Source organism: Toxorhynchites rutilus, chromosome 2 (genome assembly GCF_029784135.1).
Source record: "Toxorhynchites rutilus septentrionalis strain SRP chromosome 2, ASM2978413v1, whole genome shotgun sequence".
Taxonomy (NCBI): Eukaryota; Metazoa; Arthropoda; class Insecta; order Diptera; family Culicidae; genus Toxorhynchites; species Toxorhynchites rutilus.
The window spans coordinates 291,422,704-291,999,419 of NC_073745.1; the positions used below are offsets into that span (position 1 = coordinate 291,422,704).

At 37.9% G+C, this 576,716-nt stretch overlaps 6 protein-coding genes across 8 annotated transcripts; 5 read left to right on the forward strand and 1 right to left on the reverse strand.

Annotated features, from left to right (window-relative positions):
* Positions 1–22,728: 22,728 nt before the first annotated feature.
* Positions 22,729–428,233, forward strand: LOC129765018 (protein bric-a-brac 1). 2 transcript variants are annotated; one of them, XM_055764800.1, is made up of 5 exons: positions 22,729–25,579; positions 343,964–344,021; positions 395,327–395,374; positions 417,203–417,612; positions 417,682–428,233. In XM_055764800.1, exons 1-5 carry the CDS (start codon positions 24,410–24,412, stop codon positions 418,675–418,677), a joined length of 2,682 nt encoding a protein of 893 aa, XP_055620775.1. In that variant the 5' UTR covers positions 22,729–24,409; the 3' UTR covers positions 418,678–428,233. The 2 variants fall into 2 exon arrangements, with proteins under 2 accessions (XP_055620775.1, XP_055620776.1); XM_055764801.1 differs by having other exon boundaries at positions 417,206–417,612.
* Positions 428,234–440,061: 11,828 nt separating this feature from the next.
* LOC129768775 (vacuolar protein sorting-associated protein 29) lies at positions 440,062–441,033 on the reverse strand. Of its 2 annotated transcripts, none has more exons than XM_055770640.1 (2): positions 440,894–441,033; positions 440,062–440,834 (listed from the first exon to the last, which is right to left on the reverse strand). In XM_055770640.1, exon 2 carries the CDS (start codon positions 440,728–440,730, stop codon positions 440,182–440,184), a length of 549 nt encoding a protein of 182 aa, XP_055626615.1. In that variant the 5' UTR covers positions 440,731–440,834; positions 440,894–441,033; the 3' UTR covers positions 440,062–440,181. The 2 variants fall into 2 exon arrangements, with proteins under 2 accessions (XP_055626615.1, XP_055626616.1); XM_055770641.1 differs by having other exon boundaries at positions 440,890–441,018.
* A 6,910-nt stretch (positions 441,034–447,943) lies between these two features.
* On the forward strand, positions 447,944–494,281 carry LOC129768138 (serine/threonine-protein phosphatase 6 regulatory subunit 3). Its single transcript, XM_055769577.1, has 13 exons — positions 447,944–448,782; positions 461,930–462,326; positions 473,187–473,266; positions 473,332–473,776; positions 473,843–473,990; positions 483,467–483,611; positions 483,679–483,820; positions 483,874–483,992; positions 484,059–484,224; positions 484,304–484,609; positions 484,671–485,377; positions 485,437–485,814; positions 491,966–494,281. Exons 2-13 carry the CDS (start codon positions 462,270–462,272, stop codon positions 492,282–492,284), a joined length of 3,012 nt encoding a protein of 1,003 aa, XP_055625552.1. The 5' UTR covers positions 447,944–448,782; positions 461,930–462,269; the 3' UTR covers positions 492,285–494,281.
* A 20,763-nt stretch (positions 494,282–515,044) lies between these two features.
* LOC129770979 (all trans-polyprenyl-diphosphate synthase PDSS2-like) lies at positions 515,045–539,902 on the forward strand. Its single transcript, XM_055774199.1, has 4 exons — positions 515,045–515,421; positions 538,695–539,021; positions 539,076–539,485; positions 539,552–539,902. Exons 1-4 carry the CDS (start codon positions 515,072–515,074, stop codon positions 539,821–539,823), a joined length of 1,359 nt encoding a protein of 452 aa, XP_055630174.1. The 5' UTR covers positions 515,045–515,071; the 3' UTR covers positions 539,824–539,902.
* A 6,144-nt stretch (positions 539,903–546,046) lies between these two features.
* On the forward strand, positions 546,047–556,658 carry LOC129769568 (all trans-polyprenyl-diphosphate synthase PDSS2-like). Its single transcript, XM_055771922.1, has 4 exons — positions 546,047–546,500; positions 555,500–555,826; positions 555,891–556,303; positions 556,361–556,658. Exons 1-4 carry the CDS (start codon positions 546,157–546,159, stop codon positions 556,630–556,632), a joined length of 1,356 nt encoding a protein of 451 aa, XP_055627897.1. The 5' UTR covers positions 546,047–546,156; the 3' UTR covers positions 556,633–556,658.
* Positions 556,659–565,582: 8,924 nt separating this feature from the next.
* On the forward strand, positions 565,583–567,619 carry LOC129769569 (all trans-polyprenyl-diphosphate synthase PDSS2-like). Its single transcript, XM_055771923.1, has 3 exons — positions 565,583–565,936; positions 566,217–566,950; positions 567,009–567,619. Exons 1-3 carry the CDS (start codon positions 565,596–565,598, stop codon positions 567,278–567,280), a joined length of 1,347 nt encoding a protein of 448 aa, XP_055627898.1. The 5' UTR covers positions 565,583–565,595; the 3' UTR covers positions 567,281–567,619.
* Positions 567,620–576,716: the final 9,097 nt, after the last annotated feature.

The window sequence follows — 576,716 nt, forward strand, 5'->3', positions numbered from 1 at the left end:
AACGTATTTACAGCGAAACATGCCAATTTCGACCGGTAATGTTGACGCATGTTTTCCTAGATCACTTCGAATTTCCTTCTTGGTGACATGGGTTTCGTCAAAAGTTTGTTCAGTCGTTCGATATCCGTAACGAATGCGATAAACGTTTCACCTTTTTGCTGTTTCCTATCGTAGATTTTCTGCCTATTTCCCTGATCCTGATTGGGATTTCCAAACCTGTACCGAATATTCGTTTCGAAAATATCCCAGTTCCAAAATGCTTCGTAATAAGTGAAGAACCAATTAGATGCTTCACCACGTAACAACAAGTGGATATGGCTGAAAAGATTATCCCTTGAAATCCCATTCATGCTGGCGAGAACTTTAGCTTTACAAATGAAGTCTTCCAGTGTTGTCGAACGTGTATCTCCCGAAAACGAAAGATTCCATTTTTCAATTCTTCTGTCGTAATTATTTCGATCTTCCCTGTAACCGTGTTGCATTGGTCTAGGTGGCATTTCCCTACTAACCTCTTCTTCATCACTTCTCAAATCATTTTGCTGCCCATTCGGAATGAATGGACGAAATTGTTGATTGAGCTCTATCCTATGCTGATTTGAATTAGTGATCCCAACAGGTTTTAGTATCGGTCCAGCATTTGAAGAACGAATTTGTTCCAAACAGTTTACTTCAGTTTTTCCTCGCGGCATTTCTCTTTTCGTTTCGCCTACCATGCTAGTGGTCAACTGTTGCACCATCCCTATCAGTTGTTGCATTTGAGTTTCTAAATTCTGTACCTTCAACTTCAAATCTTCGTTCGAGGGACCAACGTCACCTTCTTCCCTAGTCACACTATCAGTTTTTTCCAATAATTTTCCCAATGGATTGCTTTTCGGAATTGCTCCTAAGCTGTCATATGTTTTCGCGGATACATTTTCTTCGATGTTTGTATTTATTATTTTGGGACTCACAACTGTTACTTCTCTATCATCTCTTTCAGGCGATCCGATTTGTTCTGGATCCTCGGCTGTGAAATGTGTCTCTTTAAGATTTTGTGCTAATAAAATATCTTTGATATTCTTACATAATGATTCCTTCATACTAATTGATCCTTCATCCGGAGCATTGCTACGTTCTGCCCTCAAGTAATAATGCTTGAGGCGCGAAACGAATCGTGCATCCGGAGCTTTATCTAATGCATTCCTAATGCTTTCGACACGCGCTGTAATTAAATCGAATTCCTGCTCTATCGTATAAGGAGAACGATATTGTCGATTTTCTTTTGCATCTTTATGGAAAAGTCTCCTCAGTAATCTTTGTTTATCATGTAATTCTTTATCCAATTCGTCACCATAATTTCTTAATTTTAATTCGTAATTTACTTCATCGTCAAGTAAATGTGACGCATACGGAAATTTAGAAGACATATTTTAATATTTAAATAACACACAATAAGCAACAACAATATAGTATAAATAGTAATAAATAACAAATAATTGTAAATATAATTTATAAATAAATAGGGAATATATAATTTGTAAATATGAAAAAATATAAATAATTCAGCACAATATTTTGCACATGCAACTCTAGAACAAACACAGTACAAATACTTTCAGAAAATACTTCAAAAATATTCCAACACTCCAGAGACTATAATAATTCTATGTACAACTATATTACCAAAATTAACCAAAAAAAAAAATGTATAAATATCACTAGAAATATCACGAAAAAGAAAAATTCTCTCCTCAAAAAAACCTAAGTCACAACGAAAAAATACTAAATTTGAATTTATTTTTTTCCAGGTTCGTACTTGTCGTTGGGCGCCAAATGTAGCGGACCGGGTTTTAAGAGACAAACCGGAACCTACGGCCAGCTCGAAGAAGGCTAACAGCTCAGCTTTCCCACCCGACCTCTCTTAAGCGATTGGCTTAAGCGCCACCTCTTTCGAGGACCAATCGCCGCGTTAGTTGCCCAGCTAGAGGCCTGACAGGCAGGCCTAAATTGTATCCTTTTATCAGGATCGGGGGACGATCGAGCTGTACCAATTCCAACCAGCGAAGACTTCTAGAAGACACCCGTAGGGTACTCCGAGAGAACCATCAAACGACCAAGAATCACCCTAAAAGCACAGAATACCACAACAGGGTTTTCTCATCACAGGTAACGTTACTCTAACAAATTACCAGACTGGCACGGCCATCTGGGAAACAAAGGAGGACCACAAACAACTCCAGACATCAACTACGAAACACGGATAACGTGAAACCTTAATAAAAATAAATTGAATGTTCACAGGACATGTATTATAGCGACTTTTACTCCTAGACAACACTAGAAAACTTTCTGCATTTGGGTAGACTATGGTTTTACATATTTCTACATTTATTTGTACATTTACTTTTGCTTAAACTATGGGGACATCACATGTGCACATGGACAAAACTATACAATACAGGGTACCTGGGGAGTGCGGTGAGGACACAAGTTTCCTCACCCACTCCTTTTGCTTGTTTCCGTAGAACTCTCCGCCGGTGGGTATCGCTCAGCGGATCCTCGGAAGGCGCGATGGTGACAACGCTGCCTTTGCTTGGCGTGATTGGCTCACCAGGTTTTTGCCAATGACGTATTTCCCTGTTCTGAATAATTAATTCACATTTAGAATAAGCCCCTACATTACACAATGTATGTACCTCTAGTCGCTTTGTTTCACGCTTGAATAATTACGCGGTTCTATGGAATCTAGGAACAATGCTAACACTGAAACAATCCAAATTATAGTCACGAAAACTCCACGTTATACAAAGAAAATCTTACAAATTACGATCGCGAACAAAAACGCACAATGGTTCCGCGATGTCGGACAGTTCTAAGTAAAATGGTCGAAGAACATTGTAGTCCTCAGATAAACCGCAGGGTATCTCGCGATTCAGAGCTCAAGCTCAGCCGAAGATAATTTCCCCAAAGCATCCCCTTGTGTGCATATTGCTTCGACCAACTATCCTTAGATACAGCCTTCTCATTTCCCTCCCAAAACTCAAGGCCACGAAAGTAAGCGCTTCGCTAGCAGACACTCATTGGCCGAACAACTTTGGCGATTGAGCTTTCACCCTGCTCCAGGGAGGTGGGATGGGAAATCTAAGATCTTAAGTATACTTTCTGGAGTATCTTTTAGTTTACTTTCGGTTGTGACTTAGTGGAGGTACACTGTAAATGTTTCAGTGTGAGTTTTTGAATTTAAATATTTATATTTGAATAATTACTAACTATCCTAACCAATAAATAAATAAATAAGTATATAAATAAATGAATAAATAAATAAATAAATAAATAAATAAATAAATAAATAAATAAATAAATAAATAAATAAATAAATAAATAAACAACACTCAATAAATATGCACACCAATAATAAATAAGTAAATAAATAATCCAAAAATATCACATGATGAAAACAGTTGTGGCAACTGTTACAAGCTGCATCCCAATAGGAAGTATCCCGTGTCGGGCACACGTACAGAGCATCGAAGACTGCGACATACCAATTATGAGAACACTTGTAATACTAACCTCGAGTCAACCGCGAGTAATCGGTTACATATTACTAACATAGTCTAAGCAAACATTGTCAAAATATTGAACTCCCGGCCCCGTTAGGCTGACGCCATATGAGCCTTAATAAAATATATATTTTGGATAAAAAAAAAAAAAAAAACTTCAATATTTTAATCCTACTCAAAGTTATTGATGTTTTTTTACCCGAAAACTCATGATTTCAATTTTAATTTACTCAAACACTAAAAATAACATTGTTTTGTAAATCACATATTATATAGAGTGAAATTTGTTCTTTCAAATTCTGTCAACAAACATTTTTTATGTTTGCCCCAGAAAGAATGACAAACAAATGCAAAGAGCTGTTTTTTGGGAAAAAATATCAATAACTTTTAATGAAGTTGAGATATTGACAAGTTCTGCAGTGCAAAATGTTTGTATTAGTAAGTTCTAAAAGTCTTCCGAAAACAGTTTGAATGTAGAATTTTAAATATAAAAGTTAGAGCAAAAAACAGCTTTTTTCATGGTGACCTTAACGTAACATAGAAAAAAGGCGCTATATCGGTTATTTTAAGCGATAGAAACAAAACTTTGTTCCACAAAGATGTCTCAAATAACTGGGACTACAACATTGTTGAACTATGTTTACCTCTATCTATGAAGATAAGAAAGTTAGATTTTTATTTCATCGACAATTTAGGCCACCCTATTTTTGGTAACATAAAAATGAGCGCTCTATCATATGTAACAACTATGTCGAAGACAGGTTTTGTCTAGAGAGTAACTGTAGAGCTCTAAATGCTAATTTCCACTTAAACACATCTCCTGGACCATTGTGCATTGGGCAATGATGCGAATTTTTCAATCGACATTTTCGAATCGAAACATTCACATTCATTGAAAGTTTAATTTATTCGAGCTGCTTATATTCAAATGAATGTTTCGTTGTTGTGTTCCAAACTTTTGCAAAGTTGTTTTCATAATGCCGTAAATCGAATTGGAAACTGAAAAAAAAATTTAAGTGGTCTTCGTAGCCACATTGGTTGCGCGTTCGCCTACTAAGCGATCCATCGTGAGTTCAAAACTCAGGACCCTCAATTGAACATCTTTGGGTTATAATAGAACAACTACGTCCATGCAAAAAATCATCAGCGATGGAATTTGATCCACGGATTAAGTTCGACCCATCCATGTAACTGGTCTGCTCTGCAAGAAAGATCGGGCTGTTGTGCTATTAATAACACAGCAATGATTATATCAACTGTTTCCGCTGCCCGGTGGTTTAACTGAGCAATGGAAGAACAGAAAGAATACTCTTACGCCTAAGATGGCTTCTTTGTTATGTACAATTTATAGATACGATAAAACATGCAACATGTACACTAGGGTGCCAATGAATGTATGGGAAAAAATCTTAAATTTGAAAAAGTTACCCTATACAGAATGTTCACCACCTCGAAAAAACACCCTATGCCAAATTTCAACTCAATCGGACTTAAGTGAGAGTGGCGCAAAGCGGTCAAGTTTGAGTTTTTTGAAAATCGAAAAATCACTCAAGGGGGGAGTAAAGGAAATCGAGGTTTTCGAAAAACACACAATAATATAACCTATGCAAAATATTAGCTCATTCGAACTTCATTTACTGATGTCGCAGACGTTAAAATTTGAGTTTTTTAAAAAATCGAAAAATCAGCGGAAATCGGGGTTTTAAAAAAAAATTGATGCCAAAAGTCTTAAAATTCCACGACACGTTGAATAAGTACCAAAGACATTCTTTTTATAGGGTTTGTACCTGCTGTAATTTCGCAAATATTGCAGTAATATTTCACATTGACTCAACCAATCTTTTTTATGTCTTGTATGATCAAAGTTTTGTTTCGGGGGTTTTTGTTGTGTGCTTTTTGCATTCCATCGTGTATAATCTACAGACATGAATGAGAAAGCGCTGAAGTGAACTTCACACAATTTTATTTGTTTTTTGTTAGTGCACCCGTGGCCGAGCGGTTAGCGTCTCACATTATCATGCCAGGTGTTCGGGTTCGATTCCCGTTCTGGCCGGGGGATTTTTCGTCAAAGAAATTTCCTTCGACTTGCACTGTGGTCACGCGTATTCTAGAGCTTGCCCCTCGGAATACAATCAAGGCGTGTTATTTGGCTTAAGAAATCTCAACTAAGTATTAATGAATGACGCTAGTTAATGCATATGTTGAGACGGCAAAAGTTCCACAGGGAACGTTAACGCCACTCAAGAAGAAGAAGATGATCAAAGTTTTGGGAAAATTAGAGACGACCTTCATTGCAACTTTTAGGCTGAAGAAACTTAAAAGAAAAAGAAATGAGTACTATTTTTTCCTGTTGCGTTTGTGAGCTAAAAAATATGTGTACAAACATCAAGTTGAAAAAATAGACTAACAGTTTTTCAAAACTTGAAACATGTAAAACATAACGCCATTAATTAAAATTCATGGATCAGTTTATACCGAAGATACAGTGTTTCAAAAATCATCCTAAAATTTCAACTCCAAAAGTACGAAAGGGCCTGGCCGGGTAAGGAAGTAAAAAGTGCCTCCAAACCAAATCACTAGCTGTATGGCAAATATTGTATAGGATTTTAAATAAGAAATTTTGGCGGTTTATTTGAATCCCTATGTGGTTTGACGTAGGATCTATAGTGAAAAACGTATTTTTTCGTTTATTTCACGCCATCCTCAAAAGATTTGAGATAAAAATTTGAAAAAAATACTGAATGTGCATTTTACTACGGTGTATCAAGAAAAATTATCAAAAAAAAATTTCATCAAAAATTTTAGTACTAAAAAAATATTGAAATTTTGAAAAAAAAATTTTGGGATTTAGAGATTTAGTACTACTCTAATTCATATTTAAATATGTTTCTACGGCTTTTCTAGATATTTGTGACTTTTTTCAGATTTTTTTCAGTGTTGCGCGGTAACAAAAAAATTTTTTTTTTTAATTTCCAAATAGTCTGGCTGGGTGAGGGAGTAAAAAGTCCCCCAAACCAAATCTCCAGCTGTATGGAAAATATTGTATAGGGTACTAAATAAAACATTTTGGCAGTAGTACCATATATTTGAGTCCTTATATGTTACACCATATGATCTATGGTGAAAAAGGCACCTATTGGTTTTTTCACGTCATTCTCAATAGCTTTGAGACAAAAATATGAAAAAAAAACTGAAAGTACATATTACTTAGGTGTATCGATCAATATTTTCAAACAATTTTTTCATCAGAAAATCAAACACTAAAAAAATTTTAAATTAATTTTAATCTTTATTTTAAATTAAATTTTTATTTTGTTTTATTTTGACATTCAGTACTACTCTAGTTTGTATTAGAATTTCTTCCTACGTCTATTTTAAGTATATGTGATTTTTTCAGAATTTTTAGAGTGTTTTTCGCGGTACAAAAAAAATTATATATATTTTCAGGCATTTCGAAATTTTGAAAAAAAAAAGATTACTCTGAGACCTAATTTTACTCTAATTTTTATTTAAATGTGTTCGTATGTGTTGTTTTTTCCATATGTAGCGTATTTTTTTCTTGAATTTTTAAGAGGATTGTGCGGAAAAAAAATTGTTTTTGGCCTTTGGGCATTTTTAATTTATTTTGAATTTAGAGACCCATAACTGTTCTAATATTTTTTAAAATTTGTTTTTCATATGTTTAAATTTGGTCGGTATATTTAGAGCATTGCGCTGTACAACTTTTTTTCTCGTATCTTAAAATATATGAAATTATCTTTACATTGGATTTAGATGGTTTACCAAATTCATAGGAGTCAGGAGTACGATAGAGCTCTGTGAGGAAAAATAAAGTCCTTGTGGAAAGATCACTCGGATTAATGAGAAGAACACTTAAAAAAATCCGATTTGTTTTTTTTTATTTTAATCTTACGATTGAAAACCACGAATATAATAAAATTATCGATTTCAAGAAAATAAAAAAATTATGCAGACGATGAAGAAAATTATTTTTGTGCGTCGCAATGCTCTTAAAAATTCAGGAAAAATTACGCCACATGTAGAAAAAAGACACATTCGAACGCATTTAAATAAAAATTTGAGCAGATGTGTGTCTCAAAGTTATATTTTTATTTTTCAAGATTTCAAACATTTTTTTGTACTGTGTATTTTTTTTTTATTATTAGATGAAAAAATAGTTTGAAGATATTCATCAATCTAGAAAAGCCGTAGGAGCACATTTAAATATGAATTAGAGTAGTGCTGAATCTCTAAATCCCAAAATTTTTTTTTCAGTGTTTCAATATTTTTTTAGTACTAAAATTTTTGATGAAATTTTTTCTTATAATTTTTCTTGATAAACCGTAGTAAGATTCACATTCAGTATTTTTTCAAATTGTTATCTCTGATCTGTTGAGAATGGCGTGAAATAAATGAAAAAGTACGTTTTTCACTATAGATCCTATGTTAAACCACATAGGGATTCAAATAAACCGCCAAAATTTCTCATTTAATATCCTATACAATATTTGCTATACAGCTGGTGATTTGGTTTGGGGAACTTTTTACTCCCTTACCTAGCCAGACTCTTTGGGAACATAAAAAAAATATTTTTGTACCGCGCAACACTGAAAAAAATCTGAAAAAATCACACATATCTAGAAAAGCCCTAGAAACACATTTAAATATGAATTAGAGTAGTACTGAATCTCTAAATCCCAATAAAAAAAATTTCAGAATTTCTATATTTTTTAGTACTAAAATTTTTGATGAAATTTTTTTAATAATTTTTCTTAATACACCGTAGTAAGATTCACATTCAGTATTTTTTTCAAATTTTTATCTCGAATCTTTTGAGGATGGCGTGAAATAAACGAACGTTTTTCACTATAGATCCTACGTCAAACCACATAGGGGTTCAAATAAACCGCCAAAATTTCTTATTTAATATCCTTTACATTATTTGCCATACAGCTAGTGATTTGGTTTGGGGGCACTTTTTACTCCCTTACCCGGCCAGACCCTTTGATCCATTTGAGCCGAATGTCGTTTAAATTATATTTTTTTCCTAGAAAGGATGAAAAAATTAAAATAAATTGTTATTATATATCATTGTGGATACCAAAATATCATAATGAATGAATACAGGGCGGACTGGATTATATTCAGTTCCCATCCACTGGCTATAATCGATTCATATGCATTATGTACCCATGTAGCCAATTAACTTTCATCTTAACGCCTAAATATTACATTTTTTCTTGAAATAATTCGTATAAAAAAATGTTTTCAAATTGTATATAATCGAATCATATATAGCCGAGTCCGACTTGTATCGGAATTGCGTACATTTCGTAACCGTACAGGAAGTGCCTCAACATGGTCCAACACAGCCACCGTTGATCGTTTTCTAATGCAATGGAGTTTTTTTTTGTTCTACGCACTTCTCCGAAAATAAAAATCGATCTTTTCGTCAACTTGACATAATCCAGTTAATCCACCAGTATTCCATCATTTGATAATGTTTACAGACGATTGCTGGCGGGCTACCTTGAATTGTTTTGATCTCCCAACTGATCATAACAAATTGCTTAGGCGATTTCTTTTATCCATCGCTTCCGCAATTGCATCACGGTCCCAACAGTTTGAATTTTGAGAACGTATTGACTTCCCGTTTTCACCCACCCTTTTTCACCGAAACCAGTGACCCCCACCGAGAATGTTTTCCAGCATCCGCTTGTTGTGGTGTAAATAATTAGTCCCACAATCGTGTCTTGATTAAATATTTGATTTGGCTGGTTCCACATAAAAAAATATTTTTGGGGAAAAATTCTCCACACCGAGCAACACTATACATCAATGGGCAATTAATCATTTGCTGCATGCATCACAAGTTGATTAGCGGGGGGAAATGATCCCCTGTGGGTGATGAGCGGTCTGCTGCAATATCCGTCTTCCAATCAGGTCACACTATCTAATTAATTCTATTTCGATCGCAACCGGTAGCAATCGGATTTTTCGGTCTAATTGCAAATACAATAAAAATGAGTATTCAATGCGTAGTTCGTCTCGATGCAAAAATTTGCCCTTTTCGAATTTGAGCGTGGTTTCGAGGAAAAAAGTGTCGATTGTAACGGAAGTAAAAAGAAGCCCAATTCATGTCATTAGTTGTTCATATGGAGGCACATACAGCTTTTTTCCCGGCAGTTTCCCACCACCAAAAATGTCTGAGAAATAGAAATAGAAATAAAAAAACGCTAATAAACACCGGAACCAAATAATCAGCAATCATTCTCTTCCTACGCCACTGCATCCCGATTGATCAGCTCGAGCATACGCCCCAAACGCTTTCGAAGCGCTACTTAGGTCCGTATCACACGCAACAGAGGCTGAGGCGAAGCAAATCGCTGACTATTCATTAGCGCGCGACCCAATAATATCCACCAGGTCGGAACGAGAGAGGCGATTCTCGTCTTACGTCCGACAAAATGCAAACTCACCACCTTCAATGTTTTGACATTATTTGCAGCCAGTAATTGGCCGCACGGTTTTTGTTGTTGTTTTTTCCTTCTATTCCGTTGCGCTGTGTGTTTTGTTCTGCTGGGTCTGTTTCCTGTTAGCGAAGAGCTGCCGGAGAAAATCTTGTCCAATATCGTAATAATTTCATTATTTAAATTATCACAATTAGCTCGGTAAGAGGAAGTGATTTGTTCGATCTAAAAACGATAGTTCTCTAGAGAGCCACGGCTGGGAGCAAAACTTAAACGCACTTTCAGAATTGAATTTTTTTCAGAAACAGAAAAAAATTCAACAACTTAACGGAGAGTGACGTAAAGCGGTCAAAGTTTGAGTTTTTTTAAAAATCGAAAAATCACTCAAGGGGGGAGTAAAGGAAATCGGGTAATGGAAATTTAATGATGCCAAATGTCTTCAAATTGCATGAAACGTCGAAATCTAGTGTCATCTCGAAATATTTTTTGACGTAGGACTACGTCTTTCATTTCTATACTGGGGTGTAAGTTCAAACTTTCGAAAACGAAAGCGTTACGCCGGAGAACGAGATTTTGAGCGTTAATAGCTCCTAAACAACTGAACGAAATAGTATGATAAACAATTCATTCGACAGATAAAATGTCTACGCGTTATACGCTTGTTACTTGTTGTTCCAAAAATTTGTTTCAATAGCCCTAAAATTAGTTTCAAAACAGGTTATTGAAATCACACCAATCGGCTCGCCGCTCGCTTATATACACTCAGTTATAATTGCACAACGATTGAGGTAGGATCGCAGGAATGGATGGATGTTTCCCTAACACAGATTTCAAAACCATGGAGCCAGGGAAAATCGGCATTGCAAAATAGATGCAAGCAGTGGGTACTTTTGTACTCGCTTGCGTATCTGGAAATTGGAATGTTTCCCTAACACAGACTTCGGAACCATGGAGCCTGGGGGAAATCAACATTGCAAAACAGATTCAAGCTGCTGGTACTTTTGTACTCGTTTGCATTTCTGGAAATCGGAATGTTTCCCTAACACAGACTTCAAAACCATGGAGCCAGGGGAAATTGAAATAGCAAATTAGATGCAAGCAGCGGCTACTTTTGTATTCATTTGCGTTTCGGCAAGTTGGAATGTTTCCCTAACACAGACTTCAAAACCATGGAGCCAGGGGAAATTGGCATTGCAAAAATAGATTTGAGCTGCGGGTACTTTTGTACTCGCATGCGTTTCTGCAAATCGGAATGTTTCCCTAACACAGATTTCAAAACCAAGGAGTCAGGGGAAATCGGCATAGAAAATTAAATGCAACCAGCGAGTACTATTGTACTCGGATTGACTATGGATTTGATATGGTATGATACGGTGTAGTGGATATGATCAAAGTGGATATGATCAAAGTGGATATTATATTACATATCGAAGAAATAACATTTATAAAAGCAGTGTTATAAAATCATTTGTTTATGAATGCTGCAATAGGGAAGATGGAATTGTTGGGAAGGGGGTCTTATTTTCGCTGTGTAATTCCGAGGAGGAATCCATTCCTTCTCATGCGTTAATAATCCTGCTCCGGATCAACGATGATTCCAATTGTCGGGATTCGGGGAGTAGGTACTATTTGCGCTGGGTATTTCTGAGGATGAATCGATTCCCTCTTTGAACGTTAATAATTCTTTTCCGGCTAAACGAAGTGGTATGATAATCACTTTATTCGAATGATGAAACGTCTAAGGTTTATACGCTTGCTACTTGTTGATTGCTAAGTCAACGTTAGTCCTGCGTCCACCTTGCGGTTATATCAAAGATATAATCCACTTCTAGTTTTTTGTCAAAAATCAACACTCTGGGACTTTTTCGGAAAACGAGACGAAACGTATTGTTTTAAATTCTAATAAACATAGTTATCTCGATTTTTCGTTTGGAACTTCATTTACTAGTATCGCAGATGTTAAAATTTTTTTTTTTTTTTTAAAAAAGAAAAACCATTGAAAATCGTGGTCTTCAAAAAATTTGCTTGGTGCCAAATGTCTTAAAATCACTTGTCGAGATTTTATCAATTTATATTACAGAAGCCTTGTACTACTGTTTCTCAAGAAATTATTATTTATATTATTATACATTGAAAGGTGTTATTGTTTCCAGTTCGTCTTCAAATTAAAAAAAATATATATATTGCAAGATTATTGTAAAAGTTGTTTACAATTGAAATTAGATCTTCATTGAAAAATTTATCCGTAAGTTGCACTGGCAAGAAACTCAGCCGGATCGCGATGGACGACGAACGTGTTAAGAGCGATATTCTAGTGTAGAAGCACGAATTTCGGACGTACTTTCGAGCTCTGAACAAACAAAACAAGGCCTATTTTTACTATCCATTATTTCATTATTTGATTCTTTATCTTTTGACAATACAAGAAGAAAATATTTAAAACTAGCTGACCCGGAAAACGTTATTCTGCCGTATAATTTTTTCTAGAGAATATGTTGGTTGGTAAAAATAACGAATATATATCAAGAGAGTTTGTATGTGATCACATACAATTCAGATCTGTGAAATTCTAAATGATGATTTTCACAGCGGAATATACATATGTGCACTTCTTATTTTCGAATTTCGAAATCCTAATCCTTATATAAAGATATGCAGCGTAGTCATTTTTATGGAATTTTTCTAATCATCTCAAATATTTTCCAAAGTACTCTATCATTCTAATTTGGGTGAAGACAAACTCAAAATATATATTGACCGCGCTGATCTCATCAGCTGTTCTCCTGTGATGATATTTTACACGTACATGGGGAAATCCTTCTTTTATATAGGGTTGGGGAAAAAGAAATGTCGTATTTCTGATCGAAATTTGACGCTTTATATAACATTCTTAAAATTATCCAATTAAGTCAAATATGCGCCGTTTTGTTCGCAAACTTGTTGGCATTTAGAAGGCAACTTCATTATCCCACCTTATAAACGATGGTTTGGGCCGTGCACCCGTGGCCGAGTGGTTAGCGTCTCACATTATCATGCCGGGTGTTTGGGTTCGATTCCCGTTCTGGCCGGGGGATTTTTCGTCAAAGAAATTTCCTTCGACTTGCAATGTGGTCACGCGTATTCAAGAGCTTGCCCTTCGGAATACATTCAAGGCGTGTTATTTGGCTTAAGAAATTTCAACATAGTATTAGCAAATGACGCTGGTTAGTAAATACGTTGAGACGGCAAAAGTTCCACAGGAAACGTTAACGCCATTCAAGAAGAAGAAGATGGGTTGGGCCGGCTCATCGCGCTTCGACCACGACTTTTTTCGCTATAGGTTGTCATACGTGATCCACTTTTCATCACCAGTCACCATCTTCTTCAAAAAAGGGTCGAGTTCGTTCCGTTTCAGCAGTGCATCGCAGGCGTTGATTCTGTCTAAAAGATTTTTTTGCGTCAACTTCGTGTGTTAGCTTTTTTTGGAATCCAATCTTCTGGAAATGGTTCCAAACGGTTTTATGGTCTATACCCAGTTCCTGGTCAATATAGCGAGAGCTCACATGCCGATCTTCTTGGATGATTTCAACGATTTTATCGGTTTCCACGACGATTGGCCTACCAGTACGGGGTGTATCTTCGACAACCACTACACCAGAACGAAATCGATCAAACCAACGCTATGCTGTGCGAATCGTTACAGTATCGGGTCCATAAACTACACGATTTTTTTTCGGCTGCCTTCGTTGCAGTTATACCTCGCAGGTAGTAAAAACGTAAAAGATGGCGAATTTCTTGCTTGGTGGAATCCATCTTTAACGCGCTGTAACTTGAGACTGAAAAGGACAATCACAACACTGTCAAAACGACACTTGTGGCACAGATTGTCATCTTTAAATAGCCGTATAGTATGACCCGATGCGATAAGTACAACACAAGATATCTTTAAGTGTTGCCATATATTGACAATGTACGACATTTCTTTTTCCCCAAACCCAATATATATATTTATATTCACAATTGTTCTTCGGAACACATAGTTCATACATTTTACTTCAGTATTGAATTGTTATTTTGTTCAAATGTATTCTAAGATTCGTGTCAGTGAAGCGCCACACAGTCTGATAAGTGAATTAATCTATTTACGTTCCAGAATCAAAACAAACTGTTTTCTTTACTCTTCTCTCACAAACACAATTTTCACACGTGGTTTTACCTACAAAGGCTTCCTTGCACCTTCACTTCACGGTGAGGTGATTCTATAAATAACAGATAACGGTACACCCAGATTTTTTACGCGTTTTTTTGCGCGGTATTTTTACGAGTTTTTTTTTACGCGGATTTTCCAATTAACAGGTTTTTTTACGCGGATTTTGCAGTTAACGCGGCTCACATTTCTCTCTTATACTCCCTCAGAGCATAAAGGGTGTGTCACATCAAATTGCATCACGGAAAAAACGCTGTAGAAATTCGCCCAGTAGACCGATCCTTTTGAAAATTTTAGACAGTAAAATAAAAACTATTAAACAACTTTTGGCATTTTCTTTTTATTCATACTTCGAGCCCAAGCCCGTATGCTCACACCTTCCTTTTTACCCCGTCCATAAGGTTCTGTACAACGTCAGGTTGTAGTTTTTTTTTTGAACAGAAATCCATTTTCTCTTGAAGTCCGCCTCCGATTTGACAACTTTTGGGTTCTTCCGGAGGGCCTTCACAGGGCCAACACGTCCTTTGAATAGTGGCACGAAGCGAGATCCGGCCAGAAGATGGTCGGGCATTCGTGCTGCTTCAATAGTGGTAGTTAGCGCTTCTGTAGGCACTCCTTAAGGTAAACCTGCCCGTTTACTGTGCCGGTCATCACGAAGGGGGCGCTCCGCTTTCCGCAAGAGCAGATCGCTTGCCACACCATGTACTTTTTGGCAAACTTGGATAGTTTCTGCTTGCGAATCTCCTCCGGAACGCTGAATTTGTCCTCTGCGGAGAAGAACAACAGGTCCGGCAGCTGACGAAAGTCCGCTTTGACGTAGGTTTCGTCGTCCATTACCAGGCAATGCGGCTTCGTCAGCATTTCGGTGTACAGCTTCCGGGCTCGCGTCTTCCCCACCATGTTTTGCCTTTCGTCGCGGTTAGGAGCTTTCTGAACCTTGTATGTACGCAGGCCCTCCCGCTGCTTGGTCCGCTGGACGAATGAACTTGACAAATTCAGCTTATTGGCGACATCCCGGACCGAACTTCTCGGATCACGTCTAAACTGCTTAACTACGCGCTTGTGATCTTTTTCACTGACGGAGCATCCATTTTTACCGTTCTTCACCTTCCGGTCGATGGTTAGGTTCTCGAAGTATCGTTTTAGTACTCTGCTGACCGTGGATTGGACGATTCCCAGCATCTTACCGATGTCCCGATGTGACAACTCCGGATTCTCGAAATGAGTGCGCAGGATTAATTCACGACGCTCTTTTTCGTTCAACGACATTTTTCCAAATTTACGAAAAATTGACAGTGAAGCATGGCCAACGTGATCTATACACTCTTATCTGATTTTAAAGCGAAAGCTGAAGATATAATTCCTAAAAATTAAATTTCTACAGCGTTTTTTTCCGTGATGCAATTTGATGTGACACACCCTTTATTACGGTAATTAGTGCTTATAACGGAGCTTAGTGCTTATGACGGAAATTAGTGCCGCACCTTATCACGATTCTTACGTGGATTTTAGGTGTTGGGTAACGGGAGCTCACCGGGTGGTACAACGGGACGGGGTTTTTACGGACAGCGATTCGTGAATGTCTTTCCCTGTCTACTTAGCTCTGAACGGTCCAACAGTGGTACTGCACGTGCATCGACAGTAGAGTGTACAAATTACAAGGGAATCTTCTAACAACAGCAGATGACCTCTGCAACACTCAACTTTCCACTTCCGTTTTACGTAAGGATAGTCCCATTTGATATCTATTATTAGGTGACCTGGTTATTTTTAAGCGGATTTTCCAATTAACACGGTTTTTTACGCGGATTTCCGAATTAACGCGGTTTTTACGCGGATTTCCCAATTAACGTGGTTTTGGAAAATCCGCGTAAAAGGTACGTGACGGTACTCGTGGAGGTACGTATCCCCCGTGTAAAAAAAACCTGGGTGTACTCGGTATAAACAGAAGATTATTAGCGTTGAAAGATAAGACGATCTTTGTCAATGGAAATTAATTCAGACCGCGATTGGTTAAAACATTGAAACACACTTAAAATTCTTTGATTATTTCAAATTTAACAACTAACATATTCACTAGAAATAATTGATATAGCAGAACAACATTTTCCGGGTCAGCTAGTTTTTCACATTACTTTCTCAAATGGTAATATATAAAATAATAATAATAAAAATTGCAAACTATTGAAATTTAATAAGTTTTTAAAAGTTCATATCGTCACTTTGGTGAGTCCGAAATGACACTACTAAAGAGAAAAAATCACTCCTAATTAAAATTGGTCATCTGTTAACGGGTGTTAAATAAAAAATGAGAATTTTTTCAATCACATATAAAAAAAAAATTTTTTCGATTTCAGTATTTTTTATTAATGACATAATGTATTGTATTCAAAAAAAATGTCAGTGAGTGTTTGAGTAAGGCCCGTGGTCTGCTGTTCGACGCAACTTTGTCGCGATGCTCTCACAAGAACGTTGTACGGCACTTACGTCCATTTTCCGGATACAATTCCGGATTCTTGTAGTCAATTGCTTCGTGTTCTTGGCCCTCCGATTGTTTTTATACACTAGGGCACTGAGTGAGCCAAAGAAATTCTCTATTGGGCGGCACTGGGGTAAGTTTGTTGGGTTACGATCTTTCGGCACGAACGGTATAATTTCTCCTCAAGATACGCCAGCGTCTTCTTGGCGTAATGGGAAGAGGCCTTGTCCGGCCAGAAGACGTACTTCCCATCCGCGTGATGCTCGTTCAGGAACGGCAGCAGGATTTTATCGAGGCACTCTTCTCGATAGATTTGTTGGTTGATTGCCAGACCGCTCGGCTTAAACCAAGGCTTTGAAATGCCCCGGTCGGAAATGGCGATGTACAACATAACCTTTTTTTCAAACATGTGCTTGAACTTGTATTTCACTTCAGGCGGTGTGGATGACTTGTCGCTGGAGTAGTAATTATCATTTCCTGGAATATGCGTTTTGGACAGCGGAAAATAGCTTTCGTCGTCCAGAACGAAATACGTCCCGCGGTATTTTTTGGTCATCCACCGACACAGTGATTTAACCGTCTCAATCTGCCCCTCCTTGTACTCCGGCAACCTCGTGTTCTTCCTGCAGACGATTCCTTCCATTTTGAGGGTCCGATGGATCAATACGTGGGAGCAGTCATATTTCCGACCGGCGTCACGCAGGCTGGTTGCGTCCTTGTTGTCAAACAGCTTCTTTAACGAGGTCTTCCTCTGCTTCGTCATTATCGTCACCGGACGACCACTTCCGACCTTCCGCTCTACGTTCAGGGAACCCAGGATACGATATACCGTACTGACAGGTACATTTTATTCCTTAAAATGTGCCACCGTGAACTTTTTTCCTTGCTGGAAATGCGTTTCGTAGAACCGTACAATGCGTTCGCGGAGCACGTGCTGTTTCGACGCCATCTTTGCTTTGACTAAATTCAAACTAGCAAAAGCAAACATGCCTACTGTTTCTAGGGAGCCCAAAGAGCAATTTTCTTGGAGAAAGAAAATTTTACGCTCTTTATTTGAGTTACTGAAAGGTATTGAAAAAAATCTCATTTTTTATTTAACACCCGTTAATAAAAATTATTATGCTAGGTATTCTGCCACCATATGTACAAAATTAAGAAAAACAGGAAGTGGGTTATATCTGTGTATGTGTGTGTGTGGCGGCTGCTCCGATGCTTCAAGTGGAACCAATCTTCGATGCTGTTACTTTTTTGGTCGCCTATTCAGTGGCATCACTCTCCTCCTGATGGATTCCCTTCTGGCCAAAGGTACACAAACAGGCTCTTGGTGACACCGTTTATCAGTGCTTTCATGACGAACGAAGTTAGCTTCACCAGAACAGCGACAACATACCCAATCGCTGTTCAAATATAACTGAAGGGATTTCCGAGCGGCGCTCGCTTATATATCAATTGGTGATTTCAATAGTCTGTTTTGAAGGCAATTTTAAGGCTTTTAAGGCTTAAATTTAAGGCTTTTATTATCAGATTTATCATCAGACCCATTTTTTGGACGACGATCTACAAAAATGCCATAACTTTTCCTATTTCATTTTTGTTTATTCCTCATTTCCATATCCTCTACTTCCGTGACTCCTCTTCTAAAAGTAAAACTACGTAACTGTTGTTGTTGCTGCTGTTTCCTTTGTTGCTGTTGTTGCTGATGCTGCTGCTGAAATCTATGCTGGATATCGCAGCAATATTTGTTGCTCATATCTATCAGTGATGTTATGATGATTTGTTATATTAATTCGAGTTCGCGTCGCGAAAATTAAAGTAATGAATGAACTAAATATGAATGAAATGTCGATAATGATAATGTTTAAATCTCTAATTTCCATACAGATGCTTTTTACTCATTTCTTCTTGATTGCAACTGATTTTTCCTATCCTAATGGCTAGTCGATCTAATGGCAATTGCCTCTACGAATCTGTGTTTGCCATGGACTGTTATGAAGTGTGATCTTCATCGTGGAAAATTATCTGTGTGTAGTGTCAACAGTCAGTGTCATTGTGCACGCAAGCTTTGTAAGTTAGATGAATTGAGACAAATAATTCAACTTGCTACAGTTTTCATTTTTCTCTCCGCATTCTATAATCCACCAGAAGTAGATTGTGTTTCAACACGAATCTTCCAAAATTCTGCTTCGCTTCATCGCATCATCGATGTGCATGTTTTCTCAAACAACGATTTAATTTTCGCATCACTTGATTTTGATTTATTGCAAACTTCAAGGCAAGTTGAATATCGAGACTATAATTCTATGGATGTAAACGGTATTTTCCAAGCATTTCAATCTTTTGATTGGTTAAGTTTTTATCGATTGAATGATCCTAATGTATTGCTTAATTTTTTCAACTCAAACATAAAACACTTGCATAATAATTTTGTACCCATTCGAACATTCACACCGAATCAAACCAAAAACCCCTGGTTCAATGATCGCATCTGTAGATCCATTATTGATCGTGATCTGGCTTACAAAAAGTGGAAAAATAGCAAAAATCCCAATGATCTTAAAGTATTCAAAACTCTTCGGAATAAAGTGACTCTGCTAATACGCCAGGCGAAGCAAACGTTTTATGTTAGACGTATTGACACCATTGCTTCTTCTAAACAATTATGGAAAGAATTGAAAATCGTAGGTCTAGGTGAATATAAGAAATCGTCTCCTATGTAATTTGATCCAAATGAAATAAATGATTTTTTGTTAGCAATTTTTCTGAAAGATCGAGCTTTATTGAAATCAACAACACTCGATTCTCTTTTACACGAAATTCATTTGATTTCGATCGAATAAGTGAAATTGATGTTGTAATTGCATTATTCCACATGAAATCTAATGCTACAGGTCATGATTTGCTTCCAATCAAATTTCTGAAGGCAACCAATCCACTTGTGATTATACCTATAGTTCACTTATTCAACTGCATTATAACAACTGGAAGAAGTCGAAAATAATTCCGATCAAGAAGAAAACTAATTCAAACAATATTGAGAATCTACGTCCGATAAGCATACTTTGTGCGTTATCTAAGGTATTCAAACGAATTGTGAAAAACCAAATCTGCCTTTATATAAATCAAAATAATCTGTTAAATGCAATTGAATCTGGATATCGGCCTAAACATAGTATAAAAACTGCTATGCTGAAGGTATTTGATGACATCGGGTTGTTCTTAGATAAGGGTCAACCAGTTGTTCTATTACTTCTCGATTTTTCTAAAGCCTAAATAACATAATTTCCCACGAAAGGGAGTACATTTATGTGATTATATAACATAACTTTACTAACCAATTTCCTCAGCAGATGCCCTTAAGTAATAGTAATAGTAATAGTAATAGTAATAGTAATAGTAATAGTAATAGTAATAGTAATAGTAATAGTAATAGTAATAGTAATAGTAATAGTAATAGTAATAGTAATAGTAATAGTAATAGTAATAGTAATAGTAATAGTAATAGTAATAGTAATAGTAATAGTAATAGTAATAGTAATAGTAATAGTAATAGTAATAGTAATAGTAATAGTAATAGTAATAGTAATAGTAATAGTAATAGTAATAGTAATAGTAATAGTAATAGTAATAGTAATAGTAATAGTAATAGTAATAGTAATAGTAATAGTAATAGTAATAGTAATAGTAATAGTAATAGTAATAGTAATAGTAATAATAATAGTAATAGTAATAGTAATAGTAATAGTAATTTTTAGAAATAACAAGCTACGCCAGTAACACCGGCTGAGTGTATCCTATGGTTTACCTTCCCTACTAACACATTCCTAAATTCCCGAGGCATTTATGAGAGGTCGTAGAGTTCTCTGCATCTCTCTTAAGTAAATGTCGAACTAATATTCCTTCCCTTCCTTAGCAGTTGCAAGGACGTGGCCAGGACAATTTTTATCTGTTCGAGAAAGTATGCTTTAATCTAATAGATATTACTAATCATCAGCAACGGATGAAGGCTAGCTTTTGACCTAACAGTTCTGAATTCGTACCACCTACGATATTGTGCAACTTGCTCAATGCTAATACTAATGCTAATGCCTTTGACATAACTTCCCACGAAATGTTTTGCAAAAAAATAGCTCAAACATAATTTTTCAATTTTTTTTGCTCAATTCTAGGTTCAATATTGTTCTCTCTATACATAAACGATCTTCCTCGAGTATTGAAATTCTGTAAAATTCATATCTTTGAGGACGATGTTCAAATCTGCTTTGACTGTCTGGATAATACGGCAACAATAATTTAAAAGAAAATCAATGAAGATTTAGCTAGAATACGTGCATGGTCGAACATGAATAAGCTTGTGTGGATAATACGAATACGAATCAAATAAATAAATAAATAATAACGCTTTCGTTTTCGGAACTTTGAATTCACACCCCGGTAGAGAAATGAAAGACGTAGTCCTACGTCAAAAAATCTGAGAGTTTCGGGACAGCAGTCGGTCGATTTGGTATGGAATTGCTTCATAGTGGAATCTGTGTATTGCCTGAAACATGAGCCAAGAATTCAGCACACTTTGAATAAATCATCAGTAAGTTTTATGTTTCAAAAAAGGTCTATTTGAAAAAAGAACTCCGCCTGCGACTAACAGGTTTCCACAGTAGCATGTCCGAAAAATAACCTGAAGCTATTGAGAAGAGAAGATTTCAAAGGCTTCAAGGAGGATCCAGGGGTATTACGTAATGAAAGAAATAGCGAATCCTCTATGTCAAGGAGTGACGTCGACCCGTCAAGTTGATCTCGGAGAGCAACTAAGAAGTGAGCAGTCTAACCGAAGTCATGCTAAAACTCAAAAGAAGTTCCTTGGATATAGAAATGTTTCAACCAACAATTACATAATTTTGAATATTTTTCAAAAGAAAACTTTATATTGAACAAAAACGCTTCCTCATAAGATAATAGAAATTATTTGCCGAGAAACGCTCAAAATTTCCCAATAAGCTATGATCTCAGAACAAATTACTCTTGCGTGCAGAGAGAATCCCGCGTCCGATGCAGCAGCAGCACGCATGATTCTTTCAGCACCGACAAAAAACTGCAATAAGTTTCCTCTCGCAGCACTTTATATAAATATTTTAAAAAAGAGCGTTAAATACAGCAAGTTGAAACAAAGCGAACAAGAAAGCAAACAACGAAACGAACACAAGAAAAAAAGATAGCCATCACTCCTCGCACGAACCGAACGGGGCAGTAAGTGAAAAAAAAAACACAACACTCCGAAATAGCACCGCCTCTCTCACGGAGGGCGAACCTCGTGCTGCCCCACCACCCACTTCGCTCGATCCGATCCGGCTCCGTCGGAGGCCGTCCATAATTCTTTTCTTCTCTCACTCACTCCACCACTTTGGCGCGCTTGGACCGAACTTTACCCATAGTTTATGGTTATACTAGTTTGCACCTCTTGCATATATCAGCGTCGCGGCATTGCGAAATGTGTGCACCGTAGAAATCGCTCGCTCGCTCTCGTGCCCTCTCGCTCGCGCATTCAGTGCGCTTTCTCGCGATAGTGGGGGATCGTCATTATCATCGTCGCGATGATCATCGCGGGGATGGTTGATGTCTTCGGGTGCTTAGAAGTCATCATCATCATCATCGTCGCGGCTCGGTTGTGTTCGGGTTTGCGCTGTGCGAGAGTGTGTGGGTTTGGTCGAGCCCAAGTGGGCGAATATATACTATTCGGATGGTGTGTTTATAAAAACAAACAGAGCATACAGTGCATCGCGCGGGTTGCAAAACACGACCACACGCACACACAGTGAGTGGTGTGTTCGTTGAAAGCACGTTGTTTTTGTGGCTCCAGATAGGAGAGAGGGAGACCTGGCATGCACATGCTGTGAGCGAAGAACACAAGCGAGAGCGCGTTGGTGTGTGGAAAGAGATACACATAAGCGGCAAGCAACGGCTTCGGGTGCCGAACGACCGAGGGGTTCGTCTCTATTTATTTTTTTGCTCTTCCGCCGAGTGCTGTGGCTGCTGGTGCTTCAGTGGAGGGCGCGCGCTTCCATAGTGGTGTTGCAAGAGTCAGTGCGGTTGTTACGTGCGGTCGTCGTTGTCTTCGTCAGTGCGATTCCAAATGTCGTTGCGTCGGGTGTTGCAGGTACAACAATAATAACAGATCGGAAGGGTTTGGCGCCCGTTGATTCCAACAAAGAACCTACCGCAAACAATAGTATTCGCGAAAAGTGTCGCTCTCCCTCTTCTGTGTGCGGTGCAGTGATCATCCTGTGTGTGTGATTATCAGATGATTATCACTAATAATTCGCAGTTTTTCGCAGTTTGGAAATATTACATTGTCGAAAAACGCGGAGCGGACCGGTGCCGAACCAACAGTCAGAACCTGTAAAAACCGCGTGAACGTGAAGTGGAAAGGAAACCAAAAGGGGCCGAAAGAAGTCGAAAAAAATAAAAACACATCAAGCAATAAAAATTACTATTGTTTGGATGGATTTATAATTTTTATTGTTTGCGCAATAAAAGTAAATATCGGTCTCGAGATAGAGAGCAGAGAACACACACACACACAGCAGAGTCGAAAGTCGCTTAGCGGAGTCGAACGAAGAACTTCAAGGCGAAATATAAATATTTCCACCACTTTTTTTTATCTTAGTGTGTTGTTTGGCTGTTCGAAGAGGTCTCTGCGGGAGGAAAAACGCAAAGAAGAAGCAGAACGCCGAAACCTTTTAGTGGAAGTAATGAAAATTTTGGGTAATTATAATTACCAAAATGAGAAAGAGCAATTAAACTGTGTTAGGAAATATGGAAATAAAATGTAAGTGAATAGAGAGGTGAACCCCGAAGAAGTGGTTAGCTAGAAAGGAAAAAAAACGCAATAAGAAGGAACGAATCATTAAAATACGATTACCAGAAAGCAAGCAGAAAAAAACTTGGGAAGTGCGCGCTTTCTTGGGGAACGGAATGGCGAAATACCCTTAAATATCAAGACACGATAAAATTAAACAAACAGAGAAAAATATACATAGAAAACCGGTGTGACATTTCTGCTGAATTATTTATATGGTCGATCGTAAATACACCATTTATATACATAAAACACCGGAAAATTGGTGGGGAGTGCTGCTGGGATTGCCTCAGCCAGAGATTCCCTCCCCCTCGACCACCACAAGACCAACCCAAAACAAGTGTAAGTGTTGAAGAGCATTAGACAAAAGGCGAGAATAAGCAAAGAAACTTGATGACAATTGTGTGTCACCGTGGTTGTCGTCACGATAGCATTAAGCGGAAGAAAATAAGTTGGCGGAAGAAATCGTGTATTCTCAAAGTGCGGCACATGATACGCATAACAAGAGACGTTGTTCCGTTAACGAATTTTTGAGACGTAAGAACCCGAGAATCAGTGGAAGCTCCACATTGCTCCACATCCAGAGCAAGTGGGTGTGTGTGTGTGTGTGTGGGTGTGAGAGCGCAAATTGGGTGCATCGCTCGGTCCCACCTGATAAAATCGAGTGTTACATACAAACAGGAAATAGCTAAATCCTCCACGCGCTCTCGAGTATGTATCTGTGTTAGTGTGATCCTGGTGCTTGTTTTGATTAGAACTGAAACCCATCCGAGTTTGATGTATCCAGTGCAAGGAAATGGTTCCGGGTGAAACAAGTAATTGAGTGTGTTAATAGCCGTTACAAAACAATACGTGTATACTAGTGGTGACATTTGAACCAAAATGCCAGCAGATACTCCGCCTCCGGTCGATTCGCCCCCCACCGGACTGGACAGTTCAGATCGCCGTCCAGCATCGGTCCCTTCGACGATCGGTGGCCTCGCGGGAGCGGGATTCAAACGAGCCAGCCTCCTAGACAAATCGGAACATCTGCTAAAACCAACAATGAACCAGAACCAGCAGTTCTGTCTCCGGTGGAATAATTACCAAACAAACCTAACCAGCGTGTTCGACCAGCTGCTGCAAAGCGAATCCTTTGTGGATGTGACGCTGGCCTGCGATGGCCAATCGATCAAGGCTCACAAGATGGTCCTCTCGGCGTGCAGCCCGTACTTTCAGACGCTTTTCTTCGACAACCCCTGTCAGCATCCCATCGTTATCATGCGAGATGTGAAATGGCCCGAGCTGAAGGCTATCGTTGACTTTATGTACAAGGGAGAGATCAACGTGAGTCAGGATCAAATAGGGCCTCTGCTCAAAATCGCCGAGATGCTGAAGATTCGTGGTCTAGCCGACGTAAATGGTGACCAGGAGGTGAATCAAGTTGAAAACGCAGAGCCGTCGGGAGGCGACCAGGATGAGAATATTGCCACCAACGAAAGCAACCGCAATTTGTCCCGGGATGCTATAAAGAGTGAGAATCGTCTTGCACAGACCGACTTGTCTCACAACAATAACAACAACAACAATAACACACCGACTCACCTGTCCAAGAAGGCCAGAACATCCCGGGAGCGGGAACCGAGCCGGGATATCTCCGTCAGGGATTTCCCGAGAGATCTCTCGCGGGATATGTCCCGCGAGTTGAATGTGGTGGCGGCGGCAGCTGCAGCGGCTGCCTCCGGCGAGTGGCCCCTGAGTGCGGCTCTCGATACCGTGCAGGCTTCCACCCCGAAGAACAATCGCAAGCGCCGTTGGCCGTCGGGCGAGCGGAGCAGTGTTGGCAGCCCGGCCGACAGCACTCCGGACACACTGGAGGTTCCCTCGCCGATCGCTCCGACTCCGTCCTCGATTGCGCAACCGGCTTCGACGCCGAACCCGCTGCCACAGTTTCCCATCCCACCTGCGCTCGACCAGATGGCTGGCCTGTCGTCGCTGTCCACCATGACCAACCATCCGGACGATATGGAGATAAAGCCGGGCATCGCCGAGATGATCCGTGAGGAAGAAAGGGTATGTAATCCATTGTTGTATATTGAAAGTTCTTCAAGAATTTAAAGGCTAGAGGATAAATACTCAATGTGTGTTCATTATACGCGCTCGGAATGAGAAACCACCTTTTTTCCACGAGTGGAAATATTATTCTGAATGAAAAGATTTTTTTTATTCGAAAAAGACCGAAAAAGTTTCATGATTTTAAATCAAAAATCATTGATTGTATAGTTAAACTGCGTCCTGTGCGGAACTCTGCAAAAACATTTTTTTTAAAGAAAAAAAGAAAGTGAAAGCTAGATTCTGGATTACAATAAAATCATTATTCCTCTCTCTCCTTTCTTAATGTTGTTCGTGTAAAAATTTGCAAATGGATTGATTGATTATTTTTTTCTATTAAAAAGGCTCTAAACTACAAAGTTTATTTGCTTCTAGCTTTGAAAAAGACATATCAGAATATCAAATCGATAGAGGATCTTGGGAATAAACCCCTCGCATGATCGCTTGATAAGCGGACGCGCAGCCGTTATGACTACGGAGACCCGTTTTGCAACTGGATAATTTATTGTTTTTTGTAAGGATTTTGAGTAACATTTCTATAAACGTATGAATAATATTTTTTTTTAATTTCAAAAGTTCGATAAAACTATTGGGTGTAGGGGAAGTGGAGTTATATGAACAGCTTAAGAAGAACTTCGATTGTATCCTTGGAAACTTATGTTTCCCAAAACTTGAATGTAGTGGAGGCGATCTGGCGTAGTTGTACCTCTAACGCTAAAGGTCACGAGTTCAATTCTCACTCTCGATAGTCTTCCAAAATGGAAGGTAAAAGTGACGAACCAGACAAAAGTGTTCAAAGTCACTATAATACTGAAAAAAAACTTAAACATAGTTTCATGCACCTCAATATACAGGGCAACTTCGATATAACATACCCTCGTTATAAAGTACGCTTGATGTAACGTCACTCGATATAACGTGCATTTTACGTCGATATAACGTACACTTTTTCAAAGTCCAAAGGAATATGTTTTTGAACATTTTTTTTCTGAAAGTACAATAAATTCTCAGTATTTTGATACTAAAGCTTGTTTTGTGCCTTTAATCAATCCTGAAGTACCACTGTTTTGTGATTCCGGATTCAGCAATACAATAAAGTAATACAAGCTACGTCTCAGAGTTCTTTATTATGCTTCGATTAAACGTACAATTCGAAAGTAAAATGTACATGTACAAAATATAAAAAATGTACGTTATATCGAAGTATCCCTATACTGCTTTTTCAAATTAATCGGTTAAATGTTTCACAAAACAAGTGTATACCAATGGCTTTTACTGAAATTAAAACAGACCGAAAAATAGAATACAGCGAATAAGAGGAAAAGAATAAACAGAAGTATCAAAGACTTTTCGATGTCCTTCTCATTCCCATGAAAACTATCCATTTTACCTCACCAGTACAACTATTCAAAAAATTCAAATTGTCAGTTAAAAATGAACTTACCTTTTTTTATCCCATCTGTTTATTTTACTAGGCTCATCTAGCAATTCAGCTGTGAAAGAGCTAAATTTATTCTTGAGATAATTTTTGTTGTATATTACACTGTAGTGGAGAACGGGGGAAGACGGCCACCCGGGGTAAGATGGCCACTCTCTAGATTATTGAAACAATCAACTACTGGACAATTATAACACATTAGTTTGGTGTATTGCATTACACTCAATCATGTATACCCATTTTTGCGTGTGTATAGGTGAAACGTCATGAAAAACAATAAAAATGAACTTTTCAGATGGCGACGAGCACCGATTTGTTATTTTGCTTGCAAGAAATTTAGTGTTTTAGTGTCCTGTGAAACCAATGTTACAATAATAAACACACGGGACGTATGAGTGTGTTTGTATAGAAAACGGTATGTTTTTGAAGTGTTTCATAGAATTATTGAGACACTTTTGCTTGACTCATAGCGGGGGCAAGGTGGCCACTATTCTAAGAGATGAGATTTTCCATAAACGTACATTTGAACGCGCCTAATTGACGAATTGAATGTGAACATCATGTTGGTTGAATAACTCAAGGCGCATTAATGATAAATTTGATGTTTTTTTTCGGACACCAAACATAATAAATTTTAATTATGATAATTTCGCAAGGGTTGCACATTAAGCACGTTATAGTTACCTATAACCTATAAATAACACCTCCCACTCTCGTCACGCTAGATCTGAAATACAACGACCTTGATATGTAGCACAATTTTGCCGGAAACAATCATCCTCTAAACGCCTAGATTCACGAGTCATTTCATGTGACCGTCTTACCCTTAGTGGTGGCCAACTTGACCTGTCTTGATTTTAGTAGCACCTTTTTCATACCTTTTTTAATTTATCATATAACATTATGAAAATTAAAGAAAAACTTTTGGAAGTCAACATGATTGCGGAAAGCATCCTGAAGATCGATGCTGACATAATGAAATGCCTCAATTTTGTATGCATCGTGTTTAATTGTACTCTATGCTTAGGGTGGCCGTCTTACCCCGTCCTCCCCTAGCCATTTTTTAGGCATAGGAGTAATCCTATCTATCGATAGACATTTGTTTTATCGATTGCACAGTAGCCATTTAGGCGTAAGAGTATTCCTATTCTATCCATACACATGCCACCTTTTTCGGCGTAAGAATATTCATATTGTTCGATTGTTAACAGTTGGACTGTTCACAGCGGGAAGCCATTGTTGTGTTATTTATAGTGAAAATAATCGATGCAGCAGAACGTAACGTGAGCGGTAAGGGACTGGGATTACCGTCACATGATGATTGTGGCGTGGACGTAGTAGCTAGAATAACACACACAGATGGTCAGTTGAGGGCCCTGAGCTATGAGCTCATGATCGTTCACTTAGTAGCTGACACGCCACCAATTAAGCTACGAAGACCCTCGAAATTAAAAGGCTGAATTTACCTTTTGGTACATGCCCAAAAATGTAACATTCAAAAATAACTGAAGTCTCATGTTACTAATGAGAAATAAATGAATAAATAAATAACATCGCTTTGATGATAAATAGTGGGAGGTAAATTCCAGTGAAAAAAAAAAAGAAATTAACCCTTTATAAGGTCGTGACAACTATATTGCCACCCACGAAAAATATTTTTTTCGGTGCTCTTGGCATATCATTTCGATATTTTAATTAACCAGAAACTTTTAAAGGTATCTGGTGGTACTCCATTTTTTTGGGCTGCTAAAAATGTACGATATTGATTTGGAGGTCAATTTTTATGTAACAAAACCAAAAATTCGTTGAAATTGCAACAAGCTGTTAAGTTTTTCACTGTAAACGTATTATTTAGGATCTACTGGGATCTACTTTTCAATCTAATAAATTATGTATTTGATGAAAAATTCATATTTGATTTTTTTTCTTGGTAACTCTATATAAAAAGAACTCTTTTTCGCTGCACTAGAAATATTGTTTTGATTTTTGCATAACCAGAGACGCAATAAAGTGAACTTACAAGTTCACTTGAGGCAGTGTTTTAGGGATTAGCGGGCAGTGGCAAATATATTGTCACCAATTTTTTAAACTGTTTCAATAGTTAATTTTTTATCAATGGTAAATAGATGTTATTCCTCATGTAAGAATTATGTTCTTTGAAGTTGGAGTCGTTGGGTTGCCTAGTTTTCACTGCCTTACAAAGGGTTAAAACACTTAAAATGCCTCATCGCAAAGCTGAGAAAATTACATCCGCACGCAAAATCATATATGATTTTTGGTTTCTGTTTTTGTTTACCATTTGTGATCATCAACATAGAATTCAGCATTAATCTATTGAAATCAATCCTGTGTCTATTTTGCTCCCAATGCCTGTCTTACCCACACGCTCCCTACAAGTATGACTTTACGGCTTCATTGATAAAAAAAAATCATTCGTTTTAACATAAAAATTACTGGTATTTCATTCAAAGTATGCTACATCGGAAGCCACAACCTTGACCCATACACGGACAATACACGGATACGAGCAGTTTTTTTTTATCCAAAATATATATTTTTATTAAGGCTCATATGGCGTCAGCCTTACGGGGCCGGTAGTTCAATATTTTGACAATGTTTGCTTACAACTATGTTAGTAATATGTAACCGATTACTCGCGGTTGGCTCGAGGTTAGTATTACAAGTGTTCTCATAATTGGGATGTTGCAGTCTTCAATGCTCTGTACGTGTGCCCGACACGGGATACTTCCTATTGGGATGCAGCTGACCGTTAATCAGCAACTAGTCTGCACCCCATATCTAGCGTGGTGCGTCTTTCTCGACTCGAGGAATCCAGTATAGAATGATCACTAGCCGGCGCAATCATCAGCTCGTGCAGAGTTGTCATGAGCGGTACAACCTTTGGCTCTTGTTGAATCATCAGTGGACTGCACAACCTTCGGCCCGTGTATCTGTAAAGAGTGTGTGTATGTATTGCCGCGACTTAGTAAAAGTTTATAGATCGGATAGGAGGGATATGAAACAGGGACACAACGAAGGAAACATCATTAAACGTTGACATCGGCGTTTCTGAGGAACAGGTATAGATGGAGCAGAAGATCAGGATCGCGGTTACCTAAGATATACCGGACGGGGATATCCGATTGTATGCCTTGTGCCCTCAATGGTCTGGAGAGTTGAGAGCGGGGGATACGAGCAGTTAGAAGCTAGTTGTTTCTAGGGGTCATTTTTGATTTCTTAATTTTTTTTATTTCTTTATAAGATCTAGTTCAAGGGAGGGTCTCTCTGGTAATCTGAATAATTCCTGACAAATCACTCAACATTGTTGTTCAATGTTGCTATATTTCTATCAACATGTGGTTATGCTGTTGAGTTATCTTGCTATATCTGTGCTCACATTTCGGTCGTTTTACGAGCTCTGTTAAAATGTATTAATTGTAGTCGGTAGCTTTCAGATGGTAGGTGTCTTTTATTTCCAATTTTTTCGGTTGCTTCCCATATTCCTTATCATCCAAATTAAAATCATTGCAAAATCTGAATCGTTTAAGCCACTTTTCATAGAAGCTTACAAATGGACTATATTCTCTATAAGCTTCGACAAGTATATGTTGAATTTATACTTAAGAAACAAATTAAATAAAATTTCCCGAAAATGGCGTTTTTCTGGTACCATATTCGACCATATCAAGATGATACATTGGATTAATCAAATGAAATGAGATACTGAGTTTTTAGAATACATGTCATGCCAACTTCAGTATAGTACCAATTGTACGGCATTTACTACATTTTATAAATTCTTTATGGATACTTGTACACTCAATATTTGAAATTTGTAACACGGAAACCTTTGATTGCAAAGCAAATCTGTTCAAGAACGAGTTGTACGGATCTAATAAGGCGTTGTGAATAAAACATACACGAAGAACTAAAAAAGCCGTCCGGATTCAAAAGGATTACGGTTTTGTTCAAAGAATTTTTACATTTTCGGATACCTTATAATCTCAAGAATGTTATGACAATAGCAGTTTTTGATATTTGGTTCCTTCACGAAGTTACAACGAGAGATATGGGGTCATTCATCACCAGGTGTGTGAGGAACTCAAATTGTATTTGTTATGATTTATCTGATTTCCCATTTCCCATTTCCGGCCCATTTTCCGACCACCTTATATTCAGTGAAGTCCTGCTCTGCAGATGGACGTCCCAATGAGGCAAAGAGTAGATAGATCTGAGCCTAGGGGCACACACTGTAGCTTGACATAGGACTGTGATTGTTCGGAACTGTCGCATTTGAATGAAGTTCTTTTAATTGTTCAGAAAACCGTTAATTTTACTATTTTAACATTCCAAATGACCCTGAAAAAGCCGCTATATATTCTCAATAGTCCTTAGTTCGAATAAATTTTATCTAGACATTCCAACATAAACACGAGAAACTCGACACTATTTTATAATGATTTACAGAAGAAATTGTGACCAAATTACCTTTAGTAAAACCATCCCATTTCCTTTATCTATTAAATTTCGTTGAAGAAGATAAGAGCTATCATTTATTAATTCATATGAAACTTAAACTCAGTAAGGGTAAAACAGCATTTTTTCCTTTTTTGTCATATATAAATAATCCTTGTCTGGAACATTGTCTGTAGTGTCGTAATAACTATATCACCAGTTGTTGTAGATTAACTATCCTAGGGTCGTGATTGTTAAAAATGTGAATTGAGCACGAAGTATCGATCGATCGATCCTAGGGTCGTGATTGTTAAAAATGTGAATTGAGCACGAAGTCTCGATCGATGTTTAACCCTTTAAACCAGACTCTCGTCGAAACTTTGCTTCAAATATATTATATTATAACTACTTCCAAGTTCAACTCCTATCTATGATTCTTCCAACTGATAAGTACCTGCTGTCGGAAAATGGAGAATAGGATGCTCTAACTGTTCGGGACACATTAAGTGTTTCTGCTAATTTATGTTGCATATGGATTTGGTCTTCATTCAACAAATAATGCAATTGCCAAAACCATCTTTCACATATTTTCACTATAGGAGCATGTTCACCATAAGCAAACTTTAATGAAAGAACAATGACACGAATGCCGCAAATGGTCTTTAACACTAGGTTTACGGGACGCGTTATTTTGACGCATCTCGAATTTAATAACGAAAATTTCAAAAAATGGTTGCATTTTTATTTTATTCTTATAATGACTTTTATCCATTGATCGAGGTTAATATATATTGAAGTCTATTTTCATCAAAAGTGTTGAAATATCGAAATTCTCTATGTGGTATACCTATCTCTACGGATATGCGTCAATTTGACGCAATCGTATTTTTTTTTATTTAAATCGTTTATTTTTACAGGCTCAGTTACATAGATTTAAAGGAGCCGAACTCCTGACGCAATCGTAGTATAGACAAAATTTTTTGTTAATATACAAACAATATATGAATAATATATAGAACTGTACCGACAGTTCGATCCACTATCTGCGTTATCCACTTATCATAGTTGTCTCAAATGAACCTTAATTTTACATATTTTCATTTTTTACGTATAGTATATAATGAAATTGCTTTCTAAGTGTTGTTATACAGGCATTCCATGCCAAACCGATGAAGTGATTCTTAGAATTTGAAAAGTGATCGTTTTGTTTTTCATTGCACAATATTAGACCTGTATTTTTTTTTCGTTCGGGCGACCATTTCCAAAATCATTTTTTTTTAATCAAAAATTGCTTGATTCAGATGCTCGATATACCAATTTAAAGCCAATTTGGTCGTTTTTGAAAAAAAAATACTATACGTTAAAAAAATAGTTTATTTACGTAATTTTTGATTGTATTTATTTTTCTTATAATTTACATGGGCTCTATTTTTTTATATTTTTTCTTGAAAGGATTTTTTATTAAATGATTCTTTAGGTTTTTTAAATAACATATCCGAAAAAAAAAGATGTATTCTTTATCGATGGTTAACTTTGACTTTTTTAAAAAAAATCATCACTTTTATTGAAAACATCATTACTTTTCTCATAAAATCATTACTTTTTTCAAAAAATCATAACGTTTGAATTAGTAAACCGATTCAGATAATTCATATATTGAATTGAAGTCAATGAGCTATATTTAAAAAAAATTTACACTTGAGAAAGATTCGCATGTTGAAAGCATGTTGACTTCGAGAAATCATAACTTAAAAATGCAAAAAAAAACACATGGCTAATTCTCCGATATGTTATGTAAAAAACTTCAGCTTTCAGGAAAAAATATTTAAAAAATATAGCGCCCGTGGTCTCGAGACCATGTGAACTATAAAAATAAAATACAATCAATGATCACGAAAACAATATCCAATTTTTTTCAAGTGTAGTATTTTTTTAAAAGATCAGATAATTGACTTTAATTTGATTTGTTGATCACTTAAATCGGTCCACTAGTTCAAAAGTTATGAAATTCTGAAAAAAAGGGAAAAAACATATTTTTCGGAGCACTCTAAAACCGAAATGGTCACCCTAACGAAACAATAAAAAAACGGGTCTTATATTTTGTGATAACAGACAAAATTATCACTTTTCACGAATTTCTGAGAAACAGTATATCGAATGGCAAAAAGAAAAAAAAAAGCAACACCTAAAACCGAACAATTTCAACTCGCTCACCTGGAAAACATTTTTAAATAGTTTCAGAGTTTCGAGATATGAAAGTTTGAAATATTGGATTATATTTTAGAGTAAGACCTTCTAACAGTGTATTTCAAATGTTATTTTTCTAAATAGTGCTCAGTCAGACCGGTAGGATAATTATGATTTAGAGTAAATCACACTCAAAGTATGAAACTGTGTAGTTTTAGTAGCTTTCAATCATTCTCCCCAATTGTTTTTCTACAGCTCTTAGTTACTCTTTAACAAGGTCGTGTAATTATATTATTATTAAAAAAAATTCTTAAGGTCAACCGAGAGGGTTTTACGACTGGGTAATGTGTACTTGGTCCACTCTGACTGTACCAAAAAATGTTCAACTATGGCTGAACAATTTAATGATTGAATCGTATCATTTATTCAGTACGTGTCGACATGGTGATTTTGAAAAAGAGTACTTGCAGTCAATGAATGACCACGTTTGGATTTGAAATCGATCATGAAAAGGCTAGTAATTACATTTTTTACCCTCTGACACTTGGTCTACTCTGTCTGAACAAGTTATAATAATAGATACGATCAGCTTTTCTATAACTATGAATTGTTTGAAAAGCATATACATAATTTTTCAATATGAATTACTGTGCCGTGTTCATTGAAGGACAAAGGGAAGAACATTCTGCATATATGTTATCACAATTTGGTTAATCAAAATGCCTCTCTACGCATATACTCGATGCGTGATCGAAGCGTTTGCGTTTGGTAAGATCTCTTCGAAATAATGATGAACTTTATAGTTTTGATCAACCAAATTGAAATTACTCTTCTATGATGGTTTGATACGATACAGCTATAGCTTTTACTATTTTAAAAACTTTGTCAAACATCGTATGTTAAACAGACTGCTTTTTGACTTTTGGCTTTTGAGCTATTTATTAAAAAATATTGAAACAATAAATTTAGCGAAAATTCAATAATTTTCTTTTTTTATGAAAAAATGGAAGAATGTCCAAGTGGGCAACAGGGCGAGGGGTGTCTATGTTCACATTTGTTCACGAACAATTTTTGTTTTGTTTCTTTCAAATGGTATTTTCTTCATGTTTATTGGCGTGGTACACAAATAACGTAACGTAGAAAATACGGTTTTTGGACCCCCTCCCTCTTAGGTTACGTAACGCTAATCTAACACAAAGCCAAAGTCGTTTGATAAATGTTCATAGTACTTCAGTTTTTTCTAATAATGAAAAGGTCAATGTAAAAAAAATCGAGGGATTGTATCCGAGATACGACCGCTGAGGACGTAGGACTTGCAATACCAGATGTACTTCATGTGAAATATTCGCTAGCGTTCACAGCTCGAGGGGACACATAAAACACTAAACGAGCAGAATAAGCGACCTTTGTTGTTTCGGGCAAAGAAAGATTCTGAGAATTTTCATCAGAGGAGATGCAATACGGAGTTTACAGAGTTTAAATGATTTTTTCTTGCAAAATATAGTTTGGTATAAAACTTTTTAAAATTGTTATTCGCAAATCGTGGGCTCAGAGCAAACGAGATGTTTGAAACCACATCTGCTCATGCTAGATTCAAAATATTGAAGTTGATATTTGTAAAAATTACTTTTTTTTATTTTTTACGGTTTCAAAACTGGAAGTATAAATTGAAACATTCTCACCATTCTCAAAGCAACGGAGCGATAAAATTTTCAAATTACTCCTAATCCTCAGCTTTAACATAAACTGTTGATTGCTCGCTGTCTAGAGCGACACTGAAACACTGAACCTAATGATTATCAAAGTTGGTTTTCAGTATCTCTTATCTAAATTACATCTTCAGCGTTACCAATAACATTATTCTCAAAGAAAAATTCTATAAATTAAACTATGCAGAACCTTCCACAAACAGTAACAAAAAAACAAATCGAATCGGTTTTACGGCGGTAGCGGCCGGGACGAATAGTGGAAAAAAAATTCACATTAGGTTTTCAACCGAAGTACACAGCTCTTATTGCAATAAAATAGCTTCTTCGCATTCGGATAGGAACGCGCTACATTTTTCGGCGCTATGCACGAATTCGCGAAACCCAATTGAGCCCAGCATACTCTTAAATTCACACAAGTTCAAATCAATTTCCTTTCTATATATTTTATTTTTTATTTTTTCGTACACACGATGCATTGAACTTTTTTAGATAAATTTCTAGTCGAAGTTTTAGTGGTCTTGAAAAGGATCGATAGTTTATGTGTTTTTATGAAAGCTGTTGAACCTGATTTATGCATGATTCATTCTTGATCTGGTGAGAACAATACTCAAGCAAGCCATCTGTCGTAATGTGTGTCCTTATTTCCAATACACGTAATGCGTAATGCACACACACATACACACACACAAACTGCAGTCATAGGCGATTATATATTTTTACCACCATTTACATGGCATATCATCAACAATGCTTACGTGTAATGCTATCATAGACAAACACTCTCCACCTAACGGGGCGAAGCCCGTCGCGGTCATATCTTTCCATCGAGCTACTGCTACTGCGAGCGGTCGCTAACTGGATGACAGAGGAATCGTGAATAAGGAGATTATATTTTGTTTCACCAGCACTATTATTCCATACTCTTTAACCATCTCATTCCACCTTTGGCAACGCCTGAAAACAACATTAATGTGTGCGGGTGATGCAAACATTCGGAAGCACTCCCCACCAGACAACGCGAAAATCGATGCGGTGCCTGAACCGAACGAAATTGCATCACTGCGTGTGTGGGCACGAGAACAGTTTTGCGATGGTAACTTGTCTACAGTGGAAACTATTTTGGAAAAAATAGTTCTGAAAAGAACTGATTAATTAACTCTGATTGTTTGTTTGACGAAGACAGGAAAAATGGAACTCGTTTGCTGCTAAAAGTGCTGTTGACGCTGCTGACGATGTTATTGGTTATATTAGGTTGGGGAAAAAGTAATCCATTGTGTTTGGATGAAATTCAAAATCTGATTTAGTATGCTTCGGATTGTCCGATTGGGGTAAAATATGCACCGTTTTGTTGTTAAATTTGTTACCATTCCAAAGGTAGTTCATAATACCTCTCTCATGGAAGTCTTGGTCCTTATTAAAGAAAAACTCTAGCAATAGATTTTTTCAATCTGCTTTTGATCCCAATGCATCATCTCAATCAGGAAGTTCTACAATGCGAGAAAAAGGTGGTGATCGCATGGTGCCAGATCCGAACTATATGGTGCATGCATTAAAACATCCCAATCAAGCTGCCGGAGTTGTGTGGCCTTGCGTTGTCCTGATGGAACACAATACCTCCTCTATTGGCCAATTCAGGATGTATCTAGTTAATCTCTAGCTTCAAATGGCCCATTTGTTGACTGTAAAGATCTGAACAAAGGCGAAATTTTTTAATTTTTATTAATGTATTGCAGAAAAAAAAATTGGGAAAAAATAAAAAAAAAAATTTAAAAATGAAAAAAAAATTTAATTGAAAAAAATAAATTGCACGTATGTTACTGATATAGGCACCATTCGTAATTTCAGCGGCCTGGTTGCATTTTCGCCTTTGTAAAAGAAAAGTGTAAAATGTGCCGAATTTTCTCTTTGTTGACTTCCATTGTTAACACCCTGTAACTAACAATGGAATGGAACAAACCAAAAACAGCAAATGAATTTTTTTAGTGTGAAATTATCTTTACAACGAGTCTGAACATGAAATTATGTGATCGATATTATGCGAGATATTGATCACTAAAGCCAGCTAACGAGAAAATAATAGATAACTTTTTCGCCAACTTAATATTTTCATGAGATAAAATTGGTTATATCTTGAAAACAGTTAGTTCTAGAATAAAACGTTATATATATTTTTTCATGTAGAATCACATGAGATTCTATTTTTGTATTACTTTCCCTAAATGATTACAATTTCGCAAAGTACTGAAATTTTTAAAAAAATTAAAAAAATATTTTCATTTTGATGAGTCCGACACGGCACCACTATACGTCAAACTTCGTTTTACAAACGGGGCTTGTTTTGATCAGAGTATTTTGAACATTTATTCAATTCAATTGATTTAAATTTTTGAGTAATATTTTTACGATGTATTGAAAATAATATTTTTTGTAAATATTGATTTCACATCAATTTCTCTGCACATCTTATATTAATCAAACATCTGGATTTCGTGTCACGTTTTTTTTTGTTAAAAAGAGCGCTGATTCTGAATAAACCCTAAGCTAAGAATCAGTCGTGACTAAAATCGATCATCTGATAATAAAAAATGTTATTTTGGCCACTTTATGTACAACATTTAAAAAATCGGAGATGGTCGTGTCAATATCGGTTGTTTTCCGCTGATTAGTTATTTAAAAAAATATATATATAATTGTGGATAAGCCAAACGATAAACGCTGAACTATGAAATAGTAGGTTCCATTCGCCTCGACGTACTTCAAATGTTTTGAAACCAATAAATGTTGCGGGGAATAATTATTCCCTATTTTTTTCTCTATTATATAGTGACTTTCAAACACATTTCGGCTGGTTCGTCGGCTTTTACTTCCATTTTTGGAATAATGTCGGGAGTGAGAATTGAACTCGTGATCTCTGCGTGAGAAGTATGGATGTTACCACTACGCCGGATCGCCTTTATTATTCCCCATTCCCCTAATCGCAGTTTTGAGATACAGTTAATAATAGCACCTAAAAACATCAACTTTGAAGTTTTTCACTAACAATTTTTTTTTTTCAAATCCCCTAATTGAAATGTTTCACAACTATATCCTATACTAAATTTTCTTATCTATCAAATGCAAGCAATAGAATCGTTCTACGTAGCGTACTTTTTGGAGTAGAACCAGTTTAAGGCAAACAGACTCAAAACAAAGAAAAAGAAGTTCCATAACTCTGCCATTGTTGAAATTCGAACATATGCCTGGAAGGATTTTTTTTTTCAACAAATATGATCTAGATATATTTAATTTTTTGTGTGAAAAAACTATTTTCATACTTTAGGAAGATGAACCAAAAATTGAATTCTTCTTTTATATTAAACAAACAAAAATCATACTTATATGAACATATTTGTTTCGATTCAATTATGTACAGAATTTCAGGGCATTGCCACTCAGGATATATTCAAGTCGTGTTATTTGGCAAAGAGAATCTGAACAAAGTGCTAATAAAAATGACTAAGCTGAGACGGCAAAGTTCCTCCAGGAACGTTATCGTTATCGAAACACTATGACAAAAGTAAAACTACTTTACAGTACATTCGTTTCGTTCCTGGCTCGACATTCATATTTGGGCTAGGATCTTTACCACGACTTGAACTCGTTAAAGCACGGATAGGGGTAAAACTTGCATTCTTCATATACATTCAGTACAGTTGACGTCATCCATTTGTTGACGTAGGATTACGTCTTTCGGGAACATATTGGGGTACAAATTGAAAATCGAAAATCGAGTACATCGTGAAAATTGTCCAATTTCAAACACCTATTGCTCAGTCATTTCATGATGTATTCATGAAATTTTTGCGTCAATCGATTTCGGCACTCCATAAAAAATTTTATATTGAAGAAAACAATATATGTCATGAAACTAACTATCGAACAATTGAAAAATCTCAACCCCTATCCTAACGGAAATACCCACTTCTGATTGGTCGAAATTGACGACACATGCGGCGGGTCCCTAACAGAGACATCAAAACCAAGCTGCCCGGGGGAAATCGACATTGCAAATACATGAAAGTAGCTGGAACTTTTGTTCCTACCGAAATGTGTGCCTGGGGGAAATCGGCATTGCAAATACAGGGTGGGCCATTTAAAGTGGAAGGATTTGTTTTTGCAATAGCAAAGTAAAGAAATGGAATTTAAAATTTTTTTTTAAATTCATTTATTTTGGTCCAGGGAAATTCGTTCTAACTACTTTTTGATTATGATATCTCGTAAATGACTGCCTCTGGCCTTGACCGCAAAATGTGCCCTTTTTTCGGCATTTTCCATCACTTTGCCCAATGTTTCGGCCGATATGGCAGCAATTTCTTGTCGGATAGTGTCTTTCAGCGCAGCCAGGGTCCTTGGTTTACCAGTGTATACCTTGGATTTTAAATATCCCCATAAAAAAAAAGTCAGGAGGCGTCAAATCAGGTGATCTCGGTGGCCAGTCATAATCGCCGTTTTCCGATATTAATCTTCCGGGGTACATTTCGCGCAATAATTTGGTCGTGGCAGCCGCTGTATGGCATGTAGCGCCGTCCTGTTGGAACCAGTAATTGTCCAATTCATTTTCACGAACAAATGGCAATAAAAAATCGGTTATCATTGTCCGATAACGCTCCCCATTCACGGTTACCGTTGCTCCATTTTCGTTTTCAAAGAAGTACGGGCCGATGACTGGTGTGTATTGTTCCATGGTTAAAATTGTACTGAAATGACGCTTCCAACGCGGTATAACATTTGTTAATCTGACATCTCTGTCAAAAGTTATGGGGTTGCCAGATGCTTCGACTTTAAATGGCCCACCCTGTATATGCAAGTCGGGGGCATTTTTGTACTGAAAGTGAGATGAGAGATACGATTAATTCTAGCAAATAAAATTTAAATTTGGAACTTTAATGTTGATTGCTTCGTGAAATTTCATATCAATGAACAATAATGTATCGTAAAAAATTTAGCACAAGTGTAAGTATAAAATTGTATATGGTAGCAGTTGTGTCGATTTATTTTAATTTTCATAAATGAAAACCACGGTGTGTTCCCGCTCGAGAACGGGTCGTTTGGTTTAAGCTGTCTGTTTTGTTGTGTTCATTTTCACCCAAGGAAAGTTTATACGACGAGAAAAATTGGAAAAGTGAAGAAATATTCGAAAGAGTGATTTTCCATATGCTCTACATATCGTATTTGGTGCTGTTAGTCCAATTAAAATTCTCATTGATGCATATAGCATCGTGTTACGTTGGGTTTGAAGCGAAGATAGAATTGGGTTGAATAAACACTCAGAAAGTAAAAATTATAAAACGAAAATTGCCTTTTCTATTTCAATTATGTTTTCTCTATGATAAAGTAACATGTTTTTTTCTGGTGAAATTGATAATTGTGTTCGGTATTGATAATTATCTAATATTACACTGAGGAGTTTTTTTTTTCTTTATTTCATCCATACATAACTCAGGAGCCATCTCGTCCAGGGCCACAGATAGCGACTTTCGTCATATCTCATTCCACTTCGCACCACCTAACAACTAATTACCATCCTTCTGTCATCATCACTCGGTTATAAACACTTGTGGAGTGAACAAACAAAACAGCCCTTTTCAGGGTCACCAAGTCATTATCAAAGAATTTAATGATGTAATTCTTCAAACATAGCCAAAATCAGCATGCAACATCCTAACGGAATCCTACGTCAACTATGCGGTCGTGTCTCGAACACAACCCTCCTGTGACTTTTTTTTCACATCCATCCATATTCCCAGATTAAATCCATGATATTCATACGATATCTAACTTCATCAATTCCCAACCTGAATTATTAGTGAGCATCATATTGCTTCGAATATACCTAAATGCAATGTTCAAGGAATTCAGAACCGGGCACTTAGTATGAACCTTACATAATGATCCATTATCCATTATGGGAAAACAACTCTAATGTTTTGTACAGTTTTGCCCAATAACCTTAACCGCTAATGATGACCATATACCTCCTGATCCACCAACCCGATAGTAATTAACGAAAAACAATTTCCCACAAACAAATGAATTTTGACTTTGCCAGACTCGGAACGGAAGCCGTGTATTGTACGGCTACTGATCCGAAGCCCCGCCAAATAACAATGTAGATCAATTTCTTGGTTTCAAATAAGAGCAGGAAAACACACACACACACACACACAAACTATCGCTTGTTTGCAAGTGCCTTCTATTAATAATCCCGTTTTCTATGCCGTACACACATTCCCATTTGCGCGAAGAAGCACTTGCCGCTTCGGAACGGGTGGTGGAAAAGTATGAGCTTCTTTGCAAGTTATTTGGAATAAAATGTAGCACCCAAGACGTTAAATGCCGAAGCACGGAGGGATGAAGACGGAGGTAAGATATGAGAAAAAAGGGGTTATAGATCGCGTATGGAAACAAAATAACAAATAATAAACATTTTGCCGCCACTGTGTTCCCCCAAGAGATCTTATTCTTCCGTGCCGGTCTCGGGGATCCCATCTCAGTGATTCATTTGAATGCGAGTTGCGAGTTGGAAGGGGAAGGTGGCATGCTGCCAAAGAGAGAGGAATTAAAATGTATATTTTAATAATTTCCTTCTTGAACATTCGCGTTGTTCTCAAGTTATGAAATGCAATCCGCCTATTTCATCAAGTTACTCGAAGAGAGCTGCTGGCCCTTGCACTCGAAAACGATGTGTTGGCCTGTCGTAAACATAATTATGCGGTTCGGTTTGCCTGCTGCTGTTGCGGATGGAGAATATCTCGGAACAAAAGAAGAGTCTGGTAGGAGATTATTTCGCTGGTTCTGCACGTGTTCAAACCCTCGGATGGTTCCACGTTCAGCTGTAAATTCATATTTTTGTTTGACCTAGAACATGTCACAATAAAATTCTTTCATTCGAAAAAGAGAATGATCGATTGGATCATATTTTTCTTCGCAACGTAAATAAAAACGTCTTAATGGGTATAAAATGCGCACTCGGACCCGAAATGGGTTTATGATGGAAAGCGAAAATACATTTCCAGCCATAAAGCGAAATGAATTTATTTTATTTCTCTTTCCCCGCGTCCCCCTTCGTACATCCAGCGACAGCAGCACTCCTTAAAACAGCAGCTCCTCCATCGGGCCACGATGCGATATAATAGCGCCAGGCATTGGTAATCATAAGGCACCACACCAACACCACACGAGACGATCCATTCGAAGCAGCATCGAGGCTCATCCGTGTATAAATATATTAGTTGTAATTTATTTGTATTCCTTTCCCTCCGACTGATGGCGCGTCACGGTATCAGCGGTCTAATTAGGCAGCGTGCGCCGCGTTACAGCACTTCGACCGAGTTGCCAAGGTGCTCAAGGACCTGCTGCTGCTGCTTTTGCTGCACCGTTTGCGCGGATAAATAGACGAATCGAATAACGAAGAAGAGCGAAAACAAAACATAGCATTAAACGCTACGCCATTATCATCATCCTGCTGGGAGTCAGTTGCGAAAGGGATACCCTCCGAAATGAATTATGATATTTAATAAATGTATATATACATTCATTCATATATATATACGTAGTAATATTCGTTTCTACGCGCGTTTGTTTCATCATCGCTTTTCACGAATGGCTTCGAATGGATGCGACTCGCCTGCCGTCGGGTTCTGTTTTCGTCTAATCATTCTTCACTAATTTGTTTCGTCCGCTGCCGAGGTGGAGTGGTGGGGCTCTGCGGCATGCGGTAGCCCAGACGCGGAAGAGCGAGTGCTCCGAGAAGAAGCATCCGAATCCAACGCAACAACCGCCGGCTGAGGCTAGGCTAGGAAAAAAAAATCGTTGAGATGAAAGAATTTAACTTATTAGGGGCTGTCCACATACCACGTGGACAACTTTAGAGAGGGTAGGGGTTACGAAAATGTCCACGCTTGTCCACGGTGGGAGGAAGGGGATTTAGATAATGGCCACGTAGACACGTTGAATGAATTTGAAAAAAAACAATCACTTCTGTATTCAACAATCCCAATGTGCAATCTATTCTGCATTTCCAAGAAAAGCCATATTGATCAATAAAAGGTTGAGCGTTCTGATAATCTGGTAGTCGTTTCTGATATCGTTGAACTTCTCGCCTAAATGTGTATTCTGGAAATGACGTACATGAACTGAAAGCGATCGATTTACTTTCATTTGTTTCAGAGCAGGGGTTCTCAAAGCGGTCGATATCGACCCCTTGGGGTCGATAATGATTTTCCAGGGGTCGATATGAACGAAAATTGATTTTGTGGGTCGACGAGGTCCAAAAATTGACCCCCATTAATTACCACAAGTTCTTGTTTGAAACATTTAAGATACAGTATAAGTTGTGTTACTTGATCCAAATTGATTTCTAGTAGAAAATATTATTGTTGTACTTTTCAAAAACGCAACAAATGGATAAGCGCGCATAAGTTTGTATAAGATGAAATATTTGGCAAGTGCATTTGACATTTGCGTTCTGGAATTTGTTGGAACTTGAATACACTCATTTACTTATTCAATTCAAGAGATTACATTAGTAGAAATAGATAAAATGAAGGTGATTTTTTTAATAAAAATTTATCATTTATCTAAGATTTTTATATATTTTTTCCAAAAATGAATTGCCTACTCCAGTATCTGTGAAAAATTTGTATCAACTTATTTACAATTAAATGAATATTTATATAATTTTACATCTACAGGGAAACTTCGATATAACGTACCCTCGTTATAACGTACCCTCGATATAACGTCACTCGATATAACGTCACTCGATATAACGTACATTTTACCTCGATATAATGTACACATTTCCAAAGTGTAGAGGAAAAGAAAATTCAATATTTTTTTCCTGATAGAACAATTAATTATCTGTATTGTGATGCTAAAACAAGTTTTGTACCTTCAATCAATCCCGAAATACAGCTGGTTTTGTGATTCCGGATTCTAAATGAACCAAGCTTTAATCAACAGTACGAAGGGAAACATCATGAGAAAGGCTGGCTTCGTCTTCTGATTGAAGTTATTCATTAGCTTTACTAAAGCAGCAACACAATAATGTATTATAGACTACGTTTGTGAGTTCTTTATTATGCTTCGATATAACGTACAATTCGATACAACGTACAATTTTGAAAGTGAAATGTACGTTATATCGAAGTTTACCTGTATTTATTTTGTTGAATTATGATTGGAAAATAATGTCAAGTTTACTAGCTTAACCCACGCTCGCCAGACTTCCAGATTTGTCTGTAATCTTCCAGACTTTGGTAAAGCATCCAGATATCTAGACCATCCTTTGTATAGTCCAGACTTTCCGCACTTTATTCATTTTTTTCCAGATTAAAAAAAATTGCAATCAAATTTGACTTAATTGAGTTCGTTTTGAAAGCTAGTTTGTGCTAGTTTTATTAAAAACAGTTATTCAAAATGGCATCACTGATTTTACCAAAGGAATTGGGAGGCCAGACTGAGCTGGTTGTAAAGACATAAAGTGTCTTGTAGAATTGAAGGATTTCTTGAAGCAGGCTATGACTGAAAAGCACAAAGGGGACTGCTGTGATTACGAATGTTCTCGGAGATGGTCAACACGAGCAGCTCATTAGTCATTTATGAAGCAATCCGTTCAGTTTGATTTTCGAAGAAATAGTCACTAGCCTCATGATAGCCGAACACTGTTTGTCCGGAGGTCAAACAATTGACACTTTTTGACAACAGTGGCAAACAATGTCAAACATCGAACATGAAAAAATTGCAAGGGGCAAGGGGGGCAAGGACCATTACTTCGCCAGGCAACTTTCTTGGCTTAAAAGAGATTGTCCATCGCTTTTAATTATGAAGTATATTTGCTATAATTCTGCCTAATGCTCTTCGATTCGAGTATTTCACGACGTTTCATGATACAGCGCGGACTCGATTATATACACTCTCCGATTTCAAGTCATCAAGTCAAAAAAATAACATTTGTTTTTTATATACTTCTTCTTCGTTTTTTAATTTTTGTTTCATTCCTTAAAGTCATAAAATACCTTCCTCATATAAAACAAATTCTAATTATTCCAGAATGTGATAAAGGATCATGTTTGATGATAAAAATCCTTCTACGCATATGTTCAAATTCTAACAATGACAGAGTTTTTGAGTTTTTTTTTTCTGTTTCGGTCCTGTTTGCCTCAAACTGGCTCTAAATCAAAAATTACGATGCGTAGGACAATTCTGTTGCTTCCATTTGAAAGATAAGAAAATTTTATACAGGCTAGAGTAGTGAAACTTCCAAATTAGTGGATTTAAGTAATATTTTAGAAGTGAAAAACTTCAATGTTTGTGGTTTTTAAGGTGTTATTCTCAATTTCATCCAAAAAATACATAATGAACATGGATATTTCCCTCAACCAAATTAATGTTCTCTAATCGCTCTACAATTTGTTCTTTGACACCCAACTTCTATCTTTTTTTAATTTCGCCGCGATATCATTTTAAACAATTCCTGATGAATCTTCAACTTAAATCTACCAAAATCACGATTTTTACTTCACTGTACTAGTAATACAGGTCGGACTCGATTATATATAGTCGACCTTTTATATTTTCAACAATTATTTTTCAATTAGGATTATAAGCACATAATCGAATCTCAAGAAAACATTTTTTTCATTAATGTATGTATTTATTAATTAAATACATACATATTAATTAAATACATATTAATTAAATTTTATTAATGTAATGTATTTCAAACATTAATAGAAAAATAGCTTTTTTGTGATTTTTTGGGATTCGATCGTTGAAAGTGAAATTTCGATTATATATAATCGAGTCCGACCTGTAGCCAATAAACATACACTTTAACACTGACCCATTTTATTTTTTCTTAAAATAAGTCATATTTGAAATATAAAAAAAAAATTTTTTTAGACTGTATATAATCGAGTCTAAAGTTGTATATAATCAAATCATATATAATTGAGTCTGTATATAATCGAGTCCGACCTGTATTGGATATTGTTTCCACAAATGAGTTCATGCAAACGCTAAAAGATCTGATTGAAGTTGCGTTTCATCAACAAAATTACGAGAGCTTAGAAAATGTGTAGGTTGGGTCAACGGCTCAACAACTCATTAGGCAGTACGTAAACGATGGAAAAATATCTGTTGATCGGCTCAATGAATTCAAGGCTAATAAAACGCATCAACTTCAACTTCAACGATTCGGTTATGATAAATCAGACTATGCTGGACCCGTCCAATGTCATCAGAAGAAAACATCAAACTACCGCTTACTGAAAATTTTCCCATTCCCAGAGTTCCCAGAGAAATGAAATGCATCGATATATGATGAGAAAAAATAACTATTAAACCATGTTTTACACATCAGAAGTAAAAATGTAGAATGTTTTGAATAATATAGAATTTAAATTTTTGCAGTTCTAATTCTGAGAAGGTCCTTTGTGGACCAATTCAATCAAGACTCCTTCTTCACCAGCCTTTATGAATGCCACTTCATTGTCATTGCTCTTCAGCAAACTGTGTCCGCTTCCACAAATATCAAACGACGTGCTCGTCAAACTGTTTCGCTGAAATTCGCAGTTAAATATACAAAAAATGTCGACAAAATCCAGATAAATCCAGACTTTTGATTTTCCAACATCCAGATTTCTGTTCGAAACACATTGCCACCCTGGCTTAACCCTCCATAAGGTCGTGGAAACTAGGCAAGTAAACGACTCAAACACAATATCTTTGATAAAAATAAACTATTGAAACAGTTAAAAAAAATTGGTGGCAATATAGTTGTCACTGCCCGTTAATCCCAAAAAAGTCATTAAGCTCATTTAATTTTTTTCATAATTTGTTATATAGACTTACTAAGTAAAAACTACAAAATTTAAATTTTTCATCAAATACACCATTTTTTTATTGAGAAACTGCATGAACTTAGCATGAACTTAGACAGCAGATTCTAAATAGAACGCTTACAGTGAAAAACTTTCCAACTTGTTGCATATTCAACAAATTTAAACAGAATTTTTCGCCGGCGCTTTGAATTTGCGTTTTTTTACTGAATGACTGACATTTTTAGCAGCCCTAAGAAAGTGAGTATTGCCAGATAGAAGTCTTTGGTTGAGAAAAATATTTTCTGGTGGTGGCAATATAGTTGTTACGGCCTTATAACAGGTCAACCAACCGCAAAGTCTTTATAGTAGTAAGAATTTTGTATGAATAAGACAAAAAACAATAAATATATTTTTTTTTCAATTTGGCTCTAAGGATCTGAGGCATCGCTTAATCCTGGAAAAAGGGGTCTTTTGCCCAAAGTAGTTTGAGAACCCCTGTTTTAGAGCCATTGAAAAAAAAATGAAAGATGAAGACGCCACCAAAGTTTCTATTTTTAGAACTCCCAAATTTTGCGAAAATGGAGCACGAAAAATAATTTCTTTCATGAATGCACAGACCGTATTTCTGAGTAAGTGTCCCTAGTAATGTTTGTTTTAGAATGAGCGAATTTTTCAGATGAGAAATTGGTTCTTGCGAAATGTTTTCGCTAAAGTCATTCACATTGAAATACGAAATCATACGAATCGGTCAAACTATCGTCTTCACAACGAAAACAAGTTGTACGAGTCTGGTGAAAGAAATACATATCAATCACAAATGTGATTTAAAGTATTTCTCGGACTCGATACAATTCAATATTATAAAATTGGAATATAAACAGAAATTTTAATAATTATTTATTATCCTGTAGTAAGCTTGAATATTGGTTACATAGTTTAATCGATGTGAAACTTTTTCATATCTTGCTGCACCCATCTTGATTGTCTGGTTCCAACTTTCTGATGTGGGCAGAAACAACTGTCAAAGCAAAGCAAAAGTCTGGGAAGTTCCATCTTTTTCCACTCTTTCGCAAGAGATACCGCGCTTCATTCGGATTGGCTGGCGAAAAAAAGTTCACAAAAACACTCCTATCGGCTTGTCCGGGAAGTTTGTATCACCACTGATGATAATCAAATCGAGATGCAGATCAAGAGTAATCCTCAGTACACGACACAGGAAATAGCAGATTCATTACAAATATTCATATTCATGAGTGATCCTGGAACCTGATGAACCCTGCTCACGTAAAACGTTGCAATGTACGGTTTTACAGTATTTAATCGAAAGTTAAATAAATGGACCGTGTCTCTATCAGCGACTCGCTTTATAAACGCAATAAAAACTCACAGTTTTCTAACAAATCGCGATGGACGATGAAAAGTCTGATTATTTATAACAATGTTGACCTAAAAAAATCTTTAGGGCAAGCGAAATGCACCTCTATTAGTTATCCCTTAAGCCGATCTTCACTTGGAGGAAGTCGTTCATTGAGTCTGGTGGAATTGGGAATTCTGTTTCATGAATTTAGAAACAATCAGACAACACGGGGAGATTGTAGTCTTAAATCTTGAGAAGACATACAACCGAACCTGGATTCCACTAATTCTGAATACAATGACAGTCTGGGGGATAGACGGCAATCTGCTTCACTTTGTGAAAAACCTGGCGTCAAATCGAACCTTCGAGGTAAATGTTGGGTAAACCAGTTTTAGGTGCCTCCACAAAGAAACTCAAGATTCTATCCAAGTTCCAAGATTCTATCCAGATTCCAAGATTCCAGTGTTCGTATCAACCTACACGACGACAACCTGAGGATGAACTGCGTCTCTCGTTTTTTTTAACCATTACCAAACCTCACTGGAGTAATACCTGATGATCCGTTTACGGGTGGCCAGAGATGGTCTCTAACTGACGTGCCTGGCCAAAGGTAAACTTTACTGCGGATTATCTTTGGCTTGCTACATTCCATACCAACAGTAGTAGGGGAGCAACCGTTTGGCATCTTCGTGGACGCGGCGAAAATCTCCAGAACTGCGAGCTTCCTTGTCTAAACCAGCGGAGGCGAGGAGACGCATCTGACTATCTTAACAAAAAAAATATACAACAGGTGACAGGTGGTCCAGACTAAGAACCAGCCACTGCAAAATATCACATAACCTCAACATGAGATTCTTTCATCCCCTTTGCGATCTGTGCGAGATCCGCAATGCGGTCGAACAAATCGTTTGTGTTTGCCTGAAATACGAGAACCTCCGAAAGTTTGACGGGATCAGCGGGAGCATTTGTGGTCATCCTTGAAGATAAACCTTCATAAACTACTACACTGCTTTATTTTCTAAAAAATGGCAACTTGTATTTGAATAAGAAATTGTGATCCAAAGATCCTTGTTTTTTCCCCTCCATGATTCATCGCCATTGGTCTGGGGTTTTGGTAATCGGACATCTTTGCCAAACTACCAATGAAAAGAACTCAATGTGTAAATGTGTAGAAATTATCGTGATATAAACATTTTAAATTGTTTATCCGTATATGTATGTAAAATCAATTATGTTGGAAATAAGTTCATTGTAAACACACCTCGCGGCACTTATAAGGTCGTTCTTGCTGGAACGAACCAGCTTAGGAGTTTCAAAAGAGGAGAGGATAGCTGAAAATCTTAAAAAAATTAAGAATAAAAACCGTAATATAACTTAGTAATAATATTAATGGAATATGGGAGAAACTAAACAGCTATATAATAATTTCACGGGAAATTTTGGGGAACAAATTGAGAACAAACTGCTACTATTGAAAAAGCTAACATTTCTATCAATGTCAAGCCATAGAATAGAAAATAGAAACACATTTTAAAAGGAATTGATTAGCAATTCAATTATTTTCCAAATTTGTTGTCAAAAAATGGATAAATGTCCACGTGGACAACAGGGGAAGGGGTATAGATAATGTCCACGCTTGTCCACGGAGGGGGAGGGGGGTGTCTAAAATCGTGCTTTTCTGTCCACGTGGTATGTGGACAGCCCCTTATATGTTTTTTAAAATTATCGCTGCTGTGAATACTTTGTTTCTTTGTTTATATACGAGGGCAGTCCGATAAGTACTTAGCCTACAAAAAAAAAGGGTGGGTTATATCTATGATATAACCGCAAGGTTGACGTGGGACTATCTTAGCGTAGCAATCATTTGTTTGTATTGATTAAATTTTTGATTGAATAGAACAATTCCCGAATTCAATTGAATTCAATATATTTTCCTTGTGAGTAGAAAGATTGTATTATTCCATATAAGATCGATTCATGCATTCGATGCAAGTAAATTTAATGACAGTCCTTTTACGTTTGGTATGACGCCTAGGACAAAACATGTGAACGGAAGAATTATCAAACGATTATTTTATTTTACGTTTCCTTTTGAAGTTTGCATCTCTCAAGTGTACGTATTTCTCGAACCGCGAATTTGCTTGATTTGATGAACTGCAGGCACTCAGTTTCGATTTTGACATGTACGTCGAACGCATATTGTTTAATCAACAGGCGTCATCGCAGCAATAGGTTATCAACATCTTGCCCAATCATCAAATGGTATGCGTAGGAATTCAGTGAGCAGAGGATATGAAGGCATATCCTTCAATGCAATCTTGAATAGCCAGTCCAAAGCGTGGTGTTCGTACCCACTTTCGTAATCCGTGTTAGGAAAACACTTTTAGGAGTGCAAAAAAACATGCAAGTGTAGAAGTACCCCCGGAAGACCATATTAAAGGAAACATATTCTAGTTTGCACAAAGGCAAGCGAGTACAAAAGTACCCGCAGTTTGCATTTATTTGCTGAGCCGATTTCCCCAGACATCTTGGTTTTGAAGTCTATGTTAAGCAAGCACATTTCAGTCGGTACAAAAATGCCCCCGACTTGCATGAATTTGCAATGCCAATTTCCTCAGACACCTTGGTTCTAAAGTCGGTGTTGGGGAAACACATTTCAGTTGGAACAAAAATACCCCCGACATTCATGTATTTGCAATGCCGATTTCCCCACGCTCCTTGAATTTGAAGTCTGTGTTAGCGAAACACATTTCAGTCGGAACAAAAACACCCTCGACTAACATGTATTTGCAATGCCAATTTCCCTAAGCTCCATGTTTTTGAAGTCTGTGTTAGGGAAGTACATTTCAGTCGGAACAAAAATACCCCCGACTTTCATGTATTTGCAATGCCGATCTCTCCAACGCTGCTTGGTTTTGAAGTCTGTGTTAGGGAACATACATTCATGTATTTGCGATGCCGATTTTCCCAAGGCTGCTTGGGTTTGATGGCTGTGTTAGGGAAACCGTAGATCGGGCCAATCAAAATGAGGCAGTTAGGGCGTTTAGATAACGTGTAACATTTTACAGTTATTCAATTGTTCATCTAATGAAAACTAACATTTTATTGAGTACGATAGAAGCGTAGAAATATTCCCTATCAATTGATGCCAACATCTTTCCGACCCAGTAAGAAATGTTCGAGTTATAAGCATTCGGAATCTTTCATTTTATTCTGCATGTTCCGTGTTTAGGTTTTCATTTTACCCCCCATATACTCCGGTTAGACGTAGTCCCACGTCAAAAAAAAACCAAAATTTTAGAAAAGTGGCAATTTATTTCTCAACATAGTCTCTTTTTAGCTCGATACACTTGACCCAGCGATGCTCCAACTTCTTCAATCCATCTGACAAATACGTTTTCTCGAGGTCTGCAAAGTGGCGGCGATGACCTTCTCATTCGACTCAAATTTCTGCCCGGCGAGTGACTTCTTCAAGCTTGGAAGCCAAGCAAAGTCGCACGGGGCCAAATCTGGAGAATACCGTGGGTGGGGCACAAGTTCGTAGAGTAATTCGACCAATTTGGTCGTGGCGACGGCGGTATTTCCATTTTTCTAAAATCCGCGGATACGCCCGCTTCCACACACGGTCAAAACAAAACAACAAGTATGATTCGGCATAAATTTTGACGGTAGTCGTTTACGAAAATGTACTACACGATAAGTAATCTCTCTTGCGATACTAACACCATCGGACGATGAGACTAAGCACTTATCGTACCGCCCTCATAAAAGAACACAGGTACAGTTCGAAAATTTTCTAAAAATATGTATGCGCTGCAATTTTTTTATTTGAGGATCACCTGTTATTCTATTTGATATAATATTTTATATTTTTTTTACTATTTAATATAATATTTCTTTATCATAAGACGTCCCTATTCTCAATACACTGGAATCTTTTTCACGCGATTTTTTTCCGTGAATTTATTTGACACGACTCTCTCGAAATTACGCCATTTTAAGGCGTTTTTTAAGTTACGCGATCTGCCGTGTCGTATTAAACATATAAAACATATCACACAAAATTTGTTTTTTGTTTTCGTAATCATTAATTGTATATGTTTTTAATAGTTCACATGGATGAAGATAGAGGGCGGATTTTTAAAAATATTTTTTTTAATGTTGAGGTTTTTTCACATAACACATCCAAATATCAGAGAGGTGTTCTTTCGTTTTTGAGATATGAGTTTGTTTTCGTTGCGCAGGTAACTATCTTAATGAGAAATATAAAAGATGATTTTTTTTTTATTTCGAACCTGCCATGTGCATCGTTGGAAACCATAAGTCTTATCAAAATATTGAAACTAATCAAAATTGATACCGATATGGAGTGCGTTATAGACGTATAGACGTATTACCTGAACAAACAAATAAACAAACAAAAACAAATAGAAGCAACTCATTCAAAAGCTTCAAAATGTGTGTATGTATGGGAGCAGACATCTCTTTCTCTCTGACTGAACGCCAGCTTGGGATTGCACAAAAAAAAAAATCCAAACGATGTCAACAGAGATAGACCCGAGCCTGGCTAGAATGCAAGGCTGTTTTACACGACCAAGCTATTCACATAATCAGTGATGCTGTTGCATAAATGCGTGATAATATTACACCACATTATAAGATGAAGTTTGAAAGTGTAAAAAGGAAAGCATAAACGTGAATCTATATCCTTCTCGGGTTGGGCGCCGTGTATGCGGCAAAGTATTCGTGAAGCTTTAATACGTATTTATTTGCAATTTGTCTCTCGTTTCACCCGTTCATACTGCTCTTATATTTCGACAGCATATGTATATATGCACTATTTACCTTGGACGGGGCAAATAGAGAGACATCATTGCAACTTGCTATTGATGAGCAAACAATCTTTAGATATGCTTCTTATTCCAAAGGTTTTTTTTCTCGAAGGGCCAATCCTTTCGAATCTATTTTAACTTATTTTTCTACTTTATATTGTTGTACAACTTCTGTAACAGTAACTGTAACTGTAACAACACGTTCATTCATTTCTTAAAGGTTAACTTGTGACCAGAATTTATTCATCACATTCATTGTACGGAAAGCAGACTGATAGCTTTGCTAGGAGCATATAGGTTTTGAAATTGTGAAATTCGAAAGAATATCGTTGAAAACCCCCAAAATTTTATGGTCGTTAAATAAAATATCACAATGGAGAAAACTCATATAAAATTGTAACGATTTTTCTTTCATATTTGTTTTTTGTAACAAATCATCGTGTTAATCATCTTTGACATTCAAAATATAATTGTTTTTTTTATTTAATTTTGTTGGGAAAAAAAATATTTCGATTATTTTAGCTAAAAGTTCTCATTCGTTAGACGCTGAATTATGTTTACAGTGTATTTCATATAATTTCCAACAATAAATAAGCTACAACTTCAAGTAAATTTTAAAGTCAACCTTCAATCCTTTTTTCAGAACTAAGCGTTGACGCGATGTTGTATAACTGTATTTAGTCAAAATTAATTGGCTACAAACAAATTTTAGAAATGTCAAGTTATTCCAGCAGAATGGCATGCACTACATCCAAAGAAACACAATAAACCTGTTCATGAATTCGCGCTACATGGAATACCAAATCGTTGCAGAGAATGTCTGCGGAACGAAAAGAAATGTTGAAATGTTAGAAAAACCGAGAAAAATAGTCTAACTATATTGTAAAGAAAAAAAACTACTACTACCCTATTAGATCGGACAGAGGATAATTCTTCTCGCCAAAGAATGAAACAAAACAAATACCGAAGACCAGATAGAGTATTAGATGCTACAACGTAAGGTCGATTTTCGAATTCCTGTTTTTATGATAGTCAGCATTTAAATTACCAGAGTTGACTATATAAAACAGAATTAAATCGGAGAGATAATAGAAACAGGAGTTAGTACTGAAGATCAAGGATGGGAAATTGGAATATTACTTTCTCAGGTGGTAATAGATCGATAATCGCGTGAAAAAAACGTCATGAGAAGGTATCAGAAAAAGAACTTTCGCGAAGCCTTCATTACCGTCTGAAATGTGTAGTTTTCGACTGGTGGTTCGGCCATGAGGTTCACTAATCGGTACAGATTTGAGGAAGGAATATGTTTCATATGAGGAAACGTGGTATTCGAATTCAGATAAGGGAATTAAAAGAGAGGAAAGGCGAAACTTTCGTAGCATACATTACTGAAGCGGAATCCAGTCAGATGCAGAAGTCTCAAGTCTCCAAATAATCAAAGAAACGTACAATGTCAGAAACGGACAGATCAACAAATAGTTAAATAAGTTGCAACAATATTTGACGAAAACTTGCAACATATAAACATTATTTTTATTCATGTATTTATTCGACAAGAACAATACACATTTCACAAAAATAACTCTCAATCATAATAAATTAGTGAAATTATGTTGCCACGAGAAAGAAATAAGAAAAAGAATAAAAAAATTCGTTGTAAGACTAAGTTTCCATTCGGAATTTTCTATTTTTTTTTAGAATTCTATTTCTGAAATTCAGTTCGATATTGAAACTTGTTGTAACCGAGAATTACAAAAATACCATCAGTTTACGTTGGACTACTTAAAAGCATAAAAGTTTCTATACCATCGGAAGTAGTACGCATCTACGCATCGTACACTTCACGCATCTAAAAAAAAAGGGAACGAAAATTAAAAACCACCTGCAATTTACAATGATTCAAGGTATCTAGTTATATTGATTTGTTGTTTTGGTTTTGAATTTTTTTCAATGTGTCTTCAGATTAAGTTTCGTTTTACGAAAAAGGTCCGTTATTATCGCGATTCCCGCAAATTTGCCCGGCCTATCGCCGATATCGACATCTAAGGCAAAGCAAAAATACCGAAACTTTATCAATAAACTCTATTTGACAATTTATTTTACATTCGTAGATGTCATAGCGCCCCGCGGCCATCGAGCATATCACTTTGTTATGTCGTATTTGCCAAACAGACGCCAGAGGATGGCACAAGTGGAGAATGGAGCAAAATAAATGCTGTACTTATATTATTGAACCATTTTAGAGAAACCATCGAACAGCACACTAAGCTAAAAGTGAACAAGTGGTGCGAGATAAGATAAGGTGGGATTTTTTTCGGGAGTTTACCTACACTCTGCAGGGCTTGGCACCGGTATTAAAGCCAGAAAATAGTCAATTATGAGAGCGGCGGACTTTATTTATGACTGGAATTGGTAACCGATCGATAAGGCGATCGAACACTTACGATAAGTTGTATTAAGTATTGTAGCGCTGCAATCGATACATCAACCTGCCCTGGGTCTTCTTCTTGGTAAATGAAATCGTTCCTGGATTCCAGTGCAACCCTGAATGAATGAGCGAAAAAATGTTGCCCAATGTTATATTTTACAGTAAATAATCACTTCTTGCTTTATTTTGCTCGGGAGGGGAAATGTGTTTTTTTTCGTATTGCCAAGTTAAAATATCTTTTTACGCTGTTATCGTGTGTACCTGTTTCTACGATTAAGTATAACTGTTTTGTTTTTTTCTTCTTCTCTCATGCTTGTAATTGATGTCGTTCATTTGTTACGCGCTATCACGTGTTCTCGTCGTATCGTTTCTTTTATCTTTTGGAACCTTCCGCGTCGCCGTTTTCCACTCAGCGGACGCATTCGTCTTCATCGAAATGACTGTTCTGTGGCACACATTTTCTATATTTCACTCCGGTACTCACTGTTTTTCATATATTTATCATTCCTCCATCCCCTTCACCTCTTTTTCCGCGGGGAAATGAAAATACAAAAACATTATACACCGATATGGTTGGACGTGTTCTTATTCCCGAAAACAATAAATGATTATGACGATGTTAATGACTCGCTGCTCTTCTCCGACTCCAGCAGCTCTTCGCACTTGGCGGAGTACCGGCAAAACAATATAAAGTATGAGTTAAGGAAATAGCGGCGGCGTCATCAGCAGCCGGTCGTCTGTCAGTGCGAAGAAATAAAATAATATGAAACAGCGAAAAACATGAAACACATATCTATCCCAAATACATATATTTATATATGTGTGCTTCCTTTTGTCCGCTCCCCGTCCGGAATCTCTTCTGATCTCGGGTTGATACAGACTCTCTCCCGCGCGCAGGCTAGCTGGATGCTGCTGGATGTGTTTGTCTTTTCTTTGTTGCTCTCGCTCCTCCGACGATACCAACTTTCGTTCCGAGCCGTTACCTCTCGAATGGGTGAGCGAACGTAGCGACGAAGGTTTAGAGGCAGCCGCACCGACCAATCAAACGGCTCATTACGTGCAATTTGTTAACTTTTGCCGCTTCCATGCTTTGTAGTAATCGAAACAGCCAGTAATAGTGGCGACGAAATTAGATTAACAAAAATTCCAAGTCTTGCAGTCGCACCTATATCGGAGTACATTATTCGTACCGGGCGTCATCCTAATTGTTATCCTTGCCGCTTTGGCGCTTTCTCTCTCATCTTTTCGCCCGTTCCAGCCACCACTTGAGACGATGGGCACTTCAGCTTCAGCTTTTCGGGCATTGTTTTGAGACTTGTTATTAACATTTTGAATTATGTTGCAGATGGGTTCCGCAGGCTGAGGCGAGGATCAAAGTTTATTTTTGCCCTTTTGGTATATCCTAACATAATATATAATGATATGTCGATCCTTTGAATCGGTTCAGTAGATTAATTGTTATAAATTTTGAAAAAGGTAATTTTTGACGTAAAACTACGTCTTTCATTAAGGGTAGCAAATCAGAAAACAGGTCACGTTTTTATGAAATAAAGTTAACGTTAATAACTATTTTTGCCGCGAACGGATTTCGGCGATTTACATACCAAACGAATTGGAAATTAGCTAAGATTTGTTTGATGTGCTACACATTACAATACCCTGGTGTGTAAACGGTTAAAATTCATGAAAACTATTAGCGTTTCCATTTTCCCATACATTTGTTCTGTTGGATTGTGAGCTTTTCTACCCGTACCGTCAATAACGAGCAACTCATCGAGCATTGCAATCATTGCATCAAACTGACGCCATTGCATTAAGGTTCTGAGTTACACAATTGTGTGGGAATCATCAATAATATTCTGGAATTTTGTCTGTGATTTGGTTTCAGCTTTGGGTTCTGCTCTCATGTGCATTGTCCCTGTCACGATGCAATAATCGTCTACTTTTTTGATGCTATGATTGACGGTTGCTTGGTGGTGCAAATTATACAGCCGTAATTTTTTTCCCAAAATATATTTTTTATTAAGGCACATGTGGCGTTAGCCTGACGGGGCCGGGAGTCCAATATTTTGACAATTTTTGTCTTACAACTATGTTAGTAATATGTAACCGATTACTCGCGGTTGGCTCGAGGTTAGTATTACAAGTGTTCTCATAATTGGTATGTTGCAGTCTTCGATGCTCTGTACGTGTGCCCGACACGGGATACTTCCTATTGGGATGCAGCTGACCATTAATCAGCAACGCCCCCCTAGTCTGTACCCCATATCTAGCGTGGTGCGTCTTTCTCAACCCGAGGAATCCAGGATAGAATGGTCACTAGCCGGCGCAATCATCAGCTCGTGTAGAGTTGTCATAAGCGGTACAACCTTTGGCTCTTGTTGAATGATCAGTGGACTGCACAACCTTCGGCCCGTGCATCTGTAAAGAGTGTGTGTATGTATTGCCGCGACTAAGTAAAAGTTTATCGATCGGATAGGAGGGATATGAAACAGGGACACAACAAAGGAAACATCATTAAACGTTGACATCGGCGTTTCTGAGGAACAGGTATAGATAATGATAAATATAAACAAGGTGGGGAGATAGCGGGCTGGAATTAGGGTATAGGGTACTATGGTATTAGTCATGAATCTCTGCTGAGGCAAATATTCAGTCTTTCTGCAAGCAGTTAACATTGTTTGTTTTTCGTCATACAGACTTCGTTGGTGCCTTTGACATTGCACCAATGTATTAAACTGACGCTATGGCGATTTAGGCGATAAAGTTATGCGCCAAAATATTATTTGGGGAATATCAAGCATGAATGTCGTACTGGAATGTTATAAGTTTTTTGGGTTCGCGTGCCAGTCGCAAAACTGCCTTCAACTAGGATTGCATTTGCGCTAATCCGCTGAATTTACGACATAGATCAGTTAGTGTACTGTTCTGCGAGGGCCAGAATGAATCATCAATCAATTATCGTCAACTGATTCTACAATAAAAAAAAAACATTTCAATGCCATCAAATTATTCTACTAAACAGTTATTTCGAAAATTTCATAGAATTATAGAATAATATCCGAAGTTATAAACAAGCGACTTATATAAAATAACAGGGTAGCTCTACGTCAACAATGTAGTCGTATAATTTTTTTTATAAAAATTAAACTGAAAAAATTGGTTTTTCGGAAAAACGGGTCTAATATTTTGCAATAAGGAACAAAACTGCTATTTTTTGCGGGAATCTTAGAACCACTATATCGGTTTGGCATGGAATGGCTGATTTGAAAAAAAACACTAAAAATTCCACCGAAACGGTCATGATTGAACGAATGTTATATAGGAAATAGTTTAATTTATTCCATCAACTCGAAAAACAGGTGTGCAAATAGAAAGCCGTCGTTTTTCATCTGGTGGTGTAGTAGTTTTAAGTCAAAAAGGTCGCATCAAAAACGTCACACTGTGAAGTCAACAATTGGTAAGCGATTCACAAACACTACGACTGCTATTATCGGCATGAACTGTATTCTGTGCGAGAAAATGGGGCGACAAATCGTCATTTGCAGGAAATTTTGCTTTTCGGGTTCAATTAGAAAAAAAAATAGGGTAGAAATGCGTTGAATGATTACTGATAACCGTTGTGACACGGGAAATAGTGAAAGACTAAACTAAGTATTTATGCTTAGTTTTGTCATTTATTAATTTGAGATTTCTTATTCGAAATGATACGCCTAGGATATATTTAGAGTGACAAGCTCTGATATACAGTGGTGGGAAAAATAATAGGTGTAAGCATTCCTTATGATGTCATCGTAATTATAACCAATCATATATAATGCATATTAAAACGCCATCTCTGTGTGAGATTGATTATATTATGAACAATGAATTGAACACTGGAACTATCTGTCAAATTTCATATTATTTTGACCGTGAGCGAACGTAAACTTTCATTGACCAGTAGAAAAAATAATAGGTGTTTTACTATACTATACGTGACGTGACCAGTGTTGTCACACGTACAGGTTTATCTGGAAAGGTACAGATTTTTTCATTATTCCTGGTACAGATTCGGTACAGAGTACAGAGTACAGATTTTCGTCAAAAAGTAACAGATTGGTACAGATTTTTTCCGCGGGTAAAATCTCTTACATTTGAACTAGGGGTTGCATTACCGTCCCAAAATTCAATAACCGGTTATTCGGTAATGAAAATTTCATTACCGGTAAAACCGGTAAAAAAATACTTTAAAATAAACCATTTTCCTAAAGAAAGGATCGGAACTCATTAACAAGGCCTATAGTATGAAGAGTATCGAATACCATTGACATGTAAGAGAAGACGGGGTAAGACGGGCCACTTCTAGTTTTATAAGAAATCCTAAGTTTTTCGGCAAGTATGTTACACAAGAAGCATGATTGGTCTATTTTTGTCGTTTCGAAATACTTGGCAATGCTTGAGCGCACGAAATATAAAAATTGTAAACAAAACAAAATTTTCATCCATTGCGGTTGCAAGCGATCTAATTTTCAAGGTAACCAAAATAAGGATTTTCCAGCAAAAACTGTGTATTCAGTTAATTGTCAGTGTCCCAATCCTTCAGTGGATTGTTCCGGTTCTTTCTGCGTTAAAAGGTATGTAAAATGTAATATAAAATGCGTGAAAAGTGCAAAATAATGCAAAAGGTGCTCTGGGGGGAAGACGGTCCACTGTTTACGAAGTAAAAAGCAATTTTTTATAATTTCAAAAATTAATGAAAAAGCGCAAAAAAAAGTTATACAACCAAAAGTTACACATTTTTAGTAGTAGATTATTAGATACTCAATGATATGTAGTACAACAAATAGAGGAAATGCTGAAGGACGTTTAAATGAAAATTGGTTTTCTTAGGGGAACGGTCCTACCCCGTCTTCCCCTATTTGCCTCCGATGCCCTCTGTACGAAAACTCTTGTCTGAGGGTTTTCATCAATCCGTTTATAGACGTTGAGCTTGGGCTAGCTTTGATAGTTGCAATCGTCGTTCAAGTTTTTCATTGATGCTCAACTGTTCTGCAAGTTCTGCATTGTCCAGTGGATTTTTTTCCTCCTGTTCTACCGAACCAATCGAACCATAATCGTCAAATTTCATCATGTAACGAACAATTTCAAATTCCCGCTTGATCAATGCAGTCCGTGACGTTTGATAGAAGACGCCGAAGTCATGACTACAAAATGATTATTCATATACGTGAACAAATCTGCACATACTAAACGTTTTTCTGCAATAAGGGCTTCAAGCAGCTGCTTCGAAATTTCTGATGGTGGCACCGATAGCTGTTCTAGCATAAATTGCTCTTCGACATCGGCTTCATAAACGGTGGAGTTCTTCCGGCATAGCAGTTTAACATCGACTAGAACTGGTTCGAAGGCATCAACCAATTCCTTCACCGCTGTCAGCTCTTCATCGCTGAAGCTTCCCAAACTTTTTAGCACGCTCCCTGATATCCTGACGAACACTCAATTCATCCTGATTTTTCTGAAATGATCCTGATTTTTCCTGATTTTTGTACTTTTTGCATTATCCGTAATAAATATACTGGTTTCCATGCCAAAGTTTTCTGTCATGATAGTTCTCCGGTTCGCACTTGTATATATCTTACATTAAGTTAAACTGTGTACTTAACTTTTTTTTCTCTACCCTCAATTGTTTCGTGGCTTCCCAAAGTAGTGCTAGAAAACTTCATGGAACCAGACTGTCTGACGAATTTATGAAAAAAAAAAACACCGAGATTAAGTTTGAGGAACAACATTGCTTTATTGAAGATAATGTGTATATAGATGTATCACCAGAGTTATTAATGTAGGAATACGTTTCAGAATGTAAAATTACTCAAGAGAAAATTTTTGAATCCACAGTCAATATAAAAAGATTTTATATGAGATTTGCTCGTCTGATTCAAAGTAGAATCAGTAGACTTTAATGATGGGACTATGGAAAATATATCTATAACCGTACTAAATATCATAATAATTTTCCTATTTATTATTCAACGAGTCTTCCACTGCTTATATGCTTTCCTCATTTGTTGAGTAATGATTTATTCCAAAGCATGGAAGATGAATTCAGTGAAAATTTGAATATTGATTTCTCTGCAATTGACTGTAGTGATGCTGTAGGTTTTTCGAAAGATATAAACGATCAAAAAGTCAGGCGAAACACTAGCATTTCCGCTTATGCGAGGATTTATATCATGCTTATTAAATCTTTTACATATCCGGTTTTCGCACGAAGGAAGATGTACTCTGTTTCTGGTGGGATTTGGATTGGATTCTGTATTATGAGCTACTACCAAGCAACCTGTTTCTCACATGAATGGCTCGCAGCAGTTTTCGACGAGGAAGCAAACATGTTCTGGAAGGATAGAATATTTAAGCTGTGTGAAAGATGGCGAAAGATTGTGAAACAGAACTATGGATATAAAATTAAATTATAATGCTTTGATTGAAAATTTGGTTTTTGTTTTTTCGGCATTAACTTTTCGGACAACCCAATTTGAGCTATCCTGATTTATCCTGATTTTCATTTTCATTCTTCCTGGTTTTTTTTTCAAATTCTAGTTGGCAACCCTGATGGTGGGGGTTGCATTATGGTATAGGGATGCTTTTCATGGCATGGCGTTGGACCTCTTTTATGGAAATTTCAATAGGATGACGATCCTAAACACACCTCGAAAAAGGTGATACAATGGTTCGTTGAAAAATAAATTGATGTTTTGGACTATCCAGCGCAGTCTCTGGACTTCAACCCAATAGAAAATTCTTGGGACGAAATCAAGAGAAATATCGCGAATATAAAACCAAAAACCGGGATGAGTTGTGGAACGAGATTCAAAATGCTTAGTATGCTATTCCGGTAGAAACATTCCCGGACCTTGTCGATTCTCTGCCAAGACGTTGCGAAGCTGTATTGCAAAGTCATGGATTTCCAATTAAATACTAAAAGTTCACTCAACAGAACATTAATTCATTTGAAACAATAAATATGTTGACTTTTAAATTAATAATCCGCACCTTTTTTGTTTTCCACCGAAAAATGTGAATATTGCGAATATTTTAGTGTCTTTTTTATTAATCCAATAATTTCTAACTAATTGTTGAATTACGTTTCAACAATAAGTTGATATGTAAAATTGTAAAGTAAGCCGTTTATTTACCATTTATTATCAAATTTACACTGACAACTTTCCTTCGCACCTATTAGTTTTTCCACCACTGTACGTGTGACCAAAGTGCCCGTCGGGAAAAATTTCATTGACGAAAAATCGCCGGCCGGAACGGCAATCGAACCCGAACCTGAGGGGTGGGAATGTATGACGCTAAACAATCGGCAATTCCACATTTCTGATAAACAACACTGTGATACGCATGAATACAAAAATATGGCAATGTATTGAAAAAACAACAACAATTTGTGCGTTTGATGCAAAAATATCAAGCACTCTTCACCAAACCGTTTGTCGGCGAAGCATAATTTCATCTTCGGATTTATCTATTGTTTTTTTGAAGCAGCGAGCAAAACAGTAAACACAAATTCATACACAACATACTGCCAACCCTTTGAAGTAATTTTGCTCTTATACTTTGTATCGAGAAAAACCAATGTGTGTGTCATGAGCATTAAAAAAAAGTTGACTGCTCGCTAGCTGGACTGAGATAGCGTGCGGTTTACGCGCACTTGATTCGAAGTGATATATAAACATTGTACCGCTTCATTAGTTGCTCGTTACCGACAGCACGGGTTGGTAAGTATCGAAATATACAGAATAAATGTATGGGGAAATGGGAATGGGACTAGGGAATCGTGATGTATAGTACACATAGAAAAAATCTTAGAGAATTTCCGATTCGACTGGTGTGTAAATCATCCGTAAAATTCGTTAAAGCTGTTTCATAAAAAGTGATTTTTTTTCAGATTTAGCATCCTTATTGAAAATCGTAGTCCTACGTCAAGGAGAATTGGAGACACTTCTTCATGAGTATCCAAAGCAAACACGACAGTAACTAGCAGAATCATTAAGCACAACTCGACAAGCAGTTTCATATCGTTTGCGCGCTTTGGGAATGATTCTAAAATACGATATCTGAGTTCCGTACGGAATGAAGCAGCTTGGTAGCTAATAGGTAAATGACAAAAGTATACCGTTGCCTCCCTATGCGCCTCATTCAATGACATTACAGCAAAGAAGGGATGCTGTTCAGTTTGGCTCTCATGCTCTCTCAACAAAATACAAGCTCAGTTTGTGGCTTGAACAAGCAAAACAGAATTAATACTTTATTTCAATTAATAATAGCACATGCACACGCCGAGAGACGAAGTCACTAAAAACGTGCAACTTTTTATCTCAGTTTATTTTCAAAAGGTCCGAGCCACGTGGACTCTGCCAGAGTTGGTGTTGGGGGAGAAAGGGAGTTCTGTGCTGTTCTGTCACCTACCGAATCACCGCCACCTCCCCCCACCCTCATTCGGGATGTTGATTAGGTTTTGTTGTAACTTAATGATGCTGAAACGGAGCGAGAGTCATGTGCAATAAATAATGAATAATTTGTAGATTTGTTCTTCTTTTTGTTACAGGTAAGTACACAGTCATTGGAATTGTGGTGGAAACAATGGCCAATACACTATCCACCACCACTCAATCACGGGGTGAGATATGCATGAACCAGCGGTGAAATAAAAAAAACACTGTTCCCGTGGTTGAATTTGATTGGAAACGATGCTGTTGTTACTGCTGCTTCTGCTGCCGCGAATTGAATATTCTATTGCAAGTGGGTGAGCCACCGCTGCTACTGCAGGCGGCCTGGAGGAAATTTAGTACTCAATTGAAAACAAGTTGTTACAACAGAGAATGAGTGAAATGATGCCAGCCAGCCGCCGCCGGCTCATAACTTTATGCTGTCTACCATAAAGCTGCATCTTTATGCGTTGCTGAACATCTTTCCAGTTTTCGCTTGTCTGCCAGCGGCTTTGTCGTTACGCTGCAACAACTGTTTTACATTTTACAATAAAACAAAATTAATATTAATATTGCAACACGACGTAAATCATGATTATGGTGATGACATTGAAAGTTGCGTCGTCGAAAGGGCGGAAAGGGGAAAATGCAGATATGCTCCGCAGTGGAGTGAGTTGTGTTGCGGTGTGGATACGATGGGACATCAATCAAATATGTTTAGATGCAAGCAGTAAGCTGCCGGTTGGAGAGATTGTCTTGATTCCAAGAAAAAGAAACTCGCTCGACTATTTTGATTTGCTTTTTTCGTAAAACGTAATGATGTTTCGCTGATATCTATAAGAAGCTATTATTTTGGACAATTAGTCAATTTCACGGCATTATCAGAACATATAAACAAATATCAGGTGTGCCAGATGAAATTGTCCGATGCATTTGACGTACGACTGCGTCTAACCTTCAATATTTTGGGTTTCGGTTGCTGCTTCTCTCCTGATTTAAGATTCTAATAACTTCACATCGAGAGTAATCGTCTCTATGTATATAAAAATTTCGTGTCACGATGTTCGTGGTCGAACTCCTCCGGAACGGCTCGACAGATTTTCATGAAATTATTCTCAAAAAACTTGGTAGGCATGAGAATAGGACGTAAACTATATATGATATCGCTAAGATACCGATTACTGTATGTTGAATACCGATTAGGGTGGCCCTACGCAGAGAAAAAATTCTAATCAATTTTTTTTTCTTTAGATTTGACATAAAAGTACATATAACCTCGAAGGCTCCCCCTCCTATTTTTAATCGCGATTTTATTATTTTGGTATAAACAATATCCAAATAATCGACCCGTCATTCGTTTTTCAAAGAGAACGAATATATTTACGTTGTTAAATGACAGATGACGCTAAGTTCGCTTCATCGAACTTTCATCCACACATGCGCCAATAACCTCAATTCGGCAGAGCAATGCGTATTGCCAGCAAACTGGAAGACTGAATAAACATAATAAACTATTATTGAATTATTTATGTATGAGCTTAAATTGTTCATGTATGAGTTCAGTTTGCAAGACGACAATCACGTTATTGTCATCAATCCTAATAAAACACCGACTGGAGTACACGTGTATACGTTCAATGTGAATGCTGTTGAAGACATTGCTGGAGTCATGACAGGCGACTGAACAGCGACGCGAGAAATTGTGATTCGAAGAAGAAACAATAATCTGGAGTTCATCGTTGACACCCACCGTTCAGACGACGCTCTCCATCTTCTCCTTCAATGCTACTAATGTTCCTAACGTTCACTATCTCAACGTAGAATGACTTGCGAACGAGTCAGTGAACAGCTGCGATTCTAGACAATCAAAAGCGATGTTCTAGACAATCAAAAGCGATGATGCACTCACTCGCGAGACGCTATCATGAGCAACGCGGACGCAGCAAACGTGTGTTCGAACAAAATGAACGGAATGTAGGATGCGCTCCATCACAACGTTACATGTATTTGGATCCATACCTTGCTGAATGTATTCAGCTGGATGGCTAAAGCGAGGATTACCTCGTATGCACATTTTTAATTTGGATAGTCAACAAAATACGCCCTGAGGAAATAGTGTAATAATAGTGTAATTTCCTCAAAAATTCCAGATGCGTATATTGATTAACTACTCACCCGTATTCTGAAATCCGATCGAGTCAAAACTACCCGAATCGATTGCAATCTTGCACTGTGTCATCCGTTCGACTTTGATGGGTTGTGCAAATGTCATCCGACCTTGAAACGCAATGCGATATAGACGTCATTGAGTTCAGTGTTCTATTTCTGTGAAGCGTAAATTGTTAGGAATTTTCGAGTGAAATAACACTTTTAAAACAAAAAAAAAAAATAAATAAACATGTTTCTATTGTGTGTTCTGTGTAACAGGATAACACATCCTCCGCCTGTAGGGAAAAGTCTTAAACGAAAATTGGTTCTGATAATTATTTTATATTCTGGATAATATTTTGGCTGAAATGCAAGGAGCTTTATAGAAAAATAGTTAAGTTAGTGTCAGGACTATGTATTCCAAGTATTTAAACAACATCGAATTCATTCAAACTTCAACAACTTAAAATTGCTTTGTTGCCACAAACATGGTTCATGGCTGTGCGGTGATTTAAAACTTTTATAGCCTCGCATGGCAGAAGGAAAATGTATAATGCCTTTTCCAAAAGATTTCACCAACGACACGACCTGCCTAGCTGATGTCCAATATATCAACGAAGGAATACTGATAATGACGGATAATTATTCATAAAAACTAACAACGCATACATTGAAATGGAAAATGACAAATACATTTGCAACAACGAAATTTCTATTGATTTTCTTTATTTAATTTGTCTACTTTACGACAAAAATTCTTCATTTTCAAATTCTGGCGGTCTGGAACGTGCTTCGTCTTAGAAGTCAAAATTACCACTTTTAAACCGTGCAAACCACGTCTGACACGTTCGCTCAGTTGGAGCATGGTCACCACAAACTGCGAAACCAAAATGCTATGACTTCCCGCAGCTTTTTTCTTCATATTGAAGTAATGAAGTAGCACCCCCTTAAAAACACTCTCGTTGGTACGTAATTCGACATAATCGAATTGGCTAAAAACTATGTTGTTTACGCTTCAACTTTTTGACTTATAATGAAAAAGACGCGCTATGACAGTAGCTTTCCAACGAATGTCTAGAAATTGGATTCACTGGAATAATAATCGAGCTACGTCATCTGTTGTAAAACTGAAGAAACTTACCGGTACACCTAATATTTTATTCGTAGAAATCCTCATTCAATCGAAAACATTCTGCCCATCTCTCAGACGAATTTTGGATTTCTTTCCAATAATAATTCTCTTGTTTCGACGAAATCCGTTCGCCGAGCCATTTTTCGACACTTTTATATTCTGTGGCGTGCTGCTCTGCAAGTCCATATCCCATTGAAGCAAAAAAGTGATAATCTGGAGGAGCCAGGTCTGAAGAATACGGCAGATGCGAAAAACGTTTCGCAGTACAGAGCTTTTATTGCTTCCTTCGCGGTTTTAGCAGTGTGCGCCGGTGCGTTGGCATACTGCAATATCACTTTACCGTGTCTTCGAGCCCATTCCAGTATTTGTTTCATGAATGCAAAGTTTAAATTTACATTAAATGTCTGTTGCGGCCTGTATTTATCGTTTCTCCCGCTTTTAATAGTTCATTTTGATTTTTTTTTGCACTTAGAGTTATCGAAATTACGCCAATATGCAAATGATGATGTGGTTCGACCGCTTTTCTCTTCGAAAGAAAAAAAAAGTACCGAATATTGCGAATTCTATTTATTCAGAATTTTTTTTTTTTTATATATCTGTATTATAGTGACTTTCAACTCATTTGGCTGGTTCGTCACTTTTACTTCCATTTTTGGAAGAATGTCGGCATGGATGTTACCACTACGCCAGATCGCCTCCCATTTATTCAGAATGAAATCCACCTTTTTTATTGTGCTGAACAACCAAGTGAATTAGTTTTTTTTACAGAATGACACTAACATATTATAAAAATTCATAGTCAAATGAAAAGATGGCATATAATGGTTCGGCTGAAAAATTCATAAGGTTGACGTCTAGGTTGAGAGTGAAGCAACTTTTGTTATTGTGAAAAAAAGGGAAAAATCGCAAATCAATGAAAACGATGGCAAAATTGCATGAACTGGGCTTCGAATTGCTTCCGCATCCACTGTATTCTCCAGATCTGGCGCCCAGCGACTATTTTCTGTTCGCAGACCTGAAAAGAAGGCAATTATGTTGAATAATAAAATTGAATTTCATTCATTCATTTTACAAATAAAAATAATGTTGCTGTGTTACCTTGTAAACTTTCCAGCCGAACTGTAATGTCAAATCGAAGAATGTATTCTATTCAGTGCAGACTAAATTGCAATGAGCGATGCAAATCATTCTCAAATCAACGGAACAACGAAATTTACAAATTTACAAATGTCCAGTCTCAGCATTAATATGTACTGTTCATTATTCTCTGTATAAAGCGACACTGAAACACTGGACTAATTGAATATCCAAGCAATCTTTCAGTATCTTTTAGCAGAATTACATCTCAAATGTCCCCAAAAACATTATTTTCAAATAAGAACTACGACAGAAAATCCGAACCAATTCGGCTATATGTTAGAGGAGGAGGCGATAGCAACCGCAGCGGAACAAATTTTCACCTTCATTTTTAAACCGAAGAACACAGCTCTCGTCGTCGGAAAATACCTTCTTCACATTCGACTTGAAATATGCTGCATTATAACGCCACAAATAAGCTCAAAACGCTCCTAAATTCACCAAAGCACTCTCCCGGCAATCAAAATTATAAACATCAATTTACTTTTTACTAGTTTCATTACTTTGAAGTAACTCTTTTATGGAAGTTTTGGTGGCCCTGAAAAGGAACGACAGTTTGCGATCTTTTATGGAAGCTACTGAAGATGGTTGATTCGTGGATCATTTTTGTTCTACACAACAAATAGTTCAACAATACACGAGCTGACATATGCCGAATTTTGCGTCATTATTGCTAAAGCTTGTGATGCATCCCTTCTCCTAAACACGCATATACTGCAACCACAGGCGATTCTATATTCGTGCCTCCATCACCATTGACAATGTATCAAAAATGCACTCGAGTGATTCAATCATACCCAAATACTCTACAGCTAACGAAATTATTTGCATGAAGTGTACGTGGAAGAAACAAAAACCATGTTGAAAACGCTCACGGTTTCATGATATTTAGAGCTAAAAGACTCATACAGTTGTTTGTTATTTGATAGATGAACGTTGTATTGTAACTCATTTCCATTATTACGGGGGATAAAAAATCCAGAGAGCAGACACATTATTAATCCTCGAGAGCGGTAAACATTTTCGCTGGAATTTTACACCGACCCAGAGTCTTAAAATATCATATTGGTATCGCTAAAATAATGAATGTTCGTTTGTTTCTATGAAGGTGGGGCAGTGAAAATGACACACAAAAATATTAGTTTTTTTCGTTTCTTCCGACGTGATTCCAAAAAATCCACTGCACACTGTAGCATTATACAGCCATTCCATGCCAAACCGATATAGTGGTTCTCAGATTTCCATGAAAAGTGGTAGTTCGCAAAATATAAGTCTCGTATTGTTTTTTTTTTCGTTAGAGTGACCATTTCCATTTTAAGGTGGTAAGAAAAATATTTTTTTTCCACATTATCCCAAGAACAAAAACTTTTTTTCAAAAATTCGTAACATTCGAACCACTGAACCGATTTAGATGATCGGCATATTAAAATTGAAGACAATAAGCCTAGATTGTTTGAAAAAAAATATCAGACTTGCGGGAAAATTGGATTCTAGTCGCATAGGTCTAGTCTAGTCACACAGGAATATTGAACGAAGACTTAAAACATGTTAAATTTACGAAATGATAACTCGAAAACGAAAAATAACACTTCTATGATTTTCGGATATATTATGTAAAAAAAATCAGCTTTCCAGAAAAAATATGAAAAATATAGCGCGCTCTATCTTTAACCGAGAAAACTATGAAAAAATAACTCAATCAATAATTACAAAAACTAAAATCCAAATTTATCGCAAATTTATTATCAAAAAATAGTCTATGTATAAACGTTCGAAATCTTCCGTTATTTCTACCATGTTTAGTTTTTAGATTTTCATTTTACACACATTTGTGCATTCCTGTTAGAGACCTCCGTCAAAAGTAAACCATGATATTAGGTGTGTGTGTCTATGTTCCTATTGTTTGTCAAACAATGGTTCCAGCAATCAATTTCGACATATTCAAAATTTCAAACTAAGACAAATGGTTAACAAACCGTTTTATTGCATTAGTGATTTTGTAAAAATGTCTGATGTTGTACCAATGATCGTCACTAGGAGCCGATCTGGCGTAGTGGTAACATCCATACCTCTCACGCTGAAGATCACGAGTTCAATTCTCACTCCCAACATTCTTCCAAAATTGGAAGTAAAAAGTGACGAACCAGCCAAAAGTGTTGAAAGTCACTATAATACAGATATAAAGAAAAAAAAAAAATTATCGTCACTTGCGTATCGAATGGTGTGTGTGTGTGTGTGAAACAATGTTGCGTGATTGTAAGAATTGTAATTGATTGCACTTCACCTACTGTTGAAAAAGGAAGAAACCATCACTGGGAAACGATATCGAATTCAATCGACTAAGTAGAGCACTGCGCAAAAAAGGGCCCGGACACGCGAAGAGAAACGAGTGATTCTGCAGCATGACAACGCTCGGCCTCACACCACCAAACCCATTCAAAACTACTTGGGAACATTCGAATGGAAAGTTTTACACCAATCGTAATATTCTCCGGTTATTAGACCGTCCGATTATCAACATTTTATGTACCGAAATGTTTTTGCCGCGCTTTTAATCCCCACATTAAGAGCGCTTCCACAACATCAGTTCGACACGGGGCTCAACGTATTAAATGTCAATCCTTTGGTCTGGTCTGGTTGAGACAACGAAGAGTATTTTGATTCATAGAGAACCTTACAAATGATTTGAAAGATTTATTTGAAACCTTTTTTTTCCATAATAAAGATGCATTTTAATTCGACAAAAAAGCGAAAGCTCGTAATCCGTCATGACATAGAAAATTAAGAAGTATTTTTCCACGTAAAAATACGAAAAAATGTAAACAATAAAATTGGAATTAAACAAAAAATTTTCATTTAACATTTTAATTTTGAGTAATTTTTTAAACAGTGTTATTTTCGATTTTTTGAGTAGCACACTTCTTTTATACATCCTGTTGACGACCACAATTTTACAACAAAATAACAGTCTCTACTGAAAACGGTCAAACGATAATGAAAATTGGCATTTTGGGTAGAGTCTACGCAAAATTCCAATGAAATTGGAAGCGCGAAATCGCTTGAGAATAATATATCCAAACAACACAATGTAATTCTTGCATTTCAAAATCAGCCGGAAATAGCCAAAGAACACATTATGCAAAAAAAAATCCACTCTATATCGGCGAGTCACTTCTACGCGGTTGCATTTTCCAAAACGTTCACTCGCTTCCACCGTGAATGACCGGGAAACCGGGATCCAAATCGCATACACAGTTGTCCTCATCCTGAGGTACTTGCACAGGAACAGGATGATGTCACACTGCTTCCACTTCCAGAGAGTCCGCCGAACAATCTCATTACCACCGGCTCGGTGCGCGCGATGTTCTGCGGTTCTCCGAAATGGCCAATTCGTGCACTAACGACCAGCCATCGATTTAAATTTATTTGTATTGAATTTTATCAGCAATTTAACGAAATATTGATCACTTGGCGGAGCGGATTAAATTAAAATAGTAAATAATTATGCAAATGTGGTAATTTCACAATGACGTTCGATAAACTCGAACCGCTCACTGGGCTCGGTGTGTTCTGCGGACACTACATGCGGTTTTTGGACCTGGGTTTGTGTTCTACTACGGGATGCAGGATTTGTGGGAGGGAGAAATAGAGAGATGATATTATCATCACGGTGAAGCTTTGAACACACATTCTAATTGGGCATCCGAAGAGCACAATGTTTTGGCGGGAGAGTATAAGACAGACAATGATAAAGGGTGTGTCACATCAAAATGCATCACGGAAAAAACGCTGTAGAAATTTAATTTTTAGGCATTATATCTTCAGCTTTCGCTTATAATCAGATAAGAGTGTATAGATCACGTTGGCCATGCTTCACTGTCAATTTTTCGTAAATTTGGAAAAATGTCGTCGAACGAAAAAGAGCGATCTGCTCTTGCGGAAAGCGGAGCGCCCCCTTCGTGATGACCGGCACGGTAAACGGGCAGGTTTACCTTAAGAAGTGTCTACAGAAGCGCTTACTACCACTATTGAAGCAGCACGAGGGCCCGACTAGAGATGGGCAAACCGTTCACGAACGGTACGAACGAACTAGTTCGCCGAAAAGAGTGAACGAACGGTCGTTCTTTTTCAAAGAACGGTAGTTCTCCCCACGAACTGATTGCGAGCGAACGGTTTGTGAACGAACTGATTCCGAAAGAACGGTTTGCGAGTGAACTGTTTGAGAGTGAACTGATGGAGAGTGGACTGCTTGTGAACGAACTGGTTCAGAACGAACTGTTTGCGAGTGAACTTTATGAGAAAGAACTGATTGAGAGTGAACTTATTGGGAACGAACTGTTTGAGAACGAAGTGTTTGCGGGCGAACTGTTTGCGAACGAACTAGTGCAGCTGAACTGATTTGCGCTGGACGGAATGAACAAATATAACGATAACGCTTGTAAGGAAAATAAAACGATATTGTCATGATGAGCAATGATGAGCAGGGTTTATTTTGTTAATGTATACTCAATTTTGTGTTAAAAATTAAATTAGATTTTCATAGTTTTAAAAGCAAAACTATATATTTACAATTACATGTCAAATCGGAGGCGGACTTCAAGAGAAAATGGATTTCTGTTCAAAAAAAAAACTAAAACCTGACGTTGTACAGAACCTTATGGACGGGGTAAAGAGGAAGGTGCGAGCATACGGGCTTGGGCTCGAAGTATGAATAAAAAGAAAATGCCAAAAGTTCTTTAATAGTTTTTATTTTACTGTCTAAAATTTTCAAATGGATCGGTCTACTGGGCGAATTTCTACAGCGTTTTTTCCGTGATGCAATTTGATGTGACACACCCTTTACACTCCGCTGTTCGTTGCTCTCATATCTTCCAGCTCAGCTGATGTCAAATTGAACATAGAATAGGTACAAGAACGTCGAGATGGAAAATGAAAGGTGGGAAGATTTTTTAAATCTGTGACGTCACAGATTTTGTTTATGTTGTTACTTTTCTTATAATAGTCCACTGCATAGGAAAAGTGTTTTTATTAAAAGTAAAAATAAGCAAATGAAATTAGTTTTTTTCCTAATTCAATGCTAGCGTTCAAAATCATAAGGGCCCGACATTTTAACAGAAACTGAAATTTCAGTATTGTTGAAGTGTTCTAAACTCAATTTCATTTCAATTTTAATTCTCGTTACGTCGACCAAAAACGTAAACGAACGAAGACAGAGTCACACAATCTTTTGCTCCTTTGAAGGATAAACATTTGACAGTGCATGGGAAAAAAAAGGTTGCAAGTTTTTTCATGTAAAATGAACTTGAAAAATAAATTATGACGTATGACTTAAATTGAGACGAAAAGTTTTCCGTTTGAGTCTCAGTTTTAGACGACTGAAGTTTTCAGCACCCTAATTGTGAAAAAAGTATATAAAATTGCTGACAAAAGTCAAACTTCCATGAAGTTGCTCTAGAATCCAAACATAGTAGACATTAGAATACTATTTCTGAAATTTAAAAAAAAAATAAACATTCCAGTTCGTGATATGTTCTGTTTTTTTTCATCATGCGAAAAATATGATTTGGAAATCTGCAATTAGCTTCCTCCTTCAACGTTATTCGTTGACACATTCAATTTTGTACCATTTCAGTAACTGACTGGTATGCCTGATATGCGAACTGCCTATCTTCCTGGCTACTAACACAATCAAAGTTCAACACAACCAAAACCCGTGAATCTTCCCACCTTCTATTCTTCATCTCGCAAGAACGTAGTGGGCTATGTGGATAACTGGTAGTAAATACGGGAATATGCGGAATCAATTTCAAGATGTGATATGAAAGATTTCTACGTTGCCGCCAAAAACTCATATCATATTCCAAATCTCAGCGTGGGAGACATGACATCTTTCCGTAAAATGGCCCCTACCAGAAACTAAAATGGCGCCAAATAAAAACAAACACCAAAGCGAACCTGCAAGTCCCAGATAATCATATTCAAGCTTTGACACACAAGCTCTCCCTGGGCAGGAGCAGCCGCTATCCGGAATGCACAAGACAACGTGGCGCGGATTCGCGGCCACCAAAAAAACGCCCTTTCCGTGCATCCTTTCGGAAAACAAATGCACGCATGAGAAGAAACGAATTGCATTCGAATGCGTCCGACGGTCGGTGTCTCTGTGTGCCGGTGGTTTGCTGGCACCTTGCACTTTTCCACGGGCGCGCACACATCCCTCGATGGAGGGGATACGCACCAGAAGTGTATCTGTGTCCGTCCCGGGGTATCTGTTGCGAAACGACGCGAAATTTGTCGTACCTACAGTCTTCGGTGCAAATATAAGCCTTGGGTGGCAGCAGCCAACCGTGCGGCGCCACAAACAGCGACCGGTCCAGATCTGGCGATGCAACGGTTCCAAATGCCAGCATCCGCTAGATTAGGCGGGGGGGGGGGGGCAGAGAGAGGGGAACCTTCGAAGCCTTAGTCTGAATGTGTCTCCCAAAATGTGCGATGTGGGTGTGAGAGACACCGATGTGTCGCAGCCCGCATTTCGGATGACCTGGAGACAAAAATGTCGAAAATAATATCTCCGAGAAAAACAAGCTACAGATGAAAAACTGTTTCCAGTATCTCGATTTTTCCCGGCAGGAATGCTATTCTACGTGCACTCACACGCACCAAGGGAAGGTGCGATCCCGTTTTCGGTATGCAGGGTCGGATTTTGTAGAATGCATGAAATAGCCATAGTGAAAATGTTTACGCTATGGTTTTTCCGGTGTACTGTAGGAGTGCGAATCATAGAGTTGTGGGTAAGAATTAATTTCCCCTCTTTCGCTCTAATTAATATTTTTTCGGATTTTTATCAATCATTATTTTGTTCCTCCTTGTGGACAAAAAAAAACTTCTGGATTTAAACCGATGATGATCTTGTCCATCTTATCCATTTCAGTCAGATGAAACAATGGACTAACATAATACTTCTCAATACACAAAGAAAAACTCATTAAATAAATGAGTGCCTTAAAATTTTTGATGAATGAAATGTTTTTGCGATTTCTAGAACACCCTGAAAATGTTCGATTGTGAAAATGACAACCGTATTTTGTAAAAAAATGGGTGGGTCATATCGATGATATAACCGCAAGGTTGACGTGGGACCACCATAGAGTAGCAATCATTTGTTTTTATTGATAAAATTTTTGATTGAATAAAATAATTACCGGATTCAATTGAATCAATATATTTGCTTTGTGTGTATAGAGATTGAATAAATGCCATGCATTGTGATAGATTATGTTCTTCGTTACAAGTAAATTTAATGACAGTCCTTTGACGTTTGGTATGATGCCTAGGGCAAAATATGTGAACGGAAGAATTATCAAACGAATATTTTATCCTACATTTCCCTTCTGAAGTTTGCATCTCTCAAGTGTACGTACGTATCGAACCGCAAATTTGCTTGATTTGATGAACTTCAGGCATTCAGTTTCGATTTTGACATATACGTCGAACGCATATTGTTTAATCAATAGGCGTTATCGCAGCAAATGGTTATCAACATTTTGCCTCATAATTAAATGGCATGCGTAGCAATTCAGTGAGCAGAAGATATGAAGACATATTCTTCAAGGCAATCTTGAATAACCGAGCCAAAGCGTTGTGTTCGTACCCGCTTTTGTAAACCGTGGTAGGAAAACACTTTTCGGAGTGAAAAAAAAAACATGCGGGTGCAGAAGTACCCCCGGCTTGCATGAATCAACAATTTTAACTTCTGCTTTTTATACTATAGATGCTCTAAACTTGAAAGTTCATTCGCCTCTAATGTCTGCACGATTTTCCCAGGTTCCTAAGTTAAGAAGACCGTGTTAAGGGAACATATTCTAATCTGCACAAAGGCAAGCGAGTACAAAAGTACTCGCAATTTGCATTTTTTGCAATGCCAATTTACCCAGACACCTTGGTTCTGAAGTCTGTGTTGGAGAAACACATTTCAGCCGGAACAAAGAAGCCCCCGACTTGCATGTATTTGCAATGCCGATTTCCCCACGCTCCATGGATTTGAAGTCTGTGTTAGGCAAACACATTTCAGTCGGAACAAAAATATTCCCGACTTGCAAAAATTTGCAATGCCAATTCCCCCAGACACCTTGGATCTTAAGTCTGTGTAGGGGAAACACATTTCAGTCGGAATAAAATTCCCCCGACTTTCATGTATTTGCAATGCCGATTCTTCCAACACTGCTTGGTTTTGAAGTCCGTGTTAGGGAACACATTTCAGTGAGAACAAAAGTTTCCATACTTTCATGTATTTTCAATGCCGATTTCTCCAAGGCTTCTTGGTTATGATGGCTGTGTTTGGGAAACCGTAAATCGGGCCAATCAAAACGAGGCAGTTAGGGCGTTTAGATAACGCTTAACTTTTTAGAGTTATTCAATTGTTTATCTAATGAACAATAACATTTTATTTATTGCGATAGATGCGTAGAAAACGTTCATATTGGCCCTAGAATTGGCATTGAAAATGACCCAGACTTATTACATATTGCGCTTTGTGACATTTTTCTATTTCGCAAGGTGAAATTCGTAGATCCAAAGTGTCGACGCAATGAATTCGCTTTAGACACATGTTGCAGGTATGGGCAAAAATGAATATACGACTGGGGAAACGAATTTCACGTGCAACATTAATCGAATCTTCCGCAGATCTTTTCTGGTGATACCGGGAAACAAATGTCATGCTATATGATCCTCAGTGTTACCTCAGTAGAATCGAACCTTTGCACAAATTTTTGTGCAATATAAACGCATCAGCACCAATCAGGCGTCCAATATAACACAGTCCTACGTCAAGAAACATTGAAGTTACAGAATTTCAACTTAACACGTCCCAAGAATGTCTCAGACCAGCAAAATAGGTTTGCATGTTTTTCACACCTGTTTTGACCCCCTCTTGCTGTTCATCGGTCGTTTCCAAGACAAATAGCCCTTCTGCTATGCGTCGTCGAATGGTGCAATCAGGATTCGGCAGATCAACACCTTTTTCATTGCACGAATAGTATTGCGTGGATCTCTTTTGATCTCGCGGATGATCAGGATATCGCATATCAGGTCGTGTATCACGTTTGCGTTTTGATTCTTTTCTCGATCGATCATCAAAATTTCCAACATTTCGGAGAGAAGGTTTCCAACATTGGTTGTGCGTTCGCCTACTAAGCGTACGATCGTGAGTTCGAAACTCAGGTCCATCATCAGCGATGGAGATCGATTCACGATCGCGGTCCTGTATTCTCTCCATCCACACACGCTCCGCTGCTTGCAACAATAAACATCAGGCTGAAAACAGAATGGTTTTCTGAACGGCTCACTCCATACTTCTCAGTTTCTTTCTGTCGAGGTTCGGTACGTTTGCAATCATGCAAAATAAGATTTCAGACCTGCATTGAAATTTTGTGTGCGCTCGTTTTTCAACAGCTCCAAAAACAATAAACTTGGTTATAACAATGTATGCCTGTGTGGCTTCATATTTCGGACACTTCTTAAAAATAACTTGAAATGCTTAATGCCCTGATGATATAACTACAAAATTGATTCATCATATTAACCCTTTAGTAATATCATCAGGATATTGAGCATTTCAAGTTATTTTTAAAGAGTGTCCGAAATATGATTCAGAACGGTAGATATAAACGATGAAATGTCAAAACCGAGGAGTACATCAACGAAAAATACACAATAAAATGTTCCAACGATTTTATGTCATGCCATGTAAACTAAGATCAAAATTGAGAACATATTTTATGAAGTTTAATTTAATGGAGTTCAATTTTTCTATGCCATTAATTGAAATAAAGAGATGTTTAGGAATTATTTTCCTTTATTCCGGTCATTATATACCTGTTTGTTTGAAATAGTGTAACAGAACGCTCAAAAATATTAAATTTTGGCTGTCGGTAGATGAGGGTAGTGATCGATATTTCGTATAGTGTCGATCGAACAATTTCAAAAGTAGGTGCCATTTTATACTAAAAAATTCTTTCGCTGTTTTTATGTTTGTTCTGTTCAGTTGTGAGTTACAGAGTGTTAACAATGGAAGTCAACAAAGAGAAAATTCGGTACATTTTACAGTTTTTCTTTGGTAAAGATGAAAATGCAAAATGCTCGCTGAAATTGTGAACGGTATTTATGATGCCAATACATCTAGGTTTTTTTACGCGGGGGATACGTACCTCGTAAAAAAAACCGCGTTAATTGGAAAATCCGCGTAAAAAACCTAGTAAAAAACCACACAAAAAAACCGCGTAAAAAAACTTGGGTGTACTTTAAAAGCTAATTACGTGCGATTTTGGTTTCGTCGATTCTGATCTGGCATTTTGATGTTAAAGATGCACCTCACACAGACACACCCGTCGTCGAAAATGTCGATAAAATCACAGAAATAATCGAAGCTGACCAACATATTAGTAGTCGTAGTCAGGAGCTAAAGATCGACCATAAAACAGTAATCATATCAGAGTGCATTTGCGCGCTGATTGACAAAATATTGGGTTACCTGAAAAGTAATGAGCCATTTTATTATGACGAATAAAATACAATTGTTTGTACAAATAATGAACGTATAAAGACAGAATGTACAACATTTTAATGCTTAAACTCTCAAGTTTTCTCAATTACTTTATATCAAATATCGAGAAAAAATGAAAAATCGACTTCTCTCTATTTTTTCAAAGATTTTGTGAGGTAATAACATTTTTTGACAAATAATTCCATAGCAAATCGAATTAACCTTTTCAACCAGCTTTCATCTGATTCCTATAACGGTCCTGTAGAACATTTCAATACAGAGATATTTTCGTTATAATGAAAAACTCCCACTTCGTCTTTGATGATTAATTGTTTAATAAATAATGATCGTACCATAAATGGAAAGGCAGTTTTGAAAACTCTAATAAATTTCTTACACGGATAATTTGTTACATTGAAGAAAAAAACATTTCAAATTTTTTCGCGTCGATTTGAATGCGTTACATTTCATGTGCTCATTCTATTGGGTTGGGCAAAAAGAAATGTCGTATATTGTCAACATATGGCAACACGTAAACATATCTTGTGCTGTACTCATCGCATAGGGTCATACTATACGGCTATTTAAAGACGACAATCTGTGCTACAAGTGTCGTTTTGACAGTGTTGTGATTGTCCTTTTCAGTCTCAAGTTAGAGCGCGTCAAAGACGGAGTCCACCAAGCAAGAAATTCGCCATATTTTACGGCCGAAAAAATTCGTTTAGTTTATGGACCCGATACTGTAACGATTCGCATAGCACAGCGTTGGCTTGATCGATTTCGTTCTGGTGTAGTAGCTGTCGAAGATACACCCCGTACTGGTAGTCAAATTGTCGTGGAAACCGATAAAATCGATGAAATCATCCAAGTAGACCGGCATGTGAGCAATCGCTCGATTGGCCAGGAACTGGGTACAGACCATAAAACCGTTTGGAACCATTTGCAGAATATTGGATTCCAAAAAAAAGCTGGATGTATGGGTGCCATACGAGTTGACGCAAAAAAATCTTTTAGATCGATGCACTGCTGAAACGGAACGAACTCGACCCATTTTTGAAGAAGATGGTGACTGGTGATGAAAAGTGGATCACGTACGACAACCTAAAGCAAAAAAGTCGTGGTCGAAGCGCGGAGAGCCGGCCCAAACCATCGCCAAGCCCGAATCGACGGCCAGGCCAGATTTTGCTGTGTTTTTGGTGGGATTGGAAGGGAATAATCCACTATGAGCTGCTCAATTATGGCCAGACCCTCAACTCGGTTCTCTGCTGTGAGCAGCTTGTCCGTTCGAAGCAGGCGATTGACCAGAAGCGGCCAGAAATGATCAATAGGAATGGTGTTGTTTTCCACCAGGACAACGCTCGGCCTCACACATCTTTGATGACCCGCCAGAAGCTACGGGAGCTCGGATGGGATGTCCTATTGCACCCACCGTATAGTCCGGACCTGGCTCCAAGTGATTATCATCTCTTCTGGTCCATGCAAAACGCTCATATTTGACTTAAATTGGATAATTTTAAGTATGTTAAATAAAGCGTCAAATTTCGATCAGAAATACGACATTTCTTTTCCCCAACCCTATATACAGTAAGATTCAATATCTAAATGTATTGCCTTATCAGATTACTCAGGAATATATTCTGTCGCCACAAATTCAAATGTGAAAAACTATTAGAAAACATTCTACGCGCGGTCCATAACGCCATTTTATCTTAAATACCCGTTTCCAAGACATCGAATAGAAGAGTTCTCTCGGTTACTTTCTCAAACTACGCATGGATAACTTCCACCACCGTGTGTTGAAGTGTGCAAAAGACTCAGATCTACGCGTCTCAAGTATCGAATATAGGAATGCTCACGGTTGCATTTTTTGAGTTTTTGAAGGCTAGTTCAATTCCCATTTTATCGTCTTTCTGGGCTCTTAGGGAGATTTCATGAGTGTTTATGTACGGAATGTATGCCCGCTCGGTTCTAAATTAACGCTTTTAAGACATCTTTTCTTTCTCTCAGTTACTCTCAGGCGACCAGGGACACGTTCCAATGCACGAAAGGTTGTTGTTGTATGCATAGTTGGACACGCGTTTTACACGCGACATGTTGTGGGAAAATGAAGAACATCGATTCATTATGTACACAAAATATCGAAAATATTGGCAATCCATATATCGTATCTTTAGGTTATCCCTCCACCGCCACGTATTGAAATACGTTGGATTGTCGGGAGTTAATCCTGATTCTGAATTCTTCCCACTAACAGCTATCCCTTCCATGATAATGGTAGGAGAACTACGCTCAACCTACATAGGGATAACAATTGAAGAGTTCTTTTGGTTGCTTCTCATGGTTGTCCAAGAAGGACGACTTTGGCGAACGACAAGTCATGAAACAGTTCAGATCATTATTTTTAAAAAATATCTAAAATAGAGGAGATCTATCTATCCGCCGTCTTATATTATTATTTCCGATTCCATTTGATCGTGTAATTGAGAATCGGCGCTTACTGCAAGGAATCCTGATAACCTTCTTCCCACTAATCGTATGACGGATTCAAAATACAAATTACTTTTTTAATGACTCAAAATCATTGACTTTTTTTCCAAAAAGTTTCTACTCGAAATCCAGATGTCTAATCAAAATATGATTTACAGCAAACTCAGATGAAATAGAATGATCATCTCAGAAATGGATGAACTTAAATTTTTTTTGTAAAAATAACATTTTGAATACTTCCTTAAAAAGAATCTTACTCAAAAATTAAATTCAATTTTAAAAACTAGGTGAGGGATTTATCCATGATATAATCGCAAGGTTGACGTAAGACTACCGAAGGCTTAGTAATCATTTGTTGTTTAAAGTAGCATCTGAATCAATTCTAAATAAAGGGATGAATGGATATTTTAATAGATTGCTGAATGCTCTTCTCGTGAATGTGTGAGAGGTTTGGCTATAATGAGATTTACAAATTCAGTTTGTTACATCTGTATAAAATTGTTAACTAGTAATGACGGTCGACTATTCTCGAAGTTTATGTTAAAATGACAGTGAAATTATTTTCGACAATTAATTTTCGCATTACATAAACATATATTAAGACAATACCAAAACTACAAAACCCGACCCTGATCAATGTACGCGTGCAATAAAGCAAACCCGCAGTTCTACACGGGACCTAGTTTGAAACTCCTCACGGGGTTCATCATCGGTGCATCGTGGCTGGGAAAACATCTACGAGCCGTGGGTAGCAAAAACAACAGCATTGCCAGTTACCGAGAACCATCCTGCTACCACTGTATCCCTCCGCCACTGAATTCACAGAAAGTGGACTCACGGGCCCACGGACGAACAGACGAACTCCTCCTGAGTTGCAAACCATGAAAGGTGGGCAGCAGGATAGACAGCTCGACCGGCCGCTTTTCCAAATGAGGAAACCCAGGGAAAAACTGCAGGCCTTCGTTTCTGACACATGTAGAGAGAAAAATACGCACGATCCTGAACGGTGGTACGGAACGTGTATAGGTATGAAATATATATTTCCGATAAATCGAATAGACTTCGCTCGAGTTTTTTTTTCCTCTCCGTTTTGAACAGAGCTGGCTGCTGCTGTGGCGTCTATTATTCCTTTTGTCATGATGCAAACAATTTTTTTGTTTAATTATTCTCTTTCATCTCAGTCCGGTGGAAATACGTTCAAAAGTTTCTTGCTGTATTTTTTTTTGCTCGCTGGACTCTCTTCCTCTGTTACTCGTATGCTATCCTCCCAAACTCGGATGAGCGCGGGACGTCGCCAACGACGACGCTGACTACGACGCTAACAGGCCGACGACAAAAAAAACGCATTTCGTTCGAACTTTGTTTCTGTCGTGTGTGTAGCTAAACGCGAGAACAGAAAGCAAGCAAATCGAACGCAAATATCGGCAATAGCGCTCGGTGTTGTCCTCCGTCAACCTTCCACCCACTCATCTGGACCCTAGCACAAGGATGCTGATAGGTATGGTGCAGTTTGTACGATGTCGAGAGAAACAGCTAGATTGCAAGGGTTTGGGTGAACGAAAAATGTGCATACTCGGACACACATGGTAACTTGGAGACTTTGGGTACGATGTTCCGGAAAACTGAAGGAGAAAGAAAGGGGGAAGGGGCTGGTGTGGTCCTTGCCTCCGAGTATGGAGAAAATGAAAAAGAAATTGCGACATCGAACATTCAGTTTGCGGAAGTGTTTCTAACTAATACTCCAAAAACGAATCAAATGAGCTGTGAAGATATAGGGAAAAACGGTTCGAAAAATTCCGAAATAAAATATGAATTGCAAACTATAACATTTTATGTTCGAATTCCACTCCCAAGAACATTGCAGCGGCAGTAGCAGCAGCAACACAACAAAATATGAAATAAAACACAATCAACCCGGACAGGTAGAGGCACAACTATTATGAAATACAACAAATATCACTCGTTTTCATCTAACTGCCCGGACATTGGAAACATTGAACAACCAGCATTGCATTGTTTCTGGTCTTGCTCCCCCTGCGAGGAGGAACCTGGTAAGGACCGCTGGCACGAGGCACCACCAAATTTAGGGATGTGAAATTTAGAAAAATTGGATCGACATGAGAAATGCATGAGTTTTAGATGGCGGACAAAAACAAAAAAAAATCTGCTGGGATTATGCCAAGCGGAAAGCGGCACCGAGCAAACGAAGCGGAATTTCGTCCTTCTCACCGCCGATCGCTAGTGTGTGTGCGTCTCCTCCGGTGGTTCATTGCCTCCTCCCGAACTGAGCCTGGAATCCCTTCCGAAAGTTTGAACAATAGCAAAAGATGTATTGGAAGGTAAATAATTGGTAGCCGGTAAAATCTGAATTTTCCACATCGCTACGAACATATCTATTCTGCATACGGCTTTTTGTTTTTTGTTTCTCTCTCTGTCTGTCGCTACCTTCAACCCCGCGATTGCCTTTAGCCGATATACGTTTTTGTCTCCTGGAGAGAATATGCGCCGTTATGAGCGGAGATTTTTTCCTGCTGTTGTTCCCTTCATCCTTCGGAATACGCTTCATGTGGGGATGCTGGGTTGTTTCGCCCTTAAAGAAGATGGTGGCAGGAGACGAAGTAGGGTTTCTGTTCCACGTACATTAAATTCACTTCTGCACAGTTCACGCGAAAAAATTCCCTGAAAACAGAATTTTTTGCGAGACAACTCGGAAGCGCGAGGAATTATAATTGATACGGAATGTGTCTTCCGATGTAATTTTGGGGAGTCATGACAAAGGTTGCTTTTCCTGCGCAAAAAAAGCTCTGAGGCTTGGACATTGGTTGTGCGATTGCATCTGTTTGAAACATTCTAGCAGAAATAGTGCAGCACACGTTACGTTAGAGACTATCTTCTTTCAACGCATAAATGTGCGTACACAAATAACAATTGTTCACAATTGTTCACAATTGTTCCGTTTTTCTAATCCTGATTAAGCAACATTCGTTGCAACATTGATAATAATTATAATTATACACAACTTTCTTCATTAGTTTTAATTTCCATGAAAGGGCCTGGCCGGGTAAGGGAGTGAAAAGTATTCCCAAACCAAATCACTAGCTGTATGGCAAATATTGTATTAATATTAAATAATAAATTTTGGCGGTTTCTTTGAACCCCTATGTGGCTTAACATAGGATCTATAATGAAAAACGTACTGTTTCATTTATTTCACGCCATCCTCAAAAGCTTCGAGATGAAAATTTGAAAAAAAACTGAATGTGCATCTCACTAAGGTGTATCAAGAAAAATTATCGAAAAAAATTTCATCAAAAATACTACTAAAAAAATATTGAAATTTTGAAATATTTTTTTTTGGGATTTAGAGATCCAGTACTACTGTAATTCATATTTAAATGTGTTTCCACGGCTTTTCTAGATATGTCTGATTTTTTCGGATTTTTTTTCAGTGTTGCGCGGTACAAAAATATTTTTTTTTATATTTCCAAAGGGCCTGGCTAGGTACGGGAGTAAAAGGTGCCCCCAAACCATATCACCAGCGCTATGGACAATATTGTATAGGGTACTAAATATGAAATTCTGACAGTAGTACCATATATTTGAGTACTTATATGGTACAACATAGGGTCTATGGTGAAAAACGTACTCTTAGTTTATTTTACGCCATATTTAAAAGATTCGAGAAAAAAATTTGAAAAAATACTGAATGTGCATCTTACTACGTTGTATCAAGAAAAATTATCAAAAAAATGTTCAACAAAAATTGAAGTACTAAAAAAATATTGAAATTTTGAAAACATTTTTTTTTTATTAAGAGATTCGGTACTACTCTAATTCATATTTAAATATGTTCCTACGGCTTTTCTAGAATTGTGTGATTTTTTTCAGATTTTTTTCAGTGGTGCGCGGTAGAACGATTTTTTTTTATTTCCAGAGGGCCTGGCTGGTTACGGAATAAAAAGTGCCCCCAAACCAAATCACCAGCTGTATGGAAAATATTGTATAGGGCACTAATTATGAAATTTTGCCAGTAGTAACATATATTTGAGTCCTTATATAGTACAACATAGGATCTATGCTGAAAAATGCACCTTTTCGTTGTTTTTGTTTACATGTGGCCTAATTTTTTCCTGAATTTTTAAGAGCATTGCGAGACACAAAAATAATTTTCTTCATCATCTGCATTATTATTTTGATTTTCTTGAAATCGATTATTTCATTGTATTCGTGGTTATAAATTGTAAGATTAAAATGAAAAAAATAATAATAGTTTGGATTTTTTTTATATGTTCTTCTCAATAATCCGAATGATCTTTCCACAAGGACTTTTTTTCTCACAGAGCTCTATCGTACTGCTGACTCCTATGAATTTGGTAAACCACCTAAATCCGATGTAAAGATAATCTCATATATTTTAAGATACAAGAAAAAAATCTACAGCGCAATGCTCTAAATATCCCGACAAAATTTAGGCATATAAAAACAAAATTTAAATAAATATTAGAGCAGTACTGGAACTCTAAACTCAAATTAAATTAAAAATGCCCAAAGGCCAAAAACAGTATTTTTTTTACACAATCCTCTTAAGATTTCAAGAAAAAATTGCGCTACACGTGGAAAAAACACATACGAACGCATTTAAATAAAAATTTGAACAAAAGTGGGTCTCAAAATAATATTGTTTTTTTCAAAATTTTGAAATGCCTGAAAATATATTTTTTTGTACCCCGAAAAACACTTTAAAAATTTTGAAACAACCACATATACCTAAAATAGACGCAGGAAGAAATTTTCATACAAACTAGAGTAGTACTGAATCTCAAAAAAAAAATTATTTAAAATAAAAATAAAAATCAATTTAAATTTTTTTATTATTTGGTTTTTTGATGAAAAAATTGTTTGAAAATATTGATCGATACACCTTAGCAAGATTGTACTTTCAGTATTTTTTCATATTTTTGTTTCAAAGCTATTGAGAATGACATGAAAAAACCAAAATGTGCATTTTTCACCATAGATCCTATGTTGTACCATATAATAACTCAAATATACGGTACTACTGTCAAAATTTCATATTTAGTACCCTATACAAAATTTTCCATACAGCTGGTGATTTGGTTTGGGGGCACTTTTTACTCCCGTACCCAGCCAAGCCCTTTGGAAATAAAAAAAAAATTATTGTACCGCGAAACACTGAAAAAAATCTGAAAAAATCACACATATCCAAGCCGTAGGAACACATTTAAATATGAATTAGAGTAGTACTGAATCTCGAAATTCCGAAAAGAAAAATTTCAAAATTTCAATATTTTTTTAGTATTTCAATTTTTGATGAAATTTTTTTTAAATTTTTTTCTTGATACACCTTAGTGAGATGCATACTCACTATTTTTTTTCAAATTTTTATCTCGAAGCTTTCGAGGATGGCGTGAAATAAACTAAAAAGTACGTTTTTCACTATATATCCTATGTTACCCTACTGTACATGTAATAGCCACTCAAATTTCACCTTAACGTTGATAGGTTACATTTCTTCTTGAAATAAGTCATATTTGAAATACAGTCAACTCTCCCTAACTCGATATCCAAAGGGACCATCGAGTTAGGGAGGTATCGAGATACAGAACATTTTTTCCTATTTTTTTATGTCTCAAATTGTCATATATTAGGGTAAGTGTCCCAATTATGGTATGAATTTGAATTTTTGATTCATTCCCTTAAAGTGAAAAAACACCTTTCTCATATAAAAAAAATATTTTTTCCAGAATCTTTCAGGAGGTGATAGACGGTTATATTTCACGAAAAAAATCCTTCTACGCATATGTTAGAATATCAACGATGACAGACTTATAGAACTTTTTCTTTGTTTCGGATTCTGTTGGCTCAAACTGACTCTACATTGAAAAGTATGCTACGTAATCCGATATTGTTGCTTTCATTTGAAAGATGAGAAAATTTAGTACAAGATATAGTAGTGGAACATCTAAATTAGTGGATTAAACATTTTTGAAGTGGAAAATTTAAAAGTTTTTTTTTGTTTGCAATTATTAATTTTATCCTGAAAATTCATACTAAACTTGATTGTTTCTATCAATTAAATTAAAGCTCTCTAACCTCTCTACAATTTGTTCTTTGACGCCCAACTTCTATCTCTCTTAATTTCGCTGCAATATTTTTTATTTTTTTCTTGAAATTATTCATATTTGAATTATAAAAAAAAACTTTTTTTTTCAAACTGTATACAATCGAGTCCTAAATTTTACATAATCGAATCATATATAATCGAGTCCGACTTGCACGAGGCACTAGGTTAACAAAGAAAATATTGATTAAGTATTAAGTATGTTACTCAAACTGAATTGTAACGATCACGCAGGAACTGTTCAATCACAAAGAAATGTTCGAATAGTTTCACAGGAACATTTTCAGTTGATTTCAATATTCCGGAAATATTCTTCAGGTTTGATTTAACGTTCGAATTAACATCTCAATAGAACTACTATCTTCAGCGTTTTTCTCAGGTTTTTCAACACTTTCTAGTATATCGGTATCTGGCATCAGATCACAGCAAATCACGTTTTGGTCCTTTTTGCACTAATTATTAAAAGACATTGAGCAATCGAACGGTATTGTACCGTCGACATCGCTCACGACACATTAATTATGCCAGCGGAATATCACTCCCGTCCATGTTGGTTGTGCTTTAAAGTTAGGAATTCCCAGTTTCTGGACAAATTCTCAAGCCATATCCCGAAGAATAGAAGAGGGGTAATTTATTTTGTCTAGCTTGACAAGACAAAAATTCATTGACCAACCTTATATACTTTTGGTCTAGATACAATTTTCCATTCCGATTCCATTTTTACTTTAGTTTGAGTAGTGTTGATACTGCACTTTATGCAATACTGAAATTATTTGCAGCTTCAGAACCCTTCCGTCCATATTTTTCGACCTGCTCGATGATGCTCAAATCTTGCCCAATGGTAAGCGTTTTGATTGTTCGCTTGAAAGGTTTCTCGTGGTTTTCCATACTTGAAAAGAAATTGTTTGATGACACGAACACTCCGTCTTCACTTTCAAGGGCAATTGAAATCTGAGGTAATAACGCACAAAAACATGTACGCGAAAATCAATCGAGTTAGGGAGGTGAAAATCCATGGAAAAATGAATCAAAACACATCGAGTAAGAGAGGCATCGAGTTAGGGAGGTATCGTGTTATGGAGAGAAGAATGCTTGTAAAATCGAAGGTGCCATGAAATCCATCGAGTTAGGGAAAATATCGAGATACAGAACATCGAGTGAGGGAGAGTTGACTGTATAAAAAAAAATATTTTTTTCCAAACTGTATATGATCGAGTCCAAAATTGTATATAATCGAATCACATATAATCGAGTCTGACCCGTATCAAATGAAAGGGATTGACTAGTAGAACACAGTTATTTATTAAAAATGCAAATCCAAAATGGCCGCCACCACAAAGTGGCGCCAAATATTTTTTTTTCTAAACCACATCAATATGGGTTTCAAATGAAAGTGCTCGACTAGTAGAACATAGCAGATCATGAAAAATTCAAATCCACGATGGCCACAGTCCGCAAATAACTGATTACTTTTTAATGGTTTCATTCAGCTTGCCCTGTTTGTATGTATGTTTGAGTGTTTGTAGGATTGCCCCACAATAATTGAAATTTGACCCCGTTCCTGATCACAGATTGTTCTGAAATTTGAAACATACCTTTAATTATACTGCCATTATAAAACTGCTTGAAAATTCAATTTGGCCGCCCCTAAAAAATGGCTGAATGGCTTGACTTGGAGAATAGACTACATTATGAACAACATAAATTCGAAAAGGTAACCGCCACTAAATAGTCGACTATGTATTTTGACGTAGGACTACGTCTAACCGGAAGATATAGGGGGTGAAATGGAAATCTAGGCACTGAACAAGTAGGAAAAAATGCAAGATTTGGAACGCTTATAACTCGAGCATTTCTCAATAGATCGCAAAGGTTTTTGCATCAATTGATAGGAAATATATCTACGCATCTATCATAACGAATAACATTTCATTTTTCTTGAGATAAATAATTGAATAATTGTGAAATATCAAGCATTGTCAAAATGCACTATGTGCCCATTTTTGATTGGTCCATTTTGTGCTCCTCAAATCGTACCGACCAAAACGGGCAACCAGAGCAGCAGCGAAATAGAATGAAGCACGATTCGGAAGGAAAAAGAAAAAAATTAACGAAACATTGGTCGCAGTCTCACACATGCGTAATTCTCGAGCCAGCCAGTCAGCTTAAAAATCCCCGCTCCGCTGCCGTAACGATCATTCTTTGTGTGGACACCGACTGGACAACATCGTTGCTGGACGAGCTGGACGGCGAGGGATCGAGTGCCTTTCTCAAGGCAAGAGGGCGGAGGTGGTAGCGCTGGAGTAGAGTAGAGTTTTCAAAGGGCCTTTCTCAAGGCGAGAGACGAATGAACTGCAAAAGTTTAAAGTCTCTATAATACAAGACCTTCCTTCCTTCCTTCCGTAACGATCATTCTTTGTGTGGACACCGACTGGACAACATAGTTGCTGGACGAGCTGGACGGCGAGGGATCGAGTGCCTTTCTCAAGGCAAGAGGGCGGAGTTGGTAGCGCTGAAGTAGAGTAGAGTAGAGTTTTCAAACGGTCTTTCTCAAGGCTAGAGACGAATGAACTGCAAAAGTTTAAAGTCTCTATAATACAATACCTTCCTTCCTTCCGCAACGATCATTCTCATTCAAACCATACACCACATCGGTTCGCCTAGCAGGCGACATATAGTTTCGGCCGCCGATGTTATCGAGTTAGCTGGCAAAGCTGCTCGCGACGATAATAAAACCCGCATTCGGAACAGAACACATTCGGTTCGGTGGACATCAAGACAACAGGCAGTTGCAGCGAGTGGCGAGTGGCAAACGCAATCGCAAAACGGCAGCAGGTAGCATTAGAAAAAAGTTTGTTCTTTACACAATCTGCTTTGGTGGCAAATCCAGAACAAGGCGGCATCGAGGGCGTTCGAAATGGTTTTTTTCAAAACCACGAGTACTAAGTTTTCTAAATTGGAACCATTCCATAAAACAAGGCGCTTTTCAGGGCCATTAAACCTTCCAAAAAAGAGTTTAGAAAATACAGTTAAATGCTTTCTAAAACATTATCCAAAATAATAATAAAACACAAATTGATTTTTTCATAATTTGTTTGCCAGGATCTGATGAGTATGTGAATTTGGCAGTTGTTCTGAGCTTATTGATAGTTGGGGACTTTCCTGATTATTCAATTTTCACCAATTCTTAAATTGTTTCCAGATTGAAAGTACAGTAATTTACAATTAGTTCGACATTTAGCTAATTGGACGGACATGTAATGCGACTTATTTAGTAGGACATTTTTCCAACTGTGAAAGCTGTGGCGAGTGGCAACAAATCGCTAAACAGGAAGGTTTAGCCGAACAAGATGGGAATATCGAGTGATAACAAAACAATAAACTCTTTAGATTGAAGATAATTTTGTGATCCTGAAAAGGACCCTTTTTAGCCTTCATGTAAATCCAACGAGCGAACAAATCGTAATGAATGTATTTTTTTGCCATCGCTCCCTTTTAACGCTCATTCGTTCGTCTCGTTGGACTCGCCCCTCTGGCTGAGTCTGCCGATTTGTCTCTATCCTGTGAGTGTGTACCGCTAGAGTATAAAACACGCGGACCCCAAAAAAATATCTTATTTTCTTTCAAACCGTAAACCCGTGTGGTTGTACGGCATCGGCATCGTGGACGAAACAAAGGAGGACAAGTTAAGGGAAAGGCAAAGTCTCACTCGAACCGTGCAGGTCTCCAGTTCCCTGTTGGTCGCATTCACTGATTGCTCCGCAAGGGTAACTAGGCCGAACGGATTGGTGCCGGAGCACCAGTATACCTAACAGCGATTATAGAGTTTCGGCCGTCGGAGTGCTCGAGTTGGCTTGCAAAGCTGCTCACGACAATCAGAAAACCCGCATCAAGAACAGAGCAGCTTCGGTTCGGCGCTCATCAAGGTAACAATTAGTTTCAGTGAGTGGCAAAGTGTTTCTCCGGCACGTCGCATTAAATGTAATTTACTAAACAACATGTCACAAGCTGGATGGGAAGAAATTTTCCAACTGTAAAAGCTGTGGCGAGTGGCAAACGCAATAGCTAAACAGGAAGGTTTAACCGAACAAGATGGGAATATCGAGTGATAACAAAAACACAACACCAAAGGTTCTTTTCAGAACCATCAACATATTCATAAAGAGTAAACAGTAAACTAATCCATTTTTCAGGTAGATAGGTAGGTATTCACGTAGAAGAAGAAAATAAAACAATATATTTAAAATATATATTTAACAAAAGCTGTCCCATTTGTATAGTCCTACGTCACTCCGGTTATGTCCCCGACATTACCCACCCGTCTTTTTTGCTTTCCCCTCAATACAGGGAAACTTCGATATAGCGTACCCTCGTTATAACGTACACATTTTCAAAGTCCAAAGGAATAATTTTTTGAGTAGTATTTTTCTGAAAGAACAATGAATTATCTGTATTTTGATACTAAAGCTTGGTTTGTACTTTTAACCAATCCCGAAGTACAACTGTTATGTGATTCCGGATTCCGGAATCAAATTTTAATCTACAGTACGAAGAGAAACATCATGAGAAAGGTTGGATTCGTCTTCTAGTTGAATTTATCCATTAACCTTACTCAAACAGCAACACAATAAAGTAATATCAGCTACGTTTCTGAGTTCTTTATTATGTTTCGATATAACGTACAATTTTGAAAGTAAAATGTACGTTATATCGAAGGTACCCTGCATTGTTAATGATTTGACTAATAGAATACAGTAAATAATTAAAATATTCCGAAGAAAGTTAGGTAAGAAATTAGAACTTGAAAAAGTTGAATGGTTTTATTGTAGAGATACCATTGTAGTATGCTAATGGTACAGATAATTTACTAAAAACTAGAAAATAAAATAAATAAAACAGCTTTTGAGGATATACGGATTAATGTACTAAAAGCTAGAAAATAATTAGACAAGTAACAGTTAGTAGTTATCACATCCGTCAACAACATATTTGTGTTGTTGATAATGCAGTGTATTCTCCAAGTCAAGCTCAGCCATTTTTTAGCGGCGGCCAAATTGAATTTTTCAAGATCATGGAATACGCAGTTTTATAATGGCATTAAAATTAAAGGTATGTTCCAAATTTCAGATCAATCAGTGATCAGGAACGGGGTCAAATTTCAATTAATGTGGGGCAATCCTACGAACACTCAAACATACATACAAACAGGGCAAGCTGAATGAAACCAATAAAAAGTAATCAGTTATTTGGGAACTGCGGCCATCTTGGATTTGTATTTTTCATGATCTACTGTGTTCTACTAGTCAAGCCCTTTCTTTTGATACCCATATTGAAGGGGTTGGGAAAAAAATATGGCATCATCTTGTGGTGACGTCTATCTTGGATTTGCATTTTTCATAAATAACTGTATTCTACCAGTCAAGCCCTTTCATTTGATACCCATATTGATGGGGTTCTGAGAAAATATGTAATCCGCCATCTTGTGGTGGCGGCCATTTTGGATTTGCAGTTTCCATAAATAACTGTATCCTACTTGTCAAGCCCTTTCATTTGATACCCATATTGGCTATTCAATATGAAATTATTATACAAATTATTCAAAACTTCCGAAAATCAAAAATAAAATACTCCGGATAATCGAGTCTAAAATTCCGGATAATCGAGTCTCCGGATAATCGAGTCCGACCTGTATTTATGAACGGGTAAATTCTACGTACTCACTCTAAGGAAACGTCAAACAAAAACGATAATGAGTAGTGTTGTAAAATTTCTGCCGATTATGTTATAATTCAAATGTTGTTCTCATGTGAAATGATAGTGAAACCAAGGGATTACTCTAAAGAAGCAATTGTGATATTAATTCGATAGTTTTATCATCAGTGCATTAAGCATTTCAAGATATTAGAATAAAGTGTCCGAAATATGATTCAGAACGGTAAATTAATGGATTTTTCATTCCGTGAAGTTGAGTGTAAATTAATTTTATTTCGAAAGGACTAAATTATATTTACCTAATTTGTACGTCTCTGTTTTCGTCCTAAAGAAGCTGTCTTTACTCATTAATGTATATTTCGTTTTTATGACACAACATATTCGGAAAGACAAAAAATAAAAAAAGATAAATAACGTTTGTATTTTAAAAAATGCATTTTTTTTCGGATGGTGATAAAAAAACTAACACAGATAATTGAGTTTGCCTGAAGCTCCGATACCAGTGGACAGGACTTCCGCTTCCCGACATATGTGTCCATGTTCGCCAGGTACTTTTTCACTGTTTGGCCGGTTGCACTAACCGCCCGACCAGTGCACGCAACGATGTAGCCACTTTTCGCTCGATCTTTCTTTTCAGCATCCTTCGGAGCTTCTTGTCGCTCAGGGTCGTCGGCCGTCCGGAACCGGGCTTTCTTCCGATGCTCTGATTGTTGTCCAATAGTGCCAAAATGTTGTAGATATCGAAACAGGTGTATCCAGCGTCCACAAAGTGCCGCACGATGTCCGTTTTCGCCGCGGCGGGGTACCGTTCTTTGAACGCGCACCCTTCTGAACGGAGTAGCTTCACTGTTCTCGCCATTACGGTTAGAGTTCGATTGATAGAGCTGTCAAATATTTTCTGCTGACTATTGGGATACTATGATTCACGCTGCATGGGTAGTTTCGTCAGTGCGTGTGAAGATAACCCATGAAAAATCGGCAATTTTCGTCCATTTTTTTAATGCAAACGTTACATAACAAATATAACAATGACAATTTCATAATCTCAGAATATAGACGGTTCAATAATCCATGGCAGTATTTACTTACTTTACAACGGTACAAATATTTTCTTATGGCGGGTAATAATAAATGTCATTTCATTGACTCGATTAATACCGACAATAATAAGAAGACTCATACTGTTAGAATTTGTTTCGGTTTTACACGTGATTCACGTGACTTTTCATGTGTTTACAGTTTTCTTTTTTCTTTCTGACCCATGTTCCGGTTTAAGATTTTTTTCCTATATTAGTGAGATACAAGAACTTTGTTAAGAATTACAAAAAAACACTTTGTGGCTGTCTCCGTCTCCGTTCGCGTTCCAGGTCGGGTGTGGGTATAAATATCATTGTGTCATCTTCCCAAAGCCACACTGTATCGATACGGCGCTGTCCATCATGTTCCATCAAAGCTTCAACCCGTTGCATCACTGTCCCACCTTCTTGCCTACCTCGCGTTTAATATAATTGAAATGGACTAAACTCAGGATATAGCAGGATGCGAGATGAGGTTGGAGAAACGGAAGAAGCGTTCAATGCACTAAATGCGTTTTCCTTATTGCATTTAGTGCTGAGATTGGAATGTTTTCAGGGGAGCGCATCGAGAGCGAAATGCGAATATCCGCTATTCAACACAAGTGTTTTATAATATTATGGATAAGATCAGAGGATTTATTTATTTTTGCTTCGATCCGATTAGATTATTTTGAGACAAACATGATGAAACATGAGATTGAAGTTATCGATGCATCAAACCACCCATGGTGACAGCAAGATATCCGCTATTTTCCGCTTCACATTGCACACGGCCTCTGATGGGCATCTCCGGTTTCGCATAAGTTAATTAATTCAGGACATTTATTATTCAATTAGTGCTGACCGATAAGCAAAGGATATACTTCATCGTGTAGATATTATATTGATAAATACGGGTCGCATGAACGAAGAGGGGGGAAACAATCTCATTTGTTCAAATCCATGCAATATTCACCTCCATGGTGATCTATCGTGAGTACCGGAGGTTGGACAGGATTATGCTTTACTCAGGAGCCAAACACCAAACCTGTGGTGGGTGGGTTGGTTGTGTCACGAAATATGCAGTCAAAGTAAATTTGCCAGATTGTTGGTCACTGTTCGCCAGTCGTGTCGCATCATTTTGGTATGTTTGGACATACCAGTTGAGGTGTAGGCTTTTTTTTTCCTTCATTCGAACACTCGCAAGTCCACAGTCCGTTCCATGTTCAAATGTTTACGAATGCAATTCGAAACTATTTGTCTCACTTGCACCGCTGCGCTTTCTGGCTTCCACCAATGGAACCGATGCACGCCGTGTCATTCGTGGGTGATTTTTTATCAACATGCAACAGAATGCATTCACTGGCAGGAATCTCGTTTTACTGCTGCGAACTGTTTTATTTGCTTTTCGCTTTGACCAGTCAATTGTCCACCAAATAAACTTCGGCCACGCGTAATCGGTGATCACGAGAGGTGGGTTCTGGAACGGTTGAGCGGGTGATTTCTCACCGCGCCAAATTACCCGCCAAATTGGGTATCGTTTTATCAATCATCACATGTGTGTTTTTTTGTTGTTGACCAGCTTCAGTCGGGGGAGACAGAGATATGTGTTGTGTACACACGAAATGGGAAAAAAGAGGATCTGAATGATGTTATTCAATGGGAGTTCCCCCGAAAGGGTGCATCGTCAGAGTGCACTGCTGGAATGCAACCGGTCCGTTCCGATCCGGGGGAGGGAGGTTTTGATGCACTGCCCAGAGCTTCGATGGCACGCGCCACGCGTCGAACAGTGTGTTTGTGTGTACTTAGCGAGCCCCTCCCCAACGCGGTGGCGCGGTTTTTGCTGGCACGAGGCACGCTGGGTGTCAAACGGTCCCCACGCAGACCCCACACAGGGGTGTGCACTATGCACTTGCACCACCGAGGAGTGCAAGTGCAATTGCCAATTGGGTTTCCTGTGGTCACGCTTTTCGGCGTTTCACTTTCGTTGATGCGGAAAATAAACGCGTTATAGGCCGCTGGATTTGTGGCATGATTCCGATGTGGGGCAGGGGGAGTGAGTGAGGGGATAGGTGAACGCGTAAAACAATATTTGCAAGGGAAATGCGTTTATCTAAACAATTATCGCGGCGTTCAACATGTGTTTCCGCGAGGCCGTTGGTTTTTGGGTGACACTTTAAATCTTCGTGCAGTGGGTTTCGCGGGATTGCTGTGGTTTTTCAACAATTGAATTGGAAATAGGTGGACTAGGGGTGAGCTATTAATTTTTTGGAAAAACGAAGAATGTTGCATAATCGGGGCTCGGCTGGGAATTCAAAAGATGAGCAAATGAAACCAATGTTGGTATCGGATTGCCTTCTTCAAATTATCCTCACCGACAGCGATGCGATGCAACCGATGCGTTTGAATCTCGTGAATTCTCGTGATGAGTTTTCGAGTCTCATCAGATTATATGGCAACAACTCAGGTGAATTGGGCGGCTACAAAATGATATTTCTGTTGTTTTTGGCATGAAAATCACAAATGAACTCTTTGAGGACCGGAAACAAATATGTAAGACATACGCCTGGGACCGCATGTTTTGACTTGGGTGAAGTTGGTTGCTCTGCCTGCAAGTTTTTAAGAGGCTTTAAATTTTGCAGTTCATTCACCCTTGTGTGTGAAGTTAGCGGATGAAAGTTCAGCGGATTCTGAGACGAACCAGCCAAGGAGGCTTGAAGTCTCAAAAATAAAGAATAAAAAAAAAAGTTCAGCGGATAAAAGTTTTTGCTGCGTGCAAGTTTCTGTTCAACGTCTTGCTGGATTTAATGAATAATGAATCATTTCAGTTGAAATAAATTGATTGTTTATCAATCATTCATTCATTGAATCATTCATTTATGTTTATCATTGAATCATTCATCTTTCCACATAATTCATTTTTTTTCTTGATCGTGACAGAGAAAAGTTATAGACTGAAACGTGAGCATGGATCAATATAGGAATACAGAATTTTGAAAATAAAAAAAAAATATTTAAAGATGTTTTTTTAATTTAAAAATTAATAAGAAATATTTCAAGCCACCATTTGATTAATCGGAAAAGGGTCCGAGAAATGTTATAGGCCAAGTTGTATGAGAGGGAGTCAACCGCGAGTAAAGGGGTTTCTACCTTACTAACCATAGAATTAAGAAATCGTTTATATATAGTTATAAAAATATTGCTAAGAATTAAGAATCCTTAAAACTTGTGTAACTTACCTTGTATAAATAAACGAATTAATAAAAAATAAGTTGTATGGGAAAAATTAATTATTTTAAAGAAAACTTAAAAAAAATTATTTGAAAGGACCGAAAACATATTCTCGAGATAGTACTCATTCGATAAAGAATATTTTTATTTATCTTTAGTCAAAAAATGGTCGGAAAAGGGTCTAAGAAAAGTTATAGTCCAAAACCTGTACAACTTGTATGGGTGAAATAAATTATTTTAAAGAAAATTGAAATAAGTTATTTGAAAGGACCCAAACTTTAGCCAAATTTTCATTGGTCCGAAAAGGGTATAAGAAAAGTTATTGGCCAAAACGTTCACGAGTTGTACGGGGGAAAGGGTCTGGCTGGGTAAAGATGTAAAAAGTAAAAAAGAAGTAAAAAATTTTATTGTATAGAAATTTTGACTATTTTTCGAATCCATATCCATAGGATCTATGGTGAAAAACGTACCTTTCAATTTTTAGCACGCTATTATCAATAACTTTGAGATAAAAAATTGAAAAAAATACTGAAAGTGCATCTTACTATGATATATCGAGAAATATAATCAAAAAATAAATTCCTAAAAAATTGAAGAACTAAAAAAAAATCTTGAAATATTGTATTTTTTTTAGTATTTAGAGATTCAGTACTACTATAATTCGTATTTAAATGTATTCCTACGCCTTTTATAGATATGTGTGATTTTTTTCAGATAATAATAAGATAATTCTCCTATATGGTTCACTATTAGAGCTATAGTGAATAAACGAGTTTTTCTTTTTTCCCCATTCTCAATAGGTTTGGAAATGAAAATTTGAGAAAATACTCAAAGTACATCTACTGTACCGTGTACCGCGACAAATTATAACAAAATGAGTAAAAAAAACCCCGGGTGTAAAGAATTTATTAGAGTTTTTACAACTGTTTTTCGATGATCATTTATTGAACTATTTATTATCAAATACGACTTCGAAATTTTTCCTTCATATAATAATATCTCAGTACTGAATGCTCCACAACAACGTTATAGCAATCAAATGAAAGATAGTTGATAACGTTAATTGGATTTGCTATCTTTGAAAAAAAAAAACAGAAAGAAATAAATTTCTCATTTCTTCCCGATATTTTTATCCACTACATCTACATACATCGAAATACAAATTTCTCTGTAGAATATTCCGTATAAATCCATGTAAATCATGCTTTAAAGAGATTTATATCCTATCTTCATGATATTTCACGATTTTAAAGAATTTCAAAAATCGCCCAAAAATTTCGACTTCGCACTCTGTTCCTTCATTTTTTTTCGAGTGTGAAAAAGTTCTATTTTCATTTTCGATAAATTTATCAATTTCCCTCCTACAACTTGTATACATTTGGACCCATACCTTTTCTCAGACTCTTTTCCGACCAACAAAAATTTGGCTGAAGACGGATAAAAGTATTCTCTATCCAATGAGTATTATCTCAAAAATGTGTTTTGGGTCCTTTCAAATAACTTTTTCCATTTTTCTTTAAATTAATTTATTTCCCCCATACAGGTTGTATAGGTTTTGGGCTATAACTTTTCTTATACCCTTTTCCGACCAATGTAAATTTTGCTAAAGATAGATAAAAATATTCTATATCGGATAAGTATTATCTCGAGAATGTGTTTTGGGTCCTTTCAAATTCAAAAACTTTTTTTCAATTTTCTTTAACATAATTAATTTCTTCCATATAACTTGGCTTATAACTTTTCTTATACCCTTTTTCGATTAATAAAATTGTGGCTGAAAGATAGGTAAAATAACTTTGATAACTCTATTCGAACAACTTTTTTTGATTTTCAAAATTCTGTAAATTTTTCTATAATGACCCATGCTCACGTTTCAGTCTATAACTTTTTTCTGTCACGACCAAGACAAAAAAGAATTATGTGGAAAGATGAATGATTCTATTTTCTATCTAATGAGCATGATTTTGAAGGTTGTTACTTTATTAACAATCAATTTATTTCAATTGAGGGGCTTAGAATGCAAGGGGTGTAAGTGACTTGATCGATTTCTCTTCATCAACTTTTTCGTTAGTTAATAACTCAATTGCAAAAACGTTTCCATTTAAGTTTGCTATAGAATCTGATAGGTGAGGTTCTGACCTATCTTCCACATTGTCAAATACAGCTGGGAATGTATTTGAGCCTAAGCTATGACCAAAAGAGAGTCGATGTAGAGAAATCGATCAAATCACTTACACCCCTTTCATTCTAAACCCCTCTATTGAAATAACTCATTATTCATTAAATCCAGCAAGACGTTGAACACAAACTTGCACGCAAACAAAATTTAATCCGCTAATTTCACAAAAGACCGTAAAGAAGGAACGCGAAAACGAGAAATCTCGTGAGCGGTCCGTAAAGTGTTAACGGCGTAATGACGCATTATCTTTATGGAGAATAAGCGGCTTGTTCCCCCACAAATCAGTTATTTTTTACGTACTTTGTCACGCCACGGGATAGAAATTCATGACAAGGGTCATCATTGTAATTATATAAAATCGACCATCATCCTCAGAAACATCACAATTACATTTGAAGCGTTTGTTTCACTTTCGCACTTGTGTTTTCGATAGAGTATCGCGTTATGGTTGTCAGCTTCATTTTACAGCTAAACACAATGAAAACATGTTTTTTTAATTTTTTACCCAGTGCAGAAACAGCTGCGAACGACCAGAAAGCCGTTTGTTGCTCAACCAAACTCTCGATTGTGACCTACGATTGCTGTTCGAAGATGCACAACATTTGTGTCAATTAGCAATGAAACGAAAAAGCATCGTTTGGCAATTGTTTGCCGTGCAGAACTGTCGAACCTGTGTTGAAGAAGAGTAAAGTAATGAGATAGCTGTGTGGTTGTGAAATCCCTGAAACTTGAGAACAATTTCCAGAAAAAGGTGTGCATAATATCGCGGTTTATCATTTATTTTCGCGTCGGTGTTTTGTGAAAGGGAGGTGATGAACATTAGCTTAGGCGCGGTGCACAAAATACGTCATTCTAAAAAAAAAACAAGAAACATTACTTCCAAAAATCTATCGATAATTTTTGTTTCAATGTCGACTTCATTCCCTATCAAACTAAGTTGCGTGAATGGTACGAAAGTACATGAATACCATGGTGATGTTACAGTGCGAACTCGATTATATGCAGTCTCTGATTTATTTTCACTGTATATAATGGTATAAACAAAATTCGTTTTTTATGTACAAATTTTTCGTTTATTGAAAATAAAACAAGAATTTAATTTTTGATTGATCCCTTTAAAGTCAGAAAACACCTTTCTCACACGAATATTTTTTCCAGAATCTCTCAGGAGATGATAGATGATCATTAGGGTGCCAATGAAAATGGTCATCTCTAATTTAAAAAAGTTACCTCATATAAATGTTCACCACCTCGAAAAAACACCCTTTGCCAAATATCAGCTCAATCGGACTTCAGAGAGAGTGGCGCAAAGTGGTCAAATGTTGTGTTTTCTGATAGTTGAAAAATCACCCAAGGGAGTAAAGGAAATCGGGGTTTTCGAAAAATTATTTTGATGCCAATTGTCTTAAAAGTGCATAAATGGTCGAGTCTGGTGTCATCTCGAAAAAATTTTTTTTTGTCAAAAATCGATTGGATGATTTTTCGATTTTCAAAAAACACAAACTTTGACCGCTTTGCGCCACTCTCCCTTAAGTCCGATTGAGCTGATATTTGGCATAGGGTGTTTTTTCGAGGTAGTGAACATTTTGTATAGGGTGACGTTTTGAAATTTTACGGTATATTTTCTCCATACATTCATTGGCATACTAATGATCATATTTGATGAAAAAAATTCTTCTACGTATATGTTCGAATTTCAACAATGACAGAGTTATAGAACTTTTTTTTGTTCCGGACTCTGCTGCCTCAAACTGGCTATACACTAAAAAGTACGCTACGTAAGCCAATTCTGTTGCTTCCATTTGGAAGATGTTAAAATTTAGGACAAGATTTAGTTATAGTCATTATAAAACTGCGTATTTTATGATCTTGAAAATTCAAGATGGCGGCCGCTACAAAATGGCGGATCACATATTTTCTCAAAACCTCATCGATATGGGTTTTCCAAAACCCAATCGATATGGGTATCAAATGAAAGTGCTTGACTAGTAGAACACAGTTATTTATGGAAAATGCAAATCCAAGGTGGCTGTTATTTATGAAAAATACAAATGCAAGATGGCTGTCACTACAAAATGGCGGACTATATATTTACTCAAAACCTCATTAATATGGGTATCAAATGAAAGGGCTTGACTAGTAGAACACGGTTATTTGTGAAAAATGCAAATCAAAGATGACTGCCACTACAAAATGGTGGACTACATAATTTCTCAAAACTCTATTATTATGGGTATCAAATGAGAGGGCTTAACAAGTAGAACACAGTAATTTACGAAGAATGCAAATCCAAGATGGCTTCAACTACAAAATGACGAACTGCATACTTTCTCAAAACCCTATTATTATGGGTATCAAATGAAAGGGCTTGACTAGTAGAACACAGTTATTTATAAAAATGCAAATCCAAGATGGCTGCCACTACCCTAATGGCGGGCTACATATTTTCTCAAATCCCAATTAATATGGGTATCAAATGAAAGTGCTAGAATAGTAGATCACAGCAGATCATGAAAAATCCAAACCCAAGATGGCCGCAATCATAAAATAGCAAATTATTTTTTTTTAGGTTTGAACTGTTTGTATGTATGTTTGTATGTCTGTAGGGTTGTCCCAAATTAATAGGAATTTGACCAATAGGAACTCACCGAATTTATAAAACACCTTTATCTCTGTTGGCATATTAAAACTGCTTATCTTGAAAAATCCAATTTGGCCGCCGCTACAAAGTAGCTGAGCCCATATCATCTAAAAAAAAGGATGATTAAGATAGGTGTATCAAACGAACGAATTTGACTTGGAGAACACACTATGTATTTTCTGCAATCCACTCAACATCGGTATGAAATGAAATTATTTGACCGCTATCAACCGATGATTCCAGTTGTCGTGGGTTGGAGAGGGGGTATCATTTTCGCTGGGTATTTCCGAGGAGGAATCGATTCCTCTTGTGAGCGTTAAAAATTCTTTTTCGGCTAAATGAAGTGGTGTAATAATCACTTTATTCGAAAAATCAAATGTCAAAGAGCTATATGTGTGCTACTTTTTGATTTTTAAGCCAACGGTAGCCCAACGGCGTCCACATTGCGGTTATGCCACAGATATAACCCACTTCTAGTTTTCTCTTTTGCGTATGTTTGTGTACAATGTTAGCTACAACTGATTCCGCGATGGCATTGGTGTATTAACCCTTTGCGGTCGGAATAAATTTCCCTTGAAAGAGATCCTCTTATCTTTACACTCTAATAATATTTTGTTTATAGCGAGTACCGCTACCTATTGTTCACAAAAATTTCGTATACATTCGTGAAAAAAATGCATTAAAATTCGTTTAGAAAAAAATGCAAACTATTACATCATTGAATAAAGTTTTTAGTAAGATTCCTTGCTGTGGAGGTTAAGAGCAGACAAACGACCGCAAAGGGTTCAAAATGTGCCTTTCCTAGAAACCGGGGAATCGTAATGTATACCATATCAAATGAATCCTAGATAAATTCGATTAGTATGCAAAACATCAGAATCCACACCCCTGAAGATACGTAGACGTGTAGACGTAGTCCAATGTCGAAAAAAAAAATAATTGCAAGCGAGATCGAATATCACTTGAAGGAATTTCAAATCGATCTCAATCAAACCCTTCACATTTTGTGGTTAGTTTCCTCGGAACAGCACCCACAATCGAGAAGCTTTATTACAGTTCATTTTCCATAATTTTCAATTTATAAATTTTGAATACGAATCAAGAATAATACATATGTTTGACAAGTGGGTCGTTTGATCAAATTTTCTTTCCTCAATTATAAATGTATAGTAATTATAAGCTATTGAGCCATTTCACAAGGTTATGCAGTTTAGACCAATTTTCAAATCAAGTTTTATAAGAAAGTATTAAATATTATTTGAAATAATACTAGTCATAACATGCAAAATTATAGCTATTTAATATATGTCAACACCAAGCTTTGAAATGAACGTATTCAAAAAATTGCATCATTTTGGTTGAATTATTTATGCTCTTGTTCCTATATACCAGGGATGGCCAAACGGTAGTCCGCGGTCGCCCGCGTTGGTATTCCTAGGCGCCCGCCAGCTGGTCTAGGATAGTGTCACCTCCAAATGCAATGGAATAAATATCCCTCCACCTTTTACCGTGATCATTTTATAATGTGTTTATGCTAACCTCAATAGAACAAATTAGTTGTAAGAGTACCTATTTCTTCATTAAAGTTTCGGTTTTAATTTTTTTTTCAGATTGTTAGTTCTTTAATATTAACACATACAGTTGTTCGACAACTTGTAAGAAAGTAAAGAATTGTCACAAGGAATAACTTGAATAATTTGTTAAATGACCAATTGAAAATGTTGGGAACATCCGGCATAAGGTTTCGAAAATCGATAAAAACCAAAATTTTCAAAGAAAGCTTTGCTTTTGAAGATTGCGTATGCGAGTTTCAATGAAGTATTGTTATTTTAATTTTAAAAGTAAATTTTTAGTAATGTGAATTAATTGTGCAATTTTTTTTTCTGTAATAGTCATAGTCATGAATAGAACAACAGTGATGAACGAGAAATTTTAAAGTTTAAAAAATAAATTTTAGGCCCTATTATGTAATTCTAGTTGAACAGAATTTTATCTGTTAGCTTTATTTTATTATAGATACAGTCGGGTGAAAGCTGTCGGCATAATTTTTCGAGTTGTTCGGTTTGGTTATTGTGTTCCTGATGCTTTGCTTTAAAAAACATTTCGGAGACGTTTCAAGAAAAAAAAAAGTTCAGAGGAAGAACTCGATTCGATAAGATTCTATCGCTTTACAAAATGATAGTTATAGGGATCGAATTGATCGTTCGATTCAATTTACATACTAGGGGCCAATATATCCGATAGATAGTTCTTATACTTCTTGTTTATTGGTAGATTAGTCTCACAGACCGAGAATCAATAATTTTCATTTAATTAGAAAAAGTTATTCGCCTCTAATTGAACATCAAGCTATTTGGACAGACATGTAATGCGACACGAATAATTGGATATTTTGATATGATTCTCTTAGTGGACGTTTTCGTAAACCTCCTTTGTGCAAATTTCAACAACACGATGTATTTTTAGGAGTGTTTTCAACCATGTTACTAGATTATGTATTTAGCACACTTTTCTAGTGATCATTTGTTAGATTTTCCTATTTTAACTTATTTTTCACATTGTATTGTATTTGTTGATAAGTCTAATTACAGGTCACAATCGCCTCTATTGCGACACTGAGTGGTGTCTCGGTATGACCCATTAGAGGTAATTCTTTTTAGCATCAGCAAAAAAAACAAAAGCAAAATTACAGAGACACGCACAGTCTGTGACACAAATTGTGTTTAACAGTGCATTTATTGTGTACCGTTATGGAATCATTTAATTAAATAAAATAATTGGAAATTATTATTAGAAATGCAACAACTGATATTCATCTATAACTCCACTGACAATAATCCCATAAAATCTACCCGTGCTATACGTCTGGCATGTAGTCGAAATCTTGGTAGTAGTGTCAGTTCTAGAAAAAAACGCTTCAGCAGGACTTGATGTCATCAACCAATTTCGTCAAAATTTTCACTGTCATCCGAGTGAGTGGGATGGTGTAAGTATAAATCGTATCAACTTGTTTTGTAATGACTAAACTTACACAACTGCTTACAAACTGCTTCTTGTCAGGTGGTTTTTGATGAGATTAATCGTTAGAATACGAAGCATATTTTGTGAGAAAATGACAAAAATGTGGTTTGAGATTATTAAAAAAAAAAGCTTTAGCTAAAAGGGGGCACTTGAAACCATCTCTTAATTTTAAATCCATCGAAAAATGGATGAGCATTCAGCGACAGTATCTAGATTTTTTCAATTTGTATCCCCAATATGTTCCCGAAAGACGAAATCGTTTGTTAAAATGTGATTTCTATAGTAGCGCTATCCTCCGCACTCGAACGGTCGAAATCAATATTCACTGAAAAACAAATTTACAAAATGATTTCTACGATCAAAAATATCAAAGAGATCGATTTTTGCGATTTTTTGGAATACAAAGAATCGATCCAAAAAATCGGAAATCGGAGAGGAAAAGATCGATCTTCTGAATATCGATGTGTTATGTGTGTGAGACCGTGCGCGTCTGCGTGGGTACGTGTATTCGTTTGCGTGTGCATGTGCGTGTATGTGTTTGTGTGTGCGTGTACGTGTGCGTGTGTGAGATTGTGTGTTTTGGTTGGAGTAGAAAGTTGTGTGTAGAAAGTAGAGAGAGTAGAGAGTAGAGAGTAGAAAGAGTAGAGAATCGAGAGAGAGTGGAGAGAGTAGAGAGTAGAGAGTATAGAGTAGAGAGTAGAGAGTAGAGAGTAGAGAGTAGAGAGTAGAGAGTAGAGAGTAGAGAGTAGAGAGTAGAGAGTAGAGAGTAGAGAGTAGAGAGTAGAGAGTAGAGAGTAGAGAGTAGAGAGTAGAGAGTAGAGAGTAGAGAGTAGAGAGTAGAAAGAGTAGAAAGAGTAGAAAGAGTAGAGAATCGAGAGCGAGTGGAGATAGTAGATAGTAGAGAAAGTAGAGAGTAGAGAGAGTAGAGAGAGTAGAGAGTAGAGAAAGTAGAGAGTAGAGAGTAGAGAGTAGAGAGTAGAGAGTAGAGAGAATAGAGAGTAGAGAGTAGAGAGAGTTGAGAGTAGAGAATAGAGAGAGTATAGAGAGTACAGAGTAGAGAGTAGAGAGAATAGAGGGTAGAGAGAGTAGAGAAAGTAGAGAGAGTAGAGAGAAGAGAGAACAAAGTATAGAGTAGATAGTAGGAAATGAAGAATAGAGAGTTGAAAGTTAACCCATTCGCTGCCAAATCAAAATTATATGAAGTCATTCCCATCGCCATTTATATTTTGAGTGTTATTGTTTACCAGAACCTTGTTATTTCTTGATAAGAGCACATATATTTTATGATTGCATATTTTATTTGCAGTATTTTTTCAAGTTTTTACATATTTACATTTATGACGAGTTTATTCGTCCTGGGCAGCGAATGGGTGAAAGTCAAAGCTGAAAGAGCAACAATTGATCGCAGAGAAAGAGTAGAAGTTTGAGACATAAAGACATTAGGGCTAAAGAAGAAACATTGAATAAAAGAAAAGAAAAAAAAGTTGCGAGTCTGTTCGAGTGTAACAGCAAAGTTATTCCAATGACTTTGCGGTAAATTTATTAAAACATGGAATTGGATCGCTAGTCATCACGTCACAAAAATAGGAAAATTTCTGAGTTTATCGAATGAATTAGGCTCAAACATTTTAGATTTCTTCCAATAAACATAAAAATTTGAAAAATGAATGAGAAATAAATTTAACTAAAATAAGATCGAGTAGTGTAGCCAGACGAAAATAAAAAAAAAACATGTATAACTTGGAGGAACACAGTCCTGAAAAAAAATACGATCCAACAAGTATAAATTTAAGATTTTTCAACCACAAAGCGATTCTTTTTCCCTATCATAACAACATATCTAAGCTTCAAAATCGGCTCAGTAACGACACGACGAACGCTGTCTTGAAATTTAATAATTTTAACATCAACATACGATAGTATGCAGTCTAAATTTAGCAATAAAATTTATAAACATCATCCAACAAATGAGTAAATTGAGGCTTGAGTAATATTTGTATGCTAATACAACAGAACAAACATTTCAATGGTATCGATTACGGTACATTGAAAATTTAGCAATACTAGCAGCTCCAGCCTAGGTCAAAAACTTATCAAACAGCTTCCATTCATAACTATAATTTTGGTCGCCACTGTAATAATACTAACATTGGGAGTGGATTGTCACTTCGGCAGTGGTCACCGTCGTGGAGCGCGACGGAGCTCCAGCGCCCAACCATTTGGCACTCTAAAGACCACCACCGCAATTAGTTCTTGCGTTAAAATGTATCACATAATAGACAGCCGGGTGCAAGACGTCTAAGTCTGGCTCATAAACGCAGTCTCTCGCTCACCTCGTCGAATTTAATCATAATTTCCATAATGAGCCAGCGATGCCTTCGAGATCAGCGCTCAGATCCTGTTTAATAAATAGAGCTAATGCCTCGATAATTTATTCAGTTGAGTGTATGCAAACGGAACGATGGCAGCGTATGAGCGCTCACATGTGGGTGTGTGTGTGTGTGTGTGAGTGTGTTTGTGTATGTGTGACGGCCAGTTTGTGCCGTGTTTTGCGATGGCATGGAGTAAAATAGACCTGATCCGAACATTTATATTTGTTATTATATAAATAAATACCGATTGTCTGCCGTCGGTATTCGCGCTGTGATAAGCTGAAATAAAGTAACCACTAAGTTTAGATAATTTAGTCGTATGGAATGAATAGCGAGGGGGCAGATTAGTGCAGCCATCGGTGATCGGAACGTGCCTCGGCTAGAATCATGCCAAAGCCAGCAGTTGGACCATTACCTACCGCCCTCCCCCCATTTCGGGTGGGCGGCTTCTGATCGGTTTGCTTACTAGTGGAGGGTAATTTTCGATCGGTGAAATGGCCTCCAAAATTAGCCTCCCGCCTGCTCGATGAAGGTACAAATGCAACGAGGCTCTGGTCTCGCGTCGTCTCTGCTAACGTGGAAATGTGTTGAACGCTCACGTTAGAATCCATCAACGTGTGTTTGCCTGCTGCTTTGTCGTATCGATCTGCATTCGAGTCGATGGATGTTACACAAAGCGCGTCGCAAAGGACGATTCCAAAATTCGACGGCCCTCAGAACTGCACAGAGAGCCAGCAAACCAGGAAAAACTTTTCTATGAAACGTACAGCCTTTCCCGGGGTATCAAATATGGAAACATGAGATTGAAATTTCTATTTGGATACTCGGATAATAAATAAAATATTACACTTACATGGTGCATTGAAATATTCATCAGGCGTTCTGCTTTGCCACTGCGCCTTCTGCTGGGCGCCCCGGCATCCCCGGTTCGATGGCGTGGAAGAAGTGAACGATGAGCGCGGCCAAATACACCCACATACACATCCCCCTCCCCCACGAATCGCTCAGAATGCTACTTTGTGACGACGAAACACTGGAGGGAAACAGTTGGAAAATGAATGGAAATCTCAACCAAAGGCTTCTCTCTCTGGGTAAGCTCCGTCGTTGCACAGTTCCATTCATTGGTTCCCCTTTCGGTTCCCATTTGTAGTGCGGGCGAGCGTGGGAGGCGGAGAGGTGGAGCCTGGATCTCGCTTTCATTTCGCACACAGCCCATAGCCACATGCAGACACACACACACACACGGATACACCCGCAGCTTTCAGCAATATGTGGCGGAATAATAACCCTCTCATATCTATTGAGCTTATTTTCGTGCTTCTGGAGTCGTGAAAATGGGACTCTGTGCGACTCGGGCTGTGTTTTTTTACATGAAAATTCAAATGCACGTGAGGATAATTTCGGTTCCTGTTGGAGTTAAAGATATTAATCTTTTTTCTCTCATTTATTCATTCCAGGTATGTACGCAAATCAACACGTTTCCTAAGTTGCACTTTCCAAAAATTCGTAAGTACCCAAACTACGGTCATTAGCTCCGAAGATCAAATCACATGCTGTAGCTCGGTTTCTACGACATCTACATGAAAATAAATGTACCCGAATGAAGACGAGAACATTCAAAATGAATTATGATTTTTTGTCAAGTCTTCTTGGGGCAAAACTAACATGGCACATTTCTTAAGATCACAATCAATTGATTCACGTTACCACAGGCTTCGAAACATTGGTTATTTAACACTAGAACTACCGACAGTTGTTATATACCTATTTCTACCAAACCGGTCATTTTGACCGGTGTGATGTTTAGTTGTCAAAATATAAAAATTTGAAAAATGTTTCATAGAGAATATAATATATTTCATTCTAATATTGTAAGTACATGTTAACTTCATCTATTTGCATAAAATATAGTATTTTTTATGAAGTATGAAGATGGGATGTATATCATTTTGAAGCTTAAACTTTCTTGTTTTGAAATAAATTATGAACACTTTATGATCTGGCTATATGTAGATGTAGTGGACAAAAATATCAAGAATTAATAAAAAATCGATTTTTACCTGTTTTTTCAAACTTATTGTAGACTAACACAATTTTTTTGCTAGCCAACTCAATAACAAATTCAATTAACCTTATTGAACAACTTTCATTTCATTCCTAAAACGTTCATGTAGGATCTCTGCATACAAAGATATTTTTGTTTGAATGAAAAGTTACGCTATAAATTTTGATGATAAATAATTCAAAAAATAATTATCGCACTGCAAACGGAGAGGTAAATTTGAAAACTCCAATAATTTCTGTAAAAAGGTAATTTGTTGCTTTGGCGAAAAAAATAATTTGAATTTTTTGCATCAATTTTAAAAAAGTGTCAAAATCCCGTTTTTATAGCGTTTTAAAATATCTTCAGTAATTTTGCAAATAGTGCACACACACTCCATCCCTCTAATTATTAAAAATTCTGTTTATTTATATCTTTCCTGGAGTGCATTCAGCTTTTTGTGCTGATAGTTCCATTAGCAGAAATTTCAGCTTGTTGATGATCATTCTCATCTGAGGATGATGACAGTATCAACATTATTCTTGGTCTACGTAAATTGATTCTCTCTACTATTGGTACCAGAGGAAACAAACATTGTTTTCTTATGATTGATAATCTATATTTCAGATACTGGTCAAATTTCAGAATTCATATTCATAAACACTTTGATCGATATCAAAAAAGTTTTCTCCTGAATCTGTTACGTCTTTTAAAACTCTAGATATGTTTCAGCGTCTCGGCATTTTAGGGTTAAGTTTTATAACTAAATAAAAATATATATTTAGAATATTATATTTTTTCCCCTCAATATAATACAAATATTCACAACTTACTTACATTGCAAACTATTATAACTGTATTTTTTTTTCAAATCAACCCAATCGTCCACAATATTGTGAGTATTTAAACTGCACTGATTTCAACATAACCTATTTCTACCGTATACAATAACTGCCAATGAGAAAATAAAATTGCATCACCATATATTACAAAATTCTAAAAATTTCCAAAGTTTTGTGATTTGGGAGCAGTAATTCTTCCGGAATTTTGATTGGCTGGTACCGTAGTGGCAGATTGACAGAGTTTCTAAGCAATTTGGTATTAAAAACATTTAAAATCACGACCGGTCGTTTTGACCAATCGGTAGAAATAGGTATACCACATATGTATATCAGAAAAATTGGAAGTGAGTGAATTTAGAAAATGTCATAACATCATGAAAAAATTAAAAAAAAATTAAATACAAAATCTTGCGAACAAATTATATAACCAGTCATTTTGACCGGTTGGTAGTTCTAGTGTTAAAAAGCAATTTAACGCCAAATCAAACGGTTGCTGCGCGACCCTCTCCGACTGCTTCAAACTTTATATACAAGGTGGCAGCTGATTCCCAATGATTGATAAAGTACTCAAAATTTGAATTCAATATTAAAAACATCTATATCTAATTTTCTAAAACTGGTTATATCTCGAGAACGATTAGTCTTAGGACAAAATGTTATGTACAGGTATTCGACTCTAATAGGATATCTAGCTAATGGAACAGATCTGTAATGCGACACGAATAATTGGACATTCGATCCTCTAATTGGACATTTTGACGTGGGACTACGTCTAACCGGAGTATATGGGGGTGAAATGGAAACCTAAACACAGAACGTTCAAGAAAAAATGAATGATTTCGAATGCTTATAACTCGAACTTTCCTTAATGAATCGGAAAGATGTGTGCATCAATTGATAGGAAATATTTCTACGCCTCACGATTAATAAAATTTTATTTTTCATGAAATGAACAATCGAATAACTGTAAAAAGTGTTTCTCTAACACGAACTTCCAAAGCAATGTACCTGGGGGAATCCGCTTTGTAAATATACACAAACTACGAGTACTTTTGTACTCGCTTGTCTTTGTGAAGATCGGAATATGTTTCCCTAAAGCAGGGGTTTTCAAATGGTGCTCCGCGGGAAATTTGTGCTCCGCGAATTTATAGCGAATGCTCCGCTTGAAAACCCATCCTTCATTATTAAAAATCTTTTATTTAATTTCAATGGGCATATAGCGATTTATCTTGTTTGCTCCGATTTAGATGTTGCATTCCTGCGACGCGTAACCGAAATAGAGTTGTTTTCAGTTTGGTAATGTCAATACAAATAGAATTTGTTTCATTGGTCAAAAATTGCGGGTGCTCCGTAAAATGTTTTTGCTATAAAAAGTGCTCTGCCATAAAATTTTTTTGAAAACCCCTGCCCTAAAGCGTACCGTTTTGTCTCATATTCCGAACACTTGAGCTTTGGTGGCCATTAAACAGTGTCTCGTTACTCAAAATGGTACTCTTTCGCGAAATTAATTTGATTTTTGGATACAGTAGAGCCTTCTTTTTCATTAGACTACAGTAAAATTGATTCACAAATACATATTCATGGTGAAAAACAAAAAATATATGTCAATCACTTTTGTCTAAAATTCCGTACACCATTTTTGCCACTGACTCATATTCCGAACACTTTTGTCTCAAATTCCGAACAGCAGAAATGCAATTTAAAAAAAATTATAACTTTTAAACTACTGAACCGATTCATATAATCGACACATAAAATTAAAGTCAATAGGCTTGTCTTTTTATGGAAAAATGTTATGCTCGCTAAAAATTGGACTTTGCTTTTGTATTTATTGATTGAATTTGTTTCTTATAGTTTACATGGTTTCGGGACCAAGGGCGCTATATCAGTATCGATACTTGTAAATGAATTATTTATAACATTGAAGTTCAGTGAATTGAAATGAAGTGTTCACTATTTGAATCATGTGTAGAAATTTGATTCATATTCCGAACACTAATTTTAATAAAGATTACTGCATAAAATAACATTTTATTTCATGCATTGATTGTAGATTTTTACCATTTCTAGCACCTAATATGAAAACAACAAACAAAATAGTTGAAAAAACTACTAAAACTTAAAAGTTACCGATGCATGTTTTTTAAAGAATTTGCTAACGCAAACATTTTATCATTGGTATTGACTGTCACTTTTTTGCAAATGTCTAATATTATAAATTATAGTTTGTATCGAAACCTGTAAATGATGTTAAAATAAAGGATATAACCCAAACAATTTCAGGATTTTGATTATTCAATTATTTATAACATAAAAGTGCGATAAATTCACATTTGAAAAAGAGTGAATGTTCGGTGTTAAAATCATGCATAAAAACTTGATTCATATTCCGATCACTACTTCAATATTAATTTTAATGAAGATTTCTGCATGAAATATAATTTTTTTCACCCACATTTCATCATTTGTTTTTACTGGCACTTTTTTGCAAATGTCTAATATTATAATTTATTATTATAAATTATAGACTGTTCGGAATATGAGACAAAACGGTACTTCTAAACTGAGAAGCCTGGGAAAATCGTCGTTTCAGATACTAGGGGTGAATGAACTTCCGCGGTTCGAAAACTACGTAAACATGAAGGATGCAATAATTTCAGAGGGTAATGTAAAATACAATGATCGTTTGACAATTATTCCGTTCACATGTTTTGGTAGTCCTAGGCATCAAATCAAATGTAAAAGGACGGTCATCAAATTTACTTTTAACCAAGAACATAATCTATTACAATGCATGAATTGATTTTACATGGCAACTGTTCAAACTTTTTACCTACAAAGCAAATTTGTTGAATTCAATTAAATTCGAAAAATGTTTTATTCAATCGATAATCTAATCAATATAATACAAATGCTTACTAAGACAGCGGTAATCCTACGTCAACCTTGCGGTTCTATCAAAGATATAACCCACCCATTTTTTTTAAACATCCTTTGTGCAAGTTTCTACAACACGATAATTTTTTTATGATTTTCCTTCTTCAACTTGTTGTGTTTGTTGATATGTCCAATTGTCAATTCTAATGCGACACTGAGTGGTACTTGGGTATGTCCAATTAGAGACAAATCACTGTAGATTAAATCACATGTAGATACAAATTTGTACATTGCTTTTCTTAGCTGTTACAAATATTCAATGCATTCAAAGTTCCAAATTTTTTAATTTAAAAAAAAAATCATGGCACTTTTTTGGGAGTCCGACACGGCATCATTATGCGACACATTGTTAAATTAAAACAGTACTACAATAAAAATATACTCAAAATATATCTGAGGGGTGTTTCGGGATATACAATTGTTTGATATTAAATTCATTTTTTGAATAAATTTTTACAGTGCATTCAATATGATGTTTCTTCCTACGAAGTTTATTGATCTTCTAACAATTAGAACTCATAGAAAACCATATTTGAATCGGGCAGCTGAATTTTGAGTAACATTTTTTTTTATTAAATTGGTCATAAAATAATGAAAATTGTATTTTCTAGGTAGCTAGCACCTGGGATACCGTCTGTCCTGATTTTCAGATCCTTTTGGAGCGTTCTCATTTATTTTTAATATTCTAGCATTTATCCTGATTTTCATAAGAAATTAAATTTTATTGACGAATCATATTTTTTCACTGTATTTTGTTCTTAAGTAAAAATTGTTTACATGGTGACTAAAATTTTAAGAGAGTTTGAAGAGTTTTCCATGGGATTTTCCATCTGTTTCCTTACCGAGTTTTCGTTCAACCGGGCTCGGCTTTGTTCTTGTGGTTTGTCTCGATATTTCAAATTGATTTTTTTTAAATATCTAAACAGAAGTGCCATTTTACCGACGAAGTACGGAAGTACAATTTTTTTTTTTAATTCGTTTATTTTTACAGGCTCAGTTACTTAAGTTTAAAGGAGCCGAATTCTTAAATATAATTTTAAAACTATATATATAAACAATTTTCTTACATCTATGGTTAGTAAGGTGGAAAACCGATTACTCGCGGTGTACTCGAGTTTAGGAGGATGACATATTTTTAGGAGAAGGATGGGATATAAGGAAATTGTAACAATGTTGATGAACACTCAATTTATAAATCTATTCGTATATCTATAGTGTATTTACATTTCAACTTATTCTACTATTTGTAGCAAGGGGACGAATTACCCGCAAAGGAAGGAAAGGAGGGTATAATGATGTAGGGGCAATCACACACGAAGATCTATAGCTTTAAGGAAAACATATATATGGGACATGTAATCAAGGTCTAACCGAGCCAACACATCTCTCACCGGCACATTGGGCTGTCTTCCTCGGGCCCGAAGGGAGTTTTTTAAATTCGATCTGGCGACTAGATACACCTCGCACGACCAAACAATGTGCTCGATGTCGTGATAACCTTGGCCACAAACGCAGAGATTGCTGCTGGCAAGATTGAAACGGAAGAGTAGTGCATCTAACGAACAGTGATTGGACATGAGTCGGGAGAAGGTGCGAATAAAGTCCCGACTCAAGTCCAGACTTTTGAACCACGGTTTGAGGCTAACCTTAGGGATAATCGAGTGAAACCACCGGCCCAATTCATCTTCATTCCACTTGCGTTGCCAGTTAGCGATGGTATTTTTGCGGACTAAAGAATAAAATTCATTGAAGGCGATTTGACGCTGATAAATATCGCCTTCAATTGCACCTACCTTTGCTAATGAGTCAGCCCTCTCATTACCCGGAATGGAGCAATGTGAAGGGACCCAGATAAAGGTAATGACATAACAGCGTCTGGATAAAGCACTCAAAATTTCTCGTATTCTCTCAAGGAAGTACGGCGAGTGCTTTTCCGGCCTCACTGAACGGATAGCTTCGACAGAGCTAAGACTATCCGTTACAATGTAGTAGTGTTCAACAGGTCGTGAGGCGACGCTGTCCAGCGCCCAATGAATTGATGCCAATTCAGCAATATACACTGAGCAAGGATTCTGAAGACTGTGTGAGGTGCTAAAAAATTCGTTGAACACTCCAAATCCTGTGGACTCGTTTATAGTGGACCCATCAGTAAAGTACATATTATCACAATTGATACCCCCATACTTTTCATCGAAGATCGTTGGAGCGATCCTCGATCGTTGGTAATCTGAATATCCATGGATATCTTGCTTCATGGACAGATCAAAATGCACAGAGGAATTGATGTAGTCAGGGAAACAAACACGGTTGGGAATATACGAAGAAGGATCAACCTGCATGGAGATGAATTCATGATATGAACTCATGAATCCGGAGTGAAAATTTAGCTCGATCAGCTGCTCAAAATTTCCGATCACCAATGGGTTCATGACCTTACACCGGATGAAGAACCGAAGAGATAATAAATTGAAGCGATCTTTTAGTGGGAGTAGGCCTGCCAAAACCTCGAGACTCATGGTATGCGTTGAGGGCATACATCCCAACGCGATACGGAGACAAAGATACTCAATTCGCTCGAGTTTAATGAGGTGTGTTTTGGCAGCTGATTGAAAACAGAAACTGCCATACTCCATCACTGAGAGAATAGTTGTTCGATACAACATTATAAGATCTTCTGGGTGGGCTCCCCACCAGGTGCCGGTAATTGTACGGAGAAAGTTTATTCTTTGTTGGCATTTTTTACTCAGATACCTAATATGGGCCCCCCAAGTACATTTGGAGTCGAACCAGACCCCAAGATACTTGAATGACATAGCATGAGTGATCGGTTTACCCAAAAGTTGAAGCTTTGGTTTTGCTGGTCTATGCTTCCTAGAAAAAACCACCATCTCTGTTTTCTCCGTGGAGAATTCGATCCCTAGCCCAATGGCCCAGGTTGAAAAATTGTTCAAAGTATCTTGTAAGGGTCCTTGCAGGTCGGATTCGTTTGGTCCTACGACAGACACCACTCCATCATCTGCAAGTTGTCTTAGGCTGCAATTTTGTGTAAGGCAATTGTCGATGTCGCTTACATAGAAGTTGTACAAAAGGGGGCTTAAACATGAGCCCTGGGGGAGGCCCATGTAAGAGACCCGACTTACTGCCGAATCTCCGTGAGAAAAGTTCAAATGTTTCTCACAAAGCAAGTTATATAACATATTATTCAATAGAGGCGGCAGACCCCGAGAGTGTAATTTGTCCGACAAAACCTCTATTGAAACAGAATCGAAGGCCCCCTTTATGTCCAAGAATACTGAAGCCATTTGTTTTTTTTCGGCGTAAGCCATTTGAATTTCTGAAGAAAGCAACGCAAGACAATCATTCGTCCCCTTGCCCCTGCGGAACCCATATTGTGTATCTGAGAGTAGGCCATTCGTTTCAACCCATCGATCAAGGCGAAACAAGATAATTTTCTCCAACAATTTCCGTATACAAGACAGCATTGCTATTGGGCGGTACGAATTGAAGTCGGACGCGGGTTTTCCGGGTTTTTGAATAGCTATAACTCGTACTTGTCTCCAATCATCCGGAACAATATTATTCTCCAGAAACCGATTGAATAAATTCAACAAGCGATGTTTCGCCACATCAGGGAGGTTTTTCAGCAAGTTGAACTTAATTCTATCCGATCCCGGAGCAGAATTGTTACATGAAAGCAGAGCAAGAGAGAATTCTACCATCGAAAACTCGGAATCAAGATCGCACCTACCTTGTGGTATATCTCGAACAATTTTTTGCACAGGAGCGGAATCAGGACAAACCTTCCGTGCAAAATTAAAAATCCATCGATGTGAATATTCTTCGCTTTCATTCGTTGAAGAGCGATTTCTCATGTTTCGAGCCACTTTCCATAATTTTTTCATTGACGTTTCTCGTGACAAACCTCCCACGAAATTTCGCCAATAAGCACGTTTTTTCCCCTTGATCAAATTTTTGAACTGATTCTCAAGGGCTAAATACGTTTGACAATTTCCAGGGGTTCCACGTTTCCGAAAAGCTTTAAATGCATTCGATTTTTCTACATAAAGCTTGGAACATTGGCTATCCCACCATAGGTTGGGAGGCCTTCGGGAAATGGTGGAACCTGGGATGGGTTTCGTTTGAGCGCGAACCGCGCTGTCATAGATCAAACGAGAAAGGAAGTTATACTCCTCCAATGGAGGTAAACCATCTCTGGAATTGATGGCTAGAGCAATCGCGTCCGAATATTTATTCCAGTCAATGTGTCTTGTGAGGTCATATGCCATGTTTATAGATTCAGAAGAATTTGACCCATTGGTGATGGAAATTTTGATTGGCAAGTGATCACTACCGTTGGGATCCTGAATTACATTCCACTTGCAATCTAACGATAGTGAATTCGAGCAAAGCGAGAGGTCAAGAGCACTTGGGTTAGCAGGAGGTTTAGGTACACGTGTTGTTTCCCCAGTGTTCAAAACGGTCATATTGAAGCTGTTACAAAGGTCATATATCATCGATGAACGATTGTCGTCGTACTGTTCCCCCCAGGCAGTTCCGTGAGAGTTGAAGTCTCCCAAGATCAATCGTGGCTCAGAAAGGAGTGAGCACATGTCATCAAGTTGTTTGCGGCTAACCGCAGCTCTCGGAGGCCAATACAAGCTGACAATACAGAGGTCTTTGCCTCTGATGTTTGAATGACAAGCAACAGCTTCGATCCCTCCAATAGGTGGAAGGTCAATTCTAAAAAATGAGTGGCACTTATTGATCCCCAAAAGCACCCCTCCGTATCTATCATCACGGTCCAAGCATATAATATTAAAATCGTGGAAAGAGATATCATCTCGCGAAGAAAGCCAAGTTTCGGACAGAGCAAAAACATCACAATTGTAGTTATGAATTAAAATTTTGAATGTATCCAATTTAGGGATAAGACTACGACAATTCCACTGTAAAACAGTGATATCTCCGACCTCTCTATTTGAATTAGACATCAAGAGAGATAATCATTGCAAGGAGGGACCATGTTTGCATCAATTGCTGCAAAATTAAAAACATTAAAACACTTGAAGATTTGGTCCAAAAGGTCAGACAACTTTATAAATCCCGATTGGGAAGTTGAACTGGACGGAATAACAGGGACAGTTGGGGTTTTTGATGTCCCCTCGAGTGCTGGGCCATTCGAAGGTGAATTATTCCCACGGAAACCAGGAGGAACCTGATTTTGCTTGTCCGCTGCACTCGATTTTTTAGGCATGCTAACAGGGGGTATCACCGGAAGGGCTTGTCCTTGAACTTTGGGAGTGGTCACATTTTTGCGCCGGGGATTCCCTTGGAAAATGAACGGTGTGCCCCCGTTAGCTGTGTCCGCTTCTATTTCGTCAACGGGCAACGTGGCGAAGACATTTTGTGTGTTGATTGGTTGTTGTTGTTGGGCCAGTGTAGAAGCGCCCTTTAAAATATCCGCAAAAGTGCGTTTCGAGCGTTCCTTCAAAGAGCGCTTCTGTTTCTCCCAGCGACTCTTGTAATTTTCACAAACTGAGAGCTCGTGTGGGGATCCCCCGCAATATGGACATTTATGCTCAGTCGCACTGCAGGATTTCCCCTCATGATGCTCTCTGCAAGTGGCACAGCGCTCCTTGTTGGCACAATAATCCGAAGTGTGACCAACTGACTTGCATTTGTTGCAAGTCATGGGCTTTGGCACGAAGAGTCGCACAGGTAGTCTCAATTTGTCCACCATAACGTAGTCAGGGAGGGCGGCACCAGCAAAGGTAACTCGAAACGAGTCGGACGGCGTAAATTTAGTTTGGTCCCCATCATGGGAAAGTTTCCCGAGTTGGCGACAGTCCAAGATTTTCACTTCCATTGAGGGGAGCTTCTTGAACTTGCCTTTTCCTTCTGCTTTTATTTGTTCGCTCGTCAGACCCGTTTCAGTTATCACCCCCTCAATTTCTACGTTATGGGAGGGTATAAATGTTCGATATTCGAGAGTGAAATGTTGATCAGCAACAATCTCGTTTGCGTGTTTCCGTTCATTCACGACAACTCGCAATTTGTTCGGTCTAACCCTGCGAATTTCAGATACAGAAGTGTATCTGGCCAGATCTTTCATGATCTGAATCACGTTAAGGTTTTTTCCTTTCGGTTTTGGCCGGAGGAAAACAACCCAAGGGCCAGTTCCAGGTGCATCTTCTGGATAAACTCTGACACGTGGAGCGGTGACAACAGAGGGGGAAGACGAGGACGAGGACGAGGACGAGGATGAGGATGAGGATGAGGACGAGGACGAGGATTGGGTTGGATCGGAAGCATCAGAAGGGGGAAGCGAAATCGATGATGGGAGAGGGGGAGTGGAAGTAACAGTGGGTTGAGAAGGGAGGCTTGCAATTTTCTTAGAGGGGGGCTTGGTAGGATGAGCGGATTCGTCCCCAGAAGAATTATCTTCCTTATGAGGGACTCGTTTATGTTTTTTCTCAGATCTTGTATGAGATTCATTATCGGAGATCTCCATCTCTGGAGATCCTCCACTATTCTCCATTTTACAAAAATTTCTGTCTTATTTCTAATTTATTATTGATTTTAACAATAATCTTAAAAAAAATAGCAAAAAAAAAAAATTATGATAATAATATCAAACAATGAACAAATGAATTGAATAATAATATTAATAATAAATATGTGTACCTTAATATATAAGTTGTTCCAATAATGCGCTCTACTGCCCTAATCAGGGAGAGACAGAGGCTACGCGCTACGGAGACAACACAATAGCGCAAGAATAGCTTACGCAGCCACGTGATGATGAATCCCGTTTGCGACAGTCACGCGATGGCGATCCCGTTATGCCGAATCAGTTCAACAGCCGCAATCCGGCTTGCTGCAAGAGCGCTGCTTCCTTTGTTCCTTCGTTCCACTTCACAAAAGGTCAGGTCGAAAGCGGACAGCAATGACCTTCACTCGTACACGATTCACTCGTACCAATAGCACAATAGCAAAAGTGGCAAGCACAATAACGACACTGAACTTTACTCGTCAAGAGTTGGATAGCGAATGGAAGTACAATTGTTTCATATTATTATTACTAGTATGCATATATGATTGTGCACCCTTGGCCGAGTGGTTAGCGTCTCACATTATCATGCCGGGTGTTCGGGTTCGATTCCCGTTCTGGCCGGGGGATTTTTCGTCAGAGAAATTTCCTTCGACTTGCACTGCGGTTACGCGTATTCTAGAGCTTGCCCCTCGGAATACATTCAGGGCGTGTTATTGGCTTAAGAAATCTCAACTAAGTATTAATAAATGAATAATAATGAATAATTAATACATACGCTGAGACGGCAAAAGTTCCACAGGGAACGTTAACGCCATTCAAGAAGAAAGATATATGATTCTCACTTGTGGGTGGGTAATAGTGGTATGTACATTTTGGGCCTGATCACGAGCGCCACTTCATGGTGAAAACGAAATGAAATGTATCTAATCTTGCATACAATTCATTTCGTTTTGTGAAGTGACTTTCATGATCAGGCCCTTCGTTGATTTTGTTCATTTTGTCGAAGCAGAAGTTTTCAAATCAACAATGAACCGTTACAGGTAAATATAATTTGGAAAAACATATCCAAACATCAAGAACAGCAAACAGCAAGAAAATTCGATTGGCATCCACCTCCAAATACATGCTGAGCTATGTGGTGCAAAAATCAAATCCAGCCGCTCAGAAGTTTGGGGCTGCAGAAAGTGCTCTTGCGTTCAGTGTTGCCACACTTTAATCTGTACCAGAGGGGTTAAAAATCTTTCTCATCTATACCTTTTCTTCGAAAAATCTTTACCATCTTAAACATGCGTTGTAGAGAAAAATCCATTTTATTAGCATAAAAATATTCATTGATTGACTACCAACATCACATTTGCTTTTCATTCGCCATTCGTGTATTTGATGATACTTATATATAGTTTTTCTGAATCTAGATTGCATACTATAATTTATCAAAAGTTCCGAGCTTCCGCACCAAGCGATACTGCGGCATAAAAGTAATCATGTACCTTTGTTCAAATGTAAGAAATTCCACCTGCGGAAAAAATCTGTAAAATCTGTAAACGTTTTTGGCGAAAATCTGTACTCTGTACCGTACAGAATCTGTACCAAAAATAACAAAAAAAAATGTACCTTTTCAGATAAATCTGTACGTGTGGCAACACTGCTTGCGTTTCATACCGTGATGCGTCATAACAGTTTCAATCCATAAATTGTACACGGGCACTATGATGCTCAATAATTCGAAAACCATCAAGCCACAATTTCCAGAGTATTTTACCGCATGGATCGCCGTATTTTTAAACGGTTCTATTTAGCTTGTTATTTATTTATATCTCAAAGATTTGTAGATGTGACAGGTGTCCTGATCTTTAACTCCGACCACTACCAGCACCTAATGAACAAAAATAAAAATTAAATCAGAGAGTATCAAAATCGGCTGCCTTCGGTTAATTTAGCATGGAATTGCTCATAACGTTGATCCTAAATGATGCCCTAAATAGAAAAACAAATGGGACAAAAAAATCAGCTTATTTACCTCCTTCTTTGTCTTCCGTGTGGCTCTTTAAGATATAGAGTAAAATACAGGTTTTGGAAAATTTCGTCGAAAATGTAGCAGGTGATTTTAACCCTTTGCGGTCGTTTGTCTGCTCTCAACCAACACTGTAAGGAATCATACTAAATACTTTATTCAACGATGTAATAGTGTTCAAATTTTCTAAAATTATTTTAATGTCTAATGAACTTTTCTATGAATGTATACGGAGCTCCTATGCATAATAGGTAACAGTACACGGTATAAACAAAATATTATTTGCGTGGGAAGATAAGAGGATCTCTTTCAAGGGAAATTAATTCCGACCACAAAGGGTTAATATAGGGATTCAAAAGTCTTGGAGATGCCAAAAAAATTGGCAAGAAAACAGAATAATTTTTTTTTCTCTTCTTCCACGTTTATATGAACGTTCATTAAAACAAAAACTCAAACCGGAAATTGTTAGTAAAGTTAGTGCTATCTAAGACTAACTAATCTATCGAATATTTTAACACATAGCGGCGGATGCCATCTCTGGTCATCCTGACCAGAAAGGGAACTGCTCTTTAATGAATTCAATCGGTGGGAACTGCTCTTTAATGAATTCAATCGGTGCAATACTAACTGGTTTGAGACTAGTGTAGGCCTAGGTGCCAAAGGGTAACCCGAGAAAGCATCTAAGAGAGCTTTAAAAAAAAATACCCCGCCGCGTCGAAAACGGACATCGTGCGGCACTTTGTGGACGTTGGATACGTTCGTTTCGGCATCTACAACATCTTGGCATTATTGGACAACAATCAGAGCATTGAAAGAAAGCCCTGTTCCGGACGGCCGACGACCCTGAACGACAAGAAGCTCCAAAGGATGCGGAAGAGGAAGATCGAGGGAAAAGTGGCTACATCGCTGCATGCGCTTGGCCGGGAGATCGGTGCAACCGGCCAAACAGTGAAAAAGTACGAAATCGAAGACACGAATGAAGTGTCTTTTTCAAGGCAGGCGAAGGAGTTTGGAATAGAGTTTTTTTCCACTAAGACTTTTCTCAGGGCTAGAAACGGATGAACTTTAAAAGTTTAAAGTCTCTATAATTCAAAAAGAAGCAGAAGAAGAAGAAGAAAATTCACACACTTCCCGTTTGGTGGCCATCGAGACAACATCGAGTTTCGGCGGACGCAAGCGGGAATGAAATCTTCCTTTCTGAAGAAACGTAACAAGACTAGAGACGAATGAACTGCTGAATTTTAAGGTCTATAAGTCTTCAAAAGCAAGGAAATTCGTCATTACTAAAACAGACAAGCTGCGAGTATTGTTGTACTCGCTTCTATTTTTGCAGCTCGGAATGTGTTCCCCTAACATGGACTACTACTAGTGCCCAAATATATTAATACTATAACCCCATAAATGCATCATGAAATTACTAAGCAGTAAGCTTTCGAAATCGGACAATTTTTCACGATGCGCCCGATTTTCTATTTATCAATTTGTACCCTCAGAATGTTCTCGAAAGACGTAATCCTATCTCAAAACACAACTTCGCTTGTACAATAATCCTAAAATAATAGAAATAATTGAATAATAGATAAATAATAGAGATAATCAAAGAATCTTCCTCTTCCGGAACATGGCAACATCGTTCAGAAATTGATTTTTTATTTGTATACATAGTAAGAAACCGATTCTGGAAAATATATCTAATTCACTAATCATTTCCATAGATTTTTTGTACTTTATATTGAATTTCTCCCAAAACTTGTAAATTGGTATAAACTGGAAAAATATTGTGTATTAAATATAAAAGGTATCACCTGTCTTTATGTGCTTTATGTTTTCGACTACGATTTTGTAAGGTGGGCTGTCATATGTAAATATTATCGTTTGTATGACTGAATGTAAGTATGCCCGGTATAAACTTAAAAAAATAGTGGTCAGTTCATCGTGAAAATTCGAACAAAATAGCTTGAAATAATTAAATATGGTTCCTGGAAGGAAGGATTTTGTGGTGGCGGCCATTTTGGATTTGCATTTTTCATAAAGGGCTAATCAAGCCCTTTCATTTGATACCCACATTGATGGGATTTTGAAGAAGTATATATGCATATAAAAGTAAAAGTATAAAAGAAAAAGTATATATGTATATATGCATATATGCATATGCATCGACGGCAATACTACATACATATAACAGTGACCGGAAAAAACCGCAAAAGAAATAAGTGTAACAGAAATAACCGCACAGAAGAAGCGTAATGTCACAAAAGCCTACTAGAAACATAAATTCATTTTCCGCAATTAAATTTAATTTGAGGTCAATGTAATGAGGGTGATGTCCACATTCTACGAATTTTGAATTTTGTAATGCCATAATAAACCAGACGAAAGGAGTGACGTGAGGGGCATTCGAATATAATTTGAAATGTTGTAAAAAATGATTTGTATTCAATCGAATTGGCATTTTTTGAGTGGAAAACTGTTATATTAACTGTTAACTGTTATAATATCGTAAATTGTGAATCGCTGGGAAAATTAAATTAAAAACATTACACATAGACAACTCACTCTACGGTCAAACGGAAATGTTTACGAGCTCACTAGTTTCATTTTTCAGTGCCAGTCAAACAATTCATTGGGGAACTGGGGAGAACAGTTTTGTTTGACGTTTCACATGTCAATAAAGTTAGCGAGTGGAATTCGATAACTGGAATGCCTTCCCAGCTCAGTTGGCGAACAAGTAGTGTATTGCCTTTGACTACATTTTCTCGTTTGTCTGGTAATTTATGAATTCTGCCATTTATGCATTACGCCAAAGAGTTGAGTCTATATTCGCTTCATAAAGAAGTAGTTCATATTACGATGCTTGTTTGACCTTTCGATGTTTCTTGAGATGCAACTTTAAAAATACGAGTTTAGCCTCATCAGTTCATTTCTTCGATTTTCTTATGTTTATTAAAAAAACTCGATCACTACTTCATTATGGGAACTAAAAATTTAAAAGGAACGAATAACTCTTACTTCTAATGAATTGTGACAACACAATGAACAGTAGCATCCCATTTTTCGATAGTAGAGCGAAGGCCGTCGCTGATAGATGATACACTTCTGATAGTGCTCTGAATCCTTCTCCTGTATTTGGCTCGATGCACATACGCCTTATCCTCCTCATGAACCACAAGTGATGGAACGTCGCCCGAAATTCGATTCATCTCCAGCTGGTGCAAGATTAAAATTGAGGATTGCAATTCATGCTTCTGTTTGATGTTTGTATGTTTGACAAAGTTTTGTTGTTTGTTCTACTCATTCGAGTCACGCAAACTAATTGCCGAAGAACTTATTCATTTCTTACAGCCCATGTGAATTCAACCCTGCTCGGCCACCAGATTGCTGCTCGCATTTCTCAATATTAGCTCCCTCCCAATTGCATAGTTCTCGAGAAACTTTTTCCCAGATCACGGACCCCTCCCACACCCACAAACATGCACCACGAATACACGCAACCAGAAACGTGAAACAGTTTCGAACAGGTGAGGAGTTGTGCACACGCATAGTCTTCTCTCCCCTTCCCCCAACCACCGTCTTCATTTCCCCACGATTAACCTTTTTCCGCATAATGCGAAAAGCGGCAGTTGCTCCGAATCTCTGCTGCAGCCTGCGAGTATATGGCCGATGCAAGCTGCAACCTCCTGAAGGCTTATTTCGGCAGCACAGTTTGCGTTTTCGGTATTGTTTCGAGGTCTCCTCGCCGCAACAAATGGTCCGCTTGGTGCGCTCCGAACCCACTCCGATATTCATAGGAATGGGACAGAGAGAAGAAGCAGGCGCCGTATATTTTTGCGAACGGTACCACCAGCAGAAAACCCAAACCCGGAACTCTCGGGGTCGGTGGCTTGTTTTGGGGCTTGGCCAAGTCCAACGGGTGCTGGGGAGTAGAAGGAGGAATGCACCGAGGTCGGATCGAGCTCGTGGGTTTGTGTGTGCGTGCCAATTTCGCAATCAGAATCAACGGACGACGGCTCGGGCGCTTTACCCCACCCCTCCAGGTGCCGCCCACACCGTGTCCAGCATCCCTCGCGTAAGTATACGGAAGGGCAAAACGGGATAAATTTATATAAAATTTATCATTCGAGATTTTGATTTGGGGATTGGCGAATGCTTTTATTTTGTTTTGTCTTTGGGAAACCCAACAATACATTTTCCCTCGCTCGTTGTCGTTGGAGCCGCTAGGCACAGGGATTCCACCATCGATGGATTTTGGAAAGGCCTCGACGCAACACAGCACCGGCCACGACGTCGACAACGGAGACGACGACGACGATGAATACGATTGTGGGGCTCTCTCTGTGCGTTTTCATTTCGATTTGGAATGTCCACGGAAAAGGGGGAAGTGGAAGGCTCTCTTTGTGGGCACGAGGATTCTCATTTCTGCATCTCCGTATTTATAAATAAATAAAATGCGTTTGGTACACAAACGTGTCCAGTCGTCTACTCTGCTGCGCTGCAATCTGCCATATTGGAACGCACTGCGAGCTTGGCCGCTGCTAGGACTGATCTCCAGAACCGACAGGACGACGATTGGATAACTGGACCGACCGATTCCTAGCGGGAGGTGGGTGGTTAGATACCTTCAAAGTTTTCCGGGAGCCGATACGAGAGACAGACAGAGGGTTAGCAATAGCTGAAATCTATTGCGAAATCGTCCATTCAAGCAACTCGTTTGCGGGAGTCGTCGTCAATGCGTTGGTCGGGTTTTAGCGGTGCGCTACCGTCGCCTAGAAACGGACGATTTCCTTTTCTGGACCGCCCAACCTCTCGGCAGGCCCTCGCATTCAGCGTAGATTTATGTGCGCTTCGCGGTTTTATTTTGCCACTAATTGGAAGCGACTATCAGCATGAAATATTTAATCGGAGAGCCAGCGGTTAGTGTCTAGAGAAGGCGGTGTGCGGGATTAGGTTCAAAAACTTCAACCTTCAAACATGTACATATATGTTATAGGGCGATCTCAGTGAATTTCTGCATTACTCAGTTATTTACAGTAAACCAAAAACAAAATACGAAATATGAGACATCAAAAATATCAAAAAGTTCAATTCAATATTGACACATTTGAGTACAACAGATGAGGTTGCGGATATTTTCTATTACTTTGTGTATTCTAACACATAAAGTTCGGAAATAGTTCCGACTTTAATCATATAATTACTACACCCTGTTTATTGCACTGTGGTGAACCCAGAGAAGCAGTGTAATTTTTCTTGATATTATAACATCTATGCAAGCGGTGTCCAGCGTGCTGGAAGGACTCAATATAACACTGATGAGGCTAACAGTATTGCAAGAACCTGTGCTACAACTGGAGACGATGAGGTGGATGGAAATGACACTACATCACATGTCTCAGGGCAGATCAGGGTCAAAAGTACTGGACGGACTATCTCGAAGAACAATTCGGCAGGCAAAAATCGGATGATCAATGACTGCAGTGGTTTTTCTGGGGAACAGAAAGAAGTACCCAATGATCAAATACATGATCATCTCATTCAATAGTCACGACAGTATAAAGTTCATCCAAATAAATCTCCATCATGCAAAAGGTGCAAGCGCTATACTTTTCAAGAGATTTATACAAAGCAGACTGGATATTGCTTTTATCCAGGAGCTATGCACAAATGATGGAAAAAATGGGTATAGAACCAAAATCGTGTAAATTGATATATGATGAAACACAGCAGTCCCCAAGATCTGCAATCCTTGTGAACGGGAACGTTAAAATGTTACCTATTACAGAACTTATACAACGAGATATTGTAGCGGCTGTTTTTGAAATTCCTACTACTCGTGGAAGAACAGAAATCCGCGTGGCGTCTGCATATTTTCCAGGAGACGTAGACGAAATGCCTCTCCCTGGAGTCCAAGCATTTTTATCTTTCTGTAGATCTCAGAATAAAGCATTCATCATCGGGTGCGATTCAAACGCACATCATACGATATGGAACAGCACAGATATTAACACAAAAGGTGAGTGTTTATTACAATATTTGACAACCAATAATATAAATATTTGTAATGAAGGTACCAACTGTACTTTTATGAACTCCATAAGGCAGGAAGTTTTGGATTTGACATTTTGCAGTAATACGCTCTCTGAAAACATATTTAATTGGCATGTTTCTGAAGAAATATCGCTGTCCGATCACAAACACATAACGTTTGACTATTAAGTGAATAATATTATTAGAGAAACTTTTAGGGATCCCAGGAAATCATACTGGGAACATTACTATTCCTACCTAGCGGTGCAGGGTAGCTTCCCGGAAAGAAGTATTAAAACTAGTGAGGAACTCGAAAAAACCTCTGTTTATGCCACAACAAGAATAATTCAAGCTTACAATAGAAGATGCCCAGTCCAGGTACGATCAACAGACAGGGATGTACCATAGTGGAATACTAGGCTGGAAAATTTAAGAAAACACGCTCGAAAAATGTTTAACCGAGCAAAGCGTACTTCGCAGTGGGATGAATATAAGAAAGCACTCACTTCGTATAGTAGTATAATAAAGAGATCACAAGATCTAAACGTAAAAATTGGAGGCAGACCTGTGAAAATATTGAAAGTACTCCAGTCGTTGCAAGATTACAAAAAGTTTTGGCAAATGATCATTCCATCAACCATTAGGTTTAGGAACTCTCAAAAAACAGGACGGAAAGTTCAATTCTAATACATCGGAGACCTTGAGTTTAATGATGCAAGTTCATTTTCCAGAATCGATACCGGTCTTGAGTGATAGGACGACATGCATAGATCCATATACTGATTTGCAACAGAATCACACTTTATCGTCTGAAGATTTCAATGATAATACCAGTAAACCTGGGCATGGAATGATCAATGCAGAGAAGCAAGATCTAGCAAGTTGTATTTTCACTCATGCAACAGTCGAATGGGCAATAAATTCATTCGATCCTTTAAATCACCGGGTAATGATGAGATCCGTCCTGTGATGATCCAGAAAAGTGGAAGAACTGTAGTGCCCTGCTTAACAGAAATGTTCAAAGCTAGCTTACGATTGAACTATTTTCCACAGAATTGGTGACAAATTCGGATTGTTTTTATTCCCAAAGCTAATAAAAAAAAGGTCCAAAATCGTTTAAGCCTATTTGCCTTTCGTCATTTATGCTGAAATTAATGGAGAAACTAATTGATGACTATTTCAAATCGCAATATTTGAAATCGACACCACTCAGTAAATTTCAATTTGCATACCAGCCAGGAAAATCAACAGTAACAGCACTTAATACACTAGAAACGAAAATTGAAAAAAACACTTGAAGTCAAAGAGTTACTACTAGCCGCGTTCTTAGATATTAAAAGAGCGTTTGACAATACATCCCATAATTCAATGAGAAATGCTATAATACAGCGTAATTTCGATGAGAACTGTTGTTGGATATTTCAAATGCTACAAAAAAAAAAAGAAATAAAGCGTAATCAGGGAGGGGCCACAGTTACAATAAGAACTGTGAAAGGATGCCCACAAGGAGGGGTTCTTTCACCTCTGTTATGGTCATTGGTAGTCGATAATCTACTGGCACTCCTTGAAAGGATAGGATTTGAAATCATAGGCTTTGCAGATGATATTGTAATTGTAGTTCGTGGAAAATATGAGCATGTAATCAGAGATAGATTGCAATATGCTCTAACCTTAACTATAGCATGGTGTAAGGATGAGGGTCTATCTAGAAATCCTCATAAAACTACTGTTGTTCCTTTTACACGTAGAAGGAAAATGAAAATACCAGATTTGCATTTGCTGGGAATTAAAATAGTGTTTTCTCCAAAGGTGAAATATTTAGGAGTAACTCTTGATAGCAAGCTCAATTGGAACTCGCATTTAGAAGAAATAATACATAAGGCTAAGAATGCCTTATGGATTAGTAAAAGAACATTCGGTAATAAGTGGGAACCTAAACCTAAAATGATCTACTGGATATACACTGCTATAGTGAGACCTAGAATAACATATGCGTCATTAGTTTGGTGGGCAAAAACAAAATCCAAGCATGCTCAGGAAAGCTAGGAAAATTACAAAGGCTAGCTACAATTTCCATCACTAAGTTTCACTAGCGCACTAAGGTTGAAAAGAACAAAACAGTTCTTTGATGGAGACCTTAGGGGTCATTGAAGTATTCTAAAGGAATTCAAACTTAATCGGATACTAACTCAGGAGGACTGGATGAGCAGGCAATACAACTTTGAACGACTATTCAATGTGACTGAGCCAAGCCGCACTGAATGGAAGTCAGGGGGACCTGATATTCACCCAGGATCTATAATTTTCTACACTGATGGTTCCAGATTAAACGAAAGAGCCGGGGCTGAAATAACCGGTCCTGGAGTGAACATATCAATTTCAATGGGCAAGTGGCCAACTGTATTTCAGGCAGAAGTACCGGCAATTATTGAATGTGCAATAATTTGTCTAAGGTTCAATTATAGACATGCAAACATATGCATTTTTTTCTGACAGTCAAGCTACATGGAAAGCATTGAAGTGAGTTACCTGTACTTCTAAATTAGTTTGGGAGTGTATTCAACTTCTTCAAGAGGTAGCTAAAAAAAAGTGCAGTGAACCTATTATGAGTTCCAGGGCACTGTTGAGTTGAAGGTAATGAAAAAGCTAGATGTGGATCATCGAAACCATTCCTAGGACCAGAAACATTTTGTGGGGCCCCTGAATGTACCCTCAAAATGGAATTAAAGAACTGGGAAAAATCAAAGATTGATGGCATCTGGACACATATTACAGTAGCTCGACAGGCTAAATCATTTATATCACCAAGTAAAAAAGTAAATGAAAGACTTCTCAGTCTAACAAACAAGACCTATGCACTTTCAGTGGCCTAGTGACAGGACATTGTCCTAGTAAATACCACCTAAAGAAACCAGGTAAATTGTAAGATGATACCTGTCGTTTCTGTAACCTAGAAAGTGAAAGCTCGGAACATTTATTATGTAATTTCGAAGCACTTTTTCATAGAAGGCGCAATTTCTTTGGTAAAGGTTTAATGCAACCCTCAGATGTTTGGATAGCTTCCCCCAATAAGGCAATAAAGTTCATTCGTGCTATAATACCTTATTGGGGTCATGCCTACAGTCAGCAAATGGAAATCACTCCAACTAATAGCGATACGACACCCTGATAAGGCTTACAACAAATAGGGGCCCGCCACAATAGGTCAAATAACTGGTCGTAGTGGAAAATGTACCCAACAGGGAAAAAAGACATCTATGCATTAAAAATATTTGAGACGAAAACATAATAAAAATAATTCCTCATCATTGATGGTGTAACCATCAATACCATCAATTGTGCAATCAGGGGCAATGTACCAACACTTTTTTGAAACATCTGTAAAACATTAAACTCTACATCATAATCAGCATCACTAAACCCGTTGCTTTCACTGTTTTCCAATGTTCCTCCTCACCTATCACTATTGATTTGCATTCAAACATTCATTTTTCCGACTGCCAAGAGATACTCCGAACAAATGAGAAAAGGAATCGAAATGGTAAAAAATATATATAATATCGAACCGACCGGCCCCAATCTGGCGCTTGGGCTTCCTGAAGCCCACACGAGCCGAGGAATTAGCAGGAAACGCTCACATGATACGACGACCAGCTAAATCTCCGAGCATGGGAGGGAGCAAGGCAACACAAATTTCCAAATTATCAAGGGAATTTCTATTCAATCACTGTACACCGTTTGCCTCATGGCCCCTTCCCTACCCACCAGCATTGGTACTCGAACAAGGATGTCAAACGGGCATAAAGGAGGACACCTAAATTTTCTTTATTGGAACTTTTTGCCTATTTTATGAACTTACTTTATAAATACTAGATTTTAATTTCTGCCGGACCGTTTGGAGGGCAGTCGAGAGTAGAGTCGCACAGAAAAGCGGCTTTTGTTTTCTCGAGTTGGCCGAAAAAGCGACCAACCTGTGTAGAGTGGTGGGTGCGAAGAGCCGCCCTCTACTCGTTGACCATACCATTTGGCGTTTGCTAAAAATTCGACCCGGCGCTACAGCTCTAAATTACCATTGCGAAATGCAGGCAAGCATCCCGGAGCGGTGTGCACAGAGTACTTGGAAGCATATGCGATCAGGTGAGAGAAAGAGTGAAGATGCCACCCTCTAGCACACGCACAGTGAACTACGGAATGCGAGGGTGGAAGCCGTACCTGGAAGGCTTGCCTTCTGGCATCAACGGTAAAACCAAACCAAAGCAGCAGGAGCAGCAGCAATAGCCTATGGCTTAGCAGGCATTAAAACTCGGAAAAGAGGCACCATTCGCTCCCCTTCAATGAGTGGAATGAGTGGCACTCTTACACGCTGTTTCGTAGGTACACCATGTGCCTCTTTATACATTTATATTTATATGCATTTTCTACTTTTATGATGCATTCTGGCTTTTCTCTGATGCTGCTGCTGCTGCTGCTCCGATGGTGTGTCTCCCTTGGCGCTGATGCTGCACGAATGGATGCCTCTCATCTATGTACGATGTCCGCATGCGAGTATAAATGTGCAAATTTATAATTCTATGTTTATTTAAAACAAAATAAACGAATACACACATTGATATGTGATGTTTCCAAGGCTTCTCTCCCCACCCGGCGTCATCGTCGTTATCATCATCGTCAGCGTCGTCGTCGGCGTCGTCGGCGTCGTGTTCGATGGAGTGAGTGGCCGCTTTTCACTCCCACCTCCCCCAAGTTGCGCTGGGAACGGAGGTGTTCCAAATCGTCGTAAAATAATCATGACCAAATATATGGAAATAGAAAATAGGATGCGAAAATGAGGTTATCCTCGTGTGTCTGCGTGCGTGTGCGGTGAACAGGACAGTTTCGATTGAAAAGAGTCCATTCGATTCCGACGCTAATTTGATTAAATCAATCAAACCATGTTTAGAAGGATGCATTGGCTTCACCTATTCATACGAACCAAGAATAGCTCAGACACCAGACTGAAGAAACTGCATTTTTTCACACAAGAACAATTCAAAGGTAGAATCAAGCTGCAACTGGTTGTCGGAACGCAGATCAAGCTACATTGACCCCTGACCGAAACGTTGTTTGTGCCTCTCTTTGCTTACATTTATTGCAAAACCGGACACAATAATATAGCTTTATTACAATTTCTATTATGTATGGAGCTGTAATGTCCAACAAACAACTAGCCAAGCAGCCAGTCAGCTAGCCAGCACGAATCGGTCATAGCTTACGGAACATTGTAACAACAGTTCATGATGGACTCTCGCACTGGCACCGAAGTGAGGTTAGGTGAGTGCAATGCCAATCGAATCCATCGGTGCAAACTCACCCAGCTAATTGTACAACCAGCTTGATTCGATAGGTTATTGGGTAATTTATGAATTATTTGCACTCGCAACTGCGATTGTGCTTCCGATGGGGGCTAAGTGCACGAAAAGATGTGCGTCAGAAGAGCAGCAGTAATTAAGTAAAAAGTGGAGTTGTTTATGCGAATGGAAAAATATATTATTAGTCCGACCTGTGCCGTTGTACTTCTTTCGACATTTATTGAAATTTTTTACATTGCGATTTACGACTTTTATTTGCGATGCCATTCGAGATGCCAGTAGTGAATGGATTTTGAATGTTTTATTCTGACATAAAGGGGGAACCTCGGCGGAACCTTTTTTATTTTTGTGAAGCTTATGCCCTCAGAAATGTTGTCCTAAAAGGATTCTTCGATATTTCATCCCGTTGAAAAGAAAAAAATCCACTTGTGTTAATTTGTTTTAACCTGTTTTCTTCATCGATTCTGACAATTGGTTATTTATATTTGACACAAACATAATTTTCGTTGCTGTTTAGTGAATTTTTCGTGCAAAATGATGTGTTTTTGACGCAGAGGAGGCCTCCGGCAAATAGATGAAAAGCAAATCTCAACACAGGTCGGAAATTTGATTGGGGTGCCTTCTAGCATATGGAGGCTCAACGATCCATTGCTGAGAAGTATGGGGTAAGCCGTTGTGCGGTCCAGCTGGTCATACAGAAGCATCAGATGCTCGACAACGTGTCCGATCGACCGGGAAGAAGACCGAAACGTGAGACTGATGCAAGAACGGATACCCTAATCATCCGGGAAGTAAAACAAACATAAACGACCATTCGGGCGATTGAAGAAAGGTTGGATCTAGACCTTTCCAATCGCACCATTCTACGACGTTGGTGTTGCTGATCGGACGCTGTAAAGTGACCGATGATCAGCAACACCAACAAAAAAGTTGATGGGTCTGAGCCTAGGGGCACGGAAGGGATCTTGACATTGAACTGTGATTGTGTGTAGTAATTGAATTGAGTTTATTCATTGTTCAAAATCTGAAATTATTTCTCTAAATTTATAATTATTTCTTTAAATTTACGGAAAACTCTGAAGGAAAATGGGAAAATAAGGAAAATTCAAATTCAAAAATATGTTCAACAATTACATAGTGACAAACGTTGTTAGTCCATTTGATGTTTGCGCTAACGAAATTGATTTTTGTTCGAAGGTGGAAATGGATTTTAATGTGATAAAACGCACTCCTATATCTTCTTCTATCTATATAAAAAATTGGACCACAGAATGTGTTGATAATAGCAAAACTCAAGAAAGGAATTGTACGTTTTAAGACTGTCAAACATTTATTCCATGTAACGGAGAAACATGTAATTTGCAAGTGGTTGAAAAATATTCTAGCTTTGTGTCTGAAAATAATCTGCTATTATAATGAAGAGTTTTGGTAGAAGTACTAGGAAATTGATAGTAAAAAGCAATTTTAAAGGGTAGATTAGAAGATCAATTAAAGAACAGTTCTGCGATTGGACTCACGAACGTGCGCGTAGTAAGAAAACGTGGACGTGATAACGAAAAATAAATTTTGGGCGGGACCAAGTTTGCGATATCAGCTAGTTGTCTATAAATACTAAACTCTACCTACAAGAGCAAATGCCGATATTGGTGCGATGTAAAAACATGCAAAAAACTTTCCATTCTAGCCAGTGTTTAGGAAGCCCCAAAAAATTGGGGAATTAAAGCTTTAGAAATTTTTAAAAAAACTGAGAATTCGTAACAGAATTTCCATTCAGACGATTTGATTTTTTTTTTAATGAAATCAGATGATAATCAAAAAGTGATTGACGGTACTCGTCACTTTCACGGGTCAATCTCTCCTACAGTAATATTGTTACAGGCGATCTTCCGATTCTTGGTTCGAACAAGAGAGTACACAGTGGGGAATCGCTGGCCATCAGGCAAGAAACCAAAATGTTCATGTACTTGAATCCTAAAATTGAGCGCAATTAAATGAAATCTGATTTTTTTATAACTATTCTGAGCTTGGCATATTGACGTTTTTAGAATTTTAGTTGAAGGAAAGTACATTATCTTGAAACGCTCTGCAGCTTCAATGATAGCTTCGACTTTTTTTGGCGTCAAAGGAAAAATTGTTCGAAAAACTATATAAAACAAATCTCTTTCATTATATATTGTAAAATTGTATCGTAGCATGACAAAAAAATTAATGAATAAAATTATTTTTTGTAGAAAACCAGCTAAAAAGTTTTGTTGCCACAGTTTGTCACAGTTTTGACTACATGCAAAATTTAGGTAAAACATAAGCTTACGAGTGATCGCTGTCCTCCGTACCGCAAATTGTAGTTTTTGAGAGAATAGCGGCAGCAATTTTTTTCAAATGAAAATCATAATAAAGCATTGATGAAAATTTTCGTACCACAGTAATGTGTAGAGAATAAAATATAAATTTGGGCTAAACACCACGAAATTTATAATTAAAAATTTATTGATTAACCCTCCTGTACTCGCGCAAAAAACTCTTGTACTCATAGACTGCACGTCTCTGTAATCTGCTATTGTGTATGTTTAGGCGTTATTTATTAAAAGAAAAAGTTGTAAATGAAAGAAAAAACTCATGAAAAAATTTTTTTCTTTAACTCCATTCAGTTGCAGTCACCATTCAATTAATCCATCTCTTTGATCCTCGGTCTATCAGACCGTATGCGCGAGTATAGGAGGGTGAAGAGATAAAAGTAGGGTAAAAAATATTTATGAAATCTAAATCATATCAAACCAATATATCACTCAGCCCATATTAAAAAAGATGTATATTGCAAACATTCAGAACTTACTTACAAGGTAAATGATTTTCGTTTGTTCAGTCGAAAATATGATCTTGGTTTGCCCACATTGTTGAATGCTCTAATTCAGCGCTGTGTCAAATAAGGTATTCGAATGTTTCAAAACATATAAATAAATTGTTCTTTTTCATGATTTACAGTAGTCTTCTTCTTCTTCAATGGCACTAACGTTCCTAGAGGAACTTCGCCGTCTCAACGTAGTATTACTTGCGTCATTTTTATTAGTACTTAGTTGAGATTTCTATGCCAAATAACACGCCTTGAATGCATTCTGAATGGCAAGTTGTAGAATACGCGTGATCACAGTGCAAGTCAGAGGAAATTTCTTTGACGAAAAATTCCCCCGACCAGAACGGGAATCGAACCCGAACACCCGGCATGTTAGTTATGACGCTAACCACTCGGCCAAGGGAGCACAAATTTACAGTAGTTTTATAGTATATTTTTACGGAATCACATGTTTTAAAGGATTATAAAATACACCTTCTATTTGTGTCAATGCGCCCCTCATTCGAGCTAACTTTTAATCGATCACCAGATGATTATTTGGCACGTATTCAGACTTTTTCTGGATTATACCATTTACAAATATTGTAAACATCATGCTTGCATACCATTTGTATCAGATTTACATAGCTAAACCATTAAATTAACGCATTTTGATGAACTCAATTCTGATCATTAGTTGTCCAATTCAATAATGTTATTTTGTCCTCATGATTTCTTTGGCAACCGCTTGGCGCGCTGCAGTTTGTTTTTTGTGTCCTTCGCGCATAGCAGAAATAAAGTTTCTCTGTGTTGAGTGTGTTGAGGTTAACACTTTTAAAATGCCCAAGAAAAGGCAATATTCTGGAGAAAGCCTGAATTATGAATGAATCAATATGATGACAGCAAATTCAAGCAATGATAAATGCAACATCTACTTGAGAATTTGAATGTTTTCATTCAAATATAGTGATTTCTAAAACCGGACAAACCATGATCATTTTTTGGACAAACCATGATCAGAGGTGGTCAAATCATGATCATAATTCCTCTTTAGGGAAATTCGGTCAAAAACATAAAAATTTGAATAATTTCAACACCTTATGGTAGTATTAGCAACTAGAGACTTGGGGCTTTTCAGCAAACCCAAACTCGTATCGATTATGTGTGATTTTCATGAAGAAAAATCGATTTGCATTTACTAGTTGCGTACAAACACCCCAAATCGGACAAACCAAGATCATTTCCCCTAGTTGAACGTGATTCGCTATCACACAAACAGTTTGAAAAATAGTCGGTTTGCAAATTACTTCTACTTAGTACTCGAACTTTACTTAGAACAGAAGTAAAGCACACAGCTCGTTGTAGGAAAAAAAGATCATTTCCAACGTTGTGTGTATTTAGAAAATAAATTTCATGATTTCGTTGAGATTTAATATTCAGCGTTATCACACAGTTCGGCAGCGAGTCAGTTGTTTATTCATGGTTTGTTACATGTATTTCAATGTCCTCTTTTAACCGAAGGAACCGGAATAGAAAGACAACAAATCAATGTAATAATGAAGCATCCAAAATCACTAGACGGAATGAAAATAGCAGCGAAAGAGATTTTGTCCGCTGATAAGTATAATGAATTAGGGGGTCTCCGTAGCCACATTGGCTGCGCGTTCGCTTAGTAAGCGATCGATCGTGAGTTCAAAACTCAGGGCCCTCATTTGACCTGACCATCTTTGTGTTGTTACAGAATAGCTACGTTCACGCAACAATCATCAGCGATGGAGATCGATCCACGGTCGAAATTAGATCGATTCATCCATACAACTGCTCTGCTCTGCAAGACACATCGGGCTGCTGTTCTATAAATAACTCAACTATGATCAATCAACTGTCTCCGCTGTCCGGTGGTCTAACTGGATAATGGAAGAACAGAAAGAATACTCTTACGCCTAAATGGCTACTGTGTAAATGTACCATATGCAATGGTATAGAAGGAATACTGGCGAATGTCAACTGTGTAATGTAATGTGCTATAATTCTAGATATGATAACCATGTGACATGTACACGATTTAAATTCGGCTCTGTTACAGATAAAATGCTAATGGGCCTAAAATAAACAAATGGGATAAAAAAAAGTATAATGAATTCCAAATTTCACTTTTAAAAATGCTAATGATAATACAGCGCGGACTCGATTATATACAGTTTCTGATTTCTTTTCACTATATATAATCGAATCCTGTATATAATCGAGTTAAAAATAATTCTTTTCTTATTTGTTTTTTTGCATGTATTTTTCGTTTTTTGAATGTAAAAGAAGAATTCGATTTTTGATTCATCCCCTTAAAGTCAGAAAACACCTTTCTCACATGAAAAAAAAAATATTTATCCAGATTCTCTCAGAAAGTGATAGACGATCATATTTGACGGAAAAAATCCTTCTACGCATATGTTCGAATTTCAACAATGACAGAGTTATAGAACTTTTTTTTTTGTTTCGGACTCTGTTGCCTCAAACTGGCTCTACATAAAAAGTACGCTCCGGAAGACGATTCTGTTGTTTTCATTTGAAAGATAAGAAAATTTAGTACAGGATATACTAGTGGAACATCTAAATTAGTGGATTTTAATAACATTTTGGAAGTGACAAACCTAAAAGTTATTAATTTTCAATGTGTTATTATTAATTTCATTCCAAAAATTTATAGCGACTAGATTGTTTCTATCAATGAAGCTCTTTAACCGCTCTACAATTTGTTCTTTGACACCCAACTCCTATCTCTCTTAATTTGGCTGCAATATCGATATAAACAATTTCTGGTGAAAATTCAAGCAAAATCTTCAAAAATCACGATTTTTACCCCATTGTACATATAATAACCACTTGAATTACACCTTTACGTTGAAAGGTTTCATTTCTTCTTGAAATAAGTTATATTTGAAGTATAAAAAAATATTTTTTTCCAAACTGTATATAATCGAGTCCAAAATTGTATATAATCGAATCACATATAATCGAGTCTGTATATAATAAGGTCCGACCTGTATAGTCAATCATCTTCTCATCTTCACAGATCCAATAATAAATTCTTACTTTGAAAATGAGAAAAGTAATTGTAAAGTAACTTCCAGATGAAGTAATATTTTAATCGAAGAAAATAATCGTTGAATCAGCCAAAGATAATGATGAATCTGATGGCAGTTATGAAGAAGAAGAAGACGACTAAGATTGTTGTTTTTAATTTGTAATCTAGAAAAATCTTTAATAATTATAGAAGAATTTGTTTGATTTGAATTATTTTTCAACATGTGGATTTACTTGCGCTCAAAGATCATAAAATTATATGAAAAAGTATGTAAAAAATACTGCGGAGGGGGGATGCCATAAAATACCAAAAAATGGATCACATACCTTATGGATTGCATAAAAAATTGATGCCAGATTCATGCTCAGCTTCCCGAAATTATGTAAATGCCTTTTTTTCGCATTTAACGACAGTTTTTTTTGCTTGGCCAGCCAGTATGTAGTCACCCCACTGTGCACTGTTTACTACCACAAAAAATTGGAAAATTATAGCTCATGATTTTTTTTAAAATCTGAGAATTGGTTACAGAACTTCCATTTAGACTATTTGGTTTTTTTCCAATGAAATCAAATGAGAATCAAAAAATGATTGATTATACTCGGCAAAAAAACACTTTTACCGGTCAATTACAGCTACAGTAATATTATCACAGACGATCTCCCGTTACTCCGTTCGAACAAGAGAGGGGCATAACCAAATCCCTCTTCAGCACCTTCCGGGTGAATCATAATGGTATTCGAATACTAACAGATAAATATCATATTTGAAAAAAGGAAAAAAAATGAATCGTTGCCATTGCAATCCAACCAAAAGTACGAAATCATACTGAAAGCAAACGAATCGGGTAAATAATGCGTAGCGATTATAACCACCTAACTTAATAAAAATACAAATATTTCAAAAAGTCTAAATCGTTTGTCAAACTCTACCTTGAGATCCGATATCCGGAAAGAAATATTACACGATAGTATATTTATATTCCACAAAACAGCACCGGACCCCGGCCAGCTTCCGGTTCGTGCAGGAGCAGATTCAATAGCAGGCGGTGAGGACAGCACCGAACGAGGATATTAAAAATTGAAAACTCATCAGTACTGGACGCTACGGGCGCGCACGTTCCCCCATTCGTGTACGGAAGCAGTTCTCCGCCAAACGATAGGCCTCAACGGCCGGTGCGTAAAGTTCCCACTGTTCCAGAACGACGTACCACCGTCGTCGTCGCACGGACACAGGTTGTGTGCTCATCAGGCCAGCCAGGCCGGTTTTGCCGGGTAGAAGTAGAAGCAATTTACCCAGTTTCATTCTTTTATAATTTTTATACTTCGTTCAGAGACCCGCTAGGATGCGGCCCAGTCGGTGTCGGTTGGCAGGACACGCGCATTCCACACAACGATGACGATGGCGACGACGACAACTCGGTCGTATGGATGATGATGCCCCACAAATACACGCCAGAACGCGGCGAGGAGACAGTCGTACATTTCTCGCACCCGAAATCTAAATTGGATGACGAAAACCTAAAATTTCATCTCATTAAATTTTCAGCAATCAGACTCGTATGCGCCTTCCCTTTTCCCCTCATTTGCTGCGCCCACGTCCAGATGCACTTCAATGGCGGTGTTCCGTAACGGCACTGAACGGAAAATAAATCGAGACAAGAAAATGCGTTCCGGGATGACATAGATTCGGTCGAGCCACGAGGAAAAAGTGGTCCAAGAGTGAGTGCTATCCGTCTAATGAATCGAAATGAGTGCGTGTGGGTGGACATGGTTCTCGCGGAGGACATTTCGGGGCTTCGAACGTCCGCTTTGGGACGTATAGAATCGATACAGTCCTGATATGCTGATATCGATCTCCTTGAGATTGAGTTCACAAGAATGCTCCGCTTTGCATTGATTTCCATTCCTGCATATATACCTAAAAATCGAGATGCATTCTTCCTGTGGGACAACTCGAGGGATTCATCCCAGAGAACCGATCCGTTATTCCTGGCGCAGCACAGAAACGAATTTGTTTTGACGCACATCCAACTCATCCTTCATCTCTGATCCTGATATACGATGCGATGCGGCATCAAGCATCAGGATGTGGAATGGTTTCCATGGTCTGCGACAGCGACGTTTACAGTCGAAATGCGTTCGCGTAAATATTCAAACACCCCAAACTTTCACGGTGGTAAAAAATAGCACCGGCCATCATCTAGCGATTCGAACCGCCAGGGTTTGGTAGTTCGAGAGATAGCAATATTCTCGGACACTTCCGCTGATAATTGCACATCTGCTGTTTCATCGAAGATCTCCAATGAAACCGATACCTTCTCGGTTAGTACCGTTGATTTATAATTTGTTTGGATACAATTACAACTCGATGAATTCTCTTGGAAATGGCGAAATTGCACAACGTATGAAATTCACGACATTCACAAAGACGCGACGTGAGACGAGCCAAAACTCTTATTGTTCTTACTATTTAAACAGATTAAAAGCTGTCCATCTGAAAGTACACAGTACCGGAGAACAAAAATTTAATTCCTTTGCAAAGAAAGACCACCGAAAAAAGCGGCTCTCATCGCTGAAAATTACCTTCTTCACATCCTTTGAATTCGCTGCATTTTGACCCGCAAACAGTGCTCGAATTCACGAAAATTAATTGGTGGATCGGAAAAAGTCATCATACATATGAAACCCAAGAAAAGTTTGCCATACAAATGAAACACAAATTTCAGCATTACTCAAGAATTATTCAGGCAAATCAAACCAAATTTGGCATATTGAGGGTTTAGGGTGCAATAAATGTTTCTATGGTGGTTAGACTCTCCACCCCCCTCTCTAAGGGGAAAGGGGGGCTGCCATACAAATGAAACACAAATTTCTACATTACTTGGGAATTAATCAAGCAAATGAAACTAAATCAGGGATATTGAGGTTTTAGGGTGCAATAAATGTTTCTATGGTGCTTAGACTCTTCACCCCCCTCTCTAAGGGGGGGCTGCCATACAAATGAAACACAAATTTCTGCATTACTCGAGAATTAATCAAGCAAATGAAACCAAATTTGGCATGTGGAGATTTTAGGATGCAATAAATATTTCTATGGTGGTTAGACTCTCCACCCCTTCTCTAAGTGGGGGGGGGTCTGCCATACAAATGAAACACAAATTTCTACATTACTTGGGAATTAATCAAGAAAATGAAACTAAATCAGGCATATTGAGGTTTTAGGGTGCAATAAATGTTTCTATGGTTGTAAAAGTTGCCCAATGCGCAAACTCGGTTAAGCGAAGGAATCAACCGTAATGAGTCTGGATTGGCACTTTACAGATTTGAAGTAGAAGCGTCGCAAGAATCAGCCTAACCTCGAACAAACTGAATTCACTGCCTTCGCACTAATTCCCTACGGAACCGGCCACGAACGGAAGCTAATCAGAATGACTCCTTTCAATAAATTGAACTGACTGCCTTCACACTAATTCCGTACGGAACGAGTAACGAACGGGAGCTGGACAATCTATCGAATACCAACTAAGCGGGAGGATCAACGAGTACAAGATCTTCACGAACTCCGAGCGCAAATTATACAATTATTGCTGCGAACGTTGGAAGACTTGAATCTGAAGAACTCTCGTCAGTCAGTCGATTCAAAATAGGTGTTTCGGATGTATTCGTCACGACACAATTCCAAAGACTACTTACTTTATTCAGAGAACCTTGGGTTTTTATATACAATTTCATTCTATCCTAATTCTATCCTAAATTCAAATCTAACGTGCGAAAGAAAGAGAAAACTAAATACGTTCTTACTCCTTTGCATATAACTCCTTTACCTATCGCTTATCTGTGCTTCACCACATGCAACTTCCGCCTAAAGCTTATCTTTGACTCATAACTGCATTCTAAGGTCAACGGAGCCTAGCGCGATAAGAAATGTGTACGATCTTTTTGGTCCCTTTCCTTTCCGTTATTTCTTGCATCAGGTTTTATTGCACCCGCTTCCGATAGGTGAGATTATTAGCTTAGGATCGTTCACACGTTTCGCTACTATCGTATAGTATTTTGCTCCTGTCTGTCTTTCGATCGTTTACGATATTGAAATTCAATTGGCAAATTCTTTTGAGTTCTTACAATGGTGGTTAGACTCTCCATCCCCGTCTCTAAGGGAGGGCTGCCACACAAATGAAACACAAATTTCTGCATTACTCAAGAATTATTCAGGCAAATCAAACCAAATTTGGCATATTGAGGTTTTAGGATGCAATAAATGTTTCTATGGTGCTTAGACTCTTCACCCCCCCCTCTCTTAGGAGGGCTGCCATACAAATGTAACACAAACTTCTGCATAACTCGAGAACTAATCAATTACAATTTGGGATGTGAGGGTTTTTGGGTATGAGAAATGTTTCTATGTTGATATGACACCCCTCGCTCCTCTGGAATGGAGAGGGGGTCCTATAGAAATATTACACATATTTCAACCAAAAATATTACAACCAAACATGACAATTGAAAGTTTTCGGAAAACTCTGAAGGAAAAAGGGAAAATTCGGTAAATTAAATTCCCATATGTTCTACAATCATACAGTGACAAGTGCTGTTGGTCCATTTGATGTTTGCGTTAGCGAAATTGATCTTTGTTCGAAAGTGGAAATGGATTTTAATGTGATGAAACGCACTCCTATATCTTCTTCTATCTATACCAAAAAAAAAGGATCGCCCGAAGTGTTGATAAGAGCAGAACTCAAGGAAGGAATTGTCCGATTTAGGGCTGTCTTTATTCTATTATATTTTCTGTATAAAACATTTATTCCATGTAACGGAGAAACATGTTATTTGCAAGTGGTTGAAAAATCTTGAACTAGGATTGTGTCTGAAAATAATCTGATATAATGATGAGTTTTGTTAGAAATACTAGGAATTTTATAGTAAAAGGTAAATTCAACGGGGTCGAATAGAAAATCAATCAATGAACAGTCCTGCGATTGGACCCATGAACTTGCTCATAGTAAGAAAACGTGAATATTTGAAGGTATTGATAACAAAAAACAAATTTTGGGCGGGACGAAGTTTGCCGGGTCAGCTAGTAACGCATAAAATCAACAATTCGAATGTGTGATTCAATCATACACCACCAATCTCAATATGACGGTATAAAAATCGACGTAATACGTCGTTTCCTTCTGCTTCGATTCTGTCCGTCAATGCAAGCTATGCACTATGCTTACTTTGCGCATATTCTGAGAAGGCGTTCTGGCCAAGGTGATCACTATATTTATAGTGATTCAACGGTTCTGATGACATGCAACAACCGCTGACCAATTTTGACTTTAATGTATTTCCAAGCATATTTCTAGATTTTTGTGATTTCAACAGTTTGCTTTCAAAGCAGTTTTTGAGCAATGGAGAAAAATTTTGGTTTACATTTTTTTGGGCATCACTCATACACCTTATGTTTCGAAAGGGATTCCGAAGTAGTCACTTCGTTCCGCCAGCAAAGAGACACAAACGTTTAAATTCTTGCACTCAAAATGTAACGCTCTCGTGTTCGAGATATTAAATTCACACCCCAGTAAAGATGCAGATAAGCTGTGGTTAACAATACAGAATCACTCTCCACGAGACGGCCTACACCCAAGTTATTTTTTAGCACATGTTATGGCATCCCAATTTATTACATTAAATGAGCTGAAAAATAACAGAAAATGTTCGACTCCCCAATACATGTATATCATTTGTATAATATATGAGGGGCTCAGATGGAAAGGGGTGTAAGTGTTTTGATCGATTTCTCTTCATCAACTTTTTCTTTGATTAATAATTTAACTGCAAAAACGTTCCAATTTGTGTTTGCTATGGAATCCGGTAGATGAGGTTTTGACCTCTCTTCCACATTCTCAAATACAGCTGGGAATGTGTTTGCAGCTTAGTTATGATCAAAAGAGAGAGTCGGTGTAGAGAAACCGATGATGTCACTTACACCCCTTTCATTTTGAGTTCCTCATATAATATATTTGGTAGAGCCAATATGAGCGAGCGAAACAGGAGACACATTTAAATGAAAGCATATGAAAGCTTTTCGTATAGTTTGCCAAATACACGGCCCAGACAGAGAAAAATATATTCTCGTTCATGTTCTTCTTTATCCTCTTAGAAAACTATTTCCAATTTCATGTTATGATGAGGTGTAATGTTTTCACGCATCTTTTATATCAGCGCTGGCAGCTATATGGATAGCGTGGTCGTGTGAAATAGCCTTGCATTCCAGCCGGCCTTGGTTCGATCCCCATTGACGTCGTATGGACTTTTTTCAGCACAGTCACAAATGAAATGAGAAATGAAAACAGAAAGAGATGTCTGCTCGCATACATAAAAACCATTTTTAAGCTTTTGAAACAGCTCATTATTTGCGCATTTGACCCTCCAGCACACGATATGGCATCATTTCTGCCAAAGATGAAATGTTTTCTGCCTACGCTAGTTTGGGTGTATGCATCGAGCAAAACAGCTATGTCTGACATCAGCATTGAAAAAGACTGTTGTAAGCTAGCTGGAGCATTACTGTGTCTTGAATAAGGATGATCATGGTTTCAATTATGAAAGGGTCAAAATTTCATAGTTCATTTTGCCTTGAAAAAGGCCAATTTGGAAAACTATGATACTTGTTCATACAAGCGCAGTATCCTCGTGAATATTCTACCGGGTATACAACTATGCTATTTATTATACCGTTTTGTCTCAAATTCCGAACACACACCTCTGTTGGCCACTAAACAATGTCTCAGTACTCAAAATGGTACTTTTTCGCGAAATTAATATGATTTTTGGATACAATAGAGCTTTTTTTAATTTGACTACAATAAAAATGATATACAAACACATATTCATGGTGAAAAACTGAATAGAGGTTTAATTACATTTGTCTCTCTGTCCCCGAACATCATTTTCGTCAATTCCGAACTGCAGAAATGCAATTTGAAATAAATCATAACTTTTGTACTACTACACCGATTCAGATGATCGAGATTTTTTGGAAAAATATTATACTTGCTTTTTGTTTTTTGTTTACATGGTTTCGGGGCCAAGGGTACTATATTTTTTATGTTTTATTCTTGAAATCTGAGTTTTTTTTAGATGAGATATCCAAAAATCAAAGATTAGTTTGTTTGTTTATGATTAACCAGAGTTAAGATGATTTGGTTGCTTCTGCAACCTGAAAACTTAACGATGCTTGTTTTTTACGGAATTTGCTAACACAAACATTTTATCACTACTTTTGACAGTCACTTTTTTGCAAATGCTTAATATTATCAATTATAGGCTGTATCGTTACCTATAAATGATGTTAAAATGAAGTCTATACCATAAAGAACGCTGTGGTTTTCATATTCAATTATTCATTACTTTTATTACTTACATTAATTATTCCGAATTTAAGTCATGCATAGAAACTTGAAACTTGAATACTACTGTTAATGAATATTTCTGCATGAAAGATATTTTTTCATTAATTTATGGTAGATTCTTGCCTTTCTAGCACTGAACATGAAAACAGCAAAGAAAATAGTTAAAGTAACTCCAAAACTGAATAATTAAGGAGTGATTCTTTTCACGAAATTCGCTAACGCAAACATTTTTCACCGACGACTGTCAACATTTTCTTTGCAAATGCTTAGTATTATAAATTATAAGCTGTATCGATGTCACGATTCTCATTATTCAATTATTTGTAACATTAAACATTTGTAAATTTACATTAAAAATAAAGTGTTCGAAATTTGAGACAAAACGGTAACCCCCTCAATTCAAATAATATGCAAGTCAACGAAATCCGTTCGCAGTGAAATAGTTATTAACGTTAAATCAATTTCAGAAAAACGTGATATGTCATTAGAAACTCTATAAAAATCAAAAATCAAAAACTGCTTCGGGATGGAATCTGGACATTCTCAAAATTGAAAAAGAGAGACAATGAGCTGAAGAAAATGTTTATGAAACTTCAACATGTATATTCAAAACAAGATTTTGGAAGATAAAAAAGTATAAAAAGCAGTTTGAGTTGAAATTTTGAATCAATGATATCTTGTATTAACATTTTCGATTATTGACGTTCGAGTTTTCTTTGCGATTTGATGTAAATTTCGAACACATTCCACTGAATGTGGTGTATTTCCGGAATAAACAAGAAGTGACTTTAGCAATTTCAATTAAGCTAAAAAATAACGCTGATGTGTTGCGGATTTACAACTCCTGTAGTGCTTTGATCTTCACTTCTCATACATCACTACAAAATCCGACTTGTATCCATTTCCATTATTGGTTTAACCTAACTGGTTTCGCACTAAATTTATTGATTTTGAGAGATACATAAATAGTATTGTTCGGGCGGCCCATAGAGAAGGTGAACCAAGAAGAGAAAAAAAAATCTACCGAGAGTTGGAAGAAAAATTATATTTATGCATATAAAAAAGTTGGTCTATCTGCCCCATCCATGCATTCATCCATCCATCCGTCCGTTCGAAAACAATCAACTTGGGAAACAATGAGGGGGAGGATGGTGAGGCTGGTGGCTTAAAACAATAATTCCAAGCTTTGGAAGGGGGAGAGAGAGAGCAAAAAAAACAGCAAGCGGTTCAAACTTTTATTTTATTATTTTTGAATTTATAAACAACAACATAAACTACGGTAGCAGCCGCAAATAACAACAAAAAACCTATAGACCATTATCGCAAATTATCTCATTTCTCATTTCACTTGACTTCTTTCTTCAGCCGCGCGCTGGCCTTCCGATTCCGTTACCATCCGCCCTCGGATCCGCGCCGTGGCCTCCCGCTCAGATTTCTTGTAATGCATGCACAAACCATCGCATAAGCATATCAAAGTTTCCCTCTCGCTAGCGGGCTCTGAATGCGAGGGAACAATCGCCGTCATCACCTCCGAAAGCAAACAAAAAAAGAAGGAAAAATGTTCGAACTTTTTCTTCCAGTGCAACACGATATGCACCCAGCTACGGCATGTAAATCATCCGATCGATGATAAGTGCTAAGAGCCGAGGAGTTTTGCGGAGAATAGGCTCCCAATCGGGGGAACGGAGTAAATGCAGGAACAAACCAGAAGAAAAACCAAAAAAAATGGGAGCTTCACTGTCCAATTCTCGCGCGTCCATCCGTCAGTTCGTCCGTTTGTCCGTTATCCGATGCAACGATCCAGCAATGGGGCGGGATGTGTAGGATCGGTGCGCGCCGTGACTTGCCGAGGGCCGTCTCACCGTCTTCGTGTCTCCCGGGGCTACACTTAAGCTACCGGTCTTAGTCCAGCAGTCACCGTGGCAGCGGCAGCAGTGGCCGGGAATCGTCGAGGGCGAACCGGCATTTATGTGCTTAAGCATAATTTCGGCTAATTCGACGGCGGTGCAACTGGATTGGTCCTTAATAATTTTGGTGGTGGTTTATTTCGTTGTTTTGTTTCTCTCTACTTTTTTTTCCAGGCTGCCACTGCCATTGCCACTCCATCCTTCTTTTCACTCTCCGTCGCGACGACGGCAGCAGCGCGCGGACTCTTGACGTCTGGTTTCCGCCTTCTCGTCCTTGAGAGTCACTCGAGCGTCAGCCGTCGTCGGTGAGAGTGTTTTTTCGGGAAAATAAAATCTCGTCATTTACACACGAACGAGAATGGGGAAGGGAGTGGGTGGAAAATTACGAAATTTGTGCTAAGAAGTGTGCGGTGAAGAGTGAGAGGGTGAAGTGTGTTCATCTGGGGTTCGATGTGTTCTTTTTAATTAAACAAAAAATGTATACCGTTCTGAATCATATTTCGGACACATTGTTCTAATATCTTGAAATGCTTGATGCACCGATGATATAACTTTATAGTTATATCATCGGTGCATCGGATCTCACAATTGCTTCTTTAGAGTAATCCCTTGGTTTCACTATCACTTCGTTTAAGAATTACATTTGAATTATTACATAGTAGGAAAAAAAACCATCCAAAATCCAAAATCCACTCATTTATCGTTTGTGTTTGACGTTTGCTTAGCGTGAGCACGTAGAATTTACCCCTTCATCAATATTTAAATTTCTCTCGTGTTTCATCAGTTCTCATCATCGTTATCAGGTTACTGTGATTGCTTGGTAAGTGTTTCGTGTAATTTTCGTTCAAAAAATTACAAAACAAAGTGTCCGAAATTTGAATTCAATCTGTTCGAAATATGATTTTTTTTTATAAATGGTGTCCGAGGTTTGATTCTTATTCGCTTGATTTGAAAAGCATTTTATTCGATGATTTTTTAATGTTTTCAACCAAATAGGTACCAAAGTAGAAAGCTTAAAAGCATATTGAACTAATTTATTAAAAATATCAACCAAATAATACCTGTGCATAAAGTTGAGATATGTTTTCTGTATCATATGGCTTGAGCGTCCGAAATATGATTAAGAAAGGTACATTGCTTTCTACTATGAAGGTTTATAAGTTGTTATTGATTATGAATAAGCTAATAAAACGAAGATATTGGCTGCTAAAGCCAGATAGCCTTAATCTTTGTATACTCGCGCATAAAAGCATCATACATATACACTAGGGTGCCAATGAAAATGGGCATCTCTAATTTCAAAAAACACCCTATGCCAAATATTAGCTCAATCGGACTTAAGGGAGAGTGGCGCAAAGCGGTCAAAGTTTGAGTTTTTTTTTTTTTTGAAAATCGAATAATCAACCAAGCGGGGAGTAAAGGAAATCGGGGGTTTCGAAAATTTTTGACGTAGGATTACGTCTTTCGGGAACATATTGGGGTACAAATTGAAAATCGAAAATCGAGTACATCGTGAAATTTGTCCAATTTCAAACGCTTATTGCTCAGTCATTTCATGATGGATTGATGAAATGTTTGCGTCAATCGATTTCGGCACTCCATAACAATTTTTTGTATTGAAGAAAGTAATATGTGTCATGAAACTAACTATCGAACAATTGAGAAATCTCAACCCCTATCCTAACGGATATACCCACTTCTGATTGGTCGAAATTAACGACACATGCGGGGGGTCCCTCATAGAGGCATGAGTGATACGATTAATTCTAGCAAGTAAAATTTAATTTGGAACATTGATGTTGGTTGCTTCGTGAAATTTCATATCAATGATCGATAGTGTATTATGAAAAACGTAGCACAAGTGTAAGTGTAAAATTGTATATGGTAGCAGTTGTGTTAGAAATAACTTGATATATGGAACGATTTATTTCAATTATCATAAAAAAACAAGGTGCGTAGCCGCTCGAGAACGGGTCGTTTAGTTTAAGCTGTTTGTTTTGTTGTGTTCATTTTCACTCAAGGAAAGTTTATACGGCGAAAAAAAATAAAAAAGTGAAGAAATATTTGAAAAAGTATTTTCCCATATACTCCACATATAGTATATGGTGTTGTTAATCTAATTAAAATTAGCATTGGGTTGAATAAACACTCAGAAAATATAAATTATAAAAGAAAATTACCTTTTCCATTTCAAATATGATTTCTCTATATTGAAGTAACATGTTTTTACTGATAAGAAAAATTGATAGTTGTGTTCGGTATTGGTATTGGTCTTATATTACATTAGTGAGATTTTTTTCTTTATTTCATCCATACATAACACAGGAGGCATCTCGTCTAGGATCACAGAGAGCGATTTTCATCATATCTCGTTCCACTTCGGTATCTTTCATCTGATACGCACCATCCAACGACTGTTTACCATCATTCTATCTTCATCACTTGGTAAACACTAGTGAAATGAATAAACAATACCCACCAACCAAACAAAACGGCTCTTTTCAGGGCCACCAAATAATTTTTTTTTTGCAAAACATTTTTTTTTTGAGCTAACTTTAATCTCGATGTGTCATGCAATATTAAGACATTTGGCATCAAAAATATTTTCGAAAACCCCGATATCCGGCAATTTTTTGGTTTTTAAAAAACTCGAATTTTAACGTCTGCAACACTAATAAATAAAGTTCGAATGAGCTAATGAGCCTGATTCTCGAATACACTTCGCGGTGGAAACGAAATGAAATGTATTCGCGATGACAACGGTACAGCGTCGACATCTGGATACGAAATTAGGTTCCCACTAAAACTTATCAATATAATATCAAATTATCTTCAGATTAAATTTTTGTAAAAACTCAAACTTTGACCGCTTTGCGCCGCTCTCCCTCTAGTCCGATTGAGCTGATATTTGGCATAGTGTGTTTTTCCGAAATGGTAAACATTTTGTATAGAGTAACTTTTTGAAATTATAGGGTCGATTTTTCCCATACAACCATTGGCACCCTAATATACCTATTATACAAATGCTGTACCAGTATGGGAGGGTAGCACAATTTTTGTTAATTTTAAGCTAATTTTATGTTCTAAATCAGGATGTCAAAACATTTGCTAAAAAATAATTTTTGGGTTTAGATACAGTTTTTTTTGTATTGTGTCGAAAAAAATCACCCATGCCAAATTACGAACAAAATACTAAAGTTTTCGCATAATTTTAAATTCCCAGAAAATAATTTAACAGTCAGTGATTTTGAAAATAACGACATTTTTGTTGTACTTGTTAAATAGAAGAAGGTTTTCATAAAAGTATAATGTTTCGAGTAATGTTGAAAAAGATGTGATTCAAACGGATTCCAGCTCAGTTCATCATCTTTAATCTTTCTCGATTATTGTCTGCCGTATTTACATGAACTGCTGCTTAAGAGTAAACTGCCGGACTGATGCGTGTAATAATGGCGTTCGTCACGCTCCATTGATGTTGGAGTATTCATGCAACCCAATATTGCGAATCATCACACTTTTCATACTGTATCGCAACCCATCAGAGTTCACAAGTTTTTGTGCCGCTAATTACCTTCTTGTGTAACTCTCTCTCTCTCTCTCTTGCTCTCTTTCCCTCTCTCACACACACTCCAGCGCATGGCAGCAGCCGTAGATTACGCCACGGTATAATTAGTTCCCATTACATAGTCGCTGATTTTCAAGCGTTTTCCTTTCTCTCACTATAGCACTGAAATCTCAACATTGGAGCCAACACTATCGCGCCCCCTCCCCCACGACTGCCAATTTCTATGCTGTTACATTCGACATCCTTCAAGCCGCGTCTCTTCCCGTCATTGACTAGAGTAAATATTTTCTTTCCGTGCTGCTGCGACCATCACAACCCATCAAAACTATTTGCTCTCCGCTCGTTCGACCGGTAAAGTGACGTCCAGAGCCACCGAGTTGCTATTACGACTTGAGAAGTATCGTGCGTCTCGTGGACGAACCCCTTTTTTCCTCCCATCATCTCCGGTGCCGCTGCTTGGGCTGAGCAGAAATTAATTATTTGTTTAATTTATATCATCCGGAATTAATTTATCACAATCAACATCAACGTGATGATCAAGCTGCCCACTGCGAGAGCCGGTTTACGTTGTTGCATAAGTGTATGGGTGTGTGCTTCGGCACATTGGTATGTTTGTTTTATGTATGAACCGTGGGATGCTGCTCAAACCGCAGAGTGCAACAAATAGTCATCATTGGTTTGGCTTAGCCCAGTGAAACAAGGGCCGTTCGAGGTGCCTCGATCTATGTTAGGACTTTTGATTATATATCCCCTAACCTACAGATCATTTCACATATAATCAGTCACCGATAAAAACGTGTTTTTGTGTGCATAAATTTTTCGCGTCATCATCCCTCATACAAACAGTCACGCGGCAGAGTTTATTTATTTTTATACACCAAGCAAAACAATAAAATGTCAAACTATTGGCAATATTCAAATGCGTAGTTCGAGGAGCCTCACACTTTCACAGTGTTCGTGAACGATATGGATATTTGATTTCATCCGTTTTTTTTTCTTTTAATATTTGCGGGAAAGGGTTAGAATTCATTTTCCCGCTGTGTTGATTGTGGCGGCGGACGGCTTTGTAAGACAATAACATGTGCAATAATAAATAGTTATGAGCCCTTGCCGAATGAATAATAATCGCAGAAGTGCATTTCGAAGCGAAACCGAGGAAGCAATAAAAATGTACTCTCGTCGTCCCCCTCGCATACACGCCCGCACACGTGTTAAGATTGGGGAATTCAGCTCACCCCAGCCACCCACCTCCTCTAACAACCGACCAACGGACCGATGCACAAATGCAATTTTTTTTCTTTGTTGCCATTATTATTACGGCGGCAACAACCGTTGGGAGGCAAATGTCGAGAGAGAGGCACTATTATTAAATTATTATTTCTATACAATGAAATGTGATACAATTATATTTTAATTGTTTCCCGTAAACATTCGAAGTTTTTCCCGGGAAGAACGATTACTCCGTAAGGTCGGGTTGGTTTGAGGGACTAAGTCGTTCGAGAACTGTATGCACACAGTTGCTGCGTGTTTAAGTTGAATCAAATGTTTTTGCTGTCTCCTTTGTTTATGATTTAAATATAATTGTTCAATGGTGGCAATGAATGCCAGATTACATGTCAAGCCACGCTATCTACCGACCACGCTCCGAATCTGATGAAAATTTTTAGATAACATGATTAGATAATATCAATTATGTAGATGACTGGCAACTTAGAGTTTTGTCGTATTATTCACAACAGTCATCGAATTTATTTTGCTTTGAGATCAAGTTTAGAGTACACACTTTAAAAACGAAACATCTTCCATCTTCCAATTCTAAACAAACAATATCGTAAAGCGTTATGGATGTTTATTTTATCTACAACGACACATGTTTGATATATTTGAAACTTGCAGTTTCAAATTTTACACCTTTCGTTCCATAAAGATATCTCTTATTTCTGGAAATTCTCAGTGTAGATTTCTACAGAAATTTTGAAAAATGTGCCGAAGAGAAACATTGAACATGAATAAGCTTTTGAGCACATAGAGAAATGTTTCACAATATATTGCAACTTTCGAAAATTTGACAGAATAACATTGTATGAAAAATGGTGATGCTGTCTTCACATTGAAAAAGAGTATATAATTTTTGTATTACAGATTTTTTTTTTATTTTAGAACGTTTGCGTGGTTGACAGGAATACTGCTAAACTGTATTTTTGCCAGGATCAGCGTGATTTATTGAATATGAATCAAAATAGAAATATTTAGCCAATTTGGCGAAGAGCAACATCGACTAAAAACAAGAAATGTAGTACGAAATTCAAAAGTAATTTTGAAACAACATAATTTTGTGAAGAATGAAGATACGAAGATGAAACGGGCATCAATTAAAAGATTCAAATATATATATATATATATATATATATATATATATATATATATATATATATATATATATATATATATATATATATATATATATATATATAATAATATATATTTGGGAATTTTAAAAAAAAGCGCTTTGGAGAAAACTAAATTTTAATGTTTGAAGTACCTTTTTTTCAGCGAATTTTTTTTCCAAAACATTTTTGGTATTTTTTCGAAAAAATTTATACAATTTCCTACATTTCATCCTTTGACATGAATTTTGTAGGTCTCATAGTTTTTAAGTTATAAATTTTTGTTATAGTTTAAGAGAACAAATTTCACTTTTTTCAAACAGTAGTCTAATTGTTTTTCGAGTATTTTTAAGTGTGCAAAGTTGCAAAGTTACACGTTATGGGTGTAAAAACATGGGTCATTTAACCCATGTTTTTACACCCACAACGTGTAACTACTATCTCAGATGGTGCTGCCAACGGCCAGTCGAGTTGGCATGAAATTCTTCAATAAAAAAAAAACGTACGATTCCCGTAAAAATCGCAATGTGAGCAACAGCAATGAAAATAACCGCAGGGGAAAAAGCATAATGTCACAGAATTCTACTAAATAATTTCACGCGGAAAAAACCTCATAGATAAAAATGCTACATGGTAAAAAGCGCACTGGTTTTATTAACATAACATTTTCATAAATAACCAAATGTCCAAGCCAAAATACCTTTAAGTTTGGAAATTTCTTGAGATAATGGTACAATAGTTTTGAAATACTATGAATGACATATTTCGAAATAAAAATTAACCGGATAAACGAAAAAATACCTGTTTAGTAAATACCAGTCCAGTATATTCTGTATTTATGCAATTTTGATACGGAGACTGTAAAAAGTTGTTGCTAGAAAAACTCTTTCCTTCTAGCAATGTCTTTCTTTCGATGTGTGGATGACTTATTGGTAATTATATGGGTTAACGATATTTTTTTCTGAATCTGAAAAAACAGGTTTTTTAGAAAAATGATTTTCAATTTTCAAAACTTTTTTTTTATGAAAGAAAAAGTTTGATATTTCTAATGATAACTCAAACAATTTTCTATATTTCATTGATTGACCAAAATTCTGTAGATCGCATAGTTTTTGAGTCAAAATTTTTCTTGTGAATTGGAATTTTTTTTCAATTTTCTTTTTTTTTCAAAAATTTCTAACTGAAAAACTATAAAACCTGCAAAATTTTGGTCAAACAATGAAATGTAGGAAGTTATTGAAGTTATCATTGAAAACATGAAGTTTTTTTAAGATTCAATTGAAAAACTTTGATCTGTGTTGAAAATGTGATTCTTTTAATTTTTCATGTGATGTAATCCCTTGAAAACCAACAAGTAGACTCGACTAGACTTGTCACTACCCAAAACGGTGCCTTTACACTTTCATCTTTGTACCTACTATAATCGAATTGTTATTACTTCATTGAGGCATATAAATATATATAAAAATATTTATATTTAAAATGTCCTAGGATGCCAGGATGTTCTAAATTGAAAACTAAAACTTACCTGATAAATTTATCCTTTTCATTGCTCCTTTTTCTATGTTTTTCTCTGATGCAATTTATATTATCACTCTTATATTATTGATTCATTGAACCCCATTCACGTTTAAAGTGAATCCATCTTTGAATACATACTTTCTATAACATATCGATTTATTAATAATTATCATTCTTATCAAAAACAATGTTTTGAGCCTTTGAACAACAATGGTTATCAATGTTTTCGGTGCCTAATATTTCAGGCGTCACGGTGTGATGATTGAACTAAAAGTTTCTAGTTGCCTGAATGATATATGTTGCATGATGTTTCGCCGATTAATGCAGCTAAAAACTATATAAAACCAAAACTACTGAATTCAATTTTCGAAATACGCGGCATTCTTTCACTATAAACCATGTATACCATGTAGTGAAAATAGTATTTGAACGTAAACAATTTTAGCTGAAAACCTTTAATAAAAATAAATAATAAATAATAAAAATCACAACACTCATTATCAGAGGATTAATTTTAACTATGACTGATTTTTCATTAGGGTGTATCCAGAATCCTTCTTTTCCGTACATCATCTTTTAGTTAGACAAGTTGTTGGTAAATGACTGAACTATTTAGGAAAAACAATGTTTTGAATACACAGTTAAAAAATATTACTCAAAATTTGGACTTAAGACTAAACATCATTACAACTCAAAACATGTCCCCATCGATGTTTTAAAAATTGTTTTTGTTGCAATCCCTTCCAATATAATAGAGTTTGACATATAGTGGTGTCGTGTCGGACTCACCGAAATGAAGTTATAAATTTTTAAAAATTTATGGAATTTCAATACTTTGTGGAATTGTAGCCATTTAGCACGTTGACTGACATCGAGTTTTCGTTCAGACTGCGTCAGTCAGCGGTGACTGACAGTATAACATATGATAAGAAAGGTAACTAATCTAAGCATATACGCTTATAAGCATTCCCTTTCGAACAAAACTACCTTCTACTACGATAAGAAACGATGGCCCTGATACGCTTAAAAATATCCATAGAGTTGCTATAAAACCGTTTCACTCAACGTGTTAAGAAGAGTAATATAAAGAAATAAAGAAATCTAAATAGGATTTTTCATGAAAAACTATACATAACGTTTTATCCTAGGACTAAGCGTCTACGCTATTCTAATCTGCCGAAAACTTCCTCAAATTTTTTTTTCTTCGAATAGAAAGAAGTCACAAGAGGTCAGATCGTTTAAATGGGTTGGGCTGTTGAACGGCATTCGATTCGTTTCCATCACATAAGCCACGAATAAGCGATTCATTCAACACAGCAAGAGTTTGCTCGGCACCAATCTCACCGTGATTGCTTGGAACATTTAACGAATTCGAATGATCGATTTGGGGTTCCAGCTATCTGTCTGTGGTTAGTTTTCAATCTCGATGACAATTCAGAACGAGAATCAATACTTACATCTTTGAGATTACTTTAGAGGTATTCCTATCATTTGTAGAGTGTAAATTACAAATTCCTGTTCCACGTTCACGGTCAAATTCGGAGAACCGATAAAAAATATTAGAAACCTGAATTTCGTGCTATGCTATTTGAAATGGAAAATACCGTTCAAGTAAAGTAATTGCATCACAAGTGTTTCCGGACTGTGTTCTAACAAATGAGACGAATGCAGAAAAAGTGGCTTGCTGTTTCAGCGTGGAGACATAAACACCATCATCAACCGCGTCCACTAACGTCGTCAATTTTTATCGGTCTCGCTTATCAGGCATTTTATCTTAAAAATAATAAAAAAACAAAATATTTATGAAATGGCGTTCACTGTAAACACATGAAAAATATATTAAAATTATTTGTTGTTTTATATTCCAGCGAATATTTAATGAAGATCTATTCTGACGTAGGATTGGACTTGTAATGATCTATTGTGATTGGAAATTTGACAAAAATAATATTATTTTCAATAGTTCATTTGTTAATATAGCGTTAAATTGAGAGCGACTGAACATGCATTTGTGCAGATCGCAAAACGTCGAGAGGTCATCGAGAAGCTAGAAACAATCTGCGAATCCTCTCGTACTTGGCGAGAATATATAAAAGACCTCGTCACGGGTAGGATGAAGTCAATGACGGTACGATCGTTGTTGCGAGTGGTCAACTGTGACCAGAGACCATGGATATTCAAAATCAACATGCAATCAATAACCTAACGAAATACTACGTGCACTATGCGATCGTTTCATGGACACAACCCTCTATTTTTTATGATTCATTCTCATGGTTTTCCATTGCTTTCCTTTTCTATTCTTATTATAAACGCCAAATTCGTTTTTACATATTTTCTGTCGGGTCATCTTTTTAGAAACTAAAATCGATGAAAATGGTTCTTCCACTTACCCACTTGTGATTGCATAAAATTTGGTAACAAATTTGGGTTTTCAATACATTATCCATCATCAAACCAAAACCGCAACCGCAAAACCGAATAATTTTACATTTTTTCACTTTTTTTTTTTTTTTTTAAAATCCGATGTCGTGTCGCCAAAACTATGCTAGGCACTAGTTATTTGTTCAGAGAGGTTATTGAGTTATATTTCAAGTTACTTTTCATCTCACAACGTAATATTTTAAGGAGAAAAACAAAATATTATAACTGATACACGGGAGAGATCAAAATAAAGAGACTAGCAAAATTTTGAAAATGTTCAATTAGTAATAACCCTTCGTAAAATATACTCACTCAAAAACAATCGGACTCTGTAGGTGATTCAGGTTATTGAAAGGATGTTTTCAAACTTCAATTTTTCAATCGCTTTAATTTTTTTTCCTAGAATGATATTGTATAGATATTCTACCCTATGCTATCTATGGATAACAGGGATGCCGTAACTACAAAATAATCTACAAAATAATTTCGTCAAATTTTTCAGACATTTTTAATTTAAGAATCTGTAGTTACAGATTACCGATTTTTTAGTTTTACGAAGATTTTTCGAAATTTCCTTTTTCTAATATTAATATCTTTTCTTTTGATTTTTTTTGTCAGTTTCACTTTTCCCATCCATTTCATTTGTCCGTTTATCAATCAATCAATCAATGATGTGATCTAGGATTTGGCGATCTCGGATAGATATTTAGAAGATCGATCTCTTCCCCTCCGATTTCCGAGTTTTCGGATCGATTCTTTGTACTCTGAAAAATCGCGAAAATCGATCTATTCTTTTCGATTTCTTTATATCGTAGAAACAAAAATTCAGATGAATATCAACATTGATATTTATCTACCGATTACCGTTTATTTAATACTGATTAGGGAGACACTATGCAGAAAAAAAATCCATGTTTCTGAATAAATTGAATTTTTTTTTGTTCATTTTTTAAAATTTGGTTTAGAAAAAAAAACATTAGTACCTAAATTTTCATCCTTTCAACCCCGTCCCATTTTTTTATTTTTTATTTCGCGATTTTAGTATTTTTGTAAACACAATATCCAAATAAAACAAAACTAACTGCCGCTCAATTTTCCAACGGGACGAATTTATTTAAATTATTGAATGTCAAATGCCGCAACGTATGCTTCAGCGAACTTTCCCCCACACATGTGGAAGTAACCTCAATTCGTCTAAAGCTAGGGAAATGACGAGGTACTAGAAACCTTATAGAATAAGCACAATGAATTATTTAAATCCTTCAGATCACACATGCTCGGATAGCGAAATGTGAATCACGCTATTGATATCAATCCAGATAAATTATCAGCTGAAGAACAGGTGTATTGATTCAATGATTCGAATTAATATTTATGAATATGTAGATACAAAAGACGAAACAAACAAAAAAAGCCCGATGGATTTTTACTATCGGACGAAGATTCAACGCAGCTAGGGCAACGTCTACGATGTGAGGACATGAGCATAAGGACAAATAAATTAACCTGCGAGAAGCTATCAAAAGCAACGCCGACACAGCCTCTGCCATTGCCAGACTAAAACGCAATTCTTTGTTATGGAAATCAATAATGTAATTGCATCGGAAATTTCAGATCCGTCTACTGATCAACCCGTATTCTGAAATACGTTCGAGTGAGAATAACTCGAACGGATCGCTTTTTTCATTCTGTAATCTGTTCGACTCAAGTCCAATCAAGTTGTGATAATGTGATGATGCATGGCAATTAGACATTTATGTCTAACATTGAGCTTCGTGTTCTATTTCTGTTAAAATAGAAACGGACTTTCGGGTGGAATGAACACGCTTTCAAAATGAAAAATATTAATGGAAAATAACTATGCCCTTTCAAAAATATTTATATGTAACTCATTTTCTGCAAATGGGTAAAAATTGTCTTCGAAAATTGTGTCTGATAATGTTTTTATATTATAGACAAAGTTTCAGTGGAAATGTGGTTAAAAAATATAGAAAAAAAATCACAGGATGGTTGTGTCCGAGACACGACCGCATAGTTGACGTAGGATTCCGTTAGGCTATCTGTTGATTCTGGATATGTTTGAAGAATTACATCGTTAAACTCTTTGTTAACGATTTGGTGGCCCTGAAAAGGGCCGTTTTGTTTGGTTACTGGAATTGTTTGTTCACTCCACCAGTATTTACCGAGTGATGATGACAGAAGGATGGTAAACAGTCGTTGGATGGTGCGTAACAGATAAACGATACCGAAGTGGAACGAGATATGATGAAAACCGCCCTCTGTAATCCTAGACGAGATGCCTCCTGTGTTATGTATGGATGAAATAAAGAAAAAAACTCACAAATGTTGTATAGGATAATGCTGATTTTAATGGAACTAACAATAACTAATACTAAATGTAGAGCATATAGGAAATCACTTTTTCTAATATTTCTCCACTTTTCCAAATTTTCTCACCGTATAAACTTTCCTTGGGTGAAAATGAACATAACAAAACAGACAGCTTAAACCAAACGACCCGTTTTCGAGCGGGAATACACCTTGGTTTTGATTAATGAAAATTGAAATAAATCGTTTCATATTTCAAATCATTTTTAACACAACTGCAATATACAATTTTACACTTACACTTGTGCTAAATTTTTCACAATACACGATCGGTCATTGATATGAAATTTCACGAAGAAACCAACATTAAAGATCCAAATTTAAATTTTATTTGCTAGAATTAATCGTATCACTCACCTTACTTGTAATATAAAAATGCCCCCGACTTTCATATATTTGCAATGCCGATTTCCCCCGGGCTACTTAGTTTTGATATCTCTGTTAGGGAATACATTTCGGTAGGAACGAAAGCTTCCCCTACTTTTATGTATTTGCAATGCCGTTTTCCCCCAGGCAGCTTGGTTTCGATGTATCTGTTAGGGAACACAATTCGGTGGGAGCAAAAGTTCCCCATACTTTCATGTATTTACAATGCCTATTTCCCCCAGGCAGCTTGGTTTTGATGTCTCTTTTAGGGACCCGCCGCATGTGTCGTCAATTCGACAAATCAGAAGTGGGTATTTCCGTTAGGATAGGGGTTGAGATTTTTCAATTGTTCGATAGTTAGTTTCATGACATATACTATTTTATTCAATATAAAAAATTGTTATGAAGTACCGAAATCGATTGACGCAAAAACTTCATCAATCCATCATGAAATGACTGAGCAATAAGCGTTTGAAATTGGACAATTTTCACGATGTGCTCGGTCTTCGATTTTCAATTTGTACCCCAATATGTTCCCGAAAGACGTAATCCTACGTCGAAATGTTGAGTTAGGATCAGAACTATGTCATCTAAGTATTCAAATAACATGAAGTAATAATCTTCACTCAAATGTTAACAATGTAAATTGCTTTCGGTTTGCTAATTTGATAGAGGTTAAATTGCTCACAACTTCTATTTTTCATCAAGGCAAGGTTGCCACATTTCCATAGATCGATTGAATATGAGTCGAACAGATTTCAGAATGCAAAAGTCTATTTCGTTCGAATCGTGGAATCCGATCAACTTTCAGCCAATCAGATTCCAGAATATGAGTTAGTGCTTGATATTGTTCCCACAAACATGGCTCATGGCCCATGCGGTGATCAGAAGCATTTACCGTATGTCATAGGCTTTATCGCCACACATTCGTTTGATCTTCATCAACGAATAGATCAAAAACGTAAAACCATTCAAACATACTTAAAAAATATCAGTTATTGTTTATTCAATCACCAAAATATTCTCTAGAAATAATTTATTTGGCAGAACAACGTTGCCGGGTCAGCTAGTAGAATATATAAATAAGTTGGAAAAAAGACAATCGATTTTTCAAAGATCGGTTCTCTGGTACCGATTTTATCAGTGAATCGTTCCCTACGTCTTTTAGAAACTCGATCCGGCAAGATCGTTCTTTTTCTAAAGATCGCCTAATCCTAACATGATCATGTAAATCACTTAAATGAGCATATTCTTGCTCTCCCGTAGATAGAAGTTTATTGCAGGGACATACCTATCTTAAACCTTCTAAACCAGTATCGAATATATGGTTGTTACAAATCTACGGATCTCACAGTACATAGTGCTCCTCAATTTATTTTTCTGCGCTATAATTAATTGGCGTTCTGTGTTATGTAAAACATTGCAAAAACATCAGTCTCAGTTGGATGGCTACAATTTATTACTTCATTATGGGGGCTGCTTTCTCTCCCGAAGGCAAAAACACAAACGAAAACGCTCGATTATAAATATACCTATATACATAGAACTCCGTGGCGGAATTTCATCACTCTCGTGCTCCCATCATCGCCTTTTGATTAATATGTTTCTTGCAGGATATGTAAAACAATGACAAGCCTTGTTGAAAAAGAAAAAAAACAATGCGATCGCTTTTTCAACTCACACACCATGAAGTCGGTGTATATTCGACGATTAATGGGCGATGCAGATCGGTGGTTGTAGTTAGTACCCCACCATATTTTGTGGATAGGTTTCAATCAATCAAATCCGGCCTGAACAACACACGGAACGCCTCTTTGCTGTTGGCTTTTGCTACAGCTTTAATAATAATAACCCACACGGTCAGTGATGCATCCGACTGTTGCTGAAAGTACTAAAGTACAAGGATGTGGTCATTAACTATCGGAATTTCGGTAACGAAATTCTGGTACTGGTTTTCGAACGTTCGAGCGGAACTCGACTGTTTTCTCTGCTGTATCTTTTTTTTCCAATTCGTTTATTTGTAAGGCTCAATCGCATAAGCTTTGCGGAGCCGCTAACTCAAGTTTTGTTTATAAAAAATTTCATCTTAAATCTATGTTTAGTAGGTTTCGACCGATTACTCGCGGTTTACTCGAGGTTAGAGGGGCTCTGCTGTATCTTACGTTTGTATCTCTGTTGCGCACACACGAATATCCTCACAATTTCATTACTTCGAAATAACAATCAAGCCGCTTGAAGGGTTTTTGTGAAATTAACGAGAAGCCAGCAGTTTCGATATTTTTTTTTTTTACTCCGGCCACCGGAATATCTGCGATTATTTTCCCTGTGCCAAAATAACAACAACAGCGAAATTTGAATCGAAAATGAGATAGAGAGAGACCGAGGCAAAAAAATCACACAACAGCCACAACTCTTTGTATTAGCGTCATCTGAACGAAAACTGTAATACAGAAAAAAAATATTATATATTTCTCCGACCCATTCCCGGTTGGGAGGAGGAACGCCCTACCTTCTCACTGTCCGCTTCGGGGGAGGGAGTTCGATCGTTTCGGAGCCCCATACATGTGTTGTACCGAGTGTGTTCCTTCCCCGGCATATTAGTCCTACACTTCTGGCCCAATGCCATCGCTGGTGCTGGTAGAGCTGGGAAGTTGGGCACAAACACACGCCACCCGATGTATTTTATATCATCATGCTTATTCTCGAAATAATAATAACTTTACATATATGGAACGCGTTCCAAGGGTCCTTCCGTGGCGGGAGCAGAGCGAGGTGCCCGAACAGGAAGAAGGGCCGACGGGGTAACGGAGTAGTGCAAAAATTAAAAATGTAAACCGCCGGGAGTGATCCGCAGGAGCCACGGTGGCGGAGAAGGAGGAGTGTTTTCGCGTATGGATTGGAAAGGAAGATTCAGGAGTGCAATATTTTTTTTTGGTTTTGCTTTGTCGTCCGATAAACTTTGTCGGAGGGAGGAAGAATTACATCCACTGCTGCTGCTACTGCTGTTGCTGCAGATGCCTATATCGAGCAGAGGGAAACCATCCCCGAATCGTTTTCCCCGTATATAGTGCCCGCAGGATTCAACATCCAAACTCAGGCATTTGGTTAACGCAGCACAGCAGGAAAAAAAATGTACCCGGTATTCGCAGGAACAGAATGCCTTCGCGGGTGGGTTTCGTTCCTATTTCCGCTATCTGGCAACACACCGGGAGAAGCATCAAAAATAAAACGAAACACACACACTATGCGCGAGGAACGGAAAACAACAGGAGAAAAAATCTATCGCCACGACTCCGGGACACACAGCGTCGGCGGCGACAACGACGAATTCGCATCCCTCTCTCTGGCATGCCCCACCAAAAATCGAACCAAGCGAAGGGAATATGAGCAACAACAAAAAAAAAGTGTTATGTGGGTGACAGTGGTCTCTTAATTTTTGTTGCGCCCGTCGCTATCGATGCGCACAGGCGAGATTTCATATGTGTGCTTGCATTCTTTCCAGCGTGGATGCTGGACCAGCATTGCTGGTTTCTCTTCTCACGTTAATGTACTTTTTATATTGCTTAGTCCACATATTTTTCTACATACAAGACTTATACTTTATCAACAATGATAACTTCAGAAGTTGTTTCCAGATCGTCTGAAACAACTTGAAATAACTGATATAGTGCCTTTTTTCTATGTTACGTTAGGGTCACCATGAAATAAAACTGTTTTTTTGCTCTAACTTTTATGTTTCAAATTTTACATGCAAACTGTCTTCGAAAGGCTTTTAGAGCTTACTAATACAAACATTTTGCGATGCAGAACTTGTCAATATCTCAACTTCACTCAAAGTTATTGATATTTCTTTCCAAAAAACATGCTCTTTTCATTTGTTCATTTGTTCATTTTCATTCTTTCTGGGGCAGACGTAAAAAATGTTTGTTGACGGGATGTGAAAGAGCATATTTCACTTTACATGATGTGTGATTTGCAAAACTATGTTATTTTTTGTGTTTGAGTAAATTAAAATTGAAATCATGAGTTTTTGGGTAAAAAACCATTAATAACTTTGAGTAGGATTAAGATATAGACAAGTTCTGCATCGCAAAATGTTGGTATCGATAAGCTCTAAAAGTCGTACGAAGACAGTTTTGATGTAGAATTTGAAATATAAAAGTTAAAGCAGAAAAAACACCATTTTCATGGTCACCCTAATGCATCTCCTGGACCATTGTGCATTGGTTTCACAATTACTTCATTTGAGAATTGCATTTGAATTATTACATAGTAGAAAAAAATCCAACAGCACTACTCATTATCGTTGGTGTTTGACGGTTGCTTAGCGTGAGCACATAGAATTTACCCCTTCATCAATATTTAAATTTCTCTCGTGTTTCATCAGTTCTCATCATCGTTATCAGGTTACTGTGATTGCTTGGTAAGTGTTTCGCGGTTGACTATAAAATATAACCAAGTGTAATGTAATTTTCGTCCAAAAAATAACAAAATAAAGTGTCCGAAATTTGAATTCAATCTGTCCGAAATTTGATTTAGTGTCCGAAGTTTGATTTTTATTCGCTTCATTTGATAAGCATTTTATTCGATGATTTTTTTATGTTTTCAATCAAATAGGTACCAAAGTAGAACGCTTAAAAGCATATCGAACTAATTTATTAAAAATATCATCCAAATAATACCTGTGCATAAAGTTGAGATCTGTTTTCTGCGTCATATGCCTTAAGTGTCTGAAATATGATTCAGAACGGTAATTTTCGTGCATAAAATTACAAAATGAAGTGACCGAAATTTGAATTCAATCTGTCCGAAATTAGATTTTTTTATAAATAGTGTCCGAAGTTTGATTATTATTCGCTTGAATTGAGTAGCATTTTATTCGATGTTTTTTATGTATTTAATCAAATAGGTACCAAAGTAGAAAGCTTAAAAGCATATTGAATATATTACAATCTAGCTGACTCGGCAAACTTCGTCCTGCCCAAAATTTGTTTTTTTGTTATCAATACCCTCAAACATTCACGTTGTCTTACTATGAGCAAGTTCATGCGTCCAATCGCAGAACTGTTCATTGATTGATCTTCTAATCGACCCCGTTGAATTTACCTTCTACTATAAAATTCCTAGTATTTCTAACAAAACTCATCATTATAATATCAGATTATTTTCAGACACAATTCTCGTTCAAGATTTTCCTACCACTTGCAAATAACATGTTTCTCCGTTACATGGAATAAATGTTATACAGAAAATAAAGACAGCTCTAAATTGGACAATTCCTACCTCGAGTTCTGTTCTTATCAACACATCCGGCGATCCTTTTTTTGGTATAGATAGAAGAAGCACTCCTATATGCGTTTCATCACAATCAAAGTCATTTCCAGTTTCGAACAAAGATCAATTTCGCTAGCGCAAACATCAAATGGACTAACAGCACTTGTCACTATGTAATTGTAGAACATATGGGAATTTAATTTTTCCGAATTTTCCCTTCTTCCTTCAGAGTTTTCCGAAAATTTTCAATTGTCATGTTTGGTTGGAATATTTGTGGTTGAAATATGTGTAATATTTTTATGGGACCCCCTCTTCATTCTAGAGGAGGGAGTTCTCGTGTTATGCAGAAGTTTGTGTTTCTTCTGTATAGCAGCCCCCCTTAGTGAGGTGGGAGGAGTGTATTCACCATAGAAACATTTCGTGCTCCGTAAAACCTTCACATGACAAAGGGCCAGGCCGGGTAAGGGAGTAAAAAGTGCCCCCAAACCAAATCACTAGCTGTATGGCAAATATTGTAAAGAATATTAAATAAGAAATTTTGGCGGTTTATTTCAACCCCTATATGGTTTGACGTAGGATCTATAGTGAAAAACGTACTTTTTGGTTTATTTCACGCCATCCTCAAAAGATCCGTGATAAAAATTTGAAAAAAAAATACTAAATGTGCATCTTACTACGGTGTATCAAGAAAAAATATTAAATAAAAATTCCATCAAAAATTTTAGTACTAAAAAAAATATTGAAATTTTGAAAAAAATTTTTTTGGGATTTAGAGATTCAGTACTACTCTAATTCATATTTAAATGTGCTCCTACGGCTTTTCTAGATTGATAAATATCTTCAAACTATTTTTTCATCTAATAATAAAAAAAATAAATACACAGTACAAAAAAATGTTATAGATTTTGTGGCATTTCGAAATTTTGAAAAAAAAATATAACGTTGAGACCCACATCTGCTCAAATTTTTATTTAAATGCGTTCGTACGTGTCTTTTTACTACATGTGGCGTAATTTTTCCAGAATTTTTAAAAGCATTGGGGCGCACAAAAATAATTTTCTTCATCGTCTGCATTTTTTTTTATTTTTTTGAAATCGATTATTTTATTGTATTCGCGTTTTCAATTGTAAGATTAAAATATTTAAAAAAAATCAAATCGTTTTTTTTCAGTGTCCTTCTCATTAATCCGAATGAACTTTCCACAAGGACTTAATTTTTTTTTCTCACAGAGCTCTATCATACTGATGAATTTAATAAACCTTCTAAATCCAATGTAAAGATAATCTCATATATTTTAAGATACGAGAAAAAAAGTTGTACAGCACAATGCTCTAAATATACCGACAAAATTTAGACATATGAAAAACAAAATTTAAAAAATATTAGAGCAGTAATGGGTCTCTAAATTCAAAATGAATTTAAAATGCAAAAAAAAACAATTTTTTCTTCGCGCAACCCTCTTAAAATTCAAGAAAAAATACGCTACAAGTGGAAAAAACAACACATACGAACGCATTTAAATAAAAATTAGAGTAAAATTGGGCCTCAGAGTAATATTTTTTCTCAAAATTTCAAAAATATATATACTTTTTTTTGTACCGCGAATAACACTCTATACATTCGGAAAAAAATCACATATACCTAAAATAGACGTAGGAAGAAATTTGAATACAAACTAGAGTAGTACTGAATGTCAAAATAAAAAAAAAAATAAAATTCAATTTAAAATAAAGATAAAAATAATTTCAAATTTTTTTTAGTGTTAGATTTTCTGATGAAAAAATTGTTTGAAAATATTGATCGATACACCTAAGTAAGATGTACTTTCAGTTTGTTTTTTCATATTGTTGTCTCAAAGCTATTGAGAATGACGTGAAAAAAACGAAAAGGTGCCTTTTTCACCATAGATCATATGGTGTACCATTTAGGACTCAAATATATAGTACTATTGCCAAAATTTTTTATTTAGTACCCTATACAATATTTTCCATACAGCTGGTGATTTGGTTTGGGGGACTTTTTACTCCCTTACATAGCCAGATTATTTGGAATTATATAAAAAAAATGTTTTTTGGTACAACACTGAAAAAAATCACACATATGTAGAAAAGCCGTAGAAACACATTTAAATATGAATTAGAGTAGTACTGAATCTCTAAATCCCAATACAAAAATTTTCAAAATTTCAATATTTTTTTAGTACTTAAATTTTTGATGAAACTTTTTTTTGATATTTTTTCTTGATACACCGTAGTAAGATGCATATTCAGTATTTTTTTCAAATTTTTATCTCGAATCTTTTGAGGATGGCGTGAAATAAACGAAAAAGTACGTTTTTCACTATAGATCCTACGTCAAACCACATAGGGGTTGAAATAAACCGCAAAATTTCTTATTTAATATCCTATACAATATTTGCCATACAGCTGGTGATTTGGTTTGGGGGCACTTTTTACTCCCTTACCCGGCCAGGCCCTTTGGCTCCATTTGCTTGATTAATTTATATAGATAGATAGATATAAGATATGGTAATGTGTTATTTCACCTGAAAATCCATTTCCACTTACGAACAAAGATCAATTTCGATAGCGCAAACATCGAATGGACTAACAACGCTTATTATGATGTCATTTTCGAAAATGTAGGAAATCAATTTTCCCACCTTCCTTCGGGATTCTCCGAAAATTTTCCGATTTTTCTCTCCACTGTATTGATCTACGGGAAGAAACGAAAACAACAAAATAAAGAAGGCTAAAAAATTATGTAATGTAGGTTATTAGTGAATATGAACAATAAAAAAATTATTTCAATTGAAAAAAGTTATTTTTGGACTGTTTATGTATTTTTTTTCGAAAATAAAGGTGTAAATCTTTTTATGTGTTTTTCATTACTTTTATAAATTTTCACATAGTCATGCTTAGAATCTAGAACAGCTACTCTTTTATTTAGTCCGCTTTTATATACTGTGAGAACACAATTCTCTGATTTACAGAACAGAGTTGAAAAACGAGGCATGTTATCTTCCTTTTGATAAGCTTTTTTGGATAGTTCCCTTTTGTTTCCTCTAATGGTTCCAACCAGAATTGTTTTTTTTTGTCGATGATTTTGTCGCGAGTGACATGCTATGGAAAATTGGTCGTGATATTTCTTGAACATCTTGTAAATGGCTTGACAAGTTTCAGAACAACGTGTTCACTGAGAAGCATTGGTGATTTTTTTCCCCAAATAAGAAAAACCATTCAAAATATTCATTCCAATTGTATGCCAAGTTTATTGAGTTTATTATGTATATACTGTGAAAATTTGCATTTGGTTTTTGTCGAAAATAATTGCTCGTCAACTGTAATGGACTGGACTATTCTCACTATTCACTCAAAGCTCCACAAGCATATAAAATAAATAATAAATGCACATATTTCAGATGATAATAATTCAATCATTCCTCAAAATTCAGCAGTCTACATTTGTGTGTTTTTTTATATGCTCGATAATATTGTTATCTATTAAGAACGAGATAAGACCATCTCCCATAATCATTGGTGATCGACTCCTCATCGTTATCTTCAGTGTAAAATGTTTCACTCTGAATACAATCTGCCTCATCTCCACATGATAGTTCAGAATTTATTGCATCTGATTCTACAGTACATGGAAGCACTCTTCACATATGTTCGTTTACTGTTGCAATAACTCAGTTTTATTTAACATTTACTTCCTGCATTTAGGCCTCAAAAGAATAAAATAAACAACTTGTTTGAACAAGTATTACTGCATAAAAATTCGAATAGCAATTACTACTTAAGATTTTTGAGAAACTGCAACTTATCAATACGCCCAAAGTGATAATTTATCATGTACTTGTATGTTATCATGTGACGGTAATCGCAAAAAAATGAAAACTGCCTTCCAATACAATGCCGATACAGGTCATATACGAAATTTACTGAATTCAGTAATAAAAGTCATTTTATTACTTGAAATTCCTCAAGCAGTCAAAATAACTGCTTTCGCGCTATATAGGTATAACACATATATATCACCGGAAATGTAGGAAGGGGGAGATAACTACAATTATCGATAAACACTGTTATATGTTGTGTAAAAAGTCACAACATTCTAAGAAACTTTGGCATTAAATACATAACAGCTTTCCTAATTGAAATTGAAAAGCAGTCAAAATGACTTGCTTGGGCAATCTAGTGTTAAATAAAACTGCTCTCAGATGTCTCTTCTGTGATATTCTTCACCATCCTAAGAATATCAAAACTCAACAATACAGCGGCTCAAAAGTTCGTAGAAAAAATCCTACCAACTTTGTCGGAACGTTGATACTTAAACTTGTTTTTGCTAAAATGAAACAAAATACAGGCTTTGCGACAACTTTAGTTGATAGAATTTAGGATTGAATTTTTCGCAATATATATTTTTGAAAAAAAAAATAAAATAAAATGATATTTGCGCAGATAACTGAAGTTGCTTTATTTTTCATTGCTAAGAATTCTCACTAATATTCCAATGAAATATCGTTTTCTTCCGAATCACCAAAGAAAGTCTTCAGCAAATCCCAGCCTGATCATGGTAAGCATTTTTTTGGCCAGTTCCCTATTACCGGAAAAACATCCACTAGACCAGTACGACTGTACTGGCACATCGACACAGAGCGCCAAACGGCGCTTTCTCTTGCGTTAGCAGCATCATCATCCCCCCAAACCCACCAGCGGGTGCTGCAGAGGCAATTCTATTTACATACATTTTTGAATATATTAGCTACTTGTTCTCGGAACCCGCGGCCAGTGGTCTATTCTTCAGTGCGTGCAAATACGCGGCTTGATGTGATATGTGTGCGGCTGTTTCTCTCCTCCCACCGCCAACAGGGTGAGGAGGGAGTTTGTCCAGCGTCCGCGGCTCGTACCGAAAGAGGGTGATGCGCTTCTGGAAAAAGAGAAAAACACACACATTCAAACACACTCAGCACGATCCACTCTATTCTGCTGTTTTTCTCCGGTGCTCCAGCACGGAGGAACGGCTAAGCGTAAGGATGAGAAGGTTGCCCGCGGTCCGCTGCCTGATATGGGGTCTTTGGGGTGAGGGAAAGGAAAGCGAGCGCTAGCGCTCGTGGTTCTGTCTGTGATATCTGATGCGCGCCTATGCCAGGAAATGTTTTTCTCTACTCAAAATACAACTCCTTTGCTTTCGCGCTGGACGTTCCGTGCAGCAGGATATAAGCAAATAGCGAAGGTCCACCGTTTCGTTGGGATTCCCCGGCCTCCTCCGGCTGAGTATCGTGTCTCGAAGGGGTGTCTGGTAAACCCGGACGTGGCACAAAAGCAGCCTCCTCGCGGCACATAGCGGTGAACTGTGTGCTGAACGCACTGTTCAATATTTATATTCACGATGGAACACGGCCGGTTCGAGGTATGAGTTTCGCACACTTTCGGTCACCGAACATGTTCGCCCGAACAGTGCAGTCCGTCTAACGAATACGAATTGTTTAACGAATGATTGCGTAATGGGTTAATGACCAAAAAAGTCCCGTTGCGGAAACGAGCATTTCTCGGTTAGGTTCGGAAGGACGAACTTCTTGAAAAACACATGTGGGATGGGGTGGAGGATCAACGAAAAAAAAAATCGCGCACATACACATGAAACCGCAAACACCGCTCATCAACGTTCGGTAGAGCAATACACAAGAGCGCAATATTCGATGCACAAATTTCCATCTATCTATCGTTATTCATCAATTCTCCGAAACTGACAGATATAACACAGAGAAAAAATGATACAGCACATACTCATCCAGCAGCATCATCATATGATGTCGGCGGTCGTCGTTGGTCCCCTGGCGGCGTCTGAAGCACGAGATGATCCTGGCTTCCCGAACGCGGCACCGAGGGCTCTGTGCGATTACCCTCACCCACCCTTTCTGTATATTACATTAAACATGACAACGGTGAGCGCACGAGAGAAAAATTTGCAAGCTCGCATTTGTAGCATCCTCTAAAACAAAGCACCACAACAAAAAAAAAAACAGCGGGGAAAAAAGACAAACTCGAGTGGCGACGCTGTTCGAAAATTTGAAAAAAAAATCCATATAGAATCACCGGCGGTGTTCCGTTCATTCTTCTTCATCCTCACCGGACGCGAAGACTCCAGGTGGTTTGTCCTTTCCGAAAGGGGACGAGGGAGCAATGTGTAGACAAAATGTGCCACCCGCATCACGCGCTCTCAATTAGGCGCTGACGCCGATTGCTATGGTAGATAGTGAACCAACCCCCGATGAAGGACTATATCTGATTTTGCCGACTTTCGTTTGAATTCGATTTTCCACTTGCTACGAAATCGCTACGAAACTGAAGAAAGATGACCTTGAGATAAATATCCATTTGCTCCAAAATTTTGTAACCAAATCGTATACAGATCCAATCTGACATCATTTAGCTTGCTTATTTTCCATAGTAAACTCTTTGCTACAGAGATATTTTTGATTCAACGATTGGATTATCTTTCGTCATTGATTATTTATATTTGAGTAATGATTGCATAGAAAATCGAAAAGCGGCCTTGGAAATATGATCGAAAGCTGTACTTATTTGCATTACATTTATACAGCCATTCCATGCCAAACCGATATAATGGTCCTCAGATTTTCTTCAAAACTGGTAGTTTTGTTCCTTATCGCAGACCCGTATTTTTTTATTTTTCATTAGGGTAGCCATTTTTATTTGACCGAAAAAAAATTTTTTGCCATTTTTCCAAAAGTTACTTTTTCCAAAAAATTCATCACATATGAACTGGTAAATTGATTAAAGCCAATCAGCTGGTTTTTTAATTTTGTTTTAGTTTTAATTTGAATTTTGATTTCGTAATTACTGATTGCATTAGTTTTTTTTGTAGTTAACATGGTCTCGGGACCAAGAGCGCTGTATTTTATTTTTTTCTTGAAAGCTGAGGGTTTCTTACATAACATATCCAAAAGTGAGAGATGTGTTCTTTTCTTTTCTTAAGTTATGATTGTTCAAAGTTAGTCGATAGTCTGAAAAATCTTTTTTTTTCTTTTTTTTTCTTTTTTTTTTAATTCATGACTTTTCAAAAGCAGAACCGATTTAGACGATGGATATGTGAAACTGAAGCCAACGAGATAGTCTTCTTTGAATGAATATTTCACATGCAAAAAAGTACTCGCGCAACAGCTATCGCGGCGCTTGTAGTCAACACACAATGCGATCAAAGGCAGCTATCCATTCATTCAACCATCCACTTCTATCAACCTTTCACAACACATAAACAACAATATGTGGGTGTGATTCAATAACACACGAACACTCTTCACCAGACGATATGAAAATCGACTTCACGCGCTTCGACCTCGCATATAAACTCAGGAGAGAATTTTATCTGTGTAGGCCAAAACGTCTCCTTAATCTTTTTTGAATTATAGAGGCTTGAAACTTCTAGCTATAAAAAAGCACTGGCAAAACGTAAATGTATCTGTATTCTTAAAATAAAATTGTTGACTGCTCGCTGACTGGAGTGATACTAGAAAAATTATGAATGAAGTTAAAGGGATCTATGCTCCAAGAGTCCCTTCGTCTCTAGCATTGAAAAAGGTCACGGAGTAACTTTGAGAAAGAATGGTGAAATTTATCTCTTGTTTGCTATAATACATCGGTGGAAAACATCATAAATAGTGGTTGGGCAGAAATGAAAAGGATTAAATATTATACAAATTATATTAATAGGAAAAATTTAAGTTCTATGGAATTACAGCAAACCTTTTTTTTGTGCGGGGGATAGGGACCGCATTAAATTCAATTAAACAATTAAATTCGTTCAATTTTCTTTTGTTTCCCTGCTTTGCGACGGGACAGTTTGCCTTTTCGGTTGCGCCTGGCTGTTTTATACTTTTAGTTGCATGTCGAAACGTGTTGCTGTTAGAAATCATGTCATGCAAACACTTAAAAAAAAACTTAGAGCATTTGATGGGAGGAAGGGAATGATTTGAGAAGTGGATAATTGAGACGCAAATATGCTTTTTCACACTGAAATGCATATAAACCAACAAAAAAAACTAAATGAACGAAAACTTCGTCAAATATGCTTCTTTTATATACTGGGCAATGAATAAACAAACGTATCCCTATTCCCTATTCCCTATTCCCTATTCCCTATTCCCTATTCCCTATTCCCTATTCCCTATTCCCTATTCCCTATTCCCTATTCCCTATTCCCTATTCCCTATTCGTATTATTACTATTTCTACTTCGATTTATTTTCATCAAATGTCAATTAATTACGTTTCGATAAAATATTTAACTTTTCTGTATATTATTTGTCTGATAATGAAACGAAGTAGATTGAATACTCGGAAGCTAAGCATTAAATTACAGAATTGGAAAAGCCAGATGAGCCTTTTTCGGTGTTTGCAGTAATGGAAAAGTTTACACTGTTACCTATTTGACAATAGTGCAATCGTTTGTTGCCAATGACATTGCTGAAATGAAGAAAACTTATAACATCAATAATGTTGTATAACGTTTGCATGAAAGAAAATGGACTTTTTTCGGATGATGATAAAAAAAACTAAGACAGATAATTGAGTTTGATAAATTTCCCATGGAAGGTCATTATATTAGCTTACTTTCAAAAAACAAAAGCCAACGACCTTGCGAGCGGCCTTCCCGCAGTTACATTTACATTTACTGATTGCGTAAAAACACCCCAAATCGGACAAACCAAGATCATTTACCTTATCCTTGTCGAACCTTTCAATTATTAGTTAGCACAAATATGAAACCACAAAGAATCAGCATCAAGCTGAACTTTGAATAAACATTGAATGCTGCAAACCGTTTTATCTTTCGATATAAAAGGCAGGGCATTGTTAAGATAGCTTAAAGGAAGGAAGTAAATAAAGTGGAGCATGGCACTACTTTTTTATATTTTTTTCAAGTGAAATCTTAACTTATATCCAATTTATTTTTAGCATTAAAGACTTTCATTTACTTCAACCCATTTTGAGCTGAAAACAGGAAGTAAAACAGACGATTGCTTGGATTCGAGTTCAAAATTTTTAAAATAATTGCGCAAACAATACTTTCCTTTTTAAGTTAAATGAAAATTTACTCTTTTCTCGAGGTCGTGATCCCTGTTCTGGTACACAACACCATTATCTCGAAAGTCTAAATATTAGATAAATAAAAATTATTGTATGGGCGTTTAGTGTCATTTAATTGACAACTTATTCGTCAAAAAAATCATTCCAAATTTCATAAACATTAAGAAAAACTTATCAAAAGGGCAACACGATTTGGATTATACTACATTATACTACAGGGTCCGGCATACATACGTTATACTACAGGGTCCGGCTATTGAAGTGCTACATTAAAACAATTAGATAAATTGAACAAAGCAAACAAAATTTATTTCAAATTTATTCAATTTTGATTCGAAACAAATCACTTTTTAAAAATTCACTGGTACAATTCAACCTGTTCGCCCTAGAGTTTAACCACTCGCCGCAGACGATCGAGGAACGCATCGTAAGAGACCAGCAGATGCTCTTGTGGTATTTTATCCTAGGCTGCTGTCAGATGTCGCTTCAGGGCTTCCAAACTTTCATGTTTATTAGAGCAGTCTTCGGCCTCCAACATACTCCAGACAGCGAAGTCCATAGGATTCAGGTCCGGCGAACTCGCCGGCCACTCCGAACTCGCAATGAACCCTGGAAAATGCTCTGCAATCCAAAGTTGGGTTTCCTTCGCTTTGTGCGCCGGTGCCAAGTCTTGCTGGAAACCCAACCTCTGGAACCAAAATGACGACGTGCCCACGGTTCGACGACATTCTGTAGAACTAGTTCCCGATACGTATTTTGGTTGATCTTCACTTCTTCAGCGACAAAAATCAGAGTCCGGCTATCACGGGTGATTCCGGCCCAAACCATAACCGATGCAGGTTTCTGTCGCCTGGTCGCCGTCAGTACGTCAGCATGGGTTTGGGATCTTTCTGGCAACCAAACTCTGTCGTTCTGCTTATTCACGAACTGCGCTACGGTGAAGAGTTTCTCGTCGGTGAACACGATATTCTCCAACCTTCCTTCCGCGACCCTCTTCAGCAGCGCTTTCGCTCTTTTTACCCGTTCTTGTTTTTGCCTCATCGAAAGGTATTGAACCTTTTGGATCTTGTAAGGTTTGGTCTGTAGTTTATCTTTCAGGATCCGACGGAGACTTCGATCCGATATTTTGAGATCCTTCGCCAATTTAGTGGCACTACGTGGAGGATTTTCTTGAGGCGTTTCTTGACAATCTTCGCCATGGCAGGTGTCACCACAGTAGCTTGACGTCCCCCACCATATTATTCTTGGTACTTCCGGTCTCCAGGTATCTTTTAAGTGTACGGTGTACAAAACTTCTGCACACAGGTATAGCGGACAGCTCACGAACTATGTCTTTCTGACATTTCCCAGCTAGGAACAAGGCAATTACAGCACTACGTTTCTGTTCGATATCCATATTTGCGGATAACACTCGATCTCAAAAGTAACACATACATCTACTTGCAGCTAAGACACAATGTAAACAAAGTGACGAGGGGTCGTCAAATACAATTTTCTGTGCAACGTAATAATTACTGTTGAAGTATTGTAGCAGTTCAATTGCCAGACCCTGTATTTCGAAGATTCATTAGTCTGAAAAACGAGAATCTTTCATCTTCTGCAAGTTTGTTAGCTAACATTCGAAAAAAAACTTATACCGCTCCATCTGTTAGTGGTCGCCGGATATAATCACAACCATTGATACGAATTCGGAAAATGATTGAAGTGAAAAGCTCTGCCCGCCGCTTCCTTTTTGTTCATTTTTTTCGGTCTTGTTCTGTAACGATGTGATGATGGCGAACCGAATTGGAGACGGCCGTCAACAAGGCATACTTTTGCAGGCAAGAGATCCATTTTCTTCATTCCGCACCATGGCAATCGAGCAGCGTAGCCCAGTAACCGCAGTGCCTCGCCGGGACGACGGTGGCATCGAATATCGAACATTTGCATTCGCAGCAGGACCGACTGAACCGTCGAATGCGTGTTTCGATTGACCCGGGTTTGCGTGGGAGTGGGTGAACGAAGACCAAAGGAGTACTTTTTTTGCAGGGCTTCTTCCTGGGGGTAGTGATGCTTGTGGGTGTATTTGTGCGAAATAGGCGCAAGTGCAGCTAAGTCATGTAGAACGGATCGTTCGGATTTAGACTATGTAGAGCCCGAGGCGACGCTAGAATGTAGGCTCTTTTTAATTAATTTAGAAAGGATGCCAGTAGTATGCACGACTGCGATGACCGAATGTCAGATGAAGAGCTTCAGACAAGGCGGGTGAAAGTAAACGTGGATATGTATGTATGGATGCTGCGCATCTGTGGAACTAGTGATGGACTTCTTTGCAACGAATAGGGTTGTAGAGTGATGTGCTGTACCGTTTCATACTGACACGCAGCTTCCGGCGATGCACAAAGATGTATAAATGGATGGAGCTCTTAAATAATGTACTTTGTATTCTTTCCGATACTTTGTTTTAAATATATGTCGTTAAATTTTTATGAACATTATAATAAACCTTTTCCTTTCATTCTATCATTTCAGGTGAGTTTGCGACAACTATATCTTTTATAGAGTGCAATACTCAATTAAAGGGTAAGCGATTAAATAACTTGAAATACCAAATTGTAGCCATGCACGACTGCATTTCGCTGCGGATTCTTCGTGGCAATTCTCTCCCCCTCGGCGTAACTAATTTTCATTGTTTATAACAAATTCAAATTCATATACAAGCAACATTTTTGTTCTGCGCTCGGATTGCCACCCATCAACGCAAAAAATAAGCTAAACCGGACCGCAATGAAAAAAAAAACACGCCACTCTTTCTCACAAAAATGCATTTGAAGTATGTGCATCAATCTTCGCGTAACAAAGTTGCTACGTGTGGTGTTTTTGCCCGGACTAAATGCTGCCATTGGAATGCTACTTTTGTGCGTGTGAGCTGAAAAGCTTTCCAATCAAAAGCCTCCCACTTCTGCGTTGGGTACCACCAACTTCGAGTGGGAAATACAACCAACGCACTCTAGAAGGCCCATTTCGCGGAAGCCTCCTCGAGTTTGTGGGTTGATCGGGGGCTCAGCGGAAAAAAACATCTCTCTCTCACGTGTGCAATTTTAATCCGTGCGATGTGCATGGAAATAGCACACAGGGCGTGCATTTGAATCCGCTCCAGAACGATGCCAAACTTTGTTTCTTATACGAGCAGACTGTTTACGTTTGCTTCAATCATCGGGGATACTTTTTCTCCAAAAGTGAACTAAAAAGAGGAATCAAAGAGATTGCTCTGTCGAGCCATACATTTGCGATTTTTTTTTATGCGAGATGGAAACATCATTCTGCGATCACTGGCACTCACACATGACACTGTCCCGGTCTAGCCGTAATTGGTTATCGGTATGAAACATATCTGCGAGACGTAGGTTCCGGTCACACAAACGGTATGATTCCGGTTCGCATTCTAGCGAATGGTTTTTTTCCCTGCCCCCTCAAAAGGAAAGAGCGGAACACCAGTCGTCGTCACATCCCTTCTGGGAGCGAATAATCAAAAGCAATTTATTTTATTCTCACTAAAAATGCATCCATCATCGATCAATTCCGCCACGATTCTGCTCGTCTGTGTGATGCGTGGGCGGAATAGGCGCGCGTCACCATCACCACGTACATATGTGGTGGGGTTGTACACGGCCTACGGTCTACGAAACGGACGGTCACGGAAATCTACACAAACTTGGTGAAATGACAGCCAATTCCTCCGACGACACCGGACCGGAACGTTCGATGCTGCCGTCTGTTTGTTAGCCGTGGGTGGTATGCAGTAGCCCGCGATGATGAATTGCTGGAGTGTTCACTCACTTTGAAATTTTCCTTAAAAACATTTTAATATAGTTTTGCCTATTTCCTGTTTAGCTCAATTTCAAAAATATATAGAATTTAAATGAACAAATGACTATAACATTTATCGGTTTGTATTCAAAGAACCTCAAAATTTCCTTACGTTCAATAAGGTCACGGACAAAACACTATACTTATTGAAACATAATTTTAAAATTTTTTTCATTATGAAAAATTAGTTTATTGAGATAATATATTGTATTTCAATATTATAAAAGTGTTTGAAAAAAATTTTGTGAAAGACGTTGTCCTACGTCAAAAATTACACAATTTGCAGGCGTTGTTCAAGTATCAGCCTACTCATGATTAAATGTCGATAAAACTAAACATAAAGCAAATGACAGTTGTTGAAATGGCGCACGTGTCAAAAACGTATTGCTAACTTGAATTTCTATATATACACTCTGTCCAACTTCTATAAGGCCAGGTAATGATCTTGCTGCTTTGTGTCATTGTAAACAAACAACGCTTCAATTTATTTTCTAGCTTATTTGTGTTGGTAACTATCATACACTGCATGATTTTCATATGTGTGTGTGCAAGCGTTGAGCGTAAACAAACGTTTTTGTATTTTTCAAGTGTCAAATTTCTATAAGACCAGCTACGTTTTCCGTTGTTTTTAGTTAGTTTGATTAATAAATCTGGAAAATGCCGAAAGAAAAAGTGCTCACGGATAGAGAAAAAGAACAAATCGATGCATTTCACCAAGAAAATGTTGGAATAAGAGAAATTGCTCGTCGGATTGGACGATCCAATCAAGTAATTTTCAATTATTTGACGAATCCTCAAGGATACGGTAAAAAGAAGAGAGCTCCACGTAAATCGAAGCTCTCTGACCGGTATAATCGGGAAATAGTTAGAACAGTTTCGAATACTTCCAAATCTCTTATGCAAATAAAGCAATCTTTGAATTTAAATGTTTCACGGGAGACCAAATTTTGATAAAAAGTCCTTACATCAAGAGGGCTAAACAGGTTGAAGCTCCTAATCTTACACCATCTCACATCGAAAGACGTCTGGGTTTTGCCAAAGCTCACATGAACCAACAGTCGGATATTATATGTCACGACAATGAACGTTTTCAAAAGAATACATTTTGCTATATACCATAACGAAAAGTTCTTCAATTATTTTTTTTTTACTTTTAACTTTGCTAGATTATCTTCAGTGACGAACAAAAGTTCAATTTGGATGGTTTGATGGTTTAACGGGTACTGGCGTGATTTACGGAAGAAGGAACAGTATTTTTCAACCAGGAATTTTGATGGAAGTTCGTGCATGGTTTGGGTGGGATTCAGTGCAACCGGAAAACTCAAAATAGGTTTCACATCATTCAAGGATTACATACATGTTCTGAAATCCTCTCTCCAACCGTTTTTACGAGGATATCGTCACACAAAATTCACATTCCAGCAGAACAATGCTACTATTCATACCAGCAAGGAAACTAAGCAATGGATTAAGGACCAAAAACTTAATTTTTTGGACTGACTGGTTCGCTCTCCAGACTTGAATCCTATTGATTCTTAGGGGGATCCTTGCACGCAGAATCTATACTGAAGGAAAGCGGTACACCACGATTGAAGAGCTCAAGGTCGCATTTTTGGAAAAATGGGAAAATATCGAGAAATCCGTTCAGAAAAATTTGGTAAATAGTATGCCAATACGAATTTTCCAGGTTACTAGCCCAAAATGGCAAGGTTGCCAATAATTGACATGTAAATCACGCAATAGTTTTGATTTTTTAATTGTAAACAAACAATTCTTTTGAACGAAATTGACGTTGAATATACTTTATTCTGAGCATTCTACAATGTATGTATGTATCTTGTTGAAATTCTAACTGTTTGTGTTGCAACGAAATATAATCAGGGTGGTCTTATAGAAATTGGACAGAATGTATACAGCCATTCCATGTCAAACCGATAAAGTGGTTCTCAGATTTTCGAAAAAAGTGATAATTTTGTTCTTTTTGGCAAAACATTAGACCCGTATTTTTTATTGTTTCATTAGGATGACCATTTCTATTTTAGGGTGGTCCGAAAAACCAACTTCTCAACTTTCTCTTTTTTCAAAAAAAATCATAATTTTTGAACTACTACACCGATTTCGATGATTGACATATCAAATTGAGGGCCGTGAACTCTTGTTTTGTGCACCCGTGGCCGAGTGGTTAGCGTCTCACATTATCATGTCGGGATTATAATTACCATTATAATATGAAATCATCATCAGACACAGTTTTCGTTTAATATGTTTTGCAAATCCAAAAAAAAAAACTTTTAATTCATCACATATTTAGAATACATATTCGATACGTAAAAGTAAATTTTCTTTCATAATTTTTATTTTCCAAGCATGTTTATTCCACCTGAAAATCCGTAATTATGTTCGCCTCCCATGAAAGACACAAAGCTTAGTATCGTCTACGCGAATATATTCTTCAAAATTATTTTCCATTTTCATAGTCTTTATTTTTAGATTTTCCAAAACAATATTCGCAACTTGACAGTTCAGTAGAGTTTTATTAGTGAACCCGGGTGCGAACCCGTGAAACATCTCAATGCTTTCGGGTTGAACCTAGTGCGAAGCTAGGTTGAAACTGAGTGAATAAAAAACGTTTTGACAGCAGTTAGGTTGGAACTGGGGTTGAAACTGAACAAAAACAAATTCGCTATCAGAGAACATTTCTAAGTTCCAAAAAACTAGGGGTGGGTTACATCTATGATATGACCGCAAGGTTAACGTAGGACAACCGATGGCTTAGTGACTATTTGTTTAAAGTTGAATCTGAATCAATTCTCAATGGATAAATAAATGTATGTTCTAAAAGATTTTGGAAAGTTTTTCTTATAAGTGTATAAGTGAGTACAAATATTATCACTTACTAACAGACCTGGCGATCTTTCTACCTAATCATCAGCCGGTAGATGCGAAGAGACTATACACGTTCAATGTTTAATACATTTTGTACACGTTTTATCTTTCGTATGAAGTGGTTATCATACCATTTCTTTCAATCGGCGAAGAAGTATGAGCGCTCAATACCTTACACCTCTAACGAAACGTTCGCGTTTTCGAATATTTGAACTAATACCCCAGTACAGAAATGAATCCCCAGATCATGATATTTACTTTTTTATATTAGTTTTTTTTTTTTGATTATGTATTGTTGAATTGAAAAGCGGAATCGATAAGACGTCGAACCCAGTGTTTCCGTCAGATCCGACGGAGTTCATTTATATTGCTTAATTTTTTTCCATTTTCGGGACCAGCCTAACCCTTCGTAAAGTTTACGAAATTCGTAAAATGCTTTCGTCTAAGCATTGGAATTTTTCTTTCATTAGGTTGTAATTAAAGTTCTAGGGCTTCTGTCAATGAACTGCTTCTCAATTAGACGTCTTTGAACTTTCCTGGAACTAACGGACAAGCTTAACTTGTCGCTAATCTTTGTTGCTAATTTGAAGTGAAAGGATTTATCGACATTTGATTTTGTTGGAATGTTACAGCTAAAAGTATGAGGTGACCTCACGGGATAGTATTGCTAAACGAATTTTTAAACACGTTTTTCTCGAAACCATGTTTTTTCAAGCTGTTGATATCGAGATTTCTGGATCTACTCGACCGATTTGGCTGAAATTATTCATCAGCATGTAAAAATGGATTATCTAAAGTGTTACATAGACCAATAAAAAATTAAAAACAAACCTAAAGAGGTCAAAATTTCCTTATCCTTTAAGTTAGTACATACAGGTCGGACTCGATTATCCGGAGATTCGATTATCCGGAATTTTAGTATTTTAGTTTTTTTTCCATTTTTAGATTAGAAATTTTGAATTTGCTAATATACTTGATTATGTGAGCAAAATTGAACGTAGTTAGGTAGAGGAGAGGGCTGGAATAGGGATTGTTCCAAATAATTAGTTCCGATTATTCGCAGTAGATTTATATACGCTGAAAATTCTAAATTCAAATGAATACATTGATTTAATATTTATACATGCCCAATATGATAGTTCAATGAAACTTGGATGGGCAGGGTCCATTTGATATGTTTAAATCTGGTTGTCCAAGATGTACTTTTTGCTTACTCAAATGAAAATAATAATTCAATAATCAAATACAGGGTGGGCCATTTAAAGTGGAAGGATTTGTTTTTGCAATAGCAAAGTAAAGAAGTGGAATTTTAAATTTTTTTTTTTAATTCATTTATTTTGGTCCAAGGAGATTTGTTCTAACTACTTTTTGATTATGATATCTCGTAAATGATCGCCTCTGGCCCTGACCGCAAAATGTGCCCTTTTTTCGGCATTTTCCATCACTTTGCCCAATGTTTCGGCCGATATGGCAGCAATTTCTTGTCGGATATTGTCTTTCAGCGCAGCCAGGGTCCTTGGTTTACCAGTGTATACCTTGGATTTTAAATATCCCCATAAAAAAAAGTCAGGAGGCGTCAAATCAGGTGATCTCGGTGGCCAGTCATAATCTTCTGGGGAACATTTCGCGCAATAATTTGGTCGTGGCAGCCGCTGTATGGCATGTAGCGCCGTCCTGTTGGAACCAGTAATTGTCCAATTCATTTTCACGAACAAATGGCAATAAAAAGATGCCTAACTCTTGCGAACGATGGCGACCTGATGTCGATGGAGTCTCTGCAACACTGGCTCGAACGGCATCAATATTCTCGTCGAAACGTCTTGGTCGTTGTCTGGACAGATGACTGGCATTACCAACACTACCAGACGATATAAATTTGGCATATAATCGACGTATAGTGTTGTCTCCAGGCGATGTTTTAACTTTATTTTTATTTTTCCACGCACGTTTAGTTAACACAATTGAGAAGTTATTTTGAATGTACAGCTGAACAATTTCAGCGCGTTGTTTAGGTGTGTGTTGTTCCATGGTTAAAATTGTACTGAAATGACGCTTCCAACGCGGTATGACATTTGTTAATCTGACATCTCTGTCAAAAGTTATGGGGTTGCCAGATGCTTCCACTTTAAATGGCCCACCCTGTATAATATGATCATTAGAATTATTATGGACGTAGTAAGGGAAAGAAAAAGTTGGGGTAGGAGTGTTGAGATTTCTCCAAAGAATACAAAATAAGTGATTAACCTTTGAATCCGCTTGGATAGTTCAAGATGATTTTTTGGATTCTTAAAAGATGTCTAGTTAGCATATTCATATGATACGAAATTATCGTAGAATAAATTTAATAAAACTTGTTTGGCAAATTATTATTTATGTTAGTCACATAAAACTCACAGCAGGAATTTTCTTTCCAATGGCAATCCGTTTTCCTCAGCCCAAATAATAACATTATCGATTCCACATAAGGCTGTTCCATTTCAAACATAATTTTCCGAGTCTTAATCCCCATCAACCTGATGTGGTTCCAAAACCGATGAAGCATTCGCTCTAGGATTGGACGATCTTTAGAAAAAAAAATAGATCTTAACGGAGCAATTTTCTAAACGGCGTTGGAATCGTTTCACTGATTAAATCGGTATCAAAAAATCGATCTTTGCTGAATCGGTCTTTGAAAAATCGAATGCCTTTTTTCCAATTTGTTTATTCGCTCTATTAGTTTTTTTCATATAACATTTTTTTAACATAGGATAAACATTTCACATTCCTATCCAAACAACAAAGGCTTTTTATTTTGATTTTCTACATGAAGGTCACAAAAAAACTTGATAGAAGAGAAAAATATTTTCTTTACTGTATTTTCCAGAGATTCATCTTGTACCGTCATGAAATTACTTAATTAAATAAATTTATTGAAAATTATTATTAGAAATTCAACAACTGATATTCATCCAGAACTCCTCTGACAATAATCCCATAAAATTCGATTGTGCCATAGGTCTGTAATCTAGTCAAATGGCAACCTTGGTGGTAGTCCCAATTCTAGAAAAGAACGCTACAGCTGGAGCTGATTTAAATATCCAATTTCACCACAGTTTCCACTATCAGCCTAGTGAATGTGATGGTGTAAATATAATTTGTGACCCCTTGTTTTGTAATGACCTGACAAAATTGCTTCTCCTAAATTTACGACCACTAATTTGACAATCTTGAAAGGGATCCAATGTTTATAAAATTTGTCAGGTGGTTTTGGTGAGATTAGCATCAATGTTCTCTGAAAAATAAAATTACAAAAATTGTCTACAATCAAAAAGATCGGAAATATCGGAAAGAAAAGAACGATTTTCGCGATTTTTCAGGGTATAAAGCATCGATGTAAAAAATCTGAAATCGGAAAAGAAATGATTGGTCTTCTAAATATCGATCTATGATCACACAATCCTAATTCGCTCCCTCCGCAGTCGAAATCGAATTTTTACTATCGTAAAAAGATGTGCTTGGATGCAAAACAATATTGACTATGTCGTCGTTCAGAGCCTCAAACTCCACGTCCTCCACGACCTCGATGAATACGACATTTGAATATACAAATAAATCAATGCGAATCATAGTTGTTTTACGTTTATCAGGAGACTTTTTTATTCGATTTTTTACGATTCGATTATCCGAAACTCTCGTTAACATTAGATAAACCATATTTTGAAGAATGTTGAGAGAGATTTCTTCCCGAAATTCCCAAATACATGTTATGAAATCCTTAGACTTTAGAAGCCAACTAGGACTAAAAGCTGATCATCCGAAACAAGGGACATCCCCTTTCTGGGAATCATGTTTTCGATTCCCGTGACCAGCGATGCTAATGTTCCAAATTTTTCAGTATTATCGTGGTTTTTAGACACGTTTTCTGATGTATAGAAAAACACTCTTTCGTGATGTTCCTCGATTTTTATACCTTTTATACAATTAAGTAGAATCAATGTAACCTGCCTCTTCATCAGTAACCTGAATCCGTGTCAAGGTTTGTTTTGTTGGACACTCTGAATGAAAAGAATCCCCAAAAGAAAGCTGGCTGACTGCATTAGTACGATGTTTTCTTCTTCTTTTGTTCATTATTACGTTCATTATTTACAAACAAAATAAATAGAACGAAAGGAATACTAGCCATTAGGAAAAATATAGAGCAAGAGACCTAAGGAGTAGTAAAATCCGTTCAGTTTGTAACCCGCGACGCTGTGAAAGCGTTCGAGCCAGTCGCTACCGGGGCTTTTTCGTAGATAAGCGGCTGGCTTAAGCGCCACTCCTGCGAAGAGGAGACCAGCCGCCGTGTTTGCTGTCGTTGCCCGGCTTTGAGACACCCAACACCTGAGGGCGGGTTTGTCCTTTTGTCGCTAAACCCGGTTTGTTCCGCGACTGTTGGCTGCGCTCCAAAGAGAGACCCGCGACACCGTTTGTCCGCGTTCCGAATCTAAAGCAACAGAAATTCACTCCGGTGGTTCTCAATGAACACCGTTTATACTGAAATTATCATCACTGGATCTACTCAATGATGATCTCCCACCCACCTTGAAGCTTGCTTCAGAAGAGGAAGCGGGGGTTGAAGCTGTATGCAAACAACAGAAACGAGTCTCAACCCTGGACTCGTGACCTCACAACACTGAAAAATCTATTCGGTTTGACGGGTTTTAGGCCACACCGCGAGCCAGTAAATACGCAAAGTTTTCCTTGCCTAACAATCCAGAACTACATAAACATTTATTTACAATAATATTCTTTGAACAAATTAATTATATATTTCCCCCCAACGATTTATTTTAGATATATTCGAGACAGCATAAATTACGAACATTATTTTCCTTAAACATCTATATATAAACATTTTATTGGGTAATTTGGGTTTCGATCCTCTGACCCATCGATTCTCTGAACGCCACGTTTCCTAACTACTCTATCGCCTCATCTCATTCAGGCTTTTCTTTCTGCCGACGGGCTTGCGCTCACTGTCGGTAAGAACACTGTACAAAATCTAGTGTGGCATTGTTGTGTGGCATTTATTAGTTGTGTGGTTCTTCTGTCTCTATTTATTCCCTACATGCGCATGTATTAGTTACGGAAATAAATAGATTTGTACTCACGACCTAGGTTTTACGTGGTTCTGCTTTACCGTCGTTCGCTGCAGACGTTGAACGGGACAATGAATCTCGAGTACGCACACGGACGAGTGATGGCTCCGTGCTGCGTACTGTGTGCTGTTTCCCCTTTTGGCGCGAGTGCCGTCTTGCGTAAGCGCACCGCGCGGCCACCAGAATTGACGAGTATGATGGTAACTTCCAGACCTCGCACGTGGGGTCAGTAAGCGGCTTTTCCTACATACCACATAAAAAAAACGAAATACCACAAAAGCCACAATAGAATTATTGTAAATTTAGCCACGTGCCACGTTTTAGGCTTACCTCCAATTAGGTTTGCTGGTGCACTGGAGAGTATCTAACTTCTTCAGCGTATCAATTAATTCGCACTACTAGTTTTCTAATCTCACTACACATTTCAAAAAAAGAGAAAAAAAAAGGAAAACTTTTAATATACCAACTGCGATGCAACTTACTTCCCGACCTTTACCTTCAACACGGGTAACACGCGGTACAAAATCACTAACCGCTTCCGCCTTCTTCCACGGACAAAGTCGGAATGGGCGACCACACTTTTCGATCCTCAGATCAGACAGATATTCATTGGAACCGGAACTACGCAATTGTTAACGATGTTAGCAATTCCGTAGTCGTTCCGAAGTCCCTTCTGTGCTTGGATTTGTCCCGCTTTCAAACATTCGCGGGCAATTGTCTTTTCATCTCCCGAGCGCAGTTTAAGTCGAGTCGCTGGCCGGTTTTAGGTTTCCAAGAACAAGAAAACCCGCCGAAAGACTCTTTCCACTTGGGGGAAAAAAACAGAAAATGAAAAAAAAGTCTACGAGGCATGTGTTGGTGCTCTGCGTCCTGGCTAAATTGAGCCGTCGAGTTACACCTGGTACTCAATATGGTCAGCCGCCCAAATCGAAAATGGGAATGGCACTCGCATTGCCATGCATCTCATTCTACACAGAGAAAGACACTCAGAAGCACACACCGCTGTTGATTCTGAGCTGAAGAAATAGTACGAGGGGTTCTCCAAAGTAATTTGTGGTACATGCTACAAGTTAACTAGTCAAATCAGAATACTACACCATGCTTTTTTCATAAAATGTACATTTTTAACATTTAAAAAATATGTTTGTGGAACAATTCTGATATTGTTTTCCTCAACAAAGAGACGATGTTTATTGATGTGATTTTCCAAGAAATCAAGCAAATCTTCCAGAAACTTGCAAAAATTTGTCAGAGCTCATTGTTGTGAAAACATCCACCCGACAACAGGGTTATTGTGATAATAAAATGCTTCCCATACCATAAAGCCACTTTCAATATTTCGTCTTAATCGAGGGAAACAATTAACTGTTTTTAATTAAAATTTTGTTTTAAAAATGTTATTTTTTTTACAAAAATGACTTTTTTCAAAAATTCATAACATTCACACAGTTCAGCTTGAAGCGATCGGACGCTTTGTGCTATTGTGCTCGCGTTTCGGTAACAGCTATTGTTATTGGCTGGTGTTTTTTCCTCAACCAAGTGTGCTTCTTCCATCGCGTGTTAATTGTGGGAACAGTGAAGTGCGCTCAACAATTCCCACCAGCTGGAGTGAATAGCTTCTCACAGCAGATACTGGTGAAGGTCTATAGAGAGACACTTTTGATCGCCGAATCATCGCCATTTCCACCGCCGACGTAGGTGCGCTCGCTCACCAATACACCTACAGCAGTGTAACAATAGACGCCAACACGTGATCAACTGGACGGTGCAGAACGAGTCGAATATTATCTGCGCGGGGTGCGCATTTAGGTGAATACGCATAAAAATACATTTAGAGAAAATATATATAAATATTATATTTTATTTTATTTTTTTCTTGAAATAGTATATTTTTTTATTTTATTATTGTGAAATATTTAAAAAAAATAGAATTTAAGTGCCATTCATAATGGCAGAAGGTGGGGGGTCTCCGAATATGGAGATCTCAGACAATGAAACCAATGAATCCCCCCCATCAGGTAAAAAAGGGAAAACACTTAAACGTGTTCCTAAATCGCAAGATGTTTCTTCTGGGGACGAATCAGCTCATGCTAATAAGCCCCCTCATAAAAAAATCGCAAATCTTTCCTCTCCACCTCTTGACGCTCCCACCCTACCTTCCACTTCGGGTTCCCTTTCTGTTATCCCCGCTACCACTCAATCCTTACCTTCGCCTACTCCCCATGTTGTCTCCCTTCCCACTCAATCCTTGTCCTCGTCTTCCTCCTCTGTTACCTTCTCTTCCCCCTCTGTTACGTCCTCCCCCCGTGTCAAGGTCTATCCAGAAGATGCATCTGGAACTGGCCCATGGGTTGTTTTCTTTCGGCCCAAACCAAATGGAAAAGCTTTGAAAGTCATGTAGATCGCAAAAGATCTGGCAAGATATACCTCCGTGTCGGAAATTTCGAAGGTTAGACCAAACAAATTGCGAGTTGTCGTGACTGATCGAAAGGACGCAAACAAGATTGTTGTCGACCAGCATTTTACAATTGAGTATCGGGTTTACATTCCCTCTCACGTAGTTGAAATTGAGGGTGTGATAACCGAAACGGGTCTGACGTGCGAATACATTACGAGTGAAGGTACTGGCCGTTTTAAGAAACTGCCCTCGATGACTGTTAAGATCTTGGGTTGCCGCCAGCTCGGAACAGTCTCCCATGAAGGGGGTGAAACCAAATCTACGCCGTCCGACTCGTTTCGAGTCACCTTCGCTGGTTCAGCTCTCCCGGACTACGTGATGGTAGAGAAATTGAGGTTAGCCGTGCGACTTTTTATTCCGAAGCCAATGATTTGTCAAAAGTGCAAGTCAGTTGGTCATACGGCTGCTTATTGTGCCAATAAAGAACGCTGTGCCACTTGCGGAGAGCAACATGTGGGCGAAGCCTGCAGTGCGACGGTAAAAAAGTGTCCATATTGCGGGGGAACCCCACACGTGCTCTCAGCTTGTGAAGCATACAAGAGTCGCTGGGAGAAACAGAAGCGCTCTTTGAGGGAACGCTCTAAACGCACTTTCGCGGAAATTTTGAAGGGCGCTTCTCCACTGGCTCAACAACAACAACCAATCAACACACATAATGTTTACGCCACGTTGCCAGTTGACGAAATGGAAGCGGATACAGCTAACGGGGGCACGCCGCCTATTTCTCAAGGGAATCCCCGGCGCAAAAATGTGACCACTCCCAACGTTCAAGGACAAGTCCCTCCGGTGATACCCCCAGTTAGTTTGCCTAAAAAAACGAGTGCAGCGGACAAGCAAAATCGGGTTCCTCCTGGCTTCCGTGGGAATAGTTCACCTTCGAACGACCCAGCGTTCGAGGGAACATCAAAAACCCCAAATGTCCCTGTTTTTCCGTCAAGTTCAACTTCCCAATCGGGATTCATAAAGTTGTCCGACCTTGTGGATCAAATTTTCACGTGTTTTAATGTTTCCGACTCCATCAGAACCATTGTCACCGCAATGCTTCCAGTATTAAAGACAATTTTGCAGCAATTGATGCAAACATGGCCCCTCCTTGCAATGATTATCTCTCTTGATGTCTAATTTAAATAGAGAGGTCGGAGATATCACTGTTTTACAGTGGAATTGTCGTAGTCTTATCCCTAAATTGGATACATTCAAATTTTTAATTCATAAGTTCAATTGTGATGTTTTTGCTCTGTCCGAAACTTGGCTTTCTTCGCAAGATGATCTCTCTTTCCACGATTTTAATATTATACGCTTGGACCGATATGACAGATACGGAGGGGTGCTATTGGGGATCAATAAGTGCCACTCATTTTTCCGAATTGATCTTCCACCTATTGGTGGGATCGAAGCTGTTGCTTGTCATGCAAACATCAGAGGCAAAGACCTCTGTATTGTCAACTTGTATTGGCCTCCGAGAACTGCGGTTAGCCGCAAGCAACTTGCTGACACGTGCTCACTCTTTCCTGAGCCACGGTTGATCTTGGGAGACTTCAATTCTCACGGAACCGCCTGGGGGGAACAGTACGATGACAACCGTTCATCGTTGATATATGACCTTTGTAACAGCTTCAATATGACCATTTTGAATACTGGGGAAACAACACGTGTACCTAAACCACCTGCTAAGCCAAGTGCTCTTGACCTCTCGCTTTGCTCGAACTCACTATCGTTAGATTGCAAGTGGAATGTAATACAGGATCCCAACGGTAGTGATCACTTGCCAATCAAAATTTCCATCACCACTGGGTCGAATTCTTCTGAATCTATAAATATGGCATATGACCTCACAAGACACATTGACTGGAAAAAATATGCGGACGCGATTGCTCTAGCCATCAATTCCAGAGATGGTTTACCTCCATTGGAGGAGTATAACTTCCTTTCTCGTTTGATCTATGACAGCGCAGTTCGCGCTCAAACGAAACCCATCCCAGGTTCCACCATTTGCCGAAGTCCTCCCAATCTATGGTGGGATAGCCAATGTTCCAAGCTTTATATAGAAAAATCGGAAACGTGGAACTCCTGAAAATTTTCAAACGTATTTAGCCCTTGAGAATCAGTTCAAAAATTTGATCAAAGGGAAAAAACGTGCTTATTGGCGAAATTTCGTGGGAGGTTTGTCACGAGAAACGTCAATGAAAAAATTACGGAAAGTGGCTCGAAAAATGAGAAATCGCTCTTCAACGAATGAAAGCGAAGAATATTCACATCGATGGATCTTTAATTTTGCACGGAAGGTTTGTCCCGATTCCGCTCCCGTGCAGAAAATTGTTCGAGATATACCACAAGATAGGTGCGATCTTGATTCCGAGTTTTCGATGGTAGAATTCTCTCTTGCTCTCCTTTCATGTAACAATTCTGCTCCGGGATCGGATAGAATTAAGTTCAACTTGCTGAAAAACCTCCCTGATGTGGCGAAACATCGCTTGTTGAATTTATTCAATCGGTTTCTGGAACATAATATTGTTCCAGATGATTGGAGACAAGTACGAGTTATAGCTATTCAAAAACTCGGAAAACCCGCGTCCGACTTCAATTCGTACCGCCCAATAGCAATGCTGTCTTGTATACGGAAATTGTTGGAGAAAATGATCTTGTTTCGCCTTGATCGATGGGTTGAAACGAATGGCCTACTCTCAGATACACAATATGGGTTCCGCAGGGGCAAGGGGACGAATGATTGTCTTGCGTTGCTTTCTTCAGAAATTCAAATGGCTTACGCCGAAAAAAAACAAATGGCTTCAGTATTCTTGGACATAAAGGGGGCCTTTGATTCTGTTTCAATAGAGGTTTTGTCAGACAACTTACACTCTCGGGGACTGCCGCCTCTATTGAATAATATGTTATATAACTTGCTTTGTGAGAAACATTTGAACTTTTCTCATGGAGATTCGACAGTAAGCCGGGTCTCCTACATGGGACTCCCCCAGGGCTCATGTTTAAGCCCCCTTTTGTACAACTTCTATGTAAGCGACATTGACAATTGTCTTACACAAAATTGCAGCCTAAGACAACTTGCAGATGATGGAGTGGTGTCTGTCGTAGGATCAAACGAATCCGACCTGCAAGAACCCTTACAAGATACTTTGAACAATTTTTCAACCTGGGCCATTGGGCTAGGGATCGAATTCTCCGCGGAGAAAACAGAGATGGTGGTTTTTTCTAGGAAGCATAGACCAGCAAAACCAAAGCTTCAACTTTTGGGTAAACCGATCACTCATGCTATGTCATTCAAGTATCTTGGGGTCTGGTTCGACTCCAAATGTACTTGGGGGCCCATATTAGGTATCTGAGTAAAAAAAGCCAACAAAGAATAAACTTTCTCTGTACAATTACCGGCACATGGTGGGGAGCCCACCCCGAAGATCTTATAATGTTGTATCGAACAACTCTTCTCTCAGTGATGGAGTATGGCAGTTTCTGTTTTCAATCAGCTGCCAAAACACACCTCATTAAACTCGAGCGAATTCAGTTTCTTTGTCTCCGTATTGCGTTGGGATGTATGCCCTCAACGCATACCATGAGTCTCGAGGTTTTGGCAGGCGTACTCCCACTAAAAGATCGCTTCAATTTATTATCTCTTCGGTTCCTCATCCGGTGTAAGGTTATGAACCCATTGGTGATCGGAAATTTTGAGCAACTGATCGAGCTAAATTTTCACTCTGGATTCATGAGTTCATATAATGAATTCATCTCCATGCAGGTTGATCCTTCTTCGTATATTCCCAACCGTGTTTGTTTTCCTGACTACATCAATTCCTCTGTACATTTTGATCTGTTCATGAAGGAGAAAATCCATGGAATTCCAGATTATCTTCTATCAGGGATCGTTCCTACGATCTTTAATGCAAAGTATGGGCGTATCAATTGCGATAATATGTACTTTACTGATGGGTCCTCTATGAATGAGTCCACAGGATTTGGAGTGTTCAACGTATTTTTTAGCACCTCACACAGTCTTCAGTATCCTTGCTCAGTGTATATTGCTGAATTGGCAGCAATACACTGGGCGCTGGACAGCGTCGCCTCACGACCTGTTGAACACTATTACATTGTAACGGATAGTCTTAGCTCTGTCGAAGCTATCCGTTCAGTGAGGCCGGAAAAGCACTCGCCGTACTTCCTTGAGAGAATACGAGAAATTTTGAGTGCTTTAACCAGACGCTGTTATGTCATTACCTTTGTCTGGGTCCCTTCACATTGCTCAATTCCGGGTAATGAGGGGGCTGACTCATTAGCAAAGGTAGGTGCAATTGAAGGCGAAATTTATCAGCGTCAAATCGCCTTCAATGAATTTTATTCTTTAGTCCGTAAAAATACCATCGCTAATTGGCAACGCAAATGGAACGAAGATGAATTGGGCCGGTGGCTCCACTCAATTATCCCTAAGGTTAGCTTCAAACCATGGTTCAAAAGTCTGGACTTGAGTCGAGACTTTATTCGCACCTTCTCCCGACTCATGTCCAACCACTGTTCGTTAGACGCGCTACTCTTTCGTATTAATCTGGCCGACAGCAATCTTTGTGTTTGTGGCCACGGTTACCACGACATCGAGCACGTTGTTTGGTCGTGCGAGTTGTATCTTGTCGCCAGATCGAATTTAGAAAACTTCCTCAGTGCTAGAGGAAGACAGCCCAATGTGCCGGTGAGAGATGTGTTGGCTCGGTTAGACCTTGATTACATGTCCCAAATCTATATTTTCCTTAAAGCTATCGATGTTCTTGTGTGATTATCCTTATATCCTTATATCCTTTGCGTGCAATTGGTCCCCTTGCTACAAACAGTAGAATAAGTTGAAATGTAAATACACAATAGATATACGAATAGATTTAAGAATTGAGTGTGTGAGATTATCATTATTGTAACAATTTCCTTATATCCCATCCTTTTCCTGAACAAATATGTCACCCTACTAAACTCGAGTAGACCGCGAGTAATCGGTTTTCTACCTTACTTACCTTAGATTTAGAAAATGTTTATGTATAGTAATAAAAATATAATTAAGAATTCGGCTCCTTTAAACTTATGTAACTGAGCCTGTAAAAATAAACGAATTTAATAAAAAAAAAAAAATTCATAACTTTTGAACTGCTGAACCGATTCAGATGATCTACATATCTAATTAAGCTAGTCTTCTTTGGAAAAAAATGTTTTCGTAATTATTGATTGTATTTGTTTATATTTTTTTTCTAGTTTACATGGGTTTGTCTCTAACCTATATTTTTATCAGCGCTCAGGTATTTTAAAAAAAAAATTCAAAATAAAGGGCATAACATACCCAAAAAAATTAGTGTTTTTGCGTTTATGAGATATGGTTTTTTAACGTTAAAATGTTTTTATTTTTTCACTAGGGTTCCCATTTCCATTTTAAGGTGGTTCGAAAAAACCATTTTTCCCCTTTTTCCAAAAAGCCTTTTTTCAAAAATTTATAACTTTCGAACTACTGAACCAAATCAAATAATCGACATATCAAATTAAAGCAAATTGGCTAGTCTTCTTATACTTGCAAATTCTGTTTTTGTAATTATTTTTTATATTGGTGCTTGTATAGTTTACATTGTTTCGGGACCAAGGGCACTATATTTTTTATATTTTTTCTGGAAAGCTGAGGTTTTTTTACAAAACTTATCGTTTTTGAGTTATGATTTTCCAAAGTTACAAAGTTTTGGTTGCAGTAGCTTAATGAACAGAAAATAGGGAAAAAAGTTCATTTTTCGGACCATGGGCACCCTAATGAAAAAAATATAAATAAATACAGGTCTAATATTTTGCGATGGGGAATAAAACTACCAATTTACATGAAAATCTGAGAACCACTGTATCGGTTTGGCATGGAATGGCTGTATATATAAATAATAATGGTTTAGAGTTGGTATGCCACGATTTACCTCGAGAACGAGTTAACGGATTTGTTGATTCTTATTTTGTAAGATGTCTTTTGGCTTGCGTCAGGTTTATATAAGTAATGGAAATTTCGAAAAATCATGGATGGTCAAAACGTTAAGACCATTAACTCTAAACCTACCACGACCTGGTCAATTGACTCTTTCAATTGTTTTATCTGAATTGTTTGTAATTAACGTTATGACATCAGCATTTGCCTTTGTTATTTTTTTTTAAAAAATACTTCGAATGTATGTTTCAATATGTAATCATTACTAATTGTCCTAAATAATATATTTTTCGGTATACATAGTTATTATAAAAATATTTTAAAAACGGGTCACTTGACCCGCTGTGGTAGGAATAGGTGTACATGAAATATCGGTAGGTTTAGTATTAATATCTTAATCATTTTTGAGGACGTTGAACTAACGTTGACGATTTAAACACGGAAACATACGTAAGACTTTACGGACGTTCATACCTTTTCGTCATATTGCTAGCAACGTAGAAAGTAATCAATCACAAAGCATTGAATTGACTCAACATGTGATGCTCTTTATTTAGAAAGTAAATGAAAGGTATGGAATTCAACTGAATTCCATTCACAAGTCACCAGATCAGCGACCAATCAACAGCCTATTTCAAAGCTTTCCAAATAGCTTGTCGCAGGGTCTCGTGATAAAGTTTTAATTTTTTCCTCAAGTTGGCCTTTTTCAAGGCTAGAGAAGAATGGATAGAATAGTTTAGAAAAGGCGTTTTCAGATTTTTTTTATGGCAGATCACTTTTTATAACAAAAACATTTGACGGAGCACCTGCATTTTTTAATCAATAAAACAAATCTTATTTGCATTGCCATTACCCAACAGGAAACAACAATATTTCGGTTACGCATCTCAGTTACACGACATCTGACCCGGAGTGAACAAGATAAATCACTATATGCCCAGTGAAATTAAATTGAAGATTGTTTTCTCAAGGAGGGTTTTCAAGTAGGAGCATTTGTTATAACTTCGCGGAGCACAAATTTCCCGCGGAGCACCATTTGAAAACCCCTGGTTTAGAGCATTTATACTTTTAAACAACTACTACTACTAGGAAGGACTCAGCAGTAGAACGACTATCTGAATTCATTAACTTTAGTCGCTTGTTATAGTTGTTTTTATAGTTTGACCAATTAACAATCCACTAATACCAGTTTTTATAGAACGACGTTTCCTATTCACTCACAACCTTTGCTTGAATTTCAACCTTAAAGTAATGTTATCTAGTAGGTGATGTTAATGAGAAGAGAAGAGATCTCCTTCACCTTAATCCCATCTACTAATAGCCTTTACTCTAATTTCTCGAGTAACATTTCTATGAGTTACGACGATAAGGGATTAGAAATGCAATTTTATACTAAAACATCCTTCTCTAATGAAACAAGTCATTGATACATTGATAAATTCGTCTAGGAATGTTAGTACTATACAAAAATCAGTAGAACCTCTCAACAGTCTCAAATATTCTAAAATGCAAGCTAAGGAAAAGGGAATCAAAAATATAGATTACTAAAAAATGGAATGAGGAATATGGTGCTGATATCTGAATCTGGAATCTAAACTCGAAATCTGAAAGTGGAATTTGGAATCTAGAATCGGAAAATCCTAATCCGAATCTAAATCTAAAATCGGAATCTGGAATTATTATTTGTAATATGTATGTGAAATGTCAATCTGGAATCTGAATATGGCTATTAGTTATTGATACCTATTGAGAAATAAAAATTAGGAATGTGCATATTGGATCAGTATCAGAGTTGAAATTTAGAACTCTATTATCAAAACTAAAAAAAAAAATAGCAGGGTCTGAGCCTAGGAGCACGGTCGGGAATTTTACGTAGTACTGTGGTTGTCCAGAACAGTTGTTTTTTTTTAAATGTAATTATGTAAACAAGTTAAAAATATTAACGATTTCGTGATATTTTGATGTAAAATACACATGAAATTATGAAGTTGCTTTATCTTTAATGGGTAGCTATGGTATTGTGACTTCTTTCTATGGTCTTATTCTTATTATTAGTCTTAGTCTAAGACATTGGAAACAGTGCCTTTGTCGGTGAAATAAAGTTTGTTTGCCGACTATCACAATTAAGTCTTATTGGTTCTTCTGCTCAATCTATCATAGAGGTAGTAGAGTTATTGAGAATAATGCATATGAATCACTCATTTTTGTGATGCGATGTAATGCCGATCTCAATAGGTCCTCGCATGATAATCGCTGCCATCCTCCTAGTATTGATATCATTTTTCGCTGTACAATAGCTCATGTTGCCGCAGCCCGAAAGACACTCGCTTAAGATGTTCGTCACCCCGTCATATACAGAAGTCATTCGCTAACTGGACCATCTTCAACTGGACTTATGTATAACAGGGCGTACATTAACTGGGCTGCAAATCAGTTATGTATCAATAATATGTCATCTTCAATTTGAAGTATTGCTTTTGCTGTTTTGCAGTTCAGTTAGCGAGTAAAATTCGATAATTGATTTTCCAGCTCAATTGACGAACGATCACTATATGGGTGACTCGGTGCTTTGATGAAATCTTGGTTGAATTTTAGTGACGCATGAAATCTTGCATCTGATTACTTCAATTTGTTTACATTCGAAAAAAGTCTTGTTATTTTGTTTGAATTATTGCACACAATACTGTGTTGCATACAACATTCACGAAGGAACGAAGTTGAAAGAAAGATTGCATAATACATGATTTACCTTCTCGTCTGCTCTCAAAACCTACCACTTTTATTTGTTGAATTGCTCACTTGTTTTATTATTTCCACTATTGCAGCCGCAGTCGTAAAATTGCTGGATAAATTTGCCGTCTAATGGTATATATTATAACATATATCGTGAGAACGATTCTGCGTAATATGCGTTTGAAAACTCTTAATAAACGTTACATTTTTCGTAGAGTGACCCCCCTATATAGAAATCAAAGACGTAGTCCTTCGTCAAAAATGTATACTATAAATCATTTATTCCTGGAATAAGGAACGTGGTGCTGGAATCTAGAATCTGAATATGCGAAATTCAATTTCGGATTCGGTGACATAAAATTAAAAATGGGAATATGAAGTTCTAATTCAAAAATATATTGTTTGAGATTAGGAGTGTGTAGCTTGGGTCCTAAATCTAAATTGGGAAACATTGCTTTTAAATCTGAATTATGAAGATCATTAACTTGGTTTTGTAAACCTGATATCATGAATCTGGAATCTAGAACTTGTTTCTGAAAAACTGCTCTGTTGTGAGATCAATATAAATTGATTTTTATAGACAACGCCATATTTCGACTCGTAACTTTGGAGGGAGAAGTTTGATATTTTGAGAAAGGTTTCTTACTAAATAGGATAGTACTGATTGCTTTTTCGTTAATACAAATTAACCTTTAATAGTACATCGAAGTACCGCCATATAACTTTTTGTCGTGTTCAAACCAAAACCATCATAATGATTGTGTATTCCATAAAGATAATGAATAAGTTCATAAAAGCCGGGCGGTCATCATGTGTTTCATTCAATAGGGTTTCCAGATCATGGGCTGGTCAGTTTGCTAAATAGATCAAAACCCAATTCATAAATCATGAATGTGGACTTCACCTTCGAAAATACTTGGTAAAGGATAAAAAAATAATTTCCTAATTCAGAAAAGCAATAGCTGAAATGTGGCATAATGTTTTTAACTCAATTATTCATTATCTCAAACGTTTCATTTAAACATCATGAAACATTCAACATCGCACTTCGTAACGGTGGTCTTCCATTAGAAATCGGGTCTGCATTTCGTGAAAATTCACATTCGAAGCCTATTCGATGAAATCAGTAGATTTGATGTGTAAAACAGCTATTGTTGAACCTTTTTTTAAATTCAGCTCGAATTTTAGATATCTTATTTTGAGAAATCTGAGCAGCTAGAGTCTCTTTTATCTTGACATCCTAAAAACTATGAAATTCAACTTCTAAGGTTATGAATAGACATCATCTTAATTGCGAATAAAAAAATCTCTAAAATTACTCTATGTGGATACAATATGAAGGTTTGAGGAAAATCGATTGATTTTTATGTTATTGATGCAATTACTTATGCCAATAAAAATATAAGTTTATTGAAATCTACATTATTTATTGCCTGCCTAACTTAATCCTCAATCGGTCGGTAAAAGATATCCTCTGCCCTCGGATTCATTTTATCTCTGCTTTTTTGACGTAGGACTATGTCTTACATTAAGGGTGCCAAATCAGAAAGCAGGTCACGTTTTATGAAATAAAGTTAACGTTAATAAATATTTTTGCTGCGAACGGATTTTAACGATTTGCATACAATCGAATCGGAAATTTTCTAAGATTTGTTTGATATGCTATATATTACAATCCCATAGTCTATATATGGTTTAAATTGATGAAAAACTGGAAGCAATCCCGTTTCCCCATACATTTGTTCTGTCCATTTGTGTGCTTTCCCGAACAGAGCTGTCAATAACGAGCAATTTATGCAGCCGCTAGAATAGAGACAACGGAGGGGGATAGCGAAAAGAGAATATTTGCGAAGTGAATTCCACCATTGCATAGCATGTAAGTTGTCGCTAGCGTATTGCATCTCCTCTGGGGAAAATTCTCAGATTTATTTCTGTGCCCGAAACGACGAAGGTTGCTTATTCTGCTTGTTATGTGTTTTATGTTTTCCCTCGAGCTGTGAATGCTAGCAAATATTTCACATGAAGTGTGTTTCGATGTTTCGTTTTTATCGCTGCAACTGCGTACATCTGTTAGACGCGTGTTTGATTTTGTGAATTGCGACATATGATCAATTAGCGTATTGTTCTCGCAAAGGCAAGAAGGAATCGTTGTTTCTCGAATTATTCTACAAAACCACGCAAGCAATTAAAACTTTTCAGGGTCCCCGGAACTTTTTACTAAAAAATTATTTATGGAATTTCGACGTATTCGCAAATAATATCCGAAATGATAAACCAACAAATTAAAAAAAAGATTGCGTAGTCCTACGTCCTCGGATACGACCCCGGTCGCGTCTCGGATACAACCCCTCGAATTTTTTTATGAAAATCATTTCGTTCGCGCATTCCGAATGTACAAATGTTCGAACCTGTTATATTTACAAAAAAAAATATTAGTACTGATTTCAAATTCAAGATTCATTTGAATTAATTTTTGTGATTCGCATGGATTATGAAATATATTATTTCTTTTCGTTCAAAATATATTCGAAAGAAAAATCAATTCGATTTGTTTCTCCTGTTCTCACTTCATGCATATTTTATGATGTAATTTATTTAAAAATAAGTAAATAAGTTGTCAGATTTCAAACAAACATTTTTTAAGTGTTGCAGCAAAACAGAATTTAAACTTTATCATCCCAACCGAAATCCATCTATCCAACCATCTACTGATCACCACCCGTAAAGGAATTCAGCCTTGCAGTACCGTCAGAAACACAGCGGGCTCGGGCAGATATTTTTCGCGACGAATCATCAATGCATGAACGACGTTCAGGACCGTGAGGCTCCGGGAAAATCCGGTGCACACCCCACTATTTCCACCCCACTACTGTGGATGCAACACGGAACCTGACGCGTTTGGCGACAGAAGTGAACCCATGTTTTTCTCTTTGTTTGGTCCAGCTGAAATGGAGAGGTGTAATTGTATCAAAAAACCCCCCGAAAAGAGGCGGGAGACGAACGACGAGTGCACTCCGGCCGATGCAGAACTTCAGAACTTCAGCGTTCCAGTGCATCTGCGTTCGGTGATGGATGCATCGGTCTCCTGTCCACTGGACGACCGTTCCGCGGGAGAGTGGGAGTATCCTCTGGAAATTGCCGTCGACAACAACCTCGAAGAGAGCACAGAGGGACAAAACACAGACCGGACTCGAGGGTCGTCCACTTTTCGGCTATTGAGTCGAATGGTCATTGGTGACGAACGGCAATTTCTGGTCTAGCAGCAAGTGTAAGCAAACCACTCTGGCAGGAAACTTAGACTACTGCCGGTGCCGGGGTTCGGATGGATGGATGGTATGAATTTTGATGAAACTTGTCATCCGTGCACATTGAATACGATATGGGTATTTAAAATTGAATTATATTTTATATATTTTATGTTATCACGAGGCTGGATGAGTCTGGTCAGAGACACGGGGGCAACTCGGTAGCAGCTTTCAAGCAGACCCGATTGGGGCATTGGGACAAGTTTGAAGCTTGTGGTCCGTTGGAACGTGCTGATGTTGGATAATGACAGGTCAAGCAACTGAATCCACTTGGACTTCACTTTTGGTTGGATAGTTTTTAGTTCAATTTGGAACAACTTAAGACGATGAAAAATTGAATTCAATTGGATGGAAATCCGTTGAAGTCTTACCACTCACTCATCACCGTCAATATATTCTCGGATAGCTAATTAATGATGTTCATCGTTCTAATTATCTTCAATAACTAAATACGCTATCCCGAACGTGGCTCCCAGTAGGGTCGCGGTCGCGAAGGTGGTGGTGGTGGCAGCCAGCGGTGTGCCATTAGGGTCCATATTTCCGCTGTCTAATTTGTCCTGATAACTCAAGACCAACCGATACGCAACCAAGGAGACACACGCTCTCCTGCGAACACAAACACACAAGTCCATATCTGACCGATTTCTACCGCCCCTTTGGTACTCACAGTTTCCATCTCCGTGGACAATTTCCACCGCTAATCGCGCCAATGTTCATTTCCTACATATTCAATTACATAATTCACCTGACAATGTTTGCTATTCGAACTCACCGCCCACCGATCGCGCCCACCCACTGCCTTCTTAAACCGATTGCTGCTTCGAGCCGTTAGTGTGGTTGAAATTGGCGTGATTCCGGGCTTAGCGCTGCCATCATAACCGCGAAAGTGACCGAAATATCACCTACTGTCCCTTTGCTCGCAACGCGTTTGGTTTATTCGGTTCGCGGTTTCACTTTTCACGTTGGCCACTTATTCTTTTCATCTCCAGCCAGCCTACCTTATCAACCTATGGGGTCGACCACCCGCTGCTTGTCGTCCACCCGCTATGTGCCGTCTGGAAAATTGAAAAGTCATCTTTAATAATGCAAAACGGCCACCGCCGCCGCCGTCGTCGCGAGGGGCCGCGACTTGTGCATGTGTGTATGTCTCCTCAGGATCGATAAATGCATTTTCCTTTGGATCGACTCCGAGCCCGCACCCAAGTCGAGTGCTTCGATACTGGGTGTCCGGACGCAGTCCGTTCTTGTTGTTCCTGACTCCAGCTGGTGGTGGATGGGCAGGTGTGAATACCCATCTCGCGAAACTTGCGCGCTATTTTCTTCATAATTCATATACGGGGTCACCGCACTGCCGAAAGGACTGCTGCACGGTTGGAATTTCAGGAAGGATTTTGGCTGCGCGGTCATTGAGAGAGTGCTTTTTGGTGACGAGGGGCTGCTCTCGCGTTTGTTGGTATGTTCATTCAGAACCGTGTTTAGTGAGTTCGTTTGCCTAATTGATTATTGAGAAATTGGCGGAACAGTGTTGCAGATTATTTGCCACCCGTGATTTGTTTGCAGGCGCGGGCATTTGTATTCGTACACATGGCACAGTTTAGAAATGTCCATCGCTCGAAGAGTAAATTAAATTGAAGCATTGTAGTTTTATTAACCTGTTTCTAAGTCTACGGAAGCTGGCTGGGACATCCCTAGAGTGATATTTTATTTTTATTTTTTCCAGGAATGACTGATGAGAGCTCGACAACGTCGTCCCTTCAGGGCGTTTGTTTTTTCAAAGCGGACCAAATCCAAACTAAGCAATGAAATCTGTTGTTTGGTCCAAATTTCCAAACTTTAATCGGTACCGGAAGGAGTAAAGATCTTTTTCATCTGTACTTTTTCTTAGAAAATAATCGTTGTAGAAAAAATGTGTTTTATTAGCATGAACAAAATAAACACTTATTCATTTTCTAGAAAATATTACATTTACTACACACCAAATTTGTAATAAATAAATGTTAATTTAATATTTGCAAGCCTCGAATCACTCGTGCATTTGAGTATGCCTATACATAGTTTTTATAATATGCATACTATCATTCAACAAAATTTTCGATCTGCCGCCACGATGTTCGATCATGTTGTTCTTAAAATTGGGTTCAACGTGTCGCTGCCGAACCGATTTCAAAGCTTATTCTTGTTCTGATTGTATACACAGTCACAGGAGGTTTGTGTCCGAGACTCGATCGCATAGTTTACGTAGGATGCCGTTGACTGTCCGTTGCATGCTGATTACACCTTTATCGATTTTCGATTACACAATTATCGATTTTTCTCACCACAAAAAACATGTTACTTTATTTTAGAAAAAAACATATTGGAAATGGTGAACGTAATTTTCTTATATAATTTTCACTTTCTGAGGGTGTTTGTTCAACTCATTTCCATTTTCGCCTCAAACCCAACGGAACACGATGCTATATGCTTCAATGCAAATTTCAATTGGACTAACAGTATCTATTCCTTCGCTTTTCCAATTTTCCCGCATAAATCGTATAAATTTCCCTTGGGTGAAGATGAACACACCAAAACAGGCAGGTCAAATCGGATAATCCGTTCTGGAGTGGCAACATACTTCTCTTTTATTTATGAAAATTGAAATAGATCGTTTCATATTTCAAGTCATTTTTAAAACATGGTCTTTCAGATTAAACGCTCACGCAAAAAAATCGAATAGGTCCTTACAAAAAAAAATTCGCTCTGTCGATGGTAGCACTGCGTTCCTCACTTCTGGACGATCATATTTGGCTACTCGTTCAGTCTGATCGGATAGTTTTTGGTGTCGAGATGTGCAATTTACAAGAACGTGTATGTTCAGTGAAATCGTATTACTTGAGCAACCGAAGCCTTAATGAAACTTTGTCCTCTTATGGTAATAATTTCAACATTTCTCGTCGTCGATTACTTCCTCTGGGGGTACGTGAAGAACCGTTGCTATGTTAAAAAGCCACAAAATTTGGAGGAACTTAAAAGAAATAACTCGGATTTTCAACAGCATCACATCGTGGTCACATCAAAAATGTCCTAAAATAAGCTTTGTTTCGGTTTTTTTTTTTTTAAATAAAAATCGGTTCCCTTTTGTAGAAGTTATTAAAACTTGTTGCGTGAGCGTTTAATCTGAAAGACCCTGTACAACCACTACCATATACAATTTTTCACTTGCACTTGTGCTAAACGTTGTACAATGCATGATCGGTCATAGAAATGGAATTTCACGAAGCAACCAACATTAACCCTTTCACGACCAAGGGAAATATTTTTACCTTCTACAAAAATCGTTATCGATTGTTCAATTATTATTGAATCGATATTTTTTTTTAACTGAATGCCAAATAAAACGTATGTCCAAGGCAGTAAATGTATTTCTGAACAAAAAAAGGAAATGTCAAACATGGTCCGGTCTGGCTTAACAAAGACAACATAATAAATGTGTTATGTGAAATGTCCACTTGTGCTTCACAAGTAAACGATTTTTTCGTTTTTCGTAGGATACCATATCTAACTATTCAATTTACTTTTCTGATAATGTTTATTTTGTTTTTGTATTGCAAAGCAATAAATAAAATACCGATATAATAAACCTAACTCTTCATTTATTTACTTTTATGGTCCTTAGGGAAAAATAATTCCCATGAAATTATAGGAAACCTATACACCCTGCTATGTTTTTCTGGTGATATTCTCTTACTTTATACCACATTAGCTAAAATATTGTGTTGTATTGGCATATTTAGTTTTGGACATCTTATGGTCCTGAAAAGGTTAATGTCAAAATTTAAATTTTGTTTGTTACATTGATCGTATCACTCACCTTACTTGCAATACAAAAATGCCCCCAACTTGCACTTATTTGCAATGCCGATTTCCCCAGGCCCTTTGATTTTAAAGTCTGTAGTTTCATAAAATATATTATTCTATTCATTTTCACTGTAATGTATTGTTGTGGAATGCTATGGAATGATTGATGCAGAACTCTCGTAAATCTATCAGAAAATGACTGAGAATAATTCTGAGTAAGGAAGCTTGTATCTTCGATTTCGACCAATCAGAACGAGATTTGAGATTGATAACGGTTGAGATTTTTGATTGTTCGATAGTTTGTTTCATGACGTGTGTTATTTATTCAGTGTAAAAAATTGTTATGGAGTGCCGAAATCAATCCGTCGCGTTTGAAATTGGACATTTTCGTCTGCGAATGAAGTTCGATTGAGTTACTATTTTGCATTGGGTATTTTATCGTGTAAATCAACATTTCGCACGAAGTTCCATATGAAAAGTCGAGATGATCATTTTCATGGGTACCCTAAACAATACATTTTGCTTCGTATCCCGAAAAATGTCTCAGTATCGATTTTTCACAAAAAAAATATTTTTTTTTTTTTGAGATGACAGTAGATCTCGACACTTAAAATATTTTTTTTAACCACGATTTTCTTTACCCCCTTGGGTTATTTTACGATTTTCAAGAAAACTCCTCGTCCTCCTGATCCGAAAAATCACTATTTTCCACTTTTCTCCAAAAATAACTTTTTTCATAAATTTATAACTTTCTAACTACGGTACCGATTCAGACTTTCAACATATTAAATTGAAACCAATGAGCTAGTATTCTTCAAAGAAATATTACATTTGCGAAAGAATAGGATTCTGGATTATAGATTGTATTTTTTTTTTTGTAGCTTTCATGGTCTCGGGACCAAGGGCCACTATTTTGTGTAATTTTTCTTGAAAGCTAAGGATTTTTTACATAACTTTTACATTTCTCAAAGTTAACCAATGGTTCAAAAAATCAAATTTCCCTTTTTTCTAAAAATGCCTTTTTTTTAATTCATTACTTTTGAACTACAGAGCCGATTTAGATGATCGCCATATCAAATTAAATCTAATGAGTCCAATGATAGACTTTTTTTAAAGGATATTACGCTTGTAAAAAAAATGGGTTCCTTAAGTTCTTATTTTTGGTCTCTTCTGCAACCAAAACATCTAAACTTTGAAAAATCATAACTCCAAAACGAAAAAACATCTATATGAGGAAAGCGGAGGGGGGCAGCCCATGATGGAAGTGGGATTTGATTCTCGATCAAAGTCTGGCAAATTCAGCTATGTTTTTTACATAGTTCCATTCAAACTACAAAAGATGAACCCTTTCAATAAGTTGGTCGTAAAATCGTCATGAATTATCATAGATGACTAGTTTCAAACATATTTTTGATTTTGATTTTTAGGGACTAAACATTTTCAAAACGCTATAAAACCCTTCGTCGAAGGTCGTCGCAACTATACTCTTCACAATTTGTTAGTATATACTTAAAACTTAAAAAAACAGGACCCGACCCAAGAGCTATTGGGAGTAAATAGATGCCGACCAACAAAGTTGAAATTATGTTTTTTTTTATTTTCTTCTATTTCATATGCTTTATCTTCTTATTTTCACCTATAAAGTGACTTAGCCAACTTGGAAAACTTAATCAATAACTTATAAGTCATATATGATAAAACTTTTTTTTTAGTATTCAGTTATTTTTTCTTAAAAATGCATTTTTTGCAATTTTTCATCTTCATTTCTCAATCCAACAGTCCTAAAATTCTGGACTTTTCTTAGTTAAAGTGTATACTTTTCATAGGAGATATAGAAAAGCAGAACGGTGACAGTGACTTCTCCGATGTTTGTCCTTCTGAAAAGCCATAGTGCACTGGCCTGATTTTAAATTCGTAAACCAGTCATTTTGCTTAAGAACCAGTGCATTTCTCAAAGGGTCGCGAAATAATGTTACTTTATCATTGTGTTTCTATTATATTTCCAAAAACTTCATCGAAGACCACATTCCGATCAGACAAGTAGTCTTCACGTTAGTATTTAAATGAAAATGTCCAACTTTAGATACGTCCTTATAAAAAAAAAAGTCTCAACAACATATAATTGGTCATTAGAATTTTTAGTTCAGTCTAAGTTTTGGTTTCATGGTGATGACACGTCTGGTTTTCGAGCTTTCGAATTTTCGAACAGAAATTGGAAGAGTCGGGTAAACATTTGTAATAGCGGAACGGGGGGTAAGAACGGCACCCTTTGAATTTTAATAGAAAATTCTAAGTATTATTATAACACAATTATTATAATTATTATAACCCACCGTGATTCGTCAAATGTAAAAATATTAATCAGAACAAACGCGAGTACCGATGATGTGCAACTGGATGTATTTTTTCGGTAGTGGAATTAAAGCTTTTATTTATGAATCCTTTCCGTTGTTCTACAGTTTGTCCCCTGGATTGTTGAATATCACTGGGATTCAAGTTGAGTTAAGTTAAAACAATAAATCAATAGAAATAGTCTCCTTAAAAAATGTATGCTGTTGAGGTAAGATTGAGGTGACCCCTTTGAGTGGAGTAAGCCCGGCATGATTTCCAGTTAGTTGAAGGTTATAGGGACATTTTCCATCATTTCCAGAATACTTCCCATTTGGCTCCCACTGGTTCAGCTGGTGTCAAGTATATTTATTGACAAGTTGAGGGTGCCGGTGTTACCCCCATAGGGTGCCGGTTTGACCCGCACTGGTTGGAGAACTCAGTTTTTATGTCAGCTTTGAAAAGTGACTATTACTAGCAAAATTGCCGTTTAAAAGCACAAATATTCCTGAGCGTGTATTAAAGTACTGTTGTCTACTGGCGCTGACGTAAACGGGTGACGTAAGCGCCAATTGTGTTTTCCAGTTGAAATAATAAACAAAAATCATAAACCGTTAATATTTTTTAAATGGACAAATATTATTCTATATAAATTGTTCACAGTCGTGATTTTTCAGCCAAAAACAAGAAAAAAGGCCTTTTCCATCACTGAGTGGTGTTGGTGATTACGCCAACCATGCATATTTGGGCAGCAATACTCCATTTCCGGAAAGTTCAAGCAGAAAATAACTTGGGGAAAAATTATGTCTATCAATATTGTGTGTATATTTCATTGCGAATCTAGTCTTTTATCTGGCAGTTCTATCCAAAATTTCTAAACATTTTTGTATCCAAATTCGTCTTCTAAGAATTTCTCTCTTGTTCAAACATATTTAATGTTTCAATCAGCTCTTCAAAACTCTACTGATATGTTTCGTTCCCTTCAACAATTTGCAAAGCCTGAAGCCGAGAGCTGATTATTCAGTGCATTTTCACTTGTTCTGCTCAATCATCGTGGGCCGTTACGCTCAATCAATGCTGACCTGTACCCAATATATGCAAGTAAAACACTGAGTGTTTCCAGGTGGCCACAAAACAAGCATCCAGATACGAAACACAACTGACACAACACCGGATCGATTAAATGTTGTTATTCGATATTTTTAAAACATTTTTTCCACTATCGTGTGCGATTGCCTTGCCACCGTGGCACACACACACACGTGAGCTTACACGCGGCTTAATTTCTTTTATTGCCGAATGCTCTATTAAAAAAAAACAATAGTTAAACCAGGAGCAGGAGTTGCCACTGTTCAGGATCATTAAAACGAAATTTAATTTGAATTTAACTCCACACACAAACACACATGTACTGAGGCAAAAAGTTAAGCGGGAGGGACCTCCATTACCTGGTGGGCGGTGGAAAGCCGAAACCCCATCGACGAATTGGCGGGATGGGGATGATGGAAGCGCCGACAAAATCCGAGATGGGTGCTAGGTTTGCATGACATTTCACATATTATTCCTGCTTAGCATATGTTGGAAGCACATTTTCTGTGCGCCGCCGTTAATTTGTAAGGCGAATTTTTAATGTGCATGTCGGAACTGTGATTTCACAAGCGATTTGTTCTGATCCCTCTCCCCTTGCGGGAAATACTCGGGTCGGGTTTTAATATTTGTAAATTTATTGTTTTCCAGCGGATAAATGTAGCGAGTTGAACTAGCGTCAATGTGGGGAAAATGTTGGAGTGTGTGATTTGCATGCGAGGAACTTCTCATGTACTCCTCATGCGAGAGTGCGTTTAGTTTAGCGGAGCCGTTCGGGGTTTAATTTTATACAATTATAATACACTTGTGCGGCGGGTGGAAAATGCATACCAAAATACTCTCCACCATATAAATATGGTTTGTGGTGGAATGTGACTTTGACATCCATCCTTGTGTATGCTAATGATGACGGGGAGATTTTTACATGCACTTTACACTCGTCGCGAGCATTATCAATTCATGGAAACAATTACTGGTAGATAACAATTCCATCCCCACATACCCAAGCGGCTTCCGTTTGAAAAATATCAACGTGATATGTTGTGAAAAATCAATATTCAAATTCAATTGTCAAGCTTTAGTGACAGCTAGCACCGTTTAGTGTTCATTAGCGAGAACAATTCTTCACCGGATGTGGTCACTCGAAGCATGAACTGTTCGCATGTAATAACACGCCTTCGAACGCAAAACATAACTGGTGAAACATTACCGACCCAAACAAAACCAACCAGCCAAATGTTGCTTTCTTCGCTCGTTCTCGCTCCTTCTCGGATCATGCCGAAGTCTGTCGGCTTCGGAACAAACGGCGCACAAACATCAATAATTACTGGGTTTAATATTTAATTTATTTTATTGAAACGCTTCGAATAGTCTACGGCGGCGTTTCACTGCCAGTGGCTTGATCCAACCTCTTTTCTCGCCCTAAACTTGCCACCGAAACCACTCTCGTTCCGGCGCGTCACGTGCTCTCTTCGTCGACCTTGGATGTGTAAAGCCGCAGCCAAACCGGGTCTTACATCCACCCCAACACGGCCAGGTATCTTGGGGTTCCGGGGGATGAAGCGCCGTATATCATAACCAGGCCCGAGTGCACTGCGTGTATTATTACAAATATATATATTTTGTTATATTCGTATATGAATAATAAATAACCGCCGCCTCTTCGGCTGTCGGGATGGTCCTATCAATAATAAATGATCCAACCCGGGGTGCGGTTACTTGCACGGCACGGCATCGGACGACGTGAAGCATTGGAAAGCGGTTTTCCAGGAATAGAAGCACCCTTCAGATGACATTTCTCAACGAAATGCGTTCGTGTGTGTGAAATACTTCCAACACAATTAGCCATGCGAACGACCAAAATTGAGGCCAAAGAAGAGAAAACTGCATTTGTTCTTGGTATCGTCATTGGAGCAGAAAATAACACAACGCAACCCCTTCCGTTGTTTCCAACCCGGGCGTCACGGGAAGGAGTGGCAAACGGAACATAAAACAATAATAATTTCCATTTGAAACGAAATGAAATGCTGAGTCTATATAATTAAATTATGTTTTTATAGCAATAAAATTAAATTCAGAAGAAAAGGAGTAAAAATGATTAACGTCTAAATTATCTCTATAACCGAGCGATACGGATAAAGTGCATATTGGAACGGTTTGTTATTGTTGTGACTAGAATACCAAAATCATCTGAGAGAGAGGAGCTAGCTCACATTTGTTGTGATCACCCTTATTTCAGCGGTGAACCAAGGGGCAGCATCGAAATCTGAGGAAAATTTTAACATGACATGTTTTTTCAACAGTAGAATAAGTTGAAATGTAAATACACTATAGAATCTATCTATATATCTTTAATATATAGATTTAAGAATTGAGTGTTCATAAACATTGTTACAATTTCCTCATATCCCACCCTTCTCCTCAAAAAAATATGTCAAAAATGTGTTTTTAAGACATTTTATGTAAAAATAATTTTGACGTAGAACTACGTCTTTCCTTTCTATACTGGGGTGTAAGTTCAAAGCATCGAGAACGAGAACGTTACATTGGAGAAACAAGATTTTGAGTATTAATACCCTTATTACCAAAAGGAGTCCACCGGCGAGAAGAATGGTACCGATAAAAAGGCTGCCAAGAAAGCACATTTTTTCTTATGATTGATCATCTATATTTCAGATACTGGTCAAATTTCAGAATTTATTTTCATAAACACATGTCAGAAAAGTCTTCTCTTGAATCTGTTACGTCCTCTAAAACTCTGGATATGTTCGGGCGTCTCGGCATTTTAAGTTAAGTTTTATAACTAAATCTATATATATATATATAAATCTCGTGGAATGTGTTTGTTACCGAACTCCTCCGAAACGGCTCGACCGATTTTGATGAAATTATACTCAAAATACTTGGTAGGTATGAGAATAGGTTGTAAACTATATATGATACCGGTAGGATACCGATAACCATACATTTAATACCGAATAGGGTGGATCTATGCAGAAAAAAAGATCTGGATATTTTTTTTCAAAAATTTGACTTCATACCATACATATAACCTTAAATTTTGACCCCAATTCCCTATTTTTAATTGCGATTTTATTATTTTTATGTCAAAAATATTCTAATAATTTAACCGTTGTTCGTTTTTTCAACAGAACGAATTTATTTAAGTTGTTCAATGACTGATGGCGTAACGCCCGCTTCATTGAACATCCACAAATACACAAGTAATATCATTTCATCAAAAGCAGGGAGCATCTCGGACGAGCTGGAAGCCTTTTTGAATGAGCACAATGAGTTATCGAAATTCTTCAAATCACATTTGCTCGGATAAAAAAATGACAATCACGCTATTGCCATCAACCCTGATAAAACATCAGCTGGAGAGCACGTGTGTAGATCCAAAGCACAAGCGCTGGAATCATGATAGCACGGTGACACGAGAAATTTAATGCGAAGAAAAAACAATAATCTGGAATTGCGTTCATACGACCGTTCATACGACCGTTCATACGACCGTTCATACGACCGTTCATACGACCGTTCATACGACCGTTCATACGACCGTTCATACGACCCTCGCTATGTTCTTCTTCAATGGCACTAACGTTCCCAAGGTTTGCCTTCTCAACGTAGTACTACTTGCGTCATTTTTATTAGTAAATAGTTGAGATTTCTATGACGAACAATACTCCGCCTTGAGTGTATTCTGGAGTGGCATGCTCAAGAATACGCGTGACTACAGTGCAAGTCAGAAGGGTTTCTTTAACAAAAAATCTCTTTTTTTTTTATTTATTTGATTTTTATTCATGTAACTTAAGGAAAAAATCCTTTTCAACTACGTTACACTGTGGTGGGAAATACTGATAAAAAAAATAACATATCATTACAAACTATCATAACAAGTTCCTGAATTTTGAATTTAATTCAAACAAATCCTTTACTGCATGCGATCAAGTTCCCCGAGTAGACCCCTTTCAAAGCTAGAAATAGTTATAGACGATTTAAGAGCAGGTGATAAGCGATTCCAATATATAACACCTCTCACTAACATTGATTGCCCATAGTAAACAGATGAATGTTGTGGAATAAAAAAACTCACGGTTCTCGTGTTTCTCATAAACTGGAGTTGTTCAAATAGGTACTGTGGCACGCCACTTTTAACAATTTTAAAAAAGTTTATGCATGTACGATACACATAAAATTTGGTGAAACTACATCCTAATAAAGTGCTATGTAAGTGTGAAACACTGGAATATCTCGATAGATTGTATACATATCTTACACATGAATTCAAAGCAACTCTTAGTCTGTTGAGTGCGGCCGCAGAAGCATTAGTGTAAATGAAATCTCCGTACAAAAAATGAGGAAGAATCAACGACTTGAATAATTTTATTTTCGTAGATGTTTCCAAATGCCTAGTCACTAAATTCAAACGTTTTAAGGCGCCGTAGATCTTACCACATTGTGAATTGATGAAAACATCCCATGACAAATTAGATGTAAATATAACACCCAGATTATTGAGTTTATCGACATATTCAACAAATTGTCCATCAAAAATTATTGGAGGTGGTGTAGGTGTAGTTTTCTGTTTGCAAATAAGCATTGCTTTCGTTTTCATAGGATTTACTGAAAGTAGGTTTGTCCGGGACCATTGCAGAATATTCCTCAAGTCATGATTGATATTTTTAACCATGTCCGCCAAATTAACATTGACGGGAGCGCACAGATATATTTGGACGTCGTCGGCAAACATATGAATGGAGCAAAACTCGAGAGTAGATGGTAAGTCGTTAATAAAAAGCGAAAACAATAGTGGACCTAGGATTGAACCCTGGGGTACACCTGATTCAATATAGCCGAAAGGAGACTTGATTCCATTGTAAAACACAGCTTGACTTCGTCCGGATAGATAAGATCTAATCAGGTTGGCGGAGTTTTGTGAGAAATTGAAAAAGTTAATTAACTTATTAACGAGTTTGCAATGTGACACTCGATCAAAGGCTTTAGCGAAATCAATCAGAAGCAGGATAGCAATGCCTTTTTTGTCAATCGCACGAGCTATGTCGTCATGGACTTTGATTAATGCAGTATGTGTGCTATGACAAGTACGAAAACCGGATTGTAATGGATGCAGAAGATTATTATCATTAACATATTTCGAAATTTGAAATTTGATCATCTTTTCGAAAACTTTCGAGAAAGCACATAAAATACTGATGGGGCGTAGATTATTCACGGAAGAACAATTTCCTTTCTTTTTGATAGGTATAATCTTACCTCTTTTCCAAGCTTTTGGATAGACTGACGAAGAAATTATACTATTGAATAAATGTTTATAAAGGGGCAAAGCCAATGGGAGAACAATTTTTATAAACATAATGGGAATATTATCCAAACCAACAGCATTGGATTTAATTGAAAAAATAGAATTAATAATTTCGTAGTCTAGAATATCTCGAAAACGAAAACCATTTAAGTTTGAAAAAAGCGGAATAGAAGATGTATCGGAAGTGTAATTGTTAATAAAATAATCGTTTATAGCTGAAGCGCATATATCATTATTGTTTGGAAGCTGAACGTCCTTTGTAACACCTAGCTTTTTGATGTTATTCCATAACTGTTTACTGGGTAAATCTGCATTAAAATTACGTTTATCATAATTTAATTTAGCTTGGTTAATTAAACAGTTGACTCGATTTCTCAAACTTTTATAACGGTTCCTATCATTTTCACTTTTTGAACGTCTCCAGATTCGATAAGCAATATTCCTATTGATAATTGCTCGCTCAATGTCATCATTAAACCATTCATTCTTCTTCTTCTTTTGTTTTCTCAAAGGTATGCAGTCATCATGAAGCCTAAGCAAGTGATGATTCAAAAATTCGATCATAACATTCGGATCGGCCATAGAAAAGTACACATCCCAATTAATGTTATGAAAGTCTTCTGACAGCTTATTTGAGTCAAAATTAACATAGTCACGGTAGACGACCGAATTCTCTGGTTTACTGCTTGACAATTTTAGGGAGAAAAATAACATGTCATGATTGGAAATACCAGGCATTGACAACTGATCTTGCCTCAGAATTCTATCTGGCGTGTCTGTAATGAGTAGATCAAGCAAAGAGCAACCAGATCGATGGAAAAATGTTGGTTCGGAATTAACGCATACATACGAAAACGAATTTAGAACTTCACTGAACCTGCGTGATCGATTTGAGTACTTCAGTAAATCGGTGTTGAAGTCACCAATGAATATGGTACTATCAAACTTGACCATGAATTCTTCAAATTGACTAGAAATGGTAGATGAACAATCGATATTGGGTGGGTTATAGTAAACTGCCAACAAAATTTTCTCATTACCAACTGCGATTTCCAACATAAGAAATTCTGTACCGCGAAAATCGACTGAGTCAAACTGAGATTGAGTTATAATTCGATACTTTATGTTGCGTTTAAGATACACGCAAATTCCCCCACCATGTCGATTTCGATCATTTCTTATTATTTTATACCCTTCAATAGCGATCATTGCATCACTAACAGTGTTGTTTAGCCAGGTTTCAGTAAAACAGATTACGTCTACCTTACTGTCGAGGAAATTGGTACGAAGCTCATGAAACTTTGAAAAATTACGAGCAATTAAGCTTTGCACGTTAATATGACAAACATTGAGATTCTGAGTTTCTAAAGCAGCATTCAACACAGCTCTTGCAATCAATGTGTTCGGAGAAGCACCATCAGCTGGAACGATATCTATTGTCGAAAGAAAAGGAAATATGCTCCAAAAGACATCTACCCTTCAAACCCAATCTGCATGCAACATTAGATTTAATTGAAAGAATTCTCTTAATTACAAACATCTACAATAAATTCATTCATGGTAACAGTTCAATTGGCATTAAATTTAAACAGATGAATACAATTCATGATCACCACCACCAGTGTATAATTACAATGAATTTTTATAACAACAGCTTCAGCAACACAGGCTCCCCATCGGCACCAACAACAGCAGCAACATCTATCCAGCAATGACTCCTCCAGGATCGGCAGCAAAACTTTCAGGAAGAGGAACGGAAGCAAGGAACATCTGTGGAAAGGAATCATGGAAAATTATGGGAAGGATTTGAAAAGCTATTTGGAAAGGTTTGGCTTGGTTTTATCAATTAAATCGTTGACGTTGTAAACTGGTTCAGCAACAGTTCCATTAACAGGTTGAACGAAAACGATTCCCTGCCTGGTGAAAACTTTTGATAGGTTTCCTCTCTTCTTCATCTTAATCGCCTGCGTCCGTACATCTCGAGCTTTCTGAGTCAGGTTCTCGTTCAAATAAATTCTCTCATCACTGTCAAAACCTATGTGTCGCAATGATAAACTTCTTGTTTTCAAATACCGCTGGTAAAGATCGTTCCTGACGGTATTAAAAGCAAACTGGCACACAATTGGCGGAGTTGTACCAGTTGCTATCGGCAATTTTGCCAACCGTTTGAGATTCACGATGGGTATCTCACAGTTTTTGTACGATAAACTTGTAGCTAGAGTACAGAACATTTGCTCCAAGGTCTCGTTGCTCGTGTGTGGAACGCCGAATATGATAAGATCGTTTGCATTTTCCAACTGATCCAAACGTAAAGAATTACATCGAACCTCAGAACGTAACTCCGTCACCGAAGAAGCAAGCTTGCATAAACATTAGACCAACGAGACTTCGTCACAGATACTTAATTCATTATGAACATCGTTTCTCATTTTGATTTAATATTTATGAACGAAACAAACGACGAAACAAACAGAGGGCGCGTTCGAAGGATTTTTATGTTTATCATATGGTGATTTGACATGGTCAAGAAACGCCAATTCAAGATATCGTAAGCTGTGCCAACAATTTATGGTCGACATATACGCGAAGGTAGAGATTGAACGACTGCAATTCTTACTACACAATCAACAAAAGCGGTGCGAGGAATAATACATTCACTTGCGAGACACTATCATGAGCTACGCCGACACAGCTTTAGTTATAGCCAGGCCAAAGCGCAATGCATTGTCATGACATTGCGCGTGTGTTCAAACACAAAATGAAGTTCGAACGTATTCGTCCCCACATATTGTTGGTTGTATTCTGTTGAATGGAAAAAGCGCAATTTTGCATTCTGTTCAAGCTCAAGTCCAATCGAGTTGAGCAAATGTGACAACCTTGCCACGCAATTCGACGTAAACAACATTGGTCTCCATGTTCCATTTCTATGAAGCAAAAATAGTAATGGTTTTTCGGGTGGAATAAACACGCAAAATTTAGCATTCAAACACATTCAAAACAAATTTAGCATCCAAACGAAATCGAATAATAATTTTCATTCAAATTTCAACAATTTAGAATTATTTCCGGAATTATGCCGATCAGATAGAGAGTACGGATGACTTATTTTGACCATTGTTTCGCGACAAGGCGAACGAATTTAAGAGTATGAAAGTCGATTTCGATCGAATTGTAAAATCCGATCACTCATATGCATATATGAATATTGAGTTCTACAAATCGGTGAAGAGTAATAAAAACATCCATGAATAAAGGAAGCAATATGGCTGTGTTTCAAACTTAGATTACCGATGTGAATACTCCTCGATTGAATGACAACGATAAAATAACGCGATTCCAAACAGGCCGATTACTCAGCTCCATTGAAGTTAGCTGGCGTATCGCTGTTTTCCAATTTACGAACGAGACCAAGCTGTTATAAACTAAGCTAAGTTGAAAATCACATGCACGTATTTTCTAACAAGAAGACAGCAATAAATATTGATTTTCTATATTTCATTTTTTCTACTTTACGACAAACTTATATTACTTTTTTCAGTTGACGTTTAACTTTTCAGAGATCAAACATGTCAGTTACGTTAATGAAATACACCAAGAAACATCATATAACCTTTCGTTCAAATCATTTAATTCGTTTTTTATCGGTCACATTCGATTTATTTTAAAGATCGTTAAAATATTCAAACACACTTACAATACATTAGTGTGTTTTATTCAACACCCAAAATATTCACTAGAAATAATTTATTTGGCAGAACAACGTTTGCCTGGTCAGCTAGTAATATATAGATTTAAGAATTGAGTGTTCATAAACATTGTTACAATTTCCTCATATCCCACCCTTCTCCTCAAAAAAATATGTCAAAAATATGTTTCTAAAGCATTTTATGTAAAAATAATTTTGAAGTCGAACTACGTCTTTCCTTTCTATACTGGGGTGTAAGTTCAAAGCATCGAGAACGAGAACGTTGCATTGGAGAAACAAGATTTTGAGTATTAATACCCCTTTGTTGGTTGAAGGAAATGGTATAATAACCGCTTCATTCGAAAGTTAAAATGTTGTATGTTTGTGACTTATTGATCCAAAGACTTGTTTCAATAGCTTAAACATTGCATTAAAAACAAGCTTTTGAAATCACAAACATCTGTATAAAAACAGGTGCCAGCTCGGAAATCCTCTTAGTTATAATTGTACACAGGTTGTGGCATGTTATCGCTGCTCCAAATTGATGTGCTGATGAACAGAATCACCAACAAGAGCTTGTTTGTTTCAAGGAAGGGCACTAGTGCGGCGTGTTCGTTCAAGCTTCCTCCTATTACCAAAAGGAGTCCACCGGCGAGAAGAATGGTACCGATAAAAAGGCTGCCAAGAAAGCGCCAGCATCGAAACATGCTATCGTTTCCGGGAATGGAGGCAGGGCATAGATGACATCCGCTGAGAAAAATCCGACAAAAATCATCGCTGCTGGCAACTAATATGCCGCTGCAAACCAGGAGAAGAAAACGGTAACCGCTGCAAAAAAACAAACTTGCTGCTATAAAGAAGACAACCATCAAGAAGAAAGCTGCTGTTAGTGCGGCTACCCGAAAGCAAAAGCAAAATAAATCAAAAAAACGCTAAATAGAAATCAGCAGCGGCTTCGAAAAAACTACCGTCGCCACACGATATATTTTGTTGTGTTTTCAGCAAATTACATCCAGTTCTTTTCAGAACTCCTAATTGCTTTGGAGCGAAAGAGTTTATCAAACTTTGGAGCGAAAGAGTTTAGTGTATTAAAAAATCTTCTGTTATTTTACAAATATTGCAGTAAATTTGAATGTTAGCAGGTAATTTTTAGCATAGTGTATCCCCTAAACTCCTGTGAACATTTCATATTGATACGTTCAGCCATTCTTTCTAGCCGATCGGTCAAAGTTTGGAGTAAATGCTCTAGCAACACTTCATCGCACACCTTACCAAATTACGAAATGCTATGCGTACCCTCCAAATGAACGATTCGTAGCTTCCGTTTTCATGCGTTTGTGGGTATGACGATTGTAAGGAGTGATAATACTCACACACATACTTACGTATTCTCACATATACACACACTCCACCCCTCAAATTATTGTTTTGAAAATGCTGTTTATGTATATCTTTCCTGGAATGCATTCAGCTTTTTATGCAGATAGTTCCATCAGCAGAAATTTCAGCTTATTGATGATCATTCTCATCCGAAAATGACGTCAGTATCAACATTCTTCTTGGTCTACGTAGATTCATTCTCTTTACTATTGGTCTCAGAGGAAACAAACATTTTTTTTTATGATTGATCATCTATATTTCAGATACTGGTCAAATTTCAGAATTTATTTTCATAAACACATGTCAGAAAAGTTTTTTTCTTGAATCTGTTACGTCCTCTAAAACTCTAGATATGTTCGGGCGTCTCGGCATTTTAAGTTAAGTTTTATAACTAAATAGAAATATATTTATATTTAGAATATTGTTATTTTGTCCCCTCAATAAAGTACAAATATTCACAACTTACTTACACTTCAAACTACTAGAACTGTATTTTTTTTGAAAATCAACCCAATTATCCACAATATTGTGAGTATTTAAACTGCACTGATTTCAACATAACCTATTTCTACCGTATACAGCAACTGCCATCGAGAAAATAAAATTGCATCACAATATGTATATTACAAAATTCTAAAAATTCCCCATTTCCCAGATTTTATGGTATATAAGCAGTATTTGTTCCGGAAATTTTGATGGGCTGACACCGTAGTGGCAGATTGGCGTAGTTTTCAAACAATTTTGGTATTAGAACATTAAAAATTATGACCGGTCATTCTGACCGGTCGATATAAATAGGTATACCACATATGTATATCAGAAAAATTGGAAGTGAGAGACCAACATAATTTATAATTATGACCAATACATGAGTTTAGAAAAAGTCATAACATCATTAAAAAATATTTTAAAAAATTCAATACAAAATCTTGCGAACAAATCATATAACCGGTCATTTTGACCGGTTGGTAGTTTTAGTGTTAAAAACCCCTACACCCCTAAAACATTACATCGGAGAGTATCCAATCATCGCCCACATTGCAAAAATCGATTCACCATGCTTGCAGAATAAATCAACCTTGAACCAATGAAATTATATATTGTAGTGAGATTTTTTGCTCCCGTCACATCGCCTCACCTGGCACCTCATCTTCGCTGTACCGAATCAAATGAAATTTTTTCCGGATCGCAAAAGGCAAACACTAATCGAAATAGCCCAATTAAAGCACGAAAAGATGGGTAATGTCGGGGACATTACCGGAGGGACGTAGGACTAAGCCAAAGTTGGTTAAAAATAAAAACATTGTTTTATTTTCATTTGTTCGAATTTAGGTCAAGTTATGCCACTTCAGAAAAACAAGCTTTAAATACATAGTTCATTGTTTGGCTTCTTATAAATATTTATAGACAGACAGTAGCGTAGACTTTTGACGTAGGATTACGTCTTTCGAGAACATATTGAGGTACAAATTGAAAATCGAAAATCGAGCACATCGTGCAAATTGTCCACTTTCAAACGCTTATTGCTCAGTCTTTTCATAATGGATTGATGAAATTTTTGCGTCATCGATTTCGGCACTCCATAACAATTTGTTATATTGAAGAAAATAATATATGTCATGAAACTAACTATCGAACAATTGAAATCCTCACGGAGATACCCACTTCTAATTGGTCGAAATTGACGACACATGTGGCGGGTCCCTAACAGAGACATCAAAACCAAGCTGCCTGGAGGAAATCAGCATTGAAAATACATGAAAGTAGAGGGAACTTTAGTTCCTACCGAAATGTATTCCCTAACAGAGACATCAAAACCAAGCTTCCTGAGGGAAATCGGCATTGCAAATACATGGAAGAAGGGGGAGCTTTTGTTCCCACCGAAATGTGTTTCCTAACAGAGACATTAAAACCAAATCATTATCAAAGAATTGCGGTGACTTTTTTTTCAAAATATTTTTTTTTCTAAATTTGTTTTCATACCATATATATAATCCACATTCCCTATTTTTAATCATGATTTTAGTGTGTTGGTATAAACAATATTCAAAGAATGTCACCGTCGTTCGTTTTTCAAACAGAATGAATTTATTTACATCGTTAAATGACAGATTGCACTACGTCCGCTTCATTGAACTTTCATCCGTACATGCACAGATGACCTCAGGTCGTCTAAAGCCAGGTGCATTGCCGGCGAGCTTCCTTCTTTGAATGAGCACAATAAATTATTGAAGTTCTTCAAATCACACTCTATCGGACTTCAAAATGACAATTACGCTATTGTCATCAGCCCTGATAAAAAAACCAGCTAGAAGACGTGAGGAAGAATACATTCACTTGCGTGACGCTATCATGAGCAATGCTAACATAATCTTTTCTATTACCAGGCCAAAAAGCAATTCATTGTCATGACATTACAGCACGTGTGTTTAACTCGTGTGACGTGATGGATGGCAAGAAAGCCCACACCCCACACACATTTTTAGTTTGGTTAGTAGACAAAATACGCCGAGGAAACCGATCGTGTAATATTTATGGAAATTCCAGATCTGTCTACTGGTCGACTACTGATCCCTATTCTGAAATCTGATCGAGATACAGTTACCCGAACGGATCGCAACTTTGCATTCTGTATTCCGTTTGACTCAAGTGTAATCGAGATGTGCAAATTTGACAACCTTACCACGTTATTCCTCTTAGACGGCATTGAGCTTGATGTTCCATTTCTGTGAAGCCTACCAAGCGTTAAACGTGAAGTGTAATGGATTTTCGCGTGAAAATAAACACGGTTTCAAAACAAAATAAAATATGAATCATTATCAGCTCTACCGTATCAGGTATATATTCTAATTAACAGAGTTACACATTATCGAAAGTGGAAAAAATATTTGAACGAAAAATGTGGCTGATAATGATTTTATATTATGACCCGACAAACTTCGTCCCGCCCAAAATTTATTTTTTGTTATTACATCCACGTTTTCCTACTTAGCCCACGTTCATGGGTCCAATCGCAAAACTGTTAATTGATTGATTGATCTTCTAATCTACTCTTTAAATTTTTTTTTTACCATAAAATTTCAGTACTTCTACCAAAACTTGATATATAATATCAGATTATTTTCAGACACAATTCTCGTGCAGGATTTTTCATCCACTTGCAAATAACATATTTCTCCGTTACATGGAATAAATGTTTAATACAGAAAATATGATAGAATGAAGACAGCCCTAAATCGGACAATTCCTTTCTCCAGTTTTGCTCTTATCAACACATTCGGCGATCCATTTTTATATATATATATATATATGATAGAAGATGATGCAGGAGTGCGTTTTATCACATTATGCATTGTGCATTATTTTTATGGGACCCCCTCTCCTTTCCAGGGTAGGAAAGGGTGTCATACCATCATAGAAACATTTCTCGTACCCAAAAATCCTCACATCCCAAATTTGACTCCATTTGCCTGATTAGTTCTCGAATTGTTCAGCACCCTCTTCCCTCCCTTTCATTTATATTCCCCATAGAAAGGGGGTTGGAGTGTCTAACAACCATAGAAACATTTATTGCAACCTAAAATCATCACATTTTGTTTCATTTGCTTGATTGATTCCCAAGTAATGCAGAAATTGGACTTTCATTTGTATGGCTCAGACGGTTGAGTCAATTTCGAACAGCATGGTGTGAGTGAGATGTACTGTGACACGTACAGAAGACATATCCTGTGCTGTATCGCAACTACCAAAGCGCCGGTTTTGTAATTCCAAGCATTCAGAGTAATTGCAAAATTTCCGACACATTTTACACAGAAAAGTTACCACATCCTACAAAAAATTGACCGCAAAGCTGAAACAAAATTCATTCCCAGATGAAATCATAATAAATCAAAATCCGCTTGTTTCCGATTCCATCACACTAATTACTCAACAAATTTGACCACCGTTTTCTCGTAACCCCAAAAACACGATCCCAATAGCTGCAGTAAGCTTACCCCCCCCCCTGAATCATTCGGCATCATGGTGACACGTGGAGTGCCGAGTGCCAGAGGTTGACTGAATCCTTGTTCTTAACAAATAATAAAAGGATTATCCACACTCACATCCCGCCCCCGCCCCGGGACCAGCACCGAAGCTCTCTCTCCGGCGAGCGGCGAGCAAAGATTGACCATTGGATGTATCCTTTTTCCAGCCAAACATTTTGTTTTCGGTGTTGGCTTCTGTGGCCGATTTATGGTATCTTTGGGACGCAAGGCATGGCACCGGTTATCTTGCCAACCTCAATTCCCCACCCTCATCCTGTGTGTGTATGTGTGTGTGTGTTTGGTTCATTCGCAAAAGGGTATCATGAGCAGAAGGAAAAGTTTTCGGCTTTTATTTGAACCTTCAAGCATTCTGCTGTCTGTCCTTCCAACTCCAGATGGTCGGTTAGCACAGCAGTTGAGTGGGAAACAGCTGCAAACGAGCGGATTCACACCAGTACCTCTAACAGTTGCGGTTGGAATCGAGGTGTGGGGGGACCGTTTCAAGCAACAGGCGGACAGCCATTAGATTGCTGGGAAATTCCGGTGATTTTTTTCCGGAATGAGACTATGAATGGAATCGTATCTTTCAACGCGGAAGATGACCCTCGCAAGTGAGAGTGATTATGTTTGAGACGCGATTTTTTGGGTGCTGTTTCGGTGAGTCCTAGCAAATTATTTCACATCCGCTGTTAGTTTGATTAGTTTATATTGGCAAATTGTCGATCAATCACGCTGATGGGTTCATTAGCTCCACCCGGCGAATATGTACGAGACAATTTATTCAGATGTAATTCGTAATTTGATTTCGCCTAACGACGCGACCCAGCCAAACCATCATCCCAACTTGCGAGCAAGTTTTGTAGCGTGTATTATTCATCACTCTCCTGCGGAACCTGAGTCCCACTCCCATCACTCCAGTCTATCCTTGCACTGATATGCCCAACGTGGCCCATAGTCGGGAATCTATCCCCAATCCAATCCCGATAGCCAGCATTCAATTAACTTAAAATATTTTAATTGAAAACTGAAAATAATTTCCCTACGCTAGAGTGCATCCGCTTTCCCGGACGACATCAGCCGCATCGATCAGCAGAGCGCCTCACCTCATGTGAGCGGCGTATATGACTTTGGGATTCTCACCTGGTTAGGCTAGAAATTAGTTTAACGGGCCGGCGTCGCGTTCGATTCGAATCGCGCGGGCGGTGGTTGTCGTCGCAGTGGGAGTCTGACGTGCTTATCACCCACGTCGCCGTTGTTTGTCTCGCCGTTACTATGAGTGTGTGTTTGTATGCGAATGCCGGCTTGCTTTCGATTGAGACACGTTTCCCGTTTTAACTTCGCTAGGAGACGGCATAAATAATCGTGCCTGCTTATGTTTACACATTCACACCTTTTCTTGAAACCAAAACTAATTTTGCTTATGTGAATTTTCCTTCTTCTTTTCTCTTTGCAGGTATGTTTATCGGAATAGTAACGTATGCTTTCCGCTCCATGGTTGGCTTTCAAAGGAATCGGACTGCGGCGAGATTTATGTCCGATTTGTTTTCCCTTGTGGAGTGTGAGCTTACTCCGGAGTCAATGCTGCTGTTCTGTGGGGTAACATGACATGAAGTTCATTCATAAAAATGTAGAGCAGAGGTTCTCCAACTGTTTTGGGCAAGAGACCCCTTTTCCAGAATTCAGTCATACCTTAGGCCAAATTTCTTTGGAAATCATATCATTAGATTTTTTTTCTTACTGAATAATTATCAATTTGAAAACATTGCAGTTCGTTAAATGAAGTAACTTGACATTATTTTCTCACGGAGACGATCTGGTGTAGTGGTGACATCCGCACCTCTCACGCAAAAGGTCATGAGTTCAATTCACATCCCGACATTCCTCCAAGAAATGGAAGTTATGTGACAAACCAGCCAAACGTGTTGAAAGTCACTATAATACTAAACAAAAAAATATTTTCTCATCATATTGAACAAAATAAATAAAAATAAAATATAGTAAATCTCAATTGTAATGAATACAAACACAAATTACTCACAAACTTTAAAAACATTAAAATCGCAAACCAATCTATCCACAACTACTAAAATATCAAAATACGGTTCAATATTGGTTAGTTAAAGTCTTAAATCTCCGCGTTCGTTGATTTCCAAATGGTTCCTTCGGTTTCGCGTTGTTTGTAACCATAATGAAGCCTTTTTCGACAAAGTATGATGAGCTTGAGCTTGGGTAGACTGTACAATTCGTAGTTGCTCTCCGTGATTGACCCGAACCAACCAAATTGCACAAAGAACACACAGAATGACGCTTTGGACTAACAAGCTTTAAATAGTCAATAACGACGCTGGCCACGTCCTTACAGTCACCAGGAGAAGGGAAGGAATGTTAAACGTATCTGCCGCCCGAAGGCCAGAAGGGTCGCCACTATAGCGTGGTTCCCTAGCGTTTATAGTTGTTAGTGGGAATGGTTAAGAAAAATCAGGATTCACTACGGTAAGTGATGTGATTATGTTAACGCGGACCAGAAAGGACTCGACGAAATATTGGTTCGAAAATCGAATATTTCGAGTAACAATGTCGAAGGTTATCACCGGGCTACCTAAGAAGGTAACCGAAAGAACTGTAGAATAACTCGAATCGATGACTTTTTTATGATTTTTGCACCTAGCATTCTCTTCTATTCTTAAATCGCGATGTCGAAGATTATCAATGTTATGCTACCTAAGAAGGTATGGTAAAAATGTTATGCTACCTAAGAAAGAAGGTAAAAGAACTCCTCAATGATGGTTCGAATAGACGATGTATTAAGAGATTGTTGAGATCGCTTAGTATTTCTCTATTTTATTCCCTTAGAATTATGAACGGGCTACCTGAGAAGGTAACCGAAAGAACACCTCTACAATTACTTGAATCAATGACTTGTTATGTGACTTTCCGTGCGTAGTACTCTCTTGTTTCCTTAAATCGCGACGCCGGAGATCATTATCAAGCTACCTAAGAAGGTAACAGAAAGAACTTCTCTCTAATGAATCGAATCGGCAATATATTCTATGTCTTTCCACGCCAAGTACTCTAAATATCACCTATCGACTGAGGTTATTTATGATAAACCTGAGAAAGTCACCGGGAAACATCTCGACAGTAGAACAGCCCTACATTGAATTTAGTGACCTATCGCGTCGTATACATTCTAATTTTCGGAATATCCTGTCACACGACGACTGATGTTATCCATGGACGACCTGAGATGTCTTACTCTAGAATGTCTCGATTTTATGCGCTGAACGAACCTCCTCCAGACCACGACGAAATAGTACATTTGAAACGGAATACGTACCCCATAAAAATTTACACAAAGCACATAAAAATTTATGTTTAGAACCACATTGAAAACGGAACATTCTTGGACGAATATTGTTCACATATTGAATACATAAGATTACATATACCAATCATAGGATACGGACAGATCACAATGTTACGAGTTGTTAAAAAAGGTTAAAGATGGTTATTTTGATACGAAAGAAAGTGTTTGAAAACACTGAAACTTTATTGAACGAAGACGATGCTTACTACTCGAATAATGAAATATTACCCAATCAACCGTTTCTCGATGTTTCTAACCCGGAATATCAGAAAAGGCAATACAAATAGAAAAATGAGTAACTTTACGTAACTTTGAGCAAAATATAAGGACAATGAACATATATGGAAAAAAATAAATAAAATCCGTGCTCAAATACATACACCGGTAAAAGTAAAACGTATAGAAGCCAAATTGCTAAGAAAACAACTGCCAACCGCTAATATTCGTCCGAATGTGTTTAACAAGCGACCTTCAGGTCAAACTGCGCCAACACGAGAATGGTGCAAATGAGCAATTTTCAACAAACACTCATACCAACCAGCGAACATTAACAAAGTCATAACAGCGGTATAACGCAAACTACAACACAAAATATGACAATAATCACGCCGGAAATAAAGGAAAACTGATAACAGAAATACTGCTTTGCATGGAAAACACGTTCTTTATTTCATACTGATGGATAATCCCACTGCCTGTGTCGGAATTACGCCACCTCTGGAATAGCAACACATCAACAAACCACAAGCACTGGCATTGAGTGAGGCAATTCATACAAAATTTAGGAGATGCAAGAGATAAAGAGAATATTTCAAAAAACTTAGCTTGATCGTTGCACCGTGCCGCTCGTTTCAATGCTCGGTCACATTTCCTCTACATACCCTCACGCTCAGAATACAGCACTACACACATATACACAAAGAACGAACGATTGCAATATTTTACTTAAAAGTTGCTCTTCTCTCACTGTGCACACATGAATCTGCATATAGTCACACTTTCCATCCAAAAAGAACAAAATACCTTCTACACGCCCATAATAATTTCACAATGCACATGGCTTCAAATTACAACTATAGCACACCATCACTATCACTATGACAACTCTCGCGAGAGCGAAGCACTCCAAACATTATGAAGAGCGTTCAAGAAAAACACGCACAGTCATCAATGCAATAAGTCACATTTAGCTTTGGAACCGAACCGACATCAAACCACACAAATAAATGCACAAAAACCACGAAATAGAGGAAAAACGATCTACTGGAAAGATTTTCTTTTTATGTTCTCCAGCTGCTAATTTTTTCAAAATACGGGCCTACCAGGTAGAGAAATTGATCTCCGAAAACACTGGCCACGCACAATAACAAATGCGCCGAATAGATGATGATCTGATGGCGATTTTTGTTTCAATCACACTTCGGCGTCGGCGAATCGATATTAAATTTTATTTTCTACATCGAAACAATCATTCACAACATCTCACAAAACCTTAACCGTAAAACCCATTGGAAATAACGACATAAAAGGCAAACGCGTTTGCTCCTGTTAAATCAAAACGAGCCGAACTAAATAATGCGAAGAACAAACGAGAATGCGTCTGCACTCGATGACTTCCCGATCGCGACTCTCCTTTTTCGACAAAGTATGATGATGAAAAAACGAGAAGTTAATTTTTCAGCCATATCTCACATCGCAGGATACAGTTTTTTAATATTTCGTTATAACTAGAACATATGACAACCTTGGTTGTACTCCTGCCTAGGGTGGCAGCGAAAATGGTCATGTCAAATTTCAATAACCGACCATGTACATTTTGTTTATTGGCCCAAAACAATAACCTGTGCAAAATTTCAGCTCAATCGGGCATGATTTAGGGGTGCCTCAAAGCGCTCAAAGTTTTGATTTTTTGATCCTCAAAAGTAAAGTAAAGGAAGTAAAGGAAATTTGGAAAATCGAAATTTTGTTTTCGGTGCCAAATGACTTAAAAATTCATAAAACGTCTAGATCTGATGTTATCTCGCAAAAAAAATTTCCCCCAAAATCGACTTTTTGGGACTTTGCCTGAGTGGCCAAAAAACCAAAATTTTGTGTGCTTTGAGCACCCCCCTCCCCCCTAAATCATGTCCGATTGAGCTGAAATTTGCACAGGGATTTTTTTTTTCTTGGGTCAACGTCGAGATCTGGTGTCATCTCGAAAAGAAAATTTAAACCGAAAATCGACCTTTTGGGATTTTGGGAAACCGAAAATCGACCTGAGAGGCAATGAAGGAATGGAAAAAAAATAATATCGAATTTAAAGAACCGACCATGTACATTTTGACCCAAAAAAAATGACCTGTGCAAAATGCCAGCTCAATTGGACATGACTTAGGGGTGCCTCAAAGCTCTCAAAATTTTGATTTTTGACGTAGAACTACGTCCTTCATTAAGGGTGCCAAATCAGAAAACAGGTCACGTTTTTATGAAATAAAGTTAACGTTAATAACTAATTTTGCCGCGAACGGATTTTGGCGATTTACATACCAAACGAATCGGAAATTCCCTAAGATTTGTTTGATACGCTATACATTACAATCTTATAGTCTGTATATGTTTTAAATTGATGAAAATTTCAAGTATTCCCATTTTCTCATACATTTGTTCTGTCCATTTGTGTGCTTTCCCGAGCTGTCAATAACGAGCAACTTAACGACTAGCAACGAAATGGAAATCGTAAGATGTAATGTCTCTGTGAACAAAGGAAAAGAAGAAGAAGGGGAATATTTGCCTAGAGTATAAACAGCGGATCTCGCTGAGGCAAACTTTCATTCTTCGTGAGGAAATAGACTGAACAACATCGTTGCTGGCCGTGCTGGACGGCGAGGGTTCGAATGCCTTTCCCAAGACAATCGTGGTGGAGGAGTAATATTATGGATAAAGTAAAGTTTTCCAAGGACCCTTTTGAAGGTTAGAGACGAATGAACTGAAGATGTTTGAAGTCTCAAGCAAGGAAAGAAGGCGTTTGCCGTTCAGTATCGTTCTTCATTCAAAGCAATGAATATCTTCCTTGTTTTGCGTTATCACATGTCTTCGTTTCGGATTGAGCTGTGGACGCGACCAAATTACTCACTCGCTGATGTCTCTGGCATTGCAATCATTGCATCAAACTGACGCCATTGCATTAAGGTTCTGAGCTACATGATTGTGCTAGGCTATCGTCAGGTCACCAAGAAAATAATAGTTCTGGAATTTTGTCAATGATTTGATTTCGCATGATTTCGCATGGTTTCGCAAACTCTCTCCAGAAAGGATAACAGCTAATCTAATCTAGACTGGCAATATTAACAGAAAGGGTTTCTGTTGAGAAGAGCGCAAAACAGAGATAAGTGTGTGCACATTCAGTTGCTTCAAGCCATCGATATATGAATATTTTTATGCGTACGTACGTGCTTCATAACACGTTGGGGAACCGCGGGTAATACAGACAGTGGGGATAATAGGGACATGCGGTTGATTTGTATAGTTACATTTTGAATTTCCGATTTCTGTTAAAGAGAACCTTCTACATGTTATTCTATACATGTTATTCTATTATATTTAAGCCACCCTATGGCAATGAATATTGATCAAAAGTTGAAAAGGGAAACAAAAACCGAAAATCATACATGATTCCGCGTGAGAAATGAGTTCAGGCCTTGGTTAAATGAAATTATTCCTCTCCCGATCGATAAATTCTACCCTTCATATATTACAAACCTGTCCATATTACCCCCACTACATGTCCATTATACCCGCACCGAAAAAAATGTTGTACTTTTTTTTTGAAAAGCACATTTTTGTGAAATATTTGGCCAATTAGGTAGAAAAACATATGTTGAATTGCAAGAAACTGCATCAAAGTTTTGGGAAACTTGAGTTCCCAAAGATATAATTGAAGTTCTTCTTGACATGTCCGTTTTACCCCCACCTCCCCTACGTAAAAGTAGTGCACCTCCGCTACGCTGGAACCCCATTTGTATTTGTTCCCATGTGCATCGGCCCTAAAACAATGCAACAATCGCCTATTTTTTTATGCTATGATTGACGATTGTTTCGTGTTGCAAATTATGCAGTCGTAATTATAAATATAAACAAGGAGGGGAGATAACGGGAGAGAAATATTTACGCTAGGATATTGGTAATGAATCTCTGCTGAGGCAAATATTCAGCCTTTTTCCAAGCAGTTAACATTGTTTGTTTTCTGTCATCAATGCATTGAACTGACGCTATGGTGAAGCAGGTGTTAATGTTGTGCACCAACAAATTATTTGGGGAATACCAAGTTATTCAATAAGTTATATTAAGTTATTAATTTATTTGGGCTCATGTGCCAGTCGCAAAACTGCTTTTAACTAGGATTGCATTTGTGCTACTCTTTTCGAGGTTGTTGAGTTTAACAGATAGAGTTTATTTCGTTTATTTGATCACCAAGAAAGTAAATGTGGATCTGAAATTTTGTATGTGATTTGGTTCCGCTTGCCAGTAGCAAAACATTCTTCACTAAGGAAAACAGCTGCGCCTATCTCGACCATGTATTGTACTGCGAGCACAAGAATGAATCATCAAACTATTATCATCAAATGATTCTACAATAAAAGAAACATTTCAGGGCGACCAAACTGGTAGAATGGTTATTTCAAAATTTTCGTAGCATTATAAAATAATATCCGTAGTTATAAACAAGCGACTTGAATTAAACTACAGCGTAGTTCTACGTCAACACTGCGGTCGTGTCTTGAACACCACCTCCTATATTTTTTTTTTATCCTCGAACATATTCCCAAAAGGTCCGACCATTTTCGACCAAATTTTTTTTTTCGAGATGACACCAGGATCTCGACGTTTCATGCAATTTTAAATCATTAGGCTTCGAAAACAAAATTTCGTTTTTCCAAATTTCCTTTACCCCCCCTTGGAAGATTTTCGAGGATCAAAAAATGAAAATCAAAATCGATTGAGCTGAAATTTTGCACAGGTAATTTTTTGGGGCCAATAAACAAAATGTACATGGTCGGTTTTTGAAATTCAATGATGATTTTTTTTTCCATACACCCATTGCCACCCTACTCCTGCCTCATCTGTGCTGATGATAATCAACTTTTCTTGCATTATCACCTTGGCTCATGCCATGTAAGTGATATAGTACTGATTTATTATCCACTAACTGACCCGACAAACTTCGTCCCGCCCAAAATTTATTTTTCGTTATCACATCCACGTTTTCTTACTAAGCGCACGTTCATAGGTCCAGTCGCAGAACTTATTTTTATAGGACCCCTCTCCTTTCCAGAGAAGGAAGGGCTGTCATACCATCATAGAAACATTTCTCGTACCCAAAAACCCTCACATCCCAAATTTGGCTCCATTCCCTTCATTAGTTCTCGAGTTATGCAGAAGATTGTATTGTATTTGTATGTCAGCCCCCCTTTAGAGAAGGGGGAGGAGTGTTGAACTACCATAGAAACGTTTATCGATCCCTAAAATATGCTAAGTTTGATTCCATTTGTTTGATTAGTTCTCGAGTTGTTCAGCACTCTCCTCCCCTCTTTAGAGAGTGGAAAGGAATGTCAAATCACCATAAAAATATTTATCGCTCCCTGAAACCTCCATATGCCAAATTTGGTTCCACTTGCTGGATTAGTTCTCGAGAAATTTGTGTTTCATTTCTATGGGGGGAGGGGTATCTAACCACCATATAATCATTCATTGCACCCTAAAACCTCCACACGGCAAATTTCGTTTAATTTCTTGATTAATTCTGGAGAAATTTTTCAGTTTCTTCTAGTTCCTATTCGCAAATATAGAACCGAATATCCAGCCAAACTACTATCCGTTTCATCCCTATTTTTTACTATGAGAAATGATCATGTGATCATTGAGTTATTTTTGATGGTAATTACTCATATGTTTGTACTCTACTGTGTTATTTGGATCATAACATCGCACCAAGCATCTGTAACGAATACTTTCAACGTACTTTTAAGCACTTCCAGTCAGTAGCGGCAGCCACTGTAAAAGTTTCCTTTAATCCTTGCTCCGGTAAGCCTCGCACATTGCTGCCCACATGGCTCTCAGTACGAATCCGTACCATACTAGACTTCCTTCGACCGGCAAAAGATGCACCGATCGTATTTTCACAGAAGATATCCCTCCACCGATAGCACCTGGCGACGATGGAACGGAACGGAACAGAACCCTCCCAACAGCCAGAGCATGTGGGAAAGCATAAAAGTTCATTTATTCCTGATAGAGTCGATAGGCCAATTTGTAAAACACAAATAAAAACAATAGATGTAAAAGTCAAATAAAATATGTTTGATTAGCACGCAATTCTCGGCCTCCCACGAACTTTGCCCACCCACACCAAAGGGAGCAGAAATAACTGCCCGGTTGTCGCTTTCGCAGTGAAAGCAGGTGCTCTCTGTGTGGTTGGTGTGATGGGTAGGCATTAGATTGCAACCCAACAGGCTCAAATACGCTCAGGTCCCGAGAATCAGGCAGTCCGCGTGGGGGGTGTAATATTTCCTAACCATCCCTCACCACAGTTTCATGTTCGACCTGTGCTGACTGACTATCATCATATTTCAAACAGGATGATGGTTGCAGAAAGATAGCAGCAGCAGCAGCAGCAAACAGTATGCACCTGTAAGGGTTCAAGGTGTGCTTCTACTACTGTGAGGACGCACATTCGAACCCCACACTGGACGGAACCGAACCCGGAGAGACTTAGACTGAAGATACATGTTTGTTCTATTATCGCTTGGTATGATTAGAAAGCCTAGTTTTCTTTGGCCGTAGCGTAAAAGTTCGCCAGCATTGGTGAAATGGTCGGCTGCGGTTTTCAGAGGAGTGGTGGTATCCCACACCACAGGAGGTGCATTTTCGCGAAAGAGAATTATTGCAATGGAAATGGTGCCAAGTTGCGGAACGAGGAAGATTGGGTTTCATAGGTTCATTACTTATTTGATGTGGTTTTATTGCTCGCAACCGGCGGTGGTTTAGTGAGTGATGCTCCGAACTATGCTTCCTTACGTTCTTTTCTCACCTTGATCAATTTTTTCTGAAGCATTTAATTGATCCACTCAGATAGCGTCAATCTCAGCAAATTTGGTTTCTGAGTATTTTCAACAACTTTTTAATGATTTTTGTTGTTGTTTTGTCAATACAAAAATCGAAACCGTGAGTAGAACAAAACCAATATCCGTCTGAATGACCCCAACCGTGTGTCACTTATGGACCGGTCTCCCGCATCGCCCTTTTTTCCCATCTTCTAAGTAGGAAGCTCGTTAGGGTGAAATTGAAAAATCATTGGAAATCATTTGATTATTGCAACACTGGCTTCCACCACCACCACTACTCTGAACAGAGTGACGCAATTTGTTAAAGTCAGCCAAGACGATGTGAATGGAGTAGTGACGCGCGTGAAGACCTCGTCATTATTTTCATTATCGAAATAGGGAAGCAAGAGAAGAACAGAAAAAAAACCCATAGTCATAGGAAATTATTGTGTAATGAACGATTGGCCACCGGAAGCTGACTAATGAAGTGTTGAGATGAGGTCGAATTCGATCACCGCAGCCGCCTCCGAAAGGCGATTGAAAACGAAAGCATCGAACGCTTCCGAATAAAAAGAGTTGGTTATCGCAGCATTTCTGGTGAATCCTTTATAATGACACACAAACTCGTTGAAGTAACTTTTGGCGACGGGGCGGCTTGGCAGGAAGGTGGCGGCGCGGCAATATCTCACCTTTTTCCAAACCTGGGCTCCCCGTAAAGCCGTGATCCGTGGAACAAAGAACGGTGGGAAATTTGCCAAAAATAAAAATATTAATAATTCACGGTCAATTTTATCTCAGCATAATATCTTTTGTCATTAAAAATCCATAAGACAGCGGAGAACAGTTTTCAGGCTGAGTTCTGTCGGTGCCGACATCGGGATATGGTATTCGGTACGTGCGTTCTGGAACCAGAAGGAGAAGCACGGGAGAGAGAGAGGAAATACCCTTACAACCCGTAGTGCCGAAGCGCGGGCCAAGTGAAGCAGTGAGAAAAACGGTCCGCAAAACAACCATAAACAATGTAGGAAAAATAAATCATTCATACAGTCACACTGAGTGTATGCGCTGCCTTTTTCCTTCCCATTTCCCATCAGCTGACGTGAAGCGGCTGCCAACACTGCAAAATTTCCCACACCAATTCCCGGCCCCGGTAAACACTAGCCGAAGCGAAGAAAGTACCGAAGCGCATGTCGTGTTGTAAAAATTGTAAAAAAATAAATTAAATTTTTAATATTTAATGCCACCAAACCGTTTTTCAGAAGCGAGAGTAGCGTGGCGTGTGCAGAGGTTTTGAGAAATGGCACAAATAGACAAGAACAACATTTCCATTCTTTTGCATCTCGCTGATGCTTCGCTCGCCGGATGCTGTGCCAAAATCTTCGGTATCGGATAACATTGGGATGACATTATTATTTATTGGAATTGTGCAGATTTTTCCCGAGCAGAGGTAACGAAGTTGCAGTAACGGGGAGGTTATACCATAAGTTTACAATAAACATGAAAAGTTTTCCATGAAAAATAAATGCGAAACGTGTAATAAGGTCAGCAAAAATGATGCTCGTGGCGGCCGCACAGTGTGACACGTGTGTTTTCCTCTATGTATTCGCGGAATGCTGAGATTCACGAGATTGCCGCCATCCATAAAAGAGTATGACAATTGGATCTGATATCCTATATATATAATATAAATATAATCTGAAATGTTTTACTTATCAACTGACATAGATGTTTCTTTAAACATCTTAAATATTGTCAGCTCCTGGTCTTGTCTCGACGATTCGTGCATGGCAACTATCTAATAGTGGTCGAAATTCATTTATCTAAAATGATTTTTCTACCCATTCCAATACATGAGAAATAGAATTTCTTCCGAAACTTTAAAACAAAGAGTGGAATGGAATTCCGAAGCTTCGGGTAGTAACCATTAACACTTTCGACGCCCCGTCACTCAGATGTGGGTGACACTTTCCTCGCTCGAATTGAGTAGGATTTTTAGAAGGTATTTGATAGAATAGGCACCTAAATGTAACTATAGGATATGAAGAAAAATAATAAAATCATAACCATAATATTGTGTTTGTTTTCCTGACTACATCAATTCCTCTGTACATTTCGATCTGTTCATGAAGGAGAAAATCCATGAAAACCCAGATTATCTTAGATTGGGGTTCGTTCCTGCGATCTTCAATGCAAAGTATGGGCGTATCAATTGTGAGAATATGTACTTTACTGATGGGTCCTCTATGAATGAGTCCACAGGATTTGGAGTGTTCAACGTATTTTTTAGCACCTCACACAGTCTTCAGAATCCTTGCTCGGTATATATTGCTGAATTGGCAGCGATATACTGGGCGCTGGACAGCGTCGCCTCTCGACCTGTTGAACACTATTACATTGTAACGGATAGTCTTAGCTCTGTCGAAGCTATCCGTTCAGTGAGGCCGGAAAAGCACTCGCCGTACTTCCTTGAGAGAATACGAGAAATTTTGAGTGCTTTATCCAGACGCTGTTATGTCATTACCTTTGTCTGGGTCCCTTCACATTGCTCAATTCCGGGTAATGAGAGGGCTGACTCATTGGCAAAGGTAGGTGCAATTGAAGGCGATATTTATCAGCGTCAAATCGCCTTCAATGAATTTTATTCTTTAGTCCGCAAAAATACCATCGCTAACTGGCAACGCAAGTGGAATGAAGATGAATTGGGCCGGTGGTTTCACTCGATTATCCCTAAGGTTAGCCTCAAACCGTGGTTCAAAAGTCTGGACTTGAGTCGGGACTTTATTCGCACCTTCTCCCGACTCATGTCCAATCACTGTTCGTTAGACGCGCTACTCTTTCGTTTCAATCTTGCCAGCAGCATTCTCTGCGTTTGTGGCCAAGGTTATTACGGCATCGAGCACGTTGTTTGATCGTGCGAGGTGTATCTGGTCGCCAGATCGAATTTAGAAAACTCCCTTCGGGCCCGAGGAAGACAGCCCAATGTGCCGGTGAGAGATGTGTTGGCTCGGTTAGACCTTGATTACATGTCCCATATATATATTTTCCTTAAAGCTATAGATCTTCGTGTGTGATTGTCCCTACATCCTTATACCCTCCTTTCCTTCCTTTGCGGGTAATTCGTCCCCTTGCTATAAATAGTAGAATAAGTTGAAATGTAAATAAACTATAGATATACGAATAGATTTAAGAATTGAGCGTTCATCAACATTGTTACAATTTCCTTATATCCCATCCTTCTCCTAAAAATATGTCACCCTTCTAAACTCGAGTACACCGCGAGTAATCGGTTTTCCACCTTACTAACCATAAATGTAAGAAAATTGTTTATATATATATATATATATATATATATATATATATATATATATATATATATATATATATATATATATATATATATATATATATATATATATATATATATATATATATATATATATATATAGTTTTAAAATTATATTTAAGAATTCGGCTCCTTTAAACTTAAGTAACTGAGCCTGTAAAAATAAACGAATTAATAAAAAAATAACCATAATATTATACTGTTTATACTATACTTTTTAATTAATTTATAGTACGGATGGTTTGTACTGCAGTTTTTTGAAAAACCCCTATAGTATAGGCATGTGTTATTGTCATCAATTCGTCTTCAATTGAAAACAAACATTGCTAGATCATGTAAAAGTTATCTATAAACTAAGTTTGATCTTCATTTTAATCGCAAGTTGGGCTTTGCAAGAAACTCAAAAACGTCGCGTTGGGTGTCGAACGTGTTAAATGAGGGGCTCAACATGAAAGGGGTGTAAGTGACATCATCGATTTCTCTACTTCGACTCTCTCTTTCTCTCTATTTTGGTCATAACTTATCTGCAAACACATTCCCAGCCGTATTTGACAATGTGGAAGATAAGCCAGAATACTATCGAAATTCTAGAATCCATCGGATTCTATAGCAAACTCAAATTGTAACGTTTTTGCAGTTGAGTAATTAACTAAAGAAAAAATTAATGAAGAGATTCCTTCTGAGCCCCTCAAATAAAAGCCATCAATTAATCATATCATTCGAGCAGATCAAAATGACGTTTCCCATCTCTCGAACATTACTGTGCAACAATATTTGAGGATCTTTTTTTCTAGAACCTCTGCAAAATATGGTAATCGATGCTAGAAGATCGTCGCAAACCTTCTCGACGATGTGATTAACACACGGTCGAATTTCTTGCGGGGCCCAAATTTAGCAGTAGAAATAAGAGGGCAACGATAATAATTAATTCGGGTTCCATTCAGGACTACTTTTCTGTTGAATCCGAATGAAATCAACCGACTGCTAATTATAAAACTTATAAAAATAAGTTTTCAGTCAATTATACAGTGTTGGAAATGATCATAAAAATGAAATTCAACCAAACTTACTTGCTTTATATACTATATTCGATGGCGACGAATAACTACAATTTTATTGGAGAACATGGTATATTCTGTTCAATCGATTGCGAAGATTCTGTGAATATATCATACTAAGAACATATGTCACTGTCTCCGCCCAGAGAGGTATCTGAGCAGAGTTCCGAAGTAGAGTAGACTGGCTACCCGATGATGATGTAGAGATGATGAGACCATATATAGCCAAAGCTGGTTGGTCTATACTGTTCTAAGGTTTATTTGCGACTGACCACTGTCCTTTCTTTTATTTTTCTCTTCTTGTTTTTGAAGGGACTTTAACCCAAAGGTCATTCGTCCCTAAGTTCTGAACATATCGTGCCCTTTTATACGATTGGCCCATAGTCATTTGAATAGCGTTTGTTTGGATTGCGTCTGGAATTTTAGCTATAATACATTTGCGCTTTGTATAGCGGGTTCGTTTCTATCCGTTTCCGTCTTTTGACAATTTGCTTGTTATTGTTCGTTTGTTTTGATTGTTGTTTTGTGTTTCGTTCTGCCGTTTGTGTGTACACAAATAGGTAATGTTCCTGATGAAGAGGTATATGACAATAACTATTTTAATGCATAGATACGCTAACCGTTCTCATTTACAGGTGCGGATTCAGGCATTTTGCTGTTGCTGCTGTTTCTAGCAACTCCGATTTTTCACGTAGAGGAGATGTGTCTAAAACGCCGTAAACCAGCAAGAATAGAAATGCAACGGTTATAGGTAATCATGCTAGTCAATGATAGAATCCTACCATGCAAGTTCCACATTTGTAACATGCTTTAAAAAACTAAGAATAATAATTTTCTTTGGAAGCGATTTTCGATGTAATTTTGTACATCATTTCTATAAGGTTTTTGTTGCTTGAAAACGGTTCAGAGGCGATAACAGTGAGTCATACTTGTTGAGTCGAGATCCCAGTGGATACTTCGGATGAAGAAAACGGTAAGAAAGGATTCATTTCCTTTTCAATTTTATATTTTCCGCATCAGCTCTCCATCGGGCAGTACGGCATACCCTCGATCGGGGCAATTTGCTCGCTTTCGGCCGGATAACATTCTCACTAGAGAAATAGCTTGTATGTGAGGGATGCCAGATGATTTTTTTCAAATACCTCATGACAGCATGACACGAATAAATGTCTTCAAATGTAATCATAATGAACAAAAAAGAGCAAACCATCACGATATTTCTAAATCATGTTCGATGAATCACACAAACAATTATTTTCCCATACTTTGAAATGATCACAGTATGTTTTCACAAAATTAAATGTCTTCAAAACGAAAACATGTCTTCACATCTGGCCAGGGTTGCCAATAATATTTTTCAAAAAACTGGAAGATTATTCTTTAAAAAAAACTGGAAGAAAACTGGATCCTGTAAAACAGTTTTATTTTAAGAAAATCAGCTTTGGTTTATCTAAAACGATTTTTTCACCCATTCCAATGCTTTAGAAGCAAAATTTCCTTCGATGTGTCGTGTAGTATTTATAATGTAGTTCAAAAATAAATCATTAATTAATTATATCATTCGAGCAGATAAAAATGACGTTTTTCACCACTCGAACATTATTGTGAAACAATAATTGAGGATCTTTTCTTCTAAAACTTCTAGAGAACACGGTTTTATTTGGATAAAAATGTAAAAATGCTGCATGTCCATAAAACCGCTAAAAAAATCGTTGTAAAACTGCTCGACAATGTGATTAATTGAGATGCATGAGGAGACGTTTCCTGGTTATAGATCACTGCATCGAACCCAACCGCAATCCCCTGTTCTTTTTCTTCTAACGCGATTTTTTTTGTAGATGTGACCATCTTCGTGCTATGTTTTTCGAACTCACGAAGAATGTAGAATAGAAGAATTCAATAAATCAATACACGGTGCCTAACCATACCTTCGGTTTGACGTTTTTGAGTGGTTTGTTTCAGCTCCCATGCACTGATTTATGCAGTGAAATATGTATTAGAATTCTGGAATAATGTTTTAATAATTCTGTACAAAAACATTTTACTTCTTCATTTTACTTTACAGGCTTGTCAAACCAAATTTTGCTGTCAAAATGAAAATGAGTATTTCCTCCAGCTAGGAAAAATATTTTTGGAAAAAATATGCTTATTATACATATTTGCAAAATGAATACTATAGTTGTTCAGAACAGCACCGAACAAAAACTAGCAGTGGGTCATCATGCGTTACAAGAACCAGTAACTGAAAATACTGACGGCGGATCAATAGACTGACAAACGATTAACACAGAATTGTTAAACACTCGCTGACACATGCAAATAGAAGAATATCTGAAAATAACATGTAAACATTCAGAAAAAAAATTGTAAGGGGTTGTATCTAGGGCACGACCGCATATTTTCGACGTAGAACTACGCAATTATATTAGGCAATCCACTTGTTTGACACTTCGAATATAATTTAGAATTTAGAATGCATCCAAATTTTTGTAATAGATTATGTTTTTCGGTACAAATAAATTTGATGAACATCCTTTTACGTTTGTTATGATGCCTAGGACTACCAAAATATGTGAACGGAAGAATTGTCAAACGTTGCACAAATTATTGCACATCTCATGTTCACGTAGTTCTCGAACCGCGAAAGTTCATTCACCTCTAGTATCTAAAATGACAATTTTCTCAGGCTTTTCAGTTTAAAAGTACGTTTTAGGGAAACTTTCGTGTCTGCACAACGACAAGCGAGTACAAAAGTACTCAACCCCCCGGACTTATATGTATTTGCAAACCGGATTCCCCCAGGCACATTGATTTTGAAGTCCGTGTTAGGGAAACACAGCTCGGTGGGAACAAAAAGACCCCCGACTTGCATGTATATTTACAGAGCGGATTTCCACAGGTACATAGATTTAGAAGTCTGCGTTGGGGAAACCGTAAATCGGGCCAATCAAAACTTGGCAGTTAAGGCGTTTAAATAACGCTTGACATCTTGCAGTTATTCAATTGTTCATCTCATGAAAAATAACATTTTATTAGTTGGGATAGACGTGTAGAAATATTTCCTATCAATTCATGCAACCATCTTTCCGATCTGTTAAGAAATGTTCGAGTTATAAGCGTTCGAAATACGGGTAGAGTTAGCACACAAATTGGCAGAACAAATGTATGGGAAAAAAAGTTTTCATGAATTTGAACCGTTTGGAGATTAGCGAATTTTAATGTATAGCATATCAAACAAATCTTAGAGAATTTCCGATTCGATTGGTATGCAAATCATGAAAACTCGTTCACAGTGAAAATAGTTATTAACGTTAACTTTATTTCATAAAAACGTGACCTGTTTTCTGATTTGGCACCCTTCCTGAAAGACGTAGTTCTACGTCAAAAAAACTACAAATCACGAAGGAACACATTGAACGTAGAATTGGAAACAGTACATTTAAAATTCAAATTATTACAATTTTCGTTGGGCAGCAGATTAAAAGACTAAAAACGTAATTATTGTTGAACTAAAAATGAATAAGCTACATATTAACACAAAATAAAAATTTCGCTTTATCTCTTTTCATTACGAGTTATGCGTCAAATTACTTTGGTTTTATATTCATATCAAATGAAGTCAATGGAGCAAATTGACTCTATGATATTCTGAACTTTAGAATTATTTTGAGGGCCTATAACATCTGATGTTTATATAAGTCTAAAGTCAGATGAGTACGCGGTTTGTATGAACAATTTTGAATAAGATTTCTCGCTATGAACATTACACCAGTCGTAGTGGAAATTGGTCTGAACTTCAGAATGTTTTTGAGGACCTAGAATATCTGATATTTATATAAATTCAAAGACTATACACGCACTGAGCGCAAACCGTATTGAATTTGGAAGCTCCAAAAAGCTGGAAGTTTTAAGAATTTAACTGTTTGACTGGATCGAGGAAAAAAACTGGAAGAATCCAGTTTAAACTGAAACATTGGCAATGCTGCATCTGGCATCTATATTATGTGCTCAGAGAATGTAGGAAAAAAGAGCGCGAACTGGAGAATTAATGCACGAATACTGAAAGAACACGCTCACCATAGAAACGGTTTCTTCTCTTCGCTGGTGAGCATGAAGGGAATAGGTTGATGGAATCTCTCATTCATAGAAGCTATTTATCTGAGCTTCATAGTCTCTGAGAGAAACAGCTTATGAGCATATTATACTTCTGCTGGGCTATTTAACACCTATGATCGGAAAATATTAGGCTGTCAAAAAAGTCCTGCGGTATTTCCGCGAGGTGTCGTTGTAAGCGCGTAGTTCTAGTTGTATTCATTGTATCGAGTCATACTATAGCATGTTGGAAAGGTATTTTTGCGCGCTATAATATAGTCCTTGACAGTGTTTTGTTTGGTTGAGTCGTTCGTGAGTTAAAGTGTCGCAAATATGGAGCAAAATAAAGAGAAAATCCGACATATTTTGCAGTACTACTATGACAAAGGCAAATGCATCACAAGCTGCCAATAAAATTTGTGCAGTTTATGGACCCGATACAGTTTCCATTTCCACCGCACAACGATGGTTTCAACGTTTTCGTTCTGGTGTAAAGGTCGTCGAAGATGCGCCACGCTCCGGAAGGCCTGTCGTCGAAAATTGCGACAAAATCGCTGAATTAGCCGAGAAAGACCGGCATAGTAGCAGCCGTAGCATCGGCCAAGAGCTGGGGATAAGTCATCAAACCGTTATTAACCATTTGAAGAAGCTTGGATTCACAAAGAAGCTCGATGTGTGGTTGCCACACACGTTGACGCAAAAAAACATCTTTGACCGTATCGACGCATGTGAATCGCTGCTGAATCGCAACAAAATCGACCCGTTTCTGAAGCGGATGGTGACTGGCGATGAAAAGTGGGTCACTTACGACAACGTGAAGCGCAAACGGTCGTGGTCGAAGCCCGCTGAAGCGGCTCAGACGGTGGCCAAGCCCTCATTAACGGCCAGGAAGGTTCTGCTGTGTGTTTGGTGGGATTGTCAAGGAATAATCTATTATGAGCTGCTTCCCTATGGCCAAACGCTCAATTCGGACCTGTACTGCCAACAACCAACTGGACCGCTTGAAGGTAGCACTCATGAAGAAAAGGCCATCTTTGATAAACAGAGGCCGCATTGTCTTCCATCAGGACAACGCCAGGCCACACACTTCTTTGGTGACGCACCAGAAGCTCCGGGAGCTCGGATGGGAGGTTCTTTTGTATCCGTCGTATAGTCCGGACCTTGCACCAAGTGACTACCACCTGTTTTTGTCCATGGCGAACGAGCTAGGTAGTCAGAAGTTAGCCACAAAAGAGGCCTGTGAATATTGGCTATCCGAGTTTTTTGCCAATAAGGAAGCGAGCTTCTATAACAGGGGTATTATGAAGTTGGCATCTCGTTGGGAACAAGTCATCGAACAAAACGGCGCATATTTGACTTAAAACAGATGATTGTAACTAATTTTATGAACAAATGAAAATTCAAAAAAAATACCGCAGGACTTTTTTGACAGCCTAATATATAATTTGGGCGTCTTATAAAATAAAATTCATAGCACTTTTGTTATTCAATATCCAAAATACAGAACGATTACAGATGACTGAGGGATGAATTGAAATAAAAGTCCCATTTTGTGATTTCGGTCATTTTGAATTTAAATTTTTCATAAATAAGTGTGTTCTACTAGTCAAACTCTTTCATTTGATACCCATATTGATGGGGTTTCGATAAAATGTGTAGTCCACCATTTTGTAGCGGCCGCCATCTTGGGTTTTCAAAATCATAGAATACGCAGTTTTATAACGACAGCAGAGATAAAGGCGTGCTCCAAATTTCAGATCAATCGATCAACAGGAAGGAGGTCGAATTTCTATTGATGTGGGACAACCCTGTAGATAAACAAGCAAACATATTTACGGTAAGTAATGCTAAATAAAACCGTTTAAAAGTATAGTATAAAAACTATATTTTTATGTATTTGATTTTTTGATTGTTCTACATAACCCATATTCACATTAAAGTGCCTATTCTATCAAATTCCGTTTCAAAATACTATTCAAATAAACGATAAAAGTGTCGCCCACATCTGGGTGACGGGGCCTCCCAGGAAATACACTTGTCACTGCTGTCAAATACTGTCTAGATGTTGTTTCCGTTCCGAAATTACTTAAGACTTGATTGTCTGAGGTTGGAATGGAATACGTAGTTTTATAATGACAGTAGAATTAAAGGTGCTCCCGTGGCCGAGTGGTTAGCGTCATAACTAACATGCCGGGTGTTCGGGTTCGATTCCCGTTCTGGTCGGGGGAATTTTTCGTCAAAGAAATTTCCTCCGACTTGCACTGTGATCACGCGTATTCTAGAGCTTGCCACTCAGAATGCATTCAAGGCGTGTTATTTGGCATAGAAATCTCAACTAAGTACTAATAAAAATGACGCAAGTAATACTACGTTGAGACGGCGAAGTTCCTCTAGGAACGTTAGTGCCATTGAAGAAGAAGAAGAAGAATTAAAGGTGTCTTCCAAATTTCAGATCAATCAGGGGAACGGAACGAGGAACGGGGTAAATTTTTTATTATTGTGGGACAACACTACAAACATTCCAACATGCATAAAAACAGGTCAAGCTGAATGAAACTATTTAAAAAGTAATTAGTTATTAGGGGAATGCGGCCATCTTGGATTTTTCATGATCCGCTATGTTCTACCAGTCGAGCATTTTCATTTGATAGCCATCAAGTATGGAAAAGTTCATTCGCTCATTTCTCCACACATAACTATAAATCACTCTTGTATCTGCTTAGAATAATCATGGCGAAAAGAATGCAGCAAACAATCGTGAGATTGCACGATGCATCATTTTACACTCCCCGACCGTCTTCATTCGGGACTGATAGTGAACATAACAAAACAAATAGTGGAAAACAACATTCAATGAATGAATACTCCTTTGAAAGGATCGCACGAAATAAAATAACGAGTGATTCAAAATAGAATGAATCTGCGTGTATGTAAGATTTTATTTTCCCTTGTACTCTTTTCCTTGTCAGCATTCAAGTGCAAATGAAATCCACCTTCCCGCTCACCAATAATTTGCGTTAATTTGCGTGGGCTTAGATCGTTTCCTACTAGAATAAAAAAGTCATTGCAATAGTGCCCAGAGTTAGAGGCGAATGAACTGAAAAGTTTAAACCCTCTTAAAGCCAAAAAGAAGAAGAAGAATAGTGCCCAGGAAACAACTCGATTTCAAATATCTACCTATATTTTACTGCCGCGATGGAGGCTCAATGATTGCTATTTGAGTGAAAAACGAATGATTTTACACAGACACTCGCTGGCTCAAGCAAAAGTTCCCAATTTGATTCTATCACTATCATCTAACGTCATTCCGAGAGGCAAATGAGGGAATGCAAAATTCTCTGTGAATAGATGAGCGGAATCGAGACAGTATTCTTCCGTTTAACTCGAGTATGAACTTTGCGAAGATGATAGAGGAATGTACCATACCTGATATTAATATGTGGCCATCTTGGATTTACTTTTGTCATAAATAACTGTGTTCTACCTTCTAACCCTTTCATATGATACCCACATTGGAGAGGTTCTGAGAAAATATGTAATCCGCTATTTTGTACCGGTCGCCATTTTGTATTTTCAAGATCATGGAATACGCAGTTTTATAATAACACTAGAGATAGAGATGTGTTCCAAATTTCAGATCAAACGGTCAACAGGCGGCGATGTTTCTAAATTTCTATTAATGTGGTACAGCGCTACAGACAAAGTTACAAAGTTACAAAGTCACAAACATACAAACGGGTCCAAGCTAGTTAAAACCGTTTAATAAATAAGTGCAAATCATAATTATATTACGTTTACCGAGAGAAAATTCTCTTTTTTTTTATTCGATAATCCGGAGTGAAAAACAAATCAATACCCCGAAAAATCGAGTCCGATCTGTATTGTTATTTGATAAAAACATGTTTAGTTTCCAGAAAGTCACGCTCAAAAATATTTTGTGTATACTATACTATTTTCATTGTTCATTAGAGAAAAGAATGTAACTGATACATTTTCATTTGTTTTTTGGTTGCGACAAACTCATACTACGAATCGAGATTCGAACCAGGAAATATTGCAATTCTCAAGTGAATTATGATAAGCATCAACTTAAAACGTCTCTCCGCCACCAGAAAGTATCAATTTCCTGTGTCCACGAGCCCACATGGTCCAGTAATGATCGATACCGGCCGCCAATGGTAGGGGTATAAATGTGCATCCTGACATATTGGCCCATAATCGCATTCCGCGCCGAAATCTCTTCATTCAATCACCTATCAACGCAGCCTTCCAACGCAAAATTTAGTGACCGTCAGCGGCTAGAGGTAATCTGCGCCGCACCGCAAACATCCACCCACTCCCCATACACACACACATACACACACACATATGTATATCTCGACACGCATGCATTAGCGCTCGCGGATGTCACGCTGAATTTCACGGGGACAAATTTCCGGCACCAATCGCGAGTTCGCGTGTAGCTGAACTGCATACATCGTATGCACCCAGTAGCAAACAGAACCATCCAGAGCCGAACATGTGTTCCTAACTGCCCGGTGGACGACGGTTGAAGAGATTCGCGGCTCGCGGTCCGGCGTGCATCGAGTGAGCGTGAGTGAGTGGAAAAAACGCATCGGTCGCGCTAATATGTTTGTGCATATATGCAATGGTGGTGGGAGGCGCAAATATGACAAACACAACAACAGCAAGGTGACGATGCTGACAGCTACGTGGTGCTTAATTGAGTGTTTTGATTTTAAATTAACTGATGCTCACAATCCCGTGAGAAACTGACTCTCCGGAGCGCTTTTTTTTTTTTTGAGCGGGTGATAGTTTATGTGTGCATTTATCGAAACAGAACTTAACCTCATAAGCTTGAACTGCATATCAATTTCATGTAATCAACACTTACTAGCTGACCACTCGATCACGGAAGCCGCAATTCCAACCAAAAGTATTCAATTTCAATCACAATCTCAACAAAATCTGGAAGCGTAGGAACCGTCCTGGAAGTTTAAATTCCATCTTGAACGGCACAACGGCTAGTCGTTCCTAACCCTGCCCGGTGGCCACCCTGAGTAGGGAAATAGAAAAACAAGGGTTAATTGCGAGAAAATATTTGCACAGCTGATTACGATGTCGCGGGAACGTCGTGTCCTAGCGCGCATCCTTTGTTTTTTACTGTCCACCCGCGCACCTACCTTACAGGGCTTACTTGGCCGAAAACGCCACCGCCGTTGCCTGTCAGTATCTGCGCACGTCTCCCTTGCGACGCGAGATATTTACACATCCCGCAAACAGCTCCTCTCCAGACTGGACACGACATTATGTTTTTGTTGCCACCGCCGCTGCTGCCGCTACTGAGCAGCACTGCTTTTTCGTCGGCGAATCTGTTGAAGCGTCTGCACCAGCAACAGTCGCTGCATTCAGCCCAATGAAGGCTTATCCCAACCCCGGTGCTCCCCAACCTTGCGCCTCTTGCGTCTCACGTTCGCCCACTCGCTCTCTCAGGGCTCAGAATCAGAACCAGAATGAACCCCAACAAAGTACCTAGTACTCACTTTGCGCTCGGATGTCGGTTGATGCCGCGGCTGGCTGGTGGATGACGAGGGACGACGATGTGTAGATGCCGTCTACCTCGGTATAACACTTTGTTTGTTTATAAATATTAAATCTTCTCTCTGGTTCTTCATCTCATATTCAACGTCATCTAAAATGTATGATTTTATTTCTGTTTTTGTGTTCCGTCGAAACTACGAGGCTGAGAGAGGCCGATGATGCGCAGTGTTAGATTGTAACACATGAAACTTGTAGTTGAGTTTTTTTTTTGTTGTTCCTCGATTCCTTTGCTGTGTGATATACTGGGAACATATATTTTGTATAAGCTATTGTTATATTGAATATATATATAAGAATATTACAGCAAGTTACATCTTCAATCTGACCCCTTCTATTGTTAGTTCGTTCTTCGATCTTTTAGGCTCAAGTAATTTTAAAGCATTGCCTATTTAGAATCGATACGCTTTCAATCGGATATATGCTAGAATCCGTTCAATCTCAAATAAAACGTTGTTGTTATCAGGCTTTTTTTCCTGTATCTGGCCATTGAAGTAGCCTACATAGCCATTTTTCCACTCTTCTTCACTTTAGCTTCGATGATACCCGTGCACCCGTGGCCGAGTGGCTAGCGTACCACATTATCATGCTGGGTGTTCGGGTTCGAGTCCCGTTCTGGCCGGGGGATTTTTCGTCAGAGAAATTTCCTTCGACTTGCACTGTGGTCACGCGTATTCTAGAGCTTGCCTCTCGGAATACATTTAAGGCGTGTTATTTGGCTTAAGAAATCTCAACTAAGTATTAATACAGCCATTCCATGCCAAACTGATAAAGTGGTTCTCAGATTTTCGTCAAAAGTGGTAGTTTTGTTCTTAGACCCACAGGACCAGTTCAGATGTTCAACATATTTAATTAAAGTTAATTAGTTGGTCTTTTTTGGAAAAATACTACAGTTACAGAAAATTTGAATTATGTTTTCGTTATTATGGATTGCATTTGTTTTTCGTAGTTTTCATGGTCTCGGGACCAAAGGCGCTATATTTTTTCTGGAAAGCTGATTTTTCATTTAACATATCTTGAAACCAGGGAGGCGTTTTTTTTCGTTTTTGAGTTATGATTTTTCAAAGTTAACCGATGGTCCGAAAAATCATTTTTTACCATTTTTTCCAATACAAAAAATCATAACTTTTGATCTACTGTGCCGATTCAGATGATCGACATATCAAATTAAAGCCAATAAGCTAGTCTTGTTTGAAAAAATAACACTCGGAACAAAAATGGATTTTGTTTTCGTAATTATTGATTATATTTGTTTTTATAGCTTACGTCGTTTCGGGAGCAGGGGCGCCATATTTTTTTATATTTTTTATAGAAAGCTGAGCATTTTTCCCATAACATATCTCGAAACCAGGGAGGCGTTTTTTTCGTTTTTAAGTTATGATTTTTCAAAGTTAACATATTTTCAGTCTTCGTTCAATATTTCTATGCGACTATACTGGATGTATGTGACTATAATCCAAATTATTGGCAAGTGTGTTATTTTTTCAAAAAAGGCAATGCTAGTAGGCTTTAATTTGATATGTCGATCATCTGAATCGGTCCAGTGGTTCCAAAGTAATAAATTTTTGAAAAAAGTCATTTTTGGGAAAAAAAGCCATCCATCGGGTACTATCGGGTAATTTTGAGAAATCATAACTCAAAAACGAAGAAAAACGCCTTCCTGGTTTCGAGATATGTAATGTGAAAAATCATCAGCTTTTCAGAAAAAATATTTAAAAAATATGGCGCCCTTGGTCCCGAAGCCATGTAAGCTATAAATAATAAATACAAGGAATAATTCCGAAATAATTACGGTAAACTTTGGAAAATCATAACTTAAAAACGAAAAAAACGCCGGTCTGGTTTTGAGATATGTTATGTTAAAAATTCTCAGCTTTCCAAAAAAAAATAATATAGCGCCTTTGGTTTTCGAGACCATAAAAACTATAAAAAACAAATACAATCATTAATAACGAAACCAAAATTAAAATGTCTGGTATTTTTTCAATAAAGATCAGCTAATTGGCTTTGATTTGATATATCGATCATTCAAATCGGCTTAGTAGATCAAAAGTAATGAATTTTTGAAAAAAGTCATTTTTTGAAAAAAGTGGGAAAATTAGATTTTTCGAACCACCCTAAAATGGAAATGATCACCCTAACAAAAAAATAAAAAAAAATACGGGTCTAATTGTTTGCGACAAAGAACAAAATTTCGACTTCCCACGAAAATCTGAGAATCACTATATAGGTTTGGCATGGAACGATTGCGATTAAATGCTCCTCTAATTTACTTCAAACTTTGAAAAATCGGCTAGAAAAAAAGGCTGAACGTATCAATATGAAACGTTCACGGATGTTTAGGGAACACACTAGGCTAAAAATTTACCTGCAAACATTAGAACGAACTGCAATTTTTTGCTGAACTACAGTGGATTTCGTAAAACACTATAAAAATCCTGTTTTTGGCACTTTTTTGAAATCAATGCGAAAAATTTAGATAATTTTGTTTCGTCAAAGTAATAAATTATCCTTGTGCAGGAATTTACAAAACTGCCTTTCGATTTGCGGTGCGATGGTTGTTTATTGAATTATTCATCATTAAAGATGAAGGGATAATTTTTCATTCAAACTGAAATATCTCTGTGTGGGAAGGTCCTACAGGAACGTTCTTGGAACCAAATAAAAGCTGATTGATAAGGTTAATTGTATTTGCTGTTGAGTTGGGTAGCAAAAAAATGTGTTAATCCAGAATATCCTTGAAAAAAAAAACAAAAAAAAAAACATTTTTCATTTCTTCCCGATATTGTTGCCCACTTTACCTACACACACCAAGATACAAATATGTACGTAAAATATTATAACACCTGAAAGTTGTAGCTTCAATAAGATGCGCATATCATCGATATGCGTTGATTTTTCACGAAGATACAGCATGTCAAAATTTTCCGACTTCGCATTTTGTTCCTCCAATTTTTTTGTCGAGTGTAGATCATAAAAAGGTTTGAATTGAATGAATTGTATGATGGTTGGTTTGGTTTTGTTGAACTTACCCTTGAAATTTTTCCTCAATTTCATCCTTGAAGCTTCTTCTTGAGCCGATACATAGTCCTTCGCTTTCAAAATATAGTCTATAGTTGTGGGTGCCAACCGATTTACGGACTTTTTTTGCGGACAACCGATTTGCGGACATGTATGGAGCATGTGATGAGTACCTTGTTGAGGCACTGCTGTTTATTTTCCCGATATTATCCACCGATTTTTTTTTTTTTTTTTTTTTTTTTGAGTTCAGGATTAACCATGATCCTCGCGGAAGACGAAAGGGTTTGAATTATTCTTATATTATATTCTGAAAGAAAACGTGGTAATGATGGAAAACAACAGCCATGACCAATAATCACCCCTAACAGCTACGACCACGCAAAACGATAAATTGAATAGGGATAAATATTTCTTTATCCTCGAAAATCAGAACCAAAATGGGTATGAATCAGTTTATACCTGACTTCAAAATTAAAAAAAGGCAATTTGTTATTCAACAATATTTTTTTAGATCGCCAGGCTTTCCAAAATCGGCTTAATTCTTACGGCGAATCGACTGAAAGTGTGCTTCGAGTGCTTCGAAGTGATTACTTATATTTTGGAGAGAAGAATAAGTATCTATATTACGATGCTTATTATACCGATCTGATAATAATGGAATCGTTTTATGCATTTCATGTGATTTTAGATATACACGACGCATATACTGATAAACAAAATAAAATGACCACCTCATCAATTTTTGAATTTCTTTCTTTTATTTGGATCAATTTAAAGTAAACACACTGTTACCCTGAAAGCCTGTTACACCTGAAAGAAAGATTTAATTAAACGAACGATAAGTGTATGGGAAAGAGTGACCTTCGAATTTTCAAAGGGAACAAGATTAAAAATGTTGATTCCCACGATAAACTACTCTATGAAAAATCGACTTTTCAGACGAAAAATCGACCAAGTGCTAAATATAATTAATAAGACGATATCCTTCCAAAACTTTTTTCTATACAAGGATTTTTTCTTGAACTGGTACTTCGATATATTATTATGGATGGGCGCATAAGAATTCAGATTTCTATTCAAACAATGACAAAATATTCCATTTCGGCTATCTTTACTTTTTGTCATAATTTTGCACGTTAGGTATGCTTTGAATTGACGATCGTAGCGAGTGAAATATATCGCAATGAACTCTATAGAGCGGAGTAGAACACTATATGTGTAGAAAAGGTCATTTGGTGTGAAACAAGATATTCTATAAAACGATTCTTTTCATTTGAAAATTAAAATTTCAATTCCAGTATTTCAACAACAGAAACATATTGATAAAGGCCTTACGATCACACTGATAATCTGTAATGTCGTTGTAGAAACGACAATATCACATTCATCATGTTACATCTACAGAAATATGTACAGTAATTATCATACCTCCGAAAATGTAACCATCACCGTAAATAAAAAATTTTAAAAAATCAATTGAAAGCGCATATCGAAAATTAGGAAGAATAACAAAGAAACGGCCAGTCTACCTAAGTTCAAACACGTAATATACTGCATCTAACTGAAATTTTCAAATAGGAGCGTTTTCGGTTTTTAGATAGTCCTGTTAAAGTTGAACTAGGAATTAAAAATCCATTGCAGCTCCGACGGCAAACAAAAAGGTCAACACATTTGAACTCAGTTTGAGGATAGGAACTGTAATTGCTTAAAACCGTATGAAATTCCGCTCTGGACGATGGATGGGCTGTCTGCGGACGTGACTCATCATCAGGTAGCGACCAGTGGTTCAAGGGTTGTGGAAATTGACTCTGCCACCCACCAGCACCGGTTTTGTCACAGCACTAGAGAAACGCTAAGAGGAAGAATTTGAAAAAAAAAACCAAAAGGCTGAAGTCGGAATATATAATGATAATGAATATATGAATGTAGGCTACATCGCCGATTGACAAGTGCAACCGGGAGGCCATTGCAGCTGGGACCGATGGGTCAGAAGGACCAAATGGTGCAGGTTGTGGGAAATATAGAGAGAGCACGAGAGAGGGGGTGAAAAATAAAGCATAACGACAGTTTATTTCCAAGCTTTCTCTGTGCTGTGAATCAGTTCAAAGCGGTCCCGAGTAGTCAGTTTTCCCATACCCACCCGTTGAAGGATGCAAACGAAGTGATAAGAGGAAGGCTCAGGAGGACGAGGCGGGAACGGGAAACGGTTACAAACGACACGATGGGCGACGGCTATGATGATGATTTTGTAAAGCTGCTGATGTTGAAAACTGCCACTTATAAAATCCTACAGCTTCAGAGGGAACGCGAGCTCCAAAACCAGAACCAAGAACGTCGAACAGAGAGCGAAAGCACTTGGCAAAACGCTGGCATAAATGAAAAGTGAATGAATAAAATATGTTGAGGCAAAAAAAAAGCGATGACAGAGACGTAAAATGCGCTCTGAAGTGTACTTGGCCTAATTAAAATTAAAGATAAAGCATGAACATTTCGTTTATGATAGTGCACGCTAGTTTCTCATCGACGGTTGGGAGGCCCATTGCCGAGGGAATTGATTGTAGTTAAGTACTTAGCCTTCATTTTATTTTGACATTATTCTAGATACATACGTTCGTAATTTCAATATTGGCATGCATTTTGCATTGACAGCTGTGTCCAATGGAAATCATTATTTATTCAAAGTTACGTTCGCTACCTGCCTTCCAATTTGTTCGATTGTCGGTTTTCCTGTCTTCTTTCGTTGCAAGTCTACGACATTCTTGTACTGTCCCAGGGGAACAAAATGTCGATTTCCAGTTGATGCACCTTCAAACGTCGTCATATTTTTCCCATTAAGAACCGCGGGCGGTTTCCCAGCTTAGAATTAATATTTCACGAGCCAAACAATCACGCAACAAAACCTTGTAATTTAATAATATTGCTATACAATAATTCGCTAGCGGTCGGCTCTTTACCTCGCAGTAAACAGCTCCGCGAAAAAGACGGACGACCACCCAAGTTGTGGACACCACATTGCTATTAATTCGGCTAAACAAATATGTCCGACCCTATTAAATGCATTGTTTCAGGGTTTTTTTTCTTCCGCAAACATTCGGGGGAGTGGAAAAAAATCACCGTGATTCGCGAAGGAAAAAAAGAGGCCTCTCGGAGGCAGAAGCCGTTTCGTTGGATAGTTGGTTGTAAAATTGCAATAATTTTCTCCCGCTTTCGCTCACGGTGCTCACTCACATAGAGCACCATCCGTCTCCACCACCCAAATGCACACCGAAGCCAAACAGATCGAAAGCGCGCCAACGGTTCTCTTTTTCCTCGCTTTCGTCGCCGCCACTGCTGCCTCTTTTCATTTATAATTTAGTTTCCTTCTTTCGACCAAGGTGCCTGTTCCCTTTCGACATTTCGCGATTCTCATCCGATACCACACAGCGTTATGCTGAATAATTTACCACCGAAATTTATGTCAAATATAGAAATTCTTCAAGTTTTCACCGCTACCCCTTCTTATTGGCGATGCAGTTGTGATCACGTTGAAGAATAGAAATTGTAAAGTTCATTCACAATTCACGTGGAGGAGCTTAAGAAGATGTGACAGAGAGAATTTGTTGGATTTTATTGTCCGATCCAGTGCCGAAAATATTCACGTTCACGGCATTCAAATACGGCGAATTTCAGCCTGCCTTGTATTGACAACCTACTGCTCAAGCGAGAGTCGATAAATATGGAACAACACTATCAATGAACACCAGTGCAATGAACATCATCATCAGCTTGCCATAAAGTTCATTTTTCATTTGCATATTCATTTTCGCCATGATATTCGTAACGTCGAAATTGAATATCATTGCGTGTTAGTGAAAATCAAAGCATAAAACTCAACGTCAACGAATTGAGAGTCAAATCGATTAATGGTAAAGGATAACCATTCATTATACAAAATTCTTGTTTTTGGCGACATTGGCAATGAAATGTATGGTATAACTCTAGCTATATTTTATGAATCTACTCCCGATTGGCCAGAAATGACGTACACCCCAATTATATGGGCAATGGGTGACAATAACAGACGAGCGAAAAACGAACATAATCTTGTTTTGATTTCCGGTTTAATGATACTGGCTATAAATGACTAGCAATCATATAAAACCCCTACGATATGGGTATTGGATGGAAGGGCTTAAATAGCGGAAGTCGAATATCGTATTCCGGTGGCTTCCGGTGCATTGAAAACCGCCCTAGGAGACCGAAAATGGAGTTAGTGAAATGGAGTTAGATAAAGAAAGTGTTAGAAACTAAGATCGTGTTAGAGCGAAATGGCGATAGTAAAAGATCATATAAAGCGGAAACGGAAACGGGAACGGACCGTACCTTTCACGGTAAAGATCGCGAATTCAATTCTCACTCCCAACATTCTCCCAAAAATGGAAGTGACAAGCCAGCCAAAAAGGTGTTGAAAGTCATTATAATACAGTATAAAAAAGAAAAAGAAACGGAAACGGAAACGGAACGATCAACACCGTTCAACGCTAGATGTCGCTCAACCGCTCAACGAAAGCTAATGTTACCTTCTCTGGATTCCTTTGTTTCTAAATATGGAAATCAAACACGTTTTCAATAGAAATTCACTGCAAGCGATGAGGATCAACTTAACGTTCGTGATAATCACCTGAAATTATTGACAGTAATGGAAGAGCCTGAATGCAGGCTTTCCGAAATTCGTTCATGCTCTATTCGTTCAATATACCAGACAAAGTTCACGCGTCTCGACTCTTGTGTTATACTCATTATGACAAAGCTCCCTTCGAAGCGCAGAAGTGAATGTTTAACACCAGAACTATCGACAGTTGTTGTTACGACCCAGACTGGCCAAGAAGAAAATCCACAAAACAGAAACAAACCTCGATTCTATTACAAAAAACGTTATTTAGAAACATTCAACACGTAGACCAAAACCCTGTCAGGAACTTATGAGGAGTGATCGGACGAACAATAGATACAGCTTACGAGCAGTATGAGTCATTTGAAGAGCTTAAACAATCAGTATCCTTTGCGTAGAACGAGATATACACTACAACATGACACGACTTGGTCGAAACCACTCCGAATGGGTTACTTAAACTAATTGAGAACTACAGATGACCTACACATTAGAAACTTATTGTAATTCATGTGAAATTGATGCTAATTTTGTAAAGGAGTGAGAGTTTTTTCATTTGGTTCTAGAGTTATAAAACACTGGAATTTCAGTTTTTTAATGTTTCGCGCCTGAAATGGCCAGTCGTTTAGATGAAGATAGTTATTGTATTCTATACTAAAGGGTGTGTCACATCAAATTCCATCACGGGAAAAACGCTGTAGAAATTCGCCCAGTAGACCGATCCTTTTGAAAATTTTAGACAGTAAAATAAAAACTATTAAACAACTTTTGGCATTTTCTTTTTATTCATACTTCGAGCCCAAGCCCGTATGCTCGCACCTTCCTCTTTACCCCGTCCATAAGGCGGCGGTGACACTGGATGCAGAAAAGTGGTCGTACGAATTGTATGCAATAGTGAAAGTAAACAACCACATTGAGTTGTATTTGTGTGGTTACATTGCTTCCCCCTTGCTTCGTTCGAATTCGTCAGCTTCTATCGAACAAAATTGTTTGTTTCTCTTCGTACAATCGAATTTTCGTGCGTACTCCTATCCAAAGTAACCTTAGCCTAAGGTTCTGTACAACGTCAGGTTGTAGTTTTTTTTTTTTTTTTTTTAACAGAAATCCATTTTCTCTTGAAGTCTCTTTGAATAGTGGCACGAAGCGAGATCCGGCCAGAAGATGGTCGGGCCCTCGTGCTGCTTCAATAGTGGTAGTAAGCGCTTCTGTAGGCACTCCTTTAGGTAAACCTGCCCGTTTACCGTGCCGGTCATTACGAAGGGGGCGCTCCGCTTTCCGCAAGAGCAGATCGCTTGCCACATCATGTACTTTTTGACAAACTTGGATAGTTTCTGCTTGCGAATCTCCTCCGGAACGCTGAATTTGTCCTCTGCGGAGAAGAACAACAGGCCCGGCAGCTGATGAAAGTCCGCTTTGACGTAGGTTTCGTCGTCCATTACCAGGCAATGCGGCTTCGTCAGAATTTCGGTGTACAGTTTCCGGGCTCGCGTCTTCTCCACCTTGTTTTGCCTTTCGTCGCGGTTAGGAGCCTTCTGAACCTTGTATGTACGCAGGCCCTCCCGCTGCTTGGTCCGCTGGACGAATGAACTTGAAAAATTCAGCTTATTGGCGACATCCCGGACCGAACTTCTCGGATCACGTCTAAACTGCTTATATACGCGCTTGTGATCTTTTTCACTGACGGAGCATCCATTTTTGCCGTTCTTCACCTTCCGGTCGATGGTTAGGTTCTCGAAGTATCGTTTTAGTACTCTGCTGACCGTGGATTGGATGATTCCCAGCATCTTACCGATGTCCCGATGTGACAACTCCGGATTCTCGAAATGAGTGCACAGGATTAATTCACGACGCTCTTTTTCGTTCGACGACATTTTTCCAAATTTACGAAAAAATGACAGTGAAGCATGGCCAACGTGATCTATAAACTCTTATCTGATTATAAGCGAAAGCTGAAGATATAATTCCTAAAAATTAAATTTCTACAGCATTTTTTCCGTGATGCAATTTGATGTGACACACCCTTTATATACTTCAATCCAACCGACTTCTTACATATCTCTGGAAACTCAGAAAAAAATATTGGTTCTATAGTTGTGAAACGCAGTGTGTAACCACAAATTTTCACTGTCTTATCCCCATCCCCTATTTTTACATTAAAATTTTACTATTTTTTTCAAATATCGAACTAATAAATTTACCCACCGATTGTCTTCTATACAAAACGCATTTGTTTACGTTGTCGAATGACAAATGGCGCAACGTCCACTTCATTGAACTTTCGTCCACACATGCGCGTGTAACCTCAATTCGCCTGAGGCTTGGCGCACCACCGGCGAGTTGGAAGCCTTATTGAGTAAAAAAAAAAGAAATACATTAAATCACACATGCTCGGATTGTAAAATGATAGTCACATCCTTATCATCAGTCCTGATTAAACACCAACTGGAGAGCAGGTGTGTAAATTTAATGCACATGTCTTTGAAGACGGTGGTATAATCATGGAAGCGACTGCACAGGGACGCTATAAATTGTGATTCGAAAATGAAATAATAATACGGAGAACATAGCCGACACATACCGTACGTAAGAAACTCTCCATCTTATTCTTCAATGGCACTAACGTTCCTGATATTCGCCGTCCCAACATAGTACTACTTGCGTCATTATTATTGAGTTTGTTATGCTAAGCATCACGCCTTGATTGTATTCTGAGTGACCAAAGTGCAGGTCAAGTGCAGGTTAATGTTAGCAGGTAAATTTCTAGCCTAGTGTATTCGATAAACTCCTGTGAATGTTTCATATTGGTATGTTCAGCCGTTTATTTTAAAATGTCGTAAAAAATTATTTTTCATTTGTCCAGAATCAAATATTTGTACCAGTTGTTGGATAGAATGTGGGCTTTATTGTGCCAACAATTAAAATTTAAAAAAAAATGTAGTTTTGAAGATATTTCATTTTTAAATTTTACTTTCAATTTTTTTCGGTGTAAAAAGCTTTTTTAAGGTTTACTTTTCCCAGAACCGCAAAATTATAATCTATAACTTTAATTTCTTAATTTTTGAAATGATACCATTTTTTGCAGAAGCCCTTTTAAAAAATTAGTAGTAATCGTACTTAGAAGGCTAATACCATAAAATGACATCTGCCTATTGTCGAACAAGTTAAAAAAGTTTCAGCTAAATTAAAAATATGAAACTAAAATGGTTTCATGTTGATTGGTGGAATGCCTCCACCATCTTTTTAGGAACCATTTATAAAAATCGTTTAGTCTCGATCAGATTTACCTAATTACAGGGTTGCCAGCTACAATTTTCTAAAATCAGAAAGGATGAAAATAACAATCAGGAAGAAACCAAGATAGCTCAAATTGGGTTGTCCGGAAGGTTCGTCCCGATTTGATAGTTTGAGATCCCTCAGGCAAACGAAACCAAACTTGGCATGTGGAGATTTTAGGGTGCAATAAATGTTTCTATGGTGGTTAGATACCCCTCCCCTTTCTCTAAGGGAGGGCCGCCATACAAATGAATCACAAATTTCTGCATTACTCGTGATTTAATCAAGCAAATAAAACCAAATTTGGCACGTAACGTAACGGAGAGACATGTTATTTGCAAGTGGTTGAAAAATCTTGATCGAGAAATGTGTCTGAAAATAATCTGATATTATAATGTCGAGTTTTGGTAGAAGTACTAGGAATTTCATAGTAAAAAGAAATTTTAAAGGGAAGATCAGAAGATCAATCAATGAATAATTCTGTGATTGGACCCATAAACAGCGCTTAGTGAGAAAACGTGAATGTGATGACGAAAAAAAAATTTGGGCGGGACGAAGTGTGCCGGGACAGCTAGTTTCAAATAAACAAATAATCTAAACTTTGAGTGCTTTGAGGCACACCTAAATCGTGTCCAATTGAGCTGAAATTTGGCACAGGTCATTTTTTAGGACCAATAAACAAAATATACATGGTCGTTTCTTCAAATTCGATAATTATTTTTTCTCCATACCTTTATTGCCTCTCAGGCTAAGTCCCAAAAGATCGCTTTTCGGGCAAAAATTTACATTTTTAAGTCATTTGGCATCGACAAAAAAATCGATTTTCCAAATTTCCTTTGGAAGATTTTCGAGGATCAAAAAATCAAAACTTTGAGCGCTTTCAGGCACCCCTGAATCATGTCCGATTGAGCTGAAGCTTTGCATATATAATTTTTTTAGGCCAATAAACAAAGGTAGATGGTCGGTTTTTGAAATTCGATGATGAAATTTTTCCCATACATCCATTGCCACCCTAATGCGCGTCTTATTACACACACACACACACACACACACACACACACACACATCAAATTCTATCGCCCGCTTTGTCTTCGCTCGTTCTAATCAAAGCCTCAAAACAACAGTGCGTCTCCATACCAACCGTATGCGTTTGTGTGAACAAAAATAACTCATCAGAGAAGCAAGCCTGATTCAAGCACAATGTAAAACACGTATAGAGACACAAATTACGGCGCAAATCACGGCACAAGTCTCGGTGTAAAAATGTGCTGATATCAAAACATTTAATCTGTGTTTCGGAGCGTGCTCATTCGCTAGAGCGCATGTCTATACAATGAGTGATAGCTCAACAGAATATACAAGATTTGTTATACATTAGTACCGCGTTGCATTCTGAAGGCTAATTGGTAGGCTCCCATACCTCGAGCTTCTTTTCGAATCCAGCTTCTATGAGCGAGGCATTATGTAGCTACCTTTGAAATGGCAACAGATTTACAACAATGCGGTGAATATTAGACCCAAATCAGACAATCCAAAACATGCTAAACAAAATTTGTATTTCACGTATAAATAATGAATTTTTTCTTCCCCAACCTAATATAAAATCTCATTAAATTGACTTTGAATTCAAAAATTTTTTTTGAGTAATATTACACTCTAGAACGTATTTCTTAATCGATGTTGTTCCTCAAATCTAATCTCGTTGATATTTTTTAAATTCATCATATATTCCAGTTTCTTGAAATTATTTAGCACTGTTTCAAAAATCCTCGAAACATTTGTGCGCAGTAAAAATAGATTGGGATGTTCACTCTGGGACTGTTTATTCCATCGACATGCAACGATCGTACATATTAATAAAAAGGTTGGTGCAGCTTTGTGTCACGAGAATTTGATTTAATGCAAATATTATACATGTGCGGACCGGAGAGCTATTATGATAGCTCTCATATCCAACCAGGAAAACATTGATATGTGCTATTTATTTTATTACGGAAAAGTTTCATTCTGATAAATTGAAAAGTACAGGGTTTTCCATTTCGGACTTCCGAAAGTATACAGCCCTGCGCTGACAACCGTTTGACATAGCTGTCAACCAAAGCGTCATATCGTTAGTTGAATGTCTGCCATTTTACAATATGGATCGTTTTAGCATCGCACAACGTGTTAATTTTGTTAAATTATACTATAAAATGATGAAAAACCGGCAAATGTTTTTCGAGCATTACGGACGGATTTTGGTTGTCATGGACGGCCTACAGAGCACACAATCGCTAATGTAGTGCGTAAATTCGAACAAACTGCATCCGTAGCGGATATTGTGAAACCTGTGCATCATCGTAATGTGCGTTCGGCCGAAAATATTGCTGCTGTTGCTGCCAGTGTGGAGGATGACCCGAATGTTTCGATTCCACGGCGTGTTCAGCAATTGGGCTTGTCAAACACATCATTGTGGCGAATTTTGCATTTGGACTTGCACCGACATCCATATAAAGTCCAACTGGTACAAAAATTAGAGCGTGGTGACCATGGAATGCGTCGGGAATACGTCGATTCCGTATATGGGGCTCAGAAAATCCACACGTGATTGTTGAGAGGCCATTGTATCCGCCAAAAGTCACTGTTTGGTGCGCATTATGGTCTGGTGGAGTCATCGGGCCGTATTTCTTTGAAAATGAGGACGGCGAGACGGTAACTGTGAAAGGTGAGCGCTATGGCCGCATGTTAACCGATTTTTTTTGCCACAAATTGAAGATATGGATACAGATGGCATGTGGTTTCAGCAGGACGGCGCCATGTGCCACACAACACGACCGAACATGGCCATATTGCGAACGAAATTTGAGGGACACATAATTTCGCGTTTTGGTGATGCCAATTGGCCGTCCAGATCATGCGATTTGAACCGCTAGACTTTTTTTTGTGGGGTTATGCGAAAGACAGTGTCTATGCCAACTCTCCGCAAACTCTTGAACATTTGAAAGACAACATTCGTGAAGTTATGACCGAGATACCGCCCCATATGTGCCGAAAAGTTATCGAAAATTACCTGTTCCGGATTAAAATGTGCGAGGAAGCCCTAGGTGGACATTTGAATGATGTTTTATTTCACACATAATGACATAAACCAAACTTTAATTGGAAATAAAAGTTTCATCGAAATTCGAATTCAAAGTGTGTTTTATTTCAATTTACTTTCGGAATTTAAAGTTGGAAAACCTCGTAAAAAAATCAGAAAAAAATCAATGTCATCTCTGAAAAAGCAGGCAAAATTGAGTGTCTGTCAGGATATCAAGGTACGCCCACAAAATTCTAGGAAATCCTGAAAAATCAGGAAGGTTGGCATCTCTGCCTACGTATTGGAAAAAACATTGATACCTGATACCATTGATAATAAATTACCGTATATTTCTGTTTTGGAAAATTTCTCCCATGAAAAATTAAGATGAATGAAACAAACCATTAATGTTGCACCTCGTATCACCTTCTCAACGGCTCCAAATGAAGAATTGAACCACTTCTGCCCTAATTAGCGTCTATTTTCTTCATCTTCTTCTCCCGAGACACCGAAACACCGAAATCAGCCCAACCTGTCGCAAAGCGCAGAATTGTGTTTTTATTTCACTCTCTTTTAAATTTACATTCCCCTCTAATTAAAAACGCTGAAAAAGATATTTCATGAATTTTTAATAAATTCGTCTCCGAATCATAATTAAAGAAAAGAAGCGTAGGGTACATGGCGCTGTGAAAAAAAAATAAAACGCATCCACGAGATGAAGAAAAAAAATATTAAAATGCTTATAATGAAGGTAAGTAAAATGGAATACCCAAAATCACTCACACAACCACCATAATGCGAACACCCGCTCAGCCTCCCACGATACCACGTACCGAGTGACGAAGGTGGCACCCCAAACTGGAGAAGGAACGCTATTAAAAAGGAAAGGAAACAGCCAGAGAAAAAACCGTTCACGGTGGAAGAAAAAGGATAGTGGAAAAGCAAGACAACAACAACAAAAAAAAACTCCCGGTGTCCGGTCCATCGAAAATTTGATTTTCTCATCTCCCTGGCAGCATTTTCCCGGGCATTGTGATCCTGCGTTCCGTGCACTCTAGCCAGGGAAATAAGAAGAAAATGGGTTTTCCTTTTTTAATTTCAACAAATTATAGCTAAATAATTAATAATCTAGAGGACGACAGGATGCGCTCTTCCAACGGGTCAGGACGCATACACAGAAAAAATATACCGCCCCTTGTTCCTGTTATAGCGCACGCAGTTTTCAAGGCGTCAAAAGTCGCGTGAAATCTGTAGACTTTTTTGAATCTTATCGAATCGGATGAAAACGCATATTTCGAGTGAATATAAAAAAATCATAAAAAAATCCGTAGATCTTCGGATGTTCCGTTTTCGTCAAGTCGAACCCTTTAGGCCAACTTACACCCATAAGTTATGTAAATTGCGTTGATAACTATTCACAACGCTCCATTAATGTCTCGTTTTTGGCGTATAAACAAGCAGATTTATAAACCGCAATTGATTTTAATCAATGTCAGCCAGTTGAGGGGCCAAACCTCCGCTTTGGACGGTGAAAATCCTGCTGGCGCCAAATAATCGCTTGCAGAAAATTAAACCTTTTTCAGCACCCGTTCCCACTCCGTGAAAGACACCCCTTGACACCCCGCTCCATCCTGTATGGTAATCCACGCATGAAAGAATAATAAATACGTGTTCTTCGGCTCGCCATCAGACAATTCTCGGGGTGGGAATCAAATCTCCAAATCATCACGCGCGTCTGAGAAAAAGGCGGTGGAAAGCTAGCACCCGGAAAAGCTGCAATTGTTGTTGGAGAAAAAGAGAGAGAGCGAGGCAGGAAGACGATGAGAAAGCTGGAATAAATGTTTCAGGTCGTCAGGGTGCTCCAGATCGGGTCGGTGCGATTCACACTTGCCTCCAGTTGGCGATGTGCTGCGCAAGCGATGGAACCATATTTCGGGGAGCAGATACACCGTGCGTTACATTCCCGGCCGCCTGTTTGATCTTCACTTATTTATATTATATTGATGCTTTGCTTACCGCGTTCGTGCCGCCGAAAAAAAAGCCGCGCTCTGATTGATATGTTTGATGATGATTCACAAACAATGGCTGTCGAAGAGATGTGCTAGGTTGCGTTTTGTAGGAAACATTTGGTCTTTTTTTTGTGTTTTTCCTCTCTGCAGCGCGAAGCGTTGTTATGTTTTCCATTTGCACTACGCGGTTGATGTAAAATTTATAGTTTTTTTCCTCTCCTCATCTCCTCTCTGTTATATCTTTATATATTCTTTCACTTCTCGGAACGACTTGGGAAAGTGGAACTCCCGCTGCCGCTCAAAAGAGAATGATTTTTCCTGCACATTGACTCTTTGAGCAAGGCGCAATACAAAAGAAGATTAATAATAAAGACGGAAGCGGCTGTGGGTAGCGTCCGGAGGGGAAGAACGCGGTGAAAAGATAATACTCGGAAGGATGACACATGTAAAGTGGAAATCAAAGGGAGAGTGGAGCAAAAAAAAAGCGCTACTATTTACGCGGTGTGCATTTGTTTAACAGCTTTGATATCAAAGAACATAATATATCTTTGGAAAAGTCGGGGCCCAGGATGGGATTATTCTTCTCGAGCATGGAAGGAAAACTGAGCGGTAGTTTGGGAGCAGGAGTAAAAATGTTGTAATTAAAAATAATACACGCTACGGTTACTGGCTCAGTTCCCGTGTATTCCGACAATGACTCTCTCTTCGTCTCAAGGATAACGTTGTGGGAGGAGAGGGAATGCATTTCTGGATTCCGCCGTTCACACTCGTTCGGCAGTGAAAAACGTCCTTCATCACTTCAGACATCAAGCGAAAAAACTACAGGCTTCGCCGAAAGCCAGTAGCTTGGAAGGGAGAGAGCGACAAAAATAGACGCGCCACGAAATGGGGCTTCTTTTGGAATACCGGATCTACGGTGGGATGCAATCGTATGTGCAGGAAAAGGTGGCGCAGAGTCGATAACATTTCCACGGTTGTACTCAGTGACTTCTTATTGTACCGCATTTCTAAATAAAATGATACAGGGAAACTTCGATACAACGTACCCTCGTTATAACGTTCCCTCGATATAACGTCACTCGATATAACGTACATTTTAACTCGATATAATGTACACATTTTCAATGTCCGAAGGAATATTTTTTTGAATATAGTTGTTCCGAAAAAAACAAAAATTATCTGTATTTTGATATTACAGCTTGATTTGTACTTTCAACTAAACCCGAAGTACAACTGTTTGTGATTCTGGATTCTAAATGAATCAAATTTTAATAAACAGTACGAAGTGAAACATCATGAGGAAGGTTGGCTTCGTCTTCTTGTTGAATTTATTCATTAACCAAGCTCAAACAGCAACACAATAAAGTAATATAAGCTACGTTTCTAAGTTCTTTATTATGCTTCGATATAACGTACAATTCGATACAACGTACAATTTTGAAAGTGAAATGTACGTTATATCGAAGTTACCCTGTATTATGACGAATCAATATGTTATCAAAAAACCAAAACAGTATCAAACGGTGACTCCTCGAAATCATTACAGGGCGGACTCGATTATATGCAGTTTTTGATTTCTTTTCACTGTATAAAAATTATGTATATAATCGAGTCAAAAATTTTTTTTTTCATTCGTTTTTTTTGCATGTATTTTTCGTTTTTGAAAATAAAAGAAGAATTTGATTTTTGATTCATCCCCTTAAAGTCAGAAAACACCTTTCCATAAAAAATATATTTTTTTCCAAACTGTATATAATCGAGTCCAAATTGTATATAATCGAATCACATTTTAGGCTGTCAAAAAAGTCCTGCGGTATTTTTTTCGAATTTTCATTTGTTCATAAAATTAGTTACAATCATCTGTTTTAAGTCAAATATGCGCCGTTTTGTTCGATGACTTGTTCCCAACGAGATGCCAACTTCATAATACCCCTGTTATAGAAGCTCGCTTCCTTATTGGCAAAAAACTCGGATAGCCAATTTTCACAGGTCTCTTTTGTGGCTAACTTCTGACTACCTAGCTCGTTCGCCATGGACAAAAACAGGTGGTAGTCACTTGGTGCAAGGTCCGGACTATACGGCGGATGCAAAAGAACCTCCCATCCGAGCTCCCGGAGCTTCTGGCGCGTCACCAAAGAAGTGTGTGGCCTGGCGTTGTCCTGATGGAAGACAATGCGGCCTCTGTTTATCAAAGATCGCCTCTTCTTCATGAGTGCTACCTTCAAGCGGTCCAGTTGTTGGCAGTACAGGTCCAAATTGAGCGTTTGGCCATAGGAAAGCAGCTCATAATAGATTATTCCTTGACAATCCCACCAAACACACAGCAGAACCTTCCTGGCCGTTAATGAGGGCTTGGCCACCGTCTGAGCCGCTTCAGCGGGCTTCGACCACGACCGTTTGCGCTTCACGTTGTCGTAAGTGACCCACTTTTCACCGCCAGTCACCATCCGCTTCAGAAACGGGTCGATTTTGTTGCGATTCAGCAGCGATTCATATGCGTCGATACGGTCAAAGATGTTTTTTTGCGTCAACGTGTGTGGCACCCATACATCGAGCTTCTTTGTGAATCCAAGCTTCTTCAAATGGTTAATAACGGTTTGATGACTTATCCCCAGCTCTTGGCCGATGCTACGGCTGCTACTATGCCGGTCTTTCTCGGCTAATTCAGCGATTTTGTCGCAATTTTCGACGACAGGCCTTCCGGAGCGTGGCGCATCTTCGACGACCTCTACACCAGAACGAAAACGTTGAAACCATCGTTGTGCGGTGGAAATGGAAACTGTATCAGGTCCATAAACTGCACAAATTTTATTGGCAGCTTGAGATGCATTTTTGCCTTTGTCATAGTAGTACTGTAAAATATGTCGGATTTTCTCTTTATTTTGCTCCATATTTGCGACACTATAACTCACGAACGACTTAACCAAACAAAACACTGTCAAGGACTATATTATAGCGCGCAAAAATACCTTTCCAACAAGCTATAGTATGACTCGATACAATGAATACAACTAGAACTACGCGATTACAACGACACCTCGCGGAAATACCGCAGGACTTTTTTGACAGCCTAATATAATCAAGTCTGTATATAATCGAGTCCGACCTGTATTACTTTTTTTATCTGTCCATGAAGCAAGAAATCCGCGGGATTCCAGATTATTATCGATCGGAGATCGTTACAACCATCTAGAAGGCCCCATAAACGTAGAATTTAAGTAAAATTTGTTCCATTGATATTTTTGTAGTGTTGTTTCCCTATAAGTATAAGTTATTTTTTTAATGTATAGCGCGGACTCGATTATACAGTCCCCGATATCTTTTCTTTTTTTTTGCTTTTTATTTTTTATTCGTTTTTATGTATATATTTTTCATTTATTGAAAATAAAAGAAGAATTTATTTTTTGATTCATCCCCCTAAAGTCAAAAAACACCTTTCTCACATAAAAAAATATGTTTTTCCAGAATCTCTCAGAAGACGATAGGTGATCATATTCGATGAATAAAATCCTTCTACGCATATGTTCGAATTTCAACAACGACAGAGATATAGAACTTTTTTTTTTGTTTCGGACACTGTTGCCCCAAACTGGCTCTACACTAAAAAGTACGCTTCGTAAGCCAATTCTGTTGCCTTCATTTGAAAGATGAGTAAATTTAGTACAGGATATAGTACTGGAACATCTAAATTAGTGGATTTAAATAACTGTTTTGCAAGTGAAAATTTCGAAGTTAGTAATTTTTAATGTGATGTGCACCCGTGGCCGAGTGGTTTGCTTCTCACATTATCATGCCGGGTTCGATTCCCGTTCTGGCCGGGGGATTTTTCGTCAAAGAAATTACCTTCGACTTGCACTGTGGTGACGCGTCCCCTCGGATTACATTCAAGGCGTGTTATTTGGCTTAAGAAATCTCAACTTAGTATTAGAAAATGACGCTAGTTAATAAATACGTTGAGACGGCAAAAGTACCACAGGGTACGTTAACGCCATTCAAGAAGAAGAATTTTTAATGTGTGATTATTAACCCTTTGCGGTCGTATGTCTGCTCTCAGCCACCACACCAAGGAATCATATTAAATACTTTATCCAACCATATATAATAGTTTACCCTTTTCTAAACGAATTTTAATGTCTAGCGTTCTTGTTTACGAATTAATACGCAGTTTCTATGGATAGTAGATAACGGTACTCGGTGTAAACAAAATATTATTAGCGTGAAGAGATAACAGTTTTTCTTTCAAGGGAATATAATTCCGACCGCAAAGGGTTAATTTTATCCTAAAAATTCATGTTGAACTTGATTGTTTCTATCAATCATAATAAAGTTATTAAACCACTCTAAAATTTGTTCTTTGACACCCTACCTCTATCTTTCTTAATTTCGCTGCAATATCAATATAAACCATTCCTGGTGAAAATTCAAGCAAAATCTTCAAAAATCACGATTTTCACCGCACTGTTCATATAATAGCCACCTAAATTCCACCTTAACGTTCAAGGGCTTCATTTTTTCATGAAACAAGTCATAATTGAAATGTGAAAACAATTTTTTTCAAACTGTATATAACCGAGTCCAAAATTGTATATAATCAAGTCTGTACAAAGGGTGTGTCACATCAAATTGCATCACGGAAAAAACGCTGTAGAAATTTAATTTTTAGGAATTAATCAGATAAGAGTGTATAGATCACGTTGGCCATGCTTCACTGTCAATTTTTTGTAAATTTGGAAAAATGTCGTCGAACGAAAAAGAGCGTCGTGAATTAATCCTGCGCACTCATTTCGAGAATCCGGAGTTGTCACATCGGGACATCGGTAAGATGCTGGGAATCGTCCAATCCACGGTCAGCAGAGTACTAAAACGATACTTCGAGAACCTAACCATCGACCGGAAGGTGAAGAACGGCAAAAATGGATGCTCCCTCAGTGAAAAAGATCACAAGCGCGTAGTTAAGCAGTTTAGACGTGATCCGAGAAGTTCGGTCCGGGATGTCGCCAATAAGCTGAATTTGTCAAGTTCATTCGTCCAGCGGACCAAGCAGCGGGAGGGCCTGCGTACATACAAGGTTCAGAAGGCTCCTAACCGCGACGAAAGGCAAAACAAGGTGGGGAAGACGCGAGCCCGGAAACTGTACACCGAAATTCTGACGAAGCCGCATTGTCTGGTAATGGACGACGAAACCTACGTCAAAGCGGACTTTCGTCAGCTGCCGGGCCTGTTGTTCTTCTCCGCAGAAGACAAATTCAGCGTTCCGGAGGAGCTACGCAAGCAGAAACTATCCAAGTTTGCCAAAAAGTACATGGTGTGGCAAGCGATCTGCTCTTGCGGAAAGCGGAGCGCCCCCTTCGTGATGACCGGCACGGTAAACGGGCAGGTTTACCTTAAGGAGTGCCTACAGAAGCGCTTACTACCACTATTGAAGCAGCACGAGGGCCCGACCATCTTCTGGCCGGATCTCGCTTCGTGCCACTATTCAAAGGACGTGTTGGAGTGGTACGAAGCCAACGGGGTCACCTTCGTGCCAAAGGAAATGAACCCGCCCAACGCGCCGGAGCTTCGCCCAACAGAGAAATATTGGGCGATTATGAAGCAGGCCCTCCGGAAGAACCCAAAAGTTGTCAAATCGGAGGCGGACTTCAAGAGAAAATGGATTTCTGTTCAAAAAAAACTACAACCTGACGTTGTACAGAACCTTATGGACGGGGTAAAGAGGAAGGTGCGAGCATACGGGCTTGGGCTCGAAGTATGAATAAAAAGAAAATGCCAAAAGTTGTTTGATAGTTTTTATTTTACTGTCTAAAATTTTCAAAAGGATCGGTCCACTGGGCGAATTTCTACAGCGTTTTTTCCGTGATGCAATTTGATGTGACACACCCTTTACAATCGAGTCCGACCTGTATACGTTTCCGGAATATGCGAATGTTGCAAACGATATCCCAACAACTTGTACCTTGTTGTAATTTTCTACGTGGATAAATGTGTATGAGATAACCCGGGACAAGTAAGAATTTGGGGTGAGTGGGAATAGACGATATAAATAGCTTAAGAAACAATTTATTTGCAGTTTTCAATGTTCTAAAGGTTAAAATAAACGCTTTAGTGAAACATTGTGGGGGTAAAAGCATTGACTATTTAAGTAACTATGCATATTTGAAAACACAAACAAATCTAGACGATTCTTTGACATTTTTTTAATTTTTTTTACAAAAAATTCCAATTCAAGAACTATAAAAACCATCTTTTTTTAAATAATGAAATTTAGGAAATTGTTTGCGAGAATTTGATGAGACAAATATTGTTGCAAACGAAAAAAAAATACACACAAACGATATTTTTCAACGAAAACCTTGTGAATGTGTTTTTAGAAAAACTCTTTTTTCTGTAGCAGTGTCCATTTTCCGATATATAAATGACTTGTTGTTCATTGTATGGGCTATTCATATATTTTTTGTCCAGAGCAATATCATGTCAATCGCGAAAATTTATGTTTCGAGTAAAACATAAATTTTTTAAGGGTAACCTTTTTTAAATAATTTTGTTTTTCAAATTTTTGTGGTATTTTTTATGAAAACTCACACAGTTTCATACATTTCATTCTCTGATCAAAATTTGGTAGGCCTTTAGTTTTCGAGTTAGAATTTTCAGTAGAAATTTAAGAAAAAAAAAACAAAGGCCATTTTCAAAAAGTCACCTAGATAAATAACTAATGTGTCTACACCCACAATGTTTCACTGCAATCTGTGATGGAGGTTCCAATAGTCGAGCTAGTCGAGTTGACATGAATTTTGTGAAGTTTTACGTAAAGAATGCAGAGTAGACTGCAGAAGACTACTCAAGCATTTACTCAAGCTGCATAGGATTATTGAACGAAGACCGAAAACATGTTAACTTTGAACAATTATTACTCAAAAATGGAAAAGTCCTCTTCCCGTTGCTACCCGTTGAATGACGGGAGAAAAACCGGCCGCAGTGCGTTCGACAAGGACCGAGCGAGTGATCCTAATCACGAGAAGCGAATTCGACGAAACGCACAACGTTCTGTACGTAAAATGCCCGCTGATCTCAATGTTTCGAAGTCGACAATGCCTTTTCAGGTTATCCCAGAGAGTGACAGAAACATTCCACGGCTCCAGCAAAAAGTGTCTACTTTGGCCCAGTTCAAGGCCGTGATCCTCCGAATTTGGTACGAAGAGCCGCTGGAAGTAGCGCGAGCCGTCTGCGACGGGTTTTAAAAACGTTTGAAGCTGACCAAACAGTGTTAATCCGGAACATCTATATATATAAAAATGGATTTCTGTCTGTCTGTCTGCTTGTCTGTCTGTCTGTCTGATTCTTATGGACTCGGAAATTACTGAACCGATCAACATAAAAATTGGTATGTAGTTGTTTTTGGGGTCGGCGAAACACAAATTTCTACATTACTCGAGAATTAATAAAGTAAATGAAACCAAATTATGCATATTGAGGTTTCAGGGTGCAATAAATGTTTCTATGGTGGTTAGACTTTCCACCTTCCTCTCCAAAGGGGGGGGGGTTTGGATCGCCATACAAATGAAACAGAAATTTCTGCATTACTCGAGAATACATCCAGCAAATGAAACCAAATTTTGCATGTGAAGGTTTTAGGGTGCAATGAATGTTTCTATGATGGTTAGACTCTCCACCCTCCTCTCCAAGGGGGGCTGCCATACAATTGAAACAAGAAGTTCTGCATTACTCGAGAATTAATCAAGCAAATGAAACCAAATTTCGCATATTGAGCTTTTAGGGTGCAATAAATGTTTCTATGGTTAACTCTCCAGCCCCCCTTTCTAAGGGTGGGGGGGGTTGATCCCATGCAAATTAAACACAAACTTATACATTACTCGGGAATTAGTTAAGCAAATGAAACCAATTTAAGCATATTGAGGTTTTAGGGTGCAATAAATTTTTCTATGGTGATAACACTCTCCACCCCCCTCTCTAAGGGGGGGTCGCCATACAAATGAAACACAAATTTTCGCATTTCTCGAGAAATAATCAAGCAAATGAAACCAAATTTAGCATGTGGAGGTTTTAGGGTGAAATAAATGTTTTTCGGTGAACACACTCCTCCCCCCCCTCCCCCTCTCTAAGGGGGGCTACCATACAAACGACACGCAAACTTCTGCATAACTCGAGAACTAATCAAGCACAATTTGAGATGTGACGGTTTTTGGGTATGAAAAATGTTTCTATTATGGTATGATAAAAATATTACATATATTTCAACCAAAAATATTCCAACCAAACATGACAATTGAAAACTTTCGGAAAACTCTGGAGGAAAAAGGGAAAATTCGGAAAATTAAATTCCCATTTGTTCTAAAATTACATAGTGACAAGTGCTGTTAGTCCATTTGATGTTTGCGCTAGCGAAATTGATCTTTGAAATTGAAATTGATCGAAACTGGAAATGTATTTTAATTGATGAAACTCACTCCTATATCTTCTTCTATCTATACCCAAAAAAAGGATCGCCGGATGTGTTGATAAGAGCAGAACTCGAGGAAGCAATTGTCCGATTTAGGGCTGTCTTTATTGTATCATATTTTCTGTATAAAACATTTATTCCATGTAACGGAGAAACATGTTATTTGCAAGTGGTTGAAAAATCTTGAACTAGAATTGTGTCTGAAAATAATCTGATATTATAATGATGAGTTTTGTTAGAAATACTAGGAATTTTATAGTAAAAGGTAAATTCAACGGTGTCGAATAGAAGATCAATCAATGAATAGTTCTGCGATTGGACCCATGAACTTGCTCATAGTAAGAAAACGTGAATGTTTTAAGGGACGAAATTTGACCCGGCTAGTATGATATAACATTGAATAATATTACCTTTCATTCAAAACAACAACCAATAAAATCTGAATGTCTTATATAAAATAAAATAAAATAAATAAATATGTATGAGGAAATATTGGACACGATGTAATTGCCCATCAAAACAAATAATTAAACGATGGACTACTGTCACATTTTATTCTGAACACCATTGAACAACTTTTTTTGTTACAATATGTGAAGTCTCTGGTCTCTGCCAAAACTCTGAGGATTAGGTTCCTCATTTCTGCTTCTCAAAGCTTTTCATATCAATCTCCTGAAAAATTAAATGTAGATATTTAATTTTTCAGGAGATTAATATGAAAAGATTTTTATTTTTTTCGCAGCATATTTTTCCAATTTTGATTGAATTTTTACTATCCAAAAAGTATGACTGTAGCTGTGTAATTAACAAGCTAATAATGGTAAAAGAAATGTAAGCCCTGATGAGATGGAACCATATTTCTCAGTTTAGTTTGTCACGCGTAGCTAAATCTCTACAGGATGCTCATCTAAATTACCTAAATCCACAAGAAAAATCTGTACATCTGCTAGCACGTGATGAACTGCAACCCTTTCCGGGCTACCACCCACCATCAGCAGCAGCATCACAGCGAAAAGATGAAAAGTGCATCTCTCGATCCAGTGCATCCGCGTCAGCCAGTGCAGTGACATATTATTTATGCACATGTCGCTGGCACTGGAATATGATACCCACTCGAGCCTAACCTGCCGCTGGAGGCAACTTCCAGGCGGTCCACGCAACCAGCGGCAAAGGGCTACTGCTTGGGGTCCAAAGGGAAACGACTTCTTGAGCACACGTTCAAACACACCTACACCCATGTGCCCCATGTGTATATGTTTTAGCGAAAGTATAAAATAAGTGGAGAAAGAGCTAAGCAGAACTAGCATAAATAAGCCACACTTATGCATGGATGAAGTGCATGAAAAGGATTTAGCGATAGTATAGGCCCACCGTATCCGCCCACCCGCGTCGTTCTATCTCCGCATCAACCTTCGTGTACATCGTTCTGCCATTCGCCAACAGCTTTGATCATTGATGTCGCAAACAAATTATTCGCCAAACACACTTCCTCGTTTGCACTTGGAGCATACAAAATTACACCTTATGTGGCAAAGAGTGAAATCTTTCAAAAATGATAATTCGTTTCTAAGAATCATCATTTGTAACATATAATTCTGGATTCTGGCAGAAATAGCAGCAAGATAAAGAAAAATCTATGTCGCACAATCCGGGAGTTACAATAAAGTATTCGGCTTCAATATTTGGTTTGGGCTCTATGCCATTTCAGACCTCACCGCAACGCATCAAGGGTAACTCGTACAATCGACAGTCCCTGATTGCTTGTTGGAAGCATCAACGGGCTTGCGATAGGAACACTGATCATCATCTCGTTACAACTCAACGCAACAACACTGGCGATTTGTTTCCATAGTTTGAACAATGATGTTGCGCGCAAACAAATCAAACACACTTGACTGATTTTGACAGCTACTGAATATTCCTTTCGAATGACGTATACGTCATTGATATACTATAACGCGTGAAGTATTATCGTATATCAATGACAAGTGTGGCTATTTGACGAAAAATATGGCTGTAATCCTACACTTTATTTATAGGAATAATGTTGAATAAGATTTAGATTTACAAACATCTACTCAACACATCCGCCACTTACGCGATCGGCCCGACATAATTGCATCCCGCTCTGTGTGTACTTGTGTATGCACGTTAATAAAACTCAACAATTAAATGGGATTTTATTTGGTCTGATAATTTGTTTAATTGTTTTTTAATTGATATGATTACACATTTAAATATATGTATAACTTTTTTACCATTTGTTGAAACATAACACAGTAATAACAGCTATGCTGGTTGGTGGCTAGCATCATAAATCGGCCGACCTGCAACGGACAGCCGCATTGCCGCTGGCCGTGAGAGGGAATGTTTCAATGAAGCAATCTACGGTGAAGTTACTTTTTTGTTTGTTTGATCCGCTGATGCATTTGTTCTCCCCCCCTTGCAATATGTGAGATGGCTCAATCAATTGGCCTTAATCGGGAGGAAGCTGCACAAAAAAAATTACCATGAAATAATTAAATAACCTACTGAGCAGAATGATTCGCCTTGCATTTGCACTAGTCAACATTGTGTGGAATAGAATGCATTTTCTCGGAGCAACTTCCCGTACTGAGTCAACAAACCAAGCAAACTTGGCCTGTTTGAACAGCTAAGAAACTTCGACCTGCAAACTGAGAAGAAATTGTTATCTCCTTTCTCCGGCCCGTAGTTAAATGGAGAGAACAAAAACCCAACAACATATTAGATAGTGTGTGTCAAACACAGCCCACTCCAGACCAACGATTCGAGAGATGACAACAAGTCGGCATCCATCTCAAGCAAACTAACAAGCCGACTTAGCAAGGTGAGCTTCTTAAGATCCAAACCCGCCTCGAACGAAGGAAAGCCGTGTCTTAATAATTCAAAACAACATTGATTTTAACTATTAAAAGTTCTTCGAGTAAACTTGCAAAGCTAACCCTCGGTTCAATGGATCAACATCGTCCGAAGATGAAGCGCATAAGAGTGGCTAACATACGCATAAAATGGCACAGCCATCGAGTTCGCTGCAGTTTCTGAAGCATTTATTATTTTAACAAAGCAGATGTCCTCATTCCGAGCAAATGATTGCATTTATTCGTTTGGTTTGGCATTTAAAGTGGCATGAATGAATTCTCGTGTTATACACTAGCAACTTTCGAAGCTTTCAGAATCTCCTCCGCAGATTACTTGAACGAAATACAAAAAAAAATCGGTTAATGCACACAATAAGTGGTCGGAGTAAGTGCCCAAAAGCCACTCACCATCACCAATTGTGGATACTGAAAGTGTGTGCTTTTTGCACCTTTTCCTCGCACCCACTCGCGAGGTGTAATATAGTTTTAATATTTCGCCACGCGATATTTCGTGCCAAGTCAAGCTCTCAAAAACGAGGCGCCATTTCTTGTATTTCTCCTCCCCTTCCCCAGCGCATCGGAGCCATACTTTCTTACAATCGACTTTTTCCACATACATATCCGTAAGTTATGTTTCCACAAGTGGTAAAGTGCAACTGCTGCATCCAAATCCACTTTCCTACCACTGAGCTTTGCCGCCTCCTCCACACTTAACCCGTTATTGAGCAGGTAAATAAAACTATGCAACATACAAACTGCGGCTCAAATCCTTCGAATTTATATGAAAAACGAAATGAAATATATTTCTAAGACATTAGGTAAGAGTGGTCCCCCGCCCGTGTCACCCCACACTTATGCGAGGGAGGTATCATGTTCCTTTTCAGCTGTTTTGTTTTCAAGACATTTAACCCCTCGAAAATAGATGAATTTTATTTACTCCAGTTTCTCTGTTAACATGTTACAGCTATGCATTCGACTTCCGTTGGCTGGTTGGCCTTCTTTTTTTGTTTATTTTATTTCCGGTGCAACTATTCAGGAGCTCTGTTGTGCATACGTTGGATGCATTTTTTTGTCAGTGTGAAGTTTTTGGGACAATATTCTCTTCCCCCGCTTCTCACCTTGTACGAAGAATAGAGAAATATAAGGTCGGGAAACTAACCAATTTCGTTGCTTCGTCGCGACATTTCATCGCTCGTGGATATAATATGGATATTAAATAAAATTCAAGGGAGGTATGTTTTCTTTTTTCGCTCGAAACATATGTTTGTGGCATATACAATTGCATTCATTTGGGAAGTCTGTAATCGCCGAATTTGGCAAATTTGCCCATTGCTCTCTAACTAAAAAAATTAATTTAATCGAATTTCTATGAAAAATACCTAGCTACACTGTCAACTTTAAGGAAAAACATTTAAAAAATTGAGACCAAAGAAGATCTAGCCTTTAGCATTATTTTTGGAAAGCTAGTAAAGCTTACACAACATGTAAAAAATTGAATAAGGTATATTTATTCGTTTGTTGTGCACCCGTGACCGAGTGGTTAGCGTCTCACATTATCATGCCGGGTGTTCGGGTTCGATTCCCGTTCTGGCCGGAGGATTTTTCGTCAAAGGAATTTCCTTCGACTTGCACTGTGGTCACGCGTATTCAAGAGCTTGCCCCTCGGAATACATTCAAGGCGTGTTATTTGGCTTAAGAAATCTCATCTAAGTATTAATAAATGACGCTAGTTAATGCATACGTTGAGACGGCAAAAGTTCCACAGGGAACGTTAACGCCATTCAAGAAGAAGAAGAAGATATTTATTCTTTGTGAGATATACTTTTTTGTGTTTTCCGTCGAATACTTTTAATAATTTTTAACTATCGAACCGCTTGACCAATTTCAGATCTCAAACGAAATTCAGTCATTTTGAAGTTTTTTTTGAAGAGAAAAGCTTGTGATTTAATATTACGAAAATAATATATTTCAATAACGGAAAGTCTGTCTGGTCTTGTAATATATAATATGTAAAATATATGTAAAAACGTCCTGCTTTCCAAAAATCATATAAAAAGCTAGGATCTCTCAAAAACTTGACTAGAAACATGAACAATTTTAGAGGTTCGACAAAAACTAGACACTTGGTATGCAGAGCTATATTTACGCTAGGAACACCGTTTTGTTTCAAATTCCGAACACTTAAGCATTGTGTGCCATTAAGGGGGTATTCCAGTGTAGAGACACGAATTTCGGACGTATTTTCGAGTTCCGTAAAAATAAAACAAAGTATATTTCTACTATCCATTATATCATAATTTGTTCATCTATCTTTAACAATAAAACAAAAATTGAACGAAGAAAAAATATTCATAACTAGAATAGTTACGAGCTGATAAAGTGAGAGGGTTCAAAAAAAAGTTGTGCCATGGCGTACACGATTCCAGCCCATCTGGTTGTCTGAAACAATCGAGCAGATTCTGAATCAGTGAAGATGCCGCTATCGCATGAACCTCGAACAAGTCAATAACATCTTATTTGACAAAATGACGGCCGTTTGGAAAACGAAATGCGGGTCAAAACGTTTTTTCTTACGTTTTCCGATTTTTGAAAAATAGTAAAATTTAAAAAATATCAGTTTTTGGAGGCTTATGCGATACAGAAATTCCTGCAGATTGTATCCATATAAATTCGCACGAATCGGTTCAGTACAACTTGAGATATCTAAAAAACTAATTTTGAGAAAAACGCGTTCGAAGTTCATTGTTATGGCCGTGCCAGCTTAGATATCGTACCACTAAAATGGCTCTAACTCGGTAAATAATAGGATTTTCGATATGTCCTTTCTAGGGTATATGTATTCTTAAATGCCTAAACTACAGAAATATGAAGGAAATTTTTTTTTTGATTTTTTTCAAATTTCTAGACTAGAATACTCCCTTAAACAGTGTCTCATTATTCAAAATAGTACTTTTTCGCTAAATTAATTTGATTAGGATACAATGGAGTCTCTTTTATTCATTTGACTACAATAAAATTGATTTACAATTTCATATTCATGGTGAAAGCTAAAAATATGTGTATGTCTCAAATTCCGAGCTAAAATAAAATTAATAAAAAATCATAGCTTTTGAAATACTGGACCGATTTAGATGATCGACATATCAAATGAAAGTCAGTTCGAATGAAAGCCAATTTGGATTTTGTTGTCGAAATTATTGATTGTATTTGTTCTTTTACAGTTTACATGATTCCGGGCCAATGATGCTATATTTAGAAATAATGTTTGGTCCCTTTTAAAAAAGTAGTCTAATAATTTTTTTGAATATTCCAAGTGTGCAAAGTTGCTTAAAGGACCCATGTGTTTACACCCATAATGTTTTACTGATATCTGAGATGGTGCTGATTTTTCAAATGAAGATGTTTTGGTTGCGGTTGCGGTTATTTAACAGAAAATAGGAACATGGGAGATCTAGTTTTTTCTGCGAGGGTAGTTTTTTAAGCAAAACCAAGCAAATTGACTTTAACATGATATATCGTTCACATGAACCAGTCCAGTAGTTCAAAAGTTATGAAGTTTTGAAAAAAGTCATTTATGGGAAAAAAATCTCCTCTTTTGGTTTTTCGGTTAACTTTGAAAAATCATATCTCAACAACGATAAAACACAGCAGTTTCGCTCAGACAAAGACATCACGGAATTCTCGAAGCGCTCTATAATTTGTTCTTCGACATCTAAGTCCTATATTTTCTAATTCCGCTGCAAAATCATTTTAAACAATTCCTGGTGAACCTTCAAGTAGAGTTCTCAAAAATCACTATTTTTACCCCATTGTTCTTATAATATCCAATAAACTTAACCTTAACGTTGAAATATTACATTTTTTTCTCGAACATAAAACTTTTTTTCAAACGGTATGTAATGCATCGAAATCCGGACGCTTAAGCGCTTACCAATATAACTTCAACTACTAAAAAATATTGACATATCATAGCATGGAAAATTAAAGTTCCTATAGAATTAAAAGGCCTTCATCTAAGTTATGAATCACAGAATTCCACAAAATCATGTTATATTTGTTCAATATTTCAAATTTCTTTCATCTTGTATCAAATGAAAAGACTTGATTAGTAGAATACAATAATTTATGAAAAATGCAAATCCAATATGGCGGTCGCTACAAAATTGCGGATTACATATTGTCTCAAAACCTCGTCAAAATGGGTTTCAAACTAAATGGTTTGACTAGCAGAACACAGCTATTGATGAAAAATATAAATTCAAGATGGCGGCCGCTGCAAAATGGCGGATTACATATTTTCTCAGAACCCCATCAATATGAGTATCAAATGAAAAGGCTTGACTAGTAGAATACAGTTATTGATGAAAAATATAAACCCAGATGGTGGCCACTACAAAATGATGGAATACATATTTTCTCAAAAATAAAACTAAAAAATAAAATAAGTGAAAAACACTTTAAGTTCAACGGTTTCATTATGATTAAACATAATAATAATACAGATGATGTACTAAAAGCTAGAAAATAATTAGGCAAGTAGCAGTTAGTAGTTATCACACCATTTTCTTCATTAATCTAGGGCAATGAGGAGACTAAAATAAAACTGTGGGAAATGTGATGAAACAAGTAACTGTAGATAATGGAAATCTGACGTGACCCATTTTGGAATTTCATTTTTCATAAATAACTGTGTTTTACTAGTCAATCCCTTTCCCATATTGATGGGGTTCTGAGAAAATATGTAATCCACCATTTTGTAGTGGCCATAATCTTGGATTTATATATTTTCATCAACCCTTTCATTTGATACCCATATTGATAAGGCTTGGAAAAAAAATATATATATATATATATATATATATATATATATATATATATATATATATATATATATATATATATATATATATATATATATATATATATATATATATATATATATATATATATACAGGTAAACTTCGATATAACGTACATTTCACTTTCAAAATTGTACGTTGTATCGAATTGTACGTTATATCGAAGCATAATAAAGTACTCACAAACGTAGTCTATAATACATTATTGTGTCGCTGTTTTAGTAAAGTTAATGAATAACTTCAATCAGAAGATGAAGCTAGCCTTTCTCATGATGTTTTCCTTCGTACTTTTGATTAAAGCTTGATTCATTTAGAATCCGGAATCACAAAACCAGCTGTATTTCGGGATTTATTCAAAATACAAAACTTGTTTTAGCATCACAATACAGGTGATTCATTGTTCTATCAGAAAAAAATATTGAAAAAAATTTTCCTTTACACTTTGGGAATGTGTACGTTATATCGAGGTAAAATGATTGATGAAGATATATATATATATATATATATATATATATATATATATATATATATATATATATATATATATATATATATATATATATATATATATATATATATACATATGGCACTGGCCGCCATTTTGTATTTTTATTCTTCATCAATCAATAATTGTATTCTTCTAGTCAAACCCTTCCTGTAAACCGAAGAGTTTTACAGTTTCCCGGATCGAAAATCTTTGCTCTACACCCCATACTCCATACTAAGTCTTCTAACATACCCTTATGCAACTCCTTCAATGAGAAATTTAATCGTCAACTTTTGACCGTCCGGATTTAAAATCATTTTCAAAATATGTTATTCATTCCGGATTCCGGTTTTTTTTACGAAATTGCTAACGCAAACGTTTTATCACTGGTTTTACCAGTCACTTTTTTACAAATGCCTATATTATAAATTATTGGCTGTATCGATACCTGTAAATGGTGTTCAAATGTAACCTGTACCCCAAAGAATGTCAGGATATTCATTATTCTATTATTTAAAACATTAAAGTTTAGTAAATTCATATTTAAAAATTAAGTGTTCGGAATTTGAGACAAAACAGTACTTGATATCTAAATATCTTTTTTTATTTGGTGGTACAGGATCTAAAAATTAAAAACAATATATCTAAAAAATGGAAATATTCTCAAAATTTTGAAATATCTTTTTAGTACAACTTTTTGGTAGACTTGACAAAATATCACCCAATACTGCGGGTGATTTAAAACTTTGACGGCTATGGTGTTTTGGCCAAAATGTTCGTAAGAACCTGGAGGGTCCAATGGTTGATTCTTATACTAGATGATGCCAGGAACCCATCTAGCATCAAATTTCATTCCCATCTGCCATATAAGTGTAAAAACTACCCGTGAGTAGCACTGCACACGCGGCCCCAACTCAAGGTATACGAGTAAAACATCGATAAAAATCATCATAAAACAATAAATCTTTTCGAAATTACATTTTTATAAGATTATTTCAGACTCGTAAAATGTGTTCTATTAAAAACAATCCAGACATAAAAACTTTTCGGAGCATTCCGTGCAGTGATAAATTGTTATTGGTAGAATAATACAAGCAGTGATGCCAAACTATGGGATCGAAGTGTCCTACAATGTATTGAGGCTAGTGGAAAACAAAAAACACATTAGTTTTAACGTAAAACGTGTGCTGTAGCGCACACGTTTGAAACTTCGAAAGATTTCGCGTATGCAGTGCTGCACTCATGGCCCCAGCGGAATAATTTTTGAGTGCAGTACGGCACTCATGGCCGTCAAAGTGTTAATGGGAGCAGTTGAACATGGCTGACTCAAGGTTCATTCTTGTTTTCGCGATACCAATACCCAAGCTGGCCATATGTAACATGTATTTTTTTTTCTTTATGCGTGCATTGCAATGCTACTGACGAATTTCAGGCCAACTCGTCTTAGAAGTTGGCAGCACCATCTCAGAAAGTAGGGAAACGTTGTGCGTGTAAAGACATGGGTCATTTAAGCAACTTTGCATACTTGAAATATTCGAAAAACAATTAGTCTACTTTTTGAAAAAAAAACATTTTTTTTCTTATTTTTTTACAAAAATCTATAACTTAGAAACTACAAAATTCATGTCAAAGGATGAAATATAGTAAATTGTTGAAATTTTCTCAAAAAATTACCAAAAAAAATTTTGGATTTTGCTGTTAAAAAAGTTATTTTCAAAATAAAAATTCATTTTTCTCAAAAACGTATTTTTTTTAAATTCCCAAAAATATATATATGAATAGCCCTTATAATTTCCAACAAGTCCTCCATACATCGGAAGATGGGCACATTTACAGGGAAAAAGTTTATCGAACAACAACTTTTTAATGTTTTTCTTTGAAAAAATGCTATTAATGTTCAATTCTTAACATTTTTTTTTTTGTAAAAATTATCGCTAAATTTTCTCTATCAGCTAAATTTTCTCTATTTAGAAACATGTCAAGAACATGTCAAACGTGGGAATTTACACACACAAAAATGTTACGAGCAAAACGTTATAGATATGAATCGCCCTTAGAATTTCCAACAAGTTTTCCATACATCGGACGGTGGGCACATTTACATGGAAAAAGTGGATTTACATGGAAAACTTCTTAAATTTTTTTTTCTTTGAAAAAATACTATTAATGTTCAATTCGTAACATTTTTATGTATAAACTAGCTGACCCGGCAAACTTCGTTCCGCCCAAAATTTGTTTTTAGTTATCAATACCTTCAAACATTCACGTTTTCTTACTAAACGCAAGTTCATAAGTCCAATCGCAGAACTGTTCATTGATTGATCTTCTAATCGACCCCGTTGAATTTACCTTTTACTAAAAAATTCCTAGTGGTAGACCAAAACTCATCATTATAATAACAGATTATTTTCGGACACAATTCTCGTTCAAGATTTTTCAACCACTTGCAAATAACACGTTTCTTCGTTGCACGGAATGAATGTTTGATATAGAAAACATGATAGAATAATGACAGATCCCTCTCCTATTCTCCCTTAGAGAGGGGGAGGAGCATCCATTCACCATAGAAACGTTTCGTGCCACCTAAAATCTCCACATGCTAAATTTGGCACCATTTGCTTGATTATTTTTCGAGTTATGCAGAAATTTGTTTTTCATTTGTATGACAGCCCACCCTAAAGAGCGGGGAGGAGTATCTAACTACCGTGAAAACATTTATTGCACCGTAAAACCTCAATATGCCTAATTTGGTTTCATTTGCTCGATTAATTCTCGAATAATGTCTCGACAGACAGAAATCCATTTATATATATTTATATATATATATTTATATACATTTATATATATATATATATATATATATATATATATATATATATATATATATATATATATATATATATATATATATATATATATATATATATATATATATATATATAGATTATCGCAATTTACATGCTCTACCAACTTTTCTCTATTTGGAAACATGTCAAGAACATGTCAAACGTGAGAATTAACACACAAAAATGTTACGAGCAAAACATTATTGTTTTTCAGGAGTCTCCATACAAAAATGACTTATATTCCAAAAACTATAACAGATAGAAAGTTGACGTCTTCGACAAAAGTTCACATTTTAAAACTTTTTCACACTTTATAGCTATCTTGGCTTTAAACAAAATTAGGATTAGTTGAATTTTTTTTTTCAAAGAAAATATAAAAAATTTGTTGTTACAAAAACTTTTTCCCTGTAAAAGTGCCCATCTTCCGATGTATGGACGACTTATTGGAAATTTTAAAGGCTATTCATAAATATATATTTTTGGGAATTTAAAAAGAGTACATTTTTGAGAAAAATGAATTGTAATTTTTAGAATAACTGTTTTTTCAGCAAAATTTTGGGCATTTTTTCGTAAAAAATTAAACAATTTCCTACATTTCATCCTTTGACGTGAATTTTGTAGGCATCACAGTTTTTAAGTTATAAATTTTTGTAAAAATTTAAGAAAAAAAATTTGGCTTTTTCCAAAAAGTTTTTCCAAAAATTATTTTTCGAATATTTCAAGTACGCAAAGTTGCTTAAATGACCCATGTCTTTACACCCACAACATTTCACTGCTATTTGAGATGGTGCTGCCAACGGTCAGTCGAGTTGGCGTGAAATTCGTCTACTGCGGCAGTCTCTCGGTCAAATACAATTATTCTGACAGCATTCTGCCCTATTTCTTAACCACAGCTTACTTTAGAAAAGCATGAAAACAACAACAATATGTGTGCTTGATGTAAAAATGTAGGAATGCATTGAGAAGCACTCTCCACCAGACGCGGTGCTTCCACCGAACAAAATAGCATTGCTGTTTGCACTATCTTCCATTCTTCATTTGAATCTAGCAAAACCTGTGTACGTGCATAGCATTAAGAAAAAATGTTGTCCCATGATTTTGTTTTATTTTAAATAATTTCGAACTTTCACGTTTCCTCACAAAATAATTCTTCTGAACGTACATTCTCGATCGATAATAAACAACGTCATTTTAATAGCATTTGTGACTTTCTGGAACAATTTTTGAATTCGATTGAAATCAAAACTTTTTATTTACTGTGGAAATAAACTTTCCGATTTATTTTGATAACCTCTTAGTAAATGAAGAGCATTCCATCGTTCAATAATAGAATATTGATGGAAAACATGACGATGCATTTTCGAAACCTTCGGAAAAAAAGACTCGTGGATGCCTCGAAACAAAGGTCCTTGAAAGCTTTACAACTTTACATTTTCCAGGCGTTATCACATTTCCCAAATCACTCTTCCGTTCTAAAATTTCTATTTCTTCCGCTATGTGCTGCAATAGTAAAAGCAACAGCAGCAAGAAACCATAAAATTAACATAATATTCAATCATTACAAACAAAGCGCGTTGCAAATACTTAGCAATTTCCCTAGCGTTCATATTTCATCTTACTTACCCACATAAACACCTTCGTGTGGGTGGTGAAATAGAGAGAAAAAACATATTCAACTTAGCCAAAAACAACGTTGTAACGGGCTTCCGCCATTTTGTTCACTTTTGAGGAACTACATAAATAAAGCGGACCTTCGAGCGGCTTTAATCTCCCGAAATTTCCCCCAATTATGGCAAATAACTCAATTTAGTGAATATTTTCGGCCACCACCACCGCCGCCGTGGTTGGGTTCTGTGTCTTATCATTAGAACGCGCCGATTGCCACCGAAAATTCAGACCACGAGAGACCCTTTTCGGCGGATTTATAGTTTCCGGAATCGCGCTCCAACCGCTGCCGGAGTCGAAATAATAGAAACATGTATTCTCGGCGGAGTTTCGACCATATCCATATCGGGAGGCCGAAATCACATTTAGAAAATTGCACGCCGAAATACACGTTGCATAATGCATATGTCCGCGTCAGGCAAGTTGAACGGCTGGCGGTGGAGGAACCCAACCTTCCCCCAGCCGTTACGATGCAAGCGATTGCATAAATGACCTAAATTATATTTGTAGCTGTGTGTTGGAAAGCGGCTGTCTTCCTCCTCGACCGGGCTGACAGGATTCGGTGTTGGGGCGAAGTGGGGGAAATAATTTCCGCTGTTTGGAGAAAAATTATTATTCTAAACGTCTTCTTGCTAACACCAGTGGTGGTAGCAGCTCCTGCTGAACAACTGAGAACACGTTTGATTTAGGGGCCTTGTGCTTTTCCCAGACACATATTTATTAGTCCTTTTTTGTGACGAAAAATAATGTTAAAAATGCCACTCTTGGGTTCGGAAAACGAGGCACTCCAATATTTGCTCTCTCACTCTATTCAGCTTCTTGAAGTGGCAGGTATATTTTTGACTCCTATTAGCGGAAACGCGGGGAAAAGGGATGAAAATAAAACACATGCCAGCCGACTGTTATCTTCAATCAATCAAACCTTCAAGGTGAAGAAACTTCTTCGGCGGAGCGAGCGATACGGAAATGAGCCGGCCCAGTTCAATGGTATAAAAATGTGCATATAATATAATAAATATGGTTGCATTCAGTGCAAGTGAGAACTGTGTTTGATCGAAACGATGCTTTTGTTTCGAATGCTTTGGGTAGGGAATTAACGGTGGAGGAAGGCTTCGGAAGTGATTCGGTTTTTTAAACTCTATATGGGATCTGTGAGTAAAACGAGCAGTGGGGATGAGATGGTTATGTGATCGATTTGAATAGTTTTTCAATTTCACATTTATGTTGATTAGTAGGGTAGGGCGGGGCTAGTTGGTCATAGGGATAAGTTGGTCAGTGACGATATCTTGGAATCTAAGCGCCCAAAAATTAGCGATCTATGGATGAAAAATAGCGAATTGCTGATGCAATCAAATAGGCAAATTGGAAAAACTTTTTATTGAGTAGGTTAAAAAATACGAACATGATGCCGATTTTTCCAAAAATTATTCACTGTTTGCGCATTATAAAATTGGTTTTGAAAATGGTAAATAATCATGAAAAAAATCGGTTCTAACGGAAAGCAACGCATATAAAATTTTCAGGTATGCCGCGTTCCATTACGCAAGCTATAAACAAATAAAGAAAGCATATGTTTTACTGCTTAACCCAGTGTAATTGAAACGAGACAACCTGATACTAACCACCGCACAAATCACTTGCAATATAATTGTCATATTTATATTTTTTGCTTTAAAATTTTCATTAAATATAATAAACGCTATCATTGAATATCAGAACTCACAATAATGCATCGTGTAATGTAGCATACCTGGAGGTTATCTCAATATACTTTAAGGCAAACGGTACAAATGTCATCAAAACAAATGCAAGCAAGAAACCGGTTATGCGCCTCAAGGATGCCAGGTGATTTTTTTTTAAATGTCTTCACATGGTACGAGAAAATGTCTTCACCATAATATCGGAGGAAACTTCTTCACACGAAAACGGAACTGTGATAAATCTATTTGTTTATTTCAGCTTTGAAGTTGTGGTTGTGACTCAAACCACATCCTTGAAACTAATTGTAGAAAAGGTATGTAATCGGAAAACCTTCGATTCGTGAAGTGGTCGTTCAAAAGATCTAGGTTAATCTATTGTATGGTATAGGCCCAAAATAATAGAAATGCAATGTCAAAATCATTCGAATTTTCGAGCACAAATGGAATAATGTCTTCTAGGACAATATGTATTCAGAACGCTTCGTTTGCTGAGTGAGACTGAAACCCTACTTTTTCTGACGATATTTTCGGCCAATAGTTGAAATTTCATGGAAATAATATCTTTCAAAAATCCACGTACGCTATCATACTGAATTGTCTTCACATATTTCATAATGTCTTCAAAATGTCTTCTAAATGAAGATATGTCTTCAAACCTGGCATCTCTGGTGCGCAGAAAAGTGGAAGAGAGACGAAATCGCTAGAAAAGATTGCCTGACTAATTTCCAACAACGATGAGAATTTGAAATTTTCATTAATTTGTTTTTTACTTAACTACATGACATTTGTTAACTGTTTTTGTTATTATTTAATTAATTTATTTATAATAAAGGAAACTTCTAATGCGTTCTTCTAAAACACATATTATTTGCTCAAAAAGAACATGCCTACTATTGAGCAACTTACCCCGTGTGTGGGGGTGAATAAAAGAAAAATATCAAATAAATGATTCTCTGGTTATTTTTCATTGAAAGAGTAAAAGGTAAGCTTCATTGTGGTACATAACATTCTAACGCAAAATCTCGTACTACAAAGTTATAGCCAAATTTATTCAAAAATGACCAACTCGCCCCGCCCTATCCAACCCTTCGTCATGCATCCGTCAGCTTGGAATTGTACAAAAAAAAATCTCAAACTGTGCCAAGCAAGGATCGAACCAAGGCCGGCTGGATTTTGTTCGACGGAACCACGCTATCCACATAACCATTGGTGATGTTATATCAATGCACGAGAATATTACATCACATTCCAAAATTAAATTGGATCTTATTAGTATACATTTTTTTTTGCATTTTTACTGAGAGAAAAACGGAGAGCGTAAACAACTTGGTTTACCTTTGATGCGTGCTTATTCGCAAAGTGTCTCTTATCTTTCCCTCTTATATTGTTCTTATAATGCTATGAGATATAGGGCAAATGATGTTGGTTTGTCCGATTTAGCATGTACTCACGCATACTCTAATAATCGGTTTTTCTTCATGAAAATCACATGTAATCAAGACGAGTTTGGTTTAGTTGAAAAACCCAAGGCAAGTCACGTAGTTACTAATAATGCCATAAGCTGTTCAAATAATTAAATTTTTTAGGTTTTTTAACGATTTTCTTCAAAGAGAAATTATGAGCATGGTTTGTCCACCTCTGATTAAGGATTGTCCAAAAACTGATCATGGTTTGTCCGGTTTGGAAAATCACCATTTTTGAACGAAGATATTCGAATTCTCAAGAAGATGTTGCATATTTCATTGTTCAGAGTTTACTGTCATCATATTAATCCATCCATAATTTAAATCTTTCTACTGTCAATCATGAAAAAGACCATTTTATTTATATGTTTGGAAATATTTGAATACCTGGTTTGACACATGAGCGCTGAACTAGGGTATTCAAAAAAGTGGACAAACCAAGATCATATTTTCGACTGGACAAACCTGGTCAAATAAATTAGGGAACATATTTACCCTATTTTCTGAACAAACTCGTCTGTTGTTTGAGTAAATGCTGTACCAGTATGGAAGGATAGCACATTTATTCAGTCTTTTAAACTCATTTAATGTAATGTACGTGGATGTCAAAAAAGCGCTAAAGGCGAATCCCTTTGGAACGGCGAATCCCTTTGGAACTGAAAAATTGTGAATGATTGAAATGATCCAAATAATCGAAACATTCAGAGGGGAAATGGGAAAATGAAAATGATTTTTTTCATCAAAAATGTTGTAAAATCTTGTCGCACCCTACTGAATCGAAACATCATGATAAACACCATTGCCAAATGTGTTGGTCCACTGATCGCAACAGAGTTCTTCTTGGTAGTAGTGTTGTGATCGACGGCGACGAGCTCGAGGTGGTGGAGGAATTTGTCTACCTTGGCTCGTTGATAACAACTGACAACAACAACAGCCGTGATCATTCAGCTCACGCAGTCCGAAGACATCGGTCGCAAATTTGTTCGCGTCTATCATATAGTGGAGATTATACCGTTATCAGTGGCTGGTGAAGTTATTTCGCCCTAACGGGGTTCTCTTTATTGCGCGAGTGAGAAGAGCAGCAATCACAACCAGCGTGAGGAAGAAGTTCTCCACCGCGGGCGCGGTGCGTGTGCCGTATCATCGCTGTGTGTGCTTTATCATCGTCATCGATTCCATCATCGTGTGGTGGTGCGATTTACCGTTGCAGCTGTACCGAGCGATTGCCACGCGGTTCGATTGGGACACCGTTTCATTTCATTCGCATTGGTGTGCGATTTAGGTATAATATATATATATTAGGTTTAGGAAGATAGAAGAATTCAAAATTATATTATTTCATATCTGCCGTAATGGCAGAAGGTCAAGTTGAAATGGAGATTGAAACTACTGTTTCCTCCTCACTAGCTACAACGGGGGCTGGGAAGTCGCTCAAACGCGTTCCCCCCTCAGAAGATGTCTCTTCAGAGAAAGAGTTAATTAACCTCAACAAGCCCCCCTCAAGAAAATTGGCAAACTTTTCCTCTTCGCCCCCTCAATCTCCCGCTTCCGTTCAACTCCCGAACTTGCCTCCCAGTCCTACTGATCCCGCTCCCGCTCAACAATCGACCTCGTCCTCCCCCTCAGTTGTTTCCTCTCCTCGTGTCAAGGTCTATCCAGACGATGCACCTGGAGCTGGTCCATGGGTTGTTTTTTTCCGGCCCAAACCTAAAGGAAAATCTATTAATGTCATTCTGATTTCGAAAGATCTGGCAAGATTTTATTCCTCCGTGGTCGAAATCTCTAAGGTTAGGCCGAACAAACTGCGTGTTGTCGTGAGTGATCGGAAACACGCAAATGCAATTGTGATCGACGAGAGGTTCACCCTAGAGTATCGTGTCTACGTGCCCTCCCATGACGTAGAAATCTCGGGGGTGGTAACTGAAACGGGTCTGACGTGCCAATTGATAAAAGAAGGAGTTGGTAAATTCAAAAGACTCCCTTTGGTGGGCGTTAAAATTTTGGACAGTCGCCAACTAGGTAAAGTATCCCAAGAAGAGGGAAAAACGAAATTCACGCCGTCAGACTCGTTTCGAGTAACTTTTGCTGGTTCGGCCCTCCCTGACTACGTCATGGTGGACAAATTGAGACTGCCTGTGCGACTCTTCGTGCCAAAGCCCATGACTTGCAACAAATGCAAGTCAGTTGGCCACACTTCAGCTTATTGTGCCAACAAGGTGCGCTGTGCAACTTGCGGAGAGCAGCATGTGGGGGAATCCTGCAGTGCGACTGAGCATAAGTGTCCATATTGCGGGGGATCCCCACACGTGCTCTCAGCTTGTGAAACTTACAAGAGTCGCTGGGAGAAACAGAAGCGCTCTTTGAAGGAACGCTCAAAACGCACTTTTGCGGATATTTTGAAGGGCGCTTCTCCACTTGCCCAACAACAATCAATCAACACTCAAAATGTCTTCGCCACGTTGCCCGTTGACGAAATGGAAGCGGACACAGCTAACGGGGGCACACCGTTCATTTTCCAAGGGAATCCCCGGCGCAAAAATGTGACCACTCCCAAAGTTCAAGGACAAGCCCCACCGGTTATACCCCCTGTTAGCATGTCTAAAAAATCGAGTGCAGCGGACAAGCAAAATCAGGTTCCTCCTGGTTTCCGTGGGAATGGTTCACCTTTGAACGGCCCAGCACTCGAGGGGACATCAAAAACCCCAACTGTCCCTGTTTTTCCGTCTAGTTCAACTTCCCAATCGGGATTTATAAAGTTGACTGACCTTGTGGATCAAATCTTCACGTGTTTTAACGTTTCCGACTCCATCAGAACCATTGTCATCTCAATGCTTCCAGTGTTAAAGACAATTTTGCAGCAATTGATGCAAACATGGCCCCTTCTTGCAATGATTATCTCTCTTGATGTCTAATTTAAATAGAGAGGTTGGAGATATCACTGTTTTACAGTGGAATTGTCGTAGTCTTATTTGGATAAATTGGATACTTTCAAATTTCTAATTCATAAATTCAATTGTGATGTTTTTGCTCTGTCCGAAACCTGGCTCTCTTCTCAAAATGATCTCTCTTTCCACGATTTTAATATAATACGCTTGGACCGCGATGACAGATACGGAGGTGTACTATTGGGGATTAATAAATGCCACCCATTTTTTAGAATTGACCTTCCACCTATTGGAGGGATCGAAGCTGTTGCTTGTCATGCAAACATCAGAGGCAAAGACCTCTGTATAGTCAGTTTGTATTGGCCTCCAAGAGCTGCGGTTAGCCGCAAGCAACTTGTTGACATGTGCTCACTCCTTCCTGAGCCACGATTAATCTTGGGAGACTTCAACTCTCACGGAACTGCCTGGGGGGAACAGTACGACGACAATCGTTCATCGTTGATATATGACCTTTGTAACAGCTTCAATATGACCGTTTTGAATACTGGGGAAACAACACGTGTACCTAAACCTCCTGCTAACCCAAGTGCTCTTGACCTCTCGCTTTGCTCGAATTCACTATCGTTAGATTGCAAGTGGAATGTAATCCAGGACCCCAACGGTAGTGATCACTTGCCAATCAAAATTTCCATCACCATTGGGTCGAATTCTTCTGAATCTATAAACATGGCATATGACCTCACAAGACACATTGACTGGAAAAAATATGCGGACGCGATTGCTCTAGCCATCAATTCCAGAGATGGTTTGCCTCCATTGGAGGAGTATAACTTCATTTCTCGTTTGATCTATGACAGCGCGGTTCGCGCTCAAACGAAACCCATCCCAGGTTCCACTATTCGTCGAAGGCCTCCCAATTCATGGTGGGATAGCCAATGTTCCAAGCTTTATCAGGATAAATCGAACGCATTTAAAGCTTTTCGGAAACGTGGAACCATTGAGAATTTTCAAACGTATTTGGACCTTGAAAATCAATTTAAAAACTTGATCAAAGGGAAAAAACGTGCTTATTGGCGAACTTTCGTGGGAGGTTTGTCACGAGAAACGTCAATGAAAAAATTATGGAAAGTGGCTCGAAACATGAGAAATCGCTCTTCATCGAATGAAAGCGAAGAATATTCACATCGATGGATTTTTAAATTTGCACGGAAAGTTTGTCCCGATTCCGTTCCTGTGCAAAAAATTGTTCGAGATATACCACAAGATAGGTGCGATCTTGATTCCGAGTTTTCGATGGTAGAATTCTCTCTTGCTCTCCTTTCTTGTAACAATTCGGCAGATAGAATTAAGTTCAACTTGTTGAAACACCTCCCTGATGTGGCGAAACATCGCTTGTTGAATTTATTCAATCGGTTTCTGGAGCATAATGTTGTTCCAGATGATTGGAGACAAGTGCGAATTATAGCTATTCAAAAACCCGGAAAACCCGCGTCCGACTTCAATTCGTACCGCCCAATAGCAATGCTGTCTTGTATACGGAAATTGTTGGAGAAAATGATCTTGTTTCGCCTTGATCGATGGGTTGAAACGAATGGCCTACTCTCAGATACACAATATGGGTTCCGCAGGGGCAAGGGGACGAATGATTGTCTTGCGTTGCTTTCTTCAGAAATTCAAATGGCTTACGCCGAAAAAAAACAAATGGCTTCAGTATTCTTGGACATAAAGGGGGCCTTTGATTCTGTTTCAATAGAGGTTTTGTCAGACAAATTACACTCTCGGGGTCTACCGCCTCTATTGAATAATATGTTATATAACTTGCTTTGTGAGAAACATTTGAATTTTTCTCACGGAGATTCGGCAGTAAGTCGGGTCTCTTACATAGGCCTCCCTCAGGGCTCATGTTTAAGCCCCCTTTTGTACAACTTCTATGTAAGCGACATTGACAATTGCCTTACACAAAATTGCAGCTTAAGACAACTTGCAGATGATGGAGTAGTGTCTGTCATAGGATCAAAAGAATCCGACCTGCAAGAACCCTTACAAGATACTTTGAACAATTTTTCAACCTGGGCCATTGGGCTAGGGATCGAATTCTCCACGGAGAAAACAGAGATGGTGGTTTTTTCTAGGAAGCATAGACCAGCAAAACAAAAGCTCCAACTTTTGGGTAAACTGATCACTCATGCTATGTCATTCAAGTATCTTGGGGTCTGGTTCGACTCCAAATGTACTTGGGGGCCCATATTAGGTATCTGAGTAAAAAATGCCAACAAAGAATAAACTTTCTCCGTACAATTACCGGCACCTGGTGGGGAGCCCATCCAGAAGATCTTATAATGTTGTATCGAACAACTATTCTCTCAGTGATGGAGTATGGCAGTTTCTGTTTTCAATCAGCTGCCAAAACACACCTCATTAAACTCGAGCGAATTCAGTATCTTTGTCTCCGTATTGCGTTGGGATGTATGCCCTCAACGCATACCATGAGTCTCGAGGTTTTGGCGGGCCTACTCCCACTAAAAGATCGCTTCAATTTATTATCTCTTCGGTTCTTCATCCGGTGTAAGATCATTAACCCATTGGTGATCGGAAATTTTGAGCAGCTGATCGGGCTAAATTTTCATTCTGGATTCATGACTTCATATCATGAATTCATCTCCATGCAGGTTGATCCTTCTTCGTATATTCCCAACCGTGTTTGTTTTCCTGACTACATCAATTCCTTTGTACATTTTGATCTGTTCATGAAGGAGAAAATCCATGGAATTCCAGATTATCATCGATCGGGGATCGTTCCTACGATCTTCAATGCAAAATATGGGCGTATCAATTGTGATAATATGTACTTTACTGATGGGTCCTCTATGAATGAGTCCACAGGATTTGGAGTGTTCAACGAAATTTTTAGCACCTCCCACAGTCTTCAGAATCCTTGCTCAGTGTATATTGCTGAATTGGCAGCAATACACTGGGCGCTGGACAGCGTCGCCTCACGACCTGTTGAACACTATTACATTGTAACGGATAGTCTTAGCTCTGTCGAAGCTATCCGTTCAGTGAGGCCGGAAAAGCACTCGCCGTACTTCCTTGAGAGAATACGAGAAATTTTGAGTGCTTTAACCAGACGTTGTTATGTCATTACCTTTGTCTGGGTCCCCTCACATTGCTCAATTCCGAGTAATGAGAGGGCTGACTCATTGGCAAAGGTAGGTGCAATTGAAGGCGATATTTATCAGCGTCAAATCGCCTTCAATGAATTTTATTCTTTAGTCCGTAAAAATACCATCGTTAACTGGCAACGTAAGTGGAACGAAGATGAATTGGGTCGGTGGCTTCACTCGATTATCCCTAAGGTTAGCCTCAAACCATGGTTCAAAAGTCTGGACTTGAGTCGGGACTTTATTCGCACCTTCTCTCGACTCATGTCCAATCACTGTTCGTTAGACGCGCTACTCTTTCGTATTAATCTTGCCGATGGCAATATCTATGCTTGTGGCCAAGGTTACCACGACATCGAACACGTTGTTTGGTCGTGCGAGGTGTATCTTGTTGCCAGATCGAATTTAGAAAACTCTCTTCGGGCCAGAGGAAGACAGCCCAATGTGCCGGTGAGAGATGTGTTGGCTGGTTTAGACCTTGATTACATGTCCCAAATATACGTCTTCTTAAAAGTTATCGATCTTCGTGTGTGATTGTCCTTATATCCTTATATTTTCCTTTTCCTTTTCCTTCGCGAGAAATTAAATCCCTTCTTACTAACAATAGAATAAGGTGTAATGTAAATACATATTAGATATAAGATAGGCTTAAGAATTGAGTATGATGAATGTGAGTGTGAACATTGTCAACATATCCTTATATCCCTTCCTTTTCCTGAAAAAAATGTCACCCTTCTAAACTCGAGCAAACCGCGAGTAATCGGTTCTCTACTTCATTAACACTAGAATTAATGAAAAATGATTATATATACTTGTAGCAATACAGATAGGAGTTTGGCTCCTTTAAACTTATGTAACTGAGCCTGTAAAAATAAACGATTTAATAAAAAAAAAAAAATGTGTTGGTAAGCGCAAAACCTTGGGAATGAATGGTCCGATTTGAGCCAGTTTTATTTTATTGTACTCGTCTCTGCCCGTGAATCAATGTTTTGGAGAGAAAAATCGGAAAATTTTCGTAAAACTCTAAACGTAAATGGGGAAATTTGGTAAATTGTATTCCCATATGTTTTACAATTACATCACGATAAGCGTTGTTAGACCATTCGATGTTTGCGCTAACGAAATTGATCATTCGAAAGTGGATATGGATTTTCTGATGAAATAATGCAATCCTTTGTATATCTTCTATATATTCAAATAAAAATCGATCGCCAACTGCGTTGTTAAGCACAATACTCGAGGAAGGTATCGTCCGATTTGAGCCGTCTTTATTTGGTTGTATTCGTCTCAGCCCGTAGATCGATATTTTTTCGAAGTTCATGCCTACTTGACTGGCCATTGGCAGTAAAATTTGAGATTGCAGTGAATTGTGAAGGGTGAAACACATTGCAATCTTAAACAAAATGACCTCTTTTTGAAAATGGCCAAAGTTTTTTGTCTTAAATATTTACAAAAAAGATAGACAAACTATAATACCTACCAATTTTTTTCAAGGAAAGAAAATATAGAAAAATTGTTTAAATTTCATAATTCACATTATTTTATTAATTAAAAAAAAAATATACACTTCTGTGAAAAAAAGCAATCTAATCTTTTGAAATTTATTTTTCAATGTTTTTTTTTTATTTTATGTTCATGTTTTTGAATGGAAATTGAAATAAGTTTCTACATTTCATTCTCGGCTATTTTTAAGATCTTATAGTCCTTGGAGTAGAAGTTTTGCTAATAGTTTAAAAAAAACTTTAATATATGTTTATATATTTAGTGACAAAACAGCGAACAAACAGTTTTCTACATTTGCTTATTTGACGATAATTTAGGATGTCTTATAGTCTTTCTTCTAGAAATGTTTGTGAAAACAAATAAAAAAAAAATATATATATATATATATATATATATATATATATATATCTTCTTCTTCTTGAATGGCGTTAACATTGACGAAAAATCGCCCGGCCAGAACAGGAATCAAACCCGAACACCCGGCATGATAATGTGAGACGCTAACCACTCGGCCACAGGTGCACATATATATATATATATTTATATATATATATATATATATATATATATATATATATATATATATATATATATATATATATATATATATATCTATATATATATATATATATATATATATATATATATATATATATATATATATATATATACATATGCTTAATTTGGTTTCATTTGCTTGATTCATTCTCGAGTAATTCAGAAATTTGTGTTTCACGTGTATGCCATACGTGCTCCCGTGGCCGAGTGGTTAGCGTCAAAACCTAACATGCCGGGGGTTCGGGTTCGATTCCCGTTCTGGTCGGGGGAATTTTTCGTAAAAGAACTTTCCTTCCACTTGCACTGTGGTCACGCGTATTCTAGAGCTTGCCACTCAGAATGCATTCAAGGCGTGTTATTTGGCATAGAAATCGCAACTAAGTACTAGTAAAAATGACGCAAGTAATATTACGTTGAGACGGCGAAGTTCCTCTAGGAACGTTGGTGCCATTTAAGAAGAAGAAGAAGTGTATGCCATACAAATGAAACACAAATTTCTACATTACTCGAGAATTAATCAAGCAAATGCAACCAAATTAGGCATCTAGACGTTTTAGGGTGCAATAAACGTGTTGGCATGTGAAGATTTCAGGTGGCACGAAACGTTTCTATGGTGAATAGATACTCCTCACCCTTCTCTTAGAGGAGAAGAGGGAAGGGATCTGTTTTCATTCTATAATTTTTTCTGTATCAAATATTCATTCCATGTAACGAAGAAACATTTTATTTGCAAGTGGTTGAAAAATCTTGAACGAGAATTGTGTCTGAAAATAATCTGATATTATATTATAATGAGTTTTGGTAGAAGTACTAGGATTTTTTTAGTAAAAGGTAAATTCAACGGGGTCGATTAGAAGATCAATCAATGAACAGTTCTGCGATGGGACTCATGAACTTGCGCTTAATAAGAAAACGTGAATATTTGAAGGTATTGATAGCAAAACACAAATTTTGGGCGGGACGAAGTTTGCCGGGTCAGCTAGTATAATATAAAATATAATATTGAATTTAAAAAAAAACTTTGATCTCTTCAAATAATTGTTTAATATTTTGTTTAGATTTAATCCTTCATAAGTCCGTGGAAACTAGAAAAAGAATCGACTCAAACTTCAATAAAACATAATCCTTACATGAGGAAGAACACATATTTGATAAAAAAATAAACAGCTAAACAAAATGGTAGCAATATAGTTGCGACTACCCGTTAACTCCTAAAACACTGTTTGTCACTGCTTTGTAAGCTCACTTTATTGGTTATGAAAAAAATTAAAGAATATTTCTAGCGCAGCGAAAAAAATTTTTTTGTATAGTCTTACAAAGTGAAAATGAAAAATTTGAGTTTTGAGACGCTAACCACTTGGCCACTGGTGCACCCAACCTGTAATTGCCATCTGAAATGGTGCTGCCAACTACTGAGACAAGATGGTATGAAATTCGTCTGTTTCCTCGTTTTCTCGAAGTGTTCTGAAATGGGTGTTCTTTTCCAGCTTCGCATGTTGAAATATACTATTGTTATCATAAGTCATCGCACATCTACCTCTTGTAAGGTTACTTTCATCTTACAAGGGAGTGAACTACCCACTCCCCTCTATCGATAATCGCCCAGGGCTGCCAATCATCTGCGCAAAGTACCGGTCACAACCGGTCTCGCCCATAAATGCCGTCACAGTGAAAGCGGAAGCAGCGTTTATTATTTATTCATCCCCTTCCAAAGCCGGACCACTTATTACAATATATTCCGCACGAGCTGTTCCACTCTATGCAAATTGATTTTTGCATTCCATAAAACGTCAGCTATCAGATTGTGTGGCCGATGTATGCAACTTTTTTTTGTGAGTGTGTAGGAGGGAAGAGTTCTCAGGAATGGGTATGTTTTGACTGTATGTCAGAATGTTCCTTCTTCGCCTCTATTATGCCTTTTTTCATCGGTAGCTAAACTTTGCTTTGGTTGGGCGGTTAGCCTCGTCTTCCTGGGGAATAGTAAATTATTTATGGGAATACATAGTAGAACCCATATCTAAATTTATATCTTAGATTATACATCGCGTACCCGCTCAATAATAATTCATCGGATGACGCTTTTTAAGCATTCCAAGGAACGGTAATGGACAGAAAAAGAGGGAGAGTCCGTGGGCACGATGTGAATTATAGCTTTCAAATTGGAAATGTGACAACTGAAAGTTAACCACTTAATGTTCTCCCGGTAATGGTCCTTTTTACGTCTTGACCTGGACCCATATATTAATAATGTCATCGAAATCGATCCATTTTTCATTTTCATCTCAACAAAAGATAAAGTAAATGTTACTTGAAGCTAATTTCTTGCACGTTTTGTTTTTTTTTCTTCCAGGTATGTGAATTCCCGTTTTGTTGGCACTTTCTTTATTTGAGTAAGTAATGTAGATATCAGCGTACATAATCTTACTGTCTGCCACACGAAGCGGCGACACTTTTTTATGTCATCTGTCGCTCTTAACAAAATTGAGCAAAAGAACACATTCCACTTTTGAAGTTTGTCATGGTTTTATCGATACGGAAAACAGTAAACCGAGGCCGGATGAAGTTGTCGGAGAAAACCTCAAACCGCGCGATATCGAGCCACATCCGCACACAATACTGTAATAAAACTTGCAAATAAATGTGTTATAAATAATAAAAAAGAAACAACAGTTCAAGTATACAATTTTACGATTACCCAACGCGCGAAGGCTTGCAACATGCATACACATATACTCGAAGCGAAAGAGTCGGAGTCAGAGCGTGCAATCTAAGATTTATTGATCGTAAAAACATTACACATATTATTATGATGACTTGCGTCTGAGACAGCACAGGAAAAAAAGAAGACGAATACGAACAAAAAAAAAACAGGTATATGCAGCACATTTCCCAGTATCATTAACCGAGCCAGCAGTCATCAAATTTCGAGTGCACGTGAGGTGCATCACTTATGCTCGCTTGATTTCCAAAGTGCGCTCAAAATGGGCTGGAAAATAGTATCCAAATTATCGGGCTTTTTTCCCTCTGCATACACACAGGGCAAGCAAAGCAATCACTTCAATTCCCATTAACTTTCAGTGCTTTCCGACCTCTGCCATCACGTTGCAATCACGGTGAATAATTAAGTTTTGGAGTGCAAGTACATTGTATTCACATGGTTTTTGAAAAGTTTGAGTGTTTGCCATGTTCGATAACAACCAACCGCTGAAGTTTTGTGTGAAGTTAATTACCAATTCGAACCACGATGCATAATACATCGAACATATAATGTACATCATTCATGATCGATTAGGTGCTATGTACGCATAGATTACATAATTTTTCCACACATCTAAGGTCGCACACTGGTTGGTTGATTCGGTGATCCGTTAGACACTTCCATGAAATAAATAAAATAGCACAAAAAACTTCTGATGGATTGCGAACATTTGTACAATTTATTTTACTTTAACCCCTTCCCTTATTGTTCAATGTGTCACACATCAAGTGATTTCACTACTCTGCTGAGCGTTCTAGTGCTCACACCACGAGTGAGACTTGATGTTGTACGGGAAAGGGTTAAACAGTTCCATTTGGGAGCTTGCCCATCAGTCTATATCATTTGTGTCGAAACCTGCTAGTCAAGGAACATTTGTCTTCGGTGTCTGTATTCGACAGATCGGAACAGAACCGTATCGGGAAGTAACGTTGATATCAATTTACTCCTGATGATGTTAAAAAATGTCACAACCATGATGTGTCAAATGAACCTTTTGGAATTTTCATCGAAAGTTCTTGGAAATAATAATAACACTCTGCTTTTCAACTTGCCCACTTTTATTAAAGAAAAAAATTTCAGTGTTTCCTTCTGGCTTACTATAGTTTCTAACAAAACATGAAATTCGGTATTTTTAATTGTTGATTCCAAAATTCAGTCTGTAGAACGTTTACAGATCGTGGATTAACGTTTAAAATTTCCTTTTTTTGTGAGACAACCATTTTTTTGTCATTTCAATGATAATTCTGATCTCGAAAATGTCGAAAATCTAAAAATATATCTCTCAGAGACGTATCAGAGATTCCTCTGAGAAAACAGTTTGCTTCTTGTATATCAGAGATGGCCAAACGGTAGTACGCGGTCTACCGGTCGCCCGCGTAGGTGTTCCTAGGCGCCCGCCAGCAGGTCTAGGATAGCATTACCTCGAAACGCAATGGATTAAATATCCTTTCACGGCAATAAGCCGTGATCATTACATAAGGTGTTTATGCTAACCTCAATAAAACATATTAGTTTGAAGAGTAGATATTTCTTCGTTAAAGTTTCCGTTTTAATATTTTCATTCAAATTGTTAGTTGTTTAATATTAACACATCCAATTGTTGAGCTTGAGCTTGAGTTTGGATACACTGTACAATTCGTAGTTGCTCTCCGTGATTGAGCTGAACCAACCAAATTGCACAAAGAACACACAGAATGACGCTTGGGACTAGCAAATCATTCTCGTTGTGCAATTTTCGGTGATTCGAGCTTTCAATGATCAATAACGATGCCGGCCACGTCCTTACAGTCACCAGGGGGAAGGGAAGGAATGTTAGTATGATATGTGCCGCCCGAAGGCCAGAATGGACGCCTCTATAGCGTGGTTCCCTAGCATTTATCATGGAAGGGATAGTTAAGAAAAATCAGGATTCACTAATATTAACACTGCGAATGCGAGTTTTAATGAAGTATTGTTACTTTGTTATTAAAACTATGATAAGTAATGTGGATTTATTGCACAGATTTCTTTCAATAAATATATTCATGAATAGAACAACTAGTGAATGAGAAATTGAAAATTTCTAAAATTAAATATTGAACTATATTATGTAATCCAAGTTAAACAGAATTTTGCTCGTTAGCTCTATTTTGCTGTTATTGATACAGTCGGGTGAATGCTGTCGTCATAATTTTCCGATCTGTTTAGTTTGCTTGTTGAATTCCTGATGTTTTGCTTTGGGAAACATTTGGGCAATGTTTCAAAATATGCAATTCGCCGACGTTCGAGAAATAACTCGATTCGATAAGATTTTATCGATTTACAAAATACGAAAATTTGTTCGGTGTGAAAGGTGTGATTCAATTTGCCAATATTTCTGATAGATAGTTTCATGAGGGAAGATAGTGTGTTAAAATTTATTGTGGTTTTGGTTCAATTCTTACATTATAGGAATAAAATTCTATTTCAGTCATATGACCACTACGGGCCCGTTTACAGCAATCGATCGGTTGAACCCAATTTTCCACTTCTCGGCCACATGTTTCGACCGGAATGTTGCGAATTTCACGTTGCGTTTTGTCTCTGAGCTCTTTTAAAGTTGTATATCACTGATGTTAAGATCTTCCAATTTTGGTCGAGAACAGTTCTAAACATGTCGCGATAGCGCTCTCCACATGACGAAGAAATACGACCCAATCACTCCTCCGGCATTAAAACAACACCAAACAATATTTTTTGCGGATGAAATGGTGTTTCTTGAAACGCAAATGGGTTTGCATCTGACCAATAACGCACATTTTGCTTGTTGACCATTGTTGGTGGTTTAGCCAGAAACGAACCTCATCGCTAAAAATGATTTTGTGATAAAAATCATCATTTTTTTTCAAGATTCGCCAGAGCCCAATTGGAGAAGTTTCGGCGCTTCATATGATCTAGTGGCTTTAGTTCTTGAGTCAATTTGATCTTTTAAGGATGTAGCCCAAGAGCTTTTCGCAAAATACACCACAATGAGGTTTGAGAGATGTCCAGTTCTCGAGAACTCCGTGCAATTGATATTTTCGATATTTTCGTTGCTTCGTGCAGAGTGGCACATCCAACAAACATACAACTCAAATTTGGTCACTAAACAATGCGCAGCCTGTCGCAGCTGGGACGATTATTAAGGCCGAAAATTGCAGTAAGCGCTCTTAAAGTTACAACCACTGACTCCGAATTTCGATAGTAATTTTTGACAATTATTAAGCGTTGCTCGTTCGTGTACTTCACCTAGTTGAAAATGTTGATTTCGAATAAATATTTTAAGGGTTCGTTCACACGAAGACACAAAACTGTCAAGTCGCTAACCCTTTACCTCTAGGTAATTGAGGAGTATAATAATCACTTCGAGTCTATTTTTATGGAAAATATTTGCTTTGTATGTTCATAAATGACGATTTCCTTTAAAAAAACCACGATTTTGATTGATGAAACTTTACAGGAAATATAGTAATACTTATCAATTGTTTAGTAACCGATAATTATTTTCATTATTTTTAGTTTTTTTAAATTAATTATATCTTTTTTTTTGCTTCAAAGAAAGTTTCGTATTGCAAAATTACTGAAACACGCACAGTCTGTGACAAAGGAGTTATGATTTGGCGCGTGAGTACAGGAGGGTCAAAACTATGTTTTATTGTCTAGTACTACATTCATGGTAGACCGCGGCCTAGCATGCGAGCAATTGGTCGCCCGTGATGCCTAAAAGTTTGGCCACCCCTGTTGTATATCAACGTGTTTTTCCAATACGGATCTGGTCCGATGTGTCGAGTACAGACACTGAAAACAAATTGTATCTTGGAGACATTTAATGAGACATCTAATGAAATGAACAAAATGGGATCTCAGTAGAGTAGAAAATTTATGTAATCTACGTGTATACACACTACGTTTCATAACTATAGATCCACTCATTTTTTCTGAGTTTCCAGAGATATGTAAGAAGTCGGTTGAATAGAAGTATAAAGTATAGGATATAATAACTATATTCATTTATAAGACTGGCCATTTTAACTTTATTGTTGTATTCAGGCGCGAAACATTAAAAAAACTAAAATCTCAATGTTTCATAACTATAGAACCAAATCGAAAAACCTTCACTCCTTTACAAAATTAACCGTCAATTTTACATGAATTTTATTATGCAGGGTTGCCACATGTACAGAATATTCTGTATTTTACAGATTGTTCGCCAAATTTCAGATACAGAATATACACAATTACAGATTTTCAGCGGAAATACATAATATACAGATTTTTATTTTAAATTCCATTTTAAATGTTGAATTTATTACAGCGCATGCACAGATACTTTAATTTATAAAAAAAAGTTGTTACGGAACGCAACAAGACGGCTTTCGGGTGGCAGTTGTTAAGTGAAATTTTAGTGATTTGAAGAGCTTAAACATCATCGACCATAATCAATACGCCAATCGTATATTGACTCATTTAAACGATAAAGTCAATTGCAATTTTCGATCAGAAAGTTCTCAATTTTGCGAATTTGATAATGAGAAATATTTTAGGAGCTACGTGCAACGATTCACTGATGCTGGCCTTGATGTGGTTTTGAAGACTTTCTGAAGAAGCCTGAGAATATTTACGTTGGTATCGAGAAGAAGAAACTGAAAAAAGAATTGGATGCAGTTAAGAAGCTGACCTTCAATTCGATTTGTTGTAACTTCTATATTGAACTCGTGAAAAAGATTTCAAAGCGTTCTGATTTCAGCGATCCGGTTACCAAAACTGCGACCTTTTTATCCCATTTTTTTTATTTGTTTAGGCTCATTAGCATTTTAGCTGTAACAGATCCGGATTTTAATCGTGTACGTGTCACATGTTTTAATCGTATCTATAAATAGCACATTACACAGTTGTCATTTTTTGAGCGTAAGAGTATTCCTTCTGTTCTTTCATTGTTCAGTTAGACTACCGGACAGCGAAGACAGTTCATATGATCATTGATGTGTTATTAACAGAACAGCAGCCCGATGTTTCTTGCAAAGCAAAGCAATTGTATGGATGAATCGATCTTATTTCGACCGTGGATCGATCTCTAGCGCCGATGATTGTTACGTGGACGTAGTTATTCTGTAACAACAAAAAGATGGTCGATTGAAAGAAACTGTGACCTTGATAAACCCTAAAATTTTCGTCAAGCTACCAAGCCTTAACGATTTGATACGCCAATTTCCCCAATTCTTTGAAGCAGTCAATAGACAAGTCTTGGATAACGAATTCAGGCTACTCAAGACGAATCTTATGGGATAAAAATTGAGTGACTCAGATATAACTTGGTCCCAGCTGTTGAATGTCAAAAGGCGTGATGAAAATTTTTTGTATCCATCTTTAGGGTCGTTTGTAAGACCATTTTTGATAATATTCATCAGCGAAACAAAGTCCGAAAATCGGTTAGCCCCTACAATTAGTGACTCTATTTTGCAACTATGTATCTGCTATCTGCTCAAGGAGGAGCTTCAAAGATGAAATTGACGAAAAATTTGAAAGCAAAGTTCAACAAAACCATGTACAATCATACAATTCAGAGGATTTCTTCTTCTGTAGGAGCATTGTACCACTGCGACCATTAGTTTGAGTTGTTGTAGTGATTCAGAGGATTATAAGAAAACCTTTTCACGATTTATTTTGTTGCACTGATATGAAACTTCAACGTTTCCCTGAATAAAACGCCACAGAAAACAACTGAAACAGAATAAACCGCTCAGAAAATAAGAAAATAAGGAATAGATATAACACTTTTTCTGTGATACCCATTATGTTGTCTCGGCGCCACACTATTTCTAGCCTACAACTTCAACAACCCACAAATAAGGAAATTAACTCAAAATGAAAATAAATCTTCATCTTAATTTTTTCCCTTAATTTTGCGATACAGATTTTTTATACAGATTTTTTTGCTAAGATTACAGGTATACAGATTTTTCCGAAAATTTGACAGAATTTCTAATGGCAACCCTGATAATATGTTTCTAATTCGTAGGTCATCTTTAGTTCTCAATCAGTTTAGATAACCCGTTCGAGGTGGTTTCGACCAAACTGCGCCATGTTGTAGTATGAATCTCGTTCTACGCAGAGGATATTACTCGTCGAAGCTCTCCAAGTCACTCATACTGCTTGTAAAATGCATCTATTATTCGTACGATCACTTCTGAACCAGTCCAAAATCTGAAGCGCTATTCATTAAATCATGGCTTGACTCTCCGGACTTTTTGAATTGATGCCAAATTACCCAACTATCACATTTTTTATATAAAAACAGAAGAAATGATTCTGAAGTAATCCATTGCACTTCTGACTCTGCATCCGTGTTGATGAAAAGCTATCTGAACTAAGTCTTTTTGAAAATATCTTTCTCAAACCATCAAACTGCCGCCTGCAAAGTTACGAGTTGAAAAATTACAATTACACGTTCTTATAAATGAATATAGTTACCGACTTCTTTCTCTGTAAACTCTGAAAGAACGTGGTTCTTTAGTTATGAAACGCAGTGTAGCACCTACTCGATCACGAATGACGTACGTTATATGCTTGATGTAATGTACATCGTGGCTCGAATTGATAATTACCCCACACAAAACTGACATTCTCATTTTCAGAGTTCTCAGGTATCAAAAGAGAAGACTAGAATATTATGAATAAATTCAAAATACAAAAGAGTGAATCTCAGAATTGAAAATGACAATTCAGTAAAAAAAAAGAGTAGATAAAAATCAAATCTTTTTGGATGGGAAGAATGTATGTACTATTTTGAGCCTAGAGGAAATTTGAGTTTTCCACCAGAGTTGGGACCATTTTGATTCAAGAGAGCTACTACTTTCAAAAGATTTATCGATTTCGGAATCTTTGATCATTTGTATCTCAAAAACTATCAGTCATACAAAAATAGTTTTTACGAAAGAATTGTAGAGAATCGATATTTGAATGTGGAAAAAATATACACTGAAAAAACTAGAACTTTTTTTATTCATGGAAAATAAATTGCAATATCTCAAATAGATAAGTTTTAATTTTTAAAGATATTTTCCATGAAGAATAAGTGTCATTTAAGAAATTTTCAAAATAAGTGTGAGATGGTAAAATAGTTTTCGACAAGCTTGTAGAACAACGAGTTTTAATGAATTTTTGAAACATAAAATTTTTGAACGATCAATTTTGACCAAAAAATATGAATAATGATGTAATTCAAAACAAAAATCCTAATGATCAACATCCTTCTAAATGCAGGAACAAATTTTCACACTTTTCCACCCAAAACATTCGAAAAAAACACATGAGCCAATTGATATACCAATATCATCAGCGTCTTCCCTGGTTGTGAATCCGCTATCATAATTAACCATTTCGTCACTTTTCCCACGTTTTCATCGGTTTTTGATGTTTTGCGTTTGACAGATTTCACCATAAGATTGCTGTTACCAAACTAGATCGACTTGTTTTCAATGATAGCTTTCTTAACTTGATTCGATCTTAAAAAATATCAGTGAAAATAGGCGATCATAGTACTCAGAATTTTTGATACTGAACTTCGTCTTACAGCAAAGGTACCAAATCAGAAAACAACTTACGTTTTTATGAAACAACTAGCTGACCCGGCAAACTTTGTCCCGTCCATAATTTATTTTTTGTTATCAATACCTTCAACATTCACGTTTTCTTGCTAAGCGAGCGTTCATGGGTCCAAATTTTCAATTTTCATGTTTGGTTGAAATATTGGGACCCCCTCTTCATTCCAGAGGAAGAAGGGGTGTCATACCATCATAGAAACATTTCTCGTACCCAAAAACCCTCACATCCCAAATTTGGCTCCATTTGCTTAATTAGTTCTCGAATTATGCAATCCCCCTCATCTACTTTAGAGAGGAGGAGGAGTGTCGAACCACCATAACAACATTCTATGCCCTCTAAAACCTCCACATGCTAAATTTGGTTCAATCTGCTTGATTAATTCTCGAGTGTTTCATTTGTATGGCAGCTCCCCCTTAGAGAAGGAAGAGGAGTGCCGAATCGCCATAGAAACGTTTATCGATCCCTTAGACCTCTACGTGCCAAGTTTTATTCCATTAGCTTGATTAGTTTTCGAGTTATTCAGCCCCTCTACCCTTGAGAGAGGGGGAGGAGTGTCAAACCGCCATAGAAACATTTATTGTTCCTAAAACCTCCATATGCCAAATTTGGTTCCATTTGATTGCTTAGTTTTCGAGTTATGCAAAAATTTGTGTTTCATCCTTATGGCAGTCCCCCTTAGAGAGGTGGGAAGAATGTTGAACTACTTTAGAAACGTTTCTTGACCCTTAAAACCTCGAGAATCCTCCCCCTCCTCCTAAAGTGGGGGGAGGGGTCTCGAACTTTCATAAAATCTTTTCCCGGCCCCAAAAACATACATACATACAAACTTCCACGTCGATCGGTTCAGTAATTTCCAAATCCATAAGATTTAGAAAGACAGAAGAAAAACAGACAGACAGAAATTCATTTTTATAATAGGAGTACCGGTAAGTTTCGTGCTCCCGTGGCCGAGTGGTTAGCGTCAAAACCTAACATGCCGGGGGTTCGGGTTCGATTCCCGTTCTGGTCGGGGAAATTTTTCTTCAAAGAAATTTCCTCTGACTTGCACTGTGGTCACGCGTATTCTAGAGCTTGCCACTCAGAATACATTCAAGGCGTGTTATTTGGCATAGAAATCTCAACTAAGTACTAATGAAAATGACGCAAGTAATACTACGTTGAGACGGCGGAGTTCCTCTAGGAACGTTAGTGCCATATAAGAAGAAGAAGAAGAACCGGTAAGTTTCTTCGTTTTTTTCAAAAATTTATGCTTTATTCTACAAAACTGGTTACAAATTTAATATTCCAAGTATTACCCATCGCTAGTCACAACTTTTTCCCATCTTTCTGGCAATTCACGGATCCCTTTGCGGAATCGGCCGGTTTGTCGGCTAACCACGAATCGACCCAATTTTCGACTTCATCAAAATTCGAGAAGTGCTGGTCAACCAGGCCATGTTGCATCGATCGAAGAAGGTAGTAATTGGATGGAGCAATATCTGGAAAATACGGCGGGTGGAATAGGACCTCCCATTTCAGCATTTCCAAGTATGTTTTGACCGGTTTCGCGACATGCGACCGAGCATTATCGTGCTGCAAAATAACTCGTATTGTGGCCGTTTTTCCTTCAGTGCACATTCGACATCTCGTGGCTTCAATTCATACGGCACCCAATGTCCTATCTTTCGAATCATTCCCATTGCTTTTAAACTATCGGATATGGTTTGCTGAGTTACTCCAAGTGTATCCGCAAGTTTATGTTGCGTTTGTGATCGATCTTGATCGAGTAAAGCCACCAAGTTAAAATCACCCCTTTAAAACCGTGCAAACCGCGTCTGACACGTTCGCTCAGTTATAGTATGGTCACCATAAACTTCCACCAAAATGCGATGATTTTCCGCAGCTTTATTCTTCATATTGAAGTAATGAAGTAACACTCCCCGCAAAACACAAACTCCCCGTTTGTACGAAATTCGACATATTCGAAATGGCAAAAAACTAGTTTGACATATACTGAAAAAGACGCGCAACGATAGTAGCTTTCCAACGAATGTTTGTAAATTTGATTCACTGGAATAATAATCAAGTTACGCCATCTGTTGTAAAACCGATAAAACTTACCGGTAAACCTAATATTTCATTTTGATGTTCAGCATGATCCTTCACAAAAAAAACTCGAAAGCCCAGAAAATTGTATTTGACTGGGTATTCACCTTGTACCATCATAGAATTATTCAATTACATAAATTCATTGAAAATTATTATTAGAAAATCAACAACTGAACTCCCAAAAAATCCAAGCGTGTCATACGGCATTTAGTCAAAACCATGGTCCCAATTCTAGAAACGAAAACTTCAGCTGGACCTGATATTACCATCCAATTTCGTCACAATTTTCACTGTCGGCCTAGTGAATGTGATGGTGTAAATATAGCGTGTAATCACTTGTTTTCTAATGACCACACTTACAGAACTGCCTCTCCTAAATTTACTACATATTACCGATTTGACAACCCTGAAATAGATCCAATGTTTGAAAAATTCATTAGGTGGTTTTTGGTAACATCAAAATCAATGTTCACTGAAAACAAATTTCCAAAAAACTTAGTACGATCAAAAGCATCGGAAAGATCGGAAAGATGAGGAAGAAAAGATCTATTTTCGTGATTTTTCGGAGTATAAATGATCCTAGTAGGAACAATCCTACCAAATTTTACGAAATTCTGAGAGATCGTATAACTTTTTTCTGTGGAATAACTATATATTCGTTTATATCAAACAAGTGAGCTGAAAATCGTTCCTGCACGCTCGCCTTGAAAATTCCGGGCTAACCGCTACTGAGTTTTATGAACAGTTGAATCATCCCAAATCCGCGGTGTCGATTTGGAGACCTGATCGACAGGAAACCCGGAAGTGGCAGAAATGCAAAGGCAACTGAAATGGAATCCGAAGATGTCATCGAAGAAAAAGTGGGCTGATTTTAGTGATTCAAGTTGTACCCAACCGTAATGCGAAACGGTCAAGAAAGCTCTACGAGAAATAGCTGACGAAATACGATTGCGCCGTGATGTATGAGGAAATGTTCTGCAAGACAACCTCCTGGAAAAGAATTATACACCACGTTCGATCAGCAGCAGTGTTTGCCAAATGATCCATTCATTGAAAAAATCGCTTTCGTTCGTTCGCATATGATCATACACAAATCATTTCCCCCAGCGGCATCCTTTTGTTGTTACGTACTGCAAATCACGACACAAAAGAGAACGAGACAACTCTGTATCGATTCGCACTTCATGATACACCGACACGCAAGCAGAACCATCATAAACGCTTTCGGTGCAGAAAGTTTATTTTCTTCTTTGCCTCTAACATATGCATATCGACCTCTCCATGCATCATGAAACAGCAGGATCGTACGGACTACGCAAAGCGAATGATTCATATTCAGCTAATGTAGCAGATCCTGATTTTTAAGTCTCAGAGAGTGCAAACTATATGATTATTTAGCTCGATAGAGGCTAAGGGAGGGTAGTCAGATTATATTTTCCATTTTTAACACCGCTATCCCTTGAAATATGTATATTCATATAGACCGCATAGTTTTACTAGCAACACCACTCTCTTTCCCCATTTGTTGCTCTCCGCAAATGGTGACCGAATGATAACGTAATTTTTCTTGTATCATTTATTGCTTTGTACTTGCCTGTGCAGTGGGTTTCGCTATAGTAGAGCGGGACGATATATGCGGTTCAAACTTGTATGCAAGCTTCGAAAATGGTTTGCGATGTTTGATACAGCTCGAATATGCAAACAACAGTCTTCGTTCCTCTCTTGGTATAATCATGCAATGTTACACAAGTGATTACTGTCATTCATACAAGTATCTGAATAATCCTCTCATATTTGGTTATATGTTCGTGAGAGGTTACTTGCATGACACATTGTGTATCATTCGATTTTGATCGAAATCCAAACACTGATCAGCAGAGTGTCCCGGGATCATGAAATAAATTCGGCCAGCAATCTGAGCAAGTAATAAACCCGATGAAATAAAACAGCCGGTTAATAGTAGTTGTAAATTTGAAGATTTTCACCCAATTACATGGAATGAACTTAGAAATATTTGCTTCTCATAAGAAAAAACGGCTGGCGTAGATAATGTTAATGCTGGAGTTGTTGCTGGAAGATTGCTTTCATGTAATTTGCCACATCTTGCTGGACCTCATTCATACATCATTGCTAACTGGTTATGTACCACAAGTGTGGAAGGAATCCTTAGTAGTTCCCATTAAAAAGGTTGCAGGGACGATTAAAGCCGAAGAGTTTCGTCCCATCAATATGTTGCATACGTTAGAGAAAACTATGGAACTTGTTGTTAGAATATTTGAATCGTAACTCTTTACTAAAACCAGAACAATCGGGATATCGGAAAGGTTATTCATCTGAAACCGCATTGAACTTGGTGTTAGCAAAATGGAACGAAAAACTAGAAGGTAAAAACACGATTGTTGCTGTTTTCTTAGATCTGAAGCGCGCCTTCAAGACAATTTCTAGGCCCTTGTTGTTGAACACGATTAAGCGCTTTGGAATTACGAGTACTGCATATAAATGGTTTGAAAGCTGTTTGTATGACAGAACTCAACGGACTGCTTTCAACGATTTCATTTCCAGTCCCGTAGGGAATAATCTTGGAGTACCTCAGGGAAGTGCATTAGGGCCCATTTTATTTATTACTAGCTGACCCGGCAAACTTCGTCCCGCCCACAATTTGTTTTGGTTATCAATACCTTCAAACATTCACGTTTTCTTACTAAGCGCAAGTTCATAAGTACAATCGCAGAACTGTTCATTGATTGATCTTCTAATCGACCCCGTTGAGTTTACCTTTTGCTATAAATTTCCTAGTACCTAGTACCAAAACTCATCATTATAATAACAGATTAATTTCAGACACAATTCTCGTTAAAGATTTTTCAACCACTTGCAAAAAACACGTTTCTCCGTTACATGGAATAAATGTTTGATACAGAAAATATGATAGAATGAAGACAGACCCCTCCCCTCTTCTCCCCATAGAGAAGGGGGAGGAGTGTCCATTCACCATAGAAACGTTTCGTTCCCCCTAAAATCCTAACATGCCAAATTTGGCTCCAATTGCTTGATTAGTTTTCGAGCTATGCAGAAATTTGTTTTTCATTTGTATGACAGCCCACCCTAAGAGAGGGGGGTGGAGTATCTAATCTCCATAGAATCATGTGATCGAGTTGAAAGGGGAAGTGACGCGGATGAAAAAAGAACACCATATTTCTTAACATGTGCTTCACAAAATTCGCTATATTTTAAATGAGTGAATGTTTTAAACTCGATGCCAAGACATATTAAACATGCAACAACACTAGCAGAATTCAAGAGAAACTGTATTCCACACGTTAAAGCTGTATTTTCCTAACAGCCAATTTTTTTTAAATTTTGATAACGATTTTGCTGACGAATTTTTATACGAACGAATACTTTAAAGTAAATAGTTTTTTTATTTTTTCTTGTTTCTATTATTCTCAATGTCACTCACCTGATGAAGTTTTTTTTAAACGGATTATATTGTTTAGACAATTTATAACAGTTTTTCTTCTATGTTATATTTTTTTGTTTTTCAATTTGTATTCGTCTCTATTATGTCTGTCATGATCTTGGTGATGATGGACTATTTTTATTTTTATTTTGTTGATTTTATATTGTAGTATTTAAAAAAAAAATAAAAGTAGTCTACAAAAGTTTGAGAGTCGCGCGTTGTACAGATATAAAGGATAAGAATTCAAAAGTTTTGTAAGAGCCGGTCTAGAAATTGTTTGTAATGAAAAAATTATCGATTTCTCTGGATGGGGATATTTAAAGTCAATCCAAAACAAGGCTGGCGGTTGGACTGATGTCTTGGTTGACCATTCGGCTGCAAGGCCCTTGTCGGGACCGTATCGGTTCTGTGGCGGACAAGACTGAGTATTGGCTTGTCTTTTGACATTGCAATTTTTTGAACTTATATCTGTAAATAAATTCAGTTCGTTTTTTTTTTGCTAAACTGATTTCAATGCTGAGAAAACAAAAAAATATCTTTTAGATAACTCGTCTTGCTCAAACCTCTGTAGTGGAAGGAGGCGAAACCACCATCATCATCAAATGTGGGTTGAAAAATGACGTTCCTCTAGCTTCGGCAACCGTGAATCAGATGATTGATCAAAATGAGTACCTCCAGAAGAGTTTGCTGCAGTTTTTGGTAAGCTGTCACTATGGAATTGAACCATACATTGGTACAATGGTGTCCCTTTGGATCCCAAATAGTTAAATCGGACCAATACTCAAACGCCAAGGCGCTTGAGTAATAAAAGTCGATCGAAAAAGGTAACCTGGCACTGCAAGCGACGAGTAGGAGTTGAAATAAAAATAGAATTTGGCTGCAAATCAGATGGAAGTTCGAGCAATCGGCTATGATAAGAAGTAAGGCTGAAACAATATGCTTGCAGTATAAAGAATTAGACGCATAAATGACGCATAAATGAAGAATTAGACGCATAAATTTTACTCATGCACAATTTTTATTCGCGTTGAAGCTTTAGTTGTTCAATTAGGTTCTACGAAAGATACATTTCATGAAGATACATTCAGAGATTTCTGAGAAACGCGTTTGAGAGTTAATCTTCGCACAAAGTTTTACAGGCCGAATCGACAGATGAAATCAGTTTTGTGATAATTATACCGTTTGTATATGGCGAAAAGGGTGAGCTAATTGTTGATTAAACTTTGAAATTACATGTTCAATCGAATGAAATCGAACCTGCTAATTCTCGGCGCAAATGCCCAAATATGTAAATTATTCAATGCCACAAACTAATAAAGCAGGTTATTACAAAGCAGCCCAAGTCTGTTCGTTTCACAAATAAATAAATACAATACCCGAAGCACTATAAAAACCTTCATTTGCACCACGTGATTGAAGCGACAAACAACCGTTTCGAATGTGGACGTGTACAAATAATAGCAACGTTCGGCCGTCGTATTGCATTTATTTTCTATTTTTTTCTTACCGTCCCTTGCTGCTGCACATACATTTGCATTTGTCAACCTCTCCTGGGTCATTAAGTCTCTAGCCGCTTGGTTCGGTTATGCAACTTCGTAGACGTAGACATAGACGCTAGTGGGTGCCTGTTTTTCTTGCGCTTCGCGTCACAAACACACAAACTTGCAGCAAGTTCACGCAGACGACGCCAATGACGACGATTTGCGGCGGAGCAAAAGTGCAGCAACAGCGTGTGCAAAAAGTTTCCGCTGCTTTTCCACCTTAAGGTCAAGATTGCAACCTCATTGAGAGCTTTTTTTTGTGTAACGCATATCACAGGCTGCTTGCTTGGCCTCTCACCTGGCTTCGATGGATGCATCGAATGAATGGAGCAGAGTTGACACAACAAAAGTTTGGTGGAAGTGGGTGGTGGGTGGTAGACCGCCTCTTTGGGCAAACTTATTTTCCTTCTTTTCTCGTCTAATGTAGCGTCGGGCGGCCCAAAATGTTTACCAAACAAAAAGTGGACCGTGCAAAATACGTGCCTATTTATATTTTCAAACCATTCGTCGTTCCGTTTCTTTAAAAATCGTCAGCCGGACAGAGCGGAGGGAACAAATTGAGGTGTTTTTAAAAATTCTGTATGTGTAGCGAAATAGTTTTAATTGCTTATTTATCCAATTACTTGTCCGTGGAATAGTTTTTATTTTGACGTTACTCTTTCGACTCGAGCCTTCCAAGCACACGTGAGAGTGCGCGCAGAGGAGCGGCAAAAAATAGGCAGCCGAAAGTTTCGTTATTATATGAATATGAATTGTTATTCAAGCTTTTAACGATGTGTTTTATTGCCTCTTTTTTTCGTTGTCTCGCGTACGTGCACTCGCGCCCTTACCGCGAAGCCTTAGGCTTCGTTTTGATACGCTTTTAGTGGTGAAGCGGCCGTAAATAGGCAGCTCGTGTGTGCACGGAGGGAATCACGGTGCACTTCGTTTGATTCCGTTGAAATTTTCAACTCCAATTTGATAATTTCATATAGTTCGCTTTTACAGAAAAAAAGTTCCGCTTTCTTGAAATGGTCACGCTCCCTTTTCAGTGCCACAATTTCATACCTTGTATTGCTCCAGAAGAAAAAGATAGCCCAGCCTTGTCACTTTTTCGCTGAATTACAATTATAAAAAAACCTTTATTGCGTCGGTCGTAAACACATTTCACATTATTCCCATTTCATAAATGCCGACCAGATAAGTCTCGTCAACACGTTTCTCGGTTGATGTTATGGTCGAGATGTTTGGATATCAGCGAAATGTTAGTTGATATGGAATGTGCGTGAACTGAGTTTGACATTTAGCCAAGTTAAATGAATGGAACTAGAATATATCACTATACTCAACCTGCGGCCCACCGAGCTCTTCTGGTTGGCCCGCCTGGCCCGTTACCATGTTTTATGTGTAACAATCAGGAAAACTGAAGATATCATGAGATGAGAATAGTGGAGTTTGAAACATTACACATTTTACGCATTTACACATTAGTTAGTTATCTAGTAGTGCGGTCGGAATTAATTTCCTTTGAAAGGGATTTTCTTATAATTCTACTAGTTCACTAGAGATTGAAATTTGTTTAAAAAGAACTATTACACGGTTGAATAAAGAATTTCGTATGATTCCTTGTTGCGGTGACTGAGAGCAGACAAACAACTGCAAAGGGTTAAAAATCTATTAAATATATTTAATCCGATAATTGGGACTAGTTCTGTCGACATTAGTGAATAAAAATGATAATATGGATATAAAATATGAATATGAAATCAATGCCTATTTTTGGACATAAGTCTACTGCCGTTCTACGCATAGTTGTCCCATGTTCCAAAATCAGCAACTGAGAAAAACACAATCAAAGTTTTCTCGCATATTTGTCTACCAAAAGCTTTAAACATTTCAATTTAGCAATACACCGGGTTTTTTATAAGCACTATACTATTGTTTAATAACATGTGATGATATCCCCTCACTGAAGCAATCAAGCTTGATTACGGGTTTAAAATTTCATGGTGTGACTGTTATGCCTAGAATATCAACATGGGACAATTGAACTTGATGTTGTTTTTTGAACAACAACAAACAATTTTTTGTGATCTGCAACTCCTTCGCAGAATATACATCTCATTGTTATTAGAAATCGCTAACAAGATGTACACGTGTTCTGTTAAACTTTTTCTTATTTGTTTGAGAATCAGTTCGTTCTTCAAAATCAGAAAAGAGTACATTAGACCTGCTGAAAGTTTGACATGAAATTCTTGAACTTGAACCGACTTATTCGATATGGATCTACAAAAAATACATGGTGGGACAGTTATGAATAGAATATCAACATGGGACAATTGAGCTTGATGTTGTTTTCTTTTAAAGTTGGGAATAAACTATATGTTTTTTGTGTTTTCCGTAAGATTATGCATAAAACCAACGTTTTATGAAGAAAAATGAAAATCGTCAAAAAGTAACATGGGACAACTATGCGTAGAATGGCAGACTACGTCTTTCAGTAATGGTACAAAATTAGATAACAGGACAAGCTTTTTTTATGAAATAGTTTTACCGTTACTATTTATTTTAGCTCAGAACGGATTTTGATGGTTTTCATTCCAATCGAACTGGAAATTCTCAAGAATTTCTCGGTAAGATATACATTACGGTTCCCTAACCCATAAATTATTTAAATTAAGGAAAAATGGAAGAATACACGTTTTCCTATCGTGTTCCCGTGGCCGAGTATGTATCAGCGAGGTGCAATATTTGAATATCACTGCTAATCAGACGAACGTAAATCGATCGTTCGAAATGCAAATGCAGAATTCGTTCTACGAACAAATGGGATAGAGAAAATATGGAAATCTTAGCTCCCTCGTATTCTATTCATTGAGTATAAACAAACCATTCACTATTTCAAATTACATTATTCACAACTCATCAGTCATGGGGCAGGGAGTCTTTTGAAATGACCTTTCTCAAGTTCAGTTTAGTTTTCGAAGTTGGCCTTTTTCAAGACTAGAGGTGAATGATTTTTTCTCGGTATTTTTGTATCACATCATATTAGACTGTCAAAAAAGTCCTGCGGTATTTCCGCGACGTGTCGTTGTAAGCGCGTAGTTCTAGTTGTATTCATTGTATCGAGTCATACTATAGCTTGTTGGAAAGGTGCGCTATAATATAGTCCTTGAGAGTGTTTTGTTTGGTTAAGTCGTTCGTGAGTTATAGTGTCGCAAATATGGAGCAAAATAAAGAGAAAATCCGACATATTTTACAATACTACTATGACAAAGGCAAAAATGCATCTCAAGCTGCCAATAAAATTTGTGCAGTTTATGGACCCGATACAGTTTCCATTTCCACCGCACAACGATGGTTTCAACGTTTTCGTTCTGGTGTAGAGGTCGTCGATGATGCCGCACGCTCCGGAAGGCCTGTCGTCGAAAATTGCGACAAAATCGCTGAATTAGCCGAGAAAGACCGGCATAGTAGCAGCCGTAGCATCGGCCAAGAGCTGGGGATAAGTCATCAAACCGTTATTAACCATTTGAAGAAGCTTGGATTCACAAAGAAGCTCGATGTATGGGGTAAACATCTTTGACCGTATCGACGCATGTAAATCGCTGCTGAATCGCAACAAAATCGACCCGTTTCTGAAGCGGATGGTGACTGGCGATGAAAAGTGGGTCACTTACGACAACGTGAAGCGCAAACGGTCGTGGTCGAAACCCGCTGAAGCGGCTCAGACGGTGGCCAAGCCCTCATTAACGGCCAGGAAGGTTCTGCTGTGTGTTTGGTGGGATTGTCAAGGAATAATCTATTATGAGCTGCTTCCCTATGGCCAAACGCTCAATTCGGACCTGTACTGCCAACAACTGGACCGCTTGAAGGTATCACTCATGAAGAAGAGGCCATCTTTGATAAACAGAGGCCGCATTGTCTTCCATCAGGACAACGCCAGGCCACACACTTCTTTGGTGACGCGCCAGAAGCTCCGGGAGCTCGGATGGGAGGTTCTTTTGCATCCGCCGTATAGTCCGGACCTTGCACCAAGTGACTGCCACCTGTTTTTGTCCATGGCGAACGAGCTAGGTAGTCAGAAGTTAGCCACAAAAGAGGCCTGTGAAAATTGGCTATCCGAGTTTTTTGCCAATAAAGAAGCGAGCTTCTATAACAGGGGTATTATGAAGTTGGCATCTCGTTGGGAACAAGTCATCGAACAAAACGGCGCATATTTGACTTAAAACAGATGATTGTAACTAATTTTATGAACAAATGAAAATTCAAAAAAAAATACCGCAGGACTTTTTTGACAGCCTAATATTTGAATGTGTGGGGTCTCTCGCGTGCGGTTGTCGAATGCGGACGTCTTTTTTCGGTATCTCCGATCTCCGTATCTCTCTTTTATCAGAGTGCTTTTTTTAGTTCGTTAGGTAAAACGTTGTTTCTTGACCAGTCCGAAATAGTTCTTCCATCTGAAATCATTCTGGAAAATGTTTTCGCAAAGTGGAAATTCCTCAAAATAATATAGTGATTTCAAGTAATTATGAGGCAAACCAATTAAAAAGTGGAAGAGCCTCTTTCATGTTGTTACGCGTTCGGGGCGCATCTTTATGTGTGCGTGTTCGTTGCTGTGCAGTTTCTTGATCAAGTATCGGGAGAGAGCACGCGTTACGCGAGCGGAAAGGTGACAAAGAGCAAAGTTGATTTTCACTCTCTGTGTTCTTTATACTTTATACTCAATGGATGCGTTGAGTAGGATTTTTTTATTCTCAACTAGACTCTATATATGCGTCCAATAAGAAAAATAGGATTAAAAATATGACGCGTCAGTTTGAAAATCTTTGCAGATAGCATACTAAATTTGATTGCAGGCATCGTGTGAAGTAGAGGAAATTCTTGGGCGACTTATACGTCTAATGTGAAGTTGTTGCGTCTAATAGAATAAACTGAACTTTTAGTAGAAAGAGATTATTTTCAGTGTTTTCGTATAAACATTTTTCAATCGGAATAATAGTATTTTTTACGAAAATCAACATCAACATAACTTTCGCAGTATACGAAGACAATCCAAGATGTCAGGTTGTGCGTTAAATAATAGATTATATATCTATATAATATATTATATAGTTCTATCAATTTTACAGGTTTTCCTTCTCATGATACCTAACTGCTGCCGCGAGTTGTGACAGATTTACGGAATGTCGTTCAGTCGAGTGGTCGATATTTAGCATTTAAATAATAACATCACTTACCGCAGTGAATCTTGATTCTTACCTCCTCCCACTAACAACTATCCCTTCTTTGATAAACGCTAGGGAACCACGCTATAGAGGCGACTCTTATTTCAAATTACATTATTCACAACTCATCAGTCATGGGGCAGGGAGTCTTTTGAAATGACCTTTCTCAAGTTCAGTTTAGTTTTCGAAGTTGGCCTTTTTCAAGACTAGAGGTGAATGATTTTTTCTCGGTATTTTTGTATCACATCATATTAGACTGTCAAAAAAGTCCTGCGGTATTTCCGCGACGTGTCGTTGTAAGCGCGTAGTTCTAGTTGTATTCATTGTATCGAGTCATACTATAGCTTGTTGGAAAGGTGCGCTATAATATAGTCCTTGAGAGTGTTTTGTTTGGTTAAGTCGTTCGTGAGTTATAGTGTCGCAAATATGGAGCAAAATAAAGAGAAAATCCGACATATTTTACAATACTACTATGACAAAGGCAAAAATGCATCTCAAGCTGCCAATTAAATTTGTGCAGTTTATGGACCCGATACAGTTTCCATTTCCACCGCACAACGATGGTTTCAACGTTTTCGTTCTGGTGTAGAGGTCGTCGATGATGCCGCACGCTCCGGAAGGCCTGTCGTCGAAAATTGCGACAAAATCGCTGAATTAGCCGAGAAAGACCGGCATAGTAGCAGCCGTAGCATCGGCCAAGAGCTGGGGATAAGTCATCAAACCGTTATTAACCATTTGAAGAAGCTTGGATTCACAAAGAAGCTCGATGTATGGGGTAAACATCTTTGACCGTATCGACGCATGTAAATCGCTGCTGAATCGCAACAAAATCGACCCGTTTCTGAAGCGGATGGTGACTGGCGATGAAAAGTGGGTCACTTACGACAACGTGAAGCGCAAACGGTCGTGGTCGAAACCCGCTGAAGCGGCTCAGACGGTGGCCAAGCCCTCATTAACGGCCAGGAAGGTTCTGCTGTGTGTTTGGTGGGATTGTCAAGGAATAATCTATTATGAGCTGCTTCCCTATGGCCAAACGCTCAATTCGGACCTGTACTGCCAACAACTGGACCGCTTGAAGGTATCACTCATGAAGAAGAGGCCATCTTTGATAAACAGAGGCCGCATTGTCTTCCATCAGGACAACGCCAGGCCACACACTTCTTTGGTGACGCGCCAGAAGCTCCGGGAGCTCGGATGGGAGGTTCTTTTGCATCCGCCGTATAGTCCGGACCTTGCACCAAGTGACTGCCACCTGTTTTTGTCCATGGCGAACGAGCTAGGTAGTCAGAAGTTAGCCACAAAAGAGGCCTGTGAAAATTGGCTATCCGAGTTTTTTGCCAATAAAGAAGCGAGCTTCTATAACAGGGGTATTATGAAGTTGGCATCTCGTTGGGAACAAGTCATCGAACAAAACGGCGCATATTTGACTTAAAACAGATGATTGTAACTAATTTTATGAACAAATGAAAATTCAAAAAAAAATACCGCAGGACTTTTTTGACAGCCTAATATTTGAATGTGTGGGGTCTCTCGCGTGCGGTTGTCGAATGCGGACGTCTTTTTTCGGTATCTCCGATCTCCGTATCTCTCTTTTATCAGAGTGCTTTTTTTAGTTCGTTAGGTAAAACGTTGTTTCTTGACCAGTCCGAAATAGTTCTTCCATCTGAAATCATTCTGGAAAATGTTTTCGCAAAGTGGAAATTCCTCAAAATAATATAGTGATTTCAAGTAATTATGAGGCAAACCAATTAAAAAGTGGAAGAGCCTCTTTCATGTTGTTACGCGTTCGGGGCGCATCTTTATGTGTGCGTGTTCGTTGCTGTGCAGTTTCTTGATCAAGTATCGGGAGAGAGCACGCGTTACGCGAGCGGAAAGGTGACAAAGAGCAAAGTTGATTTTCACTCTCTGTGTTCTTTATACTTTATACTCAATGGATGCGTTGAGTAGGATTTTTTTATTCTCAACTAGACTCTATATATGCGTCCAATAAGAAAAATAGGATTAAAAATATGACGCGTCAGTTTGAAAATCTTTGCAGATAGCATACTAAATTTGATTGCAGGCATCGTGTGAAGTAGAGGAAATTCTTGGGCGACTTATACGTCTAATGTGAAGTTGTTGCGTCTAATAGAATAAACTGAACTTTTAGTAGAAAGAGATTATTTTCAGTGTTTTCGTATAAACATTTTTCAATCGGAATAATAGTATTTTTTACGAAAATCAACATCAACATAACTTTCGCAGTATACGAAGACAATCCAAGATGTCAGGTTGTGCGTTAAATAATAGATTATATATCTATATAATATATTATATAGTTCTATCAATTTTACAGGTTTTCCTTCTCATGATACCTAACTGCTGCCGCGAGTTGTGACAGATTTACGGAATGTCGTTCAGTCGAGTGGTCGATATTTAGCATTTAAATAATAACATCACTTACCGCAGTGAATCTTGATTCTTACCTCCTCCCACTAACAACTATCCCTTCTTTGATAAACGCTAGGGAACCACGCTATAGAGGCGACTCTTGCCTTCGGGCGGCGAATATCATACTAACATTCCTTCCCTTCCCCTGGTGACTGTAAGGACGTGGCCGGTGTCGTTATTGACCATTTGAAGCTTGAATCACCGAAAATGATTTGCTAGTCCCAAGTGTCATTCTGTGTGTTCTTTGTGCAATTTGGTTGGTTCAGGTCAATCACAAAGAACAACTACGAATTGTACAGTCTACCCAAGCTCAAATCATATTTGAATGTGTGGGTTTAATGTTTCTAAATTGTTTCGAGCGATGATACCTCTTTGTCAATTGTAGAAATTGTATGTATCCCTTCTTTCGAGAATTAAAAGGGGTCTGAGTAATACTTATTGGCCCAAAAACTTGTTTCAATAGCTCAAAACTGCATAAAAACCAAACTATTGAAATCAAAAAAATCTATGAATATGAGTACCTTCTTGAAAGTCCATCTTAGTCAAGATTTATCGATGCATACCGTTGGCTGTCAGTGAAAGTTTTCTAAATATTGTGCTCGTCCTGGCCAACCTCAGTTTCTATTTTGCTACTGTGTTGAACAATTTTTTTTCGCCACAGAATGCATCTTCAGAATATGCAAGAAGCAATCATAGCATAATCCAAACAGAACAGAAATATTAAATAAGACGAACGTCGTCGGTTTCGTTTCGTACCGCGGCCTTGAGAAATACAATTTGGAAAGTTGTACTGCCATCCAGTCGCTAGCTGGGTGACTGATAAATCGTGAATGACTAATTTGTTATTCTTCCCAATTGATCATTAAATTTTGGTGATATCAATTTTTGTTTTCGGGTTAAAAAAGATGTTAGGTATTATTCAACGTTGTGAGTTGTGTTCTCCGGTCAGAGATGCCAACCTTCCTGATTTTTCAGGATTTCCCAGACTTTTTAGCACGCTCCCTGATATCCTGACGAACACTCAATTTATCCTGATTTTTCTGAAATGATCCTGATTATTGTACTCTTTATATTATTCGTAATAATTATACTGGTTTCCATGCCAAAGTTTTCTATCATGATAGTTATCCGGTTCGCACTTATATATATCTTACATTAAGTTAAACTTTGTACTTAACTTTTTTTTTATCTCTACCCCCAATTGCTTCGTGGCTTCTCAAAACAGTGCTAGAAAATTCATGAAACCAGATTGTCTGACGAATTTATGAAATTACAACGAGTTTCAGTTTGAGGAACAACATTGCTTTATTGAGGATAATGTGTATGTAGATGTATCCCCAGAGTTATGATTGTAGGAATACGTTTCAGAGTGTAAAATTATTCAAGAGAAAATTTTTGAATCCACAGTCGATATAACAAGATTTTATATGTAATTTGTTCGTCTGATTCAAAGTAGAATAAACTTAAAAGATGGGACTATGGTCAACATATCTATAACCGTACAAAATGTCATAAAAATTTGGAAAAAATCAACAAGTCTTCCATTGCTGATATGCTTTCCTCATTTGTTGAGTAAAGATTTATTCCAAAGCATGGACGATGAATTCGGTGAAAATTTGATTTATCTGCAATTGACTGTAGCGATGCTGTAGGTTTTTCGGAAAAAATATAAACGATCAAAAAGTCAGGCGAAACGCATTTCCGCTTATGCGAGGATTTATACCATGCTTATTAATTATTTTATATATCCGGTCTTCGCCCGAAGGAAGATATACTCCATTTCTGGTGGGATTTGGAATGGATTCGACAAAGCAAACATGTTCTGGGAGGATAGAATATTTAAGCTCTGTGAAAGATGGCGAAAGATTGTGAAACAGAACTATGTATATAAAATTAAATTATAATGCTTTGATTGAAAATGATGTTTTTGTTTTCCCAAAAATCGACTTTAACTTTTCGGACAACCGAATATGAGCTATCCTGATTTATCCTGATTTTTTTATTTTCATTCTTCCTGATTTTTTTCAAATTATAGTTGGCAACCCGGTCTCCGGTGGAAACCTGAAACTGAAAATTTATTTCGAAAATTTACTATTGCTTCCGCCTCCAACGCCGTCACACACTAGATTTGATTCGGATTTTCTGTTGCCGTTCTGCGTCTTCTGAGATCTTTCGTCCTGTGTTGGAGATGTGATTATGCTAAAAGATACTGAAAAACTCCATTAATATGCAAAAAGAGCACTATTCCGATTTCAGTGCTCAAGACAGCAAGCAATTAACAGTACATGTTAATGCAAAGAATCAATTAGACAATTTACTCAAATTACTCCCCGAAATGTTCTCGTTAATCACTCTGTGAAAGCATTCATTTCTCGGCCCTTGTCATTGCTATCAAATATTTGTATCAAAGAGTTTTATTATAAAATTTCTTTAATGTTTGTTCTCGCCGAAAATAATTTCGTAGTTTTATGTTAACAATGCGGTCGTGTCTTGGACATCACTCTTCTTTATTTATTTTTGTGGCCCACGACACCATGATTAACCCTTGTTTGTGGCCCTTTTGGAAAAAAATTGAGTACCGCTGGTCTAGACTGAATCAGGAAAAAAGACAAAAGATAACCGTTGTTGTTTTGTAGTCAACGGTATAAAATATATTTAATTGACTAACTGATTGAGCAACTCGGCAAACAAATAAAAGGTAACTAATAGATCAACAGTCATCAGCCATAAAAACGTACAAATGTGGTGTATGTAGTTGTATTGAGATTACTTTTATCAACGAACGATCATCAAATATCAAATTACTAAACGTATACTATACTGACAAATGCCTTCCAAAATTCAAGATGTGAGCACATTTTCACCGCCCTACATTTTAGCCTTCACTATAAATAAGCTCCATTCCTCCGGCTAACCCTATCCAACCACCAAAAAGCCCCGCTTTCGCTTTCGTTCAGCCTCCTAGTACAGCATCTCAGCGTGGCGTTCCGTCTGGCAAGCGTCTAGTCTTTCCCTCTAGTAGTGTGTTCGTGTTATTTCCGTACATAAGACCCGGCGAGATACACCAAGCCGAGGTATTCTCTCTCCATTAGGTTGGCTTACTCGACCGGCGTACGACAGAGCCAAGTGTATCATCATCCCACAGTTGCTCCTCGTGCGCCAGGAAGAAATACTTCCGATCATCTGGTTTTGAATTTTATTTTCTTCCATTCCCCGCTGAGCCGCTTCTCCCAGTGCTCCCCGTACGAGATATAGCCAATGAGTGCCGCCACACAATCAACAGGTCCCTGTCACAAGTGGTGCTGCCACCGCCGCTCTTGTATACACGGTGTTCGGTACATGAGTGATTATTTCCCGCCGGCTACCCATGATACCGGCAGAAAACTTGAACACCATCGTACTCCGAAAGGAAGCTGTGAGCGATATGACGCTTCTTATCCACCGTGCGCATCAGCCATCTCAGCAGTCAGTAGGAGGCGATGGCAGATATTGGCATTGTTGAGCCAAATTGCAGGTGCTGTGGGCTTCGGAGTGTGGCACAACTTCTCCGGCGCTCTTGGGAAGGAATCGTATTACGCCTACAATTATATATCCGTACGGCCCACGATACGGAATTTTGAAGGAACGCGACACCGGCTGTGAACCGGTAACGTTATAACACGTATGATACATTGCTGGACGATTTATGATAATGGTTGAAACAGTGCTTCTAGCCTTCATCAACATGGCGTTTCCCAACTTAACAGCGTGAAAGAATGTATAGAAAACCAATATTTTTGCCTTATTATGTAATGCGAAAACGCGACCCAATTACCGTATTTTATTGTATTACCCATTTATTCGAACTCGTCTGCTTATGTACCTTATGTGAGAAGATACCTCACATCTTTTTTTTCACGCGTCGAACTTTATTTCAAATACGCAAACAAATTCTCTTGTGTTTACTCTATGTGGCATCAAACAGCACATTTGTAGGATTTTCAAACAACTGTGGAGACCCATGATGTAAATTCAGTATCAAATAATAATGATTCGTTTGGTGAGGCGCTTTTGGCATGGATTGATAGAGTTTTTCAGTGTGAGTACTGCGTAGTGTAGGTGATTGGATTGGCGGGATGTTTCACTACCTTTTGGGTAAATCTGCATCATCCATTCTATCGGTCCTGTAGCGATGTGCGTTGGATCATTATTCTGTTAGAAGTTGGATATTCTGAATACACATTTTTTCACTATTTGTTGTCCCGTTCATCTTCTGAATATCCAAATATTCGATCCATAATTATGTCGATAAAAAGAGAGCTTTCAACACTGGCTGCAGACATACAACCCCAAACCACTATAGATCCTCCACCATGGTTCACGGTTGCTTCTGTTTAAGTTTGAGGCTTTCGCCACATAGCAAACTATCCGTCCGTTGAAATATTATCTTTTTTTTATTAAATTGTTTATTTTATAGGCTCCAAACTCCTATCTGTATTGTTACAAGTATATATAAACATTTTTCATTAATTCTAATGTTAATGAAGTAGAGAACCGATTTCTCGCGGTTTGCTCGAGTTTTTCAGGAAAAGGAAGGGACATAAGGATATGTTGACAATGTTCACACTCACATTCGCACTCACATTCATCATACTCAATTCTTAAGCCTATCTTATATCTAATATGTATTTACATTTCACCTTATTCTATTGTTAGTAAGAAGAGATTTGATTTCTCGCGAAGGAAAAGGAAAAGGACAATATAAGGATATAAGGACAATCACACACGAAAATCGATAGCTTTTAGGAAGACATATATTTGGGACATGTAATCAAGGTCTAACCGAGCCAACACGTCTTTCACTGGCACATTGGGCTGCCTTCCTCTGGCCCGAAAAATTATTATCTTGATATGAGCCATATTTGAAACATAGAAAAACATATTTTTACGTAGGACTACCTCTTTGATATAGAAATCAGTTTACGAACTTGAAAATGAGACTTGTAACGATTCATTGAGGGATTCCAAACGCATGTTACACAAAATCGCTATTGTGATATATGTTATGTTGTATACCATTAAACAGGAAGTATATCCAGCATTTTTTTTCCTCAACATGAACAGCGAATCTAGTAAAAAAGTAAACAATTGTTTACGATTAAAATGGGTATGTTATTTTGATTTTCCTAGCCATTTATTTTCCCCCACAACGGAACGAACGATCTTTTTGCCTAAATACGGGCGTTAGCTCACAGTGTGAGTCGGTGCGTATCATGAATAATTCTTCATTTGTCGATAATAGGCATTTATCAATTGCAAGAACCAATGGAGGGATGATCTTGGAATGACCTTGCTTTAACTCTTTTCTTCCCAAAGATTTAATGAGAGCCTGGCCCAAAAGGTTAAACGTTGATAGAGATTTTATTAGATTGATGTGCATATTGTTGTCCAATCAGTTCGTGCTCAAATTCATTTTTTATCGTGTAGGTCTTGCTACTTAGAATTTCTGTGATTGTGGTCCACGATATCATTATATCGAGCATGTTGTTTGGTAATGTGAAATAATGCAATTGAAGAATTTAACTGGCTACTGATTTAGAGGTTTGAAAGGGTATACTCTAAAGTGACCAGATGGTCAGAGGTCTAACGCGGGACACAAAAAACAAAACGTTATGTATATACGTTATGTGAACATAAACTATAGTTTAGCGAGTCTAAACTGATCAGTATTTTTTCTTTCTGAGTATCGACACTCAGTTGTGATTTTTCGGTGGTTTAGATTTTGTTTACGCCCGAAAATCACTCGCTCAATCAGAGCATTTACGCAAGCACGATTCGAGAAGTGAAAGACTTGTGAAGTGAAAAACTTTTTTTCGTACTCATAATGAAAGACGAGACGTACTTGATGCTAAAATTCAACGAATGGCAGGGGACCGGGTACTTTACGTACCCCTGGTAAGCGATGTCGTCGAATATATCATTCACATCAAGTTCTCGAAGAAGGTCCTTCTCTGACAGACGTGAGGGGAATATCCAAGCCGCTCTTCTTTCGAGTCATATGGTGAACGGGGAGATATATATTACGAAGTGCTTGCCGGAGTTGGGAAGGTGATGTGATCTTTATGCCGAACCTGGGATCAGCCCATTATGCAAAAGATCACTGGAGGATGGATCGGCTGGAGATAAACATTGCGATGAAACCAGCTCAACGTATTAATCTTTGGATGCATTAGAAACGCTCTTGAACAGTCTGCTAAATAAAAGTTTTTTTTGAGGTTCATCCATTTAAGAAAATCAGCATGATCAAATTGTGATATTGAAATATATTGATATCGCGGGACATTTTCGTTTCTTTTGCCAAATGCGGGACGTTTCGCGGGACGGAATCTTACGCGGGACATTATGTTGAAATGCGGGACTGTCCCGCGTAACGTCTGGTCAGTTTAGTATACTCACACATATCAAGGTAGATTAAGCAGTCATGATCTTAATGCTAATCGCAAAATCCGAAGAAGGAAAGGAAATGTTTAGAAATTTGTTCTAAGGAATTCATATCAAACAATAATTTTGGGCGGGACGAAGTTTGCCGGGTCAGCTAGTTATTAAATGAATAGAAAAAATAGTGGTAAGGGATTTCGTATATTTTGTGCACATTTTTGAACATCGATATCGAGTTCACACATGTTGTCAATGCTGACCACTTTGTGCCAATGTTACAGTATTCTAAAATTATAGAAAATAAAGAATGGTAGAGACATTTTTATGCCCCGACTACCAGCATCTCTCCGTACACTAAATTTCTTCAAATGCTCTGTATGCCCAAACTTACGTTCAATTGCTCTGCCAGTTGTGCTGTTAAAAATGGGCAAGGAATGTTGCGGCGAACAAACAATAGTATATACAATTTTACTCTGTGACAAACTCTAGACAGCGAGCAGCCAATGTCATACGCAAAAACTGATGGTTAATTTGAAAATTTTCAAATTGGCTCCGCTGCTTTGTCGTTCGCACCGCTCAACGTAAACTGCTATGAAATATGTGATTGTTGCTTGATTCTGATAATACGAATCGATTCAACATGCAGTTGAAATATTCCTAACAATAAGGCATTGAGTATAAATGTTAACGAGTTGATTTTTCAACAGACTGATGTGTGGTTAGATGATTGAGGATGTGTACTATCCGTACTGTCATCTTCTTGAATCATAATTTTTCTTCTATTAAAGTTCAACGTTGTGCTACAGTGACTACCCCCACATGGAAACCGCACACTCTGTTTCACAATTAAAACAAAATTATCCTCCAGGTCACGCGTACGCCACATTGCACCCGATGCATAGTGGAGGGTGGAGGAAGGGCCAGTGTCGGTGGTAATTACCACACCTTTCAGCAACTAAAACGTCTTCATCACATCATCATCATCATCATCATCGGCTCAACTAGCTTCCTTCTCCTCCACTAGAGACCGTTCGCCGCCTAGACGCCTTTAATGGGTACTCTCCAGCTTCCAGTTCCACTGCCTCCAAACTCTTTGGTATATTTGCGTAACAAGGTGTGTAGTTTAACCGGACCGAACGGCTGCATCCTTCAAACATATAAATATATAATTTATATTTAAATATGAATATAATTACCACCCGACAGAGAGAGGGCACGGACAGGTCGAGGAGAATTCCGCTCCGTACGGTACAATCGAGTTGTTTAGAGAGCGAGCAATTCCGACCAGTTCCGACCGCAAGTGATCCAAAACAAGACATTGATGAACTGCGACAATTCAACTGTGCAAAGAACACGATGACAACATTTGTGGCACTCCATACATTGTCATTTGTACGGAATGATGCCCCACGAGGTGTGTTTTATGGATTTTTTCGAAACTTATTTTATTTTGTCGAGCGGCGCGCGGGATCTACTTGAGTCAACACCGAAGCGAAGAAAAAAAATATTCCCACATAAAGAAACATCAAAAATTAATCCACCAGTGGAACATTTCTCCATGGGTGTATGCATGAAAACATTAAAAATTTACAATTCCTGCTTCTAGGCCATAAACAACCATCTTTACACTATACGTATTCACAAGAATACACGAACAACGGCGTGTGAATAATTCACTCGAATATGTATATATGTATGTACAGACGGTTGCTTCCATCCTCATACGGCAGACGGCAGAAGATACACAAAAATGGTCTGAATAAAATATAGTTCCATTCATCATTCATCCGAAATGGAGAGAGGAATAGATCAGAAAGTATGCCAAAAGTCCCCATAGATTAAAGCCAAAGTAATTGCGCTCGCTTTGCTCACCACACAAATATTTCGCTTTAAACAAAACCCATGAAACTGATCTGCACGGGAGCGTATTAAATTGAAAATTATGGTTCGCGCGAGAAGAAGATTCCGAGAAAAATTGAAGGCGATCACCAGCAAGTAGTCCCCAGAAGCAAAATGTGTTTTTTGGGATTAATTCGCAGGAATATGTTTTAGTATTATTTTTTATTGCATTCCTGTTGCTACTCTACTCTCCGATTTTTTATACTTAGAGAATTCGGAAATAATATTAAAAATAATGGATATAAATTATAGAGAGAACTTCTTTAGGATTAAATGCGGAGTTTTCAGTTCATCCAAATCGACAGTCGCTCTCGACCCTTCCCCTGGTCAACAAAGTGAAGTGCGAACGGCTGCGGGTTTGAGTTGTTTGTATGCGTTCTGACTTTGGTTTCACTCTTTCTTTGGGACTATAATTAAGTTTTATTTGTGCTTGCAGGATGCAAATTTCGGCATTTTATTTGCTCTGCTCACGACTCGTGAATATGGTGGAGAGTTCACTCCGTGAGCGAAGAATTACCATCGGTGACGACCATGCTGTAATGATTTGTCGTGATTGTGGCGGCAAAAAAATGTGATTGGAAGAGAAGAGCGTAATTCATAGGCGTGTGAGCGCGACTATCCTCATGACACACAGCAATGACAACTAAATGGGTCTCCGAGCGAGCGCCAACTTATATACAGTAGAGTGCAAATGAAAATGGTCATCTCGAATTTTCAAACGGGACTTTCTTGATAATGTTGATTCCCACAAAAAAAAACTATGCAAAATATCAGCTCAATCGGACTTCACTTACTAGTGTCACGCAGCCGTCAAAGTTTGAGTTTTTTGAAAACCGATGAATCATTCAAGAGGGGAATGTAATAGTATTTTGAAAACCGAAATATCACCCTAGGGGAAAAAGAATACATAAAATCGGGAACTTTAAAAAAATATATAACGAATATCTTCAAATTTTATGAAACGACTATACGAGGCAAAACGTATAGATTAGGGTGCCAATGCAAATGCTCATCTCGATTTTTCATTCATGACATCCTGCGAAATGTTAATTTGCACGATAATACCCTATGCAAAATATTAGCTCAATCGGTTTTTCATTTACTAGTGTGGCATACGTCAAAATTTGTGTTTTGATGTACGACTACATCTTTGATTTTAATATAGAGAGTCACTCTACGAAAAATGCTACGAAAGATTAAGGAATTTCAAAAGCATATTAGCATTCAATCGTTAGTGCTATATATGACGAATTTCATGCCAACTCGACTGGCCGTTGTCAGTACAATTTCGGATAGCAGTGAAACGTTGTGGGTGTAAAGACATGGATGATTTAAGCAACTTTGCATACTTGAATTATTCGAATAACAATTACACTACTTTTTGGAAAAAGCCAATTTTTTCCTTTTGTTTTACAAAAATTTATGACATAAAAACTATGATACCTACAAAATTCATGTCAAAGGATGAAATGTAGGAAATTGTTAGAATTTTCACAAAAAATACCAAAAACTTTTTTGGAAAAAAAAATCCTTGACAAAAAAGTTATTTAAAAAATTAAAATTCATTTTTCTCAAAAACGTATTTTTTAAAAATTCCCAAAAACATATATATGAATAACCCATTACAATTTCCAACAAGTGTTCCATACATCGAAAGATGGGCACTTTTACAGGGAAAAAGTTTTTCGAACAACAACTTTTTCATTTTTTCTTTGAAACAAATACAACTTATCCTAATTTTGTTCAAAGTCAAGAAAGCGATATAGTGTATTCGACAAAGTTTTAGATCTTTTTAAAATATAAACTTTTGTCAAAGACATCAACTTTCTATCTTTTATCGTTTTTGGAATATAAGTAATTTTTGTATGAAGACTCCTGAAAAAATAATGTTTTGCTCGTAACATTTGTGTGTGTAAATTCTCACGTTTGACATGTTTCTAAATAGAGGAAAGTTAGCAGATGTAACGAATAGAACATTAATAGCATTTTTTCAAAGAAAAACATGAAAAAGTTGTTGTTCGAAAAACTTTTTCAATGTAAATGTGCCCATCGTCCGTTGTATGGAAAAATTGTTGGAATTTTTAAGGGCTATTTATATCTATTTTTTTCAGAATTGTAAAAGCAATATTTTTCGAGAAAAATGAATTTTAATTTTCAAATTTTTTTTTACAATAAAATTTTTTTTTCCAAAAATTCTTTGATTTTTTAATTTTTATTTGTTATTTTTTTGTAAAAATTAATTTTTAATTGTTATTTTTTTGTAAAAATTTAAACCATTTCCTATATTTCATCCTTGACAAGAAATTTGAAGGTATCATAGTTTTTAAGTTAAACATTTTTGTAAAAAATCCCTCCATGATGGAGGTGGATAAACCGTGCTTATTTAGCAATTGAATCAGATTTTCGGCTAAGGGGTAAATGTTCAATTTAATTCATTTGTAATATTTATATACTTTCTTTTTAAACTATTATTAAACTGCTTCCCAAAAAAAAATATGAAAAATTGCGCAAATCAAATTATTACATACAACATTATCAAGTGAGAAGCAAATTTTAACATGTATTTTGCGACTTTTGAAGAGGCCCTTTCCCGGTAATTTTTAAAATCCATACAAATGAGAAAATGTCCTATCTAATCTAACGATATCAACGCCAGGAAAATAATTGCTGTGAAGCTGTCTATGTGCGACAAGCCAACATTCAAAGTAGTTTTAGATGCAGGTATTCATACCGCTGAACGAAAGAACGAAAGAAAAACAGTTCAGAAGAACTGGTTCACCTAGGTGACCGGTCAGCGACTGAGCCGTTCATCAAAGTGTAGTCCTTTATACAATTCTCACTCCATGGTCTAGTTTTCTTATTAGTTCTTACATGTTTTTTCGTGACGGACAAGGTGAGTCGATGCATATCATGAATTATTCTACATTTGCCGATGTTGAGCATTTATCAGAATCAGAGGAGAGGAGGTGATTTGGAAGATAACGACACTCTATATCCATAAAATTTTGACGAAAGTCTGGTAGAGTTGATAGAGATTTTTATAAAGATTTTATTAGAAAGGTTGTTGTCTAATTACAGGGTAACTTCGATATAACGTACCCTCGTTATAGCGTACCTTCGATATAACGTACATTTTACCTCGATATAACATACAAATTTTCAATGGAAAGTGAAACAGTTGTGGGTGTAAAGACATTGATCATTTGAGCAACTTTCCATACTTGAAATGTCAAAAAAATGAGACTTTTTGAAAAGAGTCAGTTTTTTTTCTTAATTTTTACAAAAAAAATCTGTTTCTAAAACTATAATACCTATACATTTTTGGTCAAAGAATGTAATTTAGGGAAATTTAATTTTCATGAAAAATATTTTTATTAATTTCACAGAAAAAAAAACAAAAAAAAATCTCCAAAAATTGCCAAAAGTAACAGTGCCCTTCTTCCAATGTATGTAGTATGTATGTAGAGATTCGTTAGTAGTTGTATGGACTATTCATATATTTTCGTTCATGATTTCAAAAAATATGTTTTTGAGAAAAACAAATTTCAATTTTCAAAAAAATATTTCATTTCATTTTTTTTTTATTTGTTTGCTATGAAATTTTTCAATGAATGCTTCTTGAACAATTCACTATTTGCACTGTCTAACCAAAATTCTGTAGTTCCTGTAGTTTTTAAATTAGATTTTTTTTTTGAAATGCTGAGCAAGCGGCCATTTTATCTATTTACACTCAATCAACAGTATGAAAGGAAACATCATGAGAACGACTGGCATCACCTTATAGTTGGATTTCTTCATCATTATTTACTAACTCTACTCAAACAGTATCATAATAAAGTAATATGAGCTATGTTTCTGAATTCTTTATTATGCTTCGATACAACGTACAATTTTGAAAGTGAAATGTACGTTATATCGAAGTTTGGCTGTATATCGTACTCAAGGCGACAGATCGATTAATACTTCTGAAAAGAGGGTTATATTAAAGATTTTTACATATACAAAAATACAAAAAAAACAGAGAATGTTGAGTTTTCGTGGTAATGTTGGGATATCTATCCAATGTTTTTTTTCAACAGTACTATTACAAATAGAAAGTATTAACAATTAATGATTCGGAATTCTTTCGATCGCTCTTATAACTGGTCTAAAGTTCAATTCAGTTCAAATGCTAAACTAATTTTCTAGACCCATAACTCCTTCGTATTGAATAAGTTGAATTTACGGTTCTCTGAACAGCTACAAATACTCAATTCAAAGAAAAATGTTCTCAAATTCCTGCGTCAACATTTTCAAAAAATACTCAATTTTTGACATTTGTGACACTAGTAAATGAAGTCCGATTGAGTTGATACTTTGCAAAGTGTAGTTTCCGTGGGAACCAAAATCTTTAAAAAAGTTCCGTTTTTTTACCCCATGCAACCATTGGCATTCTATTATGAAGATTTGTGTGATTTCAGCATCCTGTTTACAAAGCTATTTTAAGGTATTGAAACAAGTTTTCGGGTCAATAATCAACAAGCATATAACTTTTGGAAATTTTATCTTTTTTAAAAAAAAATTACCATACCATTTCGTTGACCCGGAGCAGAATTATTTACGCTCATAAATGAATTCTTTCACGGAAATACTCAGCACAAATAATACCCCCCTTCCCCCTGATTGGAAACGACGATCGATTGCGGCATTCGTACACAAATGATCTAATAACTGCTGCTTTCATCATTGTTTTTTCTTTGATATGATGAAATATACTCTTCACCAGGGATTCTCAAACTATTTTGGCCAACCAGTTGGTTAGGAAGAATTAACACTCAAAATCTTGCTGTTCCGACGTAACGCTCTCGTTTTCAAAACTTTGAACCGACATCCCAGTATTGAAATGAAAGACGTAACCCTTTATCAAAGCATATTTTTAAGTCAAAATAGTGATGATAAATCTGAATTGGCCATTGTTTGGCTTTCTACAAGATTTGATGTTGTGTATGAGGCGTAACTACAAACGCTAGCGATTACAAAAAAACCTTCAAAGCCATGCTATTTGAAACCTAGCGCAACCACTCTGAAGGCCACTTCCCCTCCCCTGGTTATCATAATTGAACCCTGCCGAAAGCATCAAACTCAATAAAAACTAGAACTTAATTACGGATCCTGCCAACGAAGCCCAGGGTCACTTATAAAAATGACCTGCTGCAAATGAAATATTCATTTCTTCAACTGCAACACATCAGTCAAACAATTAATTTTGCACGTGTTGGTAAACTTATCCACGCCGTGTGTGCGCTGTGCATCTTGTAATTAGGGTAATTAATTCTGGGGCATGTGCAGTGCTACGTTAGCAGAGAGCAACATTAAAAAACAAAAGCACCGACTCAAAGGAATGAATATCAAAAGACTTGATATTCATTCGTCCATCTTTTTTTATTCATTTCATCAAATTAGCGTCACTAAAGGAATAGTAAATTATAGTTGCAAACAAATTGACATATTCATAGAAGCAGAAGGTTCCTTCTCACCAACGCGGACTGCTTTATTACTCTGCAGACTGACTGAGGCTTCTGTCTTTTCCCGGGTATTTATACTTCCCAAGCGCTCGGGAAGGCAGTACCGGAAGCGAAAAATTCAGCGTTCCTAATTCACCTCTTAAATGGCGGCTGGTTTTATAACGATCGGTTGATTCGATTCACGATGGATTCAATGCCGGGCACGGATCCGGACCTCCGGCCAGCTTCGTACTGATAATTGATATTAAATTAATAATTACAGCATTATAAATGCATACGCGATGACAAATGAAGAAAATGGACATTCCAACTGGACACCCACTAAGGACCGAGACGTCGGCCGTGGGTGGGGCAAAAGAAATCAATCGTGTCCGGATAAAGGAAAGCACTCTGCCAAATGGGTAATAATGGGACAGGAGAAAAAAAGTATTTGCTAATTATAACGTCTCGAAGGGCCGAACGCCGCGTAGCCAGAAGCTCGAGCTTGCATGTGTTGTCGTGCAACTTTTAATAGCTTGCCACTACTCATACCAGCCGTGTTCCATCATGGCTCTTTTATTTGTGATTGATTTAAACTATTGAAAACTTCTGCTGGCGATGGAAGTATTTTCCTCACTTTTTTCGTGGAAATGTGCTGAAATTTTAATCCATCCGTCGCTGCCGATCCGTGATTATGCATTCTTAATCATCTCAATATAACATGTTTGCAATGAGTGACAATTTAGAATTCAGAAAACATTCGCTGCGGCATAAATTATAGGGGAACGCAAGAATGTGACAGTTCCGAGCACTTCGCAACCGTTCATAGCATATTGGTTAGCCTCCCAGTGGTTCGCAGAAATTCAGCTAAAGGGTGTGTCACATCAAATTGCATCACGGAAAAAACGCTGTAGAAATTCGCCCAGTAGACCGATCCTTTTGAAAATTTAAGACAGTAAAATAAAAACTATTAAACAACTTTTGGCATTTTCTTTTTATTCATACTTCGAGCCCAAGCCCGTATGCTCGCACCTTCCTCTTTACCCCGTCCATAAGGTTCTGTACAACGTCAGGTTGTAGTTTTTTTTGAACAGAAATCCATTTTCTCTTGAAGTCCGCCTCCGATTTGACAACTTTTGGGTTCTTCCGGAGGGCCTGCTTCATAATCGTCCAATATTTCTCTATTGGGCGAAGCTCCGGCGCGTTGGGCGGGTTCATTTCCTTTGGCACGAAGGTGACCCCGTTGGCTTCGTACCACTCCAACACGTCCTTTGAATAGTGGCAAGAAGCGAGATCCGGCCAGAAGATGGTCGGGCCCTCGTGCTGCTTCAATAGTGGTAGTAAGCGCTTCTGTAGGCACTCCTTAAGGTAAACCTGCCCGTTTACTGTGCCGGTCATCACGAAGGGGGCGCTCCGCTTTCCGCAAGAGCAGATCGCTTGCCACACCATGTACTTTTTGGCAAACTTGGATAGTTTCTGCTTGCGAATCTCTTCCGGAACGCTGAATTTGTCCTCTGCGGAGAAGAACAACAGGCCCGGCAGCTGACGAAAGTCCGCTTTGACGTAGGTTTCGTCGTCCATTACCAGGCAATGCGGCTTCGTCAGCATTTCGGTGTACAGCTTCCACCGAAGGCTCGCGTCTTCCCCACCATGTTTTGCCTTTCGTCGCGGTTAGGAGCCTTCTGAACCTTGTATGTACGCAGGCCCTCCCGCTGCTTGGTCCGCTGGACGAATGAACTTGACAAATTCAGCTTATTGGCGACATCCCGGACCGAACTTCTCGGATCACGTCTAAACTGCTTAACTACGCGCTTGTGATCTTTTTCACTGACGGAGCATCCATTTTCGCCGTTCTTCACCTTCCGGTCGATGGTTAGGTTCTCGAAGTGTCGTTTTAGTACTCTGCTGACCGAGGATTGGACGATTCCCAGCATCTTACCGATGTCCCGATGTGACAACTCCGGATTCTCGAAATGAGTGCGCAGGATTAATTCACGACGCTCTTTTTCGTTCGACGACATTCTTCCAAATTTACGAAAAATTGACAGTGAAGCATGGCCAACGTGATCTATACACTCTTATCTGATTATAAGCGAAAGCTGAAGATATAATTCCTAAAAATTAAATTTCTACAGCGTTTTTTCCGTGATGCAATTTGATGTGACACACCCTTTACGAAACTGCATTTTTGTTGCTAAGAGCTTCTCACTCGCCACGTGTCCACAAGTTGTTAGATATTTATAATGTTACCACTGGCCCGCGACGGTTTATGATAATTCTTCCTCCACAGTAAACAGGAAGAGTTAAGATTCAGAATAAATTCATATTTTGGAAGTTCGAGAATATACCATATTTTACAACATTATTTCATGGCGAGTTTATAGAGATATAACACGGGTCAACGGCAAGCTCAAAGGGTAAATTAGGAGCTGTTCGCATACCACATGGTCAAAGTGAGGAATAGGGAGTACGGGAGTACGATAAATGCCAAGTTTGTCACGATGAGGGAAAATTGGATGGATAAAGTCTACATGAATGAAAACATTGAAATTCCTTTCAAAAAATTGTAACTTGAAATCCAAATGTTTGATTAAAATATGATGTTTGACAAAGTTGTTGGAAAATTAATCTACTATTTAGGAAAAAGAACAATTTAAATACACTTAAAAGTCTCAAAAAGACTCAAAAATTGTATTAAATTTTAAAATCTTTTATATCTCAAGAAACCCTCCTATGTTTTTATTAAATATATTTTTATTAGAAAATCTTCCTAATTTAACAAAGTTTGACGTTTTGTGGTACCGTGTCGAACTAATCAAAATAGGGATATGAGTTTTTCTAAGGAATTACAAAACTTTGTGAGTAAGATAAAAACCGAAGCAACATGTGATTTTAATTTCGGACTAACCGTTCTCGAGATGTACATTAAACTTAGTTAATTTGGGAAGGTTTTCTTATAAATATATATGACAAATTATCAAGGAGCTTCTTGTATTTTTCAAATAAATAAAATTTTTGAGTAACATTTTTCAGCAGTGTATCATATATTATTTTCTCTAAGTAGTGCATCAATTTTTCAACAATTTTTTTAATCATCATGTTTTAATCAGACATCTGGATTTCGAGTTAGAATTTTTTGACGGTGCAGCGGCCGGCTGATTTGGCTTGGAATTGTCTATAGATTAAAAACTCTATAGATTAAAAACAACGAAATCGTTTATGCATTTTCAGGAATTTTCAAACATTCCGCCGATTCTGAGAGTGTTGCCCGGTCGAACAGGTCGAATATTCTTTTCATTACGCTGCATTTCTTCACTGAAATCTTTATTATGTAAGTAACTGTAAACATATAAACTGTGAACGAGCTAACTTTTTTTATTGATGGTTTCCATATGGTCCATACCTCTCACGCTAAAGGTCACGAATTTAATTCTTCCTCCCGACATTCTTCTGTTGGAATGGAAATAAAGCCGTGTCTGAGCAGCAATAGAACCCCTACCACAATAACCGGCACAATTTTGGAACCTTAACCGAAATGTTCAGCTGCAGTATGCTTTGCAAATTTGCGTCAGTCGGCAATCCTCAATATTATTCCGTAATAAAAGAATAAATTTCTCTTGTACTTTACATAGGCTCTCAGCAGCTTAACCAGAATTTGTTAAGTTTTGATATAAAATTATATTCGATAAAAAAAACCATCTACGTATATCAAGAAACCTCAATCTCAATCTCAGTTATAGAATCTCAGAGCATAACGGGTACTAAATAAAAAATGAGAATTTTTTCAATCACATATACAATAAATTTTTTTTTTTCATCGATTTCAGTATTTTTTATTAATAACATAATGTATTTTCTTCAAAAAAAAAGGCAGTGAATGTTTGAGTAAGGGCCGTGGTCTGCTGTTCGACGCAACTTTATCGCGATGCTCTCACAAGAACGTTGTACGGTTCTACGAAACGCATTTCCAGCAAGGAAAAAAGTTCACGGTGGCACATTTTAAGGAAGAAAATGTACCTGTCAGTACGGTATATCGTATCCTGAGTTCCCTGAACGTAGAGCGGAAGGTCGGAAGTGGTCGTCCGGTGACGATAATGACGAAGCAGAGGAAGACATCGTTAAAGAAGCTGTTTGAAAACAAGGACGCAACCAGCTTGCGTGACGCCGGTCGGAAATATGGCTTCTCCCACGTATTGATCCATCGGACCCTCAAGTTAAATCACAGCGTCGGTGGATGACCAAAAAATACCGCGGGACGTCTTTCGTTCTGGACGACGAAAGCTATTTTCCGCTGTCCAAAACGCATATTCCAGGAAATGATAATTACTACTCCAGTGACAAGTCATCCACACCGCCTGAAGTGAAATACAAGTTCAAGCACAAGTTTGGAAAAAAAGGTTATGTTGTACATCGCCATTTCCGACCGGGGCTTTTCTAAGCTTTGGTTTAAGCCGAGCGGTCTGGCAATCAACCAACAAATCTATCGAGAAGAGTGCCTCGTTTCCCTAGATTAATCCCTAACAAGCGTAATATTTGCGCGGTAAAACTCGTATGGATTCATAGAAATCTGGAATAACTCGTCTGTTCAATATCCACCAAAAAACCTGAAATGATTTGAAATGAAATTAGTAAATATAAATACTAACCTACACGATACACTCACCAGACACCTAGAAAATAAGAACACAAAATCATACTTACCATTTTTACACGCCGCACACACTGTGCAAATCCAAGGACTGACAGTGAAATACGCATTGTTTACCATACACAGACACAACAAAACACAATTGTAATTAGAAACACAAAAGAGAAAAAAGTAGTTTACAAATAAAGACGAAAGAGACAAGATTGAATTACTACGAGTGAACGGAAGTATTTCATAAGTTTAATTCGTGAAAGAAATTTATCCGGAAGATTTGTGGAGGTGTGTAAGTCGGTCGCGAAGTTTTCCAGTTGGTGAAAATACGAGAAAGAAGGTGCCGCAATTGATCAAATCAGTACTGCGGCAATCAGTGCTTGAACATCGTCTTCATACCTTTCGTATTCGATCGATTTGAAACGTTTCTGCTAGGTACATATTTTGATACGAGCTTCGAATTCAATATCTGAAAAAAAAAGATGCGCCTCGTGGATATTCATAACGTCAGATGGAGAGTGATCGTGTATGATTGAATCACATGTATGATTTGTTGTTCTTATGCGTTTCCAGATGATTTGTGTGTTGGTGTAACAAATATATTATCGCCTGTGCTCGTAGTGTATGTATGTGTTAGTTAACATTAAACATGCGAGTTGAATGAACTCTTTCGTCGAAACTGCGTCGTGTCCTGAACACCACCCCCTATAATGTTTTTTTCCTTGATAGAATGATACACGATGGCTAGCTAATAGATCGGATAATTTTGTTATCTGGGCATAGCTGGATTCATTCATTCGTTCATTCGATCATAGTTGCTCATTTTGGTCGGCACAGATTCAGTCAATCAGAACGTTGGATTTTCGTTTAGGTAATGCTTACTATTTTCAAATTATTCAATAGTAAGCTATTTCGCGGTAGAAAAATTTCCAATCAAATGATGCAAACATATTATCTTGAAATACATCCAATGTGTTGAAATAACTAGTAAAATAAATAGCGGTGTGGAAATAGCCGTTTTGAAATGACGAGTACGAGAAACATGAGCAAGCACTATTTTTCTTGTTAGTATTATAGGCATAACAGTTATTGGAGCTGTGTTTTGCCGGATGACAAACACTCTGGCACAGACGATTATATGTTTATTCCATCATCACCATTACTCCGTATTCTAATAAACAAAACGTTAAACCTCAAAACATAACCACTTCAATCTATAATAGCCAGTGCAATGAAACGAACAACATTGTGTTTGTGTGATGCAAAAATATACCGACGCTCTGTATCATTTAATCGAGCTCCTCATTGGACATTAAATTGCTAATGAAATCGCATCACGTTTTAATTCACCACACGTCACAATATCTCCCTTCCAAAGTGATGTTAACCGCTCGCTGGTAGGATCAAGACTAGTTGATAGAAACTGCAAAAATTTCTTTTTTACACCATAGGCAATATGAGCCAAGTTGTCATCGGGTGGAACTTAAATAATAATATTTAAACGCATTGATTCTATAAGAAAACCGTCTTGAAACTAGTTGTAGGGAACTGATAAGGCTTTGTGAAAAAACAAGCAATAAAAAAAAAGTTTTTTTTTATATATTTATATTTGGAATGTAAGAACTTAAAGTCATTAGATGGAGAATTTTATGATTTTCTTTTGCTTAAAATTTGGTTAATTTGGTTCATTTCTAAATTTCAACTATTTCACGAATGATCATATTTCTGTGTTGTAATAGGATTCTAAAGATCTATTAGATCGTTTCAAGATACAGTAAAGTCTGAAATATTCCACTGTACGTTTTTCTCTATCACGTCCCGTTTATATTACTCCCAATACTGACACTCAAAAAAGGTTCGCTTATATTACGTTTTTCGAAATAAAAGAAATAATATGAGAAGTTCAGTCCGTAAAATTATTGAACAAAAAGTGTAAATTAAGCAGAAAACATGATTCAAGGTGTTTACTCCAACAAGCAAGCAGGACTCTAGATGCTACAAATATGCATCACATCCAGCGTACTACCGAGGATCTGCAGACGTCAACTTTTCTATAAATAGTTTTCAAATCTGTTCAAACCTTTAGCATATTATTTACTTTGATAGATAACTGCACTGCAGACCATCGTGGGGATCAAAACTCCTCTGATTATGAGCCTTTCTGTACCACAAAATGCTCAATTACACAACTTTAAAAAAAACTGCATTCATTCTAGTATTTGTGGCAGTAATACAATGTAGCTAATTAAGAGAAAAATTGAAATTACTTTTACCGCAAACTACCGAATCGGCACTGATATTGTAGCAGTCGGCAGCCCCGAAGGCATCGAGACACTCGAATTAATTCCCCGGCGAAAAGTAATAAACAACTTACAATCGGAATAAAAAAAACCTACCGCTCAAAATGCTAAATTTCCGCTCGGGAAGCGAACTGCCGTCAAGTGCTATGCATCGGCCAACATTCGAATTCACCAGACCCCATCATTGTTGGCAAACAGCAAATTATATCGAACATGGATTTATATTTTATTTGCAACTAATAATTTTCGCCCCGCCGACACCCACCGAACGCCGACAATCGAAGGACCCCTCGCCAACCCATTTGTAGCCCGCAGTGAGAGGGGCCGGAGCGATTCACGACTTCTGTGTGCAGCACTTGTGGCAGCAGAAGCCACCGCAGCAGCAGCAGCAGCAGCAGTGGCCAATCCCAACATGTAAATCATGTCTCACTCTCCTTCTCCTCTACTTTACTCTTTTTTTTTACCCTTGGAGTTTTTTTCTTCTACGATTCGAATTCTGAAAGTGAGATCCTGCGTCGCTCATGATCGTATCGTCTCCGCTTCCTCTGCGCGCTGATAACGAGAATAATAATAACAATCATGAAGTCAATCGCAACCGTCTCAAGGTCTTAGCCGGGGGCTGTCGAGCAGTAGAAGATTTTTTTTTATTTATTGTATTTTATTATTATACCCGCTCCACCCTATGTGTCCCTCGTTCCCGCAATGAAGTCCGATATTTTATGAAAAAAATATCATATTATTTAAGGGAAAACAAAGAAAACAAAAAGAAAACACTGGCAAGGCATAGGCCGTCAATTTAGTGAGCCACCTTATAATTCCCTCCCGTTTAACCGGGAATTCACAGCCTCCCCTATCTGGCCCCCGTAATCGCCAACCGAAAGGTGCGCCCGATAGCGCAGACCATTTCGGGACTAAAGATGGGCATTTCCCCAAAAATAATACCACCTTTTTCACGCAGGATACTGATTTCGGATTTCTTTTGTTGGTTCCATTGCAGGCAAAGCTGTTGGAGAACTCCCAGGCATGGCTAGGTGCATCAACCTCATCGATAGCAGGTGAGTTGAGTGAGCAAAAGGTAGAAGTATTCTACACCGAAAATGAGATCCTTTGTTCGTTGTCATCATACACCCCCACATGCAGCATCACAATCAACGAAAATCGATGAGGCTCTCGGGCGATGTACCGTTTGCGATCTCACGGAAGCTGTTTCGTTTTCTACAACAGCAAAAAACAACAACGACCGCGAAACTCTATTTTTCTCCGCCCGCTTCTGTAACCATTGCTACATGTAGTAAATGTTGCTTTGTGTTGTGCTTCTGGTGCTGCAAAATCAGCATACTTGCGGTAGCCAGAGTGCCGCAAGTGGAAGAAGAATCATCAGAACCAGCAGCAGCAGCCAGTAACCGCCCGAGTTGCCAGATCAACGGATTTGTTTTTTTTTTTATTCTTTATTTTTGAGACTTTCAGCCTCCTGGGCTGGTTCGTCTCAGAAACGGATTTGTATGGTTTTTCCACGAAAATAAGGATCCGTATGATTCTCTACGAAATTTCATACAATCTCCATGGCATTTTTTGGGATTATTGTTAGCGGATTTCTGGATGAATATCAGTTCTTGAATTTCTCACAATAATTATCAATTAATTCATTTAATTAAATAATTCCATGACGGGGCAAGATAAATGCCCTGGAAAATACAATTTTTCTAAATAGAATGTCTTTGATGTTTGAACAGAAATGTGAAATGTTTACTCAATGTTTAAAGAAAAGACAACACTTATATGGAATAAGTTTATTTGAACAAAGGCATTCGATTTTTCAAAGATCGATTCAGCAAAGATCGATTCTCTGGTACCGATTTAATTGAATCGCCGTTCCCTACGCCGTTTAGAAAATCATTCTGTCAAGATCGATCTTCTCCAGAAAATCTCCCAATCCTAGTTTGGACACTCATATGGCCGCGAGTTTACCGTCATGCATATCATGCAGAGAGCACGGGTTCAATTTCCATTCTCGACAAAGAAATTTCTACTGACTTGCACTATTTGACATAAAAGCATTGAAGTGTCCCGGTGGACACTGTGGAGTATTGGATCAAGGACCTCCTCGCCCGAGTACAGTTCGGACGAAAAATGCTGTTTCCGGGATCAACAGAAAAAATTCGTCCAGTTCCATCAGAAAAATGGCTCAGGAGGCTAAAATGAGTAGTACACTTATGCGGAGAATCATAAACAGTAGATTTTTATGGAATGTTTGGTGGGTAAAAAATAATTGAGCTCTTTTATTTTTCGTGTGAGTATTCTCGAACATATTTGAAGGGTAAAACATTGTTTAAAGCTCAAATATATCATAACATTGAATTGGCATGGGAGTTTTGGGGGGGGACATACCACGTGAACAATTTTATGATGCGTAGTGAGAAGAAAATGTCTTTGCTTGTCCATAGTGAGGAGGAAGAGGGGAATAAATTCCACGTGGGCACGTTAAATGAATTTTAGAAAAAATATATTCACAACGAAATCTGTACTACATGATGAAGAATTTTCAAACTTTTCGCACTTCTAGAGCACTCTGTATTCATCAATAAAAGAGTTGAGCTGTCTGTGAGCGCTACCCAGTCGAACAACCATATTATTCTTATATCATCGAACTTCTTCACTGAAACTGAATCGTGAGTTACTTTCATAGGTAGTGGTGGATCATTCATATCACCTGGATGAAGACATCAACAGAGAATGTTAAAAAAGGGAGTTCAGTAGTAGTGTAATTCACGCTAAATTAACCGATCGCTTTACACAATTCCGGAATTTTGATCATAATGTTTAGCTGCTCATTTAACATTAGCTTATTTATATACACTCGACAAAAATAGAGGAACAGAAAGCGAAGCTGAAATTTTTTGGCGATTTTTGAAATGCTGGCACTTCGTGTAAAATCAACGCATGAAGATGAAATGTATACCATTTTGAAGCTACAACTTTCAAGTTTAAGAATATTTTACAAACACATGTTTATCTGTTTGTAGATGTGGTACACAAAAATATTGGGAAGAAATAAAAAATCGATTCCGTTCTGTTTTTCCAAACTTTTTGTAGGCTAACACAATTGTTGCTAACCAACTCAATAACAATACATACTTAAGAATTCGGCTCATTTAAAGTTATGTAACTGAGCCCGTAAAAATAGACGATTAAAAAAACTCAATAACTAATTCAATTAACCTTATCAAACAGCTTTCATTTGATTGCTAGAACGTTTTTGTAGGGCCTTTCCATACAGAGATATTTGTGTTTGAATGAAAAATTACCCTTTTGGCATATAACAAGAGACCGCAAACGGTTAAGCAATAACAAACAAATCATCGTCAAACATTAGAGCTGTCAAACATACTCATTCCGTTTAACATGAAATTGAATTTACGTAAATATTCTTAAAAATTACTCTGATACAAAATCATTGATTGTATACAGAGTGTTAGATAGCTTATCGAGAATCACTTTATTAGGATGGGATAGAATATATGAAATCCTATACGCATATCATGTAAACCATCCATTCCAAAGTCATCAAACTTCTATAGCTTTGGGTTATGTTCAATCAAAACTCGTTCATAATTTAAAAAATACACTATTTAGAACAGTTGCAATACTTGATGACACAATATTCTGTATGGAAATGAAGCAACATTTAATATTTTGAAAAAATCAAAATTAGTGGTTTTTGGCAGATTTTATTACTTTACTTTAGTGTTTTATTGCTTATTGTGTTTTATTGTTTCGATCAATCGAAATATTTTTTTTCATTCTGCTCTATGATTCGATATTTGACTCAAAACTGCTATTCTTTAACTTTCTCTGTGATTTAATTTCAAGCAATTCTATTATGATTTTGGGGAGAAGAAAAAAGGATACCACAAAACCAACCAACTTTGACCCTTTTCAATTATTAAATGTTACTCAATTTTGACATACAGGGTAATGTTTCGGTGCATTTTTCATTTAGCACAAATTTTAGACATGCATAGTCCAAATTTTTACTAGCGCCTTTTTTGGAAAAACAAGTAATTATCTTCAGGTCAGTAGGAGGTCTATTGGGATAACAAATAAAATATTCCTACACATTCAGTGTGTCTGTTCACGCTAAGCTCATTTTGAATCAATATACGAAACGTTATCTGAGATCAAAAGTAGGAGATTAACCTGAGAACATGGAACATTGGTATTTGGCCTTTGGAATTGTCTTAGACAAACGAAAATTAATACTAACGCTAGAACTACGAACAGTTATTGTATACCTATTTCTACCAAACTCATTTTGACCGGTGAGATATTTAGTTGTCAAAATATAAAAAAATCAAAGGGAAAAATATACCTCAATTTAGAAAAAGTCATAACATTATTAGAAAATATTAAATAAAATTTCAAGATAAAACCTTGTGAACAAATTATTCAACTGGTCACCGGTTGATAGTTTTGGTGTTAAAAAACGTATTTTATTCCGCCATTCATTTTCATTCTGCGAGTTTTCGCGGAAATAATTTTTAATATTAAAAGTAAATTATGACACATGTCATGTTCTTTAGTCGCTTGTTTGGTATAATACATGTGTTCAGAGAAATCGTCTCTATTTTTTGTCAAAATAAAAAAAATATAACTAATATAAGAATATACTTGAAGGATGAAGAAAAAAATATGGATTATCGAGGTTGTTGCGGGAACAACAAAGACTTGTTCCCAAATCAATAACCTTTATTTTTGGCGTTGCAGAGTAAGGTTATAAATTATTTTTCTTTTACCTACTTACGCTTAGCGTCTTTAGGGTAATTCGTGATCTTTTTTATGATTTCTATGTATACACGTGAGTGCTGTAACTATAGTATGTAAGTAACTTATGTTAGATATAAGTTGAGATTTTAAGTTCTGTTTTAATATGTTTACCTGTATAGCGTTTTTACTAATAGAAATGGGACAATTAATTTTTATATTCAGTTAAATAATTTCGTTGAATCAGGACACTTTAATTTTTCTGCAACCTTTTATTTTCTAGTATCAGATCTATCAGTATCATTTTTTTTTTGCCAAGTGTAATATTTTTAAACAAGACTAGCTTTAGTCTGATATGTCGATCATCTGAATCGGTCCAGTAGCTCAAAAGTTATGAATTTTTGTGTTGGAAAAAAGGGTCGAAATTGATTTTTTATAAATAAACCTCTCTGATTCTTGGATATATTATGTAAAAAAGGCTCAGCTTTCAGCAAAAAATATAAAAAAAATATAGCGTCTTGGTTCCGAGACCATGGAAACTATAAAAAAAAACCCATAAAAATGCAAATGGGCACCCTAATGAAAAAATAAAAAAATACGAGTGCAATATTTCGCGATGAGGAACAAAACTACCGATTTTAACGCAAATCTGAGAACCACTGATATAGTTTGGCATGGAATGACTATATATAAAAAAATGGAGTTATGTCTGCTTGATTCTTATAAATTTGGAAATTACTGAACTAATCGGTGTGCACATTAGTATGTAGAGATTTTCGGAGCCGGGGAAGGCTCTTATGATGGTTCGAGAACGCTTCCCCCTCTGTATGGGGGGCTGCCATACAAATTAAACACAAATTTCTGCATAACTCGAGAACTAATTGAGCAAATGGAGCTAAATTTGGCAAGTGCATGTTTTAGAGGACAACAAATGCTTCTATGGTGATTCGACACTCCTCCCTCCTCTCTGAGGGGAGTTGGGGGTCTGCCATACAAATAAAACACAAATTTCTGCATAACTCAAGAACTAATCAAGCAAATGGAGCCAAACTTTGCATGTGAGAGTTTTTTGGTACGAGAAATGTTTCTTTGGTGGTTTGACAAACCTCTCTCTTCTAAAAGTGAGGGGGGAACCATATCTGAAGCCAACAAATGTTGTATCTGAAATTTATATGATTCGAGAAATTCGAGTCTTCAATTCAAGTCGAGAATCTGTAATCTGAACTCTGTATCAAAAATAACATATAGAAATTGAATATACAGTGGCATCTGTTTATAATTTTGACATCGAAGGGAGGTCAAAATAAGCGGACGTCATACAAAGCGTTTTGTGAAAAAAACCGTTTTTATGTAAATATGTACTTATGCATGTAAAGAAGTCATTATGATCTGTTTTGACCTGAAATCTGACCTGAAAACCGGAAATCGGAAACTACAGTCCAGAAATTAAACTTATATCTAGAATATTAATCTGTTGTCCTAATACTTTCCGCATTCAATAAAAAGTGGATGTCGATCTCTGAATTTGGCAATGACAATATAAAACTGAATCTTAATCTGTGTTATAAAGTTGAGTCTGCTCTACAGAATATGAAATCTTAAATCTGAAATATTTTAATCTTTGATGCCTCGCAATTCTTCTAGAACTGCAAAAACTAAAAGAATCAACTACTTAGAGAGTTTTAAAAAAAATACGGGTGGGTAATGTCGGGGACATAACCGGAGTGACGTAGGACTAGGGGACAGCTTTTGTTAAATATATATTTTAAATAATTTGTTTTATTTTCTTCTCCTACGTGAATACCTACCTATCTACCTGAAAAATGGATTAGTTTACTGTTTACTCTTTATGAACATGTTGATGGTTCTGAAAAGAACCTTTGGTGTTGTGTTTTTGTTATCACTCGATATTCCTATCTTGTTCGGTTAAACCTGTTTAGCTATTGCGTTTGCCACTCGCCACAGCTTTCACAGTTGGAAAATTTTTCCCATCCAGCTTGTGACATGTTGTTCAGTAAATCACATTTAATGCGACGTGACGGAGAAACACTTTGCCACTCACTGAAACTAATTGTTGCCTTGATGAGCGCCGAACCGAAGCTGCTCTGTTCTTGATGCGGGTTTTCTGATTGTCGTGAGCAGCTTTGCAAGCCAACTCGAGCACTCCGACGGCCGAAACTCTATAATCGCTGTTAGGTATACTGGTGCTCCGGCACGGCACCACACGGGTTTACGGTTTGAAAGAAAATAAGATATTTTTTTGGGGTCCGAGTGTTTTATACTCTACTTTCAATCTGGAAACAATTTAAGAATTCGTGAAAATGGAATAATCAGGAAAGTCCCCAACTATCAATAAGCTCAGAACAACTGCCAAATTCACATACTCATCAGATCCTGGCAAACAAATTATGAAAAAATCAATTTGTGTTTTATTATTATTTTGGATATTATTTTAGAAAGCATTGAACTGTATTTCGTAAACTCTTTTTTGAAAGGTTTTATGGCCCTGATAAGCGCCGTGTTTTATGGAATGGTTCCAATTTAGAAAACTTAGTACTCGTGGTTTTGAAAAAAACCATTTCGAACGCCCTCGATGTCGCCTTGTTCTGGATTTGCCACCAAAGCAGTTTGTATAAAGAACAAACTTTTTTCTTCTGCTACCTGATGCCGTTTTGCGATTGCGTTTGCCACTCGCCACTCGCTGCAACTGCCTGTTGTCTTGATGACCACCGAACCGAATGTGTTCTATTCCGAATGCGGGTTTTCCTATCTTCGCGAGCAGCGAGCAGCTAACTCGATCACTTCGGCGGCCGAAACTATATAACGCCGGCTAGGTGGACTGGTGCACTGGTACTAACGCGCTTGGCCTAGCTACCCTTGCGGGGAACTTCAGATCAACACGGTTCGAGCCGGATTTTGTCTTTCCCTTCACTTTTCCTCCTTTACCATGTCCAGACATGGCTGCTTGGGTTGGTTTGTTGAAGTGTTGTGATGCGAACCGATGTGGTGTACGGTTTGAATGAAAATGATCGTTACGGAAGGAAGGAAGGTATTGTATTATAGAGACTTCAAACGTTTGCAGTTCATTCGTCTCTAGCCTTGAGAAAGGCCCTTTGAAAACTCTACTCTACTCTACTTCAGCGCTACCACCTCCGCCCTCTTGCCTTGAGAAAGGCACTCGATCCCTCGCCGCCCAGCCCGTCCAGCAACGATGTTGTCCAGTCGGTGTCCACACAAAGAATGATCGTTACGGCAGCGGAGCGGGGATTTTTAAGCTGACTGGGTGGCTCGAGAATTACGCATGTGTGAGACTGCGACCAATGTTTCGTTCATTTTTTTCTTTTTCCTTTCCAATCGCGCTTCATTCTATTTCGCTGCTGCTCTGGTTGCCCGTTTTGGTCGGTACGATTTGAGGAACACAAAATGGACCAATCAAAAATGGGCACATAGTGCATTTTGACAACGCTTGATATTTCACAATTATTCAATTATTTATCTCAAGAAAAACGAAATGTTATTCATTATGATAGATGCGTAGATATATTTCCTATCAATTGATGCAAAAACCTTAGCGATCTATTGAGAAATGCTCGAGTTATAAGCGTTCCAAATCTTGCATTTTTTCCTACTTGTTCAGTGCCTAGATTTCCATTTCACCCCCTATATCTTCCGGTTAGACGTAGTCCTACGTCAAAATTACTATTTCAGAAAAAAATGTACTTGTGAAAATATGAATACAAATCTATAAAAATGTTTTCCAGCAACTTCTAGTTTATACAGAAAAAAGTTCTGAAGTTCTGAAGAGTACAGTCTGTTATTCTTTCCTAAAGGTTCATTCATTCTCTAATCACGCAAGCATAACAATGAAAATTAAAAAAAAACAGCTTCGAAGTTTTTAAACGAAGTAATTAAAAACTCAATGTTCGTATTTAAAGAAAAATATTTGCCTTGCTTGATTTTCATTCGAAATATGACAAAATACAATGATTAGAAATGAAAATCCGTAGAAAACCGAAGATTCGAGAATAAAAATCGAAAAAACAATCGGCACCCCTGGCTTACCACTCATGTAAGCATCACAGGACGACCCTCCCCGATTCCTAACCCTGTGACGGCGCTGGGAGAGCAGAGGCGACGACGAAAGCAGGATTGCAAAAAATATAGATTTTTTAATTAAATCCACAGCCGTTCCGAATCATATACATTCTATTTTTTTTCGGTGTATTTTCCCTGCAATTTTTTTATTTTGTATGTTCACTCAACTTCGCCTTTCGCTGGATGTCTATCTTCTGCTCATCTCACACCGGCAGAGAAAACGCTACACAGACGCATGTGATACCGTGGACACAGTTGGACCACGATCTCAACAGGCACCAAATGTCTATGTACCTCTGTATCTCATTTGCTGAATGAACAGTCAACACATAAAGCGCATTGGAGTTCTTTGTTAACACTTTCAATTTTAGAGACTTTTGGCCAAGGAACTCACATAATTCTGAAGAGATGCAACTACTGATCATGCCGGTTATTTGAGCGAAATGACCCAATCGAGGGTATTTAAAAAGCTCCCCCTTTGTTGTATTCCCCGTAATCAGTTGATGATGGTTTCCCTCAGGGAGGAAAGTGCAGAAGTCACCCATCACGGAACCTAGAAGGGAAAGGGAGAGAAGCAAACCGCACACTAGAGAAGCACAAAAACAAAATAAAATTTTTAAATTTCCACATAGCAATCAGAAACAAAATGAGCAGATGAGAGGGGGGAAAATTTATTTTGGAAAATATATAGAAAACATCAGCGTCGGGGGGAGCGTCGTACAGAAGAACATCATCATCCGCGTCGTCATCGCCATCGTCGCCGTGGTCGCCTGCGAGGGTGCGAGGAAAGGGTTCGAATCGCGAGAAAAAAAAACTGTATATGCAGATACGACAGCTAGGCGTCGTAACTTGCGCAGGGATTGTAAATGTTTGCCGAGGTTCCGCGGCAGGAAGGAAGTCCCCGGAGTGGTGGGGCACTCTCGCGGGCCCGATTGCTTGTGTGTTTTTGGTCCACGAATCTGCACTTATTTTCGCGAGAAGGGTGTTTTCCGCTAAACCGCTCTCGTCGTCGTAATAGTAATGAATCCACTCCCAGGGGGAAGGTATTACAGCGCGAAAGATATTTTACCCACACACACATATTGTAGTAGTACATAAGCGAAGGTCCGACATTGTTTATAATTTAAAATCAATTAACAGCGGTGTTTGTGCTGCTGAATGCGATCGCTGATTGCGGCAGGACTGAAGGGGAATGATGTGGATTTTTCCCTCTTGCCGAAAATATATCCTTTGTTATCGTATGAGAGGAGCCCTTTGACTGTAAGTTGAAATTCAAAGTTTCATTACGGACTACCATAGAATTTAATCGTGGAGTGAAACGGAAAATGTGTCTGCTTTGTGCACAATTTTCAAAACTATTCTCAGACCTACCAACGCATGATAAAAACCAAGAAACCAAAAATGATTACCAACACCATAAATATCACGTTTCATATAAAATCTCTTGTATCATCAATGTAATCCATCTTTTAGGTGACCAATTGAGTTATTAACTAAAGAAAAAGTTGATGAAGAGAAATCGATCAAGTCACTTACACCCCTTGCATTCTAAGTACCTCAATTATATTATGGTATTTATATTTTTTTTCATCAACTAACCAGTAGGCAAACTAAATTGAAAAGAAAACGGTCTGGTTATCTCGAAAAGAAAGATTACTAATCAAAAGAACAATTTAAGCCATTATATGAACGTATTTATTCCATGGCATGTCGAGGGAATTTCCAACCCGACAAACCATAGTCCGATCGGGAATTGAACCCAATACCTATATCAGTATTAGCCGCTTTATGAGATTCCCGGCCACGATGCGATCGTTCCCGAGTTCAAGCAGCTAAGCCCAAGCCTAACTCTAGCCGATACTTCAGGCCCATTACTTATCTCAAGGCATGTCAAGAAAATTTCCAACCCGAAAAAATCCTTGACCGATCAGGAATAAAACCCAATACCTATGTCAGCATTAGCCTTGAACTTACAAAGGAATTCCCGCTTTACTAGATACCCGACAACATTCTGCAAATGCGGTCATTTTCGAGACCAGACATAATAATAATTATATTAATTATATTAGTCATCTTATGTATGAACGTAAGCGTGCAATATTTAATACGCTGTCCCACTGACATCCATTGCAAGCAATCGAGCATAAATCCCCGTGGAGTAAGTCGATCACATCCAGTGTTTGCCAAATGATCCATTCACTGAAAAAATCGCTTTCGTTCGTTCAAATATGATCATACACAAATCATTTCCCCCAGCGGCATCCATTTGTTGTTACGTGCTGCAAATCACGACACAAAAGAGAACGAGACAACTCTGCATCGGTTTGCACTTCATGATACACTGAAACGCAAGCGGAACCCTCATATACGCTTTCGGTGCAGAAAGTTTTTTTCTTCTTTGCCTCTGACATATGTATATCGACCTCACCATGCATCATGAACCAGCAGGATCGTACGGACTACGCAAAGCGAATGGTTCATATTCAACTAATGTAGCGTATCCTGATTTTTAAGTCTCAGAGAGCGCAAACTATATCTAGATCAACATGTCAAAAGGGTCTATCTTATTTGATCGATTCTCTTCATCTACGTTCTCTTTCATTAATAACTCAGCAGTAACAGGATTTCCTGATGTGTTCGACGACAAGGAGTGTTATAGGGGACCTCGTTTATCAAACCACATGGCAAAACTGGAGCAAAATCTGTCTGAAAGGCCGTGGTTATCGAAAGAGAAAGACGGTGAAGAGAATCGATCAAAGAAGATAGACCCTTTTGACATGTTTATCTAGATATGATTATTTAGCTCGATTGAGGCTAAGGGAAGGGTAGACAGATCATATTTTCCATTTTTAACGCCGCTATCCCTTGAAATATGTATATTCGTATAGACCGCATAGTTTTACTAGCAACACCGCTCTCTTCTCCCATTCCGCAAATGGTGACCGAATGATGACGTAATTTTTCTTGTATCATTTATTGCTTTGCACTTGTTTGTGCAGTGAGTTCCGCTATAGTAGAGCGGGACGATATATGCGGTTCAAACTTGTATGCAGGCTTCGAAAATGGTTTGCGATGTTTGATACAGCTCGAATATGCAAACAACAGTCTTCGTTCCTCTCTTGGTTTAATCATGTAATGTTACACAAGTGATTACTGTCATTCATACAAGTATCTGAATGATCCTCTCATATTTGGTTATATGTTCGTGAGAGGTTACTTGCATGACACATTGTGTATCAATCGATCTTGATCGAAATCCAAACACTGATCACATCTCAATATCAGGCGCATTGCCTTATTTTGCACAATTTGCATTCTTTGCATTTGCCTCTTATTCGCGAGAAATAGCACAGATGCACAATAATCAAAATGTGGAGCAATCAGCGCTTTGTAGATCGCAATTTTACTTTCAAAGTTCAAGAATCGATTTATGCTACAAAGCACTCCACATTTTTGAGCTGCCTTCTTTATAGTATAGTTAATATGTTCATCGAAGTGCAGCGTTTCGTCAAGAATAACGCCAAGATATTTGAACGATGATGCTCTTTCCACCGTTTGCCCATCAATATTTATACTAAGACCTTCACTGCCAAAATTGCGTGTCGATACTACCAAGTACTTTGTTATGTTTATGTTACTTAAGTTTTTTCCATTTCAACCATTCGTCGAAGTTTTGCAGTTCATGGTTCATCTTTGTGTAGCAATCTTGCGATGTCTCAGCTTCAACGAATATTACAGTGTCGTCAGCAACTAAGTTTACGTCACTGTCATTTAGTACCTGTTCGATGTCATTGATATAAAGCAAGAAAAATAACGGCCCCTGAACACTTCCTCGAGGCACACCCAGATTCACTGGTCCCGCCGATGATTTACTGTCCCTGTAAATAGTGATTTGTGTTCGTCCGTTCAGGTAACTTTCAAACCAGTTCAATGCAGGTCCAGTAACATTGTAATTGTAAAGCAAATTTAGTAATTTTATTCGATCTATTGTTTCAAAAGCCCTTTTCAAGTCAATAAATACGGCTAATACTATCTTCTTCGCTTCTATAGTTTCGCAAGAGTGTTTTTTTTCTGAAGCCAGACTGTTCAACCACCAGTATTCCATTTTTCGTTATATGTTCCAACAATTGATCTTTAATTAGAATCTCGAAAACCTTTTCGTATAATAGCAACATATTAACTGGTCTATAGTCTTCTGGTTTGGATGATTTCGGATTTTTTGGAATCGATATGACAACAAATTTTTTCCAACTTTGTGGGCATTCGTCGCGAAGCATCGATTCATTTGCGATATATAGCAAATTCTCCTTGATCAATGCATCTACTAATACTGTTTCATTGATATTTTCAACACCTGCACAGTTTCTTAAATCCATTACTACCTTCCTAAGAGTTCCCTTGTTGATAGATTTAAAGCATCTCAATTGCGAAGACAGGCTAGGGAAAACAAAATTCAGTCAATTTGATGGAGCTACAATACCATTGTGGATTTCTTCTACACTTGACGTAAAAAATTTGTTAAGTTTCTCTGCTGTTATATTGTCACTTTCCTTCTTACCGTCAAACTCAATGTCTTTGCAGCCTCCTGGATTACACAATGCTTTGATTTTTTACCATAGCTTCTTCGGATCACGTTGAATCACGTTCATTTTGGATGAATTTATTCTTAGAATTCTTCAGCTCACGTACATAAATATTTCTCCATATCCTGTACGTGCTCCAATTTTCAATAGTTTTTGTGCGTTTAGCTATTATTAGGTAATAATCTCGTCTTCTCTTGATGTGAACCAATGAAGAGTTGTACCAGATTTTGTTACCAATATGTCTGAATACTGAAATTCCAGTGTGAATACCAGCAATTATCTGGTTCATTGAAGAGCAAAGCGCTTCTTCAAGATTTTCTGCAACAACATGAATAGAGATTCGTTCACTAACCGGAGTTATTTTGTTCTGAAGAACAGATAGCAACCTTCGTTTCGAATAATTATCCCAACACCTAGAAGATTTTTATTTTTGTGTTTCGTAAAAGTCAACATCAGAAAAATTGTAGTCCATACCAACATCCATACCAGATCTTATCTGACTCTGACCAATTACATCATTGTACGTTTCCCAAACCTTAAGCCAGCGCAATGCAATGGTTGAAGTCCCACCTAAACAGGCCGTGAAATGACATCAAATCGTTTCACAAGATGAATGGATGGCACTGAGAAATGCATATTTTTTCTCACATTTGCTAGTGAATTTCTGACTTCGTTACATTCTATGTCGAACTAATACCGGAGCGATGTGTGAACTTCGTAACCCTACCAAGGACAAATGCGATACGGAAATTAGTTTGGAACCCATCTGTAACATAGAAGTATGCTTCACAAGTCGCTACTTCAAAGTATCTTTGCATCCGCGGCAACTGGCGCGGATGTCGGCCCCAGTGCCGAAGAGTTGACGGAAGTCTGGATAGACTTCCGATACTCCGGTGCGGCGGTGGGTCGTGGTACCGTGGGAGTTCCGTACTGCTAATGCAACCGAATTGCATTCCGCAGGAAAGAATATTTTAATTAATAATTTCACTTTCACGCAGCTTCCCATGCGCAACGAGTGGCAATTCCCCCGCGGAAGTCAGTATTGTCGGTTGAGCGGCGCGACGACGATGCTCGGGGAGTTCCGCCGATGGTGGGCCCGCGGTGAACGCGGTGAACGAATCCACCTGTGTGGAAACCAGAGGAAGCGGATAAATCACTGCGAAATTTAATTTATATCATTTTTCATCTCATTAGTGGCTCAAATTGAACGCTTTATTTCATTCGCGGCTCACTCAATAATCAGTCATTTGGCTGTGCTGACTCATGGAATAACTTGGGCGCGAGGGAGCGGCTTCCTTTATTAGTGGTAATTTTATGTGATATTTATATCGTTATTAAGGTTGCACCTTTTTTTTCACGTCACTGAGCGTACTCTTCTGATTGATTTCATCAATCGCTGTCGGTATTTAATTGCCTTCTCATCGCTATATTGATATGGTAATTTGATTGTTATATCATTACACCGATGGGCAGGTAGAGCAATTGATTACTTTAATTTTGGATTGTCATTTAAATTGTATTTGCAATCATATTTTCTCTGTCTCCAAACTGAAGCACAATGTTTTCTATTAATTTTTAAATAATACCACATAGAACACACCCTTCCGGATTGGTTCAATCGGTGCAAGAACATTGAAAAATTACCCACGAAAGCCATTGCAAAAAATGCGAAGAAGAGTGTGCATTTGCATCTGAATGTGTGGGTGATACAGATCTTCTCATGTGAATCCTCCCGTTGCCATTTTCAGCGGCGTTCGAAGTCAACGAGATGGAAGAAGTCAAAAGCGCAGAAAAACTGTCGAGCTCCACTCTGGAGCGTGTTACGTCTGGCGCTACAGATATAGAGTGGTCCTTTCCTCCATTTATGCATCATCCATCCTACGATGGGTTAATTTTCAATTAAATGACCATATTTTGTGAACAACCGACAGATTCTAAGATTTGTCTTGTATCTGTATATTTTGTATGTCCTTCTTGGTTATTGACTGCAATAAATCTTTTGGGTATCCTTTCCAGCAAACTTTGTAACATTTTTTTTAGAAATTGCACCCCATGATCCTTAGATACCCTGTCAATCATTGTTTATTATTTCTTGTTATCCCGTACTACCCACATAAGCAAAATAGGGCTGAAACTTGTAGATTGTGGTTGATTGCTACGCATTCACTTCATCGTTATGATTGGATTCAACGAATCGCAGTCTTTGGTGTGGGTGTGTGTGTGTGTGTGGGTGTATGTGTGTGTGTGCTTAGAACAGTGCGGTCAAAACTCAAACTCAAACGAAAGAAATCAACGAATAAAACAAAGATTGCCATTCGTCATGAAAAAAGCCTTGCTCGATTGTTTGAAATTGGTTAGCACCTTCAATTGAGACGCAAAAGGGTTCATTCTCAAAGTAAAATCTATTCCTTCTCATTTGAATGAGATGATCATATTGAGTCGAACGATAACAAATAATTCATTTGCACGACCTCCACTCTCCACCGGGGTTACCAAACTAAGAATCTGTAATTGGAGATTAAAGTTTTTTTTTGGTTTCATAGAAAATTTATAGGTTTTTTTTAAAATAATGTTTCAATATTAGTGATGGCTTGTTGACAATATTTTTTCGCATATCACCAATTTTATTCATATAGCATTTGTATGAATCTGGATGTGAGAAAATTTCTCATTCATATGTATGGTGATGTCATGTTTTGTAATGTTCGATCTAAGGCGAAATGATGCAAAAGTCTGTGTCATCGGCGTTAGAATGAAAAAAAAACACACGTTTTCGGGAACTTATAACGTGTATATCTAAATTAGAAAACCAGATATCGGTATCGTCACGAAAATTGTCCAATTTCGAGCGCCTTTTGTTTAGACATGAAGGATTTATGACATTTTTGCACCAATCGAATTGGTAACCTCTTTACAATATATTGCAATATAATTATAAAATTTCCAATATGAAATTTAGTCTAGTCCGTGTTAGGTAAACGCATTGCGATCCTCACGTTTATAGTTATCTATAAGCCGGAAGCACCCGAAGTGAACAAATAAGATTGACTCAATTCGTGAAATATTAGAGCTCAAACCATTGAAAATACTGATGATGACTGATGAAACTTAAGATGGCTCTCACTGGAATCCATCGTTAAACGCAATTTACAGAGGTTTAATAACGACCGAAAGATTATGGAGATTTTTAACAGCATCTGAAGCAGCCACGCGTTGGCGTTGAAGCTGTAGAAATAAGAGCTTCTGAGCTGGGCGAGAACAAAAACATCTATATAAATAAAAATGTAAGGCAAAATCTGTTGGTAAGCCGAAACCCCGAAGAACGGATGGTCCGATTTTAGCCTCCTGTATTTTGTTGTATTCGTCTCTTCCCGTAGATCAATATAGTGGAGAGAAAAATCGGAACATTTTCGGAAAATCCTAAAGGAAGGTCGGAAAATTCGGAAAATTGAATTCCCACATGTTCGAAAATTACATCATAATAAGCGTTGTTAGTCCATTCGATATTTGCGCTATCGAAATTGATCTTTGTTCACAAGTGGAAATGGATTTTCAGGCGAAATAACGCGTTTCTATATCTTATATCTATATATATATAAATGGATTTCTGTCTGTCTGATTCTTATGGACTCGGAAACTACTGAACCGAACGACATGAAAATTGTTATGTAGGGGTTTTTGGGGCCGGGCAAGGTTCTCGTGATAGTTTGAGACCCCTCCCCCTCTCTAAGGGGGGCTGCTATACAAATGAAATACAAATTTCTGCATTACTCGAACATTAATCACGCAAAAGGAACGAAATGTGATTGTTTGATTTCAGCTATTCATTCACGTTCGAAATGGATAAAGACTTACAATGTTCCGATAACTAATCTGATAGACTTTCATCACATGCTCACTTCTATGGTTCTGGCCCTGGAAAAAGATACCAACCCAATCAAAGCCAAGTTTCGTTATCCGAAGCATTATGTGTTTCTTACTACGTTTTTGTACGTATGAGCGAATTTCCATTACGACTCTAGGTGAATAGGCCCAGCTTTTTCATGCATGTTCCTATTATTTCAATAATAATTTAAGCAAATTAAACAAAAAATGAAACAACGCATAAGTTTATCCCACTTAGCGTTATATGTGCGAGTGTCCATTTTACTACTGTACTATTTTTATTTTTTATTGTAAAAACCGTTTGATGTATTAAACAACAATTAATTAAGCTACAATATTCTTCGAAAAACGGGGATTGTAGCGCCGTGTGAACGCAGTAAATGGGCATATGCCTAAAGGTGTTCATTCTACCACCGCTAGCCCAACACCTGCGAATTGTGTAATTTTTTACGAAAACCAGTGTTGTGAACGGTTGACATTTTTGGTGACCATCACATACTGCCCTTGCGCGAAAGTTACGGCTCAATATGTCCTGTGAACGTGACCAAGAATGCATAGCTCGTCTCCTACAGTCCCATCAGAAATTGATGCACAGCCGAAAACACGACCATCAGTTGAACGTTTCAATGTTCTCTCTTTCTGTCGAACGTACACAGAAAAGCAGTGAAAATATTCTATTTTCATTTTACCATTCGTGGTCATAACCATCCTTCGAATTCGACTAATTTGTATGAATTCTAGCTCTTTTTATTCTGCTATCAAGCGTGTACAGCTACATACATCCACTTCACTCACACATTCACACACGAACGATGGACACGGATTGCTCGTGTCTAAGCAACCTTCAAACTCTCCCCTATCAATTCCGAATCTGTTGAATGAACATTTTAAGCGGTGAGCGTTCCCCGTGAATACTGTTGTTTCATTACAGAACGATGAACATCTAATAAATAAAACAAAGAAAAGGCGAGCTGTCATATGACATTTTTAGTTCGACAGTCGTTTGAATCTTAATTTTATGATGCATATACGTCTTCATAAATAGTCATATTATGGTTACCACTAGCAAGACTGACGAAAACCATAGTTCATTTCGACAAACTTATCATGAATTTCCCCAAAAAAAAACCATTCGGCGATAGAGGTCACATTTGGAGTGATGAGATTTCTCGTACCATTATCGAAACACCGTTGCATCCTGGAAAAACTATTGTATGGCCAAGGACGCGTTTGCGAGGAAGCTCTTTCGTTCATGAATTTGGAAATCAAATGAGGGGCTCAGGAGAAAAGAGGTGTAAGTGACTTGATCGATTTCTCTTCATCAACTTTTTCTTTAGTTAATAACTCAACTGCAAAAACATTCCAATTTGAGTTTACTTTAGAATCCAATAAATGGGGTTCTGACCTAACTTCCACATTGTCAAATACAGCTGGGAATGTGTTTGCAGCTAAATTATGACCAAAAGAGAGAGTCGATGTAGATAAATCGATGTTTTCACTTACACCTCTTTCATTTTGAGCCCCTCAAATGTAAACCGCCCGGACCTGTCATAGTGAACGCGGTGCGATGAGAACTTCAATGTGGTGAAACTGTTTGTGGAGTGTTCTGCCAGTTTTGTTCGATAAATCAAGAAAAAGTAACCAAATGCCACTGATAAAAATGTTTCATTTGCTATACTGGAAAGAATAGCAAATCAAACATTTCCAGAAGTTCGGTTAATGTTTTTTGAGAAAAATACCGCAAACTAATATTGTTTTCACTAAATTAAATATTTCAAAACAATTCAATTGTTTACAAAATGCATGGTATCATATCAGGCATCCTTGTGCTGGGCTGTTTAAATATGTGGATAGTGATATTATTGAACATCAAAAAACACGCTCCATAAGCACGTGCTCCGCGAGCACATCGACCAATAGTGCGCTTTATGGACGGTGAAATCATTGCTACTTTTTTGACGTAGAACTACGTCTTTCATTAAGGGTGCCAAATCAGAAAACAGGTCACGTTTTTATGAAATAAAGTTAACGTTAATAACTATTTTTGCCGCGAACGGACTTTGGCGATTTACATACTGAACGAATCGGAAATTCCATAAGATTAGTTTAATGTGCTAAACATTAGAATCTCTTGGTTTGTAAATGGTTAAAATTCATGAAAACTTCAAGCGTTTCCATTTTCCCATACATTTGTTCTATCCATTTGTGTGCTTTCCCGAACAGAGCTGTCAATAACGAGCAACCTATCGGCGACCAACGGAGGGGAAATCGTAGGATTCAAAGTCTCCGTGATCAAAGGAAAAGTAGAAGAATGAAGGGGAATACTTGCCTAGAGTATAAACAGTGAATCTCGCTGAGACAAACTTTCATTCGACATTGGAGTGTTGAGCAATCCAGTTCACTTTGCTTTCGCTGCGCTTCGATCTAAGATTGGACCCCACCAGTGGTAATCCAACTTGGATATCGTCGTTTGGTTTTTCTGTTCGTTTTTCGCGTTATTCGTATCGTGTGTTTTTCTTTCCGCGTCATAAATTAGACGCTTCGCGTAATGTGTGATGAGCAAGAAGAAGAGGAAGGCAGGCTCGAGCCCTGTAAAAAACGAACGCATTGCCAGGGGCAATAAAATTTCGAGGCAAGCGTCATCTAATGATGCACGCGATGTTGGGGCAGTGAAAAGCGCTCGCACTGAACCGAGCCCTCGCGTGTGGGACACCGCATCAAATAACAGCGGAGTAGGCGATTTCGGCGCGTCGGTCGAAAATGTAAACGCCGTTACCCAGGCAGCAACCAAAATCAAGATCCCCCCGCTGTTGGTGAAGGCGGTCGCTCTTGACAAACTAATCTGCGAATTCGCATTGATGGGTGTTATAGCAGTGTATTCTGCTGTGTGCCATAATTCAGTCTTTTTCCAAGCAGTCAACATAGTTTGTTTTCCGTCATCATAAGGGCTTCGTTGGTGCCTTTTATAATGCATCAATGCATTAAACTGACGTTATGACGAAGCAAGCGTTAAGGTTGTGCGCCAAAAAATTATTTAGGGAATACCAAGCATCTTGAATGTCTTACTGGAATGTTATAAGTTATTTAGGAATATTATTATTATTATAGAACTTCCTCCACTAAGGGTGACAGCTGCGCTTCTCTCGAGCATGAGAAAGTAATGCAACTTTTTTCGATGTTTGATGTTGTTTCGTTGTTGATGATGTTTCGAATATTAACAGAAGTGTTTCTTTTGAGAATAACGTAAAATGATGATAAGTATTTATATTTCTAGTAGTTTCAAGCCACCAATGTATGGCTCTGTATGCATGTTATAGCGAACGCTTGTTTGGCGCTTGGTTTACGTTGTACGAACGATGTCTAGAGGTGCGATTCCTTTGAGGCAATACTAAATAATATGTAGCATGATATTTGATACTTGCAAGTGTCGTCATTGTTATTGTTTCCATGCGGTGCCGAAGATATATTGATGTAATTAAGAGATGTGGAATAATGGTGCTGGTGCAACATGTATATAATCGAGTCTATTTCAATTGCGAAAAAGGCCACCGGAATAGCGTTCGAGGTAAATTTTCAATGCATTGACATGAAATAAATTGCGACATACGATCAGCTAGTATATTGTTTTGCGAGGGCATGAATGAATCATCAATCAATTATCGTTAACTGATTCTACAATGAAAAATCCATTCCAGAAATTATTCTACTAAGCAGTTGTTTCTAAAATTTCACAACATTATAGAATAATATCCTAGGGTATGAACAAGCGACTTATATAAAATAACAGTGTAGTTCTACGTCAACAATGCGGTCGTATGTTGGACACAACTTCCTATAATTTTTTTCTCCAAAAATTATTTAAATAAGAAGAAAATAGAAGCATTGTTGACAGGGGACTACGAAATAATGTTATTCGATTTGCAATTCGCTTTAGAGGTGCGATCACCCGATTTGCGTTGTACACATCAATCCGCAGCAAACAAGCGTTCAAATAAGCACGCACACAGAACTGGTGCAGCGACAAAAAAATTAAAATCCCAAGAATGGCCTTTTATGAGAAAACATTCCATGAATTCTCGTTCAAAACCATCAACAATGTTAGGAGATTGGTGCATCACAACGGAGCCGATGTGCGTGATTTGAAGTAGCAAAAATGCGCTATTCATACGTAAGCAGTACAAAAAAAAATTAAAAAAATCGAGGGGTTGTATCCGAGACACGACCGCTTAGGACGTAGGACTACGCAATCTTTTTTTAAATTTGTTGGTTTATCATTTCGAATATTATTTGCGAATACGTCGAAATTTCATAAATAACTCTTTAGTAAAAAGTTCCGTGGAACATAAAAAGTTTAATAGCTTGCGTGATTTTGTAGAATCATTTCAGATTTGGAAAATCACGCGTACAGCACGAATAACGTATTTAAATTGTTTTAAATGCTCAATGAAAGCCGCTTATAGCGCCAAACTTCAAGCTCGTTTTTCTCGAAATCAGAAAAAAGTCACATGGTCCGGTCTGACTTAACACCGACCAGTTGGTCGTATGTCGCAATTTACAAACTTAGAAAATTTCCGATTCGATTGGTATGCAAATCATTAAAATCCGTTCGCAGCAAAAATAGTTATTAACGTTAACTTTATTTCATAAAAACGTGACCTGTTTTCTGATTTGGCACCCTTAATGAAAGACGAAGTCCTACGTCAAAACAAAACAATTGCTAATTTCAAGAAACAAAAAAGGTACACAAGTGCATTCAAAACAGTCTAGATGCACTTGGCACACTTTCCACCAGATTCCGAATGTTACTGAGAAGTGTTCTCTCAGATTCAATGCATTATAAGTCATTAGTACGCACTGCTTTCCAAGGTGATCCAATTATTTTCACTTGGGTTGCCTATAAAATAATAAAATAATATTATAAAATAATAATAAAAAAGGCTAAAACTTCCATGAACTGGCGACTGAAACTAGTTACTAATATGTTCAAACTGCTTATATTTTAATTTTACACATTATAGCTGTCTGATACTTAATATTGTACTAGATTGATTCAATTTGTGCATACTAGCGTGGTAATAATTAAGAAAATAAAGTATCTTTATGAAAAAAAAATAATCCAGTTAGGCAAGTTTTGAATTTTCGTTCATATTTTTGATTATTTTTATCTTGTGACGCGTTTTTTAAATTTTAATCATAAGGATGTTAGCACATGTATTCTGCAGGTGTCCTTTCTGAAACAATGCTACTGTAAACTTTTTATAGTATCTATCAAAAGTTTCTACAAAATAAATACTGTTACAGCGAGTTGAATGTAACAAATTAAATTTAACAACTACACGATATTTGTCCATTGTTAAAGAAAACTGTGTCAGATCAACTTGATTACACGAATATGTTGATAAATAACAACAGCTATTAAAATACAAATGCGCTGACAGACTACGTGAAACTCACATGTATTCATGCAAAGGTCTCTATCATAAAACGACAAAATTGATTGGAAAACCTAGCAATTTAATTTTTCCACAAAACCAAAAGATAAATCTTGTCCACTCAAATAAGCAGTAATGAATGCTTTTACTGAAATAGCTATAGAACACGTTGAGTTATCTATCTATATATATAAAAATGGAGTGATGTCTGTCTGTCTGTCTGATTCTTATAGACTCGGAAACTACTGAACCGATCGACATGAAAATTGGTATGTAGGGGTTTTTGGGGCCGGGGAAGGTTTTCGTGATATTTTGAGACCCCTCCCCCCTCGATAAGAGGGGGCTGCCATACAAATGAAACACAAATTTCAGCATTACTCGGAAATTAATCAATCAAACGAAACCAAAGTTGGCATGTGAAAGTTTTAGGATGCAATAAATGTTTCTATGGTGATAAGATACTCATTCCCCCTCTCTTAGAGGGGGCTGCCATACAAATGAAACACAATTTTTTGCATTACTCGGAAATTAATCAATCAAACGAAACCAAATTTGGCATGTGAAAGTTTTAGGGTGTAATAAATGTTTCTATGATGGTTAGACAGTCCTTCCCCCACTCAAAGGGGGGGACTGCCGTACAAATGAAACACAAATTTTTGCATTACCCGAGAATTAATCAAGCAAATTAAACCAAATTAGGCATATGGAAACTTTAGGGTGCAATGAATGTTTCTATGGTGGTTAGATACCCCCCCCCTTTCTTAGGGGTGGCTGCCATACAAATAAAACACAAATTTCTGCATTACTCGAGAATTAATCAAGTAAATGGGCGGGACGAAGTTTGCCGGGTTAGCTAGTTATTTATATTTTTGAAAGGAACGTCACGCCAAAATATTCTCACAAACGCATCTTTTTAAAGATCCGCCCTGAGAACCACATGAACTCCCACCACCAACCCGGAAAATGAGGGATGTGTGAGGCTCCGTCACACCGACAACACAACAACAAAAAAACTGCGGAGCGCCGTAACCATTTACTCCGACCGTCACTCCGATTGCAAGAATAATGGACAAGTCGAGTGAGCGTATTTGCAGCGTTTCTTGTTTTCGTTTTTTTTTTGTTCAACTGCGTTTATCCTTCCACCCTTCCCGATGGCGGACACTTCGCACTCACGCATGAAGTCATATTGGCTGTCGTCTATCCGCTCTACTCGGTGGGTGAAAATGGTACTGGCAGCTCACCCCGACGCCCCATCCGACGGCTGCACACAGAAAGGAAGTGCGAATAAGGTAAAGTGGTGTCTGATGCCGGAGCATGCTCGACATGATCCGGTTGCCGGTTCCGACTGCTTGTGTGCTTTCGGGAAATGGGTGAAACTGTGGGATGGCACTCGGGACTCCAGATGATGTCCGTTGGACGCAATATAGCGCCAGGATGGATGCTATGTTTACGGTACATAGAAACCTTCGGGTGCGTGTCCCTTTTCATTCTTCGGCTCGGACCATTCCCGCATCACTCTGAAGCGCCCTGCAAGGTTTAGAGTGAAGAGTGGGTTTGATGGGACAAAAAAATATTTTCCCCCTTCACACCAATTCCCCTGAGCTGCGCGCGATGGAGTGTTCCGTGCCACTTGGCAGCCAAGATCGGACGGCTGCATTTTTTCTACCTTCCCTTGGGGCGGAGGTTTATTCTGCAGAGTAGCACTTTACTGGACCAGCACCAGCACCGCTGCGGCTGGTGGTCACATACCCAATGGTTTGTGTGTGTATGTGTGTGTCTCTCGAGTGCAACGAACCATGGTCCAGCGCTATGGAATAATACTTGATTTTTTACTTGCTTACCGCTGGCAATGTAAAAACTGATTTTTTTCGCTTTTCCAATATCCTTAACCTTCTAAGATTTGTGGACAAATTGTTTCTTTCTCCGGCGAAGGAAATACACTTGTCTTCATGGCCTTGTCGCGCCACGCGCTTCACTAGCGTGATCTCAGTGAAGAACTTAAATGATATATTTTTTTACAAAGGATACGTGCATTCATGTTCATTTTCACTAAGGCTGCGTGCATTTATTTTCTAAATTCGTGCATTTTCATGATGTTTTTTTGCTCTTGATGCGCCGTTTTCTTCGAATGAGAGAAGTAAAATAATTATCCTAAAATCACAAAATCACATATCCATAACACATAATACAAAACAGAACCAAAAATTATGCCGCCAAAACATAATCGCTAGCATGTCAAAGCGATTTGCTTGGGGATGTGTTAAATTTGACCAGGCACCTGTTGCATAATCAGAATAATAATATTACTTATAGGTTAGAAGTTACAAGTCTACAAACTACAAGTGCTAATATTTTGTGTTACATAATAATCTTACATCGTACTAGTAATATTAGTACTTGTTTCATTAGTAATGTGTCATTATTTTGTTGGTTTGTAGTTTATTTTATTTATTTAGGCTCATTAGCAATTTAGCTGTATCAGAGCCGGATTTTAATCGTATATCACATGTTAGGTCGTATCTATAAATAGCACATTACACAATTGCCATTTTTAGGCGTAAGAGTTTTCCTTCTATACCATTGCATATGGTGCATCACACAGTAGCCATTTAGGCGTAAGAGTATTCCTTCTGTTCTTCCATTATCCAGTTAGACCACCGGACAGCGGAGGCAGTTGAAATGATCAATGTTGTGTTGTTTATAGGACAGCAGACCGATGTTTCTTGCAGAGAAGAGCAGTTGTATGGATGAATTGATCTTCATTCGACCGTGGATCGATCTCCATCGATGATGATTGTTGCATGGACGTACTTATTCTGTAACAACACAAAAATGGTCAATTGAGGGCCCTCAGTTTTGAACTCACGATCGATCACTTACTAAGCGAACGCTGGTCTTTTTCTGCTTTGTTTACCGTTCTGAATCATATTTCGGACAACATCATATTTCGGACACTTTGTTCTAATATCTTGAAATGCTTAATGCACTGATGATATAACTATCAACTTAATATCAAAATTGCTTCTTTAGAGTCATCCCTTAGTTTCACTTATCATTTCACATAAGAACTATATTCGAATTGTAACATAATCGGCAGAAATCTAACAACACTACTCATTATCTTTGTGTTTGACGTTTCCTTAGCGTGAGCACGTAGAATTTACCCGTTCATCAATATTTAAATTTCTCCCGTGTTTCATTAGTTCTCATCATCGTTAACAGTTTACTGTGATTGCTTGGTAAGTGTTTCGCAGTTGACTATAAAATATAATCAAGTGTAATGTAATTTTCGTCCAAAAAATAAAGTGTCCGAAATTTGGATTCAATCTGTCCGAAATTTGATTTAGTGTCCGAAGTTTGATTTTTATTCGCTTCATTTGAAAAGCATTTTATTCGATGATTTTTTTTATGTTTCCAATCAAATAGGTACCAAAGTATAAAGCTTAAAAGCATATTGAACTAATTTATTAAAAATATCAATCTAATAATACCTATGCATAAAGTTTAGATCTTTTTTCTGCATCATATGCCTTAAGCGTCCGAAATATGATTCAGAACGGTACCTCCGGTTTTACGGGATTAAATGTAGATTTGATCCGTCAAAAGTTGCAATTGATTGTACAATTTTTCGAGAAAAAATGAAATTATAAATCAATTGAAATTGATAAGATGTTGAATAAAAGTCATCTAATAAGTATAAGAAATTCTGATTTTGAGCTCAAGCACGAACTTCCAAAATCCGAACGTACAGAAAACCTAGATAATGTTGTAGTTGAATTCTCCAGTGATCTTTTCCAAGTAAAGTACCTACCTTATGCCAAAGATTGAAGAAACGAATGACGACATTCAGTGTTTGGACATGAATTATGAATCATAAAGTAAATAAATTTAAAATACAAAAACATGTAATTTGATTACATATACACAGTGTTTGGCGATGAACCGTTTTACTGAATAAATCGCTTTCGTTTGTTCAAATACAGTGGTGAACATTCGTTTAGCCGCAAGTCAATTCTTTGTCCAGTTTTGCCTATAAAAGACGATTATTGTTTACTTTTATCGAGTTCATCATTAAAAAACAGTAACAATTCTTTTTCTTTTTTGTTGCCATAGCGATTGTAGCCCTGCCTTGAGAAATGTTTTCGAATTGTCGTCCATTTCCATAGACCATCCCGGCCAAGATTCCCCATAGGTTCTCTATGGGATTGCAATCGGGACTGCAAGCATTTGTATGCTCGACAGGATCCGGTTGCCGGTTCCGACTGTTTGTGTGCTATCGGAAAATGGGACTGCAAGCAGGTTCTTCAAGAGGCGGAATGTCCTTCTCAGCGAACCATGCCTTTGAATGCTAGGAAACGTGGATCGATACATCATTCTTCATAAAAATGATATCCTAGATAGCGTTATCCTCAGTTTGGCCAATCAAAACGTCCTACTGTAATTCAAGATACTTTTCGGAGATCATTCGGGGGGAAATGAAACAAATGGGAAGCTCACGACATTTCGTTGACTTAAATCGTTCCAATAGCAACTGTAACAGTCCGGCCATCCAAATTGATATTTTTCTAGTCGAAAAACACAACATTCCGCCATTCTAGTTTCCATTCCATGTATTGCTGGGCGAAATTGAGACGGTTCTGCTTATGGGTGGCGGTCAGTATTGATTTCCCTTGAAGTTTCTTTTACTTGATTTTTGGTGACTCGTTTAAGATGCGCGTAATATGCCTCTTCGTTACTGGAACAACCAATTCTGCCCTTATTTGTGAGCAGGACAATCGTTTCTCGGTTGCTTCGTTTCTTATTTGACAGTTAAGACGCATAGTAACTTTGTTGTTTCCTTTTTCCATTTTCTCAAATTAACCAATTTTTGTTGCGATCGAGCATTACTTTCCTTCTTTGAACATCTCTATGAATCTCCGTCAATCGAGTACCTTTTGCCATTCCTTTAAATTATACAGGCAAACCTTTTTTTGTGCGGTTTTGTGTTTTTTTTCACCAGTAGCTTTAAAAAGTCGTGTTCGGTACACATTTTGAAAAAAACTTTTTTTGTGCGGTAGATAGGGACCACATAAAAAAGTTTCCCTCAAGACAATAACTCAAATCCACGCCGTTCACCGTACAATTTTCTTTTGTTCCCATGCTTTGCGATGGGACAGTTTGCCGTCACGGTTGCGCGTGGCTTTTTTATGCTTCTAGTTGCATGTCGAAACGTGTTGTTGTTAGAAATCAGGTCATGCAAAAAAACCGCACAAAAACAGGTTTTACTGTACAGGCAAACGATTGTGTGATCCCGTTTTGTGCATTTCCTCGTTTGTGTGACTCTTTTTGTGCGCAATAATTTTTCAAAAAACACAGATAAATACTGACTCGGTGATTATACGAAAACCTGATTTTTATGCCCTACGGCTAAGCGTATATCTTGGGAAAAAACGACGTTTGAATGTTTACATCACCGATGCTGGCTTATGCATGTGTGAGTGTAACGCCCATCGCGACTTAAATACATTACCACTACAGCAAATATGTATCCCGATAAAACGAGCATTCCTAATTGTTTTGAAAGTGTTTCGAGTTTTTTTCAAGTGCGGCTAAACGTATGTATATTACTGTGTGATCTTGCAGAAGTAATTTCATTACCCAAGAGAGCACGAGACAACTCTGTTTGAGTTCGCACTTCATGATACACGAGCATGCGTCCCAAAACCGTCATAATTGGTTTCGATGTAGAAAGTTTATATTCTTCTTTGGCTCTAACTCATTACATATCGAACCCTTCCATTCCACATGAAGCAGCAGAATCATACGAACTACGCAAAGCGAATGATTCATATTCAGTTACTGCAACAGAACCTGACTTATAATTGTCAGCAAGTGCAACAATAGGATAACATTTGACTAGCTCAGGGAAGGGTAGTCAGATGATTTTTTTTTTAATTTTTAACGCTGATATCTATATATATATATATATATATATATATATATATATATATATATATATATATATATATATATATATATATATATATATATATATATATATATATATATATATATATATATATATATATATATATATATATATATATATATATATATATATATATATTCATATAGACCACGTTTTACTAGCAACACCGAGAGTGGTGTCCGATGTTAGGTACAGCTCGGATATGCAATCAACAGGCTTTGTTCATCGCTTCGTATTTTCACTTGGTGCAACAAAAGTGAATATTTTCATTCGTTCATCATCTGGATCTTCCAATCATTTTCGGTTATATATTCTTGAATGGCTAGTAGCATGACACATTGTGGTTCATTGGATTTCCAAACGCTGTTCATACAACCATTCTATACCAAACCGATATAGTGGTTATCCGATTTTCGGAGAAATGTGTAGTTTTGTTCCTTAACGCAAAATATTAAACCTGTATGTTTTTTGTATTAGGGTGCTCATTTCCATTTCAGATTAGTCCGATAAATCAGTTTTCCTCTTTTTTCCAAAAATGACTTTTTTTTTAAATTCATAACTTTTAAACTACTAAACCGATTCAGAAGATTGACGTTCGCTGTGTGAACTGAAGGCAATTTCTGAATACAGCTATAAAATGTATTTCGGTGACTGGATTGTTGGAAAAAGCCTATTGTTTCAGAAGAAGCCTATTTTGAAAGTCAATTTGAATCAGCGATATAACGTTATTTTAGAGATTAAAATAGACTTGGTATCTATCCATTATTTTACTCCTCAAAGGCCCTTTAGGCATTCACTTTTTTTAATTAATACCAAACGTTTTTTCTATCAAACCATTCATTCGACTTTTACCTGCAACAAGCAATTTACGTGACAGTTACCCGTCTTGAAGTTCCATTCCATCAACCTTCAAATCCCCCGTCAGACGACACACACACACACACCACAAGACAACTTTAGTTTGTTTGGTTTTTAATTACTCTGCTTCATCCCGAGCCCACCCAGTGAGGCATGTGGGGTGTGGGAGGCTGGTCTTTAGTGTTCATACTCTAATTTCAGGTTTCATTTTTACTCGCCACTGTTTGTTGCTTGTTCGATTTTTGTGAACGCGATTCCGATTGTGCTTTGCACTCAATTACCGCCGATCGATCGAAACCGGAGGATCGAAACTAATTGTCGATTTACGCCGTCCACATCCCTACCCGCCCCTAAGCCTCTGCGCATGTAGTTCAATTACAATTCAAAGTTCATCCCTAAATAATGGATGGATATGATTGCGAGGAGTCGTTGCTGTTGTTATTGCTTTCCGCTTTATTTATTCAGTTCAAGTGTTTCATTTCGCAATGACGGTAATTATTCGCTCCGTGAAGGTTATGTTTGGAGCTGGTTTTTGTTTGGCTAAGTGCACTGTAATTTAAACTTTCGCGGCAATTAGGTATAGGGCGCAGGGAGTTAGGAGAAAATTAATATCAGGAGTATATTTAATATTATTTTCGTCAATCTAATTCTGTCGGATGGATATTGGTAAACGTAAACGCGATGTAATAAAATTTTAAATATTTTCTCATTCCTTCTATTATTGGTCCAAGGATACGCCCGAACCTAATCACCAATGGTTGTACATAAATAAAAAAAAGCTCAATAAATATTTGATTAATTAGAATTTTTCGGTCGCCTTTCCGCGCCGAAACAAGGGTCCGGCATTAATTTGCACCTGTGGCCAATGCTATTCGTGGAATGGACCTCTCATTTACTTGCAGGGCACAGGGCCCTGAATGTGATATTATGTGTAAAAACTTTTCGTGAAAATAACACAAGTTTTAAATAAATAACAGAACAAAATATTCCCACCCCTCGTGATCAATGTAGAATTGTTAATGAAGTTTTTTTCATACCCAATTCGACCCTCAAACCAGCTTCCAAGCGTTTCATTTTTTTTTGCTCACAATGATGCCGAACAGCTTATGTACAAAAGTAAATCATCGACTTGAAATTAAAAATAAAACAGCAATCCATCGCAGGCTGTGTGCAAAATGGAAAAATGTTATAATTACGATTTTTCCCCGCTCTCTCTCTGCCTTAATTAGAACGCACTTTAGGGCCAGCACTGATGCTGCGCTGCCGCAAGCCTTCGATTGACCTGAAGTCGACTGCGAGAAGGGGATGCCAAGGAAATGAATCATTTCTCCCATTGTACCGCCTTTTCGCGTTCGCGCGTTCTCACTCGCTCTCACCCATTCGCGATTCGCCTGCTTTTCCACGGGGGAAATTGAGTGAAAATTGGATGAAACAAAACGAAAAAAAAACGAGAAGAAAAACAATCAATTATGCTACAGCGATGTTGATTTCCGCTTTTGAGGTATGCTTTTTAGCGCAATCGACCCGCTCCTTGGGGGGCCCTGCATCACGGTAAATGTGTCCTTTTTCGGACGAAGAGTTATACGTTCGAGTTATAAGTTTTAATTATTATATGCTTTTTTTTTCGAAGCAGACAAGACTCTGGACAGTCGGTTACCAATATAATTTCATATATACATATTATCGAAGATACAATTTACATCAGAAACGTTGACCATAGAAAAGTTAAAAATACATATTCAGAACTAGTAAACACTAAACACTACATTTCAGCAGGAACTCGATTATGTATTATTTTGACGTAGGATTACGTTCCTCGGTATCATACTGAGAGAAAAAATTGAAAAGTATAATGGTCTGTATATAAGGGCACGAACGGAAGCTTGATGTTCGAAAACATTTTACAACATTGTTACATGGATTGGTATTCCTCAAAAGAGTTATAAGAGAGATATAAGAGTTGTAGTGGTAGAGAGATTCTCAAACCAGGCGAATAAGAATTGTCAAATGGATTTGGGGAAGTGAAGTTAACCCGTTTTATTTTCCTAAACATAGGTAACTCTAAGGAAGAGATATATGGGAAACATAAGAATAAAATTCCAATCCGCTAAGATATTACGAATCGGTGTACATAAGTGTACCTCCAGAACCTCCAAACCAATAATCAATTTAATTTTTTTCGCAGCAAAGCCTTCTATATACTCAAAAAAAGGGGTTTGTGTCATGATATGTCATGAACTGTAAAGCATTCACCAGCAAATTTCTAATTCCTCATTCCTCATTCCTCATTCCTCATTCCTCATTCCTCATTCCTCATTCCACATTCCTCATTCCTCATTCCTCATTCCTCATTCCTCATTCCTCATTCCTCATTCCTCATTCCTCATTCCTCAAACCTCATTCCTCATTCCTCATTCCTCATTCCTCATTCCACATTCCTCATTCCTCATTCCTCATTCCTCATTCCTCATTCCTCATTCCTCATTCCTCATTCCTCATTCCTCATTCCTCATTCCTCATTCCTCATTCCTCATTCCTCATTCCTCATTCCTCATTCCTCATTCCTCATTCCTCATTCCTCATTCCTCATTCCTCATTCCTCATTACTCATTCCTCATTCCTAATTCCTCATTCCTCATTCCTCATTCCTCATTCCTCATTCCTCATTCCTCATTCCTCATTCCTCATTCCTCATTCCTCATTCCTCATTCCTCATTCCTCATTCCTCATTCCTCATTCCTTATTCCTCATTCCTCATTCCTCATTCCTCATTCCTCATTCCTCATTCCTCATTAAAAATCCAGTACAGTATCTGAAGCCCCTATTCATTAAACCATGACATGCCTTTCCGAATTTTATGCTTTGATGGCAAATTACCCAATTATCAAGGTGTATTTGATGTAAAAACAGAAGTAAATGATTCTAAAGTACTTCATTGCACTTCTAACTGTGCATTCGTGTTGATGGTGAACTATCTAAACTAGGCCTTTTTGAGAGTGAGATTTTTTCCATCTGGTTCTATAAATATGAAACACAAGAATATTAGTTTTTTGATTGTTTTGCACCTGGACACAACAATAAAGTTCAAATGACCAGTCTTATAAATGAAGATAGTTATTTTACACTATTTACTTCAATTCAACCGGTTTCTTACATATCTCTGGAAACTCGGAAAAAATGAGTGGTTCTATAGTTGTGAAACGCAGTGTAGTTTCGACACCATAAACACCATTCACAATTTCAGCGGTCTGGCTTTCATTTTCGCCTTTATTAAAGAAAGAGTGTAAAATGTACCGAATTTTCTCTTGTTGCCTTTTTTGTTAATACCCTGTAACTCACAAGTGAATAGAACAAACAAAAAACACCAAGAGAATTTGTTTTAGTGTGATACCTTTACAACGAGCCTAAACTTGAAATTGTATGATCGCGATTGTATTAGAAAATAATGGATTAGTTTTACCTTAACCTAATAATTTAGATTTAAATCGCTTAGATTTAGATTTAGATTCAGAATTCAAATTCGATCGAATTGACTATGCACATTTTTATATATAAAACAATGTTTTTCCCACTTACGTATGACTTATCATCACGGGAGAACGGCTGATCAGATTTGAGTCGTCTATATATCACTGTGTTTGTCCTCACTATAATGATAGCATACTTTGGAGAATATCAAATATAAAGAGGAAAGTTCTGAAAAACCTAAAAAGTCAAACAATCACATTAATTTTATAGATCTGAACGATAAAATTCAAACATTCCTCAAATATATTCGTTATTTGTTACTCAACTATCAAAATATTCACTAGAATTATTTAAAATGGCAGAACGACGTTTGCCTGGTCAGCCGATTATAGATTACAATTTCTAGTGGATTAGATTAAAATGTCAGCCAGTGAATCATAAATCAAACATCTTCAACAAAAGCTCGCAGCACTTCTACGAAAGTACCCAGACTTCTCTAAGCTACTTCAACAATCTACTGCATAGTCACTCCCTTTTTTTCTGAAAAAAATTCAAACAAGTGAATTAAATAAAATAATTTCGTAGTCCTACGTCAACGTTTTTCTCTGAAAGGAAATTCTTCAGACTTGTTTTACTAGTTTGCCTTGCCATTTAACAACAAAAATGGAAGTACCAGACCACATTGTTGCCGTAGAACTACTAAACTAATTTATACAATTCGTTTGATTATCACTTCATGTATTATTTTGGAATGCATCGTATTTTAAGACATAAATCTTCAGTTTGGGCCTGAAATGGAACGATTGTTTGCGTTGTTTTGTAGGTTCATCTGAAGATGGTTGAAATTCTATACCCCAACAATATACAAGTTAACCATATATCATAAATTGCTGTCCTCATTACTAATTCACGGACTACACTGAGTATCCATTGCGAACGTTCATCTTGTTCTTTGTTTTATAAAGGTTTCCAAATGTAATGTTGAGTTACACAATCTTCGTATTGTAGCTATAACAGCAAACGCGGTGGACTTTTCCGTAGTTGACATACGCTCAGTTACAGGCGATTTTTATATTTGTTCCATCGCCATTATTTTATATTTCTCAGTCTTTTCAATCTGCCTTCAGTGTAAACACAACCATTACATGTTCGAGACATGATAAATACCCAAGCATCCTCCACCAGAGAGCGTTTTCATATAAATTTGGATTTCAATCCACACAGGGCGACAACTTTTATTCGCAATACATCGACCCTTCGGAACGGTTCTGCTCTTGTATCAAACAAAACCGCTAACACCAGTGCCTATACTTGATATATGCTTTGCGTCAGTCAGTCCCTGACTTTTTCGTCCTATCGGACCGGCAGTGGACTTTTCGTTTAGAAAATGCACAGCAATGATAGTAACAAAGCATTGATTTTGAGAATAATTTATAGAAAAGTCCACTATCGGTCCGACGTGTGCCAGAAGAATAGTGTTTATCGGTCCCATAGTTGGGTCGGTACTCAACGTGTTAAGAAACTGTGAACTCCTCGCTAGTTGGTGCGAAGCTGTATAGTAAAAATCGCGGATGGCTTCTTTTTTACATGATAGGCTGCAAATATGCGAGATTTAAGTTGTTGTGTTTCGAGTATTACGCACTCCCTATTTGCAATGGTATATACGAATTTTGCATCGACGCTACATTGGTCAATTGCTAATTGTAAAATCGACATGTGTTTGATTTTCGTCAGCTACATTTCACAAACGAAGTAGAGAATCTTGTGCAAATCATCAAAATCCGTTTGTAGCAAAAATTGTTTTCAACATTAAAGCATGAAAAAGTTTTGATATGTTTTCTAATTTGGCAATCTTAGCCAACAAGATCAGGCTATAGCCAGTCAATGAGGTTCGTGAAAAGGACGCTTAGGAGGCATATTGCCATAACGAAGAATTTATGGAATCAATCGTTGTTTCAATTCCTCGCATTCACGGGACTGGAACAGGAAGAGAATATGCTGACCAGCATCATGTTCAGCGAAAGATTCCGTTCAGTTAATACAAGAAAGTGACTGATTTACTCTATCGCACTGTTCCTCATTCAAATGCAGAGTATTCATAGACTAAATGCAAAAAATTGTAATGGGTTGTATCTAGGACACGACCGCAGTTTTCGACGTAGAACTATAGGGGGCTTCCACTCCTGGTATCGAGCTGTGTGTATTTGTGTGAAATCAGCATTAGTCACGAATGATATCCGCTCGTTGTTTTATGCTGGCTCACTCGCATCTGTCTTCTAATTCTATTCTATTTTTGTTTTCCGCCTCTTGCCCTGAGAAGGCCCCTTGTGGAAATAAACTCTATTCCATACTCCTCCTTCACCTGTCAAGAAAATAATCCTCTCCCGCTCGACGCCCTGTGTCAACCATGTTGCTTCGAAAACCACCAAACGAGAAGTGGTGTGGCTTCAAATCGCGGATGGCTTATTTAAACCAAATATGTTGAAAACGGACAGAAACGAATGTATCAGTTGCTCGTTATTGACAGCTCTGTTCGGGAATGCACACAAATCGGCAGAATAAAAGTATGGGCAAATGACAATGCTTCCAGTTTTCATTAATTTAAACTGCTTAGGCATTAGTGGTTTGTACTGTATAGTATACGAGGGTCACTATTTATATTTCGGGAATACAAAAACAAATAGTTAAGCTGCGAATATATTTTTATTGTTTTTCAAAGTACTCGCCACGATGATCGATACACTTTTGCATGCGCTTAAACCAATTTTCAAAGCATTTATTCCAATCGACACGAGCCTTTTTTTTGAGCGATTGTCAAATTATGTGGGATCCAACGTGAACATAATTTTCGCACAACTAAGTGTTCATATAAAATCGCATATATGCTGGTGGAACTAATGCTTAGGGATGCCTCAATCTCACAATAGGTTACATGACGATCTTGCTTAATCATTTCGTGCACAGCATCGATGTTTTCTGGCACTACAGTCGATTTTGGACGACCTTCACGAAACTCGTCGGACAGCGAACTACGACCACGATTGAATTCACTATACCAGCGATACGCAGTGGTTTTTGATGGAGCTTCATCGCCAAAAGTCAAATTAAGTTGATTGACGCACTCTTGTTGTGATAATCCACGTCGAAAGTCGTAAAAAATCATCGCACGAAAATGTTCACGATTCAGTTCCATTTTTTTGCCGAGACCAAACTTTCAACTAAATATAAAATAAACAAATAGCGTCCGTATGACAAAATGTTCTGAGTACGTATATCGTCAAAAATGTCAAACTGTACGATGGAACTGTCAGATGGACTCACATGACATCAGTGTTGCCAATTCCCGAAATATAAATAGTGACCCTCGTATCAAACAAATCTTAGAGAATTTCCGATTCCGTTGGTGTGCAAATTATCAGTATTTGTTCGCTGTGAAAATAATTATTAACGTTAACTTTATTTCACAAAAAACGTGACCTGTTTTCTGAGTTGGCCCCCTTCCTGAAAGACGTAGTTCTACGCCAAAAGTTTCTGTTATAATATCAAAAGGACATGAAGTAACGTTTAGCAGAGATTCAATTTTCAAAACAATCTTTTAACATTCTGAGTGCATCAATCATAAAATGCCATCAACATGAACACAGATTTACGAGCTCAACATAAAAACCACCACACAACCTTAGAAATTGCCGTCCAAATGGTTAAAAATCGAAAAACAAACACGTCAAAGTTGATCAAAAGTCAAAGTAATTCGTGCCAAAAGGTCAGAAAGTGGAAAAAGTCAATTAATTGTGTATTATGGGGCGTTTGAGATGGCAAATAGTTTCCAGGCGCAATCCAAGAAACTTTTTGACCAAAGTGGTATGTCCAACCTGCAGGATATAAATTCACCAATCCTTAATGTTTCGAATATCGATTTCAACAACATCCTGCGACCGAAACCAAAGCAAATATATTCATTTATCACATGACAGCTACACGTGATTATCAACAGCTCGATATCGATAGGGCCTAACGATCGCGTAGAGAGACATGGAAATAATTGATCCCCGAACCTATAATTTATTATTATATGAAACCACATCCCCGAACGCACATCATCGCCATCATCATTACATCGTCATCAGCGTTCAACATACGCGTAATCATTCCATTTCCATTTTATTATATTTGTCTAGTCTGTTCCTTTAGCATACCGTATACCTCCTTGTTAGGCAGCCCCCACCCAACTTAGACCGACGCCCCCCCCCCCCTTCCCTGCACATACCACCCTCTTAACAAGACTTAGACGAGCGCAAGGTAAATGGCCCACATTTATTAAACAGCTGTTGTGACTTCGATTTGTGAGCCGCTGGCTGACGTCTCGCTTGCCCTCCCCTATAAATTACCCACGTTGTTACCACGTACACTTCGGAGCCCATACACGGCAATAAACAATATAGTAATTATAGTTAAATGAGCGCATACGTCGCGGCTGCGTGTGTTTGTGGCGGTTTGTTAATAATAAATTTCAAGCAAATAATGCTTGAAAAAAGCTTTTTATATACAATGGCAAAAGCATGAGCTACTACTAAACTAGCGAGGAAGACAATGGATATTGTGCCGAGCGGCGAAAAAAGGTGGAATGGCTTCATACCTGCCAGATACATACTGTTGTTACTACATCACCTATTATCAATTTTCCAAGGAAAAATGAAACACTGCGAAACACGTTATACTGTCAGGCAGTGAGAAATGAGCGGGAGCATCCCATGAAAAATGTTTCACAGTCACGTAGAAGTTTCGCAGCCGATAAAGACGCGATACGCGTGACATGTGCCGAAAGAGTCGTTTCGCTTAATTTCTGGATCATTGCAATATATTCCTCCCCATTGCAACGAATTTATATACATTAGCCTTCTCATTTGAGGTTATTTCCCCAGTCAGCTTTTGTAAGCCAAGGCACCGGGAGAACACTTTGAGTCAAAACATATATTGGAGTTCGATCCCGATATTTATTCGGCTTGGTCCAACTCGCGCAGCCACTCGCCAGAAACGATGGAGCGCAGTGTTCTGTTTCCAGACGAAATAATGGAAGAAAAGCATAAAGCGGAGAAATATTTTTATTATTATTATTGCGGCAATAAATATTAGCCAGAATAATAATAATAACCTTCCCTGCGTTCGCGGCTTGCGGCCTCACCGAGAATTCCACACCGCGCGAGGCCACCGTTTGATGTCGATGATATTTATTTAAATGGCTGTGTTTTAATAATAATAAAATAAATATAAAACAAGGCAAACATGTGAAATCGAGAACGTATCGGCTTGAATCGAATCGCCACTAGAGGTCATGGGATTTCCCGCGTTGTTCTACACCATGACCATGGCAATGCTCGAAAACGCGACGATTAGCCACTTGCTGCTCAGTAGCTGTCAAACGGTGTCACCTGCGGCAGTTTTCCGTGTTTGTGTCATTTGCATTTGAAGTTCGCGCCGATTTCCAGGAACTTGACTGGTAGGATCAATATATAATTAGCATAATTAATCAAATGGACTGAATACTTTTGTGAAGAAAAAGGTTTCTCAACATTTTCAGCTATGCGTTCCTCTTTTATTGAAACTAGGTTTTCCGCGCCCCCCGAAAGAAACCATAGAGAATTGAGATGAGCAACAATTTCTTGTTTAGCATCCAAATCAAAAGTTACTTAAGACACGCACTTTTCGTTCCACGAATACGCCTGGTACTGTCTACTACCATACAATTTGTAACGAAGTATTTCACTATGTTTCTAAAACATTGATATCATTATGAAGTTTTGCAGAGTTTTTGTGATTACTTTTTGATCTAATAAATTGTCTGCTTAGTGCGAGATTCCCAAAGTTAATGTATATTACCCGAAACACTGCAAAAAAATTTTTTTTTCCAAAATATATTTTTTATTAAGGCACATGTGGCGTTAGCCTGACGGGGCCGGGAGTCCAATATTTTGACAATTTTTGTCTTACAACTATGTTTTTTTCAAAATTATTTTTTCTTAAGTTCGTATGTGTTTACGCATTTGTGCGGGGTGTTTTTTGAATAAGTATAAAACTTTAAATTCAATTCGAACACGATGTAATGTTTATTTGACATAATCTACGGCATTTGCTCCGTCTGTGTTTGTCCAATTACAAACACATGCATGCTTGTACTACGTTAATATATATAGTTACAATTTGGTAAGCAAACGAAGTTTTATTTGCTTATATTTCAAGAGTTATTGGACGACAGTTAGGGGCGCACCTTTGCCCCGCATTACTCTACTGCCGGTAATCGTATTTGCTATCTTGTTCCATCACCATTTGAGCTGGTTTTTTGATGGTTCTGCCACATTTCTTCAGTTTACCTTTAATTATTACCCAATATCTCTCTATGTGATGAAAATTCGGACAATTTGGTGGATTAAAATTTTTTTCAATGAAATCGATCATGTTCTCCTTAAATCACATAACGACATCCCGGCTGTAATGGCAGCTTCCGTTCATATTTTCCGCCTCTACACCTGATTGGTTTCGATGTAAGGGTCTCCCGGTAACGTTTGAGTACGGTATTTACAGTCCAAACGATACCAGACAGATTCAAAGTATACATCTTCAAAGTATACATCTTCAAAGTGCTTATTGGCAATGTGTCTCTTGTTTCGCTCGCTCATATTGCTCTTATGTTGCTATGGCATATATTGGGTTGGGGAAAAAGAAATGTCGTATATTGTCTATGACGGATTGACGGCCAGGAAGGTTTCGCTGTGTGTTTGGTGGGATTGGAAGGGAATCATCCACTATGAGCTATGGCCAGACCCTCAACTCGGTTCTCAACTGTGAGCAGCTTGACTGTTTGAAGCAGGCGATTGACCAGAAGCGGCTCGGCCTCACACATCTTTGATGACCCGCCAGAAGCTACGGGAACTCGGATGGGATGTCCACCGGATGTCCACCGTATAGTCCACCCACCGTATAGTCCACCCACCGTATAGTCCACCCACCGTATAGTCCACCCACCGTATAGTCCACCCACCGTATAGTCCACCCACCGTATAGTCCGGACCTGGCTCCAAGTGATTATCATCTCTTCCAGTCCATGCAAAACGCTCTTGGTGATACTTAGTTGGCCTCAAAAAACGCTTGCGAAAACTGGCTGTCTGAGTTTTTTGCAAATAAGGAGGGGATTTCATAAGGGGGGGGACAATGAAGTTGCCTTTTAAATGGCAACAAGTTTGCGAACAAAACGGCGCATATTTGACTTACATTGGATAATTTTAAGTATGTTAAATAAATCGTCAATGTTCGATCAGAAATACGCCTTTCCTTTTTCTCCAACCCTACATATTATACAAATGCCGTATTAGTATGGGAGGGTAGCACATTTTCTGTTATTTTTAAGCTTATTTAATGTTATAAATCTTGATGTCAAAAAATGTGGTAAAATTTATTTTGGGTGTACATTCCTCCGCCATGTACATTAGATTTTCTAAATTTATCTAATATCGCCGTAAACGTTCATCAATTTTGGTGATGACGTTGTTGATGTTCCGAATTATAGAGGTTTTAAACTTTTTAGTTAATTTACAGTTACCCTCAAATTCCGCAGATAATCAGGGTTCAAACCAATCGGTAGATCTGGCATATCTGACGCTCTATCAGTGAGTGTCAAACTATGACATTGAATTTTTCGGCGTTTGAGTCATTCGAGTTCGATGTCCAAGCCGATTTACAAGAACTTGGCTTGCTGGTTGCAAAGGTGGTGCTGCCATCTGGAGTGCAGCGAAGCAAGACGAAGCGTCCCAACCATTCGTCAGAACTCGCTTTTTTTTCGCTGCATGTATCCATTGAGCTTCAATTAATTTTTCACTCTAATTGCCACATTGTGCATCATTTCATTATCGGCAGCGAAACATTGTTATGAAATATGTATGCACACAATCGTATGTGAGAATTGAATGGACAAGAGTGCGGTGACGAATGGCACTGTGGGTATACATTCGAAGCAAGTACTGTAATGACGACCGAAGAATTACACAACCCTCAGTTATATTTCTTGTCCGATGATAATGGTTAACCAGGGGGGTGGGGGTATTGGAGGGTTTGAGAGGAGCGCCACTAGAATGGTACAGCCGGCGTAAGAAAACGAGTCCACGCCGCATCACTCACACCGGAGAGCACTTTATTTTTATGTTGAAGCCGGTAAAACTAAATAAATGAATTTATTCACCTACCTCTCCACTCCACTCCACACTGTGTACTGTGTAATTTGTATCTATACAATATTTACAGACAGCCGTTTTATTTACACGCATATATTTCCATTCCGATATTAAATACGAATGAGAAATAATCGTAAAGTAGAGCAACATGCCTTTGTTTTTACACTCTCTTATTCACGTTTTTTCCCTTGTGTTCAAACACAGAAAAAACACGAAGATATGTTCCATAGGCTGGCTGGGTAGTTGAGACATCGCATGACTTTCTCACCGGCCCAATCTGGCGCAACACTTTGTGTTTCCGCTTTGATCTTTTCCCTCTGTCGGTACAGAGGAACAACATCTTTCTCGAAGACAAATTCTGCCACATGTTGTCACACGGCATGTCGTTATCTTCCACGCAGCCTGCAATGGGTCTGCACACACAAACACACACCCATCAGTTAGTCAGGCACGGGAAGACGGTCATATATCCGTTGTCAAACGTTTTTTTTTATTCCGAGTGATACGACGCGCGATATGGTTCCTCAGTATCTTAGGTACACTGTGAAAATATGGTGTGATTTCGTAACCGCCGGAAATAATTTCTGGTTCCTATCACCTAATATCAAGCACTTTATTTATGTACAGTATGAGCCAAAATATCTATGACTTCGTTTGTTTGTGATTAGAATGTTGATATGAAGAATTATTCGCATAAAGAACGATTGCTGATTTTATGTTATAACAAATTCAATTTTCTAGAAAACTACAGAATATTCAAGAAATTTGATGCTTCATTCAATCAAAGGAATCACCTGTACCTAACAACAAAATTGCCGAAATAGTTGTGGCAGATGCATTTTTTTAATACGTCTTTCTCGTAAACACCGAGTCCAGCTTTTATTGCTTGTACAACAAGCCTTATCAATCCAAGGTTGCCTATCAATGAAACTTAGTTTTTGTTATAGTGCACCATGCAGCTCATGTGATAGCCATCGGTGTGTTTTTATAACTCGCAAAGCGCGCGAGAGGACAAGCAGCGAGGTGTTTTAACAGCCACTAATGGGGCTCTACTAGCCCACCGTAAGCCCGGCAGGACCATGACGACGATGACGACGGCCGGGAGGATGGATGAATGGGCGTATAGAAACGAACCGTGTGCGCGATAATAAAAATATGAATACACATTTTTTTCCACCACTCCGTTCGCCGTGTTATTATTGGTTCGGACAGGCTGTGCCGTACTCACGACACATTACAAATAAATATCGCGTGTTTAACGTCATAAATAATTAATTTTATAAATAGTGTAATGACAATACTATTTTTACAGGGGGAAATAAAATTCGAAATTAATGTTCCCGTGTTGTACATGAAAGGGCAGATATCGAACAACCGGCCGAAGGATATCGATCGAAAGATATTGGACACGAAACAATGCGCTGTAGTGACACATTGAGATTTCAAAGAATTTAAGTCGATCAATTCAGCGGACCATTATGACATTGTGGAGCAATAATGATTTTTTTTCCGCTCATCGGCACCCTTCTGATTCAAAACATTTTCCGTTCGCTTCGCTCCTCACTCGACTGCTTATTTTTATGCATATTTATTTATGTACATTTGAGAAATAAAATTAAGGAAAAGAAATGAAGGCAAAAAAAATAAATCTCATTCCGCTTCTTTTACACTTTGCAAGGATGCTAAAAACTGCCAGCGCCTCGGCCATCCCATCCAATCACGATGGTTTGAGTTGGGGACGACGATAGCATTTGTTTCCGTCCCGTTTCATTTTTTTCTCTCTCTCATTTTTCATTAATCAATTATTAATATTACGTCTCTTGACGTCTCCCAGCAAGGGACGAGTTTTTCCATTTGTTTTTTTTTGTTTTTCTCTCTCTCTCTATCTGCTGTAATAACTTATTCTCACCAAAGTCGGCGTTTTGTTTCCTTTTTTCTTTCATAGTCAGATGTTGGGTGGCTTTTTTGCTCGTACGCGATTTTTTTTCGTTTATTTATATAATAACGGTTTATTCTGTCTGTAAATAATAACTTTAATTAGTACTTGCGTCGGAATAGTTTTTTTCAGGGACTATGAACTGTTTCAAGCTGCATCCAGTTGTATATGGTATTAATCACGTTGTTGTTCATCTCTTAAAAATGTAAAAAAAATTATCGCGCGAAATTTCCTATCCGGTTCGATCTTATCATAGCAAACAATTTGTGATAGAAGCTTCATATATGATTCCTTAGATTGTTGAGGAATAATTTCGCCGAAGGAAACTTTTTTAACTTGTACTTGGGAGGCGATCTGGCGTAGTGGTAACATCCATACCTCTCACGCAGAGATCACGAGTTCAATTCTCACTCCCGACATTCTTCCAAAAATGGAAGTAAAAGTGACGAACCAGCCGAAATGTGTTGAAAGTCACTATAATAAAAAAAAAAAAAAAAAAACTTGTACTTGTTCATTCAACATTTGACTTTAAACAATTTCATTAAGGCTTAGACTATGTTTTTTTTGCGTGCGAAATTTCAACAAAATGCTTATTAAAAAGACGCAAGTTGTGCAAGTTGTGTATATATTATGGAAGACAATGTCCGAATTGAGCGTTTGGCCATAGGGAAGCAGCTCATAATAGATTATTTCTTGACAAACCCACCAAACACACAGCAGAACCTTCCTGGCCGTTAATGAGGGCTTGGCCACCGTCTGAGCCGCTTCAGCGGGTTTCGACCACGACCGTTTGCGCTTCACGTTGTCGTAAGTGACCCACTTTTCATAGCCAGTCACCATCCGCTTCAGAAACGGGTCGATTTTGTTGCGATTCAGCAGCGATTCACAGGCGTCGATACGGTCAAAGATGTTTACCCCATACATCGAGCTTCCTTGTGAATCCAAGCTTCTTCAAATGGTTAATAACGGTTTGATGACTTATCCCCAGCTCTTGGCCGATGCTACGGCTGCTACTATGCCGGTCTTTCTCGGCTAATTCAGCGATTTTGTCGCAATTTTTGACGACAGGCCTTCCGAAGCGTGGCGCATCTTCGACGACCTCTACACAGAACGGAAACGTTGAAACCATCGTTGTGCGGTGGAAATGGAAACTGTATCGGGTCCATAAACTGCACAAATTTTATTGGCAGCTTGAGATGCATTTTTGCCTTTGTCATAGTAGTACTGTAAAATATGTCGGATTTTCTCTTTATTTAGCTCCATATTTGCGACACTATAACTCACGAACAACTTAACCAAACAAAACACTGTCAAGGACTATATTATAGCGCGCAAAAATACCTTTCCAACAAGCTATAGTATGAGTCGATACAATGAATACAACTAGAACTACGCGCTTACAACGACACCTCGCGGAAATACCGCAGGACTTTTTTGACAGCCTAATATTAGTGTCATTTGTCAATCAATCTTAAGCCCTTCCAAAATAGATTTAAACTCGATAGATAAGGACAAAAATGAAAATGTTAATTTGGTGACCTCATTTTAAATTTCTTCTGCTACCGAAACGCATTAACTTCTATACCGCTACATTTGAACACCAAAAGTTTCCACCCAACTAAACTGGCGTGTATCGGCGGGATATACCGGTTTCTCGCAAAACCGAAAGAAGGCGGAGTTGCAACGGCGAAATTCGCACTTCTCACGTAACACCCACACTGAGTTGGGCAATGATATGTGAATGGAATTTTTCAAACAAATATCCCACACGGTCATCCACCAGCGCGCCGCACCACGCTCGCCGACCAAGCTCCTGGAGGGTTGCACCGCGTTGCATTCCCCGTTCGGTTGCAACAAGCCGAACCGGAGCAGGATACACACACGCCGTGGTTTATATTCACGATGACATCGATGCACTCGCGTGATCTGCACGCGACAACACGCAATATGTTTGCTACGGGTACGTCTCGCGTGTTCCCCCGTCACTCATTCCGTTCACCATCCGCAGGGATATCGATGAGTGTTGTTCCCCTCCTCGCCCCTCTCAGTGGATGCGGCATGGATTTCACTTGTGGAATGGAAGCTTTCACGTATCGCGATATGTTAATCTGTGTGAACTTTGACAGCTAAATTACCTCTGATAATTCTCACGATTTGTTATGTTTTGTTTCACGCACTACTACTTTTATTTCCACGAGAAGAAGTTTTCTGATGTTTGATTCTGTTCCTATTCCTCTAATTTTTGTGTAACAAGATTGTTTTTAATTTATCTGTAAATAATTCATACAATAATATTAATTAATTCTCGTGTGACAATGAAAGCACACATTCGCTAAATTACTAGCATTTTTATTTGAAATGGAAATACAACGCGTGACAAAATGCTTTTCCAGAAAAAAAAAGAATTCTCACGGCATTCCCATATATCACATTTTTATTGGATCGGATCGAATCGCTGTAACAGAGGCTCCAACAGGTGGTCAGCGAATATTCTGCTGCCACTCCAAACTCAATAGAATTCCGCAAACTGTCCCGCAAACAATGTTCACGCGCGAATGAAATATGGGCGACGGGATAGGAGTGTGGTTACTGCATTCCACACGTTGAATCCCGCTCCCAACCCATCCACGGTTCAGCTTCGGTGCAATGTATTTGAACAGCTTTTGAAACCACCGAAAACCGAGATATTAATCGGAGGTTGAAGGGCAAAATTCATGAAATATATAGTGCCGCCGATGAGCTCCTGACTCATGGAACCAAATACTACCCAGTGGATGGAAGGGCGGCTGCAGGTGATGTCGAAACTGCATAAATATGCAATTTATGCCGATACGGCGTGCGTAAACTGATTTTTTTCCACCTCCCCGTTGGTCACTTGAGCTGCAACTCTGATTGACTGCCAGCAGGGAAATACAACAGCATGTGTAGGGTGGTCCTACAGTTTGGTGGAATTCAATCACATCTTCCGATTCATCGGTTGTCTCTACTAAAAACTCCGATGTTTAATTCTTATTTTCTCCGGAATGTAAATATCGAACATAAAATGTACCACTGCGAATACGGCAATTCAGTCAAAACAAAACCACCTAAAAACACACAGTGGGGATGGGGTGCCATCGAAAACCTCCACAGTGGCCACCGTTGTTCCTATACTATGCATACACATCCCCTCTCATGCTGTGTTTATTGCCCAACAAATTGACCATCAATCGAGGGAGGCTTGGATTGGGGAAGTGGATCATATTAAGCTATTTTCGGTCGCTCTCAATGAGGTAAATTATTTTAAGTACAAACTTCCCCACACAACAACACCTGCCGGAGGGTGGGCTTTCGATCGACTATTCAGGGCTGATGAAGTCCATACATACACACACACACAACAACCCGCTGATTCCGTGTTCCTAGCGGATTAAATGATGCGGCTCGCGTCAAACAGTGGGAACTTTTTTGCGTTGCATGCGCTAATGCCATTGGTCGCGCCGCCGATGGATCCCACCGGTGAGCCACTGCATTCAATTTATATTTTCCAATACACCTACGTGCCGTTGGGGAGAGAGAGGGAAAGATCATATGCAGTTGCTGTTGTGACTCAAATTGCATCACAGTTGATAAATACGGAGTGTCGGGGGGTCACCCCGTTTACTGACCACTCACCGGCGGTGCCGCCGGTATTATCGGATAATCATTTACACGTTGTTTGGGGGATTTAAATTGGTTAATTGATTATATCCGAGCGGTTTGCACTGAATGGTTTTTGTGGCGGCGGGACATGGGGTCATCAAATTAATTTGGATTCTGGCTGCCGTAGTTTGGTACACATTTACCCCAAACGAATATGATTTGGTCTATTTTTGGGAATTGATCTCTGGTTTCTATTAGTCTGATAACAATATAAACTAAAACATAGTGACGCATACATCATTTACACATTGAAACGAAATCACAAACATGATCCCATTGGCATTGGAGGGTCTAATCGCAAAGCGTGAAGATTTTCTGTACAAAGTAATAGCTTAGAAGAATGAACGTTTGTCGTTTATGCGCTTTGTAGCTGGTCTTTTGACACCAGGGAAAACGGTGACGCTTAGCTGGTCCCAAACTAACCGTGACGGATGAGGCACTTCTCATTTGGCATTTCTTTTGCTCTTTTGCTCCAACTGGTACAAAACATATCGAGAGTACTAATATAATTCAAGCTAAAGAAACCAAAAACTTTGTTTTAGGTTCTTATTGCTCTTTACAGTTTAGGGGGCGGTTATGGATTACCATCTAAGAATAACTTTGCACGGTGCGATTTTGATGCGATTAACTCGAGAATTGCGGCATTGGATTGGGAACGGTTACTAAGCCTTCCTCCCGTGGACGATGCCTTATCCGTGTTCTATGAAAACATTCACGAAATAATCCATGATTTAGTTCCGGTAAAGACCCGGAAGCATTCGATGAACTTCCAACAACCATGGTGGAATCCGCAATTGCGTAATCTGCGTAACCGTCAGCCTAAGGCCCGCAAACGTTACTTTCGCTCTAGGACTGTAGATAAGAAATTTGATGTACAGCTCGCAGAAGCCGAGTACAGCAGTTTGCATGAAATTCTGCTTTAAGGAGTACATTGATCGGATCCAGACTGGCCTTAGAGAAAATCCATCATCTTTTTGGTAATTTGTGAACTCGCGCAAAATATCACCTGGTATTCCGCTTGACGTAACATATGGCAGCCAAAACTCCATCACCATTTCGAGCATTCTGAGATTCCTCCGTCGCAGCTGTATATTGGTCAATTACCAAGCTATAATATTCGCATGCAGCAGCCTCACTTCAGTCGCGCCGATATTTTTGAAGTTCTTCGTTCGGTTGATGCATCGAAAGGTCCAGGTCCAGACTATAATCCACCATCCTTCGTCAAGAACTGTGCAGCATCGTTAGTCACTCCCGTCATGCTTATTTTAACCACTCCTTTATAGAAGGCATTTTCCCGGATGTTTGGAAACTCGCATCAATCACACCGATCTTCAAGGCTGGTAATATGCACAATGTGGAAAATTATCGACAGCTTTCGATCCTGAGTTGTTTGGCAAAGGTGCTAGAGCGACTTTTGCATGATAAGATGTATTCAGCTGTGTTCAACCAATAATTTCGGATTCTCTTTTTTCAACATGGATTCATGAAAAAGCGCTCGACAACCTCTAATTTGATAACTTTCACCAGCACGGTTATTCGCAGCATCGAGAAGCGTCAGCAAGTAGACGCCGTGTACATAGACTTCTCGAAAGCTTTCGATAAAGTACCTCACAACCTCGTCGTATCGAAACTGAGCAGCCTTGGTCTGCTTAGATGGATTGTTCGCTGGCTGAAGTCTTATTTGTCATGTAGGAAGGCCTTCGTTAAGGTTCATGATACCAAATCTGAGATATTCGAAATACCATCTGGTGTACCTCAAGGTAGTCACTTGGGACCTCTGAACTTCGTTTTGTTCATCAACGACGTGTGTGACCAGCTAAGCTCCTGTAAGTTGCTATACGCTGATGACCTTAAGTTTTACCGTACGATCAACTCAATGCTAGATTGCTGCGCGCTCCAAACTGATATTGTTCGGTTAATAAGTTGGTGTCAGATGAACGGCATGCAAGTAAACACAGCCAAATGTAAGGTCCTTCACCCGTGGTCAGTCGCCGATGAGATTCGAATACTCGATGGACCAATTGACGCTTGCAAGGGTCGATTCTATCAACGATCTTGGACTGATGTCAGCATATTACAGAATATTTCAGCATATTTATTTTATTTGATTATTTGGCACGTGTTCAGACCTTTTCTGGATTATTACACTTACAAATATTGAAAACATCATTCTTGCACACCATTTGTATTAGATTTACATAGCAAAAAACCAGTCACCAGTGCACAATGGTCCAAGAGATGCATTTAAGTGGAAATTAGCATTTAGAGCTTGACAGTTATACTCTAGACAAAAACTGTCTTAGACAAAGTTGTTACTCACAATAGAGCGCTCGTTTTTATGTTGTCAGAAATAGGGTGACCAAAATTGTCGATGAAATAAAAAATCTAACTTTCTTATCTTTATAGATAGAGGTAAATATAGTTCAACAATTTTCCAATTATTCGAGACACCTTTTTAGAAGTTTTTCTCTATCTCTTGAAATAACCGATATATCGCCTTTTTTCTAAGTTACGTTAGGGTCACCATGAAAAAAAAACTGTTTTTTGCTCTAACTATTATGTTTCAAATTTTACTGCAAACTGTCTTCGAAAGACTTTTAGGGCTTACTAATACAAACATTTTTCGATGCAGAGCTTGTCAATATCTCAACTTTACTCAAACATAAACATAAAAAAATGTTTGTTGACGGAATTTGAAAGAACAGATTTCACTTCATATAATATGTGATTTTCAAAACTTTGTTATTTTTTTGTGTTTGAGTAAATTAAAATTAAAATCATGTGTTTTTGGGTAAACAACCATCAATAACATTGAGCAGGATTAAGATATTGACAAGTTCTGCATCACAAAATGTTGGTATTGATAAGCTCTAAAAGTCGTACGAAGACCATTTGGTGTAGAATTTTAAATATAAAAGTTAGAGAAAAAAAACGTTTTTTCATAGTTACCCTAATGCAACTCAGATAGAAGGCGCTAAAAACAACTTAGTGGGAGATATTTATTGTTAAAACAAAAACTGTCTTAGACAAAGATGTTACACATGATAGAGCGCTCATTTTTATGTTATCAAAAATAGGGTGACCAAAATTATCGATGAAAAATGAAAAATCTAACTGAGGGGCTCAGAATGCAAGGGGTGTAAGTGACTTGATCGATTTCTCTTCATCAACTTTTTATTTAGTTAATAACTCAACTGCAAAAACTTTCCAATTTAAGTTTGCTACAGAATCCGATAGATGAGGCTCTGACCTATTTTCCACATTGGTAAATACAGCTGGGAATGTATTTGCAGCTAAGTTATGACCCAAAGAGAGAGTCGATGTAGAGAAATCGATCAAATCACTTACACCCCTTTCATTCTAAGCCCCTCAACTTTCTTATCTTTATAGATAGAGATAAACATAGTTGAACAATGTTGTAGCCCCAGTTATTTTAAACGACTTTGTAGAACAAAGCTTTTTTCTATTTTTCAAAATAATCGTGTTCTGCATCGCAAAATGTTGGTATTGATAATCTCTAAAAGTCTTTCGAAGACAGTTTTCATGTAAAATTTGAAACATAAAAGGCAAAAAACAGTTTTTTTCATGGTGACCCTAACGTAACTTAGAAAAATGGCGTTATTTACGTTGTTTCAAGAGATAGAGAAAAACTTTGTTCTACAAAGATGTCTCAAATAATTGGAGCTACAACATTGTCGAACTATATTTACTATATTTATAAAGATGAGAAAGTTAGATTTTATTATTTCATCAAAAATTTTGATCACCCTATTTTTGATAACATAAAAGCGAGCGCTCTATCATAAGTAACAACTTTGTCTAAGACAGTTTTTGTCTAGAGAATAACTGTCGAGCTCTAAATGCTAATTTTCACTTAAATGCATCTCCTGGACCATTGCGCAGTGTTGCCACATGTACAGATTTATCTGGCATGGTACAAATTTTTTGGTCATTTTTGGTTATTTTTGTACGGTACAGATTACAGATTTTTGTCAAAAAGTACAGATTGGAACAGATTTTTCCTCTTATGAAATTTCTCTTTTATTTTTGACCCATATTATAACATAAAGTCACTCATTACATTCACCTGAGAATAAATTTCAGTACGGAAAAATAAATTCATAATAAAGAATGCGCCCCAGTGTCGTTAACACGTAAGTATTTGTAGTGAGTAAATGTAGACATAAAGTTAGTAAGTAAATATAATGTTTTGTAATGAATAAATGAGTATTTTTTCATGCTTCATGATTTTTTCTCTGCAATGAATATTTTCAATGGTACAGATTTTTTGAAGAAAAAGTACAGATGAGAAAGATTTTTTCCCCTTCCGGTACAGATTAAAATGTGGCAACACTGCTGGTCACCCGGAAGCGTTTTGTAATCAAACTTGACATAAGTGTCATCGTCCATGATTGCGAAACTCCATTAAATTCTGTACACGTATAATCCGTTACATTGAGTAAAAAAAATATTCAAATTTTTTGAATCAATTTCAAAAAAATTTTTAAAGCTGCCTTTCGATTTACGATGCGATAATTATTTATTAAACAATTAACAAAAACAAAAATATCGCAGTATTGAAAGATCCTACAGGAACGTTATAGAAATCAAATGAAATCAGGTTGATAAGGCTAAATGGATTTGTTATTGAATTAGTTGGAAAAAAATTGTTAGTCCACAAAATCTTATATTTTTAATTTTTCCCGATATTTTTGTCTGCACACACAAGATAAAAATTTGTTCGTGAGATATTCCAAAACTTGAGAGTTCGAGCATTAATGCATTATTTGTAATGAAAAAAACAACAATTACTTTTCGGGCAACTCAATATATTTATTTATGGTGAAATACAAGAACGAGTGAAAAATGTGAAATGCCATGATGTGCAAGTAGACGAGAGGCTAACGCTTGTAGAAAATATTAACTGTGTTATGGAGAATGTGACTGTTATGGTCTGCTAATCATTGAATATACCGCTACCTCAGAATGCTAAATGATAATTATCGAACAAATGAAAAAACAACAATTGACTGCTTGGAAAAAAAAAATCGACTGCTGAAAAAAATGTCGCTAGAATTAAAACAAAATTATATACGATCTAAATGCAAAAATAACTGGAATAAAACGTAATAGACGTACAGTGATGACCATAGGGGGAAAGTTGACGACCGAGCCGGACAGTACCGGAAAATTTTCGGTGATATCATGTAAGAGAACATTGAAATACAAAACTGACATTTCAATTGCAGCGTATGGCACAAAGACCCAAAAAATAAAAGGGCCTGTTGGAACACAAAACATCAGTATAGGAAATCTGTGCAGTAGCTATAGCGGGCCTAAGTCTCATCGCATCATTCTCAAATATAATACCGATATCAGTTGAACAAACGTATCTCATAATTCCACTCATTGTGATCGTCCCGTATTTATTCGATATTTAAATCCCAATTTTTCTCTCCTTCACATTGCAGGCACAACACTATTGAAGGAAGCTGCCTGTACGCCACCTACTACCTACGGTAACTAACAGCGCCCTAGCGGTGTCTTTTCCGTTTATAAGAAACCCACCTATAGCCGCAAAAAGTTGCAACAGCACACATCCAGCAGCCGAAAGTGCATGTAAACATTAAACGTGCCAAAGTTCAATAGTAAATTAAATTACGGTCGAAGGGTAATTCAATGATCGTAAATGAATATTCTAAATATTGAATGCAGCCCAGTTTGCCAAATAGCGAACGAAGAGGCGCCCTCGATTCGTCTCTAAATAAAGCACCCGAACTTGCCGTAAAAGTTGGGGCTCCCCACCTCCACAAATGACGTCTCTTGCACACCCACACACTCCCGGACTTGCCGGGCGCACGACGTAGTTGAGCAACTTAATTAAAGTTTTTCTTTTCCCGTCCTAGACCGATCTGATTGTGGCATATAGCCGATATGCAGATTTTCAGATTCATACGTTGTACATATTCATGTGTGGAACCTCCGAGCGCATTGGTGCACCCACCTTCCTCATCAACCACCCCCAAAAGCGAAGAAAAACTGAATGGAAAAAAAACAACAATCGATTTTCTTCGATCTGCTCTGCGCCAAGGTATCGGTGGGAAATGCTTTCCAGCTACTATTGCGGGGCATTACTTTTTCATAATTTCATTTACAACATGCACAAATTACACTTTTGCATGCGGCTGATATTCGATTGTTGTTTTTCTTCGGCAAAATCGTGATTCGTGAACGGAATTGGAAATGTGCTACCACATGTTGTGTGCTTCCACTCATTTGGCGTACCACACAGTCGAAAAGTTTTTAATGTCTATTTTTCCTTTTTTATGCATTCGGTATTTAGTGTTCTGCTATCTTCAAACCGTTGACTGCCGGTTGCACGTTTGCATAAATAATTTGCGAATGTAGTTCGATGGAGAGAGAGAGAACAAGAGTGAGTGTACACCTGAAGAGAGATGTACCGCGGCCAACTGATAATATGTTGGGAACTGGGTGCGTTTCTACCTTCCGAGGCAGGAGCTAGCGCCACCACAGTCGGAAAAGGAGATTTCCACGGACCTGCAGCTGTCGATAGCAGCACCGACGGGAGGCGATGGGATGCGAGAACGCCACGCTGCATTCGTGTGTTGTGCTGTACTGATTCACTTATGAAATTTGCTGCAACATTTAATAGACTGTTAATTATAACTTTATGCATATGCGAATAATTTACGGCTGCGTGCCAATCAGCAGCGCAAACCGGGGGTGGCCTCCCTCGTGGGATCTTGAGTAATTCCACTGATTGAGCCATGATAGCGACCCGTTGATAAAGCCATTAAGAAGTGCTTTGATGGGATCGGATGTGTACATACTGTGTTAGTTGTGTTGTAGCACTGGGTTCAACTTGGCTCAGCAGCATGCAAGCTTTCTGACGTTAGAACGAGAGCAATGCGACATGCAGATGACGGAACTTTGAATTGGATGAAGCTTGAGGCACACTCTTCGGTACTAAAAAAAACTGAGTATTTCCAGCCGGTGGAGAAAAGATTCCGCCAAAATAGCCGCCTTCATTCCGCGCGGCGAATGACGTGACTATACACCCAAAGTTAATTTTCAGCACATGTTTTGACATCCCGATTTATTACATTAAATGAGTCGAAAAATAACAGAAAACGTTCTCCTCCCAATACGTGTTCATCATTTGCATAATATATATGCTATAGCCAATATGATTATGATGATGATAGCCCACCTCATACCCCTACAATGGTTTGAGCAGGACGATTAATCTTATAGATAATTTTTATTTTCAATCATATCACGAAGCCAGTATTATAAAAACAAAAACAAAGCGAACAGGCTCTGTTGCAGGCATAAATATCTATCAATAGAACATTAAAAAATAGGCATAAACTGCGAAAAACAAACAATGTTCCTATCCATATAGACATTGACATAGTCATAGTCTCAACCTCAGGCCCAAAGTTTTTTCCATGTCAAGGAAATTTCCAACCCGGGAAAATCCTTGACTGATTGGGAATTGAACCCAATATTTCCACTTCAGTTTCTTCAGTTTCCACTTCAGACCCTACATAAAATTTCATTGTGTGTCAGTTTTCTGCCAGTGTTCATTATTAACATTAGTCCAGGCCCACCAAACGCGCGCGAGGCTCAAACTTTCGTAGACAACACTCGTTTTTCTTTTTTTTTGATAATCTACAATACAATAAAAAAAAACTAGAAGTGGGTTATATCTTTGATATAACCGCAAGGTGGACGTAGGACTAACGTTGACCTAGCAATCAATAAGTAACAAGCATATAAATCTTAGACGATTCATCTTTCGAATAAAGTGATTATCATACAACTTCGTTCAGCCGGAAAAGAATTATTAACGTTCAAAGGGGGAATCGATTCCCCCTCGGAAATACCCAGCGCAAATAGTACCCGCCCCCCTAACCCCGACAATTGAAATCATCTTAGATCAGGAGCAGGATTATTAACCCTTGAGAAGGAATGGATTCCTCCTCGGAATTACACAGCAAAAATAAGACTCCCTTCGCAACAATTCCAACTTCCCAATAACGACGATCGATTGCAGCATTCGTAAACACAAACAAAAATAACGCTGCTTTTATAAATTTGGAAATGTAATATAATATCCACTTTGGTCATATCCACTACACCGTATCATACCATATCAAATCCATGGTCAATCCGAGAACAACAGTACTCCCGCTTGCATCTAATTTTCTATGCCAATTTCCCCTGACTCCATGGTTTTGAAATCTGTGTTAGGGAAACATTCCGATTTGCAGAAACGCAAGCGAGTACAAAAGTATCCGCTGCTTGCATCTAATTTTCTATGCCAATTTCCCCTGGCTTCATGATTTTGAAATATGTGTTAGGGAAACATTTCGTTTTCCAGAAACGCAAACGAGTACAAAGGTACCCGCAGCTTGAATCTGTTTAGCAATGTTGATTTCCACCAGGCTCCATGGTTTCGAAGTCTGTGTTAGGGAAACATTCCAATTTCCAGATACATAAGCGAGTACAAAAGTACCCACTGCTTACATCAATTTTGCAATGCCGATTTCCCCTGGCTCCATGGTTTTGAAATCTGTGTTTGGGAAACATCCATCCATTCCAGCGATCCTACTTCAATCGTTGCGCAATTTTTTATTTTTTTTTATCCAGTTCATTTATTTGTAAGGCTCAATCGCATAAGGAATCGTTGCGCAATTATAACTGAGTGGATTTCCGAGCTGCACTCGCTTAAAAACCGATTGGTGTGATTTCAATAGCATGTTTTGAAAGCAAATTTAAAGCTATTGAAACAAGTTTATAGATCAATAAGTAACAAACATATAACGCGTAGACATTTTATCTTTCGAATGAAGTGTTTATCATACTATTTCGTTCAGTTGTTTAAGAGCTATTAACGCTCAAAATCTCGTTCTCCGGCGTAACGTTTTCGTTTCCGAAAGTTTGAACTTACACCCCAGTATAGGAATGAAAGACGTAGTCCTACGTCAAAACATCTTCATCATCAGTACGAACATGGCAGTTTTAGATACCCTTATTTTGACGTAGGATTACGTCTTTCGGGAACATATTGGGGTACAAATTGAAAATCGAAAATTGTCCAATTTCAAACGCTTATTGCTCAGTCATTTCATAATGGATTGATGAAATTTTTGCGTCAATCGATTTCGGCACTCCATAACAATTTTTTATATTGAAGAAAATAATATATGTCATGAAACTAACTATCGAATAATTTAAAAATCTCAACCCCTATACTAACGGAAATACCCATTTCTGATTAGTCCAAATTGACGACACATGCGGCGGGTCCCTAACAGAGACATCAAAAAAACCAACCAAGCTGCCTGGGAGAAATCGGCATTGGAAATACATAAACGTAGGGGGACCTTTTTTCCCACCGAAATGTGTAACTCTTCAAACATATCCAAAATCAACAGATCGCCTAACGGAATCCTACGTGAACTATGCGGTCGTGTCTCGGACAGAACCCTCCTGTGACTTTTTTTTAAAATTTCAATAATTAGTGAACATAAATACATTAATTTACTAAACAATTTCGAAAACCTGTTTACAAAACAAATTTAACGTGGGAAATACACATTCCCTTAAACTCTGCCATTGTTGCCGCTCGTTTTATTTCCCTGGGCATCGAATTGAAAAAATGTATTCCTTTGTATAGCAACGAGTTCTGCGACCTACTGAATATAAAGTTAGGTGTTCTTGCATCATCCGCGTTTCTAGTATTAAAGGAAATTAGTGCCGCACCTTATCACGATTCTTAAGGCGCGTCCACATCATGCCGAATCATGCCGATCGGTCTGTACCAGGCGGCATATTCGGTTCGTTATGTAATGTGGACGCCCCATCGGGTGCACGAAGCCGAAGTCCCATCCGATGCACGAAGTCGTCACGAACACACGAAGCACAATGTCGTCAACGCTAATTTACTTCGTTTTGTTTTGGTTCAACTTTCTCGAACCGGACCCACTTGTTTCGGGTTGGGTTCGGTTTGATTCGAGTCGGTTTTCGGCACGTCGGCAAGCCCGGGCGGTACGTCCACATTTAGTCGGCTTTACCGGGCGGCCAAGGCCGATTGGCGTAATGTGGACGCGTCTTTACGTGGATTAAAGGTGTTGGGTAGCGAAAATACACCGGGCGGTACAACGGGCGGCGATTCGTGAATGTCTTTCCCTGTCTATTTTGCTCTGGACGGTCCAACAGTGGTACTGCAAGTGCATAGGCAGTTGAGTGTACAAATCAAAAGGGAATCTTCTAGTAACAGCAGATGACCTCATTCGTGAGGAAAACCGAACTATAGCTACCAGTAAGCAACGAAATTGCAGGAAAAAACAACGGGTTTTCGGAATCGAGCAACACTTAACTTTTTACTTCCGTTTTACGTAAGGATAGTCCCATTTGATATCTATCATTAGGTGACATGGTTTTTTTTACGTGGATTTTCCAATTAACGTGTTTTTTTACGCGGATTTTCCAATTAACGCGTTTTTTTTACGCGGATTTTCAAATTAACGCGGTTTTTTTAACGCGGATTTTCGAATTAACGCGATTTTTTTCACGCGGATTTTTTAATTAACGCGTTTTTTTACGAGGTACGTATCCCGTAAAAAACCTGGGAGTACAATTATAACTGAGTTTCTGAGCGGGGTTACTTCTATACAGGTTTGTGTGATTTCAATAGCCTGTTTTGAAAGCAAATTTAAAGCTATTGAAACAAGTTTATAGATCAATAAGTAACAAACATATAACGCGAAGACATTTTATCTTTCGAATGAAGTGTTTATCATACCATTTCGGTCAGTTGCTTAGGATGTCTCAACGCTCAAAATCTTGTTGCTCCGGCGTAACGCTCTCGTTTTCAAAACCTTGAACTTACACTTCGGCACAGAAATGAAAAACGTAGTCCAACGTCAAAAATAAAGTTCGAAAGTTTGTAAAAGAATTTTTAGTAACCTTCTCAGGTCAGTAAAAATACCTACATACTTCGCACGATGAATAAAGAAATGTATGGCCGATTCTATTAAAATGGATATTATTTCCAAAATCCCGTTTCGCTTAACAATCATTTCTTTCAAAAAACGAGACGAGAAGACGAACGCTCGTCTCATTTGTTTTCATACATTTTCTAAGCAACACAAATGTAAACATTGAACTTCAATCCAGGAATTCCACGCAAGGTAAATGATGTTGGTTTCTCCAGTCGAAAATATGGTCTTGGTTTGTCCGCTTTTTTATGCTCTAGTTCAGCGCACCTGTGTCAAATCAGGTATTCAAATGTTTAAAAAAATGTGAATAAAAGTGTCTTTTTCATGATTTGCAGTAGTTTTATAGGATAATTTTTACAGATTCACATGTTTTGAATGTATATAAAATCCACCTTCTATTGATGTCAATGCGCCCCTCACTTCACTCTTTTAATCAATCACCAGGTAATTTTTTGGTTCGTATTCAGACCAATTCTGGTTTATAACAATTATAAATATTTAAAACATCATGCTTGCACACCATTCGTATCAGATTTCTATGTCTCAATCATGTAATGAATGGATCTCGATGACCTCAATTCTGATCATAGTTTGTTCGATCCACTGATGTTGGTTTGTCCCCTATTGCTACAGCAACCGCTTGGCGCGCTGCAATTTGTTTGTTTTGTTTTGTTGTCCTTCGCGCGAAGCAGAAATAAATTTTCCCTGTGTTGAGTGTTGTTCACCTTTAAAATGCCCAAGAAAGGCAATATTCTGAAGAGAGCCTAAATTATGAATGGATCAATATGATGACATTAAACTCAAACAAATTTGAAAATTCGAATTTTTCATTCAAAAACCGGACAAACCATGATCGTTTTTTCGGACGAACCATGATCAGAGGTGAACAAACCATGATCATAATTTCTCATTGAAGAAAATAGTTTTAAAAAACATTTAAAAAATTTAACAATTTGAGCGCCTTATGGAATTACTAGCAACTAGAGACTTGGGGCTTTTCAAAAACCCAAACTCGTCTTGATAACATGTAATTTTCATGAAGAAGAATCGATTTGCATTTACTAGTTGCGTGAAAACACCCAAAATCGGACAAACCAACATCATTTACCTTAATTGCTTTGAAAATATCAACACGGCACGAAAAGAGTCTTCATGATCATATTGAACACAAATGAATAATTCATAACTCAAATTTTGAGCCATTCTTGATGAAACAATGTTATTCTATTGTTTTATATTTTATATAATGCGTTTCAATCATCGTTCCTAGATGTTTCGAAGCTTATTGCTATGAATGCGAAAAAAAACTATATTACTTTACTGTATAACTCATACTCAACCTCGGGACCGCGAACCGCCTGTACCCCAGTGGGCTCTTCTGGATGGCCCATCTGTTATTACTTTTTTTTTAATAAAGAAAACCCAAAAAACCATTACTTATCTTTATTTATTTTTGACGTAGGACTACGTCTTTCAGTGATGGTGCAAAATCAGAAAACAGGGCATGTTTTCAAGAAATAGAAATAGTAATCTACATCATCTGCAGAATCCAAAGAATCAAGATGGAACGCGAAACCATGACACATCCTGAATGAGCACCAACCTAGAGGATGGATCGTACAATCCTTATTTAGGTTTAGCATCAGAGAACTAGAATTAGTTACACATGCACTTGTAGTGTGTACAATTCGGAATAACAAATTTTTTATGATACTCCCGAAGTATTACTTATAACAAAATAAATGAAAATTTTGTTCAGTGGAGGTACCGCGTCGATACCGTCTGATAGAGAGTACTTCTATGTTTTTGCACCACATCATTTCTGCATCATCCCTGGGGTGTAAGTTTAAGATTTTGAAAACGAAAGCGTTACATTTGGGGTGCAAGGATTTGATCGACCGAACGAAGTGGAATGTCAATCACTTTCGAAAGATAAAAGCTGTATGAGTGATGTCTGTTAATTATTGACCTAAAAACTTTTTTTCATAGCTCAAACACTGCTTTGAAGGTAAACTACAGAAATCACAAAATGTGGAGGCGATCTGACGTAGTGGTAACATCCATACCTCTCACGCAGAGATCACGAGTTCAATTCTCACTCCCGACATTCTTCCAAAAATGGAAGTAAAAGTGACGAACCAGCCGAAATGTGTTGAAAATCACTATAATAGAGAAAAAAAAATGAAAAAAACTAAATCACAAAAATCTAAAAAAAAAATGGTTGGGTCTGAGCCTAGGGACACGGACGGGATCTTGACACTTAACATAGGACTGTGGTTATGTGTAGTAATTGTATTTAAATTGATTTTTTCATTGTTCAAAATCTGTATTTTTTTCTCTTTTCATACATCAAATGGATGCCCTGGAAAAACCGTTTCCTGTATGTACACGTATCCTTCAAACGGGTTAGATGACATAACGTGGTAGAATTCGGTACCGCATTATGTTCAAAAACTACACAAAAATATCATAAAAGCCATTAATACCCATTTCATCTGTTTATTCAATCATGCAGAAGAAGACAAAGAGCCATTAGCCCTGTAAGATCGCGACTACTCAAGCTATCATAATCTGATTTACGTGGGTATACCCTTTCGATCTTCTAAATCAGCAGCCATTTAAATTCATTTATTGCATTTTCACATAACCATAGAACATACTCGATATTATGACATTCTGAACCACAATTACACAAATTGTCAATAGTGGGACCTACACGATAAAAATATGAATTGAACACAAATTGATTGGACAACATACAATATAATAAAAAATTAATGCCTATTATCGGTAAATTGAGAATAATTCATTTTACGCATCAACTCACATTATGAATTAACTCCCGAATTTAGGCAAAAAGATTGCTCGTTGCGTCGGGGAGGAAGCGAGTGGGTAGTGAAATCGAAAGAAGACGTACCCAATTAAATCGTCAAATTGTTAACTATTTTTACTACATTCACTGTTCATGTTTCAAGCGAAAAAAATACTGGATAAATTTCCTATCTAATGATATATAACACAACATATGACTCTTAATAAATCGTTACATTTTTCGTAGAGTGACCCCCCTATATAGAAATCAAGGACATAGTCCTATGTCAATATACTTATAAGTTCATCTAATCGAGATTGATCAGAGGTTGATTCATGTCATATGATGAACTTGAAAGCATCATAAATAAAGTGCCTGCCCTGGCCAACCTCTGATTCTGTTTTGCTACCGTGTTGATCGGATGTGCAAAATTTTGTCTCAGAATGCGTTCTCAGAATATGCGCGATGTAATCATAGTGCAAAGCATGCACTGATGAACAGAAGCAAAGAAAAGATAAATATTTTCATACTGTTATGTGTAGATTGGTTGTGTAATCTGAATCACACATACGAATTGTTAATTTTATGCGTTATCAAAAAGAAAACGGTGATGGGAGAACAAATATGTTATCGGCTCGGGCCGCACATTGAGCAAGAATGAATCATGATTCACCGATTTTCAACCGTTTCTACAAAACGACGCAAACCCATCGGTTCTTGCTAGGGCCATCAAATCTTTCGACTAATTTTTTTTTTAATTTCGATGCATTTCAAAATGATCCGAAGCTATCAAAAGCGTATTGGTTTTCATAGTTTTTTGCTGAAAGAGAGCTTTTTTGAATGAGTGTGTTCGGATTTGTTGGTGTAATGAGGATGATGTTTTGAATTATAGTGGCTCAGTTGCCTGAAGAAAGGCCAGTTTGGGAAACCAAACTTGACCATGAGATTTGGAACACTTGACCATTAGATCTGGGAAGCCTCGCTGGCTGGTAGGATGACTGATAAATCGTAAAATCGTGACTTTTAATTAAGCACCATAATTTGAGTGTCAAACTCGTTAGTGTAATCTCTATCGGATTAGAAGACACGAAGACAGTTTAAAAATGTTGAAGTTTGAATGAACATGTTCACATCATGTTATTTAATTACTTGAAACACGTATTCCGGACTTTTATTCAAACATTTGTCTATACACTTACAAGATTGTTACTGAATCTTCGCATTATAATATAAATAATAAGTCTTCATAAACAATTTTCGTATGAGATTTTTTCACCACCTGCAGAAAATCCTTCGTTTAATTTTTTTCGGAACTCGAAAAACGTCCGAAATTCGTACCTCTACACTAGAAACCCCCTTAAATTTCATTCATAATTTTAATTTTAAAAATATGTTCATTCCGTCTGAAAATCAATAATTCTTTGACGCTCCCTGAACTCGTAAACGAAGCTCAATGTCATCAACGCAAACAGGATATTTTGCTCGACTCGACAGAGACTGGACCCGAGATGAGTCGAGACGAATTGTTAGTCTCGTCGTATAGAATAGGGCAAAAGCTTATGACGTTTCGATAGTTTTACGTCTTTATGTCTCATTCTTGAGAGACCCATTTATTTATTTCCAGTTAATACTTCCATTGAAGTGACACGAAAAGTTAATCCATCATTAGGTCACAATTTTCTATCTGTGACAACACCATCAACGTATAGTGAAAGAAGCTTTTCCTTCCCGCTAGCCTCGCTCCCCGGGGGCTGATGTTCAGCGATCGAAAGGTGCGAAAAAAGCCAATTTCCTGTGTTTAAATACTTGTCCAATCAATTAATTTATTCATAAATAAATGCTCCTGTCGCGCGTCCTGTCCGACAGCATATTTGTGACCGCAACATTGATGGTGCATTTGTGGCTACACCGTGGAATCGGGAAGTGTTTCAGTGCTCGAAATTGAGCGAGAGAATTGGATGAATGATGCACACAAAAAAAAAGTATTCTTTCAGTCACACCGCCCACTGCACGTTTATGCGAGAAGTTATTCATATTTATCGCAAAAATAAATAACAAAAAGCCGAGCGGAACGAGGGCGAACGAAATAATTTCACACAAATTGGGTGAACAGAGGTAAGTTTCGAGACTGGGGTCTACCTTTTTGTCCGTGTTGTGGCTCGGATTGGGCGCGAAAATGTCCGCTTATTTAACTTTTTTTTCTCCACACATGTATTTGCACCTGTATTTGACACTTGGGATGCGAGGGTGTGTGCAGGCAAATATTTGGCCTTTTCACCTTCCTATTGCAGTCACGCAGTGGCAGCTCTCTCGTTCTCATCAACGAGCGGTGGTCCATATAATTATTTGATGAGATTTAATACGACTAATGTGAAGAACTGGAATGCCGCCCATACAGGACCATACTTTTAGTTCAGAACGAAAGCCTGCATACTTGTCATTAATTTGTTAGTGGATTTCATTTTCGTTCTTTCAATTTCATTATGGTTTGTCTGGACTGACCTCAACAAGGAAAACTTTGGGTATTCGATTTCTAACCTGGTAAAAGAGTTTTTTTTATCTAAAGAGGCAATTCAATTTTCCACGACGTATGTAGATGCATTTTTCTTAATAGGTATAACTTTCGCACATTTCCATGTTGAAGGAAATCTGCTCGATCGAATAATCGAATTGAAAAGATAAACAATCCGGTCCAAAACTTGAGGCAAAATAATCTTGATGAATTTTAACAGTATTTCATCTAGACCAATTGCATCTGACTTTACTTCATACATCGCATTTATAACGTCAATTTCACTGATTAGATTGAATTGGAAAGAACTTCTAAGGGGTCGGGCCACCACTGAAGAATTACTAACGTTGTTTGTAGAAAAATTATTCGCAAATGATTGATTGATCTCATCGGCATCGAAGCAATTTGAAGAATCAATGGATGTTTTGAAAATCTCTTGATTTCTAAGTCTTTTCCATAATTGTTTGGGTGGCAGCTGAGGATTTAATCTTTGGTTGAATTATTGTGCTTTTGTAGTACGAATTATGGTGGTAACTCTGTTACGAAGTTGTTTAAACAAATCATGATGTTCTTCTAAACGGGTAGCTTCCCATTGCTTGAATGCCAAATCACGGTCAATCATGGCTCTGCTAATTGAACTATTGAACCAAGGATTCGCTCTTTGATTAGGAACAAATGTCTTAATAGGAACGTATTGATCAAAAAGATGTTTGTTTTTTTCATTGAAAAAATCCGTTAGAGCGTCAGGATCAATCATATCATAATAATCATCCCAGTCAATAGCATTACACTCTCCTTTTAACCCATCAACATCCATGTGATTATAGTTACGGAATCTAACAGCACTCACATTATTCACTGTATTGAAATTCAACGATGCAAATACAATATCGTGGTTGGAAAAAACGGGGGCTTCAATCTGGTTGAATTTAAGTATGCAAGATGCACTATTTGTCAACATGAGATCTAATTGCGAACAACCGTTTCTGTAGAAAAAGTTGGCTCAGTTCCTACATTGTGCATATCATAAGTCGTAAGAGCGTCTTTAAGCCTTAAGCTTCTATGAGGATCTAACATGTTTGTATTGAAGTCTCCAAGAAAAAAAGATAATTATAATAAGGGCCGAACTCAGAAAGGAGTGAGCTTATTTCGCTAGTGCAGTCAGTTTCAAGAGGGTTATAGAATGCTCCCAGTAAAATTTTGTTGTTATCGTGTTCTAATTCCATTAGCAAATATTCAGTTTCAATCGTATAGATATCGGACATTGATTTTTTTAGTACTTTGAAATTAGTTCCAGTCTTTATGTAAACTAATACGCCTCCACCAAGTCGATCAACTCTATCGTTGCGAACTGCACTGTAGCCATTCATGTTTATCACATCATCATCTACAGACTCATTCAACCAAGACTAATTGATACATACAACATCAACATTTGAAGTGTGCACAATTTGCTCCAATTCATCGAGTTTTGCCAAACGACGAGCACACACGCTTTGACAGTTAATGGAGCACACTGACAACTTCCCCGCAACTAAAGCCGGGTTCAGACGGTGCGAGTAAGCATACGAGTCGATCTAGTCAGTTACTGCAGTGCAGCTACTCACACCGTGTGAACACATCATGCCAGTTAGTGTCATGTGTGATTCGGCGTGCGAGCTACTTCAAAGTTTTTTGAATTTACTCGCACTCGCATCCCTCAAAACGTCAAAAAACAGAATTTAGCGTTCGAATCAGGGATGCCAAATGTAAACAAATGTCTCTATTTTTAAGATATTTGAAAATATGCGAAGATATTTATAGACTTGAAAAATATTGGAAAAACAAATAAAACCCTAATAGTTTCTAAACGGAATCGTTGTTATTTTGTTTGGCACACTGGCGGGGCACGTTTTCTTATTGAGACAGTTTTATTGGGAATCTAAATATAAAATCATCATCGGGCACAATTTTCATTCAAAATTCACTCACAACTTGCAAAAAAAAGTATTGTTCTAAGAAACAGAATACATATTCGATTTGAAAAAAGTATATTTTCATTCATTATTTTAGTTTTTGAGACGTATTTATTCCTCCGGCGAATCTACTATCATTTTCATTTCACAAATTGGTACACGAAGCTGCTGTCAACGCGAAGTAAATCAAATTTTGAAAAATCTTTTAGACTGCCATTTGTAGCACCACATACTTTCGGAATTAATTAAGCTATGGATGCTTTCGAGGTTCTAAAAAATAGCGACAATAATCTGATATATATTCCATATTCCAGAAGAAAGGCACATCATTTCTAGTTTCACTCATGAGTGTATATTGGCGTTGTATTTGTGGAGCAATTAAATCCAACAGTTTTTTCACTTTTTCAGGTGTTATTTCCAACACTGCTCTGTACTCTCGGGGATCATCATCGTGGAGTTACTCCAGTATTGTATTTGTTACTCCTTTTCTTTGCATCCAATTCCTGGCCCGAATCCTTTTTTCTTTCTGCTTTTTTCGGATAGTACCCTCAGTTCAAAGAAATTCAGCACAAAGTATTTGTAAACACGGCCAGCGTGTGTCTCGCGATAAAATTTAAAATTGTGTAATGATAAATTCAACTGAAAACCTAAGCCGAAAACAGCCAATAAATAAGTTGATTTCGGATCAATCATCTGTCAAATTCGGACCTGATTGCTGTTTCTGACTATTTGATGGACATTTGAAAAATCGTCTGGCATCTCTGGTAAACCCGTACTTAGTATCTAGTTTCTTGTCAGCAGCTCACATTGTGTGAACGGACAAGGCGAGTCAACCATTTGTCAAGCGAGTTCACCGGGTCAGTAGCTGCTCGTTGTGAAGTCAGCTACTAGCAACGTATAAATGGGCCTTAACGCAGATCTCATTACTATCCCCGGAATACACAGGGTCATGGAGGTATCATTTCTTATGATGTCATCCATGATCGCAGTTATGAATATAGAGCACAAGGAAGAGATATGTTTTGAGCAATTCATTGGCAGTAACTGATACAATGTCTGTTTCCATAATTATTCTATAAATCTCAAACCCAAGATGCAAAAAAACAACAAAGAAATCAGATAAAAATCGCCAAAAAATGTTAACAATAATGTTAACGGTATCCTACAAAGCAACAACAGGCAGCAATCACAACAGCAGCAACATCAAGTTCATCAGAATCCATCTAACGTGCCGCACATTATGGGTTGAACAGCAGATCTAATTCGCTTTCCAACGATATCCTCATCTCACGATCGCCTGACTTCTGCCGAATGTAAACAACTCCTTCTCTCGTATATACCGCCTGCAGTTTTCCATCCTTTTGACGTAGAGCTACGTCTTTCAGGAAGGGTGCCAAATCAAAAAACAGGTCACGTTTTTATGAAATAAAGTTAACGTTAATAACTATTTTCACTGTGACCGAATTCTCATGATTTGCATACCAATCGAATCGGGAATTCTCTAAGATTTGTTTGATATGATATACATTACAATTCGTTAATCTCTAAACGGTTTAAATTCATGAAAACTGGAAGAACTTCCTTTTTTCCCATACATTTTTCTACCGATTTGTGTGCTAGCCCTACCCGTATTTCGAATGCTCATAACTCAAACATTTCTTAGCAGATCGGAAAGATGTTTGCATCATTTGATAGGAAATATTTCTGCGCGTATATCACAATTTATAAAAATGTTATTTTTCATGAGATGAACAATTGAACAATGTCAAACGTTATCTAAACACCCTAACTGCCAAGTTTTGATTGGTCCGATTTACGGTTTCCCCAAAACAGACTTCAAAATCGATGTACCTGTAGAAATCCGCTTTGCAAATATACATACAAGTCGGGGGTATTTTCGTTCCCACCGAGCTGTGTTTCCCTAACACGGACTTCAAAATCAATGTGCCTGGGGGAATCCGCTTTGTCAAAACATGCAAGTCGGGAGTATTTTTTCGCACTGAGCTGTGTTTCCCTAACACGAACTTCAACATTAATGTGCTTAGGGGAATCCGCTTTGCAAATACATGCAAGTCAGGGGTATTTTTTGGCTTTGAGTAATTTTGTACTCGCTTGTCGTTGGGCAGACCGGACTATGTTTCCCTAGAACATACTTTTAAACTGTGAAGCCTGGGAAAATCGTCATTTCAGATACTAGAGGTGAAAGAACTTTCGCGGTTCGGGAACTACGTAAACATGAGATGTGCAATAATTTCAGAGGGAAATGTAAACTACAATGATCATTTGAATTTTTTTCCGTTCACATATTTTCAGTGTTTGCCAAATGATCCACTCATTGAAAAAATCGCTTTCGTTCGTTCAAATATGATCTTTCAGGAAACATTTCCCCCAGCGGTATTCTATTATTGTTATGTGCTGCAAATCACGACACAAAAGAGAACGAGACAACTCTGCATCGGCTCGCACTTCATTGCACACCAGCATGCAAGCAAAGCTATCATATACGCTTTCAGTGCAGAAAGCTTATTTTCTTCTTTGCCTCTAACATATGCATACCGACCTCTCCATGCATCATGAAACAGCAGGATCATACGGACAACGCAAAGCGAAAGATTCATATTCAGCTTATGTAGCAGATCCTGATTTTTAAGTCTCAGAGAGTGCAAACTATATGATTATTTAGCTCGATAGAGGCTAAGGGAAGGGTAGTCAGATTATATTTTCAATTTTTAACGCCGCTATCCCTTGAAATGTGTATATTCATATAGACCGCATAGTTTTACTAGCAACACCGCTCCAGTGAGAAGCAAAAACTCTCGCGTTTTATCTCTTTTCCCATTCGCTGCTCTCCGCAAATGGTGACGTAATGATGACGTAATTTTTCTTGTATCATTTATTGCTTTACACTTGTCTGTGCAGTGGGTTTCGCTATGGTAAAATGAGACGATATATGCGGTTCAAACTTGTATGCAGGCTTCGAAAATAGTGTGCCATGTTTGATACAACTCGAATATGCAAACAACAGTCTTCGTTCCTCTCTTAGTTTAATCACTAAATGTTACAAAAGTGATTGCTGACATTCATTCAAGTATCTGAATGATCCTCTCATATTTGGTTATATGTTCGTGAGAGTTTACTTGCATGACACATTGTGTATCATTTGATTTTGATCGAAATCCAAACACTGCATATTTTGGTAGTCATAGGCATCATATCAAACGTAGAAGGACGTTATTCAATTTTATTTGTAACGAAGAACATAATCTATTACAAAAATTTCGATGCATTCTAAAATAATATTCGAAGTGGTGAACATGTATGTTGCATAATATGATTGCGTAGTTCTACGTCGAAAATATGTGGTCGTGTCCTAGGTACAACCCCTTACCTTTTTCAGTTTAAGCGCTTTCGTCCGAATACTCCTGGATGCATGGGTGAGATTTTCATTGACATAGACTCGTTTGTTGACCGAGAATCCAATATCCGATAGTGATAGTGAGCGAGACTGAAGATAACGTGAGAAGAACTCATTTCTTTGAGTGTTGAAGGCAAATTGCAGCAGAATGATAGATATTGAGTCGTCGTTCAAGCTCTCTTTGGAGAAGCGGCGGATACCTAGCAGAGGAAAACCTTCGTCGGTATATCCGAGCTTGGGACACCATCCATGCTCATATTGCAGCAGATTTCCCCCTTTGACGTAAGGTACAACACTGATGATAAGGTCATTTCTTCTGGTCGTTCTCTCCACAGCTTGTGATGCCTCAACTTTGTAGTTTCGTACAGATACGCTTAAGTCACCGACGATGTGTTTGGTTTCATCTCTCAGTTTCTCGATATCAGCTATCAGATCCGATTTTAAGTTCTGCATCTGAGTGGTGAGTTTATCTCCCAATTTTTTAATATCATCTTTCGTGCTGCGCTGGTAAGCGTTGAACTGGGATTTCATCAAGTTCGCGAGCTCAGATACAGTCATATCTTTGTTTTTTGTTGTTTGCTGTTAATCTATCATATTTTCTGTATAAAACATTCATTCCATGTAACGGAGAAACATGTTATTTGCAAGTGGTTGAAAATAATCTGATATTATAATGATGAGTTTTGTTAGAAATACTAGGAATTTTATAGTAAGAGGTAGATTCAACGGGGTCGATTAGAAGATCAATCAATGAACAGTTCTGCGATTGAACTTATGAACTTGCTCATAGTAAGAAAACGTGAATGTTTGAAGGTATTGATAACAAATAACAAATTTTGGGCGGAACGAGGTTTGCCGGGTTAGCTAGTTACAATTAAAAGAAATATGCTTACATATATTTTCTGAAATAGAGTAGTGAACAATGGTAAAATTTCAAACATTTAAATGAAAATCCAACGTTTTGATATATCGACACAAGCAATCTATGGTCCCTTATTCTTGAATAGCACTAACGTTTTCAATGAAACTTAGGACGTTTTAACGAAAGTATTACGTAATTTACTCGATTTGTCCTCAATTGACATTCTCAAGACGAAAAAGCTTTTCGAACATAGTCATCCGACATCGTCTGCCATGTGCGCGTTATGACAGACTTCAGGGTCTTCACACTAGAATGATTTTTTATTTTGAAGGCTTGTGCTTCAACATCTCTCCAAATCGAATAACCCAACGGTTTAAAATCCAGACTGCCAGAGGGCCACAAAATTGATTTTAACATCACTATGCCAAACATCGTGACACCAGCCGAATATTTGGTTTTGAACTTTATTTCTCCGGAACATCCTCAAATTTATTCGGAGAAATGGAACCGTTCTGTGATCACAGATAAGTAATTATTTACACAAATTAACCCAATATCAAGAATTTAAACATTTTCGTATTTTTGCCTGCCGCACCCTGTAAAATGAAAAACGCAAATGAAATCTTTCTTTATACTCATGCCGGTTGCAAATCATTCTCATCTTGTTCGGTCTGGGAACAAAGACCGCAAGGTGGACTGTACTTTTCGGGATCCTCCAAGCTCGGAACCTGTCGGTTGAACGGTTGGAGCTCTCGTCGGCTGTTGGTGTTCGGATCCGGGTTCGTGTTCGTGTTCGGGTGTGATCGGAAAGCCTTAAAAAAGGGTGATCTATAAACTCTTTCGTAATTTGAAATGTAGAGGAAAAGATGGCGAAAACTTCATAACTCTTTAATATTAGGCTGTCAAAAAAGTCCTGCCGTATTTTTTTTGAATTTTCATTTGTTCATAAAATTAGTTACAATCATCTGTTTTAAGTCAAATATGCGCCGTTTTGTTCGATGACTTGTTCCCAACGAAATGCCAACTTCATAATACCCCTATTATAGAAGCTCGCTTCCTTATTGGCAAAAAACTCGGATAGCCAATTTTCACAGGTCTCTTTTGTGGCTAACTTCTGACTACCTAGCTCGTTCGCCATGGACAAAAACAGGTGGTAGTCACCTGGTGCAAGGTCCGGACTATACGGCGGGTGCAAAAGAACCTCCCATCCGAGCTCCCGGAGCTTCTGGCGCGTCTCCAAAGAAGTGTGTGGCCTGGCGTTGTCCTGATGGAAGACAATGCGGCCTCTGTTTATCAAAGATGGCTTCTTCTTCATGAGTGCTACCTTCAAGCGGTCCAGTTGTGGCAGTACAGGTCCAAATTGAGCGTTTGGCCATAGGGAAGCAGCTCATAATAGATTATTCCTTGACAATCCCACCAAACACACAGCAGAACCTTCCTGGCCGTTAATGAGGGCTTGGCCACCGTCTGAACCGCTTCAGCGGGCTTCGACCACGACCGTTTGCGCTTCACGTTGTCGTAAGTGACCCACTTTTCATCGCCAGTCACCATCCGCTTCAGAAACGGGTCGATATTGTTGCGATTCAGCAGCGATTCACATGCGTCGATACGGTCAAAGATGTTTTTTGCGTCAACGTGTGCGGCACCCATACATCGAGCTTCTATGTGAATCCAAGCTTCTTCAAATGGTTAATAACGGTTTGATGACTTATCCCCAGCTCTTGGCCGATGCTACGGCTGCTACTATGCCGGTCTTTCTCGGCTAATTCAGCGATTTTGTCGCAATTTTCGACGACAGGCCTTCTACTATGCCGCGTGGCGCATCTTCGACGACCTCTACACCAGAACGAAAACGTTGAAACCGTCGTTGTGCGGTGGAAATGGAAACTGTATCGGGTCCATAAACTGCACAAATTTTATTGGCAGCTTGAGATGCATTTTTGCCTTTGTCATAGTAGTACTGTAAAATATGTTGGATTTTCTCTTTATTTTGCTCCATATTTGCGACACTATAACTCACGAACGACTTAACCAAACAAAACACTGTCAAGCTGTCAAGGACTATATTATAGCGCGCAAAAATACCTTTCCAACAAGCTATAGTATGACTCGATACAATGAATACAACTAGAACTACGCGCTTACAACGACACCTCGCGGAAATACCGCAGGACTTTTTTGACAGCCTAATATATTTCTTTCTCCTTCTACACTTCTTCTATATGTGGTTCTGCTGCTGCTGCTGGTTTTTTTCTACTGCTGCTTGGGCTTTCCTCCTGATGTTGTCGTCGCGGTGGTCATGGGGGGGGCAAAGTGGTCACCTGCTTGTTTGGTAATATAAATAACTATTGACTATAGATGCCGTATTGATAATCACCTTATGTCTGAAGCATTTAATGACTTTTGAGTCACCCTGTACTTCAGTAGAGCTGTCGCATATCAAAATACAAATAAAAACAAAAATTGCTCTCTCAATAACCATTCGGCCGTAGTTCTCTGTGCATGGTATCTAAGGAATTTCTCGTGAAGTTTAGTTTATTCAATCTGATATGTTGGACAAATCATCAGTTTGGACGACTGTTCACATATTCTAGGAGAGGTGAACAGATATTTTGTTAAATCTTAGCGATTAATTAGCATAGAAATTTCTTTGATGTTTGGGGGCAAAGTGATCATAGGTGAATAACGACTTACAATGTTTTGTTTACTGATATACCTCATCACATTCTGTTCTTGAAGAGGTTTCTTTTGTGGCTTTGGCCCTAGGAAAACATGCCACTCCAACTAAAGCAAGCCTCATTATGCAGAACGTTATGCGTTTCTTACTACGTTTTTGTACGCATGTGAACATTTAAATTGAGACTATCGGTGAATAGGCCAAGCTTATTTCATACATGTACCTACTATATTAAATATGATTTGAACAAATTTGAACAAAAAAACGCATAAATCTATACCATTTAACTTGATATGGGTGACCACTTTGCCCCCACTACGTGACCAGCAAAAAAAAAGTTCGATTTTTCACCTTTTTTTCTAATGATGAAAAATGTACTATTTTAATTTTTTATAGTAAAAGCCGTTTGCTATCTTTAACAACAATGAGTTTTAAGGGGAAATAAACACATTTTTATATAAAAATAATGAACGATGTTTAAATTTTCAGTTTCGAACCAATGTCCTTGAAAAAAGAATAAAAGTTTTATGCAAAGAATCTGGAATAATTTTTTTCTTATATGGATTTTCTACATCAATGAAGAGATGCAAAGACCATCAATCAATTATTTGCAATCAAGATTAAAAAAACTAAGAACTATCTTCAGGGATGATAATCTGTAAGAGGGTATTCTTACTCCACTACAAACCAATAAGAAATAATAAGAATTACAGATTTCGGCCTCTCCAGTATATCGGAGGTGATTTCGCATGTTGCTGCATAAAAAATTATTTGAACAAAGACGACACATAGAAACACCGAACATACCTCGCATGAGAACATCTTTTAACGCTGGATGACTTCCCATTTTAACTACTCAGGAGAAGATCCAAATTACCCAATTGTAACCTTTATGGAACCGAGATTCATGTCAGCATATTTAGGAGCTCTTGAAATGGAAACAGCCCGATAGAAAATCGTATTAGGGTGTATAAAATATCTTTCGGTGTATCTTCTGAGAATAACAACTCATCGCCGTCTTCAACATCTGTAAAACGAAGCAAAAGTGACGAAACTGAATCACTGAATGACATTTGAAAATCGAAATCATTTTTCGGTGCCAAATGACTTGAAAGTGCATAAAACGTCGATATCTGGTGCCATCTCGAAAACAAATTTTTTGCCGAAAATCGACCTTCTGGGACTTGCCTGAGTGGCAATGAAAGTATGGAAAAAATAATCATCGAATTCAAGAAACCGACCACGCACATTTCATTTATTGGCCCAAAAAAAATTACCTGTGAAAATTCTCAGCTCAATTGGACATGATTTAGGGGTGCCTCAAAACGCTCAAAGTTTTGATTCGTTGACCATCGAAAATCTCCCAAGTGGGAAGTACATGAAATTAGGAAAATCGAAAAAATGTTTTCGATGCCAAATGACTTCAAATTACATAAAATAAGGTCTGGTGTTGTCTCGAAAAAACATTTTTGGTCGAAAATCAACCTTTTGGAATTTAGCCTGAAACTTTGCACAGATCTTTTTTTTTTTGGGCCATTAAACAGTACATGGTCGGTTTTTGAAATTCTATGATGAAATTTTTCCATACATCCATTGCCACACTATTAATCACCTTATAAAACAAACCGATTTTTGTCTTAAGACGCGTCCACATTACGCCGAGCGGCCTTGGCCGCCCGGTAAAGCCGACTAAATGTGGACGTACCGCCCGGGCTTGCCGACGTGCCGAAAACCAACTCGAAACAAACCGAACCCAACCCGAAACAAGTGGGTCCGGTTCGAGAAAGTCGAACCAAAACAAAACGAAGTAAATTAGCGTTGACGACATTGTGCTTCGTGTGTTCGTGACGGCTTCGTACATCCGATGGGGTTCCGGCTTCGTGTACCCAATGTGGCGTCCACATTACATAACGAACCGAATATGCCGCCTGGTACAGGCCGATCGGCATCATTCAACATAATGTGGACGCGCCTTTATAAATAAAAATTATTTTTAATCATTCGGTCCAAACCGATAGCATCCGCACATTATGACATATGAAACTGAAACTAATGTATGGTCCTCTTTTGTTTCTTCATTACAGCAGAAAGTTACCAGTACCAGCTGCAGTCGATGTGGCAGAAATGCTGGAACAGCCAGAACCTTATCCACCACCTTCGCTTCCGAGAACGCGGTCCGTTGAAATCCTGGCGTCCCGAGACGATGGCCGAAGCCATCTTTAGCGTACTAAAAGAAGGCCTATCACTTTCCCAAGCGGCCCGGAAGTATGACATTCCCTATCCGACGTTCGTGCTGTACGCAAATCGTGTTCACAACATGCTCGGGCCATCGATTGACGGTGGCACCGATTTGCGACCGAAAGGACGAGGCCGGCCCCAGCGCATTCTGCTCGGCATATGGCCAGACGATCACATCAAGGGTGTTATCAAGAGTGTGGTTTTTCGCGATGTCAAAGAGATAAAGGAAGAACCGATCATGTACGGCAGACATTCGGTAATTGATAAAGTTTAAATTTAACAGCCGTCGATCGTTTGCTCAATGTTTCCCACATTTGCTTTGCAGCCATTTCCGTTCCAAGATAATCCATTGAACTACACACCCAACGCTAACGGCCAAATGCCAGCCACTGGTGCCGAAGGTATGTCTCAAGAAGCGCTCACAGCCGCAACTGTGGCCGCCGTGCGACAGCAAATGTGTAACATGGTAGCGGCCGCTCAACACCATCCGGAGGCGGCTGCCAATCTGGTAGGATTCAACCTACCCCAACATCACGCTAATATGAACTTACATTCGTCTGGAAATGCCGGTGGCTCCGGCGGAGGTATTCCAGTTCCCAAACTCGGCTCACCAGCCGTAACGAACCAAGGTCAAGGCAATAACGGTGGCACTGGGGGTATTCAAATGCCTCGACTCGGCTCCCCTGCAGGATCGAACATAACGGCAAGCAAAGATCATGATCACCATGGACCGCCTAGCCTAAATCAGGGTGGTAATCCAAGTACATCTACCGGTAATAACAACAACCACAGCAACAATAGCAGCAGCAACAATCGCTCCGAGACGAATCGTAACAGCAGTCACACGTCCAGCAACTCCAACGTAAACCACCACCATCCGTTAGCTCATCTGAACAGTGGAAGCCTCAGCATAACCCGCCTTGGATCTCCAGCTTCCGCCCATGACCTTCGCATGACAACCCCACCGACGGAGGAAAGCCCACTGGCCTCGCCAATGGGTATGATGCTCGAACCGGCCGTCAATCTGGCCATGGGCAGTCAAAGTTCCGATCTCAACCAGCTCGGAATACAACCGTACGGTAGCAGCAAATCATCTTCCCGAGCCGGGTACTCTTCCTCGTCCTCGCCGCCCCGTCCGGAGCATCTCTTCCAGGATCAGGACATTGCCGAGCTGGTGGCTACGACACGAGGCACGGGAAGCACCGCCAGCGTTAGCAGCATCACAAGCGGGGCTGGAAGCTGCACCGGTGGCTACAAAGATTCCTCGCGACCAGCGCCCTCCATCAAGGTGGAACCGATGACCGAGTGTCGCGGTGACTAATGGTAGTCGCCAGCTGCCCGGGTGAACTAGTTTTAGTTTAGTTTCAATTCTGTTTTTTTCCGGCGCCCTTGGATGGCACCAAATTGTTTTTGCTTTAGTTTTATCCGGCAGGAGAAAGTTTTTTTTTTCGTTCTATTCAAACCAATGAAGGTCATCTGTGACTTGCTGTTTTAGTTGAATTTGTAAACACATTATTTTATCTACCCATTTATGTCAAAACTTTCTTTTCTTCGTTTGGAATAAGAACTGATTTCACACATGTTATTTTCTGCAGTATGTGATATATTTAACTTCAAAATGATGGGTACTAAAGTTCTATTGATAACCAGGCGATAGATGTAAACTATGTGAAAGTTTTATTTATTTTTACTAATAACTTTAAGCGGCAACGTAAACAGCATTACAAACAAAAATGTAAGCGATAACACAAATAACTATTGAGCGTGCAATAACAATACCACGGAATTTATGAAATTACGTTCCCCAGAGTGTTAACTTCGGGCTGACTTCTAGATCTCCCCAGGAGAACGTGGTTATTCATGAGAAGTTAATTAGGATTGGAACGAATGTTATTTACTGAATACCGGTCGGTGTTCAGCCGGCCGGACTAAGTAACAAAATTATGATTTTCAGTAAATCGAAATCAAAGTTCGAAGCTGAGTAGTTTTAGTAGCTTTCAATCATTCTCCCCAATTGTTTTTCTACAGCTCTAAGTCACTCTTTAACAAGGTCATGTAATTATATCGATGGCTCCTAGTCCTCTCTGTAACCACCAAATGTGGCTTCCAAATGGGCTGATTCCTCTTAGTGGCTCACAGGACGTGTTTTAAGGGGGGAGGAGCCTTTATCAGATCACGTAGAGTGTACAGCAAAAGGGATACGTTGGTACCACTCCTTTGGCCGGGCAGAGCCAGATAGGGAAGGAAAATAGGATGGGTTTTGTACCGCGGTGACCCTGAACTTGCACTGAGACAGTATCACGACAGGGTTATCGAAACGCGCACGGTTACAAATAATAAAACAAACTTTATTTTCTACTAGACGGATACATTTGGTGATGGACGATAAAACAATTGACTCAATTCATAACAATAACAAAGGTAAACAACAACAAATGACAGCCACATTAAAAACACATGTATGCGCATCTCCAGCATCGCTCAGTGATAGACATGTAGGAATGTGCGAGCCCTGCGGTCTAAGCTGCGTCGGATGAACAACGTATCCGAAGCGCGGCAAAATAGAGTAGGCCACAACATCTCCCCTCTTAATACTTAGAGACGAATGAACTGAAAAGTTTAAAGCCTCTTTAATCCAACATCATCATCATCTTAATAGAGATGGTACGGGTCAAACCTTACTGGCGGTCTTCGTAGCTGTGAAGAGCGCCTAGGGATATTTACCACCGGTTCCACTTCGACAGCGGACTCGAACTCGGTCGATGTTGGCGTTGTTGCTGATGATGATGACGATGATGCTGATGATGGGAGCACAGCCGGGATCTCGTGACGCGACGTAGACGTCGCACGAGCTGGCCCAGAACCTACCATGGTTCTCTCAGCACTGGAGACTTTGATGCGGGTGAAAATGATCCTGGTGGTTGGCTTGGTAGATCCCAGGCATCCAGCAGAATGTCCAGCGACTGCAAATGCTGGTTCGAGGTGACATGCTCGGCGCAAGCTACTGGATGCTTCGAACAGATGCCGGATCGAATCTGTTCTTTCATCTTCAACTTCGCTTTTGTTTTGGTGCACAAGTCACCTGTCACCTGGGCACCTGTCGACACTGGCGATCAAGATACGTGGCTGCAGAATGTGTTCATAGGTACGGACCAAAGGTTGAAACTGTCAACCAAATCGGATCCGAGTAACTACAGCGGCTTCTCGGTGACACGGATGAGCTCACGTCGTGTGCTGCTTCCGATTGTGATATCGCACTCGAATTCCCCATCGAGCGATAGTATGTCAGATGCCGTCTTCGCCTTCACCGTTACTGAAGACAACGCAGGACTGCCAATATTTCGCCAAATCTCCCTGCTGATGACGGTGATGTCTGAGGCGGTGTCGAGTTGCAGGCAAATATTTATTCCAGAAAAGCCCACGGAGTGAAATCCACCATAAATCCAACATGGCGAATTTGGCTTCCTGCCGGTGTCACTGGAAGGATGTTTCGGTGATTCATGATCGCGGTTTTCATACCCCTTTCCACCAAACTTCCGGATCGCTTGTACTTGGTCGTACGTGGACGGAAATTCGATCATAGCGATGTCGTGTTTCAAGTTGTATAGGCGCTGACACTCCTCCGAAAGCTGCTCCAGCATCACATCGTTCCTCTCTTCGATTTTCGTGCGCAGGCGGGTGCGAATCTCGACGTCGTTCTCCGATTTCAAGCTCCACACCTAGACCAAGCAATTGAATTGCTCCTCCGAGAGTTTACCCAGCTCAAACTCCACGCAAGCCTTGTTTACGAGGCAAGCGAATGCGAATGCGGCATCGGTAGCGACGGCTGATTACCGATTCTTTAGCTCCGAACAGGCTCTTAAGCTTAGCCACGGTTTCCAGGAAGCTAAATTTTTCCGGAAGTTTCGGTAAAATTAAGCTAACATACCGATAGACGGATACATTTGGTGATGGACGATAAAACAATTGAGTCAATTGTTTTATCGTCCATAACAATTACAAAGGTAAACAACAACAAATGACAACCACATTAAAAACACATGTATGCGCCATGGTACGTATATGACAAGGTAGTCTGGACTGACTAGTGCATCAGTAAGGCAAGGCGCAAATTGAGACGCATATAGCGCGAGTAACTTGGCGCGATATAGCGCCTGTTTTTGTGGCTAATGAAAACAGATAGAACGGCGCAAATTGGCCAGATGACGCGAGATGGTGTAGCGCTCGTGAGACACGACTCGCGCGACGCTGTGGCTGAACCACAGTTTCTCGTGCTGGTCATGCCGGTTGTGGTAGTTGTGTTGGTGAACAATCATATAACGCCGTGGGTTTGACACTGTATGGCAGTACAGGTCGGGTGATTGTGTTAGTAAATAAATATATCGCGCAACTCTGTGTTAATCAGTCATTGTATGCGAGTGGCATGTTATTTACACCAAACTGCGACTCAATATGCGCTCCACCACGCTACGTTTGTGGCACGTATGAGTTGTGTTGGTAGTCTCACGTTAGCTTACGAGCGCTATACGCTTCTCAATTCGCGCCTAGCCTAACAGTGAGGCTGTGACGTGTTAAGTATCATGGAGCGGTATAATGAATTTGTCTAAATAAGTTTATTTATTTTGTATTTTAGCTAAATGTATACATTTATTCATTGCTGCGTAAAGATAATCTATTTAGATTATTTTTCTAATCAAAACCTAGGGGAAATTGTGGTTCGGTAATTCAGAGTTTAGCTTCCTGAAGCTCTCTGTAGCTCTCCGATAACTCCTACTGCAGTGCTTGAATTAAGCTATCAGAACTAGCAGAATCACTAGGTTTTTCATTAGAGTTGTTGATAATGCTGTTCTCGATTTCATTTGACGGAATATCCCTCTCGGGATAGTCATGTTTTGTCCCATTAGAAAACTGGACAATTTCGCGGATGTTATGGATGATTTATGATTTTTTACTCTCGCTTGATGTCAATTAAGACCTTTCGGCGAGCCGTCCGATTTTGATTTCCCGTGGCATGAGAATCGTTGGCCTTTCTGACAGTAGGAACAGCTAAAAATAAACTGTTTTGTGTACTAATTGTATAATCTGGATTTGTTTAAATTTACCTGTTGGTTCGACGATATTGTTCTTCCAAGCCATCGATATGTACGAAACAATCTGGACTGAAGTGAAGCGAGCAAATGTAGGGTAAATGATCTTGGTTTGTCCAGTCGAAAATATGATCATGGTTTGCCCACTTTTTTGAATGCTCTAATTCAGCGCTCCTGTGTCAAATAAGGCCTTCGAATGTTTCGAAACATATAAATGAAATTGCCTTTTACATGATTTATAGTAGTTTGATAGTATATTTTTACGAAATCACATGTTTTAAAGGATTTTAAAATACACCTTCTATTTGTGTCAATGCGCCCCTCATTCGAGCTAACTTTTAATCGATCACCAGATGATTATTTGGCACGTATTCAGACCTTTTCTGGATTACAACACTTATAAATATTGTAAACATCATGCTTGCTCACCATTTGTATCGGATTTACATAGCTAAACCATTAAATTAACGCATTTTGATGAACTCAATTCTGATCATGAGTTGTCCAATTCAATAATGTTGTTTTGTCCACATGATTTCTATGGCAACCGCTTGGCGCGCTGCAGTTTATTTATGGTGTGCTTCGCGCATAGCAGAAGTATGGTTTTTCTGTGTTGATTGTGTTGAGGTGAACACTTCTAAAATGCCCAAGAAAAGGCAATATTCTGAAGAAAGCCTAAATTATGAATGAATCAATATGATGACAGTAAACTCAAGCAATGATAAATGCAACATCTAATTGTGAATTCGAATGTTTTCATTCAAAAATGAAGATTTCTAAAACCGGACAAACAATGATAATTTTTTTGGGCAAACCATGATCAGAGGTGGTCAAACCATGATCATAATTCTTCTTTAAGGAAAATCGTTAAAAAACATAAAAATTTGAATAATTTCAACACCTTATGGTAGTATTAGCAACTAGAGACTTGGGGCTTTTCAACAAACCCAAACTCGTATCGATTATGTGTGATTTTCATGAAGAAAAATCGATTTGCATTTACTAGTTGCGTAAAAACACCCCAAATTGGACAAACCAAGATCATTTACCCTACATGCTTTTAGTATTGCTGTTTAGGTCCTGTCCAAAGAATCGAAGCCATTTCTTCCGAACAGTCACATCCAATGATAATTTGTGGGATATGTTTTCATAATTCGAGATGGACTCGAGCCCAGCTATCAATGACCGAACGCTCACGCATCCGAAAATAGAAATATTCTATATATATATATATATATATATATATATATATATATATATATATATATTCCTTCGCAGTCGAGCCGCCGTAAAAAAAACACTTTTTAAATAAACACGGAAATAACACATCCTGGGTACTAGTTCCGTAATTTTAACATTAATGTGGGATATGTTTTCATAATTCGAGATGGACTCGAGCCCGGCTATCAATGACCGAACGCTCACGCATCCGAAAATAGAAATATTCTATATATATTCCTTCGCAGTCGAGCCGCCGTAAAAAGATCACTTTTTAAAGAAACACGGAAATAACACATCCTGGGTACTAGTTCCGTAATTTTAACATTAATGGCTCACTAACTCCTCTATCTCACGTATTATTGACGTATTTTCAATTAAAAGTAGCAAAACATGTAATATTCGCAACAAAAAAAAAACACTTGTTATGAATTGCTTTGCGATCGCTGCTTTCCGCCAAAGCTAAGATGTCATAGGTGAGAGTGTATAAGTGAATCGTGTCGGACACACTCCGAGTCCAGGATACCTTGTCATAAACGTAAAGCCAGTTTTGAAGACATGTCTTCATTTTGAAGACATTTGACTTACAGTGAAGACATTTGATTTTGTGAAGACTTTTTGAAGACATTATAAAATATGTGAAAACATTTCAGTATGAAAGCTTATATGAATTTTTGAGAGATATTATTTTCATAAATTTCTAACTATTGGCCAGAGAGATCGTCAAAAGAAGTAGGGCCTTTGTATCAGTGTCATTCGATCGCTTTTTTATCAGTGTCACATGTTTACTTTTGTTCTTATTAATCAACAGAGACTTTTGCCTCGTTTTTGTTAGTGTTCAACTAGCAATAATCACACCTGGATAAACCTCAATGGTTACCTCAACCTCAACAACGAGGGACCTCTAATGTCTCTAGAAGACATTAGTTCATTTGCACTAGAAAATTTGAATGAATGTGATATTGTTATATATTATTATTAATTTGGACCTATATTATACAATAGATTAACCTTTCAAACAACCACTTCACAAAACGAAGGTTTTCCGGTTACACACCTTTTCAATAATCAGTTTTATGAGCTACAACCAAAACTTCAAAGCTGAAATAAACAAATTGAGCTATCACAGTTCCGTTTTTGTGGAAAAACTGGGGCGATATTTACTCAATCAACGGTAGATCAAGCTAATTATCATTTCTAAACTCACGCAATTTAGTTCGCAGTTGTGAAATATATTCGCTTGGTCCACTCTGTCTGAATAAGATATAATAATGTATTCGATCAACTTTTCAATAACTATGAACAGCACATACACGTCAATATGAATTACTCTTCCGTGTTCATTGAAGGACAAGGGGGAAAATCTTCCGGTGCGGAGAAATCCAACATTTCATTTGAAATTCTTTCCATTTTCTGGTTGTCAGAAAAACGTGGCTTCTCACCAGTCACTATGGTCGTATGCACTTGATCCACTCTGACTGCATACTATTGTCGGCCTTGAAGATAAAGTTATGCCATAAACCTGGCTGTTTGCAACATAAGTGTGATCTGATGAAAGTAGAATTCTTGATTGTTAGCTACTATTATTTTGTTACTTAGTCCGGTCTAACTGAACACCGACCATATGTCAACGTCATTCGTTCGAGAGAGAGAGAGAGAGAGAGGGAAAATGAAACAACAGTAGACGAATGAATAACGAAGTCAGCAAAACTTCCAAAAAATCAACACCCAGTAAAGTCAAGTGATGCAGTCCAACGGGAAAAAGCGTAAAAATATTTAATTAATGAAAGCGTAACATTTTTTCCTTTTTTTCGAAATTTGGAAATGAAGAAAAATGTACAAAATACAACTTTTACGGCAAAAGAGAAAACAACAAAAGAAAAAGAGAGAAAGATAGAAATAAAACAAATGTATATTTAGAAATGCCTTCTTGTCAAGTGGAACGCAACCTCCATAAGTGAAATTTATATAGTAAAAAGAAACTACATTTTTAGGCAAAAGAGCGAAATTTATGTGAGAAATACAATGTTTGGCCCTAGATTGTATTTTGAAGCGAGCAACCATTTGATGAAACAATTTTATTTTAGCAAATGTTGGGAAAGTTTTTTTGTTAGATTTATTTTTAATTGTTCCTTTCTTCTTTTAGAAAGACCAGTTTATGTCCCTGGAGGAGACATCTTCGTGGTGGAAAAACACCCCCACCAACACTATGTGAAAGAAACAGAGAAAGAGTAATCAACAGAAGGCATATTTTTGGCACTCAAGTTGAGAGAGACAGCAAGAAAAGAAAGGTGGGCGGCGAATTCTTACGCAAAAAAAAACAAGCACAATGTTTCGGAACATTAAAGTTTTGGCAAATACCATTATATTGAATCGATTATTTAGGCAAAACATACTAAAGAGAGACAAAACAAACAAACAACCTTTTAGAGTAGCAAAAACATCTAAAACGTTTCGGCCAATGTGTTCAAAAATGAAGCAAAATTTAAGAGATACAAAAAGAGAGTAAAATATATTTAAATTAATTAAAGGAAACAAAAATTTTAGACGAAAAGTGCCTTCCACCCCTTTTTATGAGAAGAAGAATTTAATATATAAATTACTTTTAAAACGAAAGCACAAAAACAGATAGTGAAACGAAGAGAACATGCATTATGGAGGTGAACGTAAACTGTTTTTATCTTTAAATATATTTTAACATCAAAATTAGACCTTTCGGCAATTGTTAACGCTTTTAGGTTCGAAGGGAAAGAACCATCGCGTCGCGATGACTCTCCGGTAATGAAATTGCTTGTTTACGTTGGAAAGAATTTAAGTTCCCGAAGAAAGAGAGAGAGAGAGAGGTTGTGTCAACTCATCAATAATTTCTAGAGACAGGATCAAGTGCGGAAAATTCGCACTCAATATCCACTGATCAAACAGCAAAACGAAATAACCAAACAAAAATAGAACATGGAGGAAATAGAATTAACTTGATTTCTCACCCTTTCACCAATATTAAAATTCAGAAAAGTATCAGCAAAACATAATATTGATGTACTTTAATAGTTCATACCAAACCAAACTGGCATATGAAGATATAATCACACCCAATAGACAGCAGAAAACAACAGCAGTGGCGCATAATATTACATTCTTCGAAAACATTATTTGATACTGATAATTGGACGCGAACGATCACTATTTTAACAAAAAAAAAACTGAAGAATAACTACGATTATGTAAGATACCGTAACAAACAAAAGAGGAGAAAAAAACATGATTAAAATTATTGAAAAAGATATTTACTATGTCAAAATCAGAAACCACGCCAGAATTGAAGCGAGTGGAACCGAGGATCCGTTTCCCTAATCTTCCCCCACACAGACTCGTTTAAGTTACACAGCAACGTGAACGCTCTAGGCATGACTACATGATCTCAGACAAATTTGGTTCAACCATAGCCAAAACTCATCTTATCTTCAATAAACAAACCATCCAATCCTCTCCGTTAGCCTCGGTTCCCACCGGACATACCCTCTCCTAGTAAACTAACATAGTGGAATACAGAAAAATAATTCCCAAAACGATAAAAACATGAATCACTAGCTAAAGTCTTATGTGTATTGTGTAAAGTGAAATAAAATACTAAAAAAAATGAGTGCGCGGCAAAGCTGTATTCGCCCACGCACAGAATAGTGACAGCTGGTCAAGCGCATTGGTTCTAAATAATTGTAGCAGGCATTCCAGAAAGCAACTTTCTTGCGGAAGCAGCATCCTCACCTCGGTTGATTCCGGTTGATGAGACGACGTGACCACGTCGGTGTCAACCAAATACAGAAAACCCTCCCCCACACATACATAGCGCAGCGCAGCAAACAAAAACTGTTATAGACTATTATAATTTACCAATCTTGTATAGCAGCTACCACGACCGTGACGCAATAGATTTTTGTTAACTCAATTCAATCTGTACATTTTTTTAAAGTAAACATTTACCAAGTGTAATTTATTACCCCCTAACATTAATCACTACCTTAAGTAAGCTAAATAGATCAAAAACCTATAGACCGAAAAGAATAAATCAATGAATAACGCAAAGTAGAAAGGCGGGAAAAAAGAACTACCTTCACGCTCAGATTTAACAAATTATTTATGAACTTGAACAGAAGCTATACCCCCGTGGAGCTGAACTGAATGCGGGGTTTTTTCCGGTTCCCTAACAAGCCCAGCTTGGTTGATAGTTTGATAGCAGACAGACTCGCAATACATTCAACACAGCACTATCATCTCACTACTGCGAAACCGGCAATAGTTTTTCCATTGACAATGAATTCTGGAAAATCCGGCGGAAGGTGTAGGGGTAACGAATCACGTGAGAAGTTTCGGAAGTAAGAAGAAAACGTCACAACAGATAGAGAGAAGAGAAGAAGTGAGGAATCAACCTAAATACTAAAGATAACACGAAGTAAGATGAAAAGAATTTAAGAAAAAACCGTGGTAAAAAAAAACACAAACACAATTTATCAATAATCATTAGTTGGCTATTTGTCACAGTGTACCAATTTATTCGATATGAAATATAGTTTAAAATAATGCAATGGTTGGGTACTTCACGAAAGATATCACATATTTAATACCGAACTTTTTATTTATTATTTACATCTAACGCGTATCATCAATAATTGTTTCGAGCTAATCGGGATCATCATCCTCGTCGTGATTTTCTGTAGATAAATCCCTGTTTTTTCTAATTGACTTATTCGCCATTTTCAAGTAGTTTTTTAATTGCGTGTTTCATGTAGTTGACAAGTTGTGAATTTCCTTTTTTGGGTCAGGTTTGTCAAGTTGTGCTTTTCATCAAACTCTCCCATGCCTAAGGGAAGTATTAGTAGGAATGTTTTTGTTCTCATACAATATATAAGAATGAGTCAATACATGCAACACCAAAGGGCTCTGTCTTCATGTAGTTTTCAGTTTTCAGTTGAAAAATCTAAGGTAAGCCGTGTTATATTCCTAGCTCAAATAACATAGCCCAATTGTTCAAGTTGAAAAATTATGATGATTTTCCGATAAACCTATTTTAGTGGAGATAATTCAAGCCTAAAACTATTGTTAGGTAGATTAACTTGTTATAAATAGAAAACTTGAACTAACAGTAATAGTTCAAGTTTCATATTATTACCTAATAAGATACGTAACGTTTAATCGAAACGTTATGAGATCAAAAGTTTTATAAACTTCACGTTTAAGCCTAGTAGTTTGCTGTAAATAAAATAAATGCAAGACCACAAAAATGCTTCAATTCAATTCTCCTTCCATGCACCATACGTGCAGCCAAGGCTCACCCACAGCCAGGGTTGCCATAATTTAATCTGTGTTTTTGGTCTGGAAAAATCTTTTTAATTTAGTTTTTTTTCTCAAAAAATCTGTATTGAAATCTGTGTTAACCCAGCAAACATTAAGTCGTATGATTAGCTATAATTGGAGGCGATATACATACAACCAAGACACATTTGTATGATATATGATGCAGATAACTAGCATATACACACAAAAGTGGAGGCGATATACGTATATGCCAAATTTTGTACGCATATAAAGCCGTATATAACGATATGCGATGCTTTTTGGACTGATATGCGATTTGATACGACAACGTTACCACTCAATCCATCGATGACATGGAAAATCGTGTTTTTGCATTTTATGCGATTTCAAATATACACGACACATACTTTGATTGATATTATATGCGATTATGATTTATTCGGATTTCTTGTAAGACTTGGCACGTGCAAAATTATACGATTTAATGTTTGCTGGGAAATTTATAAGTCCAATTTTGAAGCATAATTTTAGCTTTTGTATCATGGGTAGACATAGTTATTATTAATTAGACGATGTTGATTGTATCCACGTAAATCCAACAGGTATATACACTGTAGTAAAAATACAATGCTTTATTGGGGTGTAATGGAAGTTGCGCAACACATAAACCTTCATTATAATATATTTTCAGTACATCCAGAAATATAATTGTTGTAATAAAGTTACTATGAAGTTAGGATACGGATAGTATAGGAATTTTTCATTCTAAATAAATTAATTGGTATGTTTGGTCCTAAAAGTTATGTTTAGTTCCTGCCCAATCCGGCAGCTTCCGTTTCTACAGCTTCAACACCAACGTAGATATCTTCAGATGGTTTCCAAAATTCCCAAATTCCGACCCTGCTACATCAGATTTGATGTATTATTCGTTGCATACATCGTTCAATAAATTAAGATATAGCGTTCTGGCTTTTGAATTATTGAATTCTGAGTGAATTCGGGTGTTTCAGTTTGTTTTATTCAATACAACAATCAATAGTAAGATGTAGTTCAAAAAACAATAAAATAAATTTGGTCATCAAATGGTCAAATGATTCAAACTTCGCTTCATTTTTTCGTTCCGGTCGAAGTTGAATTTCTCTAGGTTATATTTAAAGACGGATTTCAGTGAAATGCATTTTGTCGCGGACGACTTCAGCATTTTAATGGTTTGAGTTTCAATATTTCCTGTACTGAAGTAATCCTTAATACGAATTAGACCGATGTTCTGATCCGAATTGGGGAAACGAAATTGTTGCAAATTAGCAGTTCTATTTTCAACGCTATTTTAACACATTAACTATAGGGAGTTTCCTAATTGTATTGAAATAGATTATTAGAGAGTGTTAAATTCGATTGATGCAAAAACAACATGAATCTATCATTAAACGTCTGGGCATGAAGCACTCAAAATTTGACAATTTTTTGTGACGTGACCGATAACTGTTTTTTATTGGTACTACCCATATGCTGCCCGAAAACGTAAGATGCAAAGGTAAGATGGGAAAAATGTTATTAACATCAAGCCCTAATTATTTTTGGAACGTTATTTGAAAAAATCTGTATATTCTGTATGAAAATAAAAAAAATCTGTAATCTACAGATTCTTGGTTTCAAAAATTCTAAAAAATCTGTAGAAATACCGATTATGTTGGCCAGAGACAGTTTTCGGATCTATCGAATGACCCAGCAAACATTAAATCGTAAAGGGTGTGTCACATCAAATTGCATCACGGAAAAAACGCTGTAGAAATTCGCCCAGTAGACCGATCCTTTTGAAAATTTTAGACAGTAAAATAAAAACTATTAAACAACTTTTGGCATTTTCTTTTTATTCGTACTTCGAGCCCAAGCCCGTATGCTCGCACCTTCCTCTTTACCCCGTCCATAAGGTTCTGTACAACGTCAGGTTGTAGTTTTTTTTGAACAGAAATCCATTTTCTCTTGAAGTCCGCCTCCGATTTGACAAATTTTGGGTTCTTCCGGAGGGCCTGCTTCATAATCGCCCAATATTTCTCTATTGGGCGAAGCTCCGGCGGGTTGGGCGGGTTCATCTTCTTTGGCACGAAGGTGACCCCGTTGGCTTCGTACCACTCCAACACGTCCTTTGAATAGTGGCACGAAGCGAGATCCGGCCAGGAGATGGTCGGGCCCTCGTGCTGCTTCAATAGTGGTAGTAAGCGCTTCTGTAAGTACTCCTTAAGGTAAACCTGCCCGTTTACCGTGCCGGTCATCACGAAGGGGGCGCTGCGCTTTCCGCAAGAGCAGATCGCTTGACATACCATGTACTTTTTGGCAAACTTGGATAGTTTCTGCTTGCGAATCTCCTCCGGAACGCTGAATTTGTCCTCTGCGGAGAAGAACAACAGGCCCGGCAGCTGACGAAAGTCCGCTTTGACGTAGGTTTCGTCGTCCATTACCAGGCAATGCGGCTTCGTCAGCATTTCGGTGTACAGCTTCCGGGCTCGCGTCTTCCCCACCATGTTTTGCTTTCGTCGCGGTTAGGAGCCTTCTGAACCTTGTATGTACGTAGGCCCTCCCGCTGCTTGGTCCGCTGGACGAATGAACTTGACAAATTCAGCTTATTGGCGACATCCCGGACCGAACTTCTCGGATCACGTCTAAACTGCTTAACTACGCGCTTGTGATCTTTTTCACTGACGGAGCATCCATTTTTGCCGTTCTTCACCTTCCGGTCGATGGTTAGGTTCTCGAAGTATCGTTTTAGTACTCTGCTGACCGTGGATTGGACGATTCCCAGCATCTTACCGATGTCCCGATGTGACAACTCCGGATTCTCGAAATGAGTGCGCAGGATTAATTCACGACGCTCTTTTTCGTTCGACGACATTTTTCCAAAGTTACGAAAAATTGACAGTGAAGCATGGCCAACGTGATCTATACACTCTTATCTGATTATAAGCGAAAGCTGAAGATATAATTCCTAAAAATTAAATTTCTACAGCGTTTTTTCCGTGATGCAATTTTATGTGACACACCCTTTATAATTTTGCACGTGCCAAGTCTTAAATGTAAAAATTCGATTTTATATACCATGATCAAATTAAGTCGCAATTCGGTATAATAAAAATCAATTTTACGATGCACATTGTCGTAAAATATATTTAATCCGCATCAAATGCGTATATTACGCTGATGCAGTTTGTGTGTCGCATAAGCATATAATATAAATCGATTCAGTACTGTAGTAAATCGCGTTGCATGCTGAAGAAAATCATGAAACAGTAAATCATATTAGGTCCTAATAAAGATCATATTGAAATGTCAATGAAATACTGATGCACTCGAAAATTTTAACTGCTGTTGAATAGCTGGTGGATGATAATCCCGACAACCGGAGTTCGAACCCACATCGGAGCAGTACCAAACATCAATCTATGCCATTTTGAACATTCATATTCCACTTCCAACACAAGTCAATCAAACAATTATTATTTCTACAGACATAAATATTCATATATAAAAATGGCGATTCGTGAGGCTATAATAAACATTTCACGAAAATATTTTGCGCCATTTGTTTTTTCTATGTCTGTAATAAATCGTATATGAGTATGGCAAAAGTCGTATTTGGTGCTTCGACAATTCATGAATATATTCATATTAGATCGCAATTCAATTCAACATAATCGCTATTATAGCCGGTCAAAGTTGCATATTCATCCAAACAAATTCGGTAAGCATTTGCCATGTATGTATATGGCCTCCACTTTTGCATGCATATGCCAGTTAGGCGCATTATATGCCAACCAAATTTTAGGGCATATGATGTTATATATACGCTTGTTATGCGATTTAATGTTTGCTGGGGAAACACGCAGTTTATCACGGAAAAACTAGCATTTAATTTAGAAAAGTAAAAACACGTGGTAGCAATTTCTGTGGCGGCCACTAAGTGTCAAAAAATATTATGCTCTGAACAAAATCATTCAATGGTTTGCATATTCATGACAAATCGATCTGTGTTGCCAAACACAACAACAGATTATTCTGTAGATATGGTAACCCTGCCCACAGCCCGCTAAGAGAGCACAAGCGCCTGTATTTAGTTCACAGTTGTGAGTGGATGACGTCCACCAGTAGGTATCATAACGAATACACCCACACCTCGCTTAATGGCCTAGATACGTTCCACGAAACTTGGCCGCAATGCAAAAAGCCGTATAAAGAATAAATTATTCTAATATAAATTCATACAAATTCAATCAGATCGGTTCCAATTTTATTGAATATGTGACATGGTTAATCATTCAAAATTAATTTTATCTTTTATTTAAATCAAAAATACATACATAAAAAGTACATATATTTGTACATAAAATAACAACGGACTCCGAAAACTAACTGTAATCCATAAACAGAAATGAAACAACTTCATATTACATTAAATATGTGTATGTATACAGCAATTTCATGCCAAACCGATATAGTTGTTCTCAGATTTTCGTCAAAATTGGTAGTTTTGTCTCTATCACAGAATATTAGACCCGTATTTTTTTATTTTTTTCATAAGATAAGAGATTTCTATTTTAAGGTGGTCTAATTTTTTTTCCTTTTTCCCTAATATTAATCATCTGAATCCGTCCAGTAGTTCAAAAGTTAGAAATTTTTGAAAAAAATCATTTTTGGGAAATAAAAATGGACCGTCCAAAGATGGAAATGGGCACCCTCTAGAAAACAAATAAAAAATACGGGTCTTATATTTTGCGACAAGGAATAAAACTACCAACGAAAATCTCTCATGGAATGGCTGTGTATCGACATAGAAAAAAGGTTTTTTTCGCCGTTATAGCGAATCATTTTGAGCCGTAAATCGAAAAAGTGCCCTAATTGAAGAGAGCCGTTGTAGCGAAATGCCGTATAAAGAGCGGCCGTATAGCGAGGTATGGGTGTAGAAGAAAGAATGAGCTTAGAATGCTCAAGCTCCTCGTTTAAAATTCAAGCTTCGAATGTTGATGGTTTACCGATGTCGATGGCAGTGAATTCGCCTGGTACCGCAGTGTTCATGAATGGGAAAACGAATGAAGGGCATTTTAAATAACCTAACCTTGTACCTTGTTCTACGAACAGCCCGAACAATATTTTAAGCATCCAATAATTGAATATTTGCTTGTCATGTTTTGTGTCGAATATATTTGATCAGTACACGTTGATCAAATTTTATCTGTCAAAAAGAGTAAAATATTTGGATTCGTGTATGTGTATGAGCACTCTAACAATTTTCATTTGTAGTGTCGAAACACTATCGGGTTTGAAACCGGGGCTCTGGCAACCCTATCTCAACCAATGCAAATTGAGCGTAGGCAGCATAAAACAGGGCTCGCGCTTAAGGGGCTCACATTAAACAATGTTTGGAGTCATATATGTTAATATTTGATTAAGTTGGATAGTTTCCTTTGGCAAGCGATGTTTGGATACCTATCCGGAAGCTTTCTTGGCGATTTGCAATCAAAATCACTGATGGAGAATCGCGCGGAGCACCATTAAGTTTTAATTTTAGGTTATGATTTCTATGCTCCTGGCCATCTTATAGCGAATTCGTTTTTGTTCAGTTTCAACCCCAGTGCCGCACTAACTGCTGTCAAAACCTTTTTTTCATTCACTCTGTTTCGCACTAGTTCGCCCCGAAAACTGTTAGTTTCGCACTGAGATGTTTCACGGGTTGGCACTCGGGTTCACCAATACTGAACTGTCAAGTTCCGAATATTATTTTGGAAAATCTAAAAATAAAGACTATGAAAATGGAAAACCTGCTGCTTTTGCTTTTGTATTATTGGAAGCGTAATCCGATTCGGATTCTGATTTTGAAGAGTATATTCGAGTAGACGGCATTAAGCTACGTGTGCTTTCATTGGGAGGTGAAAATAATGATGGATATTCAGGTGGAATAAATTTCAAAATCAAAATTATGAATGAAAATTTACTTTAACGTATCGAATATTTATTTTATGTGATTAAATAAGAGGATTTTTCCGATATCGCAGAAACATATTGAACGAAAACTGTGTCTAAAGATGATTTTATATTATAATAGTAATTATTTGTGGAACAAACAGGAAATGCATCGACAAATGGTTAAGTGAGTGTCAGAACTACATGTGTTAGGTAATCGAACAATATGAAGTACAAATTTTCATTCAAACTTTTATATGTTTACACTGCACTTGGCCCTTCTGATCTGATGGAGAACAATTTACCTCCCAAGCACTAATATCACCACCAGACGTCGACACTGTACATTTGCCTCGTAAATATTAACAAATCAGACTATATAACGTACACCAACAAACCAACGCATTCGTGAAACTGAAAACGTTTTTGACGTAGGACTACGTCTAACCGGAAGATATAGGTGGTGAAATGGAAATCTAGGCACTGAACAAGTAGGAAAAAATGCAAGATTTGGAACGCTTATAACTCGAGCATTTCTCAATAGATCGCAAAGGTTTTTGCATCAATTGATAGGAAATATATCTACGCATCTATCATAACGAATAACATTTCATTTTTCTTGAGATAAATAATTGAATAATTGTGAAATATCAAGCATTGTCAAAATGCACTATGTGCCCATTTTTGATTGGTCCATTTTGTGCTCCTCAAATCGTACCGACCAAAACGGGCAACCAGAGCAGCAGCGAAATAGAATGAAGCACGATTGGAAAGGAAAAAGAAAAAAGTCACAGGAGGGTTGTGTCCGAGATACGACCGCATTCAACGTAGGATTCCGTAGGGCTATCTGTTGATTTTGGATAAGTTTGAAGAGTTACATCGTTAAACTCTTTGTTAATGATTTGGTGGCCCTGAAAAGGGCCGTTTTGTTTAGTTGTTGAGTATTGTTTGTTCACTCCACTAGTGTTTACCGAGTGACAGAAGGATGGTAGACAGTCGTTGGATGGTGCGTATCAGATAGAATATACCGAAGTGGAACAAGATATGATGAAAACCACCCTCTGTGATCCAAGACGAGATACCTCCTGAGTTATGTACGGATGAAATAGAGAAAAAAAACTCACCAATGAGATAATTACCAATACCGAACACAATTATCAATTTTTCTCATCAGTAAAAACATGTTACTTTGATATAGAGAAAACATATTTGAAATGGAAAAGATAAATTTCTTTTACAATTTTTACTTTCTGTGTATATTCAACCCAATACGGATTTTAATTGGACTAACAACAACTAATACTAAATGTAGAGCATACAGGAAATCACCTTTTTCTAATGTTTGTTCCCTTTTCCAATTTTTCTCGCCGCATAAACTTTCTTTGGGTGAAAATGAACACAACATAACAGACAACTTAAATCAAACGACCGGTTCTTGAGCGGGAACACACCTTGGTTTTTAATGATCATTGGAATGAATCGTTTCATATTTAATGTCATTTTTAACACAACTGTTACCATATACAATTTTGCACTTACACTTGGTCGGTGTTAAATTAAGCAAAATTAAAAATTTCGAGTTATTGATTGTATTTAACTAAGTATTACGTAAGCTGCATACCACACTTATCAGATTTGGAGAATCTCGCGTACAGCAGGAATAACGTATCGTAATTGTTTTGAACGCTCAATGAAAGCCCCTTATAGCGCCAAACTTCAAGCTCGTTTTTCTCGAAATCAGAAAAATCTCACATGGTCCGGTCTGACTTAACACCGACCACTTGTGCTAAATTTTTCACAATACACGATCGGTCATTGATATGAAATTTCACGAAGCAACCAACATTAGGGTTCCAAATTTAAATTTTATTTCCTAGAATTAATCGTATCACTCACCTTACTGGCAATATAAAAATTCCCCCGACTTGCATATATTTGCAATGCCGATTTCCCCCAGCCAGCTTGGTTTTGATGTCTCTGATAGAGACCCGCCGCATGTGTCGTCAATTTCGACCAATCAGAAGTGGGTATTTCCGTTAGGATAGGGGTTGAGGGTTTTCAATTGTTCGATAGTTAGTTTCATGACATATATTATTTTCTACAATATAAAAAATTGTTATGAAGTACCGAAATCGATTAACGCAAAAATTTCATCAATACATCATAAAATGACTGAGCAATAAGCGTTTGAAATTGGACAATTTTCACAATGTGCTCGATTTTCGATTTTCAATTTGTACCCCAATATGTTCCCGAAAGACGTAATCCTACGTCAAAAATGAACGAAACATTGGTCGCAGTCTCACACATGCGTAATTCTCGAGGCAGCCAGTCAGCTTAAAAATCCCCGCTCCGCTGCCGTAACGATCATTCTCATTCAAACCGTACACCACATCGGTTCGCATCACAACACATCAACAAACCAACCCAAGCAGCCATGTCTGGACATGGTAAAGGAGGAAAAGTGAAGGGAAAGGCAAAATCCCGCTCGAACCGTGTTGATCTGGAGTTCCCCGCAAGGGTAGCTAGGCCGAACGCGTTAGTACCAGTGCACCAGTCCACCTAGCCGGCTTTATATAGTTTCGGCCACCGAAGTGATCGAGTTAGCTGGCAAAGCTTCTCGCGACGATAAGAAAACCCGCATTCGGAACAGAACACATTCGGTTCAGTGGACATCAAGACAACAGGCAGTTGCAGCGAGTGGCGAGTGGCAAACGCAATCGCAAAACGGCATCAGGTAGCAGAAGAAAAACAATGCGGCATCGAGGGCGTTCGAAATGGTTTTTTTCAAAACCACGAGTACTAAGTTTTCTAAATTGGAACCATTCCATAAAACAAGGCGCTTTTCAGGGCCATTAAACCTTCCAAAAAGAGTTTAGGAAATACAGTTCAATGCTTTCTAAAACATTATCCAAAATAATAATAAAACACAAATTGATTTTTTCATCATTTGTTTGCCAGGATCTGATGAGTATGTGAATTTGGCAGTTGTTCTGAGCTTAGTGATAGTTGGGGACTTTCCTGATTATTCAATTTTCACCAATTCTTAAATTGTTTCCAGATTGAAAGTACAGTAATTTACAATTAGTTCGACATTTAGCTAATTGGACGGACATGTAATGCGACTTATTTAGTTGGACATTTTTGTAAACATAGAGATCCAAATTATGACCCCACATTGAAAGTCGACACTGTACCACTGTCATCGCAAATGTTCAATTACAGGTTAAAATCGCCTCCAATGCGACACTGAGTGGCGCTTCGGCACGTCGCATTGAATGTAACTTACTGTACAACATGTCACAAAGCTGGATGGGAAGAAATTTTCCAACTGTGAAAGCTGTGGCGAGTGGCAACAAATCGCTAAACAGGAAGGTTTAGCCGAACAAGATGGGAATATCAAGTGATAACAAAACAATAAACTCTTTAGATTGAAGATAATTTTGTGATCCTGAAAAGGACCCTTTTTAGCCTGCATGTGAATCCAACGAGCGAACAAATCGTAATGAATGTATTTTTTTGCCATCGCTCCCTTTTAACGCTCATTCGTTCGTCTCGTTGGACTCGCCCCTCTGGCTGAGTCTGCCGATTTGTCTCTATCCTGTGAGTGTGTACCGCTAGAGTATAAAACACGCGGACCCCAAAAAAATATCTTATTTTCTTTCAAACCGTAAACCCGTGTGGTTGTACGGCATCGGCATCGTGGACGTAACAAAGGAGGACAAGTTAAGGGAAAGGCAAAGTCTCACTCGAACCGTGCAGGTCTCCAGTTCCCTGTTGGTCGCATTCACTGATTGCTCCGCAAGGGTAACTAGGCCGAACGGATTGGTGCCGGACCACCAGTATACCTAACAGCGATTATAGAGTTTCGGCCGTCGGAGTGCTCGAGTTGGCTTGCAAAGCTGCTCACGACAATCAGAAAACCCGCATCAAGAACAGAGCAGCTTCGGTTCGGCGCTCATCAAGGCAACAAATAGTTTCAGTGAGTGGCAAAGTGTTTCTCCGGCACGTCACATTAAATGTAATTTACTGAACAACATGTCACAAGCTGGATGGGAAGAAATTTTCCAACTGTGAAAGCTGTGGCTAGTGGTAAACGCAATAGCTAAACAGGAAGGTTTAACCGAACAAGATGGGAATATCGAGTGATAACAAAAACACAACACCAAAGGTTCTTTTCAGAACCATCAACATATTCATAAAGAGTAAACAGTAAACTAATCCATTTTTCAGGTAGATAGGTAGGTATTCACGTAGGAGAAGAAAATAAAACAATATATTTAAAATATATATTTAACAAAAGCTGTCCCCTTTGTATAGTCCTACGTCACTCCGGTTATGTCCCCGACATTACCCACCCGTCTTTTTTATTACAGAGTCAGTTTGGCACTAACTCAGTTTTAAAAACGAATTCGCTATTAGCAATCCCTTGTTTGAAACATCGAAATCCGTTCGAGATCGACTTTTGCAGTGTACAATCTATCCGAGATTCAAACCCAATCGACATATGCAAATATGGCAACATTGCATTGTGGCATAGTTTTTAAATTGTATACAGTAGAACTCCGATTATCCCCGGTGTTCTTTTGGTTCGGATGCTCTTTTGGCTTCCACATTATCTGACCACTGGTGTACACGACCTTGTAGATGGATAGTTTAATGGTTTCTGCATTAATAAAACATAGTTTTCACGCTGAAATATATTTTTTTCGCGTTTGAAACTCATTTTTAGTCATTTATTGCGTTATCCGCGATTTTCGTTATTCGCGGTGAGCTAGCCAGACTATTCCGTGGATAATCGGGGTTCCCCGATTCCGTTTGCGCTTTTAAGTTAATTTATTGGAAGTGGAAGTTACAACAGAATGTATATAGAATGAATTAAACGATTCAATATATTGTGCTTATCTAAGGATGAACAAATTTAGTAAATCCTAAATTCTAGTCGGAAGAATTCAAAATATTTTAATCCCTTTAGACCCAAGATCAGAAATGTTTTTGCTAAGCAACGGCTCCTTATCCTATTAAGCCAAAATAAATAAAGGGAAAACATATCAACGCATTTTTTCGAATACCGTATTCTGAGAAAAATAAACATGGAAAAATCTATTTTCATTCTAAGCCTACGAATAAAAGATGGCTTTTTACCACTCTAGGAACGACATGATATGTAATTCGATAGAATGCATTTATTGCCTCAGAGATTAGTCAAATACATAGTAACATAGATCAATAATATATACAAAATATAACTTGGCTGGCTAATTTTTCTTATACTCAATCCGTTCTACTTTAACATCGTCTCCTACAAGTTGGTAAACATAAGTCACAACAGTCGTGCTTTGGATGTCCATCAGAACGAACGACGGAATGACGGCAGAATCGAGTGCGGAATAAGATCCCGTGGCGGATCCTGGATTAATGTAGAACTTATTCTCGTGCTCGTATGCCTCGAATTTATGGGTGTGCCCGGATATCAAGATATCCACATCAAGCTGCCGCTGGATCAGTGCTAATGCCTCCGGATCACCCCATGGAACAACCTGATGGCCGTGGGTTAAGCCTACTCGAAACTGACCCACGGTAACAACCTTCTGCTCTGGGTAATTCATGTTCTCGTCAAAATCACCACGTACAATATGCACATCGTTAGCCAATGTTTTTAGATAATCGAACGATTCTTTGCTGCACAGATTCCCAGTGCACAGGATATGATGGATACGTCCCGGAACCAGCAGCTTTTTAAATTTGGCCGGTAAACTGCTGCACCTCTGAGGAATATGCAAATCGCCTAGTACTAGCACCAGCATTTTTTGTGTAATATAATATTTCAATAAATATTAATCAACAATTAGGATTCAGTGGATGAAATCTTGCAAGAGAATGTTTTCACTTTATTATTAACTATCTAAATCTGGAAAATGAACAACTTGTTAGAAAAAGCTTATAATGAAAGAAAATGATACCACCTACATCATTCCAATGCGTTAAAAGCAATTCAAACGACCGATCCTAATTGATCTATATTTGTGTATCCCCGTCGGCCACTTAACGATTTTGTTTTGTGATAACACTGAAAATAATCCTCCTTCCCTTCGTACGATGACAAATCAATGAAACGAACTGTCAAACGAAAGCCCAGCGGTTGTGGGTTTCCACGGATGAAAATTGATAATTGGTAGCAACGCGCATAGAAGTATACTGCCAGGTGAGTCAGTTATCACTCTAGCTTCAGATGAACTCAATGAATAACATATGAGAAGGAGTAGCAAAAGGAGTATATAAGGATTAGTAAACAAAGCATGGTGCCGTCATTATTTGCGTTTAATATGAAGTTTATATGGAAGAAATTCACGGTTTCATTATGTTATGAGCCAAATTGCTCTTGAAATAGTGCAACTGGTTTTTTTTTTAAATAAATGTGGTTATGTGGTTGGCAAATCAAAAAGCTCCATATGGAAAAAGTGTTTCATTTGATAACAATCCTAATCTTGGTTCGAAACCGTCCATCATTCCCGTATATGGAAGCCCAAAATGTTTTACAATAATCCGTTTTGGTTGCTTTTTTCTGCTATTGATTTTAGTTTATTGATTGTAAATGCAATTCCTTATGTTACGGCCCAGACGGAAAGCATTAAAGAAAAAAACATATCTCAATTCTAGCACACACAACTTTATTGAAAAATATTATACTTTACACATTACACATCAAAACACTTTATTATACGCTGTAAAATCAATAATCCATTATCCAAATCGGCAGCTGGAAAGAAAGAACAATTAGTAAATTATGTAGATCAAAATACTTATTCACTTATTTTTGCTCTAAGAACAATCACCTGCAAAATACAAATAATATCATATCTGGCACAATATACAGTACCTACCGATCACCGTTCAGCTCACAAAATCACAAACAATAACAAGAGAATTGTCAAGGGATAGGGAACGGATGGAACCGAACCCGCTATAGAAAGTGTAATTGTTTATGGCGAATATTCTAGACGCGACCCATACAACAATTGCGCTATTCAAATGACTATGGGACCAATCGTATAAATAAGGCAACAAATTTTCAGAACAGAGTTCAGTAGCAAATAAACCTTAGATCAGTATAGACCAACCAGCTTGACTATATTCGTTCTCATCATCTTCATCATCATCTGGTCTACTCTACTCTCATCTCACTTCAGAAACCCTGCTCAGATACCTATCTGGGCGGAGACACCATAGTTCTAGATAAATAGTCACAAATCGCTCAAAACATTTTTTCCCTATTTAATTCAAGTGGTTTTCAACAGTGCTTTCACCGTTCATTCAAATTTGTATGAACCAATCGTAAAACAGTGCAGTTGCTCCAAAGCACTCACACTAGCGTACCGAGCAACTGCTATTCGCACTGAAGATACGACACGAGGAATAAAAGTGAGAACGATTGTTTCCATGCATATGTGCTGAAGAGCTTGTACTCATAACGCTAAAAAGTCGTGAGAATATTTCAGAAAGAGTCTAACAATTCCCTTTTTTCCCCTTTTTTTTAGTTTTTTTTAACTGAATTTGTATGTAAATGTAATGTGAATAATTTCATTTGAGCCAGCTAGAACCTCTTTTTAAAAATGCGCGTGACTCGTGTGTTGCACTTTTTGTAATAATATCGTCGACATTGAAGTAGGTTCATAAGGCGCTTAATCATATGTTTCGAATCTAAGTTTATGTAAATATAATGTGATGATTGGGTGAGCGATGCAGTGTTCGATAAATTGTAAGATATTAATATTATTATTATTAATATATTAATGATATTTCATAAGTTAACGTTCACACCCAGGTAACCATTAGCATTAACTTTAAGCTCTATTGTAGCACTAATTCAGCATCTCTAATACCAAATGGCAGTATATCTGATTTTTTATGCTTATAGGCCATATATCAACATTATTAATGCATATAAACATTAATGAAAATAAGCATTAATGAAAGTCCTATATGCGCATTTGATGTTACCATATAATGCTTACAAGAATTAAGATAAAACATATGAAAATAAGCATTAATGAAAGCCCTATATACGCATTTAGTGCTATCATATAATGCTAATAAGCATTAGGATAAAACATTCATGCATTCAGCATTAGATATCTGGATGCAAGTGTTTGTCTCAAAATAAACATAACATGGATATTTTATGCCAAAAATATGCTTCCAAGCCGGCCAGCAAAACCCGCTCATACATGATCTTTTTGATCAGGTACCTGAGCGGTTGTTTTAATATGACTATTTTCAACTCATTCATCTATATCAACAGTGGTCCAAATAGCAAAGGCACAACAGAGAAACACACATGTTGCAGTAGTGCCCCGGTTCGAATCTCATAAGGTAATTTTAATATAATAATTATTTCTCATTCCAAACAGTGTACCGTAGATCTAAATAAAGAAGAATACTGATATAACCTCAATAACAACTTTGCAATAATCTGCAATAAATCTGTGTGGGTGGGCCCATGGAATGTATATGATTTTTTTTTGTTTTCTGACGGATGACGGATTTTCCTAGAAAAAACGGAAGAAAAACATCTTGTCTTTTTTATGGAATCATATTTTAGCATGAATGATGCTTATTTAAGCCTGCCATCACAAGTGATGTTTTCAGATAACCATAAGTAAGCTTTAGTAATGCTTATTTAAAGCTGTAACTTAAGCATTAAAAGAGCCCTATATTTCGCCTTTTTAGCATTATATCTACCCTATATTGATTTATAGCGCTTGATAAGCATTTATTGAGTATTGTATATGTGGATACAGTACTGATTTAAGAGCATTTCTAAGTGCTTACTGGTTACCTGGGTACGTTATATATTGGATTGATATTTGATATTACTCCTTCCACTAGAAAGTTTACGGTAGACAACGCTGTACGTATTTGCTGTATTTCGCTGTACGAGGAGTGTATTCACGTGAATGAAGCTCATGATAAATTTACCTCAAAACATTCTGAAATCGAATTTATTGCAATATCGTGTAATAGGGACGATACAATTTATTTTCTGAGAAACTTGTCTATGTCTTTCTGTAACTCTCATGATGTTTTTAATAAAAACGCGCATCAATAATGACAAGCTTTATTAACAAGTCGCTCAAATAAACATATTAATATACAACAGATTTTTATACTATTGGAATTATTGCTTGAAATAATAATCAATTGTTTTGAAACTACTATGCGAAGCAGTATGTCGTTGTTGATCTGGATATCGCGTATAACAGTTTCTATATAGTTTTAAACAGCGTTTGATATTTTCTTACAGCTCCGAATGCTAATACTGAACTTTTTATTTCGTATTTATATCTTACGCACATTTTTTTTTCCAAAATATATATTTTTATCAAGGCTCATATGGCGTTAGCCTCATGGGGCCGGGAGTTCATCACAATAGTTACGCACATTGATATCATCAATAATCGGGATCATCATCCTCGTCGTGATTCTCAACAGATAAATCCCTGTTTTTCCTAATTGACTTATTCGCCATTTACAAGTAGTTCTTCAATTGTGTGTTTCATGTAGTTGACAAATTGCTGATCAGATCTGCGTCGGCCATATATTTTGGTTGGGAGTTTGGTTTCACCCAAATGAGAATGATAGAACGCTTTGGAGGATATTTGAGATAAATAGGAAAATTCGAAATAAATGGCTGTGCATATGTTATATATATACAACACGGACATTTAAAATGAAAGAGGGAAAATTCGGAAAAAAATTAACGCATATGTGTTTCGCAGTGAAAATCATCATTTAGATAAATTATACAGTTCCGAACAATATTATACACACTCTCTTGAAACTTATTCATTATTTTTTCCAATCAAAATTTTCTCTAGAAATAAATTTAATGGCAGAACTATGTTTGCCGGAACACCTAGTACAATATATAAGTATATGTCAATACATGCAACACCAAAGCGCTCTGTCTTCATGTAGCAAATGTTTCATACTAAATACACGATTTTCGCACTATTTCACGTAATATTCCATCTGGGAATTTATCATTGTGATAGTAATTTAACAGTGTTTGCCAAATAAATTCATGATACGTGTTTTACAACCAGCCAAACTGATATACTACAGGTACAATAAATATTTTTCCGGTTTCCGGTTTCCAGTTGAAAAATTTTGAAGGAAAATGTAATCCGTGATACATTCCTAGATCAAACAGCATAGTACAACTATTGAAGTTCAAAAATTATGATGATTTTCTGAATAACCTATTTTGGTGGAGATAATTCAAGCCTTAAATCATTGTGAAATAGATTAACTTGTTATAAATAGAAAACTTGAACTAACAGTAATAGTTCAAGTTTCATATTATTACCTAATAAGACACGTAACGTTTAATCAAAACATCATGACATTAAAAAGTTTTATAAACTTCACGTTTAAGGCTAGTAGTTTGCTGTAAACAAAATAAATGTGAAACTAGAAAAATGCTTCAATTAAATTCTCCTCCCGTGCACCATACGTGCAGCCAAGACTCGCCCACAGAGCTCGAGTGCCTGTTAACATTTGTGAGTGGATTACGTTCCCAAGTAGATATCATAACGAATAAAAGAATGAATGAGTTTAGAATGCTCTTCATTTTAAAATTCAAGCTTCGAATGTTGATGGCTCACCGATGTCCATGGCAATGAATCAATGTAATTCGCCTAGCACCACAGTATTGGATGGTTCAAAAAAAAAGGGAGCACCGTTCATGAATGCGAAACGAGTGAAGGGCATTGGCTCATATGCAGTTCATTCAAAATCCAAGCACTGGTTTCTCAGAAATGTCAGCTCCAGCTGGTGTATACAACAAAATTTGTATCGCTGTATCGTTATGCATCAAAATCTGAATACCAATTCCACAAAATTATGTTATGTTCGTTTAAAATCTGTAAATTATTTCATCGTACCGTGATTTTATTTAATTTCGGACACTCTTATGCAACTCTTTCAATAAGAAATTTTATCGTTTACTTTAATTCGCCGTGCGGGTTTAAAATAATCTTCAGAATGTGCATTTCATTTCCGACATGTCCCACACGACGATACTGATTTTCTGTTAAACTTTGTTCGATTTTCCGTACCGTGAAATTATTGGAAAATTTCATGGCATCCCCAATTTATTAATTGACAGTGGGTATTTTCTCGAATCAACACCTTTATTATGCGATCTTGTCGAACTTTGACACATGTACGATTGTGTGTGTTGCATGAATCAAGGCGCCTAGAAGTATATACCAAGACGGGTCTATGGTACTAGGTGAGGCCGTTTCGTCACTAAGTTGGTTAGGGGAGCGGTATATGAAAACAGTACGGAAGAAAGCAGAAGGGGAATTATTTCCTTGAAGCGTGAAAGAGACAGACTGATCAGGAGCGATCTTCGGCACTAGCGTATTGTATTTTGTTTACAAACAAAACACAGTAGACTTCCAAGATGGCTGAAGAGTGGTTTTAGCAAGTTGGCCCACCTTAGGATATACTTCTACGCGCCTTGGTATATACTAAGGTGGGCCAACTTGCTAAAACCACTCTTCAGCCATCTTGGAAGTCTACTGTGTTTTGTTTGTAAACAAAACACAATACGCTATTGCCGAAGCTCGCTCGTGATCAGTCTGTCTCTTTCACGCTACAAGCAAATAATTCCCCTTCTGCTTTCTTCCGTGCTGGTTTCATATACCGCTCCCCTAACCAACTTAGTGACGAAACGGCCTCACCTAGTACCATAGACCCGTCTTGGCATGAATCGGAATCAAATCATCAAAGTGTTTTAGATCTATCAAAGGTGTGCAGGATTTTTTGGCATCGTATAAGGCAAGGCGCAAATTGAGACGCATATAGCGCGAGTAACTTGGCGCGATATAGCGCTTGTTTTTGTGGCTAATGAAAGCAGATAGAACGGCGCAAATTGGCCAGATGACGCGAGATGGTGTAGCACTCGTGAGACACGACTCGCGCGACGCTGTGGCTGAACCACAGTTTCTCGTGCTGGTCATGCCGGTTGTGGTAGTTGTGTTAGGGAACTATCATATAGCGCCGTGGGTTTGACACTGTATGGCTGTACTGGTCGGGTGATTGTGTTAGTAAATAAATATATCGCGCAACTCTGTGTTAATCAGTCATTGTATGCGAGTGGCACCAAACTGCGACTCAATATGCGCTCCACCACTCTACGTTTGTGGCACGTATGAGTCGTGTTGGTAGTCTCGCGTTCGCTTACGAGCGCTATACGCTTCTCAATTTGCGCCTAGCCTAAACATATTGGCGATCACGATGTTTTGTTCTGAATTTATAACAATTCAGTAAATTTTATAAATTGAAACCGGTTTTTCAGTTATTATAAAGAAATTTAAAAAAATACGAACTAAACAGTGCTAAACATTATCGAGCTTTAATTCAGAGAGTGCCCACTCCAAAATGTGATAGTAAATTTCTGATCTAATTTTTATCATCCAGAACGTACATTGAAAAAAAAACTTTCCATTGAGCTAACCAATTTCATTCACATTGTGGCATTGTGCTTCGATTTACGGTGGTGTGAAACCATAAAAGCAATACATTTTCTGGTGGAATAAACGCACTTTCAATAAAAAAAAAAAAAATAAATGACAATCAACATTCCTGTATCTAATATGTGTTCTACATAATACAATAACATATTTTTCGGAAAATGGTGAACAAACGGTTGGGTCTGATATCGGCTTTGTATCTCTAGGATAAATTTTGGGGGAAACATTAGAAAATTTCTCATTTCATTAGATCAGCACTTCGACTTTCAGATATTCAGGTGACATCAAGTAATAATCTTCATTCAAATTATGACAATTTAAAACATCCACGGGCCTGTGAATCGGGTAGAGTTTAATTTTTGATGACGATGAACATTTAGGTGAATAATGACATCATAACGCAACCATAAAGCAAGAACAACCAAACGTACCTTGAGTGGTGTACTTTGAACCGCACCGTGCGAAAGAAAGTTGTGTTTGTATGGACCACCGTCAGCTCACCATCATATTACCCAAGAGAAGACGTATAGGAAAATAAGATAGGAAAACGAAAAGCGAGTGTGAAAATTTAGCCTTTATAGACTTCAAGCGTTGCACAGAACTCATCCACAGTAAAGTAACAACGCATGAATAGTTTTTATCCACGCCGCAGCCTAGGTTTTCCGATTTTTCAAGTCCTACCAATTGTTAAAAACAATTTTTTATCGATTTTGCGGTGTGCGTGTAAGTGCGAGCCAGCAAGAGTAAAAGCTTCACCTCGTAGAGTTTTACCTCGAGTCGCAGGATGGTAGAAAATGCTTGAACGCGAACAACTCTTGAGATTGTGACATTTTTTCCTCGTTTTTTTATTTTTACTAAGTGTGCGGATTCGCGGTTTTCGGTCGGAACACTGTGATTATAGGTATCCGCTAGATATATTTCCGCTAAACATATATGAAAAAGCCGTTTCTGCCTACTCGTACAACAAAAAAAAGTGGCGAGCCACATAAAGAAACAGCCCCTGTGTTCGTACGCTGTGTGTGAAATTACGACGAAATTCAGTGCTGCTAAAAACCAACCGCCTTTATAATCACAATTCATTAGAGTTTAGAGAGTGTATCGAAGGAAACTGAAGCTTGCGTAAAGACTTGGGGGGTTACAAAATTCGCCAGCGGAAACGAGAATCAAAGGGATCCTGAAGGAGGAAAATAAAAACTAACGGAAGCCGAACAGCAACCCGTTTTGTCAGCTCGGAGTCATCGGAGGAGGAGGAGCGGTCGGATTTTGTTCGTGAAAATAAGTTTTCCTTTTTTTAGTGCTATCTGTGATCCTTTAAAGGTGAGTGATAGTGTTAAGTAGGGCGTGAATCTTCGTGGTTTCACGGTAAAAGCACAATTGTCCAAACGATGAGCAAAATACTGGTTCACATGAGTCGCACTAAAAAAAAACTCTTCAGGCTTGACGGAATTATCTTTTGTCTTCTGTCTGCGCATTACTGTGAATGGTCATCGGAAACTGTTGCTTGCTTTGTGCAAGGTAACGGATTGCTAACGGCTGATTGAGATGTGTAGAACTATGAAGCCTGCTATTATGTTTGGAAATATTTGCATAATTCAATGTCCTTCGTGTAGTGTAATTACTATTGTTTGACTTCATCTGAGATTTGATGATATTAGAAGGTTTGTTGTATCTATATAACAACTGATTTCAGGTATATATTGTATTATTGTTGTGATTAATGCAATTATAAACATGAGTTGTGATCATTCAAACTAGAGCAGTTGTGAATAGGATTTTAATTGATGTTCTCTTCGTGGTAGCGATCAAGCTACAATAAAATAACGCATGTTTGATGTGATTGCAAATATTGATCCCGATTGTGGCACAGTTTCCAATTCATTTGGAACAACACTAGTAATGTTCTGATTCTACAGTGAAGGCATATCATTGTAGATGAGTTAACTAAAAATAAGTTGAATTTGAACTTGCAATTAGATATATTAGCTATGTGTGACATATTGTACAGTACTGCACTGTCGTTCTACGCATAGTTGTCCCATGTTCCAAAATCAACAACTGAGGTAAACGCAATCAAAGTTTTCTAACATATTTGTCTACCAGAAGCTTTAGGCATTTCTGTTTAGCAATACACCGGGTTTTTTATAAACAGTTAACTATTGTTTAATGAAATGTGAAGAGTTTCTTTCACATGAATCAATCAAGCTTGATTACAGTTCAAATATACAGGGTGGGACAGTTATGCCTAAAATAAGAACGTGGGACAATTGAACTTGAAGTTGTTTTTTGTAAAGCTGGGAACAAACAATGAGTTTTTTGTGGTTTTCTGGAAGATTATGCATAAAAACATTGTTTCATAAAGAAAAGTGAAAATTGTCAAAAAGTAACATGAGACAACTATGCGTAGAACGGCAGTGTAGTCTTGAAAAAAATGGGTAGGTTATATCTATGATATAACCACAAGGTTGACATAAGACTACCGTTTGATAAAATTATTGATTGATTGAATGAAACTATTTTCGAATTCAATTGAATTCATCATATTTTCTGTGTGTTCCCCAATAATCGTTCGATTAATCGATTAATCGAATACTTCCTACAGAAATCGATTATTAATCGAACGAATACTGCACAACCAATAATCGAAGAGAACGAATAATTTACGTCGATTAATCTATCCAAACCCAGAGAGAAAAAAAACGTACGGCCGCTGCAGTTTTATCCTGAAAATCAATCATTCTTTGATGCTCCCCTAAGTTCGTAAACGATGCTCAATGGCGTCAACGCGAATTAAGCTTCGTTTACGACTTTAGGGGAGCGTAAAAGATAATAATTGATTTTCAGGCGGAATGAACACTTTTTTGATTCCATATAGCTTTCTAGCAAATGACAAATATTAGTCTTACTAATTATTTCTCTCAGTGTGACGATTTATTGATTAATCGAATATTTGGAGCGATTAATCGTATCGAATAACAAACTGCTGAAAACTATTCGATTAGCTGATGAACGATTAATTCCAAAAATCGGGGATCACTATGTGTAAGTAAAGAACAAACGCCATGTAATGTAAGGCACCTTGGTTTTGATGGCTGTGTTAGGGAACACATTTCGGTGGGAACAAAAGTTCCCCCGACGGCGCCAGTGGTTGTATGGTTAGCGTAACAGCCTCACAATCCGATCGGCCTGGGTTCAATCCCAGCTGGCGTCGTTGGGATTTTCTGAGGCGAAAAATCTCTGGTTACGTCTTTCTTCGGAGCGGAAGTAAAAGAAGTTGGCCCGGCTCATGAGTTGTTGAGTCTGATAGGTAGGAACAGGTGGAGTCGCCTCCCTGATGTCGGTGATTGGCACTAAAGTGGCGGAAATAGGCCGACGAAAAATAAGCGAAGATAAAAAAAAAAAAAAAAAAAAAAGTTCCCCCAACTTGCATGTATTTGTAGTGCCAGTTTCCTTAGGCATCTTGGTTTTGATGACTGTGTTGAGAAAACCGTAAACCGGACCAATCAAAAGGGGGCAGTTAGGGCGTTTACATAGGGCTTGACATTTTGCATTTTTTTAATTGCTTATCTCAGAAAAAATGATATTTTATTAGTTGTTATAGATTCTTAGAAATATTTCCTATCATTTGATGCAAACATTTTTGCGATCTATTAAGAAATGTTTGAGTTATAAGCATTCGAAATCTTTCATTTTTTCCTGCATGTTCTGTCTTTAGGTTTTCATTTTGCCCCCCATATATTCCGGTTAGACGAAGTTCTACGTCAAAAATGGGGTTCGAGGAGGCAAGCAACTACCAATGTAATATTTATCCTTAATTATGGATTCCTTTTCTATTCCGGTAAAAGAGCCTGTTCTGGTGAGGTATGATTTTTAATACTTGTTATACGTAAAACGAAACAAAAAAAAAGTCCCCTATTGTACAACTTCTATGACATTGACAAAAATTCAAACTCAAAATTGTAATCCAAGACAACTTGCAAATGATGGAGTGGTGTCTGTCGTAGGATCAAACGGATCCGACCTGCAAGTACCCTTACAAGATACTACGAACAATTTTTCAACCTGGGCCATTGGTCTAGGAATTGAGTTCTCCACGGAGAAAACAGAGATGGTCGTCTTTTCTAGGAAGCATAAACCAGCAGAATCAAAGCTTCAACTTTTGGGTAAACCGATCACTCATGCCATGTCTTTCTAGTATCTTGTGCTCTGATTCGATTCCAAATGTACCTAGAGGGTTCATATTGAGTATCTGAGTAAAAATGTGAACAAATAAGGTGAGTAGTCCATCCAGAAGATCTTATAATGTTGTATCGAACAACTATTCTCTCAGTGATGAAGTATGGCAGCTTCTGTATTCAATCAGCTGCCAAAACACACCTCTTTAAATTCGAGCGAATTCAGTATCTATGTCTCCGTACTGCGTTGGTATGTATGGCCTCAACGCACACCATGAATTTCGAGGTTTAAACAAGTTGAAGTGATCTTTAAGTGGAAGTAAGGCTTCCATTACTTCCACTCAAAGATCACTTCAATTTGTTATCTTTTCGGTTCCTTATTCGGTGTAAGGTTATGTACTAGAGTGCCAATGAAAATGGCCATCTTGAACGGAACTTGATTAAAAATGTTGATTCCCACGAAAAACTATCCTGTGTAAATATCAGCTCAATCGGATTTCATTTTCTAGTGTCGCACTGCCGTCAAAGTTTTTTGAAAACCTAAAAATCACCCAAGAGGGGAGTAAAGGAAATCGGGGTTTACGAGAAAAATTTTTTGATTCTAAATGGCTTCAAATTGCATGAAACGTCATCTCGAAAATTTTCTTTTGTCAAAAATCGACACTTTGCGACTCGTTTTTTTTTCGGAATACGAGGCCAATGGAAATCGTCATATCGATTTTTCAAACGGGACTTACTGCGAAATGTTGATTTACGATAAAATACCCTATGCTGAATAAAATACCCTATTGCAGTTGTTCAATTGGTTATTTCATGAAAGATAACATTTTATTAATTGTGATGGATGCGTAGAAATATTTCCTATCAATTGATGTAAACATCTTTCCGATCTGTTAAGAAATGTTCGAGTTATCAGCACGCATATCAGATTACCCGTTAAAGGATTAGATGAGAAAAAAAGTTACAGATTTTGAACAATGAAAAAACTCAATTCAAATGGAAATACTACACACAATCACAGAACTATGTCAAGATCCCGTCCGTGCCCCTAGGCCCAGACCCATCAGCTTTTTGACGTAGAACTACGTCTTTCATTAAGGGTGCCAAATCAGAAAACAGGTCACGTTTTTATGAAATAAAGTTAACGTTAATAACTATTTTTGCCGCGAACGGATTTTGGCGATTCACATACTAAACGAATCGGAAATTCCATAAGATTTGTTTAATATGCTATACATTAGAATCCCCTGGTTTGTAAATGGGTAAAATTCATGAAAACTTGAGGCGTTTCCATTTTCCCATACATTTGTTCTGTCCATTTGTGTGCTTTCTCGAACAGACCTGTCAATAACGAGCAACTTATCGACGGCCAACGGAGGGGAAATCGTAGGATTCAAAGTCCCCATGAACAAAGGAAAAGTAGAAGAATGAAGGGGAATACTTGCCTAGAGTATAAACAGAGGATCTCGCTGAGGCAAACTGTTAGAGGCGAATGAACTGCAAAGTTTAAAGCCTCTTAAAAACAAAGAAAGAAGAGGAAGGCAAACTTTCATTCGGCATCGGACTGTTGAGCAATCCAGTTCACTTTGCTTTCACTGCGCTTCGATCTAAGATTGGACCCCACCAGTGGTAATCCAACTTGGATATCGTCGTTTGGTTTTTCTGTTCGTTTTTCGCGTTATTCGTATCGTGTGTTTTTCTTGCCGCGTCATAAATTGGACGCTTCGCGTAGTGCATAATGAGCAAGAAGAAGAGGAAGGCAGGCTCGAGCCCTGCAAAAAACAAACGCATTGCCAGGGGCAATAATATTTCGAGGCAAGCGTCATCCAATGATGCACACGATGTTGGTGCAGTGAAAAGCGCTCGCACTGAACCGAACCTTCGCGAGTGTGACACCGCATCGCACAACAGCAAAGTAGGCGATTTCGGCGCATCGGTAGAAAATGTAAACGCCGTTACCCAGGCAGCAACCAAAATCAAGCTCCCCCCGCTGGTGGTGAAGGCGGTCGTTCTTGACAAAATCATCAGCGAATTCGCATCGATGGGTGTTACAGCAGAGCAAGATGCTGAACTATAGGTGTTTCGTTCTTGACACTTTCAGGACATGACGAGAGACGAGTAGCGAGACGTAACTTTCAGAATTATTTACTTTTTGTTTGGGTGTGTGGTTATGATTTCAATGTCAACTCGCTAAGGAAAATAATTGAAGGAAAAAATAAGCAAATATATATTCGTGGAATATAGTGCATAACCTCCTTTTGCTCTAGCCAATTACTTGTAACGGCCCTTTCCGGATCTCCTTTCCGGTATATGCACAGCATTCTCCTCCTCCCTGAGCGAAATCAGTGGAGCCACAATCAGCGTTATTTTTTGTCACCATCGCCGTAAGCTGATAGTACTCTTTTCCCCGCCGATGGGAGCCAAACAGAAGTGCATTTTGCTTGGAAAGAAAGGCGAAAAGATATACTAAAACATCCTTCTGCACTGTTATGATTCGACAATAAAGCGCGAGCAGCTATTTTGCCAACGAATGCATTTGTCACCAAAAGATACGACTTGTTTTGTAAACACATTTGTTTTTTCACGAGCAATGGCCGAACAGCAATTTTGACATTGCGGTCCATCTATAGTACAACGCCTTGCAGCAGAGTACAAGCTGTGTGGCATGATTCAGTCTTTTTCCAAGCAGTTAACATTGTTTGTTTTACGTCATTATAAGGCTGTGTGTTATAAAAATATTTGGGGAATACCAAGTATCTTGAATGTCTTACTGGAATGTTATAACTTATTTGGGTTCGCGTGCCAGTTGCAAAACTGCCTTCAGCTAGGATTGCATTAGCGCTATGAAGCATTGCTACTGTTTTCGAGGTTGTTATTAACAAAAAGAGTTTATTTCGCTTGTTTAGTCACCGAGAAAGTAAATGTCGTTCTGGAATTTTGTATGTGGTTTCGCTTGCCAGTAGCAAAACTTCGAACTGGCGAAGCGCTTGGTTTACGTTGTACGAACGATAACTAGAGGTGCGATTCCTTTAAGGCAATACTAAATAACATGTAGCATGATATTTGATACTTGCAAGTGTTGTCATTGTTGTTGTTTCCATGCGGTGCCAAAGATATATTGATGTAGTTATGAGATGTGGAATAATGGTGCTGGTGCAACATGTAAATAATCGAGTCTAGCCGAGTCTATGTCAATTGCGAAAAAGGCCAAAAAAAAGCGTTCGAGGTAAATTTTCATTGCATTGACATGAAATAAATTGCGACTTACGATCAACTAGTGTATTGTTTTGCGAGGGCAAGAATGAATCATCAATCAATTATAGTCAACAAATTCTACAATGAAAAAACCATTTCAGAGATTATTCTACTAAGCAGTTGTTTCTAAAATTTCACAGCATTATAGAATAATATCCGAAGGTATGAATAAGCGATTTATATAGAATAACAGCGTAGTTCTACGTCAACAATGCGGTCGTATCTTGGACACAACCTCCTATAATTTTTTATTTTTCTTGTGATTTATCTTCTTATTTTCAACTATAAAGCCACTTGATCACAAGTTTTTCGGAAAGCCTGATCAATAACGTTTATAAGAATATAATATTCTCATAAGTTATTCTGTTGTTATGATCAAAACTTTTTCGTTTAAAATTCGCTTATTTCCGAAAAAATGCATTGTGTTTTGCTATTTTTCATCTTCATTTCTCGATATCTAAGATATAGTACCTGCTACAGTCCTGAAATTTTGATATTTTCTTAGTAAAAGTGACTACTTTCTATAGGAAATACAGTTACAGTTACTTCTCCGATTTTTTTCCTTCTGAAATGCTATAGTGCAATGTGCCGGTGAGAGATGTGTCAGGGAGATCCATAGGATCTGCGAAAATAAACGAAGGAGTTTTGTATTGCAGTTTATTTTCGGGAATTGAACATGGATCAGGAATACGTTCATAATCACCACCCATAATCGTGATGGTATTCCGGATTGAAATACTTCTACTTCGCGCAGATTTAAAATATCTCTGCACGGATTGGATGACCTGCGGCAGCCATGTCTTCTATCCAGTAGTGATTGACAAAACAGTGGGTTTTCCGGCAACATTTTTTTGCGATTAAAGGCCGTTTTATATTATCCAACACGTAACGTAAAAGGCACATACCGACACGGGCAGACAAAGACATGATGTATTTATATTATCAGGCAAAGCGGTTTCTCAGTACGGACCGGCAGCGCAGATGGAGCGGAGAAATTTGCTTTCGGAACGAGAGAGTAAATTCGCGTTGACGACATTGAGCTTCGTGTCACAATTTTGGGAAGCGACAATTACTATAATAGATTTTCAGGTGGAATGAAAGTGAAAAGACGGGTGGGTAATGTCGGGGACATAACCGGAGAGACGTAGGACTGCACCAAGGGGTGTCCATTATTCGAATATCATGGAGAACAGATCCCAGAATTACCAACTTTTCATGCTAAAAATTACAGAAAAAAAAAATCAAAGGATAGAAAAAAACCTCAGCACACGACAAATTTTGATTTTTTTCGCGTTTCCACCTAAACACTCAAATGCGGTGCAAATGTTGTAGGCGTTATTGTTCAGCCGGTAACGAACACACACTTGATGGCAGGCATGTCGTAATAGGTATTTACCGTCTGGTATCGTGGAATAATTTGGATTTGAATTCCTCATGAATAAATGTGTTCTACTAGTCAAGTCCTTCATTTGATACCCATATTGATGGGGCTTTGGGAAAATATGTAATCCGCCATCTTGGATTTTCAAGATCATGAAATACGCAGTTTCATGATGACTGCAGAGATAAAGGTGTGTTCCAAATTTCAGATCAATCGGTCAACAGGAAGAGGGTCAAATTTCTATTAATGTGGTACAGCGCTATAGACAAACATGTTACATACAAATATACAAATATGTTACAGCTAAATAAAACCGTTTAAGAACTCCATCATTCTATCAAATCGAGCCTCTCCTTCACCGAACGCGACGCTTTATGGATTTTACGGAGCGCGCGACCGAAATCGGCGTTATGCAAAATCATCCTATATCGCTCAAATTAAAACGACACATTATAAGAAAAGCAACTCACAAACGTTTTCGCGTTCACAATCGCTTCTCGGTGTCTTCCTGCTTGGCGTCCGATGAAAGAATGTGAGCAAGCACCACCATCGCTCTTTTTTATGTAGCCAAATATTTAACGTTGTAGCGACCGCCTATATTTATTTAGAATCTTTTTTCCGTCCTCCACCTTCACCTTGTCCATACGTTTCGCCCGTGGTTGAATAGCTATTTTCTGCGAGAGCGCAGACAAAATGTATGGTAAAGTAGGGATCTCTTTCTTACAATTTTTCATCAACTTGAACTTTATATGAGCTGAAAAACTGTAATGTATAGCATATAAACAATTGCTGAGGATATTTCCTATTAACGTGTGTATTTAGAACCAAAATCCATTAATTAATTAAGGAGGTATTAATGTTCAAAAACTGAACACTTTTTCACACCGAAACATTGAAATGGACCCCTATATTGAACGGTTAGACGTAGTCCTACGTCAAAAATCAAAATTATGAATGAAAAAACATAACTTTTCTATATCGAATATGTATTTTATTTACACGAAAACCACATTTTGTTGCAGGTGGAGAAAAATCTTCTACCAAAATTCCGTCTGAAGAAAATTTCATATCATAATTATGTGTTTTAATTGAAACATCATTTTCAAACATATATAAAAATGGTCGAGCAAATACTATGTTTTGAATAAGCCAATAATATGAAGTGAAAATTTTCATTCAAACTTGAACAGTTTAAAATTGCATTCGGGCCTGTTAATTTGATAGCAGGTTTATCTCTATCAAATTAAAAGGCCCGAATGCAATTTTAAACTGTTCAAGTTTGAATGAAATTCCTAAATGAATATTGCCACCAGATGTCGACACTGTAGCCAAGAGTAGCTACTGGTGATTGAACCGATACCGAACCGAAGAGCGACGAACGCACCACGAATTTCGACGTTTGATTTGTATGTATGGTGGTGCTACTCTCCCATGTAGTTCATGCCCGACACCGGCAAAATAATCTTTTCGAGAACTCCTTCATGCATTTGTCTGAAACGTGCTGTGTATGCCAGGAGCCGTTTCGCTATATATACGCATACACATTTGAAACACACGCAATAATATTTGTCTTACATGAACCGTGCCGTGCCGGTACGCTACGTGCCTGATAGTATAATACTACCTTAATTTTTTCTATCGTACAGGGTAGTTACAAGAATGGTATACATCCATGTTGCAGTTCGGAGATCTTTTGTTCTTTCGACCTTCGAAATTCGATTTTCCATAGATTTACCTCAGGAATCCGTTTTTTTTATCATCGTTTAAGTTGAAAAAACTAATTAAAAACAAGTTTACTCTCGTTGGTTTGTTTGTGGCCTGGGATTTTCGAGGCAAGGTCTTACAATTTTTATTTACAAATAGTGTTAGGTTCTTTTCTATTGTTGTTCCAGAACAGGACTGTCCGTTTAGCCCATTTAGTAGACTATTTCTGTATTTCCCTTAGAATAGTGTGTCTTAACATCTACCGTTCGGAATTTTATGCATGCGTCGAGACTTGAAAATTTTTCCGAGTTGACGATTGATCTCGACGTTTTGTGCAATTTGAAAACATTTTGTAACCCCTATTTCATGGATTATGGTAATTTGGTTGTGGTTCAGAATGCGTTTGGTTTGTCTTGTAATAGTTCTCCACAGGTATGTTCTGCGTTCGAATTTGTGATTTGCAAATTTTAGACTAAGAGGATTTGCGTATTCTAGATGCAGATCCGTTTTTCGAGTATAATTGCGAAGATTCTTCTTCTTCTTCAATGGCACTAACGTTCCTAGAGGAACTTCACCGTCTCAACGTAGTATTACTTGCGTCATTTTTATTAGTACTTAGTTGAGATTTCTATGCCAAATAACACGTCTTGAATGCATTCTGAGTGGCAAGCTCTAGAATACGCGTGATCACAGTGCAAGTCGGAGGAAATTTCTTTGACGAAAAATTCCCCCGACCAGAACGGGAATCGAACCTGAACACCCGGCATGTTAGTTATGACGCTAATCACTCGGCCACGGGAGCACGATTGCGAAGATTACGGAGTCCAAATCAGGTACCAGATGTGGATTGTAATACAATTATTCGAAAATAACGATTCGATACGCAAATATATGACACTATTTTCCATGCTATATCAATTTTCTGTTCGTATATTAGATTCATGTTGAAGCTTGCCGTATTTCGTATGACTTTTGATTCCATGTTTTCGGCAGGCTATGCATGAGAACTTTGTCACCAGATTTAGAATCGAAAGGCAGATTGAACAGAGCTATCTATGTCATGTTCGGTGAAAATACACATGATACATGAACAATCCAGATTTGTTTGCTTTTTTTTCATTTCAGTGTTTGGATCGTGCCATTGAATGTTGAATCTTCTTGAATGGCGCTAAAGTTCTAGGAAACTTTTTCCGTCTGAACGTAGGTATTACTTCCGTGATTCAGTTGAGATTTCTTATCTGGTCTGGAGAGTCGAAAGAATCGAATTTTTCTTTTTGGCATTTTAAGAAGCTTATCTGTCGTTCTACGCATAGTTGTCCCATGTTGCAAAATCAGCAACTGAGATAAACACAATCAAAGGTTTCCAGCATATTTGTCTACCAGAAGCCTTAAGCATTTCAGTTTAGCAATACACCGGATTTTTTATAAGCAGTAAACTATCGTTTAATTAAATGCGAATGTCCCCCTCACATGAATCAATTAAGCTTGATTACGGATTCATGGTGGAACAGTTATGCCTAGAATATCAACATGTCCATTGAATTTTTTTTTTAAATTTTTACAGGCTCAGTTACATAAGTTTAAAGGAGCCGAACTCCTTACTAGTATACCTTACTAGTATATATATTTTTCCTTAATTCTAATGTTAATAATATAGGAAACCGATTACTTGCGGTCGACTCGAGTTTAGAAGGGTGACATATTTACTTCAGGAAAAGGAGGGATATGAGGAGAACCATTGAAATTGATGTTGTTAAGTTTCTTTGTGTTTTTTTTTTCGAAATACTATGCATAAAAACATCGTTTTATGAAGAAAGGAGTGATTTGCAAAACCTTGCAGAATAAAAATCACATTGTTATTAAGCATTCGCTAACAAGGTGTACACGTGTTCTGCAGAACGGCCCCCAAAAATGTTATCCTAGAAGGATTTTTCGATATTTGATTTCGTTGGAAAGTTACAACTAAAAGTATGAGGTCACCTCAAGGGATATAGTATTGCTGTACGAATTTTTGCGAAACCCGTTTTTGTCGAAACTTTGTTTTTTTCAGCTGGTGGTATCGATTTTTGAGGATCTACTCGACCGATTTGGCTAAAAATTTTTATCGACATGTAAAAATTGATTATCTAAAGCGTTACATAGCCGTTTTTTAATATCTCATTTTCTCGATTTTTTATGAGATTCTTAACAGCGATTTTTCATGGAAAATAATTCATTTTAAACAAATGTGGCGGTCATTTTGGTAATTTTTCGTATTTTCAAAAACCACTATGTAACGCTTTAGATATATTGCTAAAGTTTGAAAATATTCATTGCAATTCATTCTGCGACACGCCGTTGCTTCAGAACTGATATCGCCAGCAAGGTATTGATTTTCAGACAGCATATATGCATTCAGCTGTCAACAGCGTAATAATCATTATTCGTGCACTCAATAAATGGAAAATACATCTTCCAATATATCTTAAACAATAACCAAAATACCCGAACACTTCACTTTATCCCTAACATCCGAAAAAAAAACAAGAAAATTCATAATTTTTCGACCTTCCAGGCAGAGGTTCCCCTTAAAACAAACTGTTTAAAATATAACTGTTATCTGTATCTGTTACTGTATTTGTAAGCATGTAATAAGGTTATATTTACACAAAAGGTAAAGTATTTTTTATAATACAGATCTATCAATGGAAAACAAAATCGCTAGTTGTAGATGCACTTGATTGCTTTGTTCTGCAACACTTTTAGAAGCTTCAAATAAACTTCAGCCGTACATTCCCATAAACAGCACATATAAGTATGGTATATGTAATACAAAATAGTTATAAAATTGCCAACCAGTATTTTCGCTCATGATCTCACTCATTGTCTTACTTTCCAAATGAGAAACACGTAAGACTGATAAATGTACTTTTTATGTATCGCCAAAATTAGATCAATAGGCATTGGGGATATTCCGAAATTCCAGATTTTGTGACGAATTCAAGTTTAAGATTTTGATTGATAATCTATATTCTCTGTAATAACATTACTAGTAGAATGGAGATAACGACACGAAAATAATCAGAGTCGGTTCTATATTACCCGAGCTATTGTCGATAAACCGTTGTATTAATGCAGGAATAATTTCGTTTGGTGTCAAATCTGATATACTTTAAATGGCCAGAAATTCATAATATAGAATCATTGGTCATATACAAACACCTGAATTGATATATTTAAACGATAATATTCTATTTCCAAAGGATTCTGTTACTTACACCTAATTGAAACCGATTTTTATACGAAAAAGCAAAAATTTTAAAAATATTACAATCTTGCCATTTCTATCATATCTAGTATCGTGTATACACTCGTCGACTAACGTTACTACAAGTCTAATCGATCTATCATTTTACTATGATAATTTTCCAGTCAATAATACATCTCTTGATATTCCTTCGATCAATGCTCATGAATGAAAACAACATGTTTTACGAACGATGCAAACACCCTTGAGAGAAGGTGGGTCTCTTCTGTTTGTTCGACAACATTCGCCTGTCTGTTGCTGACCATCGAGAAACAACGAGGCAGTGCTAAATGATTGATAAACCTGACGTCATTCAGAAGAGAGCTGATTTTCACTATTCTGCCTCACACTCGAGTGTTCTCCTCTTAGTAACTGTATACTTTACGAATGGTTGCACTCTTTTTTTTCCTTCGCTTCTGCCAAGTGTGTGCGAGTTTGTCTGTAGTATTTTCGTAATTTCATTCTTGACTTATGGTTCGATGATTTCTGTGACGATTTAAAAATAAGCCCAGATGGCATTCGTATCCTCCTGCCTGTCTCAGCGACATGTATCGTAAGCAAAGTCCGTCAACAGATAGTATTTTTATCAATTATCATTACCCATAAAAAAAGTTACGATTATCATATGTTTTGATCACAATTTTATCATTTCTTCTTCCATTCCAGTGCTGTGTTATCACCATCAACGTGTTATATATTGAATGAAATTAAAATTTAAACTAGTTACTTCATCGCGAAACTGTGTGTGAGAGATAGTGCGTACAGAGAAAAAGTGTACGAGAAGCAGCAGCAGCGCCTGAAGCAACTAATATCGGCGCAGAGACGTGCTCTCTCTACGAAACCAAAAACCTCCCGGTCGTCGTGAGACGCAAAAAGGGGGCAAAGAAGGCGAGCAAGCGAGAGAACATCTGGACAACAAGTTGTGTATCCGTCACAGCTAGCCGCCGCTGCCGCCTGTGAGGAAATACGTAGACATCACCCGGCTCCCAGAGAGCACACCGCCGTCATGTTTTGGGACAGTGCAAACTCGTTGTCCAATATAGACAGTCTGTTGAGCAAAGAGGTGAGTAATCACCGTCGACCAGACGACCAGTGCTGCTGGTTAGGTGGTCCGTTGGTGTTTCCCATTTGTACAGGTTGTATAAATTTGTTTGTCGCGATTAGTTTATGGGGTTCTAATTTTGAGCGATTACATTCGCGCAAGATCGATCCGATCCGGTTAGTAAATTTGCATCATTCGAATAAATACTGTAACTAAAAACTGTAATCATTTGAAGTGCGGAATCAGTTTAATATTTGAAGATTATTCCTATCCTTTGACGGCATAAATCTGGATAGTTGTGGAAACCCGTGGAGTTCTATGCGGATTATTAATTACTAGCTGACCCGGCGAATTTCGTCCCGCCTAAAATTATTCTTTTGATATGATTTTTTTTCGAACTTTTACGTTTTCTTATCGATCTGGATAGTTCGTGGGTTCAATTAAATATCCTATCACTTCTACCGAAAATCGTCATTATGATATTAATTCATTTTCAGACACAATGTTTGCTCAATATTCTTGATTCATTTGCAAATATCATGTTTGTCCGTTACATGGAACACATGTTCGATAAAGTAAAGTAAATTTTGATTCATATTTTTTTATTTTCCACATGAGAATATTTTTTTTTATTTTCCACATGAGAATATTTTTTTTTATTTTCCACATGAGAATAATTTTCGCCTCACACTAACGGAACACGAAGCTTAATTCCGCAAACGCGGAATTCAATTCGACTACCAACAATGTCATTGTGAAACATATATTTTTCGAACTTTCTCTCGAAGCTTTTCAAAAATTTCAGAAATTTTTAAATATGTGCAATTCGCAACACATGAACTTCGAGTCACAGTTCGACTCCACACGATTCTCTCAATTTATAAAATAAGAAATTTTGCTTGATGTTTTAGTGATAGCGATGATCTATTCAATTTTCATAATAGGGCCCAACACTCATCATCTCACAATCGCCAGATGAAGTTGAAACTGGTTAAAAGCTCAATTCGAAATTCCATATGAACTGAAAGAATCAAATGTCGTCTATCTCTTCGGCTATAAACCCGTTGATTGGTATGTTATGGAACAAGGGTTCGACAATTATTAGCGGATGGTACATAGCAGATCGCACAACAAAGCATCTTCACATCCGACACCCACGGGATTCTGGCCGAAAAATTTAATGACCACGCCTAACTGTTTATTAGACAAACCGTCATCAGAAAAGGATCAGAACATGTGTGGTATTGAAACTTACTATCGGTAGTAAAACAAGAACACAATTTAAACAAAACTACAGTCCTATATAATACTACAGGAAAATTCATCTGCGAGTAGAATGTCGTTGTGTTTTTGCCAGCAAAAAAATTAAATTGAACACTGAAACAGATCGACCAAAATATGCGCTCGGAAGTTGTACAAACCGATTCGAACGAAGTACTATTGAAAGATATTCATGGACGACGGACGATACGTAAAGATGGATTTCACGTAGCTTGCAGTGCAAAAGTTCTTCAATACAATTATACTTCTTTTCAAAGTTCAATTCAAATTCAAAAGGTTCATTGACTTCTAAGCATTAAAATCACACGAAAAGATGTTCCAAGCAATTTTAAATTCGTTTTTGTTAACAAATTTGCTGATCTAGCAAGGAGTTTGCAATGGGGTGTTAGAAAAAAAGCAAACACGGTGGGTTTGAAGAGGGTTGAACTTAAGCCAAAAATATCATAACTTCTGAAAGCTTCTGACAGCTTTCAGAGTGATATTAATTGCACGAAAGTATTCTTATCAATACAATACTCCCATTAGGTGCGCGACTAAGTTCTCGCTGTTTTGACGTAGGATTACGTCTTTCGGGATCACATTTGGGGTACAAACTGTAAAACGAAAATCGATCGTACCGTGAAAAATGTCCAATTTCGAACGCTTATTGCTCAGTCAAGTCAGTTCATGATGAATTGATGAGATTTATGCGTCAATCGATTTCGGCATTCCATAATTTTTTTTTAATTGAGTGAAATAGAGCCATCAAATCATTATCAAAGAGTTCAACGATGTAATTCAATGGAGGCGATCTGGCGTAACATCCATATCGTCACGCTAAAGGTCACGAGTTCAACTCTCACTCCCGACATTGTTCCCAAAATGGAAGTAAAGTGACGAACCAGCCAAAAGTGCTGAAAGACACTATAATACAGAAAAAATATGCAATCTTCAAACTTATCCAAACATATCAGCATGTAACAGATTGCCTAACGGAATCCTACGTCAACTATACGGTCGTGTCTCGGACACAACCCTCCTGTGACTTTTTGACGTAGGACTACGTCTTACATTAAGGGTACACAATCAGAAAACAGGTCACGTTTTATAATGAAATAAAGTTGACGTAAATAACTATTTTTGCTGCGAACGGATTTTAACGATTTGCATTCAATCGAATCGGAAGTTTTTTGAGACTTGTTTAATATGCTATACATTACAATCCCATAGTCTGTATATGGTTTAAATTAATGAAAATTGGAAGCATTCCCATTTCCCCATACATTTGTTCTGTTCATTTATGTGCTTTCCCGAACAGAGCTATCAATAACGGGCAACTTATGTAGCCGCTAGAATAGAAACAATGAAGGGGGATAGTGAAAATATATTATAAAATATTTGCGAAGTAAACTCCACCCTTGCATAGTAAGCAGGTATGGGCAACATAGCATCGAAATTCGTTCACAGATAAAACTCACCCTTTTATTCTCCGTGTATGCCTCACTTTATTTGAGACAGAAAAAAGTTCATCGCAAAGTTCATTCTTGATTTGAACGGAAAAATACTGTCTCGATTCCGCTCATCTATTCTCAGAGAATTTTGCATTCCCTCATTTGCCTCTCAGAATAACGTTAGATGGTGAGAGAATCAAATTGAAAACATTTGCTTGAGCCAGCGAGTCTCTGTAAAATCATTCGTTTTTCTCTCAATGAGCAATCATTGAGCCTCGATCGCGGCATTAAAATATAGGTAGATAGTTGAAATCGAGTTGTTTCCTGTGCACTATTGCAATGACATTTTTTTGTTTCTAGTATGAAACGATCTAAAGCAACGCAATAGACCATATTAACGCAAGTTTTTGGTGAGCAGCAAGGTAGATTCATGTGCACTTGAATGCTGACAAAGAAAAGGGAAAATAAAATCATACATACACGCAGATTCAGTCTATTTTGACTCACTCGTTATTTTGTTTCGTGCGATCCTTCCAAAGGAGTATTCTTTCATTGAATGTTGTTTTCCACTCTTTGTTTTGTTATGTTCACTCTCAGTCCCGAATGAAGATGGTCGGGGATAGAAATATGATTCATCGTGCAATCTCACGGTTGCTTGCTGCAATATTTTCACCATGTTTATTCCAAGAGTGATTTATAATTAGGTGTGAAGAAATGAGCGAATGAACTTTTACATACTTGATAGTAAGTAAGCTGTCCCTAGCGTATAAGTATTGCATCTCCTCTGAGGAAAATTCTCAGAATTTTTCTGTGCTCGAAACAACAAAGGTCGCTTATTTTGCTCGTTTTGTGTTTCCCCTCGAGCTCTGAGGGCTAGCCAATATTTCACTTGAAGTGCATCTGGTATTGCAATCAACACAATAGCAATGGCAAAGCAGGCGAAAAAAGAGTGTGAAAGTGAAAATGATTATAGGTCGCTCCTAGCTATCAATGTTTGGCTTTGTGTGTCTTGCTAGTATTCGTTGCGCGAAACTTAAAACTTGTTCATTTCCTGTACATGTGAATAGCACACCTTCGATACTTTTAGTTGCCATTCGTATTTGCTCTCGTGTGCTTCCGCTCTATTCTGATGCAACAAGCTCCTAGTTTTGATCGAGAGTCGAGAAACGATTTTTCATAAACGGTCATTCTCACGATGTTTCATTTATCGCTGCAAATAATCAGTGCAATGCGTGCATTGATATAAAGAAACAAATTGCGACATATGACCAATTAGTGTATTGTTCTTGCAAAGGCAAGAAAGAAGCGTTGCTTCTCGAAATGATTCTACAAAACCACGCAAGCCATTGAACATTTTCAGGGTCCCCGGAACTTTTTTATTAAAGAGTTATTCATGAAATTTCGACGTGTTCGCAAATAATATCCGACATGATGAACCAACAAATTTTAAAAAAAGATTGCGTAGTTCTACGTCCAAAGCGGTCGCATCTCGGATACAACCCCTCGAATTTTTTGCTCTATGGAAAAGCAAAATTATTTCAAGGTCTCAAATGAACTATTCTAAATTTTGTTCATTGCAGGCTTTTTAGGATCACTTTCTCGTGTCTCTGTTCGTGTCCGTTTCTCGGCTCAGTCGTATCAATCGAATTCGATACCGTTTTCGTTCAATTTCAACAGCTCATAATAAATAACACCGACCGTTTCACCAAACCATAATAATAACGGCATAACTTTCGCATTGTTTCCCGTATTAACCGAGGCTCTGGCAACCCTATCCCAACAAACAGAAATTTAGCGTAGACAGCATAAATCAGGGCTGGTGCTTAGGGCTCCCTTATTTTGACGTAGAACTACGTCTTTCATTAAGGGTGCCAAATCAGAAAACAGGTCACGTTTTTATGAAATAAAGTTAACGTTAATAACTATTTTTGCCGCGAACGGATTTTGGCGATTTATATATTAAACGAATCGGAAATTCCCTAAGATTTGTTTAATATGATATACATTCGAATCCCCTGGTTTGTAAATGGTTAAAATTAATGAAAACTTTAAGCGTTTCCCTTTTCCCATACATTTGTTCTGTCCATTTGTGTGCTTTCCCGAACAGAGCTGTCAATAACGAGCAACGAAGGGGAAATCGTAGGATTTAAAGTCTCTGTGAACAAAGGAAAAGAAGAAGAATGAAGGGGAATACTTGCCCAGAGTATAAACAGTGGATCTCGCTGAGGCAAACTTTCATTCGGCATCGGACTGTTGAGCAATCCAGTTCACTTTGCTTTCGCTGCGCTTCGATCTAAGATTGGACCCCACCAGTGGTAATCCAACTTGGATATCGTCGTTTGGTTTTTCTGTTCGTTTTTCGCGTTATTCGTATCGTGTGTTTTTCTTTCCACGTCATAAATTAGACGCTTCGCGTAATGTGTGATGAGCAAGAAGAAGAGGAAGGCAGGCTCGAGCCCTGCAAAAAACGAACGCATTGCCAGGGGCAATAAAATTTCGAAGCAAGCGTCATCTAATGATGCACGCGATGTTGGTGCAGTTAAAAGCGCTCGCACTGAACCGAGCCTTCGCGAGTGTGACATCGCATCGAACAACAGCGAAATAGGCGACTTCGGCGCGTCGGTCGAAAATGTAAACGCCGTTACCCAGGCAGCAACCAAAATCAAGCTCCCCCCGCTGGTGGTGAAGGCGGTCGCTCTTGACAAACTCATCAGCGAATTCGCATCGATGGGTTTTACAGCAGAGTACATGCTGTGTGGCATAATTCAGTCTTTTCCCAAGCAGGCCAGTAGCAAAACTTCCTCCACTAAGGGTGACAGTTGCGCTTCTCTCGAGCATGAGAAAGTAATGCAACTTTTTTCGAGGCCAGTAATATTAACAGAAGCGTTTCTTTTGAGAATAAAGTAAAATGATGAGAAGTGTTTATATTCCTAGTAGTTTCAAGTTCACGTTTTACGGACGATGCCTAAAGGTGCGATTCCACTGAGGCAATACTAAATAACATGTAGCATGATATTTAATACTTGCAAGTGTTGTCATTGTTGTTGTTTCCATGCGGTGCCAAAGATATATTGATGTAGTTATGAGATGTGGAATAATGGTACTGGTGCAACATGTATATAATCGACTGTAGCCGAGTCTATGTCAATTGCGAAAAAGGCCACCGGAATAGCGTTCGAGGTAAATTTTCAATGCATTGACATGAAATAAATTGTGACATAAGATCAGCTAGTGTATTGTTCTGCGAAGGCAAGAATGAATCATCAATCAATTATCGTCAGCTTGTTCTACAATGAAAAAAACATTTCAGAGATTATTCTACTATGCAGTTGTTTCTAAAATTTCACAGCATTATTGAATAATATCCGAAGGTATCAACGAGCGACTTATATAAAATAACAGCGTAGTTCTACGTCAACAATGTGGTCGTATCTTGGACACAACTTCCTATAATTTTTTATTGTTTGGAGTCAGTCTTGATACATATATGTTCAACATTTGATTACGTTGGATAATTTCCTTTAGCAAGCGATGTTTGTATACCTATCCGGATGCTTTATTAGGCGGTTTGCTATTGGAATCGCTGCTGCAGGATCGCACAAAGCACTTCATTTTTAATTTTAGGTTATGATGTCTATGCTCATGATTTTCTATGCTGGCTACAAAAAGATGGCCGGTATTACCGACTTGGTCCATATGATCAAATGGTTCATATGGCGAAACCACCATCACCCCCCACCGTAACTGCTGGATCTCCTTTGCAACCCAAGGACGAAGAACCAGATCGACGATGCGGAGAATACCTCTTAGTGCGGACGTTACACCCACACCAGTAGTTGACGACAACCGTCAGCGCCGGGGGAAAGTGGTTTCCGTTGTACGAACATTTGGGATGCACAAGGACAGAAACACTCGTTCCCCGACGGATCACGTGCGAGTTATACATGATCTCGGGACGCACAAGCCCAGCCTTCCAGCTTTCGTACAACTGCATCGACGAGACCTAGCCAGTCACCATCGCCATCGCAGGCGATCTACGTGGGAGTGATCAATATCCGATTTCGATCACGCTCAAAGCGCCGCCGTCTAAATCCACATGAAGAACATAGTGGATCTTCGACAAAGTTGACTGGGATTTACTGGTCATCAAAGTCAACCCGAGCACCACACAGAAGTCTAACGAAATGATCTTTTGTTCGAGTACGACTTCTGCTGTTCCATGAAAGGATACAGGGTCAATACCCTTTACCTCCTATGCGTACAAGACCCTGGAAATGATGGCGAATCGACGGCCTACTTGATCGAAATCAGGAAGTGGGACTGCCGACAATTTGCCTTCCGATCGGGATAGGCACAAATATGTATTCCGCATACCTTGAAGAAGTGGTAGTTGAAACCAGAAAGGATCTACAGCACGGGGAGCCCTAGATCTGAAGAAGGCGCTTAAACAACCTGTGTTCTACTAGTTCTGAAGACATTGAAAGAATGGGAGATAGATGAAAACCTGCTATACTTTGTGGAATACTTCACGGCAAAGCGCCTCCACGAAGAAACTGGTATAGGAGGTTCCGTCTTAGTCGTCATGCTCTCCCTGATAGTAACGAACATCATTTTCTGGGTACTACCGAAGTGAGTGCTCGTATTCATCTATGAAAACGACATTCTCAGGTCGCGGTAGGGAACACGCTCAGGACACCACATACCAAGACCCAAAAAGCTACCAACGACCTCAAATTATGCATCATCAACACCTTCAGAACTTTTTGGGCGGAAAAACGGTCCGCTGGAGCGGAAAATCAAAAGCCAGGTTCGAAGCCCAGTATTTATTCCAGAAGGCGTTAACGTGATCACGGAAGTGTATAACAGTTTTGCAAGTAAATTTGTACATCCATCAGTCATGAAGGAATATGGATCTAAGCCAAATGTGGTCTTTCAGCAGGACGGTACTCCAAGTCACACCTCAATTCGTTCACGGAGGTGGCTAGAGGAACATTTTCTGTTTTTCTCAAAAGACATGTGGCTCCTATCCAGTCCAGATCTCAATCATTTGGATTATTCTGTATGGCGCATTTTGGCGGCTAAGGCCTGTACTAAGCGCCACAAAAACACAACTGCTCTCAAGCGAACTATAACACGAGTCTGGACGGGAATAGATTCGGAGATGTTATCAGAACGATCGAATGTTTCGGAAGCGTATTAATTAGCGGTTATTGCTAATAATGGCAACTCAATCGAAGTTTAATCTAGTTTTAAGTCCAATAGTTTACTAGAGGAATAAATGAGTTTGCTTTACTAAAAAATGTGCTAAATGTTTTTAAATATTCACATTACCAAATGGTGCAATCATTCTGCCGCATACGGTACAACAAGTGGCTCAAGTGAACATTTTTTCCCCTGTTGGATGTGAACCACTGCGTCCATTATTTTGAACTATTGTAGTATACCCCTTTTTTTATATTACACTACACACATGGAGGAGTAGACTGAAAGCTATAGCGAGATAGGTGCCAATCAGGAATAATCTGTTTGATAAAATTTATAATCCTGATCGGCGACTCAGACCAAATTTCCTTGTGCTCCAGAATAGCTTCATCAAGGTGTTGAAGTCTGCGTCTTGTTAGAGCTCCGCTCATCTTGTTTGGGAAAGTTACGTTCATTTGGAAGAGAAGAGTGTGCAAAGATGGAGCAGTTGTATCGTTATTGATACGCGGAAGCTCTTGAGGAGCTTCCGCGTATCAATAACCGCGGAAGCTCCTCAAGAAGTTAAACCTCTTTTCATAAAAGCTTCGTTTATTGTAAATAACTGTGCCTATCTGAAGGTCCTACGTTGTTTTTGCGTTGAGTCATGTTAACCCATCATCGACCAGCTTTTCGAAAAAGGGAATAAATCCTTCGGTTATTTCGAACAGCTGTTTGGTTATGGGTTCAGATATACATTAACCCTTTGCGGTCGGAATTAATTTCCTTTGAAAGGAATCATCTTATCTTGGCACGCTAATAGTATTTGGTTTACACTGAATATCGTTACTTATTATTCATAGAAACTCCGTATACATTTGTGAAAAAGTTCACTAGACATTAAAATTCGTTTAGAAAAAAACCTAAAATATTATTTCGTCGAACAAGGTTTTTAGCATGATTCCTTCCTTTTAAGGCTGAGAGCAGACAAACGATTGTATTTGTATTTAAAAGATTGTATTTGAAATAATTTAAAAGAAAAAGATATAATTGAATGAAAATACTACAGAAAATATTTCTTACTTAACTTCGTTCAGTTTTTATAGTTATCTGATTCAGCCACCTCATTGATTCTCGGTCTGTCAGACCTATGCGTAAGTAGGGGTACTGGGGGCAAATTGGTCATGGGGGGCAAAGTGGTCACTTGCTTGTTTGATAGTATAACTATTGACTATAGATGCCATATTGATAGCACCTTATGTTTGAAGAATTTAATGACTTTTGAGTCACCCTGTACTTCAGTAGACCTGTCGCATGTCAAAATATAAACAAAAACAGAAATTGCTCTTTCGATAGCCATTAGGCCGTAGTTCTGTACATATGGTATCTAAGGAATTTCTCGTTAAATTTAGTTTATTCGATCTGATATATTGGACAAATCATCGACGACTGTTCACATATTCTGGGAGAGGTGAACTGATATTTTGTTTAATATCAGAGATTAATTAGCATTTAAATAGCTGTGCACCCGTGGCCGAGTGGTTAGCGTCTCACATTGTCATGCCGGGTGTTCGGGTTCGATTCCCGTTCTGGCCGGAGAATTTTTCGTCAAAGAAATTTCCTTCGACTTGCACTGTGGTCACGCGTATTCAAGAGCTTGCCCCTCGGAATACGTTCAAGGCGTGTTATTTGGCCTAAGAAATCTCAACTAAGTATTAATAAATGACGACGCTAGTTAATGCATATGTTGAGACGGCAAAAGTTCCACAGAGAACGTTACTACGGTTTTGTATACATTAGAAAATTTCAGTTGAGACTCTAGGTGAATAGGCCGAGCTAATTTCATACATGTACCTACTATATCAAATATGATTTGAACAAATTTGGACGAAAAAAACGCATAAATCTATTCCATTTAGCTTGATATGGACGAGTGACCACTTTACCTCCAGGCAAAAAAAAAAGTTCGATTTTTCACCTTTTTTTCTAATGACGAAAAGTGTACTATTTCGAATTTTCATGGCAAAAGCCGTTTGTTATCTTGAACAACAATGAGTGAAACTATAATATTCTTCAAGAAACGGAAATTGAAGTGGTATGTGGACGCTGGGAATGGGTATTTTCCATAGGGTGACCACTATGCCCCCACTTCCCCTATAGGAAAGTTAATCACAATGAAACTGTATAACCTAAAAAGTTTTTTATATTTATCATTTTTCTATGTATTTTAATACATAGAAATCTCAACTAAGAAGTTTAAGTTCTTCTTGTAACGATAACGCCATCCAAAAAGAAAATTCCCTGGCAATCAATACGTCATAACGTTTGCAAGCAACACAATTTGTTCGTAAATCATTTAGACCCATTGGCGATCGATCGAATTCTGTTCGATTAGCACAAACTCGCTGGAATGCATCCATCCGATGCGCTTAGGCGCCAAAGATAAGATACGTGAAACTAGCTCGATAAGAATTTATACCGCCTACAAGTACCAAAGCGAATCAACCCTTCAAGTGTGTGTTTAAAATATATGTGGAAATGTAAACGGCGAGCCGTTTTTTTGTTTTCAGTGCAGACAAACGTCAGCACATGAGCACATTGTGAATCCGGCGAGCTGAAACCAGCAATCACGAAAAGAATGAACTGTGCCGCGCTGGCTGGCCATGTATGGTGGTCACGGTTCGGCGGCCTCTCCGGTTGTACTGTTGTCATAGTTTATCATAATACCATCTTGAGCAGCTCACAAGGCTCTCCAAAAGCACAGAGCTAGCTCACAAATGAAGTGTTTGTTTGTGTAATAGAGCGTGGCACTAGCGCAAGACGAATGAGCCATTATGTCGGGCGGGATGTGGATGAATAGCTTTATGATGCGTTACGTCTGGCGGTGCGTCCTGAAGGCAATGCGCTTTTCTCTACTTGCTGTTTTAAAATACAATACTTTATTAAAATGTAGTTGAAGTTTGAAATATACTTGTTTTTTATTTATTTACAGGGAGTTACACTTAAAGATGTATTGGAGTACGAGGACGTGTTGCAGGAATGTAAATCTCAAAACACAAAACTACTTCAATAGTAAGTTGGCCACAAACGAATCCGTCTTCAAAATTTTCATCCTGTGTTTGATTTTTTTCTTCCAGTTTAAACCGTACAGAGGTGTTCGATGAACTGATAGACTTGATAATCCAAGAGCCGCCGGAAGATCTCGACGAGAACACACGCTTTTTGCATTCCAATGTGGCGTGCGAAATACTGACCAGTGAGGTTCCGTGCTTCCGGAGCCATCTGGTCGAGAATTTGAACTTTCTCAACAAACTGTACAGTTTCCTGCTCCGGGACCCGCCGCTCAATTCTCTGCTGACATCGTTTTTCTGTAAAACATTTGGGATGCTCATATCAAAACGTAACGAACAAGATTATTTCTCTTATAAGTCAGTGTGCCTACAAGTATTAGAGTTTATCAAGTCTAGAAAAGGTTTCCTCAACACTATGCTGAAGCACTTTGGCAACCAGGTCATCACCGATCTGCTGTTGTGTTACATTACCGACATCGAGGATGCCGAGCTCAAAACAGAACTACTGGAGGTTTGTTTGTGCTGTTATTGTTTTCTCTCCTTTCGAATTCCTAATCCATGAGTGTTCCTTTTCCAGTGGCTTAATGAGCAACAGTTAGTTGCTGAAATTATCAACCTTTTGAAGTTACCAGGCGAAACGCAAAAACACAATAATGTCGCACAATTTTTGATCGAACTTATCAAGATAGGAAGATGCAAACGACAAAATGAGAGACAAGACAAAGGTAAGCGGGTGGGATGTATCAGATTTACTTCCGTTGCATTTACTCAAAGATTTTGAAACCTTTTACAAAAGAAACTGCCTTTTTGTTACCGTTATTTTCTTTCTCTCCTGCTTTATACCAAACCCGCAAATGCTCTGAATCGTAAATCAACGAAACACTACATCTTTCGAACTCCTATGAAACGGTTGACATTCGACAAAACCCCAACAAAATTGCATTAAAACTTCAACCGAAATCAATATCATAACGTAAAGGCAACTACAAACTGCACTCCACCTGCAAACGCATCGACAATTTCAAATCAAAGATCCTTCCTGCTGAGTTGAAGAAAACTGCGTTCTTCAACGTTAACCTTAGCGACGCCATTCCGACGCTCCTTGGCAAGATCTCTTCTCACTTCCAAGGTAATTTTTACCGCATAAAGGTAGGTTTAGAGTTCCCGTGAACGTGAACGCGGACAAACACTTTTTTGTTAATAATTCATCAGTCCATATATAAAACGCGAGGAAAACATCTTGAAACGATAGGAAGAAAAATTTTCTATTTGAAAAACATGTTTAAACACAATTCATATTGATAAAAATGAATTAATTCAATATTTCACAACAGTTCTGAATTTCCACCGTGGAATCGAGATGTTGATGAACTCACCATAGTTCACCGACTTCGGTGAACGTGAACGTGAAAACAGTGGTGAATATAGACGTCAAACTATTTCCACGTTCATGTTCACGTTCGAATGTCCCAAGGCATTCTGAAAATTATTTCACCGTGAACTGTAAAAGGATATGTTTAGCAATTCTCAAGTTTTCAATGAAAATTTTGATATGGATGCAATTTCAATCAATCGGATCTCTGCGCGGGTTAAAAAACTTCGTTGGTTTGGATTGATTCGTGAACAACTGTATATTTTATCCGAATTACTTTATTGAAGATCGATGTTTATTTACTTCACGTTCACTGTCGAACTTTTAATATGAACGTGAACGTGAACAAAATCATTCTATTCACCACTATTTTTTGAGTTGTTTGTTCGCAATGTAGTTCACCGTGAAATGATTGTCCTATTTCACCACCTGTTCAAGTTCACGTTCACGGGAACTCTAAACCGGCCTTAACATCGTAATTCATATTGTTCCTGTCCGATTGTTTTCTCTCTTGGTTCGACACTCGAATGATTTAGTATCGCTACATTCTTGTTTTGTTTGATTAAATTATGTTTGGTTTCGTCGTTATTATTGTTTTTCTTCTCGAAAAACTTGTTTTTGATTTCTCCAAGTGTAGCATTTGAAAGCAGTGCAAAGTCTCGAATGCAAACATTTGCGTTCTCTATGGTTCAAGGTACCGAAAAATGGCATTTTATAACTATATTTTTTACATGTTAGTCCAAACATGCTTAATGTTGCTGGGTTCGATTGCAGAAACATAGTAACAAAGTGAAAGACTTCCATCCTGGGCTATTCGCAGCTATCGCCTTGACCTGTGGTCAGGTTAGGTTCCGGTCTACTGTTTTGGATTTATCATTGCGCCTCTGTGTCTGCCTCAGCTGGGATGTTACACTCCATGTCTCGTGAACTCCCAAAAACTGTCCTTGGCTTCCTGATAGGAACGAATATGCCGGTACTGGTGCCGCTATCTAATGCTATCTTCGACTCTATCCACTGATTGTCCCGCTATTGTCAAATTAGAAGAATTAGCCGTGTTGACGTCCAAAGCTTTAACTTGGTTTGAAGTGGATGGGTCGGCTTCACCTGGTGAAAGCCTTCATTTTTGTGCTTATTCTCGCAATAACATTATCACAAGCAAAGGATGTGCTTCACCACTTTTTTTTCTTCAAATGAAAAAACAAAAGTAATAAATGCCGCAAACACTCCTTGTTAAGAACGAAAATCGACATTTTTAATAACACCAGTCGGGTCAATATATTTTAATAATAGGCTTGGGTCAGATAAGACTTCGTTGTGTAGAACTCTACATGGAAAAGCCTTATACAGTTGAGTTGAGTGTTGGACTATATTTTTCGGAACTCTCTTGTGTCTCAGGGCGCTCCAGAGGTCCTCGTGGTAGAGACGATCAAAAAATTTTAAAACAGCACATGTCAACATTACGCTTCGTATCCCTGCATCCAGTCGGCCGGAAAAGTTGCCGTATCTCAGATACTATACAATAAATTTACGCGGTGAATGCTGTCTTTGAGCATCTCGGCTGATATGCGATCGACCCCTATGGCTTTGTTGGATTTCATACGTTCGAATGCTGATCCAATCTCTCTTCTTCTTTTTTGACTTTAAGAGGATTTAAACTTTTCAGTTCATTCGCCTCTATTATCCAATCTCTCGCAATGATGGAGTCTCCGTGCTGACGCAGGTGATGCATTTCACTGGATTCTCTTGTTAAGGCGTCTATGACTGATTGACTATCGGCACTTAGAGCAACTGTTCGGGGGGCTCGAACCAGCGTAAGTGGTCAGTCGGATTGGTTGACAATTGACCGGTCGCGTCCTTCACAGACATCCTTCTATTAATCCTAACTCCATTCAGGCTGCAGGATATAGCATAGAGAAGACAGATGTCAACGGTTGCTGCGATTCTTCCCTCTTCGCTGGTAAGGGAATTGGCCCACGCGCTTTTGTCCCGCTCATACAATCGCTCAACTTCCCTCTCGAGTGCATAGTAGCGTCGACGGGCGTTCGTTCTATTGGGACTTTGGCATTCCTCCGCTCGTCTATCTTCCTCAAGGAGACATCAGTAAATTTCTCTGGTATACAAAGGGGATCCCATTCTTTGCATTGGGTATCAAGAGGAGCAATCCCCATTTGTGGAAACACATTATTATCGATCTGCCGATAATAGCAGTTAGAAACTCCAATTAGATCATCGTCTGTGTCTACCTGCCGTTTCACAGGATCGCGGAATTAGGACAAAAGCTACCCGTGACGCTGGAAGGCATGGAGGACTCCAAAACCGTTCTGGGAGGCTGGGAAATACAATTGAGGAGTGTATCGAAAAGTAGTCTTAAACATGTAACGCGTTATTACACACAAACTGGTGAACTTATTTTTGTCTAGTAATCAGAGCACGCCTTGTTTACATGTCAAAAACCGAAATACAAGTCATTTAGTCATAAAGTTGATGTCGTGGATTGATTTGGAATACTACAAAATAGCAACAAAGTTTAAAGTTTGTCCAGAAAGTGTTAAACGAATCGTCGCAAAGTTCGGTCATGAGTGTTCTTCCGAGGATCTCAGCAGAAGTGGACTAAAACCCGGTCCAAGTAATCCCGAATTGGACCGAAAAGTGATAAATTATATTCAGAAGAACAGGTCTGCATCTATTCGTGTTTTGACCAAGAAGTTCAAAACAAGTGTTGCGATGATTCAGCGGATTGAACAGAGACATGGTCTAAAGACCTATAAAAAAGCAAAAAGTGGCCAAACAAACACCGCAGCAAGATCGAGCTAAAACACGAGCTCGGAAACTATATGAGCGTATTTTGAACAATCCCACTCAGTGCGTTCCCATGGATGACGAAACATACGACAAAGAAGATTCCAGAATGCTGCCGGGACCTCAATTTTGTACCAAATCGTACAATCGATTGTACCATTAGCGGGTACGACTGTTACGATGGAAACATTCGGCCAAAAAGTGCTCGTTTGGCAGGCCATTTGCACGTGTGGCATGCGATCGTCAACTTTTTGACGTAGGGCTACGTCATACATTAAGGGTGCCAAATCAGAAAACATGTCACGTTTTTATGAAATAAAGTTAACGTTAATAACTATTTTTTCTGCGAACGGATTTCAACGATTTGCATACCAGTCGAATCGGAAATTTTCTAAGATTTGTTTGATATGCTATACATTACAATCCCATAGTCTGTATATGTTTTAAATTGATGAAATTTTAAGCATTCCCACTTTCCCATACATTTGTTCTGTTCATTTTTGTGCTTTCCCGAACAGAGCTGTCAATAACGGGCAACTTATAGAGCCGCTAGAATAGAAACAACGAATGGGGATAGCGAAAAGGGAATATGTGCGAAGTAACCCATAGTAAGTAAGCTGTCGCTAGCGTGTAAGTATTGCATCTGCTCTGAGGAAAATTCTCAGAATCTTTCTGTGTCCGAAACAACAAAAGTCGCTTATTCTGCTCGTTTGGTATTTTATGTTTCCCCTCGAGCTGTGAACGCTAGCGAATATTTCACTTGAAGTGCATCTGGCATTACAATTAACACAATTTGGCTTTGTGTGTGTTGCTTGTTTTCGTTGCGCGAAACTTAGAACTTGTTCATTTCCTGTACATGTGAATAGCACACCTTCGTTACTTTTAGTTGCCTTTTGTATTTGCTCTCGTGCGCATCGGCTTTTTCTTATGCAACAAGCTCCTAGCTTTGATGACGGTTTTGACCGAGAGTCGAGAACCGATTTTTCATAAACGGTCATTCTCGCGATGTTTCATTTTTATCGCTGCATCTGTTAGACGCGTGTTTGATGCTTGTTGAATGACGATGCACGGAAGATGCCTCTCGCTAAATACGCAGTGCAATGCGTGCATTGATATAAAGAAACAAATTGCGACATATGACCAATTAGTGTATTGTTCTCGCAATGGCAAGAAAGAATCGTTGCTCTCGAAATGATTCTAGGAAACCACGCAAGTCATTAAACCTTTTCAGGATCCCCGAAACTTTTTACTAATGAATTATATATGAAATTTCGACGTATTCGCAAAAATTATCCGAAATGATAAACCAACAAATTTCAAAAACAAAAGATTGCGTAGTCCTATGTCCTAAGCGATCGTGTCTCGGATACAACCCCTTCAATTTTTTTTTCATAAAAAAGGACTTTAAATGCTCTAATTTATGTGGAAGAATGATGGGAGCAGAGATTGTTTTCACTTTATAGAAAGCACGAGGTTCCTCCTCAGGCCGGATTTACTGCGGCCAATTGAATGTTACTCGGCAATTGTCAAGGCCAAGTTCAAGAAGGAAGGTACAGCGTCTAAAAATATGTCAGAGTTCAAGAAGAATTGGTCTGCAGCGTCCAGAAAGTGCACAAAGACTACTGTGCAGAATTTGATGAGTGGAGTTAAATCTAAGGTTCGATATTATTTAATAAAATTCACTTTTGTAAACACTTTCTGAACGTTTTCGGTTTTATTTTGATGTTTGAAAGTTTAAGACTACTTTTCGATACACTCCTTACAAGACGTTAGGCGAAATCACATCGCCGATCTTTTGGAGGTGCTGGAGCTCTCGATCCTTGACGACGGCATGGACATCTTCTGTCGAGGTACCAACAAGACAGCCATCGATGTTTCGGTAGCCCGAGTTTATTCCGTGACAGAGAGTGGACATTATTTCCGATAAACCCCACAGCATAAACTTCTCCATCGATGAACTTTCCGTCGCCCTGCGTTTCGCCAATGGAGAGTCCACTGGCCCCGATAGCGTTGGCAACAAGATGCTCAAACAACTGTTCCTGCTACGACAACCCACGAGTTCCCTGAAGGTTTTGGACATAGCATCTTGATACTCTTACACAAAATTGGCGAGAGTAGCAACACCGTTAAAGGTCACCGATCAAATCTCTTGACCTCCCGCGCATCCAAGATTCTGGAGAGGATGGGAACCAGATGCCTGGTCACATTTCTGACTGAAAACAGAGAATTGGATTATCGGCAGTTCGCCTTCCTGACACCAACAACTTGTGGAGTTAATAGTTGAAGCCATTAGAAGTGGTAGGCATGGACCTGGAGAGGGCCTATAATCGTACGTGATTCCCGCTGGTTCTGAAAACGCTTGCAGATAGGGGTGTAGACGGCTTTGTCAAGATCTTTGCCACAAGTCGAACCTTAGAAGATGAAATAGAAAACAATAGCTTCGCAAATTTCCACGAAAGACTGGAAAGCTTAAAGGTTCCGTTCTTGCGATCACCCTCTTTCTAATTGCCATCAACAGTCTGTTCCAGCTCCAGCTGAGGAGAGTTTTCGTATTTGCCTGCGCGGACAACATTCTCCTGGTGGTGGTAGGAGACACGCACAAAATCCTACGTATCAGGATGACGGTTATCAAAGCTATCGTCCAGTGGACCGCTGGAAGGAGGTTCAAACTCTCACCGTAGAAAAGTGGCCATATGGTGATTTGCAGCCACATACACCAGACATCCAACTTCAAGATAAAACTGTACAATGTCTTCATCCCACGCCTTTGAACGCTGAAAATCCTTGTAGTATTGGTCGATCACAACCTTAGCATCCAGTGCACCTTGAGGGAAGTGAAAAAGAGCTGCGCCACCCAATTAAACGCGCAATCTCGGAACCCCAACAACAGGGATATACGTCTACGGGTGATCAAATCGATCATCAACAACCGCCTCATCTATGGTTTTGAACCGACGTGTTTGAGCGGAGACAAGCTCCCAGAAACACTGGCGTCAATTTTCAACAAGGCACTGCTGTCTACCGTATGTGTGATAATGTCAAAGTTTTAAACATTTTAAAATTCTCGGCTTCGATTTTTTTTTATATATTCAAAAGCGTCTTAAACTATGATAATCATCGATCAGGTTCCCAATTGCTGCAGTTACGGCCCCACATGCTTCCAGAACGCCCGGCAGCTCCTAATAATGTAGCCTGGATCCATTTCTCTTCAGGCACGGGTCAATGTTTGTTTGAGGCTTGCTGTACTGAGGTGCCGTTTAGAAAACAGTCCTAGGTCTCCATGACGTGCCATACTGAGTAATCCATCGGATTAAGCTCGGGGCTGAATGGCGGTCACATATCCTTCGCGCAGATCTGCAGATGTTCCTGCAACCACTTCTGAATGCGGTTCGAGTTGTGACACGAAGCCCCATCTTGTTGAAATACAACATTTGGCTTCGAACCGTACTGCTCTTTGATTCACGGAAGAACATATTTACTTAAAATCCCGATGTAGATCTTTGTGTTTACTCGGTCGCCTTCTGCAATGAACACCGGATTCATTTCTTTGTAATCGGAAGCTTGGTCAAATACACGTTCTTATCCACGACTTTCACCGGGAGAAAACTGATATATCGATCGGTTCTGGAATGCGACTCGTTGGTGAACAAGATTAGCGGAATCTTCCTTAACGAACTTTTGTGTCGTTATGTCGCTGATCTCGTGTTCCTTTCGCCGTTTTCTCATTGAACGCACTGGATTCGCCCGAATCTTCCTTTTGATAGCAGCGACCATCGGTGATCTCTTATGGCGTTCAATGACACGCTTTTAGTTCGTATTGTGAAGACAATCTCCGCATTGAAATTGCCCATGTAGATTACATTTGGGGATCTTATCCACGATGCCATTTAGATGGTTGTAGTAGCTCGGCAGCGTTCGTCGGCGCGTAATTTTGGATAGTTTATAAGCTCTCACTTCAACGTGAACTTGAAGTTGTGAAGTAAAAATCCGACTTCATGGTGATGTTGGGCGTTGTCTCCTCGTATACCAGAGTATATTAATAACTGCCTCGAAGGTAGTCTGTGAGCATCAGAGTCACGGCCAACGATCTTCGCTAAGTTCTAGAAAATGTTCATGCCCTAGGCAGTTGAGCTAGCTCAGCCTGCTATGCCAGGGTGGATCCGCTAAATATCGTTGTCGTTGATCCAGTTTGATCCAGATATTTCTACTCCGGTTTCCGTATTAAATTAGGTAATTAGTCCAGGGAGACCTATCCACAGTGGCGGGGTTGCAATATTCAGAGTCGTCTCCAGGAAAAATAATTCCGGTTCCAGCCGCTGGATGCCAGTCAATCAGAGAGATTGAGTTTTTTTTAAATCAAAAAATCGCCCAAGGAGGAGAGAAAGGAAATCTGGGTTTTCGAAAAAAATTTTTTGATGCCAAATGTTTTAAAATGGCATGAAATATCGAGATCTAGTTTCATCTCGAAAAAAAAATTTGTCAAAAATCTGCACTCTGGGTTTTTTTCGTCATGCGAAACGAAAAGTATGGTTTAGGGTGCCAATAAAAATAGTTATCTCGATTTTTCATTCGGAACTTGCTACGAAATGTTGATTTGCACAATAATATACCCTATGCAAAATATTAGCTAATTCATTTACTTCATTTACTGGTGTCGCAAACATTAAATTTTGAGTTTTTTGAAAACCGGAAATCGGGGTTTTTAAAAAAATAATTAATGCCAAATGTCTTAAAATTGCATGACACATTGAGTTTTACAGATATCTCAAGAAAAAAATTTTCCCAGAGTGTCGATTTTTGACAAAAAAATTTTTTCATGCCATGTCTCGACGTTTCATGCTATTTTAAGACATTTGGTATCAAAAAAAAAAAAAAAAATTCGAAAACCCCGATCCTTTACTCCCCCCTTGAGTGATTTTTCGATTTTCAAAAAACTCAAACTTTGACCGCTTTGCGCCACTCTAAGTCCGATTGAGCTGATACTTTTCATAGGGTGTTTTACTCGAGGTGGTAAACATTTTTTAAGGGGTAACTTTTTGAAACTCGAGATGACCATTTTCATTCGCAACATACTGCACCCCCACACAGATGTGGACAGATGCTCGGGGTAGTCAAATACTTGGACTGTAAGGTAGGCGAACTACTTTACAGTCCAAGTATGTATCCAAATGTTTGTATTTTCCCTTTAAAAGATGGCGTCCATACTATTAATTCAAAAGATGGGTTGTATACAATTTTACACAATTTTACAAAAGTTTTCGTTGACAAAATGTTCAAGAGGGTTCACGGTACAACATAGCTAAGGAGCTGTTGAACTTTCTTCGTGACGATCCAAATTCGTTCCAGAGGGTAAAAAATAATTGTCCAAAATGATCGAACTTGTGAGAGGTATTGAGTACCAACATAACGTGACAAAAAATAACGAGAATCGCGAAATTGAAAATTCGCGATACTTATTGAACAGACCTCAGTATGATGATGTGTTTGAACATCATATCTTTGACGACGTAGGCGTGGTTCTTTTTTGGTATGAAATTTCGGTCATTCGGCAGAAGTATTCCTAACGGTAAAAGCTTTCACAAATGTCTAGGGCGCTGAGAACTAGTTCAAGTGAGTGATTGAGAATGTTACACAATCAACCGTCTCAAGCGGAATGTGCTTATGAATTTCATTTCAACTTTCTTTGATTTTGAATGGTTTAAGTTAGTAACGAACGACGTGAGGTCCATAGAAAACGGTGATTTCTTTGGAAAAGAATTGTGCTTCACCGTGGTCATATTGTTTAAGCATATAGGGTTTGTTTCAGAGCATTTGCGAGGACACTATCGATTATATATATTATCAATTCTATGTTTCAATTAGAAGCCTTTTTTCTTAGTTTTGTTTCTTTTCGTACAACATGAAGTTATTTTCCAAATTCATACTCATTATTCTCTCCGGTCGGTAGTTCCACAAAATTAAATATTGACCTCCTAAAGACAGAGTTTGGAAGTATTCTCATAGGCTTTTGATTTTTTCTCTCTCACGAAGTAACATCCGATCCAATCTTGGAAACGTTGGAGAACGAAGCAACCACCCAGATGCTGTTGGATATCATACTAAAAGAGAACAGCGAAGAAAGCTCAATCGTCGGAGGCATACAAATTCTACTGCGACTTCTGGAGAATACGATTATGTAAGTGGCCCTCGAGCCAATCCCTTTCCATTTATGAAATTTATCAATTGTTTTGCTCTGATTGTAGACAAGAGCCGGTTTCCGATACTGCACTCCAAATGGTAATCGATGCTGAAAAGGAGCATCACGACACTGTCGTGCTACGCTTAGTAAACGTCATACATCCGAGAATGATTGAGTTTATCCACATTTTAAAGAATCCGCCTCAGGTTGGTGGAAAAGTAGAAAATTTTTCGCTGTCTCACCACTGTTTAAATTTCAGAAACCCGACATCATAACCACGGTCGGCGTACTTTCACCACCTCTAGGAAACGTGAGACTTCAGATTTGTAATTTATTTACAGTATTAATAGAAACCGAAAACAGTGATGTTATCAGGACGTTAGTTACATTCGATCCGATATTTCGTTCACATGTATAAAATGGATTTTTTTCTACTCGTTGCAGAATATGCGGAACAGATTTCTATAGTACATTGCTCAACCTTTTTAAGCAATATTGTTGGAACAATTTTTTGCATAATCAGGTCAAGGTTTGCGTCAACTACGCCATTCAATCGTTTGATCAGAAGGAGGGCGAAACCATGCTTCTTACCTCGCATTTACAGCGACATGTGAGTATCCAAAAGCATCGTCATGATTATTCATGAAATCAAATGAATTATCGGTTTTTTTTCTTGTTGTCAACAACAGATTATGTGCGATTGCAAGCTTGCCTCCCGTCTGGTGGACCTATGGTATTACAACGAGGAGATGCAGAGACCGGTGGACGCCGAAGGGAAGGAAAAACCGTTGCGTGAGTGCCGCCGGCTTGGTTACATGGGCCACCTGATCGACATGTTTGAGGCGCTCGTCACGAACATGAACGTGTCGGAAGAATTTTGTGCCTTAGTCGAATCGACCCTGGAGCGGGAAGACATAAAAGACCGCTGGCGGTGTGTGACTCAGCCCGCAAATGGCGAGTTGAGCACGATACTTGCGATCCAAAAGCGGTTTTTGGTGGGAAGCTTTATTGTGCTTTAATGCGCAATGTTTTTTCTAACAATATTTTTATCTTCAGGCTGACTGTCCATATCAAAAGAAAGAATTTTCATGCGACCTTACACTATTCCAAAACCAAGCGGGAAGCCAATATTCCAACTCTATGTTTGACAACAGTACAGCAGTGAATAACCCCGAGTTGTGGGCCTTGGATATGCTTAGCATCAGCAAATCAGTACAACAGTTTATACACATGATAGATTTTGACGGGGATGACGAATGGAAAGGCGAGGCTAATGAGGGAGGCGAAGCGGATCCTGGGAGAATACCTACCCAAAGTGATGGGCCCGAGAGTGGCGATGGCGGCGGTGGTCATAGGCCTTACGACGAGGATCTTAAGAGTGCTATCGATTTGTTCATCAACAAAAATGCTTGGCCGTCGTCGCAAGACAACACCGAAAACGTTGATAACAACGCTGACCCCTGGGGCTCTAGTGAAGAAGTCGGGACTATTGATTGTCAGAATCCGGAGAACGAATCTGATGCTTGGGCCAATTTCGGGTCGGACAGTTTTGCAGATTTCGATGCACATTTTTCGGACCCTTCGGAGACGGCAACGATCACCGATATTTCGTCGAAGACATTTTTCGACAATAATGAAAACATTACCTTTTCAAATTTTGGAGAAGAAAACAGCGATCCCTTGGCAACAGCGGCTATGCTCGGAGCGCTCGATTCCAGCAAAAACAAGTCCAGTTCCACAGGTGTCACTGACAATAGCTCAAAGTATGGTTTTATCTCTGAGACTGAGGCTTGCGTATTAAAATGCCTTTTTTCCATTGTAGCCATCCTACCAACGAAGACACTGTATTTGAAAAACCTGCCACCCACAGTTCTACCATTGAAAACGATGATGCTAGAAATAGTAATGTAATACATGATGTGCCATTATCCGTGCCCGTAGTAGACACTAGTAGTTTTCAGCAATCGATTCTAGCGACCGCACAGCCGCCGACATCGACCAACGGAACCGTTCTGGATAGTAGCAGTTGTACCATTGGTGGTAGTAGCGCAGCGGAAGTTGCACCGTCGTCGATTTTGGTCGGTGATGAACTGCAGTCTAATATGGTTTTAACCACAGAGGAACCTGCTATTGCTGTCACCAATGGGCCAATTGAAGACGCGAGCGAGCTTGTGGTATCGTGTGATGCACCTGAAAGGAGGTGAGTTATTCATCTTGGGCGAGTGTAGCAAGTGCAGTGGCTCCCATGACCGAGTGGTTAGCGTTACACATATCTCTATGTGTAACCCTAGCTTGCCTAAAAAATCGAGCGAACAAGCAAAATCAAATCCCTCCTGGCTTCCGTGGGTGTGGTTTAGCTATGAACAGTCCAGCATACAAGGGAACATCAAAAACCCAACCTGTTGGTGTTTTAATGCCAATCCCAACTTCTCAATTGGGCTACCAAAGCTATCGGCTGGTGGGCAGCTGAAGGAGTCAATGAAAAAAATTGGGAAAGAGGCTCGAAACATGAGAAATCGCTCTTCGACGAATGAGAGCGAGGAATATTCACATAGATGAATTCATAAGGAAGGTTTGTACCGATTCTGCCCTTGTTCGAGATATACCACAAGATAGGTGCGATTTTGATTCCCTGTTTTCGATGGAAGATGGGAGATTTCATGTAACAATTCTGCTCCAGGATCGGGTTAAATTAAATTCAAATTGCTGAAACACCCTCTTGATGTAACAGACCATCGCTTGTGGTGTTTATTCATTTATTTTCTGGAGCATAATATTGTTCCGGTTGATTGGAGAAAATTACGAATTATAGCTATCCAAAAATTCTGAAAACTCGCGTCAAACTTCTATTCGTACCGCCCAATCGCGATGCGTTCTTGTGCAGTAGTCATTCGGTAAGTGGACAAAAAAGTAAGCTCAGCAATTCAAATAAAATCGAGGGGAACTACAATGCATTGTTTGATTCGCGTTGACGGCATTGAGCTTTGTATTCCGAATTAGGAAAGCGACAATGACAATAATAGATTTTGAGGTGGATTGAAATTATTTCCAAAATAAGATTTATGAATGGAAATATTTTTTTTCCAATCAGATTAATATTCTATGCAATTGAAATTTGTTTTTCTGCAAGTGGTATTCTCTAGTGTAGAGGCACGAATTTCGGGCGTTTTTTTCGAGCTCTGTGCAAATTAAATATAGAATATTTTTACTACCTATTACTTCATTGGCCCTGATTCTCGAATACACTTCACGAAATGAACGGCACGCCATTGAACTACGTTTTACGAGTTAGTGAAGTGTCGAAGATAATGATGAGTTTTCAGGCAGAATGAGCACTTTTCAAATAGAAAATCATTAATGAAAATTATCTTCTTCGTATCAAACTGGTATTCAATGTGAGTGGAAAACTTTTCTTCATGTGGTATAATAATCCCATACAAAAATCTCAGCTGAAGATAATTTGATATTATAATGATAAATTTAGTGGGAAACTAATCTCGCATCCAGATGTCGATACCGTACCGTTGTCATCGCGAATGCGTTTCATACCGTTTCCACCGTGAAGTGTATTCGTAGTGTATTCGAGAATCAGGCCCATTATTTCTTTATTAATTTTTTAACAATGAAACAAGAACCAAGCGAAAACAAATATTCACAAGTAGAACAGCTACAAGCTAGTGAAGTGAAGTGGTTCAACAAAAATCCATCGGATTCTGAATCAGTAAAGATGTCGCCATGGTATGGAAAACATGCAGAAAAACGGGTTTATAGCAATAAAGTTTTTCAGAGTTTCTGAACACAACACACCACGTTGGGATAAGTCAAGAGAGATGTTTTGACAGAACAGCAGCCTTTTGCTCTTTTGGACATTTTTTTGACAATTCAAATGTTTTTAAAATAGTAAAATTTAGAAAATTGAAATTATATTTGTTCATGCGATAGAGGCATGTATAAAGATTTATTTATATCAAATCTGGAATAAATCCGTTCAATAGAACTTGACACATCGTGTGCGCCAGCTTGAATAAACTACACTGGATTCTTTTTTACGCGATTTTTTACGTTCATAAATGATTCACACGATTCTCTTGAGATTACGCGATTCTCTTGAAATTACGCGGTTTGGCACTGTCTATCGTCGCTTCGTTGGAAAAAGAAAGAGGAGAAAATAATGCCAATTTTACAGCTTGGTCGTTAATGGGTTAATCTCTAAATGGTGTACACCCAGGTTTTTTACGCGGTTTTTTTTTGCTCGGTTTTTTACGAGGTTTTTTTTACGCGGATTTTCCAATTAACGCGTTTTTTGCGCGGATTTTCCAATTAACGCGGATTTTCGAATCACTCGGATTTTCCAATTAACGCGGTTTTTTAAACGAGGTAGTTATGCGTAAAAAAAACCTGGGTGTATATTAATGAAAACTGGAAGCATTTCATTTTTCCCATAAATTTGTTCTGCCGTACCCGTATCATCATTAACACTTAGACGCCCATGAGTGCCGTACTGCACTCAAAAATTATTCCGCTGGGACCATGAGTGCAGCACTGCACCCGCTCAATCTTACAAAGTTTCTAACGTGTGCGCTACAATACATGTTTTACGTTAAAACTGTGTTATGTATGTGTTTTTCGTTTTCTACTGGCCTCAATACAAGTTTTTCAGAGTTTCTGAACACAACACTGCACGCTGTTTTATATGTGTGAGTAATTTTTCCTTCGACGACGAAGGTTATCCGCAAATACCGGTGGGAGTGTAACATCCTCACTAATGGGGTCCGTGCAACCGGGGGCTATCGAGGTGTTCCGTTTCTCTGTACCGTCTTGTGGTTTATTCATCCGTAAACTGCAGAGAATGTCCATAAGTTGCGATGGAGATCGTTTCAACGATTTTTATTGCGTAGGTAGGGTAGTGTAGGGTCTTCTATGAATTAATTTTTGGAGTGTTCAACGAAATTTCAGCACTTTCCACAGTCTTAAATTCCCTTGCTCAGTTTATTTTACTGAAATGGAGGCTGTATATTGCTGAAATCTTGAGACTTTATCCATACGCTATTATGTCCTCACCTTTGTCGCCTTTTTCTTAACATTGCTCAATTCCGGGAAACGACCGGGCTGATTAATGAACAAAGGTAGAATCGGCTTCCATGAATTTTATCCTTCAGTCCGTAAAAATACCATCAAAATGAAACGAAGATGAATTGGGTCGGTGGCTTCATTCAATTATCCTCAAGGTTAGCCTCAAACCGTGGTTTAAAAGTTTGGACTTGAGTTGGGGTTTTATTCGCATGCCATGTCTAATCACAGTGCGTTTAACCACTGCTTTTCAATATAAACCTTGCCAATATTTGCGTTTGTGGTCAAGATTATCACAACATCGAAGATGTTGCTTAGTTGTGCAAGGTATGTCGACGCTAAGTCGAGCTTAGAACAATCCCTTCAGGTTGAGGAAGGCAACCTAATGTGTCAGTGTGGGATGTGTTTGCTAGGTTAGAGTTTGTTCACATAAATGTCGTAAAACAACGGAGTCTTCTTGGTACAGTGCTTCTCATAATGATGCGACCAGAAAATTGACCATAGAATTCATACCAGTACTGGAATGATGACGTGGATTGGTCGGCTTGTTCTCCGGACTTAAACACTATTGAAAGCCTCTGGGGAATGATGGCTTGACGGATTTACGTGATAATCGTCAATTGTCAACGGTTGATGAGCTGAAAACAGCAATTCTTCAGTTGTGGAATGATTTCTGAATAATTTTTCCATCATTAACTCAATGAAAACTGCTAGTGGTCGTATCATTTAGAAAAGGCGTTTAAACAATCAGTCTTACACGAAAATAAATTAATTCTTAAATTGAGAAGCATATTTTTGAAGTACATTTTATATACCGTGAAGCTCCCTTATATCAGCCAGTGCATAATTCCACCCACTTCACATAAAATATTGTTTTTCCCACTAGCCAACATATTTCTTCTAATAAATTATTTTTGTGTATACTTGCAAAACCATAAATATTTGAAAACTTGGCAACGAAGTACTATTAGTTAAGCTTAACGATATAAATTTCAGCTAACATCGTTCGTCGACCTGTCATCTGCCATTTTTGTTGTTTTCCTTGGCAAAGTGGCTAAAAGCATTGTCCACAGTTGTTATCAATTTACAAAGTGTAAACGATTGAAAATCTCCAGAAAGTAATAAAAACTGAACGCTGCATTGATTTAATAGTTTTATCACATATTCTCATTGCAAATTCGATCGCTTATCATCAAAATAAACATGGCTGGAACAAGGACACCCATATCTCTACCTGTTTTTTATACCACCCAACAGATTTCATTTGCTATATTGCGATAAGTAAAACAAACGCCGGTTAGAAACGCATTCAATAGGATAGGTCGAAAATAGCAGACACTGTGCAAATGGTGAGAACCAGATTTCCCTTTCGAAAGCACGGAATTCCGTATTCAATACTGCGCGAGAAGGTATTGGGAAAGTATTCCAGACCTCGTCCTGGAAAAGCAACCGTTTTCGATGTCACAGAAGGACGGATAGTTGAAAGGCTGTTAGCCAAAGCATAAGCTGGATTCCCCGTGAACACAAAGAGATTACTGTTAAGCGTAGCACATTAAGTGTGTAAATCAATTCGTTCCAGTCCATTTAAAATCGGGATACCGGCTCGTAATTGAATCAATGGGTTCATTAAACGACATTAAGGAATATTGAAACGGGTGCCAAGCTTATTGTCAAAACATCGTGCAGCTATTTGCAAGGAACAAATCAGGAGCTGGTTTCACGAAATCCATAAGTATCCGGCAAGAAAATAGTCCAGGCAAAGGTAGTTAACACCGATCGATAATCTTATAGCGAATTCGTTTTTAAAACTGAGTCAGTGCCAAACTGACTCTGTAATAAAAAAACGTTTTCAGTTTATTTTCGCGACGATAAATTTACAGTGTCGACGTCTAATGGCGATATTAATGCTTGGGAGGTAAATTATTCTCTATCAGATCAGCAGGGCCAAGTGCAGTGTAAAAATATAAAAGTTTGAATGAATGTTTCCACTTCATATTGTTTTATTACTTAAAACATGTAGTTCTGACACTTACTTAACCATTTGTCGATGCATTTCCTGGTTTTTCCACAAATAATTACTATTATAATATAAAATCATCATTAGCCACAGTTTTCGTTCAATATGTTTCTGTGATATCGGAAAAAAACCTCTTATTTCATCACATGAAATAAATATTCGATACGTTAAAGTAAATTTTCATTCATAATTTTGATTTTGAAAGCAGGTTTATTCCACCTGAATATCCATCATTATTTTCGCCTCCCAATGAAAGCACACGTAGCTTAATGCCGTCTGCTCGAATATACTTTCAAAATCAGAATCCGAATTGGATTACGATTCCAATAATACAAAAGCAAAAGCAGCAGGTTTTTCATCTTCATAGTTTTTATTTTTAGATTTTCCAAAATATACTCGGAACTTGACAGTTCGGTATAGCTGTATTGGTGAATCCGAGTGCCAACCCGTGAAACATCTCAGTGCGAAACTAACAGCTTTCGGGGCGAACCAGTGCGACACTGAGTGCGAAACTGACTGAATAAAAAAACGTTTTGACAGCAGTTAGTGCGGCACTGAGGTTGAAACTGAACAAAAACGAATTCGCTATTACACTGCACTGTTTACACTGCTATTTTGTGGAAACGCAGCCGTGCAGACATATTACTAGTGTAATTCATTCGATTATTGATTTTGACTCATTTAACTTGATTACAACATAAAACATCATCAAATCTACTATTTAAAACGATTCATTACTATAACAATTTGATTATTGGAATTAGGAACACCAATTAACGGAATTAGGAAAATGACGTTATTTCCGGTTGGAATTAGGACTAAAAGGTGCAACATCCGTATATTTATCAGTAGTGGAACAAATACCAAGCAAGTAGCACATTTAAGAACATTATATACGCGTAAGCAGTAATTTTTAAAGTACACAAACGTTGAATATTGACTTAGCTGAGCGGCATATGGGTACTTCACGGTACCATTGGAGAAAAAGCATAAAAATTGTACTTAAATATATGAGTAGTCTTATCATTATTATTATGAACAGCACTGTACCTGACTTTTTGTCAACCGAATAATTCATGGTTCAAACGATTCCAAATGATCAAAAACAAGCTGTTTTGGGTTTACATTGTAGATGCTGTGGTTTCAACGGATACTGATTACATCGGAATTTTGACACCTTATTCCTTTTTGTTGACCTACCATCTCCGTCAATCTTCTTATACCTATGTGTTCCAATTTTATTCATTCGTCAATTTATTTTTAGAAATAGTGAAATGGTCGAACCTGATATGGACACGCAACCGGATAGCACAGCATTGAAAATCGGTCCTGAGAGCAGTAGCGAAGTAGCAACAGCAGCAGCAGCAGTGGCAGCTGAAGAATCGTCCATTGCAACAAAGACTTCTGACCTCGTAATAGCAGTGGGTTGCATCGATATCAACAACAGTGGGAGTAACGCAGAAGAGATTCTTATCTCGTCAATTGATCCATCGAAGCTCCCAGCCGAAGTGCTCCAGCAGCAGCAGCAGCAACCTCAGCAACCACCACCACCAACTGTGCCATTAGAGAATGGGTCAGTGTAAGTTAGCAAAAAACGACGTAAAAAAAGAGAAATAATCGGGCTAGTGCTAGGGCAGATCGAAAAAATATAGAGGAAATCAGTTTGAATGGGAAGCTTTTTGAACGTAGGGCTAATCGTTGCGTAATTTGAAATTGGATGCGAGACGGTGAAAAAAAAAACACGTGAACCAATCGGCGAGCCGGTTGTGAAAAACTAATGAAAAGTGTGCTTTCATTGCAAAGCAAATGGGAAATCCAGAGGAAAGATATTTTTATCATTCGTATATTTTTACCAATTTCAGGAGATGTTTCGTTTCGTGCAGGCATCGTTGTCGCTAAATGATCTACGTTGATTCCAATTATTTACGAAAATAGTTAACAGGGATTGTTTTGTGAGCACAATGTATGTGGTCTTGGTGCTGAGGTTCTTTGAAACGATACCGCGAAAAGGAAGTTATCGAGTAGCTTTGGATCAAAAACAGAATTATGTGTTAGTTTTCTTACATTTTTTTCTTTTAAATATATTGTGTTTTGGTCAAACGTTTTTATTAAAATGTGTTATAATGTGTTCGTCGGAAAACAGGTTATTCAAACAGTTGTGAACCGTTCTTGCCTCCACACGAAGGCTGGTGACGATATGGGTTATCATTTAAAATTGTTTTCGTGAAGCAGAAATGCAAACGTTTGGCGATTATTTCTCGTCCAAAAATAGCAATTTAGTTACTATTACTGTAAAAGTTTAATTCTTGTTTTTTTTACAGATAATTCTATTTAGGCAAAAGAAAACTCGATGTATTTTTATGCATAAATAAGCCAAAATGCAGGAACAATTAGGGATGCGTAAAAGGATGAAAGTGAAAGACATGAAAGCAATCGTATTTGTATGGTTTCTAAAAGGGATGTGTGCGATGAGAAACGCAGAAATTGCTAAGTTGAGAGAGAGAGAGAGTGAAAAAGAGAACGGGTGAAAAATACACAAAGCTTCCGCCAAAACGAAACCATAAAATCTACAATTGAAAGTACGAGTTTAGTAGCACTTAAGTAAGCTCTTCAGCATAAATGTAAAGAGGCAAAATGAAAATTGAGCAAAGAAACGGCTAGATTAATTTTGTTTCTGTCGATGAACACAAGACTGGTTCAAGCAGAAATTTTTCACCGACTACTTGATTCGAGGATCAACTATTTCTAGAAATTTTATTTGAGTTCGTTAGTAGATTAAGTGAATAAGAGAAATATATTATCGGTTCAAATCGCATTAATTTTTTTTGGTATAAAATTTTGAAAAGTAAAAAGTTGAGTTGCATACCATCTTAAAAGTCTGGACAAAGAAGAATGAAAAACTGTCAGAGAGAAAAAAGTGAGCATGAGTCTTTCGATGAGACGAAGAAAAGGGCTGTTATCGAATGTGCGAAATTAAAATTATAATATTTTCCGTGTTAATCGTTTAACCGTCATTCAATCAGCTCGATTCACCACAACTTAATTTAAGCTATTCCTAGGTTTTTCATTCTATATACGCTTAATTTACGGTTTGTGTTTTCTTTTTCCCTTGTTTCTATACGTATCCAACAAATCTGTATTTGTTCTTTTTCCTATCATTACAAAAGTGTTGCTCAATTCGATCATCGATTTGGATTTCCTCATCATCTTTTCAAGGAAGAAGCAAGAAGAAGAATCGAATGTTTGAACATATCTCTCACGCTGTGTATAGAAATTCGTTCTTGTTTCAATTTATTGCTTTTTATACTGTTAAAACATAAAAACCACAATGCAATTACGAGAAAAAAAAAGAAAACCTTTCAGTGATAGCTTCAGAACTCAAACAAGTATAACACAAACTCACTCACACATGCATTAATATATACACACATACACATCTCTCGCTAAAAGAGACAAGATAAACAAAAATGGTGCAATGTTCTGATATATATTATAAATCAAATGTAAGCTAGTGCCACTTTCTAAAGTACCAAGGAAATATGATGAATAAAGGAATGTGAACGTCCACAATTTTGCTGCCTATTCTTGTTTTATTTACCTTTCAAGTGAAAATACTGAAAGAATTTTTCTCCAATGTTTTTTTTTCTATTTTACCTTTATGTACAGTAGAGATGGGCAAACCGTTCATGAACTGATCAAAAGAACGAGTTCACCCAAAAGAGTGAACGAACTGCCGTTCTTTTTTGCTGGGCAACAGTTCATATGAACTGTATACCCAGTTCAGAACGAACTGTGTATGGTGAATGATGAACTGATAATACAGTTCAGAACGAACTGACCGCTGGCAGAACTGTGCATGCAGTTCAGAACGAACTGTGTACGGTAAGCGGTGCGTAAGAGGAAAGAAAACGAACGAGTGATAGATGAATGGTGCTGCAAGGTAAATAGTTCTCAAATTAACGAATGGAAACAAACGATAGCCCCATGAAACAACAAAAATAATATGTCGGTATTGTCGCTTCATAAAAAACGCTTGTTGCGTTTTTTTATGTTGCGTTCAGGATACGATGGTTTTAAATTGGATTGTTAAATTATTTATCAAGTTCAGGGTAAATATTTCAGTAAGTTGTCATGCCAATCTACCTCACTTATAAAATATAGTTGAAAGCTGAAAGTTGATTTAAACAGTCTCGTTAAACAGTAAAATTCGCGTCGCTAATAGGAAATATGTTTCATATTATATCATATTGTGCTCGATAATTTTGAGATGGACTTTCGTGATTTGGGTACAGTTTTGCTATAGCATTTATTGCAATACATCGTAAGCAAAGCAGCACAATGCTAGTTTATGCTGAAAATAATAAATAACGACTCAAAGTGAACCGTTTTGCCCACCTCTAATGTACAGTAAGGGATTTTTTTTTTGATGTTCGGTTTTTCAGTGTACTATTTTTGACATATCACATGTGATTCGTGCCATGTGCCAAAGTTGAGTAGTTTTAATTGCTATTTAATTATGGAAATACTTACAGACGAACAACGCTTACCAACGCCAACCATTGAGTTTTGGGCCCTATTCCAGAAAACGAGACGAGCAATTCGTCTCGTCTTGTCTCGGCTTCAGTCACTGTCGAGACGAGCAAAATATCCTATTCCGGTACACGAGTTTCATTGAAATGTTTTATTCGGTAGACTGGAAAAACTTTTTTTTCAGTATGATCTGTAATGTCAGATGTGAAGACATGTTTTTATTTTGAGAACAACAACTAACATTTCTAAAATTGATAATTCGAGACTCTGGTTCCTTCTCTGATCTCATCAGAGAAGGACGTGTTTTTTTTTTCGCTGCAGAGTGGAAAGGAAGTATCAAGTTTTTTTTCTATTACTCTTTTGCTACCTATTTTTAAAAAATTGTGTTTTACAGGTATACATACTCGCCAGCACTCAGGATCTAAACAGGGCACTCATCGACTACCTGGACTAACATCGTCACCGGCTTACAGTCAGCTACCCAGCTTGTTGGAGTTACTCTTCGAAAACAGGTAGGCTAAGTTCTGCTTTTTGCTACCCTTTTTTTGCTTTTCCTTCCTGTTTTTATCGTCCTCATTAACAAGAAATTAATTTCTTGCTTTCACAATGGAAGTGGATGTTACTAAACACCACAGTCCCCCTGCCCCTCCCATTCCTAATAATGAAACAACTATCCCGGAGCCGGGGAACCCCGATCCACCATCAGAAACAGCTCCTCGGATTAAGTCCTATCCTGAAGATTCCGATGGACCTTACAATGTTCATTTTCGCCCCCGTTAGAAAGCTTTGAGAATTTTGACAATAGCCAGAGAACTCAAAAAGAATTTCAGCACGGTCGATTCGATAAAACTAATTAGACAGAACAAGCTTCGCGTGGTTGTCAAAGACCGCAAGCAAGCCACTGAGATAACGCAATGCAAACTTTTTACGGAGAAATATTTTGTGTATATTCCTTCAAAAGACGTTGAAATTGATGGTGTCATCACCGACCCTAGTCTAACGTGTGATGAAATATTACACGAAGGAAAAGGTCGATTCAAGAATGCCAATATTGATGATCTGAAGATACTTGCTTGCAAGAAATTGCATTCGGTATCTCATTCCGAAAAAAGGAAAGAGTACTTCGAATCAGGTTCGTTCCGAGTAACCTTTCCCGGAAAAGCTCTTCCACAATTTGTGGAAATTGAAAAGGTTTTGCTTCCGGTGCGCCTTTACGTACCTAAAGTGATGAGCTGTATGAAATGCAAGCAATTGGGGCATACAGACTCCCACTGCAGCAACAAGTTACTTTGTGCAAAATGTCGGGGGATGCATGAGGATAAATCATGCTCTGAAGATGCCGATAACTGCATTTTTTGCAAAGGAGAAGTTCACGATCTTTCTGCGTGTCCAGCGTTTAAATCGCGGGAGGCAAAAGTTAAGAACTCTCTCAAACAACGATCCAAGACGACCTATGCTGAAATGCTCAAAAGGGCTGTGGCAAAAGAGACCCCTAATCCTGGAGCACAAGAGAACCCTTATGCAATTCTGCCAACCGATGATTGTGAAAATTTTACTTCCATTGAAGAAGCATTCATGTCAATACCAGGAGGTTCAAGAAAAAGAAAAAAACTCTGCTCCTCTTACTCCCCCGACTCCTCGTAAGAAGCAAGAAAACTTTAAACCAACTGAGAAATCGTCTGGAAGTGATAAAATACCAAAACAAACACCTCCTGGTTTTACTTCCCCGAGAACACAAAAAGACGTGAACACTCCGTCCGTGTCATCCAAAGCTGGGTTATTTTCCCTTCCAAGTATTGCGTCACATTTTTTTGTCACATTTTAGATGCTTTAAACATTCCCGAGTCCCTCAAAAGTATCATCATTAGTTTGGTTCCTGCATTATTTGCATTCTTGACAGAAAAATGGCCCCTCCTTGCAACCATTTTCTCTCTCGATGCCTAATTGTTCTATACAATTAAAGTTATTCAATGGAACTGCAGAAGTATTAAACCCAAAATCGAATCGTTAAAATTTTTAGTCAAAAATATAAATTCTGACGTATTTGCTCTTTGTGAAACATGGCTTACCCCTGATGAGGACTTGAATTTTCATGATTTTAACATTATCCGTTTAGACCGAAGAGACTCACACGGTGGCGTTCTTTTGGGGATCAAAAAATGCCATTCCTTCTATAAAATCCCATTACCATCGCTTCTAGGAATCGAGGTAGTTGCTTGTCAAACCACAATAAGGGGAAAATACCTATGCATTGCTTCTGTATATATTCCTTCCAGAGTTGGAATTTCACGCAACCAACTCGTTGGAATTATCGAGATTTTACCTGAACCCAAGTTAATATTGGGTGATTTCAATTCACATGGTGTGGCCTGGGGGCACTATATGATGATAACCGTTCCTCAATCATCTACGATCTATGCGATAATTTCAATTTATCAATTTTGAACACTGGCGAAGCTACAAGAGTACCCAAGCCCTCTGCAAGAGAAAGTACACTAGACTTGTCACTCTGTTCGTCTACTTTTTCTCTAGATTGTATGTGGGAAGTAATCCAAGATCCTCACGGTAGCGATCACTTACCAATCCTTGTTTCTATTGCCAATGAGATGTGTCCACAGAAATTGGTCGAAGTTGTATACGATCTTACCCATAATATTGACTGGGAGAAATTTGCTAGTATTATATCAGAGAGCATCAATTCGACTCCTGAACTTCCACCTCTAGAAGAATATGATTTCATTGCTAGTTTTATTTACCACACTGCCATTCAAGCTCAAACGAAACGTTTCCCTGGTGCAAAACTTCGCCGACGCCCTGGTGCTCCTTGGTGGGACAAAAAGTGCTCGAATGCTTATTTCAATAAATCCTCTGCTTTAAACATTTTTCGCAAAAATGGCTCAATGGAAAATTTTGATAAGTATGAACTTTTGGAGACCAAATTCAAAAATCTTATTGGAGCGAAAAAACGCAGTTATTGGCGACGATATGTCAATGGTTTGTCAAGGGAAACATCTATGAGTACCCTGTGGAACACAGCCAGGTGTTTGCGAAACAAAAACCATACAAACGAAAACAAAAAGTATTCCGACCGATGGATTCTTGATTTTGCCAAAAAAGTATGTCCAGATTTTGTCCCTGCAGAAGACATATCTCGTAATACATCGTCTTCCAATAGTAATAACGAGACATTGTTTTTTATGACTGAATTCTCACTTGCACTTCTTTCGTGCAATAATTCAGCTCCTGGTTCCAATGGAATCAAATTTAATCTTTTGAAGAACCTTCCAAACGTCGCTAAGAAACGTTTATAAAGGTTATTTAATAAGTTTATTGAGCAAAATATTGTCCCTATCGAGTGGAGACAAGTGAGAGTAATAGCCATTCAAAAACCGAATAAGCCAGCTTCCCACCATAACTCATACAGACCAATAGCCATGCTATCTTGCATCCGTAAGTTATTGGAAAAAATGATACTCCGACGTTTAAACGAATGGGTTGAAGAGAATAACTTTTTATCAGATACGCAGTTCGGTTTCCGCAAGGGCAAAGGGACAAATGATTGTCTCGCGTTGCTTGCTTCCGAGATTCAGACGACCTTTGGTAATAAAAAACAGATGGCTTCTGTTTTCTTAGACATTAAAGGGGCGTTCGACTCAGTATCAATAAGAATTTATCCGTTAAACTTCACAACCATGGATTCTCACCAATTTTAAACAACTTTTTGTTTAAGCTGTTATCCGAAAAGCACATGCACTTTTCTCATGGAAATTGTGCCGTTTCTAGGACTAGGTACATAGGTCTCCCTCAAGGTTCTTGCTTAAGTCCTCTTCTGTATAATTTCTATATTAATGATATAGATGATCATCTTGCAGATAGATGTACTTTGAGGCAACTGGCAGATGATAGTGTTGTATCCATATCAGGTACTAGAACTATTGATTTGCAAAGACCGCTGCAAATTTCCTTAAATAATTTATCTACATGGGCTGTGAATCTAGGTATTGAATTCTCAACTGAGAAAACAGAAATGGTTGTATTTTCTAGGAAGCACCAACCTCCCGAACTTCTGCTTCAATTGTTCAACAAAACCATCGTACAATCCACAAGCTTCAAATATCTTGGAGTTTGGTTTGATGCTAAATGTACATGGGGAAAACATATTGCGTATCCGAATAAAAAATGTCAACAGAGAACAAATTTTCTCCGGACAGTTACTGGAACATGGTGGGGTGCTCATCCAGAAGACCTAATACGGCTGTACAAAACTACAATACTGTCAGTCATGGAATATGGTTCGTTTTGTTTCCGTTCTGCTGCTAAAACCCACATCATTAAACTGGAGAGGATACAGTATCGTTGCTTGCGTTTAGCCTTAGGGTGCATGCAATCAACACACAACATGAGCCTTGAAGTCTTGGCAGGTGTTTTACCATTGCAGGTTCGGTTTTGGGAACTGTCCTATCGCTTCTTAATCCGAAGCGAAATCATGAACCCATTAGTAATTGAGAATTGTACGAAGCTTCTCGAGTTGAACCAACGGTCGAGATCCATGGATCTGTACTCTCATTACATTTCTCAAGAAATAAAACCTTCAGCAGTCAATAATGTTAGCTTTCCGAACTTTTGCAGATCTTCCGTTGATTTCGATCTTTCTATGAAGGACGAAACTCGAGACATTTCAGATCATCTTCGATCAGCGTTAATCCCTAATATTTTCGCTTCAAAATATAACCATATCAATTCTTCAAGAATGTTTTTCACTGATGGTCCAAGAATCAACGGATCCACTGGTTTTGGTATCTTTAATGAACATTACACTAGCTTTCATAAACTTGAAGACCCTTCTTCAGTGTATGTTGCCGAACTGGCTGCAATATATCATGCAATTAAGACCATTGAGTCCTTACCACCTGATCACTATTTTATTTTCTCGGGTAGTCTTTGCAGTATACAAGCCATTCAATCCTTGAAACAACAGACGAAAGCATCATATTTTCTTATCGAAATTAGGAATGCATTGAATTTTCTTGTTGATAAAAGTATTCGAATCACTTTCATTTGGATTCCTTCCCATTGCTCTATTCCTGGTAATGAGAAAGCGGATACACTCGCAAAGATGGGGAGTATGCAGGGCACAGTTTTTGAAAGACAAATAGCGTATCGGGAATTCTTCTCCATTTCCCGACAGCAGTCACTCACCAGTTGGCAAAACCAATGGAACAGAGATGATCTTGGGAGATGGCTATACTCTATTATCCCCAAAGTTTCAACGAAGGCCTGGTTTAAAGGGTTAGATCTTGACAGAAATTTTATTGATGTCCAATCATTCCGCGCTAAATGCGCATCTCTTCCGCATAGGTCTTGCTACTAACAATTTATGCAATTGTGGTCAAGGATATCATGACATCGAGCACGTTGTTTGGTCATGTAATGAATTTTGCAATGAAAGAATTAAACTGGTTGCCGATTTAGAGGCTCAAGGAGTACACTCACGCATGCCAGTTCGCGATATCTTAGCTACTCGCAACCCTAATTTTATGTTCCCCATATATGTCTTCCTAAGAAGCGCTAATGTTATTATTTAGGTCACATCTCCTACTCCCACTGTCCATTCTCCCTTCCTTTCCTATTACACAAGCAGAACTTAGTACCCGTTGAGATAAGATCATTACAGGAGCTATTAACATAACAAGGAGGCACTCACTACCAAAGGATACCGTTGCTACATCAACTGGCGATGTAGTTGTTACGTCCCACCACAGGCACTGTTCCAGACAAGGATAATACCGACGAGGCAATGAAGGAATAAATTATATTTTTTTTATATTGCACTGTAGTTACACTGAAGTTTTAGCTAATTAGACTTAACTTAATAATTATGTAGTTATAATATATTTAAATAGTTTTAAAATGTATTGCTTGATGGTGGCTCTTTATCCACTTGAGCCTAATTAAATCAATAAAGGAAAAAAAAATTCGAGACTCTTTTCTCAGTACCAAAATCTTGAAATCATAATAAAGAGGAATCAGTTTCATCTTTTTCTTTTATTGATATTTTTCTACTAGCATAGGGTTTCACCACTCAGACATTTCGTTATTAAAGTACTTGAGGCCAATGTTTATTCACCTAATCAACTATTTCCCTTAATGTATTTCCATTAATATTTCCCTCAACAATTGCACAATAAAGTATTCCTGTTTTGCTCAAATCCATAGCAATAAACTTCGAAACAATATGTACGACGAATGAAACGGATTATTGTTATATTTAACCAAATATTTAATATTTAACCAAAATTGCTAAAAAATTGAATTTTGAATTATTCTTTTTTGTTCAATATTATTGTGAAGACACTTTTCGTGCCGTGAAATATATTCGAAACAGTCACCTGGCATGGAAATGAAGCTCAATGTTTACATTTGATTGTGTTGTTTGGAAAATGCCCATTTGAAAATCTGTAAAATTTTGCATTTAATGAATTGAATTTGATGGTTGCAGTTGAAAACATACGTGGGCAGCCCGATATGCACGGAGCCAAATCTGGAGAATACGGTGGATGGCGCAGCAGTTCGTAGTGCATTTCGAACACTGCGGAATTTCCTTTTTTCCCATTTTTCTGAAATCCGCGGACACGCCCGCTTCCACACACGGTCAAAACAAAATTACGAGTCCGATTCGGTCGAAATTTTGACAGTAGCCGTTTATGAGAATGTACTACACGATAAATAAGGCGGTAAGGAGGCTACGAGCTCGGCTTCTGAAATATGAAAACAAACGTGACGAGTGCTCAGCTGCTCGTCTCGTCTTCTGGAATATGGCCCATAATAAATGTTTCGAGGATTGGATCAAGCGGTATAAGTGCGTTGCTGTCGATGGGGAGTACTTTGAAGGGGACATCGATATTGATGTATAATCTTGTATTTTTTATTTCCCGAATAAATTCCGGGAACTTTTTGATCATGGTAGTATATTAAACCATTAAAATGGATGTGAAACACGTAAAGAATTATTTTCGTGCCATACGAAAGTACAGGTAAACCTGTTCTTGTGCGATTTTTTTTGGTGCGGTATATGAAAAGAAGCATCCGTCTATTAGTTTTTTTTCAATGGTTTATATACATTTTAGTGCGAAAAAAGCATATTTGCGGCTAAATTATCCACTTCTCAAATCATTCCCATCCTTCCATCAAATGCTCTAAGTTGCGCATGACATTATTTTTAATAGCAACAAATTTCGACATGCAACTAAAAACACAAAACAGCCACGCACAACCGAAAAGGCAAACTCTCTCATCACAAAGCAGGGAAAACAAAAGGAAATCGAACGGTGTACGGCTTGGATTAGAGTTATTTTCTTGGGGGAACTTTATTTTATGCCGTCTACCGCACAAAAAATGTTTTGTTCAAATTGTGTACCGAACACGACTTTTTAAAACTACAGGTGAAGTTTTGCATGACTTTTTTAGGCGATTTTTTTGTGCGGTCCGCATCCCCCGCACAGAAAAAGGTTTGCCTGTATTTGAAAAAAATGTGTGGCATCCCTATTCTTGACTACGAAGCTGAGTGTCCGTTTGTGTTCGTAAAGCATGCATGGTGGTGGATTGTCGTGAGAGATAAACACATTTCAATAACATATGTTTTGATATAAATTATCTTATCAAGAAACAAATTGAAATAACCATCGCGATTGTCATAAATGATTGGAATCGTCTGATCACTCTCAATCCTACGACCATCCTTCACCGCAACCACGACACTCGTTACGTTAATCTCCCACTCATAGAAGCACCGTATTGATTCATGAACAGGCTAGACATCAAGCTTCGTTTAGGAAAATCATAAACTGATACCTACTTGGTTGAGTAAAATATAAGATTAGCATGGTTTCTTGCTGTGGTGTCTGAGAGCAGACAAACGAGAAGAGAAGATTATGGTTTCGTTCTTAGAGGAGCATCATTCTGATGGAAAGTACGTCTTCTTGCCGGACAAGGTGTCTTCCCATTACGCTAAGAAGACGATGGCGTACTTTGAAAAAAATATAGGAGGTTGTGTCCAAGATACGACCGCATTATTGACGTAGAACTACGCTGTTATTTTATATAAGTCGCTTGTTTATACCTTCGGATATTATTCTATATTGCTGTGAAATTTTCGAAACAACTGCTTAGTAGAATAATCTTTGAAATGGTTTTTCATTGTAGAATCAGTTGACGATAATTGATTGATGATTCATTCTTGCCCTCGCAAAACAATACACTAGCTACAGTCGATTATATACATGTTACACCAGCACCATTATTCCACATCTCATAACTACATCAATATATCTTTGGCACCGAATGGAAACAACAACAATGACAACACTTGCAAGTATCAAATATCATGCTACATGTTATTTAGTATTGCCTCTGTGAAATTGCACCTTTAGGCATCGTTCGTACAACGTAAACCAAGCGCCAAACAAGCGTTCGCCATAGCATGCATACAGAACCATACATTGGTGGCATGAAGCTACTAGGAATACAAATATTTCTCATAATTTTGCGCTATTCTCAAAAGAAACGCTTTTGTTAATATTACTGGCCTCAAAAAAAGTTGCATTACTTTCTCATGCTCGAGAGAAGCGCAGCTGTCACCCTTAGTGGAGGAATTTTTGCTATTGGTAAGCGAAACCTAATCACATACAAAACTCCAGAACGACATTTACTTTCTTGGTGACTAAACAAGCGAAATAAACTCTTTTTGTTAATATTAACAACCTCGAAAACAGTAACAATGCTTCATTATGATCAATATTAGCGCAAATGCAATCCTAGTTGAAGGCAGTTTTGCGACTGGCACGCGAACCTAAATAACTTATAACATTCCAGTAAGATATTCAAGATGCTTGGTATTCCTCAAATATTTTTTTGGAGCATAACCTTAACGCCTGCTTAGCCATAACGTCAGTTTAATGCATTGATGTATTCTCAAAGGTACCAAAGAAGCCGTTTACATTTTCGACCGACGTGCCGAAATAGCCTATTTTGTTATTGTTCGATGCGGTGTCACACTCGCGAAGGCTCGGTTCAGTGCGAGTGCTTTTCACTACACCAACATCGCGTGTATCATTAGATGACGCTTGCTCGAAATTTCATTGCCCCTGGCAATGCGTTCGTTTTTTACAGGGCTCGAGCCTGCCTTCCTCTTCTTCTTGCTCATCACACATTACGCGAAGCGTCTAATTTATGACGCGGAAAGAAAAACACACGATACGAATAACGCGAAAAACGAACAGAAAAACCAAACGACGATATCCGAGTTGGATTACCACTGGTGGGGTCCAATCTTAGATCGAAGCGCAGCGAAAGCAAAGTGAACTGGATTGCTCAACAGTCCGATGCCGAATGAAAGTTTGCCTCAGCGAGATCCACTGTTTATACTCTAGGCAAGTATTCCCCTTCATTCTTCTACTTTTCCTTTGCTCTCGGAGACTTTGAATCCTACGATTTCCCCTCCGTTGGTCGTCGATAAATTGCTTGTTATTGACAGCTCTGTTCGGGAAAGCACACAAATGGACAGAAAAAATGTATGGAAAAATGGAAACGGCTAAAGTTTTCATGAATTTTAACCATTTACAAACCAGAGGATTCTAATGTATATCATATTAAAAAAATCTTAGGGAATTTCCGATTCGTCTTCTTCAATGGCACTAACGTTCCTAGAGGAACTTCGCCGTCTCAACGTAATATTACTTGCGTCATTTTTATTAGTACTTAGTTGAGATTTCTATGCCAAATAACACGCCTTGAATGCATTCTGAGTGGCAAGCTCTAGAATACGCGTGATCACAGTGCAAGTCGGAGGAAATTTCTTTGACGAAAAATTCCCCCGACCAGAACGGGAATTGAACCCGAACCCCCGGCATGTTAGTTATGACGCTAACCACTCGGCCACGGGAGCACAATTTCCGATTCGTTTAGTATGTAAATCGCTAAAATCCGTTCGCGACAAAAATAGTTATTAACGTTAACTTTATTTCATAAAAACGTGACCTGTTTTCTGATTTGGCACCCTTAATGAAAGACGTAGTTCTACGTCAAAAAAAAAAGATACCGTACGTATCCTAGGAACGGTGCCCGATCAACTAGTCCTAGTCTTCCGTTCGAGGATTTTTTCGGCTCCCTTAGTGCTTGGTGTACAAGAATAATTAGGGGACCACGGACACCAAGCAGCTGATCACGAGGATCCGGAATTGCATCCGAAAGATGGATGTCAGTGCCGTCCAACGCTCTTGTGAGAGCATCTCCATCAAGTTGCGCCGTACGGCTGAGAACGGCCCTTTGCCAACATTCATTGCCTTTTTTTGAAGAACAACCGTTATGTTTTTAATAAAAAATACTGAATTGTTTCTTTCTTTTTACTATATCACTGAAGAAATTCTCATTTTGTATTGAACATCCGTTACAATTTTTTTGGAGTTTTCGAGGTCGCGTTATTTGCTATTTGTCAGGTATACGACTTGCGTTTCGTGAGGAAGGGGGGTGGGACGGTCTGTGGTGAGGTGGTCCAAATTTTTTGCGTTACGTAATTTGTGAATCGCTCCTAATCATTTGCCGAACTTGAAATATACATTCCCATCGTAATCTTTTAGTCCATTTATAATGCATGCGTTATTTGAAAATTTGACAGAATATAGCCCCCCATATGGAATAGCCTGAAGATCTATGCTTATGGCCAATGGTCGGTCCTAATTTAGGTAACTGGCCTGTGAATGAAACAAGCATGAGTAAGCGAGGCTAGGAAAAACATTTTCATAACATGCCACGACAGCAATTCAACAAACAAAACGATTTATCATGAGTACAATAATCGTTTCCTGGCACTTGCTTTTTCCTCAAGCGTCAGTGCCATGAATATGGAATGCAAAATTCGCATTCATCGTTGTACAATCGCTCATAAGAATACAAAATCAGTTTAACGGATTCTTCGTGCTAAAACTTTGTGTGGGTGTGGTTAGATTGAAACAGTACCTATATAAATTATATCAGAATGACGGTTGCAAAAAAAGGTAACTGCATCGAGTCCAAAACAGATGTAGTTTCTAACAAGTAGTAGAATTATATGGCGTAAAGGAGTGCCGGTAAGTTTCTTCGTTTTTTTTTAAATTAATGCTATATTCTGCAAAAATGGTTACAAATTTAATATTCAAAGTATTGCCCATCGCAAGTCATAACTTTTTCCCATCTTTCTGGCAATTCACGGATCCCTTTGCGGAAATAATCGGCCGGATTGTTGGGTTTGACCGGTTTTGCGACATGCGGCTGAGTATTGTCGTGCAAAATAACTTGATCGTGTCTTTGCTCGTATTTTGGCCGTTTTTCCTACAGTGCACTGCTCAAACGCATCAATTGTCGTCGGTAGAAGTCCCCCGTAATGGTTTCATTCGGTTTTAGCAGCTCATAGTACACCACACTGGTCCCTGGTCCTGGTCCCACCAAATAGTCAGCATAGCCTTCTGGCCGTGAATATTCCGCGCGGCCGTCGATGTTGATGCATGGCCGGGGTATCCATACGTTGGCCGACGTTTAGGATTCTCGTAATGGACCCACTTTTATGGCCAGTAACGATTCGATGCAAAAAAAAAGTCACAGGAGGGTTGTGTCCGAGACACGACCGCATAGTTGACGTAGGATTCCGTTAGGTTATCTGTTACATGCTGATTTTGGATATGTTCGATTACATTGTTAATCTCTTGGTGGCCCTGAAAAGGGCCGTTTTGTCTGGTTGTTAGGTATTCTTGGTTCACTCCACCAATGTCCATAACCGAGTGATAATGATAGAAAGATGGTGATTAGTCATGATGGTGCGTATCACGATAGGAGATGCCTAAGTGGAATGAGATATGATGAAAGCCGCGCTCTGTGGCCCTGGACGAGATGGCTCCTGTGTTATGTATGGATGAAATAAAGAAAAAACTCATCAATGTAATATAAGATAATTATCATTATCGAACACAATTATCAAGTTTTCTCACCAGACAAAAAGTGTTGTTTTATTATAGAGAAAATATATTTGAAATGGAAATGGCATTTTCGCTTTAAACCCAACGGAACACGATGCTACATGCCTCAATGCGAATTTCAATTGGACAATAATATCGGTCATTGATATGAAATTTCACGAAGCAACCAACATCAAAGTTCCAAATTTAAAGTTTATTTATATTCTATCACACATAGATTTTATTCAGTTCATTGAAATATCATTCTTCAATTAATCCATCGAAAGATTCTTATTGGAACGAACATAAAAATAAACACTCATTCATTGCTCCCTACTAATTCGCCAGCAAGTATGCAATCAGCAATGCCCACGCTAGTTACAATAAGCACTATCCATTTGTGCGCGTCGTTAGTTAAACTATCGACCACGAGGGTATTTACATGCTGATTTCCCCCAGACACCTTGGATTTGAAATCTCTGTTAGGGAATACATGCCGGTGGAAACAAAAGCCCCCCTACTTTCATGTATTTGCAATGCCGATTTCCCCCAGGCAGCTTGGTTTTGATGTCTCTGTTAGGGAATACACTTCGGTGGGAGCAAAAGTTCCCTCTACTTTGATGTGCCGATTTATCCCTATTTTCAATTTCGACCAATCAGAACGAGGTATTTCCGTTTGGAAATTTTTTGATTGTTTGTTTGATTGTAGTTAGTTTCATATGATATATTATTTTATCAATTGTGATGGATTGTTATGGAGTGCTCAGATCGATTGATGCAATTATCTCGTAAATCCATCAGGAAAAAACTGACCAATAACTGTAAGTACATGAGCCACCGCATGTGTCGTCAATTTCGACCAATCATAAGTGTGTATTTCCGTTAGGATAGAGGTTGAGATTTTCTAATTATTCGTTAGTTAGTTCCATGACATATATTATTCGATTCAATGTAAAAAATTATGGAGTGCCGAAATTGATTAAAGCAAAAATCTCATCAATCCATCATGAAATGACTGAGCAATAAGCATTTGAAATTGGACAATTTTCACGATTTGCTCGATTTTCAATTTTCAATTTGTACCCCAATATGTTCCCGAAAGACGTAATCCTACGTCAAAACCCTTTCTTTTATGCCGTTGGAGCAGTTGTTCGCAAGTGAAAAAACGGCGTTCGACGTCTCCTGGCATCAATTCGTACGGCACCCAATGTCCTATCTTTCGGATCATTCCCATTGCTTTTGAACGATCGGATATGGCTTGCTGAGCTACTTCAAGTGTATCTGCAAGTTCTTGTTGCGTTTGTGACGGATCTTGATCGAGTAAAGTCTCCAATTCTTCATCTTCAAACTTTTTTGGCAGTCCGGAACGTTCTTCGTCTTCCAAGTCAAAATTACCACTTTTAAACCGTGCAAACCACGTCTGACACGTTCGCTCAGTTCGAGCATGGTCACCATATACTTCCACCTAAATGTGATGACTTTCCGCAGCTTTTTTCTTCATATTGAAGCAATAAAGTAACACTCCCCGCAAAAACACTCTCGTTGCTACGAAATTCGACATATTCAAAGCGGCAAAAAGCCATGTATTTTTCGTGGGAAGTACAATTCGAGAAATACTGACATTGAATAAAATCTTTTTCAAAATAATGAAAAGTGAATGAATGCAGTTTTATAACGTATTATTAAGGCCATCCATTCTAATGGATGACGCAGCCCGTTTATGAGCGTCGGACGCCATACGTTTATCTGGTGCAACACGTTTGCAACCAGGCAATCAAAATGTATGACATGCATAATTAACCGGGCAAACGTAATGCACCAGGTAAACGTATGCACCTGACTAAAGGATCGTCTCCTATATTTCAAACAAACCGGGCAATCGGTGGAACACAGGTTTGCTTGCGAGAGGCCTACTCGGATTGCGTCACCTCGGCGGCTTGGTGCCGCCTCGATTCCTTATCCTCGTTAAATGGGGACTTCGCCTCCATTACATTTATCTCAAAATAAATTTCATCACGAAATAATAAACTCATGATAAAAAGTGCGCTGCGGCGGCATATACGTGAGTACCATTTTTTCTTATCTATTCTTTTCACATTTTCATTAAAAAATGTTATGTTAAAGTTACCTGTTTAATTTTCGGAATATTTCATATTCCATGCTCATTTCTGAATGATCTCTTGGTCTTAAAGAGCAATACGGAAAGGAAAGAAGACAGTATGTCAATTGTGCCTACACTAATTTCTAAAAATGACACAGCGAAGTCCTTAACATTTTTTTCGAATTTCCTCATTACAATTTTTCAGTTTACTTCATAACTTCCTAACAGCAGATTCGACAAAACTCATAAACTGATTTGTCGGAATTTTTCCTTCTTCATTCGGGTAAACATCCCATTCGGGTTAATGTCACATTCGGGTAAACGTTGCATTCGGGTAAATGTCCATTCGGGTATATGTTGCATTCGGGTATGTGTTACATTCGGGTGAATGTCATTCGGGTATGCGTTACATGCGGGTAAATGTGCTTAGATTAAACGTGTTTCGGGTGAATGGGACACAACCGGAGAGTTGACTGTATATACAGGGTTTTCCAACTTTAAATTCCGAAAGTAAATTGAAATAAAACACACTTAGAATTCGAATTTCGATGAAACTTTTATTTCAAATTAATGTTTGGTTTATGCCATTATGTGTGAAATACAACATCATTCAAATGTCCACCTAGGGCTTCCTCGCACACCTTGATCCGGAGGTAATTTTCGATGACTTTTCGGCACATATGGGGCGGTATCTCGGTCATAACTTCACGAATGTTGTCTTTCAAATGTTCAAGAGTTTGCGGAGAGTAGGCATAGACACGGTCTTTCACATAACCCCGCAAAACAAAGTCTAGCGGGTTCAAATCGCATGATCTGGACGGCCAATTGGCATCACCAAAACGCGAAATTATGCGTCCCTCAAATTTCGTTCGCAATATGGCCATGTTCGGTCGTGTTGTGTGGCACGTGGCGCCGTCCTGCTGAAACCACATGTCATCCGTATCCATATCTTCAATTTGTGGCAAAAAAAATCGGTTAACATGCGGCCATAGCGCTCACCATTCACAGTTACCGTCTCGCCGTCCTCATTTTCAAAGAAATACGACCCGATGACTCCACCAGACCATAATGCGCACCAAACAGTGACTTTTGGCGGATGCAATGGCCTCTCAACAATCACGTGTGGATTTTCTGAGCCCCATATACGGAAATTTCATGGTCACCACGCTCTAATTTTTGTACCAGTTGGACTTTATATGGATGTAGGTGCAAGTCCAAATGCAAAATTCGCCACAATGATGTGTTTGACAAGCCCAAGTGCTGAGCACGCCCTGGAATCGAAACATTTGGGGCATCCTCCACACTGGCAGCAACAGCAGCAATATTTTCGGCCGAACGCACATTACGATGATGCACAGGTTTCACAATATCCGCTACGGATCCAGTTTGTTCGAATTTACGTACTACATTAGCGATTGTGTGCTCTGTAGGCCGTCCATGACGACCAAAATCCGTCCGTAATGCTCGAAAAACATTTGCCGGTTTTTCATCATTTTTATAGTATAATTTAACAAAATTAACACGTTGTGCGATGCTAACACGATCCATATTTAAAATGGCAGACATTCAACTAACTATATGACACTTTGGTTGACAGAGCTATGTCAAACGGTTGTCAGCGCAGGGCTGTATACTTTCGGAAGCCCGAAATGGAAAACCCTGTATAATTCCATGATATTTTTGTTGAAATAGGATTAACATTTCCTTCAAACAACAAACAAAAAACAACAGACAAAAATTTTCTTCAAAAACAAATTACAAATTTAACTCTGTATATGTTATAAATATGATAAATAGTGACTTTCAAAAAAAATCCAAATTAGAACTATCAACAGCCAATTTTAACTTTTAAAGCATCAAATGATATACCCCTATGAAATCAACCCATTAATGTGTTAGCTGTAAAATTTATGTTTTTGACGAAAACCATTAATGCAATTTTAATTATCAGCGAATTCATTGCATAATAAAGTTATACAAAATTAAATGAAATTGATGGTAAGCTATCATTTGGAGCAAAAATATTACCATATGGATGCTTTCCTAAGCCATGAAAAACTATCTAAGTTGCTGTTCGATTTTTCGAACACTTGGGTTAATTTCTTTATCCCGATATTGATGAACGCTTCACATCTTTTCTTCTCATGAGATTAAACTGTAATACGTAAATTCAGTCGTGTTGTTGCATCTTTTTTCTATTTCTATACGGTACTTAAGTACCTGAGCGCATTTCTCCCAGGACATCGACCGAAAATGACAGGGTTCGCCTCCTAAACGATCTTCAAACCATTTAACAATTATCTGATACGTCTGTCATTTAATACAGCTATCGTGTTCCGATCAATTAAGGTCATCAGTGTGGCGTACATACCTACGCTTTGTTTCATTCTTCATTTTTTCGTGAATAATTGCATAATTTTGTTAATCATTGTCACGGATTGAAAGCAGTATTTAATTTGACAATAAATTGAACAATTATTTCGAAGTGCAAAGTGAATGAAGTTAACGAAAGTATTTGGAAGCTGGTAGTTTGGAATTATTGCAAATTAGTTGCAAAGGAGCAGAGTATATGGCGATGAAACAATGAAGAATATATATTTGAAATCAGTAAAATTTCTTATCTCTGAAGGTATCACTAGCCAATAGTGATATAAGTACTCTCTTTGAAACATTTGATGAAACAAATGCACATGAACAGAATTAACGTAATTAAGAAACTTGTTAGAGTAGAGTAGAATAAAATAGACGTGTCATTTGACTAATCACACTTATTATTAGGGTAGTTTCGGGCTACTTTACTCATGGCTATTGCCATGACTGTAGTAATGATTACTCTATTTTACCAAAATAAGCGATATTGAGCTCGATGTAATTTTTAACATGAAATCAGTTGTTTTTTACTGGGTTATTTGAGTATTATGATAGGTGTCAAACTTAAATTTCATCCAACATTTAAGTGTCATATGGATTATTTGAATATTGAACAATGTGTAAGTGCAGGCCATTCAGAATAAAACACTAGCTTTTGGCGCATGCTGTTCATCCAGCGGCTGAGTTTAAGGTAAAGGTGGAAGGAAGCCACAAATGGTTGCCACAATGGGAAACTGGAACTCGTGCTCTGAAAGCTAAATTCCAATTTTTCAATTTTCCGCAATCGTTCTGTTGGTATTGGTGAAAGTATCGTTATTTTTGCGACACTGATACCAGACAACATCATCAAACAGCTATTCAAATCACTCAATAAAATGTTATTCCTGAGTTATAGCGTTTCATGCCAAGAAAATCAATAAAATAAAATTGTGTTGAAATCAATACAATTATTATTTTTACGTTCAATGGGTCTATCATGTAAGTTTTAGCAACTTTACCATTGGTTAATAAAATTGTATTGCAGAGCTCAGAACATTGCCACGGCTGCCTCTGCTGTCAAAAATAGTAAACGGTTAAGTATTACATTCAATCAAAATGCCTCGGCCAACGAAGAGAAGGGATAAAGCTCTCCATCGTGAATATGTGAAAAAATACGATCAACGACCTCCTCTGCCACCACCTTTAGGTGAAGGTGGAACGAAGCCATTTTAGAAGTACAGGTAAAACCACGTGTTCTTATGGGGTAATAGTGTTTGTGAGAAAAGAGCAAAGCACACAGTTTGTTTTGATTTTTGTACGTAAATATATCAATCCACTTATTAGACTGTGTGGCGATTCACTGACACGAGTCTTGAAAATTTAAGTTTCAGAGCACCAGCTCGAGTTCTCCGACGTTTTTCACTATACATTGCGACTTTAGGTGAAAATTGAATATCTTGTGAGTAATCGATTAGAGTTTGGTTGATGTTACTTGATGGGAAGTGTGCGAGAACAATAATTTTCTTCACACTGTTTCGCAAAATTATTGATTTTCGGGCGTGGGCTGAGAGAGGGAGATAAAAGAAATGAGGGCCATTTGTGGCTTTTTTCCACCTTCACCTTAAGATCGTTCATTAATTGTTAGTTCTCGGTGAGCTCATGTATGAGAAGCTTTAAAATTACGCAGGGATTCCCATGGCCGGTTGGTGAGTGTCCCACATGCGTTGATACGAGTTCTGGCCGTAAACTGGACTACCAGTCGTTGACAAAACTCAACAAGTGTTTCAAAATGGATGTGGAGCCGGTTTTATAATTATATCCGGGTTTTTTTCCGTGAAGGTATCTGCAAACCGATATTTGATTTTTCCTACGGTCAAAAACATTCCACCTTGCACTTTTAATTCATAGATACTAATTAGTACTTGATATGCTTAAGGGGGTATTCTAGTGTAGAGACACGAATTTCGGACGTTTTTTCGAACTCCGTAAAAATAAAACAAAGAATATTTTTACTATCCATTATATCATTATTCGTTTATCTATCTTTCAACAATAAAACAAAAATAGGACGGAAAAAAAATATTCATAATTAGAATAGTTACATGCTGGTGAAGTGAGGGTGTTCAAAAAAAAGTTGTGCCATGGCGTACACGATTCCAGTCCTTCTGGTTATCTGAAACAAAAAAATCGAACAGATTCTGAATCAGTAAAGATGTCGCTATGGCATGAACCTCGGACAAGTCAAAAACATGGGTTTTAACAAAATGGCGGCCGTTTGAAAACAAAAATGCTGTTTAAAACGTTTTTTTTTGCGTATACCGATTTTTTAAAAATAGTAAAATTAAAAAGTTATAATTTTTTATTGGTTCATGCGATAGAGAGATGTATGCAGATTATTTTCATATAAATTTGACATAAATCGGTTCAGTAGAACTTGAGATATCGTGTACGCCAGTTAGAAAAAAACTAGTTCCGAGAGAAACGCGTTTGAAGTTCATTGTGATGGCCGTAACAGGTTAGATACCACATCACTAAGATGGCTCTAACTAGGTAAATAATAGGATTTTCGATAAGTCCTTTCTAGAGTATATTCTTGAATGCCTAAACTACAGAAATATGGTAAAAAAAAATTTCGATTTTTTCAGATTTCTAGACTAGAATACCCCCTTAAGTTGTTGGAGCTAAGGGATATCGAACGGTCTTTTTCTTGATAACAGTCGTTTTGACGACACTTATTTTTGGCATCCTGTTGTATTATTCATATATTTTCCCTAAAACGTAACTTCGGCGGATGAATACATTAAAGTGCATTTAAAATTTATTGCATTTAAATATTCATGCGCGCTGGCAAAATATCATCGGCAGTTATAACTTTTGAGTATGCATTCGTGATCATGAATAATCACAAGAAAGTAGCGGAATCAAGGTGGGAGTCGACATTTTGTATCTTTACAATTCTATAACAGAGACGAGACTTCGTCAATTCTCTTTATAAATTTGTCATTGATTGATTATTTATATAAATTTTATCCACAAGTTCAATTCCGTTGGGTTCATAACTGTCAGTCCCCAAATCGACCCGAACACAGAAAATAAAGTCAGATGTAATTAACCTTTCCGTAGACCCACTGGGGGCAATCTTCAAGAGCATTATGCATGCTGTTTGAAGTAATGTATTCATAACTCCAAAACCGTAAACACCACCATTCAATTACCTTTCGCCCGGTACAGCAGCAAGGCTTCATTACACTGCCAACTGGCCCGATCTGATCTTCCATCATAAGTATCTCCTCGAACGAACCAACGGACACACCGGCACTGGCTGTGAACCAAGAGCAGAGAGCTTTTTTGGTGCATGAGAAGTGAATACGGGCGGGCGAAACTTTTCGCGCTTGCAGTCAACACTATGGCTCTCAGCAGGATGGTCGCGTCGCGCGCGTTGCTCAGAAACCCAATCGTTGGACAGAGTAAAGTTCTAGCCGTCTTCGGTTGCCGTGGTCTTGGCGAGGGTAAAGGGTTTCAAGTGGAACAAGCTCGCAAAATCAGTGCTAGTTCTAGGGCGGGGGAAAAGTTGGCCACCGCCAAAGCCGTCCAGAAGCATGACTGGAATCGAGCCGTTAGTGAAGCGGAACAGATCGTTGGTTATCCGACGTCGTTTTTGAACCTGCGATTCCTTCTCAGCGATGAAATTGCAAATGTGGCGCTGCACCTTCGAAAGCTGATCGGAAGTAACCATCCGTTGTTGAAATCGGCAAAGTAAGTGAAGTGTGTGCTTGTCTTGGTTTGCTAACCAGGCCAAGGAGTGTACCTGAGTGCCCTCTCTTGTGGACTGTTTAGTGAAATAGCGCATTATGAAATTGTGTTTATTGTTATTCGAACGTGGTATGGTTCGGCCCACGCGTTTGTGTGAAATAATGATATGATCCTGCGAAACAATGAGATGCATACAAAAATGTGAAAAAATACGTATGGAAAAGTATTCAATCGATTTTTATTCAGTGAAGTATAATTTTGGTTCGTTGATCGTTGTTTTGCTTCAGTTATTTGAACATTTGATTGAATGCCAAATCCGAGACAAAATAATAGAACTGATTTGAAAAAAAAAATGATTTGTGTAGAATCACTATCCTGTTCTCCGGGAATAACAGTAACGCGACAAAATAGATTAGTGAACCAATTTTATGAAAAATACTAGCTGACTCGGCGAACTTCGTCCCGCCCAAAACTATTGTTTTGATATGATTTTTTTCGAACATTTACGTTTTCTTACCAAGCAAACGTTAGTTGGTTCAATCGCAGAACTCTTCATTGATTGATCTTTACAATTCCCATTTGCCTCTTAACAAATTCCATTTACTATGAAATTCTTATTACTTCTACCAAAACTCGCCATTATAATATAAATTTATTTTCAGACATAATATTCGCTCAAGCTTCTTGATTTATTTGTAAATAACATGTTTTTCCGTTACATAGAATACATGTTTGATACAGAAAAGTAAATTTTCATCCATAATTTTTATTTTACACCTGAGAATCATTTCCGCTTCACACTAACTGAACACGAAGCTTAATTCCAATTGGACTAACAACAATGTCATTGTGGAACATATGAGAATTATTTTATTTTCGAACATTCTCTCGGAGCTTTTCAAAAATTCCAGAACATTTCCTCACAATAACACCGTTATATACATCTTATCCAATTTCTTCGCCGCAGAACGCCAGTTTGCTTTGAACTGCTTCTCGTTGCTACCAGTTTTTTGGGTCTTATATTTTTCGATTGAGCGATGTTCTGGTGTGTTGGGAGGGTTCTTATCCTTGGGCACAACCTGCATCTTGTTAGCGGTATACCACTCCATGGTCTTTTTTCCATAATGGCAGGATGCCAAATCCGGTCAAAACAGCACAGACAAGTTATGTTTCTTGAAAGGCAGCAAACGCTTTTGAAGACACTCTTTGACGTAAATTTCCTGGTTGACGGTCCCGGTTGCAACGAAAATGTCGCTTTTCAAGCCACAGGTACAGATAGCTTACCAAACGAGATATTTCTTGGCAAACTTTGATAGTTTAATATGCTTGAAAATGTCTGCCACCTTTCCCCTTCCGGTTGCTGTCTAATACTCTTGTCCAGGAAGCTGTCTGAAGTCTGCCTTGACGTAGGTTTCGTCGTCCATTACCACGCAATCAAACTTTGTCAACAATGTCGTATACAGCTTCCGAGATCTTGTTTTTGCCGTAAGGTTTTGCTTATCGTTGCGATTTGGAGTCACTACCTTCTTATAAGTCGATAGTCCGAATCGTTTTTTAGCTTCATGCACGGTTGTAGACGATATTCCCAACTCATTTGCGACATCTCGAACGGAGAGGTTGGGGTTGCGCTTGAAAGCGTTAGCCACTCTTCTGTTCGTCACTGCGGCTCCCGGCTTTCGATTTCCCCCAGATCCAGGCTTTGTAGTTGTCGACAAACGTTCCCCGAACACTTTTATTACTTTGGTGACGGTTGATTTGGCCACATTCTACGATTTTGCTATTTCTGCGTGCGTGTAGATTGGATTTTCACGACGCATGTACAAAATTTTGATTCGTCGCTCCTCTTGCTTTGACGCCATTTTGATAACTAAAAATCTAAAGTCAAAATCCAAATAGAGGCATCATTCTACACACACACACCTATAAAATGAGGGGTGATCAGGTTTTTTATATGAATGATTAGAAAAAATACGCCCCCCCCCTTAGAGAGAGGTCTGGAGAATCTAACCACCATAGAAACATTCATTGCATCCTAAAACCTCAATATGCCTAATTTGGTTTCATTTGATTGATTAATTCTCGAGTAATGCAGAAATTTGTGTTTCATTTGTAAGGCAGCCCCCCTCCCTTAAAGAGGGGGTGGAGAGTCTAACCACCATAGGAACATTTATTGCATCCTAAAACCTCCATATGCCTAATTTGGTTTCATTTGCTTGATTAATTCTCGCGTAATGAAGAAATTTGTGTTTCATTTCTATCCATAAGAATCAGACAGATATACAGGCAGACAGAAATCCATTTATATTTATAGATATATGAAATTCCAATACCTCTTATCGATATACACTCGACAAAAAAAAATAAGAAACAGAATGCGAAGTCAAAATTTTTAAGTGATTTTGACATGTTGAAACTTCGTGAAAAAACAACGCATATAGATGAAATGTGCATCATTTTAAAGCTTTCATCAAACTTTCAGGTATTTAAATATTTTGCGCACAATTTTGTGTGTGTATGTGTAGGTGTAGTGCACAACAATATCGGGAAGAAATAAAAAATCGTTCTGATTCTGTTTTCTTTAAAAGTTTTGTGAGCTAACATAATTTTTTGCTAACCAATTCAATAGCAAATCCAATTAACATTATCAACCAGCTACATTTAGCTGAATACCTGGAGCTTTAAAGTGATGTACATTTCTTCTATGTGCATTGATTTTTCACGAAGTTACAGCTTGTCAAAAATCATATCTTTGACTCACCAGCGCCATCACGCCGTGTTTCTCAACCTCTTCAATCAATCTTTAGACAAGCATTTTGTGTAAATTAGCTTTGGATTCCAGCCGGCCTCGGTTCGATCCCCATCGACGTCGTATGAACTTTTTTTTTGGCACAATCCCAAATGAAATGAGAGAAAAATGCAGAAAGAGATGTCTGCACGCATACATAAAAAACCATTTTTAAGCTTTTAAAACAGCTCATTATTTGCGCATCTGACTCTCTAGCACATTAAATGGCATCATTTCTGCCAGAGATGAAATATTTTCTGCCAACGCTAGTTTGGGTGTACCGCTGTGTGCGATATCTTCTATTGACAAAACAATCGTGATTTTGATGTTGGTCTTTGTAAAGAGCAAAACCTCTGTATGTGATATCAGGATAAGAAATTACACTTAGCTACTCGGTTGCTGGAGCGAATCTGTGTGTTTGAAATAACGAATGGGTTATTGATACAAAATAAGTTGAAAATGAGCGGAGCTTAAATTAGCTCAAATTTGACGTATTCCTGCTAAGTGTGCTCTAAGAGAACCTGAACATCCTCCATTTTGTAGGTGTGTGCGTGTAGAAAATCTTGAAAATCCAAGCATTTCGTACGCAGAGGTGGAAAATTGTGAAATGTAGCCAATTAATTATAACTAACGTGACTAAAAAGATCGGGAAAACTTTTATCGACTGCCAGGGAGCCTGAATCGAGGGGAAATCGAGAGCTTGAAGTTGCAGTAACGATTTGGCATCCTGCCACTATGGAAAAAATACAATACTTTTTCTTCTTCTTCTTACTTAAAATACAGTAGAATGATATGCCGCTAATAACGTGATTGTAATACCCTAAGATTCCAACACCCCAGAGCTCCGCCACATAGAAAGATAATGGGACATCATCATGTATAACTTGAAGAAGGCGCAAACAAAAACCGTGGAAAGCGAAAGACAGTTCAAAACAAACTGGCGTTTTAAGGCAAACAAAGTCGACGGGGTGGCTGCGCAAAATTTAATGGCGGTGTTAAGCGGAAGGCACGGGTGATCGGATTCGCAAAGCGGAATCCTCAATGAATATTCTTGATTTGTATAATATTGAATGAACTCCAAAAAGAAAAAGGAAATATTCTTTTGATAGAAGATTTGACCAAGTACACGAATTTTCCTTCCCATTATTTCATAGTGTCCGTAGAACGAACGCAGCATTTGCATTTTGAGCAAGCGATTTACGCGCGCCCAGAACAGATGTGTTGACAAATGGAAATGCTCTCAATTTTCGTCAATTTTGATCATATCCGAATTAGTAGGCTGATCAAATGTACCGTTTTGAACGGGACAGTACCGTTCTTTCGGTTTCGTTCTATTTTGATTGTCTTTGTATCAATTTGTACCGTATTTTCAGTAAATGGCCTGTTGCTCTATGGTGGCTTTTTACCAGGGATCAGTCAGACCTTTTAAACATTTATTGGCCTTGTTGAAAAAGGTGATGTGTCTCCTACTGAAGTTGCTGGTTATTTTGATCGTTTTATTAGAATCCTTTAACATAAAAGGGAAGGAGTATTTTTGACTAGATATTTTTGATATTTTTTCACTGTAGAGAACAAATTAACATCTAACAAATTTTGATCGTTTGGTTTTATTGTAGGGTTTATTCACTCAATAAAATTATTCTAAAATTTTGGGGGGAATGTCCAAAAATCAGAGAGGTGTGTTTTTCGTTTGTTTTTCAAAGTTAAGTTGTTTTCAGTCTTTGTTCAATATTCCTATGCGACGAGAAACCAATTTATTTCGCAAGGTTAATATTTGTTCGAAGAAAACTAGCTCATTGGCTTCAATTTGATATGTCGATTATCTGAACCGGTCCAATAATTCAAAAGTTATGTAGTTATGAAAAAAGGTTATTTTTGGATAAAAGGGGAAAAATTATTTTTCGCACTATAGATTCTATCCCCCGTTTACTAATTTTCTATGTGGAATATCATGACAATCCCATAGTCTGACATTTTTGCTTTGCGCTTATTCAAAATGCGACGTACACTCGCAATAATTATTGTATTTTGTAATGCCTATTCAAATGGAAGGTGATATCGGGCTGACTCCCTGTGCAAGTTAAAAGATTTCTCCGATAAAAACATTTTCTATCTCACGAATCATCTTTCAATTTCCAGCTTCAAACACAATGAATGGTGTGTCACTGGCGTTTGAATCTCAAAATGACGATCATTGATGCTGCACATGTCAAGGCGCCAATTGGTGAATAATTAATGTTAAGTTATTTGCCTTCCAAAATTGAGCCTTTCATATTAGACATCCAAGCGTGGGAACTTATTTTTTCATTGCATGGAATAGAGTGGAAGGGAACGGTTTTTACATGCTTTGTTCCGTGAGCCCACCGATACATTGGCTTTTAATTCACCCAGGCGTGCATTTCGACAACCGATATTGCAACGATTTTGAGATTTGATGCTTCTTTTTTAAAAATAATAGAAAACATGTTATTCAGCAAACAGCTATTTTTCATCTTGCCGGCCGCCTTTTTGAGATGCAATTAATTTAAAGGTGATGATGAGCGAGTTACCATATCAATTAATGTAGGATTCCTTTTTGTTTATTTTTTGTCGATACAAAAAATAATGTTCTAAAATTCCTAACCAGGCGGACCCCTATCAGATATATTAATTGAGTTGAATCGAAGAAAACCTGAATCGAGTCCCGCGTACTTCCAGTCGAATATTGCATTTTGAATGCGGTCCTAATCACTTAACCCTCCCTCAATTTTGCATTCAACGTGCAAAGGTACCGTTGACAATGATATCATCGATTAAAGGAGAATCTGCATATCTTTTTTTATTTATACACCAAGATGTCTTCAGAAAAATAAAGTACAAATACGATATTGTTATTTCCTTACATCCTCGGAATCGTCTGTGTGGAAGTTCAAAAGCGTCTTGTGGATTTGGCCTTGACTTCCGAGCCGCTCGTTTCTGCAACATGTTTTGCATTTAAATTAATCCAGCAGCGGAACTGGTTTGCTGTTCAAAGAAATTAATTCACCAAGTGGAAATGATGCATGAAGCCATAAGAAAGATTGCAGAAAAAATGTTTGTTTTCATCGGCGAATTGGTGCCTTGTGTTTTGTCAATTCAGTGGGGCTTATTTGAATAAGCTCCAATTTCTATAAGTTCAATGTTTTCAAACATAAGATGTCCCAAAGTAAACATGACTTTGTACGGTGATATATCAACTGAAAAAAGATTGAGATTTTTTCAATCCTCATTTTTAATTTTATGTTTTTGATTTTCCATTGTAAAAAGGAGGTGTGTTCTTGCCTTCCAGCTATTCCGTTTCGAAGAGACAATTGTGATTAATTTTGCTGTTCTCTTCAGAAGAGTTGAACCTTCATTTTAAACGAGAAGAGTGCAGTACGATATCCTTTTTAAAATACCTAAACTCTGAAATGCACTTAGTAAGTGCTCTTCAATGTGTCTAATCATTTGACTCATTTCACGTTGTGCTCGATGTCATCATTCATGTTTTAAAGACCGACGATGCGTCTCGTCATTTTTATTCGAAAGAAAATATATTGAAAATAAAAACTCGCAACATGTCAGCACCCATCAATCAATCATCAGATCTCGGGCTATTAATGACACAACGAGTTCATAGTGAAAGTGCCAAAAAATGGCAACCTAGTTACGTTGGATAAACTCCAGTCGAATAAATGCTGAATCGTTGCAGCTTGTCTGTCCTGTACCTACTCCCCATGCTTCTGCGATTGCTGTAGATGCCCATCCTATGAGGCTAAAGGTTGATGATTTTGAAATAAATTACTTGATCATACAAGGGGAACGATAGTGCCGGCGGGTCATTGGTTGCATCGAAGGTTTTCAGAATGCATACAATGGCATCGGTTATTGGCAACTCGTTTTTCCTGCTTCAATGAAGGCTGCGCACGATGCAGTCCATTTATCGATGCAGCGAAAGATAATGGATTCGCAAGACAGGATACTAGTTGTTGTTTGATTTTTTTGACGTAAGTCTACGTCTTCCATTAATGGTGCCAAATCAGAAAACAGGTCACGTTTTTCTGAAATAAAATTCACGTTAATAAATAATTGCTTCGAATGAATTTTGATTATTTGCATACCAATCGAATCGGAAATTCACTAGGATTGGTTTGATATGCTATACATTACAATCCCATACTCTCTAAATAGTTAAAATTGACGAAAATTGGAAGCATTCCCGTTTTACCATACATTTGCTCTGTCGATTTGGTTGCTTCCCTAACAGAGCTGTCAATAACGGGCAAATTATGCAGTCGCGGGAATAGAAACAACGAAGGGAGATAACACAAAGAGAATATTTGCGACGTAAACTCCTCCCTGGCACAGTAAGTAAATTGTCGCTAGCGTTAACCCATTAGTGCCCAGCGTATGAAATTTAATACGCAAAAATGCCCGTTTTTGAAAAACTGTTTTCGATGAAACTGAAGTGTTAAGCGCATTTTAAATGATACCACATGACAATTTAAGAGTGTGTTTTTGTGTTATTGTCATTTTTGTTGTTTTGTTGTGTATTGAAACTTGCAAAGTTCGAGTTTAATGGAGTCGCAAAAGTAAACATAAATTTATCAAAGTTTTACCTCTTAAAGGATTCTAAATTGCTCAAATCTGTGACACAACACTACTAGACGAGTGTAAAAAATAATATCTAGCAAAAAATCCGAAGAAAATTATGAAACAGCATAAATCTCTATGTTTACTTTTGAGCGTATGAAATTTCATATGCTGTGCAACTACGGTATATTTTTTTCTCAATAGGATATATCAGCTTCCCGATAATCCGGAGGAGCTGTACAATTATCTGATTGTTTTGGACGAAGACGCTGTCGAAAATCTAGTGTCAACAAATGATATTGACTTTGTCATCGTGCCCCCAAGCGGTGGAGACAGCGATGTGGATGCTGGAGATAGTGACTCGGAGGACGGCCCTTCCGGTTTTGGCAAACAAGTGAATGTCGAGAGCAACATTGAACGAGGCCAATCACAAGAATGCTCCTCGGGCCGCAGCAAGAAGCGGAGAGCCAGACACTGGGAAAAAATGACCTTAAATTCGGATGAGTGACATAAATCCAGCAAGGATCGAGTTCATGCAGATCAAGCCTAAACACTCGAAGTCATCGGAAGTTAGATTTGAAAGAATAAATCATTTCATTGATAAGACTCCAACTGGTACCCAACTAAGGTGTGCGTATTGCAACCGATGTACGACGTATATTTGCTTGAAGTGTGATGTGGGTTTGCACCCTTCGGAGTGCTTTTTCCGGTACCATACTCAGTGATACTGAATCCGATACACTGCCGTTCTACGCATAACGGTACTATGTTCTATGAAATCCCTATGAACCGTGGGACAATTATGCGTAGAATGGCAGTACACGAAAGTTCTAATAAACCATGAAAATTGTTGTTGAAGTTGAATTTTATGAAATAAAACCGTTCGATATTCCAATGATTTCCATTTTTTATACTGTATAGGTTAAGCGTATGAAATTTCATACGTCAGATATCTCAACTTCCAAAAAACTCCAAACCAAAATATTGCGTTTCTCCCCGTTTCGGGACAAACCTAAATGGACTAGAAAGTTTCATGCCATTTGGATCAAGTTCTTGTACACCTGGACAGTAATGGGTTAATACTGCATATCCTTTGTAGAAAATTTTCATAGCGCGAGCTGATGCCGCGGAAAGCAGACATGTTTGCTGAGGAGTATCGATAGAGTATGTCTTTACTAAGACAATGGTGAAAAGGAGTCCGAATTAAAGTTGTCCACATTGGCCCTTCTCAGGGCTAGAGACGAATGAACTCTCAGAGTTTAAAGTCTCTATAATTCAACATTACTTACTCACTTTTAGGGAAATTTTCGCTTCCCGTTTGGTGACCATCGAAGCAAACGTCGCTGTCGGTGAAAGTCCAGTGGAAATGAATTGTCTTACCCATTCTGCTCGTTTTGTGTCATCTTCGTTCCCCCTTGAGCTGAGGACGCGAGCGAACATTTCTCGCGTAACTTTTGAAAAGGTCCAATGTAACATTTTCGCCAACTCGAGAAAACCGTAGTTGAAGACCCGAACATTATTTCGCGAATTGTCTTAAGAGCTATCAATCTTTATCACTGTTTTCACCACTAGCTGTCAAGAATAACTCCGTAAAACCAATCGTAACTATTGTTCCGTGATTTGAGATTAAGGTTGAAGCCTCGGAGCGAAAAATGTTACATTGGACGTTTTGACTGCCCGCGTTTGCACATTGGACATATTACGTTGCACTATAAAAAATTGAAAGTAACTAATAAACAACAATCCAAATATCAGCATTTCGTTCTAAAGACTGATTATTATTGTTATTACTCGTTGAATTGCACTGAAATCGATAACAACACCTGTAAGAAACAAATTCCAAATTGACTGCTTTGTTACTTCGGACGTTTCGGCCGTCGGAGGAAAGTGGCGTCTGAAGTAACAGCCGGGTGGTTAAAATTCGAATCTGTACATTGGATATTTTTTGCATCGGCGACAAAAAGATGAAGAAGATAGATACGTGAACGATCGTTTTTGTAATACATTCAATGATTGAAAACTAATAGCGTGCATCCATTAACTCGATTTGTTTACATTTGTTACATAGGACCTTTTCAAAAGTTACGCGAGATTTCACTTGCTGTGGATCTGGCATTGCAATCCCCCCCTTCCGATGCATTATTATCCTAGCGCCCAGAGTGATTCGGTCAAGTTTCTTGCAACCGACTGCTGATTAGAAAACTTATAAAAATAAGTTTCAGTCAATTATACAGTCTTGGAAATGATAATAAAAAATGAAATTCAAACGAACGTACTTGCTTTATATACTATATTCGATGGCGATGAATAACTACAATTTTATTGGATGATATGGAACATTCTGTTCAATCGATTGCGAAGATTCTGTGGATATATCATACTGAGAACATATGTCACATTTGTGGGATAATAATCGTCATATACTATATCACATTTAGTAACTCCGATTTTTACGTAATTCGTTTTCATCGTGCGCAACGCGGAAAAGTCCCTGTTTATTTGAAAAATCAATATGTCTATTATGTATATTTTTTGGACACACAAATGATTTTTTTCATCCATAAAATGTTTACCGGACGACGTAATAGAAAATTTGAAAGCGCGGAAAGTAAAGGGTGTGTCACATCAAATAGCATCATGGAAAAAACGCTGTAGAAATTCGCCCAGTAGACCGATCCTTTTGAAAATTTTAGACAGTAAAATAAAAACTATTAAACAACTTTTGGCATTTTCTTTTTATTCATACTTCGACCAAGCCCGTATGCTCGCACCTTCCTCTTTACCCCGTCCATAAGGTTCTGTACAACGTCAGGTTGTAGTTTTTTTTGAATAGAAATCCATTTTCTCTTGAAGTCCGCCTCCGATTTAACAACTTTTGGGTTCTTCCGGAGGGCCTGCTTCATAATCGCCCAATATTTCTCTATTGGGCGAAGCTCCGGCGCGTTGGGCGGGTTCATTTCCTTTGGCACGAAGGTGACCCCGTTGGCTTCGTACCACTCCAACACGTCCTTTGAATAGTGGCACGAAGCGAGATCCGGCCAGAAGATGGTCGGGCTCTCGTGCTGCTTCAATAGTGGTAGTAAGCGCTTCTGTAGGCACTCCTTAACGTAAACCTGCCCGTTTACCGTGCCGGTCATGACGAAGGGACGCTCCGCTTTCCGCAAGAGCAGATCGCTTGCCACACCATGTACTTTTTGGCAAACTTGGATAGTTTCTGCTTGCGAATCTCCTCCGGAACGCTGAATTTGTCCTCTGCGGAGAAGAACAACAGGCCCGGCAGCTGACGAAAGTCCGCTTTGACGTAGGTTTCGTCGTCCATTACCAGGCAATGCGGCTTCGTCTGCATTTCGGTGTACAGCTTCCGGGCTCGCGTCTTCCCCACCATGTTTTGCCTTTCGTCGCGGTTAGGAGCCTTCTGAACCTTGTATGTACGCAGGCCCTCCCGCTGTTTGGTCCGCTGGACGAATGAACTTGACAAATTCAGCTTATTGGTGACATCCCGGACCGAACTTCTCGGATCACGTCTAAACTGCTTAACTACGCGCTTGTGATCTTTTTCACTGACGGAGCATCCATTTTTGCCGTTCTTCACCTTCCGGTCGATGGTTAGGTTCTCGAAGTATCGTTTTAGTACTCTGCTGACCGTGGATTGGACGATTCCCAGCATCTTACCGATATCCCGATTTGACAACTCCGGATTCTCGAAATGAGTGCGCAGGATTAATTCACGACGCTCTTTTTCATTCGACGACATTTTTCCAAATTTACGAAAAATTGACAGTGAAGCATGGCCAACGTGATCTATACACTCTTATCTGCTTATAAGCGAAAGCTGAAGATATAATTCCTAAAAATTAAATTTCTACAGCGTTTTTTCCGTGATGCAATTTGATGTGACACACCCTTTAGTAATGTCGAAATAGCGTGAAGCGTTAGAAGAAAAGTTTCGAGTATTATCTCATTGAGTAAAGAGATTGATTTTTCAACAATACATTTAAAATGTGATTTTTCACAAATAAGTATGTTCTACTTGTCAAGTCATTTCGTTTGATACCCATATTGATGAATTGAAAAAAATGTCCCATTTTGTGATGGCGGTAATTTTGGATTTACATTTTTTTCATAAACAACTGTGTTCTACTAGTCAAGCCATTTCATTTGATACCCATATTGATGGGGTTTTGATAGAATATGTAGTCCACCATTTTGTAGCGGCCGCCATCTTTGATTTTCAAGTTCACATAATACGCAGTTTTTTTAACGACAGCAGAGATAAAGGCGTGCTCCAAATTTCGATATTGGCAATAATTCGTTCTATAAAACAAATTAGACATTCTGTCAATGTGTAGGAATAATGGTGATGTGAATGATGGAGTGGGTTAGTAAGATGGCTGCAATTTCATAGAATAAGAAAATCATTATTTCAGCGATATTGATATGGACCACAGTGTCAGTGTGTGTGTGATGAGAAATATTGTCTGCAAACGAACATTGTTTAACCGGAAAAGCTACTAAATACTTCCGATGAATTAGAATAAGACTAATAATAAGAATAAAACAATGGAAAGAAATCACAACATCATAGCTATCCATTAAAAATAAAGCAGCTATATGATTTCATGTGTATTTTGGCATAAAATATCATGACATCGTGAGTTTTTTCAACATTCCTTCGTTTCTTCTCATATACTTCATATTCAATGTATGACAACATTTTTTTTAGTTTACCGATCCAATATACTTCGTCTACTTTTGACGAAACAACGCATAGCCGCACCAGTTCATGTTACACCTATTCATTAGAACCCCAAAATTGATGATAACTACGCTTTTAAAAGCAAGATTCGGTCGTGATTTTTTTTTATTAATTTCTATTTCAATTCATTTTAACCATTAAATGTTGTCAGTAAACGGTAAGAAAGATAGATTTTTGTGTATTTACAATGACAATGGTTTCAATACGTGATTGGACCAAAGAACACATATAGGTTATGAGTACCAACTTCCGAACTCTTTTCAGAGGCTCATGCTGTGAATAATGGCGAGCTATCAATATCATACTAAGTTGGTTGATATAGGAAGATCGCGGGTAATACGGACAGTGGGGGTAATATGGACGGGTGGTTGATTTGTATAGTTACATTTTGAATTTCCGATTTTTGTGAATGAGAACACCTTCTACATGTTATTCTATAATATTTAAGCCACCCTAAGGCAATGAATACTGATCAAAAGTGGAAAAGAGAAACGAAAACCGAAAATCATACATGATGCCGCGTGAGGATGTAATTTTAGCTGCTTCGATATTAAGCATTTTGAGTGGTTTAATATCAAAATTCAATTCGCTGATGATTATATATCGGTTTGTGAGTTAACAGAGAAGCGATATTAGGTATTTACGGAATAGTAAATTCATTTTTGAGTGGAAAAATTGAAATTATTTAAATAATTGTACTGGAGGGGTAAAACGGACGTTGTCAGAGGGAGTGAGATGAACTGTGAAAAGTCTGCTTAATCTATTGCTAAGGAATGCCCTGCGTCTATACATGGAAACCAAATCGCCAAATGTGGACTGTTTTGAAGCTGACTGGAACCAAAAGCAAAATAGTTGAGGGTCTGTCCTTTTATACTACTGAAAAGCACGATATCCCTTCTGGTGGATTAATTCGATTTTTTCATCATTTAACGGACATTTCTGATGAGTTCAGACCTTTGCATAAAATTATTCCTCTCGCCATCGATAAACCTCTAAGCTTCATATATTACAAACATGTCCATATAACCCCCACTACATGTCCATTATACCCGCACCGAAAAAAATGTTGTACTTTTCGGTCTGTTTTAATTTTAGTAAAGAACATTGAAAAAAACATTTTGTAAAATATTTGGCCAATTAGGTAGAAAAACAGAATATCGAATTACAACAAACTGCATCAAAGTTTTGGGAAAAATGAGTTTCCAAAGATATAATTGAAGTTATGCTAAACATGTCCGTTTTACCCCCACCTCCCCTAACTGATTATGCAGGAGATTCCATTCGGCCGATTCGAGGAAGATCTGCCATATTTGATGCGCAACATATGCCACCCACTGTTTACCTAGTAAAAAAAAATGTAAACAAATGTAATGCAAAAATGTTAATTACAACACTTATACCAAGCAATTCTCCATATGTTATGAAACAATGTAAAATGATGATTTTCTAATCTTTTCAGCGTAGAAGCTTTATTTGAAACCGAGGAATTTAAAGAAAAAATTTGATTTTCCTAAAAACAATCAAGCAAATATCAAGCCAACAAAACCCAAACATCATCATTTTACTCGCTGTGTGATCTGGTTGTAAATTTAACATAGATTCGTCCATTCAACCCTGTTATGTGTCTCAAAAGAGCTAAAATAACAGTTTTTTCAACAATGAAAAGAAATACATTGAAAAAAAATTGTTCCGAGCAATCACAGTCCTACCTCAAACTTACGCCGGTGCCCTTAGGCTCAGACCCGTCAACTTTTTTTAAATTTATTTTGCAGATTTTTTTTTGTGTTTGTGGTATTGGGTCGTGATGCAAATAACTATGAAGGTTGTTGATTATTAGTAGCTCACGATACTTATTGAATTTATTGATATTTTTTTTTCAGAAAACTTCAACATGTAGGTGTATTCGATACGCATTAGGTCCTTATTGTTGAACTACTTTACTTTCAATGCATATAAAACGCTACGAGTTATAGAATCGGATCATGAATTTATTCAAGAATCATGAAACCATAACCGTGACCGTCCCAAATGGTCTATCGCAAGTGAAAAACTCAGTTTCGATAGCAAGTGAAAAACTCAGTGATTGGTCGATCTCCCACATGGTCTGAGTGAAAGGTTCGGACGGTTTCATGTGAGGATTATTCTCGTGCTAAATAAAAGTTCCGCAATGGTGTGAAAATTTTCTTGAAGATGATCTCAATTATACAGAATTTGTCACATGTAGAATACGGCTAGTCTTAGGAGAATAATCTTTATAATATGAAATTGCCTGTAGAAAATATAAGTCGCAATTTCGCAATGAATTTCATAAAACTTAAAAAAATATATACAACGATCATCAAGGCATCATTAGCTATCAAACTTGAAGCAAGCAAATAATTATTTTTATAATATAGAATAAAATTCATATCAAAAATAAAAACATCATATGCAAAAGTGTTTAATAGTAAATTCACATTCCAAGTTGGCCGTTTAAATATTGTCTTTAAAATGCTATTTTTGACTAGAAAGTCAATTGATTTTTTATAAACTTTGTCTGACATCATATATATAATTTCTTGATCCAAATGCCATAAATCGTGAATGTTTCGTAAAATTCGTCATATGATAATCAAAATTGGTATTTTGGGTACAAAGTTTAAAGAATCCGTGAGGGTAGGAGTAGCATTTGGAGCGGAATTGCTCGGTTTCCGATATAGCAGTTGATCACAAATCTTACGAACCTCGTTCGCCGGGATATGATAGCACATATCCTATTAATTATGTGATTTTACCAATCACCTGGCAATCGAGTTCGCGAAATTTTATGGAATGTGTTGCACTCACACCAAACAAGCGCAATCATTAATCAGCCAAAAATGAAATACAATGTTGAAAATGAAGCCAAAACAAGCAGAAAGTAGTATCCATTCACTTGAATCCATTCTCTTTCGCGGCATCGAATATCAAACTGCATGTGGACCTTGTTTGTGCAAAAAAAAAACGCAAGTTGCAAGCTCGAAACCGATGCAAATAAAATTAATACCTTCTACCGTTGGATGCATTCTAAAAACCTTCGCAAGAAACTCATTTCATTTTTCGGAGGTAATTATGGCGGAAGCTTACGAATGATCATGCATTTTTATTCAAATTAATCGATCCCAATGGGCACGTGAGCAGCCACAGCAGCACGAAGAGTGCGTGAATTGGTTTAATGCTAATATGGATGAGGTTCATCCCATGTAATTAGGAAGCCAATTCGAGTTTAATAGAAACCTACTGCGCAGTGTGAGCTCTGATGGGTGATGTGTGATTCGTGGGTACTTACAGTCAGTTACACAACACTCTTGTCAACACACGCGCTCTCCATCTTGATCATTTAATGCGTTCGCTTCTATTGATTTCGTATTAACGACCAGCAGACCTGCAGCTGAGAAGCGATCGATGAGGATATGTAACAGTTGTAATGACATTGACGGAATTTAACTACGCAGATGAGGTCATTCGGTTGATTTAAGTATAGTTATAGGTATTGATACAGAAACGGGTTTGGTACGGTAAGAGATCTTCGATTATATCAAGGAATGGCATAATTGAAACAGATATTGGTGGTAATCAGATTGGAGTTCGAAAAAAAGCATCATTATTGAGTTTCATTCGTTAAAAGATAAAACACTAGAGACATTCAGTTTTTTCATAAAATTAAGATTTGTTCGACAAAAATGCATTGACATTACCCCTCCAGGACAATTTTAGAATAGTGGCATGATGCCAAATCTGGCCAAAATAGCAGAGCTTCGTCGTGCTGCTGCAAGAACGGCAAAAGGCGCTTCTCGAGGCGCTCGTATTTGTAGATCTCGCCATTTACTGTGCCCTTTGTCACGAAAGGCTCACTCCTCAGTCCGCAAGAGTAGATGGCCTGCCAAACGAGATATTTGGAGGCGAACTTCGACATTTTCTTCTTCTTAAATTTGTCGTCCTCATCAAACTTGCTCTTGCCGGTGAAAAACTCCAACCCCGGAATTTTCTTAAAATCGGCTTTTATATACGTTTCGTCGTCCATCACACAGCAGCCATATTTTGTCAGCATCTTCTCGTAGAGCTTCCGTGCCCGAGTTTTAGCCGTCGATTGTTGCCGCTCATCGCGGTTTGGGAAGATCTGTACCTTGTATGTATGTAGTCCAGCTCTCTTCTTTGCATTTTGAACGTAGCTCTGCGACATGCCGATCTTTTTAGCCAAATCACGGCTTGAGACGTTGGGATTTGCTTCAATCATCCGCTTCACCTTTCCCTCCGTCTTTTTGTTCTCCGGTCCCGGTTTTCTTCCAGCTACTTTGCCGTGGTTCAACGTCAACCGCTCCTGGAACCGCTTCAACACTCTGGAGACGGTTGAATGGTGAATGTTAAACATTTTTCCCAACTGCCGGTGCGACAGGTCAGAAAATTCCAGGTGTTTGGAAAGAGTTTGTTCTCTCGACTCGCGTTGGTTCACCTCCATTTTCGTTGAATCGAAAAACACGACTTCGAGTTTGACAGCATGTAGACAATACACATCAATTAGAAAGTTTGCAAAATTTGGTTGATTTATACCCAATGGTAAAAAAGTTATGCCCTGTTGAATGTGTCGCAATAATTTCGTGTATGCCCTTTATAACTTTTGCCTCACCTCGATGAACAATTCAATGCATTATGGTAATGAAATAATATTTTTGAAGAATTTTACTGGCTGAACCAAACCAATCAATCGCGAGGCTTCGCGAGAGAAGTTATGATTTTCGAAAATTTTGTCATAAAAGTTATGTTTTAAAATTCTCATAGCGTTTATGCCATGACTGTTCCGTTGTCCAAATAGTTATCATCGTAGAAAAATCTTTCCAATTAATGCGATACTCCCAAGCAAATACCAAATGTAATCAGTAAGCTTCACGGATTCGAAGACATTCTAGACATTTGTTTCCTTTTTCTGAAAATATTCGCACACACCGATTTGCAACTAGAACGGATTGTTTGTTTCATCTTTTCACCTCATTAATTATAATTTCTGTAATCAATATGAACAGGAAGTTTTTTGTTGCTAATGGCACTTCGAATCTCTGGAAATTCAGGAATTAACTTTAATATAATACTGTTTGGTTTTTCTTAGACTAGCCTTCCTTTTTTCAATGTACTCCAACACACATAGGAATTTCCTACAGTTTTAAGTAATTAAACCTTCAGTATTTCACCTGAATCGACTAGTCCAACGTCAAGACTACGTCCTTCTGTAAGGATACCGAATCCAAAAGCATGTCACGTTTTTATGAAATAGTTTTAATGTTAATAACTTTATTTGCTGCCAATCAATCGAATTAAAAATTCGCTGAAAATTGTTTGAACTGTTAGACACTGCGTTTCATGGCTATAGAACCACTCCACTTTTCTGAGTTTCCAGAGATATGTAAGAAGTCGGTTGATTTGAAGTATATAGTGTAGAACACAGTAATTATCTTCATTTATAAGACCGGTCATTTGAACTTTATTGTAGTGTTCAGGAACGAACCATTCTAAAAACTAAAATTCCAGTGTTTCATAACTATAGAACCAGATGGAAAAACTCTCACTCTTTTACAAAATTAACGTCAATTTCACATGAATTACAATGGGTTTCTAATTTGTAGATCATATTTAGTTTTCGATCAGTTCAAATAACCCATTCGGAGTGGTTTCGAAGTAGCGACATGTTGTAGTGTGTATCTCGTTCAACGCAGAGCAGACTCCTCGTTTAGGCTCTACAAATCACTCATCACTCAAATCACTCCTTATAAGTTTTTGACAAGGTTTTGATTTGGTAAACTTACCAGTTTTTGGTCAGCTTACCAGTTCAGAATTTGAAGCCCCTAATCATTAAACCATGCCATGACCCTCCGGAATGTATGAATTGATTCCAAATTATCCGATTATCACAGTGTTCTTGATGCAAATACAGCAGTAAACGATTCTAAAGTACTTCGTTGCATATCGGACTGTTCATTCGTGTTGATGGTAAGCTATCTGATCCAGGCCATTTGAGAAAATTCTCTCCGAACCAGAATATTCCCTTCTTCAATGCTGCGGGTCCAAAAACTAATGTGGAAGCTAATCCCATGGGTTTCACTATTTCAGTAAAACTTTTCTGGTAAAAAGAAATTCAACTTGAATAGAATTTCTACATACTGTAAGGACTTACGAAACGTGTTATGAAATTTTTCAACTCGTAACTTTGCAGGCGGCAGTTTGATGGTTTGAGGAAAATATTTTCAGAAAGGCCTGGTTCAGATAGCTTCTCATCAACACGAATGCACAGTCAAAAGTGCAATGAAGTACTTCAGAATCATTTACCTCTGTTTTTGCATCAAAAATACCGTGATAATTGGGTAATTTGGCATCATTTCATAAAATTCAGTAAGTCATGGCATGGTCCAATGAATAGGGGCTTCAGATTCTGGTCTGGTCAGTTTTTTTACCAGATTTAAACTCTATTAAGAATGAATGAGCTTTAATTTGATATGTCGATAATCTGAATCGGTTCAGTAGTTCAAAAATTATGAACTTTTCAGAAAAGTCATTTTTGAAAAAAAGGGGGATTTTTTTTTTTGATTTTCCGGAATACCCTAAAATGGAAATGAGCATCCTTATAACAAAATAAAAAATACGGGTCTAATATTTTGTGGTAAGAATCAAAACTACCACTTTTCACGAAAATCTGAGAAACCACTATATCGGTTTGCAATGGAATGGCTGTACATTAGAGTGCCAATGAAAATGGCCATCTCGAAATTTCAAAGGGAACTTGATTAAAATGTTGATTTCCACGGAAAACTACCCTATGCAAAATATCAGCTCAATCGGACTTCATTTACAAGTGTCGCACAGCCGCCAAAGTTTGAGGTTTTTGAAAACCGAAAAATCACCCAAGGTAGAGAAAAGGAATTCGGGGTTTTCAAAAAAAAAATTTTTGATGCCAAATGTCTTCAAATTGTATGAAACTATAATAACTTTCAGCAGTACTTAAAGATGTATTCTAGTGTAGATGCACGAATTTGAACCTTGTCAACTGGAAGCATAAGTGTCTGGAAGCAATAAGTTCTGAATGACTGGAGAACTAATGAAGCAAATTGAGTGAAACTTGGTATATAGAGGTTTAAGGGATCGAGAAACGTTTCTATGGTGGTTCGACACACCTACCCCCTCTCTCAAGAGGGAGGGGGCTGCCAAACAAATGAAACACAAACTTCTGCATAACTCGTGAACTAATCAAGCAAATGGAGCCAAATTTAAAGAGAGTTTTTGGGTACGAGAAATGTTTCTATGATGGTATGACACCACTCCCTCTTCTGGAATGGAAAGGGGGTCCCATGAAAATAATACACATATTTCAACCAAACATATTCCAACCAAACAAGACAATTGAAAATTTTCGGAAAACTCTGAAGGAAAAAGGGAAAATTCCAAAAATTCAATTCACATGTGTTCTAAAGGGTGTGTCACATCAAATTGCATCACGGAAAAAACGCTGTAGAAATTTAATTTTTAGGAATTCTATCTTCAGCTTTCGCTTATAATCAGATAAGAGTGTATAGATCACGTTGGCCATGCTTCACTGTCAATTTTTCGTAAATTTGGAAAAATGTCGTCGAACGAAAAAGAGCGTCGTGAATTAATCCTGTGCACTCATTTCGAGAATCCGGAGTTGTCACATCGGGACATCGGTAAGATGCTGGGAATCGTCCAATCCACGGTCAGCAGAGTACTAAAACGATACTTCTAGAACCTAACCATCGACCGGAAGGTGAAGAACGACAAAAATGGATGCTCCGTCAGTGAAAAAGATCACAAGCGCGTAGTTAAGCAGTTTAGACGTGATTCGAGAAGTTCGGTCCGGGATGTCGCCAATAAGCTGAATTTGTCAAGTTCATTCGTCCAGCGGACCAAGCAGCGGGAGGGCCTGCGTACATACAAGGTTCAGAAGGCTCCTAACCGCGACGAAAGGCAAAACATGGTGGGGAAGACGTGAGCCCGGAAGCTGTACACCGAAATGCTGACGAAGCCACATTGCCTGGTAATGGACGACGAAACCTACGTCAAAGCGGACTTTCGCCCGCTGCCGGGCCTGTTGTTCTTCTCCGCAGAGGACAAATTCAGCGTTCCGGAGGAGATTCGCAAGCAGAAACTATCCAAGTTTGCCAAAAAGTACATGGTGTGGCAAGCGATCTGCTCTTGCGGAAAGCGGAACGCCCCCTTGGTCATGACCGGCACGGTAAACGGGCAGGTTTACCTTAAGGAGTGCCTACGAAAGCGCTTACTACCACTATTGAAGCAGCACGAGGGCCCGACCATCTTCTGGCCGGATCTCGCTTCGTGCCACTATTCAAAGGACGTGTTGGAGTGATACGAAGCCAACGGGGTCACCTTCGTGCCAAAGGAAATGAACCCGCCCAACGCGTCGGAGCTTCGCCCAATAGAGAAATATTGGGCGATTATGAAGCAGGCCCTCCGGAAGAACCCAAAAGTTGTCAAATCGGAGGCGGACTTCAAGAGAAAATGGATTTCTGTTAAAAAAAAACTACAACTTGACGTTGTACAGAACCTTATGGACGGGGTAAAGAGGAAGGTGCGAGCATACGGGCTTGGGCTCGAAGTATGAATAAAAAGAAAATGCCAAAAGTTGTTTAATAGTTTTTATTTTACTGTCTAAAATTTTCAAAAGAATCGGTCTACTGGGCGAATTTCTACAGCGTTTTTTCCGTGATGCAATTTGATGTGACACACCCTTTACAATTACATATTGACAAGCGTTGTTAGTCCATCTGATGTTTGCGGCAACGAAATTGATCTTCGTTCGAAAGTGGGAATGGATTTTAATGTGATAAAACGTACTCCAATGTCCTCTTATATCTATATGAATAAAAATGGATCGCCGAATGTGTTGGAATTGTCCGAAACATTTATGCCATGTAACGGAGAAACATGTTATTCGCAAGTGGATGAAAAATCTTGCACGAGAATTGTGTCTGAAAATAATTCAATGTTATAATGTCGAGTTTTGGTAGAAGTACTGAACTTTTATAGTAAAACATAATTTTAAAGGGTGGATTAGTTGTTCAATCAATGAACAATTCTGCGATTGGACCCATGAATGTGCGCTTAGTAAGAAAACGTGGATGTCATATGGAAAAATTAATTTTGAGCGGGACGAAGTTTGCCGGGTCAGCTAGTATTGAATAAATATAGATTCTATCGCTTATTACTCATCCATTTGTCGATGGATTTAAGATGGATTCAAGAGATTTGGGAAAATCACTTTAAAAGCTATCAGGGCGAAATTTAAGGCGATGTGTAGAATGTAATAATAAAAAGAACTAAAAAGTGAATATATCAAATCTTAATTGCTCAATTTGCATTTCGCGTGTTTTTTTTTCTATTTTAACACATATTCTATTACCTAATCAGCTATCTTCGTTTATTACTATTTTTTTAAATATACCCAAACTCATCCGGATTTTTGGCATATGCTCATAAAATTTCCCCCGTACTCAAACGGTTAAGCAGGACAACGTTTGGCTTCATTTTGCTATACTGGTTATGCATTACACGGGGTACTTAATAAGAAGGATAGTTTAATTTTTGATCAACTTTGAATAACTGATGAGGATGGTACTGTCACCAATCATACTAAAAAGTCTTGAAGTTTCTTGAAGATTGTTTTAACAATAATTAAATCAGTTTCGCAAAACAAAAACGATCTGATTTTATTCACTTCGTCAGACATTCCGATTCCGATTCAAAGCAATCTGAATGTCCACATCACAACATAGGCAAGCTGCAAGACATGATCTTAGCTACAGAGAAATGTAGGTTTCAATATCCATATCACTGAACATACTTTATGGTATTCTGATTTTGCTCAAAAAGTACTAATACCTTCCCTTAGGGAAGAAACTAATGACCCATTCCAGCGTGACGTGACAACGATTTGACTCACTCACTAAAATAGGTTTTTTCTCGTTTTCATGTATAAATCACACGATTTCCAAATAGTAAACGACGTCAAAGTAAAATTAAGAAAATCTCCTAAAAGAATCTTCGGTTGGAGAATATTTTACAGTTTAATTCACTTGTTTCCAGCCCAATACTTTTGTGCATGACAACACCTGTCTTTTTGCGATCTCCGACTTTTGAACATAAATGTTGTATTTTCAGTTCAGTTCAAAAACAAATAAACTTTGTTCTATGATTTGTCAACAAAAGATGAACGTGGATTCCTGTATATTTTGTTTTTCAAAAAACTCGCAAGAACTTCGACAAAATCGGCATGCATTTTGTGACGTGACAACGCGCTCTGTGCGAAAAAACAGTCTCCACATAGCGTTGTCACGTCACACAATCAATAAGTTGTATGAAATAACAGTTTCATGGTATTGTGGCAAGCTATATACTATTCTCTGTGTTTTTTATAACTCTGAATACTTCTCACTTTCCTCTGAGATCTTCCCTTCCCCTTCCAAAAGTCCATCCTATAGGGAAAGGTGGTCCAAACGCGACCGGTGGTCCTGAACCTGCCCCCCTCTGTATCTTAGGAACGATGCTTCCTAACGAATTTTTAGTAGTGTCAAATGAAAGATGTCACAACGCTGACAACTCCCAGTTTTTACACCGTGATTGTTTACATGTTCTCTCTGGCACTTGCCATCAATGGCTCGCACACACCTGGTTCATCGAGTGGCGCTCACTACCGGGGGCAGGCATCTGATTTTGCTATCAATGGTTCACTAACGGCTCTTCAAACAAGTATTCAATTATCCATCCAATGGTATATAGACATTGTGGTTTGGTTAAGCGAGTGCAGAGATATCTCAAGAAACATAAAAATAGTGTAAACCTAAAATATTTTAAATATAATTATGTAGTTTTTTAAACTCGCCTCTCTCGAAGGTTGGTGCATAAAAATCAAATTCGTTTCAAAGAATTTATGACATAACTAGTCCTTGTTAAAATAAAGTTTTCAATTTTCTTCCAAATCTAGACTTGAAATTTGGTTCTGGTGCATAACCTCGTGGAATGGGTCCAATTCGTTTGTTCAGTTTTATATTTATAATAATGTTTGTATAATCTTCTCATATCATTTGTCTGTTTCTTATACTCAATTAGATCACTGATCTATAATGACAAGAGCCAGCAGGCGTGGGGATTGATAATTCTGCTGATATCGAAAGCAGCTGGCCACACGGCTTCCGTGCCTGAAATGGACCATGATCGAAGCGTCGGTGTTCTCCACTCGCAGCGCGCCTTAGCCGAGGTGACGGAGATGATTCGCAGCTCCCAGTTGATTCACAATGGCATAATCAATTTGCAGTCGACGAACAATGCCGGAAACGATCTCAGTGGGGATAGTGATATGATTTTTGGGAATAAGATTGCCCTGTTGGGAGGGGATTATCTGCTTGCTCAAGCCAGTAAACAAATCGCCACTTTGAGGTTAGTGTAATAACTGTAGGCCAAGTACTTTGACTACCTGGACAATTTTTACAGAAATCAGGATCTCAACATGCTGATGACATCCGCCTATCGAGACTTAGCGGAGTCTGCTTTTATCGGGTGCAGTGACGATCAAAACAGCCCATTACCTTCAAAGCCGGAGAATTCGTTTGGAACGTCTTCACACGAATGTACGCTGGAAGAATTGGATTTCGGCGATGAGCAGAACAACTTGGAGGCGATGAAAATTGACGGCGTAATGGGACATCCGGAAAAAGAATGGTCCCTGAGGCATGTGTTGGGAGGTGGGAGCCTTCTTGGAAAAAGTTGTCATGGTGCACTGATGCTGGCCGGACATCCTGATGAGCTACAGAAACAGGGTTACCTATTCGGGAAACACATGTCCCTCGCTTGGCAGGCTTCTATCGAGCTGCAACCTTTTCTCCAGAATGAGCTACCCTTCGGTAAATACCCTAAGCGAAAGTGTGTCTCATTCAAGCGACTTCTATCCTTTGTTTTACTAATTTCAGGAACACAATTCAGTTTAGTGTCCGCTCCGGTTCTGTTCCACCTGGAGTATGATCCCCAAGTTTACACCATCATCGAAAAGGGCCGTCACTCAGTCGAAGACGTCGACTACTCCGCCCTCCATCGGGAGGTCGTCCGTGGACCAGGACTAACGAAGACGATAAAGTTACAACAGAAGCACAGCTTGGCGGCCATGCAGGTGTTAAGCCGATTTCCGCCTACGGATGCCCAAATCGCACTCCAGAATATTATTCTTGCGATGCAGCAATTGTAGTTTCACGTTTCCGTACCAATTTGTATTATTTTGTAAAATGCTAATAAATATTGATTTACGTAAGTCTGAAAAACATTAATCGTGCGTCAAATTTATTTTTTTCGATTTCTCCAAGTGCAAGAATAAAATGGCAGCTTCCCACGATTATACATTTTTTGAGACTATTTTGTAATGCCGAACGGAGGAATTAATCATCACCGCATATCGTATTCAATAGACTTACGGGTGTGACCTACTGGACAGGTGTGGACATACCTCACAATCATTATACGGAGGAGTAATATGTGAAGAGAGGCCGACCGGTAAATGTTTGGACACTTTAACTGCCAATGCGTATGGAAATTGTTTGACTTCAACCGTCGTCATGTAGGTTTAAACTTTCTTTTTCTCTGAAGTGGGAGCAGTACCTGGCAAAAATATTTGTTTATGTAAGAGATGGGACAAAAAGGAAATACGAAGTGCGTGTAAACAGAGGTAAAATGAAACCCTAAAGCATGAATATGAGCCCCATTTTAACATCACGATTATGTTTCGATGCTGCTTTGTTGATATATGATAGATCACATGTGATTTAAATTACATACTGTTTTATATTATATCTAAATTAGCATACCTTATGTGAAACTAAATTTTCTGCATCACATTGGAGCTTCCTCAATGGGACAACTGAACGTTTCATGTGATATTCAACACGAACGGTGGTTCATTTCTCTGGGGCTCAAGATTATAGTCTTTTCTATTAGTTGATTATTATTCAATACAACAGTGATCTCTGATTTTCATTAATTATTTATACTAAATAATATTTTTAGATGACAGGTCTATGAGTTGAAAAACGTCGGAATGTTAAACATTACGTGTTTCAGTGGCGACGTTAACTTCAATGGATGGCAATGCTACACATAAAATTAGCTATATTTATACATGAATTCTCATAACTTATTCATCTTTCTTCTGTCAGAGAATGAATAAATATATATTTAACGAACTCGTTTATTTGACGTGGACCATCATCGAAAAAAAAATTCAAATTTCCTCTACTAACTCAAACTAGCACCAGTGTCGATTGTTTCCCATAATGAAATCACCGATCAAAATAAATTTACATCGAACAAATCATCAGTCAAGTCGATTGAAAATTTTCTCCATTAGCCTTCGCCAACAAAATTTTATCGCTGATTGTTTTTTTTTCATTTAAAAAAAACAATTTAGTAACGATATTAATACGTTTCGTTGTCAAAAAGCACGATTTAAGAAATGGAAAAATATGCACATGTTATGTTTTTAAACGGTTTTATTTAGCTTGCCCTGTAATCTGTTTGAATGTTTGCATGTTTGTATGTTTGTAACATGTTTGTATGTAGCGCTGACCCACATTAATAGAAATTTGACCCCCTTTCTGTTGACCGATTGTTCTGAAATTTGGAAAACACCTTTATCTCTGTAGTCATTATAAAACTGCGTATTTCACATGACCTTGAAAATCCAAGATGGCGGCCACTACAAAATGGCGGATCACATATTTTCTCAAAACCTCATCGATATGGGTTTTCCAAAACTCCATCAATATGGGTATCAAATGAAAGGGCTTGACTAATAGAACACAGTTATTTATGAAAAATGCAAATCCAAAATGGTCGCCACCACAAAATAGCGCCATATATATTTTTTTTTTCAAAACTCTATCAATATGGGTATCAAATGAAAGGGCTTCACTAGTAGAACACAGTTATTCATGAAAAATGATAATCCAAGATGGCTGCAACTACCAAATGGCGGACTACATATTATGTCAAAACTCCGTATATATGGGTATCAAATGAAAAGGCTTGACTAGTAGAATACGGTTATTTATGAAAAATGTAAATGCAAGATGGCTGCCACTACAAAATAGTTGACTACATATTTTCTCAAAACCTAATTAATATGGGTTTCAAATGAAAGGGCTTGACTAGTGGAACACGGTTTTTTATGAAAAATGAAAACTACAAAATAGCGGACTATTTATTTTCTTCAAATCCTATTATTATGGGTAACAAATGAAAGGGATTGACTAGCAGAATACGGTTATTTATGAAAAATGCAAATCCATCAAAATCCTACCAAATGGCGGACTACATATTATGTCAAAACCCCATTGATATAGGTATCAAATGAAAGGGCTTGACTAATAGAACACAGTTATTTATGAAAAATGCAAATCCAAGATAGCCGCAATCACAAAATAGCAAATTACTTTATTAAACGGTTTTATTTACCTTGAACTGTTTGTATCTATGTTTGTACGTCCCATATTAATAGAAATTTGACCAATAGAAACTGACCAAATTTATGAAACTTTATCTCTACTGTCATTTTAAAACTGCTTATCTTGAAAAATCCAATTTGGCCGCCGCCACAAAATAGCTGATTCCATATCATCATAAAAAAAGGTTGATTGAGATATGTGTATCAAACGAACGAACTTGACTTGGAGAACACACTATGTATTTTCTGCAATCCACTCAATATCGGTATCAAATGAAATTATTTGACTGATAGAATACAGTACAATGGTTTTATTGTAGAGAAATATTCTAATGAAACAGATAATGTACTAAAAACTAGAATATAAAATAAGTAAAAAAAAACTTTTTAAGTTTAACGGTTTAATTGTGATTAAACATAATAATATACTAAAAGCTAGAAAATAATTAAGCAAGTAGCAGTTAGCAGTTATCACACCTCTCCTTCATTAGTCTAGGGCATTGATAAGACTAAAATTAAATCGTGGGGCACGTTGGATTTCCATTATTCACAATTAGCGACTTCATCACATGTCCCAAGATTTTATTTTAGTCTTATCAATGCCCTGGACTAATGAAGGAGAGGTGTGATAGCTGCTAACTGCTACTTGCTTAATTATTTTCTAGCTTTTAGTACATTATTATGTTTAATCACAATTAAACCGTTTAACTTAAAAAGTTTTTTTTATTTATTTTGTTTTATTTTCGCGGCCCATTTTTTTAACCCATCTGTTTATTTTATTAAGCTCATTTAGCAATTCAGTGTTACAGCCGAATTTATTCGTCATGTTGTAGGTAGGTATAGAACTATAGAGATATTAAATTCAGAAAGTTCATTCGTCTCTAAACTCATGTTGTATATTACACAGAAGCCATTTTAGGCATAAGAACATTCCTATCTTATCGATAAATATTTTTATCTATTACACAGTAGTCATTCAGGCGGAAGAGTATTTCTATTCTATCGATACACAACATATGACGCCTTTTTTCGGCGTAAGAAGGCATCTTCCGATGTGAGATGGTGTAGGTGAGGAGCTTTAACATTTCAAGCTCTCTTTATGTGAGGAATTTATTACCGAAACTTGACGAATTGTCACCCGTGTTTGTATTGTTTTATTTGCATCAGCGATTTTGAGGTATTCGAAGCTGTACTAGCTATCTCCCGTTTATCCTGGTCAGAGAGCTTCGATTCATTTGGAGCTCCTTCTTACCGCATCCTTGAGGATTCGCCAAATAATTGAGCACTACTTGATGGTATCGTCCAATCCGACAAGAAATCTATCAGATACCAACATTTTCTTGGTGAAATGCATCGAGTTGTCTTTCTTCTCTCTCCGTGGGCACTTTTCCCTTCGGCATTTTCCAGATTTATTGATCAAAAAAACTAAAACAACGGAAAATATAACTGGTCTTATAGAAACTTGACACTTGAAAAATACAAAAACATTCGTCTACGCTGAGCACTTGAACATACACATATGGAAATCATGCAATGTATGGTAGTCACCAATACCTACACACTAGAAATTAAATTGAAGCATTGTTTGTTTACAATGACACAAAGCAGCAAGATCATCAGCTGGTCTTATAGAAATTGGACAGAGTGTTGTAGCTAGAATAACACACAAAGATGGTCAGTTGAGGGCCCTGAGTAATGAACTCATGAACTAATGCGAGGTGATACAAAAGTCTACGTCATCGGTTAGTGTTACAATAAATGATTCACACCGTTTATCTTTTTCTTACTGAAGCACAGTGATTTTCAAATTCAAAAGTGCGCTCATACTATCGATCATAGGAAAATAGAGTATGGAGAAGAAGTATGAACCACGAACTGACGCAGCTCTACGGCAAACCCAGCATCCAGAAAGTCGCCAAGGCTGGACCAGTGCGATGGGCAGGACATGTTCCCATCGAACCAGGTGGGGACAATAAGAAGAGGACCCCAGCGAGAGAGGTGGTTGACCCGGGTGGAGCGGGACCAGGCTAGAATCGGTATGGGCTGGAGTTGGAATAGTGCAGCAATGAGCCGGGTTTATTGGCGAAATAAGATTGTAAATAAGATCCAATCTCTTCTTGGAATGTAGCATCATTGTAAATAAATAAATAAATAAAATGAAGGATGTAGAATAAATATAAAAAATAACTAATATTGTCTCGCTCCTGGTCGGGGGAACAAATGAGAAAGTGACTGCAAGAAGGGATAGGCATCTTCGTCACTTCGTGTTGGTTTTTCAAGAGTAGCAAACGTGAGCAAACAACGAACGTTTTTTACTAGAAAAACACAAATTCTATGATCGTTAGCTTCCAGGTGGAACGATCTTCAAACATTGCTATTTACAATTTCAAAAACTGAATGTCAGTGAAATCTTTGGAAACGAAGTTGAATTTCCTTCAGTCGTATGCCATTGGCTTATTTTTTGTAGCGGCTTCTGCAATGTAAATAAATCCGTTTCATGTCATAGTAAATCTTCACCGTTGGCAGGTGATGAATGAACTGCTTTTCTGTCATTTCAGGGTTTTTTTTAACGACCGTCAACCTCAACTACGATTTAGTAATCCGTCGTTTGTGGTTGGTCGATCGTTCGAAGACACGTCTTTGAGGCTGAAATCGCCGGAATGATAGCGATCACACCGTTGACGACTTCCGTTTTTCTTTCGCCTCTATGTATATCACGGTAACCAAAAAAACCACATCCATTTCATTCGATGCGGTGCGGTGTATCAGCATCTGTGTTGCGAAAGTTCGTATTTCTGACAATAACATCAGTTACAATGCTTTTTAATAGATCTCTGGAGTCGTAATTTCTGTTTTGTGAAAGTTAGATTTCGATTCAATGTTATGACGACCGGTGCACGAATGCAAATGTTCGTAATCGAAATTTAAACTTCACCCGCCGCAAATCGTAACTGCACATAATAATTACGATACCATCCCTAGAAATGAGCACAATGATACAGAATGCATTTTGAAACATTTCCCCGCCAATCGGTCAGTAGCTTTTTTCTTCAGCAGAAAGAAAGGTAACCGACAGCTATGCGCGAGCTTCATTTAATTCAAAACGTGTTGGAATGCGCGCGTTCGCATAAGGTTGCGCCCATATGCGACTCGTTGTTGCCTTCCTGTAACAGTCAATTGTGGCCACAAAACGTTGAATTACATGCAGACAGACCCTCAATAGAATCCACTGGAGAAGGCAAGTTGGTGGGGAGCAAATTTTCGGAACCAGTTACAAAGAAGTGCCTCCCAGATGCACGGATTGGGTTGAATAACGTAGACGCGGCCATAAAGTGCTGTTTCGCTTTTACACCTCTGTGTAACCAGAGCTTCATTTCCATCATTGCAGAGCAAATAAAAAAAAAGCAATTTGCGGCTTTTTACATTTTTGAACCATTGAAACGACCTCGGACAAAGTTCGTGTTTGTTTGCTCGGTGTGTAATTCCATATGCGTTTTGAATGAGCTCATGCCAAAGGGATGTACCGACGGTACGCCTTCGGATTGCTTCGGATTGTTTTATACCAAACTTGACAACTTTGTTCGAACTCAGATTGTTTCTTGCCCTAAAATAAGGACCAATGGTTGTTGGTCGTTGAAATTACCTTACTCACACTTTGAAGTCTGTTCGCGGATCGCATGCATTGCGGTAACAGGAGCGGCAACAGGATCATGATCAAAAGTCGGTCGATACTTCCTTACTTGCGACACCGTTATAGTACCGTTATATAACGCGCCTGGTTGCATCTGCAAACGTTTATGGACAATAAAGTGAAGTAAGCTGGAACCGTGGCCATTACGCGGAGCGCTCAAGTTTTGTGCGCGATAGTTTGCTGGAAGTACTTGAAGAGTGCGATTTGTATACTTTGCATGTGACCGATTCATTATGTGACCAACCCACAAGTGATTTTATCTGTCATACCAATTTGCTACGTGTCCTTTTTGTCTCACGGGATAAACAAAGCGGTATGTGCTTGAATATTAAATTAGGCACATGAAGTGAGCAGGGCAGTGTTTGCGTGACTCTAGAAAGCGTAGAATCCTCGGAATGGCGTTGAGCAGAACAAGTCTGGTTTGTGGTAGACAGTGTCTAGAGAAGGTGAAAAATATTGCGCGGACAAGCGCAGCAGCTTCCGCAGGTCGAATAAACGAAACAAGATCGTGCGAGTTCAGATTAATAAGTTCCAGTACAGTGACATATGAAAAGTTAGCCCAAGCTAAAGTGGTCCAAAAATATGACTGGAACAGGGCGGTGAGTGAAGCGGAGAAGATTGTAGGATATCCAACTTCTTTCCTTAGCCTCCGATGGCTGCTGAGTGACGAGATTGCAAATGTAGCGCTTCACTTGCGCAAGCTTGTGGGCAGTAATCATCCGCTTCTGAAAAAGGCTAAGTAAGTTACGTTTTGTACAGGGCTTACCGAGCGGGCGGGTTAATGGTTAATGGGCAACGTAAACTTGCTGAAAGCGTGCGTCAAATTCCGGGCAACTTCGAAACGCCATTTCTTCGATCGTTATTCAATATATCAATATAGATCAAAACAAACTTGGCTTTTTAAAAATTAATTCTTTGAAATGTGTGTTGGTTCTTAATGAATGCCTGAAAGAAGTTCATATTTAAACAATATGTACCTTGTAAGCTCAATGTGTGAAGGCGGGTCTCTGTAGCCACATTGGTTGCGCGTTCGCTTAGTAAGCGATCGATCGTGAGTTCAAAACTCAGGACCCTCATTAACCATCTTTGTGTTGTTACAAAATAACTACGTACACGCAACAAACACCAGCGATGGAGATCGATCCACGGTCGAATGAAGATCGATTCATCCATACAACTGCTCTGCTCTGCAAGACACATTGGGCTGCTGTTCTATTAATAACTCAACAATGATCATATCAACTGTCTCCGCTGTCCGGTGGTCTAGCTGGATAATGGAAGAACAGAAGGAATACTCTTACACCTAAATGGCTACTGTGTAATGTGCTAATTATAGATATAATAAACATGTGACATGTACACCATTAAAAATTCGGCTCTGTTACAGCTAAAATGCCTCATTAGCATTTTAGCTGTAACAGAGCCGAATTTTTAATCGTGTACATGTCACATGTTAACAAATGGTATAAAAAAACAGGAAGTGGGTTATATCTATGGTATAACCGCAAGGGTGACGTAGGACTATCGTTGATATAAAGATCATTTGTTTGAAGTTGAATCTAAATCCATTCTGAATGAATGAATAAATGAATATTTGGGGGACTTCGAAAACCAGAGCGTTACGTTGGAGGCTCAAGGTTTTATGCATCCAATATTGGATACAAAAAACCTTGTTCTGAAGAATAATCTTCAGAAGCTTTCCTGTTAACTGCACTTGATTGACAAATCACAAAACCAAATGTATGTGGTCGCAGTATCATATGGATAGAAAACATTAAAATAAACTCGCTTGAATGTAGTTTTCAATTCCAAGGGGAACTGGCAGATTATTTTTCAGCAACGATCACTTCTTTCCAGGTTTCATCTCGATAACCAGCAAACGAAAAGAGTTGCGCGTGTGTATGTGTGTGTGCGTGTGTGTGAGTGGTGGCTGCTTCGATGTCTTCCCGGGGAACCGTTTTTCGATGCTGATACTCTCTTGGACACCTTCTCTTCTCCTTCTGATCGATCGGCTTTTCTGCGCTCCCTCACAGTTAAAACAAATTGATTGTGTTTCAGGTCAGGTCAGGCCAGGTAATGAATCCCTCGATCCCTCGCCGTCCAGCTCGTCCAGCTCGTTCAGTAACGATGTTGTCTTGTCGATGTCCTCACGAAAAATGAATGCGTTCCACCACCAGAGTATCGCTTAAGTATGCTTTTTGTCCGTGATTGAATCGAGGGAAGGTGTGGTTTACGATGGCAATTTGGAAGCCAAACTGAACTCTCTGAGTATGAAAATTTCGGCGACTGAGTAATAATCGATTGAAAATTATATAATTTTCGCGATACGAAACATTTTCCGTTGCGCGCACATACAATATTGGATACGAAAATATCCTACTGATGGGGAAGAATAATCTTCAGAAGCTTTCCAGCTAATTACACTTGATTGAAAAATTACAAAATCAGATGTATTTGGTCGCTGTGTTATATGGTTAGAAAACATTAAAATAAACTCTTTCGCATAAATGTATTTTTCAATCCCCAGGGAACTGGCAGATTATTCTTCAGCAACGATTAGATCTTTCCGGAATTTTCTCGATGTTGTATGGCATCCAAACGAAAATACTCCTTTCAGTTTGACCTGCAAAAAACTTTTCTGAACTCTAATCCTTCAAATTTGGAGCCCTGAAAAGGGCCGTTGATTGTATGCTAAGCTAATATAGCACGCTCTCCTTGGATTCCACGGGCCAGCTGAATGTCCTTGGGCACGTGACGCGTTTTGCGTGGATAGCACACAAATTGGTATCTTCGAATAGGCCTTCTGCAGCGTCATAACCGCGGAACTTTGGAAGCGCAAGTCGGTTTTGAAGTCCTGAGAAATTCCACGAACCAAATGCTGCAAAGGTAGCTTGCGGATCAGCAATTCGGTCGACTTCTGATAGCGACGAATTTCACGCAAAGTTCCCGGTCGATAGCGATATGGATGGATATGGATTTGATAGTGAAGAATATGAAATACATGACATGATGTAGTGAATATTTCCCCATATCGAAGAAATCACTTTGATGAAACTGCATTATAAAATTATTTGTGTACGAATTCCGCAATCGATAGTCGACTCTAATTTGCGCTGGGTAATTTCCTCGGAGGACTCGATTCCTCCTTTGAGCATTAATAATCTCTTTCTGGCAAAACGAAGTGGTATGAATCATATTATTCGAAAGATAAAATGAAGAAGTTTTCTGCCAACTTCCTTGAACCTCCAAACATCTCTTTCTCCCTTTTGTCGTTTTTGCGTTCGCTAATCCTTTCTCACAACACCCATTTCTCGTTTGAGAAATTGTTGAGTAAACATCGTTTACCAATGCGCGTAGAGCGGGAATTCCTAAAGATTCATTGCACCTCTAATAAATTGCTGAAAGACGTGGTCTTACGTTGATCGCACTTGATTGAAAAATCCAAAACGAAATGTTTTTGGTCGCAGCATATATATGAGTAGAAAGCAAATAATCTCTCGAAAATGATTTGATTTTCGCGATGTGAAACATTTTCCGTTTTTCATGTTATGCATCCAATATTGGATACGAAAATTTTCTACTGATGGGAAAAAATATATATAATAATAAAGGCACTTGTCCGAAAAAGTTACTCCTATACTCGCGTCGGTGTGTCAGACCGAAAGTGTTAAAAAAGTGGCACACATCCCCTTTACACACATGCAACACGCTAAAGGATGACGAACGACGAATAACGAAGCTAGAGAGAATCGCAAAGTGTTGATATTTTCTGAGAAATGAACGAATTATTGATTTCACCTACCCTACTTATAAAAAAATTAAACTTGTTGGGGTGTGTAAGTTATTGTTACCTCAAAAAAAAAACCCCAACAGAATGCAAACGATACTAAAGTGCTGTCGCCGGCCACTGAAATACTGTGCGCACTAACCACTGTGGTGTCGCCGGCAGTCAGGCGCTAGTTTTCGTACATAACCACTGTGGTGTCGCCGGACGCCAAAGTTTTAATAATTGCAGCGACAACCACTCGGCCATGGGAGTCGTTCGACATTGCTATAATGTTTGTTTTCCACTGTCGGAAACGACTGAACCGGATGTGGTTCAATCAACCAGTACTGTTAAGTTGAAGCGACGGAAACCGATATAGATCAATGAGGGTGCTCATACACTGTTTGACCGAAGCCAAATATTTGACTCTTTTTGACAGATAAAATTTGGTCAACGTGTACTGATCAAATATATTCTACACAAAACACGACAAGCAAATATTCAATTATTGGATGTCTAAAATATTTTTTCAGTCTGTTCTTCGAACCTGTCGGTACATGGTTAGGTTACCTTGAATATTTCAGCGGATTTTTTCCATGTTCGGTGTTTGACATTGTTTACCACTGTTGAAAATTGAAGAGTGGCAAACAAAATAGTGTTTGTACAAATATCAAATCAAACCTTATCTGTCAAAAAATATCAAATATTTGACCTCCGGGCAAACAGTGTATGGCCTCCTTTAGGAGAGGGCTGCATCATCACCGCTGAGGAAGAGCGATGTTGCCAAGGTCGATAAAAAAATATTCGTAGTTAACACGAAGCACTAGATATTTTCAACTTCGGAAATGGAATAAAATCATAATATAATTAATTCCAACATGCGCAATTAGATTAAATATATTCAGTTTGATTCATCTAATTCAGGATTTCTCAAAGTGGTCGATATCGACCTCCTTGGGTTCGGTTTCCCAGGGGTCAACAGAAATGAAATCGACCCCTATAAAATAACACAAGTTATTATGTTACGTGAACCACCCTGTTAAAAAATGATCAGGGTTGGCACATTTGATCCTGTAACATTTTCTGAAAAATTCTGTATATTTGTATTTTTAGCGAAAAATCTGTATCAAAACACTAACGGAAAAAATGAAAAGGAAGGTTTATTTTCATTTTGAATTTCTTTTTCTTATTCATGGTTTGTTTAAGTCGTATCAATACAACAAAATAAATCATAAAAAAGTTTTCTCATAATAAGTTGTATGATGTTTAGACATTGCTTTGTTGAAATTTGCTTTTCCTAAATGTTCCGTCAATTTCATCCTTGACGCTCCTCCATGAGTCGATACATAGTTCTTTGCTTTCAAAATAGAGTCAATCATTGTGGAAGCCAACCGATTTCAGAACTTCGTTTTTTTTGCATTGTGAAGAAGTGCCCCAAAACATCCTTAGCAGGAATGAAGAAGTGAGGTGATATTTCATATGGTTCAATATTTTTATAAATCAAGGTACATATCTTCATGACTCAACGACAAAAAAAAACAGAGAAAAGAGAACTGTGATTAATTTAACATCTCTGGCGTAACTTTTGAAAAGATCCTATGTAACATTCACATCAACTCGAGAAAAACGAAGTTGAAGATCAGAATATTGTTCCGCGAATTGTTTCAAAAGGAATCGATTTGTAAAACTACTTTTACAACTAGCAGTCAAAAATAACTCTGAAAAACCAATCGTTACAGTTGTTATGTGATTTTAGTTTGAAATTGAAGCCTCTGAGCGAAAAATGCTACATTGGACGTTTTAACTGACCGCAACGTTGAACGATGAGAATTTGAAAATAACTACTGAAGAACGATCCAAATACTTGCACTACGTGCTAAAAGCGGATAATTATTGTTATCACACGTTGCATTGATCTAAAAACAATATCAGCACCCAAAAATAACAAAAACTCAAAATGACCGAAGTGCGACTTCGTGTTGTTTTGATTGCTTTGTTACTTCGGATGTATCGAGCGTCAGAGGAAAGTGGCACCCGAAGTATCAGTCGAGTGCTTAAAATTCGAATCTGTACATTGGACATTTTTTGTATCGGTGATATATAATATATCATTAAATTCTGTATCTTTGCAGAAAATCTGTACAGATTTTACAGATTTAACACGAAGGAAGTCATCATCAAATTCATGTCCAAACATGCTCCTGATATTTTACTGTATAACAAGCTTGCCTTTGCAAGTTCATAAGCGTTCTGAAACACTTCTAATTTAATTCAAGAGATTGCAAGATATTTACATAGCTAATTGAAGTGAACTAGAGTAAAGTGATTGAAACAAGAATTTACAAAATGCTTGGTCATCTATGGGCATGGCGAAACATTTTTTTTCAAAATTATTTCAGGAAACTTGAGATGGGTCGCGAAGAGGAAAAAATGTTATTCAATGTATTATAGACCCACAGATTTTCTCTCCAGCTGGACGAGTCTACATTGCCCAGCAATGAAACTCTGTTGTTAGGGTATGCTCGATACATTAAAAATGAAAATATGTGCCAAGAAATGATTTTCGTTACATATATGAAGACTGATACCAGAGGAGAATCGGTCGGTTGTTTTTTCTACCGAAAAAGTTATTCCATGGAAAAACATTGAGACTGATGGTGCACCATCAATGGTTGGACGTCATCGTGGTTTTGCAGCTCACTCAAAGTTACAACTGTATAAGGTAGTGGCCATTCACTTCGTGATTCACTGACTGCATTTAGTAGCAACAAATCTGAGCCTTAGATCGCATCAGTCTTTACTATATGTTATGAGTGCTATCAAAAACCTTCGAAGCAATTCTTTGAACACTCAATTATTTGCTCAGCTATAAACGACGAAATCTTTATTCGGTTATTTCTACACGCTGGAGTTCGCTGACCACCAAGAGACCCTTGCATAGCAAGATTTTCAGCTTTTTTGAATTTGTGTTTCAGCTGCAAGGTGACGATTCCAACTTGATTGAAACAATATCAATAATATCGGCTCTTCTGACAAAACTTTCAAAACAAAATTCAAGCAGATGAGAACATTCACAGTTTTCGCATTTGTCAAAATTATCACAAAAGCTTCAGGACCATGTTATATTATCATATGTCAGTCACTTGGAAGCATTACACACGGATTTCAATAAAATGTTTTTAGATCTTTAAAATTTTCAAATTCCATTGAGGATTATAAATCAGTACTATATCACATCCATGGAAAAAGCCAAGGTGATCATGCAAGAAAAGTTGATTATCATCAACACAGATGAGAAGCTCAAGCAGGAGTACAATCAAGGTTGTCATACGTTCTAGTTATAACGAAACATTGAAAAACAGTAGCACAGTAGAAAAACACTCGATGTTTTTCAAATACCTTGGAGTATATTTTGACTCTAAATGTACCTGGGGAATACACATTGCGTATTTGAAACAGAAATGCCAGCAAAGAATCAATTTTCTCCAAACGATAACCGGAACATGGTGGGATGCCCATCCAGGAGACCTCATTCAGTTGTACAAAACAACGATATTATCAGTGTTAGAATATGGCAGTTTTTGCTTCCGATCAGCTGCAAGGATTCATATTCTCAAGCTGGAGAGAATACAATATCGTTGCATGCGTATAGCAATGGGATGTTTGCATTCGACACATACGATGAGTCTCGAAGTCATGGCAGGAGTACCCCCGCTTACTCTTCGATTCACAGAATTATCCTACAGATTTCTCATCCGTTGTAAGATCATGAATCCATTGGTGATTGATAACTTCGAAAATCTACTCCAACTGACTCCTCAGTCAAGTTTTATGTCTTTGTACCATGATTTCCTTACCCATGAAGTGCACCCTTCACCGGGCATCTCCAACCAAGTTTGCTTCCCATACTTTTGCAATTCCTCTGTCAATTTTGATCTGTCCATGCGACAAAAAATCCATGGAATCCCAGATCATCTACGCTCCGATTCTATTCCGTCGATATTTTCGGCAGAATATGGGAAAGTTAAATCTGATAAAATGTTCTTTACTGACGGTTCATTCATAAACGGGTCCACTGGCTTCGGCATCTTCAATGAAAATTCCAGTGCCTCTTTCAAACTCAAAGATCCTTGTTCCGTGTATGTCGCTGAACTGGGTGCGATATACTATGCTCTAGGGATCATTGAAACACTGCCCATCGACCATTATTTTATTTTTTCAGACAGTCTCAGCTCAATAGGGGCAATCCGCTCAATGAAAGTTGATAAACGCTCATCTTATTTCCTAACAAGAATAAGACATCTATTGAGTGTTTTGGTCGAAAAATTATTCAAGATTACCTTAGCATGGGTTCCCTCTCATTGCTCGATTCCGGGGAATGAGAAAGCGGACTCGCTAGCTAAGGTGGGCGCTTCAGAAGGCACACTTTTTGAAAGGCAAATTGCTTATAATGAATTTTTTCACATTCCTCGTCAGGACACACTCGTTAGTTGGCAGCGCATGTGAAGTGAAGATGAGTTCGGTCGTTGGTTACACACGATTATCCCTAAGGTCTCGACGAGTGCATGGTTCAAGGGATTGAATGTAGGTCGTGATTTCATTCGCGTGATATCTCGGCTTATGTCCAATCACTACAACCTAAACGCGCATCTCTATCGCATTGGGCTCGCAGCAAACAATCTTTGTGATTGTGGCGATGGCTACCACGACATCGAGCATGTTGTCTGGTCGTGTATCCGGTTCCATACTGCTCGCTCTCAGCTCTCTAGAGCACTGAGAGCACAAGGCAGACAATCGGAGATCCCCGTCCGGGATATCTTAGGTAGCCGTGATCCTGATCTTCTGCTTCATCTATACCTGTTCCTCAGGAACGCCGATGTCAACGTTTAATGATGTTTCCTTCGTTGTGTCCCCGTTTTATATCCCTCCTATCCGATCTATAAACTTTTACTTAGTCGCGGCAATACATACACACACTCTTTACAGATACACGGGCCAAAGGTTGTGCAGTCCACTGATCATTCAACAAGAGCCAAAAGTTGTACCGCTCATGACAACTCTACACGAGCTGATGTTTGCGCCGGCTAGTGACCATTCTATCCTGGATTCCTCGAGTCGAGAAGACGCACCACGCTAGATATGGGGTACAGACTAGGGGGCGTTGCTGATTAATGGTCAGCTGCATCCCAAAAGGAAGTATCCCGTGTCAGGCACAGGTACAGAGCATTGGAGACAGCAACATCACAATTACGAAAACACTTGTAATACTAACCTCGAGCCAACCGCGAGTAATCGGTTACATATTACTAACATAGTTATAAGGCAAACATTGTCGAAATATTGAACTCCCGGCCCCGTCAGGTTGAAGCCATATGAGTCTTAATAAAAATATATATTTTGGATAAAAAAAAATTGAAAAACAGTATCCCGCGATGTGAGACATTGTTGAAAAATATCTTCTCGTTTTTCCACATTGTCGGAAAAGATTTCATTATCAACGAACGCGATTACAATGGTTTTATAGGTTGTGAGTAATTTGTATTAATAATTATTTATTACACTTGATATTTACTAAATTTTATCTCTATTTATTTTGTTGAATATGATGAGAAAATATTTTTTTTACTGTATTATAGTGACTTTCAATACTTTTGGCTGGTTTGTCACATTACTTCCATTTTTTTGGAAGAATGGCGAGAGTGTAAATTGAACTCGGGATCTTCTGCATGAGAGGTGCGGATGTTACCACTACGCCAGATCGCCTCCGTGAAAAAATAATGTCAAGTTTATTTATTTAACCATCTGCCATGTTTTAAAACTGATAATTATTCAGTATGAAAAAAAACTAAAAATATGATTTTCAAAGAAATTTGGCTATGGGGGTTTAAGGTATGACTTAATTCTGGAAAAGGGGTCTCTTGCCCAAAACAGTTTGAGAACCCCTGATCTAATTTATTCAAATACTTCTACAGAACCTTCATGTACAACGATAAAAACCAACAAGCGTGGGGTCTGATTGTGCTGCTCGTGTCGAAGGCTGCCGGCTGTGCGACTTCCATTCCGGAAGTTGAGCAGGACAAAAGTGCAGGAGTATTGCATTCACAGCGTGCCCTAGCGGAAGTTACGGAGATGATGCGCACCTCGCATCTCATACACCAGGGGATGATCAACTTGCAAACGATGGACAATGCCGGTAACAACCTCAGTGGAGAAAGTGATATGATTTTTGGGAACAAAATTGCCCTGCTCGGAGGAGACTATCTGCTGGCGAGCGCTTGTCAGCAAATTGCCAATTTGAGGTGATTCTATTCGAAATTTCGGTCTGTTTTCATTGCATCTACTTTTTATTCTTTCATTGTATAGGAATCAGGACCTGAACATGCTGATATCTTCAGCGTATCGAGATTTAACTGAATCGAACTTCATTGGTGACAGAGACGAGCAGAACAATCCTCTACCATCGAAACCGAACTCATTGATGGGCGGAAGCACCACCCCGGATTGTAAACTAGAGGAGTTGGATTTCGGTGATCTGGCAAATAACACCGAGCCGATGACCATCGAACATGTACTGGGAAACCCCGAGAAAGAGTGGTCACTCAGGCATGTGCTCGGTGGGGGAAGTCTTCTGGGTAAAAGTTGTCAAGGTGCTATGATGCTGGCCGGGCAGTCGGAGGAATTACAGAAGCAAGGCTATCTGTTCGGAAGACATTTGTCGTTGGCTTGGCAAGCGTCCATCGACTTACAGCTGTTTCTACTGGGGTCATTGCCTCATGGTAAGTTGATTCTCTATTGCGTAAGCCAGATATAAATGCATTTTTTTCGATTCTCAGGTGCTCAATTCAGCCTCGTTTCCGCACCGGTTTTATTTCACCTCGAGTACGATCCGAGCATTTATGCGGAAATCGAGAAGGGTCGAGCGCTGGTGGATGACATCGCCTATGACGAGTTGCACCGTGTCATCGCAAATGGACCTGGTGTGGAGAAGACGAAAAATCTCATGAGAAAACATAGTCACGCGGCAATGGAAGTACTCGAGCGACTTTCCCCCTCAGATGCCCGAACCGCGCTGCAGAATATTATTCTTGCCATGCAGGAGTTGTAACGTTCGTTTCAAAAATCGAAGCCACAAGCAGAAAGTGTTCCCCACAAGTAAACAGAGATGTCGCTTCGGGAGAAACCAAAACAGATTGAGGCATAGTTTTGACAGTGGGTATGAAAATATCAACAAATAAAGATGCTTCGCGAGTAGATAGTTGTTTGTGTGTTTGTGTGGATTGCGTATAGTCAAACTGTCAAAGGGGAAACGAGATGAATGAACATTCCAATGGTAAACTTACATCATAGTGTCTAGCGAGTTGGACAAGTTCGAATTACAGGTGAAATTAATTATTCCGGAATAAGTTGCAAGGACATTATAAGCGCTAAGAAGACATTAGTAGTGTATGCGTACGTGGAAGTACGTGTGGTATGTTTATAGATGTTAAGAAACTATTATTCCCATCGTGTTATCGAAGAGTTGGAAATGTAAATAAAGTGAAAACGTAAGGTTGAGTGCGTTTGAAGAGTGTAAATAAAGGTACATGTATTCAAATATTCATGAATGAAACCAGTTTCATTCATGGTACCGTAGGAGGACAGTTTATGGCATGTATTTTAATAATAAAGATGTGCTCGTTGATAATTTCACTTTAACCTTAACTACTTTAAGAGTTCAAATTCAACGTTTAATTGGCAGTAACAAATATGTATAGTTTTGTTTTTTGATCTCGGAAGTCCCGATGCACGAAATACAGTTTTTAATGCAAAAAATTACGTTATCACTGTATTAACTATAAGAACCTTTAGATTGAGAATATTTTATGTTTTAATTCGTTCGTTTGTTATGAGTGTTCGGAACCCTAAATTGAACTCTATTTGTTTGAACTGGTATTCTTGGAACGGGTTGTAGGAGTTTGACAGGCAACTGTTAAACAAAGAACTTCAATCGTCTTACCACGCGATCGTTTTTAAGATCGAAAATAGGTGAGAATAATAGCATAATGGTGTAACAAAAATAGGTACTTTCGTATTAGCTTCACCGGAACAATAGAATACAATAGATAGCAATTTTATTGTACACACTGGCACTCAGATATCTTTTGTATTGTTGCTGCCTTGTTTGTCATTTTTTATTGTTACGAAAATGCGATTTTATGATTTGCGGTATTTAAGTATGAACGCCACAGGAGCGCAGTTTTCATTATGTTTTTTTTGTAATGAAATTTATTCTGAGGCGGCCCTAAGCCTGTGTTCCATCGATTACCCGGTTAGTTTGAAACATAGGAGACGATCCTTTAGTTAGGTTCGACCGAGCGTTAGCGAGCGTCGGACGGCATACATTTGCTCGGTTAATTTTTGCACTGAAATATTGACCTCAGAACCCCACAATAAATTTAATTAAGAAAAACCAAAACCAAAAATCATCATAATGAAAACTGCGCTCCGGTGGCGTTTATACTTAAATACCCCAAATCCCAAATACGCATTTTCGTAGCACTAAAAAATGACAAAACACTGCATACAACAAGGCAACAACAATACACATAATATTTGAATGTCAGTGCTAACAATAAAAATGCTATCTACTGTATTCGGCTCCGGTGACGCTAATACGAAAGTTCCCAAAAATATTATAAACTATTGATAAAAGACGGGTGGGTAATGTCGGGGACATAACCGGAGTGACGTAGGACTATACAAAGGGGACAGCTTTTGCTAAAAAGGAGAAGAAAATAAAACAATATATTTGAAATATAATATTGTTTTATTTTCTTCTCCTTCGTGAATACCTATCTACCTGAAAAATGGATTAGTTTACTGTTTATTCTTTATGAACATGTTGGGGGTTCTGAAAGGAACCTTTGGTGTTGTGTTTTTGCCTTTTTTTTACAAACTTGATTCTTGAGTTTTTGACGTAGGACTACGTCTTTCATTTTTATACTGGGGTGTAAGTTCAATGTTTCGAAAATGAAAGCGTTACGCCGGAGCAACGAGATTTTGAGCGATAATACCTCCTAAACAACTGAACGAAATGGTATGATAAACACTTCATTCGAGAGATAAAATGTCTACGCGTTATATGTTTGTTACCTTTTGATCCAAAATTTGTTTCTATAGACGTTAAATTGCTTTCAAAACAGGCTATAGAAATCACGCTAATCGGTATATAAGCGAAGGCCGCACGGAAATCCACTCAGTTATGATTGCGCAACGGTTGAGATACGATCGCTGAAATGAATGGATGTTTCCCTAACACATACTTCAAAACCATGGAGCCTGAAGAAATCAGCATTGCAAAACAGATACAAGCTGCAGATACTTTCGTACTCGCTTGCGTTTTTTCAAATTGGAATGTTTCCCTAACACAGACTTCAAAAGACTTCAAGCGGGTACTTTTGTACTCGCTTGCGTCTTTGCAATTGGAATGTTTCCCTAACACAGACTTCTAAACCATGGAGCCTGAGGAAATCGACATCGCATTGCGTTTTCGCAAATTGGAATGTTTCCTTAACACAGACCATGGAGCCTGGAGAAATCGGCATTGCAAAATAAGTGCAAGCTGCGGGTACTTTTGTACGCACTTGCGTTTTTGGAAATCGGAATGTTTCCCTAACACAGACTTCAAAACCATGGAGCCTGGGGAAATCGGCATTGTAAAATAGATGCAAACTGCGGGTACTTCTGCGTTTTCGCAAACCGGAATGTGTTTTCCCAACACAGATTCCGAAACCAAGAGGTTGGGAAAATCGGCATTGCAGATACTTGCAAGTCGGCGGTACTTTTTATATCCCCATGCATTTTTACACTCCGAAATTCGTTTTGCAAACACGGTCTACAAAAGCGGGTACAAATGCATCGCTTTGGCTCGGTTATTCAAGACTGCTTCGGAAGACATCCTTTCATGTTGCCAACTCACTACACATACCGTTTAATGATTAGGCAAAATGTTGATAACTATTTGCTGCGATAACTACTACTATAATTTGGGATTTGTTTGCAATTGAATTCGTATGTTATTTCTTTCATTCACTACTTTAATCAATAATTTAAACAATACACACAAAGAATAGCTCTGCGCAGCGGCGATATCGTACACGATGACGGACATCCTAGGTGCGATTAATTGAAAAAATGGAAAATTGAAAAAAATAATTACTAAGCCAACGGCAGTCCTACGACAACATTGTGGTTATATCATAGGTATAACCCATCCATAGTTTTTTCTGAAGGCTTTGTACTTATTAAATGTTCAACGCCGGGCATCTTTCGGCGTATGCACATATCGTACAATCAAAATGATGGCTGTGATAGGGAATGCATAGGTGGTCATCAGCTCATTCACTATCATATATTTCATTATTGAGCATATTATCGTACCTTAAACTGTGGTTTCGGAGACGAATGAATTGTAAGATTTGTAGTCTCCGAAAACAAAATAAATAAAAATGAAGCAGAACTGAGGTCTTGGAGACGAACTCTACGATTTTTCGAGAAATAAACGAGCTATAAGCGTTCTGAAAAACCAACAGTAAATACAGGGACGGATGACCTTCGGATTAAAGTCCTTTAAAATAAGAACAGAGCAGCAGGAAATACATAGCTCATCATATTGCTCCTTAGTTATTTTTCTATACAATGCAGATGTAACGTCCGTCAATTTTCAACATCAGTTATCAACCAAAGAAAGCAGTTCTTGCTACCGAGAAATTTCGTTAATGCCATCCTGCATACAATGTGTTGTAATTTGAAGCCACTTTCAATTCGGAAACCATGTATGGGTTTGTGAAAACTGAATGATCAATTTAAAAGACCTCAGCCACCAATAAGCTCAAGAACAAGCATAAACAAAATAAATCGGTTTATATTATATGTCATATTATGTCACTTTAGAATGCATTGTGAAATGTATTGTGAAAAACTTTTAATAACTCTTCTTTGAAAGGTTTAATGGCCCTGAAAAGCGCCGTGGTTATGGTGGCTGGTTTTGCCACCAAAGCAGTCTGTATAAACAAACTTTTTCCTTCTTCTACCTGCTGCCGTTTTGCGATTGCGTTTGCCACTCGCTGAAACTAGTTGTTGCCACCGAATCGAATGTGCTCTGTTCTGTAGGCGGGTTTTCTTATTGTCGTGAGCAGCTTTGCAAGCCAACTCGAGCACTCCGGCGGCCGAAATTCTATAACCGCTGTTAGGTATACTGGTGCTCCGGCACCAATCAGTTGATGCGATGTGATGTGAAACGATGCCATACAACCACACTGATTTACGGTTTGAAAGAGAAGGATATATTTTTCAGCGGGTCCGCGCGTTTGGTACTTGGCACACTCACAGCGATTGCTTTTGTCACTCGCCACAGGATTCACAGTTGGAAAATGTAAATTAATGTACTTTCAATCTGGAAGCAATTTAAGAATTGGTGAAAATTGAATAATCGAGAAAGTCTCCAACCATCAATAAGCTTAGCACAACCGCCAAATTCTCAAACTCATCATATTCTGGCAAACAAATTATGAAAAAATCAATTTGTGTTTTATTATTATTATGGACAATATTTTAGAATGCATTGAACTGTATTTCGTAAACTCTTTTTTGAAAGGTTTAATGGCCCTGATAAGCGCCGTGTTTTATGGAATGGTTCCAATTTAGAAAACTTAGTACTCGTGGTTTTGAAAAAAAACCACTTCGAACGCCCTCGATGCCACCTTGTTCTGGATTTGCCACCAAAGCAGTTTGTATAAAGAACAAACTTTTTTTTCCGCTACCTGCTGTCGTTTTGCGATTGCGTTTGCCACTCGCTGCAACTGCCTGTTGTTGTCTTGATGTCCACCGAACCGAATGTGGTTTGTTCTGAATGCGGGTCTTCTTATCGTCGCGAGCAGCTTTGCCAGCCAACTCGATCATACGGCGGCCGAAACTATATAACGCCGGCTAGGTGGACTGGTGCACTGGTACTAACGCGCTCGGCCTAGCTACCCTTGCGGAGCAATTGGCGGATACACATACGGGGAACTGGAGACTAACACTGTTCGAGCGGGATTTTGCCTTTCCCTTCACTTTTCCTCCTTTGCCATGTCCAGACATGGCTGCTTGTGTTGGTTTGTTGATGTGATGCGAAACGATGTGGTGTACGGTTTGGATGAGAATGATCGTTACGGCAGCGGAGCGGGGATTTTTAAGCTGACTGGCTGGCTCGAGAATTACGCATGTGTGAGACTGCGACCAATGTTTCGTTCATATTTTTTCTTTTTCCTTTCCAATCGTGCTTCATTGTATTTCGCTGCCGCTCTGGTTGCCCGTTTTGATCGGTACGATTTGAGGAGCACAAAATGGACCAATCAAAAATGGGCACATAGTGCATTTGGACAATGCTTGTTATTTCACAATTATTCAATTATTTATCTCAAGAAAAATGAAATGTTATTCGTTATGATAGATGCGTAGATATATTTCCTATCAATTGATGCAAAAACTTTTGCGATCTATTGAGAAATGCTCGAGTTATAAGCGTTCCAAATCTTGCATTTTTTCCTACTTGTTCAGTGCCTAGATTTTCATTTCACACCCTATATCTTCCGGTTAGACGTAGTCCTACGTCAAAAATGACTGGGTGTTTTCAATAGTCGGTGCTTACGTGCCAACGCCACTGAAGACGAAATACAATAGATAGCAATTTTATAATTCGCACGGGTACTCAGTTATCCGTTGTTTGCAGTGTTTTGTTATTTTTTGAAGCTACGAAAATGCGTATTTGGGATTTGTGGTATTAACGTATGAACCCTACCAAGGCGCAATTTTCATTATGAATTTATTTTTTCGTAATGAAATTTATTCTGAGGTCAACGTAATAGGGTCGAAGAACCTATCTAACTAGAATAAGGAATCGCCACCGTCATAAGAACGAGGATAAGTTCGGCCACCGACCCACCGCGGCCGTCGGAAGCGGCGGCCTCTGGCTAGCGAACCAGTGTTCTATCGATTGCTAGTTTGGTTTGAAACATAGAACACGAACATTTAGCTTGATCCGACGGGCCGTTCGGTCGTACGTTTGCTCAGTTAATTTTGGCGAAATAATCCAAATCCCCAATTCGTAGCACTGAAAAATATCAAAACACTGAAAACAACAAGGCAACAACAATACAAAGGATCGTATTTCGGCTCCGATGGCGTTAATACGTAAGTACCAAATAATCTCAATGTGAAAAAGTGTAATCAAATCAGATATTAAAAATCACTTCCGGCCTTGAAGGTAAAGTGTAATAAAATCAGATATTAAAAATCACTTCCGGCCTTGAAGGTTATAATTACACTCCTAGAGAGGGTATTTGATTCGTCGATGAGGTCTCTATTGTGCTTAATATGGCACCGATACATGAAACACAGGGGTTTGTGCACAATTTTCTTCTAGTCACCTAGCAAACATTGAAGCGTAGCGTATATACGACATCATATACCCCATATTTTGGGATGTATATGATGCGCCTAGCAGGCATATACATGAAAGTGTGGATGCGATATACACTGATTTTTTTATGCGATTGATGCGAGCGCGCAAAAAAAGGTGTAATTTTGAAAAAATCGTGTAATTTCGAGAGAATAGCTTTAAAAAAGATTGCCCTTTCATCGGCGCGCTCTCGTTTCAGTCACACTCGCACACGCTCGCAGAATTTCTCTTCCCAACGAGGCGACGATAGGCAGATTGCGTAATTTCAAAAAAGTCGTGAGAAAAAAACACGGAAAAAAATCGCGTGAAAAAAGAATCCAGTGTACACAAATGGCAAATGCGAATTAGTCTGGAGAAATATACGATTTATATTTGCAGCTAATACGACTATTTACGGCTCATTAGCATTTCAGCAGTAACAGAGTCGGATTGGAACATGTATATGTTACATGTTTATGACATATTCTTCTTCATGAACGGCACTAGAGTTCCCTTTTGCCTCCTCAACATAGGTTTTGAGATTTCTATGTCGGATAACACGCCACTCAAGAATAGCAAGCGTTAGAAAACGCGTGACCACAGTGCAAGTCGGAGGAATTTCTTCGATGAAAAATCCCCCGGCTAGATCGGGAATTGAACCCGAACCCCCGTTAGGTTTGACGCTAACCGCTCGACTACGGAAGCACCGAGTAATTACACAGTAGCCATTTAGGCGTAATAGTATTCCTACTGTTCTTCCATTGTTCAGTAGACCGGACGACGGAGACAGTTGATAAGATCATTGTTATGTTATTAATAGCACAACAGTCTAATGTTTTTCTTGTTGCAAGCAGAGCTTGCATATAAATGGAGGTCAGGATTCTGATCGTCAATCGATCTCCATCGCTGATGATTGTTGCATGGACGTAGTTATTCTATAACAACACAAAAATGGTCAACTGAGGGCTCTGAATAACTGTTAAGTGAAATAGATGCATATAGATTTAAAACTTTTTTGACGTAGAACTACGTCTTTCATTAAGGGTGCCAATCCAGAAAACAGGTCACGTTTTTATGGAATAAAGTTAACGTTGATAACTATTTTTGCCGTGAACGGATTTAGACGATTTACATACCAAACGAATCGGAAATTCCCTAAGATTTATGCTATATAAGATTTATGCTATATATTGCAATCTCCTGATGTATAAACGGTTTAAATTAATGAAAACTAGATGCATTTCCATTTTCCCATACATTTGTTCTGCTAATTTGTGAGCTTCCCTACCCACGCCGTCTATAACGAGCAACTTATCGGCAATCAACGAAGGGGAATGATTTGAAGTCACCGTGAACAAAGAAAAAAAGAAGAAAGAAGGGGAATATTTGCATGGAGCATAAATATTGGATCTCACACTTTCAGTATCGTTCTAGATACGAAGCAATGAGCATCGCATGTTCTTACTTGTTTTGCGCCATCACATGTCTTCGTTTCGGATTGAACTGTGAACGCGACCAAATTATTCTATCGCTAATGTCTCTGGCATTGCAATCATTACATCAAACTGACACCATTCCATTAAGGTTCTGCACTACACAGTTGTGTGGGGAATCATCAAACTAGGCTATCATCGGCTCACCAAGAAAATAATTGTTCAAGAATTTTGTGTGTGATTTGGTTTCGCATGACAGTAACAAAACTATCTTTGCCAAGGATGTTAATCGAGACCGGAAATATTTGTAGAAAGGGCTTCTGTTGAGAAGAGCGCAAAGCGGAACAAAATAACAGCGTAGTTCTACGTCAACAGTTTGGTCGTGTCTTGAACACAACCTCCTATAATTTTGTTCAAATGTATTCTGAGATTCGTGTCAGTGAAGCGCCACACAATTTGATAAGTGAATTGATCTATTTACGTACACAAATCAAAACAAACTGTATGATATCCTCTTCTCTCACAAAAACTATTATCCCATGAAAAAACGTGCTTTTACCTATACTACTACTCGGCTTTAATGTATGAGCACAGCAAAGTTAAAACTCGTTGCTCGTTGTCACCGTCGCTGCCGCTGCGGCTTCTGCCATTTCTGTCGTTTCTGCTACTGCTACCGCTACATGCTAGAACGATGGCCTTAGCATATGAGCTCTGCTTTGTGGTTAGAAAATTAATGATATTTTCGGAAAGCAACCGCCAAATTCATTTGATTCGACTAACGGTAGAACAATGCTTGACATGTCACAATTATTCAATTGTATCTTCATTCCTACGTCCTATAGTCCTACGTCAAAAGTAAAAATAATAAACATCAAAAATATATGATGACCAATATTAATTCAGATAGCGTTGAAAATTTTTGCTTTGAATTATTTTTTTGGGAAATTGTTTGGTCCATGGAAAGATCAAATTTATTTTCATAGTCAATTATTTTTACATTACAAATATTATTTCAGTGACCAACAATCACTCCAAGACGGTAGCGAGTAGAAATTTTCGGATTTTCTTGCTCACGCATTTCTGCTGCCGCTGCTTTGAACAGTTGGAGAAACGGTGTCGCTTTCACGACACTGAACACATCATCACGCAGGAAGCTTGCTGCTGGTAGTGAGCGCAATGTCTCTCAGCCGACTTTACGGTCTGCGATCAAATTTGCGCGCCGTGATCAAATGTGGTTCCGCGGGCTGTCGTGGTTCTGTAGGAAATGTCCGATTGGTCAGCAGCTCCAGCTCGGTGGCCTTCGAGAAGCAAGCTGCAGGAGCAGCAACCGTGGTAGCAGCTAAGCCCGTTCAGAAACAGCACGACTGGAACCGAGCCGTGAGTGAGGCGGAAAAAATCGTCGGCTATCCGACGTCCTTCCTGAGTCTCCGCTGGCTGCTCAGCGATGAGATTGCTAACGTGGCATTGCATCTCCGGAAGCTGGTCGGAAGCAACCATCCGTTGCTGAAAACGGCAAAGTAAGTTTTTTTTAACCAAGATTGTGTATGATTTGCTTAGGCGCGACAGTATTTAGTTTTGAGGGATGATGTTTATGTGCGTGATTCATGCGTAAAAATGTGGTGAAAGAGATGTGAGAAAAACCTGTTAATATTCATTATAGGGCTGTGGAATCTTTTTTTCCAAATTCGAAACAAGTTTAAACCTTACGCATCACTTCTATTGATAACAGATGTTTGACACGCAATACGTTTAAAACATTGAATAAAAAGCTCACCGAACCAATTATCTATTCTTCAGAATCCTCATCTACAATGGTAAAAACAACATGCAAGCCTGGGGCCTCATTGTGCTGCTCATCTCGAAGGCAGCTGGTCACGCACCCTCGATTCCGGATCTGGAACAGGACAAAAGTGCTGGCGTGTTGCACTCGCAGCGCGCTCTCGCCGAGGTCACCGAAATGATCCGCACGTCGCATTTGGTACATCAGGGCTTAGTCAATCTGCAGCCACTGGCAAATGCCGGAAACGAACTCAGCGGGGACAGTGAGATGATCTTTGGGAACAAGATTGCGCTGCTCAGTGGAGACTATCTGCTGGGGAATGCTTGTTTACAGCTGGCGGGTTTGAGAAATCAGGAACTGATTGAACTGATTTCTTCGTCCGTTAGGGATTTGGCCGAGTCTAATTTTGTGGGTGATCGGGATCCGCAGAATAATCCGCTGCCTTCGAAGCCGGAACCAAAGTCGACGAGTGACGTACAGTCTGGTGACGATTTGGGATTCGGAGATTTGGAAGACAATACTCAGCCGCTGAATATCAAAGATGTACTGGGACATCCGGAAAAGGAGTGGTCTTTGCGTCACATTCTTGGTGCTGGAAGTTTGCTCGGCAAAAGTTGTCAGGGTGCATTGATCCTTGCGGGACAACCGGTTAAGCTGCAGAAACAAGGATACTTGTTCGGGAAGCACCTTTCGTTAGCATGGCAAGCGTGTATCGATCTAGAGCCATTCAGCAGTCCTAATTTGCCAGCAGGTTAGGTTGTTTTTTTTTAATTCCTAACAGACAAAATAACCACGATCATCCGTTATAGGACATCGTTTCAGCCTTATATCCGCTCCAGTACTCTTCCATTTGGAACACGACCCAACCCTGTACGAGGAGATCAAGAAGGGTCGTGATTCTGTAGACAATATCGACTATGCGAGAATCCACAGCGAGGTGAATAAAGGACCAGGATTGGAGAAGACCCGTGATCTGCAGAAGAAGCACAGCCTGGCTGCGATGGCTGTATTGAATGAGTTACCTCCAACGGACGCCCGGACGGCGCTGCAAAACATTATACTGGCGATGCAAGATTTATAGGTTTAAATGGACAGTTTGGTTATAGTACGTAGTTTTGCAGACTATTCCAGGGTAATAGTGGATGTTTCTTCAGTTTTCTTCAATGTGAGTGGAAGAAAAATAGGATAGAAAAGCCGAAATGAAAAAAAAGACATGCAAGTGGAATACAGTATCATTCCGTCCAGAGTGGGAGATTATGACAGTATAGTACCATTAATTATGAATCGTGTCGTTGATTTTCAGACATAAATTTGGCCGAAAGCTCTTGTAGTGTAAGATTTAAATATGCGCAGGTTATACGTGTAATGGTGATAGTTTTTGTTCTGTTCTAGAATATATTTGAAGTTGTTGACTTTTCTATAAACAAGCACCATAGTTGAATACCATATCACAGCATGTTAAGAAAACCTGTGAACACGATCTTTTACGTTGCGCGCAAGCTCCCAGCGACATTCAGTCACGGCGGTCAATTGGCATCTCCAGCTAACGCAATTTGGCCAATAAATCCGAATTCATCTACATGGCTGCAACCCAACTCGTTGAGCCTTTCTCGTCCATAGCCCGGAGAGAATTTAACCCTCTATAACGCCGTCCGCCGCAATTTCCTTTTACTATAGACTTTTTATTACTTCTACCAAAACTCGTGATTATAATATAAATTTATATTCAAACACAATTTTCGCTCAAGTTTATTGATTCACTTGCAAATAACGAGTTTCTCCGTCACATAGAATACATTTTCGATACAGAAAAGTAAATTTTCATTTATTTTTTTTTATATTCAAAGTGCGTTAGTTCAGCTGAGAATTTATACCGCAAACATCGAATGGATTAACAACGCTTGTCATGATGTAATTGTAGAGCATATGGGATTTCAATTTTTCCGACCTTTCTTCAAAGTTTTGCGAAATTTTTTTTCGATTTTTCTCTCCGCTATATTGATCTACGGGAAAAGTCGAATACAACGAAATGAAGACGGCTCAAATCGGACCATCCCTTCCTCGGGTTTTGCGCTTACCAACGCAATTGACCTTCCATTTTATTTATATAGGTTTTGCCAAAGACTTTTAAAGGTATCTGGGAATACTCCATTTTTTTAGGGCTTTGTTATTTGTTATTTATTTGTTATCAACAGGCCTGAACAAAAGCGCCCTAATGATATACTTAAATCTAACTTAAATTCTGCTTAATATCTAAGGGCATTACAAAAAATCTTTTTCAGATGTGAACGGGTCATGTTAAAATCATACGAAGTGTACGAGCGGTTGAAAACTCGGCACATACTCGAAACGGGTTCATTATACGTGAAGAGGGGACACAACGGAATGTATGAGAGCGCAAAGTTCGTATCCTTATATTAAAATTAATTAATTGGATAAGATTAAAACAGTCGATGTTTGAGAGAATCAGATATGATACGAGTATCACTTTAGCGACGTCTCTACGTGGATTTAGTGAGGTTAATCCAGTTAAATTAGATCGATCTTCATAAAGGCTGATTTAGACGATGCCAGTCAGCGCGCTAGTTGAAGTATCCAGTGAATAGAGAACAGACACTCTGTTCAAGTTAGAGGCCAATTACTTGTTCGATACTGGTACAAGTAACTTGAACAGAGTGTCTGTTCTCTGTTCACTGGATACTTCAACTAGAGCGCTGACTGGCATCGTCTAAATCAGCCTTAATTTGGAAGATTTGAAGAATCGTTCCAAGGCGAATTTGCGTTGAATCGCTTCGATTCACTGAACGCCATTTTGATAAAAAGGCGACCGTACCACACAAGCATACTCGAGGACTGAACGGACCAAAGCACAATATAGAGACTTTAAACAATGGGCCCTATTATAGAAATCGAGGTGATAAGAATGTTGCTCGTTAGCTCTGTTTTACTATTATAGAAATCGAGCATTTCGATAGCAACGAGCGAGTGATGGCTATCGATGCAAGTGTCAGAACTTTTCGAGTTGTTTGGTTCGCTTGTTGCATATCTTCAGAGAATTATTTTGTTTTGGTTTGCGTCCTTGATATTTTCCTTTGGGAAACATTTCAGAAACGCTTGAATATATGCAATTTCCAACACATGTTCGTTTGTTTTGATCAGTATTTGTTTTACGGTGCTGCCAGAATAGTCTATACAAGGTAAGTGTTCAATCCAGCATTATTTATATAATTGAAAGACGCGGCGCTACATCGCAAAAACGTTTTCAGTGCATGGAAAATCGGAACTGTTTTAATGAACATTTAGTGTGCTGTGGAATAGAGTCCACTACGTGATTTTCTATTCGCGGTGTGAAGCTACTCGGTGAAAAACCATCTCCCAACACGTGGAGGATTTGCGGTGCTTCAATAAGACATTTCAAAGTGATTTAGTGAATTTCAATTCGAAGGAGTGGTTCCAGAACCTATCGCAGGTGAGTCGTTTTTCTTTTCAACACCTAGTGCTATATGCCAAAATTCAATCCATTGCCAAAAGTAAAGGCATTAAAATTTAATATGGAGCCAGCAAATCTCCAAAGCATTTATGCAACAGTACAAAGTCTGGAACAGAGACTAAGCGCTCTCCAGCAAGAAAATAATACGCTGCAGCGGCAGCAACAAATTTTACAACAGCAGCAGCAGGCCCCCGCTGTGGAGGACCGGCGCTCTGATTTCTATAGGATTCCCGATCCAATTAGAACGATCCCATCGTTTGATGGAAACAAAAAACAGTTAGCGTCTTGGTTGACAACTACAAGAAAAACTCTAAATTTATTTAGATCACACGTAACAGCAGAATTATTTTCTGTCTATGAACAAGCGGTGATTAATAAAATAGATGGAAGAGCCCGAGACACAATATGTGTAAATGGTAACCCATCAACATTGGAAGAAGTTGCAGAAATTTTACAAAATGTATACGGTGATCGCAATAATATTGCCACCTATCAAACGCAACTTTGGTCTCTTAAAATGACTGACTCTCTTCACATATACTATAAACGTACAAGAGAAATCATGATTAACATGAAATCTCTAGCGAAGCAAAATGAAATCTACTCCAACCACTGGGGGGCAATCAATCATTTTCTAGAACAGGAATGCCTAGCTGCATTTACAAACGGACTTAGCAAACCTTACTTCGGTTATGCGCAAACAGCCCAACCTAGTGATTTAGAAGCAGCATACGCTTTCTTGACTCGATTCCAAAATGCCGAGAAAACTAAAACTCAAACAAATTCGGCTTTCGAGCAACATCCTCAATCTAATAAAAAGCATTTTGAAAAACCATTCAACGAATCAATTGACAACAGACCGACACAATTTGTATCACGACAGAAACCACCTTCTGACAGACAAAAGGTAGAACCTATGGAAATTGATCCATCATTGAGATCAAAACAGAACAGAATATACAATCACGATGCAGAAGATGAATCTGAAAAACCATTTGAAGATCATTCTGAGGACGAACATGAATTTGAATACGAAAATGAATCGGAGACAAATTTTCAAATTTCCCCAGGTACTCTCTTTCCGAGTTAAATGCTATAAATGGACTTCCTTACATAATCATAAATATTCTCGGTAAAAAAGCAAAAATTCTCGTAGACAGCGGTTCTAATAAAAACTTCATCTCACCACGTCTTATTCCGGATATAAGACAAGAATCATGCAAACCAATAAGCATCAAAAATAGTGCAGGAAAACATATCTCTGATAAAAAATTCACCACAACTCTGTTTGGGATTGAACAAAACTTTACTTTTTATCTTCTTAATTTTCATACGTTTTTTGATGGCATCATTGGATACGAATCATTGTCAGATCTTAAAGCTATAATTGACGTTAATAATCATAAATTAATTCTTCCACAAAAAACAATTCACATGCAAATAAGAACATTAGGCCCACCTCAAATCACTCTTAATGCACATTCAGTACAAACTATTAAACTCCCTGTTTCACAGCAAAACGGCGACGTGTTTCTCCCTTCAGACATACGCATTAATAACGCTGTAATACCATCAGGATTATATCATGCAAGGAATGAATTCATTAACGTTCAAGCAAGAAATTTTGGCGAATCAGTTACCTTCACTTGGACCAAACCAGCAAAGGTTCTCCCAATTGCCAAAGCCATGGAAATAAATAGCACAATATTAACATCCCATCCATTAAATTTGGACTTAGATAAATTAATCCGAACAGAACACCTCAACCCTGAAGAAAAATCATCATTGTTTAAAATTTTGAAACGAAATAATAGCATCATTCACAATAAAAATCATAAGCTTTCTTGCACAACAGCGATAAAGCACGCAATCAAAACAGTTGATGATATCCCCATCCACAATAAAACATACAGGTACCCTCATATTCATAAAGCAGAAGTTGAAAAACAAATTAACGCAATGCTGTTAGATGGAATAATTCAAAATTCCATATCACCATGGACTGCACCAATCTGGATTGTACCAAAAAAATCTGATGCTAGTGGAAAACAAAAATGGCGCATTGTAATTGACTATCGCAAATTGAATGAAAAAACCATTGATGACAAATTTCCTATACCAAACATTGAAGAAAAATTGGACAGGTTAGGTCGCAGTATTTATTTTACAACCTTAGATTTGAAATCCGGCTTTCATCAGATAGAAGTAGAACCTAAAGACAGATCAAAAACAGCTTTCAGTACAGACAAAGGCCATTTCGAATTTATCCGCATGCCTTTTGGTTTGAAAAACGCTCCTTCTACCTTCCAAAGAGCGATGATGCATATTGAGCGATCTGATAGGTAAATGTTGTTTAGTTTACCTAGACGATATAATCATTTTTGGTAATTCATTACAACAACATCTTGAAAACCTAGACAAAGTGCTTCAAAGACTTATTAATGCAAACTTAAAAATCCAGTTGGATAAATGTGAATTTCTTCAGAAGCAATGTTAATTTTTAGGCCATATCGTTACTCAAGATGGTATAAAACTTAATCCCAATAAAATAGAAAAGATTTTAAATTGACCGATACCCAAGACTACTTCACAGATAAAAGGATTCCTAGGACTATTGGGATATTATCGGAAATTCATCAAAGATTTTGCCAAACTCACGAAGCCATTGACAAAATGCCTTAAGAAAGATGCAAAGATTGTCCATGACGAAGAATTTATAAATTGTTTCAAAGATTGCAAACAACTGTTAGTAACAGATCCCATCCTCAAATATCCAAACTTCGAAAAACAATTCATCCTTGAAACAGACGCAAGCGATTTTGCGTTAGGTGCCGTCTTATCACAACGCTCAGATGATGGAAAAGAACATCCAATTGCATACGCATCTAGAACCCTGAACGACACAGAATGCAGATTTTCAGCCACCGAAAAAGAATTATTAGCCATAATTTTTGCAACCAAACATTTCAGGCCATACATCTATTGTACCAAATTTGAAATCCGTACAGACCATAAATCTCTTTTATGGCTAAGACAAAAAAATGACTTGAATCGCAAGCTACTGAGATGGAAACTTGAATTAGAGGAATTTGAATTCGAAATCAAATATAAAAAAGGTACTCTAAATAACAATGCTGATTCCCTTTCCAGAATTAAACCAGAGGAATCAGTGAACAATGAAATAAATTCAAATACAACAGATGAAAGTATGACTCAACATTCAGCAGACTCTGATGATAGTGACTTCATTAAAAGCACAGAAAAACCTCTCAATGAATTTAGAAATCAAATCATCTTCGAAAAATCAAATGAAAATAGTCGAGAAAGTTTAACTCCAAACTATCATCGAATAACCATCAAAACATTTTCAGTCCTGCTATTCTTATAAATATTTTAAAAGACTATGCATCATCTAACTGTGTGAATGGACTTTATTGTCACACTGAAATTCTTAAATCATTGCAAATCATTTACAAAAACTACTTCTCTCGAGCCAAATCATTAAAAATACTTTGGACCGAAAAACTCTGAATTGATGTACCAGACGAAGAGGAACAAGACCAAATTATTCTAACGCAACATAACTATAATCACAGAGGTATTATCGAAACTTGCAAACACATTCAAAGAAAATATTTTTTCCCAAAAATAAAATCTAAAGTCACAAAATTTATTAACGTTTGTAAATTATGTCAAAAATCTAAATACGAAAGACATCCATACAAACAGAAATATAAACTTACTGAAACCCCATCGAAACCATTACAAATAGTTCACATGGATATTTTCATAATAAAAGAAAAGAATTATCTCACTTTTTGTGATAAATTCTCCAGACTTGCATTCGCTATACCAATTCGTACGCGTAATACTGTACACATTCTCAGAGCTTTATCTCATTTCCTATCAACTCTTGGTAAACCAGCACTACTATTAATGGACTAGGAAGCCGCATTTACTTCTACCATTTTCACAGTGCTTTCTAGAAGAAAATCAAATACAATATCACTACACCAGCGTTGGTCAATCCTCATCAAACGGAATTATAGAAATTGTTCATCGAACACTAAGAGAACTACATAATAATCTTTCGAACAAAGACTCTATCAAAGACCTTCCTGAATCGAGCAAAATTAACTTAGCAGTTGCAATTTACAATGATTCCATTCATACCCAAACAAATATCACCCCTAGAGAATTATTTTATAGATTTAGGCAAGATACGACGATCCCTGAAGACCTAGACGAAAGAATTAGAATGAAAGAAAAAATGTATAAAGAATTCAAAGAAAGAATTATGGAACCGAAACGTAAAGAAATAGAAAAATTAAACCAATCCCGAGAAGATTATGAAACTTTTCGAGATAATGAAACTGTATATGAAAGAAAAAGAAACAATCTCAAACATCAAGAAAGATATAAAGAAAACAAAGTAAGAGAAAACAGGGAAACTAACATAATTGATGAAAATAACCGAAAAATTCACAAAAGTAAATTAAAAAGAAAACGAATAATCTAAAGTTTATTATGAAACACTTTATTAATGACATTTTTCTACTTTGCAGGATCATAGACGAATATCCGTTTGAGCCCTCACATCATACTCTGGAAACCAACTATGATTTTTACTTCACAGGACAACAGAAGGATGATCACAATTATCCTCTTATTCCTGATCCTATCCAATCCTATTCACTCATCCCACATGGAAATCATGGACCTAAATAAAAATCCTGGCGTTTTTGCCGCAAAGACAGGGAAAGTTTTCATAAAAGAAGGTTTCCACACATTATTACATAGATTTAATTTGAATTCATTCAAAATTGTATTAAAACAATACGAACCAATAATAGCTAAATTAGAAGAAAATCCAAAATTTTGTGAAATTGTTAAAATCATCAAACAAAAACATAATCAAGTAAATTTTGTAATTGAAAACATAATACTTAGGAAAAGGACGAAAAGGTCACTAAACTTTTTAGGATCAGCCATCAAAATGATAACTGAAAACCTAGACAACGAAGATTTATTAAAAATTGAAAATCAAATTCAGACCATACAAAGTTCAAATAATGCACTTATCACAGAAAATAACGAACAAATAGCAATAAACAAATTATTTGAAGAAAGAATAAACAATTTGACGATACATGCATTTAAACAATCTATAGCAATCAATGATATTATCAAACAAGCTAGGTTGAACTCAGAAAACTCAATTAAATACGAGCATACATTACACATACATAGTATTATATTCAACATCGACGCAGTTAGGCATCAGCTGGAAGACCTCTTCGAATCTATACAACTCATGAAAGTCGGAATAATTTCCAAGCTACTCCTGCAACCATCAGAATTGGATTTCGCAACCCAAATCATAGAATCACAAGGCATTAAAATTCAAAGCTATGATCAAACTTACGAGTTTTTAAAACCGATAGCTTTCCATAGCGGGTTTATTCTCGTTAAAATACCAAAATTAAGACAAGGCGATTATGAAAAATGTTAGGCTTTTTTTTTCTCTATTTTAGTGACTTTCAACACATTTCGGCTGGTTCGTCACTTTTACTTCCATTTTTGGAAGAATGTCGGGAGTGAGAATTGAACTCGTGATCTCTGCGTTAGAGGTATGGATGTTAACACTACGCCACATCGCCTCCAAATGTTAGGCTTGATGGAGTAGTGTGTTGGGCTTTTAATATTATATCATATAATAACATTATAACACATTAAAACATAATAACGTTTCTGATATGTCAGTAATCACACCATATTTATGTGTGAATGATTTTTATATACTGTACCGTCGAGCGGTAACCGGACCCTACGTTGTGTTAATTTTTCTTTCCGGATCCACTCCAAGCGTTTTATGCAAAGCACCTAAATTTATTCAGCACAGCACTACAAACTCGACTGAGCTACATGGGCTAATTTTATTGCGCACAGCTTCTAGCATAGACCAAATTACATCGACTGACTTGTATATACTGAAAGAGTTAACTATGCTACCGACCGCCGTCGCTGCCAGTGCGCGCTTGTGTTGGTGCAAGCGTTAATCGCATTTGTCAGCGACGGGGTTCGGCTCCTAATGTCAACTAGGCATTACACCGCAAAACCAAAAAAATAGCAGTGGGCGCAACATTATTGTGCTATGATTTATGTTGAGTTAATAAGAATTTTTTTTCTGATATCCGGTATCCGGCCGGATAGTAAATATTGGCCGGATACCGGATATCCTTTTCATCTCCACTAAAAATGTACTATAATGATTTAGGAGTCATTTTTATGTAGAAAATTTTAGAGCGCCGGCAGAAAATTCGTTGAACATGGAACAAGTCGATGAGTTTTCACTGTAAACGTTCTATTCAGGATCTATTTTTTTCAAAAAAATGAATGGTGTATTTGATGGAGTATTCTAATTTTCATTTTTGTTTTTTTTGTAAGTTTCTATATAAAAAAAACACTCTTCCTCTTCCTGGCTGCGCTTTTTTCCCTGAAGAGTTGAGTTTGCTGTCTCCGCTTCTGTCTCTATCGTTCCAAGTTCTGACGGGTAGCTTGACGCAGCATTAACTCCCGCGCAGCGTTCTTCTCTTGTAACACTTGCTGACACTTATCGAACCACTCGTACCGTCGTCTTTGTTCTATATTTTATAGGATCTATTGTATCTTAGATACAGTATCTACGATAAATATAATGTTTCTAATAAATTTCTCGCCAAGATTTTTGCATCAAACATACCTATGTCCGCCGTTCTGAAAAGTGAATGTCATAAGTTGTTCGAAGATTTGAAAATACGTTCATATTTATTACAATCAATTGTGAAGGATAAATGTTGGAGCACATAGATACTTATGTCAGATTCTCTTTTTTGCCATACAACATGATTTTTTTTCTTTTTCAAAAAGTAAAAGTCAATATAAGTACAAATATGAATAATATATTAATAACAATAATTTCCCTGAACATCTCTTGAATATAAAATCTTTGGTATTGTTTGAATAACATTTGGTTCTGTACAAGTCT

Bases quoted from the DNA above. Each gene is read 5' to 3' on its own strand.
- LOC129765018 (XM_055764800.1), top strand. From the start codon at position 24,410: ATGCCAGCAGATACTCCGCCTCCGGTCGATTCGCCCCCCACCGGACTG. The intron at 25,580-343,963 runs GTATGTAATCCA...GTTCCATTGCAG, and splicing joins TGATCCGTGAGGAAGAAAGG to GCAAAGCTGTTGGAGAACTC. The intron at 395,375-417,202 runs GTAACTAACAGC...TCTTCATTACAG, and splicing joins TACGCCACCTACTACCTACG to CAGAAAGTTACCAGTACCAG.
- LOC129768775 (XM_055770640.1), bottom strand. From the start codon at position 440,730: ATGCTGGTGCTAGTACTAGGCGATTTGCATATTCCTCAGAGGTGCAGC.
- LOC129768138 (XM_055769577.1), top strand. From the start codon at position 462,270: ATGTTTTGGGACAGTGCAAACTCGTTGTCCAATATAGACAGTCTGTTG. The intron at 483,821-483,873 runs GTTGGTGGAAAA...TTTAAATTTCAG, and splicing joins TTTTAAAGAATCCGCCTCAG to AAACCCGACATCATAACCAC. The intron at 484,225-484,303 runs GTGAGTATCCAA...TGTCAACAACAG, and splicing joins CCTCGCATTTACAGCGACAT to ATTATGTGCGATTGCAAGCT.
- LOC129770979 (XM_055774199.1), top strand. From the start codon at position 515,072: ATGGCTCTCAGCAGGATGGTCGCGTCGCGCGCGTTGCTCAGAAACCCA. The intron at 515,422-538,694 runs GTAAGTGAAGTG...ATACTCAATTAG, and splicing joins CCGTTGTTGAAATCGGCAAA to ATCACTGATCTATAATGACA. The intron at 539,486-539,551 runs GTAAATACCCTA...TACTAATTTCAG, and splicing joins CCAGAATGAGCTACCCTTCG to GAACACAATTCAGTTTAGTG.
- LOC129769568 (XM_055771922.1), top strand. From the start codon at position 546,157: ATGGCGTTGAGCAGAACAAGTCTGGTTTGTGGTAGACAGTGTCTAGAG. The intron at 546,501-555,499 runs GTAAGTTACGTT...ATACTTCTACAG, and splicing joins CCGCTTCTGAAAAAGGCTAA to AACCTTCATGTACAACGATA. The intron at 556,304-556,360 runs GTAAGTTGATTC...TTCGATTCTCAG, and splicing joins ACTGGGGTCATTGCCTCATG to GTGCTCAATTCAGCCTCGTT.
- LOC129769569 (XM_055771923.1), top strand. From the start codon at position 565,596: ATGTCTCTCAGCCGACTTTACGGTCTGCGATCAAATTTGCGCGCCGTG. The intron at 565,937-566,216 runs GTAAGTTTTTTT...TCTATTCTTCAG, and splicing joins CCGTTGCTGAAAACGGCAAA to AATCCTCATCTACAATGGTA. The intron at 566,951-567,008 runs GTTAGGTTGTTT...CATCCGTTATAG, and splicing joins CAGTCCTAATTTGCCAGCAG to GACATCGTTTCAGCCTTATA.